This window comes from Arctopsyche grandis, chromosome 10 (assembly GCF_051622035.1).
Source record: "Arctopsyche grandis isolate Sample6627 chromosome 10, ASM5162203v2, whole genome shotgun sequence".
Classification (NCBI taxonomy): Eukaryota; Metazoa; Arthropoda; class Insecta; order Trichoptera; family Hydropsychidae; genus Arctopsyche; species Arctopsyche grandis.
The window spans coordinates 1,418,312-1,995,027 of record NC_135364.1 but is presented as its reverse complement, the minus strand read 5'-3'; the positions used below and the strand labels follow the sequence as shown (position 1 = coordinate 1,995,027).

Genomic DNA, 576,716 nt, shown 5'->3' with positions numbered 1-576,716 from the left:
TGGTGACATAGTAGGTAGGAAGGATTTTTAGCCAATTTTTTTTCCGGGAACCGTTTCAACAATGAAATCAGAGAAAATTGGCAAACTCTGATAGGAAACGATCAACCTGGAGTCACAAATCCAGGTCTGACCAACAGCATACTCTGAAAAATTCATTTTCATTCAGGGATAGAACCCGGCACCTTCTTGACGGTAAGCAAAAGCTTAACGTCCGAGCTATGCTGCTGGCTAATTTAATTTTACAAGTGGTTGTTTCTTTCTATCTAGAAGTTTAAGCTTAATACCAAGTCATGTATAAAATTTTGTAACAAGTGGCAATTTATTCTTGTTCAATTTTTCTTCCACTATTTTTTTCGACCATTTAAACATTCTTTATATTCTTTATAAAAAAAAATTCTTAGTCACTAACTAAGTCAATTCGGGGGTCTCCATTGTTAGCCGACTGCACCTAAGCCTGGAGATAATCCTCGAAAACCAATTAAAACGGCGGCTCCTTTTAGCAGATGCTACAAAATTTATAGTGATTTTACTTACAAAAAAATTTTGAACAAAATCTGACAACCTCAAGTAAAACTTTTGTCTTATGCAAGTTTCCATAAATTTGTTAAGAATCAGTCAACCGGAAGTGGCAGCTTACTTTAAAAATAATCGCCCAAAAACGGGAACGGAAACGGAAAAAACGGGAATGAGTGGCATTGCAACGCAATAATTTAAAATGTTTTCGTGTCGCGATCTGCATTGTTAGAATAAATTAATAAACAAGCAATTAAATAATTTCAAATGTGTTCGCTGCCTACATTTTTCCGACAAATGGGAACGGGAACGGGAACGAGAACGGGAACGGGAACGCAACGGGAACGGGAACGGGAATTGCATGCGTTAAGGTCTGACCGCACTATACGACAATCGAACGATCCGACACTTCACAACAGTGTGCGACAATATTAGGTAAACCGCACTTGAACGGCAGCGATGCGACGCAGTAAATTATGTCAATCATTCGTTCGGTACCTCGGAGCAAAATGGACGAAACGGACGCTATTATAGTATCTTTGGTATGCGAGGAAGAAGAACAATCGAGAAAAACCAAAAGATTATGGCTACATGCTATTTCAAAGTCCCGATATGAAGAAGGAGAATAATTGTCGCAAGGCAACCCCCACTCAACGACAACCCCCACTCGCGTCCCAAACGACACCTTGCGTCAAAGTTGGTCGAAAAGTCAACTTTGACGCAAGGTGTCGTTCTACGTCATGCGACTGTCGCGCAGTGCGTTATGTCTCATACAATTTCATACAAACAATATTTGGTCGCGTACTGTTGTGAAGTGACGGATCGTTCGGTTGTCGCATAGTGCGGTCAGAGCTTTATTGTGGCATTGCAACGCATGCTGGGTTCAGCTAGTAGTAAATAAATTTTAATACCTAATTGGAAAATTTCATCATGTCTGCTATGTATGTATACTATTTTAATTATAGAGTCAAAAAAGAAGAAAATATGAAAGTTGGAAAAAACCCATCAAAGGGTTTCCAAAAATCGTACAAAATGTCGTACAAAAGTTAGGGCAGCATTGATTAGTGCACCAAATTAGTTCATTTTAAAAATAGATTTTTACGAATTAAAGCGGATTCGATACGAATTGAAATGTATTTTTGGAACGCATTGTACATTTGCAGGTTTTTCATTCTGTGACGTCAACCACGATTTCAATTTTCAGCATTCAAACATTGAATTTTCACCCCCACATACATATATCCATGCGTGAATTTTCCGTCACTGTTCAAACATTGACCCGTGCAAACACCGCGAGAAAATTAGTTTTAAATCGCCCGCCGACTATTTGTTGAATTTGATCGAATTTTCAATAACTTTTAAGCGTGGTGAAATATTAATTTTAATTTCGCCAATCGCCACGGTTTGGCGGGGCTGAATTGCGTCAGTCTCCGTTTCGGTTAATTAATTTCAATTTTATGAACTTTTTTTTTTACGAACGAATCGTAAAAGCGATTGCTCTGAGGCTTTTCGGTGGCGTATTATTTAAATTTGTGTTTTTTGATTGTGAGCAATTTAAATTCAATGTCAATTGAGAGGCACGGGTTCGTCGGATTATCGTTTGGAATTTTCGCAGTGATACTTTTTAATTTCGCGTTATTCCAGTCGAATAAATGTGGAATTTTGATTATACATTACTGAGGTGCTATTTTTGTTTATTAATTTAGAGAGTTGAACGTTGAAATTAAATTATATAACACGTTGGTTTAATGCAAAAATTAGTAAAAAAGATTTCGATATATTTAATGAAGTATACTATTATATATTATATAGTTATATAGTAGTGTAATTATCATACACTAATAGTTTTACCCGGCTTCGCTCAGTATTTGTAATATAAACAGCTTAAACGTGTCGAATCTAATAGTAAATATTCATTTGTTTTTTTATCAAATTTATTTGAATCGAAAGAAATATAATATTCAACCAATTGAATTGTCGTCATAGAAACTTTGTTTTGTTTTCGAAGTTCCCAACTAAAGGTACAAACTTACATACAAAGTCTCTTTCAAAAGTGTATATTAGATAATCGTATATAATCATTTGCGTGATGCTTTAATTTGCTAGCTTGCTTTATTTCTCTTATTTTATAATATTCTTAAATATATGTACATACATACATATGTATGTATGTATGTGTATATACTTATATTATGTTTTACTGCACGAATATATTAGCAACAGAAAAAAACTTCTATATATATATATATATATATATATATATATATATATATATATATATATATATATATATATATATATATATATATATATATATATATATATATATATATATATATATATATATATATATATATATATATATATATATATATATATATATATATATATATATATATATATATATATATATATATATATATATATATATTGTTTGCTCCAATGTTTCCGCTAGGAAACTGTCTGAGCATTAAGCGCCATCTATTGAAAAATCATTTAATTAATTATTTTTTTTATTGGTGTTTTATATTGTTTATATGTAGGTAGGTAGATAGTTTTTATGATTTTTTTATCATTTAACAATTAAATATATTTAAAAGGTATTTGAAAAAGATACAACCGCGTGCGGAACGAATACATTTATTTTATTTACAGGATACATTTATTTTATTTTTATTTTTATTTCATAACTTAATATGCCATAACCAATGCGATGATATTTCATAGGGTACAACACTAGTATATATATATATATACATATAACCAGCAGCGTGGACTAGTGGTTAGCATATTATGCTTTCGAGCGGAATGGTCACAGTTCGGTTTCCACTAGTAGCCGTTGGCCAGACCTTGGTTTGTGACTACAGGTCGATCGTTTCCTGAATGGTGAATTTTAACTGAAATGGTTCCTGTAAATTGTCATATTTTTTCCAATCTCTTTTGCAAATCTCAAGTTATTCAGCGTCTTGAGGTTCGCCAACTTTTATAGTTAAAATTCTCCATATATGTCACTGTGGATGATGTTTGTATGTATTCGCATTGTATAAAAAATGCTTGCAATAACTTTATTATTGTATTGTATCTGATTTAGTACAGTCGTCGCTTTGGAGCGATTGAAATATAATAAAATAAGTAATAATAGTTACTCCAATTAACTGTCTTTCAATAGCAAGGCTTCTTTTTTACATACTTCTGATTTTACCGTCATTTTAAAGCGTGGTTTAAATAAAGTGAAATGTTAAATTTGTGATATGTACTTAGCATAATTTGTGATATGTATGTATATACATAATTTGTGATATGTATGTAAAGCTTTAATTTTTTACTTTATACATCGTATTTTTACAAAAGTGATGCAATTTTGAAAAGTAACCAGTGTGGTTCGATTGAATATGAAAATATGAAAAAAAATATAAATAGAATTCATTTTAAAGATATAAAATTCATTTTAAATATACATATATGTATACATAAACAGCAGCGGTTCTAGGACAATTACCCCCTGGACACATACCCCCCGGACATATACCCCCGGTCAAAAACCCCCTGGTCTTTAACCCCCGTGCAAATAACCCCCCGCCAAGGATAAAAATATTTTATAAAAATTGACAGTATCTTTAATAAAAAGTCAATATCAATATCACTAATAAATTATTTCAGTCATAATACATACATATGTATATTGGATTATTTATAAATAATCAATAATCAATACTAAAAAAATCAGTCAGAAAAAAATATAAACCCAGAAGTACAGATAATAATAATAAATACATATATCGGATTCTTTATAAATAACCTATAATTAATAATAAAAAATCAGTAATCAATAATAATAATTTAAAATATACAAAACTCCAAAATCAATTGTACTGTAATGTCAGAAAGAAAGATTGTGTGCTATTCCACGTAGGTAATGTATTATGTTACTATTACGATATCTGCGAATTAAATATTGTATATAAATTGAAATTAAATATGCTTTACCAGACTTAATTTATTACTTTTAAATTATTTATTGCTTATTACTATTTTTAAATATTTTATTTTCACGGGGGGTTTTTTGCACGGGGGTATTTGTCCGGGGGGTATATGTCCAGGGGGTACATGTCCGGATACCACAGCAGCATATGTAGATCAATGTTTAGCATGTAGTCATTTCAATTGTGAGGTCATGGGTTTTATTCCTGGTTTCTGCTGTTGGTCAGATCTTGGATATGTGTCACCATTGTGATTCATTAGGCGTTTCGTTTCACGAAATTTATTGTTATTTCGTTTCACGAAATGTTGTTAAATGTATTACTCGTGTGAGTTAGATTATTTATACATAAATACATATATGAAGAATTCCGGCCATATAAAATCTCTATTTAAGCAGCTTATTAACAGATTAGAACATACATATGTATATAAATATTTTGCTTACAAGACAATGTTTTCCAATAGAGACCACCACATCGCGGTCGCTTGTAAACTGTTTCGATTTTCGCCGTTTTCCCTGTAAATATTTAAATAAGCCAAAGTTAATTAAAAAGCCCAAACAACGCCCACACCTTCAACCGGAAAAGCGCGCCGGCCGGAAAATCCTCGGCGCGCATTTCAAATAACTCGCGCAGGAAAAGCTCCCGGCAATTTCGACTAGGGTTACCAAATCCTGACATATACCTGTACATAGAATATGTTTTGTAGACGAATCAATCTTTACAAAAAATATTTTTGACTTTCTATTCGCTCTATTTTTGATTCGCTTCTAGGTATGTACTCTCTTTTGGCACAACAATACTAGAATTAGAATTAGCGACTGCAAAAGCCAAAAATCTGTGAAAATTGCATATTTTTAAACGCTCATATCTCTGAATGTTGAACAACGTCGATCGGCGTTTTGCCAACAAGTCCATGAGCCAGAAATACGCCAATAGGCGTTGTTTTTTGAGTATGTAAATAATTTTATTTTACCACCGCCATCTATGTTTAAAACTAAAAACTGAAATTAAAATTTCAAGCGCGTCTTAAACTATATTTTTTCTCCATCGTAATGGCGGAGGATACATTTACTTATATTGATGACCAAAATGAGCAATATGGCAAAGTATGAAAACGATCGGATAAGAGGCAAATTTTTTCCTGAATTGTAATCGTAAGTGAAGGTAACAGGAGGTAAACAATAAACAAGAATACTACCCGCTAAACATTTCCAGGTAGCATTGAAAAAAAAAAATGCATTGAACATGGGTCGTGTAAACCCGTGTCAATGTTTATAAAGACTGGTCTACTCCGGAATTTCTGAACTTATAACCATAGCAGAATATCCCTATGGAAATCCCTAACTACTGAGTATTTTAGATTGTGGTTTGGCATTTAGATTGCGAGTGTTATATTTTAACAACAACGAAGAAGATGGAACTAGTTTTGGAAAAATGCATTCTTTAATAGACTTCTTTTGTTTATTTTATATTGTTGCAAGATATATTAGAGAGTCTAAACACACCATTACAAAACTCGAAATGTTCGGCGGTAGTAATTTAGGGTTTGTTTGGATTAGTTACAATTTTTATACCTGCTTTATTTTGGATTTCTAAATAATTCTAGTTGGAAATGTTGGCGAAATTTTCAGCGTGGCGGGCTTTCAACAGAAAAGACGTCAGCACTCAAAGGGTTAATCGAGAGTAAGCCAACAAAAATTATTGTCATATTCGAATGCATTAAGTCAAATCAAGTAAATATTCATGTCTTCGCTCCGATAGGTTAAAAACGTGTATTTTTATTCTTCAGAGATATCAACGGGAAATCGTTAGTATTGCATATATAATATTAACACATTTAGAAAATCTGACCAGATTCGAGTAGAAGATAACGCATGGTAACCCTATTTAAGCTCATAGAAAGCCGGTAGTCACACATATTTGTGCATTTTGCAGTTTCGCTTCACCTGCATCTCACTATTTTGAGGAGATCTGGATAGAGGGGATTTCTGGGAGGTGATGGGGCGGGGGTTGAGCTAGGGGTAGGTTCGTGACGCTCTGGCTGCATCCCCGACTTTAGATTTAATTAGAGATTAGAGAGGGAGATTTACTCGGTGGGTGGGTGACCCACTTAGTCAGCCATCCCCCGTTCTGTTTCTCGTTTCCATTTTCACATTTGAAGAATATAAACTTGGAATAATGGCAGACTGGATTGTCGGCTTTTATTACGGTGCGCATTTAATTTTCATGGATGCACTCGCTTTCTGTTGCATCGGAAATTTTACGTTGCACTTTACGGTGGAGATGTGAGGGATAACCGTTATTCGAAGTTCGCCTCTTTCCGTTTCGATTGATTCTGTGCTGGTTTAGTGCTTGAAACCGATTCGATTTTAAATTTCGCTTACGTTCCGAATGCATCAGCTTAGCTGTCGAAGTTTTCGAAGTTCGAATCTCTGTCTTTTAATTTTGGGTGAAATTTTCCATCCCCCTCTATTTATTCCCATAAAATGGGTTTAAGGTGTGGAACCAACGTGAGTAAACTAAGCAAATGAAAACCAAATTAACATAAATTAAGTATGTACGTATGTGAATGTCAGACATTTTGAACAATTTTTTTTTTGTTTTTCGAGACTTAAGTAAAACAAATGGTGTCCCGACTAAACCGCGCGGGACAAAATCGCTTGGACGAAACCGCGAAGCGACAAAATGGCGCAAGCCAAAATAGTACAACGCATATATGTATGTATAAACAAGAAAATTAATATAAATATTAAAAACAGGTCTAATGTATATGAAAAATCCGCTAGAATCCACTAATGATAAAACGAGAATAATTTTGACTGTGTACTTTTGAGTTTGTGCTGATCTAGGACTTCCAAGCCAAAACCGAAAAACCGGCTTTTTGACAATTTTAAAAAAAAAAAAAACGAAAGCCGGCTTTTTAAGGTTTTCTTTGATTAATGTTTTTTTTCCTCAAAACTAACAGTTTTGAATTTCAAATTTCTATGAAAGATCCAAAAAATCCAAAAAAGGGAATAGGGAATAGTAGTTTATTTAAATCATTTACTTGTTTGTGCGTATTCAAGATCTGCCATTTTACAGCTGTTATACATATGTACATATATGTATGTATAATAAAATTTTTATTATTTGTAATACCTTAATTTAATTTATAAGAAATTATTTTTTCCACAATATGATATTTGTATGTGTATTTACAATTTTTTTTACGATATAAAATTTAAAACTTATAAAAAATCGTAATTTTCTGAAACCGGTGAAAGCCGGTCAACCGACTTTATATTTGTAAAAAAACCGAAAGCCGGCTTTTTATTTCAGGCGGTTTTTTGGAACCCCCTGGGGCTGATCCTACGATATAATTTTTAATTCAGGACTTATAATTATATTTAATATGTCTCTTCTTGTTATTCAAGTTGGAACAAAGTGTGAATAAATTCAAAAGTACACTTTCAAAATTAATAAACGATTCTTATTCAATCATTACTGTGTTCTATCGGATTTTTCTTATAAATTAGACCTGTTTTTTTTAATATTTTTATCACTTGTTTTTCTATTTATTTTCTTTTTTATATATGTATGTGTTATGCGATTTTGTCGCCGAGCTATATTGTTTTGCCCAATAACAAATATATCATTAAATCGGCGCCAAAACAAATATATCATTAAATCTAAATTAAGTCCTTTCCTACCTGACCCATTCATTATCAATACCCATACAAATTAATGTGGATTTTAATTAATTAATATTGTATTATATTGTGAGCAAAGTTCGGTCTTCTAGATATTGTTGTTAAACACTGTATTATTATGACAATTTATAAAATAAATTTAATCACTTATGAAAGTACATATTTCTCTCGTGGCCCACCAGTATGACTTTCATTCAACCCTCAACAGTGAATGTCAAAAGTTAAGTGAACCCGCAACTGCTGTCATAAATTTAACGGTAGACTAATTTGAAAATTAATCACCGTTATGAGAAGTGTAAATAGTAATAGATTGAATAAAATATATTTATCGTACCTATTATTTTTAAGTTTTCAACGCCATTACCGCCAACGTCTAAGTTATTTATTGACAGTAAAAGAACTATAAAAGAGCAAAAGAGTCCCGGAAAAGAGTTGTAACGACGCTTCAGATCCATAAAAGCATTCGACAGTTAAAAACTATTGGATCAACTCGGTCTCACAGGTGCCATCACTTATAAAGTTCATCTCGTGCAATGGTCATGTTCCACGTTTCCGCGTTTATCGTCGCGATTCGATGCAATTGTTCAATTATTATGAATTTTCCATCGCGAAGGGTTAGCTCGAGTTGTGAATCTTTAAACGGGCCCAAATCGTCCCTAATCTTTACAAATTCAATTCAAAGCCGTGACCTCCGAGAGCCGTTAATTATTAACGGCGTGCGGTGTGGATCCAATGAATATTGAATCCGGACGAAAGACACGAAATTTCCTTTTAACGGGGTCGTTGTCGATTCCGTTGAACGTCCGATATTTATGCAAAGCTTCGAAAATTCGGAAGTCTTCACTAATTCAGATCCAATAGGTTTGAATTTGACTTTTCTTTGGATTAAATGTTATTTCTGTAGTGAATATGTGATCACCCTGATTATATTGCGTGCGTTGTTGCGTATATGTGCGTAGTTATGGAGACAATTTAATAGGCAATTTATTGGTAAAGGCACTTACATATATTATTGTTGCGTAAGGGTGGGTGGAGGATCCAAGAAAAGGCCAACGGTCGTTTCACAGCATTTATTGATGATTAAGGAGTTACACGTATTGCTAGTGTTCAATCCAGAATGCCCTGATATCGCCTACGTACCGCCTTATAAGGGGTAGATCTCTCAGGACGTCTAATCTGTTTACCTACAGTATAGTCACGTATTCGGATATGTATTCCCACGGTATGAGAAGTGCAATCATTGTTTAGCTTTCATGCACTTAGCTCGTCGCTAATCCCTAAAACCACTTACACCGGTCTCACGGTATGCATTTAGTTAATCCGTTAACAGATATCCGTTACAGATAATCCTGTCCCATAGGTTCAGTCACACAGTGTCTGGGATTCTATTCGCTTAATCCGCGGCGTACGTAACATTGCCTCCCTCTTAGGTCAAATCGTCCCGATTGACCAACAAATCCGAACTGATAAATCTACAGTAGTTACATTTATCTCTGATATCAGTCACAGTTACATTTACAATTACAGTCGTGATCTTTACAGTTACAATGGAAACAATGACATTTAAATTCTATTACCGTTACATTAACGTTACCTTTACAATTTAAATTCTGTTACAGTTAGATTAACGTCACCTTTACAATGGAAACAATTACATTAAACTTTCGTTAAACTTCAATTTACGACACCTTTACAATGTAAACAATTACATTAAACTTTCGTTACACTTCAATTTACGTCAACTTTACAATGGAAACAATTACATTACACTTCATTTTACGTCACCTTTACAATGGAAACAATTACAGTTATATTTCTAATCCCCTAAAATTAGTCATCCGATGTTCTACATTTGGAAATCATTATTTGTTAGCTCTTCGGTCCAAAATTTCTCACGTGTTTGGTCCATGTTGCTCGTATCACCAAAGTCCAAATTTGCTATGGCAGCCCCGTATTCCTGTCATGTGGTCCAGCATCCTGCTGCAGACCAACGTTCAACCCAGAACGTGCTCCAAAGCCATGTCCCACAAGAATGGCTCCCATCCTCACAAAAGTGACTTGGTCCATGTCTCTCGTGTCACCATCGTCCAAATTTGCTACGGTGGCCCAGTGTTCCTCTGTCATGTGGCCCAGCATCTTGCTGCAGACCAACGTTCAACCCAGAACGTGCTCCAAAGCCATGTCCCACAAGAATCGCCACCATCCTCACAAAAGTGACGGTTGACCCTGGAAAATGTGCACCCCTCAGTCTGCCACTCTGCTGGTGGTGCTTCTTTTCCGTTCCCTTGACCCTGGAAATGTGCACACCTCAGTCTGCCACTCTGCTGGTTGTGTTTCTTTTCCGTTCCATTGACCTTGGTAAATGTGCACCCAACAGTCTGCCACTCTGTTGAATGTGCTTCTTTTCCGTTCCATTGACCCAACTGAAATCCATTTCTTTCTGATGTATTTTCCCGTTACATCTGCGAGATGATCTAAACACTGCTGCAACTGTCCATGTATTTTTTTCAGGTACTCGTGTTTCCATTAGTTTCCAACTAGATTTTTTTCGATGTTGACGTATATCACTTGTTCCACTATCTCTCGTTGAAGTCGCGATCTGGCGTTTCTTCGGTTTCAAATGCCCTCACGTGGTTGATCCAAGTCGCTCGTTTCCCCAACGTCCAAATTTATTGCGGTGGCCCCGTCTTCCTGTCATGTTGCCCAGCGTCCTGCTGCAGACCAACGTTCCACCCAGAACGTGCTTCCGTTGCCATTCCCTCTGAAGCGGTGCCTCTATCCTCCCAAAAGTGACTTGATTGACTCCGCTGACTGACCAACCAACATTTATCCTATCTGATAAATGTGCCTCTCTGCCGTTGCATGGTTTCGATTGAATTCCATTTCAATCCGTTTACTTTCCGACTCTTTGCGAGACGACACCTGTGACGTAACAGGTGGTTAACTAGTTTCCAATTAGACTCGACTAGTTTCCAATTAGATTTTTTTCCAGTTTGTTGACATCTGCCGTCAACAAACAGTTGAAGGGAATAGTGGCTTGTAATCGACATCTCTCAGTTGTAGTCGATCTCCGCTCCTCTTCTGACGACGATGCTTTCCCGTGGATCGTCGTCACCTACAGCCGCTAATTCTTGCTACTTGCGGCGAATTGACGAACTGCCCTCGTCCCGGTCGCCCTTTGGATGACTCTGCAATTGCCGGATGCTGCTCCTCGATGTTGCCCTTGACAGCGCCCCAAGTTGTCCTCTCCCGGCAGCACTTGTACGAAACCTCCGTTTCGTAACCTCCTTCCGTCATCCCGATGAATTCTCGGCGGCCACCGCCGATAATGTCAAAGTCGAGTTGCAGTGATAACTGCAATTCGACAACCGAATATGTGATGACCGATTCCGTGTGTTGCAGTAAAAACTGCATTTTTTTATTTCGTGTCTCCATGGCTCGAACTCTCTCCTACAGCTTCCGAGGATGGCTTCGCTGTAGCTTCTCTTCCTTCGCTGGTGACTTTGTTCCACGGCCCATCTTGGATCCCACTTCTGACACCAGTGTTGCGTAAGGGTGGGTGGAGGATCCAAGAAAAGGCCAACGGTCGTTTCACAGCATTTATTGATGATTAAGGAGTTACACGTATTGCTAGTGTTCAATCCAGAATGCCCTGATATCGCCTACGTACCGCCTTATAAGGGGTAGATCTCTCAGGACGTCTAATCTGTTTACCTACAGTATAGTCACGTATTCGGATATGTATTCCCACGGTATGAGAAGTGCAATCATTGTTTAGCTTTCATGCACTTAGCTCGTCGCTAATCCCTAAAACCACTTACACCGGTCTCACGGTATGCATTTAGTTAATCCGTTAACAGATATCCGTTACAGATAATCCTGTCCCATAGGTTCAGTCACACAGTGTCTGGGATTCTATTCGCTTAATCCGCGGCGTACGTAACATTATTATAACATTTCTGTGCGTAGAACGGTTTATTAAGAGCTTCCACTCGCGCTGTATTGACTTGTTTTGATGTTTTGACGACTGAATTCTTATGCAGAACTGGCTTTCGTACTTCAGGTACAGTTTATAAAGTGAATTTTATGATTTCAATGTTTATCTTATACCAATTTATCATATCGTTTTATTATTTCCATATATGTACGTTTCATGTGTTTTTTCAAAATTAGACCAAGGAGCACTATAGTGGTACGGGATATGTAAGAGTATATATATGTATGTATATGTATGTATAGCAGTGTGGCTCAATGGTAGCGTATATGTTTAACACCAAGTGATCAGTGGGTTCGATCCGCTATACTGCTGGTTAGATTTGGGGGTATTTGTGACTCCAAATCCATCGTTTCTTATCGGAGTTTGCCAATTTTATCTGATCATTGTTGAAACGGTTTCTCAAAATTGGAAAAAAATCTTCTGTATTTATTGTGTGTATAATTTGTAAAAATTATGTATAAAATCTAAATCTATAGATGTCTCAATGGATTAATTCCTTAATTAATTAATTGTTAGTTCGTGTTATTCAGCTTCTCGAAATATAGGGATTTATATGTTAATATAATGCTGCATTGTTTGTAATTAATTGTCAAAGAAGGCTCATTGGGATCTTCCTGTCAAGCCTTCCTGGTATATGTGTATGTATCTATGTAAAATAAAAATAATATATGTATATCGATGTGTACACTTCGCTATTTTTATTGTGTGTATAATTTGTAAAAATTATGTACACAATCTAAATCCATAGATGTCTCAATGGATTAATTCTTTAATTAATTAATTAATTAATTGTTATTTCGTGTTCTTCAGCTTCTGGAAATACAGTGATTTATGTAATAATAAAATGCTGCATTGTTTGTAATTAATTGTCCAGGAGGGCGCAATGGGGTCTTCCTGTCAAGCCTTCCTGGTATATTGTATCTATGTAACAATAAAATATACACAATTTTAATGGCACTATTGTTCGTATGAGGAAGTATACATATGTATTTATAACTTCCTATATGTATGGTAAATTTAAAAGAATTTTCAGAATAATATTAAATGAAATTATTATAATTACAAACATTTTTATTACTTTATCTATGTACGTAGTAACAATAGATGAAGTTTTGTGATCATGCGAAAATTCGAACTCGAGATTTTGACTGATTCGAACTCAGAATCGATCACTGATCACGTTTTCATGATCTAGAAAAAATGTGTGTGTGTGTGTGTGTGTGTGTGTCTGTGTGTGTGTGTGTGTGTGTGTGTGTGTGTCTGTGTGTGTGTGTGTGTGTGTGTGTGTGTGTCTGTGTGTGTGTCTGTGTGTGTGTCTGTGTGGGTGTGTATTTTGGGGATATTTTTAACACCGTTAGTCCTATCGAACTGAAACTTAGTATCAGTTACTGAAATTCTTATCGACACGACGTAAATTTTTTTCAAATTTTTAAATTGACCGGAAATGGTACCTCGCCTTATAGGTGTCCTCTTTTTTTAAGTTTTTGAATTCAATTATCTCCCAAACCACTAATTGAATCGGACTGAATTTTTTTTAAATATAATACAAATAATAATTTTTATAACCTCATATTTTTGAATATCTGAACCGGAAGCAGTACTTTTACTCTAGAGAATCGAAGTTTTTTATGTTTTTTTCAGAAACCTTTTGGTTTATTGAACTGAAATTTCATATTTAGAAGTTTAAGTTTAATACCAAGTTAATTATAAAATTTAGTTAGCATCCGTCAACCGGAAGTAGCAGTTTACTCTTGTTCGATTTTTCTTCCACTATTTTTTTCGACACCTTAAACATGTGTGTTCGTCACAAAAAAATTCAAGTATAATTCTTGTTGCAATTTGATGAAACTGAAAAAAAATTATTAAATTTTATAAACCGGAAGTGGGATTTTTTTCACTTAGAAAGGTTGAAAATGTTGTGCCCACTACTCTGTCCACACCCCTGAACGTATTAAGCTGAAAATTTATATTTCTATCCTTTATGTACTAACTTAGATCTGGTAGGGTTTTGGTCAGAATTCGTAAACCGGAAGTAGTATTTTTTTTAAAAACAATATTTCATTATTTTTTCATTATTTTATTTTGACCTTTTAAATTGTTTTAAGCTTCTTGATATTTAATGTGTATAATAAAAATAGTGATTTTAAGTAAAAATAAAAAAAAAATTACTTAATTTAATGAACCGGAACTGGGATTTTTTTCCTCGTAGAAAGGTCAAAAATGTTGTGCCCACTACTCTGTCCGCACCCCTGAACATATTAAGCTGAAAATTTATATTTCTATTCTTTGTCTACTAACTTAGAGCTGGTAGGGTTTTGGTCAGAATTCGTAAACCGGAAGTAGTATTTTTTTTAAAAACAATATTTAATTATTTTTTAATTATTTTATTTTGACCTTTTAAATTGTTTTAAGCTTCTTGATATTTAATGTGTATAATAAAAATAGTGATTTTAAGTAAAAATAAAAAAAAAATTACTTAATTTAATGAACCGGAAGTGGGATTTTTTTCCTCGTAGAAAAGTCAAAAGTGTTGTGCCCACTACTCTGTCCGCGCCCCTGAACGTATTAAGCTGAAAATTTATATTTCTATCTTTTATGTACTAACTTAGAGCTGGTAGGGTTTTGGTCAGAATTTGTAAACCGGAAGTAGTATTTTTTTTAAAAACAATATTTCATTATTTTATTTTGACCTTTAAAATTATTTTTATTTTCTTGATATTTAATGAGTATAATACTGATAGTGATTTTTAGTAATAAAAAAAATTTGAACAAAATCTGATAACCGGAAGTAGATCTTTTGTTTTGTGCAAGTTTCCATACATTTGCGCTCAATTTGTATCGCTATCATAGTCATCAGTTCAATATCGAATTTTGTTTTGTAACCTTCTTATATTCCTCAAATACATAGATAAAGTCATGGGTTGGTCACACCCGAATTTTTTTTATTTGGCATGCGCTTACTATGTCTACGAAGTGTTTGTCTTGTCAATTAACTGATGTTAATTTGTCTGTTTAGTCATGGTGATGTATTGTTATTAATTTTTTATTAGTATTAATTTGTATGTTTATTCTTATTGTAGATAAACACGAAGACAGGTGTAAAACCTTAGGCGTGTCACCTTCATCCGGACAACACAAGAGATACCTCAAAGCCTTCACAACGGCACAGAGATCGGCAAATGTGAGTTTTAATTAAAATTTTATTATAATATGTATTTATGTATTTGTCGTTAAATGAAAATTTCGGTTAGAAGTACATACGCATACAAATCTAATTAAACGTAGAGCGTGACACACAAACGCACGTTCGCAAAATGTTTGCGGTTTTCACATTAGTATTTATATGTAATTATTATTGGACGCTGATAATAGGTATAATATAAAAGGGTACTTTTAACATTTGGCACGTACCGTGTGTGTACAATCACATTATTGGGACATTAAGTGCACGTTGCGTGTGCCGCTCCGTTTAAAAGCTTTTAAATGCATTTTGGCTCGGTGATGCACCGCTCGTTTCAGTTTTTTTTTGCGCGCGAAATGTCACGGTTGGCAGATTGTTCGTATAATTTTCTTTATGTGCTCGTTTTGTGGAATTTTTAAGGTTTAAACAGGCGAAAAAACGCACTCTATAAAATTGAATTGAATTTTTTTCAATATCTATGAAATTGCATAGTTGATAATTCGTATGTACGATTACATAATTTTTTTTTCAAATCAGATTATTATTTTTACACATTTATGTACATTTAATTTTATTAAAAAAAAATTCTTATACTAATTCATTGATTTCATATTATCTCTCTCTTAATAGGTTTTTTATGTTATTTACATACTGTTTCCAATATTACTGAATACCTACATATAATGAAAATAATACCTATGTATGTATTATTTTCTTATTTATTAATTAAAATTTTGCCTTAGTGCCATTACAGAGTAGTTCCATGTCTAAACAAAAAAGTATACAATAAGATGAAAATAAAACAAAACACAATTAAAAACAAAATTAACATAAATATAAAATAAATAATCAAAAACAAATATATTGATAGAATATACTACGATCCCAAATTATGTATATAATCCCTCAACCAGATCAGTATATTTTAGATGAATAAAATCCAAACTAATAGGAATTCGGTTGAGGAGATTGATGCCACTGGTAACAGGCGACGAAACCATCAAATTAGTACGTGCCCCAGGTGACGAGAATAAATATAAAATAAATAATCAAAAACAAATATATTAATAGAACATACTACGATCCCAAATTATACAATACCTCAACCAGATCATAATATTTTTGATTAATAAAATCCAAAATAAAAGGAATTCGGTTGAGGAGATTGATGCCCCTGGCAACAGACGACGAAACCATCGAATTAGTACGTGCCCCAGGTGACGAGAATAAATATAAAATAAATAATCAAAAACAAATATATTAATAGAACATAGTACGATCCCAAATTATACAATCCCTCAACCAGATCAGTATATTTTAGATTAATAAAATCCAAAATAAAAGGAATTCGGTTGAGGAGATTGATGCCCCTGGAAAAGGCGACGAAACCATCAAATTATTACGTGCCCCAGGTGAGGAGAATAAATTGCGATATCTAATATATCTTAATTGGTATGTACATATATATGTACATACATGTTTTCATGATTTCATAATGAAATATATTGTAGCATGGATGTGAAAGTGCACGTAAATGGCTCCCGGATTGGAGTGAGTAGTGGTAGAGATAGTTTAATATTGATCCGTCGACCAGACAGCTCCTAATGAAACACGGAACAAATCCGCCGAATATTTATTTCAACGCTGCGAGATTATTGGTCAATGAGTCGCGAGACCTTATTGGTCGTTGTATACGGCTTGTTCATACGCCGAGGCCTTTTTGGCGCGAACGTGTATTCAAGCGATTAGTGATAGTAAATCAGTGGTCGACGAATACCGACCGCCTAATTTCTGCGTTACAATAGTTGAATGCTAATCTCTGCGTTATAGTGTTTGAATGTTACTATGCCTTTGAAAAGGTCTTTTCGTATACATACATACATATCTCGATTGAAAAGAATTTTTCTGAGTATATATGTAGTGCTGCTAGTCCGACCTGGATATTTGTGACTCCAGGTCGATCGTTTGCCATTTTTTTCTGATTTCATTGTTGAAAATTTCCTAAATATCCTATCCTATCTACTATATCACCACTATTTGCGGTTGATTAATGTACAGTTTTTCAGTGTCTCGTAAATCAGCGACTTGTATAATAGGAAGGCGCATTGGGGTTACCTGTTAGGCCTTTCTGATATATATGTAAAAAATAAATAAATATGTATGTACATATATTACATGCATACATAAATACATAGTAGTTTGGATAAATGGATTTCGTTGGAAACACAATTAAAAATCGGTAAAACACAATATTTTTAAGTTTTTTTTTTTGTAATTGAGATGTATTTTAAATCAGTGGTCGGATTCCATTTTCAAACAAAAAGCCAAATAGAGAAATATTCATAAAATTGAGAAGCCGAAGCCGCTGGTTCCCGACCGCTATTTTAAACCCACATTTACGAATTTTATGCCAGGGAAATGTTTATAAATTTATAATTACTAGTTTATAAATTCATAATAGATATTAATAAGTCAGTGCAATGTTTATATTAATAACATATTATGTTTCAATGATATAAAATCGAATATTGATGTATAATCACAAAGATTTTAATGCAAAAAATATTTTCGGTTCCTTTGGAAAATGCCGGGAAAGCGTTCTTCGCTTGAAATTATTTATTTAAAATTAATTAAGTTGGAAATGGTCTAAATAACTCTGCAGCACAACTCTAAAAATTATGGGACTAAAGTGCACGAACAACGCTCGACTGCCACAATCTTGATATATATGTATATATGTATATATGTATGTATTTCGGACGAAGGGCGGGCTCGAAAAGGGTTATTTCAGACGAGACGAGATCTTAATTAGCAGTTTGCAGTATAAATTTTCTTTCACTGCCTTTCAAAGGGCGATAACCGACGTTTCCGTACTAAAAATGAAATCAAACTGATACAAGTGTCGACATTAAGAAAGTTTCGGTTCGCAACGAAACATTTATCTGATATCGAAAAAGTTATTTTAATTTTCAGCACGACAAAAGCTTCAAATTCAATTGAGAACGATGGAGTGGTATTGGGAGGGAATTTTCCGCAAATGGGAATAAGTTCGATGTGTCGATAGCAGTCGTGCAAATTTTGTTTCGAATTGTCGCTAACTCGGCTTTACAAAGTGACGCGCGTTGTATTTAACGCTCTCCCTAGAATGCATTTCCGCTTTTCACGTTTTCCGAACGTTTCGCGGTGACGGCGGCGGAAATTCCGAACGATTTTCAGAATGCATACAGACTGTACTTGTTGTATAGTGTGTAAAGTTTATATATGTTACAGTGAAAGCATATTTCAAGTGAAAATATATTTTCACCAATTCAAGCAGTGGAAATGTATCAAACAATGAATTTTCAACGTATTACCAACCCTAACAATCCAATCTTACATAAATTAATAGGGCCAACCCTTACTTCACCTAACCTAATATGACCCTTAAAAAATACCAACCCTAAGAACTTAATCTTAAATGCATAAAACCAACCCTGAAAATGTAACTGGTTATGATTTCACTGAAACGTCAGTGAAAATATGTTTTCACTGCTTTTATAATTTCACTGTGACATATGTATGTATATATTTATTTTATAATATTTGTATATGTGACAGTAGATTAAAGGGTTTTTCTACATTGAATATTAAAATGCTTGCACAGTTCTTTATCGAATGACTCCTATTCCAAGAGCTATCCATACTATTTATTATGTTTATTTAGTATTTTGATTGTATCTATTACGGTAAGAGTGCAAAGCCCGAATCAGTATACACTGACTAGTAAGTGTATTTTTCATAAAAACTACCCAGTAACAGTTTACACGAGAGAATGCATGAACACGTTCACTAGTAAATTTAGACACTAGCTATCCGTACGGAGTAAATATTTACGAAAGAAATAACAAGTTGACATTCTTAACAAGTACATACATACATACATATATGTGTAGTCTGCATATGACGGATTAAACTATAAACTTAAATAATGCGACATTATATCGAAGAACATATTATTAATGAACAAAATAAAATATAACGTAACATAACAATAATATGTATGTACGTAATTGTAAAACTTCTTCAGTGGATTTAACCTTGTTAATTATTGTCTATTTCGTATCAATTCAACAATAGATTAGTTATTTGAATACATTACCAGCTATGTATGTACGTATGTATGTATGTATATTCTTGAGTATAAAATTCATTGGAAAAGCAACGTCAAATCATTCAAATTTCATTCGTTAGCGGAAGTATTGCAGTAAGTGCATGAATATGCACGCCAGTGTATACTTTGCCAAGTAAAAGTATCTGCGGGATCCAGCGTCATAAACTTTAACTAAAAACCAAACCTATTGTACACACTTACTAGTCAGTATATACTGATTCGAGATTTGACACTTTTACTGTAACATATCTACTATTGTTTTCAATGATCATCTATTAATGCATTTTTGTCTGTATCGATTTGTTTTCCTCTTCTCTATTATACATATTTTCAATCATTGTGGTGGATGATGGATTCCTGTAATGCCACAATGGTCCAAACTTAAATACATAAATAAATAACATGAAAATATAGGTACGTGTATATTAAACATACGTAAAACAAAAAAATGAACCGCTTATCAGTTTACATGAACGAGTTATTGGGTATATTAATTACAATAAACAGCATGATACTTTTTGCCCCCTCGTATCGTACCCCTTAAGTTGGTCGTTCGACAAAAACCCGACCGGCAACTTTGCCAGGGGTTGTCAAGTGCTAAAACAATGCGATTGTTCTCGAGTATTCGAACAATTTAATTAACTGACGATAGACGAAAGCCCCAAGAGTCGAATGCGTTTGTACAAAGTGCGGGAGTTTGTACCATTAATATATTATATATTATACAAGTGTAAAGCCCAATAAAATATTATCGTATGGGCTATGGCTAGAGACACATATTTTGGGCATTTTGCTATTAATGCTTAATTGATGCTAAAATTCTGAATAGATTCTAATAGATGCTAAATTCGTAAAATATGCGAATAGATGCTAAAATAACAAACAAAAGTGAAATTTTCATAAAATTTAAAAAATTAATAGACAATTTAGAAAGGTCTATCCCTTTACCCATTTATTATGTGAAGAAATTGAGAGGATAAAACAGAGCTTGCAATTTACCATAGACGGTGTTTTTCCTGTCGAAACCAAGCAACTGCTTTTGTCTACTACTGTAAACAAAAGAAGACAGTTGGAGCTGTGTATCCAAAAGGCTGCTCAAAAAAGCGTCTTAAAACTAGACTCGCACTCAAGACTAAATGAGACAAATCTATTCCTCCAAACATTGAGTAAACTATTCAATCCAACTGTGGCAGGTAAAAAATCTAATATTAATGTTAAAGAAACAGTTTTGTTTTTTAGAAACCTGCCATTGTTTAATTTATTAACAGTGGCTGAATGTTTGGAAAAATATCAGCACTTTTTTAGACAATACATACATAGAGAATATAAAAAGTGAATCCACGCCGGATATATTGCTATTATTGATGGCAACAAAAATTAAATATGAAGAGTTTGGTTGTGCATCTCTAAAATCTATTTGGTGTCCGTCAATAGTTTGTTACCAATGTTGAAAGGTATTTTAGTAAATACAATATAGTAATTGTTACCGATCGTCGCACGAATCACAAAAAATAATCTGTAGAAATATGCTCCGTGTTGAGTTTTAATAAATTTTAATTGGTATTATATTTTTATATTCATATTTTTTTTCTGTGTATTTTTATATTCATGTCTTTTTCATTTTTAATTCCAAAACATTTTATAATTTTTCTATTATTTTTTAATTGTTGTGTTGTCTTTAAATTGTATATAAATTTTATTAAAATTCATCGAAATTTTTTATTATTTAAAATTAAACTCTTCATAAAAATAGATGCTAAAATTTAACATTTTTAATGCCCTAAAACGCTAAAATGCAAAATGAAAATGCTAAAATTCACAAAAATAGATGCCCAAATTAAGGCATATTAAGGTATTCAATAATAATAAAATAAATGTGTCGCGGTCGTATTTTTTCGAATACCTTTAAAACACAATGAATTTAATATTTTCATTTAATTGTTTAGTTCCAAACCTCGATGAATAAAATTACCGTTGCGTATATTTTTATATAGCGTGACGTAAGCAATTTCAATTAATATAGTGATAGACCCGATGAAAGTTTAATCGAGTGTATTATAAGCAAAAACTACCTACCTATGTAAATATAAACAATGTAAAACACAATAGAAAAGTTAATTAATTAATTTTCAACAGATGGCGCTTGATGATCGTGAGACTATTTTCCTATAGAAAATACAAGTAGCAAATAGTATACATATGTATGCATACATATATAGAGGTTTATTTTTGATTCGTTATTATATTCGTACATTTTGTACATTCGTATATTTTTAATTACTTAAAATCACTATCAGTATTATACACATTAAATATCAATAAAATAAAAATAATTTAAAAGGTCAAAATAAAATAATGACATATTGTTACTTCCGTTTTACGAATTTTGACCAAAACCTTATCAACTCTAATTTAGTACATAAAAATCACAAAAACATAAATTTTCAGCTTGATATGTTGAGGAATGTGGACAGAATCGTGGTCACAACATTTTTGACATTTCTAAGAGGAAAAAAATCCCACTTCCGGGTTATTAAATTTAGTGATTTTTTTTTCATGACATTGATACAAAAATTATACTTGAATTTTTTCGTGAAGAGCACTCATGTTTAAGGGGTCGAAAAAAATAGTGGATGAAAAATCGAACAAGAGTAAACTGCCACTTACGGTTGACGGATACTTTACAAATTTTATACATAACTTGGTATTAAACTTAAACTTTTAGATATAAAATTTCAATGCAATAAACCAAAAGGTTTCTGAGAAGAACATAAAAAACCTCGATTTTCTAGAGTAAAAGTACTATTTCCGGTTCAACTTAAAATATTGAAAAAATATGAAGGTATAAAATTTATAACTTCTATTACATGTTAGCGGTTTGGGGGATAACTGAATTCAAAAAGTTAAAAAAAGAGGACATCTATGTACATACATATGTAAAGGGGAGGTACCATTTTCAAATTGATTGGATGGAGGCACAGGAGACTGTTTCGATGATTTTCTAAAATTTACGTCCTCTTGATACGACGTTTTCCATTACATCCATCGATGAAAATAATAGTAATTTATGTATGTACATTATCGAGTGCTCATATATGTAGATGTCTGTAATTGTGTAGAATTTAAATAAAATTATTATTCGTATTTTTCGAATATTTATTTCACAATTTATTCATTCTTCATTATGTGCATAGGTGCAAGTAATAAGTTGAAAAAGGAACGTGGTTTTGAAATTGATCCATGATTTGTCCATTTATCTGTACCTGGATCGTACTCCACCATTGAATATGATTTTTTACCTCCTAAAAGAATTATAATACACACTGATTAATATTTACATTAAATTAACAAACGATTCGTGTTTATAAAACGTTCCAATGTTAAGAACGGTCACAGAACACCCAGTAAATAACATAAATTTGTACTGTACATATTTAAATGCTGCGATACTCACCGACGCAAATGATTTTCTCGTTGAAAGCAATCGCCTTTTGTCCCCAGTTTGGTTCAGGAAGACTGGCCACTGATGTCCAGGTTTGAGACTTGATGTCAAATCGCTCCACTGATTTAAGAAACGATGATTCATTAAAACCTCCAATAGCGTAAATGTGGTCTCCCATTGCTACAGCCTGTAAGTTGCAACAAATGGTATTCAGCGAAGACGACTTTACTGTGATGTGTTTGTCTTTAAATCCGATTGATACAAATCGATCAGTTATAGGATTCATTAGTAACCATGTGAAACGTAAAGGAGGTATGTAAAAACAATCGGAAGTGACTAAACAACGACATTATTTATGCGTTGAGGAATATAAGAAAGAAAAAAAACAAAATTCGATAATTCAACGTATGTACATACACATTCACATATACCGGCTATGACAGCATTTTCGATACAAATTGAGCGCAAATGTAAGGAATCTTAAACAATACAAAAGTTCTACTTTCGGCTGTCGGGATTAGTTAATAAATATGATACACATTACATATCAAAAACATAAAAATAATTTATAATTAAATAACTTCTACAGACCCAGTGTACATTACATATACAATATACATAAAGTTTGTTGTTGATTTCTCGGTTTATTTTTAAAAATTAAATGATCGTTTATTTTTCAGCAATCATTTTTAAAAATTAAACATCAATAATATCAGTTCATATAACTTGGTACTATTTGTAGATAACCCTGAACATACTGTATTTTCTAAAATTGAAATTAAAAAAAAAATTTGCCCATAAATCTTTATCCTCTAAAGTCTAAATAACGGGAATTCAATAAAACACATTATTAAAACCGATATTAAAAAGTTGGCTCTGTAGAGGTTAAAAGGTCAAAATAAAATAATGAAATATTATTTAAAAAAAAATTCTACTTCCGGCTTACGAATTCTGAGCAAAACCTTATCACCTTATCTAAGTTAGTACATAATGAATTCAAATGTAAATTTTCAGCTTGATGCGTTCAGGGGTGTGGACAGAATAATGGCCACAACATTTTTGACATCATCTCTAAGTTAGTACATAAAGATAACGAATATAAATTTTAAGGCTGATATATTCAGGGATGTGGAAAAAATCGTGTGGTGCAATTTTTTTTTCTTTTTTAAGAGGAAAAAATCTCACTTCCATTTTATTTAAATGAATGATTTTTTTTTATTTTCATCACATTGATACAAGGAGTTTACTTGAATTTTCTAGTGAAGAGCACACACGTTTAAGGGATCAAAAAATAGTGGAATAAAAATCGAACAGGGGTAGACTGCCAATTCCGGTTGATGGGTGCTCACCAAATTTTATATATAACTTGGTATTAAGCTTATACTTCTAGATCTGAAATCTCAATTCAATACTCAATACACAATAAATTTTCCCAGAGAGAAATAAAAAACCTCGAACCTGTAGATTAAAAGTACTAATTTCAGCTGAGGTAAAAATATTTAAACAATGTACATATGTACAAAAAATTTCAGTCTGATTCGGTGAGCAGTTTAGGAAATAATTGAATTAATAAAAATGACACCTATAAGGGGAGGTACCATTTCCGATCAACTTAAAAGTTTGAAAAAAATTTACATCGTATCGATTAGAATTTTAGTAACCGATACTTAGTTTCAGTTCGATAGGAGTTAAGAATAACAGACACACACACACACATTTTTTATGTAGATCATAAAAACGTGATCAGTGATCGATTCTGAGTTCGAATCAGTCAAAATCTCGAGTTTGAATTTTCGCATGGTCAAAAAACTTAATCTATTGTTACTACGTAGATATATGTATGTACATATGTGTATATAGATAAAGTAAAAATAATTCTCACGGCAGTTTCAAATCTTTTTTCTTTCATTGGTGGGGCTGCTGTCCATTTATCTTGTTGTGTATCATAGATTTCCATTATGTTTAATGTATTACGAATAGCGTTTGAACCTCCGATGGCATAAATTTCTTTCCCTACTACTGCTATTGCGTGATGACTACGTCGTGTCAACATATGAGCCACATTAGTCCACGTATTCGTAACTAAATCATACCTGAAATGAAAACCGGAAAATTTCATTGCGACTGTATCATTATTTGCATTTTATGTAATTTAATATCAAGTATTTATTCTAATTTATTATTTATTTCTATTCTTAATCATCGAGATCATTCAGAATACTGAGTCCAAAATTTTATCGAAATTTATGTTTTACGTTTTTTTTACGCAATAGTGGAGTTGTTTTCAAAACATTTATTGTTGTAAATGTAATATTATCAGTTAGTGACAAAATTTGAATATTCACGTGGTTTTTTCATTTGTCTTTACGGTGATTTTAAAGATGAAGTGTTGAATTTAAAATAAATTGTCTACTTTAAAATAAATCCTAGTTAAATCTTACTTGGGAGGGTACGATAGTATCCAAAATGCAGGATATCGCAATGGGTTGTAAGATAAGATGAGGTCACGAAAAATTAGATCACGAAAATCACGTTAATAAATTAAATAAAGTTAAATAAAAATAAAGTTTAATAAAAAAAAGCTAAATTTAATTTTTTTATTAATTATTAATATAAATTTTCCGTTAGAAAATCAACCAGGTTAAAAAAAATGAAATAAATAATAGACAATCGCGTTAAATATCGAAGGTAAGAAAAATTAAAGTTTGACTCAAGAAAATAACCTTTCCACGGAATTAATCGCCTTATATTGGTTATTCACTCTAATCTAAAACCATATACTGAAAAGCATGGTAAAAAACTATGAAAGCGGTTTTTTTACTGAAGTAGGGGGCCTGGGGCCCCCCTATTTACTTTATCCGCCACTGTTTGAAAGATAAGATGAGGTCATGAAAATCACGTTAATAAATTAGTTAAATTAATAAAATATATATTTTTTTAAATTATTAAATATTAATTTTCCGTTAGAAAATCAACCCAATAAAAAATGAAACAAATAATAGATTATCTCCTTAAATACCGAAGGAAAAAAAATTATGTTTGGCTCAAGAAAATAACCTTTCCACGGAATTCATCATTTTATTATTCCATCCACCGATGACGAAAACTTGGTCATCAATGACGGTGGCTGCAAATAACTGCCTTTCTTGTTGCATCGCTTTCAATTCTGTTGTTTCCTTTGTGACGATATCAAAACAAGACACCTGTGAAATTTAGCAAAACGTAAAAATAATATTTTTTTTGATCTGGGCAATCGACGTTTGAATCCTCAATTGTCAGTTAAAATTAGTAACCACTCGCTGATAAAGGCAACCTCCATTTTTTCTAACATTGTTATATTTTCTTATGTTTTACACTTATATTTTGACTAGTTGGAAGATATTCCCTGTAAACCACGCAAAATGATTCATGTGGCGAATTACATTCCAACTGTCAAAATATATTACAACTGAAAATACAGTTCAACCATGAGTTGGTATCAGGTTAGGTTTTCGTGAAAACGTCACTCGACTAGTAAATTGAGTTGGAAAGTCACATTTTTGTTTTGAACACATTCTTTGAGCTATCTAAATACGGTACTCGTAACTTTTATTCATAATACCTAGCAAATATTACCGCATTATCGTATTATAAAGCATTCGTAAAAGCATGTTGTATTACAACTGGCGCACATTGTTGAAAGTGCATTTGCGATTGTAGATATATAATTTACTAGCTGAATTGTATTCGAATATGAATCATCTACAACTCCAGTCGGAATATATTACATCTGAAAATACACTTCGACTGCAACATGTACAATAACGAGTCAATGTATACATTAACAGACACATACACTTGTCAAAAAAAGACAAATCTCTATTTATTTGTTCAAAACACAAAAATGTGAAATCTTCATGATAGATGCCGTTAAATACGTACAATGATAATATTTAGATCTTAAAATAGAACTAAAAACTTTTAATGGAACGAATAGTACCTTGTTTGTGGTTTTACCATCAGTAATACCACCCATAGTAATCAGTTTGTTATTCAACACCACAGCCTCAAATTCAGTAGTTTTATTGTTCAAATCATGATATGTATAACATTTGTCATCGTAAGCATCGTAAATTTCAATTTTACCTGAAGTCTTAAATTCAAAACGGACGTTATTAATGAAACTTTAGCTTGTAATTTTAAGAAATGAAAATAAATATGACAAATACTGTATCATCGTCTCCTCCTACAATTAATACAGTTTGTTGGCAGCACTTTCGAGGTTTTGAATTCAACAAAGTAAATCGAGGTATTTTTTCAGGATTATGATGGTATTCGAATGTATCCAACAGCATTTGGCAACAACTTAATGAATCGTAACAGAGGGGTTTCACTTCATTTAATATAAACTGAAAATTTAGAAATCCACATTAGAAAATTATAAACAAATATAGACGAATTTGAATTATCTATGAAATTTGTCATGAAGCAGGAAATACCTGGACGGGTAACAAAGGTAATCTGATATATTTCAACAGGGTGTCCAAATGCTTTTTCCGAGACTCATAGTTCTTCTGCACCCAAATCTTCAATCCTTGAAATGCTTGCTCTTCTCTTGCTATTTTTAAATCATCCGAATGTAAAAGTTCCCCCAGTCGTTCACAACTCATATCGAGGAATTCATCTTCTTGGATTATCTGCAATACCAATCGGAATTTTGGATAAAAAATAATGATGACAAACATATGTACATATGTATGTAAATTTTTTTGAAAAAAAGCAATTTATCGACAATTTTCAAGTTTCAGTTTTTTTTTGCCGAGTCTAATTGCGTGTTTCATGAGGGAATAAATATGTACGTAAAATGGGCAGTTGCGATATGTACAAATAATATATGCCTGTCAAGAGCGGTAAAAATGCATTTAAATTAAACATTGGGACTGGTTTGGGTCGTCTTTTAGCCATGATTATAGTCGAAAAAGCTTTCGTGGTTATATTAAAATCCATGATACATAAAACAACAAGCTAAATCGTATGTCATAGAAATCAATCACATAAAGGCATACATAAGACCAGTGATGTAGTCGGACCAGGTCGGAGCAGGTCGCCACCCTGGCACTTTGATATGAAAATTGTTTTATGAGTAAAATTAAAAAATATTTTGGCTAATATTAATAGCACTTGAGACGAGAAGATTAAGAGGCGACCTAATTCAAGTCTTTAAAATAAAATAATTGTCCTATGTCCAAACTCATTACGTTCAATGAAAACACTCATCTTAGAGGTCACACTCCCAGACTCCTTCTTTTCAAAAAATTTTCCAGAAATTCCTTCTTTTCAAATAGTGATTACAGTTTGGAATAGTCTTCCCAACAACGTAGTAAATTCTGAAAAACTTAATATTGTTAAAAACAAGCTAGAAGTCTTTCTTAAACTTGAAGATTTTTGTAATTCTTCTTTTCCAATATCTTTTCTATATTTTTGTTTTCTCGTAGTTATTATGTTACCGTCCCAAATATTTTTATTCACTTTTATCTTTTGGTATATTCTTTTATGTCGGATTTTTTTTCATGTTTACTTTTTTTTTTATCTTATTACTGTTATGAATATTTTTGTTTTTATTTTATCATTTATATTAAGTCAAACCCCATGGGTTTATCGGCTTTGCCGCCTAACATTGTATTAAAACTTTAAAAGACAACTTAAAAGACGTTTTGATGAAATTCATGGGCTTTTTTTTATCTTAAACATCTCTAAATTCACTTTTTCATTTCATTCAATTTTATACTTCAGAAAATATAAAAAATAAATATTTGAACTACCACTATTAGGATATATATGTTTTAAGTAATGAAAAAAGAGGGGGGGGGATCATAAAAATTAAACACCGTCCTGGTTTCATTTTATTATACACTACACCACTGCATAAGACGTACCTCTAAATAATTCTTCGCAATATAAACTTTTGTTTGCTCGAATAGTCGCAAATATCCATGTTGTTTGGCAAAATCTTCAATAAAAATGTAATTATTATTGTCTGTTGTTTTTTCGAGGTACGCCAAACAGTATTCTTCGAGTTCTCGCATCTGAATCATTTTGGAGAATTTGATAATGTTTACCGCTTGGTGTAGCTGCAATTCTGAAATGAAGATTTTGCCATGGATATGTTTATAAACGTTTTAAGAAAACACGGTTTCTATTCACCTGTGTTCTTACCAATTTCACCAAGGTAAAAGAATTTAATGGTCTTCTTGACAGACTCCGCTAATATCTCGTCATTGTCTTCCAAAATAATTTCACTGGTTGTATCATATATTCTACTTTTGAAGAAATCGCTATTCGTAACAAGGATCAACTTGTGCACTGGAAATCTGGAAAATGCAGGTCGTTTGATGTAACTAGAGTAAATACGACTTTGTTGGCAAATACCACACACACCTGAAATGCACCAACCTGTTATTGCCGACTACCAAATCGATATTACACAACAAACTTTCTTCGTAAATGTCGAACATGCGGCCTAAAATCTTTTTTGCACGTCGATCGGAAATTTCAGCATTGAATTCGCACATTTTGGTTTAGAATTAATAATGATATATTTTTATTTGAACACCGAAACGCTATGAGAATCTGAATAAAAGAAACGACCGATGATAATTATCACAAAAACGCGTTACCAAGTCGAGAACTTGAAGCCAACTGAATTTGTAACAAATTGTTATCGCACTGCATTGCTTCAAACAGCATTTATTACCAACCTTTTCCGACAAATCGATCTATAAACACACATATGTAGATATTATAACCTGAACCGAAAGACTTGAGATCTTGTATCTTTTATTGTGATGAACACATGTATGTATTAATAAATTATACAAATAGTAAAAAGTCATCAGTGTATGTTTGTGTGTTAATGTTTAATAATTACGTATAACCAAAAATAAAATTTTTGGTTACACGTAAAATAAATAAAATCAGTATTACATAAATATGTAATACTGTAATACTTCGTTTAAATCGCAAAATGATTGTGACAATCTTTATATTATTTTTTTTGGCGCATTTTACGTAGTTTAGTGTTTATTCACAACTACCAAATAAATATACTACTATTCGATGTTTTCGATGATTGGATTGAACCAATATGTATGTACAGTTTGATAACAAACACCGTACGAATATTTGTAATATGATGCGATAATGAAACGTTATCTTATCATACATATGTACATATGCGATTGTAAAGATGTAATATCAATAGAGTCGAATTCTGATCTTATGACTAATATTTAAAAATTGGCAAGCTACATATTTTCATCATTTAATCGGTTTTCAAAAAAAAAATGGTTTATGATTTAATTTAATGTTATTATTAATTTTAAATAATAAGTTTATTCCTCATTATTTATTACATAACTAAGCGCTATGTTAAAGTGTAATACTTTCGAAGCATTCCCCCACGTGAAGTTCCGGTTTTATGTATGTATGTCGCAATTTTTAGAGTAATATGTACATTGTTCGTTTTCAATGTCCACATTTTCTATCAGAACCTCAAACAACATAATCTTTATATTTTTTATTTTCATTTTTTAACCACCGTTTTGGATCTATTGAATGTCTTATACTATCCCAACTAAGTTTGCCTTCTTGGTTTAATGTGTACGGACCTTAAGAGAACGGTCACTATTGCAAGTTCACAATACAGTGGCCGCCCAAAAATATTGCTACATAAAAAGCAAAAATAATGCAAAAATAAGAGTTAATTCAGCCAAAATAATTTGTGCAAAATAAAGTTCTTTTTTTATTGTTGGAAAAAGTTATTACATTTAAAAAAAATTCGGATGCGACCAACCCATGACTTTATTTTTATTTATTTTATTTTTATTTTATTTTATATACGGCCGCAAGGACCATTGAACAATAATATTAATACATATAACACTAAATAATACATATATAGAACAATAAAATAAAAAAAAACTAATATTTATATAAGAAAAGAAAAGAAAAAATATGATTTTTAAAACTAATTGAATAAATAAATTAATTAATTAAAAAAATAAAATAAAATAAATTTAGCATTTGTATTTGAGAAATATAAGAAGGTTACAAAACAAAATTCGATATTGGACTGTACAGACAGATTATGAAATACTAATAACTATGACAGCGATACAAATTGAGCGCAAATGTATGGAAACTTGCACAAGACAAAAGTTCTACTTCCGATTGTTGGATTTTGTTCAAATTGTTTTAATTCTTAAAATCAATATCAATATTATACACATGAAATATCTAGAAAATAAAAATAATTTAAAAGGTTAAAATAAAATAATGAAATATTGTTTAAAAAAAAAATACTACTTCCGGTTTACGAATTTTGACAAAAACCTTAGCAGATCTAAGTTAGTACATAAAGAATACAAATATAAATCTCTAAAAGCTATTTTAGAAGGAGGCATTCTTTTTATTTGTCGAGCCGATAAATGGTACCCATTAATTAATTATTTAATTAAATAAACTTTCAATACATGGCGGTAAATACTCGGAGACTTAGCGCAGTCTATTTGCCTAGAGAAAACATTGGGAGCAAACAATATATAGATTTTTTTTTTCTTTTGTTATTATATTCGTACGTTTTGTTTGTCAGTGGTTTTAGCTGTGACGTACATATGTCAAATCGAAATGAATATTACAAGCGTTATTTTAGAGACACAGACAGAATAACGATATAAATATACATATATATGATGTACTAGGGGTTCCAAAAAACCACCCGAAAGAAAAAGCCGGTTTTCGTTTTTTTATAAATAAAAAGACGGTTGACCGGTTTTCACCGGTTTTAAATTTTGATATAAAAAAAATTATTAATATATGTACATATGTACCTACATATTATATTATGGAAAAAATAATTGCTTATAAATTAAATTGAGTTATAAACATTATGAACTTTCATACGACCATTATTTTATATTATTATTACAATTATTATAATATAAAATTTATTTTATATATCACAGCCATAAAATGGCAGATTCTGAATACGCACAAATAATAATTAAACGATTTAAATAAGCTACTGAAGAGTATTCAGAGGCAAGTGGAGTCAGGTCGAGGTACAAGAAAATACGCAAGCAGGTTCCAAGTCTTTATTGCTGCTCGTCAGGTGGAGGCCAGGATCCGAATGCCACCGTTCGAGAGCGCACCATACTTATAAACCCACTCGTCACTCGACGCTCCGTGAGAACGGACGTGCCGAAGACGTACTCTCTGTGCGAGCGCTCATAATACAGCGATACGCCATACCGTCAAAAAACCCACACCTTTTAACATACAAAACAAACACCCCCCACAAAACGAACACCAAACGAACACATGTTGGCACCATGCGAGGATCCAACCTGAAAAAGCGAATTAAGAAGACACTGATAACTACAACCGAAGCTCCTCAACCAGGCTGCTCTCAGACCGCTCAGATGGAGACCGAGTGGCAGTTTCCAAAACATACGGCAAAGAACGTGAAAGATGTTGCTCCTGAATTTAAAATTCAGGAGAAAAACAAATTTGAAGGGCTCTTGGAAGTTTCCGATGTCCCCAGAAGCGGTGGAAGAATCCCGCCCATCATCATGACAGCTACTGGCACTCACGGCAGCATGATCGAGTCGATCAAGAAGTTTATAAAAGACTTCACAATGACTTACATTGGTCAAAATAATGTCAAGATACAATGTAAAAGTCTTGAAGACTTTAAAAAACTTCGGGATGGATTGACACCAGACCGACAATTCCATACCTTTTCCAGGAAGGAGGAAAAGGAAATAAAAAGTGTCGTACGTGGCTTGCCGAAATTGCCGGAAGCTGATATTAAAGATGACATCATCAGACAGGGATTCCCTGTAACCAAAGTCATACAGATGAAGACGAAGGAGCCTAGGAGCAACGCCACCGAGCTATACTTGGTGTTCTTCGAGCCATCGGTATCGGCAAAGAAGATTAAAGAAATCCGGTACATCTGTTACACAAAGGTCAGTGTCGTTAAATATACTAGTAAATCACAAAATATTACTCAATGTTTCAGATGCCAAGAATATGGACACGCTGCGAAAAACTGCAATCGGCAGGCCAAGTGCGTCAAATGTGCCGGCACTCACCTCACCGCACAATGCAATAAAGGAATAGTTACCCCTGCTGTCTGCTCAGGCTGTTCAGGATCTCACCCCGCTAACTTCAAAGACTGTCCAAAAAGACAGAGCTATCTGAAAATGCTGGAATCGAGGAAGAATCGAGCATCAATTGTCAAAGCCAACCCTTGGAAACTCCCAGTGGCGCAGCCACAAAATATCCCGGTCGTTAACGATCATAACTTCCCAAAGCTACCGACCATTAAAACTCCTTCACCAAATATCCCAAATATCCCTAAAAAACCCCACCAACCAACCAATCCCAACATTCAACCAACAACAGACCTAACTTCCATGGCATCTATGACGAAGATGTTGAAGATCCTCCAGGAGATTCGTGCCAAGGCCAGCGGTTGCACCGACAAACTAGAGCTGGCACTCATGCTTGTCGAATATCTCGATGTCTTTGATTAACGGGAGGCGCCTGAACATTCTAGCTTGGAATGCTCGTGGACTTAAGAATAAGATTGACGAACTAGAGTCGGCGATCGGTGAGTACTGTGTTGACATAGTTTTAATCTCCGAGACCTTCTTAAAACCTCATATCCGTATTAACCTACCTAACTTTAACTGCTATCGCGAAGACCGAGAACAGCATGGAGGGGGAGTTGCCATTTTTATAAAATCGTCAATTAAACATTGTCGCGTAATAACTCCGCCACTAAAAAAATTAGAACTAACCGCCATCGAACTAACAATTAACAACACCCATCACATAGTAGCATCCGCTTACAATCCTCCCCAAAAACGATTATTGGCATCCGATCTTAACAAAATATTTAACATTGGTAGTTCGGTAGTGGTAGCTGGTGACTTTAATGCCAAACATCCGTTATGGAGTTGCGTAAACACTGACCTACAAGGCACAACTCTTTATAAATACATTCAACTAACAGATACAATCTTACTTCATCCGGATACATACACACACTATCCCACAAATAACTCACAACCATCCACACTAGATCTTGTCCTCGTCAAGAACTGCCCAAAAATATCGACACCAAATGCCCTTCAAACCCTGTCGTCTGATCATCTCCCGATAATCTTCTCAATCGACGGGAAACCCGAGGAAATCATCAAGCATAGTTGGGATTACGGGAGAGCTAACTGGCGAGAGTTCAAGTCATACATAAATGACCAAACCATTCTAACTTCAACCACACTCACAAACAAAACCGAAATCGACAGCTCCATAATACACCTAACGGAATCAATAACTCGATCCAAACACCTTCACATACCTAAGACACAATACATTGAACACAAATTAGAGATAACTGACTTTGTTGCAAATCTAATTAAAAGTAAAAATAAACTCCGTAAAATTTGGCAAACATCAAAAAATCCAGCATTGAAAACATTAATTAATAAGCTCACATATCAAATTAAAATTAGAATCAAAGAAATCAAAAATGAAGCTTGGTCTAAAAAATTAGAAAAATTGAGCTCAGTTGATGGCTCTCTATGGAAATTAGCTAAAGCGATTCGCAGGACAAAAAACTCGATTCCTCCATTAGATGATGCAGGAATCTCAGTGACGCGTGATTGCGACAAAGCAGAACTATTATCAAAATCCTTCCAAAAACATCACACACTCACACAACATTACAATCACATACCAACGCATAATAAAGTCAACCGGTCCATTAAAATCATCACAAAAACTCCCACTAACAGTACTAAAAATATAAAATTGGTGCATCCGTGTGAAATCCAAAATATAATACGTAATTTAAAAAATAAAAAGGCACCTGGGCGAGATTCAATAGATAACATCATAATCAAACAACTTCCATTTAAAGCTTTAGTCTCACTATCTAAAATATTCAACGCATGTTTACTCACCGGGTATTTCCCAGAATACTGGAGAACAGCCAACGTAATTCCCATACTTAAGCCCGATAAAAGCTCAAAAAACCCGGCCAATTATCGACCCATTAGCTTACTTTGCACGCTTTCAAAAATTCTGGAAAAAATAATCTACACACGTTTACTTAAAGTCGTAAATAAGAAATTAATAAATGAACAATTTGGATTTCGCACTGGACATTCCACGACCCAACAACTAACAAGACTAACTGAACACGTGACGAAGAACTTTAATATGAAGAGAAGTACCGGAATGGTATGTCTCGACATAGAAAAGGCCTTCGACACGGTTTGGCACGATGGACTCATTCATAAGCTCCTTATTAACAAAATACCAAACTACCTAATTCTCATCATCAAATCGTACTTAACTCGTAGAAAGCTAGTGGTTAGCGTAAATAATGAATTATCGTCTCCAAAAATAATCGCAGCTGGCGTTCCGCAGGGGAGCTTGCTTGGCCCACTCTTGTTCTCCATATATATAAATGACATACCTATTCCAAAAAACTGTCACATAGCCCTATATGCAGATGATACAGCTTGCTTCACAAGTAGCAAAAAACCAGACACTATTCTTAAAAATCTTGAATTTGCAATTAAAACAATGACTGAACACTTCACTAAGTGGAAAATTCAAATTAATCAAACCAAAACAGACGCCATATTCTTTAGTGTTAGAAAACATAAGCCAAGTTCAGATCTGAAAATCCCCTCTGGAGAAAGTCTGAAATGGCAGTCAGTAATAAAATATTTAGGAGTAACGTTTGATAAAAGAATGAGATGGGCACCTCACATTGAGGCAGCGAAATGCAAGGCGATGCGGGGTATATCCTCAATATATCCAATATTTAATCGCCATAGTTCTTTATCAACGCTAAATAAAATAAAATTATATCGCGCGCTCATATTACCATTATTAACCTATGCTTCACCTGTATGGAATAACGCCTCGAATACTAACCTTTCCAAGCTCCAAGTAATACAAAATAAATCCCTTAAAATAATTTATAATACACCCATATATACTAACCTGAAAAAACTGCATGCTATATATAATATTCCGTTTGTTACAGACATTACTAACAAACTAACCAGTAGATTCTATGAAAGAATCACTAATAACCATACTAACACACTTGTGAAGAGTCTCGGTGATTACAACAAAATGTCTATACCCTTCAGGTATAAACACAGATTACCTAAACACAATCTGCTTTAGGTCATCGACTTTAGATAGTCTTTAATTAATATTATGTACTAGATGTATTATGAACATTTATAAGGATTGTAAATAGGTTTTTGAGCTCTTTTTCCTATTATGCTTTAGATTAACATTAGAATAATATAATACTGTAATTACTAACCAAATTAAATTAAAATTGTAAAATAGAAAATGATCAGTAGATCAGTAGCTATTAAAATAGATATAAGATGTATTGTGAACATAATTTCGTAATAATAAAAAGCATTTAAAAATCAAATACTTATAAACGCAGTCAGCGCTCAGCGCATACACCTATTACACGTAGTCATTGGTCGAGGAGTCCGGCGCAGCCATTGGCTGCAGCGCCCGACTCCTCCATTGGTTGACGTCACCATGACGTCATCGGTCTACGGGCGTCTCTCTTAATAACTTTACACTACTATCAAGAATATATTAAAAAAATATATATCTTACCTCGTAGAAAAATTATAATCATGAAATCGTGAATAAGAACTCTGCTGAGATGAATTTGTGTTCGAAAACCTAATGAACTATTGTTCGAAAACCTAATGAACTTAGGGTGGCACCCGTGACTTTACCGCGCCAACGAGCCTGCTCATCTCGAGCGCTTCGAGATTAGCTCTCTTACCCCCCAACCACCGCCGAGGAAGGATCTCTCCTGTGCACGTCTCCCGAGGAGACGGGTCCCAGAGATCCGCCATCTTGCTGAAGAACCGCTGTGAGGTCGAGTGCAGCATCACTCCCTCCCAAGAGTTCCAGCCAACGTCCTCGTATTGCTCACGCCGTTTCCGGAGAAACATCAGACGCGAGTGGACCGGCCCGGATCACAGAGCCAGCTCTCCTGACCACGAGGAAGCTGTTATCAACGAGACGATTTGCAGTCAGGAACCTCCCTGACTATATAAACTGTATCCCAAGGTTAGTTCACGTTTCCCTATAACCCGACCCTGGAAGAGCGACGTATCCGCCCTCTGGATCTCCCACCGCGAGATCAGTCTAAGCGCGCGTAAAAACCGTTCGTTACACTATGAATTATTTCCATCTATCGAAGTTATTTTTACACATCTGTTTTAGCTTAAAACAGCAAAAGCTTATCGAATCGTTGCAATTTTCGGAAACGAATTCATAACAACTTACGATAACGTTTTGCTATAAGACCTTGTGTAGGTTATTGAAACTACTTGGTTATTGGTTTTTGACCTGGTCTTCGTCCATTACAAATCTCAAAGCCACCGCTAAGTGTTGTACCTTTTTTTGTTGTTCAAAGAAATGTACGCCAATTCTCTAAGAAAATTTGGATATACACATTTATTTTGATCTTTCATAAAAAATTGAAATTCATTAATTAAAGAAAACCTTATAAAGCCGGTTGATTGAGCCAAAAAAACCGGTTTTCGGTTTTATGAAAAATGGTCAAACAGTCGGTTTAAGCTGGCTTGATAGCCCCAATGATGTGTATATATGTATGTATGATTAGTAATATTTGATACTATTTTCAATTGGGGTAGCCGACCGAAAATTACTGGCGAAGATCGAGAGCTTAATGAAAATAGGCAATTTACATAGATTGAAATTTTCAGGTTCGGTTTGAATGGAAATAATGAACGAAAATAAACGGAATTGCAAACAGCGAAAGCGCAGAGCAAGACGGGAAGAACTGCAGTCCGATGCAGCTCTATAGTGTTCGGCTAATGAATATATTTGAATGGAAATAAGTTGAAGATGTACTTTGGACCAATTTGTTTGTACTAGATTGAAACGGAGACGGTGAAGTTCCGGAACTGAATATAACTGTGCGAATTTTTGGATTATATAACAGTACGGTTTTCCAATATTTGAAAAAGGAAATAATCACAAGTATAAGTAGGGATATACGAGTATTAAAGTAGGTACATCTTATATAGTTGCATAAGTATGCATTCGGTGAATTTCAAGTTACCACTCAGAATGAGACGTCTAGAGTCGGTTTATTTGCCACGGAATCTTTAATCACCGGTTAGACGTTAGAGGGATGGATAATTTGAATGGCTGATGCTATGAGAGATTAATGCACCGACCCAATTCGGTGCATTCGTTCGTTGCAACCGTAACTACAAATAGTTGGATAGTTTCACGTCAACTTCCATGAATATCGTAACGTCGAATCGCGAACATCAGTACATGCATACAATACTATTGTATAAAATGAACCGAGTGCATTTCAACGCCAGTTAAAGTTACCAGTGCACTTGTTTTGTGAAAATAGGTATTGTTGCGTAGCGGTGGGTGGAGGATCCAAGTAAAAGACCAAATTCGTGTCACAGCATTTATTGGTGATTAAGGAGATACACGCACGCACCGTCAGTGCTCCGTCCAGAATGTCTTGATATGGTCTAAGTACCTCTTTATAAAGGACAGGTCGCTCGGGGCATCTTCGACATCCGGTTACTTACCTATTGTTTAGGCATGTACCCGGATATGTATTCCCACGACATTCAGTCCCACTCTATCGCTGTCACTTCTGAGAAAGGACTGGGTGCCGTTACTACGTCAATTCGGTGGCCATTGTTTAGCCTACGTGTACTTAGTCTGGAGATAATCCTCGAAACCAATTATAACGGTCGCACAGTGTCAGGGATGCGCCTCGGCCTAATACGATTGCACTTAACCGGCGGCTCCTTTAAGCATACGCTACAGTATATTGCATTTATAACCATGTCTTGCTATAATCAGTGTGGTTGTGTTTCTAACCTTGGTTTGTAACCAAGTCGGTCGTTTCTTATCAGAGTTACCGTTTTATCTGATTTTCATTGAAACGGTTCCAACAAATTGGCAACCTTACCGATTTTCTCGCAAAATCTCAAGTTTTCATCAATCTCGAATTTCGCTGAATTGTATCAAAAATGCTGCAAATTTACAAATTTGACCATAAATGTCTCTGTGGATGTTAATTGATATGTTTTTACTGAATTTCGATGAATTGTTTGAAATGCTGCAAATTTATAAATTTGAGCATATATGTATAGTCTCTGTGGATTGATATGTATTTATTTATTTATTAAAAAATCAACAGACAACATATGTAAAAATGCATAAAAATAAAGAATAAATGTAACAAAATAAAATAACATCTGAGCCCAATTATAGATTTTAACAAATTACATGGGTAATACATAGAGTCAAATAAATGAAAAAGGAAAGAATAAAAACTAAAACATGATGAAGATTATATAATAGAAATAGAAAACGGATCATTCAATCAAGATTCTCCTGATTTGTATATGAAATTTATTTATTTATTTAAAGTTTGGACCATTGTAGCATTACAGGAATTCCTAATGCGCTACAATGGTCAAAAATATAACAGAAAAGAAACAAAATAATAACTAAAGAAATTAGACATGACAAAAACAAAACATATACATATGTATATATACAAACAACACATTTAACACAATCATAAAAATAATAAGCTATATAATAGCGGATAATAATAATAATATTTACATATTAAAAAAACACAACAAAGAAGGGAATGTCTTATAAAATAAAAAAGAGAAAGAAAAATAAATATAAACATATGTACATATATACACATATATTACTAATAATATTTGTATCAAATGTACAATGTTTCTGGCCAGGAAGGCGCATTGGGGTTACCTGTTAGGCCTACCTGGTATAAATTAAAAAGATAAAATAAAATAAAATAAAATAATTATAATGTCACTTGCTTAACTTAGTTACAGTCTGACGATCGAGTTGAAACAAACTTAAACTAGTGTAGTATTGTAGTAAAAATGGAGTGCGGTTGTATTTATATTGTAAATTATCATCAAATCGGATTTGAATGGCATTATTGCGAAATTAAATTGCAGAGGGGAAATTCGATTAGCGCACGCCACGACAGCGCGAACGTACCTACATAATGCGATTTAAAACGCGCGACACAAACGCATGAACGCGTTTTCAACAAACTCCACTTGTAATTGCATTATTGAGACGCAAGGAACAGGAAAAATCTACGGTGGCCACTCCTCGACTTTCTCAATTGCTTTGGAAGTGCAAATATTTACGTAAATTAAGGTAATTGGATTGAGGCCATTTTTCAAGAAGTTGTTTTAGCATTGGATTTAACAGTCTTGAATATATGGTTATTGTGTTGTATGCTATGAAAATTGATTGTTAGGATTCTAAAATGATTTTGACTGCCTGATTAATTATCCCTGAGCCAGCAACGTGGCTCGGTGGTGGCCTTGATGTTAAGCACCGAGAGTCCGCCGGGCTCGATCCCGTGAGCTGACCTCAATTGAAAACATTTTATATTGAGTATAATCTTAAAGGCATACTTGGATATTTGTGACTCCAACTCCATTGCTTCCTATCAGAGTTTGCCAATTTATCTGATATCATTATTGAAGCGTTTCCTCCATCAAATTGGCAAAAAACCATCCTACGCACTATGTCACCACTATTTGAATATGATTTCAAAAATGTATTATCTATAACACAGTAGATGTTTCGCTAATTTTCGGTAATTGGACTATTCGTCACATTGGGGTGGTCACAAAGACAATTTTTGCCATGAAAATCGCGAATACACAATATTTGGCACTCAAGTTCTCGTTACTATGATAGTTATCGTTAGTATGATGGACTTTTCGGCTGCCAGATGTTCCGTTATAGAGATTTTAGTGACTTTGTGACGAGTAATTTGTGACCAGTAATCACCGAACCGTCTGGACACAGTGGCGCGTTAGGGCACGAACACACAGCGCGGGATGTGGGACGTTTTTTTTAGAGAGTTTTAAACATACAGAAAAAACATGTTATACGGCGGTCTTATACGCGGTAACGTGTGGTATATAAATACATGGGACCGTTTATTCATTGAAGCGGTCTCGTTGATATTCTATAGTATTGTTTATCCCTGCTTGACGGTGATATATACCAAAACGACCCTTTGGACCATTGCTTGACAATGATCGATAACGGTGTATCCTATATTTGAAAAAAATATAGCAGAACTTGTCGAAAATAAAAATTACATTTAGGATTTCAAGCTTTTATTGTTTAATAATTCAGTTTTAAACTTAATTAGTAAACAATTAACAAAACTAGACAAACAAGTTTCCGGTTTGTAAACAACAATGGAGTTGAAACAACGATTTGTAAAAACAACTAGAGCCTTCGCCCCCAGAGGCTTCGCCCCCTAGGGATTCGCCTCCTAGGGCTTCGCCCCGGCGGCTGCGCTCCCGGAGCCTTTGCCCCCAGGGACTTCGAATCCTTTGAATCGAAATCGAAAGCGGAATTGATATTGTCGTCAAAGAAACTTACCCTTTTACAAAGTTCCCAACGAATGTTACATAATACATATGTACAAAGTCTCTTTCGAAATTATATATTAGATTTATTTATACAAGTTGCACCCATTTTAGTCGTGGGAATTTTTAAAAGTCCCGCCATTCAGAAACGCTAATCCTAGAATAGTTTTTAAATACCTCTATATTTCAATACGAATGGTGACTCCACTTCTGTTTCAGTTTTATTTTTATTTATTTATGTACTACCAATTGCTCAGTATGCTTTTGAATCAACTCCAGCTCGATACTCTACTAGTTTACAAAGCTCGTTCTCCTACCTAGAATTGTTACACGGTTGTAATTCCGCTTCGTTGCTCCAACCTACATACGTACATATGTATGTACATACATATGGTTGCTGGGGTATTTATATCGTCAGATTTACGTCTTTTGGGGACATCCCCTCGCAAGACGTAAATCCGTTATCTAGCCGAGTATCTACCTACCCCAGCCAGGGAGACTCAATTTTCAGCCCCAGTTAACGGCACAATATCCGGCGAACCGTGTGCTCACATACAGAAACTACCCCTAGGCAGAGATATGGTCACACACGGCAACAACTGCCCACCTTTCACTTGAACGAAAACACAATTACACATCTCCAACAGTCCCCGTGCTCTCTCCTGGATACGATTGGAACGTAGACTCGAAAAAAAGTCCGTGTATAGCACGCGACGTCATTCGAATTATGAAATAGCGGGTTTTCAACATCTTTTTATTATATAAAAGGTTATTTTTTTATCATACATACACTGAGCAACAAAAAATCACTTTTTATTTTTGCCGGAGCTGAGACTAATCAATCTATGTATGTATACTAAGTTTGACACACTAATTTCGAATATGATATTGATTTTTGTTGGATTTTTCTCCTTTATTAGATATTATATAAGCGTATACAAAATGCACAGTTTTCTCATATTTTTGGCTTTTGTAGTCATTAACTCAAAATTTAGTATTGTTGTGCTAAAAGTGAGTATTGGAATCTATAATCAAATGTTTTTTTCTATTGATTGTGATATTATAATTATTTTGATGTGATATTATAATTAATTATAATTATTTTAAAGAAATTAAAATCATAATCAACAGAAAAACATCCGACTATGGATTCCAATATTGACTTTTGGCACACAAATACTAAGTTTTGAGTTAAAGTTTGCGTTAACCAAAAATCCATAAAAATTGCGCATTTTTTAAACGCTTACATCTCATAAAGGAGAAGAAGCCAACAAAAATCAATTCCATATTCAAACTTAGTAGGTTAAGCTTTGCTATTTTTAGATTCGGTAATTTTTTTTGTTGCTCAATGTAATCATAATTGTAAAAATATTATTTGCTGACATTTATCATATTTATTATAAACATGTGTACATATGTATATATACATACATACATACATAAGTATGTATGTATGTCATATTAAGATAAATCCATTCAGTAATCCAGGGAAACAAACCAAAGGAAATTTAAATAAGAGGTTAGTAAAAAAGAGGACACCTACATATGAACGTATGCAAAAGAAGATTTAAAAAGTTGATACTTAAAAAAACTTTTTCATTAGAAATCATTTAAATTTTATTAGGCGTTGATACTGAGTACAAATCAGTTAAAGTCTCAAGTTAAAATTTTTTCACGATCATAAAACCTCATCTATTGATATTTCATATAAACATATGTACATATAGATAAGTGAAAAAAAAAACCTATTGGGTTACTGTATGTAACTTTGGGGTAAATGTTGAACGATTCCGATGAAAGAATGTGGGTGATAGTGCTCTTTCTGTCTCTGATTTCTCGTGGATATGGAGGGTAGTTTAGGGTGGAGGGGAGGACAAGCAGGACGCTGTACTCATTCAAAGGGAGGATTTAATTAACGAAAGGACTCGGCCACTCAAGGGTCTTCTACATTTTGTTAATTGCGACGAGAGGGAGCTCTCTCGTCACACGTAAATAAATTACAAGTGGCACGGATTTAGTTCGCAATCTACGCCGATTTTCATGGCGCCATCTTTTTTTAAATGGCTGCCAGATATTAAGTTGTCCGACAGATCTAGAGATTGCCGGAATGATTTTTTTAATAATAAAAAATGTGGGGCTGACTTTACATACATATATAAAGATTTACATGTTTACATAGTTTCATTTCATTAAACAGTAATGAAATATTGTTTGTATGAACACTTCGTATTGAATTAGTTCTGGGCAGATAGATGGGCATTTGATTTGATTTTTTAATTAATTTACGGGGAAAATTGTTGAGGGGGAAGGCTTTTGTGTGAGTTATAATTACTTTCATGTTCTGATGTTATGTTCATATTTAAGAAAATAGTGTTTGTTGAAAACAAAAATTTACTGTTTTAAAATGTAATTTAAAAGTTGAGTGCATTTAATTTATATTGTATATTTGGATTCTATTCTATTTGGATTATAATAATCTGATAATGTGGCAACATTTCCATTCATACGGTTCAACCTAGCGAATTAATTTAACGAGCGAAACACCTACAAAACATGGCTGACATTTATTATCTATTTACATATATTATATTTATTATAATATACATACATATAATAGAACTATTCCATTTGTCTGTATGTCTGCTGGTATTGGTGAAATACCAGTTCATTCAAATTCGTTTTTCAACCAACACTTGCACTAAATAAATATATATGTATAAACTAAATTTCAAATAAAACTTTTATCAGGCCCATAATCAGAATATGCTTTTTTATATGGAATCTTCATTTTAAAAATATGTTAGGTGTATTGACAGGGTACAAAGGAGAATTATTACTAATATATCTTCCGAACTGAAATCACTTTCTTATAATGAGAGGTTGAATATAATGAATCTCTCCACACTGGAGATGGGAAGAATAAGAGATCGTTTAATCGAAATCTTTATTAAATAATCATTACAATTGTCCTATGTCTAACCTCTTTTAAGTTCAATGAATTTAAGTTAAATTCAACACTCATCTTAGAGGTCACACTATCAGTATCCTAAAAGCAATCTAACAATTTAATTAGATATTCCTTGTTATCAAATAGAGTGGTTAACGTGTTCCCAACAATGTGGTAATTTAATATTCTTAAAAACAAGCTAGATGTACATATTTCATAAACTCAAAGGGTTTTAATAATTGTTCTCTTCCCTTTATCTTCATTTCTTTCTATTTTTTCGTTTTATTAGTTATCATTTTGCTTTTCTATATTTTTATCGGTGTCCCGACAAAACCGCGCGGGAAATAATCGCTAGGACGAAACAGCGCAGCGACAAAATCGCGCAACGTATATATATGTATAAACAAATAAATACAAAAACAAGTAATGTGAGTATTAAAAACAGGTCTAATATAAAAGAAAAATCCAATAGAACACAGTAATGATAAAAAAATAATCATTTGTTTATTTTGAACTTTTGAATTTGTGCTGATCCGTCGATATTATTTTTAATTTAGGACATATTATTATATTTAATATGTCTATTATTGTTATACAAGTTTGATTAAAGTGTTAATAAATTCATTACTGTGTGCTATCGGATTTTTTTTATTCATTAGACCTGTTTTTAATATTTATATTTATTTTCTTGTTTGTATTTGTTTATACATATATGGGTTGCGCGATTTCGTTGCTGCGCGGTTTCGTCCAGGCGAATTTGTCCCCGCGATTTAGTCCCGCGCGGTTTTGCAACGTCGCCATTTTTATCTCTTTGCATTTTAATTTATTTTTCTTGTTTACTTTTTCCTCTCTTTTTAATATTTTTATATCCGTATTCTAACTTTAATTTTTGTTATTGTTATCTTAAATGCTTTATTTATTTTGTTATTTTTTTCCATTTAATTTATATATTTACAAACATACTAGCTGAACCCGGCATGTGTTGCAATGTCAGAATAAGGCATGCAATTCCCGTTCCCGTTGTGTTCCCGTTCCCGTTCCCGTTTCAAGTGATGGTTGGAACTCAACAACGTCTCTTCAACGCCGTGTCATCATAAACCAACTGGTAACGCGGTTACCAACGAACACATTTCCGTGACTACACAATGGCGCTTCAAACTTTCGCGTCGGTAATGTTGTACATAATTACGAAGGTTTTTTCCCGGTTTTTTTTTCACGGTAAGCTTCCCGGACATGCATACAACAAATCCTGAAAGTTCCATCGTAATCGGTTGAGTGGTTTAGGAGCCTATACGAGACAGACAGACAGACAGACATACAAACAGACAAACAGCAATTCAATTTTATATATGTATGTATATACATACATACATAGATGTATGTACCAAAATAAGCCAAACCAATTGGGTCTATCGCCTTTGCCGCCTTCCCCAAGTATGTTTAATAAATAAATAATGCTAAAACCAAAATTATTTTTTCAATCATTTAACTTAAATTTTCATTGTTAGAAAATTTTAAGCTTAGAAAATTAAAATTAAAATTTAAGAAAATGATTACAAATAGTTTAATGAAGTAAAACATTTTTCTGTAACATCCAACCGAATATATTTCATCACTAGTTTATAATGGAATTAAACCAGACTGGGAAGCATCATTGGGAAAAGTCCTCACAATAGTGTAAAACGGAAAATGCTTAGGGGTGGGGGTCAGTCACATGTGTTTATTAAACGGCTTATCCGGCGAGATAGTAAATTTTCCGAGGACGTTAACCGCGTTTAAAACGCATTATAGGGCCGTCGAATAATGGGGAAAAATCCCCGACGAACAATGAGGGCGTTTAGAAGGCTTTGAAAGCGCTCGCGGAAAAGCTTCCGCTCGACAACAATGAAAAGCTTAATCTTATCGCTTGTGGCTTCGCTTGTTGCAATATATATAGTTGGTTTTGGCATCGTAAATTAACCTGGCCGTATCCGAAACTATTTTTATGCCATTTTTAATAATCTGTCCATTTATTAACTTATTTTTTAAGTTCGTTCCCTAAATATTAAAAAGTGTATTCAAATGCTTTCGTAATTGAATCCAATTTTTTTTATAATTAGATTTATTTGCTTTATAATATAAGTTTGCTTTTGTATTGTTCTTTCACAATTAAGTTTTTGGGTGAAAACTTACTTTCGTACGGTTGAACGAATTGAATTTATGCGGCTGAACGTGTTACGAAACGTTGCACCCATTCATTTAAAGCATTCTTTAGGCTTTTTATTCACAATTAAATATTTCAAAGCATATTATTAAACAATGGACTTACATGTATTTGTCAATTCTCAGAAGTTGAAAGACTTGTTCTTCAATATATCTCTCGTAGGTACAATTTATTATTAAATATATGCATATTTTGTCAAAAAAATTTATTTGAATCAAAAGAATTTCTATTCAAAAGGAGATTAAGGGTGAAAACACTGAATGGTACGTGTTTTTTTTTAGATACTTTTATACATGCGAAAAAAACGCAGTACCCCGAGCCCATACACATACATGGTTCACAGTCCCAAAAATCACCCCCTGGAGTGTTTTCGATGATATTTTTTCCTTGTATTTATTTATTTGCTTGACAGTGATCGATAACGGTGAATCCTATATATTTAAAAAAAAATGATGGAGAAACATATGCACTTTGCACGTGCAACTATACTCGAATTCGGTTTGGAGAACAACCACTGTCACAGCGGGGAGCCAAGGACATGGCGTTCCGTACCACTCGGTGTGTTTTCGCGCTAAGAATTATCCGTATTCAAAATTCTCAGAATTTTCAAAAGTTGAGAGAATTATCTGTCAAATATATTGTATCTTAGCTATGAGAGATTTGTCAACTTTTTCGACCTAGAGGAGTTCGAAAGTAAACTAAATGAGATACTGAAAGATACAAATTTTGAAAATTTGAATTTCTTTTAAAGGAATTTCATCAGTAGAGTCCGGAATCTGAAGGGGCTGTTTATTGTTCAAAGATTGTAAATGCATTGTTAAAGGTTTGCCGAACCTTTTTCACAAAGCATTTACAACAATTGAACAATAGGTGGCACGTTTCCGGCCCCTTCAGATTCCGACCTCTATTCATCAGAACTTCTTTGAACACAGAAAAAAAGAAGCTGTACTAGTAAAAAACTTATTCTTTTTTTTTAATAATATTTATATTTTCCCATGATGCCATTACGGGTTTGCTTTTAAGCGACTTATGGTATTAAATTTATAGATTATAAAATTGAAATCATATTCGAATAGTGGTAGGATGGTTTTGCCAGTTTGATGAAGAACAGTTTCAACAATGAAATCAGATAAATTGGCAAACTTTGGTAGGAAACGGTCGACTTGGAGTGACAAATATCCCAGTCTGACCAGCAGTACTGCAGAAATACTTGGAATAAATTATTTTCAATCAAGGTCAACCTAGGGCTGGAACCCGGGAACGTCTCTGTGGTTAGCATTAGCGCAAACACCGAGGTACGTACATATGTAGGCTGGCTTTGATTATTTAAATATATACATATATCATTAGCTACCAGCATTCTCGATTAAGTACAGGATATTTTTAAACACGGGATGAACGGTTATTTTGTTTACAAACTAAGAACGCCACAATAACGCATGCAATTCCCCTTCCCGTTCCCGTTTCAAGTGATGGTTGCAACTCAACTAACGTCTCTTCAAAGTCGTGTCTGGTAACGTGGTTACCAACGAACAAATTTCCTTGACTACACAATGGCGCTTCAAACTTTCACGTCGGTAAAATCGTAATTACGAATATTATTATTTAAATTTTTCCCGTTTTTTTTTCACATTAAGCTTCCCGCATATGCATACAACAAATCCTGAAAATTACCTCGTAATCGACTGAGTGGTTTAGGAGCCTATACGAGACAGACAGACAAACATTAAATTTTATATACATATATAGATTTCATTACATAGTAAACTATTTAGACATAAAGTTAGTTCTATTAGACAGAAACGTGTACGTACATTTTATATGTATTTTTTTATTATACATGTATAATCTTGATTGGAAAAAGTTGGAGAATTTGTCGTTAAAACCAGATGCATCTAAGGTTCGGCAAACTTTTCCGACTGCAGACGTAACGGCCTTCCTATCTATCTATGTACATATCTATCGAAGTTTTCAACACTTCTCAAAGTATGGCTCGCTGCTCCAAGTTCTCACACTTTCAAGCATCGCGACTTCCACGACCAAGTATGTGCTACGTACTTTTTGGTCGATTCGATACTTAACAAATGTTGCGGCTCGGTCACGCGTTTCTCTTCTCACTATGTTTAGTTCTGGAGAACTTTCAGGAAGTTGGTAGACACATCTGCGACGTCTGAAATGACGTACCGAGCTTTTGTCCCTTGTCCTATTATATTAAACATTATTTATTAGAAGGCTAAACTTAACATTTCAGTTCTAGTATCTCGACATACGGAATGCCTTTCAGACTAATCCGTTCTTAAATACTTAAAGCGTATACATACATATATGGAGTGTCATCTACATAAGATACGCTTTCAATTCATAAGTTGTGCCAAGTTTCAAATTTTGAAACTAAAACAAACAAATAGATTGATGTTTTATATAAGCCAGCCAGCAGTATGGCTCAGTGGTAGCGTGTATGTATGTTTAGCACCAAGTGATTATTGGGTTCGAGCCCGCTATACTGCTGGTCAGACTTGGGTGTTTGTGAGTCCAAGGCGATCGTTTCTTATCAGAGTTTGCCAATTTTATCTGATCATAGTTGAAACGGTTCTTAACCGGTTCCTTAAAATTGGCGGAAAAATCTTCCTACCTGTTTTAATGAATCTTCTATATTTACTGTATGTACAATTTGTTAAAAATTATGTACAAGTCTAAAAATCCAGAAATGTCTCAATGGATTAATTAATTAATTAATTGTTAATTCCGTGTTCTTCAAACTTCTCGAAATACAGTGATTTATGAAATAAAAATGCTGCATTGTTTGTAATTAATTATCCAGGAAGGCGCTTTGGAGTCTTCCTGTCAAGCCTTCCTGGTAAATGTACATATGTATGTATATGTAAAATAAAATAAAAATATATCAGGTTTCGCCGGGTTTCTCTCCATAGTCTCTGTGTTTATTGTATATAAATTCGTATTTTTACATGAAAATGTTATTGAACGTATTGTATACTATTGTTACGTACGCCGCGTTTAAGCGAATAGAATCCCAAAGACTATGTGACCGTTCAAGGGTTATCTGTTAACGGATTAACTAAGTGCTTGCACTTACTTCCAGGATGATATCTGGACTCTAAGTGCATTTAGGCTAAACAATGACCGTTATTAGTCCTTTCTCAGAATCGGTACGGGGAGACCCAATGTCGTGGAAATACATATCCGAATACGTGACTATACAACAGGTAAACAGATTAGACGTCCTGAGAGATCTAACCTTTATAAGGCTGTACGTAGGCGATATCATGTCATTCTGGACTGAGCACTGACAGTGCGTGTATCTCCTTAATCATCAATAAATGCTGTGAAACGACTGTTGGATTTTACTTGGATCCTCCACCCACCCCTACGCAACACTATGTTATTAATTAATTAATTAATTGTTAATTTCGTGTTTTTCAAACTCGAAATACAGTGATTTATGTATTAAAATTAATTGTCTTCTTGGTATCTTCTTTTAAAGCCTTCCTGGTATATATGTATGTATGTAAAATAAAATAAAATAAAATAAATTAACCAGCAGCGTGAACTAGTGATTAGCATATTATGCTTTCGAGCAGAGTGTTCACAGTTCGATTCCCACTAATATATGTTGGCCAGACTTTGGTTTATGACTCCAGGTCGATCGTTTCCTATCAGATTTTGCCAATTTTTATGATTTTCATAGAACCGAGTCATGTAAATTAGCATCTCCTTTCCAATCTCTCTTGAAAATCCCAAGTTATTCAGCGTCTTGAGGTTTGCCAAATTCTATAATAAAATGCGGCAAAAAATTTCTCCATAGATATCAATGTAGATGATGTTTGTATATGAATTCGTATTTTATAAAATGCTCGTATTGATTGTATTTTTATTTATTTTATCTTTAATTTATATCAGGAAGGCCCAACAGGTTACCCTTCCTGGCCAGAAACATTGTACATTTGATACAAATATTATTAGCGTTATACAAAGTACATGAATACATATCAATTAATATCCACAGAGACATTTATGATCGAATTTGTAAATATGCAGCATTTTATACAATTCAGCGAAATCCGAGATCGCGGAAAACTGGAGATTTTGCGAGAAAATGGGTAAGGTTACCAATATTTTGGAACAGTTTTAATGAAAAGCAGATAAATTGGCAAACTTTGATAGGAAACCATCGATCTGGAGTCACAATTCCAAGGTCTGGCAGCAGAAACCAGCGAGATTTGAACCTGTGACCACTTTGTTCAAAGCATTGTATGCTAACTACTATTGTCTATTGTGCTGGTTATTACCACTAGTCTATTCTGCTGGTGTTTTATCTGTATTAGTACATTTGTAACTTTGAACTAAAATAAAAAATAAATAAATGTGCAGTAGGAATTGGTTCACTTTTAAGCTGCATTAAATATTTGATATAAACTGGATATACAGATAATATATGCATAGGTGGTTTGAAAACGAATTTATTTTCAGTCGGCTTCCATGCATTATATTATACCCGCTCGTCAATTATTACGCTTTATTAAATTTTTCATTATCGGATCATCCAATTTGCACCGCGGAAAATTCCAATCAATATCGCAAGATTGCACTGCAGCATTATAATAGTTTTACCGGTTGGTAAGTTTAATTCGGTGTGTGGAAAATTAGTGTAAAACGTCCCAGGCTGTATTTTTTATAAATATATTGCAAAAAAGTGGAATAAAGTTTGCGCTGAAGGAAAAAAGAAAGGTATAGATTTATATTTAGGTACATATGTACGTATGTAGAGGTTAAAGTTAACGGTTAACTTTTCTAGCGCAAAACAAGCGCAGAACCCAAAAATTATAACAAGCCATTATTTCTTGTTTCGCGGCTAATTTAAATTTACTCGTAGGAAAGTTTCAGCTGGCCAAAATAAATTCGATACGCATCTTAGTATAGTAGGCTGGTCTTAAGCTGGCACTTGAATTATATGCCGATTTGAAATTTTGCTAGTACAAAATTGCATCTAAAAAGTAGATCATTGCTTATAGCATCTTTAAGAGTGATGTTCATAATTTTATATAATTTTTACATAATTTTATATTTCTGTGTATTTTGGAGATAATTCAAAAACCGTTAATCAAATTGAAACTTCATAAAATTTTAATATAATATTTGATTTGAAAAATTTTAAGATGACCGGAAGTGTTACCTTTATAGGCATTCTTTTCGTATTTTTTTTTGATTTTTTTATTTCATAAACTGCTCAACAAATTCAGATGATACTTTTTGACACACACTAATATGTAGGTATGATATATTTTAGAAAACTTTAGCTCTTGAGTTTTCATTATTTATGTTTTTCATGTAATCCTCCGAAAATGTTCAATGCATCAAACTGGAAATTCGTATGTTTCGTATCGGTTAGAGGCTAATTTTATGTATTATAATAAATTTGATGAAGATCAGATCAACCAGAAGTCGCAGTTTACTTTTGATCAAATTTCCTTTAGCTGTTTACTAAAAGTGCAGTTTGATCCGTATATTTATAGTTTGTAAAAAATAAAAAGAATGAACCATTTCACTGGAAATGGGACAAAATAGTCAAAAACATTGTTACCACGAGATTTCTTCCACACCAATGATTTTATATTTGTATTCATTTTGTACTTCAGAGTCGATAAAGTGTTGTTAAATATAATAACAAAATTTTGTAATTCTATTTGTTTTAACATTATATGTAGTAATATTAATATATAAATAAATGTGATCAAATTCGGACAACTGACAGTAGAAGTTTTGTTTGAAAATACTAAAGTGTAAGTTTTCTTATATTGTGTGTATCGAAAATGATCTCATAACCCAAATGTGTGCGTCATTTAGATTTTTATAACTCTTATATTCCTCAAATTCATAGATAAAGTCATGAGTTGGTCACTTTAAAATTTTTTTAGAATAATTTAGATTTTTTAACATTTTTGAAATACATATAAGCTCATATTTTAAAATTCAAAATAAATAATTTCTTCGAATATTATAATAATACTTATATTCAAAATCCGTAAGATAGATCTAAAAATCTTTGATAATCAAAATAACAACAAGACTAAAATCCCTCTTTTTGTTGTGTTAATAAATTTTTCAAAACAAATCGTTTTGCTAGTCACATTTGACGCTCCTCGATACAAAGTTTTCCACTAGCTTAATCGTGGAAAATCCAAGCACTTATCACTCCGGCTTGATATACTCGATTCGTCAATAGTGCATATCTTCAGTGCACTTGAAATTGAAATGCAAAATTTAATTGAAATTTTATGTACAACCGTCAAAAACTGACGTGTTCAAATCCTGGTTAAAAATTCAAGTTTAATTACATTCATTGATTTGTATATTACTTGTATGTTGATTGCTGTGTCCATTTATGTGTAGCTGGATCGTACTCTATCACTGATTTTGAATTAACACCCCCTGAAATTGTTATAAGACACGTTGATAAATATTTGAATTAAATAAGCAAATGCTAGGCACTTTTCGGAGCGATCACCAACTTAAAGTAAATAACATAAATTGATCTTAGTAAATAACATAAATTGGTATTCCATTTGAATGACTTCTAAACTGACCGACACAAATGATTTTCTCGCCGAAAGCAATCGCCTTGTGCCCTCGTTTTGGCTTAGGAAGACTTGTCGATGATTTCCAAGATTGATGCTTGATGTCAAATCGCTCTACTGATTTAAGAGTCGATGATCCATCATGACCTCCAATCGCGTAAATGTGGTCTCCCATTGCGACAGCCTGAAAGGTGCAACGAATCATATTCAAGACGACTTTATTGTGTTGTGTTTCTCTTTAAAGCTGATTGATACGAATCGATTAATCGTGTTATAGAAAACGATCAGTTGTAGGCTTTGTGAGCAAAAATAAAAACAATTCTTACTGCAAAATAATATCTTTTTTCTTTCATTGGTGGGGCTGCTGTCCATTTATCTTGTTTCGTATTATAGATTTCCACTGTGTTTAATCTCTTACCACTATCGTCCACACCTCCAATGGCATAAATATCTTTTCTTACTACTGCTATTTCGTGAAAATAGCGTGGTGTCAACATATGAGCCACTTTAGTCCACGTATTCGTTACTAAATCATACCTGAAATTAAATTAGTGCTATGATGATTAATAATTAATATTTATCTTAATTTCAATATTTATATAATTAATAATTATTTATTTAATTTAAAGTTTGAACCATTGTGGATTCCTCAATTAATAAGTTTGGACCATTACAGAAGTCCCTAATGGTCGAAAAAATACAGAGAGATATACATATGTATACATACATATTCATACATATACATATACACAGACAAAAAATACATTGATACATAATCATAAAAAACAATAGTATTATAGCAGTTAAAGTAAAAATATCAAAGAATAAAATAAAAAATAGGGAATGCCTTGCATGTATAACCAGCCCCAATATATAAGAAGCAACCGCAAATACAAAACATCCCTGCGAGGCCCAAGTGGAAGAGAGACGATCAAAATTTCACTCATATATCATATTCAATTATAAACATAATGATGAGCGTAGGCTACCAGACAAATTATTTTATTTTATTTTTTATTTTATTTTATTAATTGAAAAATCAACGGACAGGATGTACAGAGATAGGTATAAAAAAACAAAAAGTAAATAAATAATATATGTAACATCCGAGTCCAATAATAGATTTTTACAAAAATGAAAAAGATAAATATAAGGAAAACAAATTAAAAAGTAAAGAATAAAGGCATGACAAAATATGTAGTACATTGCATAATTAAACTATAGTATTAAAATATTTGGAAAAGGTTATAAGATAGAATATAAGAAGAAATTGAAATTTACAAATATAAAACAAATGAAAAAAATTATGTATTCTTATTAAATATAATGTTAATAAAATGTTACACTAAGCTAACAGTTGGCATGGATTGGAATTTATGGTCAAAATTAGGAAGAAAGTGTCACAACACAACAAAAAATAATTAAACAAATAAAATATAAGTTCAAGATATGAAAAATGAGTTAAAATAAAATTGAATAACCTTTCTACGGAATTTATCGCTTTGTTATCATCATTTCGTCCTCCGATGACGAAAACTTGGTCATCGATGACGGTGGCTGCAAATAGTCGCCTTTCTTGTTTCATCTTTTGCAATTCTGATCTTTTCTTTGTGACTAGACCATAACAAGACACCTGTGAAATTGGAAAAAAATAAAACTAATAGTATATAGGCAAAATTTAATTTTGTATTTATCACGAATGTTGGGATCATTTCGCAAGCAACGACTATCGAATTTGGTATGAAAGTTATTCTGGTCAAGTGGAATAAATGCCTACAACTAAAACTAGGACTCTCTATCTGATTATGGATCTCACCATTTTTAGTCAAGGCGATGCGGGGTATATCTTCAATATACCCAATATTTAATCGCCATAGTTCTTTATCAACTCAAAATAAAATAAAATTATATCGCGCGCTCATATTACCATTATTAACCTATGCTTCACCTGTATGGAATAACGCCTCGAATATTAACCTTTCCAAGCTCCAAGTAATACAAAATAAATCCATAAAAATAATTTATAATACACCCATATATACTAAATTGAAAAAACTGCATGCCATATATAATATTCAGTTTGTTACAGACATTACTAACAAACTAACCAGTAGATTCTATGACAGAATCACTAATAACCATACTGACACACTTGTTAAGAGTCTCGGTGATTACAACAAAATGTCTATACCCTTCAGGTATAAACACAGATTACTTAAATACAATCTGCTTTAGGTCATCGACTTTAGAGAGTCTTTAATAAATATTATGTATTAGATGTATTATGAGCATTTATAAGAATTGTAAATAGGTTTTTAAGCTCTTTTTAATATTATGTTTAACATTAACATTAGAATAATATAATACTATGATTACTAACCAATTTAAATTAAATTGTAAAATAGAAAATGATCAGTAGATCAGTAGCTTTTAAAATAGATATAAGATGTATTGTGAACAAAATTTCGTAATAATAAAAACCATTTAAAAATCAAACCATTTTTAGTAATGCTGTAAAATTTTCTAAAGTTTTGGTTGTTATATTTAATAGTTGGGAACGATCTAACCTTGTAATCAAATGTCAATCAAAATAATCATAAGAAATGAGTATGTATGTACATATGCTTAATTTTAAGATAATATATTTAAGACAAATTTTATTTGTTTGTTCAAAACACATTGCCTGCAATCAATAATTTTAAAATATAATTAAAAATTACTATTCGAACTAATGGTACCTTGCTTGTGGTTTCACCGCCAATTTCACCACCCATGGTAATCAGTTTGTTATTCAACACGACAGCCCCAAATAAAGTGGTTTCATGGTTTATATTATAATATGTAGACCATTCATCGTCGTATGCATTGTAAATTTCAACATCACCTGTAGTCTGAAATTCAAATTGAACGTCATAAATGTAACTTAAACGTGGATTTTTTTTAATTAAATTATGTATATATGATACATACCACATCACAACGGAATGCTCCAACAATTAATACAGTTCGTATGCAGCACTTTCGAGGCTTTGAATTTAACGACGAAAATCGAGTGATTTTTTCAGGATTATGGTGGTATTCTAATGTATCCAATAACATTTGGCGGCAACGCAATGAATCGTAACAGAATGGTTTCACTTTATTTAATATAAACTGAAAATTAAGAAATTCACATTGGAAAATTATTAATAAAAATAGACGAATTTGAATTATCGATGAGATTTGTCACGAAGCAGGAAATACCTGGACAGGTAACAACGGTAATCTGATATATTTCAACAGGGAATCTAAATGCTTTTTCCGTGACTCGTTGTTTTTTAGCACCCAAATCTTCAATCCTTGAAACACTTGCTCTTCTCTTGCTACATTTAAATCATCCGACTGTAAAAGTTCACCCAGTCGTTCACAGCTGATATTTGGAAATTCGTCTCCTTGGATTATCTGCAATACCAATCAGTTTTTTGAATTACAATATGAAAATCATCGTTATGTTTACCGTTTGTCATCATTTATTTTGTTTTTCCCCCTTCTTATCTAATATGTGGCTTTTTTCCCATTTTTGTTATGTTTTCATCTGTGCGATATCTCACCAGTTTGTGAGATGTCGTAGATATGCAATTTCTTTTTGAAAAATGAGCATAGCACTTGTATCTTACGTTACCTATCTAATATTTGACTTTTTCCTTGAATGAAAGATAACTGAATGTAAATCGTTTTAAACAAAAGAAGGTTGAATGAATGTAGAACAATAAAGAGAACTATAAAGAAAAACTCATTATAGAACAATGGTTCGAGTGGAAAGCTCTTTGAAAATGATTAAATTTTGATACATTTTCGACTCACATTTTTCCAATATATTAAATAGCATTTTATTAAAACCTATCACATGCAAATTCAGATACATTATAATATAATACACAGAGTCGTACATAAGACGTACCTGTAAATAATTATGCGTAATATAAACTTTTGTTTGCTCAAGCAGTCGCAAGTATCCATTTTGTTTGGCAAAATCTTCAATGAAAATGGCATTTTTACTGTCTCTAATTTTTCTAATGTATGCTAAGCAGTATTTTTCGAGTTCACGCGCCTGAATAATTTTTGAGAATTTGACTATATTGACTGCTTGATGTAGTTGCAAGTCTGAAATGAAAATTTGATCATAAGATGGGTATATAAATGGTGTTAAAAACACACGGTTTCTATACACATATTAATTATATATCCTTACCAATTTCACCGAGGTAAAAAAACTCAATCGTCTTCTCGACAGTCTCTGCAAGTATCTCGTCACTGTCTTCCAAAATGATTTCACTGGTTGTATCGTTTATTATACTTTTAAAGAAATCGCTATTCGTAGCTAGGATCAGCTTGTGCACTGGAAATCTGAAAAAATGCAAGTAGTTTGATATCAATAAGTACAACTTTATAGGCAAATACCATACATAAGAAATGCACCAACCTGTTATTGCCGACTACCAAATCAATATTAAAGAACAAACGTTCTTCGTAAATGCCAAACATTTTCCCTAAAATTGTTTTTGCACGTCGATCGTGAACATCTCCATTGAATTCGGACATTTTTGCTTAGATTAATTTAAAATATATTCGAATTATAGCACCGAAACAATATTATAATCTGTAACAGAAATGACCGGTGGTAATTATCGCAAAAACGCGTCACCAAAGCGAGAACTTGAAACCAACTGAATTTGAAACAATTTTTTTTCGCATTGCACTGCTTCGAGCATCATTGATCGACAAACTTTATTGAAGAAATGATCAAAATTACATATTAAATTAAATTAATTAATAAATGCATGTTTTTTCGTGTGTATATGTATATATTTCTATTTTTCTTAACTCTCTCTGTATTTTGCGACCTTCGTGGCACATTTGGGACTCCTTTAATATCACGATGGTTCAAACTTAAACTTAAATAAATAAATACATATATGTATATACACATTTAGCCAGCAGTGTGGCTCGGTGGTTGCTTTTATATTTAGCACCAAGAGATTATTGGGTTCGATCCCGGGCTAATCTTTAATACTGCTGGTTAGACTTGGATATTTGTGACTCCAAGTTGATCGTTTCTTATCAGAGTTTGCCAATTTTATCTGATCATTGTTGAAAAGGTTCCTCAAAATTGGCAAAAAAAATCATCCTACCTGCTGTCACAAATCCTCTGTATTTAATGTGGGTCTACGTGACGAGACAGAATGTTAAATTACAAAAAACACAAATATCGGAAGGCAAAGATCTGCGATTCGAAAGATTCTGCGCGCGCACATTAATACGGGAGGAACAGCCTGTTCCTCTTGTTCCTGTTGTATCCTGCTCGCACAAATTAATTGAGTATGTACGTGAGTATGTACCGTTTACCATGCACCATTTTTTTTTTATCTTTCAACTTAAGATCTTTCGATTTTCGATCTTTGCCTTCCGATATTTGCGTTTTCTGTAATTTAACATTCTGTTTCGTCACGGAGACCGATTTAGGGTATGTACAATTGTAAAAAATATGTAAAAATTAAGTCTTAAAATTCATAGATGTCTCAATGGATAAATTAATTAATTAATTAATTCCCACCTCCAAATAAAGTAGTTTCATAGCTTATATTATAATATGTAGACCATTCATCGTCGTATGTATTGTAAATTTCAACATCACCTGTAGTCTGGAATTCAAATTGAACGTCATAAATGTAACTTAAACGTGGATTTTTCAAATTAAATTATATATTACATACCACATCACAACGGAATCCTCCAACAATTAATACAGTTCGTATGCAGCACTTTCGAGGCTTTGAATTTAACGAAGAAAATCGAGTGATGTTTTCAGGACTATACTGCATTGTTTGTAATTAATTGTCTAGGAAGGCGCATTGGGGTATTCCCGTCTAGTAATAATAAAAATAAAATATGGTATTGATAGTTTTACACATACAAATATGACTAACTTTCCTGTTAATTTAGCTAGCAAAAAATAAAAAGGCTCAATTATTCCTGATGAAATTTAATTTGTATATAATCTAATATATAATTTCGAAAGAGACTTTGTATGTAAGTAAGTATGTATATAAGTATGTATATATCTTTGGTTGGGAACTTAGTAAACAATAGAAAGTATCTATGACGACAATTCAATTGGTTGAATATGATATTTTTTTCGATTCAAATAAATTTAATAAAAAACAAATGACTATTTACTATTAGATTGGCCATGTTTAAGCATTTAATATTACAAATACTGAGCGAAGCCGGATAAAACAACTAGTTTGATAATAAAATGAGATCGAAAACTGATTGATTTTCGCGGGTTTTTCCCGTTTGCGCTTTGAATCCATTAAACTTTATTTCGGATGGGGTACGTTAGAGACGTTAGAGTCAATAATGACAAAAGTTTAAATGTCTTTTTCGTAATGTCGGGGTGAGTTTTTACGGCTTCTGCGTGCCCGTAAACACTATTTCAATAACGGAAAATGCACGGGTGGAAAACGACGGGAGGGATGTATTCGCATTTAAGGGAGGACAGGTCCATATTGGAATTTTCGCTCGAATTTGAAACGACTCATGCACCTGGTTTTACGACAATTCAGAAAAGTTGAAACGATTCCAAATGATCTAGACATGATATGTTCGTTTAAATTGGAATTAGATGTCCTTTATATTATATATGTACTAGTGGTTTTACCCGGCTTCGCTCGGTATTTGTAATATAAACCGCTTAAATCTAATAGTAAACATTTTATTAAATTTATTTGAATAGTTTTATTTTATATACATACATTTATTTGAATACTCATTTGATTTTTTATTAAATTGACTTTCACGAACAAACAAACATTCTAAGCCCACTTTAGAGGTCAAGGAATTTGACCCTTAAAGCCCTCAACATAAGGCCACCACCCCCCCAACGAATACAGTCTAAGAGACCCTTTCGTCGGAGAACGAGACGGTTGTTCATGAATATCGCACAAGAACAACCGCACATCACTGTTCTAATAAAAAAAACCACACTGTACATAACCAAGTACAAAATAAACAACAACGCATGAACACATAAAGCGCGCATGCGTTAGGAAATAATACCTGAAATGTGCCGTGCGAATGCACGCACAACAAACAAACATATATACAAATTCTCTTTCGAAATTATATGTATACCAGAATCCGGCGCCTGCGCCCCCGGAGCCTTTGCCTCCGGAGCCTTTGCCCCCGGCACCTTCGCCCCCGGGGACTTTGAATCCTTTGAATCGAAAAAAATCGAATCAGCGCCTATGAATCGAAAAATAAATAAATCGAACGTATCGTCTTCGAACCAACGAACGAACTTTGTATATAGATTGTATATACAAAGTCTGTTTCGAAATTATATATTAGATGCTGTATATGTTTGTATTCTTATGTTCGAAAGGTGTATTTTTAAATTGATTAGGATGATGAGTCGATGACTGTTCGGTCAACATCTCAATTGACAGTTATTTTTATTAATTTATTACCGTTACAACTGAAGCTCGTAATCCGATTGTTGACAGTAGCTGGGTTGATGATAATGTTCTGACTTGAAGATGGTGAAATGTCTGTTGATAATGAATGTAGTGACTCACTCACTGCAGTGAATGTGTCTTTTATATTCGATAACCGTCATCGTTGCTCGATATGCTAATATTGAAAAATACTTGATCCGATTACGTCTGAAGGAGATAAGGAATAATCAATAGAGGTGTCAGGTTTATAATTTTTTTTTTAAATCAAACTTGTACACTCGCTTTTACAGATCGCTTCAAAGCGATGAGTGTACTACTACATATACAATACGTTCAACACAATCAATACAAGCATTTATGCAATGTAAATTCATCCACAGCGACATCTATGGAGATTTTTTTAAAACAAATTGGCGAACCTCGAGACGCTGAATAACTTGAAATTTTCAAGAGAGATTGGAAAGGAGATGCCAATTTACAGAAATCGTTTCAATGAAAAAAATCAGGAAAATTGACAAACTCTGAAAGGAAACGATTGACCTGGAGTCACAAACCAAGGTAGCACATTCCCACTAGTAGCAAACAGCTACTAGTGGGAATCGAACCTTGACCACTACGCTCAAAAGCATTATATATGTACTAACCACTAGTACATGCTGCTAGTGTTGTACCTGATGACATATCATCGCATGGGTGTTGACATATTAAGTTATTAAATTAAAAAAAAAATGAAAATAAATGTGTTGTCGGTCATGTGTTCGCTCCCCACTCGGTCTAATTTTTTCAAATGCTTTTTAAATATATTTTTATTTATTTTTTAATATAAAAAAAATGGTAAAAACTGCCTTCCTACCTACCTACATACAAATAATATAAAACACCGATAGAAAAATTAATTAATTAAATTAATTTTCAATAGATGGCGGTAAATTCTCTGCCAAGCGGAAACATTAATAGCGATCAGTATATAAAGAAGTTTTTTTTTGTCATTGTATTCGTATTTATGTTTTGGCAGTGGTTTAGCTGTGACGTACATATGTATGTCGAATCGGAACGACTATTATAATACTCAAACGCGTTATCTCAAACAGACAGACAGACTGACACACAGTCTGGGTCGGGTGGTGCCCAAGGGCGCCACTCGATGCGCCAAAGGCGCTTTAAAATTTAAAATTAGATCGCCAAAGGCCCTGCAAAACTTTAAATTAGAGGGTCAACGGCGCTTTCCTCTACTTTCTAAAGTATAAACATGTTTACACTATATTCAGCTTCAATATAAACTGGAAGATTCTAACGCCTTTAATAATGCCTTTTTATCTGATACACGATCGGAAGCGAAGATAGCAAGTGTCAAAGCAGTTCGTTATCAAATTGTTGACATCATGATGCTTTAATTACTTTATCTGGAACTGAAAGAAATGATCCAGGTGTAGCTCATGAAGCAACCAAATTAGCGGAAATTGCTATATGATTTTGCCGACACTGCCTGAAACTGTAGTGAAGTTCCAAGCCCGGAAAAAGGAGTATGGTAATGCGTTTTTTTATTTTTTTCTCAGGATGTTTAGAAAAAATTGTCCGAGGGCGCCATTGGGCCGGCACTGTCATTATTAATGAGTATGTCAAGTATCAAAATGCAAGTAAATGTGATTTTTTCGTAATTTTTCAGGTGGTGCTGCGATAGTTAGTTATAGATAGTGATAGATAGACTGAAAATAATAAGATTTATATTAATAAAAATAAATCTTACAAAAATATCAGCTGTTCAAAGTGTATCAATATGTAGGTAGATACATATGTATATACTGTTTAATAATAAGAAGTGTTAGCCCAAGAAAGTTATATATTATACTTTGATGTACTAATTTCGATTTACCTGTAAATTTAAAATGTAACCGACATAATGAAATATAAGTAGAACGAATTGAACAAAGTCAACACATTAAAAGTTTCAACGCTGTACCTCTCCAAGCATCCACCTGCCTCCTCGGGGATGGGGAGGAGTTCTCATTCCAAAGAATGGCATCTTAAACAAAACGAGAGATAGAGAACAAAATAAACAACAACAACAAAAAAAAAATAAGTAAAAACGAAGTGTATTAATATCCATTTGCGGCGGGTCGGTCCAAAAAGGAGAGGATTTAAGGAGACGCGATTTCCCGTATCGGCGGGATAGTGAGCGTCTGGCCGATGGACCGGGACGATAATCCTGTATCCGGTTGACAGGTCTATTACTATGTGCGGGACGTCCCATGATTTATGGGAGTCTCCCCATCTCCCCTCCCCACAGGTGGGTTTTCCCGACTAACGAGACGTGATGTTATTCCTCCCTCCACGGCCTCTTCCGGAAAAGCCGGAAAATGTCGGAAGGAGGGACGAACACGAGCCAACACGTGGCCGTCGTAATGATGTCTCGACCGCTGGCAACACTGATTTACCGTCAGAGTCCGGAGACTTGGCACACAATAAACATGATCTACGGGATTTTCCGTTTAAGGATATGGTTGTTGGGTAGGCGCGAAAGCAATGAAGGGTGGGCTACGAATAGTGGAAATAATCGACATTTTTTATTCTAACTTAGGAATAATGTATATAATATCGTTATTCTGTGTGTCTGTCTGTCTGAGATAACGCTCGCCGTACTACATACATGTATAATAGTCGTTTCGATTCGACATGCATATGTACGTCACAGCTAAACCACTGCCAAAACGTATATATGTATATACAAATATAATAACAAAAGAAAAAACTTCTATATATGTATATATATATATATATATATATATATATATATATATATATATATATATATATATATATATATACGTATATATATACTGATATATGTTTCCGCTTGGCAGATAATTTACCGCCATCTATTGAAAATTTATTTAATTAATTTAATTTTTCTATTGGTGTTTCATGTTGTTTACGTGTAGGTACATACATAGGTAGGTAGTTTTTACCTTTTTTTAATATTAAACAATTCAATATAAATATTAATTTAAATATATTTAAAAGGTAGTATATGCAGTGGCGGCTCGTGGATAAGATATCTGGGGGTGCTGCGGTTGATTAAAAATAAAAAAAATGTTTATTTGGATTATATTTTACTATTAACATCAAAATTATCAAAATTAAACATTATATGTACATATTTTATTTCATTAAAAATTTGATTCTTCTGTCTTTTTTCCTTGAAAAAAGGTCTATCACCTTTTCGTTAAATTTTTCAGTATTCATAATCATTTTTTTTTCAATTGACAGCATAGACAAAGCCGTCAATCTGTCCTGAACCATTGTGTTTCTTATATATGTATGTCTTTATTCTATTTATTGATGAAAAACACCGTTCTGGCTCAGAGGTAGTTTTTAACTTTTTAAGTTTTCTTTAATTGAAAATGCATCGATATTACTAGATTGCAGCTTCTCTTGATTTTGATACCATCTTAAATAGTGTCGTGTAGAAGGAAGTGTAGAAACGTGAAAATTGTCAAGAGGTGAAGAAGGAAACACAAAAGGAGCAGAAGAATTGCGCGCGAGAAGAGCGCGCGGCGCGCACACGAACGCAAAAAGAAATGTGTACTGTTGGGAGTGCAGTTCGGACCAAGCTTCTAGCTGCCCCCGCGCCCCTCCTTCGCCCACTCGGCATATTCCATCGAAAACCGTACTGCACAAAATCATAAATGATGCCTCACTTTCTGATATTAGTACCACGATGTATGATCATTATTGGATGTATCGGTGTACGGATGAGCTTAATTCACCCTTAAATAATATTTATATTTTTATATAATATACATACATTTATGTATATAATAATATTAAATTTTTCTTAATTTCCTTGGGGGTGCTGCAGTACCGCAGTGCGTATGGACGAGCCGCCACTGAGTATATGTACATATATATAAAAATGAATATCCTCGTGTCTCGAATAGGCTCCTAAGCCGCTGAACCGATTACGATGGAACTTTCAGGATTTGTTGTATGCATGTCCGGGAAGATTACTGTGAAAAAAAATCGCCCAACAACGGGAATGGAAACGGGAAAAACGGGAATGAGTGTCATTGCAACGCAATAATTTCAAATGTGTTCGCTGCCTGCGTTTTTTCGACAAATGGGAACGGGAATGAGAACAGGAACTGGAACGGGAATGAGAACAGGAACTGGAACGGGAACGGGAACGTGAACGAGAATTGCATTCGTTATTGTGGCATTGCAACGCATGCCGGGTTTAGCTAGTTACATATAACTTTATTATAACTCGTATATCAATTCCTTTCCGCGACCATCCGTTGAAATCAACCGGCACTACACTAGTTACATATGTTTGTTGAAAGCTTGAAAGTTCATATTTACATACGTATATATTAAAGCTTAAATCTTGAATTTATGAATATTCATGCTTTTAATACAATTCGGTATGGAACTTTCTCGAGTTACATACTCATAAATCAATCAAATATACAAAACTGATTTAATTTCATTGATATTTAAATCCTTACAAGACACCATCGGTGATTTATACAACTTACATATACAAATACCATTTAATATATATGTATATATATATATATATATATATATATATATATATATATATATATATATATATATATATATATATATATATATATATATTGCTTTCAGTGATCATTTATTATACATATATATGTATGTATATACAACTTTGTACTGGCTGTTTGCATGGAAATCTTTCTGTAAATAAGTTGAAATCTTTCTGTAAATATAACGGAAGTTTGAGTTCGAGTTCGAGTCTGAAAACAACCGAATTCCGGAAGTCGGTTCAATGTTTTATTTTTATGTAAGCATACATATGTATATGTATATATATAAAACTTGGGAATAATTGGATTGTAGCAGTGGAAGAACACGTTTTCAGAAATGTATGTGCAGTGCGTGTGGATGTGAATTAGATCAACGAGTGTGTCGAATGGTCGTGACGTGAGCGAAAGCAACTGTTGAAGCAAAATTGGAAACATTTAATATATATCTGTGTATACAAATGTATGTGTATGTATACGGAGGAATATCAGTTTTTGTGCGATTTTTTTCCGTTGCGAATTATACGATTTTTTCCGGCTTTCTTTCCATGCGAGTACGCGTGTTTTCCTTTCGATATGTAATAAATGGTTATTTATTTTACTTTTTGTACTGAACGTGAGCGAATGCTCGAATGTGAACTATGCGTGTGTTTATTTTTATAATAATAAAAAATATATATCTCTGATATACATATGTATGTATGTTGCGCTTTTTGTATTAGTATAAAAATTTTCGGAATTGTTAATTATGAAGCTTTTTACTCGGCATCAAAGCTATTTTGATATTTTCATTTTGATGTCTGTTTTTAATGAAGACTATCGCTTGGATATTTTCATTATAATAATTAAGGTTATTAATTGTAGATAATTGCACCAGTCTTGATGAATATTGAAAAATTCAAATTTCGTTAATTATAGCTTTTGTTCGGCTTTATATAATGCAGAAGAATTTTTATATGAAAATTATATATGTATATTGAAATTGACATATAAGGTACATAATATAGTACGTTTAATCAATTTTAAATTAATAAAATTTTATGTAAGTGATTCACAATAGATTCCAATATTTTGAAATCAATTATTTATATATTTGGATATATCAATGGAACAAATATATCAAATCTGTGGAATTAGAGTTGGAGTCGTACAAAATCAACTGACTCCGACTATTTTTTTTTAATTACTAGTATTACGGTATGCGTTAACTAATGCTATTTTATTGAAGTAAATCGACTTATAATTTTAATTTCTTTATAAAAGTCTTGATTTTAAATTAAATTTTAAATAAAATCGTTGAATTGCACATATTTTAATGTGTTCTGGCCAAAACCGATGTTTCCTCCGTTTTGGAAAAAATAAATTCTCAATTTTTGGATTAAATTGATTTGTTTGTATATGAAATTCATACACATATACTATTTCATTACTAATTCAATAAACTGTGTTATTTATCAATTTTTTGTGGTTTTTTTAATTCCTTTAATCTAATACATATACATATATGTATAATTTCGAAAGAAATTTTAGTTAAGCTTTAGAGAATGTAAATTTTGGTCAATTCCACAGCCCTGAAAAATACACATATCTTTCTTGACGATAACTGTTTTATTTTTTAACAAAATATATCTTAACTTATCATAGCCATCAGAATAGACTAGTGGTTAGTATATAATGCTCTGAACAAAGTGGTCACGGGTTCAAATCCCACCGGTTTCTACTGGCCAGACCTGGAATTTGTGACTCCAGATCAATCAATTTCCATCGCAGTTTGCCGATTTACTTACTATTATATATGTTTGTTTGTTCGTGACAGTCAATTTAATAAAAAAAATTTTAATCCGATTCAGTTAGCGATTTGGGTGATAATTTAATTCAAAAACTTAAAAAAAGAGGACAGCTATAAGGGAAGGTACTATTTCCAGTCAACTTAAAAATTTGAAAAAAATTACGTTGTGTCGATAAGAATTTTAGTAACCGATACTAAGTTTCAGTTCGATATTTATTTATTTATTTATTTAAAGTTTGGACCGTTGTAGCATTACAGGAATTCCTAATGCGCCACAATGGTCAAAAATATAACAGAAAAGACAAGAAACAAAATAATAAATTAGACATAACAAATACAAAACATATATATACACAAACAACTAAAAATAATAATTATTATTATTATATATCGTTTATCGTCTTGAATTCATTCTATGTTTACAACGTTTTTGTATTTCGTAATATTCTTTCTCGATTATGATTTTCAAGTTATGAATTCTATAAGTCCTCACCAGATAGAGTTTCAAAATTTGTCATCCGGACTGACCGAAACCAATCATGTGAAACGAATCAACAACGGTGTTCAAAAAATCCCCAAAATACACAGACACACACATTTTTTCTAGATCATGAAAACGTGATCAGTAATCGATTCCGAGTTCGAATCAGTCAAAATCTCGAGTTCGAATTTTCGCATGATCATAAAACTTCATATATTGTTACTACGTACATAGATAAAGTAGAAATAAATGAGTATTCAAATAAATGTATATACATGTAAAATAAAACTATTCAAATAAATTTAATAAAATGTTTACTATTAGATTAGCGTAATATTACAAATACTGAGCGAAGCCGGATAATACAGCTAGTAATACGTATAGTTGAATTAAAATACTACTAAATAAATACGAATAAAATCGGTTCATTTTGAATGACGCTAAAATTTTTTTTTTTTAATTAAAGGTCATTGGGCGCAATCCGACCCGGTCGCAGACATGAATGAAAATGATATAAAATGAAAGAGTATGAATTCACTTAACATTATATATGGTTATTTTATTTAGAATCCATGGGAGAACAAAGTTTGAACCAAAAATATATTTATTCAAAAAATCGAATACTACTATTAAATATAAGTTGTCGTTCTGTTAAATAGCCACTAAAGCAGCCATACTCAGATTTTTTTTTCTTCCGGGTTTGTTTTGGTTTCTTCTCCACGGGTAGCTACCCTTCGACGCTTACAAAACTTTAGTAAGTAAAGGGTTTTGGCGAGTTGATGTACGTCCCGCGTGATGTTGATGTACATACCCGGCAGGTATACGTTCGCTCCCTCTCTCTCACACACAGGTATAGGGTCGCGTCTCGCTCGTTGCAATATTTTTTCAATATTCCCACAACCCACAAGAAAGCGACCCTTACCATGATAAACTAGAGACATTTATCTATATATCCTCACAATTTCATTTCTGTCCGCCGTGGGTTTTTCTTCCATACTATTTGCGCATTGACCTTTCACAGATAATAGATTTTCACATAATTTTTGATTTTTGAATAAACAAATTTATTTATGAGATATTTTCATTGCTAGAAACTGGTGTGTATGTAAATCAACATGGGGAGAGACCGTCGGCGTGAAAAGTGAAAATTCAGCGATCGCGGAAAATCTTTTGCGTTTTTCCGGGACGAGCACCTGGTCTATTTACTTCTCGCGGAGAGCATCGCCGTGTTGTTTTCCCGACCTAATAAGGAAAAGTGGCAGCCGCCAGGCAAGAAAGGGAAAATTTGCATTCGTTCAGGGCCCGCATTCGTGTTCAAACATAACCGAGAAATGGGAACATGTGGCGGCAAGTGGCCGACTATGGACCCGGCCGACTAGAATAATGGCGAAAATAAACCCACTCTCTCGAATAAAATTTCATTGTTTTATAAAAGAGAACTATGTGGAGATGGGGATGATGGGGGGGGGGGTCCTTTTGAATTATTCACGCGCCACACGCAATCGCGTACCTCACCTTTTGTAGGCTCTTTAGAGGTTTTTCCGATAACGTTAATACGGGTTTGGGATTCGCGCGTGTGTGGACACTTGATTTCCAAATTTTCCCAGTGTCGTGTGATGTTTCCACAGCATCCACTTTAGCCAAGTTTGTTACTCTTTGCCGCACTCTATAATACTACTGAAATACGTGAATCTTATATACATACATATGTACATACACTGGTGTACTGCTAAGTAAAAAAGAACCAGGTCGGTGTTTAATTTTTACGACCCCCTCCCGCTTTTTTTCTTACTAAAAAAAAATTGTATCCTAATATTGGTAGTTCAAATATTTATAAAAAAATAATAATTAAAAAATATTCTTACTTGTTGCAATTATTATGTATTTTTTATAATTTATAAAAACCTCCATCCACTTCAACATCTTTGATTCTGCAAAACCCGTCTTTATGTGTCAACAGCAACATTTGGTTTTAGCAATGCTAAAACCGTGTGTATACATATGTATACATATGTCAAAAAACTATCAAATTTTAACATGTGAATTTAGAGATGACTATTCATTTAAGCTGAGTTCTCTCATTGTATCTATCCTCAAGTGCGTATGCTCAATAGTTTAAAGAATATTTTCTTTCGAAATTTTGGGTGGTTTTAGATAAAAAAGCCAATAAATTTCATTAGCCAGCAGTTTGGCTTAGTGATAGCGTATATATTTAGCATCACTGAGGTCATAGGTTCGTGTCCTCGCCACTGCTGGTTAGATTTGGGGGTTTTGTGACTCCAAATCGATCGTTTCTCTATCAGAGTTTGCCAATTTTATCTGATCATTGCTGAAACGGTTCCTGAAAATTGGTATCAAAAAATCTAATCCTGTTGTCACAAAAATCTGCCTGTGTATAATTTGTATTAATTATACACAGTAATCTGAAATCCATAGATGTCACTATGATTATTATTTCTGATTAATTGTTATATTCTATATATTCTGATTGTATATGTATGTATTACTGTATTTCTGATTTCTGATTGTTTATGTATTTCATTAACGTACACCCGTCGCATTGGAGCAAATCTGTAATGGCGAGTGTGTATTGATTTGTGACAATAAAATAAAATAAAATAAATAAAATTAAACGTCTTTTAAGTTTTGAATGTGCTCAGTTTACTATTCGATTGTGGTCATCGAGTGTTAGAACGAGACTCTATATATGTATGTACTCACAATATTTGGAATACAACATTTTATATGAAATTTTAGTCAAAATATTTTTTAATTGCACTCGAAAAACAATGTTTATATCAATTGAAGTGCCAGGGCGGTGACCTGGCCCGACTACATCACTGCATACATATCTATAACCAGCAGCGTGGACTAGTGCTTAAAATATTGTGCTTTCGAGCGGAGTGATTACGGTTCGATTCCTACTAGTGACTGTTTGTGATTCCAGGTCGATCAGATTTTGCCAATTTTTATGATTTTCATCGGACCGGTTCATCTAAATTGGCAATCTCTCTTGAAAATCTCAAGTTATTCAGCGTCTTCAGGTTTACCAAATTCTATAATAAAATTCTGTAAAAAATTTCTCCATAGATGTCACTGTGGCTGATGTTTGAATGAATTCGTATTGTATAAAATGCTTGTATTTTTATTTATTTTTACTTTAATTTATACCAGAAAGCCTAACAGGTAAACCTTCCTGGCCAGAAACTTTGTACTTACATAAAGCGTATACATACATATATGGAATGTCATCTAAGATACGCTTTATATTCATAAGTTGCGCCTAAAACATACAAAATAGATCAATGTTTTATATAACCAGCAGCATGGACTAGTGCTTAACATATTGTGATTACGGTTCGATTCCCACTAGTAGCTGTTGGCCAGACCTTGGTCTGTGACTCCAGGTCGATCGTTTCCTTTCAGAGTTTGCCAATTTTTCTGATTTTCATTGAAACGTTTCCTGTAAATTTGCATTTCCATTGAAATCTCTCTTGCAAATCTCAAGCTATTCAGCGTCTTGTGATTCGCCAATTTCTATAATAAAATGCTGCAAACATTTCTCCATAGATATCACTGTGGATGATGTTTGTATGAATTTACATTGTGTAAAAATGCTTGTATTAATGGTTTTAACGATAAAAAGCTGCAAAGTCGTTTTATAGTTGACCTTATGTAGCTTGATATTGATCAATCCTAAAAATAAGCACAGTCTTGTTCCACGAATAAATATATGTACAGTAGGAATTAATATTGAAACTTCAAAGAGTGCATGTATGAATGATTAATTTGGCATGCATGAATGAAATGAATAAATAACACTTGCCGCAATGCCATGGATAGTGAATGACCAGAACTTATATTTTATTTTATTTCTCTTAATATACTGAATACTGGGTCTTCATATATTATGCATTCCACATCAAAACCATTATGATTCGAATTATGCCATTGCGAAATGAAAGCATTGATCAATATCAACACAAATAATTATTTTCATGGAAAGCCCCTTGTACACGTGTCTCATAGATAGGGGGAATTCAGTACGTGTCGCTCTCGATAGCCAGTGTGAGGATGATATCCGCCTTGGAATGATGGCGCTGCTTCAGCCACTATTTTTTTCATTTCTTCCACTTATTTTATATTATTCGACGTTTAATACATGATAAAATGATTTTTATTAATTTAACCTCGGAAGTATTTATTGCATTATTTTAATTTAAAACACATAGCCAGCAGCATAGCTGGGTTGTTAAGCTTCTGCTTAGCGTCGAGAGGCGCCGGGTTCAATCCCATGAGCTGACCTCGATTGAAAATAATTTTCTGAGTATATCTGTAGTGCTGCTGGTCAGACCTGGATATTTGTGACTACAGGTCGATCGTTTCCTATCAGAGTTTGCCAATTTTCTCTGATTTCATTGTTCAAACGTTTCCCGGTAAAATTGGCTAAATATCCTTCCCATCTACTATGTCACCACTATTTGAGATTGATTAATGTACAATAATATTTATGTACAATTCATAGATGTCCCATTAATTTGCGAGTTTTTCAGTGTCTCATAATTCAGCGACTTTTATAATAGACGCTTAGAGTCTAGCATAGTAGCTAGCGGATTTTTTTTAGCACAGTAAAGCAAGTTTTAAGCGAGTAGTATAGTAGTGTCACAGCAGCTTGAAAAATGAAGAACTATTACAAAAAATTGATCATTTTACTGTATTATAGCAAAAACATCCTACATACAATACTCATTCATTGAAAAAAATATTATGCGACGTAAACCAGCAGCGTGCTCTAGTGCTAGGGGTCATGAGTTCGCTTCCCACTGGAGTTTCGTTGCTGGCCAGACATTGGATTGTCAAGGTCGGTCGTTTCTTATCAGAATTTGTCAATTTTTCTGATTTGAAACGATTCTTGTAAAATCTAATTTTCTATTGCGAAAACCTTGAGCTATTATTATCTCTTATGTTTCGCTAGATTTTCTCCATATATGTTTCTATGAACGATTATTGAAATATAAATATTTCGTATTTATACATAATAAATAATGTTATTATGTCTGACCATAGATGTCAGATGTTGTTTCGATTTGTTTGTATGTTTAATTATGTATTTAATAATATATGTATTATATAATTTATCGCCGCTTTGGAGCAATCTGTTAGGAGAATGTGCATGATTAATTGAAAAATAAAAATAAAATAAAATAAAAAATCACTCTCTATGAAGTCATAAGACAGTATCATAACAAAAAATAGCTCGCACTTTCCTTTCTTTTCGTTATTTACATTTTACGTGTGGTGGTTTCTGATTTGGCGTATTTTCATATACGGACGAGATGCGTTGTCTTCATTTCAACATATGAATATACATACATTACAATTGTGATTTTCCAGCAGGTGGAAAATTCTGTGAAATCAGCCCGTTTACACTTTTAGTAGACGGTTAGTTGGTTGTAAATATCCGTTTATTTGCGTGTAGTATGTACTGGTTGATTGCTCCGACCGGGTCCAGGTTTGTAACGAGGCCGGGAAATGTGCAATTTCCCGGGAGGGGAGGGGCGGGGTCGATGGGCGGGAAGGTGGTCTGGCGACGGGACGGTTGAAAGCGGGAAATCTCCATTTAGACATGCTTAAAATTCAATTTGCCCACGATGAACTTTAAAACCTTAATTTGGCAGTGTCGACTCGACTTTCGTTTATGTAGTTTTAGTCTATTCAGTGCTAAACAAAATACATAATACAATGCTAATCTTATCACTCTGAAACTTGGTACTGGTGAAAGAAATGATAACCGTTACGTTGAAATTTTTTACTAGCCACTTCTCACTTCACTTTCGATTTTTATTATTTTGTACTAGCCTCTTCTTACTTCACTTTCGATTTTTTTCGTCTGACGAAATTTGGGTTCTAATCCGATCGTTTTCAAACTTTGCCATTTTGCCCGGTTTGGTCATCAATATACATACATCAAACAGATAATCTTTCGAAAATACTCCATCATCTTTATCAGTGACGTATATTGTCCACATTGACGCATTTGTCCACACTATTTCGATCGTTTTTGCCCTCTTTGCTACTCTTTCGCTAAGTCAGCTATGGTTACCTGACAACTCGTTCACAGATTTTCCGTAAACCGAGGATGCGCTCCAGGCATTACGTATACGGCCATCTCTTTCTCATCCCGTCTGTTCACCAAGATCTCGTTTACTATGCCATTACGTATGCAGCCATCTCTTTCACAGACCGTCTGTTCACCGATAACAGCCATCTCTTTCACAGACCGTCTATTATCGGTGAACAGACGGTCTGTGAAAGAGATGGATGCATACGTAATGGCATAGTAAACGAGATCTTGGTGAACAGACGGGATGAGAAAGAGATGGCCGTATACGTAATGCCTGGAGCGCATCCTCGGTTTACGGAAAATCTGTGAACGAGTTGTCGTGTCACCGTCAGCTATAACTTTTTTTTTCACTCTATATTGTATACTAGCTGTATTACCCGGCTTCGCTCAGTGTTTATAATATAAACCGCTTAAACATGACTAAGCTAATAGTAAACATTTAATTAAAAAAAAATTTAAAAATTAAAAAAAAAATGAGGCTGCGCCCCCTTTGGGGCCCCATGCGGCTAAGCTCCATAAGGCGGCGCCCCATAAGACTGCGCCCCTAAGGCTGCGCCCCATAAGGTTGCGCCCCATAAGGCTGCGGCCGATAAGGCTGTGCCCCATAAAGCTGCGCCCCCTTTTGAGCCCCATGGGGCTGCGCCCCATGAGGCTGCGCCCCTTGTGGCGCCCCTGGCGGGGCCCCATGAAGCTACTCGCCTTGCGCCCCCGCGGGGGTGAATCCATTGAATCGAAAAAAACAAATCGGCGCCGATGGATCGAAAAAAAAAAAAATCGAATCACGTGTTCGATGACGTCACCGATCTACGGACAACGACGACCAAGGATACTTACATACAAAGTCTCTTTTCAAATTATAGATTAGATACCAAATAATATATACATATCCCTATATAATACACGAACGAAATATATATCATTATATATGTTTTTCAAATTAAAACTGACTGAAAGTGGAATATCCCCTTACAGGTCATCTTTTTACTTTATCTATGTACGTAGTAACAATAGATGAAGTTTTGTGATCATGCGAAAATTCGAACTCAAGATTTTGACTGATTCGAACTAAGAATCTATCACTGATAACATTTTCATTATCTTGAAAAAATGTGTGTGTGCTAATATGTTTGTCTTTAATGTATGTGTGTCTGTAATTGTGTTGAATTGAAATAAAATACATATTTTTTGAATATTCATTTCACAATTTATTCATTCTTTATAATGAAGATTTGTAGATGCTACTAATAAATTAAAATAGAAACGCGGTTCTGAAATTGATCCATGATTTGTCCATTTGTCTGTGCCTGGGTCGTATTTAAGCACTGATTTTGAATTTTCACCTCCTGAAAATATTTTAAGACACATTGATTAATATTTTCGTTAAAGTAACAATTAATTCGTGTTTAAAAAACGGTCCATTTTTAAAAACGATCACACAACACCCGGTAAATGAGATAAATTTGTACTGTATTTAAATCACTGAGAAACGCACCAACGCAAATGATTTTCTCGTCGAAAGCAATCGCGTTTTGCCCATTGTTTGGTTCAGGAAGACTGGCCACCGACGTCCAGGTTTGAGACTTGATGTCAAATCGCTCCACTGATTTAAGAACCGAAAATCTATTATAACCTCCAATAGCGTAAATGTGGTCTCCCATTGCGACAGCCTGTAATTTGCAACAAATGGTATTCAGCGAAGACGACTTAACTGTTATGTGTTTGTATTTAAAGCTGATTAATACAAATTGATCGGTTATAGGATTTATTACTAAAAAAAATCGGATGTGACCAACCCACGACATTATTTATGTGTTGAGGAATATAAGGATAAAAAAACAAAATTCGATAATTCAACGTACATACACATTCACATATACCGGCTATGAGAGTATTTTCGATACAAATTGAGCGCAAATGTAAGGAATCTTATACAAGACAAAAAATCTACTTTCGGTTGTCGGGATTTTTTAATAAATATTATACACATTACATATCAAAAAGATAAAAATAATTTAACTTCTACATGCCCAGTGTACATTACAATGTACATAAAGTTTTTTATTGCTTTCTGGGTTTATTTTTAAAAATTAAATGATCGTTTATTTTTTAAAATTAAACATCAACAATAACAGTTCATACAACTTGGTACTATTTGTAGATAACCATGAACATACTGTATTTTCCAAAATTGAAATTAAAAAAAAATTTCGCCCATATATATTTATCCTTATAAGTCTATATAACAGAAATTAAATAAAGAATATTATTAAAACCGATATTAAAAAGTTGGGTCTGTAGAGGTTAAAAGGTCAAAATAAAATAATGAAATATTATTTTAAAAAAAATTCTACTTCCGGCTTACGAATTCTGACCAAAACCTTATCATCTCTATGTTAGTATATAAAGATAACGAATATAAATTTTCAACCTGATATATTAAGGGATGTGGAAAAAATCGTGTGGTGACAATTTTTTTTCTTTTTTAAGGGGAAAATATCCCACTTCCGGTTTACTCAATTTGATGATTTTCATCACATTGATATAGAGATTTTACTTGAATTTTCTAGTGTAAGGGATCAAAAAATAGTGAAATAAAAATCGAACAGGAGTAGACTGCCAATTCCGGTTGACGGGTGCTCACCAAATTTTATATATTATATATGTACATAGAGAGAAATAAAAAAACTCGAACCTCTGGATTAAAAGTACTAATTTAAGTTGAGGTAAAAGTATTTAAACAATGAACATATGTACAAAAAATTTCAGTCTGATTCGCTGAGCAGTTTAGGAAATAATTGAATTAATAAAAATGACACCTATAACGGGAGGTACCATTTCCGATCAACTTAAAAGTTTGAAAAAAATTTTCATCGTATCGATAAGAATTTTAGAAACCGATACTTAGTTTCAATTCGATACGATTAACGGTGTTCAAAAAATCTCCAAAATAACAGACACACGCACACACACATTATTTTATGTACATCATAAAAACGTGATCAGTGATCGATTCTGAGTTCAAATGAGTCAAAATCTCGAGTTTGAATTTTCGCATGATCACAAAACTTAATCTATTGTTACTACGTAGATATATGTATGTACATATGTGTATATAGATAAAGTAAAAAGAATTCTCACGGCAGTTTCATCTCTTTTTTTTTTCATTGGTGGGGCTGCTGTCCATTTATCTTGTTGTGTATCATAGATTTCCATTGTGTCTAATCTATTACAACTATCGTCGTGACCTCCGATGGCATAAATTTCTTTCCCTACTACTGCTATTGCGTGATAACAACGTGGTGTCAACATATGAGCCACATTAGTCCACGTATTCGTAACTAAATCATACCTGAAATGAAAACCGGAAAATTTCATTGCGACTTTATCATTATTTGCATTTTATCGAATTTAATATTAAGTATTCATTCTAATTTATTATTTATTTATATTCTCAATAAATATAATATTCGCAAATGTATAGGATTCCACCAAATTTTCTTATTAATATTTTGAGGTTTGTGGCTGGCATTCTATGAACCGGAGATCATTCGGAATTCTGAGTGCAAATTTAAACCCATATACTGAAAAGCATGTTAAAAAACGATGATAGCATTTTCTTTGCTGAAGTGGGGGGCATCAAATTTCAAATGCGCCTGGGGCCCCCCATTTACTTGATCCGCCACTGGTTGAAAGATAAGTTGAGGTCATGAAAATCACGTTAATAAATTAGTTAAATTAATAAAATATATTTTTTTGAATCATTAAATATTAATTTTCCGTTAGAAAATCAACCCAATAAAAAAATGAAACAAATAATAGATTATCTCCTTAAATACCGAAGGAAAAAAATTAATATTTGGCTCAAGAAAATAACCTTTCCACGGAATTCATCGCTTTATTATTCCATCCACCGATGACGAAAACTTGGTCATCGATGACGGTGGCTGCAAATGACTGCCTTTCTTGTTGCATCGCTTTCAATTCTGTTGTTTCCTTTGTGACGATATCAAAACAAGAAACCTGTGAAATTTAGCAAAACGTAAAAATAATATTTTTTTTGATCTGGGCAATCGACGTTTGAATCCTCAATTGTCAGTTAAAATTAGTAACCACTCGCTGATAAAGGCAACCTCCATTTTTTCTAACATTGTTATATTTTCTTATGTTTTACACTTATATTTTGACTAGTTGGAATATATTCCCTGTAAACCACGCAAGTTGATTCATGTGGCGAATTACATTCCAACTGTCAAAATATATTACAACTGAAAATACAGTTCAACCATGAGTTGGTATCAGGTTAGGTTTTCGTGAAAACGTCACTCGACTAGTAAATTGAGTTGGAAAGTCACATTTTTGTTTTAAACACAATCTTTGAGCTATCCAAAATACGGCACTCTTAACTTTTATTCATAATACCTAGCAAATATTACCGCATTATTGTATTATAAAGCATTCGTAAAAGCATGTTGTATTACAACTGGCGCACATTGTTGAAAGTGCATTTGCGATTGTAGAGATATAATTTACTAGCTGAATTGTATTCGAATATGAATCATCTACAACTCCAGTCGGAATATATTACATCTGAAAATACACTTCGACTGTAACATGTACAATAACGAGTCAATGTATACATTAACAGACACATACACTTGTCAAAAAAAGACAAATCTCTATTTATTTGTTCAAAACACAAAAATGTGAAATCTTCATGATAGATGCCGTTAAATACGTACAATGATAATATTTAGATCTTAAAATAGAACTAAAAACTATTAATGGAACGAATAGTACCTTGTTCGTGGTTTTACCGCCAGTTACACCACCCATAGTAATTAGTTTGTTATTCAACACGACAGCCCCAAATTTAGTAGTTTTATTGTCCAGATCATGATATGTAGACCATTTGTCATCGTTAGCATCGAATATTTCAATTTTACCTGAAGTCTTAAATTCAAAATGGACGTTATTAATGAACTTAACTTAAACTTGTAATTTTAAGAAATGAAAATAAATATGATAAATACACTATCATTTTGTCCTCCTACAATTAACAAAGTTTCTTGGCAGCACTTTCGAGGTTTTGAATTTAACGAAGGGAATCCAAGTCTTTTTTCAGGATTATGACGGTATTCAAATGTATCCAACAGCATTTGACAGCAACTTAATGAATCGTAACAGAGTGGTTTCACTTCATTTAATATAAACTGAAAATTTAGAAATACACATTGAATAATTATAAATAAATATAGACGAATTTGAATAACCTACGAAATATTTCACGAAGTTGGAAATACCTGGACAGGTAACAAAGGTAATCTGATATATTTGAGCAGGGTATCTAAGTGCTTTTTTCGAGACTCGTAGTTCTTTTGCACCCAAATCTTCAATCCTTGAAAAGCTTCCTCTTCTTTTGCTACATTTAAATTATCCGACTGTAGAAGTTCGCCCAGTCGTTCACAACTCATATTGAGGAATTCATCTTCTTGGATTATCTGCAATACCAATCGGATTTTTTGAAAAAAAGCAATTTCTCGACAATTTTCAAGTTTCAGTTTTTTTTTGCCGAGTCTAATTGCGAGTTTCATGAGGGAAGAAATATGTACATAAAATAGGCAGTTGCGATATGTACATTAATATATATATATATAAAATGCATTAAAATTAAACATTGGGACTGGTTTGGGTCGTCTTTTAACCATGATTATAGTCGAAAAATCTTTCGTGGCTATATTAAAATCCATGATACATAATACAACATGCTAAATCGTATGTCATAGAAATCAATCACATAAAGGCAAACATAAGACCAGTGATGTAGTCGGGCCAGGTCGGAGCAGGTCGCCACCCTGGCACTTTGATATGAAAATAGAAATATGAATAATAGAAAATAGAAAATAGAAAATGAAGTCTTTCTAAAACTTCAAGATTTTTGTAATTCTTCTTTTCCAATATCTTTTCTATATTTTTGTTTTCTCGTAGTTATTATGTTACCGTCCCAGATGTTTTTATTAACTTTTATCTTTTGGTATATTCTCTTATGTCAATTTTTTTTTCATGTTTACTTTTTTTATTCTTATTATTGTTATGAATATTTTTGTTTTTAATTTATCATTTATATTAAGTCAAACCCCGTGAGTCTATCGGCTTTGCCGCCTTCGCCATGTATTATTAAATAAATAAATAATATTCCATTTTTGTATGCTAAATAGTGTGAGCAGACTTGAGCACATTTGGTGACCAAAACCTAAAAGTAATCTGAGTATATTAAAAATTTAAAAGACAACTTAAAAGATGTTTTGATGAAATTTGTGAGCTTCTTTTATCTAAAAACATCTCTAAATTCACATGTTAAAATTTTCCACATACATACATATGTGGATTTTGCTTTGCTTAACGGAAATCTTACTGTTGACACACAAACACGGGTTTTGTGTCAACAGGGAAAGAAATTTTTAGAAAATATAAAAAAATATCATAAAAATAAAATATTTGAACTACCACTATTAAGATATATGTTTTAAGTAATAAAAAAGAGGGGGGGGGGGGGATCATACAAATTAAACACCGTCCTGGTTCCATTTTATTATACACTACACCACTGCATAAGACGTACCTCTAAATAATTCTTCGCAATATAAACTTTTGTTTGCTCGAATAGTCGCAAATATCCATGTTGTTTGGCAAAATCTTCAATAAAAATGTAATTATTATTGTCTGTTGTTTTTTCGAGGTACGCCAAACAGTATTCTTCGAGTTCTCGCATCTGAATCATTTTGGAGAATTTGATAATGTTTACCGCTTGGTGTAGCTGCAATTCTGAAATGGAGATTTTGCCATGGATATGTTTATAAACGTTTTAAGAAAACACGGTTTCTATTCACCTGTGCTCTTACCAATTTCACCAAGGTAAAAGAATTGAATGGTCTTCTTGACAGACTCCGCTAATATTTCGTCACTGTCTTCCAAAATAATTTCACTGGTTGTATCATTTATTCTACTTCTGAAGAAATCGCTATTCGTAACAAGGATCAACTTGTGTACTGGAAATCTGAAAAAATGCAAGTCGTTTGATATAAATAAGTGCAACTTTATAGGCAAATGGTTTTACCATACACAAGAAATGCACCAACCTGTTATTGCCGACTACCAAATCGATATTACACAACAAACTTTCTTCGTAAATGTCGAACATGCGCCCTAAAATCTTTTTTGCATGTCGATCGGGAATTTCTGCATCGAATTCGCACATTTTGGTTTAGAATTAATAATGATATATTTTTATTTGAGCACCGAAACGCTATGAGAATCTGTAAAAGAAACGACCGATAATAACTATCACAAAAACGCGTTGCCAAGTCGAGAACTTGAAGCCAACTGAATTTGTAACAAATTTTTATCGCAACTGCACTGCTTCAAACAGCATTTATCACCAACCTTTTCCGACAAATCGATCTATAAACACACATAGACATTATTACTTGAACCGAAAGACTTGAGATTCTCAATCTTGTATCGGATGAACACATGTATGTACATATTAATAAATTATACAGATAGTAAAAAGTCATCTGTTTGTGTGTTAATGTTTAATAATCAAATAAAAATTTTGGTTTTACGTAAATTAAATAAAATCTGTATTACAGAAATGTGTAACTAAATTCGTTTAATTCGCAAAATGATTGTGACAATCTTCATATTATTATTTTTGGCGCATTTTACGTAGTTTAGTGGTAACTACCAAATAAATAGACTTCTATTCGATGTTTTCGATGATTCGATTGAACCAATATGTACAGTTTGAAAACAAACACTGTACGAATATTTGTAATCTGATATGTGGAATAATGAAACGTTATAATCTTGTGATACATACATATAAACATATGTACATATGCGATTGTATCGTAAACGTTGTAATAGCAGTAGAGTCGAATTCTGATAATAAGAATTCAATGATAAGATCGTCGAATTCTTATATTTAACTAGCCGAATGATTAGCTTATCTACAAATTTTCTAGGTAAATTGAAATGTTATGATTATTATGTAGGAAATTAAATTATTAATGATCCGATTTTAGCTCAATCTCGAAAGTTTATTTAAATTGTGTATATTTTGAATAATAACTTTCGATGTTTAATTTTAATTTTAATATATATAAATTATAATTTTAATTTTGATATTTGAATTTAATTTCAATAATAGTTTTAATTTTGATATTTAGTTTAAATTTTTTAATTTAATTATTATTTCGATATTTTGTACACTACTGTCCCAACTAAGTTTGCATTCGTTGGCTTAATGTGTACGGACCATAAAGAGAACGATCACTATTGCAAGTTCGCGATTTTCATGTCACTGCATCTAAAAAAAATTTAGATGTGACCAACCCATGACTTTATCTATGTATTTGAGGAACATAAGAAGGTCAGAAAACAAAATTCGATACAGAATCGTATAGACACATTCACACATACCGGCAGCATTATGAAATACTAATAGCTATGACAGTATTTTCGATACAAATTGAGCGCAAATGTATGAAAACTTGCACAAGACAAAAGTTTTACTTCCAATTTTCGGATTTTTTCTATTGCTTAAAATCACTATCAGTATTATACACAATAAATATCAAGAAGATTAATACAATTTAAAACAGTCAAAATAAAATAATGAAATATTATTAAAAAAAAAAAACTACTTCCGGTTTACGAATTCTGACCAAAACCTTATCACCTTATCTAAGTTAGAACATAATGAATTCAAATGTAAATTTTCAGCTTGATGCGTTCAGGGGTGTGGACAGAATAGTGGCCATAACATTTTTGACCTTTCTAAGAGGAAAAAATTCCACTTCCGGTTTTTTAAATTCATGATTTTCTTTTATTTTCCTCATATTGATACAATTATATTTGAATTTTTTCGTAAAGAGCACACATGATCGATTTTGAGTTCGAATCAGTCAAAATCTCGAGCTAGAATTTTTGGATGATAACAAAACTTTATCTATTGTTACAACGTACACAGATAAAATAAAAATTACAGTGCGTATTATATGTACATATATTCGCAATTCTTATATCAATCATGTTAATATAAAAAAAAACATTAAAGCATTTGATAAACCGGAAATGAGATTTTTTCCTCTGAAAATAGTAAAAAATGTAACGGTTGCCTAAAATTGATGAGGATTTGTAAACTGGAATTAGCAATTTTTTTAAATATTTTATTTCGATCTTTTAATTTTTTTTATATAATTTTTAAATTTTGATATTCTTTTTTTATAATTTTTATGGCAATGTGTATTAAGCAATGAAAAAATTATGAACTAAATCCAACAACTGGAAGTAGAGCATTTTCTCTCGTTCAATTTTTCTACTATGTATGTATGTATGTATGTACATACAATATAAACGGTTCGCTATATTATTAATTGAAATAAAATATGTATGTATTTAAAGTAGATTTATTACAAAATTTTATCATTCTTCAATAATGTACAAATGTAAGTATGTAGATGCATATATGTACATATGTATGTAGGTGCGATTAAATATTTAAAATAGTAATGCGGTTCTGAAATTCATTCCAGATTAATCCATTCGTCTGTATCTGGATCATATTTCAGCAGTAATGTTGAATCAACAAGTCCTAAAACTATTACGAAATATATTTACATTAAATTAGAAAACGATATATGTATATTTATAAAGCGTTCCTCTTTTCAGAACGATAACACAGAGTCTATTAAATACGATAAATTAGTATTTTATTTAAATGACTGCGAAACTCACCGGTGCAAATGATTTTCTCGTTGAAAGCAATCGCCCTCATCCCGTAATTTAGTATGGGAAAATTGGCTAATGATGTCCAGGCTCGAGATTTGATGTCAAATCGTTCCACTGATTTAATAAGCGATATTCCATTGTGACCTCCAATAGCGTAAATGTGGTCTCCCATTGCGACAGCCTGCAAGATACAACAAATCGTATTCAGCGAAGACAACTTTACTGTGATATGTTTGACTTTAATTCGATTAATTGTGTTGTAGAAACCGAACAGTAGTAAGATTGGTGAATAAAAAAAAATTCTTACTGCACAAAAATATCTATTATATTTCATTCTCGGGGCTCTTGTCCATTTATTCAGTTGGGTGTTATATATATCCATTTTGTTAATCCCAAAGATACTATTTTCACAACCTCCAATGACATAAATGTCTTTTCCTACGACTGCCACTTCGTGCAAACAACGCGGTGTCAACATATGAGCTCTATTAGTCCACGTGTTCGTAAGCAAATTATATCTGAAATTAAAAACGGAAAAATTAATAAAAACTCATATGAGCACTGAAGTTTAGTAATAAATCACTTATAACATTTTGCGATTTAATATCTATGCAATACAACGCATGTATTTTGATCTTACACGTAATCTTACTTGTGAGTGTGCAAGCAGTATGCAAAATGCTGGATATCGAAATGGGTTCTTATATCGTATCGCTGGATATCGTAAGCTGTGCGCAAATCGTGCGTACAGCGTACACAAAACAAATCCGTGCTCTACTAATACGAAATTTTACCGATTTAAAATTCAGCACACCTCTAATTAACGCTTTTAAACGAAAACAAAAAATAGAGTGGCCAGAACACTATCCCAATAAACATGTTTCAATAGAAAATACTCAATATAAAATAGTATTAACAGTGGGAAAAAATCCCAAGTGAAAATACGTACTTTTGACTTTTGATTTGAACTGAACGACTACTTTACTAGTTTACTACAAGGTCAAAATTAAATAATGAAATATTGTTTTAAAAAAAAATACTACTTCCGGTTTACGAATTTTGACCAAAACCCTATCAGCTCTAAGTTAGTATATAAATAATACAAATATTAATTTTCAACTTGATACATTCAGGGGTGTGGACAGAATCGTGGGCACAACATTTTTGACCTTTCTAAAGGTCTGACCGCACTATACGACAACCGAACGATCCTTCACTTCACAACAGTACGCGACCAAATATTGTTTTTATGAGACATATCGCACTGCGCGACAGTCGCATGACGTAGAACGACACCTTGCGTCAAAGTTAACTTTTTGACCAACTTTGACGCAAGGTTTCGTTGAGTGGGGGGGGGGGGGGTTTCCTTGCGACAATTATTCTCCTTCTTCATATCGTGACTTTGAAATAGCATGTAGCCATAATCTTTTGGGTTTCTCGCATATCAAAGATACTATAATAGCGTCCGTTTCGTTATACTATAATAGCGTTCATTTTGCTCTGAGGTATCGAACGAATGATTGACATAATTTACTGCAGAGTGTCGCATCGCTGTCGTTCAAGTGCGGTTTACCTAATATTGTCGCACACTGTTGTGAAGTGTCGGATCGCTCGGTTGTCGTATAGTGCGGTCAGACCTTAAGAGGAAAAAATCCCACTTCCAGTTTATTAAAATTAGTGATTTTTTTTATTTTCATCACATTGATACAATAATTATACTTGAATTTTTTTGTGAAGAGCACACATGTTTAAGGGGTCGAAACAAATAGTGAAAGAAAAATCGAACAAGAGTAAACTGCCACTAATAACTCGGTATTAGGCCTAAACTTTTAGATATAAAATTTCAGTTCAATAAACTAAAAGCTTTCTGAGAAAAATATAAAAAACCTCGATTCTCTAGAGTAAAAGTACTACTTCCGGTTTAGGAAAAATTATTTTAAAAATATTAAGGTGTGATATTAGGGTGTAAAATTTAAAAATTTTATTATTTTAGTATTCAATTTTATTTTTCAATTCGATTTGATTAGTGGTTTGGGAGATAATTGAATACGAAAACTTAAAAAAAGGGGAGGTACCATTTCCGGTCAACTTAAAAATTTAAAAAAAAATTACGGCGTATCAATAAGAATTTCAGTAGCCGATGCTAAGTTTCAGTTCGATAGGACGAAGTGTTCAAAAAATTTGAAAATCTATTGTTACTATGAACATTGTAGATAAAATAAATATATGGGCTCATTCACTACGATTAGAAAAATTGTGAGTCAAAATAAAAGTGAATAACCTTTCTACGGAATTCATCGAGTTGTGTTTTTCATCGTGTCCTCCGAGCACGAATATTTGGTCATCGATGATGGTGGCTGCAAAATATTTTCTTTTTTTGTGCATTGCTTGCAATTCTGTTGTTTCCTTCGTCGAGAGGTCTAAACAAAACACCTGTGAAATTAATAAAAACAAAACCAATTAAATAGTGGAATGGATCTGGGCAATAAACGTTTAAATCCTCAATTTTATGAAACCCAATTCGCATATAACGAACGTTGGAATCATTTTGCAATCATGAACTTTCGAGTTTGGTCGGAGAGTCATTCGGGTCTATCGGAATAAATCACTTGACTAAATTGCTACAAATAAAACTAAGACTCTTTCTCTAAAAATGGATGTCACTATATTTAGTCATGCTGTAATATTTTCTAATGTTTTCACTATTTTGGATCTATGTATATAAATGTACATCAGCTATGTATGTTTAATAGTTGAGAATGATTCAACCTGGTAACGCTGAACAAAATAATCACAAGAAATAATTATGTACATACATATATACATCTAATTGAAAGATAAACAAAAAACACAAATTTCCATTTATTTGGTCAAAATAGATATCCATATCCAATATTCGTGTACCAACGACCCATGTGTGGAATCTGCGTGATACATCAGGTTAAATACAATGAATACAATTGAAATCTTAAAATAGAACTAAAAGTTATTAATGGTAGTAATGGTACCTTATTTATGGTTTCATGTTCACTTAAACCACCCATAGTGATCAGTTTGTTATTCCAGATGACTGCCCCAAACTGGACAGTTCCATTGTCCAAATCATCATACACAGACCATGAATCATCTTCAGCATTGTAAATTTCAATTTCATCTGAAACCTAAAAGTCAAATTGACTGTTATAAATGTAATTTTACTTTAACTTGGAATTTTATAAATTAATATAAATAGGACACATACCAAATTATGACTTCTTGCAATTATCAAAGCTGGCTTTTTATACTTTCGAGGTTTTGGTTTTAATGTAGATAATTGAAGTCCGTTGTCAGAATAACGATGGTATTCCAACGTATCCAATACCATTTGACGGCAAGACAATGAACCATAACACAGCGGCTTCACTTCATTTAAAATAAACTGTAAATTGAATCATTTACATTAGACAATAATGAATACATAGGTAGATGAATTTAAATTATCTATGAAATTTGTTAACGCCTCATCGATACCTGAACGGACAAGAAAGGTAATCTGATATATTTCATTAGAGTATCTAAATGCGTTTTCCGAAATTCGAAGTTTTTTTGCACCCAAATCTTCAATCCTTGAAACACTTGCTCTTCTCTTGCTACATTTAAATCATCCAACTGTAAAAGTTCACCCAGTCGTTCGCAGCTCATGTTTAAGAATTCATCTTCTTGGATTATCTGTAATACCAATCATTACAATATGAAAAACATCATTATGTTATCGTTTGTCATCGATTTATCACTTTGTGAGGTGAACACATGTACATAAGTTTCTTTTGACAATAGAGCTTAGTCTTTGTTTCTCACCCTTCGTATCTAATATGTGACTTTTTTCCTAGAATGAAAAGACAACTGAACCTTAATCGTTTTGAATAAAAGGAGGTTGAGGGATACTAGAATACTTAAGAGGACTAGAAAAACTATTTACAGAACAATGTTTTAATGTCGAATGGGAGGCTTCTTGAGAATGGTTAAATTTTGAAATGAACTTTCAGCTCTTTTTGTTAACCTAAATTGTAATATTTTCTCGAGGGAAGAAATAAATATGTATATATGTAAAATGGGTAATTGTTAAATGTACATATGTGCATTTGAATTAGAAAATTGGCATTGATTTGTGTAGTCTTTGCAAAATCAGATGTCATAGAAATCAACAATATAAAGTCATACCTTTAAAAAATTCCCCGTAATATAAGCCTTTGTTTGCTCAAGCAATTGCAAATACCCATATTGTTTGGCAAAATCTTCAATGAAAATGAAGTTTTTGCTGTCTCTTATTTTTTCAAGGTACGCCAAACAGTATTTTTCAAGTTCACGTGCCTCAATCATTTTGGATAATTTGACTATGTTCACAACTTGGTGTAGTTGCAAGTCTGAAATGAAAATTTGGTCATAGGATATGTTTGTACATATATAAATGTTTTAAAAACACACGGTTTCTATTCATCTATATTCTTACCAATTTCACCGCAGTAGAAAAACTTAATTGTCTTTTTGACAGACTCCGCGAGTATGTCGTCACTGTCCTCCAAAATGATTTCAGTGGTTGTATCATTTATTCTACTTTTGAAGAAATCGCTATTCGTAATAAGGATCAACTTGTGCATTGCAAATCTGATAAAATGCAAGTCGTTTGATTGACTTAAGTACTATTATATTTCATAGACAATTACCATATATGTAAATAAAATATACCAACTTGTTATTGCCGACTACCAAATCGATATTACACAATATCTTTTGTTCGTAAAAGTCATACATTCGCCCTGAAATTGCTGTTGCATGGAGTTCGGGAACTTCTCCATCGAATTTGGACATTTTTGCTTAGAACGTATATGTGCAATATATTCTTATTCGAATCTGTAACCGAAACGACCTCTGGTATGTAATGACGACAGAATGCCACAAGGTCAAGAACTTGAAGCGAACTGAAGTCGCAAAAATGTTTTCGCACTGCACAGCTCCATACATCAAAGAAAAACTTTGTCTTCATATAATACTTGCATATTATAACGATGTGCTATACCTAATCTGAAAGACTTGATATGCTCTTTTTAAATCGATGAACTGTATTATGCAAATACGAAAGAGTTATATTATGCGAATTTTTTGTACAACATCGAGGTCTTAGGGCCAAACGAACTTCTACCAGGAAGGGCGACCGGTAGATGTCGTTAGTAGGACGAATTCGCGGTAATTAGATTATTCGTCACGTTGCGGTGGTCACAAAGACAATTTTTACCACGAAAATCGCGAATACACAATATTTGGCACTCAAGTTCTCGTTAGTTTAATATTTATAGTTAGTTTGATAGACTTTTCGGCTGCCAGATGTTCCGTTATAGAGATTTTAGTGACTTTGTGACCAGTAATCACCGAACCGAATTCACGAGTTGAAGTCCTTAAAATCCAACCGAATCCGACTCTTTTTTTATTATTTTCTTTAATTAATAGTATTACTAATTATGCTAAAAACCGGTGGGCCTGGTTTCACAACCCGCGTTAAATGAACTCTGAAGTCTATAAGTTTCTAGGGCTTGGTAGACAGAGAAATGTTATATTTAAAGGGCGGATAGGGAGCGTGCTTTTTCCAGGAATCGAGTGTTTTGGGTCTTTTTACAAAGCTAGAGTGCAAAAAAAAGGTTCGGCGAACCTTTAACAAAGCATGACCAACAATTAACAATGAACAGCACGCTTTCGTTCCACTCACTAGTTATATTAATAGAAGTGGCTTTAGGCGTCATATTGTTGTCAAGTGACATTCCTTAATAATTTTAGCATCAGTCGTATTTGATGCTTGGTGCTCGACATATGTCCGATAAGCAACATGGGATACATTTTTATAAGTAAATTGATCCGATTGTATTTCGTGCATTGTAACGTATCTATAGAGACGTACCGCGTAATATTGACAACAATATTTTATTCGTAAGGGCCCTTCTATTATTATTACATTTCTCTGTTGGTAGACACTTAAAGTATGCGTATGTGATCATGGGATAATCACTTTTCACTCCTAATTTTACAGTTTTGGGTCTATCGAAATTTCTCGGTTTCTGGGTACTAGTTCACTCTGGAAACGTTGGTACAAAAAATCTTCCGAGAGTTGAATATTATACTTATTTTGCATTTTAATTCATGGAAAAAAATAAGTTGTAATTTTTTACAATTATTTGAAATAGAAACGTAACATTACCAAAATTTGCACTTTTTTTAGTCCTTATATTGCGTTGACCCTTTCCACTATCATATAAACTCATTTTTAAGCCTCCCATGTCGATATGGGGTACACCTCAACCCCAAAATTCTTGTTTTTCAACTAATTGTTAAATCGTAATACATAGTATCTAGCTGAAATTTATTGTATTCCCCTATTGAATTGAATGTGAAAAAAAATCAAAAATACTCATGGATAATAAAGATATTGACGTTTTACACAATATATATAATTTATTGGTCAAAACTACGCGCCTTATGGCCAACGCATGCGCATATGGCGCTTTCCACACACACGATATTTACTACCGATATTTGCAATATTTTCCATATCCAGTTCCTAAATAGCAACCACAGGTTGCTATTTAGGAACAGGATATACGCATACATGCGCGTGTCAGTCACGCCGCAGAACTTGGTCAATCATGTGTTTCTGTCAAGTAATTTATAACTGATTCAATGCATTTTAATCATTATATGTAGAGCGTGTTAATAATAAATAATTGAATTGTTTTCATTTATTACATTGGCTTTTACTCCGTTTTAAATGTATTATGCTCAATTTTGAGTGGGGTTACTTTGTTACCCCATATCGCGTCTAGTGTGATTTTTTTGGTATCGGTACTCGAAAGTTAAGATAGACCGTGAATCTCTCTTTTCTTTTCTTAATCAACTAGTGAATCCTTAAGAACAGTTTCATCTGTGTTTTAGATTTTTCAAAGATCCAAGGATTCCCTAACTTGCATTTGCGTAATACGATATTTTTGTTTAAAAAAAAAACGACTATTCTCAAACTGTCTCCTAATGTAATTGCATAAACATTTTTGAATCGGTATTTCTCAAACTTTTTTATTCAAAAAATATCGTTTAAATCATTGATGTATAATACACTAGATCCGCCCTCACGTGTTATACTGGTCTCCCTTTTGGCGCATGCACAGTTTCTCTTAGTAGGTAGGTAGGTACCGCTGCGTCGTAGGGAAAAAACCATTTTTTTTCCCAACTTCCCCGCTAGTTAATATAATCCACCTCACAGAGTACAGCGGTCGGACTACATGCCATCTCGCTTGCACCTAACATATTACGCGATACAACCATATATACAACGAAAGCATTTAAAATGCAATTACCGCTTGAGTTAGTACGTTTAGATAAAAAAAAAATATTGAGATAGAAATCCAATCCTTATAAACGTGGTGAAATAAAAAATTTGCCAAATAAATGAAAAATAGCACGGAAAAAAAATCCGTAAAAAAATATATTTTTGACTTTTAAGATTCGCTAGACAATTAATTAGAAGTATTTTAAAGCAATGAAATATAACAATTAATAGGAAAAATATCTGCCTATTGATTCCAATACTCACTTTGAGCGTAACAATCCTAAATTTTGAGTTAAAGACCGCAAAAGCCAAAAAACTGTAAAAATCGCGGATTTTTTTAAACGCTCATATCTCGTAAACGATCACCCACCAACAAAAATCAATATCATATTCGAATTCATTGGGTCAAACTTAGTAACGATTGGCTAGTCTCCGCTCTGGTTTTTTTTTTGTTTCTCAGTGTTATCATTCATATATTTAAGGTGTTACGAATTGAAATAAAAAATATAGATATTTAAAGTAGATTTATTACATGTTTCTATATTTTTTACATAGATATTTAGGTGCTAATAATAAATTAAAACAGGAATGCAGTTCTGAAATTGATCTAAGATCTGTCCATTTTTTTGTGCCTGGATCGAATTCCAGCACTGATTTTGAAATATGACCTCCTGAAATTATTACGAAAAACGTTTACATTAAATTACCTAATAATTCGTATTTATAAAACGTTCCATTTTTCAGAACTATCATTCAACGGTTAGTAAATACGATATATTAATATTGAATGTAAATGACTGCGAAACTCACCGATGCAGATGATTTTATCGTTGAAAGCAATCGCCTGGTGCCCAAACTTTGGTTCAGGAAGACTGGCCAACGACGTCCAGGTTTGAGACTTGATGTCAAATCGCTCCACTGATTTAAGACTCGATAATCCGCAATGGCCTCCAATGGCATAAATATGGTTTCCCATTGCGACAGCCTGCAAGTTGAAACAAATCGTAATTAGCGAAAACGACTTTGCTGTGATGTGTTCGTCTTGGTGGCACGACAAATCAGCGCAAGTTTTAAATGCGTTTTCGAAAATAATTACTGTATTGAAATTTTCGGCCATATCTACATGATAATTTCATAAATTTTTATTTTTATTTTATTTTATTTTACAAAATCAATTAATCAAGCACACTCGTCTAACAGATTGCTCCAAAGCGACGAGTGTGCTAAAAAGATTAAGAAGTACAAAAGGAAAAAATACAAGTTAAATAAACAAATTAAATAAGGAAAAGATAACTAAATAAAACATGAAATCATAATTAAAAACACTAACTCAACCTTTCTAAACGGTCGCGACCTCCATTACTTAGGAGGTGCAGAGAATGAAGAGAGACGTGACAAATGTCAATGGCACCATCCAGTGAATTTAAGAAACGAGGCCGCGAGGAATGGGAGAATAACTAAAAGCCACAGTTCTAGCCAAAGGAGTGTGAAAAAGGGGACGATGGCGGGTCCATATCACACTCTCTGGAGCATGAAGGCCGAACTCAGCCAGGATAGACGGACAGGAGATACAGCCTCTAAATATGGAAAACAAGAACTTGATGAGGGCAACACTCCTCCTGTGGTCAAGAGAAGTGTAGCCGACCATACCCATGACGAATTTTGAAGGAAATAAGTATGGGTAAATCCCATATTGCTCCTTATAAAGCAGTCTGAGAAATCGTCTTTGGACAAGTTCAAGCTTCACAGATAGAGACTTAGTGTAAGGATTCCAGATCATAGAGGCGTATTCCAAGATACTCCTAACTAGAGCATTGTACAGCAATCTCAAAACAGCGGGATTATGGTAGTGTCGAGAATTACGAAAGACAAACCCAAGCATTCGTGAGGCAGAGCAACACACAGAGTCGATATGAACAGAGAAATTTAGGTCACTCTGGAATGCAACTCCAAGATCAACAGTTGAATCGATCCAGTTCAATAAAAAGTTACCAACAAGATATGGAATGGTACGATTGGGGGTGGATCTGGATCTGGAGTAACACATAACCTTGCACTTGGAGACATTAAGAGGCAAACAGTTGGTTAACGACCAATCATGAAGAGCATTAAGATCATATTGTAAAAGCTCACAAGAACGTTCAGATGCGAATAAATTTAATTGATATTCTTTGTGCCTTGAAATATTATGCAAGCAGGGTTTCTAAACCGGACAGGAATTTTTTTTCAAATAGTTTTTTAGCTATCCAAACTTTTACGTATGCAGGGTCTCTAAACTAAGGTTCGCAAATCGTCATTATGAACTTTGCTTTTGATAAAAAATGGAAGAATCTTTGGTTTTCGATTTTTTCCCCAAAAATTATGTTTTCAAATCCTACGTATTCAGGGTTTCTCAACTGAGTTCCGCAAAAAATATTTCTTAAAAAGAGTAAAATCTTACGTATGAACGGATTCTAGACCAAGGTCCGCAAGCCCATCTTCATGGGTTCTGCTATTCATATCTAAAATGTACGCGTATACGTATGTATGTATGTAGTGTTGGGATTGAACGAAAGGCTGATGTATGGGCTATGGCTGAGAAAGGGTATGTTACGACCGATTGTAGAGGGGGGATGGAAAAGTGGCAGAGGGCGCGAAAGGACCGCTATTTTACAGTTAGTAGAAGTTAACCTTCCACTGGGGGCGGTTGGTCGTTAAACCACCGCGTGGTGTCGTTTTAATAAACAACATGACTGAAAACGCACGTGTTTGATCTTCAATTCCACCGCCACATCCCATCGTGGTCCTGAATAGCGTCATCTATTCAGGAATTCCACCCACAATTGGGGGCTCGTCCGGGATTAGGCGGCAGTTTGAAGACCACGTGCTACAATGTATCGGAGGAGGAGGCCGACATCTGGTCGTAGGACGTCGAGAGGGGTTCGGGAGAGGGCGATAGAAGAGCCAGTCGCCAGCCGAGCCAAGCTGACTTTCCAAGACATGGAGGGCGCCGTCCCCATTTTCACCGGAAACGACGACTATCCGGTAGAAAAGTGGGTGGCGCAGATCGAAGAAGTCGCACACTCGGCAGGTTGGGGCAGCATGGAAAAGCTGCTGTTTGGGAAACGCCTGGTCAAGGGGGTGGCCGAGAGGTTCCTGCGCATACAAGATGGGGTCTATTCGTGGGAGAAACTCAAAAGCGCATTACTGGAGGAGTTCGCTCGGATGGTGAGTGGGGCGTCAGTCCATAGGAGGCTGTCCAAGTCGCAGAAAACGTCAGAGGAATCGGTCAACGAGTACTTTTACCGGATGCGGGAGATGGCGAGCGTGGGTTCGATCGAGGATCGCGACCTCATGGAATACGTCATCGACGGGATCCCTGGCAGGTCTTCTATGAAGGGGATGCTGCATGGTGCCCGCAATTTGAAGGAGTTCAGGGACAAGTTGAGCGCCTTCGAAGGGCTGGTGGAAAAGGTAAAGGCAGAAGAAGCAGCCGCAACCGTAGCCACGGCCAAAGCAGTGCCCGCACCCTCAACTGGAGGCGGCTGGAGACCCAAGGCGAGGACGCCGGCACTGATCGACACAGGCAGTGAAGACAACCTCGCCGGCGAGAACTTCGTACATCGATGCGGCATCATCACTAGTGAAAGTGTTCCTGTGGTAAGAGACCAATGTAACAGCTCCGGTGCCATTCGTAGAAAGGCTGCGGAAGGAGTAAGGAGGGCTGATTCGGACTTGAAGGATGGAGAGCAAGAAAAAATCAAAGTGGAACGCGATAAAACGTCAAAACCACGAGTTCCGATCGAGGTTAAGTTGGAACAGAGTCTGCGGAGGGAAAAAGAAGAACGGGCTTCACAAGAGATGTCTGCTCATGCAGAACCCAACGATTCCTGTTCAAGCGAGGCTGATGGAACATCAAACATGTCACATGGTCAGATGGTGAGGACCCCCTTAGAGCCTCCAGCGTCGCCGTCTCGAGCTCATCTGGACTATTCTTCAGTGCGACCGAACACAGAAAATCGATCATCAACCACAGATTCAATTAGGATGAAGAATGATAAAAGTAAGCATCGCAAACCATGTGGAATAGACGTTTCCAATAATGAAGAGGACGGTGTAGACATGAGTGATCGAAGTGAGGACACGGGTAATGGAGGCCTGGACATGGGTGATGGAAGTATGGACGGTGATGGTTTGCATATTGGAAGGCTTTGGGACAACGGAGACATGGCGTTTTCAAATAAAGATGAACCGCCCGATGGTCAATTCAGTAAAGGGTCTCATGGTCATTCGAAGAATCCTAAAGATGAAGACGAAGAAAATGGGAAACATGAAGAAAAAGATATGGATAAATCACCAGAAGGAATAAGAGACCCAGTCAAAATTTCAACACCAAAGGACAATGTATTCACTTTCAAGCTCGGTCGTAGTCAGATTGATGTTACTTTAATGGAAAATAAAATAAGACCATGGATTAAGAAAGGAGTTTTTGGATATATCGGTGAACCAGGAACGATATTGGTCAACTTCATATGTGGCAAGATACCATATGGAAAGCCGTGGGGCGACGGGAGGTCCATCGCGGACAACATCATCGGACAGCCGCGTGGAATCGCGACTGGCATCGGATAGTGTTTAGGTTGTGCCGATTGAAGTGAAGTGTGTGTCAGTGAATTAGAGAATAAGTGGAGTACCCGGAGGGGTTTTAGTTAAGCCTTACATGATATTTGATTATTGTTTTATTTTGTTAGTAGTTATGATTTGAAATATTGTTAATGTTTTATTGATTATTCTAGTGTTTTCATGTTTTGGCGAGTGTTTGGTATGTTGAATAATGTTTTAATTTGGTCACATGCCTAGAAGAATATGAGATAATTGTATTGAAATGTAATTCTAGTGATGTTTTAAAATGTGATTTGTTTCCGATGTAAAGGTGTTAATTTTAATGCTATGTATTTCCTGTAATGATTTTAAAATGTGATTTGTTTCCAATGTGAAGGTGTTGATTTTAATGCTATGTATTTTTTGTAATGATTTTAAATTGCAATTGTGATGATTTATGTGTAACTTTAATTGTGATGATCTGTGTGTAACTTTTTTTGAAGATTGAATTGTATTGAAACGTGAAAAATTGATATGATACTGAAATATGTTTAAGGTTACTGTGGAGTAAGTTTGAGATTATTGTGGAGTATGTTGAAGACTATTGAGAAGTATGTCTGAAAATTATGTGTAATATGATTGAGGAATGGCCCGGCAGGTGAGAGAAACCTGAGGGCAGGTTTGTGGTCAGGAAAGGCCGAGTTGTAGTGTTGGGATTGAACGAAAGGCTGATGTATGGGCTATGGCTGAGAAAGGGTATGTTACGACCGATTGTAGAGGGGGGATGGAAAAGTGGCAGAGGGCGCGAAAGGACCGCTATTTTACAGTTAGTAGAAGTTAACCTTCCACTGGGGGCGGTTGGTCGTTAAACCACCGCGTGGTGTCGTTTTAATAAACAACATGACTGAAAACGCACGTGTTTGATCTTCAATTCCACCGCCACATCCCATCGTGGTCCTGAATAGCGTCATCTATTCAGGAATTCCACCCACATGTATGTATTGATCGACCATTGATTTAAATTATCTTGCATTTCAACCAATTTAAAACTTATTGAAAAAATTGATTTTGCGCTGGATTGTCGTTGCGCTGAATAGTTTATGCGCTGATCCGCTAATCGTGTTATAGAAAACGATCAGTTGTAGGCTTTGTGAGCAAAAATAAAAACAATTCTTACTGCAAAATAATATCTTTTTTCATTCATTTTTGGGGCTGCTCTCCAAACATCTTGTTGCGTATTATATATTTCCATTGTGTTTAATTTATTATTACTATTATCACAACCTCCGATGGCATAAATTTCTTTCCCTATTACTGTTATTCCGTGACCACAACGTGGTGTCAACATATGAGCCATATTAGTCCACGTATTTGTAACCAAATCGTACCTTAAATGAAAAACGGAAAAATTAATTGCTACTTCATTATCATTATTTACATTTCGTGGTTAATATGATCTATAAACATTAATATTTATTTTATTATTCCTATTTATATAATATAATTTTATTTAATATTGTACATGTAGGGTTGGAATTGAACGAAAGGCTGATTTATGGGATTTGGCTGAGAAAGAGTATGTTATGACTGATTGTGGGGTGAGGGATGAAAGGGACAGAGATGTAACCGTGAGTAGCAGTTAGACCTGCACTCCGAGCGGTTGGTCGTCAAACCACCACATGTATCATTGTATTAATAAACAACATAACTGAAAACGCACGTGCTTGGTCTTCACCTCAACCGTGGTCCTGAACAGCGTCATCTGTCATGCTCCATACCACGTACATATAATATATACCGTGCGTGGACATTTGGCAGAAAGGACACTTGGCTGATGGACTTTGGCTAAATGAAATTTTCAATTCTCGGCCTAATGTCATTTCTGTCAAAAGTCCGTCGTTGAAGTTTCCATGCGGCCAAATGTCCGTCATCCAATATAATTAAATAAAAAATATATTATAAGTCAAAATATAAGTGAATAACCTTTCCACGGAATCCATCGCTCCATTTCTTTCATTGCGTCCTCCGATGACGAAAATTTGGTCATCGATGACAGTGGCTGCAAAATATCGCCTTTCTTTTTGCATCGATTGCAATTGTGTTGTTTCCTTTGTGACGAGATCAAAGCAAGACACCTGAAATTAGCAAAAAGTAGAAATAATATTTTTATAGATCTGGCAATCAACGTATATAATGTTGGAATCATTTGGAATCATCGACTATCAAGTATGGTCGGAAAGTTATTTTGGTCTAGCAGAATTAATTGCTACAACTAAAATTGGTACCCTGTCTGGTTGTGAATATGACCATTTTATGTTCTCACACTTATGGATCTACAATCTATATCATCATCTACAGTCATTCACCATTCACTGCTGGATGAAATCCTCTCCGACACGCTTCCACTCGTCTCTGTTTTGCGCAACTCATCCATCTCACCCCACACATTTTCCTAATTTCGTCTACCTATTGTACCTGCAATCTTCCTTTTACCCTTTTGCATTCTCTCAGGTACCATTCTAGCACTTCTTTTGTCCACCTTTCGTCCATTCTTCTATCCACGTGGCCCGTTCATTGCCATTTCAATTTATTTACTCTATCCACTATATCAACTACTCTTGTCATACTTCTCACCAGCATTTTACTCTTCCTGTCTTTCATCGTTATGCCAAGCATACAGCGTTTCATACTCCTTTGAGTGCATTGGACTTTGTGTAGAAACTTGGCGTTTAATGTCCAAGTTTTACATCTAACTATAATTGACTAACGAAATAATGACAAGAAATAATTATGTACATATATTTAATTGAAAGAATATAAACTTCAATTTAAAAAGACAAATTTATATGTACATATGTAGTCAAAACACATCGCTCAAAATGTGTGATAGATATGCTAAATATAAATATGACTGAAATTTTAATATGTATAGAACCAAAAATTAGTGATGGTACCTTGTTCGTGGATTTATTATCAAATAGACCGCCCATAGTAATCAGTTTGTTATTCATCACAACAGCCTCAAATAAAGTAATTTTATTGTTTATATCATAATATGTAGACCATTTATCATTGTCAGCATTGTAAAATTCAATTTTACCCGAATTCTAAAATTCAAATTGAACGGTATTAATGAAACTTTAACTGGGAATTTTTTGAATAAATAGGATGTATACTCTATCATGCTCTCCTCCGATAATTAATATAGTTTGTTTGCAGCATTTTCGAGGTTTTGCATTCAACGATGATAATCGAGATCTTTTTTCAGGATTGTGATGGTATTCTATTGTATCCAACAGCATTTGACAGCAACGCAATGAATCGTAACAGAGTGGTTTCACTTCATCTAATATAAACTGTAATTCATTAATAAACATTAGGCTTAGAGAATAAAAAAATAATATATATGTACATACGTATGTTGATGAATTTGAATTATACTACATATGTATGTATTATAACATTTGTAAATGCTCCAAATATATCAATAGGGAAATAGGAAATAGTTACCTGAACAGGCAGTAAAGGTAATCTGATATATTTCAACAAGGTATCTAAATGATTTTTCCGAGACTCGTAGTTCTTTTGCACCCAAATCTTCAATCCTTGAAAAGCTTGCTCTTCTCTTGCTACATTTAAATCTTCCGACTGTAAAAGTTCACCCAGTCGTTCACAACTCATATTGAGAAATTCATCTTCTTGGATTATCTGCAATATCAATCAGATTTTTAGATAATATTATGTCAAATATTTTTATGTTCTCGATTGTGCTACATATATTTATGTATGTAGTATTAAAATCGTTATCATTATATATGTGTATGTTTGTAATGTGAAGAACATATGTAATTTCGTTTTGAAAAAAAAAGGGTATACCCTTTGATTTTAGCCTCCCTATCTAATTATGTGATTTTTTTCCTTGAAAAAAGAGATAATTAAACATAAATCGTTTGAATAATAAGAGTTTGAAGGGTTTTAGAATAATTAATAAAACTACATAGAAAAACTCATTATGGAACAATGGTTAAGTATCGAATGGGAGCTCTTTGAGAATGATCAAATTTTATGTGGAACACTTGATTGGAAAACCTAAAATTTCTACTGTTTTTGTCGCATGAAATCACATTTTTACAATGTATTCATCACATGCAATAAAAATCATCAACGTACATAAGACGTACTTGTAAATAATTATCCAAAATATAAGCTTTTGTTTGCCCAAGTAATTGCAAATACGCATATTGTTTGGCAAAATCTTCAATGAAAATATAATTTTTGTTGTCTCTTATTTTTTCAAGGTACGCCAAACAGTATTCTTCGAGTTCACGCGCCTCAATCATTTTCGAGAATTTGATTATGTTCACAGCTAGATGTAGTTGCAAGTCTGAAATAAGAAGATGAGCATCGGCATATAAATATTTTAAAAACACATGGTTCCTATTCACCTAAATACTTACCAATTTCACCAAAGTAAAAAAACTTAATGGTCTTCTTGACAGACTCTGCGAGTATCTCGTCACTATCTTCTAAAATGATTTCACTGCTTGTATCATTTATTCTACTTAAGAAGAAATCGCTATTTGTAACAAGGATCAACTTGTGCACTGGAAATCTGGAAAAATTCAAGTCGTTTGATATAAATAAGTGCTACTTTATAGGCAAATGGTATTACCATACACAAGAAATGCACCAACCTGTTATTGCCGACTACCAAATCGATATTACACAGCAAACTTTGTTCGTAAATGTCAAACATTCGGCCTAAAATTAGTTTAGCACGTTGTTCGGGAACTTCTCCGTTGAATTTCGACATTTTTGTTTAGAATGATGTATGATATATATATATATATATATATATATATATATATATATATATATATATATATATATATATATATATATATATTCTTATTTGAATTTGAGCACCGAAACGACCAGCTATATTAATAACAAGAGCACGTGCAATTGAAAAGTCGAGAACTCGAAGCCAACTGTCAACAGGTTGTTAGCAAAAAGTTTCCGCACTGCACTGCTTCGATCATCATTGATCGACAAACTTTGTTGACGAATCGATCTTCATAGTATTAGATACTGAGCCGAAAGACCTGAAATTCTCTACTAAAATTGATGATCATTATTAACGTGTTACGCAAATATGAAAAAGCCATATATAAACGTATTTTGAAGTGACTTTATTCTGCAACGTGTCGAAATGCGCAGCTCATCTTTCAAAGTCTTACGGCCAAGTAAACTTTCCACACCGACCTATAGATACCGTCATATGAACTAATTTTTTTAGAGGAAAGAAAGATATATAAATAAGGGACCCAAACCGGAACCGAAAAACCGAAAGGTTGGAGGTAAAGTCGATTTCTACTTTTATTTGACAACCCAATGCAGTTATATTATATTTTAGGAATCTCGTCACCACAATCGAAACATCTATTGCGACGGAGAATACATTTCTCACGCTCAACCATTGACGTCATCTCGAATCGAGAATATTCCACCCCAACAAATCAAGCAGTACGACGCGAAGTCGAAGAACACCTGCACCCATTAAAGTGCACAAATAACAACTGCATTGTAACCCATTGAACAAACATCCAGACTCACTAGAACAAAGGGCGATAAAAACTAAATCGAGTGGAACGACGCCACATATTCGAGAATATTCCACCCAAACAACGAAACCACATTCCTCGCATAACTTGCACACGTAAACACCACCTGCGGTTCTCAGAATCAATCGCCAGTAAACAAGTCACGTGGATCCCCAAAAACAATATAAAAGGAGATCCGACCCAGACAACTTCTGTCAACAGGCAGCAGCAGACGATGCTACATTGACAACCAGTCAAGCTCCAACAGCCACCACGAGTGAACAACAACCAGTCAGACTTCAGCAACCACCACGACAGCAGTCGACATCCACCATCTGACCAGCTACCACTACACTTCCCTACAATGGAAGAACGCTTGCAACTCAGCCAGATCTAGAGCAACGACACATTACAGATCCAGCAGCCGCACGACACCAGTCAGCAGCCAATAGCCGCTTCGAGAAACTTCCTCAAATATTCTAATACACTTGTACAATATTTAGGCAAACAATACAACAACTTAAAACAAGCACAACAGTGTTTCGTTAGGCTGGGATACGGTCAACACTTCCTACCCCGCCTACAATATATTTGGGTTAAGGATATATGTCACTACAATATTAAATGAAAATATTGTAACGTAGAGATTAGGTGAGTGGCGTTCGTGGACCGATGGTTTACTAGCGCAGATCACCTGATCTCTCGTTCCCGCCAAAATGGCCTCTACGAATGAATGAGCCGTATGCAACGGCCAATGGGATCGTCTGACTCATCGACCAATAGTTGTTGAGCGGGTATAACGGGTATAAATATGGGGCGCTCTCGGCCTGGAAACCATTCCGACCTGGAGCGCCGACAAGAGCAGACCAATAAACGACTTCTATAACCTTCCTGCGTCTTTCTCTCCAATTCTGGAAGCCTCCTCGTCACGTCCACACAACAATATCATAAACTCTTATAATAAATTTATTTGAAATCGAGCGTAATAGACCGCGCGCGCATATTGGCGTCTTGGGCGTACGGCACATAGTGTCGTTGGCGCCTTTAAGCGTCCGCGGCAGCCAACCGGCTAAGGACATATAAATAATCGATTTGTTACTTAAAAAAATGCTTTTTTAAAAAGACTATTAAACAATCATAAAATTTAAATGAGATTAATTTTGATATACATATTTCACAAGAATGAATTTTTTGATAAAGCGGGTTCGTGTTTTAAAAAACCAAAATTTTAGCTCAGTTCAAAGTTAAATTTGGTATAAAAAACGCCTTTATACCTTTCCAATCTTGGATGACCGAAATAATACATATATAGGTAATATAATATTTAATTACATTAATTTAAGCCGTGATGATAATTTTGATAGAAATCTTACCAAATGATATTTTTTTATATTTATACTAGTGTTGTGCCCGTTGAAATTTCGACGGGTGGTTTCGGAAACAAATTGATACATGATTTAAAATGAAGTAAAAATACGTATAGTAATAATTAATTAATGGCGCCGTCCACACACACGATATCTACTACCGATATTTCCATATCCAGTTCCTAAATAGCAACCACAGGTTGCAATATGGGAACTGGATATGGGAATATCGATAGTAGATATCGTGTGTGGACGGCGCCAATCAGAATCGGAACTGAAGCAGTAATCGGAATCCGGAACTGAAGCAAAAAATGGGAACCGGAATTGAAGCAAAAGTCGGGAGCTGCCCCTGTCGCCCTCTGGCCATCCCCTATAATATCTGTGAACGACAGGTCTCTGTGCCAACGGTCGTGAACGAACCGAACCGTCTGTGATCGAAGCGCCAGTGAGCGAGATATCGGTGAACGAAGTGTCGATGAGCGAAATGGCAGTATTCTAAATGCCGTGAGCGTGCTGTCGGTGAGCGGAACATCCGTGAACGAGATGTTGTGTCACCAAACAGTCTAATAGACGTTACAAAATAATGCATATTATATTTAAAATTATGCAACAATTGTTATTATTCGTATATTTGAAATAGGGTAAGCGGGAACATGAAGACCCAAATATTAAGGGCTCGTATTTTTCGGGTCAGAATTTTAATCCGTGTTTGGTAAAAATTTATATTACATTGGTAAGAGTTTATATTACATTGGTCAGAGGGTTCCTCGGTTGAGAAACCCTGAATACGAAGCATTTGAAAACATAATTTTCGGGGAAAAAAACGAACACTAAGAATCTCCCATTTTTTATCAAAAGCATACCCCATAATGACGAGTTGCGCGTCTTAGTTTAGAAATCGTGCACACCTAAAATTTTGAATATAATAGCTTAAAGGCAAAAGGTAAAAAACTATTTAAAAAAAAATTGCACCATGCACCCTTTTTTTTTTGATCTTTCGATTTTCGATCTTTGCCTTCCGATATTTGCGTTTTCGGTAATTTCACATTCCGACCCGTGAGGTAGACCCAGTAACAATAGATGAAGTTTTATGATCATGCGAAAATTCTAAAACGAGATTCTAACTGATTCGAACTTAGAATCGATCACTGATAATATTTTCATTATATAGAAAAATGTGTGTGAGCTAATATGTGTGTTAGTATGTGTGTCTTTAATGTATGTGTGTCTGTAATTGTATTTATGTTTATGTAGATGTGTTTAATTGCGTTGAATTGAAATAAAATACATATTTATCGAATATTCATTCTTTATAATGTGCATTTGTAGATGCTACTAATAAATTAAAATAGAAACGCGGTTCTGAAATTGATCCATGATTTGTCCATTTGTCTGTGCCTGGGTCGTATTTAAGCACTGATTTTGAATTTTCACCTCCTGAAAATATTTTAAGACACATTGATTAATATTTTCGTTAAAGTAACAATTAATTCGTGTTTAAAAAACGGTCCATTTTTAAAAACGATCACACAACACCCGGTAAATGAGATAAATTTGTACTGTATTTAAATCACTGAGAAACGCACCAACGCAAATGATTTTCTCGTCGAAAGCAATCGCATTATGCCTATGCTTTGGTTCAGGAAGACTGGCCACCGACGTCCAGGTTTGAGACTTGATGTCAAATCGCTCCACTGATTTAAGATCCGATGATCCATTACAACCTCCAATAGCGTAAATGTGGTCTCCCATTGCGACAGCCTGTAAGTTGCAACAAATGGTATTCAGCGAAGACGACTTAACTGTTATGTGTTTGTATTTAAAGCTGATTAATACAAATTGATCGGTTATAGGATTCATTAGTAAAAAAAATCGGATGTGACCAACCCACGACATTATTTATGTGTTGAGGAATATAAGGATAAAAAAACAAAATTCGATAATTCAACGTACATACACATTCACATATACCGGCTATGAGAGTATTTTCGATACAAATTGAGCGCAAATGTAAGGAATCTTATACAAGACAAAAATTCTACTTTCGGTTGTCGGGATTTTTTAATAAATATTATACACATTACATATCAAAAAGATAAAAATAATTTAACTTCTACATGCCCAGTGTACATTATAATGTACATAAAGTTTTTTATTGCTTTCTGGGTTTATTTTTAAAAATTAAATGATCGTTTATTTTTTAAAATTAAACATCAACAATAACAGTTCATACAACTTGGTACTATTTGTAGATAACCATGAACATACTGTATTTCCAAAATTGAAATTAAAAAAAAATTTCGCCCATATATATTTATCCTTATAAGTCTAAATAACAGAAATTAAATAAAGAATATTATTAAAACCGATATTAAAAAGTTGGGTTTGTAGAGGTTAAAAGGTCAAAATAAAATAATGAAATATTATTTTAAAAAAAATTCTACTTCCGGCTTACGAATTCTGACCAAAACCTTATCATCTCTATGTTAGTATATAAAGATAACGAATATAAATTTTCAACCTGATATATTAAGGGATGTGGAAAAAATCGTGTGGTGACAATTTTTTTTCTTTTTTAAGGGGAAAATATCCCACTTCCGGTTTACTCAATTTGATGATTTTCATCACATTGATATAGAGATTTTACTTGAATTTTCTAGTGTAAGGGATCAAAAAATAGTGAAATAAAAATCGAACAGGAGTAGACTGCCAATTCCGGTTGACGGGTGCTCACCAAATTTTATATATTACTTGGTATTAAGCTTATACTTCTAGATCTGAAATCTCAATTCAATACTCCGAAAATTTTCCCAGAGAGAAATAAAAAACCTCGAACCTCTAGATTAAAAGTACTAATTTCAGTTGAGGTAAAAATATTTAAACAATGTACATATGTATGTACAAAAAATTTCAGTGTGATTCGGTGAACAGTTTAGGAAATAATTGAATTAATAAAAATGACACCTATAAGGGGAGGTACCATTTCCGATCAACTTAAAAGTTTGAAAAAAATTTACATCATATCGATTAGAATTTTAGTAACCGATACTTAGTTTCAGTTCGATAGGAGTTAAGAATAACAGACACACACACACATTTTTTATGTAGATCATAAAAACGTGATCAGTGATCGATTCTGAGTTCGAATCAGTCAAAATCTCGAGTTTTATTTTTCGCATGATCACAAAATTTCATCTATTGTTACTACGTAGATACATATGTGAATATAGATAAAGTAAAAAGAATTCTCACTGCAGAGTTTCATGTTTTTTTTCTTTCATTCTGATTGATACAAATCGATCAGTTGTAGGATTCGTGAATATAACAATGAATTCTTACTGCACAACCTCTTCTTTTTTCTTTCATTGGTGGGGCTGCTGTCCATTTATCTTGTTGTGAATCATAGATTTCCATTGTGTTTATTCTATTATAACTATCGTCGTAACCTCCGATGGCATAAATGTCTTTCCCTACTACTGCTATTGCGTGATAACAACGTGGTGTCAACATATGAGCCACATTAGTCCACGTATTCGTAACTAAATCATACCTGAAATGAAAACCGGAAAATTTCATTGTGACTGTATCATTATTTGCATTTTATGTAATTTAATATCAAGTATTCATTATAATTTATTATTTATTTCTATTCTTAATCATCGAGATCATTCAGAATACTGAGTGCAAAGTTTTATCGAAATTTATGTTTTACGTTTTTTTTACGCAATAGTGGAGTTGTTTTCAAAACATTTATTGTTGTAAATGTAATATTATCAGTTAGTGACAAAATTTGAATATTCACGTGGTTTTTTCATTTGTCTTTACGGTGATTTTAAAGATGAAGTGTTGAATTTAAAATAAATTGTCTACTTTAAAATAAATCCTAGTTAAATCTTACTTGGGAGGGTACGATAGTATCCAAAATGCAGGATATCGCAATGGGTTGTAAGATAAGATGAGGTCACGAAAAATTAGATCACGAAAATCACGTTAATAAATTAAATAAAGTTTAATAAAAAAAAGCTAAATTTAATTTTTTTATTAATTATTAATATAAATTTTCCGTTAGAAAATCAACCAGGTTAAAAAAAATGAAATAAATAATAGACAATCGCGTTAAATATCGAAGGTAAGAAAAATTAAAGTTTGACTCAAGAAAATAACCTTTCCACGGAATTCATCACTTTATTATTAAATCCTCCGATGACGAAAACTTGGTTATCGATGACGGTGGCTGCGAAATATCGCCTTTCTTGTTGCATCGCTTTCAATTCTGTTGTTTCCTTTCTGACGATATCAAAACAAGACACCTGTGAAATTTAGCAAAACGTAAAAATATTTTTTTTTTTTGATCGGGGCAATCGACGTTTGAATCCTCAATTGTCAGTTAAAATTAGTAACCACTCTCTGATAAAGGCAACCTCCATTTTATCTAACATTGTTATATTTTCTAATGTTTTACACTTATATTTTGACTAGTTGGAAGATATTCCCTGTAAATCACGCAAGTTGATTCATGTGGCGAATTACATTCCAACTGTCAAAATATATTACAACTGAAAATACAGTTCAACCATGAGTTGGTATCAGGTTAGGTTTTTGTGAAAACGTCACTCGACTAGTAAATTGAGTTGGAAAGTCACATTTTTGTTTTGAACACATTCTTAGAGCTATCGCAATACGGTATTCGAGACCATATTTGTATTATAAAGTATTCGTAAAAGCATGTTGTATTACAACTGGCGTACATTGCTGAAAGTGTATTTGCGCTTGTAGAGATATAATTTACTACCTGAATTGTATTAGAATATGAATGATCTAAAACCCCAGTTGGAATATATTACATCTGAAAGTACACTTCAACTGTAACATGTACAATAACGAGTCAATGTTCATTAACATACACATACACTTGTCAGAAAAGACAAATCTCTATTTATTTGTTCAAAATACAAATGTGTGGAATCTGCATGATAGATCGCGTTAAATACGTACAATCATACGATTTAGATCTTAAAATAAAAATAAAAACTATTAATGGAACGAATAGTACCTTGTTCGTGGTTTTACCGCCAAATTCACCACCCATAGTAATTAGTTTGTTATTCAACACGACAGCCCCAAATTTAGTAGTTTTACTGTCCAGATCATGATATGTAGACCATTTGTCATCGTTAGCATCGAATATTTCAATTTTACCTGAAGTCTTAAATTCAAAATGGACGTTATTAATGAAACTTAAACTTGTAATTTTAAGAAATGAAAATAAATATGATAAATACACTATCATTTTGTCCTCCTACAATTAACACAGTTTGTTGGTAGGACTTTCGAGGTTTCGAATTTAACAAAAGAAATTGAAGTCTTCTTTCAGGATTATGATGGTATTCAAATGTATCCAACAGCATTTGACAACAACTTAATGAATCGTAACAGAGGGGTTTCACTTCATTTAATATAAACTGAAAATTTAGAAATCCACATTGGAAAATTATAAACAAATATAGACGAATTTGAATTATCTATGAAATTTGTCATGAAGCAGGAAATACCTGGACGGGTAACAAAGGTAATCTGATATATTTCAACAGGGTGTCCAAATGCTTTTTCCGAGACTCATAATTCTTCTGCACCCAAATCTTCAATCCTTGAAATGCTTGCTCTTCTCTTGCTATTTTTAAATCATCCGAATGTAAAAGTTCCCCCAGTCGTTCACAACTCATATCGAGGTATTCATCTTCTTGGATTATCTGCAATACCAATCAGATTTTTAGATAATATTATGATAAACACAGTTATTTCCCAGTTTTTATGTGGTATCATTATATAAATCTTTTAAGCTCTATGTAGTTGTTTTGAAAAAAAAAAGCACTTGACAAATATCAAATTACAGTATTTTTTGTGATCGAAATTGAATTGTTTCAAAAGGGTAGAAATATGTATGTAAAATGCGCAGTTGCGATGTGTACATTAATAGGTGCCTGACAAGAGGGGAAAAAACGCATTAAAATTATAAAATGGACAAAATTAGGACTGGTTTGGGTCATCTTATAGCTAAGTTTGTGTTTATATTAAAATCCATGATACCAAATACAACATCATATAAATCAATAACATAAAGGCGTACTTAAGACGTACCTCTAAATAATTCTTCGCAATATAAACTTTTGATCGCTCAAGTAATTGCAAATATCCATGTCGTTTGGCAAAATCTTCAATAAAAATATAATTTTTATTGTCTCTTATTTTTTCAAGGTACGCCAAACAGTACTCTTCGAGTTCACACACCTGAATCATTTTGGAGAATTTGATTATGTTCACAGCTAGATGTAGTTGCAAGTCTGAAATTAAATTTTGACCTTAGATATGTTTATATATGTTTTCAAAACACATGGTTTCTATTCACCTACATATATTCTTACCAATTTCACCGACATACAAGAACTTAATCGTCTTCTTGACAGACTCCGCAAGTATCTCGTCACTGTCTTCTAAAATTATTTCACTGGTTGTATCGTTTATTCTACTTAAGAAGAAATCGCTATTCGTAACAAGGATCAACTTGTGTACTTGAAATCTGGAAAAATGCAATTCGTTTGATATAAATAAGTGCAACTTTATAGGCAAATGGTATTATCATACACAAGAAATGCACCAACCTGTTATTGCCGACTACCAAATCGATATTACACAGCAAACTTTGTTCGTAAATGTCAAACATTCGGCCTAAAATTAGTTTAGCACGTTGTTCGGGAACTTCTCCGTTGAATTTCGACATTTTTGTTTAGAATGATGTATGAAATATATATTCTTATTTGAATTTGAGCACCGAAACGACCAGCTATATTAATAACAAGAGCACGTGCAATTGAAAAGTCGAGAACTCGAAGCCAACTGTCAACAGGTTGTTAGCTAAAAGTTTCCGCACTGCACTGCTTCGAGCATCATTGATCGACAAACTTTGTTGACGAATCGATCTTCATAGTATTACATACTGAGCCGAAAGACTTGAAATCCTCCTCTAAAATTGATGATCATTATTAAAGTATTACGCAAATATGAAAAAGCCATATGTGTACGTATTTTGAAGTGATCTTTTTATGCAACGTGTCGAAATGAAGTAAAAATGTTGAAATGCGCAGCTTATCTTTCAACGTGCAACGGCCAAGTGAACACATTTTTTTTAGAGGAATGAATAGATATATAAATAAGGGACCCAAACCGGAACCGAACCGAAAAGTGCAACCTCAAATTTAATAAGTGAGAAAATAATACCAGATTTGCACCGCGCCGCAGACAATTTTATTTTGCAAATTCTTAAAATCTCATATTTGCTGGTGCATTCATACAACTCATAAATTAAAAATAATATATATAAAAACAGAAAAAATGTAAGGCGCTGGGGGCGAAGCTCCCAGGGCGTCGGTTTTGCACAAAACGTATCAATTCTTAATTCGTAATTTCTAATACGTGCATTAATATTTTTGCGTAGACGTGAAGAGGGGGTTTCCAGAATCGGAGAGATAGACGCAGGACGTTGTAGATGGTGTTTATTCGTGTGTTCTCGTTGGCGCTCCAAGTCGGAATGGTTTCCAGAGTAGTAGTGGGTAATATTTTAGAGATAGTTCCATGGAGTTTACTCCATGCCTATCGATCTTGCGAATTATCTGGGATCCGATTCGCGGTGATGTTGTGGTGCGCGCTGGCGGCTGCTCGCTGGTTTCCAGACCGAGATCGCCCCATATTTATACCCGTTGGGCACAACACACATACATACATACACATGTAAACTATTGGTCGATGAGTGGGGCGATCCCATTGGCCGTTACATACGGCTTATTCATTCGGCGAGGACATTTTGGGACGAACGAGAGATCAGGTGATTAGCGCTCGTAAGCCATCGGTCCACGAGCGTCACCCACCTAATCTCTACGTTACAATATCTTTTCGAAACCAGCCGTTTCGATTTCGATTCTGGATTCTAGAGGTATACACACACACACACACACACACACACACACACACACACACACACACACACATTAATTCATCATTTCGAACGGGTTGGATCGCTAAGTGCATAATGTGCCACTTTTTATTAAGATTAATATTACCTGCGCGTGCGCCTATAAATTACCTTACATTATACTTATATATGACTTTATTTTTATTCGTGTTTCAATTCCTTTACAAAACTACCCGTTGAAATCAACGGGGACAACAATAGTAATCAATAAGAAGAAATATTTGTTAGATCAGATTTTAATTTTTGGTAAATACTTATTCAACCTATGGGGGTAGGGCAAATGAGACGACTAGCTTGTTGATGCACGAGTGTTTATTGTGGCAGCCGAGGAAGAAGTGCTGTAGCAACTTTTGAGCGCGGTCGAGTTGGTCCCAACTCGCAGGAAGGTGACCGAAACCCGACCATGCCGAAGAGGCGCCACAAACCATTACAAATTTTAATGGTTAATTAAGAAAAGATAACATAACAAAAAGAGGACACGTTCTCTTAAAAAAAGACGTACTAGAAACCCTCAATATAAAAAAGTATTTTATTTTATTAAGTTAATATTTTTTACAAGAAATACTCAGATAATAAAACAAATTTGATACGAAATAATAAAGAAAAATACATAGATTTTTATATTATTACGTTTCGTAAAAAATAATTCATTTTAAACGTTCAGAAATACGTAAAAAAAAAACCAGTTTCACATTTGCTTATAATATATTAATTAAGCTTAATATCAATAAATCGACGTGTGACTGATTATCCTGTTATCGGTTCACATATGACTAGTAGTCCGTTTACCGTAACAGATCTAGTACCTTATACTTATACAGGGAAGTCGAAGATGTACTTATGTTAGGTAATGGTTCTTTTGAGGGTTTTTTTGATAGTGGTACAGTCCTCCATGATATCCTGTTCGTCGAGCATGTAAACGATGTAGGGTGACCGTGACTGCTTTCATGCAAGCGCACGCCTTGCCGCCCCCAGCATATATATATATATATATATATATATATATATATATATATATATATATATATATATATATATATATATATATATATATTATATATATATATATTGTGGCAGCTCGCTTATACGACATGGTCGAGTTTGGTTGCCTTCCTGCGAGTGGGGACCAACCCGGCTGGGTTCGGAGAGCCGCTACTCACTCTGTCTTCAGCTGTCATATAATAAACACGTGCATTAACATGCCAGTCGTCTCATTCGTTCATCCCCCATAATATATATATATATATATATATATATATATATATATATATATATATATATATATATATATATATATATATATATATATATATATATATATATATATATATGGGTGGAATTCCTGACTAGTTGGCGCTATTCAGGACCACGATGGGATGTGGCGGTGGAATTGAAGATCAAACACGTGCGTTTTCAGTCATGTTGTTTATTAAAACGACACCACGCGGTGGTTTAACGACCAACCGCCCCCAGTGGAAGGTTAACTTCTACTAACTGTAAAATAGCGGTCCTTTCGCGCCCTCTGCCACTTTTCCATCCCCTCTCTACAATCGGTCGTAACATACCCTTTCTCAGCCATAGCCCATACATCAGCCTTTCGTTCAATCCCAACACTACATATATATATATATATATATATATATATATATATATATATATATATATATATATATATATATATATATATATATATATATAAAGATTAGGAATAGATTTTATATTCGGAAACTGTTTAAAATTGTGTATTTAAATCTTACTATATCGTCGAAGTATAATAAAATGTTATTTTGAAAGTATGAAGTAAATTTAACTCGCTGGTTGATGATGAATCGTCCTAACAAAATTGTTTTAAGCAATTCAGTTTATATTATTCACGGAAATTTGTTTATTACCATTTTTATTTCAGTAGGTAGTTGTTACATAATATTGACGTTGGAAATGGGCCCGGCAAAAGGGCCCACGCAAATATTGAAACTTACATTTCGAGCCTAATAAAAAAGTTAATCGACCCTTGGGCTGTTAAAGCAGGTATTAGTTGTTTTTGTATATCGTAAGAAATTCGATTTGTTGAAATACCCAAACTTTAGATCCCAAAGTGCAATATCCTATAAATTTTTACACACGTGAAATAGTTAAAAAGTTATTTAATTTTACTGAGGGCCCATATTTTCTAACAGATAGTGGGGCCCACATGCCATCGGGCATGTTCGCTTGTATGGCCAGTCTGCCACTGTATATTGATATGTATATATATATATATATATATATATATATATATATATATATATATATATATATATATATACACCAGTGGCGGACGGTGGGTGTTAATACCGGGTGTGCTGTGTATGCCGTAGGGCATAGGGTATAAAATTAGCAATTAAAAAAAAATACTCGTTTTGCATTACAAAAATGTTTAATTTATTAGTTATTTATACATAAGTTCAATGCGACGTTTCTGAGACATAAACTTTTCAATCACGTCTGCATAGAATGTGTCTTTCTGTTTTAATTCCACCAATAACTTTTTTTCTATTGAAATTAAGCTAAGGCCACATAATCTATCTTGACCTTGCGTACCTCTATAGCAAGTTTTTATTCTTTTCAGCGCCGAAAAAGAACGTTCTGCTGAAGCTGTACTGCTTGGTATCGTTAATATTAATTCTCCCAGCTTAAACACCTCTTTAAAACCAGATTTGAGGTTATTTTTTGTCATGAATTGTATTAATTCATGAACAGGTTTCTCTGAAAATTCAGAGCTGGAATATAGCACAATGAGTTCGTTTTTCAATCGAATATAATCAAACAGTGATCCATAAAAATCTTTTAATTTATTAATTAAAACATTTGGAAAATTTTCTTTATATTCGTCATATTTATCATTACAAAGAAGGTGGAAATATTCTAATTTGGAAAGTGAAGAATATCTACATTCGACTTGTGCGATTATGCTATCAACTATTTTGAAATATAATTGACGAAATGAAGTTTTATCTTCTACTTCTGAATAATTTTTTAATCTTTGTGGCCTACGATCATGATCATCATTTTTTTCATTTAAATAATTATTCCATAACATTTCAAAATTATTATCCCTTTCGTATTTCAGTTGCTGCAAAACATCATTAATTTTTTTACAACAATATAAAACGTCCGAAGATTTAGATTGAAGAATGTTATACAAAACATCAGTTATTCCAAACAGTTTTGAAAAAATTTGAAGAAGTTTAATTGTTTGAAAATCCTCTAAAAAGCCTAAAAACCCTCGTGCTTTTATAACAGTATCTGTGTCCCATAATTCACAATTTTCTATAACATGTCGAAAAAAATCTGTAAATTGACTTCTGTATTGTTGTACTGTGCTACTTAAACGAGATGTAAAATTCCACCTTGTGGGTGCTACAGAGGGAAGTCTTTTTGTCACAAATTCCTGTAAAGCGAATACTCTTTTGGAAGATTTTGAAAAGTATGTAGACAATCCATTTAAAGTTTGAAAAAATGATTTACTTTCTTTAATATCAGAAAGACCTTGCTGCAATACTAAATTCAATACATGAGCATAACAGTGTGTAAAAAGAGCAAAAGGATAAGCATTGAGGACTTTGGATTGCAAACCATTTACGTGTCCACTCATTACACTTGCTCCATCATAAGTCTGTCCAACCAATTTGTCTTGAATTTTAAATTCTTCAACTATGTTCACCACGTGACGGAATAGACCATTAGATGTTTTATCAGCACTAACGTCTGTAAAACTAATAAACCGTTCATGTACATTGCCTTTACATACAAAACGTAAAACTGTTGAGAGCTGTGATTTTGTCATTATATCTGAAGTTTCATCGAGAATAATAGCAACAAAACTTGCTGACTCTACTTCATTTTTTATATGAACTTTAATAACATGAGCGATTGCTTCGATTATGTCATTTTGTATACTTGGAGAAGTACCACGAAAGGTAGTAGCAGTATTTAAATGAGTATCTAAAACAGAATCATATTCTCGAAGAGCATTTAGATATTCAATGTAATTGCCTTTGTTTACGGAATTACATGACTCGTCGTGACCTCGCAGGGACAGTTCTTGTTTTCCTAGATAGATTATTGCGTTAATAATTCGTTTTAAAACATCTCTATTTTTATTTACTTGTTCATTATGTCGACTTATTTCGGCTTTACGTTGACTGTCAATTAATACGTCGATTCGTTGTTTGCCAAACATTTGTATGGAAAGAAATGATTGAACGTGTGCCTGCGATCCTTCGTGTTTCTTCAGTGCTGCTGTCAAATGGTTGAGATCAGCAAATCCTTCTTTGTTCCACACATTAATATCTTTGGAGAACAATAAACATGGCCAGCAGAAAAGTTTGGATCGAATTTCACAGCCTGTAATCCATTCGAATTTTTTATAATTTGAAACGCAAAAATGTCTAGTGTAAACTTTTGTTTTTTCTTTATGCAAACTGGATAAATTTGGAAGAGACGGACACGGTTTCCCATATTTAATTATTTTTAATTTTATCTCAAAACTTCTATTTGAAAACGGAATAGTTAAAATGTCTTGAACACTGTTAGCCATTATTAGTTATTAGAGGTAATAATATGACCATAAAAATACGAATGTGCGAAAAAGTACGAGACCACGTGTCGCATCGCATTCGGTCAATTGCCGAGTGGTGCGGTGCGGTGCGCGGTGCTCTGAAGTCGTAGCACACCGTGCGTCTTAATATCGCGAACAAACCTATACAAGCGAATATCCGCCTGCACACTCCAACCAAACCCACCAATTTGCTGCACGGCATAGGTATTCTCTCGTCGCGGCGCACAAACTACATACACACAACACGCTGCAGACTGCACACCACACCATACACGACCAAGCGCACGCGGTAAATACACCATACACATCAATGCCTGTTTATACAACAACACATTATTTTGTATTAAAATACTACTTTATGTGGTCTTTGGTTTTCACGGGTGTGCGCCGCACACCTAGCACACACCCAATATACGCCACTGATATACACATACATAAATACAAGTTCTGTTTGTCGAAGTCGTCTTCGTATAGTTTCGACGATGATGTCTTTCCAGTCGTTTGTATGAATTCTTCTCTAATATCCTGGGCAGTTTTCAAGCGATCCCTTTAATACGAACGTTTTATCATCCGATTTTCTTGGGGGTCTGTTTTTTTTACGCTACGACTACCTGGCTTGCGATTTACGGATTCCGTTTCTCGATTATTTTTGAGGAAATGTGCTAAACTTGTCTGTTGACATGTCAACTGCAACGTAATTTTTCGTGTGGACAATCCCATTGAAGACAGCGAAATTATGTATTTGTCAATTTTTCACCAAGCAAAATTCGCCATGTTCATGAACTCAAAATCCGCACGAGAACTTAATAGTATACCTCAAAATATTCCGAATACTACCCTATTGATAAAAAAAAATAAGTATTTTAGAAAGAAGGAGACCTTCTAGCAAGAAATTGTGACAATTCAAGATATATAGGGGTGATTCGATTTCAATTACCGGTACTGTATATAATAAATGTGTATAAGGGGGGCGCAAATTTAGGGGCCATTTTTTCCAGGGGCGCTAAAATGGCCTCGGGCCGGCACTATGTAGAATTGAAATAAAATACGTATTTTTCAGATAATTTATTTCAAAATTTATTCATTCTTTATAATGTATGTAGGTGGTACTAATAAATTAAAAAAGGAACGCGGTTCTGAAATTGATCCATGATTTGTCCATTTGTCTGTGACAGGATCGTATTTCAGCACTGATCTTGAATCAGCACCTCCTGAAAATATTTAAAAACACATTGATTAATATTAACATTAAATTAATAAACGATTCGTGTTTATAAAACGATACAATTTTTAGAACGATCACACAACACTCAGTAAATGAGATAAATTTGTACTGTACATATTTAAATGACTGCAATACTCACCGACACAAATGATTTTTTCGTCGAAAGCAAACGCCTTGTGCCTCTGCTTTGGTTCAGGAAGACAGGCCACAGATGTCCAGGTTTGAGAATTTATGTCAAATCGCTCCACTGATCTAATGGCCGATGTCCAATTACAACCTCCAATAACGTAAATGTGGTTTCCCATTGCTACAGCCTGCAAGTTGCAACAAATGGTATTCAGCATAGATGACTTTACTGTGGTGTGTTTGTCTTTAAAGCTCATTAATACAAATCGGTGTTATAGGATTCATTAGTAAAAATATTCGGATGTGACCAACTCACGACTCTATCTATGTATTTGAGAAATATAAGAACGATAAAAAACAAAATTCGAGAATGAAACATTACGCCATTTTAGAGCGCGAGCATTTCCAGCAGTAGGTTTCGCGGCCGGTTGTATGCAATCATGTGTCAAAGACCAGATATTAATTTGGTCACAGGTGCCATACCGATTTGCAGTTCGACCTGTGGAGCGAATTGTTAGAAAGGTCCACCTCATTTTATTTACAACTGAAAGGTCGTTTATTTATGACTTCCCTTCGTAGAATTAACGGAACCGAAAATACAATTGCAAGAAGATTTAGTTATTTAATAAAATTGCTTTCTGACTAAAACCTTATCAATATTGTTGCGTAGGGGTGGGTGGAGGATCCAAGTAACAGGCCAACAGTCGTTTCACAGCATTTATTGATGATTAAGGAGATACACGCAGTGTCACTGCTAAGTCCAGAATGAATTATATCGCCTACGTACCGCCTTATAAAGGGTAGATCTCTCAGGACGCCTAATCTGTTTACCTGTTGTATAGTCACGTATTCGGATATGTATTTCCAAGACATTGGGTCTTCCCGTACCGATTCAGAGAAATAACTAATAACGGTCATTGTTTAGCCTAAATGCACTTAGAGTCCAGATATAATCTTTGGAAGTAAGTGCATGCATTTAGTTAATCCGATAACAGATATCCGTTGGTCTAAGTACAATTCGCTCAATCCACGGCGTACGTAACAATATTAATACACAAAGAATACAAATATAAATTTTCAGCTTGATACGTTCAGGGGTGTGGTAAAGAAAAATCCGGTAAACTGCCACTGTCGGTTAACGGGTGTTCACGAAATTTTATATATAACTTGGCATTAAGTTTATAATTCTAGATATGAAATATCAGTTCAATACGCCAAAAAGCTTCCAAGAAAAACATAAAAACACCTCGATCTTATAGGGTAAAAGTACTACTTCCAGTTGAGATAAAAATAATTTTATATATACATACATATGTACATACGTATATAAAATTATAAAAATAAAAAAACAGACAATCAGAAACACACACTCAGACACACAATTTTCTAGATTATGAAAACGTGATCAGTTATCGATTCTGAGTTTGAATTTTTGCATGATCTCAAAACTTCATCTATTGTCATTACGTACACATGTATGTATATAGAAAAAGTAAAAAGACAATGGGTAGAAATTAAGTTAATTTATAGTTTTTTAGTGACACAGTTTGACGGATGATTTTTGTTGACCATGTGAAGATTTTTGGAAAAAATATTTCGCATTTTTACGAACCTTCTTTATTGTCTTTTTACATAATATTTTTATAATTCTTTTTTCAAAAATAAGATTATTTTTTTATATTTTAAAACTCAATGAGATGTATGCAAAGAATATTTTCCATTTTTATTCCGATATAAAAAAAAATCAAAATCAATTTGACCAATTTTTGCCTGCCCCCCCTAAGAAAAAGCTGAAATGACGTCCCTGCCAGATATTAATTTGGTCATAGGTGACATACCGATTTACATTTATGATAGACAATTGTTAAAATTGAGTTGGATCTTTCTTGCAAATTTAAAAAAGAGAATTCGAGATGAATCTACCAGGATCAAAAACTGACCAGAGAGGTACCATTTCCGGTCTTTTTTTAAAGACCGGAAATATATATTATCGTAAACTTTTCGTCGTATCGATAAGAACTTCAGTTACCGATTTACCAATTTAGTTTTACTTCGTGTGTTTAAGTCTCCATAATACACAGACACACACACATACATATCTTTTCTAGATCATGAAAACGTGATCAGTGATCGATTCTGAGTTCGAATCAGTCAAAATCCCGAGTTTGAATTTTCGCATGACCACATAACCTCATATATAGTTAGTACGTACATAGATAAAGTAAAAATGAATTCTTACTGCAATTTCATCACTTTTTACTTTCATTGGTGGGGCTGCTGTCCATTTATTTTGTTCTGTATTATAGATTTCCATTGTGTTTAAATGACTATTAGAGTCTTCCCCACCTCCAATGGCATAAATGTCTTTCCCTACTACTGCTATTGCATGATAAGAACGTGGTGTCAACATATGAGCCACATTAGTCCACGTATTCGTAACTAAATCATACCTGAAATGAAAACCGGAAAATTTAATTGCAACTTGCAAATAAAATGGTTGGTTATCCTAGTCCAAAAAAATATTTTATTTTAAATTTTGTCATCATTTATTGCATAAAAACAAAGGGAATATTTTTAAATTTTATTTCCAACTTGAAAATTTTTTTTGTATAAAAAAACCCTAGTCAAAATATTATCAAATTTTGCAATCATTTATAGCCCAAAGACATATCTGATTTTGTTGTATAAAAAAAGTTTGGTTACCCCAGTCCAAAAGTTTATTTTATTTTAAATTTTACAATTATTTATAGCTTAAGGGGGTATTCAAGTCTAGAAATTTGAAGAAATCAATTTTTTTTTAAAGCTTAAACCTTTTAGAATATGTATGTCCTAAAGAGGATTTTTTAAAATTCCAATTATTTTCGGAGATATAGCTGCTTTAGTGACGTGGCATCTGACCGGCACGTAAGCTAACCCGAAACTTTAAACGCGTTTTTCTCGAAACTACTTTTTTCGAGACGGTTGACATGATATCTCAAGTTATACTGGACCAATTTACTTTTTTTTTTTTCCGGCGGGGGGAAATCTTCTAGAAGACACCACCGACGTGTTTAATTCCGGTGGTAGTGTGGGATTTTTACCCACTAAAACCCCCCTCCTCTTCAGCTACCACCCGGCTACTAATTAAGTATTGCTCAAGGGTGGCAGCCAGGATAGCCATATAGGCTCTCGTCATTTTACAAAGTCCGACTTCTTTTCTCTCGATCGCGTTCTGCCTCTTCTTTCTCCCGCATGATGCATACTGCAAACGTAGTGCACGCTGTCCACGCCTCTGCACTCTCAAGCATAGCAGGAATCATGTTAGTCATCGTTAATGAGTTAACACCGAGTTCATTTTTAGATTGGTTCTATGTACGTTCCATGCTGGACAATCGAATGCAGTGTGTTCACCATCGTCGTTTTCTGCACTGCAGTGATGACATCCTGGTGTTGCTCTTTTTCCTATCTTGTGCAGATAGCTTCCGAAGCAGCCATGTCCTGTTATAATTTGAGTTAGGTGAAAGCACAGTTCACCATGTTTTATCCGGCTCCAAACCCTCAGGTCTCTGATGAGTCGATGGGTCCACCGACCCTTAGTTGACGCATCCCATCGAGTCTGCCACAAAGACATAGTTCTTTCTTTTGAGTCATTTTTTTGCTCCCCTCTGTAGACCGCTTTCCGCTCTTCTGCGAGCAGATCGATGGGTGGTATGGCTGTTATTGCAAGGATGGCTGCTTCGGATACCGTGCGATATGCAGCAGCAACTCTTAGCGCACTTCTTCGCTGAACTCTTGCTATGTTGAGTCTCGCCTTTTCCGTTGTCATTGCATCCGCCCATATCGGAGCGCCGTACAACAGAACCGAGTGGACTACTTCATTATAAAGTTTTCTTCTGTTTGTTTTGGGTCCTCCTATGTTGGGCATCAACCTGGCCAAGTCTTCGGCAACTCCTGCTGCTTTTGCCGCCGCCTTTTCTGTATGTACAGTGAAGCGAAGTTTGTCATCGATCCATACTCCCAGGTATCGGATCGATCTATTATATTTCACCTCGTGCCCGTCGATGAAGAGTTGCGGCGGTATTAACTTCCTTCGTCTGGTGAAGAACACGGCCTCAGTCTTTTGAACTGCTAATTCCAATCCAGCGTTCGACAGCCATCTCCGTATCTTTCCGATCGAGTCTTCACAAATAGCTCGCAAGAGTTCTACAGATTTCGCCGCAACTAGCAATGCTACATCATCGGCGAAGGCAACTATCTTCGCCTCTGGGCGAAATGGAACACGTATAAGACCATCATACATGACATTCCACAGTGCAGGTCCAAGTACCGAGCCCTGTGGAACGCCTGCCGTGATCGTTCGCTGTCGTTGAATGCCATTACAGTTGTATTCCAGCTGTCTGTCCGAAAGATAACTTTTGATTATCCGCTCCAAGTATGCTGGTGTCTCAATTCTTTGGAGCGCTTCAAGGATCAGGTTCCATTTTGCTGAGTTGAATGCATTCTTAATATCAAGTGCAATCATCACGACATGCCCGCTTGCTTTGACACTTCCCTCCCATGCTTTCTTAACAGTGTCAATGACCTGTTGTATTGCCTCAATTGTCGAGCGCCCCGGGCGGAAGCCAAACTGGTGTGGCGAAAGTCCCTTCGTAGGATCCTCAAGGTACTTCTGTAGCCGCTGGAGAATCAGTCTCTCCAAAAGCTTGCCGAGTCCGTCCAGCATGCAAAGCGGCCTGTATGCAGATGGGCTATTCTGGACCTTGTTTCCCTTCGGAATAAGTACCAATCTTTGTCTCTTCCAAGAAGAAGGAAACGTCCCTTCTGTCAGACAAGAGTTGTATACTGCAAGTAGTAGTGCAGGATCTGAGTCAGCGACCCGTCTGATGATTGCGTTTGGGACGCAGTCCGGTCCTGGGGCTTTGTTCGTCTGTAGTCGTCTGGCAGCCATGTTTAGTTCCTCGTCAGTAAAGATGGGTATTTGTTCGGTTACATCATTGTCCATATTTCTCCTGACGATGACGTCAGAATTTTCCCGGGTCGAGAAGAGTCCATCAACTACCATCTCCAGATTTGATTGGTTGTTGAGGTAAGGATCATCTATCGATCGCCGAAGTTTCCTCCTCACAATCTTATAAGGTGTACCCCATGGATCGGCGTTGACAGAGTTGCACATCTCTTCCCAGCACTGCGATTTGCTTCTCTTGATTGCGTTGCGCAAAGCCTTTCTAGCCTTTTTATACGCTTGACGTCGCTCGTCGCAGTCGGGATGTCGTTGCATCCTGCGATGACAAGCTGTGCATTTCCGTCGGAGTTCTGCTATCCCGTCATTCCACCAGTACACTGGGGGTCGACGCACGCCGCTGCCAAGCTTGGGCATTGAGGCGTTGCAAGCAAAGCGGAAAAGGTCGTTGAGCGATTGAGTAACTTCTTCAGCCCCTCTCCCAGATACACCATTGAAAACAGTCTCTCTCTTGAGCGCTATGGCCCCTTCGAGTGCTGGTGCGTCCAATTTCCTGACTGCCCACCCTTCGAGTGCTTTATTTTTTGTCTTCTTTTGGCAATTTTTTATTGTAAATTTGATGTATAGATGATCGCTGATCGGACCAATTTACTTGAAATTTGGTGTGAGCCTTCTCTATACATTCCTCTATCGCATGAACTAGAACTATGACAAAATTCCAATTTTCAATATTTTTAAAAAATTCGGAAAAGTCAAAAAAACTGGTAAAAGACTAGACTTTTTATTTCAAACAGCCGCTATTTTGCGAAAAAATTTTTGTTTGACTTTTCCGTAGTTCATGCCGGTGACACGACAACTCGTTCACAGATTTTCCGTAAACCGAGGATGCGCTCCAGGCATTACATATACGGCCATCTCTTTCTCACCCCGTCTGTTCACCATGATCTCGTTTACTCTGCCATTACGTACGCAGCCATCTCTTTCACAGACCGTCTGTTCACCGATAACCGTTCATGCCATAGCAGCATTTGTTTGGATTAAGAATTAATTTACTTTTTTGATTTTGGAATACTAGGAGGGTTGGAATCGTGTCAACCAGGGCGCACCATTTTTTTGAGACCCCTCACTTCATCAGCCTGTAACTTTTTGAATTTTGAATTTTTTCCTTTGATTTTATTTTCTATGTATTCTTCAAACATTAATAAATATTTGGTAAAATAATGGATGGTAAAAATATTTTTTTTATTGCACCTGAAAAAATACCTAAAATGTATGCCTTTAGACTAGAATACCCCCTTAAAGACGATGGAATATTTTAAAAAAAAATTTCAAACTTTTTTTTCGATAAAAAAAAATGGTTACCCTAGTCCTAAAAATTATTATATTTTAAATTTTGCAATCAATTATATAATAAATATGATAGTAATATTTTTAAATTTCAACTCAATTCAAAAATTTTATTACTTAAAAAAAAGGGTAATTATCCCAGTACAAAAAAATTTTATCTTATAAATTTTGAAGTAATTTATATCATAAAGATGATGGGAATTTTTTTAGATTTTTTTCTCAGTTGAAAAATTTTGTTGTATAAGAATGGGGTAGATAACCCCTTTTTCATACTAATCGGTTAATTAGAAGCCTTAAAATAATCATTAGAACTTCCATTTTAATTCTTTTTGTCAGTCTTTAGGTTTAAATGTTTTGTTCAATTTACAGTCATTTATAAAAGATTTTATAATTTTTTTGAAATTTTCTATAATTTGAAGGGAATTTTTGAAAATTTCTGTGATTTGTGCCTGCTACACGGCAAGGGGCATTTACGATTTGGCCCGCAAGCAAGTGTTAATATTAATTTTCCGTTTTAAAATCAACCCAATAAAAAATTAAACAAATAATAGATTATCCCGTCAAATACCGAAGGAACGAAAAATTAATTTTTGACTCAAAAAAATAACCTTTCCACGGAATTTATCGATTCTTCTTCATTATTCTGTCCTCCGATGACGAAAACTTGGTCATCGATGACCGTGGCTGCAAATAAGTGCCTTTCTTGTTGCATCGCTTTCAATTCTGTTGTTTCCTTTGTGACGAGATCAAAACAAGACACCTGTGAAATTAGCGAAACGTAAAAATATATTTTTATTTTGACCTGGGCAATTGACGTTTAATCCTCAATTCGGATTTCACGAATTTTTATATCATTTTGTAATCATTGACTTTCGAGTTTAGTCAGAAATTCATTTTGGTCTAACAGAATAAATAGCTACAATGAAAAATAGTATCCTCTTTCTGATTAGGGCAATATCAATTTTTACTCTTGACTTGTAAATGTACATACAAATTATTTTATCAATATGGCTAAATATGATTAGTCTGATTGCTTTTGAAATATTAAAAATAGCCTGTATATATGTTGTTATATTTAATAATTGAATTTGAATCGAGTTTGAGATTTGGATTTTTGGAAGGTAACTGTCAAACTCTCTTATGCTCAGGTTAGTTGTCAAACACACTCTGAAATTTATTCGTTGATGGTTTAGCGAGGGCATCCTCCGCTCGATCGTACACTGACTCGTCAATGTACACTTTCGTATGAAGCGATGTTTACTTTGACGAAAACTTGATGTTAGATTTAACCCTTTAACATTAACATCAGTCAAAAAAAGAAAAATCTCAATTTATTTGATCAAAACACAAACTCACTATTTTAGTGTCAACGACCATGTGGAATCTGCCTAATAGATCGCGTTATATTCATATGATTTAGATCTTAAAATAGAAGTAAAAGCTTATTAATGGAACGAATGGTACCTTGTTTGTGGTTGGAAAACTTTGTAATTGAGTAATAATGACTCCTTTCTTGTCGGTTTTACTTTCCTTTATTACAAGAAATAGAAGAGGGACTGCCGGCTGGTGTATGGTGATTGGCACATCACCTATTGAATGTTTAACTGATACTCATTATTGAATGAACGCAGTGCCCCGTCGGTAGCCCTCTGTTTATACATTTATATTAAATATTAGGTGGGGAGCGACCATAACAACATGAAGATTGTCCAGTGGTTTTACCATCAGTAATACCACCCATAGTAATCAGTTTGTTATTCAACACCACAGCCTCAAATTCAGTAGTTTTATTGTTCAAATCATGATATGTATAACATTTGTCATTGTTAGCATCGTAAATTTCAATTTTACCTGAAGTCTTAAATTCAAAACGGACGTTATTAATGAAACTTTAGCTTGTAATTTTAAGAAATGAAAATAAATATGACAAATACTGTATCATCGTCTCCTCCTACAATTAATACAGTTTGTTGGCAGCACTTTCGAGGTTTTGAATTCAACAAAGTAAATCGAGGTATTTTTTCAGGATTATGATGGTATTCGAATGTATCCAACAGCATTTGGCAACAACTTAATGAATCGTAACAGAGGGGTTTCACTTCATTTAATATAAACTGAAAATTTAGAAATCCACATTAGAAAATTATAAACAAATATAGACGAATTTGAATTATCTATGAAATTTGTCATGAAGCAGGAAATACCTGGACGGGTAACAAAGGTAATCTGATATATTTCAACAGGGTGTCCAAATGCTTTTTCCGAGACTCATAATTCTTCTGCACCCAAATCTTCAATCCTTGAAATGCTTGCTCTTCTCTTGCTATTTTTAAATCATCCGAATGTAAAAGTTCCCCCAGTCGTTCACAACTCATATCGAGGAATTCATCTTCTTGGATTATCTGCAATACCAATCAGATTTTTAGATAATATTATGATAAACACAGTTATTTCACAGTTTTTATGTGGTATCATTATATAAATCTTTTAAGCTCTATGTAGTTGTTTTGAAAAAAAAAAGCACTTGAAGATCGAAATTGAATTGTTTCAAAAGGGTAGAAATATGTATGTAAAATGCGCAGTTGCGATGTGTACATTAATAGGTGCCTGAAAAGAGGGGAAAAAACGCATTAAGATTATAAAATGGACAAAATTAGGACTGGTTTGGGTCATGTTATAACTATAGCTTATAGCTAAGTTTGTGTTTATATTAAAATCCATGATACCAAATACAACATCATATAAATCAATAACATAAAGGCATACTTAAGACGTACCTTTAAATAATTCTTCGCAATATAAACTTTTGTTCGCTCAAGTAATTGCAAATATCCATGATGTTTGGCAAAATCTTCAATAAAAATGTAATTTTTGTTGTCTCTTATTTTTTCGAGGTACGCCAAACAGTACTCTTCGAGTTCACACACCTGAATCATTTTGGAGAATTTGATTATGTTCACAGCTAGATGTAGTTGCAAGTCTGAAATTAAATTTTGACCATAGATATGTTTATATATGTTTTCAAAACACACGGTTTCTATTCACCTACATATATTCTTACCAATTTCACCGAAATACAAGAACTTAATCGTCTTCTTGACAGACTCCGCGAGTATCTCGTCACTGTCTTCTAAAATGATTTCACTGGTTGTATCATTTATTCTACTTAAGAAAAAATCACTATTTGTAACAAGGATCAACTTGTGTACTTGAAATCTGGAAAAATGCAATTCGTTTGATATAAATAAGTGCAACTATATAGGCAAATGGTATATACAGAAGAAATGCACCAACCTGTTATTTCCGACTACCAAATCGATATTACACAGCAAACTTTGTTCGTAAATGTCAAACATTCGGCTTAAAATTATTTTAGCACGTTGTTCGGGAACTTTTCCATTGAATTTCGACATTTTAGTTTAGTATGATGTATGAAATATATATTCTAATTTGAATTTGAGCACCGAAACGACAATAATATTATAATAACAAGAGCACGTGCAACTGACAAGTCGAGAAGTCGAATTCAACTGTCAACAGGTCGTTAGTAAAAAGTTTCCGCACTGCACTGCTTCGAGCATCATTGATCGACAAACTTTGTTGACGAATCGATCTTCATAGTATTACATATTGAGCCGAAAGGCTTGAAATCCTCTACTAAAATTGATGATCATTATTAACGTGTTACGCAAATATGAAAAAGCCATATATGAACGCATTTTGAAGTGACTTTATTCTGCAACATGTCTAAATAAAGTAAAAATGTTGAAATGCGCAGCTCATCTATCAACGTCTTATGGCCAAGTGAACTTTCCTCACCGACCGGTAGGTGCCGTTATACGAACACATTTTTTTGGAGAAAAGAAAGGATATACATATGTATATATGGATAAATAATCGTTTTGTTACTTAAATAAATTCTTTATATTTTTTTTATTTTTTTTTATTTATTCATATACATATATTTACAGGATATAATGTTTATTACAAAGTTGGACATGTATTCCTTATCAGATAAGAGTAGCTCTTGTGCCTGATAAGGGAGCTACGATTCTATTATAAATTCTTAAAATCTATTATAAAGTTTTTTTTGAAAAAGTATTTAATTTGTTTTACTTGTTCTGTTTGGTTAACAATACAGCGCAATTCAGAAGGGAGATTATTATAGTTATTTATGGCTTGGAAAATATAATGGTTTTGCATTTGTGTTGTTTTAAAATTTGGTGTGATAAATTGGTTTCCATTTCTCATTAGTTTATAAAATTCTTGATATTCTTTGTTATTTTTTTCTTTACACATTTTTATAATGGAAGCTTGCTTAAATATGTCATCGATATTTGGTACTGGAAATAGTTTAAAAAGCGATTTTGTCGAGAAAGTAGAGTTTTTTTTAAGTATTACTTTTATAATAATTTTTTGCGAAACTTTTACTGAATTTAGATTGCTTTTGTAGGATCCTCCCCAACCTATAATTCCATAGATAAGCAGAGAGTGGACAAGGGCATAATACACATTTTTTATTATTTTCACATTTAAAATATTTCTTAACCTAACAAATATATATATATACATTTCCTTATTCTCTTTACTGGCTCTGTAATATGGCTTGTCCATTTCATGTTTTGATCAATGATAACACCGAGATATTTAATTTCAGAAGAAGAGTTGATTACAGTACAAACAGGATCATGTAGTTTACAGTTTACATAGTCACATTTTTCATCATGGATTATAATATTAACTTTTTCTATAGGTATTTTTTGTAATGAGAATAATATATATATATGTTGTTTTTTTTGCATTAAGTGTAAGTAGGTTATTATCAAACCATGATTTCAAAGTATTAATATCTTCATTTGCAAGTTTGTTAATTATTTCCCAAGTTTGGCCTTTTACTAATAATACAGTATCATCTGCATAAGAGATTAAATCACCCTTTATTTTCTGTTGGAAAATGTCATTTACATATATTAGAAAAAGTAATGGTCCGAGGACCGTGCCTTGAGGAATGCCAAATATACGTGTAAGTGGTGTACTATATGTTTGATTTAATTTTACAATTTGACAATATGTTTATAACATTTATTATAAAATGTTAGTATATTAATTTAGACTATGGGGGACGAACGAATGAGACGACTGGCATGTTAATGCACGTGTTTATTATATGACAGCTAAAGGCAGAGTGAGTAGTGGCTCTCCGAACCCAGCCGAGTTGGTTCCCACTCGCAGGAAGGCAACCAAACTCGACCATGTCGTATAAGCGAGCCGCCACAAGACTATTAAACAATCATTTAAAATTTAAATTACATTAATTTTGATTTATTTAACAAGAATGACCTTTTTTGATAACGCGGGTTCGTGCTTTAAAAAATCAAAAAAATATAGCTCATTTCAGAGTTGCATTTGGTATAAATGCATGCTCCTAATGTGTAGTCACCGGAGCCTGAGGGGGCCGTGTATTGTTCAAAGGTTGTTAATGCATTGCTAAAGATTTGCCGGACAATGGATAGCACTGTGACTATCCTACCTCTACAGTAATTTGGCTACTTTTAAAGGTCTGTTCATACTTAACAGCACTGCACGGCTTCAGCACTGCACGACTCCGTTTCAAATATGTCATTTTATTACATTTATATTCATATCTAGCTACATGTCGCGGTCACTTCACGTTTACAGCACTTTGGCCGAGTGCAAGGCAAAATCGGCTTACTTATACATTACAGGCCATAACGATACGGCGCAATATTGCTTACGTCGTATTGTCGAGTACTTACAATATGAATGCATACACGTGCATTCGTAGCTACGCGTCAGAATACAAGTCAACAAAAATGTTTCGGCGTTTATCGAACGAAAAATTATGTATAATCGCGTTGTTGTTGGAAGAAGAAGCTCAAGAAGGCATTAAAAAAGCACGGAGGCGTTTTGATGTGCATCCCATGTTAAAAAATAGAAAAACCAAAGGAGAGTTTTGGAAACTGTATAAGGAGCTTGTGGATGATGGACAATTTTTTTTTAAATATTTCCGTATGAACCGATACCAATTTGAAACAATATTGGATAAAATAAAAACACAAATCACCAAAAAATCTACAAAATTTAAGGAAGCATTGTCAAAAAGTCATTGTCAGCGCCAAAACCATGTCGAAAGATTGAACAGCTGTCAACTGTCACTATCGATGATTGGTCCAAAACAGCAAAGCGGCAGACTCATGGCACGTAATTCGCGTGTATATCTCCACGATGGCCAAAAAGACGGATACGATACGTTGACGGATGTTGTTGTAAGGTATGAACAGGAAATGTCGGGTACTGCTGTAAGCCTGCCGTGGCGTAAACGTGACGGTTGAAATGAACATACCCATACAAAATACTTTTCGTACGGCCGGATACCTGCTGAAGTCGGTTCGTGCCGACTAGGTATGAACAGACCTTAATTGGGTTTTTTCATTGATCCACATATTGTTCGTTCATGACTATATTCGTTCAATGTGGGGCAGAAAAAAAAGATTTTTTTCAAAAAAGAGGACATGCTTTCATTAAAAAAGACCTGTTAGACAGGGGCTTCACTTCAGGGACTATCTATATTGTTTAATTTATTATATTATGAATTTGAATTAAAATACTAAACCAACAAAAATAGAATATCGAAATTCTTTAGCACACTGTCAGGTATAAAAACGTCGAATTCCTAGAAAAAAAGTCCCAAATATATTTTGTCTTGCTTTGAAAGATTTTCAGGAGACTATTTATAAATATGCGTTTATCCCCAAATCTCTTAATAGATTTTTTTAAAATTATTTTACTATTAATTTTATTAGTAAAAATATACAAATAAAAAAAAACGATTAAAAGAAATAGTAAAAATTCATATACACTATTTTTTTTAATATAATACACCCCCCCTTTAGAATGCCATTTCTTACTGGTTAAAAATTTTGCTCCCATATGGGAAATTATGAAATGACGCCTCTGCTGTTAGAAACCCGCAATATAACATTGTTTTTTTTTTAATTTACTACGAACTTTAATTAATAAATCGTTAACATTTATTTACAAGAAATACTCAGTTAATAATAATAATTAATAATCTACATTAAAAATATCGGTACTTATTAGCAGAGATCGGCGGACAAGTTTCTTTTGCCCACAAAAAATGGTTCACTATTGTTTCACTTCTCAATAAATAACATTTTCATTTACATTCAAATTTATATATGTATACATATTCCATGTCGTTCCGCTACAAATGGTTGCAAACCTCATTTCATACTTTTGTCTCGGCTTTTGCCATTTTAAACTTGCCAGAAAGATCCAACTCAATTTTACGAATTGCCAATCATCAATGTACATCGAAATGTCATCTGCGCAATCCCATGAATATCTCGTCTTTGCCATTTAGTGCATTTAGATGTGTTCAATTAATTGATTGTGTTGAATTAAAATAAAACACGCATTTTCCAAAAATTTATTATAATATTTATTCATTTTTAAATAGATGCGCAGGTGCTGCTAATAAATTAAAATAGAACCGTGGTTCTGAAATCGATTCAAGATCTGTCCATCTGCAGGTGCCTGGATCGTACTCCAGCACTGTAATGGATTGATCACCCCCTGAAATTATTATTACGAGAAATTTTTAAATTAAATTAGCCAAAGATTCGTTTTTATAAAGCGTTCGACTTTTCAGAATGATAACACAACGTATTGTATTTAAATGCCTGCGAAACTTACCGATCCAAATGAGTTCGTCGTCGAAAGCAATCACCTTGTGTCCCCATCTTGGTTCAGCAAGACTGATCGACATTGTCCAGGTTTCAGTCCTGAAGTCATATAGTTCCACTGATTTAAGAGTCGATGATCCATCATGACCACCGAGTGCGTAAATGTGGTTTCCCTGTGCGACAGCCTGCAAGTTCCAAATATGTTATTGTAATGTGGCAACACAATAGAGGGATTATCCACTGTCTAAATGAATTCGAGGGTGAACAATGGAGACCCCCCCGAATCAACCCGACGAGACTCAGTAAATACCCGCTAGAATTCTCAGAACCCGAGAGCAAGAGAGCACGAGAGCGCGAGACTCACTTAAAACTGTACGTGCCTAGACAATGGATAAATTAATATATTGGGGAAGCTGTGGTGAGTGACTTGTCTTTTATAAGGAGGTTCACATTCTATATCAGAGATCATTCTGGAGGGAGCGCTGGCTGCGTGTGGACCTCAAGAGCATGAGAGCGTGAGACTCACTCAAAACTGTACGTGCCTAAACAATAGATACATAAACGGATCTGGGAAGCTGTGGTGAGCAACTTTGTCCTTTATAATGAGGTACTTAGGCCACATCAGATTTATTCTGGAACGAGCGCTAGCTGCGTGTGGACCTCCTGAATCATTCAATAAATGCTGTGAAGCGACTTTGGCCTTTCATTTGGATCCTCAACCTACCACTACGCAACAGTATTCAGCCAAGACGATTTTGCTGTAATATGTTTGTCTTTACATCTGATTGATACAAACCGATCAGTTAAGCAATGTTTAAATAAAAAAAATAATTCTTACTGCAAAATAATATCTCTTTTCTGACAATGATGGGGCTTCTGTCCATTTATCTTGTTGCATATTATATATTTCCATTGTGTTTAATCTATTACCACCATTGTCCACACCTCCGATGGCATAAATTTCTTTCCCCACTACTGTTATTTCGTGACAAGATCTAGCTGTCAACATATGAGCCACATTAGTCCACGTGTTCGTAACAAAATTATATCTGAAATGAAAAACAGAAAAATAAATTAATACTACATCATTACATATTTTCGTTTTATGTTAAATTAGAGTTTCGGGATTAATATTTACTATTTATTTTAATTTTATTATTTATGTAACATCTTCTCATTTAATTTTTACGAAGCACAATCTACATATGCATTATTTATTTATATGATTAACGTGTGTGTTAGCGTGTGATACATTCGATTGAGTGGTCACGGGGTCTATCCCTGGCTTTGTTGCTGGCCAAACCTTGGATTTGTGACATAATGGTCGATTATTTCCTTTCAGAGTTTGCGAATTTATCTGATTTCATCGGAAACATTTCCAAAAAATTGGCAGTCCTGTCCTATATCTCGTAAAATTATGAGAGTTCACAGCATATCATAATTTGTTGATGCTAAAAAATGCTACAAAAAATTGTCCATAGATGTGTCTTTGATGGTTGTAATGTTTGATGATCGATATTTGTAATTGGTCTTGCATAATACTTATGTACAATGTTGACAATAGACGTCGTGTTAGTAAAAATGAGTATATGCCTGTATAAATAAATGCATATGTGTGCTCTTTAGGAAAAAATTACAATATGTATTATATATTCGGAATTCTACTTTCAATCATGTAAATATAAAAACAGATAAAGTAAAAAATATCCGATAAACCGGAAGTGGGGTTTTTTCTTCTGAAAAAAGGAAAAAATGTAACGTTTGCGTACAATCTTAAAATTGATAAGGTTTTGAAAAGAATCTGTAAACTAGTAGTTCTGAAAGTTTATTGGAAACCGTTCCAACAAATTGGCAATCCTGTCCTATTTCTTGCAAAATTTGATATTTAAAAATGCTGCAAAAATTTGTCCATACATGTCTCTATGATGATTTTAATGTTTGATGATCGTTGTTTGTAAATTGGCCTTGAATCATAATTATATACAATGTTGACAATACATATGTACATACATATACGTTGTGTTAATAAAAACGGGTGTATACCTGTATAAAATAAAATAAATAAATATTAACAGTAAGGATTGCACTACCCTCATCGTAATTTAGAATAAATATTTTTCTTATTAATATTTGCACAAAAAGGCAGTAGCTAGCAACATATGAACCGTAGATCATTCGATAAATGTGTGTATCATTTTCACAAAATCATTTCGTATAATGGAAAGGCGCGTTTTTTACGCAATTATGGATATTTTTCAAAAGATTTATTATTGTTGTTTATTATTATCATTTAATATATGTAACACCGTTCAAATTAATTATTTTGAAATATTTAAATCTCCTGGCATAGTTGGTTCGCTGCAGGAAGACACTTTCTTAATAGATTTATTTATTTAATAGTTATTAATAGATAAGACTTCGTGAAATAAAATACATATACAGTAGCGTGCCATGAAAATTACTAGATGACGTCATACCAAGTCCCCTTCTATCCTGCTCGCGCACACGTAAGTAAGGCTGTGAGACAAAAACAGGGTGATTTTCACGGCACGCCACTGGACCTGTATATATGCACCTAAAGTGATAATTAGGGAGTTGATTATTTATTAGAAGCATATGTATATATGTGGTCTAAAGCCCTATGATCGAATTTCATAGACTTAACAGCTCGGGGTCTCGTGTTAGAGTGGGTATGACTTGAATCCTGCTGGCACACACACTAGTAAGGAACACAGCTTGTATCCTGTTTAAAAATCTTGCAAGGAGTATGCAAAATGCAAGATAAGTAGGTTTCATCAAAATCGACACGATAAAAATAATAGACTAGCTCGTTAAATATCGTGGGTAAGAAAATTTGTGAGTTTAAATTAAAGGGAACATAAGGGAACATAACCTTTCCACGGAATTCGTCGTTTCGCTATAATCATTTCGTCCTCCGAGGACGAAAACTTGGTCATCGATGACGGTGGCTGTAAATAGTCGCCTATTTTCTTTCATCACTTGTAATTCTGTTGTTTCCTTCGTGACAAGATCAAAACAAGATACCTGTGAAAAAAGCAAAAAATTAAATGAATGGTAGAATGATTGTATGAATCCTCAAAGGCATACAATTCAATTCGCATACCACGAATGTTGGGATTATTTTGCAGTCATCGACTAATGAATTTTAATGATATTTTTATCAATCAGAATAAATAGCCACCACTAAAACTATGTAGATCCCTCTCTCTGATTAACCACTTAATCGCCACGCGTTTTTATAAACCGATTCGATTGTTTTATTATGTGTTCAGTACCAACCCTTGATACTACCTCTTGAATATATAACAAACTAACGAAAAATATTGACTTTTTTCATTTTCATTAGTATCACAGGATATTTTTAGATTTCGCTGTGAAAAAACCAAAATTAATTTCGAGTCATAGCCTTAAATATGAAGGCGCGCGTACCGGTGCGCTTATGGCGATGAAGTGGTTAAGTATATCACTATTTTTACTCATGCTGTAATGCTTTCAAACTTATGAATGTACACACATTTTAATAGTGGAGAGTGATCCCATTTAGTAGTGGTGATTGAAGTATTAAAAAGTAATTAAGTACATATGTACATATGATCGAAAGATTGCATACATATTGGTCAAAAAAGATAAATCTTTAATTAATTTGGTCAAAACAGATTGTCCATATCACTGAGCAACAAAAAATCATGTTTTTTACTTTTCAGAGCGAAAACTAATCAATTTTTGTAATCAATGTCTGATTTATTAAATTCGAATATGGCAATAATTTTTGTTGGTTAGCTTTCGTTTAAGGGATATGATCGTTTAAATAAAAAATGTGCGGTTTTTACAAATTATTGGCTTTTACGGTCTTTAATTCAAAATGTGGTGTTGCTGTGCTGAAAGTGAATATTTAAATCAATAGGTAGATGTTTTTGCTATTGATTTTGATTTTTTTATTGCTTTAAAATACGTATATTTAAGTATCTATCGAGTTTTAAATGTCAAAAAATATATATACTTTTTTACATATTTTTTTTTTGTAATAATAACAGCTAATTTCTCTAATTTTTCACTTTACCACGTTTATAAGGGTTGGTTTCAAATCTCAATATTTATTTTATTTTATCTGAACGTATTAATTCGAGCGGTAAATAATTTGAATTACAATATGAATTACTCCAGGCGGTGAGTAAGAAAGTGGCAGTTTACTCTTGTTCGATTTTTCTTCCACTATTTTTTTCGACCCTTTGTATATGTGTGCTCTTCAGAAGAAATTTCACCTACAATCCTTGTATCAATGTGATGAAAATAAAAAAAATCATAAAATTTAATAAACCGGAAATGGGATTTTTTTCTCTTAAAAAAGTCAAATTTTTTTTTAATTCACGATTTTTTCCACACTACTGAGCCTGTAAAGCTGAACATTTATATTTGTATTATGTACCAACTTATGGTTGATAAGGTTTTGGCTAGAATTCATAAACCGGAAGTAGTAATTTTTTTTAAAACACTATTTCATTATTTTATTTTGACCTTTTAAATTCTTTCCATCTTCTTGATATTATATATTTATAATAATGTTAAGTAATAAAAAACATATAAACAAAATCCGACAACCGGAAATGGAACTTTTGTCTATGTAAGTTTCCCTACATTGCAATTTGTATCGAAATTAGTCTCATGGCCGGTATGTGTGAACGTGTATGTATGTTTATACACATATTTCATTATCGAATTTCGTTTTTTATACTTCTAATAATAATCAAATACATAGATAAAGTCATGGGTTGGTCACATCCGAATTTTTTTAACTGGATTTAAAATCATTTTCCGCTTGAATTAGTACGTTTCGAAAAAATAAAAATAAAATTCACATCATCGAAAAAAAAATCAATCCCTATAAACATGATAGCTTATAATATTATGGGCAAAAAATATGTAAATAAAAACTATATTTTTGACTTCAAAATTTCGCCAGATAATTAATTATAAGTATTTCAAAACAAAAAAAATCACAATCCTTAGAAAAAACATCTGACTATTGATTCCAATACTCACTTTTACAGACTGCAAAAATCTGTTAAAAATTTCCTCATTTTTTTTTAACGCTCATATCTCCTAAACGAGAGCCAATTACTCATATGTGGAATGCCGTAAAATATAAATTAAAGTCTTAAAATTTACTAATGGAACTAATGGTACCTTATTCGTCGTTATATTGCCAACTTTACCACCCATAATAATCAGTTTGTTATTCAAGATGACAGCCGCAAACTGGCAAGTTTGACTGTCCAAATTATGATATATAAACCATTTATCATCGTCAGCATCGTATACTTCAATATTACCTGAAGTCTAAAAATCAAATTGGACTGTATAAACTATAGCCATAACTTGGAATTAATTGAGTTAAAAATAAATTTCATACATACATCACTACTGTATCCTCCAACAATTAACATAGTTTGTTTGCAGCACTTTCTAGGTGTTGAATTTATCGAAGTGATTTCAAGTCTCTTTTCAGGATTATGTTGGTATGTGAATGTATCCAACAGCATTTTACAGCAGAATGGTAAATCGTCACAGGGTGGTTTCACTTCATTTATAATATACTATAAATTTAGTTAGTCCCATTAGATATTGAAAAATAAATGAATTTTAATTATCTACGTAATTTTTCAACGCCTCGAATATACCAACAATGAAACAGGAAATACCTGTATAGGTAAGAAAGGTAATCTGATATATTTCAACAGGGTATCTAAATGCATTTTCCGGTACTCGTAGTTTCCTTGCACCCAAATCTTCAATCCTTGAAATGCTTGCTCTTCACTTGATATATTTAAATAATCCGACTGTAAAATATCACCCAGGAGTTCACAGCTAATGTTGAGGAATTCATCTTCTTGGATTATCTGTAATATAAATCGGTTTTTTAGATTACCATATGAAAAACATCGTTATGTAACCGTTTGTTTTGAAAACATAGAGCTTTATTTTTCACCCTTCTTATTAACATGTGACTTTTTACCTCGAATGAAAAGATAAATGAACGAAAACCATATTGAATAAAAGGAGGTTGAAGGATTCTAGAAAAACTATATACGAAACAACAGTTTTATGTCGAATTAGAGGCCTAGTTATTGAGAATCATTAAATTTCGTAACAAACCAAGGTTTTAGTTCTTTTTATCGAGCTGTTATAAGTATGTACATATATACCATACAAGATAAAATTATATTTTGAAACCACAGATTACCTTAACACAATCTGCTTTAGGTCATCGACTTTGGAGAGTCTTTAATTAATATTATGTATTAGATATATTATGAGCAGTCATAGGAATTGTAAATAGGTTTTTGAGCTCTTTTTCCTAGTATGCTGTACATTAACATTAGAATAATATAATACTATGATTACTAACAAAATTAAATTAAAATTTTAAAATAGAAAATGATCAGTAGATCAGTAGCTATTAAAATAGATATAAGATGTATTGTGAACATGATTTGACACAAAGTGCCTTCGTGTCTTACCCTCCCGCTCTAATGACCTGATCTGTAAATTTATGTATACTTTTTTCCTCGAATTAAAATATAACTTAACGCAAACAATTTTGAACAAAAGGAAGTTGAAGGGTTCAAGAATAATTTAGAGAACTATTAAGAAAAATCTATTACGGAACAAAGGTTTAATATTGAGTAGGAAGCCTATTGAGAGTGACTAAATAAAAAAAAAATCTACATATGTAACACTTGATTTTTAAACCCTGTTTTTTTTTTTGTTTTTGCTTTCTCAAGAAAAGGAATACATATGTACATATGGTCAAAATTCAGACTTGTCTGTTTTGTCTTTTAACTAGAATTGCCATTGCAATATCTATTTGTTTTGTCACGGTGAAAGTATTCTGTGTAAAATTTAAATGATATAATATAAACATCGGAATCTGGATATAGTAATGCATTTATATGTATAATATGTTAATATCCACCATATAAAATATCTATATACATGTAAAATCAAATAGAAGTCGGCATGATTAAGTCATACATTAATTAACGTACTTCTAAATAATTCTTCCTAAGGTACGCCAAACAATATTCTTCGAGTTCACACGCCTGAATCATTTTGGAGAATTTGATCATGTTCACAGCTAGATTTAGTTCTAAGTCTGAAATAAAATTGAAGTCATAAGATATGTATATAAATGTTTTTATAAACACACGGTTTCTATTCACATTATACATATATGTATATATTCTTACCAATTTCACCGAGGTAAAAAAAATGAATCGTATTTTTGACAGAATCGGCGAGTATTTCATCACTGTCGTCTATAATGATTTCATCGATTGTATCATTAATTCTGCTTTTGAAGAAATCGCTATTTGTAACAAGGATCAGTTTATGCACTGGATATCTGGAAAAGGCAAATCGTTTGTGTTAATTAATTACAATTCTATTTAAAAATACCATACACACAAAATGCACGAACCTGTTATTGCCGACTACCAAATCGATATTACACAACAAACCTTCTTCGTAAAAATCAAACATTCGTTTCAAAACAATTTTTGTATGTTGATCTTGATATTCTGTATTGAACTCTGACATTTTTGAGAAGAATTTTCTATATTATATTATAAATAAACCACCGAAACGATATTGAAATCTGTATCAGAAAAGACCTGTGATAATTATCACAAAAACGCTTCAGCGAGACTATAACTTAAAGGCAACTGAAGTTATAAGAAATTGATTTCGCACTGTACTGGTTCAAGCATCATTGATCGTCAACTTTTATTGATGAATGGATCTACATACATATATTATATAATTGATGTATTATTCCTGAGCCGAAAGATAAAATCCTCTTCTTAATTTGATTTATTTTGATTTTTAAATGCTTTTTATTATTACGAAATTATGTTCACAATACATCTTATATCTATTTGAATAGCTACTGATCTACAGATCATTTTCTATTTTACAATTTTAATTTAATTTTGTTAGTTATCATAGTATTATATTATTCTAATGTTAATGTACAGTATAATAGGAAAAAGAGCTCAAAAACCTATCATCTTAATTTGATCAATCATGTACATATGTAATTTGTAAATAATTATACTTTACTAATATATATATATACACACACACACACACATATATATATATATATATATATATATATATATATATATATATATATATATATATATATATATATATATTTAATTTATTATTTATAATAATAATAACAATAAAATGACCAGTGTGACCTGATAGGTTGCCCCAAAGCGTCACACCAGTTTTACAAAACAAAAGAAAGAAAAAAACAAAAAAAAAAAACAATCAAAATTCCAATCATTCATCTCATTCAAATAATCTCTTGTTGAATCTCAAGAAACTAACCATATGTATGCCTTATGTAACCATATGAATGCATATGTAACCATACTAATATGTATGTATATACGAGGAAGCCCAACAGGCAAACCCAATGCGCCTTCCTGGCCAGAAAAATTGTACATTCGAATCAAGTATTATTAGTATTATACAAAGAAAACATATATAAATTAACATCCACAGAGACATCTTTGGTTAAATCTGTAATTTTTTATATTTGCAGCATTTTATACAATTCAGCAAAATTCGATATTTACTGAAAACTCGAGATTTGCGCGAAAATAGGTAAGGTTGCCAATTTGTTGGAACCTTTTTAATGAAAATCAGACAAATTGGCATACTCTGATAGAATACGATCGACCTGGAGTCACAAATCTAAGGTCTGGCCAGCAGTAACTAGTGGGACTTGAATTCGTGATCACTATGTTCGAAAGCATATATACTAACCACTAGTTTACGCTGCTGGTTGAATCATATTTATTATATCAATTTTCTTCAAAAATATCTCAAACATTCAATTGCCAACTGAAAACTATTCAATTAAAAGTTCATGATATTATATACATACATATGTCGAAATTTTCTAAATTTAAGTGCATGACATTTGACGTAACAGTATTGGAAATAAAGGTGTACCAAGTGAATAGTGTTTATTTTAATGTTAAAAGTATTCGAAATAAAGTTAATGCGTATAAATGAATAGTATTTATATTTATGGCCAGCAGAAACCATTGGGATTTGAACCCGTGACCACTTTGTTCAAAGCATTATATGCTTAAGATAATGAAGATTTTTTAAAAATATTTTCAACCATTTATGTATATGTATGTACACAAGTGTGTTAGTATAAAGTGACTATTTGGATAAAATACATATGTTTAATAATTATAATTACAATTTTGGTTTTACTAAAATGAAATAATAAAAACACTTTTTCATAAATTTGTTCGATAACTTGCCAAAATACTTCATTTACGAAATGGTTCTCATTATTTTTGTTACAATTATAATAATATTGTAAGTTTTGTTGCATAATAACATGTAGTTTAGTAGGTAGTGTATGTTCATGACTACCAAGTAAATAGACATAATATTCGATTTTTTCAATGATTCGACTTGAACAGTATTTGCTGTTTGTCAATAAAACATGTAATATATGTACATACACAATGCAACATGTGAGAATATTAAATGCTATAAATATTATATGTGACTAGTCGCCTGTGTGCACATAATTGTGCATTCGGTGAAAAATCGCTATTTGGATCAACGAAATTAATAATTTATTAAAAATTAAAAATTAAATTAATTTTATAATATTCGATATTTTCGAGGATTCCACCGAAATAAGTTTTTTTTGTCAACAAACGCTGTCTGTCAAAATCAAAAAATTAAAAAATGATCGATTTTAAATGAAAAAGGGTCAATTTGAAATGAAAAAGGGTCAATTTGAAATGAAAAAGGGTCAATTTGAAATGACAAAAAGGTCAATTTGGAATGAAAAACTTATATTATTGAAAAATTGGCATACCACGTATTTTCATTATTTATTCTAATGTAATTATGATCGATATCCTTAAATTTTTGATGATGTTTGTCGTTTTTGACGTTACATTGTTATTCAATGGTAATTTTTATGGTCATTTAATGGTAATTTTTAATTATTACATTACAATGTATGAAGTTTTGTGATCATGCGAAAATTCGATTTTGAGATTTTGACTGATTTGAATTGAGAAACCATCACTGGTCACGTTTTCGAACTTCGATTCCTTTGAATCGGAAAAAAGCGAATAATTTGTTCGATGACGTCACGGGTTTCTACGAACGAAGGATACATACATATATCCAAAGTCTCTTTCCAAATTATATATTAGATTACATAAACAAGTATTATTTTAAATACTTTACTTCAACCGGAAGAAGTACATATTCGAGATTTTTTGATATTTTCTCCCAAAACTATCAGCGAATTGAACTGAAATTTCATATTTAAAGAATTTAAAAGCCGTGTTAGACATAAAATTTACCGGAAGTGGCAGTATGCAAATATTCAACTTTTCTTCTGTTATTTTTTTCTACTCTTTTAATGTGCTCTTCACGAAAAATATCCAATATTTTTTTTAAATATGCTCTTCACGTAAAATATCCAATAAATTTCAAACAAATAAAAAAATCTTGAAAAAAGTTTGAAAAACAGGAAGTGCGATATTTTTCCCTTATTAAAGAAAAACATTTGTGACCACAAGATATTTTCCACAACATTGAACGTATCAAGCTAAAATTTATATTTGTCTTATTTTTGTACTACATGCATATGTATCTCAAAGTTAATAAGTATTTGTAAACCGGAGGTAATAATTACTTTTTATTTTGACGTTTTAAATTTTTTTTCATATTTTTGATATTCTTTTGAAGTAACAGTAAATTGCGCATATTTCATTCCAGCCTAATAAATATACATATGTACATACTTAGTATGCCAAATTGACGATAGTGCGTTCGGATGTCTGTAATTTTTAAAATTTAACGTTCCCTTGATACGATGAAAGTTTTCCACTACATTCATCGATGAAAATATTAACGACTCGAGTACATGGTTAGCACATTGTCAATTGCTCATAAGGATTGCTGTAATTATGTTGAATTGAAATAAAATACGTATTTTTCGAATATTCATTTCACAATTTATTCATTCTTCATTATGTGCATAGGTGCTACTAATAAATTAAAAATGGAACGTGTTTCTGGAATTGATCCATGATCTGTCCATTTGTCTGTGCCTGGATCGTATTTCAGCACTGATTTTGAATTTTCACCTCCTGAAAATATTTAAAGACATATTGATTAATATTTACATTAAATTAATAAACGATGTGTGTTTATAAAACGTGCCAATTTTAAGAACGATCGCAGAAAGACTAGTGAATGAGATAAATTTGTACTGTACATATTTAAACTCCACCACAGAATTTGATTGTTTACCTCCTGAAATTATTATAAGACATATTTGCTTTTTTAATATATAAATTAAAAAAAAGCAAATGAGTCGTGTTTATAAAACGTTCCAATTTTAAGATTACAGAATGTCCATTAAATAAGATAAATTCGTACTGTATTTAAATGACTGCGAAACTCACCGATGCAAATGATTTTCTCGTCGAAAGCAATCGCCTTTTGCCTCCAGATTGATACAGGAAGACTGGCCACCGATGTCCAGGTTTGAGACTTGATGTCAAATCGCTTCACTGATTTAACAGCTGATGATCCATCATAACCTCCAATAGCGTAGATGTGGTCTCCCATTGCGACAGCCTGTAAGTTGCAACAAATGGTATTCAGCGAAGAAGACTTTACTGTGGTGTGTTTGTCTTTATAGCTGATTGACAAAAACCGATCAGTTGTAGAATTCCTGAATATAACAATGAATTCTTACTGCAAAACTATTTGTTGTTTCTTTCATTGGTGGGGCTGCTGTCCATTTATCTTGTTGGGTATCATAGATTTCCATTGTGTTTAAATTATTACCACTAACGTCTAAGCCTCCGATGGAATAAATTTCTTTCCCTACTACTTCTATTGCGTGATGACTACGTCGTGTTAACATATGAGCCACATTAGTCCACGTATTCCTAACTAAATCATACCTGAAATGAAAACTGGAAAATTTCATTGCGACTTTATGTAAATTAATATTAAGTATTCAATTTAATTTTAATATTTATTTATATTCTCATTACATATAATATTTATGCAAATCATAAATGTGTATAATGTATAGTATATTTCGGTCTCCGTGACGAGACAGAATGTTAAATTACAGAAAACGCAAATATCGGAAGGCAAAGATCGAAAATCGAAAGATCTTAAGTCGAAAAATCAAAAAAAAAAATGGTGCATGGTAAACGGTACATACTCACTTAATTTGCGCGAGTAGGATACAACAGGAACAAGAGGAACAAGCTTTTCCTCCCGTATTAATGTGCGCGCGCAGAATACGGGAGGAAAAGGCTTTGCATCAAGGCTTTGCATCGACCTACCAGACACCCTGTACTAAAACTATTGTCAACTAGACCACACAAATATGTACACAATTTAAATCTTTAAATAGAACTAGAAACTATTAATGAAACTAAAGTTACCTTGTTCGTGATTTTAGCGTTAACACTTCCACCCATAGTAATCAGTTTGTTATTCAACACAACAGCACTAAAATACGCGGTTTCATTGCTTAAATTATAATAAGTAGACCATTTTTCATCGTCCGCGTTGTAAATTGCAATTTCACTTGAAATCTAAGATTGAAATCAAACATTTTATGTAAATGTAGTTTTAATTTTACTTGTAATTTTTAGAAATGAATATAAATATAATACATACTCTAGCATTTTGTCCACCCACGATTAATAAAGTTTGTTTGCAGCACTTTCGAGGGTTTGAATTTAGCGAAGGCAATACATGTCTTTTTTCAGGATTATGATGGTATTTGAATGTATCCAATATCATTTGATAGCAGCGCAATGAATCGTAACAGAGTGGTGTCACTTCATTTAATATAAACTAAAAATTTAGAAATTGACATTGGAAAATTATAAATAAATATAGATGAATTTGAATTATCTATGAAATTGGTCACGTAGAAATACCTGGACAGGTAACAAAGGCAATCTGATATATTTCAACAGGGTATCTAAATGCTTTTTCCGAGACTCGTAGTTCTTTTGCACCCAAATCTTCAATCCATGAAATGCTTCCTCTTCTCTTACTACATTTAAATCATCCGACTGTAAAAATTCGCCCAGTCGTTCACAACTTATATTGAGGAATTCATCTTCTTGGATTATCTGAAATATTTTTGGATAATATTATGACAAAGTTATATTCCCGTTTGCACGATATGTATTTTAAGTAATCATCATTAGTGATTCTGATTTCTCAATGATTTTCATTTTTCGAGAAATAAGAATTCTCAATTTAACTTCTTAAATTTCTCGAGAAGTCTCGAGAAATTTAAGAATAAAACTAGATAATTAAACTAGAAAAATAGTAAAACATTTCAATATTATTTTATTAATTATAACGTTAATTTACGTAACTTTATTTCTTACAACGTTGATTTTATTTTATTACTAGTGGTTTTAGCCGGCTTTGCTCGGTATTTGTAATTTTACATCATGTTTTCATCAACACGTCACGTCAAAATGAAATGATAAAAAAACAGGTCATTTTGGCTTCCTTTGATTTCATAAAATTCGTAGTTTTTTGTGTTCAGTTTATTTATATACTATGTTAGCTATCAAGCTAATTTAAAAATACATCTTAATTACTTAACTCTAAAATTTATAATTAATTTATATGTACTGTCCCAGAGGTGTCTCTTCGCACCTCGCAAGAATGCATCCATGATCTTAGCAGACCTGATGCACTCAGGGAGGGCATTATACATGAGCACACCCCTGTGAAAAACACCCCCAGTTGTCTTATTTTTTCTTACTCTACTTACAACTAGTTTGTCCTTATTTCTAGCATAAAAACTATGTTTATCTCTATTCCATATTATATAATCATCAAAGTACTTAGGCAATAACTTATGATCTAACTTACAAACAAAAGACAATGTACCAATATTTAGACTAATTCTAATACTCATCCATCCCAATTAATCTAACATGCTTCCAATATTCTTAAATCTACTCACATTCAAAATACCTCTCATAGCTTTATTCTGTATTTTTTGCATGTTTTCTAAAATCTTGGCCACTACCAGTTAAAATAATTGAAGGGGACATTCGAGCGAAACGGTGACTTTGAATACTCGCTGATCAGTAAAAATTTGTCATAATCGACTCATTTAAATTGTAATCGATGAATATTGAGAGTTTGTTTCATTTAATAATACTTGAAATTAAAATCGAAACTATTCTCAAAAATTAGATATATGAAAAAAACCCACTTTTCGAAATTATTATCGAACTAAATCGATTGGTTGGAGGCACAGGTGAATGAATTTTTAAATTTTACGTTCTCTTGATATTTCGAAAGTTTTCCACTCTATGAAAATAATAACGAGTTACATAATATGTATGCATATGGTTAGCACATTGACGAGTGCTAATCTTGGTAGATGTCTGTAATTGTGATGAATTGAAATAAAATACTTATCTTCCGAATATTTATTCCAAAATTTATTCATTCGTCATTATGTGCATAGGTGCAAGTAATAAATTAAAATTGAAACGCTGTTCTGGAATTACTCCACGATCTGTCCATTCGTTTCTACCTGGATCGTACTCCAACATCGATTTTGAATTTAAGTCTCTTAAAAGAATTATTATTTAAATTGCTTGATATTTACACTAAAGTGGTAATCGAATCGTGTTAATAAACGTTCCAATTTTAAGAAAGATCACATAACGCCCAGTTAATAAGATACATTTGCATTGACAAGTCGATCTATAAACATACATATATAGAATTTATAACGATGAGTCACACTTAAACCGAAAGAATTCCTCTTTTTAATATAATGTACATACATATGTATGTATCCATATACTTTGCCAATAGTAAAAAGTCATATATGTATGTTTGTGTGTTTAATAATTCAAATAAAATTTTTGATGATTAAAACTAGAATTACAAAAATATGTATGTAAGTAACTTCGTTTAATTCGAAATATGATTGTGACAATCGTCATATTATTATTTTTGGTGCATTTACGGTTGAAACATTATGTTCGGTTTGACATCAAACGCTATATGAATATTTGTCATATGATCCGATATGCGATACATACATACATATGTATGTATGTTCATATGTGATTGAAAAGTAAACGTTGTAATAGAAGAACATTTGAATTCCCATCTTATGATTAATTAAAACCAAAAAAGTGAGCAGGCCAAACAACCAATGTATGGAAATTTTTATTTTAAAAATTACCTGAAAAAACTCTTGCAAATTGGAGTGGAGTGTTTTCTGTAAATTTTTGTTGAACGCTGCTAGTTCCCCAAACACATGATGAAGAATCATACAAACCATTATTCATGATATTATTGATATTTTTAGCAGTAGTCTCGAGCAGTAGTTTCACGCAATTTTTCTTTAAATATTTTTAAAATTACTTCAAAATCATATAAAATTCTTATGATGGAAAATCTCGTAGATGAGCAGCTACTTCATTTGTGTGTCCCAACATTTTTAATGTGATTTTCGACATTTTATCTCTGTTATTATAAAAAGACTATCACATCTTATTGATTTAATAAATCCGACAAATCTTGTTTATTAACACAATTCAGACAAAGGTTAACTAATTCTTCTTCTTAGACTAATCCTTCATCCTATATCGAGCGTGGCGCGCTTTTTATGAAGACATTCGAGCGAAACGGTGACTTTCGCTCGAATGTCTTTCGATTAATATCGAGAGTTTGTTTAATACGACGAAAGTTTTCCATCGATGAAAATAATAAGAATAATAAGAAATATATGTATGTACATGAGCACATTATCGAGTACTTATAGTCTCATAGATGTCTGTAATTGTGTAGAATTGAAATAAGATACGTATTTTTCGAATATTTCTTTCACACTTTATTCATTCTTCATTATGTGCATAGGTGCTACTAATAAATTAAAATAGGAACGTGGTTCTGAAATTGATCCATGATCTGTCCATTTGTCTGTGCCTGGATCATATTTCAGCACTGATTTTGAATTCTGACCTCCTGAAAATATTTAAAGACACGTTGATTAATATTAAAATTAAATTAAGAAAATATTCTTGTTTATAAAACTTAACAATTTTCAGAACTATCACACAACACCCATTAAATGAGGTAAATTTGTACTGTATTTAAATGAATACGAAACTCACCAACGCAAATGATTTTATCGTCGAAAGCAATCGCTTTGTGACCGTAATTTGGTTCAGGAAGACAGGCCACCGATGTCCAAGTTTGAGACTTGATGTCAAATCGCTCCACCGATTTAAGAATTGATGATCCATCTTGACCTCCAATGGCGTAAATGTGGTTTCCCATTGTTACAGCCTGCAAGTTATAACAAATGGTATTCAGCGATGATTAATACAAATTGATCAGTTATAGGCAGAGCCGTTGCGATGTTTATGTCGCCCTTGGCAAATATCAAATTTGTCACCCCTTTATTGTTTTTTAATTAAAATAAAATTATTTATTTAATTTAAAAATTACACATTAATTGAAATTTATAAATTAACCATTTAAAAAATAAAATTAAAAAAAGCAGGATTATTTTTTATATTATAAATGTCCCATATTGACAATTTCGCAATAAATGTCATCTTATAATTAAAGGAATCAGTGCCGTTAAAACACAATTAAAATTTCGTGGATTTTATTTTTTTGTCGTTTATATGTACATACATACGTTTTTATATGTATGTATGTAGTATAACTTTTTTTTTAAATTTTTATATGTTTATTTCAAATAATTTTTTCTTTATCTAAAAGCCCCAATTATATGTATAATAGGCTACCTGTCTGGACAGGTAGCCTATTATACATATAATTAACAACTTACATAACTATTAGTTATCAAAAATAGAAAAAACGAAAAACGAATTTTCCGTGCATTTGGCGTTAGCAAAGTTTGTTATTATATTATCAATATTTATATTACTTGCTAATTTACTTTGTATTGATAATATATGTACTTAGATTTGATAATCGCTATTGACCGATGGTCGATCTCAAATAATTTTTAATGAACTAAAACTCCTATCTGTCGAAGCCACTGTCGCAGGCATTGTGATAAATATACATATACATATATGTATGTACATATGTAGATATCGCTTATTCCATATTGTGATAGGATTCTTTTAAATCCCATCTACCCAGAATATTTAAAATATCAATGTGATATTTTCTCCTCGGATTTTTATCTTTGCAAAAAGTTTGATATTGATGTTTTAAACATTTAAGTTCATTTAAAAATTGATCATAATCTATTCCAAGTATTTTCAAGAAAGTGTTCGAGAAAGGCCCATTTGCCCATTTGCCATGGCCTCGCTACGGCACTTGTTATGTAGGATTCATTAATAAAAAAATAATTCTTACAGCAAAACTATTTCGTTTTTCTTTCATTGGTGGGGCTGCTGTCCATTTATCTTGTTGTGTATCATACATTTCCATTGTGTTTAAGCCATCACTGCTCCAACCTTCGATGGCATAAATTTTTTTCCCTACTACTGCTATTTCGTGACCATTACGTGTTGTCAACATATGATCCACATTAGTCCAAGTATTCGTGACAATATCATACCTGAAAGTTTAATTGCGACTTTATCATTATTTGCATTTTATGTAAATGAGTACTGTAAAGTTAATATTTAGTATTCATTTTAATTTATTTTCTCATTAAATATAATATTTGTAAAAATGTATAGCATATTAATATGAACGATAGTGAGTACACTATTCTCATTAGAATATGAAATAAATATTTTTCTTATCAATATTTGCAAACCGAGTATAGTGGTTATTACCAATGAACCGTAGTTTATTCGCAATACTGAATGAAAAATAATATTGAAATCAATTTCAGATGTTTTTGAAGATGAAGTATTGAATTTAAAATAAATTGACGGTTTATATCTTATGAAATATATGTATCTTAATTAAATCTTACTTGGGAAGGTGCGAGCAGTATCCAAAATACAGGATATCGAAATGGGTTGTAAGATAAGATGAGGTCACGATAAAGCAGAACACGAAAATTAAGTTAATAAATTAGTTAATTATTAATATTAATTTTCCGTTAGAAAATTAACACGATATAAGAAATGAAGCAAATAATAGATTATCTCGTTAAATACGGAAGGAAAAAAAATTAATGCTTGACTCAAGAAATTAACCTTTCCACGGAATTTATCAATTCATTTTTATTATTCCGTCCACCCATTACGAAAACTTGGTCATCGATGACGGTGACTGCAAAAAACTTCCTTTCTTGTTGCATCGCTTGCAATTCTGTTTTTTCCTTTGTGATTAGATCAAAGCAACACACCTGTGAAATTACCAAAAAGTAAAAATAGTATTTTATTGGGTTTGGGCAATAGACATTTAAATACCCAATTGTATGAAACCCAAATCGGATATCACGAATGTGTGTGAGGAGTATTTCGTAGCAGCGTTTGCACTCGTCATGTCATAATTATCGGTCTCCGTGAGTTGACAGAATGTTAAATGACAGAAAACGCAAATATCGGAAGGCAAAGATCGAAAATCGAAAGATAAAAAAAAAAATGGTGCATGGTAAACGGTACATACTCACTTAATTTGCGCGAGCAGGATACAACAGGAACAAGAGGAACAAGCTTTTCCTCCCGTATTAATGTGCGCACGCAGAATACGGGAGGAAAAGCATGTTCCTCTTGTTCCTGTTGTATCCTGCTCGCGCAAATTAAGTGAGTACGTACCGTTTACCATGCACCATTTTTTTTTTGATCTTTCGACTTAAGATCTTTCGATTTTCGATCTTTGCCTTCCGATATTTGCGTTTTCTGTCATTTAACATTCTGTCAAGTCACGTAGACCCCATAATTATGCACATATTGTTGCGTAGGGGTGGGTTGAGGATCCAATTGAAAGGCCAAAGTCGCTTCACAGCATTTATTGAATGATTCAGGAGGTTCACACGCAGCTAGTGCTCGTTCCAGAATGTTCTTTGATATGGCGTGTGAACCTCCTTATAAAAGACAAGTCACTCACCACAGCATCCCCAATCTATTTATTTATCCATTGTCTAGGCACGTACTGTTTTAAGTGAGTCTCACGCTCTCGCGCTATCATGCTCTCGGGTTCTGAGAATTCTAGGGTGTACTTACTGAGTCCCGCTAGGCCGATTCGGGGGTCTCCATTGTTTATCCCCAAGTGCACTTAGCGGATCCTGTTCTCCCGTGCTCCCACGTTACAATATTTAGGTGGCAGTTTGCAAAATCAATATTTTTAAGCCAACGATCCATGTGTGATAGATCTCGTTAGATATGAACGTAATATAAATCCTGATATAGAACTAAAACTATTGTCAATTTAAATCTTTAAATAGAACTAGAAACTATTAATGGAACTAATGTTACCTTGTTTGTGGCTTTATCGTCAATCACACCACCCATAGTAATCAGTTTGTTATTCAACACAACAGCACCAAAATACGCGGTTTCATTGCTTAAATTATAATAAGTAGACCATTTATCATCGTCCGCGTTGTAAATTGCAATTTCACTTGAAATCTAAGATTGAAATCAAAAATTTTATGTAAATGTAGTTTTAATTTTACTTGTAATTTTTATAAATGAATGTAAATATAATACATACGGTAGCATTTTGTCCACCTACGATTAATAAAGTTTGTTTGCAGCACTTTCGTGGGTTTGAATTTAGCGAAGGCAATACATGTCTTTTTTCAGGATTATGATGGTATTTGAATGTATCCAATATCATTTGACAGCAGCGCAATGAATCGTAACAGAGTGGTGTCACTTCATTTAATATAAACTAAAAATTTAGAAATTGACATTGGAAAATTATAAATAAATATAGATGAATTTGAATTATCTATGAAATTGGTCACGTAGAAATACCTGGACAGGTAACAAAGGCAATCTGATATATTTCAACAGGGTATCTAAATGCTTTTTCCGAGACTCGTAGTTCTTTTGCACCCAAATCTTCAATCCATGAAATGCTTCCTCTTCTCTTACTACATTTAAATCATCCGACTGTAAAAATTCACCCAGTCGTTCATAACTTATATTGAGGAATTCATCTTCTTGGATTATCTGAAATATTTTTGGATAATATTATGACAAAGTTATATTCCCGTTTGCACGATATGTATTTTAAGTAATCATCATTAGTGATTCTGATTTCTCAATGATTTTAATTTCTTGAGAAATGAGAATTCTCAATTTAACTTCTTAAAATTCTCGAGAAGTCTCGAAAAATTTTGATAAATGAAAAATGAAAAAAGTATCTTTTATTCGACATAATTGGATTCAAGAATACAAATGTATGTTTTGGCATTATTGGTAATTTTTGTATATATTATCTCAGTGTACACATAATTATAATAATAAAACTAGAAAAATAGTAAAACATTTCAATTTTATTTTATTAATTATATCGTTAATTTACATAACTTTATCTCTTACAACGTTGATTTTATTTTATTACTAGTGGCTTTAGCCGGCTTTGCTCGGTATTTGTAATGTAAACCGCTTAAAAATGGCCAATCTCATAGTAAATAATTTATTTTAGGATGTGGTTATTTGTACATACAGCATCGTAGAATTTTTGGCTATTTGTAAATACAGTATCGGCGAATTATTGACTATTTATACATACAGTATCGATGAATTATTGGTTATTTATACAGACAGTACATAGTATGTACATAAGAAGATTATAAGAATTAGGATTTAAGATCAATAAATTATAAGATTAGAAATTTGAAGTCGATTAAGAAACTTTTCCTTCGGCCGTTGCACATAACCTAAAAGCGCAACATTTGACAGCGAAAGTGACGCTTGGTATAAACTTTTTAAAAGTCAACAAAATTGTTCAAAAACCATATTCAAGACTAAGATTCGATTCAATCTCACTTATTTGATGCTTCTTTGCAGTGATATTACAGTGAAATTATTCTTTTTTTTATCTTATTTTGTTAGGAAAATTTGCAGTTTTTGTTAAATACCAAATTAATAACAAAAAAAATATTTTAAAATTTTCGCATATAAGTAAAAGAAAAAGAAAATTTAAACATTAAAAGATAAAAAATAAAAATAACAATACAGTAAGATAATTAGAAAAAATATAAAAATAAAAATAATAATAAAAATAACAATATTATAAAATCAATAATATAATAAAAATTCACAATCACAATTACTAATTTACAACAATGTTAAGCATCAAAAAACAAATTCACAACAATCACTATAGCTTGGTTTGAATTAATATTAAATAAATCAAAATCCCAATTGGTAGAAATGAGTGTATTGATTGTGGAGCTTGCACGCCAGATGAATGAGCTTCTTCCATAATTAGAAAATATATTACGCACGTAAAGGAGCTCATTACATCTGGTCGTTCTATTAAGCTAACGCAATGATAGTCGGCTCAATAATTGAAGATCTAATAATCTTTCTATGTACTATGTACTGTATGTACAAATAGCTAATAATTCGTCGATACTGTATGTACAAATAGCCACATCCTTTATTTTAATAGTTTTGTTTCATTCAAATTTATTTGAATATTCATTTCGGGCCTTCGCCCCCGGCGCCCCCCGGGCCTTCGCCCCCGGCGCCCCCCGGGCCTTCACCCTCGGCGCGTTCCGGGCCTTCCCCCCCCGGGAAAGCTCTCATTTTGTGTTGACGTTGGTTTAATTGACAACAAGGCTTCAAATAAGCACTGTACATCATCTGTTCTATTGCCCATATCTTCAAATATACTAAATTATTGCTCCATTAAGAGGGCCGGACATCAGCGCCTTGTCCATACAAACGTATTACACTTCTCCCTTCCTCAATTATGACACTAGAATTTATGTTTTAATATGCGATGGATGTTCACCATTGGCATGCATCTGTGGTTTTATTTTTTTGATTAGTTATTTTTTATAAGAGGTAGGAGCCGCCAAACATCTATAAAATCGCACCTTTTTTACACCTACGAAAAGAGTCCAGCGTGCTTATTTACCGGTCGATTTAAAAAAAAATACGCGCACACTTGCATAAAAAATATCTTTCTCATACCGATGATGAATGACATTTTTTTTTTAAATTGGTCTAGTTTTGGAGGAGAAAATTGGAGAATACGAAACCTCGATTTTGTCGATTTTAAATACATATTATCTGGTCGAAGCGCAACTGTCGCATTCACTCAATATATATGTATATATTGATATATATTGTCGCATTCACTTAATATATATATACATTCACTCAATATATATATATACATATATCGAAGAAAAGAACGGAAACAAAATTAAGGTTTCGGGTGTACAGCCCTCTTAATAACCGTTGCTATTTTACAAAAACAGCATGAAAAGTAAACCTTTTTGGTTTACCAAAAATGAAAAATATCCTTAAATCTTTTTGCATTCTGCCTACTTCCATGTCTTATTTTTTCTTAACGGAGAGGTTTCTATAATCTCCAAAGCAAAGAAACCTTCACCGGCCGGGTAGAGTAATAAAAATAAATAGTTATAGAAAATAAGTCAGGTCAAAAGTAACTATAGGTATATAGTATTCAACGCATTCAAAGAATTATTTATATTTCTAAAGATTGACGCGTTTGCAATGTCCAGGTTAAAATAAGATATGAAAAGAACATAAGATAAGTTGCGATACGTACATTAATAGATGCCCAATAAGAGGGGTAAAAATGCAATAAAATTGGAAAATGAACTTTTGGAAATTGGTTATAGTCGAAAACGCTTTTGTGGTTATATTAAAAGTCATGGTATAAAACAGAACACGCTAAATATATCAAATTCGTACCTCTAAATAATTCTTTGCAATATATACTTTTGTTTGCTCGAGTAATTGCAAATATCCATGTTGTTTGGCAAAATCGTCAATGAAAATGACATTTTCAATGTCTATTATTTTTTCGAGGTACGCTAAACAGCAATATTCGAGTTCAAGCGCCTGAATAATTTTGGAAAATTTGATAATGTTCACAACTTGATGTAGCTGCAAGTCTGAAATGAAAATTTGGCCATGGATATGTTTTTAAAAACACACGGTTTCTATTCACCTGTGTTCTTACCTATTTCACCTAGGTAAAAGAACGTAATCGTCTTCTGGACAGACTCGGCGAGTATGTCGTCACTGTCTTCCAAAATGATTTCACTGGTTGTATCATTTATTCTACTTTTGAAGAAATCGCTATTCGTAACAAGGATTAATTTGTGCACTGGAAATCTGGAAAAATGCAAGTCGTTTGATTGAATTAAGTACTATTTTATTTATAGGCTATACATATGTGCATGAAATGTACCAACCTGTTATTGCCGACTACCAAATCGATATTACACAATGAACTTTCTTCGTAAATGCCAAACATTCGCTTTAAAATAGTTTTTGCATGTCGATCGTAAACCTCTCCATTGAATTCGGACATTTTCGTGTAGAATTTTGTATAGTAAATTTTAATTGCAGAACGACCGATGATTATGAACTATCGCAAAAACGTATCACCAAGTCAAGATCTAGATGCCAATTGAAGTTGTAACAAATTGTTATCGCACATCACTGATTCAATCAACATTGATCGCCAACTTTTACTGAGAAATCAATCTATAAACAATATGTCATACCGTTATATATATTAAAATATAGTGTTCAAGCAATGAGGGCTATTTTGATAAATTTGGAGACAAAGCCTTGATATTAAATGATAATTATTCTGTGATGTGGTGCTAAAAACATCAAATTTCAAACTTCTTTAGGGAAATATTCTTTATAGTTAAATATATTTCACCTCTTCATTTATTTACTACAGAATTATTTTAAGTTAATAAAGAGATAAATATATCTAATTTTCGACATTGATTTTATTACTATATTTTTCCAGATCAATTTTATTTCCCAAAAACAAATATTATTGTATGGCTCGTTATAATTGAAATGGCATTAGTCCACTTTTCTTGATTTCGAGAAATATCTTGCAAAACATAAAATATAATGTTTATACTATTTTTTTCATCTTGTTTATACAAGAATTGAACAATCTGAAAAAAACTATAATTCCTTGACAATATTTTTGGTTAATTGAGGGAAAATTTTTAAATGTTTTGGACCGGCGACTGGTAAATACATATGTCTACCGTATACTCGATATTATCGATGATTCAGTTGAAAAAATTGGTACTGTTTGTCAACAAACACTATGAATATTTGTCATATGATGCGATATGTGGGAAAATGTAATATCATAATCTTATCATATATGTATGTACACATAGATACATATATGTGATTGTAAAGTACATGTTGAATTTAGATCGTAATACTAACATTGAAAAATTGGCAAATATATTTTTTATATATTTTCATCATTTAGTCCAGCGTTTCCCAACCTTTTTTGACTCGAGTACCACTTGGTAGTACATAACTTACTGGCACATTACTTGGACCTCTTCGATGCCAGTTATGTTGAGTTGGTGGAACACATCCTAAATAGCACGATATAAATTTTTCAATCTTATTTCTTTGTTTTTATTTTGTGTACATATTTTTTACGTGATTTTTATTATTTTTTTATGTTTTTTTTATTTATGATTTTTATTATTTTTTTATGTTTTTTTTATTTATGATTTTTATTATTTTTTTATGATGTTTTTTTTTATAATTTTTATGATTTTTATTATTTGTATTATAATCACATTGACGCTTTGGGGCAACCTGTCAAGTCTCTGTGGTATTGATTTTTTTTTAAATAAAATAAAATAAAATAAAAATAACAATAAATTGTACCACCATATAAAAATGATTGTATTTCATGAAATTTGTTTTTGCAAGTGTTTATTATATATAGTATTTGTTTATTATACAAGCAATTATTATATATAATATTTGCATGGCAAGGAATGTGAAGACAGAATACACGCAATATGTAGGTCTGTTTTGGTAAGAAATTTTATGGAAAATTTTTTTTTGCGGAGTCACAATTATATGTAATATGCTCAAAGTTTAATATATTTATCTACTATCTTGTCATACTTCTATTATTCATAATAAATATATTATTTTAATAAAAACACAAAATTACAAAGTACACATAATATGTTTTCTTTTCATTAAATCTCATAAAATAAATTTATTGAGATCGTTGTGCTTAGTTTTTTTTAAGTTGGTTCAAATGGTGCGAGATTTCCCCTAGTTCTGGAGCTGGATTCAATCAATATCTATATTTGTCTTATTAAAATATATGAAGAGAAAGCTCTCTCAACCAGTTCAGTGATAGTAAACAGCGAAAGAAATTTAAACGCTATGTCATAAAGCTGTTTACATTCTTCACTAATAACCAAAAATTAATAACCTTATTAATTTCGAATTCAGTATTTAAATGCTATAATTTGAAAGTTCAATCAAGTTCTCCTTTTCTTTGGTAGCTGTCCGAAAATGTTCATTATCAAAGGGGTTTGAAATCAAATTGTTTGCTTCTAAAAGGTTTAGTGAAGCACTGCGTAAAAGACGATATCAGCCCTATTAAATATTCAATTATTTTTTCACGTATATCCCGAGACATACGACTCTTGTTTTCAGATAAGAAATTATTTAAAGTTTCGAATACTTCAGTTTGATCATTTTCGATACATAAATTCCAAAAATCTAATTTTCTTATCATATGTTTGTACTTTCAATTTTATCTGCATCATTAAATATTATTATCGAACTGTTCTCAAGTGTCAAATTCAAGTTATTTATTTATTGGAGCGTGAACGCGGTAAATTTAAAAATGCACTCCAAAATCCATGCCGGATCTGAGGAAAACGTATCGATTGCCTGATTTTCGATCATCGACTGTACATATTGACGTCAACGATGACAAATTAAGATAATGTTTATTAATTACTAGTTGTTTTACCAGGCTTCGATCAGTATTTGTAATATAAACAGCTTAAACATGGCAAATCTAATAGTATTTGTAATACAACCAATTGTATTGTCGTCATGGAAATTTTAGTTTGTTTTCGAAGTTCCCAAACAAAGATACAAACTTACAAAGTCTCTTTAGAAATTATATATTACATAGATATAAAAAATATTTATATTTTTATAATTGTAAATCATTCATTCCTGCATGTCCGCCAGTACTGATTTTTTTCGCGTACCACCAAGTGGTACGCGGTTCATGGTTGGGAAACGTAGGGTACCACAGGTTGGGAAACGCTGATTTAGTCGATTGTAATTATGGTCAAATTTTTTTTTTATAATACAAATGTGCACACGTGTGTCATTTCTTATGTTAAAATTCATTCAATGTCAATTTTTGTTTACTTCACGTCTTCTGTTTTTTATTTAAATTTAAGAATGAATTGCCTATCCGTCGTCAATCTATTATAGAGCGATATAAAATAGATTCTCTAAATGATTGGCTATTGATAGTCGCCTTTCGATCACGATCAATTATTTCTATAATATGTTGTCTGCTGAAGACCTACATATGTATGTATGTATGCAGGTCTTCTCCTATATAATATATTATATATAATATACATAGGTACATATTTTAGAAAATCATAATTTTGATATGTTTTTCTTAACTTGAAAGTAGTACATACGTTTTGCCTCGGTATTTGTATATACATATGTATGTACATACCAGTGGTGTGCCGTGAAAATCTCTCTGTTTTTACCACACAGCTTTACTAACATGTGCGGTTACAAGCAGGATACAAGGAGACTCGGTATGACGTCACCTAGTCCCCTTGCACACGTAAGTAGGTAAGGCCGTGCAGTTAAAATAGGGATATTTCCACGGCATGCCACTGATATATATATGTATATAAATATGTACGTACGTAAGTATATATAATTTTTACGTAACATTAATTAAAAAATATATATTATCAATGTAAGGGTTGGAACTTTTCATTTAAGATTAGGTTGTTAGGGTCGGTATTTATTTTTGTTACTGGCAACCCATTTGACGTTTGATTTTCCAGGCGAACACCGAATCCGTCGTACGAGCTATTTTAGAGAGGGGCACTCTTTAAATTTGCGGGGCGAAATGTTCTAGAGATGAGCATTCGCATATACATATGTAGTTTAGTGATAAATACCTATTTTGCCGGGCCGATAAATGGTATCCAATAAAAATCAGATAATTAAATATATCGGATGTGATGCGATTTTTTCCACACAGTTGGAAATTTATAATAGTATTTTTACAAACAATGCACTTTTCCAGAGTTGAAAAGTTTCTGTAAACCGGAAGTAGTAGTTGTTTTTAAATTTTTTGTTCAATTTTGATCTAACAATTTATTCATTCTTCATTATGTGCATAGCTGCTACTGTGAAATTCAAATAAGAACGCGGTTCTCAAATTCTTTTACATCATGTTTTCATCAAAACGTCACGTCAAAATGAAATGATAAAAAACAGGTAATTTTGGCTTCCTTTGATTTCATAAAATTCGTAGTTTTTTGTGTTCAGTTTATTTATATACTATGTTAGCTATCAAGCTAATTTAAAAATACATCTTAATTACTTAACTCTAAAATTTATAATTAATTTATTTATATACTGTCCCTCACAGAGGTGTCTCTTCGCACCTCGCAAGAATGCATCCATGGTCTTAGCAGACCTGATGCACTCAGGGAGGGCATTATACACCCCTGTGAAAAACACCCCCAGTTGTATCATTTTTTCTTACTCTACTTACAACTAGTTTGTCCTTATTTCTAATATAAAAACTATGTTTATCTCTATTCCTTATTATATAATCATTAAAGTACTTAGGCAATAACTTATGATCTAACTTACAAACAAAAGACAATGTACCAATATTTAGACTAATTATAATACTCATCCATCCCAATTAATCTAACATACATACTTCCAATACTCTCAAATCTACTCACATTCAAAATACCTCTCATAGCTTTATTCTGTATATTTTGCATTTTTTCTAAATCTTGGCCACTACCAGTTAAGGTAATTGAAGGGGACATTCGAGCGAAACGGTGACTTTGAATACTCACTGATCAGTAAAAATTTGTCATAATCGACTCATTTAAATAATGTAATAGATGAATATTGAGAGTTTGTTTCATTTAATAATACTTGAAATTAAAATCGAAACTATTCTCAAAAATGAGATATATGAAAAAACCCACTTTACGAAATTGTTATTGAGATAAATCCATTGGTTGGAGGCACAGGTGAATTATTTGTTTAATTTAACGTTCTCTTGATATAACGAAAGTTTTCCACTACATCCATCGATGAAAATAATAACGACTTACATATGTATGTATGTACATATGTACATGGTTAGCACATGTCGAGTGCTAATCTTGGTAGATGTCTGTAATTGTGTTAAATTGAAATAAAATACGTATCTTTCGAATATTTATTCCACAATTTATTCATTCTTCATTATGTGCATAGGTACAAGTAATAAATTAAAGTTGAAACTTTGTTCTGAAATTACTCCACGATCTGTCCATTCATTTCTACCTGGATCGTACTCCAACATCGATTTTGAATTTAAGCCCCCTAAAAGAATTATTATTTAAATTGCTTGATATTTACATTAAAGTAGCAATCGAATCGTGTTCAAAAAACGTTCCAATTTTAAGAAAGATCACATAACGCCCAGTTAATAAAATAAATTTGCATTGACAAGTCGATCTATAAACATATATAGATTTTATAACGATGAGTCATACTTAATCCGAAAGAATTCCTCTTTTTACTTACCTCCTTTACGTTTCACATGGCTTTCGTGTTAGTGCTCATTTTTATCTCTTATCCGATCGTTTTCATACTTTGCCATATTGCTCATTTTGGTCATCAATACACGTTAATGTATCGTCTGCCATTACGTTGGAGATAAAATATCGTATACAACGCGTTTTAAAAACAGGGAAAGTAAATCTTCCTGACGTTTAACAAGCGTTGTTTAACAAGGCGTAAACTGTTCGCCATAACACGGCCTTATCAATTTTAATTGTTTAAACGCCTATAATTCACTCTATATTTTATGAAATTTGCTCTATTGGTTCTCCTTATCTATAATATATAAATATTTATAGTTTTAACTCTCATATCTAATATATAATTTGGAAAGAGACTTTGTATGTAAGTATCCTTCGTCATCGTCCGTAGATCAGTGACGTCATCGAACACGTGATTCGATTTTTTTTTTTCGATCCATGGGTGCCGATTTGTTTTTTTCGATTCAATGGATTCACCCCCGCGGAGGCGCAAGGCGAGTAGTTTCATGGGGCCCTGCCAGGGGCGCTACAGCCTTATGGGGACCCGAAGAGGGCGCAGCCTCATGGGGCCACGAAGGGGGCGCAGGGGGGCGCAGCTTTATGGGGCGCAGCTTTATGGGGCGCAGCCTTATGGGGCGCAGTCTTATGGGGCGCAGCCTTATGGGGCGCTGCCTTATGGGGCGCAGCCTTATGGGGCGCCGCCTTATGGAGCTCAGCCGCATGTGGCCCCGAAGGGGACGCAGCCTCATGGGGCGCAGGGGGGCGCAGCTTTATGGTGCGCAGCTTTATGGTGCGCAGCCTTATCGGGCGCAGCCTTATGGGGCGCAGTCTTATGGGGCGCAGCCTTATGGGGCGCTGCCTTATGGGGCGCAGCCTTATGGGGCGCAGCCTTATGGGGCGCCGCCTTATGGAGCTCAGCCGCATGTGGCCCCGAAGGGGGCGCAGCCTCATGGGGCGCAGGGGGGCGCAGCTTTATGGGGCGCAGCCTTATCGGGCGCAGCCTTATGGGGCGCTGCCTTATGGGGCGCAGCCTTATGGGGCGCCGCCTTATGGAGCTCAGCCGCATGGGGCCCCGAAAGGGGCGCAGCCTCATGGGGCGCAGCCTTATGGGGCGAAGCCCTAAACGGCAACTGATCATGGGGGCGAAGCCCTAGACGGCATTTAATCATGGGGGCGCGGAGGGGCGAAGCCCTAAAAGGCATTAACTAAGGGGGGCGAAGCCCTAGACGGCAATTTATCATGGGAGCGCGGAGGGGCGAAGCCCTAAAAGGCAACTGATCATGGGGGCGAAGCCCTAGACGGCATTTAATCACGGGGGCGCGGAGGGGCGAAGCCCTAAAATCCGTCAGCTAAGGGGGGCGAAGTCCTAAACGGCAATTGCTCATGGGGGCGCCGAGGGCGAAGCCCTAGAAGGCAAAAATGTTCTCCTGTTTTTTTTTATTGTTTTGATTTAATAATTAATGGCCTATGTGATGCCCATTTATTACAGAGCGATTCTCTAAATGATTGGGCTTCGGATTGTCGCCTTGCATGCATGATCAATTAGTTCCAAATTGTCTCCTATTTTAAATTAATAAAAACTGACCACAACCAATGTTTCTTCTAGACCACAGGGTCGCTATGTGAAAAACCAAACAGCTGAACAGGCCAAACAACCAATGTATGGAAATTTTTATTTCAAAAATTACCTGAAAAAACTCTTGCAAATTGGAGTGGAGTGTTTTCTGTAAATTTTTGTTGAACGCTGCTAGTTCCCCAGATACATGATGAAGAATCATACAAACCATTATTAATGAAATAATTGATATTTTTAGCAGTAGTCTCGAGCAGTAGTTTCACGAAATTTTTCTTTAATTATTTTTAAAATTACTTCAAAATCATATAAAATCCTTATGATGGAAAATCTCGTAGAAAATCTTATTGATTTAATAAATCCGACAAATCTTGTTTATTAACACAATTCAGACAAAGGTTAACTAATTCTTCTATAGGTTATCTAATTCTTCTTCTTAGACTAATTCTTCATCCCATATCGAGCGTGGCGCGCTTTTTATGAAGACATTCGAGCGAAACGGTGACTTAGATGAATATCGAGAGTTTGTTTAATTCAATAATACTTAAAATTAAAATCGAAACTATTCTCAAAAACGATATATATGAAAAAACCCAGTTTTGGAAATTTTTGTTGATATAAATCGATTGGTCGGAGGCACAGAAGATTCTTTCAATGATTTTTTAAATTTAACGTTCTTTTAATACGACGAAAGTTTTCCATCGATGAAAATAATAAGAACGTATATATGTACATGTTTAGCACATTATCGAGTACTTATAGTCTCATAGATGTCTGTAATTGTGTAGAATTGAAATAAGATACGTATTTTACGAATATTTATTTCACACTTTATTCATTCTTCATTATGTGCGTAGGTGCTACTAATATATTAAAATAGGAACGTGGTTCTGAAATTGATCCATGATCTGTCCATTTGTCTGTGCCTGGATCATATTTCAGCACTGATTTTGAATTCTGACCTCCTGAAAATATTTAAAGACACGTTGATTAATATTAAAATTAAATTAAGAAAATATTCTTGTTTATTCGTGGTTTCCCATTGTTACAGCCTGCAAGTTATAACAAATGGTATTCAGCGATGATTAATACAAATTGATCAGTTATAGGCAGAGCCGTAGCGATGTTTATGTCGCCCTTGGCAAATATCAAATTTGTCACCCCTTTATTGTTTTTTAAATTAAATAAAATAATTTATTTAATTTAAAAATTACATATTAATTGAAATTGATAAATTAACCATTTAAAAAATAAAATTACAAAAAAGCAGGATTATTTTTTATATTATAAATGTCCCATATTGACAATTTCGCAATAAATATCACAATTAAAATTTAACACAATTAAAATTTCGTGGTTTTTATTTTTTTGTCGTTTATATGTACATACATACGTTTACATATGTATGTAGTATAACTTTTTTTTTAAATTTTTATGTTTATTTCAAATAAATTTTTCTTTATCTAAAAGCCCCAATTATATGTATAATAGGCTACCTGTCTGGACAGGTAAAAATATATGTATATATTTTTATTTTTCTCATCTCTCTGTATTTTTTTGACCATTGTGGCGCATTACGGACTCCTGTAATTCCACAATGGCCACAAACTTAAACTTAAATAAATAAATAAATATGTTAGCTTAGATAGTTCAAATGCTTTATTAACATTATTTTTGGTACAATTATAATTAAGAGACGGATACTCATAGGGCAAGCCCATATAAAAATATGCGTTTCACAATAATATAAAATAAAAAAAAAGATTTTCTTCGAAGTTAACAATAGCCATAATCATATTTCAAAATCATATGCAAAAAATCATATTTCCTTAATGCCTATCTGCAATCCGATTATAAAAATGTTGTAAATATTGTAAATTACAAAAAAAAAATGTGTACGTACATAGTTACAGTGGGTAGTGTTTGTTTACAACTACCAAGCAAATAGACCCAGCATTCGATATTTTTGAAATATTCTAAAGAAATTCGAAAGAGTGTCAAAAACCGCTGTTACATATATGATGCGATATGATCTGAATGCACGAGATCAACATTTGAGTCACTCTACTCACTAATGTTGATTAGCTCGCGCGTTCAGCGCAAGTCGAGCGTACAGTATACACAAAGCAAAGCCGTGCTCAACTAATACGAATTTTTAGCTCGAATTTTACCAATTTAAAAAACCAATTTTAAAATTTTACCAACACACTCTAATTAACCCTTTTAAACAAAAACAAAAAATAGTGTGGCCAGAGCACTATCCCAATAAACATGTTTCAATGGAAAATACTCAATATAAAATAATATTAACAGTGGGATAAAATTCTAAGTGAAAATACGTACTTTTTACTTTTGATTTGAATTGGACGACTACTTAGAGGGATTTGAAAACTCAAAAGTACTACAAACGAAAGATAAAATACCCGACTAGATTCCAATATTCATTTTGAACAGGAATTGCCAGATTTTGAGACATCGACCGAACAACACCAAGATATAGAAAAATCGCGCGAATAAAAAAACACATATACATACGAATCTCGAGCCAATCAACATTTTTTATATATACATAATCTTTCGTATTTTATTATGAGTTAAATGTTTATAACTAACGAGCGGCGGTCAAGTTTCTGCCAAAAAATAATAATAGACCTCTCCGTTGTCTGAGAAAGCAGGAGCAAAAAAAAATGGTTGATAATAAAAATAAACACTGGTTTTTTAGCCGTCGAGCAACCTGACTGCCACCCATTATTTATAATATCTTTCGAAGAAACTTCAAATGGTTCAGTTAAAAATCAAAAAACTTCATTATTGCCGCAATCTTCTCTGTCTTCATTTTCGTCCTTGTCTTCAATCGAATATTTAGTGATTGTTTGACGAATGAATTTAATTACAAGCTAATAAGAGGGTTATAAAAATGCATCGAACCTGTTCATTGCAAATATCATGATATATGTATAATAATACCATAGTTCAAAAATATTTTTAAATTAGAAATATTTTTTTTTATTTACCGAAATTACCGGAATCATTTACCGGTAATTCGGTAATGGAATTTGAACATAATTAACGGTCAACCGGGTTACTGAAAACCGGTAATGCACACTTACATGGTATGCCACATTGTCAAGAGCGCACTTGGGTGTGTCTAATTGGGTTGAATTAAAATAAACTACGACTTTTTCGAATATTTATTCAACAAATTATTCATTTTTCATAATTTGCATAGATGCTACTAATAAATTAAAATAGGAACGTGCTTCTGAAATTGATCCATGATCTGTCCATTTGTCTGTATCTGGATCGTACTCCATTACTGATTTTGAATTTTTACCTCCTGAAATTATAACAAGACATATTTATAAATATATAAATTAAAAAAAAAGCAAACGATTTGTGTTTATAAAATGTTCCAGTTTTCAGAACGATCACACAACGCCCAGCAAATAAGATAAATTTGAACTGTATTTAAATGACTGCGATACTCACCGACGCAAATGATTTTCTCGTCGAAAGCAATCGCCTTGTGCCCATGCCTTATTTCAGGAAGACTGGCCAATGATGTCCACGTTTGAGACTTGATGTCAAATCGCTCTACTGATTTAAGAATCGATGATGGATTACAACCTCCAATAGCGTAAATGTGGTCTCCCATTGCGACAGCCTGCAAGTTGCAACAAATCGTATTCAGCGAAAACACTTTACTGTAATATGTTTGTTTATAAAGCTGATGGATACAAATCGACCAGTTGTAGGATTCAAGAATATAACAATGAATTCTTACTGCAAAACTACTTCTTTTTTCTTTCATTGCTGGGGCTGTTGTTATTTTATCTTGTTGCGTATGAACGATTTCCATTGTGTTTAATCTATTACCAATATTGTCCAATCCCCCAATGGCATAAATTTCTTTCCCCACTACTGCACTTTCATGATAAGAACGTGCTGTCAACATACGAGTTACATTAATCCACGTATTCGTAATTAAATCATACCTGAAATGAAATGTAATTGCGAATTTAGTATGTATAGTATTTTTATATGAACGATGGGAATTTAATTTTGATTTTTAAATGCTTTTTATTATTACGAAATTATGTTCACAATACATCTTATATCTATTTTAATAGCTACTGATCTACTGATCATTTTCTATTTTACTATTTTAATTTAATTTTGTTAGTAATCATAGTATTATATTATTCTAATGTTATTGTACAGCATAATAGGAAAAAGAGCTCAACAGCCTATTTACAATGAACGATGGGAATTGCACCACCCTCAATACATAGTATATGAAATAAATATTTTTATGGTTGGCAACCTATGGACCGTAGATCGTTTGGAATCCCGAGTGAAAAATTTTATCGAAATCTATTTGATTTAGGAATTATTTTTCCCGGTGGAACTATCAGAAACGATTTAAATTTCCATCGTTGACCAAAGCGCACAAAATGGCAAAGTATCAAAACGATCGGAAGACTATAGGAATAGATACTGAATCGATATCGAAGTGAATCATAAACGCAAAAGTGGAATTGAAACATAAACGCAATAGTGCAATAGTGGAATTGTTTTCAAAACATTTATTGCTATGAATATAATACATATTATCAGTTAGTGATAAAAGTAGAATTTTCACGAGGTTTGTCTGTTAGATGTTTTTGAAGATGAAGTATTGAATTTAAAATAAAATGACGGTCTTAAAATAAATCTTAATTAAAGCTTACTTGGGAGGGTGCGAGCAGTATCCAAAGTGCAGAATATCGGAAAGGGGTGTAAGTTTGAGATGAGGTCACGAAAGTCACGTTAAAAAATTAGTTAAATAAATATATATTTTTTAAATTACACTGAGCAACAAAAAAAATATTTTTCCCACCCACATATTTTTCTATATTATTAAAACGTGATCAGTGATCGATTCCGAGTTCCAATCAGTCAAAATCTCGAGTTTGAATTTTCGCATGATCACAAAACTTCTATTGCTACTATGTATGTACATAGATAGAGTAATTAAACAAATAATAGTTTATCTCGTTAAATACCGAAGGAAAGGAAAAAATATTTTTGACTCAAGAAAATAACCTTTCCACGGAATTTATCGTTTCATTTTTATTATTCCGTCCTCCGATGACGAACACTTGGTCATCGATGACGGTGGCTGCAAAATATCGCCTTTCTTGTTGCATCCCTTGCAATTCTGCTGTTTCCTTAGCGACGAGATCAAAGCAAGACACCTGTGAAATTAGCAAATGTAAAAATAGCATTTCATTGGATCTGGGTAAACGTTTAAATACTCAATCGTATGAAACTTAAATCACATATCACGAATGTCCACTTTTCGAATTGGTCGGTAGACCCTAGCCGAATAAATCACCACAATGAAAATACAGTATAATAGGTACATACATACATGTGATTTAGATTTTAAATGGAACTAAAAACTATTAATGGAACGAATGGTACCTTGTTCGTGGTTTGACCGTCAATTTCACCACCCATAGTAATCAGTTTGTTATTCAAGACGACAGCCCCAAATCCAGCAGTTTTATTGTTCAAATTATGATATGTAGACCATTTGTCAGTGTTAGCATAGCATATTTCAATTTCACCTGAAGTCTTAAATTGAAAATGGACTTTATTAATGAAACTTTAACTTATAATTTTAAGAAATGAAAATAAATATGATAAATACACTTTCATCTTCTCCTCCAACAATTAATACAGTTTGTTGGCAGCATTTTCGAGGTTTTGAATTTAACAAAGGTAATAGAGGTCTTTTTTCTGGATTATGTTGGTATTCGAATGTATCCAACAGCATTTGACAGCAGATTAATGAATCGTAACAGAGTGGCTTCACTTCATTTAATATAAACTGAAAATTTAGAAATTCACCTTGGAATAAATAAATATAGACGAATTTGAATTATCTATGAAATTTGTCACGAAGCAGGAAATACCTGGACGGGTAACAAAGGTAATCTGATATATTTTAACAGGGTATCTAAATGCTTTTTCCGAGACTCGTAGTTATTTTGCACCCAAATCTTCAATCCTTGAAACACGCGCTCTTCTCTTGCTACATTTAAATCATCCGACTGTAAAAGTTCACCCAGTCGTTCACAACTCATATTGAGGAATTCATCTTCTTGGATTATCTGCATACCAATCGGATTTTTGGATAATATTATGACAAACATAGTCGAAAAAGCTTTTGTGGTTATATCCATGATATCCATGATACAAAATACAATATGCCAAATCATATGTCATATAAATCAATAACATAAAAGCGTACCTTTAAATAGTTCTTCGCAATATAAGCTTTTGTTTGCTCGAGTAATCGTAAATATCCATGTTGTTTGGCGAAATCTTCAATGAAAATGGCATTCTTATTGTGTCTTATTTTTTCGAGGTACGCCAAACAGTATTCTTCGAGTTCACGCACCTGAATCATTTTGGAGAATTTGATTATGTTCACAGCTTGATGTAGTTGGAAGTCTGAAATGAACATTTAGCCATGGATATTGATGTATTTAAATGTTTTAAAAACACACGGTTTCTTTTGATCTATATATGTAATTACCAATTTCACCGAAGTAGAAGAACTTAATTGTCTTTTTGACAGACTCCGCGGTTATATCGTCAGTGTCTTCCAAAATGATTTCAGTGGTTGTATCATTTATTCTACTTTCGAAAAAATCGCCATTCGTAACGAGTATCAACTTGTGCACTGGGAATCTGAAAAAGTCATTTGATTCAATTATGTACTATTATATTATATAGACAATTACCATATATGTAAATAAAATGTACCAACTTGTTATTGCCAACTACCAAATCGATATTACACAACATCTTTTCTTTGTAAATGCCAAACATTCGCTTTAAAATAGTTTTTGCATGTCGATCGTTAACATCATTGAATTCGGACATTTTTGTGTAGAATTTTGTATAATAAATTTAATGCGGTACTAAAACGATATAGGAATAAAAAAGCAACTGCCGATGATAATAAATTATCATAAAAACGTGTCACCGAGTCAAGAACTAGCCGCCAATTGAAGTTTTAAGAAATTGCTATCGAACTACACTGCTTCAAACAACATTGATAACAAACCATTAATGAGAAATCGATCTATTAACATAACGAAAGTCTTATGATCCTGTTTTTGATGTGATGAATATATATGATAAATTATGACAATTACTTTGCACGCTTTCAAAAATTCTGGAAAAAATAATCTACACTCGTTTACTTAAAGTCGTAAATAAGAAATTAATAAATGAACAATTTGGATTTCGCACTGGACATTCCACGACCCAACAACTAACAAGACTAACTGAACACGTGACGAAGAACTTTAATATGAAGAGAAGTACCGGAATGGTATGTCTCGACATAGAAAAGGCCTTTGACACGGTTTGGCATGATGGACTCATTTATAAGCTCCTTATTAACAAAATACCAAACTACCTAATTCTCATCATCAAATCGTACTTAACTCGTAGAAAGCTAGTGGTTAGCGTAAATAATGAATTATCGTCTCCAAAAATAATCGCAGCTGGCGTTCCGCAGGGGAGCTTGCTTGGCCCACTCTTGTTCTCCATATATATAAATGACATACCTATTCCAAAAAACTGTCACATAGCCCTATATGCAGATGATACAGCTTGCTTCAAAAGTAGCAAAAAACCAGACACTTGAAATTGAATTTTAAATTAAAACAATGACTGAACACTTCACTAAGTGGAAAATTCAAATTAATCAAACCAAAACAGACGCCATATTCTTTAGTGTTAGAAAGCATAAGCCAAGTTCAGGTCTGAAAATCCCCTCTGGAGAAAGTCTGAAATGGCAGTCAGTAATAAAATATTTAGGAGTAACGTTTGATAAAAGAATGAGATGGGCACCTCACATTGAGACAGCGAAATGCAAGGCGATGCGGGGTATATCCTCAATATATCCAATATTTAATCGCCATAGTTCTTTATCAACGCTAAATAATATAAAATTATATCGCGCGCTCATATTACCATTATTAACCTATGCTTCACCTGTATGGAATAACGCCTCGAATACTAACCTTTCCAAGCTCCAAGTAATACAAAATAAATCCCTAAAAATAATTTATAATACACCCATATATACTATATACGCTGAAGAAGTGTTCTTAACATAGTAATAATATTAATATTTAAATATACTATTTATTTATTTACCAAAGAATTATTTTAAGCTAATAAAGATTAATATTCCTAATTTTCGACATTTTTAGTTTGTTTTCAAATCAAGTCGTCTGCAATTACAATTTGTTTCCCAAAAACAAATATTATTATATTTGCCGTTATATTAGCCGTTATAATTGAAAGTGGCATTACTTCACTCTTATTCATTGCGAGAAATATCTCGCAAAACATTAAATACATATATTGATTTACGTTTAACAATATTTAAAAATACTGGTGGCCTGTAATACATTTATTCTGCTTTTCCAAGATTCTGGACGTATCAACTCAATAGAAGTCAAACAGAAATAGTATTTTTGTAATTGAAAATTGGGCTTCCGCCACTTTATAATATAGCGGCTCATATATTATACATTTACACACAATATATTCATTTTAATGTGAAATTCAAATATGTAACAAATATTAATCATTTTACATGTTTTTGAAAATATATCGCTTTGCGCTATTATTTTTATCATAGTTTTTTTTTAATTAAATTTAAATTGTATCCTGTTTCATTTTCTTCTTTTAAAGAAATGTACGCTCTGGTAAAATTTATATTACTTAACAAAAGAAGAAATGAAAGAACTTTAAAATTTTCAGTTGCACATAATTATTGTAATTAAAAGAAACCGAGCATAAATATAATTCCTTGACAATATAATACAAATATAATAATTCCTTGACAATATTATTGGCTAATTGAGGGAAACATAATAAATTTTTTGGACGTGCGACTGGTAAATATAGTATACCTTATATTCGATGTTATCGATGATTCAATTGAATAAATATGTACTGTTTTTCAACAACCGCTGTATGAATATTCGTATATGTTGCGATATGTGGGATAATAAATTATGATAATGTTATCATGTATATTTACATACATATGTACATGTATTTAATTGTAAAAGTACACGTTGTGATGGAGTTGAATTCTGATCGTATGAATAACTTTGAAAAATTGGCAAACCACATATTTTCATTATTTATGCGGAAATAGTACTTTTACGCTAGAGAATTGAGGTTTTTAAATATTTTTCTCAGAAACCTTTTAGTTTATTGAACTGAAATGTCATATCTAAGAGTTTTAGCTCAATAAAAAGTTATGTATAAAATTTGGTATACATTTGTCAACCAGAAGTGGCAGTTTACTCTTGTTCGATTAGCCGCGGGTTGCCAACCCGTGCTTCAGAGGATAATATATTAAATTGTCTTTATATGACAATTAAATAAAATTATACTTAGAAAAATCATATTTCCACTATTGATAACTGGCTTACCTCGATAAAATAAACGAATTTTTGTTATTAATCCACATGAATAGTCGTAATATGATTTGGAATTTTATTTAATTCTCATATCAAGACAATTTAATATATTATCCCTATTAATTAGATTCAGATTCGTGTAAATACGAGTTAATACTAGTACGAGCTTTTAGCTCGCAATTTTACCGATTTAAAATTCAGCACACTTTCAATTAATCCTTTTAAACGAAAACAAAAAATAGTGTGGCCAGAACACTATCCCAATAAACATGTTTGATTAAAAAATACTCAATATAAAATAGTATTAACAGTGGGAAAAAATCCTAAGTGAAAATACGTACCTTTGACTTTTGATTTGAACTGGACGTCTACGTAGAGGGATTTGAAAACTCAAAAGTACTACAAATGAAAGATAAAATACCCGACTATAGATTCCAATATTCATTTTAAACGAGAAATTGACATATATCTCCGAATCTCGAGCCAATCAACATTTTTTATTACCAGATTCGTGTTAATTGGGCATAGATCTATAAAAAAGTCATATCTCGTCTCTGAACCATTTTTCGTGTCGAACAGTGTAATTATTTATAATTGTGTAAAATTGAAATAAGATACGTATTTTTCGAATATCCATTTCATAATTTTTTCATTCTTCATTATCTGCACATGTGTAAGTAATAAATTAAAACGGAAACGCGGTTCTGAAATTGATCCATGTTCTGTCCATTTGTCTGTGCCTGGATCGTATTTCAGCACTGATTTTGAATTTTGACCTCCTGAAAGACACATTGATTAATATTAACATTAAATTAAGAAACAATTCTTATTTATAAAACGATACAATTTTCAGAGCGATCACACGTAATGAAATAAATTTGTACTGTATTTAAATGAATGAGAAACTCACCGACGCAAATGATTTTCTCGTCGATAGCAATCGCTTTGTGCCCATACTTCGGTTCAGGAAGACTGGCCACCGATGTCCAGGTTTTAGACTTGATGTCAAATCGCTCCACTGATTTAAGAACTGATGATGTATTGTTACAACCTCCAATAGCGTAAATGTGGTCTCCCATTGCGACAGCCTGTAAGTTGAAACAAATGGTATTCAGCGAAGATGACTTTATTATGATGTGTTTGTCTTTAAAGCTGATTGATACAAATCGATCTGTTGTACATAGGATACGTAAATATAACAATGAATTCTTACTGCACAACTACTTCTTTTTTCTTTCATTGGTGGGGCTGCTGCCCATTTGTCTTGTTGTGTATCATAGATTTCCATTGTGTTTAATGTATTACCACTAACGTCTAAACCTCCGATGGCATACATTTCTTTGCCTACGACTGCTATTGCAGGATGACAACGTGGCGTCAACATATGAGCCACATTAGTCCACGTATTCGTAACTAAATCATACCTGAAATGAAAACCGGAAAATTTCATTGCGACTTCATCATTATTTGCATTTTATGTAAATTAATATTGAGTATTCGTTCAAATTTATTATTTATTTATATTCTTAATATTTGTGCAAATGTATAGTATATTTATGTGAACGATAGGGATTGCACTACCCTTATTAGATTTTGAAATAAATATTTTTCTTATTAATATTTGTACACTGAGTTTAGTGATTGGCAAACAATGGACCGTAGATAATTCTGAATCCTGAGTGCAAAATTCTATCGAAATCAAAATGATTAACGAAAAAGCTCGTTATTTCACGTAATAGTGTAATTGTTTTCGAAACTTTTATTGTTGTGAATATAATATTAACATTTATATAGTGATAAAATTAGAATTTCCACGTGGTTGTCTCAATTGTCTTTTAGATGTTTTTGAAGGTGAATGGTGAAGTATTGAATTTTAAATAAATTGACGGTCTTAAACTAAATCTTAATTAAACCTCACTTGGGAGGGTGCTAGCAGTAATGCAGGATATCGAAACGGGTTGTAAGATAAGACGAGGTCAAGAAAAATCAGATCACGAAAATCCCGTTAGTAAATTAGTTAAATTTATTTATTATTATTTTTTTTAACTATTAATACTAATTTTCCGTTAGAAAATCAACCAGGTTAAAAATTGAAACAAATAATACATAGATTATCTCGTTAAATACCGACGGAAAGAAAAATTAAATTTTGACTTAAGAAAATAACATTTCCACGAAATTTATCGTTTAATTTTTATTATTCCGTCCTCTGATTTTTAAATTATTCTTTTTAGATTATTAATATTAATTTTCCGTTAGAAAATTGACACGATGAAAAAATGAAACAAACAATAGATTATCACGTTTAATACTGAAGGAAAAAAATTGGTATCAAGTAAATAACCTTTCCACATTCATGTTTTCATTTCATTCATGGGGCATTTACGATTTGGCCCGCAAGCAAGTGTTAATATTTATTTTCCGTTTTAAAATCAACCCAATAAAAAATTAAACAAATAATAGATTATCCCGTCAAATACCAAAGGAACGAAAAATTAATTTTTGACTGAAAAAAATAACCTTTCCACGGAATTTATCGATTCTTTTTCATTATTCTGTCCTCCGATGACGAAAACTCCGATTTTTACTGAAGTGGGGGGCCTCAATTTTCAAATGCGCCTGGGGCCCCCCATTTACTTGATTCGCCACTGGTTGAAAGATGAGATGAGGTCACGAAAATCACGTTAATAAATTAGTTAAACTAATAAAATGTATTTTTTTGAATTATTAAATATTAATTTTCCGTTAGAAAATCAACCCGATAAAAAAAATGAAACAAAAAGTAGATTATGTCGTTAAACACAGAAGAAAAGAAAAATTGATTTTGGACTCAAGAGAATAACCTTTCCACAGAATTCATCGAAATTTGTTTATTATTCCTTCCTCCGATGACGAAAACTTGGTCATCATTGACGGTGGCTGCAAATAACCGCCTTTCTTGTTGCATCGCCGGAAATTCTGTTGTTTCCTTTGTGACGAGATCAAAGCAAGACACCTTTAAATTGGCAAAATATTAAAACAATGTTTCATTTAGATCTGGGCAATCAACGTTTAAAATCCTCAATTGTATGAAACCCTATTCGGATATTACGAATTTCGAGATCATTTTGTAATCATCGGCCCTCTAGTTTGGTCGGAAACTTATTTTGGTCTAGCATAATAAGTTGCTTCAATTATAACTAGTATTCTCTTTATGATTATGGTTATATTGATTATTACTCACACTCTTGTATTTTCTAATTTTTTTACACTTATAGATCTACATAAATTTAGATAAATACAGTCAGGGCTATTTTTGAAAAAAGAAAATGCTGGAACGCACTTCTCGTTATTATACTTTCTAATCCTTTTTCGAATATTTTATTTCATTCAGAAGGACACAATATTTTCCCATTTTGGCCAAATATATAAATATAGATTGTAAATATGGCTAAATATGGATTGTGATTATATGCGCACGAATATCTACTCGTGTAATTGTTGTGAAACATTAAAAAAGCGTGAAAAGAGGTTCCTCATCGGAAGGTAAAAAGGCCTGCATGTACTTTAATTGATTAGTTGAATTTGAATCGAGCTTATAATTTATGTTTGGAAGGTAACTGTCAAACTTTCTCATGACAAGAGTAGTTGTCAAACACGCCTGTCCCTGAAATTTATTGTTAAATTATATCTCGCAGAAAACCATTTATACTTTGACGAAAAGTTAGTGTATACAATAACGAATCAATGTATTCATTACCAAGATTTAACCATTAAACCTTAACACACACATTAATCAAAATAGACAAATATCTATTTACTTGATTTTTGTGCCAACGAACATGTGTGGAATCTGCGTGATAGATCACGTTGTATACGTACATATGATTTAGATTTTAAAATAAAGCACAAAGCTACATATTAATCGAACTATGTAATGGTACCTTGTTCGTGGTTTTGCCGCCAAATTCACCACCCATAGTAATTAGTTTGTTATTTAACACGACAGCCCCAAAATTAGTAGTTTTATTGTCCAAATCATGATATGTAGACCATTTGTCAGTGTTAGCATCGCATATTTCAATTTCACCTGAAGTCTTAAATTGAAAATGGACTTTATTAATGAAACTTTAACTTGTAATTTTAAGAAATGAAAATAAATATGATAAATACACTTTTATCTTCTCCTCCTACAATTAATACAGTTTGTTGGCAGCATTTTCGAGGTTTTGAATTTAGCAAAGGTAATAGAGGTCTTTTTTCTGGATTATGTCGGTATTCGAATGTATCCAACAGCATTTGACAGCAGATTAATGAATCGTAACAGAGTGGCTTCACTTCGTTTAATATAAACTGAAAAATTAGAAATTCACATTGGAAAATTATAAATAAATATAGACGAATTTGAATTATCTATGAAATTTGTCACGAAGCAGGAAATACCTGGACGGGTAACAAAGGTAATCTGATATATTTTAACAGGGTATCTAAATGCTTTTTCCGAGGCTCGTAGTTATTTTGCACCCAAATCTTCAATCCTTGAAACACGCGCTCTTCTCTTGCTACATTTAAATCATCCGACTGTAAAAGTTCACCCAGTCGTTCACAACTCATATTGAGGAATTCATCTTCTTGGATTATCTGCATACCAATCGGATTTTTGGATAATATTATGACAAACATAGTCGAAAAAGCTTTTGTGGTTATATCCATGATATCCATGATACAAAATACAATATGCCAAATCATATGTCATATAAATCAATAACATAAAGGCGTACCTTTAAATAGTTCTTCGCAATATAAGCTTTTGTTTGCTCGAGTAATCGTAAATATCCATGTTGTTTGGCGAAATCTTCAATGAAAATGGCATTCTTATTGTGTCTTATTTTTTCGAGGTACGCCAAACAGTATTCTTCGAGTTCACGCACCTGAATCATTTTGGAGAATTTGATTATGTTCACAGCTTGATGTAGTTGCAAGTCTGAAATGAACATTTAGCCAAGGATATTTTTTTGATTTTTAAATGCTTTTTATTCTTACGAAATTATATTCACAATACATCTTATATCTATTTTAATAGCTACTGATCTACTGATCATTTTCTATTTTACAATTTAATTTAATTTGGTTAGTAATCACAGTATTATATTATTCTAATGTCAATCTAAAGCATAATAGGAAAAAGAGCTCAAAAACCTATTTACAATCCTATATTACAACCTATATTACAATCCTATATACAAGCCATGGATATCAATGTATTTAAATGTTTTAAAAACACACGGTTTCTTTTGATCTACATATGTAATTACCAATTTCACCGAAGTAGAAGAACTTAATTGTCTTTTTGACAGACTCCGCGGTTATATCATCAGTGTCTTCCAAAATGATTTCAGTGGTTGTATTATTTATTCTACTTTCGAAAAAATCGCCATTCGTAACGAGTATCAACTTGTGCACTGGGAATCTGAAAAAGTCGTTTGATTCAAATATGTACTATTATATTATATAGACAATTACCATATATGTAAATAAAATGTACCAACTTGTTATTGCCGACTACCAAATCGATATTATACAACATCTTTTCTTTGTAAATGCCAAACATTCGCTTTAAAATAGTTTTTGCATGTCGATCGTTAACATCATTGAATTCGGACATTTTTGTGTAGAATTTTGTATAATAAATTTAATGCGGTACTAAAACGATATAGGAATAGAAAAGAAATTGTCGATGATAATAAATTATCACAAAAACGTGTCACCGAGTCAAGAACTAGCCGCCAATTGAAGTTGTAAGAAATTGCTATCGAACCACACTGCTTCAAACAACATTGATAACAAACCATTAATGAGAAATCGATCTATAAACATAACGATTCTTCATACCTGCACCGAAAGTCTTATGATCCTGTTTTTGATGTGATGAATATATATGATAAATTATTACAATTGTTTTGCACGCTTTCAAAAATTCTGGAAAAAATAATCTACACTCGTTTACTTAAAGTCGTAAATAAGAAATTAATAAATGAACAATTTGGATTTCGCACTGGACATTCCACGACCCAACAACTAACAAGACTAACTGAACACGTGACGAAGAACTTTAATATGAAGAGAAGTACCGGAATGGTATGTCTCGACAAAAAAATACCAAACTACCTAATTCTCATCATCAAATCGTACTTAACTCGTAGAAAGCTAGTGGTTAGCGTAAATAATGAATTATCGTCTCCAAAAATAATCGCAGCTGGCGTTCCGCAGGGGAGCTTGCTTGGCCCACTCTTGTTCTCCATATCTATAAATGACATACCTATTCCAAAAAACTGTCACATAGCCCTATATGCAGATGATACAGCTTGCTTCACAAGTAGCAAAAAACCAGACACTATTCTTAAAAATCTTGAATTTGCAATTAAAACAATGACTGAACACTTCACTAAGTGGAAAATTCAAATTAATCAAACCAAAACAGACGCCATATTCTTTAGTGTTAGAAAGCATAAGCCAAGTTCAGATCTGAAAATCCCCTCTGGAGAAAGTCTGAAATGGCAGTCAGTAATAAAATATTTAGGAGTAACGTTTGATAAAAGAATGAGATGGGCACCTCACATTGAGGCAGCGAAATGCAAGGCGATGCGGGGTATATCCTCAATATATCCAATATTTAATCGCCATAGTTCTTTATCAACGCTAAATAAAATAAAATTATATCGCGCGCTCATATAACCATTATTAACCTATGCTTCACCTGTATGGAATAACGCCTCGAATACTAACCTTTCCAAGCTCCAAGTAATACAAAATAAATCCCTAAAAATAATTTATAATACACCCATATATACTATATACGCTGAAGAAGTGTTCTTAACATAGTAATGATATTAATATTTAAATATACTCTTTATTTCATTACCAAAGAATTATTTTAAGCTAATAAAGATTAATATTCCTAATTTTCGACATTTTTAATTTGTTTTCAAATCAAGTCGTCTGCAATTACAATTTGTTTCCCAAAAACAAATATTATTATATGAGCCGTTATAATTGAAAATGGCATTACTTCACTTTTATTCATTGCGAGATATATCTCGCAAAACATTAAATACATATATTGATTTACGTTTAACAATATTTAAAAATACTGGTGGCCTGCAATACATTTATTCTGCTTTTCCAAGATTCTGGACGTATCAACTCAATAGAAGTCAAGTCAAACAGAAATAGTATTTTTGTAATTGAAAATTGGACTTCCGCCACTTTATAATATAGCGGCTCATATATTATACATTTACACACAATATATTCATTTTAATGTGAAATTCAAATATGTAACAAATATTAATCTTTTTACATGTTTTTGAAAATATATCGCTTTGCGCTATTATTTTTATCATAGTTATTTTTTAAAATTAAATTTTAATTTTATCCTGTTTCATTTTCTTCTTTTAAAGAAATGTACGCTCTGGTAAAATTGATATTACTTAACAAAAGAAGAAATGAAAGAACTTTAAAATTTTCAGTTGCACATAATTATTGTAATTAAAAGAAACCGAGCATAAATATAATTCCTTGACAATATAATACAAATATAATAATTCCTTGACAATATTATTGGTTAATTGAGGGAAACATAATAAATTTTTTGGACGTGCTACTGGTAAATATGTATAGTATACCTTATATTCGATGTTATCGGTGATTCAATTGAATAAATATGTACTGTTTTTCAACAACCGCTGTATGAATATTCGTATATGTTGCGATATGTGGGATAATAAAATATGATAATGTTATCATGTATATTTACATACATATGTACATGTATTTAATTGTAAAAGTACACGTTGTGATGGAGTCGAGTTCTGATCGTATGACTAACTTTGAAAAATTGGCAAACCACATATTTTCATTATTTATGCGACTGTAATTATGGTCAAAATAGTTTATTTTATAAAACAAATGTACACATTTGTGTTATTTCTTACGTTAAAATTCATTCAATGACAAATTTTTGTTCACTTCACGTCTTCACTATTTACTTTATCTATGTACGTAGTAACAATAGATGAAGTTTTGTGATCATGCGAAAATTTGAACACGAGATATTGACTGATTTGAACTCAGAATCGATCAATGATCACGATTTCATGATCTAGAAAAATTATGTGTCTGTGTATTTTGGGGATTTTTTGAAAACCGTTAGTCCTATCAAACTGAAACTTAGTATCGGTCACTGAAATTCTTATCGATATTATGTAAATTTTTTCCAAATTTTTAAGTGGACCGAAAATGGTACCTCTCCTTATAGGAGTGCTCTTTTTTTAAGTTTTTGAATTCAATAATTATCTTCCAAACCGCAAATTCGACTAAAATTGTTTTATTTCTAATAGAAAGTATAAATTTTATAGCCTAATATTTTTCGAATATTTTTACCTGAATCGGAAATAGTACTTTTACGCTAGAGAATTGACGTTTTTAAATATTTTAATCAGAAACCTTTTAGTTTATTAAACTGAAATGTCATATCTAAGAGTTTAAGCTCAATAAAAAGTTATGTATAAAATTTGGTATTCATTTGTCAACCAGAAGTGGCAGTTTACTCTTGTTCGATTAGCCGCGGGTTGCCAACCCGTAATATATTAAATTGTCTTTATATGAGAATTAAATAAAATTATACTTAGAAAAATATTATTTCGACTATTCTCGTGGATTAATAACAAAAATTCTATTGATAACTGGCTTACCTCGATAAAATAAACGAATTTTTGTTATTAATCCACATGAATAGTCGTAATATGATTTGGAATTTTATTTAATTCTCATATAAAGACAATTTAATATATTATCCCTATTAATTAGATTCAGATTCGTGTAAATACGAGTTAATACTAGTACGAGCTTTTAGCTCGCAATTTTACCGATTTAAAATTCAGCACACTTTCAATTAATCCTTTTAAACGAAAACAAAAAATAGTGTTGCCAGAACACTATCCCAATAAACATGTTTTATTAAAAAATACTCAATATAAAATAGTATTAACAGTGGGAAAAAATCCTAAGTGAAAATACGTACCTTTGACTTTTGATTTGAACTGGACGTCTACGTAGAGGGATTTGAAAACTCAAAAGTACTACAAATGAAAGATAAAATACCCGACTATAGATTCCAATATTCATTTTAAACGAGAAATTGACATATATCTCCGAATCTCGAGCCAATCAACATTTTTTATTACCAGATTCGTGTTAATTGGGCATAGATCTATAAAAAAGTCATATCTCGTCTCTGAACCATTTTTCGTGTCGAACAGTGTAATTATTTATAATTGTGTAAAATTGAAATAAGATACGTATTTTTCGAATATCCATTTCATAATTTTTTCATTCTTCATTATCTGCACATGTGTAAGTAATAAATTAAAACGGAAACGCGGTTCTGAAATTGATCCATGTTCTGTCCATTTGTCTGTGCCTGGATCGTATTTCAGCACTGATTTTGAATTTCGACCTCCTGAAAGACACATTGATTAATATTGACATTAAATTAAGAAACAATTCTTATTTATAAAACGATACAATTTTCAGAGCGATCACACGTAATGAAATAAATTTGTACTGTATTTAAATGAATGAGAAACTCACCGACGCAAATGATTTTCTCGTCGATAGCAATCGCTTTGTGCCCATACTTCGGTTCAGGAAGACTGGCCACCGATGTCCAGGTTTTAGACTTGATGTCAAATCGCTCCACTGATTTAAGAACTGATGATGTATTGTTACAACCTCCAATAGCGTAAATGTGGTCTCCCATTGCGACAGCCTGTAAGTTGAAACAAATGGTATTCAGCGAAGATGACTTTATTATGATGTGTTTGTCTTTAAAGCTGATTGATACAAATCGATCTGTTGTACATAGGATACGTAAATATAACAATGAATTCTTACTGCACAACTACTTCTTTTTTCTTTCATTGGTGGGGCTGCTGCCCATTTGTCTTGTTGTGTATCATAGATTTCCATTGTGTTTAATGTATTACCACTAACGTCTAAACCTCCGATGGCATACATTTCTTTGCCTACGACTGCTATTGCAGGATGACAACGTGGCGTCAACATATGAGCCACATTAGTCCACGTATTCGTAACTAAATCATACCTGAAATGAAAACCGGAAAATTTCATTGCGACTTCATCATTATTTGCATTTTATGTAAATTAATATTGAGTATTCGTTCAAATTTATTATTTATTTATATTCTTAATATTTGTGCAAATGTATAGTATATTTATGTGAACGATAGGGATTGCACTACCCTTATTAGATTTTGAAATAAATATTTTTCTTATTAATATTTGTACACTGAGTTTAGTGATTGGCAAACAATGGACCGTAGATAATTCTGAATCCTGAGTGCAAAATTCTATCGAAATCAAAATGATTAACGAAAAAGCTCGTTATTTCACGTAATAGTGTAATTGTTTTCGAAACTTTTATTGTTGTGAATATAATATTAACATTTATATAGTGATAAATTAGAATTTCCACGTGGTTGTCTCAATTGTCTTTTAGATGTTTTTGAAGATGAAGTATTGAATTTTAAATAAATTGACGGTCTTAAACTAAATCTTAATTAAACCTCTCTTGGGAGGGTGCTAGCAGTAATGCAGGATATCGAAACGGGTTGTAAGATAAGACGAGGTCAAGAAAAATCAGATCACGAAAATCCCGTTAGTAAATTAGTTAAATTTATTTATAATTATTTTTTTTAACTATTAATACTAATTTTCCGTTAGAAAATCAACCAGGTTAAAAATTGAAACAAATAATACATAGATTATCTCGTTAAATACCGACGGAAAGAAAAATTAAATTTTGACTTAAGAAAATAACATTTCCACGAAATTTATCGTTTAATTTTTATTATTCCGTCCTCTGATTTTTAAATTATTCTTTTTAGATTATTAATATTAATTTTCCGTTAGAAAATTGACACGATGAAAAAATGAAACAAACAATAGATTATCACGTTAAATACTGAAGGAAAAAAATTGGTATCAAGTAAATAACCTTTCCACATTCATGTTTTCATTTCATTCATGGGGCATTTACGATTTGGCCCGCAAGCAAGTGTTTATATTAATTTTCCGTTTTAAAATCAACCCAATAAAAAATTAAACAAATAATAGATTATCCCGTCAAATACCAAAGGAACGAAAAATTAATTTTTGACTGAAAAAAATAACCTTTCCACGGAATTTATCGATTCTTTTTCATTATTCTGTCCTCCGATGACGAAAACTCCGATTTTTACTGAAGTGGGGGGCCTCAATTTTCAAATGCGCCTGGGGCCCCCCATTTACTTGATTCGCCACTGGTTGAAAGATGAGATGAGGTCACGAAAATCACGTTAGTAAATTAGTTAAACTAATAAAATGTATTTTTTTTGAATTATTAAATATTAATTTTCCGTTAGAAAATCAACCCGATAAAAAAAATGAAACAAAAAGTAGATTATGTCGTTAAACACAGAAGAAAAGAAAAATTGATTTTGGACTCAAGAGAATAACCTTTCCACAGAATTCATCGAAATTTGTTTATTATTACTTCCTCCGATGACGAAAACTTGGTCATCATTGACGGTGGCTGCAAATAACCGCCTTTCTTGTTGCATCGCCGGAAATTCTGTTGTTTCCTTTGTGACGAGATCAAAGCAAGACACCTTTAAATTGGCAAAATATTAAAACAATGTTTCATTTAGATCTGGGCAATCAACGTTTAAAATCCTCAATTGTATGAAACCCTATTCGGATATTACGAATTTCGAGATCATTTTGTAATCATCGGCCCTCTAGTTTGGTCGGAAACTTATTTTGGTCTAGCATAATAAGTTGCTTCAATTATAACTAGTATTCTCTTTATGATTATGGTTATATTGATTATTACTCACACTCTTGTATTTTCTAATTTTTTTACACTTATAGATCTACGTAATTTAGATAAATACAGTCAGGGCTATTTTTGAAAAAAGAAAATGCTGGAACGCACTTCTCGTTATTATACTTTCTAATCCTTTTTCGAATATTTTATTTCATTCAGATGGACACAATATTTTCCCATTTTGGCCAAATATATAAATATAGATTGTAAATATGGCTAAATATGGATTGTGATTATATGCGCACGAATATCTACTCGTGTAATTGTTGTGAAACATTAAAAAAAGCGTGAAAAGAGGTTCCTCATCGGAAGGTAAAAAGGCCTGCATGTACTTTAATTGATTAGTTGAATTTGAATCGAGCTTATAATTTATGTTTGGAAGGTAACTGTCAAACTTTCTCATGACAAGAGTAGTTGTCAAACACGCCTGTCCCTGAAATTTATTGTCAAATTATATCTCGCAGAAAACCATTTATACTTTGACGAAAAGTTAGTGTATACAATAACGAATCAATGTATACCTTACCAAGATTTAACCCTTAAACCTTAACACACACATTAATCAAAATAGACAAATATCTATTTACTTGATTTTTGTGCCAACGAACATGTGTGGAATCTGCGTGATAGATCACGTTGTATACGTACATATGATTTAGATTTTAAAATAAAGCACAAAGCTACATATAAATCGAACTATGTAATGGTACCTTGTTCGTGGTTTTGCCGCCAAATTCACCATCCATAGTAATTAGTTTGTTATTTAACACGACAGCCCCAAAATTAGTAGTTTTATTGTTCAAATCATGATATGTAGACCATTTGTCAGTGTTAGCATCGCATATTTCAATTTCACCTGAAGTCTTAAATTGAAAATGAACTTTATTAATGAAACTTTAACTTGTAATTTTAAGAAATGAAAATAAATATGATAAATACACTTTTATCTTCTCCTCCTACAATTAATACAGTTTGTTGGAAGAACTTTCGAGGTTTTGAATTTAACGAAGGAAATCCAAGTCTTTTTTCAAGATTATGACGGTATTCAAATGTATCCAACAGCATTTGACAGCAATTCAATGAATCGTAACAGAGTGGTTTCACTTCATTTAATATAAACTGAAAAATTAGAAATTCACATTGGAAAATTATAAATAAGTATATACGAATTTTAACTATCTATGAAATTTGTCACGAAGTAGGAAATACCTGGACGGATAACAAAGGTAATCTGATATATTTCAACAGGGTATCTAAATGTTTTTTCCGAGACTCGTAGTTCTGTTGCAGCCAAATCTTCAAGCCTTGAAAAACTTGCTCTTCTCTTGTTACATTTAAATCATCCAACTGTAAAAGTTCACCCAGTCGTTCACAACTCATATTGAGGAATTCATCTTCTTGGATAATCTGTAATATTTTTGGATAATATTATGACAAAGTTATGATATTATTTTAAGTAATCATCATTATATGTGACGTAAGTAATTTTTCGTAAAGTTTCAGTTTTTTTGTCGAGCTAAATAAATTGTGTTTTTTACAAATAAAAGAAAACAATCATATGTCATAGAATTCAATAACATAAAGGCGTAAATAAGACATACCTCCAAATAATTCTTCGCAATATAAGCTTTTGTTTGCTTTAGTAATCGCAAATATCCATGTTGTGTGGCAAAATCTTCAATGAAAATGAAATTTTTGCTGTCTAATATTTTTTTGAGGTACGCCAAACAGTATTCTTCGAGTTCACGCATCTGAATTATTTTGGAGAATTTGATAATGTTCACAACTTGATGTAGCTGCAAGTCTAAAATGAAAATTTGGCCATAGATAAGTTTATAAAAGTTTTAAAAAACACACGGTTTCTCTTCAACTGTCTTCTTACCTATTTCACCGAGGTAAAATAACTTAATAGTCTTCTTGACAGACTCCGCGAGTATCTCATCACTGTCTTCCAAAATGATTTCGCTGGTTGTATCATTTATTTTACTTTTGAAGAAATCGCTATTCGTAACAAGGATCAACCTGTGCACTGAGAAACTGGAAAATTCGTTTTATCGTATTAAGTGCTATTTTATTGGCAATTATATTTTATAGACCACACATAAATGTACCAACCTGTTATTGCCGACTACCAAATCGATATTACACAACAAACTTTCTTCGTAAATGCCAAACATTCGCTTTAAAATAGTTTTTGCATGTCGATCGTAAGCCTCTCCATTGAATTCGGACATTTTCGTGTAGAATTTTGTATAGTAAATTTTAATTGCAGAACGACCGATGATAATGAACTATCGCAAAAACGTGTCACCAAGTCAAGATCTAGATGCCAATTGAAGTTGTAACAAATTGTTATCGCACTGCACTGATTCAATCAACATTGATCCCCAACTTTTACTGAGAAATCAATCTATAAACGATATGTCCATACCGTTATATATATTATAATATAGTGTTTAAGCAATGAGGGCTATTTTGATAAAATTGGAGACAAAGCCTTGATATTTAATGATAATTATTCTTTGACATGATGTTAAAAAGATCAAGTTTTGTTTCGAAAATCTACTTCTTCAGGGAAATAATCTTGACATACTAATAATATTAATAGTTAAATATAATTGACCTCTTCATTTATTTACCAGAGAATTATTTTAAGAAAAATAAATAAAGATAAATATTTCTAATTTTCGACATCGATTTTATTACTATATTTTTCTAAACTAATTTACTTCCCAAAAACAAATATTATTATTTGAGCCGTTATAATTGATGGCACTTTTCTTCATTTCGAGAAATATCTCGCAAAACGTTAAATATACATACATAATGTTTTGCGTTTAACAATATTTTAAAATACCGATGACTTGTAATACGTTTATCATGTTTTTCCGAGATTCTGGACGTATCGATTCAAAAGAAATAATCACAATTTGTGAATTAAGTGAAACGGAAATTGTACTTTAGGAACTGAAAACTGGACCTCGGCCACTTTAAATATAACGGCTCATTTATTTTACATTTATATATAATATATTCATTTTAAAGTAACATTCAAATATATTATTAGATGAATCATTGTACATGTTTCTGAAAATCGCTTTCTGCTATTATTTTCATCATAGTTTTTTTTAAATAAGTTTAATTTTTTATCCCGTTTCATTTTCTTCTTTTAAAGAAATGTATGCTCTGGTAAAAATTATATTACTTAACAAAATAAGAAATCAAAGAACTTTAAAGTTTTCAGTTGCATTAAATTATTAAAATTAATTTAATTTCAGTTGCATATAATTAATTAAATTAAAACTTTCCTCTTTAGAAAAGCTGACTATGCTACAATTATTCCAATTTTAAGCGATATCAATTGGAATTCACTTTTGTCCAATTTAAATATTGATTTAGCTTGTAAAAAATTTTACGATACCTTACAAAATATTATTGAATGCCACGTCCCTTTTACTCTTAAATCTAAACGTACCAAATATCCCCCTTGGTTTACATCGTCTCTTATTAAAATAATAAAAGAAAAAAACAAATTCCATAAAAATTTAAAATTTATTCAAATCCCTTAGATTATCAAAGTTTTTCACTATTAAGAGCTCGAATTAAAAAATATTCTTTAATCTGCTTTAGAAATTATATTTCTCTTATTCAAAATAATATTAAAACTAATCCCAAATCATTTTGGTCCTATATAAATTCAAAAAAAAATACCTCCTCTTCATATCCTTCCGTAATGTATTATGGAAATAAGTCGGCTTCACATGGTTCTGAAATCTGTACCATTTTTGCTGACTATTTTGACTCCACTTTCAATAGTGATTCTACCATTAACCTTTCTATCTCTAATACAGATACTTCTTCTTGTAACTTATCTACTTTTGATTTTGACTTATCTACTGTACTCAGTCACATCAACTCTCTCAATGTTAATCTTGGTGCGGGCTGTGATGGTTTGCCTTCTTTTTTCCTTGTTAAATGTGCTGTCCCATTATCTCTTCCCATAACAATCCTTTTCAATCTTTCTATGTCTAACGGTAAATTTCCTGACTATTGGAAATTATCTTACATCGCCCCTATTTTTAAAAAAGGTGATAAGAATCTTATTGAGAATTACCGTCCTATATCTAAACTATCTGTCATTAGTAAAATCTTTGAAAAAATTATCTATAATTTCCTTTTCTCCAATTTTAAAAACTACATTATACCTGAACAGCATGGTTTTTTTAAGGGGAGATCGGTAGAGACTAACCTGCTTAATTTCACTAGTACTCTCACATCTTATATGGACAAACGAATCCAAATAGACGTCGTTTATACGGATTTCTCTAAAGCTTTTGATAAAATCAATCACAACCTATTACTCAATAAACTTTGGTCCCTCGGAATCCGAGGAAATTTATTTCGTTGGATCTCTTCGTATATACTAAATCGTCACCAAATCATAATTCTCAATGGTTTTAGATCATCACTTAGACATATTCCTTCCGGTGTCCCACAAGGGTCGCATTTAGGTCTCTTATTCTTTTTACTCTATATTAATGATATCTCATACATCTTTAAATATTCCTTTATACTTCTTTACGCTGATGATTTAAAAATTTACAAACCTATATACACCATAGACGATTGTCATAAGATACAAGAAGATCTAGATAGATTCTCTATATATTGTTTAAATAATGATCTTTTTATTAATCTAGAAAAATGCTCTATTTTAAATTTCACTAGAAATAAGTCAATTATAACTAATCAATATCAATTAAATCATTCAATCCTTAACACGTCATCTTCTATTAAAGATCTTGGTGTAATACTCAATAATAAACTAGATTTCTCTGAACATATTTCTTTTATTACCAACAAAGCATTTAAATCTCTTGGATTCCTACTCCGCTCAACAAAACCCTTTAATGATCCTTATGTACTAAAATTACTTTATTTTTCCTTTGTAAGGTCTCACCTTGAATTTGCCTCAATTATCTGGTCACCTTTTTATTTATCCCATATTAATTGTATTGAGAAAGTTCAACTTAAATTTATTAAATCCTTACGCTACCTTTTTCCTACCTATACCCATTCTACTGTTTCCGACATTTTAAAAATCCTTTCTTTTAACAATCTTTCTGTCAGGCGACGACATACTGATGCTATATTCTTCTTTAAGCTCATAAATGGTTTCCTTGATTGTTCTGATTTACTGAATAAGGTTAATTTCAGAATCCCAGTTCGATACTCTAGACGCGTTGCACTCTTTTCACTTGATCCTTTCAATACTAATTCCCAAAAATATTTTTATCTGGAGCGCGTTTATCGTATGTTTAACGGAGAGCTGAATGAGGTTGATCGGTTTGGTATTTCCCTACATCAATTCAGGTCTAACATCAAGAGAATCTTGACCGATTGATTCATTTTTTCTCCTATTCTATTTTTCCAATATTTCCATTATTTTTATACTTTAGTTTAGTTATGTAATGTGCTATTTAATCATATTATAGCTTTCATTCCTTTCCTTTTTTATTTTTTTATTTTGTATTTACCTTTTTCATATGTTTTATGTTTGTAAATTTCAATTTCTTCTTATATTCTATCTTATAACCTTTTCCAAATATTTTAATACTATAGTTTAATTATGCAATGTACTACATATTTTGTCATGCCTTTATTCTTTACTTTTTAATTTGTTTTCCTTATATTTATCTTTTTCATTTTTGTAAAAATCTATTATTGGACTCGGATGTTACATATATTATTTATTTACTTTTTGTTTTTTTTATACCTATCTCTGTTCATCCTGTCTGTTGATTTTTCAATTAATAAAATAAAATAAAATAAAATAAAATTAAAAGAAACCAAGCATACATTTATATTTTGAAAATTTCTACTTAATTTATTTGTTTATTTTACACATATCAAAAAAAAACCAACTTGCGGCGCATTAACATCGAATGTTATACTATTTTTTTTCATCTTATTTCTATTTGCTTTGTACACAAGAATTGTATATTCTGAAAAAAAAAAATAATTACTTGACAATATTATTGGTTAATTGAGGAAAACATTATAAATTTTTTGGAAGTGCGACTGGTAAATATAGTCTACCTTATACTCGATGTTATCGATGATTCAATTGAATAAATATGTACTGCTTTTCAACAAACGCTGTATGAATATTCGTTATATAATGCGATATGTGGGATACTGAAATGTAATAATCTTACCATATATGTATATACATATGTACATGTTCACATGTATGTATGTTATTTTTAAGTACGCGTTGTGATAGGAGTTGAGTGGAATTCTGATCGTATGACTAACATTGAAAAATTGGCAAACCACATATTTTCATCAATTATTCGATTGTAATTATGGTCAAAATTGTTTATTTTATAATACAAATATACATATTTGTGTCAATTTTTACGTTAAAATTCATTCAATGACAATTTTTTGTTTACTTCACGTTTTGACTTTTTACTTTATGTACGTAGTAACAATAGATGACGTTTTGTGATCATGAGAAAATTTGAACTCGACATATTGACTTATTTGAACTCAGAATCGATCACTGATCACGATTTCATGATCTAGAAAAAATGTGTGTGTTGTTGTGTATTTTCGGGATTTGTTGAAAACCGTTAGTCCTATCAAACTGAAACTTAGTATCGGTCACTGAAATTCTTATCGATTTGATGTAAATATTTTACAAATTTTTAAGTCGACCTAAAATGGTGCCTCTTCTTATAGGTGTCCTCTTTTTTTATGTTTTTGAATCCAATTATTTAACAAACCACAAATCCGACTAAAATTGTTTTACTTCTAATAGAAATTATAAATTTTATAGCCTAGTATTTTTTGAATATTTTTACCTGAATCGGAAATAGTACTTTTACGCTAGAGAATTGAGGTTTTTAAATATTTTAATCAGAAACCTTTTAGTTTATTAAACTGAAATGTCATATCTAAGAGTTTAAGCTCTTTTACGCTGGAGAATCATGTCAAGGAGTTTAAGCTCAATAACAAGTTATGTATAAAATTTGGTAAGCATTTGTCAACCAGATGTGGCAGTTTAATCTAGTTCGATTAGCCGTGGTTTGCCAACCCCTGCTCCAGAGTCTAGATAAATTTCTTTTTTCCCACAAAATTTCTTAGTAAAACAGATTCATTGTGTTTACCCTGACTTCAAATTCCTTACCATGCAAATTCTATATGCCGGATTTTCGTTCATCGATTGCACATATTGACGTCGACTATGATTAATTAAGATGATATTTATTAATTATATAAAAAATATTTCTACTTTTATGATTGTAAAAATATTTCTACTAAATGTCACCGATAATTATAATGATTTTAAGTAATGATTAGGTATGGATAGTCGTCTTTCGTTCAGGATCAATTATTTCTATAATATATTGTCTCACACCAGTACTGGAGGAAAATAATTTACTCCCTGGCCATCAGTTCGGATTCCGTACACTTGACCATGGAAAAAAATCACTCGACCTTGGAAAAAATTCACAGAATGGCTCACAAAATTAGACAATCTCTAGAAAACAAAGAATACTGCTCTGCAGTCTTTTAAGACATCTAACAGAGCTTCGACAAGGTTTGGCATGAAGGATTGAAATATAAGTTCAAGAAAAACCTTCCGCACACGTTTTATGCTATCATCAATTTGTACTTGGAAAAAATAATTTTCCGAGTAAAACACCATGAGGAGTACTTTCACAAAATCAAAGCTGTATTGGGACCAGTACGATATACATTATATACGGTAGATCTCCTTGTATCGAAAGATGTACTGACAGCTACTTTTGCAGATGACAACCGCGGCATAGCTGCCGCTCCACTCTACTCAACCGTCAATCGGTGTGTGGGGTACCAACTCCTAAGGGCGCGATCACACAGCGAGGGATGCGGTATGCTGTACGTGGGATATTTTTTTTAGATAGTTTTAAACATACAAAAAAAATATTTCGTATGTGCGGTATCGTGCGGTATCACTGTCAAGCTCCGTCCGAAGGGTCGAATTGGTATATATCACGGTCAAGTTAGTATAAACAATTCTATAGAATTTCAACGAGACCGCTCCAATGAATAGAAAATCCCATGTATATACCGCACGATACCGCGTATACAAAATATATTTTTTTGTATGTTTAAAACTATCTAAAAAATATATCCCACGTACAGCATACCGCATCCCTTGCTGTGTGATCGCGCCCTAACAGTAAACACACATGTGTACCACTGCCTGTATACCACCCCTCAACATTACACTCATTACATTCACACATCAAATCCCACATATATATATATATATATATATATATATATATATATATATATATATATATATATATATATATATATATATATATATACATATACATATATAATATAGTGAAAAACTTTCACTACATCCATCGATGAGAATAATAACGACTTAAATATATATATTGTCGCTAGCTCATATATGTAGTTGTCTGTAATTGTGTTGAATTGAAATAAAATACGTATTTTTCGAATATTCATTTCACAATTTATTCATTTTTCATTATGTGCATAGGTGCAAGTAATATATTAAAATGGGAACGCGGTTCTGAAATTGATTCATGATTTGTCCATTTGTCTGTACCCGGATCGTACTCCATTACTGATTTTGAATTACAACCTCCTAAAAGAATTATAATACACATTAATATTTACATCAAAGAAGAAAACGATTCGTGTTTATAAAATTGTACTGTATTTAAATGACTGAGAAACTCACCGGCGCAGATGATTTTCTCGTCGAAAGCAATCGCTTTGTGTCTACGCTTTGGTTCAGGATGACTCGTCACCGATATCCAGGCTTGAGACTTGATGTCAAATCGCTCCACCGATTTATGAACCGATAATCCATCAAAACCTCCAATAGCGTAAATGTGGTCTCCCATTGCGACAGCCTGTAAGTTGAAACAAATGGTATTCAGCGAAGATGACTTTATTATGATGTGTTTGTCTTTAAAGCTGATTGATACAAATCGATCTGTTGTACATAGGATTCGTGAATATAACAATGAATTCTTACTGCAAAACTAGTTCTGTTTTCTTTCATTGGTGGGGCTGCTGCCCATTTGTCTTGCTGTGTATCATAGATTTCCATTGTGTTTAATCTGTAACCACTTACGTCTAAACCTCCAATGGCATAAATTTCTTTTCCTACTACTGCTATTGAGCAGTAGTAGGAAAAGAATTCATTATTTGCATTTTATATGAATTCAAATTAAGTATTTATTTTAATTTTATTACATACATATAATATACGTATATATAAATATATATATATATATATATATATATATATATATATATATATATATATATATATATATATATATATATAATATATATATATATATATATATATATATATATATATATATATATATATATATATATATATATATATATATATATATATATATATATATATCATCATCATCATCATCATCATCATCATCATTTACAGCCATTCGCCATCCACTGCTGGATGAAGGCCTCTCCAACACGCTTCCACTCGTCTCTGTTTTGCGCAACACTCATCCATCTCATTCCGTACATTTTCCTAATTTCGTTCACCCATCTTCCTTGCGGTCTTCCTTTTACTCTTTTCCCTTCTCTCAGGTACCATTCAAGCACTTCTTTTGTCCACCTTTCGTCCATCCTCCTAGCTACATGACCCGCCCATTGCCATTTCAATCTCTTCACTCTATCCACTATGTCCACTACCCTTGTCATATTTCTCCCCCACGTGTTCCGCTTTCTGTCTTTCCTCGTTATGCCAAGCATACAGCGTTTCATACTTCTTTGAGTGCATTGGATTTTATTTAGCATCTTGGCGTTCAGTGTCCAAGTTTCACATCCATACGTCATCACTGGCAAAACGCATTGATCAAAGATCCTTTTCTTCAGGCAGAGTGGCATTTTTGATTTAAAAACAGCATTCATCCGTCCAAATGCACTCCATCCTAATTTCATACGTCTCTTTATCTCTTCATTTTTACTACCAGACATGTCAATTATTTGACCTAAATATAAATAATTATTTACTACTTCTACTGGTTTATCATCTAAGGGGATGCTATCAGGCATGCAATAACTATTGAACATTAGTTTAGTCTTATCTACGTTAATTTTTAATCCTACTTTTCTACTTTCCCTGTCCAGCTGTGTTAGTCTGATAAGTAGGCCAGCTGAATCACGAGCTACTAAAACTATATCGTCTGCGAACCGAAGGTGACTCAAAAAGCGACCATTGATGCTTACTCCGGCTGTATCCCAATCCAAGTTCCTGAAAACTCCCTCAAGCACCGCATTGAATAACTTGGGCGAGATTGTATCTCCTTGTCTTACTCCTTTTCCTATGCTAAATTTATCTGTACCTGAAAAAATTTTAACCGAAGCTGTGGCATTCTTATATATTGCAGCTAACAGTCCCACATAGGGTTCCGGCACTCCCTGTGTTTGTAGAGCGTTAAGTACTGCATTATGACTAACTCTATCGAAGGCTTTCTCATAATCGACGAAACCTAGGCACAATGGCCGTTGATATTCGTTGGCGCGCTCGATTAGTTCGCCAACTACTTGGAGGTGGTCCATTGTTCTGAAATTTGCCCTAAACCCTGCCTGCTCTATAGGTTGGTTCTCGTCGAGGATATTCTTCAGCCTTTCTGTAATAACCTTCGTGAAGAGCTTGTAGACCGCTGAAAGTAAACTAATGGGTCGGTAGTTCTTGATATCGCTTTTGTCGCCTTTTTTGTGTATTAAAATGATAGTTGCGTTATTCCATCCTTCTGGTATAGCTTGGTTCTGGATGCATTTGCTGAAAAGCCTAGCTAAGATATTAATTAGGGGGGGGCCGCCACATTTTAGTAAGTCAATGGGAATATTATCTTCCCCTGGGGTTTTACCGTTCTTTGCAGTTTTTAGCGCGGCCTCTACTTCGCTAGGCAATACTGCAGGAACCCTTTGGCCGTGTGTTGATTCCGGAGCGGGAAATTGACCGTTGTTGTTCTCGTAAAGTTTTGCATAGAACGTATAAACTCTGTCTATGATCTCTTCTCTATTCCTAATTATTACTCCGCTCTCTGATCTGATTGCGATCATTTGGTTTTTGCCTAAGAAAAGATCTTGTTTGCACTTTTTCAGGCTACGGTTATTCTTAATGGTATTTTCTATTAGCCTGCTGTTAAAATCCCTGACATCCCTGACTATTCTCTTCTTAATTTCCTTATTTACTAGATTATATTCTTGCTTATTATTATCCCTATCTAACTTCCTTTTATACTTAATTAGATTTTTGGTTTCCTCTGAAATTTTGCTTAGCTTAATCTGTTTCCTGAGTCCAACTAATTTCTTACCTGTTGAGGTTAGAACCGAACTAATTACAGTGTTCAATTCCTCGATGTCTGCTTCTGGGTTTAATTTCCCGTATCGATTTCCAAGTTCGAGTTCGAATTCCTTTTTCCTAGACCTTAGTTGAGCGAAATCTGGAGAGTTACTGCATCCTTTTATTAATTTCCTACGTTCGCAATTTATATTAATGGCCATCTTGGCACGGACTAATCTGTGATCGCTACCTATATCTACTTTACTTAAAACACTAACGTCTTTAACGGAGTGCAGGGCATTTGTTAGGATGAAATCGATCTCGTTTCTGTCTCCTTTAGGACTCTCCCAAGTCCACTTATTGTTGGTGTTTTTCCTGAAAAATGAATTAGTGATAAAGAGCCTGTTGTGTTCTGCGAATTCTATGAGGCGATCGCCTCTGTCGTTTCTTTGGCCGGTACCAAAATTGCCTACTGCTCTTTCTGTATTTGCCTTTTGTCCTATTTTTGCGTTAAAGTCGCCCATGATTATTTTAAAGTGGTGACGGCTATTATCGTATGCGCCCTGTATTTTTTCGTAGAAGTCTTCTATTTCCTCGTCTGGATGGCTAGATGTGGGGGCGTACACTTGGAAGATTTGACAAGTGTACCTGCTCGAGATTCTTAATACTATATAGCATATACGTTCCGATATGTCGCTTATTTCTATAATATTTCTTTCTATTCTCTTATTGATAAGAAACCCTACTCCTCCTATTCTACCATTTGGTAGCCCTCTCCAGTAGAGACAGTTACCACTTTTTAGGATTATTTGGTTTTGCTGTTTTCGTCTTACTTCACTAAGTCCTACTATATCCCAATTGATATTTTCTAATTCATTCTCTAATGCAAGCACACTTCCTTCACTCGATAACGTTCTTACATTGTATGTAGCTACATACAGATTTCTATTAGCTAAGCTATCATCCATCGTCACTCTTACCTTGTTGGAGGTTTGGATATTATTATTCTCGCATTTATCCAAGATGTGTTGAGAAAAAGGCGGTACTTGAGAGAGAATTCCATTCAAGGATTGAGTCATAGCCGCCGTAGACTCTTCTCTGTATTCAGGTCAGGTGTCGGATTTTCATCCTAGGTATCACTTGGATCACTTTGGGTTATTACATGCCATTTAACAGGGTTACTTTGTAAGTGGAAGTAGTTAGTTATGATAATAATAGATTAGCAATTGTTATACTACTTTTACAAATCTTTGTCGTGAGACGCCTCTTTGGAGACAACGGATTTATATATGTGAGTGCGGTTTGCAATTTAATATTTTAATAATAACTTTAGTAAAGAATATAAAATTACACGAATTACTTTGATATAATTTAAATATGAAAAAGAACTGATAGACAGTTGGGAAACACTGTTTCTGCTTGTTATTAAATAAAATTCGTTAAAAATTTTGCTGGAAGCAATAATGTGGAAGATTTATTGCTTCTGTGGGACAAACTATTGACTGACGGGAAAGGACCTTTTTGTTGTATTCAGGTAGGGAGATATTACGAATATACCCCGGCCGTATTGACTTTGCACAGATTTTAGACACAAAAAAAAACTAATATGACAAAATTTTACGAATTCACTGATATAAATACGCTTTACGACCGATCTGCTGATTATTTTTACACTTAAATTATACTAGGATGCAATTAGTAAAATGAGTGAGTTAAGTTTTTAGATTTAATTTCGTGCAATAGCCGGGTTTAAGCGAGTAGTAGCGGGGAGAACGCAGAAGCACGTCTTTGAATTAAGTTAATAATATTAACAGAAAAAGTTATAATTTCTGTTAAAATATGAACAGAAATAGTTAATATTATTAAAACTAATAGTTAAACTATTCTGTGTATATATATAAATATATATATATATATATATATATATATATATATATATATATATATATATATATACATGTATATATATATATATACATGTATATATATATATATTTACATGTATATACATATATATATATATATATATATATATATATATATATATATATATATATACATATATATATATATATATATATATATATATATATATATATATATATATATATATATATATATATATATATATACATATATGTAATAAAATTAAAATGAATACTTAATTTTAATTCATATTCATGCATAGCATATTTATAAGAACGATAGGGATTGCACTACCCTTATTAAATTATGAAATAAATATTTTTCTTATTAATATTTGCACACTGAGTTTAGTGATTGGCAACCAATGAATCGTAGATCATTTGGAATCCTGAGTGCAAATGTTATCGAAATCAAAGTGATTAACGAAAAAGCGCGTTTTTTTCACGTAATAGTGGAATTGTTTTCGAAACATTTATGTTTGTTGTAAATGTAATATTATTAGTTAGTGATCAAATTAGAATTTCCACGTGGTTTTCTCATTTGTCTTAAAATAAATAGACGGTCTTAAGCTAAATCTTAATTAAATCTCACTTGGGAGGGTGCTAGCAGTAATGCAAGATATCGAAATGGGTTGTAAGATAAGATGAGTTCCCGAAAAATCAGATTAGTAACTTAGTTTTTAAATAATTCTTAATATTAATTTTCCGTTAGAAAATCGACACGTTAAAAAATAAAACAAATAATGATTCACGTTAAATACCGAAGGAAAAAAAAATTCTCAAGTAAATAACCTTTCCACGGAATTTATGATTTCATTTTCATTATTCCATCCTCCAAAGATGAAAACTCGGTCATCAATGACGGTGGCTGCAAAAAACCGCCTTTCTTGCTGCATCGCTTGCAATTCTGTTGTTTTCTTTGTGACGAGATTAAAGCAAGACACCTGCGAAATTAGAAAAAAAAAAGTTTTTTATTTGGATCTGGGCAATCAACATTTGGATCTGGGCAATTAAAATTCCTCAGTTGTATGAAACCCTATTCGGATATCATGAATGTTCAGATCATTTGCAATCATCGGCCTTCTAGTTTGGTCGGAAAATCATTTTGGTCTAGCATAATGAATTGCTTCAATTAAAACAATGCTATCTATAGAACAGGTATCATACCATCAGACTGGTTAAAATCTGTTTTCGTGACGATACCGAAAAAACCAAAGGCTAAGGCATTCGGTGATCACAGAATAATCAGTTTGATGAGCCATGTTCTCAAGATATTTCAGAAAATTATACATGCAAGGATCTACACTAAATGCGAGGTAAGAATGGGTAAATCTCAATTTGGTTTTAAAAACGGTTTCGGTACAAGAGAAGCATTATTTAGTATACAGGTGCTAACGCAGCGATGTCTGGATATGAACGTCGTTGTACATATTAGGTGGGCTGAAAAGTTCATAGGCTGACACATAGATAGCGCTACTAGTATTAAATCCATATGATTTTTAGTTAGCCCTAACCTTAAAAAGACACGTGTATAAATTTGACAGCTGTCGTACTATTAGTTTGTGAGTTATAGCATTTTGAGTGAAGCAACTTTTATTAGTTTGAAAAAAATGGATAAAAAGGAATTTCGTGTGTTAATAAAGCATTGTTTTTCGGCGAAAAAAAATACTATTGAAGCCAAGGTTTGGCTTGATAAACATTATTCGGACCTTGTATCAGGAAAATCAACCGTTGAGAAGTGGTTTGCTAAGTTTAAACGAGGCGAAATGAGAACCGAGGACGATGCACGCAGTGGACGCCCCAAAGAGGCTATTACCATAAAAAAGTCCACAAAATAATTTTGGATAACCGTAAAATGAAATTGAATGAGATAGCTGAGACCCTAAAGATATCAAAGGAACGTGTTGGACATATCGTGAATGAATATTTGGGTATGCGAAAGCTCTGTTCAAAGTGGGTGCCGCGCGAGCTCACAATCGACCAAAAACAACAACGAATTGATGATTCTGAGCAGTGTTTGGAGCTGTTCAATTGTAATAAACCCGAATTTTTGCGTCGATATGTGACAATGGATGAAACATGGCTCCATAATTTCACACCGGAGTCCAATCGACAGTCAGCCGAGTGGACTGCACGTGATGAAGTGACTCCAAAGCGTGGAAAGACGCAAAAGTCGGCTGGCAAGGTTATGGCATCAGTATTTTGGGATGCGCATGGTATAATATTCATCGACTATCTTAAAAAGGGAAAAACCATAAACAGCGACTATTACGTAGCGTTATTGGAGCGTTTGAAGGACGAAATAGCGGAAAAACGGCCCCATTTGAAGAAGAAGAAAGTGCTGTTTCATCAAGACAATGCACCGTGTCACAAATCAATGAAAACGATGGCAAAATTGCATGAATTGGGCTTCGAATTGCTTCTGCATCCACCGTATTCTCCAGATCTGGCCCCCAGCGACTTTTTCCTGTTCTCAGACCTCAAGAGGATGCTCGCTGGACAGAAATTTTGCGCCGATGAAGAGGTAATCGCCGAAACTGAAGCCTATTTTGAGGCTAAAGACAAATCGTATTATAAAAATGGTATAGAAAAATTGTATGACCGCTATAATCGTTGTATCGCCCTCGAAGGCAACTATATTGAATAATAAAATCAAATTCTAACAAAAAAAAGATTTTTTCTATGCTAGCCTACGAACTTTTCAGTCCAACTGTTATATGCCTGTTTCATAGACTACGAAAAGGCATTTGATAATGTGCGACATAATAAACTAATTGAAATACTATCGCAGATAGGGTTAGACAAAAGAGATATTCGGCTAATTGGTAATCTCTACTGGAATCAGACAGCCGTAGTACGCGTCGAACGTGATACAACAGAGAGCGTAAGAATAATGAAGGGAGTTCGGCAAGGATGTGTGCTATTACCACTACTATTTAATTTATATTCAGAAAATATTATTGCTGAAGCCTTGGAAGAGATAGATTCCGGAATTACAATAAATGGCCCAGTAATTAATAACATTCGGTACGCGGATGATACAGTACTACTGACCACGAACTTCAACGACTTACAGGCAGTTGTTGTGCATAGCTCTAGGGCGGGGTTGAAGCTGAATACAGACCAAATGGATGATATTCAGCAAGTCGGCACACAATACGGTCAGCTCTCATTTACAGATAAATAACACCGTGGTGGAGAGAGTGGATGGTTTTAGATATCTTGGGTGCTATCTGGGTGAAACGTGTGAAAGTGGAAAGGAAATTCGCGTTAGAGTGGAGCAAGTAAGAGCTACATTCTTGAAATTGAAAAAAGTCCTAACCACACGTGATCTCAGTATAGCACTCCGACTAAGACTTCTACGATGCTACGTTTTCAGCATCCATCTGTATGGAACAGAAGCATGGACCCTGACGGATGCCACATGCAAGAAACTAGAGGCATTAGAGATGTGGACATACAGAAGGATGCTGAGAATCTCATGGATGGCGCGTCGTACCAATGCCGAGGTGCTTGCCCTGATGGGAAAACATGTCGAAGTGCTCAAAAGTGTGAAAAGGCGTAAATTGGAGTACTTCGGACATGTGATGCGGAACGAAAAATACGATCTCCTGCGCCTAATAATCCAGGGGAAAATCGTAGGCCAACGCAGTCGGGGCTTCGGCAGTGGTACGGCCTCAGCACCCGAGTATTATTCCGCGCAGCAATGGACAAAATAAGAATGGGACATCTACATAGTTGCTGACGTTCTATTTTTACTCACACTCTTGTATTTTCTAATGTTTTTACACTTATGGATTTACATAAATTTAGATAAATACAGTCAGGGCTATTTTTTGAAAAAAGAAGATGCTGGAACGCACTTCTCGTTATTATACTTTCGAATCATTTTTCGAATATTTTATTTCATTCAGAAAGACACAATATTTTACCATTTTGGCCAATTATATAAATATTGATTGTAAATATGGCTAAATATGGATTGTGATTCTATATGCGCACAAATATCTACTCGTGTAATTGTTGTGAAACATTAAAAATAGCGTGAAAAGAGGTTCTTCATCGTAGTGTAAAAAGGCTTGCATGTACTTAAATTGATTAGTTGAATTTGAATCGAGATTAAAATTTATGTTTGGAAGGTAACTGTCAAACTTTCTCATGAGAAGAGTAGTTGTCGAGCACGCATGACCCTGAAATTTACTGTCAAAGTATATATCGCACAAAACGATGTATACTTTAACGAAAACTTGAAGTAAGTGTATACAATAACGAATCAATGTATACATTACCAAGACTTAACCCTTAACATTAAGAGGGCTGTACAACCGAAACCTTAATTTTGTTACCGTTCCTTTCTTCGATATATATATTGAGTGAATGTATATATTGAGTGAATGCGACAATATATATCAATATATATATATTGAGTGAATGCGACAATATATATCAATATATATATATTGAGTGAATGCGACAGTTGCGCTTCGACGAGATAAAACGTATTTTAAATTGACAAAATCGAGGTTTCATACTCTCCTATTTTCTCCTCCAGAACTGGACCAATTTTTAAAAAAATTTCATCATCGGTATGAGAAAGATACTTTCAGTGCATCTATCGGCGTATTTTTTTTTAAATCGACCGTTAAATAAGCACGCTGGACTCGTTTCGTGGGTGTAAAAAAGAGGCGATTTTATAGATGTTTGGCGGCTCCTAGCTCATATAAAAAATAATTAATCAAAAAAATAAAACAATAGATGCACCCCAATGGTGGATATCCATAGTATATTAAAAAATAATCTCTAGTGCCATCATTGAGGAAGGAAGAAGTATAGTACGTTTGTATGGACAAGGCGCTGCTGTCCAGCCCTCTTAACACACACATTAATCAAAATAGACAAATATCTATTTACTTGATTTTTGTGCCAACGACCATGTGTGGAATTTGCGTGATAGATCACATTGTATACGTACATATGATTTAGATTTTAAAATGAAGGTACATATTAATGAAATGTAATGTAATGGTACCTTGTTCGTGATTTTACCGTCAATAGTACCACCCATAGTAATCAGTTTGTTATCCAACACGACAGCCATAAAATCAGCAGTTTTATTGTTCAAATTGTGATATGTAGACCATTTAGCATCGTCAGCATCGTATATTTCAATTTCACCTGAAGTCTTAAATTCATAATGGACGTTATTGATGAAACTTTAACTTGCTATTTCAAGAAATGAAAATACATATGATAAGTACTCTATCATTTTCTCCTCCGACAATTAATATCGTTTGTTGGCAGCACTTTCGAGGTTTTGAATTTAGCGACGGAAATAGAGGTTTTTTTATCGGGATTATAACGGTATTCAAATGTATCCAACAGAATTTGACAGCAACTTAATGAATCGTAACAGAGTGGTTTCACTTCATTTAATAAAAACTGAAAATTTAGAAATTCACATTGGAAAATTATAAATAAATATAGACGAATTTTAATTATCTATGAAATTGTTGGTCACGTAGCAATACCTGGATAGATAACAAAGGCAATCTGATATATTTCAACAGGGTATCTAAATGCTTTTTCCGAAACTCGTAGTTCTTTTGCACCCAAATCTTCAATCCTTGAAATGCTTGTTCTTCTCTTGCTACATTTAAATCGTCCGACTGTAAAAGTTCACCCAGTCGTTCACCACTCATATTGAGGAATTCATCTTCTTGGATTATCTGCAATATTTTTAGATAATATTATGACAAATTTATGTTCCCGTTTGCACGATATGTATTTTAAGTAATCATCGTTATATGTGACGTATGTAAGTTTTTTTTGATAAAAAGTACTTTCTCGACAATTTTCAAATTTCATTTCAAATTTCAGTTTTTTTTTGTCGAGCTAAATTGAGGGAATATATGTACATATATTGAGGGAATATAAATTGAGGGAATATATGTACATATATTTTGTGTAAATTGAGGGAGTAATGAGCAGTTGCGATATGTACATTAATAGATGCATTAAAATTAGAAAATAGGGGAAATTTTAACTGACCCAATCGCCTTATTATAGTCGAAAAAGCTTTTGTGTTTGTCCTAAAATCCATGATACAAAATACAAAATGCTAAATCGTATTTCATAGAAATATAAAAACATAAAGGCGTTCATAAGAAATACCTCCAAATAATTCTTCGCAATATAAGCTTTTGTTTTCTGGAGTAATCGCAAATATCCATGTTGTTTGGCAAAATTTTCAATGAAAATATAATTTTTGTTGTCTCTTATTTTTTCGAGGTACGCCAAACAGTATTCTTCGAGTTCACGCATCTGAATTATTTTGGAGAATTTGATAATGTTAACAGCTTGATGGAGCTGCAAGTCTGAAATGAAAATTTGGCCATGGATATGTTTATAAATGTTTTAAAAACACGCGGTTTCTATTCACCTGTGTTCTTACCTATTTTACCGAGGTAAAAGAACTTAATCGCCTTCTTGACAGACTTCGCGAGTATCTCGTCACTGTCTTCCAAAATTATTTCACTTGTTGTATCATTTATTCTACTTTTGAAGAAATCGCTATTGGTAACAAGGATCAACTTGTGCACTGGGAATCTATAATTGTCGTTTTATCGAATTAAGTGCTATTTTACATATGTATATAAATGTGCATGAAATGTACCAACCTGTTATTGCCGACTACCAAATCGATATCACACAACAAACTTTCTTCGTAAATGCCAAACATTCGCTTTAAAATTGTTTTTGCATGTCGATCGTTAACCTCTCCATTGAATTCGGACATTTTCGTGTAGAATTTTGTATAATAAATTTTAATTGCAGAACGACCGATGATAATGAACTATCACAAAAACGTGTCACCAAGTCAAGATCTGGATGCCAATTGAAGTTGTAACAATTTCTTATCGCATTGCACTGCTCCAATCAACATTGATTGCCAACTTTTACTGAGAAATCGATCTATAAACATAACGATATGTCATACTGTTCTATATATCTAGAATATAAAGTTCAAGCAATGAGGGGTTTTTTGATAAATTTGGAGACAAAGCCTTGATATTGAATGATAATTAATCTGTGATATGTTGTTAATTAGACCAAATTTTGTTTCGAAAACCACTTCTTCAGGAATATATTCTTGACATACCTTTTTATTTATTTACAAGAGTTAATAAAGATTAATATTTCTAATTTTGGACATTGATTTTATAACTATATTTTTCCAAATCAATGTATTTCCCAAAAACAAATATTATTATATTAGCCGTTATATGTATATATTTTATGTGGCATTAGTCCACTTTTCTTAATTTCGAGAAATATCTCACGAAACATTAAATATAATGTTTTGCGTTTAACAATATTTAAAAAATACCGGTGGCCTGTGATACGTTTATTCTGATTTTTCGAGATTATCGTATTAAAAAGAGTAAAATTGAACGTATCGAATCAAAAGAAGTGACAAAATTTTGTGAATTAAGTCAAACAGAAATAGTTAATATTATTTTTGTAATTGAAAATTGGACTTTCAAATATAACGGCTCATTATTGATACATAAAATATATTCATTTTTAAGTAACATTCAAATATTCTGTTTGATGAATCATTGTACATAAATGTTTCCGAAAAGTCGTTTTCTGCTATTATTTTTAAATAAATTAAAATTTTTATCGTGTTTCATTTAATTTCTGTTAAATAAACGTACGTTCTAGTAAAAATAATATTACTTAACAAAAGAAGAAATTAAAGAGATTTAAAATTTTCATTTGCACATAAATTTTGTAATTTTTAAGAAACCGAGAATATGTTTTTGGAAAATTTGTAGTTAATTTATTTGTTTATTTTTTACATACTTATTTTTTCATCTTGTTTATATTTGCTTTGTACACATGAAATGTACATTCTCAAAAAAATTATAATTTCTTGACAAATTATTGGTTAATTGAGGGAAAATTATAAATTTTACCTTATATTCGATATTATCGATGATTAAATTATCTATAATTTCCTTTTCTCCAATTTCAAAAACTACATTATACCTGAACAACATGGTTTTTTTAAGGGGAGATCGGTAGAGACTAACCTGCTTAATTTCACTAGTACTCTCACATCTTATATGGACAAACGAATCCAAATAGACGTCGTTTATACGGATTTCTCTAAAGCTTTTGATAAAATCAATCACAACCTATTACTCAATAAACTTTGGTCCCTCGAAATCCGAGGAAATTTATTTCGTTGAATCTCTTCGTATATACTAAATCGTCACCAAATCATAATTCTCAATGGTTTTAGATCATCACTTAGACATATTCCTTCCGGTGTCCCACAAGGGTCGCATTTAGGTCCCTTATTCTTTTTACTCTATATTAATGATATCTCATACATCTTCAAACATTCCTTTATACTTCTTTACGCTGATGATTTAAAAATTTACAAACCTACATATATACACCATAGACGATTGTCATAAGATACAAGAAGATCTAGATAGATTCTCTATATATTGTTTAAATAATGATCTTTTTATTAATCTAGAAAAATGCTCTATTTTAAATTTCACTAGAAATAAGTCAATTATTACTAATCAATATCAATTAAATCATTCAATCCTTAACACGTCATCTTCTATTAAAGATCTTGGTGTAATACTCAATAATAAACTAGATTTCTCTGAACATATTTCTTTTATTACCAACAAAGCATTTAAATCTCTTGGATTCCTACTCCGCTCAACAAAACCCTTTAATGATCCTTATGTACTAAAATTACTTTATTTTTCCTTTGTAAGGTCTCACCTTGAATTTGCCTGAATTATCTGGTCACCTTTTTATTTATCCCATATTAATTGTATTGAGAAAGTTCAACTTAAATTTATTAAATCCTTACGCTACCTTTTTCCTACCTATACCCATTCTACTGTTTCCGACATTTTAAAAATCCTTTCTTTTAACAATCTTTCTGTCAGGCGACGACATACTGATGCTATATTCTTCTTTAAGCTCATAAATGGTTTCCTTGATTGTTCTGATTTACTGAATAAGGTTAATTTCAGAATCCCAGTTCGATACTCTAGACGCGTTGCACTCTTTTCACTTGATCCTTTCAATATTAATTCCCAAAAATATTTTTATCTGCAGCGCGTTTATCGTATGTTTAACGGAGAGCTGAATGAGGTTGATCTGTGTGGTATTTCCCTACATCAATTCAGGTCTAACATCAAGAGAATCTTTTAATAGAATATTTCCAATATTTTTATACTTTAGTTTAGTTATGTAATGTGCTATTTAATCATATTATAGCTTTCATTCTTTTCCTTTTCATTTGTTTATTTTGTATTTACCTTTTTCATTTATTTTATACTAGCTGTATTACCCGGCTTCGCTCAGTGTTTATAATATAAACCGCTTTAACATGACTAAGCTAATAGTAAACATTAAAAAAAAAAAAAAAAAAAAAATATATAATATATATATATAAAAATAAAATCAAAAAATTTTTTTTAAAAAATAAAAAAAAAAAATTTGCCTTCTAGGGCTCCGCCCTCAGCGCCCCCCTGAGCCTTTGCCTTCTAGGGCTTCGCCCCTCCACGCCCCCATGAGCAATTGCCGTTTAGGGCTTCGCCCCCATGATCGGTTGCCTTTTAGGGCTTCGCCCCTCCGCGCCCCCATGATTAAATGCCGTCTAGGGCTTCGCCCCCCTTAGTTAATGCCTTTTAGGGCTTCGCCCCCCGCGCCCCCAAGATTAATTGCCGTTTAGGGCTTCGCCCCCCTTAGTTAATGCCTTTTAGGGCTTCGCCCCTCCGCGCCCCCATGATTAAATGCCGTCTAAGGCTTCGCCCCCATGATCAGTTGCCTTTTAGGGCTTCGCCCCTCCGCACCCCCATGATTAAATGCCGTCTAGGGCTTCGCCCCCCTTAGTTAATGCCTTTTAGGGCTTCGCCCCCCGCGCCCCCAAGTTTAATTGCCGTTTAGGGCTTCGCCCCCATGATCAGTTGCCTTTTAGGGCTTCGCCCCTCCGCGCCCCCATGATTAAATGCCGTCTAGGGCTTCGCCCCCCTTAGTTAATGCCTTTTAGGGCTTCGCCCCTCCACGTCCCCATGGTTAATTGCCATCTAGGGCTTCGCCCCCCTTAGTAAATGCCTATTAGGGCTTCGCCCCTCCGCGCCCCCATGATTAAATGCCATCTAGGGCTTCGCCCCCATGATCAGGTGCCGATAAGGGCTTCGCCCCTCCACGTCCCCATGGTTAATTGACGTCTAGGGCTTCGCCCCCATTATCAGTTGCCTTTTGGGGCTTCGCCCCTCTGCGCCCCAATTATTAATTGCCGTTTAGGGCTTCGCCCCCCTTAGTTAATGCCTTTTAGGGCTTCGCCAAAAAATTTTTTTTGCCTTCTAGGGCTCCGCCCTCGGCGCCCCCCTGAGCCTTTGCCTTCTAGAGCTTCGCCCCTCCACGCCCCCATGAGCAATTACCGTTTAGGGCTTCGCCCCCATGATCAGTTGCTTTTTAGGGCTTCGCCCCTCCGCGCCCCCATGATTAAATGCCGTCTAGGGCTTCGCCCCCCTTAGTTAATGCCTTTTAGGGCTTCGCCCCTCCACGTCCCCATGGTTAATTGCCGTCTAGGGCTTCGCCCCCATTATCAGTTGCCTTTTAGGGCTTCGCCCCTCCGCGCCCCCATTATTAAATGCCGTTTAGGGCTTCGCTCCCCTTAGCTTATGCCTTTTGGGGCTTCGCCCCTCCGCACCCCCATGATTAAATGCCGTCTAGGGCTTCGCCCCCATGATCAGTTGCCTTTTAGGGCTTCGCCCCTCCGCGCCCCCATTATTAAATGCCGTTTAGGGCTTCGCCCCCCTTAGTTAATGCCTTTTAGGGCTTCGCCCCCCCGCGCCCCCAAGATTAATTGCCGTTTAGGGCTTCGCCCCCCTTAGCTAATGCCTTTTGGGGCTTCGCCCCTCTGCGCCCCCATTATTAAATGCCGTTTAGGGCTTCGCTCCCCTTAGTTAATGCCTTTTAGGGCTTCGCCCCCCCGCGCCCACAAGATTAATTGCCGTTTAGGGCTTCGCCCCCCTTAGTTTATGCCTTTTAGGGCTTCGCCCCTCCGCGCCCCCATGATTAAATGCCGTCTAAGGCTTCGCCCCCATGATCAGTTGCCTTTTAGGGCTTCGCCCCTCCGCGCCCCCATTATTAAATGCCGCTTAGGGCTTCGCCCCCCTTAGCTAATGCCTTTTAGGGCTTCGCCCCTCCGCGCCCCCATGATTAAATGCCGTCTAAGGCTTCGCCCCCATGATCAGTTGCCTTTTAGGGCTTCGCCTCATAAGGCTGCGCCCCATGGGGCTTCGCCCCATGAGGCTGCGCCCCCCTGCGCCCCCTTCGGGGCCCCATGGGGATACTTACATACAAAGGATACACCAAGGATACTTACATACAAAGTCTCTTTCCAAATTATAGATTAGATTTGTAAATTTCAATTTCTTCTTATATTACTATAGTTTAATTATGCAATGTACTACATATTTTGTCATGCCTTTATTCTTTACTTTTTAATTTGTTTTCCTTATATTTATCTTTTTCATTTTTGTAAAAATCTATTATTGGACTCGGATGTTACATATATTATTTATTTACTTTTTGTTTTTTTTATACCTATCTCTGTACATCCTGTCTGTTGATTTTTCAATTAATAAAATAAATAAAATAAATAAATAAATAAATAAAAAAATGTGAACTGTTTTTCAACAAACGCTTTATGAATATTTGTCATATGATTCGATATGTGGAATAATGAAATGATATAATCTTATCATATATGTATATATGTATGTATTGTATAAATGAGATTGTAAAGTACACGTTTTGATAGCAGTTGAGTCGAATTCTGATCGTATGACTAACATTGAAAAATTGGCAAACTACAGATTTTCATCATTTATCGATTGAAATTATGGTCAAAATTATTTTTTTATAGTACAAATTTTACACATGTGTGTCATTTCTTACGTTAAAATTCGTTGTTATTATTTTTTGTTTACTCCTTGTCTTCAGTTTTTTTTTAAATTTAAGAATTAATGACCTATCCGATGTCCATTTATTACAGAGCGATATACCAAAGATTCTCTAAATGATTGACTACTGGTAGTCGTCTATCGTTCAGGATCAATTAGTTCTATAATAAGTATATTGTCTGATATTATATATATACATATATATGTAGGTATTCTCCTATATATGTAATAAACATATACATATATATTTTAGATGTTTTTCTTAACTCGAAGTAGTACTTGAACACTTGCGCTTAAAAAATTTTAATGTTCGTCTTTGAAACCGTAATTAAATTGAAATTTTATATCAATAATTTTTATTTTGTGTGCGTCATGTCATAAAAGATTTTTTTTATGAAGATCTTTTTGAATGAATTTTTGTGGTATTCGGTAAATTGCTTGAATTTAATTGTTCGAATGTCATATTGCTCGAAATACGATATCTTGGATTGTCGATTGATCGAAAGACAATTAAAAAATGCTATGAAATTGGCTATATATTTATTGGACAGTATTTTTTAAATTTATTATTATTCGTGCTTTACAATGAAACTATGTACTACATATTTATTTATTTATTTATTTTAAACAGACCATTGTGGCATAACAGGAATTCCTAAAGCGCCACAATGGTCAAAAAATATAACACAAAAAAGAAAAAAAACAAAATAACAATTAAACATAAACATAAATACATCCAATATACATATGTATACGCATTACCGAGTATGGTAATTTGCCTCGGTATTTGTATGTTTATCTATACATATACATACCAGTGGTGTGCCGTGAAAATCTCTCTGTTGTTACCGCACAGCTTTACTTACGCGTGCGGTTACGAGCAGGATATAAGTAGACTCGATATGACGTCAGCTAGTCTCCTTGCATACGTAAGTGTGGGTTCTAAATTGCACTGAATAGTAGCGCAGTTTCGAGAAGTCATTATTTTCAAAGACGCTCAAAGAGAACTTACTCAATAGAATTCCACAAAAAAAGGTTAGCACCCTCGGATAACATACAAATACCCCTTGACACTTTTTGTGGAATTATATTGCGTTAGTTCTCTTTGAGGATCTTTGAAAGTTTGGATGTCTAGAGAGTGCAACTATCTCGAGTGCATTTTTCCGGTCACCGTAAGTATGTAAGGCTGTGCGATTAAAATAGGGAGATCCCACTGATATTATACATAGATATGTCCGTACGTAAGTACATATATATACATTAATTAAAAATATATATTATCAAATAGCTTTCTTTGTATTTCGTCCAGTTGACATTTGAATAATCCGTATTTCGAGCAATGTGACATTTGAATGAACCCGCACTTGATTTCGAGCAATTCACGTAGAAACAGTTTTTATACGGTTTTACAAAGCATTGAATTGAAAATAGAAAGAAAATCCGTCGATTCGCATTCAAAAACATTCTGAATCATATTTTACTTCGAATACACCGATAGAAAGTGAAAATGGAATACGAACGGAAATATAAAAACAAGATTACCCATTTCCGGTTCTGTTAGTGGGGTATCTCGCAATAATAACAAAGGCCGTCCATGCAATAAAAGCAATCCCCTACTCTTTTCGTGTTTTTTTTTTTTAATATTCAATAAGCATCCCGATACTAAATATACGGCGCGAGACCCCGACCTCTGACCTGGAGTCCCACGTCACGTCGTACCTTTTCCGAATCGCAATTTTACGGCATATTTTTATATTGAATACATTCCGGTTCAGATATTGGCGATTTCCCATCCACCACTCTGCTTTCGATTCCTCCCTCCTCCTCTTCCACCCCCTAACATCCGCGAAGGGCTAAGCTTTCCCTTTGTCTATTGAATAATACGATTTTTCCGGGTCTCGAAACCTTCCGCTCGCTATTATTCCGGGGATGTCGAAATGTAGAGTGCTTGTTTTCGTGTCAAACGTCATACTTAATTCTTTCAACAAGTAGTATATGTAAGTAGATATTTGTTGACATTTCCTAAGATTGTTGAATTCTATTAATTAATATGTCTAGTTGCTTTTTATGTCATATTATTTATTTAGATTATGCCCTCATATTGTTTTTTTATAATAAAAAATGACAACTGTAAATAAACAATGATAAGATAACATGTTTTTTTGAATGATAAGATAACATGACTTTTGGCCGAATGGATACTTGGCCGACATACGTTATGCCGAAGGACTCGTGGCTGAAGGGACATTAGGTCGAAGGACTTTTGGTTGCTCGGACGTTTGGATGAATGGACGTTTGGCTGAACGGATGTGTGATCGAAAGGACTTTTGATTAAAAATTTTAATTACTTTAATTTATTTATAATCAGCGTTAAATGGCGAATGGATTTGAATGACCATGATGATGGTAAAAAATGGATAAATTAAATAAAAAATGTAATATCACTGCAGATTATTATTTTATTTGTACTGTAATTTTTTTGTAAAAATATATAGTATGAAAATAAAAATTAAACATAATTCAATAATGACGCAAAAAAAAATTTTAAGGTGCCATTAAGAGGGCTGTACACCCAAAACCTTAATTTTGTTACCGTTCCTTTCTTCGATATATATATTGAGTGTATGTATATATTGAGTGAATGCGACAATATATATCAATATATATATATTGAGTGAATGCGACAGTTGCGCTTCGACCAGATAAAACGTATTTTTAATTGACAAAATCAAGGTTTCGTATTCTCCTATTTACTTCTCCAAAACTGGACCAATTTTTAAAAAAATCTCATCATCGGTATGAGAAAGATACTTTCTGTGCATCTATCGGCGTATTTTTTTTTAAATCGACCGTTAAACAAGCACGCTGGACTCGTTTCGTGGGTGTAAAAAAGAGGCGATTTTATAGATGTTTGGCGGCTCCTTGCTCCTATAAAAAATAATTAATCAAAAAAATAAAACGATAGATGCACCCCAATGGTGGATATCCATAGGATATTAAAAAATAATTTCTCTAGTGCCATAATTGAGGAAGGGAGAAGTATAGTACGTTTGTATGGACAAGGCGCTGCTGTCCAGCCCTCTTAAGCCCATTAAGTGCCTTAAACACATCTGCTATTTACTATTAGTATTTTCAAATAAATTGTATTTTGATCGATTTTGTAAAAAATCACATTGTTACAAACCTCCTATACGTTTTTAATATTAAACGTTAAAAATTAATAATTGTATACTGAAATTATTCAAAGCTCATTAAAAACACATATATTAATCAGAAATCACTTCATAGTATCATAAAAAAATATTTTTCTAATAAACAATTAAAATTTTCATTCGGCCAAACGTCCGTCGGCCAAGTGTCCGTTCGGCCAAACTTCCGTTCGGCTAAACGTTTGTTCGGCCAAAACGTCCGTTTGGCCAACCGTCCATTCCGCCAACCGTCCGCTCGGCCAAACATCCGTCGGCTTAGTGTGCGTCGGCCAAATGTCCATTTGGCCAATGGTCCGTCATCCGTTTTCACAACATTTTAATTTTTTTATAATTTTCAAGGTAAGTGCCTTAATTCATTTTCGTATTTATTAATTTTTTCCCGCATCATTGATTGAAAATGACTGTTCTATAGTATTAAACGAGCAATAATTGAATGTTTCTCAAAATTAAATTTGATAAAATTATCCTCACTCAACTCCCCTACGAATTCTCGCGCCCTTAAAATGTGATGATATTAAAATTGTGTGGCCCACGGTCTTCTAATCCCCCGTGTATTGGCGATCGGAAACAGAATAAATAAAAATTATATATTATGCGTAATTTAAAAGTTTTGGTTACTTTTGCAATAATCGAGTCTGTTGATGGAAACGTTTTAGGTTTCAATTGATAGAACTGAAGTAGCTCGTTGAAGTCTCTTTTGTTCCGTTGGGCAAACACGAAAATCGCTCACGCAAATTTGCGAAAATCCCGACAAATTCCCGGATAAATGGAAGTGTCCGTCCATCCGGAACACAATGCGGAAAATGTGTGTCCCAGGTAAGCGGAAAACGTCTCGAGCTTTCAATTGCTCTTCCGGATTTAATCCGATCGTTGTAGGAAAACTATTCCGTCATCAAATCCGTTGGACAGAGCGAGCAGTCGGCCGGGAAAACGGGAGTCTCCGTAATCCGGAAATGCGGTCCGATACGAGAGCGATTGTGTGCGATACGTGCCCTGGTCGAAATCCTAAGGTTTTCCGCTGAAACGGACTTCTACGTTTGATTCGCTCTAAATTTTACAATATCTGTATATTTCGCATGAGGGACTAAGCCAGTACTTAAGTACAATCGTATTATCATAGCTTTGTTTTATTTATTTTTTTGTATTTAATATCTTATAACTACTTTTCAATGCTAGTATGATGAATGAATTCACGATTTTGTCTTGTATGCAAAATTTAATATGGTACAATAACAGAATTTACCGTTCAATAAATAAAAAAAATATATAAAAAAACTCTGGAAAGGTTTACTAACTTGTATTAAGAATCCCAGCCTTTTATTGGCCCGTAAACAAATATTATATACATATGTGTTGTTTAAAACAAAAATTGTACCATGTACATATGTGGTAGGGATAAATCAAACGATCTGAAGATCTTGTCGCATTGAGAACACAGCATTTTTGAATGCTTAAAGTTAAGTTATTTTCGACAGACCAATTTAACAACGCATTTAAAGTCTAACTGGAGAAGGGACATATCTGTCTTATAGTGACATAACTATAACTTGACATTGACATTGACTTAACTGTTATACAGTAATAGTTTTAGGTTATCAGAGAATTAAATATAGATAGTCCGAATATTTTATTACTTCTGAAATGTCGTTAATATAAATTAAAAACAACAATGTCCCCAGATTGGACCCCTGAGGCACCTCAGAATGTGAAATAAATTCCCCTGAAGAATTGGGGTAATAATAGACAAATTGCCTCCAATTCTCAAAGTAATCTTCAAGAATTCGCATTAGACCATTTGATTAGCCAAAATGTCTTAATTTTACAAATTAAGTACTATAGTCAACCAGATCAAAGGTCTTCATGAAATCAGTATATACTACATCAACTTGATTTCTGATATCAACCGATTTGGTTGCGTAAGTTGAAATGCCAAAATTAAATCGAAGTTTTAATTTGTTAGTTCAAAGGATGTGTATCTTATTGGGGCTTCCAAGTCGGTTTAAATCGACACCCGGCTTTTTGACCATTTTTCAAAAAACCGAAAACCGGATTTTTTGGCTCGATCAACCGGCTTTTTAAGATTTTCTTTAATTAATGTTTTTTTCATTAAAATTAACAATTATGAATTTCAAATTTCTATGAAAAATAAAAATAAATGTGTATATCTAAACTCTCTTAGGGAATATGCTTTTATTCATTTGAACAACAAAAAAGGTACAACACTTAGCGGTTTCTTTGAGATTTAGTAATGGACGAAGAACAGGTCATAAACCAATAAAATATGATTGAAAGTAGTTTCAATGACCTACACAAGTTCAGGTATAAAAGTATAAGAAACATTATTATCGAAAAATCTTGTACTTGACAATAAGAAAAGTAGTCGTGAACTCGAATGCTTTAGATGCATGGGAATTTCCGGAATATAATTGATTTTTCTTCGAAGGAATTGGAAGCCTTTCAAATTTTAAGGCCACATACCTACATTTTATTATAGTTTTAAAATTTTTGTGATATACCGTTTCTAATAAGTTTGTTTCCGAAATTTGCAACGGTTTGACAAGCTTTTGGAATTTTAAAGTAAAACAGATGCGTAAAAATAACTTTGAAAGATGGAAATATTTCAACTCAGAGCGAATCTCAGCAGTGTTCTTAATATCTTATTCACAATTCCACAATTATAGTTTTTCCGCGAGGTAACACACTATTTTTTGTATAATATATTCTTGATAGTTGCTTATTTAAATCATTTAATTATTTGTGCGTATTTAGGATCTGCCATTTTACGTCTGTGATTTATATGCAATACAAATTGTATTATTTGTAATATTTGTAATAATAATATATAATAATGATCTTATGAAAGTTCATAATGTATATAACTCAATTTAATTTATAAAAAACTATTTTTTTGCATAATAAAATATATATTTACATTTTTTTTCGATATAAAAATTTTAAACTTAAAAAAAATTTCTGAAACCGGTGAAAGCCGACCAACCGGATTTTTATTTGTAAAAAAAAGAAAACCAGATTTTTCTTTCGCCGTTTTTTGGAACCCCTAGTATCTTATAAATATTATATACATACATATACCTATACAATATTGTGTATGGTATAATACGATGAAAATAAGCATGTAATCATCTCAATAGACTTATGTATGTACATATACATATATGTTTTAAGTCGATGAAATTCGGCATGAGATGCAAAGTGAGGTTTTGTTATTACCTTGATCCAATATGGATAAGGCTTTTGGTTCATTGTAAATTTCAACACACTCTCGAGTGTGTATATAATAATAAAAATACGGGCTTAGTCGAGTATCACTACGGTAAAAGCACCGTACAGCAATTCCATTGTTGACAATTTATGAAAATTAAATTCCGGCCCGTGGCATAATTCCGGATTTTCGAACCCGGATGTTATTTGGAAGCGGCGAGGCTTAGCGAAGAATTTTCTTCATCTGAAAAAGTCGCTGAAATACGCGAGATCGTGCGATATCGGATTTAATAAACGTCATAGAGATTAGACTCGTGCTTTAAAGCTCGCTGAAATAAATTATTCGGATATGATTAAAGTGTGCTTAATTTACTGTTGTTTTATTATAATACATTTGAGATTTATCAGATCCAATATACGAATATGTAGTACTACCACATTTTACTTAGACGTTTCGTATAGAGTTTGTGTAACATTTTAGCATTCCTCTTTATTTTATTTTATGTGTTTTAACCTATTCGAAAAATAAAATGGCATTCATGCGAAGGGTATTTTCCTTTTAAAAAGAATGGCTTTTCTCGCTCTCTCGAAACCGTTTTGTACGAGAGATTTTATCAGTTCAACTTCTGCCATTTGAACATTCTTTATTGAAATTCGTTTTTTTTTTTTTTTGAAGCCTTTCATTTTTATTTGGTTCGAATTAAAATATCAAATGTGTATATATAGATATACGCGTATTATGTACGTATATATTTTTATTATATCATTTTCTCGATTGTTATTACTGTTATTATATAAATGATCAAACTCGCTTATGTTATTGGATTAATAATGTAATAACGTAAACGCTTCATTAGTCTTTTGATTAATCGCGACACGATATATGACGTTAATATGTTATTATTATTACGATGTTTCTAATGAAAATAATAATAATACGTAATATTTATCTTCCTAGAGATTTTTCTTTCGCAGTCATCCTTTGACTTAATAAATTAATACTTTCCCCGAAATAATTCCGGAAAATTGGCAATTTACGTAATCCAAACAATATATCATCAACATTTAATTTAGAACTCGCATTGGTGACAATATTTTTACTGTAATTTTATATGATAAACTTGACTTAATAATTTTTACGACATATTAAAATGATTTTTATTAAATATGAGTGGTACCAAACCATAACGTTTCAAGTGCCAGAAAATTAATTATTCAAGAGAGATTTAAAACTATTTAATTATATAAATAATGCATAAATTCATTCCTGCAATATTTATCAATATAAACTGTAATTGTTCTGCGAGGTATTATAATCATTCAAAGACAAACAATATATTTTAGATATAAGATAAAAAGCGTATTGTTTTAAGTGCCAAATGATGGCACTTAAAACAATACGTTTTAAGTGCCATCATTTGTGTCACCAGTAAGTGATATAATAACGTTGTATGTACCACCTTCATAATAATAAATGGATAACTTCTATAGTGTCGTTTTTTTCAACTCTCAAATGTAACCCTAATCATCTTGGCCGATGATATCATCAATTTTTTATACGTTATGACCTAAATTTTCCACCCCTAAGAATTAACAAAATTGTTTTAAGATGCACATACACCACAAATTACGTATAAAACGCATTTGAGCCCATGTGGCACTTTCAACGCTATTGTTTGGCACCACTCATATATTGCTTTCAAATAAGTTTATGTACTTTATAAAAAAAAATCTTGTACTTTATAACATTTTCATTTTTTCTTCCCCTATATTACTGTTCTCATATTATTTGAACTGTTGTCTGTTTTTTCTCGATCATAATATATAACTATGTATGTATGAAAAATTCGGACCAAATTCGATCAAGTGGTTTAGAGTTATTAAGAAACATACAGAATGAAAGGCATTCAATTTTATATGTATTATAATACATATATGTAGTACATACATACATATATCAATAATATATAATACATTTATCAATTTTATAATTTTATATATATTATAATACATATATGTAGGTATAGGTTGATATTTTGCCTTTATCTTTAGTTTGCGCACTTTTTCATGGCTCGTCTAAATATTTCTTTATATAACACGATTCATAAAAAAATATGTTTACAGTATATAAATAGTCTATTTGATTTTTTATTTTATTTTATTAATTGAAAAATTAACAGACAGGATGTACATAGATATGTATAAAAAAACAAATAGTAAATAAATAATATATGTAACATCCGAGTCCAATAACAGATTTTTACAAAAATGAAAAAGATAAATATAAGGAAAACAAATTAAAAAGTAAAGAATAAAGGCATGACAAAATATGTAGAACATTGCATAATTAAACTATAGTATTAAAATATTGGGAAAAGGTTATAAAATAGAATATAAGAAGAAATTGAAATTTACAAATATAAAACAAATGAAAAAGGTAAATACAAAATAAACAAATGAAAAGGAAAAGAATGAAAGCTATAATATGATTAAATAGCTCATTATTTATTTATTTGCACAAATTGTATTTCTAGTAATTTATCTGGAATCGTCAAATTTCAGCCATTTTACTTAATATGTACATACATATATACATATATATATATATATATATATATATATATATATATATATATATATATATATATATATATATATATATACTATAATATTTGTTAGAAATTAGTTTTTTTTTTAAATGAATTACATTTAAACACTATTGAAATTATATGAAAAAAACTACTCTAAATCCGGCAGAATAGACTTGTGGTAAGCATATAATGCTTTGATCAAAGTGGTTACGGGTTCAAATCCCACTGGTTTCTGCTGGTCAGACATTGGATGTGTGACTCCAGGTCCATTGTTTCCTATGAGATTTTGCCAATTTATCTGATTTTTATTGAAACGGTTCCAAAAAATTGGCAACTTTACTCATTTTCAACGTTGTTAATTAATTAATTGTTATTTCGAGAACACGAAATAAAAATTAATTAATTAATTAATTACAGAATTAATCCATTTAGACGTCTATGGATTTTAGATTTGTACATAATTTTTACAATTCTACATACAATAAATACAGAAGATTCGTGACAACAGGAAAGATGATTTTTTGCCAATTATGAGGAACCGTTTCAACAATGATCACATACGATTGGCAAACACTGATAAGAAACGATCGATTTGGAGTCACAATTACCCCCAAATCTAACCAGCAGTATAGCGGATCGGATCGAACCCACTGATCACTGTAGGTACTCTATATACACATGTATCTCCTAAATATGCTACAATACTGTTATGTACCTCGCTTATCAATGTAGTCGACTAACCAGTAGGGATAAGACACACCATTGATCTGTGGCACACCTAATTTAATAAGTAGCACCATTGATTTGTGGCACACCTAATTTAATAAGAAACACCATTGATTCATAGCACACCTTAAAATCTGACTAACCAAAATGCGCTACCATTGAGCCATACTGCTGGCTAATTATCATTTTAAAGACTTCGATTAAGTCGCCTTTCATTCGTCTCGTCTCTAGTGTAGTGAGATTAATTATTTTCAACCTTTCGTTTATTAAGTGATTTAAGCTCAGAAGGTATCTGTGGAATTCTCCTTTGTACTCTTTCGATTTAATTTAAATAAAATTGTCGACATAGACATGATAAGGTGGATTTTATATTATACACTATCTGTACCCGGCATGCTTTGCGATGCCACAATAACGCGTGCAATTTCCGTTCCCGTTCCACAGACATTCAATTTTATATATAGGTATAGATATATTTGTTGACGTGGGCCATCCGCTGTGTGTTTGTGGTACAGCCCTGAATGGTCAGTACATTCGAGTGCGAGGTAGGCGTGGCGCGATTATCGTCACACTCGCGTGATGCGTTGAAGGCGGGAGGATAGCTTTACTTTCGCGTAAGTAAAATGGCAATTACGAATAATATTATTAAGAGGTTTTTTCACAGTAATCTTCCCGGACATGCATACAACAAATCCTGAAAATTCCATCGTAATCGGTTCAGTGGTTTAGGAGTCTATTCGAGACACACACACAGACATTCAATTTTATATACATATTATATATAAGAAGATATACTGCTTGCACAAAAAAAAGCACATGTCCGTTCGTGAATTTACTTCCATGGGAAATTTCGGTGAATTTTCCTCTTCATGCGGGGGGCGGAGCTGGAGGGCTTTTCGGAAAAAGCACGTTTTTTTCAGCGGAAAAGGGCTTATTCGCGTGAAAGGGTTCTGGTCCGTTACGGTAATTCTTCATATCTGATCCGGCTGAAGCGATACATTATCGTCGATGTTATTGTTGTCGAGATGGCGAGTCGCATTGTTGTCGAGGTTATTGTCGCGAGTTCGCGTGCCGCGTGCCATTGTGCAGACGGATGGACACAGATCGGTTATGAAATCGGTCGACTATATACAATTGACAAAAAATTTATATATACCGTATTTTATATTTTTTGTGAAGAAAATTTATGATTGTGGCTCGAAACGGTTTCAGCGTTGGTGTGGGCGGATTTGGGGTGGGCGTGAGATGTCTCGCAAAAAATGTCTGTAGCGAAATGTAGCGAAAAGACGTTGGATAAAAATAGGTTTGATTGTTTATCGTTTGTTTTTTGCTTGCTCTCTTGTGTAATATGAAAGCTTAAAGAATCCCCCCGTTGGTTTGTTCGAGCCTTCTAAATGTACCCGTAGACCTGTTTAATTGAGACCGTGTTTATTTTGATTTGATTTTAAAGAGCTTTTCATACATTGTGTTCGCAATATATCTAAAGCCCATTATTACAGATTACTAGTGTTGTTCCCGGCTGATTTTTTCTAAATTGTATAAAATTAAAAAAACGAAATAACTAGAAATTTTCCAAAAAGATTATGTGCAAATGAAATTAAACCAAAAAGGTTAAGTGCAAGGGAAAGTACATTTCTTTAAAAGAAGAAAATGAAGCACGATAAAAATTAAATATAGTGTTGCGTAGGGGTGGGTGGAGGATCCAAGTAAAAGGCCTTAGTCGTTTCACAGCATTTATTGATGATTAAGGAGATACACGCACTGGCAGTGCTCAGTCCAGAATGACCTGATATCGCCTACGTACCGCCTTATAAAGGGTAGATCTCCCAGGACGTATTTTAGTATTTACAATAGTACATATTTATATATGATAATATTCAATGCTTCTCTATATAGACTTTTTTTGGTGTCAATGTAATGTACATATACATTGTAATGCTGTTTGTTTCTGTTTTTTTTTTTAAATAAATAAATATATATTTGATTTGGTGATATATAATATTGTTGCGTAGAGGTGGGTGGAGAATCCAAGTAAAAAGCCTTAGTCGTTTCACAGCATTTATTGATGATTAAGGAGATACACGCACTGGCAGTGCTCAGTCCAGAATGACCTGATATCACCTACGTACCGTCTTATAAAGGGTAGATCTCTCAGGACGTCTAATCTGTTTACCTATTGTATAGTCACGTATTTGGATATATATTCCCACGACATTAGGTCTCCCCGTACCGATTCTGAGAAAGGACTAATAACGGTCACTGTTTAGCCTAAATGCACTTAGAGTCCAGATATAATCCTGGAAGTAAGTGCAAGCACTTAGTTAATCCGTTAACAGATATCTGTTGGTCCTAAGTGCAAGCACAGTTAATCCGTTAACAGATAACCCTTGAACGGTCACATAGTCTCTGGGATTCTATTCGCTTAATCAGTGGCGTACGTAACAATAGTAATATTATATTTTACACATATGTAAAAAGAATTACTATTATGAAAATAATAGCACATTTTAAGATTTAGAAAAATCATATTTCGACTATTCTTGTGGATTAATAACAAAAATTCTATTGATAACTGGCTTACCTCGATAAAATAAACGAATTTTTGTTATTAATCGAATTTTCGTGTGATTTTCCTCCAGGTTTATCTCATTTAACTTTTCACTAAAAGTTCAAATAATCGAAATATGATTTTTCTTAGTGGAATTTTATTTAATTCTCATATAAAGACAATTTAATATATTATCCCTATTAATTCAATTAAAATTCATGTAAATACGAGTAAATATTAGTACGAGCTTTTAGCTCGAAATTTTACCGATTTAAAATTCGGTACACTTCCAATTAACCCGTTTAAACAAAAACAAAAAATAGTGTGACCAGAAAACTATCCCAATAAATATCTTTTAATAGAAAATACTCAATATAAAATAGTATTAACAGTGGGAAAAAATCCCAAGTGAAAATACGTCCTTTTGACTTTTGATTTAAACTGGACGACTACTTAGAGAGATTTCAAAGCTGAAAATTACTACAAATGAAAGATAAAATACCCGACTATAGATTCCAATATTCATTTTGAACATAAAATTGACAGATTTTGAGACGTCAACCGAATAACACGAATATATAGAAAAATCGGGCGATTTAAAAAACATATATATTTCCAAATCTCGAGCTAATCAACATTTTATATTACCAGATTCGTATTTACTGGACATATATCTATAAGAAAAGTCATATCTCGTCTCTGAACCATTTTTTTTGTCGAACTGTGTAATTGTAATTGTAAATCGAAATTATTATATTTCATTCAAAGTAATTTATCATTCAAGAATAGACTGCCAATTCTCAACTAATCTAAATGCGTGCATCCTATTTATATCCTTCATTAAAACATGATGAAATGTAATTTATATTATATATGTATGTATGTTTCAAAATCATTTACAATCATTCATCATCCACTACTGGATGAAGGCTTCTCCACGAACACGATTTCATTCATCTCTGTTTTGCGTTACTCTCATCCATCTCACCCCACACACTTTTATAATTTCATCCACACATGTTCACAGCTTTTTTTCATCCTTTAATATGTGTATTTATTATGATATTATAAATATTAAAAAGGGTCGCATTTTGATAAATATTAAAAAGGGTAGAAATTAGTCTAGGAAGTATTTATGTAGAAATTGCATAGACGTTTTATATCTGTAGTGTATATACGGTGGGTTTATTGAAAATGTATTTTGTAATTTCCACTGAGCAAAAAAAAAAAAAACCAATTAGAACCACAAATTCACATTAAAAAGATTGAAAAGCATATTGAACGCGTTGAATAAAATAACAAAGGGGTTGATCAGTGTTTACTTTCTTAAGCCCGGGATTAAAAGCAGGAGCGTTTCATACTTTTCCCTGTCCATTTTACAAAATAGGTTTTCATTTGCAAATAGCGTCTGCCGGTCGTTTAAAAAACGAAATAGTTTCGCTCTTTTTTTTTTTTGCGTTTCACCCTTATTGTTATTATTTTTTGATGAAACAATACGGGTGGGCGAACTGCTGGGGCGGAGACACAAAAAAATGAAAAGTGGTATTACTACGCTCGGGGAAAATAATGGCGAATCTCTCTCGGCGAACAATACCTCAGGAGAGATGTCTTATTTGGTGGTAGAGAGGCGGAAAATTCGGGAAAGCGTGGAAAACCGCACCGGTGAGCCGACTGCCACGCTAATCCGTCATTTTTTGTTCTATCCCAAATGTATTTTAGGGTTGACGATGCAATGATTTGACAGGGAGCTTCCGAACAAATTCTCAAGACCCATTTGACTTTATTGTGACTTAAGAGGAGAGAGGGGTTGTTTGGTAAGACCGCATAATCGACCCCTAATCTTGAAGTTAATTGACTTTGACGTTGTTCTGACGTACGAAACAGTGTGACGTCACTGTTAAATTAAGTTATACAATGAAAAATATGCACGGTTTATATTGTTAACAAAAAAAAAAAAACAATTTTAAGGGTGTATTTTTTTATTATGAATTTCGCTCTGATCGTGAAATTTTATTATAAATAAATATTTGATGCCTCGTATTTTCGATATTATTCTTAAAATGTAATTTATTCAGTATTTTTCCTGTAAAATAATCTCTGAGAGTGTAGGCAATATGATTTCTATACAATAAAGTGGTTTTAATATTGTCTGGCCAGCGGCATACGGGATAGAACCCGTGACCACACATTTGAAAGCATGATATGCTAACCATTTATCTATGCTGCTGGTTTGTATATGTATATTTTGAAGAAAATAAATAATAAAATAGTTGAATTTAGGCGTTGCTCGTATTCAGGTACTGCAGTACGTCAACCAAACCATTTTTTGTTTGAAGAAACTGTAGACGTGCACTTTATTTATATATTTTTTACACTATATACCAGGAAGGCCTTACAGGTAAACCCCAATGCGCCTTCCAGGCCAATTACAAATTACAATTACAATTACAATGCAGCATTTTTATTACGGGTCGTTGAATTACGAGACACTGAAAAACATCTATGAATTGTACATAAATTTTATTGAACATTAATCATACTCAAATAGTAGTGACATAGTAGGTAGGGATGATTTTTAGCTAATTTTTAAACGGGAACCGTTTCAACAACGAAATCAGATAAAATTGGCAAACTCTGATAGGAAACGAACGACTTGGAGTCACAAATATCCAAGTCTGACCAGCAGCACTAAGATGTACTCAGAAAAAATCTTTTCAATCGAGGTCAGCTCATGGGATCGAACTCGGTGGCTCTCGGTGTTAAGCAGAGGCTTGACGACCGAGCTATGCTGCTGGCAAACTTGAAGTACTCGCAAACATTTTTCACGAGGCGCCACTGCTTGAGATATAATTTATATTTTTATGCGTTTTCTATATTGGTCGGGAACATTTTTTAAATAAAAAAGAAAATAGGGAATAATTTATGAAATTGGAAGATTTTGAAATGCGCAGCATGTTATTTTAGAATATGTAATTCAAAACTTGATTAGTTTTAAATGTTGTAACGTACGCCGCCGCGAGTAGCATCGCTATTTACCGTTATAATTGGTTTTGAGGATTATCTCCAGGCTAAGTGCAAGTAGGCTAAACGAAGGAGACCACCGAATTGGCTTAGTACCGGCACCCGGTCCCTTCTCAGAACTGACAGCGCGTAGCGTGAGACTGAGTGTCTTGAAACGTGAGAATGCATATCGTGGTACTTGACTATAACAATAGGTGAAGTAACCGGACGTCGAATATGCAGGGAGCGACCTGTCCTTTATAAACGGATACTTATGCGATATTAAGGCAATCTGGACGGAGCGCTGGCTGTGCGTGTATCTATCTCCTTAATCACTAATAAATGCTGTGAAGTGACTTTGGCCTTTTACTTGGATCCTCCACCCACCCCTACGCAACAATATGTTTATAAAAAAATATTAGAATTTAATTTTGGCTTCTACTGATGCATTCAAACGCATTAAAATCTATTTTTATATACCTCCTTTACGTTTCACATGGCTTTCGTGTTAGTGGTCATTTTTATCTCTTATCCGATCGTTTTCATACTTTGCCATATTGCTCATTTTGGTCATCAATATACGTTAATGTATCGTCTGCCATTACGTTGGAGATAAAATATCGTATACAATGCGTATCAAATATCCAGAATCTCGGATACGGTGACATAATCTATCTTCAACCTTTTCGCCTTGATATGCGATATCAGATTTTAATTGTTTAAACGCCTATAATTCACTCTATATTTTATGAAATTTTCTCTATAGGTTCTCGTTATCTCTAATATATAAATATTTATAGTTTTAACTCTCATATGTATATATAAATTTCAAATTTGGCGTGTAGCTTCTTGTAGGGTAATACACGATATATATTGATTTTTGGCCAAATATGTCAGATTTGACATTTCACGGCTAAAAGTATATCTCTTCACGGAGTTTTATCTGCGAGATAAGTATTCAATAAGAAGTTATGTTGTATCTAATTGTTAATATGATTTACAATAAGTTTACATAAATTTAGTTTTTTACAATAATTACGTACCTCCTTTCAGCTTCACTTACGATTACAACTCAGGAAAAAAATTGCTTCTTATCCGATCGTTTTTATACTTTGCCATATTGCTCATTTTGGTCATCAATATAAGTAAACGTATCCTCCGCCATTACGATGGAGAAAAAATATCGTTTTAGACGCGTTTGAAATTTGAATTTCTGAAAAGTGCCTGACTTTTATCCAGTTTTTAGTTTTAAACATAGATGGCGGTAGTAAAATAAAATTATTGGTATTTTTATTCAAAATAATAATTTTCGTATATGAATTGTTTTTTGTATTTTGTGAAAAACACATTCCTGAAATAAGATTCGAAATTCGGTAATCAGTCCGAAAATTTATTCACTGCGTTACCGTTCCGATTTGGTCCAAATCGTTAGCAGGGTTATCTCCACTCTAGTCAGGTACTTATTCACAGTTACCTTGTCATTATTGGCGAATCGGCACCATCTGCCAAAGGTCAATACCGGGATTTCCCCTTGGCCTAAATATCCCTAGCAATCGGAAGATATGCTGCGAAGTTCCGGATCAGGCGGAACCGATTCGATCCGGCGAGAATGAAGACGGATCGGTCGTTATGGTAATGCATTTGCATCATATCGTGTACTCATGTCAGGGGTTCTAACTCTTTTTAGTCCTACATATATTCCTACCAGACCCCTCACAGTCAACTTTTTAAAAGCATAAAATAAAATTACAAAAGAAGCCAGTCAATGTATATGTAGACAAGTGATACAGAAGTAGATCCATGGTTCAGCGTTAGTGCTAATAAGGTAGAAATAACTTTTTAAAGAATTCTGTAATGTATCAAATATTAGACACTTAATTCTCTTTTCCTCCTAAATTTATCATAATTTTGGATCATTACGTTTAATTTCAGTGGTATAAATCGTACAATATATATTTGAGGATTTGTATTCTCCAGTAAAAGTTAGCACACCTGGCTGAGACGATTTCTTCATGGGTCAAAGGACTAAGGATACCAATCGAATATTCGAATATGCGAGTATTCGAATTCGAGCCATTCGTTATTCGAATATTTTTTTATAAAATAAATACACAAAATCAGTATGAAAAGAGTGACGATGAAGAAGCCGACGATTATGAAGAAAATTAAATATGTAATGGGGATAATTGTGATGAAAATGAAATGTCTACATGTGAGGAAACGGATTTTTATTCATTAAATACAGAAATGTTTGAAGAAAATCACTATTCGATCGATAATAATCTCTACGAAATTTTGGAAAACATCAGAAAAATAATACGAATATTTAAGAAGTCACCGGCGAAATATGCAATTTTAGAAGAAATCATATTGAAAATGATGTATAAAATTTATTATTGGATGTATAAAAGAGATGGAATTCAATGGAAACTATGATAAGACGATATATTCAAGTTTACGAAAGTGTAAACATAGTACTAAAGGAATATAATTTCAATACTATTTCTAAGAATGAAATAGATATTTTGAAATTTTTTTATTAATGTTCTTACTGGCGTTGAAACCGCAATCAAAGAATTAAGCAAAAATAGTGCATCTTTAATAACAGCAGAAGGAGTTTATAAATTTGTAATTAAGAAGTTAGAAGAAATAAGGTCTCGAACAACCAAAAAGTTTTTACTAATTTTAGGAAACAGAATGAATGAAAGACGGTAATAACAATTCTAATTTACCTAAATACAGGAATTATTCCAAATTCAGAATAAAGCCGACATCAACAGCGTGTGAACGACTATTGTCGATTATTACAATTATAAATATAAATAGAAAAAATTCGGGTGAGACCAACCCATGACTTTATCTATGTATTTGAGGAATATAAGAAGGTTACAAAACAAAATTCGATATTGAACCGTACAGACAGATTATGAAGTACTAATGTATGGAAACTTGCACAAGACAAAAGTTCTACTTCCGGTTGTCGGATTTTGTTCAAATTTTTTTAGAATCACTATCAGTATTATACACATTAAATTTCAAGAAAATAAAAATAATTTAAAAGGTCAAAATAAAATAATGAAATATTGTTTTAAAAAAAGATACTACTTCCGGTTTATGAATTCTGACCAAAACGTTATCAGCTCTAAGTTAGTACATAAAGAAAACAAATATAAATTTCAGCTCAATACGTTCAGGGGTGTGGACAGAATCCAGGCGACAACATTTTTGACAATTCTAAGAGGAAAGAATCCCACTTCCGGTTCATTAAATTTAGTGATTTTTTTTTTATTTTTACTTAAAATTACTATTTTTAATATACATAATAAATATCAAGAAGATTAAAATAGTTCAAAAGGTAAAAATAAAATAATGAAATATTGTTTTAAAAAAAAATACTACTTCCAGCTTACGAATTCTGACCAAAATATTAGCAGCTCTAAGTTAGTATATAAAGAATACAAATATAAATTTTCAGCTTAATAATTTCAGGAGTGTGGACAGAGTAGTGGGCACAACATTTTTAACCTTTCTATGAGGAAAATATCCCACTTCCGGTTTATGAAATTTAATAATTTTTTTTTATTTTCATCAAATTGGTACAAGAATTAAACTTGATTTTTTTTGTGACGAGCACACGTGTTTAAGGGGTCGAAAAAAATAGTGGAAGAAAAATCGAACAAGAGTAAACCGCCACTTTCGGTTGACGGATACTTACCAAATTTTATAAATAACTTGGTATTGAGCTTAAACTGATTGATATGAAATTTCAGTTCGATAAATCAAAAGGTTTTTGAGAAAAACATAAAAAACCTCGATTCTCTAGAGTAAAAGTACTACTTCCGGTTCAGATAAAAATATTTAAAAAATATAAAATTATAAAAATTATTTTTCTAGTACATGTAAAAAAAATCAGTCCGATTCAGTTACTAGTTTGGGAGATAATTGAATTCAAAAACTTAAAAAAAAGAGGACACCTATAAGGGGAGGTACCATTTCCAGTCAACTTAAAAATTTGAAAAAAATTTACGTCATGTCGATAAAAACTTCAGTAACCGATACTAAGTTTCAGTTCGATAGGACTAACGATGTTCAAAAAATCCCCAAAATACACACACACACACATTTTTCCTAGATCATGAAAACGTGATCAGTAATCGAGTTCGAATCAGTCAAAATCTCGAGTTCGAATTTTCGCATGCTCACAAAACTTCATCTATTGTTACTACATACATACATAGATAAAGTAAAAATTTGCTTTATAAAAATGTTGAAAACAAAAAGATCGCTGTATGTTTGAAATGTAAGTGTGAAAAAAACTGGATCTTGAAAAATTCTAAAACACAGTAAAAACTGTTCTCAAGAATTTACTAGTTGCTTTGAGACACAAAATAAAGTAAATATAGTTTTCATTCATGATTTATCTTAAAGATAATATATTTCTATATATAGAACATATTTCTTTTATTAACAACAAAGCATTTAAATCTCTTGGATTCCTACTCCGCTCAACAAAACCCTTTAATGATCCTTATGTACTAAAATTACTTTATTTTTCCTTTGTAAGGTCTCACCTTGAATTTGCCTCAATTATCTGGTCACCTTTTTATTTATCCCATATTAATTGTATTGAGAAAGTTCAACTTAAATTTATTAAATCCTTACGCTACCTTTTTCCTACCTATACCCATTCTACTGTTTCCGACATTTTAAAAATCCTTTCTTTTAACAATCTTTCTGTCAGGCGACGACATACTGATGCTATATTCTTCTTTAAGCTCATAAATGGTTTCCTTGATTGTTCTGATTTACTGAATAAGGTTAATTTCAGAATCCCAGTTCGGTACTCTAGACGCGTTGCACTCTTTTCACTACTAATTCCCAAAAATATTCTTATCTGCAGCGCGTTTATCGTATGTTTAACGGAGAGCTGAATGAGGTTGATCTGTTTGGTATTTCCCTACATCAATTCAGGTCTAACATCAAGAGAATCTTGACCGATTGATTCATTTTTTCTCCTATTCTATTTTTCCAATATTTCCAATATTTTTATACTTTAGTTTAGTTATGTAATGTGCTATTTAATCATATTATAGCTTTCATTCTTTTCCTTTTCATTTGTTTATTTTGTATTTACCTTTTTCATTTGTTTTATATTTGTAAATTTCAATTTCTTCTTATATTATATTTTATAAACTTTTCCAAATATTTTAATACTATAGTTTAATTATGCAATGTTCTACATATTTTGTCATGCCTTTATTCTTTACTTTTTAATTTGTTGTCCTTATATTTATCTTTTTCATTTTTGTAAAAATCTATTATTGGACTCGGATGTTACATATATTATTTATTTACTTTTTGTTTTTTTTTATACATATCTATGTACATCCTGTCTGTTGATTTTTCAATTAATAAAATAAAAATAAAAATAAAATAAAAAGATTGGCTCGAAGTTCGTGTCGAGCTGAGTTCGACATTCGAGTCTAATAGAGCTTGCACCTCCTGCAGTTTTTGCTTTCTTAACTCTACCTATAATTAATTTATTCCTATTTCTAGTTTTATAATTATGTACCTATACATATATCTCTATTCCTAAGTATATGATTATTAAAATATTTGGGTAATAGATTCTTATCTAGCTTATATACAAATTATAAAGTGCTTAATTTAAGACTATTTCTAATATCCAACCAATTCAATTCATCTAACATACTTCTAACATTCTTACGTTTCCTCACATTCAAAATTGCACGCATTGCTTTATTCTGCACTTACTGCAGTTTATCAATACAAAATCCACTAAATACATATAGATTGAGGACTGTAGCGCAATATACAGTATGAGGCCGTACAATTTGAGCCTATGATCTTGTAAAAAATAATAATTTAAAAATTTGCTCAACTTGTGAGCTACGCTGTGGGTTTTCTACATATTATATATTTTGTATTTATATTCCATTGTGGCAATGCACTTCCTCTAATATTGGGATTTGATCATGGAACGTCTTTCGTGGACCACTAGTTGAGAACTCCTGGTGTATATGCTTCAGACCGGAGCTTCAATCAGTGGTTCGCGATCGTTTTTGTTTATTTCCGGAGACCACTTTCCGGAATGATTTATGTTCGCGAAGAGATGAAGAATTGTGCGTTATTGTGCCCGGAGGCATTAACCAAGGCCCGCGGAGATGAGCACGAACGTCCCCAGAGAACAATACGATTTATTATATATGGTAGTGTTTTGTGAAAACTATTCATGATAACTGAATCGTTATTCTGTGTAGCTTTACGCTTAAAAATTTCTGGTTAAATTTGGTTTAAAATGTATCTTTGAGGTGGAAAAACTAAAAAGAGGTTTGTAAAAAAGGTGCAATACGCATAATCACGCATCTATCGTGAGAGGCATCACATCTCTGATATTTTCAAGTGTAAACTTATTTGGGGACGAGTCGTCCAATAATGGATACAGAAATGGTGTAACCAAATGCGTTGCTTCTTTCGTGTGATTTTCCTACAGGTTTATCTCATTTAACTTGAAATATGATTTTTCTTAGTGGAATTTTATTTAATTCTCATATAAAGACAATTAAATATATTATCCCTATTAATTCAATTCAGATTCGTGTAAATACGAGTAAATAATAGTACGAGATTTTAGCTCGAAATTTTTCCGATTTAAAATTCAGCACACTTCCAACTAACCGTTTTAAACGAAAACAAAAAATAGTGTGGCCAGAATACTATCTTAATAAACATGTTTCAATAGAAATACTAATAAAATAAAATATTATTAACAGTGGGAAAAAATCTCAAGTGAAAATACGTACTTTTGACTTTTGATTTGAACTGGACGACTACTTAGAGAGATTTGAAAGCTGAAAAGTACTACAAATTAACGATAAAATAACCGACTATAGATTCCAATATTCATTTTGAACAGGAAATTGATAGATTTTGAGACATCGACCGAACAATACCAATATATAGAAAAATCGCGCGATTTTAAAAACACATATATCTCCGAATCTCTAGACAATCAACATTTTTTATTACCAGATTCGTGTTTACTGGGCATAGATCTATAAGAAAAGTCATATCTCGTTTCTGAACCAAAAAAAAGTCGTCATTTGTCGAACAGTGTTATTAGTTTATTTATTTCCTTATTCCTTTGATTGGTTTTTCCTTATTTAATAGGAAATATTTTTTATTTATTTAGGATTTATATTTGTTTTATGTTGTTTATCAGTAGGAGTTTATTTAACTATACTTTCTGTCTAATCTAGAGGACCTCGAGATTGAGCAAACACTAAATTTGGTAGTTTTAAATTTAAAATTGTAGATATGTATAGCGTAACAATAAACATTCATCTTTATGCAGTAGATGTATGAATATACGACGTATATATCATTTGATCGAAATTGAACTTTCGATGAAATACGGGGAGGGTATCTATGTAGTTTAGAGCGAACTTAAATCTAGAAAGTTGAGAATCGAATCGAGGTTTTTACGCAATCAGACCGAACGCGAATCCTCCAGTTTGGACTTTTCGACGTGCCCCGGGTCTCTTGTGCAAACAACTGCACTCGGCGGATGATTAATCCCTTTCCCCATACAGGAGCAGAATTACATTCGAGAGCTTTTGACGGGAAACTTGTTCGGGTTGGGGAGGATGCAGCCACAGGGGGTGGTTATCCAGGGTGCAACAAGGACGCCATGGGAATATTGCGGGGAGCACAAAGAGCCTCGACCGGACTTGAGATAACGCGATTTATAGTCGATATAAACAGTCCGGACAAACACAGTGGCGTACGTGACGCCTGATACCTCTCAATAGGAACCCCCATAGCGATATCCATGTCGACCCACCTTTCGATTCGTTGGTATTTGTACTGTGCAAGTGTGTGTGTGTGTGTTCATCGGACCAACTGCACCGGTGCATAGAGTAAACTGCAACTGGCCTATGTCATCGTTATCTACTCGAATCTGCAGGTGATACGTTGTATGGAGACGTCTCTGTGAGATGTTTATATGTACATATAGTTGAGAAATTTGAGGGTAGAACAGCGGTTCACCACCTTTATTGACACGCGTAAACTTTGGCAGTAGAAAAATGATAATAAGACAATGTATAAAAAATATATATAAAAAGTATATATTATACATATATATATTTTATTTCGTCCCCTGTCGCCAGGGGCAGCAAGCTCCTCAACCGGATTTCTATTAGATTGGATTTGTTTATTCTAAATTATACTGATCTGGTTGAGGTATTGTTTAGTTTGAGATCGTAGCACCTTATAACATGTTATATTTTTATATTTCATTTTTTTTTTCTATTTCTACATTTCATATTTTTACATACCTCCTTTACGTTTCATTATAATTTTATATTTTATATTAGTTTTATCCATATTTGTTTTTAATTAATATAATTGCATTTTATTGTATAATTTTCTTTTTATGTAGCCATAGTGACGACTTGGAGCTTATCTGTAAAGTCACTATGGCAAATTTGTAAATAAATAAATAAATAAAAACTGACTAAAATTAGTAAATCTAATATAAAAATTCGAAAGAGACTTTGAATAAATATGTATATATATATATATATATAATAAATAATCAGAGAGCGGAGTAATAATTAGGAATAGAGAAGAAATCATAGACAGAGTTTACACGTTCTATGCAAAACTATACGAGAACGACAACGGCCAATTCCCCGCTCTGGAACCGACACACGGCCAAAGGGTTCCTGCAGTATTGCCTAGCGAAGTAGAGGCCGCGCTAAAAACTGCAAAGAACGGTAAAACCCCAGGGGAAGATAATATTCCCATTGACTTACTAAAATGTGGCGGCTCCCCCCTAAATAATATCTTAGCTAGGCTTTTCAGCAAATGCATCCAGAACCAAGCTATACCAGAAGGATGGAATAACGTAACTATCATCTTAATACACAAAAAAGGTGATAAAAGCGATATCAAGAACTACCGACCCATTAGTTTACTTTCAGCGGTCTACAAGCTCTTCACGAAGGTTATTACAGAAAGGCTGAAGAATATCCTCGACGAGAACCAACCTATAGAACAGGCAGGATTTAGGGCAAATTTCAGTACAATGGACCACCTCCAAGTAGTTGGCGAACTAATCGAACGCGCCAACGAATATCAACGGCCATTGTGCCTAGGTTTCGTCGATTATGAGAAAGCCTTCGATACAGTGAGCCACAATGCAGTACTTAACGCTCTACAAACACAGGGAGTACCGGAACCCTATGTGGGGCTGTTAGCTGCAATATATAAGAATGCCACAGCTTCGGTTAAAATTTTTTCAGGTACAGATAGATTTAGCATAAGAAAAGGAGTAAGACAAGGAGATACAATCTCGCCCAAGTTATTCAATGCGGTGCTTGAGGGAGTTTTCAGGAACTTGGAATGGGACAAAGCCGGAGTAAGCATCAACGGTCGCTTCTTGAGTCACCTTCGGTTCGCAGACGATATAGTTTTAATAGCTCGTGATTCAGCTGACCTACTTAACAGACTAACACAGCTGGACAGGGAAAGTAGAAAAGTAGGATTGAAAATTAACGTAGATAAGACCAAACTAATGTTCAATAGGTATTGCATGCCTGATAGCATCCCATTAGATGATAAACCAGTAGAAGTAGTAAATAATTATTTATATTTAGGTCAAATAATTGACATGTCTGGTAATAAAGATGAAGAGATAAAGAGACGTATGAAATTAGGATGGAGTGCATTTGGACGGATGAATGCTGTTTTTAAATCAAAAATGCCACTCTGCCTGAAGAAAAAAATCTTTGATCAATGCGTTTTGCCAGTGATGACGTATGGATGTGAAACTTGGACACTGAACACCAAGATGCTACATAAAATCCAATGCACTCAAAGAAGTATGGAGCGCTGTATGCTTGGCATAACGAGAAAAGACAGAAAGCGGAACACGTGGGTGAGAAGTATGACAAGAGTAGTGGACATAGTGGATAGAGTGAAGAGATTGAAATGGCAATGGGCGGGTCACGTAGCTAGGAGGATGGACGAAAGGTGGACAAAATAATTGCTTGAATGGTACCCGAGAGAATGCAAAAGGGTAAAAGGAAGACCGCAAGGAAGATGGGTGAACGAAATTAGGAAAATGTATATATATATATTTTTTTTCTTATGGCCAATTGTGTCAGATTTGACATTTGGCGGTTGACGTCTCTTCGAATGGGGGTGAGTTTCAAGTTGTAAATAACTACTGTGTGGTTTGTACCGATCGATAAATGGTACTAAAACTATTTCAGATACATATTATCTAACCGGTGTGTATAGTTTCGTATAGTTTCTTCAGAGTGAAACTGAAATATCTAACAGAAGTCTAACCTAGAAAATGTTGTGGTCATTCCTAGTATTGTTTAACTTTTCTAAACTTTAACCAAACTTCAAAGATTTGTTTTAACCTTTATATTAATGTTGTGTTTTTTTTTAGTTATAATTATTTAAGCTCCACTCGAAAACTCATTAGCAATTTTGCCAACGCTGTGCAATATGGGTGTGCAAGCTTGCCCACCTCGCTTTGGAATATTAGCAAGTAGTGACTCTAGCCAGAAATTGGTACGAACAACGTCGTTGTCGTCCGTTAATTAATCTAGCAAACGAGAGAGAGACAGTACCGCTCGAACGGATGGTCAACACACAAATATTGCCGAAACACGATATTTGCCCACGTTCATACATATGTATGTGCATACGTATATGCGAAATATGCTTGAATTCGATTCGGGATAGGAATACTTTGTATCAAAGTGTTCTCGATGAAGCCGAGAGAGCTTTTGCTGGAGTTCACAAAGCTTCGAAAGCTTCCTCGTCTTTTAAACTTTTAAATATGCAACGTCTTTATCTCCGCGTCGCGGTTCAATCTCCAAAGGAAATCGCTGCTAAACGAAATGCCGAGCTCTTCTCTGAGCTTCCGCGCTCCTTTATCGTTGAATTTGTCAAGTGTGACCCACACGAGACTTTCTGTGTAAATTGGATTGCGATCCTTGTACTGTCATTCGATGTAGACTTGAGGATTTGGCGGACTGCTTACCGCGGAATTAGTATAGAAAGGATCAAGTGAAAAGAGTGCAACGTGTCTAGAGTACCGAACTGGGATTCTGAAATTAACCTTATTCAGTAAATCAGAACAATCAAGGAAACCATTTAGGAGCTTAAAGAAGAATATAGCAGCAGTATGTCGTCGCCTGGCAGAAAGATTGTTAAAAGATAGTATTATTATAGATATGTGCAGGTAGACCGCATACTAAACTAGCACCCACTTTTTATTGTTTATTTTTAAATGGAAAATCTTTCGATTGATATTGAAAACTAAATACAAATCTGTCCAATTTTTTTTACAATTTGCTGACGTTAAAAACGGGTAGCTTTCATTTTTTGCCTAAAATCGTTCGACAGGGCATATACACGAGAATGCGTCAAAATGAATATCTCAAAATAGAATTTCAATATGGGCTTCGATCAAAAGCGAACGCCATTGTGTAAAATTTTTGGTTTGAGCGATTTTTAAAACGGACAATTGTGTTTTTCCTCGTGTGTGTGTGTACACGAGTGGGTGGGATGTTTCCACCCGATGTTGCCATCGATGTAATAATGCAGATGGCCATTGTTTGACGAAGAATCGATAACCGTTGGGAGAACTGCTTGGAACCGTCTCTCAGAACGGTTATGGAACCCATCGAGAACACTCGGGATTAGCTCTAAACCCGGAAACGAGATTTTTTATCATCTTCAGAATCAGAAGCACCGCTTCCTAATTGATCCGGAGAACACTCGTAACTTTTAGTGTTTCTAATTGCGCTCTCAGGCTATGCAATCAGTCTTCCAACTTATCGAGACGATTTGTTGCTCGTAGACTTTATCCACACACGAAGATTAATTTTTCAGCATCCCGCACTATTGTAAGACATCGTCCAAAAGATATGTTCAACTTACATGACCGACATTGTATTGTTCTATTTGTATTGTTACGTACGCCGCGGATTAAGCGAATAGAATCCCAGAGACCATGTGACCGTTCAAGGGTTATCTGTTAACGGATTAACTAAGTGCTTGCACTTAGACCAACGGATATCTGTTATCGGATTAACTAAGTGCTTGGCCTTACTTCCAAGATTATATCTGGACTCTAAGTGCATTTAGGCTAAATAATGACCGTTATTAGTCCTTTCTCAGAATCGGTACGGGGAGACCCAATGTCGTGGAAATACATATCCGAATACGTGACTATACAACAGGTAAACAGATTAGACGTAGGCGATATCAGGTCATTCTGGACTGAGCACTGCCAGTGCGTGTATCTCCTTAATCATCAATAAATGCTGTGAAACGACTGTTGGCCTTTTACTTGGATCCTCTACCCACCCCTACGCAACAGTATATATAATAACTAGAGTACGGATAGCCAAGGTGCCGCTCATTGTTCAATTGTTGTAAATTATTTGTAAAAAAGGTTCAGCAAACCTTTAACAATGTATTTACAACATTTGAACAATGAACGGCACCTTGGTTATCCGGGCTCTAATAATAACCAGCAGAATTAACTCGACATTGTATTGTTCTATTTATATAATAACCAGCAGAAAGTTTTGGGATCGTTTTATATATTTAATATTAAGTAGGTGATTTTGAAAACCACATTCTTGACTGATTAATTTAAGGAAAAGGTTTTGAATTAATTTGCACTTTTCAAACTGATATATTAAATATATTATTGTTCAGCATCAAAAAAATTATTCAAAAAGCTTCCATAAGTTTCTCGTTGGATGTTTTCCTATCAGAGTTTGCAAATTTATCTCATTTTCATTGAAGTGGTTGCAACAAATTGGTAGCCTTGCCCATTTTCTCACAAATCTCGAGTTTTCAGCAATCTTGAATTTCGCTGAATTGAATAAAATGCTGCAATTTTACAAATTTGACCATAAAAGTTTTTATCCAAACACGAAGATTAATTTTTCAGCATCCCGCACTATTGTAAGACATCGTTTAAAATATATGTTAAACCTATATGATCGACATTGTATTGTTCTATTAATATAATAACCAGCAGAATAGACTAGTGGTTAGCATTTAATGCTTTGAACAAAGTGGTCACGGGTTCAAATACTACTGGTTTCTGCTGGCCAGACCTTGGATTTATGACTCTACGTCGATCGTTTCCTATCAGAGTTTGTCAATTTATCTGATTTTCATTGAAGCGGTTCCAATAAATTGGCAACCTCGAATTTCGCTAAATTGTATAAAATACTGAAAATTTACAAATTTGACAATACATGTCTCTTTGATCATCAATGTATATTATTTCTGGTTAGGAAAGCACATTGGGGCTACCTGTTAGAACTTCCTGGTTTAAATTAAAAGAAAATAAAAATGAAATATGGTAACTTGCATTCATTATTATGATTGGAAAAACGTGACTCTCACTCATTTAGACTTTCTATTATATAAATTAGTGTTGTGCCCGTTGATTTCAACGGGTAGCTTCAGAAAGAAGCTGATACATGAATTAAAATAAAGTTGTATGTTATATATAAATATAGTATAAGGTAATTTATAGGCACGCGCGCGTATTACACAATGCGTCGTTTGCCCGCGTCGAAATGATGAATGAATGTGTGTGTGTTTTTGTGTGTGTCTTCGTGGATGCGTGTATGTGTGTACACTCCAGCGCAGAGCATTTGAAGCTGACGTGACCCGTTCCAACTCGCTCAATATTCACCCCCCCCCCCACTTCACCACGTCTCCTCGACACGATCGGTCATCACGCCAAATCCCTATGCATAACGTATACTCCTAATATTCTAAAATTTGTTTTTTTTGAAATCTCCATACTTGTACACGCTTCCGCTACATACATACATACCCACAAGCATACATATATCGCGTCCGTTTTTACAAACATACATATACCCGATTAAATATCATCGCATGGGAAATAAATAAAAAATCAAAAGAAATGTGTTGGTATTGTGTTCGATCCGCACGTGGTCGAATTTTTTTCAAATACCTTTTAAATAAATTTAATTTAATATTTATATGTAAATTTTTAATATGAAAAAAAAAAACAACGGTAAAAACAACCTACCTACTTACATATAAACAATATAAAACACAAATATAAATATTAATTAATTAAATAATTTTTAAACAGATGGCGGTAAATGCTCAGAGACTTAGCGAAACATTGGTAGCAAACAGTATATAAGTAATTATATTCGTACGGTTTGTTGGCATTGTTTTAGCTGTGATGTACATACATATGTAGCCAGCAGTTTGGCTTAGTGATAGCGTATATATTTAGCATCACTGAGGTCATAGGTTCGTGTCCTCGCCACTGCTGGTTAGATTTGGGGGTTTTGTGACTCCAAATCGATCGTTTCTCTATCAGAGTTTGCCAATTTTATCTGATCATTGCTGAAACGGTTCCTGAAAATTGGTATTAAAAATCTAATCCTGTTGTCACAAAAATCTGCCTGTGTATAATTTGTATTAATTATACACAGTAATCTGAAATCCATAGATGTCACTGTGATTATTATTTCTGATTAATTGTTATATTCTATATATTCTGATTGTATATGTATGTATTACTGTATTTCTGATTTCTGATTGTTTATGTATTTCATTAACGTACACCCGTCGCATTGGAGCAAATCTGTAATGGCGAGTGTTTATTGATTTGTGACAATAAAATAAATAAAATAATATGTATGTCGAATCGAAACGATTATTATAGTACGGCGAGCGTTATCTCAGATACACAGACAGACACACAGAATAGCGATATTATATGCATGTATGATATGAATTTTCGATTTTTCTCTACTAATCTACAGTTTTCCATTTACATAGAACTACGAAATGTGCTATTAAAGATTAATTTAATATGATGATGAACTAAAATTTTTGACAGTCGATCAGGGGATCAATTCGACAACGAGACCTCTCAAAGTCATCTCGCAAGAGTGGATTCGTATCGACGCCAGCTAGTTTTGAAACAAGGCGATAGCATCACCAGATACACCCCCACCCTACTTAATCAAAACTTTGCCTTTAGACAAGGGACAAAGTACTTGTAAACACCGAGGAGGCGATAGCAGCAATAAGGCAAGATTCAACTAGACATCTGGGACTTGGTAGGGGTACCTCCTCTTTTTCTCTTGGGTAGTAATGGATGGTATGCTTTGTCGTTGATCGATACCGTGTATTGCACGTTTCAATTTGCCTTCGAAATGCAGGGCACTGCACTTCTCTTGGGTGTATTGCATAGTCTCCGGGAAGCGGAACGGCGCACTGTTGCGCTAATGCATCTCAACAGTGCAGGTTCGGTGTAGAGGATTCTCGTGCTGCAACGTTAATTGCGAGCTTAACTCGACCCAACGCTCTGTGCATATTTGTTGAATTTTAAAATTGAAGTTGGTCAAATTTGCATTTAAATTCATCAAAGAGTAATGCTCGAACTTAATAATTAACTATGTTTTGAATTACTTGACTGTTTTTTCAATAATTTATCTGACTTACTTGTTCAGATACTTTCATACAAAATCTTCTCAATTGAGGCACAAACAAACAGCTCTCAAGAATGTAAAAAAATCTTTAACATCACTGGACTTTGAAAAGCGTCGATGACTTCCTGCTCATGACTTTTTTTTATTAGTTTCACTCTATTGTTTCAGTGAAATTCCCAACCCGTCAAAAAATTGTGAGCTGATTTTGAACCGATTCCAATCTAAAAGTTTAATTAAAAAATTATATAAAAAACAAAAAGAGATCAGATTAAACTTTCCCTTCTCAAAGTGTACCAATAACGTTTTGAACGTATGGTGTTTATTTAAGGGAACGAGACCCGTCTGAAACACATGTCTACACGTGTTCATTCAATGCATCACTTTTCACACGAATATGATATATTAATTTTCCAAACCCTTTTTAACCCTTTATATTTGTCATGTGATTTTTCTCACAGCACGACCTACTTACTTTTGCTTCTTTCATTTTTTTTCGTACACCAGTTTTTGTCAAAATTTATAGTGGAGACGCACATGCGAGCAGATGTTTAGCGTAGATAAGATTATCCGAGGAGAAAAAATTACCATAAACATTGATAAAGCCCAATATAAGGGTGGGGTCCTTTTTGAGCCTTTTGAGCCCGACGCGAAGGAACGTACAGACTTAAATTTGGCTTGTGACAATACATCGCCTTGAACAGTTCACACTAAACGAACGAAAACCTCCGATATATATTTTTTGGTATTTGCCTCAGTACTATGTAAAGTATACTCTCGATTATCCGGGCTAATGGTGGAAAAGGTGGTACGGATAATTCAAACTATTAAATTTATTTCGTTTTAATATACATATGTATCGGCACTGTCAGGTTCCAATGAAAGATTTAATAATATTTCCTTTTTTAAAACTACTTGGTTAACTAACCAAGATTTTTTTATTATTATTAAAATGTTACATTTATCTTATTGGTAGAATGTAATTACACTGTTCGACACGAAAAATGGTTCAGAGACGAGATATGACTTTTCTTATAGATCTATGCCCAGTAAATACGAATCTGGTAATAAAAAATGTTGATTGGCTCGAGATTCGGAGATATGTGTTTTTAAATCGCGCGATTTTTCTATATCTTAGTGTTGTTCGGTCGATGTCTCAAAATCTGTCAATTTTCTGTTCAAAATGAATATTGGAATCTATGGTCGGGTATTTTATCTTTCATTTGTAGTACTTTTTAGCTTTCAAATATCTCTAGATAGTCGTCCAGTTCAAATCAAAAGTCAAAAGTACGTATTTTCACTTATAATTTTTTCCCACTGTTAACACTATTTTATATTGAGTATTTTCTATTGAAACATGTTTATTGGGATAGTGTTCTGGTCACACTATTTTTTGTTTTTGTATCAAAGGGTTAATTTGTTCTGCTGCTGATGTGTTGACGGCTACCCTCGGTGTCTCGATGGTGATGACTAACTTAAATTCTAACATAAATGAGTTTATATAATGAAGTGTTGAAGACACGTGTCCTACAATTTTGGTTAGTCAGTGTTTTTAGGTGTGATATAAGTCAATGGTGTTACTTATTAAATTAGGTGTGCCGCAAATCAATGGTGCTACTTATTAAATTAGGTGTGCCACAGATCAATGGTGTGTCTTATCCCTACTGGTTGGTCGACTACATTGATAAGCGAGGTACATAACAGTACATATGAAGGAGAGCATATTTCTAACACAAATAACAATTTTAAAAACATTGGTTATCTATTTTTGAAAATCTGTTGTTCCTTAATCTTTTCTTGATAATCAATAAGAATTTTCCTAAGAGCAATCTTCAATCATCAATTTATTCCAACATATTCTAAAGAATCGTAACTCATATCTTGAAATTTTACGATAGAATGCGAGTAAGAAAAAAATATTTACAAACTTTGCCTTGGAATAAGATTGAGTTACTTCATATATTTATAGCACTCAATATCGTCACTATCATTGATGATATAACTCCTTGATCCATGATTTGAATCTGTGATAGTTGTTCATTTTCTACATGTCATATTTTATTTAAATAAAATGAAAAAATATTGGATGTATAATTTGAAAACCGGATAATCCGGACCCGGATAATTGAGAGTATAGTATAATTAAGACTTTTTAGTGCTTGATCATAACTTGACTTTTTAGTGCTTGATAGAAACTTGATCATAAATTACGCGTAACGTGACGCGTATAATGAGCTCGTAAAGAGCTTTCAGTACAATCATGTGAAATCATTGATTTATGTAAAAGGTAGAGTTGTCTCATGCATGTTTTTGACTTATATATTTTAAGTTTTTATTCTATTATTCGTTCTGTTGTTCCTCTGATGCTTCTTATATGTACATATGTACTATGTCGAATATTTGAAAAAACATACACAACGTATCCAATATATAAGTGATGAAAATAGGTATTGTTGTATTTTCATTATGAAACTATCTAATAATATTGTAGTGTTTTTATATTTTTGCAAATGTTATAATAAAAGTAATAGTACCATATTCGGCGAACGATATATCAAATACTTTAATACGATATCAAAACATCTGTTGCAATCGGAAGGGAAAGTTTGTTATGTTTTTTTTTTTTATTATATATCTTCTGTTTCGGATTTAGCAGGTGTCTTTTGTTACTTTTTCAGCTTTTCGTATAATATAAGAAACTTTTCTTTATTTGATGTGAAACAGTCGGCATTGGTTTGCTTGAACTTTTATTAAAACCTAAGGCCTAATTCTAGTCCTAAAATGCAAGCCTTTGCAATAGAACAGCGTAATTTAATTAGTAATCGTTTTATTTATTTATGTCAAGATATAGCTCAATAGCTAATTTACAACAATTATCTTTAATATAATAATATAATAAAATTAACTATTACAACGATAACAATAAATTATACTTTAGTATTTATTCATATGGAGGTGATGTTTTAGGGCTACCAGGAATCTGTCAATATTATTTATTTTTCTAATTTCATCTGGTAGCTTATACTAATTAACAACACCTTCATATAATATATTTTTCCTATTTCTACTTAATTGTCAATTTTGTACTTCTTAATTATTACTACCCATAGTACTAAACTTATGTAAATCTAATCCTCTTACAAAATATTAAAATATACAGGTAACATTTTCTTATCTTACTTATACGTATGTAAGTAAAGACCAACATACATACATACTTTCAGAGCATCACTAACATTCATTCAACATTGATCATATATACTATTTATAATAGAATCAATTAAAATAATAAAAAAAAGATCATTCGCAAGATCTTTTAAATGAATCCTATTTATAATTTTTTTTCCAATTCTCATATTCAATCGAAACACACCGGTTACTTTTCAAAATTGCATCACTTGTTTTTTTATTTAAAATACGATGTATAAAGTAATAAATTATATATATCCATACATATCACAAATTTAACATTTCACTTTATTTAAACCACGCTTTAAAATGACGGTAAAACCACTAGTACATATGTAAAAAAGAAGCCAAGAGATCTTGCTATTGAAAGACAGTTAATTTGAGTACCTATCTTTATTTATTTTTTATTTTATTTCAATCAAACATGTGCATATGTACACTTGCCTTTACAGATAGCTCCAAAGCCACGAACGTATTAATACAGATACAATTAATAATTATTTTTGTTATTCTCAGAATGTTTGGAGGGCTTAGAATGCTTAAGGCTTAGATTAATGCTTAAAATAATGTCTAACCTTAGAGCCGAAAAAGCCGTGTGCCTTGCGAGCAACTTGGTTGAGGGCGACAAGACAAAATGTATGCAGTTAAATGGATCGTACTACACCCGTCAAATTCTTGGTCGCTTATATTTCCATAATTTTTTTTTGGTCGCGCAATTAGTCGGCCGCCAAAGTTGTTCGGTGTGGCCCGGTTCTTAGAGTTGGACTAATCCGTGCGACTTGCGAGCAACTTGGTTGAGGGCAACCAGACCAATGCATGCAGGTAGATGGGACATGCCACACTCGTCAACTTGTTTGTCGCACACATTTCCATACATTTTTTCATGTCGCGCAACAAGTTGGCCGACAAAGTTGCACGGTGCGGCCCGGCCCTTAGATGGAGCATGCTATACCCGTCAAATTCTTGGTCGCTCACATTTCCATACATTTTTTCTAGTCGCGCAATTAGACGGCCGACAAAGTTGCTCGGTGTGGCCCGGGTCTTGGAGCCGGACTAAACCATGCGACTTGCGAGCAACTTGGTTGAGGGCGACCAGACAAAATGTATGCAGTTAGATGGAGCGTCCTACACCCTTCAAATTCTTGGTCGCTCACATTTCCATACATTTTTTTGGTCCCGCAATTAGTTGGTGGACAAAGTTGCTCGGTGTGGCCCGGGTCAAAGATTAGGCATTAGAAGGATACTATAGATCCTCCTGGTTATAACGGAATGTTATTTTGTAAATGGTTTTTTATTTCACCGTTAACGAATCTAGAATTATTTTGATTGTTTCGTGAAATAACCAATTGCACGAAATATACATACATTTGTGCATGTACGATTAGATTGATACGACCCACCAAATTTAGTCACGTATGATAATATAAATAATGCGATCGTTGGGATAATTGGTAGACGTTAAATACGGATCGTAGCCAAGAGCCTGAGGCGAAGCCCACGTTTGCGCTTCATTTCACTAAAGTTTCATTCTGGGAAACGTCAAAGCAAACATTACACAGCGAGAGAACAAACCCAGGGGTAGGGAAATGGCAATTCCGCAGGTATTTCATTTCATCGAGTGCTCGTACATGTGCGAACGTACTATACCCGCGTACGTACACACGCAAATAAGTTTTGAAGATGACGAACGTTTCGAGCCTGTTGAACGTGGAAGATAAATGTCTTCCTTGATTCATTACCGAGCGTCATCACTTCTCGCATAAAATATTTTATGTTTGCACAGTGCGCGATTCATTATGCATGTGTCTCGTTCCCGTGATAGGTATCATATATGTATGAGGTGTAAGCACGCTTCCGTATTATCATCTTGTGTGTTAAATCGCATAAATCATTATGAAGATTGGTGAATATGAATTGGTTAGTCGAAATATTTGAAAAAATATAAAAATATCACTTTCGCACTCAGTGGGCCTTAATAAGCGTTGAGCTTTGAAAACCGATTTTCAAATAAATTACACTGAGCAACAAAAAAAAAAAATTGAAAAAAATTTACGTCGTGTCGATAAGAATTTCAGTAACCGATACTAAGTTTCAGTTCGATAGGACTAACGGTGTTAAAAATATCCCCAAAATACACACACACACACATTTTTTCTAGATCATGAAAACGTGATCAGTGATCGATTCTGAGTTCGAATCAGTCAAAATCTCGAGTTCGAATTTTCGCATGATCACAAAACTTCATCTATTGTTACTACGTACATAGATAAAGTAACCAGAGCGGAGACTAACCAATCGTTACTAAGTTTGACGCACTGAATTTGAATATGATGATGATTTTTGTTGGTTAGTGATCGTTTACGATTTGAATATGATGATGATTACGTTTATGAGCATTTAAAAAAATTCGCGATTTTTATAGTTTTTTGGATTTTGCGGTCTTTAACTCAAAATCTAGTATTGATGTGCTCAAAGTGAATAATGGAATCAATAGTCAGATTTTTTTCTATTGATTGTGATTTTTTTTGTTTTAAAATACTTATAATTAATTGTCTAGCGAATTTTAAAAGTCAAAAATGATTTTTTTTACGGGTTTTTTCTCCGTGCTATTTTGCGTTTATTTGGCCAGTTTTTTATTTCATCACGTTCATAAGGATTGGTTTTCTATCTCAATATTTTTTTTTATCAAAACGTAACACTGATTTTATGTCGCTCAGTGTTATTGAACCATTTCAATTCGAAATCTAATTATTGTGAAATCATCATAACAAAACCATTTTGTATATATCTAATATATAAATTTCGAAAGAGACTTCGTATGTATGTATGTATGTTTTTGTTCGTAGAATCCGTGACATTAAATTTAATAATAACTAAAAAACCGTACTGTCCAAAAAGACCATCGTATTTGATGGTAAGTAATTTAGTATAACTAATTATATGTAAACTTTTATGAAGTGATCTGATTTGGATCTGTTATTTTGGCGGATCTGTCGGCACGCGAAATGACAGATATAAACGTCATTCGACTTTTGGCCGAAACACCATTCTATTCGACTTAACACCACGCATTCATTATAACAATAATTATATAACCCAAGAATGAAGTAAAAATATATAAGAGATATAAAGAGAACCCATGAAGTAAATTTTATAAAATATAGAGTGAAAAAAGAAAAAGATATAGGCGTTTAAACAATTGAAATCTGACCTGGTGAAATGTGAGAAAAGTCTAAACAAACGCTGGATAAACGTCAAACATATTTTCGTGGAAGCGTTTTCAAACGCGATATTTTTGCACCATCGTAATGGCGGAGGATACATTTACTTATATTGATGACCAAAATGAGCAATATGGCAAAGTATGAAAACGGTCGGATAAGAGGCAAATTTTTTTCAGAATTGTAATCGTAAGTGAAACTAAAAAGAGGTTTGTAAAAATATAAATATTTTGTATATAAATAATAAACATTATCTTTATTAATCATAGTTGACGTCAATATGTACAGCCGATGATCGAAAATCTGGCAATCGATACGATTTCTTCTGATCCGGCATGGATTTTGGAGTGCATTTTTAAATTTACCGCGTTAGCGCTCCAATAAATAAATAGCTTGAATTTGACACTTGAGAACAGCTCGATAATGATCTTTAATGTTGCAGATAAAATTGGAAGTATGATTAGAAAATTAGATTTTTGGAATCTACATATGTATATCCATATCAAACTGAAGTATTTGAAACTTTACATAATTTCTTATCTAAAAACAAGATTAGTATGTCTAGGAGAAATTAAAAAAATATTTGAACATTTTATAGGGCTGAAATCGTCTTTAACGCAGTGCTTTCCCAAACAATAAGATTTCAAACCCCTTTGATAATTAACATTTTCGTGAAGCTACGTAATTATCAATCAAGGAAAAAGAGAAATTGATTGAACTTTCAAATTATATCACTTAAAAACTGAATTCAAAATAAATAAGGCTATTAAGTTATTGGCTAGGTATTAGTGACGAATATGAACAGCTTTCTGACATCAGATTTTGACATCAGTCGCCGTTTACTAGCACTGAACTAGTTGAGAGAGTTTTCTCTTCATATATTTTAATAAAAGACAAATATAGAAATATATTGAACGCATCTCCAGACTCAATGGTACATCTCGCATCATTTGAACGGAATTTTAAAAAACTATGTTCCTCGAAACAAGCACAAGGATTTCATTAAATTTATTTTGTAAGGAGATTTAATTGATGACAAGAAAATATATTATGTGTACTTTGTAATTAGGTGTTTTTTATTAAAACCATTTATTAATAATAGAAGTATGACAAAATAGTAGATAAATACATTAAACTTTGAGCATATTATAATTGTGATTCCGCAAATAACTTTTTTCCACAAAATTTCTTAACAAAACAGATCTATTGCGTCTTTCTTGTCTTCACATTCCTTACCATGCAAATAATATATAATTAAACTTGCAAAAACAAATACAATAATTTTTATATGGTGGTACAATTTAGCGTTATGTACTACCAAGTGGTACTCGAGTTAAAAAAGGTTGGGAACCGCTGGTCTATATAATAATTATACATATGTATAGATAATGTATGTAGATACAAATGATAAAATAATTAATTAACAAATTGAAAAATAATTTATCGATCAGTATAGCAGTTCTATCCATCGAATATATGTATATATGTATGTATATACATACATATGTATGTACAGTGATGAATGCAAATGAGTATTCATGGCAGCAAGAATATAATTTGACGATATAGAGACACAATAACGTAGAGAGGTCGCTCTCATACTGAAAATGGCCTCAAAGAGAGGCAAATAATAATAATAATAATAGTATTAAAATTATTCATAATAATATTAACAATAAAATAATAATAATAATATGTTTATTCCAAACGATAGGCAAAGTTGTGCAATCCATATCGCCCATATAAAGAATATACATATGTATATGTATGTAGATGACGTATACATATATGTATGTATGTAGGTACAAATGATAAAATAATTTCAATATAATAATAATAAAAAAAAGTATTAAAAACATAATTAACTAATTGACAAATAATTTATCGGTCGGTAAAACAGTTCCATTCATCGAAGAGTGATGAATGTAAACGAGTTATCACGGTAGCAAGAATATAATTTGACGATACAGAGACACGATAACATAGGGAGGCCGCTCTCATACTGATAATGGCCTCATTGTAAGGTGTGTACGTAATAATAATAATAATAATAGTAATAATAATAATAGTAATAATAATAATAATAATAATAATAATAATAATAATAATAATAATAATAATAATAGTAATAATAAATAATAATAAAAATACAATAATACTAAAATTTATAAATTGAAAAAATGTATGAATTTGATATTCATTTTTTTTAATGGAGATTCTTATCAACGAAATTCAAAGTCCTCTCAATCGACTCATTTTTTAAACAAAATATTAAAAGCAAAGTGGAACTTTTGTTTAATGGATTTATTTTTTATATATTAAATCTCGCCGCAAGCGAAGTACATATTTTTAAAAGTGCTCATTTTTACTACGCCTGTTGATTAATCTTACTCAATAGTTTTCAAACATTCCATAAATAAATTTTCCGGGCGATATTTTTCGCCAAATTATTTATTACATTTCTAATAATTAAGAGAACCAATAATTTATTTTATTATTTGCAGGCATATTCATGTAATTTTTGGGTGCCAAAAAAATGGCTCATGAGCCACGTTTCGCACGAGTTAAGGGCTGAGGACAACTCTCTATCATTATATTCAAATATCACCAATTCGTCACTTGTATGACACCATCATATGTATGACTCCTTCATTGTCACATGAAGTGTAATTAATGTTAACAATAAAACGACTAACGAGTAGACATACCTAATTCAAAAAACAGCACCATTGATTTGTGGCACACCTCACGCACTGACTAACCGAAATTGTACGACACGTGTCTTCATTGTTTTAAATAAGAGTATATAAACTCATCACTGTTAGAATTTAAGTTAGTCCGTAATCAGCTCTTGTACTGAATATTATAATAAATATTATTCTTTATTCAAACCGTTCGTCTGCAGTTATTTATTCACGCGTGTAAAGGGTCTCCACTACTGTCCTATAATATAGCTTTGCTCATCTTGTTGAAGCCTGCGAATATTCTGTACATATTCCTAGAAAATTTCCTATATGATGGAAATAACCGCAGCTTTTCAAGCTTAAAAAGGCATCACTACATATGATATTATAATAGATGAAATAGAAGATTAACCTTTTTAAAAGGTACTATATTAATTTTGATGAATGAGCAGTATTTAAGCACACCTTCAAGGTCAATTTTGTAGGGAAAGGGCTAGAAAATAATTGAATGACGAGTGCGTTCGTCCGACGTGGACTTTCGAGTCGTGTCGGAAAACCCAGGAAGCCTTCAGTTCCGTGACGCGAATTTTCCACAAGACGAAGCGGCCACTCACGACCACTTCTTCACTTCAAACGTGCCTGGAAGTTGTCGCCGGCGCGCCCTGGGATCGAATCGGGATGAGGTGGAGACTAGAGGGATGAAGTATCATATCACGATATCAGGAACGCTTCGGCAAAATGCAAAAAAGAACGCTCGAGCTTCCTCTACTGCTCCTTCGTCGCCAATAAAGAAACTGGGACAGATGCGGGGGTGGGATCGGGGATGGCCACAGCCACCCACCCACCCCCCGTGTTTCAAAAACCGATCGAACATATGTGTGCTGTTTAAGAAAAATATGAAGGACGTGCAATATGTGGTGTCGAGGGGAGTCTCCGGGATTTTATTGCATTTTTTATTTAAAGTTAGGTACTGTCTAAAGGCGGCACCTAGTGAGGGATTTTTATTTAAAAATGTTATTTTTTTCTTATTTGTGGATATTTTCCCTCTGAGTGTATTTTTAAAATTAAATGCTATAAAGAGATCTTTTAAATTATTCATATTATAAGGAACTATATAGATCAATATCGAGAACCTTTTTGGTGTGAACAGTCGAATAAGGAAGAGTTCACGAAATCGCAAAATTTTGAGAGCCGTAGTATATCTATATATTTTTTAAGAAAAATTCAATTATTATATTAATTAGTTTCAAATTTTGTTATATAAATAGATGTATCCTGTCTTCTGATGAATTTTAAAATGTCCTAGCCTACACACTAGCAAATGAATTTTAGAAATTGTAATTTATTTTCTAAATTCTAAGGCGCTATCATGCTATGCAATCAGTCTTTCAACTTATCGAAACGATTTGTTGCTCGTAGACTTTATCCACACACGAAGATTCATTTTTCAGCATCCCGCACTAATAACTAATCTTTCAAAAGATATGTTCAACCTACATGACCGACATTGTATTGTTCTATTTATAAAATAACCAGCAGAATATACTAGTGGTTATCATTTAATGCTTCGAACAAAGTGGTCACGGGTTCAAATCCTACTGGTTTCTGCTGGCCAGACCTTGGATTTGTGACTGTAGGTCGATCGTTTCCTATCAGAGTTTGCCAATTTATCTGATTTTCATTGAAGCGGTTCCAATAAATTGGCAACCTTACTCATTTTCTCACAATTCTCGAGTTTATAGCAATCTCGAATTTCGCCGAATTGAATAAAATGCTGTAAATTTTCAAATTTGACCATTAATATCTCTGTGGATGTTAATTGATATGTATTTACTGAATTTCGCTGAATTGTTTAAAAATACTGCAAATTTGACCATAGATGTCTCTGTGGGCGTTGTATAGTGCGAAAAACACTTGTATCAAATGTACAATGTTTCTGTTGAGAGAGGCGAATTGGGTTTACCTGTTAGACCTTTCTGGTTTAAATAAAAAAAAGTACCTTCTTGGGAATCCAAAAATGGTTTTTTCGACCTACAATTTGATTCATGATATTTTCAGTTTTTAAAGAAATGCGATGAAAATAGGATTTTGTCGTTTTTAATTTAAAGTTTATCACAATTAAGTTGAAAATCTAAAGATGCGGCAGTTCCTAGAATAGTTATATATGTTATGTTCATATTTTAATAGTTAATCAATCGAAATGGTAAATTTTTTGAAAATCGAAATTAAAAAACGCGGGAAAATACTATTATATTTATTGCTTCAATAAAAAATTCAGGAATTAGTTCCATTTAATTTTGACGATTTTGGTGCTCCCTGATTTTCGGTCTGGGTCCCCTCCTCCTTTGCATGGCTCTCTATGCCTATAAATATGTATACATAAGTAATATGATCTCTATATTCAACTAATATATCCTGAAAAATAGTAGATAAGGCACTTTGCATACAGCCCAAGGCCACCACTCTGCCTAAGCAAAACGATTATATGCACTTGCATACCACTTATATGTACATACTACGCTCGGCTCGGATATGTGTGCGAATACCGGTTTCGGATTCGCGAAATAAACAATAAAGTATTGGTGTGTGTGTGTGTTTTGTGCATTATGTAGATTCAGCGAGGAGTCTCTCTCTCCTCTCGTTGGTGTAGACGAGTTAGAGTGCGTTCGGGCCGAACGGGCATCGAACCCGGGGCTCGTTTCCAGTTACTCGTACGTGTGTCGTGAGCCCAACCAAGTTTTTTTTCTTGCATTCCTGCAGAACAGACCATCGGATGAGGCCCCTCGTCGCTAATTAGAAATTTGCATACAAAACAATACTTTCGGACGATGCAACTGTCGGCACATTTGCCGGTCTCGTTCAGACCTACCCCCACTACTCTATTTGCTTTGTTAACTTTGTATGTAGGTTATTGAGACTGGGCGCTCAAGTTGTTGGATGTGAAGTTTTATTCTGTTCAAATTTGTTTTTGTCTTTGAAGTAGAACTAATTATACTAGCGGCAATTTGTTGGCTTCATATATTCGCTACAAATTCGAATAATAATTTTTGATAAAAAATCTAAAATTTTGTAAAACTGCAATCAATGAAATAGATCTTCATAATTTACATATGTAGCTAGGGAGAATTTAAGATAAATACTTCTAAATTTTTAAAATAATTTCAGATAGTTAGGAAATAATTTTTTCCCGATTGTTCTGGTGTACCGCAAGGTTCAAATCTGGGTCTTTTTTATTTGCATGTCATTATATGTTTTTTTTTACCAGTGATGATGTATGAATGTGAAACTTAGACATTGAACGCCAAGTTACAGCATAAAGTTCAATGCACTCAAAGAAGTATGGAATGTTGTAAGCTTGGCATAACGAGGAAAGACGGGAAACGGAATACGTGGGTGAGAAGTGTCACAAGGGTAGTGTATAGAGTGAAGAGATTGAATTGGTAATGGGCGGGCCACGTGGCTAGAAGAATGGACAAATGGTGGACGAAAGAACTGCTAGAATGGTACCCGAGAGAATTCAAAAGCTTAAAAGGAAGCTGCAGGGAAGATGGGTATACTAAATTAGGAAAATGTGAAGGGTGAGATGGATGAGAGTTGTGCAAAACAGAGAGGAGTAGAGGCGTGTTGGAGAGGTCTTCATCCATCAGTGGGCGGTTGTAGATAGTGATGATGATGATGATGATATTATCTTGCATATTTTAATCATTTATTACATTCTGATGACTTTTAGATAAATATATGGACTGTGACAATTATATAATGCTAAAAATTCTCTTTAATGAGTGATTCGAAATTGATTACAGTATACTGCCATATTATGTATATTTTCTATTATGTATTTTCTATCAGTTTCTGTAAAGAGTTGGTAATTTGTCTTTGTCGATATTTGTATACATAAATTAATCACGAATATTTCGTGTGTAAGGATACCTTAAAAAAAGCGCTATATGTATATATGTATATACATTTTAAACTAAAATTTTTAACGTAACCAAAAACACGCTTAACGTTAATTGAAAAATTCAAGGGATTATCCTTTACCTTTTTGCACGAAACAAAAAATTATTAGAGTAAACTTAACTGAATTTTTACAGCCTTTAAAAAGCGCAAAGTTAATTACCATTACAAATAGCGGAAAAATAAAAGGGAGAGGTGGGTAATAAAATTTTCAAAAAAATGCCTTTCCTTTTGTGACAGTAGTACTTACGCTCATTTTTATTACGACCAAGTTTTTCAACGTCTTTTTATCGTCGTAATTGCGTTAAAACCGGACCGGACGGTTGCGAAGGTGTTGATGACGGAAAAAAATGGCGTAACGAAATAATGGCGGGAATAAAAAGTAACAACATGTATGTATGTATAGAGTATCCCGTATATTTTCCGTTAAATTAAATCGAATCACCCTCAAAAATAAAGAAAAAAAATAAGAACAAACATCAAGTGTGATTATGTCGTATGCATATTTATATTTGACAATAGGGGATGTATTTTGGCGGGAACGTGACGCCATTTTAAATGCATTATCGATGACGCTTATTTATTGTTTCGTCTCCATTATGGAAAAGCGTGCCGTTTCCAATATCCTATTTTTTATGTTTTTTCCTCCCTCACCATATCGAGTTTTCTTTCGGTTTTCCGCCGCCCTAACCGCATTTCGCTCAAGTTTTCCCCGTCCTGTAAAGTTATTGCTATGTAAAACAGCGAGTTTCGATTTTGCATCCTTTCTTATTCCGACACTTTTCGCGGATGATGGGAATATCATGAGCGGCGACAGATGCTTCTCTTTTATAAAGGAAAAAAATGTATATTTATATTTAAAAATATAAACAATAAAATTTGTCTGAATGAAAATTCGGAAAATTTTTTCTCTCGAAGCGATCCGCCAACATCTGATACTTATTTACATCGTATAAATGTAAAGGGAAAATACGAGCTTACGGAAAAGCCTATGGGTATTTAATCCTCTGTTTTTCTCTATTGAAACTCGTTTCGCCTCTCAAGAGACTGATCATGATGAATGATAGGCCTGATGAAATTTGACGTTACACAATCATGCTCTATTTTTCCCAGTGTGTAACGTGTCAGTTTAATTTTGACGTCGTTTTAATAACATCGTACATAAGCATATGTTACAATGTTGGAATTTCAGAAAATATGATTAAAAAAATATGAAATTAGATCATTTAGTCGAGTAGACCTTTAAGTCGAATTGCGTTCATGTCTATTTTATTGATTCTTTGGATATGATTTCTATGATTGGATATGTCTCGTAATTCAGCGACTTGTATAATAAAAAAAAATGCTGCAATGTTTGTAATTGGCCAGGAAGGCGCATTGGGGTTACCTGTAAGACCTTCCTGGTATATATGTAAAAAATAAATATTAGATTGAAATTGAATAATTAATTGGATAAATTGAACTTGCGAATCTCACCGTGCGTTTCCAGATCGCGAGTTCACACGAAAGCGTACGCAAGAGCAGATCTACATCACATTATTCACACGAATCTGACTTTGAACATGCAGCTGATGATATATTATAGTATTGTCATACATAAAAAAAAAAAATTTATATTTTTAACGGTTTCGAGCGCGTCATCGGTCAAGACAGGTGACACCCACGCAACTTTCGCATCGATTACTCACATACACATACATATTATTCACGTGTGTCGCATTTTGATCACATTGTGGCGGTTCTAGTAATTAATTTTGTCCGAAAAACTCAGTGGGCGGGTGATATACAATACATGGAGTGATTGACGGGTTTGACGACTTGTCAAACCTGTCAATTGTGTCCGAACCACCTGTGCCGTTGACTCTTCAAAGGCGTAAACGTTTCGTTTTTACGTCATTCTGCGAGCAATTTCGTGCCCACCTCCTTTTCCGCTCGGATAGATCTCGATAGGTCGTAAAATGGGAATTTGTTGACCGGTCTGATTTATCGGCCGACTTGGCCTATCGTCATTCGAGGCTGTTTACGTGAAATGGAAGTCGTCAAATGTCAACGATCCCATTTAGAATCAATTTGGTATGAATATAACTTGCTAGGCGAGTCAATTTTCAGACCCGATGAAAGCTTGTCGCATTCGTTTGTGATTTATATTTATCAATTTTATTATGGTTACCTATGTACATATTATACATACGTAAGATAACTGGGCATATCAACAGTGACGTGAAATAGCATTGCATTGGGTTATGGCATATAAATTTATTTAATAAAAAAAATTTAAAGACACGTGTCAGTGTTATATTCGATCCGCACGCGGTCGTATTTTTTACATACCTCCTTTACGTTTCACATGGCTTTCGTGTTAGTGGTCATTTTTATCTCTTATCCGATCGTTTTCATACTTTGCCATATTGCCCATTTTGGTCATCAATACACGTTAATGTATCGCCTGCCATTACGTTGGAGATAAAATATCGTATACAACGCGTTTTAAAAACGGCGCCCGTAAACCTTCCTGACGTTTAATAAGCGTTCGTCCCGTGTCTTCCAACCTGTTCGCCATGATATGGCCATATAATATTTTAACTGTTTAAACGCCTATAATTCACTCTAAATTTTATAAAATTTGCTCTATAGGTTCTCGTTATCTCTAATATTTAAATATTTATAGTTTTAACTCTCATATGTACATATATATAAATTTCAAATTTGGCGTCTAGCTTCATGTAATGTATTACACGATATATATATTGATTTTTGGCCAAATATGTCAAATCTGACATTTCACTGTATATCTCCTCAGTCGGTTTTATCTGTGAGATAATTTCAAATACCTTTTAAATGGGTCTACGTGACGAGACAGAATGTTAAATTACAGAAAACACAAATATCGGTAAAGTACATATTCACTTAATTTGCGCGAGCAGGATACAACAGGAATAAGAGGAACATGCTTTTCCTCCCGTATTCTGCGCACGCACATTAATACGGGAGGAAAAGCCTGTCCCTCTTGTTCCTGTTGTATCCTGCTCGCGCAAATTAAGTGAGTATGTACCGTTTACCATGAACCATTTTTTTTTGATCTTTCGACTTAAGATCTTTCGATTTTCGATCTTTGCCTTCCGATATTTGCGTTTTCTGTAATTTAACATTCTGTCTCGTCACGGAGACCGCTTTTAAATATATTTATATATATTTTATTTTCATTTTTTTTACTACATTTTATACCAGAAAGACCGTACAGGTAAACCCCAATTTTCTCTGAACCAAAAAAAAATCGTCATTTGTCGAACAGTGTTATGATATACAAGAGGTTCCAGTGAAAATAAATCAAAAATAGCTTCAATAACAAGCGATTAAGTTAATGTACATTGCAATATGCACTGGTTCTGAAGAGGCTAATTACAGATATTGAAATAAAAAACAATAAAAAAAACAGTCCAGGGGTGGATTTCTGCACCACGGTTTCCTCGAGGATCTTCACCGACTTTTTCCTTTTGTTTTTGGGTCGATGCATTGAACCGAAACGACTTGGTCCTCCTGGATATAGGAGGTTTTTGACCCACGCCCGCTAATCCGGCCACGCAAGCTTTCGCAAAATTTATGCGATCTAAATCTAGATCGTTACTAATCTCAGTGGAATCTGTACTGCTGCCTATTAGTGAATATTTTACGATAAATAATTTTTGACTGATCTACGAGACATTATATTTTATTTATTACCAATAAATACATACATACATATATAAGAGAGCTGCAGTATGTCTTAAATATACCAAATTTCGAATCATGATAGCTCGTTATTCTAATAAACTAAACAGGGATTACATATATTTTTACATATATACCAGGATGGCCTTACAGGTAAACCCCAATGCGCCTTCCTGGCCAATTACAAACAATGCAGCATTTTTTTACACAAGTCAGTGAATTACGAAACACTGAAAACTCGTAATTAAGAAGACATATATGAATTGTACATAAATTTTATTGTACATTAATCATACTCAAATAGTGGTGACAGAGTAGGTAGGAAGATTTTTAGCCAATTTAATCGGGAACCGTTTCAACAATGAAATCAGAAAAATTGGCAAACTCTGATAGGAAACAATTGACCTGAAGTCACAAATATCTAGGTCTGGCCAGCAGAACTACATATATTCATTTCATTCATTCATTTCTTCAAATTATTAAGAGGTGATATTTACAACCCAACTATATTGGAAGAAATGAAATTTTGGGTTCCATCTCGCCTCATTGATTATCGATTGCGTCCATTGTTCCAAACTATTAAAGCAAGAACTAATTTTCTTGCTTTTTCACCAATCGCTCGAGTCTTACGCTGCTTGAATTTGGTCAGCAATCACATTGATATTTTCAATATTTCACCGGATAATCTATCCGTATTTTTACTGTTTTTTACTTTTAATTCAATTTAAACTATTTATATATGTGTTTTTTTTTTTTGTGTATTATTTTCATTTTTGATTTTTCAATTTATTAATTCTCAATTTTTCAATTTTTAATTTTTATGTACAATTTTTTAAATGTTTTATTTTATTTGTTTTTCTATTATTGTTGTTTTATTTTTTCTTATGTATTTGATCTTTTATGTATTGTCTGGCCACAGTGTCATATTGGGGTGACCTGTAAAGACTCTGTGGTTTACTTGTATATTAAAATAAATAAATAAATAAATAAATATACTCAGAAAAATTCTTTTCAATCGAAGTCAGCTCATAGGATCGAACCCGCCGCCTCTCGGTGCTAGGCAGAAGCTTAATGACCGAGCTATGCTGCTGGCTTATGAAAGAATCACTAATAAATCACAAAAATCATATCATTTGACAGTGTTTAAGTACGTTTATAATATTTTAATCAAAATTAGGTACATTTCCAACAGGTTTAGCATTATTTTCGCGCGTACTCGTTTTCGCTCGGTAATCACCGTGATGATTTTTGAGGCGCCAACTTAGCTTTGAATCCTTCGTTCGTTTCAGTTTCTTTTTTTTGCCTTTATTCCAGGATATTATGTTTATGTATTTTTTTACGTAAGTCGAGCAAATACTTTAATTTCATGCTTACGTGGCTGCGTCCATTACGCTCGCGTTGACGTATGCGAAAAAGTGATTGCGTTTTGTTATACGAACGCGTTAAAAAATATTTCAATTTTACGGTTGAAGTGATACTGCTTTTTATTAATATTATTATTATAAAATTTCGCATTAATTTATTAGTGAATTTTTCGTCGGAAATCATGCAAAAACACTTTTTAGTCACATTCATCCATCCTAAATTTACACAATAAATACGCTGCACGAAAAATCCCATTTTTCTTTCGATTTTATTTTCATTTTCTGCCATTTCAAACTGAACTGAATCTACACATGAGACATATATGGACAAATTTGCAGCATTTATACAAATCAGCAAAAATCGACATGCTGAATAACTCAAATTTTTGTGAAAGATAGGAAAGCTTTGCTAATTTGTTGAAACCGTTTCAATGTAATTAGATAAATTGGGAAACGATTGTCCTTGGAGTTACACATAGCTCAGTGAGCAAGAAGTATAGCTCAGTGGTTGCGTTTATGTTTAGCACCAAGAGATTATTGGGTTTGTAATTAATTGTCCAAGAAGGCTCATTGGGGTTTTCCTGTCAAGCCTTCCTGGTATATATCTATGTAAAATATCTAAGGTTTGGCCAGCAACAAAACCAAGGATAGAATCCGTGACCACACAATCGAATATTTTGAATAGAACTTTAGACTTCTCCACCCCTCGTAATCCCTACTAGTAACCACATAGTAGTTTCTATTAACTGTCGCCGTTAAGCCTTCCTGGTATATATCTATGTAAATATCTAAGGTTTGGCCAGCAACAAAACCAAGGATATAACCCGTGACCACACAATCGAATATTTTGAATACAACTTAAGACTTCTCCACCCCTCGTAATCCCTGCTAGTAACCACATAGTAGTTTCTATTAACTGTCGCTGTTAAGCCTTCCTGGTATATATATGTAAATATCTAAGGTTTGGCCAGCAAAAAAACCAAGGATAGAATCCGTGACCACACAATCGAATATTTTGAATAGAACTTTAGACTTCTCCACCCCTCGTAATCCTTGCTAGTAACCACATAGTAGTTTCTATTAACTGTCGCTGCTAAGCCTTGCTGGTATATATCTATGTAAATATCTAAGGTTTGGCCAGCAACAAAACCAAGGATATAACCCGTGACCACACGATCGGATATTTTGAATACAACTTAAGACTTCTCCACCCCTCGTCATCCCTGCTAGTAACCACATAGTAGTTTCTATTAACTGTCGCTGTTATTATGTGTACCATTTCAAGAAAATCAAATATTTAGAAGTGGGTCAAAAATTGATTACAAAACTTGACTCGTACAAACAGAAATCCCAAACTAAATGAAACCGTGTGCAAAAAGTATTTGGCCGAAACATTGTACGTTGGAAAGTTAGTGTGCTCTTTTTCGCATTACGAATTAATAACAACATAATGTCTGCGTAACGTTGGCTGATGCTAAGTAGGGTAACAATACGCGCGGGGCTAAGAAAACGGGAAGATTACTTACGTAACGTCACGCGGAACAGCTGACATTTTAACTTAATGGCGCCTAAATTACTTTTTGCGTCCAAACGTGCGGAATAGTGTCGTTTAACTTGGACAATGACGTGTATAAATTTTGGAATGTAAAAAAAATGTGCGTATTGTCGGTGTATCCGAAGTAATGCGGTCTTCAGTCGCGTTTACGACTTTTGCTTTGTAAAGAAAATGCTAGTCGTTTCAGATTTCATGTAATTTGTGTAATGTAAGTCGTTCCGATTGCGAAATCTATGTACGTACATATACTCGTATGAATATGATACAGAGTTATAAATAATGATTGTCACAGTATATGTATGTTTGTATCAAGTGTAAATAAAATTTTTAATTCAAATTAAGTGGACGAGCATCTAGATTGGCGATTTCATATATGCTATTATTTTAGCACATAAACCAGATTATTTTTAAAAATGTCACTTGTACCAGTCTGGTTTTCAGCCCGTCATTTCAGCTTTTTAAGTTTAATTTCTACGAAAATTCCGCCCTTTTAGAATTGAGACGTTATTTCAAAATCCTTATGCTTACTTTACATATCAAAAAGATGATACATAATTAGACTGATTTTTTTTTCAAGTGATTTTAAATCGCTAAAAAGTAAAAAAAAAGAATTTTTCGATTTAAAACTGTATTTACAATATTAAATTATTACAGAAAGCGTTTGAAGATCGCTTTATAGATTTTAAGACTAATTTAAAAGTGCTTCAATTTTTCTAAAATCCATTTGATATCGATATCAACGATATTGAAGAATATTTTCAATTAAAATTAATCGATTTTCAAACGAATGATGGTTTGAAGTCAATATTTAAAAATAAAACGTTAATTAGATTCTATGATATATTGGAGGAGTCTGATTATCCAAAAATAAAAGCATTTGCTAGAAAAATCAATTTTCGATAGCACATACATACATATGAGAACAGACGTTTCCAAAATGAAATATACTAAATAAAAAAATCGATTCAATTTAAATAAGTAAATATTGGATACGGCTAAGGACCCCTAACATTTAAACTAATTCAATGCCATCTTAAAATGATATTCAATGAGTCACAATGACATTCGCTTAAAATGTAATTGTTCAATTTAAATAAGAATATGTTGGTGCGGTTGAGAACACCTGTAATTTATACTAATTTAATAACATCCGCGATCTATACGATAAAAATTACCATATACATCGATAGATATATAACATTTATATAATACAATAAAAAGTTACTTTTTCCATTAAAATAAGAAAATTTAGGATTTTTGAATATTTTGTCGCTTGAACATTATTTCCGTGGACATTTTGTCGCGTGATCATTTTGTCGCGGGTACATTTTGTCAGTGCACTAATTTTTGGGTACATTTTGTCGTTGAACCTTTTGGACTTGCACCAATTGTCGTGTAACCATTAAAATCTTAGCATATTTTTGTTCCATTAATAATTATCTTGTATTATATGTATGTATGTGTGTATATATGGACCTGTATGTAAAAATAATAAAATAAATAAATGTAACAATTTTAATCAATTTTTAATAGCTATCAAGCTTTTCATTTTCGAATTTGTACATTGTAACAACACATACATAATACATACATATGTATGTATATATGTACATACATACATACGTATATAAACATGTAGGCATAAAATCCGTGTTTACATTATATACAAATATGCACAAAAAATTGGCAAAAAATATATGCAAATTTGTTTTAGTTGGATTCTAATAAGATTATTATTTATTATTATTTAAGAGGGCTGGATGCCAGAAACTTTAATTTGTTTCCGTTCCTTTCTTCGATATATACATATATTGAGTGAATGTATATATGCAAAGTGAATGCGATTTTATAGATATTTGGTGGCTTCTAGCTCCTATAAAAAATAACTAATAAAAAAAATAAAAAGATAGAAACATGCCTATGTTGGCGGTCTCCATGACGAGACAGAGTGTTAAACGACAGAAAACGCAAATATCGGAAGGCAAAGATCGAAAATCGAAAGATCTTAAGTCTAAAGATCAAAAAAAAATGGTGCATGGTAAACGGCACATACTCACGTACATACTCACTTAATTTGCGCGAGCAGGATACAACAGGAATAAGAGGAACAGGCTTTTCCTCCCGTATTCTGCGCGCGCACATTAATACGGGAGGAAAAGCATGTTCCTCTTGTTCCTGTTGTATCCTGCTCGCGCAAATTAAGTGAGTATGTACCGTTTACCATGCACCATTTTTTTTTTTTTGATCTTTCGAGTTAAGATCTTTCGATTTTCGATCTTTGCCTTCCGATATTTGCGTTTTCTGTCGTTTAAAAATCTGTCTCGTCACGTAGACCCATATCCATAGCATATTAAAAAAATAATTTATCTAGTGCCATAATTGGGGAAGGAAGAAGTGTAATACGTTTGTATGGACAAGGCGCTGGTGTCCAGCCCTCTTAAGAATACGAGAGAATAAAAGACAAGGTGTCAAAAAAAAAAAAAAAAAACAGTAATTGAGAATCGTACGTCACATTTAAGATTATTTTACGACGTTAACTCTCCACAAAGGACACAATATATCTTGCTCGAATTTCATGTACGGGTTTGGCTACTTTTCAACGCTCGCGTTTGTCATCTTACGGTCGTTTTGGACGACCTGGTTCGCCAATAAATCTGCGATTCGTCCTTTTTAAGGCTTCGCCAGAGCAAAACAAAGAGGGGTTAACATCCTCGAACTCGTAAGGATGCGTAGGGTGACCCTCGGTTCTCAAACCGCGTGGCGTGGGTCATCTTCAAGACCAGTTTAACCGTCTACGGGTGTGCTCCCCTCCTCCTCCGTTTACCTTTCGTCGTTTTTATCGCTGTTTGCTCAACTTTGTGCTGGTCGTAACTGCACTCTGTGGAGCACTTTTATCATATACACTTAAATAAGTACACATAGTATACATATATCGCGTCCTGGGAGCACAACGGTGATATGTCCACAAGACCCAATTAATCTGGTAGTGTTTTGAAGATAAATCACAACGTTGTTCACTGGTTAGGTTAGTTTAGAGAGGTCGTGGGTTCAAATATGGTTTTGCTTAAACGTTGCTCGGTAGAGCAGAGTCTCAACTGTGATGGGGGATGGTAAGCGGGAAAAAGTCAAACAGCATTGGCTAATAAATCAGCTGATAACTAAAAGCAGCAAAGAATAATTTAATATCGTCAGCAAACAAGAGACATAATGCATTACATAAAACTCTAGGGAGGTTATTAATAAGAATTGTAAATAGTGGACCCCCCTAAAGTGGACCCCTGAGTAACACCAGATCGAGTAAAAATTAGCTGATAACTAAAAATAAAACTATCACTGTTTGATCTGTGTACATATGTAGCTTGTATTGGTTAGAAAGTTTGTTATGGAGGAATAAACAATGGAATTTGACGTTTTGAGTTGCTGCCGGCAATATGTATACTCATTTATGCCGGGAACCTTACAGTTTAGAATAGTTTATTAATACTAAGATTGCTTAAATGATTTGCTTTAAGAATAGTCTATCAATGTATTATTATCCATAAATGAGTTTATGTATTTACAGAAATGAACTTTTCAATCATCAGATAAATTAAATCAGCTGATAACTAAAAATAATTGTATGTGATGTATGTATGTAAGCTTATTGTAAAAAACTAAATGTATGTAAGCTTATTGTAAATCATATTAACAATTAGATACAACATAACTTATTATTGAATACTTATCTCGCAGATAAAACCTAGTGAAGAGATATACTTTTAGCCGTGAAATGTCAAATCTGACATATTTGGCCAAAAATCAATACATATCGTGTATTACCCTACAAGAAGCTACACGCCAAATTTGAAATTTATATATACATATGAGAGTTAAAACTATAAATATTTAAATATTAGAGATAACGAGAACCTATAGAGAAAATTTCATAAAATATAGAGTGAATTATAGGCGTTTAAACAATTAAAATCTGATATCGCATATCAAGGCGAAAAGGTTGAAGATAGATTATGTCACCGTATCTGAGATTCTGGATATTTGATACGCATTGTATACGATATTTTATCTCCAACGTAATGGCAGACGATACGTTAACGTGTATTGATGATCAAAATGATCAATATAGCAAAGTATGAAAACGATCGGATAAGAGATAAAAATGACCACTAACACGAAAGCCATGTGAAACGTAAGGGAGGTATGTAAAAACACCATAAAATTTACAACAACAACAACAAAAAAAAACACCTCCGCGACTGAGGGGCTCCAACTTAGCCTCGATTGAATCTTCATGAAGTTGGAAGCCTTTCAGCTGATCCGTAAAATAATTATTGAAAGCCCCTACTTCATGTATCAAACATCATGTGAAGTGCGGGGGGGGGGGGGGTGGTGGTATAACGATACGATTCGAAATACCATTTTCATCTTCAAAGAAGTTTACACTGAAAAATGTGACGCCATTTTGGAAAGTTATATATGTATGTTATTTAATATATTTTGAAAATTGCAACAAAGCTGAATCAATTCCTCAGTTTAGACAAACCAACACCAAGGACGTGTTATGGGTGTGTACAGTATATAGAGATTTGATTTATACGATCCGTTTATAATTAACGTTAAGTAATTTGTCGTGGGAGTTTATACGTTGTGTGTGTGTTCATATAATGTGTTGGTATTTGGAAGCGAGGTGACTTAAAGCAGCATCAATTACCCACACATGGCGAGTGGCTGGATATTAGATGTCACTGGAATAGGTCGTTACGGGACCAGCAATATGAAACCATTTTGAACGATGGCCTTCCGGAAAGGATAACGTCAAAGAAAATGTATTTCGACAAGTGCAAATATGACCCATGAACACTTAATAGGCTAATCCTGTGTGCCTCATCCTTCTAATAGTTTTTCTATGGAGATTGACGACGATGTTTCAGTTTTGTCAAACTTGATTGGAAAATTAAAAGAAGAGACGAAAAATTCATATCTGATTTTTATATCTTACTAGCTGTATTACCCGGCTTCGCTCGGTATTTGTAATATAAACCACTTAGACATGACTAATCTAATAGTAAATATTTTATTAAATTTATTTGAATAGTTTTATTTTATATAAATTTATTTGAATACTTATTTGAACAAACAAACTTATATAGTAAGTCTCTTATAAAAAATTATATGTATTCGAAATTATATGTATACCAAAATCCGGCGTCTGCGTCTGATAGATCAAAAAGTTCATATCAAAAATGACTGATAGTTATAAAACACTTTATCTATAAATTAATTTGCATAGTTACATATGATGTATACAGGGGCGGCTCATCTTGAAGAAAATCGGGCCACACAAATTTCTCCTAACCAAAAAAGAAAATAAATTTTGTATATTATTGGTGACTCATCAAGAGTCAAGAAGTGTTTCTTTATCCTGTTTATCATGGGGTGAGAAATGAAATTTATTTATTTATTTATTATTAAATATGTTGCAAATTCCTTATGAATTATTTCACAATTAATAATTTTAAACTAAAACCACAGTAACAACTATAATTTTTTATTTATTATTATTTATTTATTAATAGTTTTGGACCATTGTGGCATTACAGGAAGAACCTAATGCACCACAATGGCTTACATTTGATAAATATATAAAAACAAGTAATATATAAATAAAGGAAAAAATCAAAAGCAGAAAACATGGTAAAATAAAATAATACAAAAAAAAGTAACAAAAGGAAAATAATACATCAGAGAAAAACAAAAAAAAATTAACAAAAGTGTAAAAATCAAAAATAAAATCTATTAATCCCATTCTTTGTTTACACTGAACAAAATTAAAATAGTACATAAAAATGTACATAGGAGAAAGAAAAAGTAAAATAAAATAAAACAAAATATGAATAAAAAATAAAATCACAGCGAGGTCCAAATGGAAGAGAGTAGATTAAGATTCCACTCATACATCACATTCAAGTTAAGAAAGTAATGATGAGCGCAGGTTACCAGATAAATATGTTAAAATAATATCCGATAATCTACGCTCCCCAAGGTGGAAAATATCACATTCAGGGACGGCAGCAACGATTTCATTGAGAAGTCGAATAGCTCTTGGAATAATGATATAACATAGTTAACAAAATTAAACTAAACTATAATTAGTAACCCTAAAATAGTATAATATAATTCCAAACATAGCATTTTATTAAACTTACATATACACATAATTACGTCATCTTCCACAGAGGTATCCATTAACACCAATGTTACTAGCACCTCTAATGCTCTTAGAAAAGGCATTGTATATTTGAACACCTCTAGTGGTATACAGAAACGTAATTCAGTTTGAGGCAGTCGTTTATCTGCCGTAAGTCCGTGGTCGCCAGCTTCGGTTTTCCATCTCACTGAGCCCAAGTGACGTCACGTCACAATTATTTAATCCGAAACAGAATCGGTATTTCATTCGATTACAGTAACTCTTCACGAACAATTCGGACCAAACTTTAGAATTCACGTAACACGTGACGTTAACGGCTTTCAGAAGATCGAATCTCAAAACTTAGCACCGAAACCGCTTGTTGTCGACGACCGATCAAATAAATATCGAATATCGTCCGGATAAGTGAATAAATCAATGTTACATTATGCGATGGCAATTTCTCAGTAGGACTTATGTATGTATTACGTAATACGTTGAGACCGTTGCTATTAATGGACGTCGATGTTCTCCGGTGTAAATTAACCAATTTTCGTGTATTTTATATACGTAGTTGTGTGTGTGTGTGTTTGTTGAGTCCTAGGGGAATAGTCAGTAAATCATGCAAAGCCTGTACGACCGATAAGAGCCCATAAATGGGACGGATGATAAGACAGCATGTCCTTAAAGGGCGAATCCCTGTGCGGATCCTCTCCCCTAGCTCGGTTCTCTCCGATTTAATTCGCATCATCAAATTTTGTACATCAATATTATTATTATACGTACATACATATATACATTTGTTACGTATTTATTATATCGAAGTACCAGGTGATGCTCGGGCTAGTGAAACTGTGGGCACTAGCATTTAAAAATTAAATAAATAAAAGTACAACCAATTTTGTAAAACATTAACACCAGTACATACATAGATTACAATATAGAGACATCTATGGACAATTAACATTTTTTTGACAGATTAACTCATCTTCTCGAATGATAGATTGCACATCAGATGACGGGTAACCTTTCGATGTGCACAGATGCAATTATTAAAATGGTAATTATTAAAATTGAGTTGGATCTTTCGGGCGAGTTTAATAAGGCAAGATTCTATAAGTTCCGAATCTTGCCTTATTAAACTCGCCAGAAAGATCCAACTCAATTTTAATAATTGCATCTGTGCACATCGAAAGGTTACTCGTCATCTGATGTGCAATCTATCATTCGACAAAACGAGAATTACGTTTAAAGCTGCCGTTCTGTTAATCTGGCGATTTTAGAGCGGATGCACCAAACCCGCAGTAAAATTGCGAGAAATAAATTATGTAGGTAGCATTTATAAGATTCAATATATTCGAAATGCCAATAACTCAAATTTGCGAGAAACCGAGGAGGAGGATACCAATATATTGGATTTCATAACAATTAAGCTACAAAAAACAGGAGACAGTTGATCTGGAACTGGGACCCCCTAACTATCTGCTGGTTTGCAATAGCTTCACCAATGCATTCAAAATTGAGTCTTTAGAAAAAAAAAAAGCGTAATCGTAACAATTGTATTGATAACGCTATTTAAATTCTGGGTCGTATTTTATTTTTATTTTTACATAGATAAGCCTAACAGGTAAATCCTAATGCGCCTTCCTAGCCAATTACAAAGATTGCAGCATTCTTTATTACATAAATCGCCGAATCTCGAGATGCAGAAGAACATGAAATTAACTATTAATTAATTAAATAATTAATGGATAGAGACATCTTTGGATTTTGTCTTGTACATTCTAAATTTTTACATATTGTACATAAATCAAATTCAGCTATTGATGACATAGCGAGTAGGATGACGGATGGTGGAACCGTTTCAACAATGAAATCAGATAAATTGGCAAACTCTGATAAGAAAATATTGACTTAAAGTCACAGATATCCAAGTTTGACCAGCAGCATTAAAGATTGGCACGGAATTGAACCTGGTAACCTCTCGGTGCTTAGCATAAATGCAACCACCGAGCCATACTGCTGGCTATGTAATACATTCCTAAAAATACGAGTAAATCCAGTTGAAATTGCCAAATATACAGTTCATACATACTTTTGAGTAAATAATTTGATGACAGTCTATTTTTTTTTAAACAATGGATGATTTTTATAAAATAGAGTGAAATGTTTGAGCACCAACCGTCGTACGACGGACTAAACACTTACTTTATATTATTATGCTACGAGATTGTCTACAAATGTGTGGTTGACTTTCGTTCTCATCGAGATGACACTATCTGTTTGCCTAAACGAAAACTTACGGGGTAAATAAGGGGAAAACGAAACGACAATATTAGAGCACAAAAAAAAATAAAGTAAAAAACAAATCGTCAGAAGGGAAAAAATGCTATTCTTAAGTTTTTTTTTCGTCTTTTCCTCCGTTTTTCCGATCTCATCACAATTTTCGCGGTGGGGAGAAAATGGGTTTTGAAGTCAGAGCCCGTTTAAATTTACGCACAACTCGTTTCGAGTTAGTCGATTATTCGATGCGTAATTTTTATTGAAAGTTTTAAAATTTTCCGAGTGAATATTATAATATGATATATACATTGATTGTGCAAATTAAAAACAATAATAAAATAGATTTTTATTTCTCGTGTAAATTATAATTTAGACCACGATTAAATTCAATTCCTAAGCTTGACGTATCAGTGAAACCTTTCTTTAGGCTTGTCAAAGGGCTTTAGAGCAATTTAACATTAAAAATTATAGACTCGAGAGTGAGGTACTTAAAGTTAGTAGTTTTGTGAATAAAAACTTAAAACGTAGGTGTTGCATTTTATTTAAATTAATTACATATTTTGTCACCCATCAAAGGCACCTTTCTTTTGTAAACTTAACCATTTTCACTCATTTGAAATGTGTAATTGGACTCAAAATCGGCGAACGATTCCTTAATTCGATCATCTTGGTAAGCTTTTTCTAAAAATTCTAAGGGGTGAATGTCATCTTCCTGTGTAATCTTAAACTTAGGGTACCTGAGAAACTGAGAGAATCTCGCTCCAGAACTCTATTCCTGCCTATTCGGGCCAGAACTAATGTGCTTGATGACTCACCCCTTTCAAGAGCCATTCGACTATTTAACCTGCTTTCTGGGAGCCTTGATGTTTTTACTTCATCATACAGTTCTGTCAGGCAGCATATTTTAAATGACTTCTAGCTACATACATATTTACACATGTTGTTTTCATTTTGTAATTTTATTATTTAGCATAATGTGTATGTATGTTGGTTTTATCTTTATTTATATATGTATGCTATTTTTTATTTTTATATTTATGAGTAATTTATCTTTATTTATGTGTATTTATGTGTTTATGTGTATATGCATGTATAATGTTTGTATGTTTATGGATGTTTGTAATGTATGTGTATGTGTATATGTATATATATATATATATATATATATATATATATATATGTATATGTATGTATATGTGAATATATATATATATATATATATATATATATATATATATATATATATATATATATATATATATATATATATATATATATATATATATATATATATGTAGGTGTGTATGTATGTATATGAATATATGTGTATTTTTATATTTATGTATGTATGTATGTGTATTTGTGTATACGTGTAAGTATTTGTGTATATATGGATGGTGTACATATATGTTTATATAATTGTCTTTGGCCAGGAAGGCGCATTGGGTTTACCTGTTAGGCCTTCTTGGTGTAAATTAAATAAAAAATAAAATAAAAATAAAAGTGGGTATTGACGCTACTTTTCTAAAAGTGAGTATTGACGCTAAGTTTGAAATTATTCTGGAGTGATTCCCTTATGCATATGTCCGTGACAATATTGGAAGCAAAAATTGGGTGCTGCCTTTTTATAATATGTACGTGTGCTCTGTTTTTATTCAAAACTGCTTTACTTTGTCTAAGTTGACTAGAATTTAAGAGGATGAATATGTTATGAAACGACACTCACTCGTCGTTGAACCAAAGTGGGTTGCTTTCCCCACTATTTTTCCCTTCTTGATGACAATCTCACAAACCAAACATATTTTTTTCCTAGTTTATATAACATGTAACTTATTTATTTTTTACATATATACCAGGAAGGCCTTACAGATAACCCTAATGCGCCTTCTGGGCCAATTACAAACATTGCAGCATATTTTTTTTATTTATTATACAAGTCGCTGAATTACGAGACACTGAAAAACTTGCAAATTAACGAGACATCTATGAATTGTACATAAATTTTATTGTACATTAATCAATCTCAAATAGTGGTGACATAGTAGGTAGGAAGGATATTTATCCAATTTTACCTGGAACCGTTTCAACAATGAAATCAGAGAAAATTGGCAAACTCTGATAGGAAACGATTGAACTGTAGTCACAAATATCCAGGTCTGACCACCAGCACTACAGATATATTCAGAAAAATTCTTTTCAATCAAGGTCAGCTCATGGGAACGAACCCGCCGCCTCTCGACGCTAAGCAGTAGCTTAGCGACCGAGCTATGCTGCTGGCTATTTTTATTTTTAACATTTTTTTTGTTTAATAAAACATCTTCAGAAATAAAATTAAGGGATTTGTCTCAATTCGCAAGGTCTGTGGTAGTGTCATAGCTAGAGACTGTACGAGAGACTTGTCCGGCGACAAATCTCCCCGTGAATGCTCACCTTTAGGCCACGAGCATCAACGTTTGCGAACAACAAAGGATTCACCGTTTTTAATCCGCGGTTAAATACCGGTTTAACCGAAAGTCATATGGGGAGCGTCGATACCGCTATTTGCAATATCGATATAATATTATATTATGGCGAGAGTCGACCGGCCACTTATTATACGATAACAATTTAATCGACGGAGAAAGCCTTTCGTTTTTATCATACATATTACCAGGGACATATTTTCCGATCGTTCATATGCAAATTGTCTCTATACATATGTACGTTCTATTAAACATACATATGTATGTTTTCGCTTCGTGTTTTCATTATTAGACACGTGTTTTGTTACAAGAATTTGCATTCGCTTGAGGATGCTATCTGTCAACAGCATTTATGTTATAATCTGATGAAATGGAATCTTCCATATACATATGTATGTAGGTACATGGAATTATTAGCCGTTCAAGTTGAACTTATCTTTAATATATGGATCTAATGTTAATTTATTATCGGTAATCTTAAAAGTATGTACATACATACATATATGCAATTCAATCAATGGCTGTTTGTTTTGATCGGTTTCCAACTTTTTTTTTATTTCCCTTGGTTTTGTCATTTTAAATATTCAGTATGTTTAATGCTTTTGTTTTGATTGTCTTACAACTGTTTAGGGAATAATTTAAACGCCCATTTTATAAAATAAATATGCATTTAAAAAAGCAATTAAAAAAAAATTGTACATTTAAAAAACTGTGTATATAATAAAAAAAATTGAGTGCATTTCTAAATAACGGATACAGATTGTATTAGAAACTTTGCTTTGATCATCGAAAAAAATATTTGCTACTTAAAAAGCGGACGTTTTCTACTTACAATGAATCAACAACAACCAACGCTTCTCTCTACTGGATTCCTTCTTTTTTAATCTTTGGCTTGCGATCTTCGACACCTACGATCTTGGCTTCAACTCTACGACATGACATCATCATTCATATTCATACGTAATACATACATAAACATTTTTGACAGTTGACAGTTGTCAATAGCGGAAGACTGCAACGTTGCCACTTTTTGTATATATTCTAATGCTAAAATCAATTTTTTCGAATGATCGTTTCATGTTTTTTAATGGTCACTTTATAATGCCAAAATATTTTATTCGAGGCACAATACGAAATTGTTTAATGCACTAAAATTAAGATACAAAGTATTTTTCTCAATGTACAGTTAAACCGCACCAATTTTTTTTATTGAGATATTATAATTGTTTAGCAAATCCAAGAAATCATTCAACTCTTTATTGGGAGTCAGAGCTTCCTTGACATTATTTAAGAGTTACATCTTAAATAAGGTCAAAATTACTTTTTAAGAAATTCAAGGCACTCAGTAATTAATTTCACCCACAGATCCTCTAGACACTGACTAAAAATAAAATTTGACATATTAATTTTTATTTTAGTTCACAATTGAGCACACTTCAATACTTGGCGAAAAACATGTTTGAACGGGTGTATATTCCAAAGCACAGTTCTAAAATATCGAAATTCGAACGAAGTATTCCAGAATTCCAATCGATAGTAGCAATAAAGGATAAGCAAACATAGACGTTCAGTCTTTTGTGCAGAACTTGTATACGTTCGAATTTTAAGAATAGCTTAACTTTCAAAGCAAATGAATCTCTATGCAAGTACAACATACTATATACGTACGTAGATTTTCGAATTTCAATCTCCATTTTATCGAATTTTGTTAAATTTTCCACCGTCCTAAAGTTTCACAATATTTCCATAATACGGTTCAAAATATATTTATCACCAAATATATGTACATATGTATTAATGTACATGTACAGGTTAATTAGCGTAGGAAATGTCGTTTTAAAAGTTGAGACCGTACTTGATTTACGACGAAGGGGCTAAAGCGTTGCAAATTAATCAGCGTGACATACCCAGGAACAGGATACGAGCTGACTCCTTATAAAGGTTCGTTTAATTCCTAGGAAATTATTAATATATGTACATACCTACGTACATAGATGGGGATACTTTCTGAAGATGCTTGTGCGTATATCTAGACCGAAATTAAAAATCCGCTTCGTTCGCGAATTTATCTCGAAAAGGTTTGACAGATAAATTATATTTAAAATTAATCTAAGATCTGATTTACAACTTTGAAAGCCGTTTCGAATTCCCCTCCTCGTCGTCGTCGAGAGGATCCTAGGAAATGAGAGAATGAACCTCACCTTGGCGCCTCCAGCTTCCGAATTCGCCTTAACTTAATCTGCCCCCCTTTATTCGCGACTTTGATCCGAATAATCGCACCGAGGCTGGGTCTTTTCGCAAAGACGAGACACGGACTCTTCCGCAATGAGGCGAGTGATTTTTCAATTCAATTTGTAAAATGTATACGAAAAATTGTTTTGCTTTCCTCTCCTGTGCGAGAGTTTTCTCGGCCGGGTTTCAGTTTGGCTCAGTTCGAGTCGCATTTGGGAAATAATATGATTTAAGTGCTTTTTATTAGCTTTCAATTGTAAGGAGGCAATCATATTAAGTGATTGGGTACCTAATGGTATTTTTTTCTAGAATTTTGATATACTAATATGATGCTGATTTGAGTGAATTATTTATGTTCATATAAATATATTTAAATTTATATTTACAATAGATTTGATTTTCACATATATTGATGACCAAACCGAGCAAAATGGCAAGTTTGAAAACGATCGGATAAGAACCCAAATTTCGTCAGACGAAATCGAAAGCGAAGTAAGAAGAGGCTAATAAAAAAACAACAAACTCCGATCAAGCTGGAATCACATTTCCATGGCCTGGCTAACAGCATCAGGCCAGGAATTGAACCCTTGACTTTTTATTTGAAAGTATAACACACTAACCACTGATCTATGCAGCTGGTTATATTATATTATATTATTTTCTTGTATTAAAATATTGCTGTATATTTCGAAAATGATGTCCAAAATAAATATGTGCATAGATATGGGGGTTTGTTGGCTATAGTTCTTGTCGGAGGGTTATGCTTTTTGTGTGACATTTCTTGAAATTATTAATAGATGATATTTACAACCCAACTATATTGGAAAAAATTTAATTATGGGTTCCATCTCGCCTCATTGATTACACTGAGCAACAAAAAATCACGTTTTTGAGTTACCAGAGCGAAGACTAACCAATCTTTACTAAGTTTGACCCACTGAATTCGAACATGATGATGATTTATGTTGGTTATTGATCGTTTACGAGATATGAGCGTTTAAAAAACTGCGCAGTTTTTAGGCTTTTGCGGTCTTTAACTCATAATCTAGTATTGTTGTGCTCATAGTGAGTATTGGAATCAATAATCACATGTTTTTTCTATTGATTGTGTTTTAATTTTTATTTAATTAATTTTTAATTTTCTATTTTTTGTACAATTTTGTTTTTTATGTTTAATTTTAAACATAAAAAAACAAAATTAAATAGCTTCAAACATAAAAAACAAATTAAATAGCTTCCAAATAACAGGATCAACTAAATAGCTTCCAAGAGTGGATGAAAAAATGGCGAGTAAAGGCTAGAACTGGCAAATCTGTTCATGTCACATTCACACTTCGACGAGGGAACTGCCCAGTAGTCAGACTGAAAAACGACGAACTGACTGAAAGTACCGCGGCGAAATACCTGGGTTTCACCCTTGACAGGAGATTGACATGGAAAGATCACATCAAAAATAAAAGACAGGAACTCACACAGCGACTACACAAAATGAACTGGTTGATAGGAAGAAAATCCAGTCTGACATTAGAGAATAAAATTTTAGTATATAAGTCAATCTTAAAGCCAGTCTGGACATATGGTATCCAACTATGGGGAACGAGTAGTAATTCTAACGTCGAAATCTTACAACGATTCCAAAATAAAGCTCTTAGAATAATAACAAATGACCCATGGTTTGCGAGAAACATTGAAATTCATCAACCATCTATACCATCAATTAAAACGGAAATAGAAAGTTATACAAAGAACTACAAGCGTAGACTCGATACCCACTCAAACGAGCTGGCAAAAGCTCTTATAAAGTCTAGTGCAAAAGACACTAGACTAAAGCGCCGCAGAGTCCTCGAATAAGGGATAAAAAGGTGGCAATTAATGAATTGCCAAAATCTTCTGAAATAAATTGTGAAAAAATTTGCTTATAACCGACAGGTCGATTGCAAATATCTTGGTTTTTTTATTATTATTATTATTTTTTATTATGTGTATATTTTATACAAATATCTTTCCTGTATTTTCTGGCCACAGTGTCATATTGGGGTGATCTGTGAAGACACTATGGAATACTTATCTATTAAACAAATAAACTAATAAACAAATTTGAAATATGAAAATTCAGTATGTGGCAAAAATACGGCTCTCCAATAATGGATCATGCAACAACGCTAGACTTCCGGATCCGAATCCGAATCCAGTCCAGTTGAGAGCAGCGCGTTCAGACCCAAGTGTTGATCTCGTCAGTGGGTCTGGTCTGCTTTGGTCTGGTCCAGTCAAGGCCGTGTAAGGCGAGTTTTTGCCGTTGGAAGGAGCAACACCAAGGAGCAGAGAGAGACTGGTCGAGCTGCCCACACCAACAGCTTTCCAGTCTTTTTGCGTTCGCCGAACCGAACACTACATACACCACTGTATACCGATCGATTCGCGAATAAATCGACCGGTCGAAAAGCCGCCGGTTGACGATCGCTGAGGTCTATTGGTACACGCGTCTGGACTTGTAGAGACCATTTGCCTCAGTAAATACTATATAAATTGTCGGTTAAGTTGTGACCTCACTTTCGGTGTACATGTACATGCATAGGACCGCGATTCTTGAAAGTTCATAAACTCGTTTCCTATAAATAAATAAAAGTGTGTGTGTGTGTGTGTGTGCTTTTGGCGTGTCCTATTGTGAAGCGAGCTTTTGCAGTTTGTCCATTTGTAAAATGTAGTGCTAAAAGTGAAAATTGGAATGCTTCGTGTTTGTTTTAGGAATGTTATTGTAAATCTATTTGCTGGTCTCCACAAGTGTCATTCTGTGTGTTTCGTTACGCGTGTTTTTTCATCATCACACTCTTTGAAGTCTTTAAAATACTAAATAATCATTATACATGTCATATGTCCAATCTTATTACATTCGACGAAAACACTCACCTCAGAGGTCACTCACTTAGACTCCAAAAAGAGTTTCATAAATTGATCAGAGATTTCTTCTTTTCAAACAGAGTGGTTTCAGTTTGGAATAGTTTTCCCAATAATCTTGTAATTTGCGATAACCTTAATATGCTTAAGAATAAGCTTGATGTATTTCTTATACTTAAAGGATTACTGTAATTCCCAATATCTTATTTCTGTTTCTTGTTTACTTTTTTGTCTCTTATTTTTATTTTAATTTTGTCATTTTGAATGTATTTTACTATTTTCTCATTTAATTTACATAAATGAGTAAAATAAATAAATATTCAACTTTATAACTTAAATAAATATTCAACTTTAAAATTGTATACTTGTTCTTTTTGAACAAGTATATGTACATACGTAAATACATCCACACAGGATTTTTTAGGGGGGGATGGGGCAAAAACACAGTGTTTAAAAAAAGCTCTCACTGTTGTTTTTCAAATGAAGTATGTAAAATATTTATGTAAATTCAAGGGGTTCAAAGAATTCATTCACGATCATGTGCTATTGTATATCTACATCATTCTTAAAATTATAGTATAACTAGTTGTTTTACCCGGCTTCGTTCAGTATTTGTAATATAAACAGCGTAAAGAGAGCAAATCTAATATTAAATTTCATTTGTTCATTTGTTTTTTTATTAAATTTGATCGAAAAAATCGACTCGTCTTCATAGAAATTTTGATTTGTTTATGAAACTCTCAACCAAAGATATATACATATTTATATGTACATACTTACATACAAAGTCTCTTTCGAAATTATATATTAGATAATAAGATATAATATTTTGTGCCCGTTGGTTTCAACGGGTGGCTTGGGAAAGGAATTGATACACGAATTAAAATAAAGTTAAATATTATATATAAATATAATGTAGGGTAATTTATTAGCGCGCGCAGGTATAAATAGTAATAAGTTGAGTGCGCGCATTACACGCTCGTTGATCCAATCCGTTCACCCAATCAAAATAATGAATGAATGTGTGTGTGTGTCTTCGTAGATGTGTGTATGTGTGTACGCCCCCACGAAGCGCATCTGACGCTGACGTCACCCGTTCCGAGTCAGGTGCTCAATATCAGGAGCACATTTATTTTTACGTATTTTTCCATTATTATTTTACAATAATAGCTTAAGATGAAGATTTTGAATAGTTATAAAAGATAATTTAAAAAAATTATACTTTCAACTAGTTTTGCAAATTATAAAAAGGTTTGTGACCTCACTCCAAGTGTTAAACCGAAACGAAGTTTGTAATTTGTTTCTGATTGGCTGTCATCAAATTCGTTTCTGATTGGCTGGATTGATCAAAGACGCTTGTGATATTATTTTTCGTTAAATAATATTATTTTTTTCGATTCAAATAATAAATTTAATAAAAAAACAAATGAAGATTGTTTTCCTTGGTTTTAATTTAATTTCCATTCACTGAGCGAAGCCGGGTAGCACCACTAGCAATTTATAAAAATATCCAACATTGAATTGACTTAAATTAAAAAAATATAGTATTAATATTTTAAGTTAATTATAATTTTTGTCGATATTAATTGCATTTTATTTCTTGTAATTATTGTGATGACAATATATTTTTTTAAATCTTTTGAGGCATGAATGGGAAGGGGGGGGGGTTGTTTTGGAACTATTTTGTTTATTTTTTTCCCGTGATGACATTACGGGTTGTCCTGAACGACACCTATTCAGAATAAATTTACTATAAATTTGAAATGATATTGAATACGATGAGAAACTGATTCAACAATGAAATTAAATAAATTAGCAAACCTTGACAGGAAACGTTTGACGTGAAGTCAAAAATATGCAATTCTGACCAGCAGTACTACAGGAATACTCGGAATAAATTATTTTCAATCGAGGTCAACCCAGGGCTTGAATCTTAATCTTAATCTTAATATATCTAATGTTAGCATTAACGCAACTACCGAGCTGTACCGCTGTAAATAAAATTACTAGTTCAAGAGCCACTGAATTATGAAAACGATATACATATGTAGTATTTTTCGAAAGTTGGATTGTATTTTTATAATATTAATTAGTTATAAATTCATTTTTGTATTGTTGTTTACTTTTTGCTTACATTATAAAAGTTTAAATATCACTGATCAACTGTGCATATTTTCCGCAATGAATAGACTCCAAATGAGATCCTTGTGAGGGAACGCCAAACGTAAACTTTTCACATTTTGCATTTAAAATGTTGTCCGATTGTTTTATTTCCATTTCGTTTGTGTGGAAAAGAGAGCGCGGGAAACTCGCACCGGAAAAGCCCAGGCGCTGCGATAAATTCGATTTAATTGTATTCTCGCATTGGCCAACAAAAAAAAAGAAAAGCGGGAAATTGTACGTTATTTTTCATACACGTAAACGGATATTGGCACTCTCTGAACAAATTTAATCACGTTATGCTTTTTTTTTCGACGGAAGCACTCTGATGTTATTTTCAAATTAAACACCGTGATTTTCCTCTATTTTATTTGCATTGGGATATTTTCGATAACGTATTCAGTGTTAAATCGACAAGAGTGAAATTTTAAATACATTGAACTGATAAATATTGCATTATTAAAAACAAAAATTAGCGTAATTTAACGGTGGTCGTAAAACATATTGGTTACCAATTAAAATTTGCTATACGTGTACGATTTTAATTCCGTTAATAAAATCGAACCTCGGCGAAAATATAATAAAATGTTTGATGTTTTAAAATTTTAATTAATATTTGTTACGACGTATATAAATTTTCCAGCGCAAACTAATATAAATTTGATGAAACTCACAAGTTTAATTTAGTGTTTAAGTTTTCCTTTTGACCTGCATGGCTGGCCTTGTTTTGTATGCAACTTTAACATGCTACAAATTCAACCTTTGAGAATCGCCGTTCTAGACAGTATATTACACGGCTGCTGTAGACGGTTAAAATTCTAAAAAAATAGTACATGGAAATATTTACAAATAAAATACATATGGCTTTAGCTCTAATTAAATAATTATTTTCAAAAAAATTTACTCTGATTACTAAAAATTACGTATGAATCCGAATTCAAGTCCACAAAAATTATATTCAGTAAAATAGCCGTAGCTTTAGCTCTTAATCCATGAGGCTAAATACATACTTTAGTCAAAATCTCAAGGTTGAAATTTTATTCGTAAGCGATTATTTATCCATTGATACTTTAAACATGTATAATCATTCAAATATCATAAAATTGCTCATATAATAAATTCGTCAAAAAAAGTCCATAAACGAAATCATCAAAATACCTGTCGATTTCTTGAAATATGCAGCAATTCTTTTGAATATTTTTGCGAATATTGGGCGAAGTAGATAGTGGCGCCGTCCACGATTTTTTTTGGAACTAGATCAAATGACAATTTACTATTTAAAGTAAATAACCTGTTTATTATCCCTTTTTATCGTAAAATTCACGGAATTACCAAATTATTAAAGCTGCAACATTACATCATTTTTAAATCTTTTATTAATAAATTCATAAGTTTTAAGTGGCATTTTATTTACTATAAATTTTATTCGGATTTAATATTTATTTCTAAGTCTCATGTCTACAAACATTGAAATATATTTTTTTAATCATGCAATTTAAATTTACTTTTAAAATATAATAAGTCTGAAAAATCACTCATAATGGAACAATATAAATATAAAATACTAGTGTTGTGCCCACTGATTTCAACGGGTAGCTTCGGAAAGGAATTGATACACTTATTTAAATAATCTTATATGCTATATGTAGAGTCTGCCTTAAAGGTCAAAGAATTTGACCCTCAAAGCTCTCAACATGAGACCACCCCCCCCCCCCCCCCCACGAAAACAGTCTAAGACCCTTTTGTCGGAGATATATGCTATATATAAATAAAGCTATACATAATTAAAGTGTAAGGTAATTCATAGGCGCACGCACGTATTAATAATAAAAAGTCGTTGGCCCACGTCGAAATGATTATTTTGTTTCTGCTTGAAAATAAGTCATCAATTCCATCATCATTTCATTTTTATTATCATGACGTTTTATTGTTTTAAAATATATATAAAAACGGACGCGATGCATGTTTGTGGGTATGTATGTACGTGAGTATGAGGGTACATAATAACAAATTTTAGAATGCAAGTATACGTCATGCTTAGGGATATGGCGTGACGACTGATCGTGTCGAGGAGACGCGGGGAAGAGAGTAGCCGGGAATGTGTGTGTGTACGCTCCCACGCATCTGACGCTAACGTCACCCGTCCTAGCTCACTCAATATCAGGAGCACATATCAGACGCTCCACACACCCCCCATTCCCTAAGCATAACGTATACTTGCATTCTAAAATTTGTTATTATGTACCCTCATACTCACGTACATACATACCCACAAACATGCATCGCGTCCGTTTATATATATTTTAAAACAATAAAACGTCATGATGAAATGGTGATGGGTTTGATGACTTATTTTCAAGCAGAAACAAAATAAGATTTAAGGATTTTTTTTTATATTTTCAATATAACTCATACAAATAGTCGTATGCGGCTCCGGAGACTTCGGTTTTCGAACGTTGAGTTAGGGTTTTGATAAGTTCAGACCTGACTCTCATGTTTGTATATGTACAACAGTACAATGATACATGATTTATGATATTTTAGTGGATAAACCTGTAAGGTTAATGGACGTGCACTCAGCGGTGGTTTAATTTTTAATTTATTTTTATTTTGTGTGTGTGTGGTGCAACAGTGATGGTGCAAGTTTGACGTTGAAAGGCGTCAGAATGAGTGCACAAGTGTGGCCTTGAGTGGTCCAGTTGGGCCCCAAGGGTTCGGGGGCCCCCAGGGAGCAGTCGGGACTCCGTCACCAAATGGCGCCAGGGGGAATGCAAGGGGCTCCGACGCCTCGATATGGATACACCCAAACCGGCAAGGGTAAACTAAATTATAATCATAATAATATATGTACATATATGTCTTTTAGGGGTGCTTGTGTGGATTGGGTGCTTATTTTGATAAGAAAATTTTATGTAATGTTGAGGGTGAAACCGGGCTCTGGGAAAATAACAGCTCCGGGAAATTTCTAGAATTTTTAATGCATATTATATACATATGTACATACATACTAGTGTTGTACCCGATGAAATATTATAGTATGGGTGTTGGCATATTAAGTTATTAAATTAAAAATAAATAAAAGAAATGCAGGCACGTGGTGGAATTTTTTTCAAATTCCTTTTAAATAAATTTAATTTAATATTTATATTTAATTGTTTGATATAAAAAATTGTAAAAACTACCTACATACATATAAGTAAATTAATCTGTAATTAAATTAGAAAAAAATATGGATAAAAATAATCATTATTTAATTTACATAATTTGTATTGTTGTCAATAATAATAATGTTTTTCCTACTTTGACTATCTATTTATTAAATTATCTATTAATTTATTTAAGAAGATTGCAACATTATAACATACAACAGCCGATACAAATTCAAAGAAGCATATATATGTATGTACATAGGTATAATATGAATATATGATATGGTCTTTATGAATCTCCTTCATTACATACATACCTCCTTTACGTTTTACATGGCTTTCGTGTTAGTGGTCATTTTTATCTCTTATCCGATCGTTTTCATACTTTGCCATATTGCTCATTTTGGTCATCAATACACGTTAATGTATCGTCTGCCATTACGTTGGAGATAAAATATCGCATACAACGCGTTTTAAAAACGGCGCCCGTAAACCTTCCTGACGTTTAATAAGCGTTCGTCCCGTGTCTTCCAACCTGTTCGCCATGATATGGCCATATAATATTTTAATTGTTTAAACGCCTATAATTCACTCTATATTTTATGAAATTTGCTCTATAGGTTCTCATTATCTCTCTTATATATTTAGGTCACTCATATTGTTCTGAACGTTGATCGTCAGAAGATGCTGGCCGTACATTCGATTTTTATGACTACCTACGCTGCTTGCTAACGGTACTTTCACAATAGTTTGACAGTTCTATGCGGTGTGTTGTGTTTATGATTTTCGCCTTTAAATCTAAAACTGACCGTTCCGCAAGGATTTCTAACTATTTTTAAACCGCCTTGCGATATTTTTACTCGATCTGGTGTTACTCAGGGGTCCACTTTAGGGGGTCCACTATTTACAATTCTTATTAATAACCTCCCTAGAGTTTTATGTAATGCATTATGTCTCTTATTTGCTACAAGGATGAGAGGCAAGTCTCTCTCTCCTTCAAGCTGATATTAACGCTGTCTTGGAATTCAGTTCTAGTTTAGGCCTTTAACTTAATATAAATAAATGTGCAATTGTGAGCTATGGACCTGCACATCTGCTCTATTGTCACGGATATTCCATTGGATCTGTCTTGTTGAAGCGTGTGGAATCTATGTTCGATTTGGGTATCACTTTTGATCCTCAACTCACCTTTCACAACCACATCAAGACAGTCGCTGACGTCTCCTTTCGTCGACTTGGATTTGTCTTGAGATATGCTAGGTTATTCTCCAACCCTTTTTCTTCTCGCTTGATTTTCAATTCGCTTGTGAGAAGTAAGCTAGAGTATATTGCGATTGTGTGCAATCCGCATGAATCAAATTACTCTCTGATGATTGAGAAAGTACAAAAAGCATTTCTTCGTTTCCTATATAGGAAAGAATATGGGTATTACCCATATCTCTACCCTACTCCTTTCCTTTTGGGCATGCTTGGGTATAATTACCTTGAACTTCGGACAAACTTCTCGTTAATTCGTTTCGTTCTCCAGCTATTACGTGGTAATACGTCTTGCCCGTTGTTGCTGGAGCAGTTGGGATTTTATTTCCCTAATAATTATGTGCGTGGTAGACATCATCATTTGATGGCTGCACCTTCTGCCCGCACAGTTCTTTTTCGAATAACTTATCCGACTTCTTAATGAAATCGGTGCTGCCGAGACTGAATGTGATATTTTCCGCCTTAGTGAGCGTAAATTGTCGGATATTACTCTAACCCATTTATCTGGTAGTCTACGCACATAATTGTTTTCATAATTAATTGCGATTTATGAGTGGAATTTTGATTTAATCTCTTCCATTTGGGCCTCACAAGGATGTTTTGTATTTGCAGTTGATTCTTATTTATTGGAACTGGCTGTAGGTGCAAGGCATTCCTTATGTTATATTTTATATTTGATATTTTTACGTATCTGCTATTATATGTAATTGCTATTGTTTTTTTTATGATTATGTATAAATGTATTATTGTCTGTGTATATACATATGTTTATATTTATTTTTCTTTCTCTCTTTTCTTTTATAAGACATTCCCTCATTTGTTGTTTTTTATAATTTGTAATTATTATTATTATTAATAATAATTAATATTGGGATCCCGGGATTTGAAGCCTTAGTATGTACATACATATGTATGTATAAGGACTTAAACTTTTGTTAATGTGGTTATTGGTGATTCTTTTTTATGATTTATTTTAGACTACTTGAAGTTTCGAATGGTTCATATTGGTAAACTGTTATCACTGTTACGTCAAAGATCTTGATCATATGTTTATTTTATTTTTAGCATATTAGCCACAGTGACATTACAGAACGCATCACTGTGGCCAGTCATACAATCATAACATCATAAAATAATAACCTTAATCATAATAATAACAACCTGTTATATCTTGATGGAAAAATCATTGACATTTATAATTGATAAAATCAACTACTGGCGTTCCTCAACAAACTCAACCAATCAACCAGTTTAGCACAGTTTATGTATATTGAAGAGGTCAATTTCACCAGCAACCAGCAATATCGCTCTAGATATTGGAGACGTTTCCAACATATTTTTGCGATATATAATATAATATATGTATGTATGTATATATGTATTGATGTTTGTTTGTAAGATGGTAGTTCAGTTCGATGCGTCGTTCCGTCGTTTCGAATCAGTTTAAAATGGATTTCTCGTGTCGTCGATGTCAAAATAACTAATTAAATATCGTCGCCTAAGTGAGAGATAGGCGCGAGTAAGATCGGTCTGTGTTTCCGAGATGATTGATGTCTGTTCGGTGAAGTTTGAGAACCGCTGGAGACGCCTTTCATTGGCGACAAAAAGCGAATCGGAGTAATTGAACGCATTAATTTTTATTCCCGTATAAATCGGCGATTTTCTTGGAAAAATTAAAGTGAACTTAATTTATTTAATCTTCCAATACACGGTTGTCCAAACTGTGGCCCGCCACCTTATTTGGTGGAAGAACATTTTTTTGGTTATTTTTTGATTTTGATTTTTAAATGCTTTTATTATTACTAAATTATGTTCACAATACATCTTATATCTATTTTTATAGCTACTGAATCATAGTATTATATTATTCTAATGTTAGTGTACAGCATAATAGGAAAAAGAGCTCAAAAACCTATTTACAATTCTTATAAATGCTCATAATATGTACATCTAATACATAATATTAATTAAAGACTCTAAAGTCGACGATCTAAAGCAGATTGTGTTTAGGTAATCTGTGTTTATAACTGAAGGGTGTAGACATTTTGTTGTAATCACCGAGACTCTTCACAAGTGTGTTAGTATGGTTATTAGTGATTCTGTCATATAATCTACTAGTTAGTTTGTTAGTTATGTCTGTAACTAATGGAATATTATTCATGGCATGCAGTTTTTTCAAGTAAGTATACATGGGTCTGTTATAAATTATTTTTAGGGATTTATTTTGCATTATTTTGAGCTTGGAAAGTTTAGTGTTGGAGGCGTTATCCCATACATGTGAATCATAGGTTAATAATAGTAATATGAGCGCGTGATATAATTTTATTTTATTTTACATTGATAAAGAACTATGGTGATTAAATATAGGGTATATTGAGGATATATCCCACATCGCCTTGCATTCCGCTGCCCCAATGTGAGGTGCCCATGTCATTCTTTTATAGAACGATACTCCTAAATATTTTATTTCTGATTACCATTTCAGACTTTCTTTGTTATTTTTTCGACTTTTACCCATCTAAGCAATGCCGGGCAAATTGGCTCGTTTAATAACATGATTGTGTAAGTTCGTGCCCGTTTACGAACTTATGCAATCGTCCAATATAAACCATCTAAAATATAATATTTATTTATTTTTAAGCATTGTTAAGAATGTGTAAATTTAATTAGCGATAGGAAATTTATATAAAATAATATTGATATACATATAATGTTTTTACAATTGTTTGGATTTGATTCGTTCAAAATTGAATAATAGGCTTTGATACGGCTTTGTGTCGAACTTTGCAAACGTTTTATTGTTAAATATGGAGTTTCGAGCTTATCCATCAATTAATTTGCTTCTGTTTAGACGCTTCAGATTCTGCCCAATTGATTATATATACGATTGGATTAAATTGAACATTGATAATTCAATACGAATTCGCAGCTTTGTGAATTTGTTATTGATATATATGTATTTACACACCCTATTTAACACGCTATCGGTTTCGTTCGCATTCAAAAGTTCATATATCTAATCAAAATATTTCCCAAGCATGTATTTATTTTGTCGAACTTGCTTACTTTGCTAGGATAAACAATTTGTTTTATTGCCCGTATATGTGCCTTATAAATCATGATCGGCCCATTGGTCACGAATTGATTCTACCCTCAGATTTGTCCAAGTCGCATTAAGTCCAAATCACAAAATCGCAATTAATAGATTTGTTTGTTTACTTTTGACGGTGTATATATTGTACAAATGTTGCTTTGTAGGTGTGATTTTTTTTTACTCTGTGAATACGGCGAGTCTCTGTTCGACGGTAATGTGTTAAGTTTTCGCGTTGAACTCGACGTGAAGTTTGAATCGACTTTAATTTAACATTTTTAATTCTACACATACATAGTTGTTAACTGGTTCTGGGTAATTGTGAAGTTGAGAGGCTTTCACGGAATAAGGTACGTTTTTATAACCCGTACATATATAGTGGTTCCTTACAGCACACAAATGACAGATTTAACAGCTTCTGAAAGTCAACTATCAGGGAAACTTTTTGCGATGCACTTTTTGACGTTTGGAAATATGTTTTTCCTATATTTTTTCAAGAACGGAATTTTACTGATATGAAAAAAATGTTACCATTATTATTGTTGTCAATATGTATTACGTAATATTTTTTTAGATTAATTTTCGATGATCTAAAGTAATAATTGTTTCCGTAATGTGTTTATACCTAATTCTTATACAATATATTTTATTTAAAAAAAATCAATACCACAGAGACTTGACAGGTTGCCCCAAAGCGTCAATGTGATTATAATACAAATAATAAAAATCATAAAAATTATAAAAAAAACATCATAAAAAAATAATAAAAACCAAGTAAGAAATATGTACACAAAATTAAAAACAAAGAAATAAGATTGAAAAATTTATATCGTGCTATTTAGGATGTGTTCCACCAACTCAACATAACTGGCATCGAAGAGGTCCAAGTAATGTGCCAGTAAGTTAAGGAGTCGAACAGCTCTCGAGAGGGGGGAGTTCATGAGCACGTTTGATTTAGCCCTAATTGGCAAAAATATAACAAGTTTTCTTAAAACTCTATGATTTTCCGGGGCCCAGAATTTTAGTTTATATATAGATATCTTAATACATATATAATATCATCACTGAAACCTTTCACTGGTTTAATAGTGATTCTGTCATAGAATATCATGTTTAGTTTGTTAGTAATATATTTAAATAACGGAATGTCATTTTGGAATGGTAGTCTTTTCAGGTTAGTTTATTTTTATTTTTATTTTATTTATTCAACCAATCATGCACACTCGTCTAACAGATTTCTCCAAATTTTATTATATCAAATGTTCCTCGTAAATATTTTATTTCTGATTGCCATTCTAGACATTGCCCATTTGAGATTTTAGGGTATGCACTTGGATATTGTAATTAAAAAGATCACGTCTGATTTCAGTTGATTAATTTTAACTTTCCACTCGAAGTGTTCGTTTAATAATTTTACCACAAATTAAAGGCTTTTATGTATTGTGTCTGGTTTGATGCCATTTGTTAAATAAGTGGTATCATCTATATATAGAGATATCGGATATTTATATTTCATTTCAATTGAACGTGTACACTTTATAGATACTAATACAGATACATAAAACTAATACTAGGAATTTATACAATGCGAATTCATACAAACATCATTCACAGCGACTTATATGGAGAAATTTTTACAAATTTTTGTCCGAACCTTAAGACGCTGAATAACTTCAGATTTGCAAGAGAAATTGGAAAGAAAATGTCAATTTGCAGGAATCGCTTCAGTGAAAATCAGAAAAATTGACAAACTCTGAATGGAAACGATCAACCTGGAGTCACAAACCAATGTCTGACTCACAGCTACTAGTGGGAATCACTCTTCTTGAAAGCACAATATGTTAAACAATAATCCACTCTGCCGGTTATATACATATAGTGGTTATATAATATATACATGACAAAAAATAGTGGACCTAGAAAACTTCCCTGTGGGACATATGTAACTATTGTTGCGTAGTGGTGGATTCAGGATCCAAAAAATCACTTCATAACATGTATTTACCTGGTTCAAAAGGTCGTCATGAAATGTGCACTAAATTGTTTATGCTTAAATCTACACACTTAATAATAGTAAATTGTTCGAGAACAATCTATGTTCTGTTTTTCAGTTGCACAAAATTTTGACAATTTTTTTGCATATTTCCTTTGAAGTTTTTCCATTTTTTATGTATGGGAGAGAAATTCGGTTGACGTTTTACGTAAAATTAATTTTTTTGGCACATTATTGATATTCTAGAGTAATTCAAATGTTTAACCTGCAAAGTTTTCCTTCATATGTACCTGTATGTAGATCTTGTTCTTCTTTTAGTTACATTCCCGCCTACATTGAACCATTATTCACCCACCCTGGTGACGCCTGTCAATTCGGCTAGTTTCTCAAATATTCAAAATAGACTAATATAAAGTTATTGTAATTTTATTCGTTCGAGGGTCGATGACATGCGTCTATCAGAGTGTCCACTCGCATTCGACAGGTAACCACTTCGTCTACTACATATATTTTTTTAAATCGTTTTTACCGCAAAAAAATAATACAAAAAAGTGTTGGAAGTGGAATTCAGTAGCGGACAGGATTCTCGTTTTAATTTCGCCAGGAGAAACAAAACGAGTATATACGGTCGAAATAAAGTCGAATGTTTACGACGCGACTTTTAATTCGTCGTCGCTAGGAACGAGGGCAAAAAAAAAGGTTTCGGGGATATATCGTGATTTAGCGAATTCACTGACACACTTTCGGGGCTCGAAAAGTGGATTACAGGTGCTAAACAGTTTATTTCGAGATCCGTTCGCCAAATAAGCGAGCGCCACTTGCATTTTAAGCGACCTAACCTAACCTAACCCCACCCACTCCTGCCGCTCGTCCAATTTATGCGTCCTCCCCGAGAGATGGCAAAAAATAAAAGAAACCGGCGGAAAACACGCTTTCGGAACCTTAAACCTAAATCCTGTCGACCCGAGGACGTTTTGTCGTATGTAAATAAAAAGGAAATTTGCCTTATGCGTCGCCTCGGTCGGTAACTTTATTACGGGCTCGAGTGTTGTTTCGTTTTCTACATTATAACGTTGTGATATTATTATCTTAATATTTATTACTATTTTTTCATGTACCATACATACTTAAAACCATGTAAAAAATGGTATTCACTCTTATGTAGGGTTTTCATAAGTCTCTTCCAACTGGGTATTTGAATTGTTCGGGTTCAAAATAACATTCTCTTACTCATAGATATTTCTAACAAATTGAAATAGATTAACTAAACACAATTTGTTAAAGATCATCAACTTAAAAGTGTCTTTTGTTGAAAATAGTATTGTTGCGTAGGGGTGGGTGGACGATCCAAGTAAAAGGCCAACAGTCGTCTCACAGCATTTATTGATGATTAAGGAGATACACGCACTGGCAGTGCTCAGTCCAAAATGACATGATATCGCCTAAGTATCGCCTTATAAGGGATAGATCTCTCAGGACATCTTCGACGTCTAATCTGTTTACCTATTGTTATGGTCACGTACGGATGTCTTCCCACGACATTCGCTCCCACGGTACAGGTCAATTCTGAGAAAGGACCAATACCAGCCAACTAGGTCGCCATTGTTTAGCCTACATGCACTTAGCCTGTCGCTAATCCTTAAAACCACTTACACCGGTCACACGGTCTCTCAGGACGCTACCCGGCCTAATCCGATCGCGATTTCTCGGCGGCTCTTTTTAGTATACGTAACAGTATTATATGTATGTACAGCCATTCGGGAATTTACTTTATTTTACTAATTTTGTAGCTAATTTTGATGCTGTTGCTCAGGTCGATGTGATGTATACTGACATTTAGATAGCCTTCGATGAAGTCAAACACGGTATCCTCTAACCAAAGCACTAAAGTAATTTTGGGTTTACTGACTATCAAATTATTTACTAGCTACCTGCATTCCCACCGGCAATGCGTTGGCTGTGATCATTTTTCTTGTTAGCGTTATGCAACTAGTTATGGAGTCCCGCAAGGCTCAAACCTTGGCCCTCATATATTTTACCTCCCCATTAATATTATTTTATCTTCTTTTTAAATCATTCACAATTTTTTCTATATACAATTGACTTAAAAGTCTTCAGAACTGTTATAGCGATTCCAGATTGTCAATACCTGAAAGATCTTGATTCCTTGGAGAGATGGGCATACTAAAATTGCCTTTTCAGTGCTAGAAAGTGTCTTTAAACGCCTTTAAACGCATCGTTTTTTGTCAATGTAATTTGACGAAAGAATCCTTGCCCGACAAAAGATTCTTAGTAACAAAGTCGGACGATCATATGCTTGGTAAATCTTTTGTATATCATCACCTGCTGCGATGATTATGGTAGCGTGCAATTTGAGCAATTTGTCACTCGACAAATTGCCTCATTTCTGGTCTTCTAAAGCGATACATATGAGTTTTAGGGCAACTTATTGGGAAATGGTACTTTGTTGTACAAACCCGGCTTGTACAACAAAGTATTTGTACTTTGTTGTACCTATCACCATATCATATTAGTTTGACATCGTTCAGGAGCGTTTTCATTTTGAGGCTTTGACAAAACCCGCGTAATGAGACACTTCGAGTTGGGTTTTCGCAGCGACGACACGTCGTTTTTGCACACGATTCTCGTCGTGCAACTAAACTGGCAACACTTTTCATCGTGAAAGTTTCCACCGACTTGTTAACATCGTCGGCATATTCATCCACGGTTAAAGTCACCCCTTCCACCCACCCAGTCATAATTTGTGAAGTCTCCGGCAAGTTTTCATAATTAGTCGAGCGATATAAGTAGCGTTAGTTGGGTGCTCGACTTGTGAATGGCGCTCGTTAACTCCCCATACTCCAAAATTGACCTAATCTTTAGTGAAATTTCTTGCTTCGCTCGTTCGCAATTTCATCGCAATACATTATATATACACACATAGACAAGACGGTTTTAAAATAAATATGAATGAATATTTAGCGCGCAGATAGAGGGAGCTTTCGACGTGTTCTTTGTACGAAATCGTCCCATTTATTTACAAGGACTCGGGGATTTGCGGTTTAATTTTCAATTATGCGTCTTTTGTATTCGGTAAAGGTTGTATCACCCAAACGAGGGTTGTCCGCACCTGTCTGTATTTGCCAAATTAATATTACCAATATCGTCACTAATTTATGCACAATCGGCGGTCGTACGAATTAATTGCGAGGGATCACACGCAAAATTCATATTAAGTGAGGCATTTGTGTTGAATCTTTTAAACTGATGCTTGCCGTAGGAATCTCCTTTAGGATGGATCATGTGTGTATAAATCCAATATGTTGTGTCTGATAGGAAGTATTAATATTTGGAGGTAAAATAGTCGGGACTTAACCTAAATGTCCCTAAAAATGATGTGCGTGATAGACATCATCATTTAATAGTTGTACCTTCTGCCCCCACAGTTCTTTATCAGGTGGCTCATGTTCCAAGAGTAATTTAACTTCTTATTTATTAATTAATTGCTGCCTGGTTGTGCTATTTTCCACCTCAGTGAGTGTTGATTATCAGAGATTATTTTAGCTTATTTGTCTTTTAGTCTGCGCTCATCATTATTTTCATAATTGGATGTGATTTATGAGTAAATTTCGATCTTCTCTCTTCTATTTAGTCCTCATGGGGATGTTCACCGCTGGTTCTTGTACATATACATAGGTACATATATTGACTGTTGATGCAAGACCAATTTCCAATTATTATCCTTATATTTAACTATTATTATATGTTTTCTGACTACTTCTATTGTTATTTGAACTTCTGCTGCTATTTTTTTAAAATAGATATTTATATTATTTCTCTATGATACTTATATTTTTTATTTCTTCTCTGTTATATTTTCGACCACTGTGGTGCATTAGAAACTCCTGCAATGCCACAATGGTCCAAGCTTTAAATAAATACTTTATATGAAGCAATATTTGCTGTCACAAGATACTCATTTTTATGAGCCTCTTTTCAGCTTGCTTTCGATTTTTTTTATTTATTAATACGGAGATTATTTCTCGTATAAGAAATAAAAATAGAGTTTATTGTATTGGTTAATAGATACAGCATAAATAATAAATCTATATATGTATAATATATGTACCCATATATGTATAATATATATACCCATATATTTTCTTATTGCCTTTCATATTTTTGAATTTTTTTGGCATACAAAGAGTTCCCAAAAATTACGTAAATATATATGTTTAATATTTATATAAATAAATGAGTTCTTAGACAAAAATTCGCCTGTAGTGCACTCTAAATGATATGCTAAAATCGGTTCTATCATTATTCCTCATATGTACATACATATATCGCTCACATGAGTATTATTTATAAACAAGTAATTTTTACTTACACATAATTTTTCCCTAGAGAAATATAATATTATTAAAAAAAAAAACTTGAAAAACTGTGGGTAATACTCGTGTGTCCAAACTTCTTGTGAGCAACAATCCATTCAGCATGAAAATCAATTAAAAAAGTAAATATATCACAAAATCGTTTTTGAAATGACTTATATTGATTAAATATTGATATTAAAATCAGTGAAATCAATTCATGTGCGGTGAATTTTAGTTATTTTAGAAACAATTGCAACTGAATTATAATAACAGTACAATCAAAGCACTATATTATGTTTTTAATGTCAATAAAATAAGATGGGAAGGAATATCTGGAAAAGTCGCGTAAATTTCTTTTGGAAAATTTTAAATTAAGAAAATTGGTTCTTAGCTGCTAAAATTTCAGAACCACCGAGTTGGGATAATTTAAGTAATTACATATGTATGTGGGATTTTTTAGACCCAATATGAAAATAAATTGAAATAATTAAAACACGAAAAATGTTTCGGAGTTATCTATAAAGCGATTAACATAACATAAATCAAATTAATGCATAAAATATTATCAAGAATATACGAAAACAATAAATTATACATGAACACATTCTTATACGTATGAAATGTTGAGGCTAAAAAGGGTATGAAAATTTATGCTCGACACTCGGAACTAGTTTTACCTTTGCTTGTTTTTTGAACACCTTTCAGTGTCCTCCCCGGAGAGTGGGTATAAAAAAACCCACCCCCTTTTATCCCACCCCTGTTTTTTTATCTTTTTCCTTAAATCGAATATGGAAGATGTCCACTTATCGTCGCCAGTTTCCGACTTTCCGATCAATCCGATTTCCGTTGAATTGTTTATGCTCAAATCCACACACACTTGGCGACAGTCGAGAATAATAAATTGGCTCGGGAACAATCCCTAAGGACTCGGCAATAATTTGATATGCCAAAAATGAGAATTAACTATGTACAACGTTACTTCTCAATTTTTTTATGATTATTTTCTATGAAATTTTTCCATTTTTTTACGGCAGAGACATTCGCATGATGTTTTATTTGTAATTCATTTCATGTAGTTTTATTTTCAACTTTTAATACAAATTTGGTATTCTGAAGTAATTCAGATCTTTAACCCGCAAGGCATTTCTACATTTACATATGTATGTAAGTATATTTTAATAATATTAAGAGGCTTTACGTCAAAACTGCGTATTAAAAGTTGAATGTGAGCTTTTTTGATATAGATATATCCATCAATTTTCAATAATAAAAAATAGTGATTTTGGAATATGCGGTCATTTCCAATTGGAAAAATCTGTCACAATTAAATCCTCGAGAGTAACATTACCCTTTCGAAAAATAGGGGAGGAGATGTCTGGTTCGAATATCACTCTCGGCCAATTTCCCGTTCGGTCCCATTGAAAGCTTCGTCGCCGATTCTTACAGACGGGAATTAAACCCCGATAAGGGTACATCGTGATGTATATATATGTATATCTAATAATACGATGGGGTGAAAGAGGATCGGACGAGATTCTCGAATATGGAATCGAGAGAGTTTAAAATGGAAAGCGAGTGTGACGGTTATATGTACATATGTATTTACCTATATATGTTGGTGCTAGTATTATTACCTTTCATATTGCATTCGGTTGAATGGGGTTTGAAAATAGTGTGTATGCAGGAAGAAAAAATTGCTGAAATGACAGTCAAATGCTACCAAAGCATTGTTGTATATTAAAAAGTTCATAAAATGAAAGGGTGATTATTTTCAATGGTGGTGTTGAATGATCAAAAAATTGTATGCGTTTCCCAATATTTGTGCCACCATTCAATTTTTATTGGGTAATGAATTGCCGTTTCTTAAAATTAATAAACTACAGATTATTTATTTCATATGTATTTTTCGACTCAACCTCACCTGATGTTGTAATTAAACTTCTTAACTTAGCGCAACGTTGTAAGAAAGTTGTTCAATTTTTGCATTGTATTTGTGGGTAAATTTGGGTATTGTTAAATTTTTTCCGAAATTCATCTGTAGCCGAAAAGAAAAATTACGAGCACCGAGGATGCAAACCGATCGGAAAAACATTTTCCTGCCCAAAGACAAATTATGCGTGCGCTTTTGAAAACTTTTCATAGATGTCACTAGCATTATTTTAATTTCAATACACATTTTCATTCAATAATTAAAACGATCGTGCTCAAATTGTAAGTTGAATTTCTTTATTTATAACAAGTGGTTTTACCCGGCTTCGCTCGGTATTTGGCTTAAACATGGATAATCAAATAGTAAACATTTTATTAAAATAATTTGAATAGTTTTATTTTATTTAGATATTCATTTGTTTTTTTATTAAATTTATCGTCACTGTTTCTACGAACCAAAACTTATATACATACATACATACAACGTATCTTTCGATATTATATATTAGATATATTATATTTAAAAAAAACCCAAACTGTCCACACTATCAATATATATTATATGTATGTAGTTCTAAAGGTTCGTTTATGCTAGTACAGCTCAATCTAGCAACTGCATGTAAACAGCAAAATAGTCATTGTGGAAATATGTCACAGTAGTAAATATTGACTCGACGATACGATGCAAGCTATATTTCGGCGTATCATCACGCTCTGTAATGTACATATATGTATGTCAATTTTGCCTTGCAATCGGTCATAACTTGTAAGAACGTGCGCTACCGTATAGTATGAATAGAAGTAGTTTTTTCCGTGCACTGCTGTGACGTACAATATTGGATAATATAAACGGATCTTAATACATATATTGGTTTCTATCATTAAAATGTATACGCTGAACAAAACATACAGAGTGGACTAGTGCTTAGCATATTATGCTTTCGATCGGAGTGGTCACGGTTCGATTCCAACTAGTAGCTGTTGGCCAAACCTTGGTTTGTGACTCCAGGTGGATCGTTTCCTTTCAGAGTTTGTCAATTTTTCTGATTTTTATTGAAACGGTTCCTGTAAATTGGTATTTCTTTCAAATCTAAAGTTATTCAGCGTCTTGAGATTCACCAATTTACATTATATAAAATGCTGCAAAATATTCTCTATAGATGTCACTATGGATGATTGTATGAATTCTCATTGTATAAAAATGCTTGTATTAATTGTATTATTGTATTGTATCTGTATTAGCACACTCGTCGCTTTGGAGCAATCTGTAAAGGCGAGGGTACATGTTCGATTGAAATTAAATATAAAATACTAGTGTTTTTACCCGGCTTCGCTCGGTATTTGTAATATAAACCGCTTAAACATGACTAATTTAATAGTAAAAATTTTATTAAATTTATTTGAATAGTTTTATTTGAATATTCATTTATTTTCCTCCAAACCAACAATAGTTTCTTTCTAAATTATGTATTATGTAAAAGAAGATAAGAAGATAGATGTATATGCTTATAATATAAATGTGAAACATAAAAAACCCTGCGATTTTAAATTTTGAACTTAACTTAACTTTTTAACTTCGATTTTAAACTCAAATTTTGGGCGCCTGAATGCGGCAGAGCTAATATAAGCCACTTAAACACGACTAATCTAATAGTAAACATTTTATTAAATTTATTTGAATAGTTTTAATATATATATATATATATATATATATATATATATATATATATATATATATATATATATATACATATAACGTCTATTTCGAAATTATATGTATACCAGAATTATATGTATATATATATATATATATATATATATATATATATATATATATATATATATATATATATACATATAACGTCTATTTCGAAATTATATGTATACCAGAATTATATGTATATATATATATATATATATATATATATATATATATACATATAACGTCTATTTCGAAATTATATGTATACCAGAATGCGGCACCCGCGCCCCCGGGGAAAGAATCGAATCGGCGCCTATGAATCGAAAAAAAATAAATCGAATGTGTTGTCTATGAACCAACCAACCAAGGTTACATATACATATGCAAAGTCTCTTTCTAAATTATATATCAGATAATACAAATTTGAAACGGAAATAGTTCCGATGAAAATATCATGAGAATATTTTATGTGAATTACATATGTACGTAATTTTACGTCTCAATGTGACTTTTTATAATCGATGGAATTCTCTATAGAACAACAGAGTGGTTGACGAGCTTTGAAAGCAGAGGAGGGTTCATTCGGAGAGTAAACAGTCAAAAGAGCACAATTGAAACGTCGTCTGGTCTTAAAATGGTAGAAGCGTGGGGGGAGGAGGAAATGAAGGGGAGGCTTTTGAAAGCCATGACTTTCCAAACATCAGATTGCCTACAACAAGTGAAGTAAAACGGAATACCACCGTCTTTTTTTCCCCCGACCGACAATAGAGACAAGAGAAAGGGAACATCCGTTGTTCTGTTTTTAGTATTTTTAATCAAGTTTTATAGTACGGACAGACAGACGATCGGAGAATGCAACCGCTGTTCCGTGCGAGGGCTCTTGCAGTCTATCGTAATGAAAAGTTCCCGGATCGTTCGTCAAAGAGAAAATTCGACACTGTTTTCGATGGAATAGCGAAAAAAAAGGCACACTCTCGTATATATTGTGCATACGTACATACATACATAGGTATCGTGCGATAAAAGGGAATAGGGGAAATATCCGCTCTCCTAATGGCAATAGACCAAATTAGATTGTATCTGTTATTCGCGTAATTCAATCTCGTACACCGACATTCTGGCCGGGATTTGTGAAGACGTTTTGACGGCGGCCAAAATAAAACGAGGAGGGAAGCTAAAAGGCAAACGCATCCGTCAAGATTGAAGATAAAATGTAGGTACATACGGGACGTTTTGTCGTGGACTATTCGTCGTTGAAATTGACCCGTTTGTGCTCAACCGTTCGCGACAATCTTATTTGTACATAACCGGATCAATCCGTTCAAATATGTTTTTTTTGGTGCATATGCTATAGTTGAAGTGTTTCCTCCAGTTATATAATATATTTCAACTAATTGGAATATTTTATTTTTATTTTATTTCAATTAATCATGCACACTCGCCTAACAGATTGCTGCAAAGCGGCGAATGCGCTAAACAGATTAAGACTTGAGGAATTATATTTATTTATTTTTTACATATATACCAGGAAGGCTATACAGGTGATCCCAATGCTCCTTCCTGGCCAATTACAAACATTTCAGCATTTTTTATTATGCAAGTCGCTTAATTACGAGACACTGAAAAATTCGCAAATTAACGAGACATCTATGAATTGTATTGTACATCAATATCAAATAGTGGTTATATAGTAGATAGGAAGGATATTTAGCCAATTTTACCGGGAACCGTTTCTAAAATGAAATCAGTGGATATTAGCAAACTCTGATAGGAAACGATCGATCTGGAGTCACAAATCCAGGTCTGACCAGCAGCACTACAGATATACTCAGAAAAATACTTTTAAATCGAAGTCAGCTCATGGGATCGAACCCGGCGCCTCTCGACGCTAAACAGAAGGTTAAAGATCGAGCTATGCTGCTGGCGATATATAATATATTACATATTACATAATACTTAAGCAGCAGCGTGGTCTAGTGGTGAGTATTGAATTATTTAGTGCTTGATGTCACGGGTTCCATTCCCACTAAGAGTCTCGTTGTTGGCCAGACGTTGGTTTGCCGAGGTCGATCGTTTCTTATCAGAATTTGCCTATTTTTCATTGAAACGGTTCCTGTAAAATTGGCTTTACCTTCCCAATTTTCTGTTGCAAACCTTGAGTTATTGTTATATCTCAGGTTTCGCCAGATTTCTCACCATAGATGTCTCAGTGGGTGTTTATCGAATGTAAAAATTCGTATTGTTACATGAAAAATGTTATTAATCGTATTTATACGATGTTTGTGATATCTGACCATAGATGTCAGGTATTGTTCCGATTTACATGTGTATGTATGTAATAATAGAGAAATAGACACACATACGGAAAAGCAATATTATATATACATATATGATACCTAGCAAATATTAACGCATTATTGAATACTAAAACATTTGTAAAAGCATCAGAGCTGTCAAAACTCAATTGTTATATTACAACTGGCGCATATTGTTGAAAATGTATTTGCGCTTGTAGAGATATACGTAATTTACTAGTTGAATTGTATTTGATTATGAATGACCTAAAACGCTAGTTGCAATATATTACAACTGAAAATACACTTCGAGTGTAACATACATATACGAGTACATATATTCTGCACATTTGTATAATAAAATAATATGAGTTTTTAAAGATTTATATTTCAACAATATGGTACAAAGATTTGTATTAAATTTTAAATTAAAAGTGGTTTTGAAGATTAAATTATGTCGATTATATTTAGATTTTTAAAATGGGCGCGAAGTAAGGGCACTGAGCTATAGTAGAGAAGTTGTGAGTTCAAGTCCCGCCCAAATAAGCTGCTGCCCAAATAAATGCACAGATAGACCGTCTCCTCTTAGAATTTTGCGATTTTTCTAGCTTGGTTGTTGTAACGGATCCAATAAATTGGTATCTTCTCCCACAGTTTCTCACAATTTGGAATTTTTGGCATATCAAATTTGTTGAATATTATAAATGCTATCTACATACATACATATTGTATTTAAAAAAAAATATTGATTTTCCATTGATGTCTCTATTAGTATTCTATTGTATTCTATATACTCTTATTTATTTATTGAAAAATCAACAGGACTCAGATGTAGAAATTCATAAAATAAATAGTACATATGTACATATAACAAAATACATAATATATATATATATATAGTACATACAAATGAAAAAGAAAAGAATAAAAACTAAATAGGACAATGCATAATTAAACATAAAGTGATATAATATAATTGGATAAAGAATATATAATAGAAATATTATGTTATGTTCTGTTTGAAAAATTGTTTGTACTTATGTACACAAATAATCTAACAATAAAATATTTAGAAAAACAATTTATTCACAATTCAATAGATTTCTAGGTGCTAGTAGTAAATTGTAAATCCTTCGCCCTTTCGAAATTGATGTAAGATCAGTCCATTTGTCTGTGGCTGGATCGTACTCCAGAACTGATTTCGTACGAGCACCTCCTGAAATTATTACAAGGCACTTGAATAAATATTTAGAATGATTCGTGTTTATAAAACCAACCACTTTTCAGAACACGGTGTTTAGTGAATAAAATAAATTGGTATTTCATTTAAATTACCGATGTAAAATATTTTCTCCCCGAAAACAATCGCCTTGTGGCCCCAGTCTCGTTCAGGAAGACTGGCTGAAGGTGTCCAAGTTTTAGAATTGGTGTTAAATCGCTCTACTGATTTCAGATACGCTGGTCCATTATGACCTCCAATAGCGTAAATGTATTCTCTGATTGCGACAGTCTGAAATTTGCCGTAAACCGCACTCAGCAAAGCTGGTTAAAACTGGTCGATACATACAGTTTTTAAACATCAAATTCATCATTTAACAAATCAAATTCGTCATTTTACAAATCAAATTTGTCGTTTTACAAATCGAATTCGTCGTTTTACATATCAAATTCGTCATTTTACAAATCAAATTCGTCATTTTACAAATCAAATTTGTCGTTTTACAAATCGAATTTGTCGTTTTACAAATCAAATTCGTCATTTTACAAATCCAATTCATCATTTTACAAATCAAATTCGTCATGTTGCAAATCAAATTAAACAATTCATTTTATTATACATAGGGAACTTTATAGAGAATATTATAGAGGTTAAAACTGGTCGATACATACAGTTTTTAAACTTCAAATTCATCATTTAACAAATAAAATTCGTCATTTTACAAATCAAATTTGTCGTTGTACAAATCGAATTTTTCGTTTTACAAATCAAATTCGTCATTTTACAAATCCAATTCGTCATTTTACAAATCAAATTCGTCATGTTGCAAATCAAATTAAACAATTCATTTTATTATACATAGGGAACTTTATAGAGAATATTATAGAGGTTAAAACTGGTCGATACATACAGTTTTTAAACTTCAAATTCATCATTTAACAAATCAAATTCGTCATTTAACAAATCAAAGTTGTCGTTTTACAAATCGAATTCGTCGTTTTACAAATCAAATTCGTCATTTTACAAATCAAATTCGTCATTTTACAAATCAAATTCGTCATGCTGCAAATCAAATTCGTCATGCTGCAAATCAAATTAAACAATTCATTTTATTATACGCCAGCAAATTCCTAGTAAAAAATTTAAATTTTGATAAAACCTCTTCAATTGGATTCATCATAGGTGAATATGGCGTTCTCTAACATTCTCTATGAATATTATATTCTCTATCATCATCATCATCATTTAGAGCCATTCGCCATCCACTGCTGGATGAAGGCCTCTCCAACACGCTTCCACTCGTCTCTGTTTTGCGCAACACTCATCCATCTCATTCCGCACATTTTCCTAATTTCGTTCACCCATCTTCCTTGCGGTCTTCCTTTTACTCTTTTGCCTTCTCTCGGGTACCATTCAAGCACTTCTTTTGTCCACCTGTCGTCCATCCTCCTAGCTACGTGACCCGCCCATTGCCATTTCAATCTCTTCACTCTATTCACTATGTCCACTACCCTTGTCATATTTCTCACCCACGTGTTCCGCTTCCTGTCTTTCCTCGTTATGCCAAGCATACAGCGTTCCATACTTCTTTGAGTGCATTGGATTTTATTTTGCATCTTGGCGTTCAGTGTCCAAGTTTCACATCCATACGTCATCACTGGCAAAACGCATTGATCAAAGATCCTTTTCTTCAGGCAGAGTGGCATTTTTGATTTAAAAACAGCATTCATCCGTCCAAATGCACTCCACCCTAATTTCATACGTCTCTTTATCTCTTCATTTTTACTACCAGACATGTCAATTATTTGACCTAAATATAAATAACTATTTACTACTTCTACTGGTTTATCATCTAAGGGGATGCTATCAGGCATGCAATAACTATTGAACATTAGTTTAGTCTTATCTACGTTAATTTTTAATCCTACTTTTCTACTTTCCCTATCCAGCTGTGTTAGTCTGATAAGTAGGTCAGCTGAATCACGAGCTACTAAAACTATATCGTCTGCGAACCGAAGGTGACTCAAAAAGCGACCATTGATGCTTACTCCGGCTGTATCCCAATCCAATTTCCTGAAAACTCCCTCAAGCACCGCATTGAATAACTTGGGCGAGATTGTATCTCCTTGTCTTACTCCTTTTCCTATGCTAAATCTATCTGTACCTGAAAAAATTTTAACCGAAGCTGTGGCATTCTTATATATTGCAGCTAACAGTCCCACATAGGGTTCCGGCACTCCCTGTGTTTTTAGAGCGTTAAGTACTGCATTATGACTAACTGTATCGAAGGCTTTCTCATAATCGACGAAACCTAGGCACAATGGCCGTTGATATTCGTTGGCGCGCTCGATTAGTTCGCCAACTACTTGGAGGTGGTCCATTGTGCTGAAATTTGCCCTAAACCCTGCCTGCTCTATAGGTTGGTTCTCGTCGAGGATATTCTTCAGCCTTTCTGTAATAACCTTCGTGAAGAGCTTGTAGACCGCTGAAAGTAGACTAATGGGTCGGTAGTTCTTGATATCGCTTTTGTCGCCTTTTTTGTGTATTAAAATGATAGTTGCGTTATTCCATCCTTCTGGTATAGCTTGGTTCTGGATGCATTTGCTGAAAAGCCTAGCTAAGATATTAATTAGGGGGGGGCCGCCACATTTTAGTAAGTCAATGGGAATATTATCTTCCCCTGGGGTTTTACCATTCTTTGCAGTTTTTAGCGCGGCCTCTACTTCGCTAGGCAATACTGCAGGAACCCTTTGGCCGTGTATCGATTCCAGAGTGGGGAATTGGCCGTTGTCGTTCTCGTATAGTTTTGCATAGAACGTGTAAACTCTGTCTATGATTTCTTCTCTATTCCTAATTATTACTCCGCTCTCTGATCTGATTGCGATCATTTGGTTTTTGCCTAAGAAAAGATCCTGTTTGCACTTTTTCAGGCTACGGTTATTCTTAATGGTATTTTCTATTAGCTTGCTATTAAAATCCCTGACATCCCTGACTATTCTCTTCTTAATTTCCTTATTTACTAGATTGTATTCTTGCTTATTATTATCCCTATCTAAATTCCTTTTATGCTTAATTAGGTTTTTTGTTTCCGCTGAAATTTTGCTTAATTTAATCTGTTTCCTGAATCCACCTAATTTCTTACCTGTTGAGGTTAGAACCGAACTAATTACAGTGTTCAATTCCTCGATGTCTGCTTCTGGGTTTAATTTCCCGTATCGATTTCCAAGTTCGAGTTCGAATTCCTTTTTCCTAGACCTTAGTTGAGCGAAATCTGGAGAGTTACTGCATCCTTTTATTAATTTCCTACGTTCGCAATTTATATTAATGGCCATCTTGGCACGGACTAATCTGTGATCGCTACCTATATCTACTTTACTTAAAACACTAACGTCTTTAACGGAGTGCAGGGCATTTGTTAGGATGAAATCGATCTCGTTTCTGTCTCCTTTAGGACTCTCCCAAGTCCACTTATTGTTGGTGTTTTTCCTGAAAAATGAATTAGTGATGAAGAGCCTGTTGTGTTCTGCGAATTCTATGAGGCGATCGTTTCTTTGGCCGGTACCAAAATTGCCTACTGCTCTTTCTGTGTTTGCCTTTTGTCCTATTTTTGCGTTAAAGTCGCCCATGATTATTTTAAAGTGGTGGCGGCTATTATCGTATGCGCCCTGTAGTTTTTCGTAGAAGTCTTCTATTTCCTCGTCTGGGTGGCTAGATGTGGGGGCGTACACTTGGAAGATTTGACAAGTGTACCTGCTCGAGATTCTTAATACTACATAGCATATACGTTCCGATATGTCGTTTATTTCTATAATATTTCTTTCTATTCTCTTATTGATAAGAAACCCTACTCCTCCTATTCTACCATTTGGTAGCCCTCTCCAGTAGAGACAGTTACCACTTTTTAGGATTATTTGGTTTTCCTGTTTTCGTCTTACTTCGCTAAGTCCTACTAAATCCCATTTGATACTTTCTAGTTCATTCTCTAATGCAAGCACACTTCCTTCACTCGATAACGTTCTTACATTGTACGTGGCTAAATACAGGTTTCTATTAGCTAAGCTATCATCCATCGTCACTCTTACCTTGTTGGAGGTTTGGATATTATTTTTCTCGCATTTATCCAAGATGTGTTGAGAAAAAGGCGGTACTTGAGAGAGATTTCCATTCAAGGAGTGAGTTCTTACCGCCATAGACTCTTCTCTGTGGTCAGCTTTGACATATAGTCATCCTAGGTATCACTTGGATCACTTATGAGTTATTACATGCCATTTAACAGGGTTACTTTGTAAGTGAAAGTAGTTAGTTATGATAATAATAGATTAGCAATTGTTATACTACTTTTTTACAGATCTTTATCGTGAGACGCCTCTTTGGAGACAACGGATTTATATATATGAGTGCGGTTTGCAATTTAATATTTTAATAATAACTTTAGTAAAGAATATAAAATTACACGAATTACTTTAATATAATTTAAATATGAAAAAGAACTGATAGACAGTTGGGAAACACCGTTTCTGTTTGCTATTATTCTATTAAGTAAAGTTCGTTAAAGATTTTTGGCTGGAAGCAATTATGTGGAAGATTTATTGCTTCTGTGGGACCGACTTGACTGGCGAAGGACCCTTTTTTTGTATTCAGGTAGGGAGATGTATCTCGTTTGACACCGATTTGACACAAAAATTAGCACAAAATTTTTCGAAATAACTGATATAAAACCGCTTTTTACGACCGATTTGCTGTTTATTTTTACACTTAAATTATACTAGGATGCAATTAGTAAAATAAGTGATTAGATGGTTAAGTTAAATTTCGTGCAATAGCCGGGTTTAAGCGAGTAATAGCGGGAAGAACGCAGAAGCACGTCTTCCCCGCATGACACGAAAGACCGAACTCATATTCTCTATATATATATTGTATTAAATATAATATTTACATACATAATATTCTCTATAAAGCTCTCTATTTATAATAAAATGAATATTAAAAAAATACATCCAATTGTTAAATGACATTTGCAACATGGCGAATTTGATTTGTAAAATGACGAATTTGATTTGTAAAATGACGAATTTGATTTGTAAAATGACGAATTTGATTTGTAAAATGACGAATTTGAAGGTTAAAAACTGTATTGATAAATCGTGGAAAAATTAATTCTTACTGCTAAATCAGCTCTTTTTTCCGTCATTTCGGGGGCTGCTGTCCATTCATTTTGTTGTGTATTATATATTTCCATTGTTTTGAAAATAACCTCACCATTCGAACCTCCGATGGCATAAATTTCTCCCCCTATTACTGCAATCTCATGACTATAACGTGGTGTCAACATATCAGCCATTTTAGTCCACGTGTTCGTAACCAAATCATACCTGAAATGAATGACCGAAAAATTAATTGATACTAAATCATTATTTGTGTTTTATGCTAATAACAGCTGTGAAGAATATCTTTTTTTATTTATTTTAATTTTACTATTAATGTAACGTATTCCCATTTTATATATTTTTATTTTATTTTTACATAGATATACATATGTATACCAGGAAGGCTTGACAAGAAGACCCCAATATGCCTTTATGGACAATTAATTACAAACAATGCAGCGTTTTTATTACATAAATCAAGAAGAACAAGAAATTGACAATTAATTAATTAATCCATCGAGACATTTATGGATTTTTAGACATAATACAGACGATTTGTGACAGCATGTAGGATAATTTTTTGCCGATTTTAAGGAACCGTTTCAACAATGATCAGATAAAATTGGCAAACTCTGATAAGAAACGATCTATTCGGACTCAGAAACATCCAAATCTAACCAGCAGTATATTAAAGATTAGCCCGGGATCAAACCCAATAATCATACACGCTGAGCCATACTCCTGGTGATTTTTTTTTACTACTTGCAGCATTCCAATAGAAATTTTTAGTTAGATTTAGGGAGTAATTTTCATCAAAATCGACACAATAAAAAATTATTAATTAAATAATGGATTGGCTCGTTAAATACCGTAGGTGAGAAAATTTATCAGTCAAAATAAAAGAAATAAAAGTAAAACCTTTCCACGGAATTGATCACTTCGTTTTTATCATTTCGTCCTCCGATGACGAAAATTTGATCGTCGATGACGGTGGCTGCAAAATATCGCCTTTTTTGATGCATCGGTTGCAATTCTGATATTTCCTTCGTGCGGAAATCAAAACAAGACACCTGTGAAATAAAATGAATAATAGAATAGATCTGAGCAACAGGTACATACATATATATATATATATATATATATATATATATATATATATATATATATATATATATATATATATATATATATATATATATATATATATATATATATATACATATATATATATATTTTTTTTTTTTTATAGTTGAGAGAAATCCAAGTCGATAGTGGCTAACGTAATAATTACTTATGTTATTCTATTTTAATAAAAGATTATATAAATTAATACCAAAGAGACACATTTCAATTTATTCCTTCTGTGAAATCTGTGTGATAGATCTCACAAATACCTAAGCAATGAATATAATTGAAAACTTAAAATATATTAATGTTACCTCATTCGTAGTTTTACTGTCAATTTTACTTTGGCCACCTATGATTATCAGTATGTTATTCAACACAACAGCCCCATACTTACAAAGGTCATTGTTCAAATCATGATATGTTGACCATTTGTCATCGGTAGGATTATAAATTTCAATTTTACCTGCAATCTAAAACTCAAATTCAACTAATAAATGTTACTTTATATTGGAATTTTTTGAAATTAAAAGTAAAATGAAATATACTCTATAAAAAAATCCTCCTAAAAATAATATAGTATGTTTGCACCACTTTCGAGGGTTAGCGTTCAACGATGATATCTTTTCAGGATTCTGATGGTATTCCATTGTATCCAACAACATTTGACAGCAACGCAATGAATCGCAACAGAGTGGTTTCACTTCATTAAAAATAAACTGTGAATATACATAATTATTCACATTAGACAATATTAAATGAAATATTTGTAGATGATTTGAATTATCTATAATTGAATTATCAAGAAATACCTGGACAGGTAACAGGGGCAATCTGATATATTTCAACAGGGTATCTAAATGGTTTTTCCGAAACTCGTAATTTTTATGCACCCAATTCTTCAAGCCTTGAAACGCTTCCTCTTCTCTTGTTACATTCAAATCATCCCACTGTAAAAGTTCACTCAAGAGCTCATAGCTCATATCGAGGAATTCATCTTCTTGGATTATCTGCAATACCATTAGGTTTTGCAGATTATATTATGAAAAACATTGTTATGTTCTTGTTTGTGCGATATGTGGTATCTGTATATACTAACTGTTAGTCATCATCATTATATCAGTTAAATGAGGTGACGTACATGTGTAAGAACGTTTTGAAAAGATTGTTCTAACCCATGTTTCTTACCTTCTTTCTCATCTATCTAAGATGAGTTCTAGACTCTAGTTTTTAGTTACTCTAGAATCTAGAGTAACAAAAAGAACTAGAAAAAGCTATGTAAAATTTTACATAAGATGGTATATCTTCAAATGATAAGCAGATTACCTAAACACAATCTGCTTTAGATCGTCTACTTTAGAGAGTCTTTTATTCATATTATGTATAAAATATATTATGAGCATTTATAAGATTTGTAAATAGATCTGTGAGCTATTTTTCCTATTGTGCTGCACATCAACATTAGAATAATATAATACTATGATTACAAACAAAAATAAAATAAAATTGTAAAATAGAAAATGTTCAGTAGATCAGTAGCTATTAAAATATATATAAATAAGATGTACTGTGAACATAATTTAGTAATAATAAAAAGCATTTAAAAATCAAAAAAAAAATGAGAAACCTTTTGGGATTGATTGTACTTTCTATGGAACACTGGAATTCCAACTATTTTGTGATTGAAAAAATCCCTCCTTTACCAATTTGTCATAGACTCTTATTTGATATGTTTTATTGTGAACAAATATTCGTTGTTACTTGAAATTTTAAATTTAAAATCACGAACAGTGCGATTCAGATGCTTTGTTCATGAAATTAAATAAATACATATATTGTTATTTTTATAAACTTCTCATTGTTGAAGAGAGTATATCTCCTCTGTCGTTCTTTTAGCGAATAAAAAAATGTATGTGTAAAATGTGTTGCTTTTTATGCCTGACAAAAGGGGTAGAAATGCATATACTACATATGTAAATTAGAGACTGGGTGAAAGTGAGACTGACTTGTGCTGTTATAAGCTAATTTAAGTTGTATATAAAACGTACCTTTAAATAATTAGTCTTCATATAAACCTTTGTTTGTGTAAGCAATCGAAAATATTCATGTTGTTTGGCAAAATCTTCAATGAAAACGAAATTTTTTTCGTCTATTATTCTTTCGATGTACGCTAAACAGTATTCTTCGAGTTCACGCGCCTCTATCATTTTGGAGAATCGAATTATGTTCACAGCTAGATGTAGCTGCAAGTCTGAAATTTAAATTTGGCTATGAGATACATATGTATATAAATGTTTTAAAAAGCACTTCATTCACCTATTTTCTTACCAATTTTACCGAGATAAAAAAATTTTATCGCCTTTTTGACTGATTCGGCGAGTATCTCGTCACTGTCTTCCAAAATGATTTCAGCGTTTGTATCATTTATTCTACTTTTGAAGAAATCGCTATTTGTAATAAGGATCAGCTTGTGAACTGGAAATCTGGAAAAAGACAAATCGTTTGTGTTTATTAAGTACAACTTTATTTTCATATACCATACATATGAAATGTACCAACCTGTTTTTGCCGACTACTAAATCGACATCACACAATACACTTTCTTCATTACAAATGCCAAACATTGTCATTAAAATTTTTTTGAAATGTCGGTTGATAACTTCTCCATTGAATTCGCACATTTTTGCTTAGATCATCGCATCTAAGCAAAAATGTGCAATTTTCTAATTACAGCACCGAAACGAAATTATTATATAATTATTCCAAATACGCGTTACTATGTCGATAATTAAAGTTGAACTGAAGCGTTATCAAATTATTTTAGAAATCTATACATACATATGTATGCATGATAACGATGTATCATATCTGAACGGAAAATTAATCTTTAATGAAATAATGAGAGTGAAAACCAATGAAATGACGGTTAATAGAAAATAATTGGTAAATAGAAAATTTTGACTACCTAGTGTGAAAGAAAAATGTAAATTTTTGACTTCCCACAATAGACCTAGTGGAAAATTTACGTCGTTTTAAACGTAAATGACTTTTTATTGTAATCACGTTTGATGTTAACTGGCTTACCTCGACAGATAATACTTACTTACCTTAAATTGACAGATTTTGAGACATCGACCGAACCACACCAATATATAGAAAAATCGCGCGATTTAAAAAATTCACATATCTCCGAATCTTGAGCCAATCAACATTTTCTATTACCAGATTCGTGTTTACTGGGCGTAGATCTATAAGAAAAGTCATATCTTGTCTCTGAACCATTTTTCGTGTCGAACAGTGTTATTTTTGTCTTCATAAAAGTAAATAATGCTATCTTAAATATTTGAACCATTTAGTTATTGAATTCACACTTTTTTACTTTATCAATGTACGTAGTAACAATAGATGAAGTTTTTTTAATATATATTCTACAAATTCATCAGAGTAACTAATATATATATATATATATATATATATATATATATATATATATATATATATATATATATAAATATATATATATATATATATATATATATATATATATATATATATATATATATATATATATATATATATATATATATATATATATATATATATATATATCATCATCATCATTTACAGCCATTCGCCATCCACTGCTGGATGAAGGCCTCTCCAACACGCTTCCACTCGTCTCTGTTTTGCGCAACACTCATCCATCTCATTCCGCACATTTTCCTAATTTCGTTCACCCATCTTCCTTGCGGTCTTCCTTTTACTCTTTTGCCTTCTCTCGGGTACCATTCAAGCACTTCTTTTGTCCACCTTTCGTCCATCCTCCTAGCTACGTGACCCGCCCATTGCCATTTCAATCTCTTCACTCTATCCACTATGTCCACTACCCTTGTCATATTTCTCACCCACGTGTTCCGCTTCCTGTCTTTCCTCGTTATGCCAAGCATACAGCGTTCCATACTTCTTTGAGTGCATTGGATTTTATTTTGCATCTTGGCGTTCAGTGTCCAAGTTTCACATCCATACGTCATCACTGGCAAAACGCATTGATCAAAGATCCTTTTCTTCAGGCAGAGTGGCATTTTTGATTTAAAAACAGCATTCATCCGTCCAAATGCACTCCACCCTAATTTCATACGTCTCTTTATCTCTTCATTTTTACTACCAGACATGTCAATTATTTGACCTAAATATAAATAATTATTTACTACTTCTACTGGTTTATCATCTAAGGGGATGCTATCAGGCATGCAATAACTATTGAACATTAGTTTAGTCTTATCTACGTTAATTTTTAATCCTACTTTTCTACTTTCCCTGTCCAGCTGTGTTAGTCTGATAAGTAGGTCAGCTGAATCACGAGCTACTAAAACTATATCGTCCGCGAACCGAAGGTGACTCAAAAAGCGACCATTGATGCTTACTCCGGCTGTATCCCAATCCAATTTCCTGAAAACTCCCTCAAGCACCGCATTGAATAACTTGGGCGAGATTGTATCTCCTTGTCTTACTCCTTTTCCTATGCTAAATCTATCTGTACCTGAAAAAATTTTAACCGAAGCTGTGGCATTCTTATATATTGCAGCTAACAGTCCCACATAGGGTTCCGGCACTCCCTGTGTTTTTAGAGCGTTAAGTACTACATTATGACTAACTGTATCGAAGGCTTTCTCATAATCGACGAAACCTAGGCACAATGGCCGTTGATATTCGTTGGCGCGCTCGATTAGTTCGCCAACTACTTGGAGGTGGTCCATTGTGCTGAAATTTGCCCTAAACCCTGCCTGCTCTATAGGTTTGTTCTCGTCGAGGATATTCTTCAGCCTTTCTGTAATAACCTTCGTGAAGAGCTTGTAGACCGCTGAAAGTAGACTAATGGGTCGGTAGTTCTTGATATCGCTTTTGTCGCCTTTTTTGTGTATTAAAATGATAGTTGCGTTATTCCATCCTTCTGGTATAGCTTGGTTCTGGATGCATTTGTTGAAAAGCCTAGCTAAGATATTAATTAGGGGGGGGCCGCCACATTTTAGTAAGTCAATGGGAATATTATCTTCCCCTGGGGTTTTACCGTTCTTTGCAGTTTTTAGCGCGGCCTCTACTTCGCTAGGCAATACTGCAGGAACCCTTTGGCCGTGTGTCGATTCCAGAGCGGGGAATTGGCCGTTGTCGTTCTCGTATAGTTTTGCATAGAACGTGTAAACTCTGTCTATGATTTCTTCTCTATTCCTAATTATTACTCCTAAGAAAAGATCCTGTTTGCACTTTTTCAGGCTACGGTTATTCTTAATGGTATTTTCTATTAGCTTGCTGTTAAAATCCCTGACATCCCTGACTATTCTCTTTTTAATTTCCTTATTTACTAGATTGTATTCTTGCTTATTATTATCCCTATCTAAATTCCTATATATATATATCTATATATATATATATATATATATATATATATATATATATATATATATATATATATATATATATATATATATATATATATATATATTCTATTTACAGCAATGAAATACTATTTAATGTGATGGTTTTGAATTATGATAACGATAAGTTTTCTAATGCTGATGATAAACCATAAAAAGATGTAATCAAATGTGTTAACTTTCAAGTGAATTAATACTGTGTCAAATTGTGGAAGCATGTTTCAAATGACATTGATCGTCAACCTTTGTTAATTACTTGATCTACATACATAGCCAGCAGTTTGGTTTAATGGTAGCGTATATATTTAGCACCACTGAGATCGATGATTCGACTCGTCAAACTGCTCGTTAGATTTGGGGGTTTTGTGACTCCAAATCGATCGTTTCTCTATCAAAGTTTGCCAATTTTATCTGATCATTGTTGAAGCGGTTCCTGAAAATTGGTAATAGATCATTTCCTGTTGTCACAGAAATCTGTGTGTATAATTTGTAGAAATTATGCACATAAATCTGAAATCTTTAGATGTCTCTATAATTTCGTGTTTATTATGTGTATAAAAAATGTAATAATAATTATGCACAAAATATAAAAATAATCCATAGTAGTTTCTATGATTATTATTTCTTTATTGTATTCTATTGTATTCGATGTTTATTGAACGTACTGTATACGTTGTTTGACCGTTCTCGTACACTCGTCGCATTGGAGCGATCTGTAATGACGAGTGTACATTGATTGTAATAAAAAATGAAAATAAAATAAAAATAGTATGTACAATTTGTATATGTGTTACACCGAATCCGTGAAATTGTCTATTACACGCATTCGGCAAGAGAATATCCGAATGCGTGAAAAATGCAAGCACGTTGCCCAGTTCACGGATTTGGCAAATTCTTTGGCGAATGCGTGTATTCGGCAAGAATTTGTCTGCTCAAAGCATGGAGTCGGCAAATAGACAACAGCGCTCCGGTGTTCTTTTTTAGAACTGGACAGCGTGGACAAGTGTCAAAGTGACAGCTGAATGAGGATGTTTAATTTACATATTATTATGTATAATATGACTACATACATATGTTTAGATCATCTCATATGACATACATAAATTAATGCCATTTTTATACATTTTGATCAATATTTTAACAGTGAGACATATGTATGTAGTCATATTATACATAATAATATGTAAATTAAACTCACTTTGACACTTGGTTATAATATAACACGCCGTCCAGTTCACGTATTCGGCAAAGAATTTACGGAATCCGTGAACTGGGCAACGTGCCTGCATTTTTCACGTTTACCATGCACCATTTTTTTTTTGATTTTTCGACTTACGATCTTTCGATTTTCGATCTTTGCCTTCCGATATTTGCGTTTTCTGTAATTTAACATTCTGTCTCGTCACGGAGAACGATGTTAAGGATCTACTACGTAACGTCATTCTCTTATCCAATGTTACTCCTGGATATTTTATTACTGTTTGCCATTTCAGACTTTCCTCAGAAAGGATTTTCTGATTTAAACTTGGCTTAAGCATTCTAAAAAAGATCACGTTCGTTTTGGTTTGATTGACTTAGTGAGGTATCCCGAAAATTTGGAATACTTTTGAATCCCCTACAAATATGCACAACTTCAATGTAATAAATTTTTTGATTTAATATTTAACTTAATTTTGACTTAAGCGAAAGTTTTGTATTAAATAGGTTTTAAATTAAAAATGTACCTAGATGTTAACATGAAATATTTTCTGTGTGAACTTTAATATTGGATGCAGTGGCGTATTTCTTGCACACGCTTTTGATTTATTTATTGGACACAGAGTTAATATCATTTTTATGGTCCTATAAATCAGAGGGACAATTTCAGCAGAACCTTCTTTTTCAAATAGAGGAGGGGGGAAATCAGAGGCAATTTTCCCCGTTTCCCAGCGGCTTTTATCTATTTTTCGACCGAAATTGACACATCAATTTGATATTATCATACGGTTTTATCATCGCGAACGTGCAATTTCGTAAATCAGTTGTAATTGAAACCATAGTTTCATTCAATGGAATATATAAATTTAGAAAATTATACTGAATTTCGCTCACTGAAATAATAATCTGGTAGTAGTGCTGCCGTTCCACTATCAGTATAGCCGAGTGCACTAATTCAGCTGTATGCTGTGGTATGAATGGAAAATCCATTTTCTCGAAATGGGTCACTTGCTGCGTTCCGGGAAAATTACAGAAAAACCGCGACCAGACTGACAGACCGAACAATAGAAGCTTTTGTATTATTTTTAATGGTCTTTCGAGCAACTTGCATAATGATTGGATCGATGGATCGCCACAATGACGCTAAACGTCATACTTTGTTCGCCGGAAAAGCGCTTTTCTTTCTTTATACACCGCCCGGGAGATTTTCTTAATTGCCGCCCACAACCAACAAGAAAACCACTACTAAAATGAATTTAATGAATTTAAAGAATCATCTCACGAAGTACGTACATACATACCGATAAATAAATGTTACACATTTTAGTTTGTTTGGAGAGGTTATTTAATCGTTCTTCTGTTTAACCGAAGAATTTGACGGTTAAATATTGACTCACGAACGACAATTTGGCTCCAACGCATAATTAACCGTCGTTCAACTTTCGGGCGGGTTAAATTTGGCCTGGTTAAAGTTGAACCGCGGCGCTGAGCCCGATTATTTTGAGTTCAAGTAATTTATATAGTTTACGTATCAGTTTTTAGACTGCGTAAGTTACATCTGCTTAGTTAAAGAATCCCTACATATATATTTAATAAGTATTTTCTGTATTGTTTCAGTATATGGGATCTTTTCCGGTCAACGGAACAGATCAAGCATCCAGGGCTGAACTAGTCACAACACAACTCCATCACATGAAGGTATGGACACACTTACAAATAATACTGATATTTAACCAATATATGTATGAACTGTCAACGGTCATAAATGCTAAACGTCGAAAAATGAATAACCTGAAAACACGTGTCGCACGCGTGCAGAAATACATAATTCATGACGGTTCGTGTGTGTATCGCTTTTCCGACACGACGAAATTTCCTTCTGTCACGCGTATGCATATTTTCCCCCACGGCCGGTTTCCGCGGAAAAACCGGCAGTGAGAATGACTTGGATGGAAAAAAAACACGGAAAAACTACCACCCCTGCAATCTAATCTCATCCGTTTCACTCGGTGAACACATTTATCCTTTTATTAAATTCTCGGCGGGATCGTTTTGCGGCCGACCTAAAATATGCACCCTGGACGGAGCTGGAGAGAGTGGACGAAAGTCGCAGCATTCGAGGGGGAAAAACCTCCACTTCCTATTTCGTACACTTCGAATTCAACCCTCACGAATAAATAAGTTTGCGCCGTATATAATAAAAGTAATGCGCGACAATTTTTCAAACGGAAAAAGAGTGACGAAAATTTGAATAAAAATTCAAAAAACTTTCTTAAAATATTTATAAACATTATGAATTGCACATAAAAAGCATTTTTTCGATTGGCGGAAAGCTCGCTGGGAAAGTTTTCGAATGAAATTGTTTCACGCCGCGCCACTCTAAGGGGAAACTTTAGCGTGCGTTTTTATTTATTTTTATTACGAGGCCGAATTAAAGCGCTTTAGTCCACATTGAAATATGTTCAAGGGGTAGCGAAAGTGTGTGAGGGGTTTTTTTTTTTGCAACGAGAAACTCTGCTGAAACCCCTTATTGCGGTTTTACGTACGAAACTGTGAAAGCGAGCGAAACGATCTCACAATTGAATGCGAACTTTATCCCGGATCGACGATTTAATTTAACAAACTGTAGAAAGGCAAGTTTGAATCGTTTCTATGAAATCGATTATTTTGTGAAGACGATATTCCTATAGTGTTTAAAGATATTTCTCATATGTGTATCTTAATTCTGATGGAATGATTGGCTTGATATTATGTACGATGCTTTATCAAGGGAAAAGTGTTTTATTATCCAGCTTATGTATGTATGTAAAAGGTAGGATAAAATAAGTCAATGTTTTAGTTAGTTGAATGCCAATATATTATACGATACCTACTCATATTCTTATTGATTATTATTAATGAATGTCATTCTTAATCTTTATAGTAACCGTGGAATTTTATTAGCTTTGTGAAATTTTGAAAACAGATTAAAGAATTGATGAATCAGATCGATATTTCAACCAATATATGTTTAAATAAATGTTCTGCGTATTTTTAAGCACAATACATTTTACGCATTATGTACGTATATTGACTTAAATAATTAGTTATTATTAAATACAGGTAAGTGATAAAAATAGTTATGTATAATAAAAGCAATCTATTTGATGAATCATCAAGATATTACTTGTGACATATGTAATTTCAACAAAATATAATGTAATACACGGCTAATGGGACTGTTATCTTTTGATCTAAGAATGATAGTTTATTTTTTTAAATGCGAATACATACATATCTTACTACATTTTTAGGAATTAAGAATAATGTCAGAATCTTTTTCAAAGCTGGCAGTTGTAATTAATATAATATTTATTTTAAAAAACCACGGAAACGTGTTCAGTCGTGTTCAAATCAGTCAAAATCTTGTGGTAGAAATATCTCACCATTACAGAACATCATCTATTATTACTACGTACATATTAAAAATAGGATTTAGTCCACTTTTCATCAAAGTCGACGCATTTCGTTCGGAAAACGATCTGCTAAACCGAGTCTGCCACTTAATGGCATCACAAATCGTGCGATGCCTCAGCCGGATAAGCGAAACCAGATCCCGAACGGATAATCCGAATACGCGTACGGATTAATCTGATCGCTTCTACGACCGCTGAATATTCTGTTAAACCTCGGATCTGCGAGCTGGGAATTTGCTAGAGTGTCTCCAAACTGAAGGAATGCACTATCTGCTATTACACGGACTATGTATATTTAAAAATATGTATAAAGAAAGGCGATTTATATTGTATGAGTAAATATTTACTTTATTTTTATCTGGATGACTGATGTATGCCAACTGAGTATGGAACACAATTATCTGAAGGCCGATTTTTGCGATAAAAGTTTATCAAATTCTGTGTTAAATGTAATCTTTCGAGTACTGAAATGTTTGAAGATTATTGGTAAAAACTTATTATTTTTAAAATAACAGCCAAAAGAATTATATCCAAAAGCATACCATAGGAGTGAAATTGAAAATTTCAGAGGTCAGTTTCTGGTAATCATTGTAAATTTATTGGGCTCAATAGAGCGATTGTCTGATGAGATGTGGCGCCGCTTTGTTGCTACTCGTACTCAAACTTAAAATAGCCAAATTTGGTAAACTATTACACGGCATCTTATAGTTCATAATATGTAGACCATTGATATTGTAGCGTGGGCAAAGAGGAGCTGGCAGTTAATTGCATTCGGGGATTATACACCGCCTAAAGTGCATTCGAAAGTGGACAATGGAGACCCCGGATAAGGCCGAGCGACATCTCCGCTAGTTCCCAGAATCCGGACGAAAGCGTGAGACTGTACGTGGCTGAGACCGTACGTGACTAAACAATAGATAAACAAACGGGTCGAGGACGCTACAGTGAGCCACCTGTCCTTTAAAAGGAACTACATACACTTGGCATGGGGGATTATTCTGGAACGACCGCTGGCTGCGCGTGGACCTTCTTAATCAGTCAATAAATGCTGTGAAGCGACTTTGGCCTTGCATTTGGATCCTCCACCCACTCCTACGCAACAATACGTTTTAGAAAGGCTCAAAGTTCTTTGAAAGCCTTTTTCCCCATCTCCTATGGGGAAAGAACTCCGAGAAATTCCTGGAAACATCATAAAAAGTTGTTGGTGTGATCGTTACGATGATTATTTCGCAAAAAGCAATCTCGCGCACGTTACTAAAATCTCGATCACGGAACATCTGGCACCCAAAAACTCCATCAATCAAAAGCTATCCACGTGAAATATTGTACTAACGAGTGCCAGATATTCCGTATTCACGATTTTTGTGGCAACGATTGTCTTACGCACGATTGCAATTTGCGCAATAAACTGTTTATCGTGTAATCATATGACCAATATTGTATTCTTTAAATAAATAATATAAATTTATATATAAAATTTTAGAGTTAAGTAATAAAGAATGTATTTTTAAATTAGCTGAATAGCCAAAATGATATAAATAAATAAATAATTGTCACAAATCAAACGTTCATATAAAATAAATATCTATGTACTTGTTTTCTCATAAATCATAAGCATAATATTTAACGAGCTTAAAATTAGACTAGCATTATTACCGAAATTTTTCAAAAATGAGTAAATAAAAAAATGTTTTGTCTTCGACGGAACGCCGGAACACAACAATTCGCCAGTTCCATGAAGGGAACAGAATTGAGACGGCGAGTCCGTGCAAGCGAACGACGCGGCGGACCATACTATAAGGGCTGGGCCGCACCGCTCAACTCGCGAACAACTTGGTTGAGGGTGACCAGACCAATGCATGCAGGTAGATGGGACATGCCGCACCCGTCAACTTGTTTGTCGCACTTGTGTGTCGTGCGACTAGTCGGCCGACAAAGTTGCACGGTACGGCCCGGCCCTAACAATCTACTACCACTACCTCAGATAGGGCCGATTCCTTTTTTTGAACTTCGCCAATCCGAGTGAACAATATCAACATGTACAACGATCTGAATTAATTATAATTGAATTGTTGATATTTTTCAATTTAAGGTAAACGATTTTAGGGGATTACACTAATCCCTCTAGTACAATGACAGCACGCCACAAATATAAAAATACTTATGTTGTAAATAAATTGTTCTCTCTTACACAACATTTGGATCATCCTTTATGCATTTACTATGGGCTATATTGTATGTATGTATGTATGTATGTACATATGAACCTATGGTATAGTCTCATTCACCACTCGACAGCTCTAGCTGATAATCAATCTTCTTCGAAGCTTCATCCTAGCGGATATCCATTTCATGTTCTCGCAGCTTCCAGTCGATGCACTCGAGATATTGGGATGTCCTCTCCCTCCCCCTACCCAGTTTCAAAGCTGGTGGGTTGTTTCGGGGGAGATCTGCATACCAATCAGATCGCAGCTAGGCCGATATGTTGTCCGATATTGAAATTCAACCTGCCATTGGTACTCGGCGAGGAATGCCAAGGGTCGAAGGTCCTCCGTTCGACTTCAGATCAGATGAAGTATCCTTTTCTGGCATCGGAAAATACGCTTTAATAAATATGTATGTATGTATATGCCCATTGGTGCATCTGCAGGTCTCGCGAAGATTGCGATCGGAGATTAAAAAGAGAGCATTTTATATTTGAGTGTTGTGCAAAGCCGAGGCAAAATAAAAGTGGTGACAAAAATTTGCTTAAAGATTTTGTGATGAATCTCTTTTTTTAGGAAAACTTTTTTTCTACACTTTCCACGATGACCATTTTCAGAGAAAATTTCCTTTAAGATTCTCCTCTATAAAATTTATCCATCCATTCCGTTTTTAAAAGTTGAACGAATATAAAAAAAATTCATATCGATACGAATAATAATAATTTACAAAAAATAATTTACGGAATAAAAGGAAGGGAAATATGTACATATTTTGTATTTATATATTTTTTTCATAAGAATGCGTTGACAAAAACACACAAATACGAATGTACATACATATTATACATACATAAATGAGCCAAACGTCTGAAATTCCTACTTCTATATATACAGTACCGTGCATGGAAATCACATCACTTTCAATTGTTCGATGTTTTCGTTTTTAATTACATGTAATATACACGAGTTTTTTTATTTGATTTCAACTATTTAACATGTTTTGCGATTAAAAAAGATTATTTATATTCTTAAATTAAGACGAGATAAGAATTAAAAAAAAAAAAAAAACATGTAGGTACAATAGGGTAATTTTATTTATTTATTTCAAATGTCTTTAACTAAAATAATATTATAGTATATATTTTTCTATGAATTTAAATACAAAAGGCAATTTACATAAGACAATAATAAATAATAATTCAATATTTAGTATACCCTCTTTTTGCTTTTATGAAGGCCTCAACACGTGCCGGCATGGACAATACGATTTTTTTTAGAATGTCGTCCGAAATTTCTTCAAACCATACATTTTCAATATTTTTTTTAACTCGTAATTTGCCCGAGGATGTAGTTTTTGTTCCCTTTGCTTTATAAAGGCCCATAAATTATCGATAGGGTATAAGTCGGGGCTGCGGTCTGGCCATTGTAGTGATGAATACCTACTTTCTCTTTGTATTATTTTATGTGTTAACAAAATAGCGGTGCAAACTTAATAAAATGCTATTAAATCTGTTTGATCACATCAGTCACATATTTTAAATACAACTAAATATCATTTTTACCCGATGACAATTTGCAAAATTCCGACTTCAATATATTGTACATATATAGATTTTTTTTCTTTTGTTATTGTATTCGTATATACTTTTTGGCAGCGGTTTAGCTTTGACGTACATATATGTATATTTCGAATCAAAACGACTATTATAGTACGGCGAGCGTTATCTCAGACAGACAAACATAGCGATATTACATATATGATAGGACACATAATTATCGATTGTGTTATTCAAGTTTCAATAAAGTGTGAGTATATTCAAAAGTACACTTTCAAACCCCTTGGGTCTATCGGCTTTGCCGCCTCCCCCAAGTATATTAAATAAATAAAAAAATAAATAATTTTTTTTTGTCTATAAATCACTGTGTTCTATTGGATTTTTCTTATACATACATAAGACATCATTTTCTTATACATACCTATACATTAGCCAGCAGCATAGCCCGGTCGTTAAGCTACTGCCTAACACCGAGAGGCGCCGGGCTCGATCCCATGAGCTGACCTCGATTGAAAATAAATTTTCGAGTATATCTGCAGTGCTGCTGGTCAGGCTTGGATATTTGTGACTCCAGGTCGATCGTTTCCTATCAAAGTTTGCCAATGTTCTCTGATTTCATTGTTGAAATGGTTGCCGACTAAAAATTGGCTAAAAACCTTCCTAACTACTATGTCACCACTATTTGAGTATGATTAATGTACAATAAAATGTATGTACAATTCATATATGTACATATATGTCTCGTTAATTTGCGTGCGTTTTCAGTGTCTCGTAATTCAGCGACTTGTATAATAAAAATGCTGTATTGTTTGTAATTGGCCAGGAAGGCGCAATGGGGTTTTAAATGTAATCAAATAAATAAATAAATTAGACATTTTTTTAATATTGATATTATTTGTTTTTTAAATTTATTTTCTTGTTTATATGTATATGCGTTGCGCGATTTTGTCCCGCGCGGTTTGTAGCAGCATATTGTAGCGTACGGATAGGTAGAGACAAGTCCGCACGTATCAAGACAATAGCACCGCAGCCCAGTTGTTTTTTTTTCATTCATCCGTACCAAAAATCATATATGCAAATAGTAAGTCATCCTAACCAGTTATTTATCGAGCAAAGTTCGGTCTTCTCGATATTTAAAAATATGGAAAATGTATTCATACGAGCGTGCAGAGGGCAACGGCACAATCCACTTCGGTGTGATTTCGGGCGTGAACCCTCCCAGTGTCGAATGGGGGTCTCAACGACCCCCCGAGTCAAGTGGTCGGAAACGTAAGCCAAGAGTCGCAGGGCAAATAAAACCCTGTGCTGCTCTCGAAGGGTTAAGTGGGCGATTCGGTGCGTTTCGCGCTCGGGCTATAATCGCACGCATACCGAACAATATAGAAGGGGGTTGCTCACCACCCCAAACCATCTCGCTTGCGATGGTTCGATGCAACATGCAATGTGGGGTTTGAAGCTATGTACCTATGTACCTTTGAAGCAATTTTTTTTTTCGATTTATTTGTCGGCATCTTGAAATTTGTTTGTTGAATATAAAAAGAATTTGATTTTTTTTGTACAATGTTATTGAATAGGGAACGTGCTCAAACATATAGATGCGGTATTTCTGATTATGCTAGAGCACGTAGTTGGATGATTGGCTTTGGATATAAAAATTTTATGTTGAAAATAATGTGATATTAGTTATATGATATTAGTTTTATGCCCGTTGAAATTTTAACGGGTGGTTTCGGAAACAAATTGATACATGATTAAAAATATACATAGTTACAATACGTATAGTAATAATTAATCGGAAGCGGAATTATAACAGAAATCGGGAATCGTAATTGAAGCAGGGATCGGTATCCGGAAATGAAAATGGAGTCCGTATCCGAAACCGGAAATGAAAAAGGAATCAGGATCTAGAACTGAAAAAGAGATCGGGATCCGGAATTGAAACAGTAATCGGGATCCGGCTGCCGCCCTTAAGAGGGCTGGACAGCAGCGCCTTGTCCATATAAACGTACTATACTTCTGCCTACCTCAATTATGGCACTAGAGAAATTATTTTTTAATATGCTATGGATATCCACCATTGGGGTGCATCTATCGTTTTATTTTTTTGATTAATTATTTTTTATAGGAGCTAGGAGCCGCCAAACATCTATAAAATTGCCTCTTTTTTACACCCACGAAAAGAGTCTAGCGTGGTTATTTAACGGTCGATTTTTAAAAAAATACGCTGATAGATGCACAGAAAATATCTTTCTCATACCGATGATGAAATTTTTTTAAAAATTGGTTCAGTTTTGGAGGAGAAAATAGTAGAATACGAAACCTCGATTTTGTCAATTTAAAACACGTTTTATCTGGTCGAAGCGCAACTGTCGCATTCACTCAATATGTATATTGATATATATTGTCGCATTCACTCAATATATACATACACTCAATATATATATCGAAGAAAGGAACGGTGACAAAATTAAGGTTTCGGGTGTACAGCCCTCTTAAGCGGCCGCCTAAATTACTTAATAAATTAAAAAAATCAAAAATAAAATAACAACATTGCCAAGTTTAGTCCGGTTTGTATAAAAAAACTACAGAGAACGTATATCGATTGATTTATCAATTCAGCAAGTGTTGTACACATTTTATGTATTTGCCCTATCTAAAAAGTTCTTCAACTGTTTTAGAGCATTAACAAGTAATCTTTATTGGATGGGATTTGAACCCGTGACCACTTTTTTCAAAGCATTATATGCTAACCTAAAATTTTTATATGCTAACTAAAATTTTTGTTAAAAAAACTCAAGTAAAAAAAAACTGTAGTAATAAAATAATGTACTAAAATATAAATAAAATAAAAAGGCAATTTAAACAATATTTCAACTACATTAATTTTTTACTACAGTTTTTTTTTACTTAAGTTTATTTTATTTTATAATTTTATATATCTTAATATAATATACAAAACTAAAAGGTTAGTATTTAAAAAGGTTTTTTTTACCAGGGTTTTTATTTTAAAATTTTTAGTTTACTAGTTATATAACCGGAGTAGAACTTTTAAATCAGCTGATAACTAATAACCAAAAATAAAACTATCACTATCACATATATTAAGCCTGTATTGGTTAGAAAGTTTGTTTCGATTTGAGGTTATGGGTTAAACGTCATTCTGTCAGATTCACTGAACAGTGCTGCCATCCTGCATAAAGGCCGGTGTGGCAACACCCAAGACCGTTGGCTCAGCAAGCCTCCACAAAACTATAAATATTTATTTATTAGAGATAACGAGAACCTATAAAGCAAATTTTATAAAATATAAAGTGAAAAAAGAAAAAGTTATAGGTGTTTAAATAATTAAAATTTGACAGCGAGATGGCAGGGCGAAAAGTAATGAAACTACCGATGTGAATGATGAATGTGACAGATAAACGTCACCGTGTAATACGATGCAGTATTTTCAAATGTGTCTAATACGATATTTTTTCACCATCGTAATTGCGGATGATACCTTTACTTATATTGATGACCAAAATGAGCAATATGGCAAAGTATGAAAACGATCGGATAAGTTCAGTATTTGTATTATGCTTACAAGTCTGGTCACAGTGACTTACATGAGTTATTGTGTGTATTCTCGCGATGGTTTCTGTAACAAAAAAAATCACCCAAAAACGGGAACGGGAACAGGAAAATAGTAATGAGTGGAATTGCAGCGCAATAATTTCAAATGTGTTCACGTCGCCAACTGCGTTGTTAGGGTAAAATAAACAAATAATTGAATAATTATTTGTTTATTTTTTTAAATTTGTTCGTCGCCTGCATTTTTCCGACAAATTATCATTACTGCAATTTAATTTGAATTTTAAACACATCGAGAAACGGAAATGGGAACGAGAATGGGAATTACATGCGAGATCACACAGCGGTGAATGTGGCACGTGGGTTTTTTTTAGATAGTTTTAAACATATTAGAAAAAATGTGACGTTCATGGCATGCGTGCACAGGATCAGACATGGAACGACCGACACGCCCCGCCACGTTGGATCTTTTCGGTCAAATTGTATGTTTGTATTTATCCTTGCTTGGCAGTGATCGATAACGGTGTATCCCATATTTGAAGAAATGGAGGAGACCACCCACGTCGAGGAGCCATGCACGCGGTGTGCCGTTCATCGCTGTATGCTTTCGCCCTTATTGTGGCATTGCAACGCATTCCAGGTTCAGCTAGTCTTTTATATAATGTATTGGCCAATGACTCTCAATGTTGTTGGAAGTTGGACAGGTTGACAAAAATTAGTTGATAGTTAATTAAGCGATCGATTATCCGGCCATTAGTTGGAGTGGTTTCGGGCTTTCAAGAGGCATTTGTGGGTGGTGGAGATTTAAGCTCCCCCGTCATGTCTAGACGGCATTCCTCTCATAATGCCAGCCTGGAGAACAATCCTTGTTTATTTTCTTCGATGGCCGACCCCTGCTACTCCTCTCTCTCTCTCCTCTGGATGAAAAAAAACCGGTTCCGGATATCTTTTGGATAAACTGTGGCTCCCTCTCGAGTCCAGATACAAATATTCCCCCGGCGTTCCGGCTCGTTGTGCGAAAGCGGATGTAGCGATGCTAGCTTAAACGAACCGTTATGTTTTCGCGAGATGATTTCTAAAATCACTAGAATAGTATGCATGTACGTATAAATAAGCCTCGATATTTTTTACGATCCAATTAAAAACTAACCGCAATTAAATCAGACCATTTAAAAATCCTCGTGTTTGCCTAGAGACTTTTTATAATTGATTCCACTTTTATGTGGTTCAAGTTTAAGTACGCAAGTACCTTTTTAGTACTCAAAAGACTTGCTTGAATTGTTCCCTATATATTATACATACATACATATGTACATATTATATGTAAGCTTCTCCCCAAGTTTGCTCCAAGGAATATTATACAAGTCTATTTGACCGTTGGATATTACGAAGCTGTGTGTACAAGTGCACTTGATTGAACTATGTAATTTTATGTTTTTGTACGTACTTAAAAGTATGTGCCTTGCCTCAGGTTGTTTCAGTTTATGAGCATGCATTTTTATGCCTTTCTACATAAAACATATCATAAATGCGTGTAAAGGGGAGAGGAAAAGTGTTTCGCAACGTACCAGTCATAACGGGGTGAGTTATTTAGTGCAGGTGCACTGTGTGAACTTTCGTAAAATTATCGTGGAAGCAATTTCCTAAAACTTAAAGAAAAACCTTACTAACCAATTCATGAACAAAGCAACAAGCTTGCGCTGTTTATGAACTGAGTCACTTTTTGACGTTTTCACGACCTAGTATGTACATACCTTTACGTTTATGAATCTATAAACAATGGATTGAATTATAACACCAAACACCACCTGAACATAATGGGTAGTATATTTTGATTAAAAAATCCCATTTGATTCCCATTCTCCCCCCCCCCCCCCTCTCCCTTCCCGTGCAAATGTATTTATTGTATGTTGTGCGTTCGAAGGGGATCGTGCGAAACGAGTACTATGTCGTTATAAAGTTTTCAATCAGCATCGTGGGTACATACGGGGTTTGTCGAGGGTTCCAGTTGTGTGGGGGAGCACAATGGAGCCGCCCTGGGGCCTCCATCTTAATGGGTACCCCTGTTTAAGCGGCAAACACTGCCTTTTCAAGCCCCCGCCCTGTCGTCGAACTGTTCCGCTATTCAATATCTACGCCCAACACAAAACTGTAATATAATACTATTGCGTTTCAACTTGCAAACAACTGTTTCTCACTGCCTGTGGTGCTACATACATACATATACATATATACATATGTACATATATATCATTATTATTTTACACAATTACATTTCTAGACGCTTTCCAGTCGCCTCGTTCATGGATAGTCTGGACAAGTTGAGACCTATCCGAACAGGTCGAGACAATAGCCACGCCGAATTAACCTCTCCGCCTGCTGATACTAAACTTTTTACCTGCCCTTTAAAAGGTCATACCGTGAGGACCTCTTAGGTCTGACAAAAAAATGCTGGCCGGCTCAAAGGTGCAGCAGACTTGGCACGTGCCTAGGGCGTCATAGACAAGGGACGCTGCGAGTTTATAAGCGCCCCATACTACATCCATAATCTCATGACTGTTATTCTTACAATAAAAAATTAAAACAGCTGATAACTAAAAATAAAACTATCACTGTTTGATATGTGTACATATGTATATCAAGCTTGTATTGGTTAGAAAGTTTGTTTTGGAGGAATAAACAATGAAATTTGAGGTTATGAGTTGCAGCCGGAAATACATATGTATACTCATTTATGCCGGGAACCTTACAGTTTAGAATAGTTTATTAATACTAAGATTGCTTTAATGATTTGCTTTAAGAATAGTTTATCAATGTATGATTGTCCATAAATGAGTTTATGTATTTACAGAAATGAACTTTTCAATCATCAGATAAACTAAATCAGCTGATAACTAAAAATAATTGTATGTATGTAAGCTTATTGTAAAAAACTAAATGTATGTAAGCTTATTGTAAATAAAATTAACAATTAGATACAACATAACTTCTTATTGAATACTTATCTCGCAGATAAAACTCCGTGAAGAGATATACTTTTAGCCGTGAAATGTCAGATTTGACATATTTGGCCAAAAATCAATATATATCGTGTATTACATTACATGAAGCTAGACGCCAAATTTGAAATTTATATATACATATGAGAGTTAAAACTATAAATATTTAAATATTAGAGATAACGAGAACCTATAGAGCAAATTTTATAAAATATAGAGTGAATTATAGGCGTTTAAACAATTAAAATCTGAAATGGCCATATCAAGGCGAAAAGGTTGAAGATAGATTATGGTAGCCTTACGTACCGTCATAGACGTCACCGTACCCGAAATTCTGGATATTTGATACGCATTGTATACGATATTTTATCTCCAACGTAATGGCAGACGATACATTAACGTATATTGATGACCAAAATGAGCAATATGGCAAAGTATGAAAACGATCGGATAAGAGATAAGAGATATAAAAAATGACCACTAACACGAAAACCATGTGAACTTAATAAGAGGTGAGTAAAAAATGTAAATGCATAAGGGCAAACTTGCGTTGCTTGTAGTTTTACAGGTATAGTAAGTGTACAATCCGATAGATGTCGCTAGTAGCTAATAAATTGTGCAATATTTAGCGATAAACTCCAGTATAGATATTCGCCAACAGTTGTCCAAAGTTACTCTGGTTTCCCTTCAATACGAATAAATCTTTCGCCTTTTACTAAAGATTTCCGTGGAGGGGAGCACTCAAATGAGTCTATAGACAATTTTTTGCTTTCCCGCTCTTGAGCGGGAACATTTCCATACACATGTCAGTCTTGATCTTGGTAATTCAAAATACATAGTTGAACATTTACAAGTATATCAAAACTGATTCTTCTGATCAATGGCTACGTCCCATATTGCAACCTGTGGTTGCTTTTTAGGAACTGGTTATGGCAAATTTCGTAAATATCGGGTGTAGATATCGGTAGTGTGAACGTAGCCATTCTGATTCTTCCACGTTAGTACAAAATGCATACAAAATGAGTATATATTAAGTCATGATATTATGGTGAGGCGCCTCCATTTGTTTCGCATACAATTTCGGACGGTTGGGCAGCGTACGGAAATATTCCGGATTCCGGTAAAAGTGGTTATAATTTCGTCGATCCAAATGATATTGAAATACATACGTAATATGTGGATGCGTGTGAAAAGAAAGATGAAGCGTCAATTTGGCAGAACGCGTGTCCGTTTTGATTCATATTTAGATGAATTTGTATTGAACCACAAACGAATGTGTGTATATTTCATTCGCAATATGTGGAATATTTCCGTACGCTGCCCAACCGTCCGAAATTATATGCGAACCAGGCAGTATATGTCGGAGTGGTTCATCAGGTAAAAGTCGAGTTAATTCAGGGCACGGCAATACCACTGGCATCGCAAAGAGTACCCAATCTCAGGAAGGAACGGGTTGACCGAGCCTCGCTTCTGAGCCCAGAGGGTCCACCCTGTCGAGAATTCCGACTTTTACCGATTGTAAAATATTATAATTTACGAAGAACGCAGGAAGTTGACTGTCAAATATCAACGAATCATAAATAAAACTTATAAAACAGCTAACTGTCGCCGGTGCAATGTAATTTGGAATCGTCTTTTATATAAAATACCGCCAAAACATAAATATATATATGTACATATATCAGGGATGGATTTGATTCACGAAATTAAATATCTTGACCAATCATTTTCGAAAGAAGAAATGTCACACTATAAAATTCTTCAATTCATTGTTGAATATAAATTAATGTCCTCATTACCGAATATATTCATCGTTATCCGTATTTTATTTTATTTTATTCATTTTTATACATAAAAAGTGCCTATTTTGAATAAAAATTTGAAATTTAATTTTTTGTTTTGTCTTAATATTTTTTTCTTCAACATAAAATTTCAAAATCCTTTTTAAAATGGGGTCGTTGAAACTAATCTGTCTAGGGGAGCCATATACCCTCGGGTTGGGCCTGTGTTTCGTTAACCAGCAGCATAGATTAGTGGTTAGCGTGTAATGCTTTCAATTTTGTCACCGGTTCAATCCCTGTATTTCTGCTGCTGGCCAGACCTTGGATATGTGACTCCAAGGTCGATGGTTTCCTTTTAGAGTGTGCGAATTTTTACCTGATTTCATTGAAACGATTCCAAAAAATTGGCAACCCTGTCCTATTTCTCGCAAAACTCGAGTTTACATCAAATGCTGCAAATTTGCCAACATATGTCTCTATGATAGTGTTGCGTAGGGGTGGGTGGAGGATCCAAGAAAAAGGCCAACAGTCGTTTCACAGCATTTATTTATGATTAAGGAGATACACGCACTGGCAGTGCTCAGTCCAGAATGACATGATATCGCCTACGTACCGCCTTATAAAGGGTAGATCTGTCAGGACGCCTAATCTGTTTACCTGTTGTATAGTCACGTATTCGGACATGTATTTCCACGACATTGGGTCTCCCCGTACCGATTCTGAGAAATAACTAATAACGGTCATTGTTTTGCCTAAATGCACTTAGAGTCCAGATATAATCCTGGATGTAAGTGCAAGCACTTACATAGTTAATCCGATAACAGATATCCGTTGGTCTAAGTGCAATTCGCTCAATCCGCGGCGTACGTAACAATAGTAAATCTATGTTTTTAAATGGTCTCGAATAATACAATATTCATATACAATGTTTGACCACAATGTAAATATAAATTTATTTACAATGTATAAATTAATAAATTTTCGGAAATTTGACAACTGTCGCGTGGCCTCTGATGTTTCGATGCGCATTCGGCATCGAATCGTTCCCGTGTATAGGGATGGGAGTAAAACAGAACTACCCTAATGGAAAAACAACCGTAAATAAGCATATATAGTATATTTTTATATCAGAACGACTGATCTTGTACATAAGGCGAACGAAACACACACAATCCAGTTAGGATTTATGACTAGTCTATTCTCCACTAAAGTCTCAGTGCTCTTTTCGTACAAGAGAGCGACTTTCACAGAAAAGTATTTTTAAAATGTGTCCGAATCAACTTTATGTGTGAAATCTTCACGTTTTCCTCTCGGGAGAAAATTTTCAACGGTATTTTTATTTCTCTTCCTGCAGAGTACACGTCTTTCGCCACTTTCGGCCCGGAAGTGGGTTAAAATTCGCGTGCAGATCTTCGTAATTAGTTAATGCGGACTTGTGGCGAGAAAAGGCAGGTTTTTTCAGAGTCGCATAAATTTAACACCCCTAAATTACTCTTTTTGGGCGGTGACGATGAACATACCGCTAATTATCGTATGAATATTGTCGTCAGCACGAGAGAAATTCGACTAATTAACTCCAGGACTCAACGGGTATGTTTAAATGGTCGGTTCAAGGTTTTAAATTGTATTTAAAAGACGTTTAAAATGAATGAATTGTATATATATATGATACTAGTGGTCTGGTGCACGCTCCCGTGCACTCAATAAAAATTGGATGCGGTGCATCCGCTCTAAAATCGCCAGACAAATTGAACGACAGATTAACGGACGGCTGCTTTAAATGCAATTCTCATCTTCTCAAATGATAGATTGCACATCAGATTATGGGTAACCTTTCGATGTGCACAGATGCAATTATTAAAATTGAGTTGGATCTTTCAGGCGAGTTTAATAAGGCAAGATTCGGAACTTATCGAATCTTGCCTTATTAAACTCGCCTGAAAGATCCAACTCAATTTTAATAATTGCATCTGTGCACATCGAAAGGTTACTCGTCATCTGATGTGCAATCTATCATTCGAGAAAACGAGAATTACGTTTAAAGCTGCCGTTCTGTCAATCTGGCAATTTTAGAGTGGATGCACCAAACCCATAAAAATTGGGCACCGTCTAAAAATCTGTGAGTTGACAGACTTTAAGCTTTTAATATAATATAGTTTCTAGCCGAATTCCCAGCGTTCCTCGAATTATAAAAAAAAAGTTTCTACATAGTTTGAACAGTTTGGAATTCCAGAGTGGACAAACACACTTGTGCGGCGTTGCCTCGGCGTTTTTGTATGGAGGTCCTTCGATCCCGGACTCCAAAACCTATCCGCGATTTAAGTTGGGATACCATAAGCTAGTATCATCATCATCAATTACAGCAATTCACCATCCACTGCTGGATGAAGGCCTCTCCAACAAGCTTCCACTTGTCTCTGTTTGGCGCAACTCTCGAATTATTTTGTTTACCTTTCGTCCATTCTTCTAGCTACTTGACTCACCCATTGCCATTTCAATCTCTTCACTCTCTCCACTATATCAACTACCCTTGTCATACTAATAAGCAAGTCGCGACGTGAAAATATTTGAAATTATTGCATTGCAATGCCACTTATTCCCGTTTTTACCGTTTCCGTTCCCGTTTTTGGGTGATTTTATTTCACAATAAGCTTCCCGGGCATGCATACAACAAATCCTGAAAGTTCCATCGTAATCGGTTGAGTGGTTTAGGAGCCTATACGAAACACACAGATAAACAGACAAACAGACGTTCATTTTTATATACATATACATATATGTATGTACATACATACATTAGGGTTTCTGATTTCCCGGACTTTTTCAATTCCCGGGACACGGGACGGAGCCCGGGATCGTTCCCGAAATTCCCGGGATCCCGGGACACATGAAAAAAACTTTTTTTTAATTTAATATATTTTTTATTAATAAAAAATATTTATTTATTTACAAAACAATACATAATATATGTATCTATGTATTAACTCGAAAAAATGAAATTATAAAAGTAAACTTATTTATGTAAAGTAGCTTCTTAAGAATACTAAAATATTTAAATGAGAATCCGAAAGTCTAATTCTAGATTTGGTACAAAAATTTCCAGTAATGGAAAAAACTCTTTCAGTTTCGGTCGAAGTTGTTTTTATTGTTAAAATGGACGAAAACATTTTTTTTAAATTATCATTTTTTTCTCCTATCAGCATGTACATATATTTTAATTTATTTTTTAAAGTTTTGGTTATTTTTATTTACGTTATTTTGTATATTCGTCTTTGCTAACTCCTTATTTAATTTTTTCATTCATCGTCAAACACACAATTGTTTCATCTTCATCCGAATCTAAAACAGTTTCTTCCATTGTGGAATCGTCAATACAAAAAAGAGAATACTCGTTTCATAATAGTTCCACCGTAGGATATACATTCGATTTAATTACAACATTATAAGAATATTTTGTTCGGTATCAAATCAGAATTTCTGATTCAGAATTATTTAAAATTTGTGTTAAAAAAATCAGTTTTAGGCTTCTTCTTTCTTCGATTTTAATTTTTGAGAATATTTTACGATATTTTACGGAGTCGTGCAAATGTTGTATGTTTTCAAAATTTTTGTTAAATTCAATTCCCGGGATTCAAGATAAAAATTACCGGGACACGGGACAACAAAAATTCCGTGAATTCCTGGGAAAGTCTGTCCCGGGTAGACCCGGGTCAGAAACCCTAATGTACATACATACATACATACATATATAAATCATAAAAGTAATATTTTTTTTCGTCGATTGTAATAAAATGTTTTTAAGATATTAATGAATTAACTGAAGCCTCAGTAAAAATTATATCATAAAAATAATAAATTATTTATATATATATATATATATATATATATATATATATATATATATATATATATATATATATATATATATATATATATATATATATATATATATATATATATATATATATATATGTGCACGTTTGTTTCATAATGCTGCCGGTAGATGTCGATAGGTGCGTCCGATCTATCCTAGCGGTATCTTTTACGCAGGGTATATAGTATCATACATTTATTTCCGTAGTTATCGCTTCTCGGCCTGTTGGCTTAGAGATGTCCCTTAGAGAACCCTTAGAGATGTCCTTAAGCTGCAAACAGCGAGTCACGAAGCAGAGCGAGCAACTGCCCAAGAAGCCTTCGCCGTCAAATTGATGAAACTCACAAAATCGACCACATCTTCTCAGAAAACCACCCGCAAAACAACGAAACGTAAAAAGGTAAGTCCACCAAATCCACCTAAACCACAGTCGCCCAATGCCAACAGATTCGCGCCACTCTTGAACTTAGCCCTCCCCGAAACTTCCGATTCCGACTCAAATGACATCGAGCCAATGGAGGTCACCGTCAAATCCCCACCAGGAACCACACCACAAATCCACTCAAGTCAACCACAACCGAAAGAGAATCCCCGCCCCGTGGGCATCCGTAACTGGAAAAATTTCCGACAATCTCCACTTAATAACTCCCCCACAAGCACACACACGAGACAACCGTCCCAAAAAACGGCCCCCAGCACCCCGTCGGCTGACAAGCCTCATCAAACCCTTCACACATCTCAACCCCTCACCCCATTGGCAACTCGTGCCACCGCCTCAGCAACACAAAACACACGCCCAGCCCACCAGTCCACGAACTCGGGCTCAAATGCTCCCCCAACAACTGGCCCTAAGCCAAAAGTGGCCCCAATTTTCCTCAAGAACCCATCGGATTACAATGTAGTATACAGAAAACTTGGTTACAAGAATCACAAGTTTACATCCGTATATTCCGAGAATAAGGTGAAAATTTCACCTCTCACCATTACCGACTACCGTAACATCACCAAACTGCTCGTAACTGAGAAGTTTGAATTCTACGCTCATCCCCTAACGGAGGATAAGCCATTAAAAATTGTCATAAGGGGCATTAACCCAAACTTTTCCGAAAATGAAGTCCTCGTTGAACTGAACCGTCTTGGCTACAAAGCCACAAAAGCAACGATAATGAAGTCACGACGCAACTCCCAAAAAATGCCCATGTTCACTATTGAGACCACACGCGATGAAGAGGGGAAGAAACTCTTCAACCTCCCAAGCATCTTCGGTCAAATCGTACGCACAGAATCACTTCGCCGCGGTGACACTGTACCACAGTGCCACCGCTGCCAGGGCTTTGGACATGGCTCTTACAACTGCCATGTCGCCCCCATGTGCATCAAATGCACAGGTCCTCATCTGACCACCCAGTGTGACGTAAAAAACCCCACTCCAACTTGTACCAGCTGCAGAGGCCCTCACGTCTCCAGCTACAGAGGCTGCCTTGCAAACCCCAACAACAAAACCAAGAAAAACGCCCGTCAACCCCGAAACCCCACGCTCCCCCCACCTCCAAAACCACAGCAACCACATTACTCATACTCCAAATCCAACTTCCCACCTCTAACTCCCACCACCCTAGACACCCCGCCTAAAATAGTCACCCCCCCTAAACAAATCAACACAACACAGAACCAAAACTCAACCCCCTGGACGACTGAAAGCTTCAATCAAATGCAGTTTATGATGGCGTCCATCCTAGCCCAACTTACACAACTACAAAAATGACTCGATACCTCAAGATCGTTTACTGGAACGCCTGCAGTATACTCTGCAAGCGTGTCGAATTCGAGCAATTTTTGCTCCAACACTCCATTGATATCGCGCTAGTAAACGAAACTTGGCTCAAACCTGGTAACCGATTACACTTCTCAAACTACACTACGTACAGAAACGACAGAATAGGCAAAGCCGCCGGCGGCACAGCCATATTCATCAAACACACAATCCAACATAACTTGGCCCCGCGGCCGATCACCACAGGAATAGAACTGACGTCGGTAGAAGTTTGGACTAACACAGGCACCCCACTCATCCTCCATGCAGTCTACAACCCACCAAAACAACACTTACTCACCGCAGACTTGGACAACATTTTTAACACCAACAAACCCACCATTGCCGCAGGTGACCTTAACGCCAAACACCCCAGATGGAACAGCCGAACCACAAATAAAAATGGGAAAACTCTTTTAAGTTACTCCCAACTCTCAAACCCAAAACTCTCCGTCACGGCCCCAGACGAACCCACAAGAATCCCTACTAACCTCAAGGGCAGACCCGATATTCTAGACATCGTTCTAACCCAAAATTTTCCAGGCGCGCAGTCCTTGACTGTAATAAACGATCTCTCTTCCGACCATCATCCGGTCATACTAGAACTCACCAACACCCCCGTCACTATAAATCCCACCCTCCGCAGCACCATATCTTGGGAAAAATTCTCAACTCTTCTTCATCAAACCGTATCTTACCCCCACTCGATTCACACCACCCAAGACATAGACTCCGCCATTAATACCATCACCGATGAAATACAATCAGCCTTGGACGCCAGCACCACTACCACTCCTCACTCCCCTCTGCACCCGCAAGCTTTACCCCCAGATATTCGCGATCTCATTCGCCTCAAGAACAGAGCCAGGAAGGCATTCCAAAGGAACAAAGACCCTATCCTTAAACAGCGAATGAATAGACTTCAGCAAGACGTTAAAAACGCCCTGTGGCAACTACGTAACGACAACTGGGATACTAAACTCAGAGCGCTAGAAGACGGACATAACGGTTTCTGGAAACTGTCTAAAATATTCAGAAGCAACGGCAATAGAATCGATAGGATCAAAGTTGGTGACAACTTCGTCTACTCCACCACCGAAAAAGCAGAAGCCCTAGCAGACAGTCTCCGGGAACAGTTTTCTCTCTCAAACTCCAACCTACATAGCGACTTTTGCCAAAAGGTGGAAAGCTCCGTCAATAGCTACCTTGAAAATCCAGCCCCCGTACCCATTGTCGCCACTTCGCCGCTTGAAGTCCTAAAAATCATTAAAACTATCTCTGCTAAAAAGGCCCCTGGCCCGGATGGAATCTCCAACAAAGCTCTAAAAGAACTCCCTCAAAAAGCCATCGCTGCACTCACAGCAATACTAAACGCCACCAACAGAATCTGCTATTTTCCAAGTCAATGGAAACTTGCCAACATCATCCTAATCAGAAAACCCTTTTCGAACCCCTCCCTCGCAACAAGCTACAGACCCATCAGCTTGCTCTCCTCACTGAGTAAAATCCTGGAACGGATTTTAATCTCAAACCTCAACAACGAGATCGCTAAAATTGACCTCCTTCCCAAAACACAATTTGGCTTTAGACCTCAACACTCTGCAGTTCACCAGATACACAGAGTCGTTGAAACCGTAATAGACGGCTTCGACCGAAACATGTCCACTGGAGCAATCTTCCTAGATATTTCCAAAGCCTTCGATAAAGTTTGGCACGCAGGCCTCCTTTATAAAATGATTGCCGCTAACATCACCCCCCACTCAATTCGATCCATTGCATCCTTCCTAAGAGAACGGAAATTTCAGGTCAAATTGAAAGACCAAATGTCAACCCAGCGGGACATCTCCGCCGGAGTTCCCCAAGGCTCTATCCTCGGCCCCACACTATTCAACCTATACACACACGACATACCCACTCCCACCCATAGATACACAAACATCGCGCAATACGCCGACGACACTGCCATCTTAGCAAGCTCCATTAGCCCCAAGGGAGTCTCGCTTGCCCTCCAGAAGTACTCGGACCAACTTGTAGCGTGGTACGATAAATGGCTGATGAAAATCAACCCGGATAAAAGTCAGGCAATATTCTTCTCCAGACGTAAAAAACGGCGTAAACCAGGTAAGCCAGTAATCATAAATGACAAACCAGTCAACTGGACCAAGTCTACCCGCTACCTGGGGGTAATAATCGACCAGAAACTAACCTGGAAACCTCACATCACCAATGCGGTGCGTAGAGCTAGGGCAGTTACGTCAAAGCTTTACCCACTATGTAAACACAACAGCAAACTCTCGCTTAAAAACAAGTGTTTGCTGTACAAATCCATCATCCGCCCACAAATCACATATGCGAGCCCCGTCTGGGCTCACACAGCCATCTCCAACAAATCAATACTCAAATTACAGACTGTCCAAAACAAATTCTTGCGTGCCGCGGGAAACTATGACTGGTACACAAGAAACACTATTATTCACAGCGACCTAAACACTGACTACCTTGACAAACACGTACACAAACTTGCCGTGAACTACTTCAAGTCTCTCGGCAAGATAGACAACCCCCTGATCAACTCCCTCAGTGAGACCAAACTCACGTTTAATCAAAGGCCCATCGACATTTTGAAGACGGGCATAGGCTAAAACTAGCATTCAGTTAAATTAAACAAATCACCACCGAACGGTCCCAAACCAGCTAACCACCCACTAACACACTAACCCCGACAACCTCCCACAGATGATGCACTAATTTTGCTTAGTGTTCTAGCCTGACAAACGATCAACAAGCGAGCAGCCGCCAGCCCGCACTACAATATCAACGAGAGATCGATCTTATATAAAACGTTCGATAGATAGGTCAAGGGAGTGTCACTACCCGAGAAAACTATCGTTAAAATGTAGCCACAAAGAACGGCCTGTTGGCTAAGATCAAAGTGTAGTATCTGTTCTTATCAGCTTAATATCTGATAGTTCCCGCATTGCGGGACCAGTATATTAAACTGATTTTTGGAAAGTGACGGGATGATCGGGGCTTGCTCCACTCCTGTCGCGGGTTGGCCCGGCATTGCAGTGCCGCCGGGATCGGCCCACATCAACTATTCATATGACCTAAACGGTCAAATTTCAAATTACCTCTCTTATATAAGTGCTCTAACAATTTCATGGACTTTGCTTGAAATAATGGAATTTTGAAAAAAATTATGTAAAATATTTTCGGTTTCAACTATTGAGATATATGTAGTTAAATTAGTCCTTTGGAGCCGGAGTCCAAAGTTTATAAAGGGACTCCGGCTCTGATTTAATATGATAAATCACATTTACGAAAATCGTTCGAGTTACTGTCGGAATAGGGCATGTATTACTGATTTTCGGTAAAACGGCTTACCGGTAATTATGGCCAAATTCCCGGGAAATAATTTTGGAATTCCCGGTAATTTCAGTAAATAAAAAAATTATCTTTCTAATCTAGTATACAATTTCGAAAGAGACTTTGTATCTTTGATTGGGAAATTCGTAAACAAAACTGTTTCTATAACGATTCGATATATATTTTTTTCAATTCAAATAAATTTAATAAAAAAATAAATGTATATTTACTATTAGATTCGCCATGTTTAAGCTGTTTATATTACAAATACTGAGCGAAGCCGATAAAAACACTAGTATAGTAATATTTTTAACTACGATTTTATATGATGATATTTGCAGTGAATTGGTCCGAAGTGTTGATTTTCATTAATTGATGGTAAAGATTCCAGTCAACATTTATACATATGTACATTTATATAATCGGTCTCCGTGACGGGCCGGAATGTGAAATGCCGGAAAACGCAAATATCGGAAGGCAAAGATCGAAAATCGAAAGATCTTAAGTCGAAATATCAAAAAACAAGGGTGCATGGTAAACGGTACATACTCACTTAATTTGCGCGAGCAGGATACAAGAGGAACAGGCTTTTCCTCCCGTATTCTGCGCACATTAATGTACTTTCAACAAAACAATTCTTTTGAAGATATTTATCAAATTATTCTAGGAATAACACGTGCATCGTTGGATCAACACACACAAGGGGGCGCAGCCCCCATAGGGCCCCGTCGAAGGGGGCGCAGCCCCCATGGGGCCCCGCCGGGGGGGCCATTAGGTGGTCATTGGTTGGGTCCGTCGTAGGTTGGGTGGGAAAAATACGTTCGATTTATTTTTTTTTTGCGCAGGGGGCGTAGCCAGATGGGGCCCCGCCGGGAGCACAGCCCCCATGGGGCCCTGCCAAAGGGGGCGCAGCCTTCATAGAGCCCCGCTGAAGGTGGCGCAGCCCCCATAGGGCCCCGCCGAAGAGAGTGCAGCCCCTATGGGGCCCCGCCGAGGGGGCGCAGCCCCCATGGGACCCTGCCGAAGGGGGCGCCGCTCCTAAGAAAATAAATAAATATATTTATATATATATATATATATATATATATATATATATATATATATATATATATATATATATATATATATATATATATATATATATATATATATATATATATATATATATATATATATATATATATATATATATATATATATATATATATATATATATATGTATATATATATATATATATATATATATATATATATATATATATATATATATATATATATATATTTATTTATTTTTTATTTTATTTTTTATTTTTTTATACACCCCGAGCAAAGTCGGGTAATAAAGCTAGAATAAATTTTAAAATTTATTTGGAAAAAATCTTCCGATCCTGGGATGTACAGACCCTCACACAGAACGTGAAAACGTGGTCAGTGATCGATTCTGAGTTTGAATCGGTCAAAATATGCTACGAATATCAGCACAAAATCTGCGACACAATACAGGCCATTGATACCATTTCGTGGCAACGGCAAGCCGGCGTCAAAACGGGTCAGAGAAAACAAATGGACTGTCAATGCTCATCCCACCATTGTTCATTATATAATGTTGTTTTATGTTTTTTCTTTATTATTTTTGTAAAAATAATATTTTTAAATTAATGTTGCCAGCACCGGGATTCACGTTACCAGAAAACACCGGGATCCCGGGATTGGAAGCCTTTAGCCAACCCGCATGCGATAATATTTCATCGGGTACAACCCTAGATATACGTACGAATGTACCTATGTATATGTACATACATATATTCAGATAAATTCCGCAGTAAGTTTTGCGACAGGTACGGTTTATATACAGGCACCAATTAAAAATGACACAATAGACTTTCCAGAGTCTTTTTATAAAGCGGACAATACATTTGACTTTCGGCGGTGAATTTACGATTGAATTTCGGTTATAATTCTCGCTCTTCCACACATAAAATACAACAGAAAGCGGTCTCCGAGCAGACAATAAAGCGGAACGATCGATCAAAGGTCTTGACCGGGCCCTTCTTGCGGTCCCTTCTGCAATTGTCGAACTGGGAGATTGATGGGTCCCCGAGATTTACAGATACCATCTGTATTATACGTGTTGTGTACGTATAGTATATATCCGAACCAGTTTAATTAATACAGTTCCGGGTGGACAGTCGAATATTGCCAGTGTGAAATTAATTTTTAGCATATATTTTGTATGTGTCTTCATATATGTACATATGTATCATCATCATCATCATCTACAACCAATCACCATCCACTCTCCAACACGCTTCCATTCATCTCTATTTTGCGCAACTCTCAACCATCTCACCCCACCCATTTTCCTAATTTCATCTACCCACCTTCCCTGCGATCTTCCTTTTACCCTTTTGCATTCTCTCGGGTACCATTCGCACACTTCTTTTGTCCACCTTTCGTCCATTCTTCTGGCCACGTGACCCACCCATTGCCATATCAATCTCTTCACTCTACCCATTATATCCACTACCCTTGCCATACTTCTCACCCATTTATTCTGTTTCTATACTTCTTTGAGTACATTGAGCTTTGTGTATCATCTTGGGGTTCAATGTCCAAGTTTCACATCCATACGTCATCACTGGCAAAACACATTAATCGAATATCTCTTAAATGCTTAAGAAATAAAAACTGAATCGTACAGCATGCACGAACTCGTGGTTTCCAGCTAGGAAGGGCGTGTCTTCGGGTTAATTCATACGATATTATTATTTTGACAAGTTTCTTTTACATTTCTTCAAATATGAGAATCACCGTTATCGATCACTGTCAAAACTATGTCAGTACAAGGATAAAATATCAGTGAAAACACTCCAGGGGGTGAGTTTTGGGAATATCGCAATGGCATAGACCAAGCATGGCAGCGTTTTTTTGCATATGCAAAACTCTATCTACTATGTCCACTACCCTTGTCATACTTCTCACCCACGTGTTCCGCTTCTTGTCTTTCCTCGTTATACCGAGCATTCAGTGTTCCATACTTCTTTGAGTGCATTGAACTTTGTGTATCACCTCGGTGATCAGTGTCCAAGTTTCACATCCATACGTCATCACTAGAGGTAGGATAGTCACAGTGCTATCCATTGTTCGGCAAACCTTTAACAATGCATTTACAACCTTTGAACAATACACGGCCCCCTCAGGCTCCGGTGACTAGTCATCACTGGTAAAACGCATTACATGTGTATATAAGGGTGAAAACACACTGACTGGTATGGCACGTCAAGTGTCCTTGGCTTCCCGCTGTGCACGTGCAGAATGCATATTTTTGGGAGGTCGCACGTGTATGCATATCCATATGCAACCGACAAGTTTCTCCTACATTTCTTCAAATATGGGATTCACCGTTATCGACCACTGTCAAGTAAGGATAAATACAAGGATAAAATATCACCGAAAACACTTCATGGGGGTGATTTTTGGGATGAATATGTACCATGAATATGGGCTGGGGGTACTGCATTTTTTCAAATGTTTAAAACCACGTGCTACGTACCACTCAGTGTGTTTTCGCCCTTAAACTGTTATTTTGTCAAACTGTACTGAAGCTACACCGAAAACGCGCATGCGTAGTCTATCAACTGATATCACTGTGGTTGTTTTATCAAGTGCACGAATTAGTTTATAAATAAATAAAAGTGTGTCTGTTTTTAAAATGATAGCGGATTGATTTAATACTCGATTATACAATATTGAGACTGTTTAAACGCCGCAGCTCTTGCAGTTGCTCAACTTTATAACAAGCTCGAATTGAACTTTTCGATAACACTTGAAAGCTTTTATGCTGTTTTTTTTATATATATTTTGTGTTGAAAGCATAGCATAGAGAAAAGAAGCCGAAAATTTTATTTTATTATTATATGCAGTGTGGGTTCGATTCCAGGCTAATCTTAAATATACTGCTGGTTAAATTTGGGCAGTGGCGGCTCGTCCATACGCACTGCGGTACTGCAGCACCCCCAAGGAAATTGAGAAAAATTTAATATTATTATATACATAAATGTATGTATATTATATGAAACTATCAATATTATTTAAGCGTGTATTAAGCTCGCCCGCACACCGATACATCCAATAATGATCATACATCGCGGTACTAAAATCAGAAAGTGAGGCATCGTTTATGATTTTGTGCAGTACGGTTTTCGATGGAATTACTCAAGTGGGCGAAGGAGGGGCGCGGGGGCAGCTAGAAGCTTGGTCAGTACTGCACTCCCAACAGTACTATACACATTTCTTGTTGCGTTCGTATGCGCGCCGCGCATACGAATACGCGCATAGCGAATAGAAGCCAATAATATGTGATGCATATATTATCGCACATATTATAGAAGCCAAAAATATGGGCGATGTTATTATTAAGGATATAAAAGAAAGATATACTTTTTCTAATCAATTAAAAGCTGTGAAATTATTTAATAAACAAAATTTTGAAAAGTACTGAAAGAAAATGCCAATGGAAGATCTACTACTAACCGTTGAATCATATCCAATGCTAGATAAAGAAAAACTTCAAACTGAATTAGAAGTGTTTTACTGAAGGAAAGAAATGCATACTATTAATAATTTATTAATATTTTTAAAACTTATTTTTGCAATCAATGTATGCAAAGTTCGTGTGGAAATAACAAAACTTATTCAAATTCTGCTTACAACTTCAACTACCTTTGAGCCAGTACGGTGTTTTTTATCAAAAAATAGAATAAAGACATACATATATAAGAAACACAATGGTGCAGGAAAGATTGACGGCTTTGTCTATGCTGTCAATTGAAAAAAAAAATATTATCAACAGTGAAAAATTTAACGAAAGGTGATAGATCTTTTTTCAAGGAAAAAAGACAGAAGAATCAATTTTATAATGAAATAAATATATATAATCTTTAATTTTGATAATTTTGATGTTGATAGTAAAATATAATCCAAATAAACATTTATTTTTATTTTTAATTAACCGCAGCACCCCCAGATATCTTATCCACGAGCCGCCACTGGATTTGGGGCTATTTGTGACTCCGAATCGATCGTTTCTTATCAGAGTTTGCCAATTATATCTGTTCATTGTTTAAACGGTTCCTCAAAATTGGCAAAAAAATCATCTTTCCTGTTGTCAAAAATCTTCTGTATTTATTGTATGGACAATTTATAAAAATGATGTACAAAATCTAAATCCATAGATGTCTCAATGGATTAATTAATTAATTGTTATTTCGTGTTCTACAGCTTCTGGAAATACAGTGATTTATGTAATAATAAAATGCTGCATTGTTTGTAATTAATTGTCCAGGAAGACGCATTGGGGTCTTCCTGTCAAACCTTCCTGGTATATACATATCTATGTAAAATAAAATAAATAAATGTAAAATTTTTATTATAAGTACCTATGTATGTACATTGTATGTGTAATTCTCGCCAAATGTTCATAATGCATTCCACGTTTTATTTAAAGACTCTTCAGTTCTAGAATACAGTGCATAAGCCTCATGAATAGTACGTCACTCACTTGAGATAGTTATGCGACTCTATTGTTTCTTCACGTCGGATATGTTCCGTTCGTGAAAGCTCTATAATCTACCCATCTCCTAGGTAGCTGGATCTAGGTATTTGGATGTAGAGGTGGCCACACACGTACGGTTAGAAACTGGGCCAGACCCTAGAGCAGCCCATTCACCATCATTATCCCTCGCAGTAACGGATGAATAATGACGCGATTTGTTTACGAACACGTCGTGGGTGTGTGTGGGCGTGTTTTTCGTGTATGTATGTACATATATAAACAGAAACACATATTTACATTTTCGAAAGGGAAATTTTCCGGAAAGGACCGGCCGCTTCGCGTAAATTTCAATTATTTTCCAGACTTTTCAGTGGAAAAATGCTTTCAGCGTAATTTAAAACTGGAAACTCTCACTCGGTGACATCGGCTCGCATCAAATTACATAGAAATTCTCGCATGCTAACCTCTCTAGTCGCTACAATGATAATGGAAATGCACGAAATGTTTACATTTTTATTTTTATTACAAACATTCATACCTCGATTCGTGAATACAATCATATAAATTGAAATAAATTGTAGAAAATTCCTTACTAGTATTGTGCCCGTTGATATTTCAACGGGTAGTTTTTGAAAGGAATTGATACATGCACCATCTCCAAGGCTATTGTCACTAATTTAATCCCCACACGCTCGCCCGACCGTTCGCGTGCAAATTTATTTATTTATTTATTTTATTCTAAACAGACCATCGTGGCATAACAGGAATTCCTAAAGCGCCATAATGGACAAAAAATATAACACAAAAAAAACAAAATAACAATTAAACATAAATTAATACATAACGAAAATAATATACTCATCAATTATACATAAAAAAAATACATTTGAACATAAACATAAATACATCCATACATAAACATAAAAAATAGCATTTAATAATAACAGATAAAGTAAAAATATCAAATAAAAAATATAGCATAAGGAATGCCATGCACCTACAGCCAGTTCCAATAAATATGTAAGAAACAACTACAAATACAAAACATCCCTGTAAGGCCCAAATGGAAGAGACTTAATCAAAATTTCCCTCATAAATCACAATCAATCATGAAAACAATGATGAGCGCAGACTACCAGATAAATGGGTTAGAGTAATTTCCGACAATTTACGCTCACTAAGGTGGAAAATATCACATTCAGTCTCGGCAGCAACGATTTCATTAAGAAGTCGAATAGCTCTTGGAATAGGAGCCATTCGAAAAAGGACTTGTGCGGGCAGGAGGTACAGCCAGCAAATTATGATGTCTACCACGCACATAGTGATTAGGGACATAAAGTCCCAACTGCTCCAGCAACAAAGGGCATGACGTATTACCACGTAAGAGCAGGAGAACGAAACGAATAAATGAGAAGTTTCTCCGAAGTTCAAGGGAATTATACCCTAGCATGCTCAAAAGGAAAGGAGTGGGGTAGAGATATGGGTAATACCCATATTCTTTCCTATATAGGAAACGAAGAAATGCTTTTTGCACTTTCTCAATCATCAGAGAGTAATTTGCTTCATGTGGATTCCACACAATCGCATTATAGTCTAGCTTACTTCTCACAAGCGAATTGAAAAGCAAGCGAGAAGACAAAGGATTGGAGAATAATCTTGCATATCTCAAAACAAATCCAAGTCGACGAAAGGAAACGTCAGCGACTTTCTTGATATGGTTGTGAAAGGTGAGTTGAGGATCAAAAGTGATACCCAAATCGACCATATATTCCACACGCTTCAACAAGACGGATCTAATGGAATATCCGTGACAATAGAGCGAATGTGCACGTCCATAGCTCATAATTGCACATTTATTTAAATTAAGTTCAAGGCCTAAACTAGAACTGAACTCCAAGACAGCGTTAATATCATCTTGAAGGAGAGAGGCTTGCCTCTCATCCTTGACAGCAAAAAATAATTTAACGTCGTCAGCAAACAAGAGACATGATGCATTACATAAAACTCTAGGGAGGTTATTAATAAGAATTGTAAATAGTAAATTAATAGTAATTGTAAATGAGCATGTTTATTGTTATGTACCTCGTTCATCAATGTAATTCCCATAATAATCGAATTCACTTTCTCACATTCATATACGTGAGTAACAAATCCATTAAAATTCCTGTAATGGGATATTCAGATAAGACTTCACCCAACCCAGGAATGCCGGAATTCGCTCAACCCAAAAGATAAGAAATCACTTATATAGATCACGATTCGATCACAATAGTTAGTCATCACCATTGACATTGAACATTGCACGCGCGAAATACTGAAACGAAATGTAATTGGTCATCGCGAGTCGAGCGGAGTGTGAATGCGATAGCATGTACATTTTACGCAAGTCTCATGTTAGATTTTTTACCTTTATATTAACATATAAAGCCACATATTACATATTAACCAGCAGTATGGCTCAATGGTAGCGTGTATGTTTGGCACCAAGTGATCAGTGGGTTCGATCCGCTATACTACTGGTTAGATTTAGGGCTATTTGTGACTCCAAATCGATTGTTTCTTATCAGATTTTTCCAATTTTATCTGATCATTGTTGAAACGGTTCCTCAATATTGGCAAAAAATCATCTTTCCTGTTGTCACAAATTTTCTGTATTTATTGTATGTACAATTTGTACAAATCTAAAAATCCATAGATGTCTCAATGGATTAATTCTGTAATTAATTAATTAATTAATTGTTATTTCGTGTTCTTCAGCTTCTGAAAATACAGTGATTTTTGTAATAATAAAATTGCTGCATTGTTTGTAATTAATTATGTAGGACGGCGCATTGGGGTCTTCCTGTCAAGCCTTCCTGGTATATATCTTTGTAAAATAAAATAAAATATATGCATAAATGTATTTTTCATTTCATCCAATTTTCAAATATGTATGTATGTACGTACGTACGTATGAGAGCAATCTAATATTCGATTTGAACTGATTGTTTCCTTCAGATGTTTGAACACGACCGTTTCAGACAAATAAGAACTAGACAACAAGGAGCACGATAGACAATACTGTTTGATATTCAACTTACTATCCCTAGTCTGTGTAGAGATGGATTTATACAATTTACACATCCAAACACACGTACGCTAACAATCCGCACACGTACGTACATTACATAACATATTCAAAGTTCAATTAATTCAATATTAGAATGTGCTGCTAGCCAATTATTATACGCACAAAAAATTTAATATTTTTTCGGTTCAATTTTTTTTTAAAGAATTTATTACTACACCCCTTATACGTATGTACATTCTCATTCGCATGTGCAAGTGCATGTGCATACAATGCAGGGAGAATATTGCCCCGACAACAATGTGCAGTAGAAGCAAGCAGCCTCCCTGCAACGTGATCGTTAGATCACCAACAAAAGCTGCACACCGCTCTGCATACATATGGACAGAATTATCTAAGTTCACTGTCCATATTTTATATTTGCGACAAGCATTCCTTATACAGTTGTTTAAATTATAAATAGTGCTAGTAAATATTTTTGCTTTATATATTGTGTATGTGAATATACAATGTTTTTTGTACGACCTTGAAATGTCAAATGAATTGTATTGAAATGTGTCGATCTCAAAACATTGTATTATATATTTGTGCATTTTGAATAACGCCTATAAGAGGGCTGGATACCCGAAACCTTTGTTGCCGTTCCTTTCTTCGATACATACATATATTGAGTGAATGCGACAATATATATCAATATAATATTGAGTGAATACGACCGTTGCGCCTCGACCAGATAATACCTATTTTAAATCGACAAAATCGAGGTTTCGTATTCTCCAGTTTTCTCCTCCGAAACTGGAACAATTTTAAAAAAAATTTCATCATCGGTATGAAAAAGATATTATCTATGATTGTGTCTTCATATTTTTTTAAAAATCAACCGTTAAATTAGCACGCTGGACTCTTTTCGTGGGTGTAAAAATGAGGCGATTTTATAGATATTTGGTGGCTCTTAGCCTTTATAAAAAATAAGTAATCAAAAAAAAAAAAAAAAAAAAATAGAAACATGCCTATGGTGAATATCCATAGAACATTAAAAAATAATTTCTCTAGTGCCATAATTGAGGAAGGGAGAAGTGTAATACGTTTGTATGGACAAGGCGCTGGTGTCCAGCCCTATTAATTAGTTGTGCGAAAATCTTTTTTACGTCTAGAAGATATAATTAATTTGAGTTTGATTTGAAATCAGTCAACCTTAATGGTGATAGTTTTCTATTAAACAATATTTCAAAATATTTTTTGCTTTTTTTTTTAATTTTTATCTTCATTTTATGTGTGTGGGTGTACAATGAATCACTGCCGAAGAATGCTTCGTGGTCATTGGCATTTAAATGATTTTTTTTATTTAACACGCAAAGACTGGAATCGTTCCGTGAATAAATTAAAAAGGTCCCAACGACATGTAAAATATAAATTTGCATAAATATTTGCGGTCGTTGTGCAGAGTGCACGCGGTCGCGTTGTGAGTTCGGTTGTGCGGGCTATTGTTCGAAGTTTTCCCTCGGAGCTTTTCCGACGAACTTCGACAGATTTTCCCGACCAGGCAGACGGCGATCAATGGCCCCTCTATTGACAGATTGCACGTGGATGTTTGCCGATGGCATCTCTCGCTTTTTATATTATTCCCCCCTCGCCTTAATTTCATACACGCGATGGGTACTAACTTATATATTTTATACTATATTTATAGTATTTGATTTGAGACTTCGACTTTTCTTTTTGACTGAAAATTATGAAATGATAGTCAACAGGTATAGCTCGGAGTTTGCGCTAATGCTAACTATTGAGAGGTTCCGGGTACAAGCCCTGGGTTGACCTTGAATAAAAATAATGTATTCGGAAGTATTTCTGTAGTTACTGGTAAAACTTGAACACGAACATAGTTATCATGGGTTCGAATGCCCACTGGCTACTACTGACAAGACCTTGGTTTTAGATTGATCGTTTCATGCCAATTTATCTGATTTTCATTAAAACCGTTTTAATGGGCATTTAATGACCAATGACCGCAACCATTTCTCGATATTTTCGAGTTTTCAGCATCTATAATTTCACTGATTCATATAAAACGCTGCAAATTTTTCCATAAATTTCACGCAAAGTTTGACTATTTATGCATACATATATAAAAAAAATGCTACGAAACTGTTTTTGTCAAATTTATCCATAGACGACATAGATGTATGATGCTTTAATAAAATTATTTAAAAAAAATTATATCAATGTTTGTAATCAATTGACCCGGAAGGCGCATTCGGGTTTACCTGTTAGGATTTCCTGGTAAATACATATATGTACATATATAAAAATAAAATAAAATCTGTAACTCCAAACTTATCGTTTCCTATCAGAGTTTGTCAATTTATCTGAATTCATTGTTGAAACGGTTCCTCAACAAATTAGCAAAACCACCCTACTTACTATGTCACCACTACTATTTGAATATGATTTAAAATTTATCTAAGATATTTACTTAAGAAATAACTTATGACCTAACTCATAAACAAATAGATTATTTTTTTTATTATTTTAAAATTAATTTGCTATTTTTTCATCAATGTGATTCGAAAATTGTATTTAACAAAATATATTTCCCCTTTGCCCGTTTGTTATATCACCTTCAGTTACCAAATAGAGGTAAATATCGTCAGATTTTTTTAATCGCACCCTTAGAAGCTTACACTTCAAAAAACCAATTTTAAGCCGATGCTTTCAGCGATTCGGCCCTGTACAAGTATACATACATATACATATTGTATAGTCCCGAAAGAAAACGGCTTGTTAACATTCAACGCACACGAATTAATTAATCTTTCATTCGAGTCGGAAAATGTCGACGAAGGGCGCGTCGACGCGGAAAATGGACGCCCCTGAAACGACACCCACCAAATCCCTCCCCCCCGCGTCGCATCTATCCGAGAGTTGCTCACGTTATAAATGGTCATTTCGGACGGGGGCTCGGCCCCCCGTCATAAATCGGCCGCGGGGGCCCCCGTCGACGGAATACTAATCGACCCCTCCGAAGTCCCCCGCCCTGAGCCTGAGCCCTCGGCAGAGACCCTTCGCGAATAAGACTTCGATTAAGCGGCGATCCCGTCCGTTTAATTGGCAACGATTTAAACCGGATGCTGGCCCTGGACCTGGCCAAGCTGGCGTGTCGATCTTCCCGTGGAGAACGGGGGGAATTTTAATTGTTTAATTAATATGTTGATTCGTTCGGATTGAAGGTCGATTGTTTTTTAAGGGTATTTTCCCGACTCAATTGAGTCTTTGTGAGTGCTTACAATGGAATTAAATTTAAATGCTTATATGCTGGTGTATATCATGTACAATTAGTTTGTGTCTATGTATACATAGGTATATTCTAGTATAATCATGCACTAACTACACTGTTCGACAAATGACGACTTTTTTTTTAGTTCAGAGACGAGATATTTATCTCGCACTTTTACCGATTTAAAATTCAGCACACTTCCAAGTAACCATTTTAAACGAAAAAAAAAATAGTGTGGCCAGATTACTATCTCAATAAACATATTTCAATAGAAAAAACTCAATATAAAATAGTATTAACAGTGGGAAAAAATCCCAAGTGAAAATACGTACTTTTGACTTTTGATTTAAACTGGACGACTACTTAGAGATATTTGAAAGCTGAAAAGTACTACAAATGAAAGATAAAATATCCGAATATAGATTCCAATATTCATTTTGAACAGAAAATTGACAAATTTTGAGACATCGACCCAACAACACGAATATATAGAAAAACCGTGCGATTTAAAAAACGCATGTACATAATATCTCCGAATCTCAAGCCAATCAACATTTTTTATTACCAGATTCGTATTTACTGGGCATAGATCTATAAGAAAAATCATATCTCGTCTCTGAACCATTTTTCCTGTCGAACAGTGTTATGTGTTGATTATTTTTGTTCCTTTTGCCAAACGTTGCATGGGACAGTCTCTGATATCTATTCGTTTATATAAATATGAGGTGTCCCGATAAAACCGCGCGGGACAAAATCGCGCAAACCAAACCAAATATAGCGCGGCGACAAATTCCGCAATGCATATATCATATATAAAATATCTGGTTCCCGGAAAGATGCACTAAATTGCACTGAATAGTAGCGCAATTTCGATTAGCCATAATTTTCAAAGGCACTCAAAAAGAACTTACGCAATAGAATTCCGCAAAACAAAAGTTTAGCAAAAGTGTTTATGAGTGTTTGTGTATATATAATATTAAAATATTAGTATATTAAAATATTAGTGGGGGAGGGGGTTATTTAATTATGGAAAAATCTAATATGAGATGTACAAATTTTGGAAAAACTCTGCCAAGGGATACGTATGTACGTAAAAAAAGGTTAGAAACTGAATTCGCACGTGCATTGCAAACACGTGCATTTAACCCTTATCGTTCGTTACCGCTCGCGGTTGATGGAGCGCCTCTCTCATCATCCGCTGATTAGAAGAGGCGCTCGTTGATTACAAGGTGGCAACCCTTAAACCGCACACCCCTGGATGTCGCTGTTTAATCATTCATTCGCCAACCCTAATCCACCGCACGCCAGATTGGAACCAGATATATGTACCTTGTAATACATCAAAGTGGCGGTACGTACGCCAGAAATTGTAATTTTACGGTTTCGGCAATTTCGAAACGCGCGTGTCTTTGAAGGTTATCTTGTGATATATCTGTATTAAAAGTGAGGGAAACAAGTGTTAGTGTGTGTATTGGACGAATGAGTGTAGTACGTTTTGATCGTTACTTACGATTAGGGGGAAAGTTCTTGTGTTGCAAAAAATAAATGTTGGTATCAATATCAATCTAGGGTGCGGAGTTGGATTATACTTTTGGAGTCATTCCGATATGGCTTTTTAAGCTTAGACGTACGAAATACGTCGTTTACTCATTGTATAGGATGGTGTAGATTTTTATTTTTTAAATTTATTTATGCATGTACGTAATAACAATAGATGAAGTTTTTTGATAATGACTGATTCGAACTCAGAATGGATCACTGATCATGTTTTCATGATCTTGAAAAAATTTGTGTGTGTATTTTGCAGATTTTTTGAACACCGTTAGTTCTATCGCACTGAAACTTAGTATCGGTTACTAAAATGCATATCAATACGTCGTAAATTTTTTTCAAATTTTAAAATTGACCGAATGGTAACTCCTCTTATAGGTGTTATTTTTCTATAGGTCCTATTTTTTTTAAAGCTTTTGAATTCAATTATCTCACAAAGTACCAATCCGACTGAATTTTTTTACATGTAATAGAAATTATAAATTTTATACCTAACATTTTTTAAATATTTTTACCTCAACCGTAAGTAGTACTTTTACTCTATAGAGTCGAGGTTTTTTATGTTTTTCTCAGAAACCTTTTGATTTATTATATTAAAATTTCATATCTAGAAGCTTAAGCTTAATACAAAGTTATATGTATATTAAATTTGGTGAGCATCCGTCAACCGAAAGTGGCAGTTTGCTTTTGTTAGATTTTTATTCCACTATTTTTTTCAACCCCTTAAACATGTGTGCTCTTCACGAGAAAATTCTAGTATAATCCTTGTATCATTAATGTGATGAAAATAAAAAAAAATCATTTAATTTATAAAACAAGTGGGAATTTTTCCTGTCAGAAAGTCAAAAATTTTGTAGACACACGATATTTTCCACAAACCTAAATGTATCAAGCTATTTATATTTGTACTCTTTATGTATTAATTTAGAGTTGATAAGGTTTTGGTAAGAATTCGTAGACCAGAAGTAGTAATTTTTTTTAAAACAATATTCCATTATTTTATTTTGACCTTTCAAAATATTATTTTCTTAATATTTAATGTATATTTGTAATATTTAAAGTGATTTGAAGTAAAAAAAAAATTGAACAAAATCCGACAACCGAAGTAGAACTTTTGTCTTGTGTAAGTTTCCCTACATTTGCACTTAATTTGTATTGAAAATAAGCTTAAAACAGCAACGTTTTCTATACTCTTATGTCTGAACACGTAAAAACTACAAATTATAGAAAACCCAATTTGCCGAAATTCTGAAAGGCGTTGTGTAGATTGTTGAAACTGCTTTCAATAATATTTATTTAGTTGATGACCTGGTCTTCGTCCATTACTAAATCTCAAAGCCACCACTAAGAGCTGTACCTTTTTTTGTTGTTCAAAGAAATATACGCCTATTCCCGAAGAAATTTTGGATATACACATTTATTTTGATCTTCAATAGAACTTTGAAATTCATAATTGTTAGATTTGAGGAAATAAACCTTAAAAAGCCGGTTGATCGAGTCCAAAAAGCCGGTTTTCGTTTTTTTTGAAAAATGATAAAAAAAACCGGCTTTTCGATTTCGGTTTAAACCGGCTTGGAAGCCCTAGTGTGAACGTATATGTATGTATACTTATTGAATTATGTTTTTTAACCTTTTTATATTCCTGAAATACATACAAAGATCGTGGGTTGGTCACATCCGATTTTTTTTTTGCTTTTTTGGGGGACCGATTTTTAAGTTGAATATTTTCAACTGCCATTATTGCTATGTATCAACTCTCTTTTTGTATTCCGTATCCTACCCTGTATAATAAGCAAACTAGGTCAGGCTATCATGCTACGAACTAGCGTGACGTAGTTCTCAGAAATCGCTTTGGCATTTACCTTTTGCGAACCACACACATATAATATACGACGAAGGGCCATCAGGTGAGCGAACTATTAATGAATAAAGTTTTCGCCGCGGAGCTTTAACAGTTCCGCTTGCCGAGCTTACGGCGAGCCGACTTTAAAAGAAGATCCTCGCGGGAGTATCGAGATTTATGAAGAGCTTCTTCGCAAAGTAAAAATTTTAAGTGAAAGCTCTCTCATAACGGTTTTCGTGGAAATGTTTTTTTTCGGTTTGAAATTATTACAGGATAGGTGGGTACGTTCAAAAAGTTACTACAAGGATTTCCTACCTTCAAGTCGGGAGCTTATTCGAGGAGACGATGAAGGCTCCTGCAGATGCTCCCTTCCCGCCTTTTTGGGTTTTAATTAAAAATTATTTTGACTCAGTTTAGTAATTTAATGATTTATTTGAAAAAAATTGCATCAAAATATGATAACTACCTTCAGATACTAACGATACCTTATGATACCAAAATATATACATACGATACCTTTTGATACCAACCTACGACTTTATCAATGTATTTGAGGGATATAAGAAAGTTACAAAACAAAATTCGATAATTAATCATATGTATTATACATATGTGCACGTTCACACGTACCGGCTATGAGAGCATTTTCGATACAGATTCAGCGCGAATGTAGGGAAACTTACACAAGACAATAGTTCTACTTCTGGTTGTCGGGTTTTGTTCGAATTTTTTTTTATTACTTAAAATCACTATATTTACTATACACATTAAATATCATGAAAAAATATAAATAACTACTTCCAGTTTAAGAATTATCAGCAAAACCTTATCAGCTCTAAGTTAGTACATAAAATAAAAAAATATATAAAATTTCAGCTCGATACGTTCTGGTGTGGAAAAAATCATGTGTTCACAACATTTTTGACTTTTCCAAGTGGAAAAAATCCCAATTCCCGTTTATTACATTTATAGATTTTTTTTATTTGCATCACATTGATACTAATATTATATTTCAAATTTTTCATGAAACATATCCATGTTTAAGGGGTCGAAAAAAAATAGTGGAAGAAAAATCGAACAAGAGTAAACTGCCACTTCCAGTTGATGCATGCACACCAAATTTTATATATGACTTGGTAACAAACTTGAATTTCTACATCTGAAATTTCAGTTCAATAAAGCAAAAGCTTTCTGAGATAAACATAAAAAATCCCGATTCTCTAGAGTTGAGGTAAAAATATACCCGATACCGGTTGAGGTAAAATTATTTAAAAAATGTTAAGGTACAAAATTTATAATTTCTATTACATGTAAAAATTTTTCAGTCTGATTCAGTTAGCGGTTTGTGAGATAATTGAATTTAAAAACTTAAAAAAAAGTACACCTATGTATATATAAAGGGAGGTACCATTTCCGGTCAACTTAAAAATTTGAAAAAAATTTAAGTCGTATCGATAAGAATTTCAGTAACCGATTCTAAGTTTCAGTTTGATAGGACAGACACATACAAATTTATTCTAGACCATGAAAATGTGATTAGTGATCGATTGTGAGTTCAAATCAGTCAAAATCTCGAGTTCGAATTTTCGCATGATCACATAAAATCATTTATTGTTACTACGTACATAAACAAAGTAAAAATTCACCCACGGTGCATGTTTTTCATTAGTATTTTGGTATTTGGATCAAAAATTTTCCATTGAAAAATCTTATAGTATATTTATCAATTTACATTGCGAGTTTCACGGTAGGTATGCCAATTCGACGAGTCGCCTTCAGAAAGGCACATTTTCCAAAAGACGAGAATCCAATCTGGAGACGCGCGTTAGGAGATATCCACAGAGCGTGAAAATCCGATTTGACTAATTTATCGGGAAGCTGGGAGCTTTATCGAAACGCGATAATTTCAAAGCTCCGGTTCGAAAGCTCGAATCCGAGTAAAAAAGCTCTCTCTGTCTCTGTATTCGCGTCGCGTACAGAGTCGATACGCAATGAAAGTGAACCGACTAGATCCATCAAACCGACCAAATCCTACCACCCCTCCTCCAGGGAGGGGTTGAAACTTTCAGATTAATGCCACCCCATACATCTCCAAACATTACTGAGCTGTAAATCTTGACCGTGACTTACCCCCAGAGGCAGAGATACTTTTTTAACTTCGGGCAATTAATATTTCAGCTAACAAATTTGATTTTTTCCACTAATTATTACTAATCCTAAGTTGAGTTGAGATGTACCTCAAATCAAATTCTAACCTGTTTTAAATTGTGAACTGAGTTTTAGTTTGATAAGCAAATATTGTCAAATAAAAAATTTGCTTTTACAAAAAAAAAACCTTGAAAGAATTGCGTATTTTTGATTTGAAGTTTATTCTTAAAGCCTTATGTAGACCATTAAATTCATATTCTAATAAATAAATACCAAAATTGTCATTCAATTTTATTGGTGGTTACTTACAAATAACATAAAATCATTTTATTTGATTGCAAATCTTAATTGAATTTTTGAAAATAGTGTTGTGTAAGGGTTCAGGATCCAAATAAAAGGCCAAAGTCGCTTCGACTTGGGAGGTCCTCACGAAACCACCGCTCACCCCAGAATAATCTAATTTACCGTGTATTCCTCATTATAAAGCACAAGTTGCCCAGCACAGCTTTCCAGATCCATTAACGTGTCTATTGTCTAGGTGAGTCTATTTTGTTTACCATGTCTGCGATAACTCAAGCGTATCCTTTGTTCTGGTACTTATTGAGTCCCGTTAGTCTAATCCGGGGTCTTTATTGCTCAAGAATGCACATAGACAGTGGCTACTGTCTTTCTCTCTCTCATGTTCCCACGTTAGAGTAGCTTAGTAGATAAATACATATATTTCATATTCTATGAGTGACAAAACTTTCATTGAAAGGTTTTTGCTCTATTAAGAGCAGAATTCAGAGTATGAGAATATCATAGAGCATGTTTAGCTTAGAAATCATTCTGGAGTACCTCTGGGTTCTATTTATTGTCATCCATTATTGAGCATCTTACTAAGCCCGCTTTAAAGGTCAAGGAATTTGACCCTTAAAGCCCTCAACATGAGGCCACCACCCCCCCCCAACGAATACAGTCTAAGATACCCTTTCTTTGGAGAACGAGATGGTTGTTCATGAATATCGCAAAAGAACAACCGCACATCAGTTATATTAAAAAAAAAACACACTGTACATAACCATCTTCTTCAGCATCTTCGCAAATTAGCTTCTTTAGTTGTATATTAAAATTGACTATCTTAACATTGCTACACATGACCATTGCTTAAGACTAATCGAATTGCCCAGCGTTCCTAGGGTGAGTGAAAGTTGAAAAAGTGTTGTATTTGATGGTTTTAGGAGGTTTGAGGAGTATGAGATTGTGAATGAAATCAAACCTGGACAAATCTGGACAACTGTCTTGTTCTCCGACGAAAGTGTCTCTTGTTGCCTATATTTGCAGAGGAGGGTGGTGATGGTGGCCTCATATTGAAGGATTTATGGGTCAACTTCGTTGACCTTTAAAGCGAGCTTATTTATCAAGTCAAAATTGTAATGTATATAAGCATTGATTTTTATTTCTAGAATTTTATTAGTTTGCGTTGTTTACTTTTTAAGACGTATATCCTCTAAATCAAAATGATCATTTTATATTTTTTCTTCTTTGGAATATTTTATGAATCCGAAATAAATTTGGCGTGGCCTGCACCGTGCTTTCCGGCCTCATAACCGGAACTGGTCCCATATTGCCGGAACAGAAGGTGAGTGAGGCAGGTCGTTCGACTATATTGGGTTCTTTGGCGAAAAGGCGCGCTACATAATCTCGATTATGCCAGCTAAAAGCCAAGTACCCACCCCTTTCCGTTCACATGACGTGGGTCTGGGTAGTTTTGGTATTACCGAAAGTAATATAAGTTCTCATGGACGAAAACCCTGCGTAGTGTCCCTAAAATTGTACGAGCGGTCAGTTAAGCCCCAGGTAGAGCTTTCACACAAGTTAACTTTTGCGTCAAAATTTTATATCACACTAAGACACCTTGAATGTGAAGCATCGTTGGATGGGGTTCAATCATTACAAGCCTCATATCATTTTTATACATATTATCAATGATTCTTAATATACCTAATACCAATTCGCACATATATTATATTATTTCACTTATTTTTTTAAATTTATATTTTACCATGGTGAAATTACAGTCTATTTAATTTGATTTTTATTTTATCTATATACATTTATATATGTACATATATGTATATACCAGGAAAGCCTAACAGGTGAACCCCAACGAGTATCATAGAGATATCTATGGATAAATTTGACAGATTTTTGCAGCATTTTATAAATCAGTAAATTTGAGATCCTCAATACTCGAATTTGCGAGAAATAGGATAAAGTTGCCTATTTGTAGGAGCCGTCTCAAAGAAATCAGATAAATTGGCAAAAATCTCAAGAAACGTTCGGCCTGGAGTCACATATCCAAGATCTGGCTAACAGCACCTGGAAAGGGGTAGAACCCGCGACCACTTAGCTGAAAGCATGCTGCTACAGTTACCTTAAGCGACATCTATGGTTTTAAACTTGTATATATATATAAATTTGAAATCATAAGTATTATGGTTTTGCCAAATTGACGAGGAACCATTTCAATAATTAAATTAGATACATTGGCAAACTCTGATAGGAAACGATCGTCTTTAAGTCACAAATATCTAAGTCTGGCCAGCAGAACAATCGAGAAAAACCGAAAGATTATGGCTGCATACTATTTCAAAGTCACGATATGAAGAAGGAGAATAATTGTCGCAAAGAAACCCCCACTCAACGACACTTGCGTCACGTTGCGAACGACACCTTGCGTCAAAGTTGATCGGAAAGTCAACTTTGTGCGTTATGTTTCAATTTCATACAAACAATATTTGGTCGCGTACTGTTGTGAAGTGTCGGATCGTTCGGTTGACGCATAGTGCGGTCAGACCTTTAGGGATTCCTGTAATGCCACAATGGTCCAAAGTTAAACTTAAATAAATAAATAAATATTCTATTTTGTTACCGGTCAATTCCAAACGTCAAAATGTTATAATGCCAAAAACGAATGAAGTCGAAATGTATGTATTATACATAGAATGTGTATGTGAAAAAGCTCTGGGGGAGCGTTCATTAGTGTCGTTCGCCGGGAATTTGACCAAATCTGAGAGGTCAAAGCGAGTAATGTCCAGTGACCCTCCTCTCGAATGCGAAACAGGGACTAAGAACGTGTATATATATGTACACGTACACGTGTGGTAGAAAGCTTTGCTGTGTTTCGAATTTGCGCGAAGCTTTTAAGCTCGGCGTCGTAAACCGCACCCGACACGGAATGTATTTTATGAAGTTATCGAGAGAAGCGACCGATAAACAGCACACCACTCACTATACTCGCGCACGACGTCTACACTATTTGTCATTGTTTGCCGAGAAAAACCCGATAAATCCCGTAGACACTGCCCATGATAATAAGATCTGCCTTTTATGGGATTTGGCGATGGGTTTCTGAAGGTCGTTGACGCTGAAATGAAATACGCACTTTTAAAGTGTAATCTTGATTATCTGGTATAATGATGTGGACAATTCGAACTATTGACGGCAGTTTGAACTGATGCTTTTTAGAATGTTTTCTTTTACGATTTTCTTACAACCATTCAACTTGACGTACATATCCGTTGATCGATTTATTTCAATATCGTTTTAATGCATTTGGAAATTTCTCGATTTACTTATTATTTTACGGCCTGTATTTAACCGATCAGTAAAACATTCATATTTTGATCAGTAAAAAATACATTTGGTAGGTCAAAATAATGGAGTGATCAGTGAATATGTACAGACCCATGACGGAATGTTCTTACCACTAGCGTAATTTGCGAAACTTGTGACAAATTTGACAAACATGTGGGAAACACGTATTTATTTTAACACTGGTAGATAGATTGAATCGCAACCCACATGTGGTGGTGAAAAAAAACGAAAATTTTGAAACTGGGATGAAAGAAACAAAGAATCAGTTCACGATCAGTTTTCGCCCTGTTAACACGCTGCATAAATTAAAAATTATTGACATAAAAATAGACTTAGGATTTAATTATTTTTAAATATTTTAAACGTTCTTTTTTTTACGTTCGCTTTAATATATTTTTTGATTTTTTAATCAAAAACTTTTTTTTTAAATGTGAAAGTGGCCATTGCAACGCTTATTAGTGAAAAGACATATAGTTACAGACAAATTGAAAAAAAAAAACATGTTTCTCACTCTCATATTGCACAATTGGTGCAATCGGGAGTTTCTCCAACTGCTACATTATACGACAAATGTGGGAGAAAATGAAAAACCACACCGCGAACGGATCGAAAAATCATCACCATAGCTTTGGAGAAACGTAAGGTGCCTAATAAAGGCATTCAAGCTATTCTGAACCAAGAAGGTATCGATATTTCTACAAGACGAAAAATAATTCAAAAATCAAAAAAACAATACAGTCATGCATAGAGATCAATTCGGGCTGTTATAACAAATAGGGGAGGGACAACTAAATATTAAGTTAATTACAGTTTTTTTTTGTAAATATTATTGATGAATATATTATGCGTGTATAATGAAAAGTTTTGTTTCATTTCCTGTTCTAAAATTTAACAAAATCGACAAAGAACGAGTTTTACGCTAGTAAAACTCGTTCTAGCTTCCTGTCATGGGTCTGTATTGTTGCGTAGGGGTGGGTGGAGGATCCAAGTAAAAGGCCAAAGTAGTGTCAGAGCATTTATTGGTGATTAAGGAGATACACGCACTGGCAGTGCTCCGTCCAGAATCTCTTGATATCGCCTAAGTACCGCCTTATAACGGATAGGTCTCTCAGGGCATCTTCGACGTCCGGTTTGTTTACCTATTATTATGGTCACGTACTAGAGGTGCCATGGAAGTCAGTCCCGCGCTATCGCTGTGGGTTCTGAGAACTCTACCGGAATGCGACCGAGTTACCGTTACCCCCGCTAAGTGTATTCGGGGGTATCTCATGGTTAACCGACTTGTACTTAAGCCTGGAGATAATCCTCGAAACCAATTATAACGGTCACACAGTATCTGGGATGCTACTCGGCCTAATCCAATTGCACTTAAGCGGTGTACGTAACAGTATAATAAATGATCAGTTTGAATTGATCAGTTATTGAATAGAATGATACGTATTTAAATAATATGAGCAGTAATTAAACTAAAATTATCAGTATATAAACGAAATGATAAGATTTAAAAATAAATGATCAATTATTAAATGAAACGATTACTTTTACGTATTATGATAGATGAAGTAGAGCCAATATTGCCATATCGGATCGTTTTCGGTAGTGTAAAGAAATATTGTCACTAGCATCATCCTCTCCATCCGCGTGCGTTTCTTTGTTAACGCTGGATGACGCGTTGATAAAATCTGACATTCACTGGTGTTTTCATTTCTCGCTTTTCTTCTGGACTTTGAATTCGTTTTTCAACTGGCTTTCTTTCACTTGCTGACGCTACTGGCTTCCTGATTTTTATTTTTTCCCTTGGACTGACTTTTTCTCGGAGATGCGTACCCTTAAATAAATATGTGCTAGCCGCTAAGATATTTTTAATAAATACCGACCCTAACAACCTAATATTAAATGAAACGGGCCAACCCTAACTTAACGTAACCTAACCTGACCCTTAAATAAATAAGTGTTGGCTGCTAAGATCTAAGATGGGCGACGCGCTATCATCCAACTTTCGAAAATTAAAATTTATTTGGTTTTACTTTATATTATTTATCTCATCACTTATTTAATTAATTACTGATCGAAAAATGAATATTTACTGATCATTTATATTATTTAACTGATCACTTATTTAATAAATTACTGATCATTAAGCTTACTTTTTAACCGATCATTTTAGTTATTTCTAACCCACCAAATAATTAGTTCCCTTACTTTACTTACATAATCCATCAATTTTTAAATCAGGAATTTCAGTTGCCACAAGTTCATTGGAATCCGATAAGTCTTTCTACATCTGCGGAAATTTTCTTCCACGGTATGGGAATGGGTGTTATTACCTTTGATTTGGACCAATATCAAGTTAATCCATATTGATATACAGTTAATGTCGTTATTGCAACCGATGTGGTTATTGCAACCTATTTTCTGTTTGTGAGCTTTTAAGAAGACCAGTAGGAAAACATTGTTTCTTTGATCCATAGTTATAATTTTACTAACATAAGGCATCTGTTTATTTTCAACGTTTCTTTTATTTTAATTAAAATATAATTTTTAATTAAAAATTCTGGTTTTATGCTAATAATCCGTACGCGGATAATTGAAAGTATACTGTAGTATATACGTTTCGAAATTAAGTGGGAAAACTGTACTAATTTAAATCGTAATTATTAAAATACGGTTGTTGAGCGAGAAGCGCTTTAGACTGAGTAAAAATTATATATTTATTTATTTATTTATTTATTTTAAACAGACCATTGTGGCATAACAGGAATTCCTAAAGCGCCACAATGGTCAAAAAATATAACACAAAAAAGAAAAAAAACAAAATAACAATTAAACATAACATAAATACATCCATACATACATAAAAAATAGCATTTAATAATAACAGATAAAGTAAAAATATAGCATAAGGAATGCCTTGCACCTACAGCCAGTTTCAATAAATATGTAAGAAACAACTACAAATACAAAACATCCCTGTAAGGCCCAAATGGAAGAGAGTTAATCAAAATTTCACTCATAAATCACAATCAATCATGAAAACAATGATGAGCGCAGACTACCAGATAAATGGGTTAGAGTAATTTCCGACAATTTACGCTCACTAAGGTGGAAAATATCACATTCAGTCTCGGCAGCAACGATTTCATTAAGAAGTCGGATAGCTCTTGGAATAGGAGCCATTCGAAAAAGGACTGTGCGGGCAGGAGGTACAGCCAGCAAATGATGATGTCTACCACGCACATAGTGATTAGGGACATAAAGCCCCAACTGCTCCAGCAACAACGGGCATGACGTATTACCACGTAAGAGCAGGAGAACGAAACGAATTAATGAGAAGTTTCTCCGAAGTTCAAGGGAATTATACCCAAGCATGCCCAAAAGGAAAGGAGTGGGGTAGAGATATGGGTAATACCCATATTCTTTCCTATATAGGAAACGAAGAAATGCTTTTTGCACTTTCTCAATCATCAGAGAGTAATTTGCTTCATGCGGATTCCACACAATCGCATTATACTCTAGCTTACTTCTCACAAGCGAATTGAAAAGCAAGCGAGAAGACAAAGGATTGGAGAATAATCTTGCATATCTCAAAACAAATCCAAGTCGACGAAAGGAAACGTCAGCGACTTTTTTGATATGGTTGTGAAAGGTGAGCTGAGGATCAAAAGTGATACCCAAATCGACAATAGATTCCACACGCTTCAACAAGACGGATCTAATGGAATATCCGTGACAATAGAGTGAATGTGCACGTCCATAGCTCATAATTGCACATTTGTTTAAATTAAGTTCAAGGCCTAAACTAGAACTGAACTCCAAGACAGCGTTAATATCAGCTTGAAGGAGAGAGGCTTGCCTCTCATCCTTGACAGCAAAAAATAATTTAACGTCGTCAGCAAACAAGAGACATGATGCATTACATAAAACTCTAGGGAGGTTATTAATAAGAATTGTAAATAGTAATGGGCCTAAAGTGGACCCCTGAGTAACACCAGATCGAGTAAAAAATGAAGGAGATTCATAAAGACCATATCTAACAAATTGCTTCCTATCACTAAGATAAGAAGCAAAGAGTTTAAGAAGACGCGTTGAAAAACCCACTTCAGCTAACCTGATCAAAAGAGCGTCATTATTGACTTGATCAAAGGCTTTACGAAAGTCAATGTAGGCTACATCAACTTGCTGACCAACGTCAACTTTAGACATGATCAAATGTGTGAAGCAGGCGATATATGTATGTAGTAGTTCCAAAAACAATTTGATTCCCATTATATTAATATGATTTTCGAATAAAATTTATCTTCAAGCTCATTACGTGTTACACGATATGATTAATTTTAAAACAACTCATTTGAAATGTTCTTATATAAATATTGTATAAATGTTGAATGAAATATTTATTGAAACTGAAACAAAAGATTTTTATTTAAATATGAAACTTCAGTTCGTTTGTTTGCGAGTGATATTTTATTCGTGAAAAAATACTACTGCATAAGTAAATGTTTTTAAATGTAAAGCAAATCGAAGACCGTTGTGAATAAACATCTCAAAAGTGAAATAATTTGGATGATTCATTATATTAAGGTAATTTTTACAGTATTGTGTTTTTATATAAAAAAAATCACTTGTTTAAGAAAAAGTATTATTATTTCTAATGGGAAACAGTCAGAGAAATATTATAATAATAGAAAAGCCATTAAGAATAACTGAATTGTTTCAATATTACGGTGTACATCTCTATAACTACGCTAAAACGCACAGAATACAATCAGGGTCATCACATATTCACTAAAGAAATTAAAGTTTTATTTTGATATAGATTTATTTTCAATTTGAGCATATGTTGGGCGTTGGTGGCCAATGCGTTTCTTTTCTCTGTTGGCGGATTATTTTTATCCACTTTTTTGTATTTTTCTATCCTTGGGAACTCTTAAATTAACGTGTAATGAATAGTTTTAACATAAATATGTATAATATAAAATGAACGATGTTTATATTAATTAAACTTAAATAATCGGTTATTAATATAATCGAGTATTCGTTATAACAAAAATTCTATTGATAACTGACTTACCTCGATAAAATAAACGAATTTTTGTTAATTAATCCAAAAGAATAATTGAAATATGATTTTTCTAAGTGGAATTTTATTTAATTCTCATATAAAGACAATTTAATATATTATCCCTATTAATTCAATTCAGATTCGTGTAAATAATAGTTCGAGTTTTTAGGTCGAAATTTTACCGATTTAAAATTCAGCACACTTCCAATTAACCCTTTTAAATGAAAACAAAAAATAGTGTGGCCAGAACACTATCTCAATAAACATGTTTTAATGTAAAATACTCAATATAAAATAGTATTAACAGTGGTGAAAAATCCCAAGTGAAAATACGTACTTTTGACTTTTGATTTGAATCGGACGACTACTTAGAGAGATTTGAAAGCTGAAAAGTACTACAAATGGAAGATAAAATACCCGACTATAGATTCCAATATTCATTTTGAATAGAAAATCGACAGATTTTGAGACATCTACTGAACAACACCAAGATATAGAAAAATTGCGTAATTTAAAAAACACACATATCCCCGAATCTCGAGCCAATCAACATTTTTTATTAGCAGATTCATGTTCACTGGACACAGATCTATAAGAAAAGTCATATCTCGTCTCCGAACCAAAAAAAAAAGTCGTCATTTGTCGAACAGTGTTATTATCATACAATTTCTCAGGTATAGCATGTGTTGAATTTATATATAGGTAGGTACATCATGCATATGTTTGAACAGGTTATATTATTATTATATGCAAAAAACTCAAATGTACGAAAGCACTCTGTCGCTATCGATTTCACCTACATTTTTTAAGCTTATTTAAAATATTCCCCCGGGCAGGAAAAGAGCATTTTCCGACGGAGACAAAAGACGCTACGGTTACTCCATACAAAGTGGCAATCTGTGTAATGCCGCACGTGACGCGATTTTGAGTCAAAATTGATTTTCTATAGATTTTCAAACACAACCGACCCCCCATTTTCCCCATCCACACTCCGAGAACAGATCCCGTACACGTTTCATACCGAAGAAGAATGTACAGGGTGTTCACATGAAAATGAAAATTCGTTTCAGAAACGCGAAATGTCGACGACTAGTCAGTCGCGTGCGGTTGGACAATAGGGTATGATAATTTATTTCCTAGACAATGGAGCATAAAAGTCACGAAATTTCGTATGAATCAACAATAAAACTAAACAGCGCTCTTCGTATCATCGTAAGCTTTTTTTAGATATTTTGAATGTGTGGGTGTGTGTTGGCGGAAAAACGAAAATATTCGGATACAATGCAGATGTTTCGCTCCTTGGGGAGATGTTGAGGAAGTGTTGAAAATGCTCCCGCGACTATCGTACAATTGTACATATAGATGTGAGAGAATTGTTTTTGAATTAAAAATATAATGGTATGAGTTTCTTTTGTATAAATATATCAAGGTTGTGTTGTCTGTTTTTGAATTGACAATTTTTGCATTCCGTTTGCATATGCAATTTAATATACACAATGTGCCTTTACACACGGTTTGGATTTATATTGGTTAGTTTATATCGAATCAATTGGTTCAAAATTTTATAGATACATTTTTATGGTGTTATATCGCATAGTGATTTTTTTGACATTAAAATATATAATTGGGCAAAGACACAAGATTTTTCTGTAGTTTTTGTATCGAAAGCGGTATCATAATGTATCTTTGTATTTTTGGTGTCTATTTTGATTTTGATGTTTCATTTTAGCTTTTTTTTGTGAATAGAACGATATTTTTACTAGACATGATTTTCAAAATGAAGATGAATTTCAATTTATATATAGAATTTGATGCTTTCATACCAAATAAGAAATAATATCAAATGGTAGTTATTAGGAGATACTCATATGGAATAATAAAATAATACATAAATAAATACGAAAAACTATGTAGTATCTATAGAAAAATAATAAAAGTTAGGATTCAATTTTTGGTGCCACTTTAGTATGCTGTCTCTACCTTCACGTTTTTACTTTAATATGCGGTCTCGCTGTCTCAGTTCTTGCGTGTGACAGTGAGACTGAATAATACCGACCCTAACAACTTAATCTTAAATGAATAGGGCCAACCCTAACTTAACCTAACTTAACCTGACCCTTAAATAAATAGGTGTTAGCTGCTAAGTTTTTTTTTTTTTGTGAAAATATTGATGAAATAAAACAAAAAAAAAACATATCTCAGCAGCCAACACCTATTTAGGTTAGGTTAGGTTAAGTTGGGGTTAACTTAACTTAACCTACCAGGTTAAGGTAGACCACATACTAAGGTAGCACCCAATTTTTTAAGTAAGTATGATATTGATTACTTTTTTATTTTTTAACTATATTTATTTTTTAACTATATTTTATACTATACATTTATTTTTTAACAATATTTTATACTAGTGTTTTTACCCGGCTTCGCTTGGTATTTGTAATATAAACCGCTTAAACATGACCAATCTAATAGTAAACATTTTATTAAATTTATTAGAATAGTTTTATTTTATTTAAATTTATTTGAATATTTGTTCGTTGACGTCACGGATTTACGAAGCAACAATACTTACATACTTACAAAGTCTCTTTCGAAATTATATATTTTGAGAATTAGCAATTTTCCGTGTTTAAATTTTCAATGTGCTGATAATTTATTCTGTGTGGTTTTTGTGAATTCAAATCATCGAATTAACTGAAAAATTACATATGTATATTACCGTGATATAATTTTTAAATATAATATAATAACATGATTATTTTAAAAATGATAATACAATTAAATTTTAAATATGTAAAAATTATAATATGTTAAACTTTGTAAAAAAAAAGTTTATTTCAAAATGAATGTCGGAATTTTGAAGTATTAAAATAAAAAAAATAAAACTCGGATGTTTATTGGTTAATGTAATAGTGCTAAATGTAATTTTTATTCGTTTAATTATACATAGTATGGTATTATAATAGTTGTTTTTGGTAGGTGTGTGTTTAAAATAGCTCGTATGAATTATTATACGCTATAGTGGTAAGTTTCGCAGTTATTAAACTTCTCCAGTTCAGCCGGTTAAATTAACTTCCTCTCAACTTCAACACCGAACGAAAATATTTATGCGTTTTGCGAAAGAAAAGCCTTACACGTACGGGAAAATGTAAATACGGCTGGCTTTTCTCACAACATATACATAAATGATATTCCGCCTCGTATGGAAAATTACAAGAGAAATGCGACCGTGGAGAAAGTTTGATTTGATTTTTTACTCGTTGTGTGTATGTGTGTGTGTGTGTGTATGTGATGAATTTTTCGCATTTTGAAAATTCTTTGACAGTGGGAAAATTCCGCAAAGTGTTGTCCACACCGATTCCGGGACGTTTTCCGTGTCGACGGTTGATTGAATTTTTACGGCTCGTGTTGTCCCCGCCGAGTCGACACATTTTCCGGAATTTTCCGGCGGCTTGGTGTCACAATTCGCTACAACGAAACCCTCCCTCCTTTGCCTCTCTTTCTCCCTCTGGACGAAAACGGAATTGTGAGGAAAGTTTCATACAAAACCGACGTATGTATGTACGTGTCAAAAGCAGTTGAGAGTTGGTACGCTTACGGTATATGGGAAAATTTCATCTATCGATTGTTCGTTTTAAAATATTTCAAATATTCCGGCTTGAAAAATTTCCTATAATTAATAACACGTGAGTTTGGTGTTCAAACTGTTTTAGTATTAGAGAAAGTTTCCAACTTTTGAATAATACTTTGACTGCATTTTATAGGATCTGAAAGTTTTGAAAGTTGTAATCAAACGTGGTTCAAACTACACCGACCAACACATTTTAACTTTTTGTCTCTACCTTGTTATTTACTAATTCAAAAAGAGTTCAATATGTAAAAAGTATGGTTTCTCAGCTTAAATGTGATCATTATATAGGTATGTTCAAAAGTATAATACGTAGACTAGCCGAATTGCCCGGCGTTGCTCGGAGGGGTGAAAATTTGGGGGGGGGAAAAAGGGAAAAACTTTATTTTTTCAAGTCAATTTTGTAACTTATGGTCTCATAGGTTTATCAGATCTGTTGGCAATTTATTGCTTACGCTTTTTAAGATTTGGATTTCATTTGGCAATTATATAGTAAAGTTTGAAAGTTTAAAAAAAGTTATATAGTCATAATACCACGAGATATTATACAACATATGTATAATAGGTTTTTGAACTTTTTGCCAATTATGCATTAACAATAAAAATAAATAATGATCAGCAGTAATTCGTATGTATTACTGTAATGATTAACGTATGTATTATTGTAAACATACTATAATATGGTATATGAACACCAAAAACCTTTTAAAAATCAGTATGTGAATGTTCGTGGTGGTTCTGAATCAAAAACAGTAGATTTGCATAACGGCCTAGCAAACGAACAATGTATTTATGTATGTATGAACATCTGCAAATGATTTAATTTGTGTTTCTTTGAACTTTGAATGGTTTAATATCGTTATGTATGTCTTGATGAGGAATTGAGCAAGCTTATTAATTAATTAAATTTCCTAAAGTATATATGTATGTATGTATGTATGTATATATATATATATATATATATATATATATATATATATATATATATATATATATATCAAAATGTAATACAATCGTTGTAAAACAAGGTGATTAACGTGAAATTCAGTTGAAGTGGTATCAAATTTTAATTAAAGGAAACCGGAGAAAAAAAATAAAAATCAGGAAACACCTTAAGACGTACCGTTTTTCTTTCTTTTTAGGTTTTTAAAATGGGGAATTTTACGCAAAATAATTAGGCGAACGAGAGGCAGCTTTGACGGGAGAACCTTTAATTACGGCTATTTTTTCCCCCTTTTCTGTGTGTTTTTCCACTACCTCTCGTTTGAGTCCTCTCTTTTTTCCTCTTTTAATCGAAGTCCGATCTTTCACCCTCACGATTGGTCTATTGTTTTCCGTTTAATTACTGTTTTTCTTCCGGCGGCGTCGATAACCGTCGCGGAAAATGTCCATTTAATATTATATTATGCGGCTTTGAAATATTCGAGGAAAAATTACCGCAATTTGTAACGCTCTCGTTTAATTAAAAGATAATATTAGTCGGAGGAGGAGGAGGGGGGGGGGGTGGACGAGCATATTTGTAGGGGATGAAGTGGGATGAGTGGGGGTTAGGAAATCATCTTTAATCTAATTCGTAATGACAAAAGTTTGTCGTCGGAAAAGATTATCCTTGGCCTTAATCTTGAAGACTTTACGTCGAGGGCTTCGATATAACTTTGTGTATTAACGACACGATGCCGGCTGAACTTAAGTGGTTTTTGGGCGTCGGAAAATTTGTTGGAAAGTAGCGTTGTATCATAACATTTTACAGTGCGTGTATAGTCGAAGGCAACAGCGTATGTAGCTTTGGATTCGTGTAGGGAAAGGTTCGCGGATCGATTCCCCTTCCAGTGTTTTACTGCCACTATACTATCTATCTACCTTAATTTCCATTTCTTAAAGCCGAAAGCACAGGATAACATGGTGTTTTCATATATTCGTTGTTTTTAGTGTGTGAATTTCTGAGTTCAGTGGATTTCTGAACGAAAGTTTCGTATTCGGTTTTTTCGTCATATTTGACATTGTCTCTCACATTACAATAAAACGTTTATGGTCAAATGGCTGACTTTCAAAAGTCAGTTTTGGAGTATTGCGTTTGAAATATAAGAGAATCGTGACATATGTATGTACATATGTTACATTTGTTAAATTCTATAATCAAATTTACTATAGATTACAAATAGTTGTGGAATTATAAATGAGACCGCAGACGAAGCAATTTATTGCTGGCAAAATAAATTGCTTGATTGGTCACAGTTTGCTTGATATTTTCTAAGAAATCTGTGCTAGATCGAGCAACTGATAAGGCTTTTGTTAACCAAACCAGTTAAGTAACACTTTTAATTTTATTTTATTTGATTTTGATTTACGTCGTATTGATAAACATTTTAATAACCGATACTAAGTTTCAGTTTGATAGGACTAACGGTGTTCAAAAAATCTGCAAAATACACACACACACACACACACACACACACACACTTTTTTTCTAGATCATGAAAACATGATCAGTGATCGATTCTAAGTTCGAATCAGTTAAAATCTCAAATTCGAATTCTCGCATGATCACAAAACTTCACCTGTTGTTACTACGTATGTAGATTAAGTAATTACCGGAGCGGAGACTAATCAATCTTTATTCAGTTTGACACATTGAATTTGAATGTGGCAATGATTTTTGTTGGCTTGATCTAATTTATGAGATACGACCGTTTAAAAAAAGTCTCAAATGATATTTTATTGCTTTAAAATACTTATTATAAAATTATTATTTATTAATTAATAAGGAAATAAAATAAATATAATATTATAAAAGTATTATAAAATTATCTAGATAATTAATCAAAAGTATTTTTAAGCAATAAAAAAACAAAATCAATAGAAAAAACATCTGACTTTTGATTCCAATACTCACTTTTAGCACAGTAATACTAAATTTTGAGTTAAAGACTGCAAAAGCCAAAAATATATAAAAATTGCGCATTTTTTAAACGTTCATATTGTTTTTAACATACATATATACCAGGTATACCCAACAGGTAGACCCAATGTGCCTTCCTCAAATTACACAAATTTCGAGAGGCTAATGAACACTAAATTAATAATTAATTCATTCATTCATCGATAGAGACATCTATGTATTTAGACTTGTACATACATTTTTACATATTGTACATAAATCAAATTCAGATATTTGTGACATAGCGGGTAGGATGATTTTTGCCAGTTTGATGGAGGAACCGTTTCAACAATGAAATCAGATAAATTGGCAAACTCTGATAAGAAACGATCGACTTGGAGTCACAAATATCCAAGTCTGACCAGCAGTATTAAAGATTAGCACGGGATTGAACCCGGTAACCTCTCGGTGCTAAACATAAATGCAACCACCGAGCCATACTGCTGGACATATCATAAAACAAAAAAAAAATCAATAAAAATTGTCATATTCGAATTCAGTGGGTCAAACTTAATTAAAGTTAATAAGTTGAGTAAGTTAAATACGTTATTTTTTGTTGCTCAGTGTAATTACCGTAGCGAGAGAAAAGTGCCTTTACCAATAAATTGCCTGTTTCAAAATAATAAGTGTACCGTCTCAATATCTACACATATATACGCTACAACGCACGGAATATAACCAGGGTCATCACATATTCGCTACAGAAATAAAAGTTTTATTTTGATATAGATTTATTGACAATTTAAGTATATGTATAGTGGTGTTGGGCGTTGATTTTTATTTTATTTTATTAATTGAAAAATCAACAGACAGGATGTACATAGATATGTATAAAAAACAAATAGTAAATAAATAATATATGTAACATCCGAGTCCAATAATAGATTTTTACAAAAATGAAAAAGATAAATATAAGGAAAACAAATTAAAAAGTAAAGAATAAAGGCATGACAAAATATGTATGTAGAACATTGCATAATTAAACTGTAGTATTAAAATATTTGGAAAAGGTTATAAAATAGAATATAAGAAGAAATTGAAATTTACAAATATAAAACAAATGAAAAAGGTAAATACAAAATAAACAAATGAAAAGGAAAAAAATGAAAGCTTTAATATGATTAAATAGCACATTACATAACTAAACTAAAGTATAAAAATAATGGAAATATTGGAAAAATAGAATAGGAGAAAAAATGAATCAATCGGTCAAGATTCTCTTGATGTTAGACCTGAATTGATGTAGGGAAATACCAAACAGATCAACCTCATTCAGCTCTCCGTTAAACATACGATAAACGCGCTGCATATAAGAATATTTTTGGGAATTAGTATTGAAAGGATCAAGTGAAAAGAGTGCAACGCGTCTAGAGTATCGAACTGGGATTCTGAAATTAACCTTATTCAGTAAATCAGAACAATCAAGGAAACCATTTATGAGCTTAAAGAAGAATATAGCATCAGTATGTCGTCGCCTGACAGAAAAGAAAGGATTTTTAAAATGTCGGAAACAGTAGAATGGGTATAGGTAGGAAAAAGGTAGCGTAAGGATTTAATAAATTTAAGTTGAACTTTCTCAATACAATTAATATGGGATAAATAAAAAGGTGACCAGATAATTGAGGCAAATTCAAGGTGAGACCTTACAAAGGAAAAATAAAGTAATTTTAGTACATAAGGATCATTAAAGGGTTTTGTTGAGCGGAGTAGGAATCCAAGAGATTTAAATGCTTTGTTGGTAATAAAAGAAATATGTTCAGAGAAATCTAGTTTATTATTGAGTATTACACCAAGATCTTTAATAGAAGATGACGTGTTAAGGATTGAATGATTTAATTGATATTGATTAGTAACAATTGACTTATTTCTAGTGAAATTTAAAATAGAGCATTTTTCTAGATTAATAAAAAGATCATTATGTAAACAATATATAGAGAATCTATCTAGATCTTCTTGTATCTTATGACAATCGTCTATGATAGCCAATCCGTTTCTTTTCTCAATTAGCGGATTATTTTTATTTACTATTTTTGTATTCGTCTGTCCTTGGGAACTATTAAATTAGCGTGTAATGTATAGTTTCAACATAAATATGTACAATATAAAATGAACGATGTTTATATTAATTGAACTTAAATAATTGGTTATTAATATAATTGAGTATTTGGCGCCACCAAGAGAAATGTTTTTACATTAATTTAAAAATAATTTTTACATTTCCCTTTTGCCACCCCTGAAACTTTATGTAGAATGCGGGCGATCGCCATGACACTTTCACAAACTGTCAAACTACGATTTGAATTGAATAATATGTTACTGAAATGATCAATTTACTTATAAAATTGTATCCCATGTAGTTTATATTGTGTTTTTAAATGCATCGTGCAATGTTTAACGATGCACTTGCCCATTTTGCGAGTAATATAAACAAACAGAGAAGTTTTATCGGACATACACGTCGAGCACCAAGCATCAAATACGACTTATGTTAAAATCATTTAGGAATTGCTATGCACAATCCTCACTTGACAAAAATATGACGCCTACTTCTATTATTACATATAACATTTCTCTGACCGTAGCATGCAACTCACCGAGCGACGTATCGCACGATTGATTGCCTCGTTTGTGGTCTTCCTTACGGATCTTTACACCGACGGTGAGCTCGTCGTTTGCGTTATGATATTGTAATAAATATGGGATGATATGGTTTGGGTGTGTGTGTTAATTTTGCCCTTGAAGTACATAAACACGAGTGGAGCACGATCGACGTGGTTGACATGCGCGTCGACGACGCGTCGCGACGCCAGTTTGCTCCGCGAAAGCGATCGCGAACGTTGTGTCCACGGAACGAAAGTGACGGGAAAAACTTTGGCACTTTTCCGCCGAGACGTCGCCGTAGACTTTTCCGACGTATGTACGTACTTTTTTTATTTTATTTGTATCGTTTTTGACGGATTTCACCCGTGCAACTTATCTGACGTTTTATGCACATATTATTATTATTTATTTACTTGTATATAAAATCAATATCAATATACCCAATATTTAATTGCCATAGTTCTTTATAACTCAAAATAAAATAAAATTATATCGCGCGCTCATATTACCATTATTAACCTATGCTTCACCTGTATGGAATAACGCCTCGAATACTAACCTTTACAAGCTCCAAATAATACAAAATAAATCCCCAAAAATAATTTATAACACACCCATATATACTTACTTGAAAAGTCTGCATGCCATAAATAATATTCCGTTAGTTACAGACATTACTAACAAACTAACCAGTAGATTCTATGACAGAATCACTAATAACCATAGTAACACACTTGTGAAGAGTCTCGGTGATTACAACAAAATGTCTATACCCTTCAGGTATAACACAGATTACCTAAACACAATCTGCTTTAGATCGTCTTTATTTAATATTATGTATTGGATGTATTATGAGCATTTATAAGAATTGTAAATAGTTTTTTGAGCTCTTTTCCTATTATACTGTATATATTAACATTATAATAATATAATACTATGATTACTTACAAAATTAAATTAAAATTGTAAAATAGAAAATGATCATTAGATCAGTAGCTATTAAAATAGATATAAGATGTATTGTGAGCATAATTTAGTAATAATAAAAAGAATTTAAAAATCAAAATTAAATCTACTACACATACATATATGTATGTATGTATAGTTGAATGTTTGTTTGCAGTTCTCAATTTATTATTTAAAATTTTTGAATATTATTTATTTTGATAGACGTATGAAATTATGATGGAGTGCATTTGTACGAATGAATGCGGTTTTTTAATCAAAAATGCTACTGTGTTTCGCCAGTGATGATGTATGGATGTGAAATTTGGACATTGAACGCCTAGTTGCTACACATAGTCCAATGCACTAAAATAAATATAAGACGTTGTATGCTTGTATATAACGAGGAAAGACAGGAAATGTAATACGTGAGTGAGAAGTATGACAAGAGTAGTGAATAAAATGGACATATTGGAATAGCAATGGGTGGGCCACGTGGCTAGAAGAGTGGACGAAAGGTGGACAAAAACAGTGCTAGTATGGTACCCGAGAGAATGCAAAAGGGTAAATGGAAAGCCGCAGGGAAGATGGGTAGACGAAATTAGGAAAATTTGTGGGGTGAGATGGATGAGAGTTGCGCAAAACAGAGACGAGTGGAAGCGTCTTGGAGAGGCCTTCATCTAGCAGTGTATGGAGAATGGATGGTGATGATGTGTTTTGGTAAGCTCTTACTCGAACCGTAGTTTGTTTTTAATGTATATTTTTTTATCTGCTACATATATAGGTATACAGGTGAATGTTTATTAATATGCCTGTAAAGAAAATCTACAGTTTTCAATTTTGAAGTACCAATTTTTCAGCTCATGGTTTTCAAACTTGGATTGTATGCAAACTGCAGGAACAATTGCTTTACGGTATCTTTAGTTCCGTTTAACTCTTTCTTCGACTTTTTGATTTTTAAATGCTTTTTATTATTACTAAATTATGTTCACAATACATATTATATCTATTTTAATAGCTACTGATCTACTGATTAAATTTAATTTTGTCAGTAATCAGTATATAGTATTATATTATTATAATATTGTTACGTACGCCGCGGATTGAGCGAATTGCACTTAGACCAACGGATATCTGTTATCGGATTAACTAAGTGCATGCACTTACTTCCAAGGATTATATCTGGACTCTAAGTGCATTTAGGCTAAACAATGACCGTTATTTGTTATTTCTCAGAATCGGTACGGGGAGACCCAATGTCGTGGAAATACATATCCGAATACGTGACTATACAACAGGTAAACAGATTAGGCATCCTGAGAGATCTACCCTTTATAAGGCGGTACGTAGGCGATATCATGTCATTCTGGACTGAGCACTGCCAGTGCATCTCCTTAATCATCAATAAATGCTGTGAAACGACTGTTGGCCTTTTACTTGGATCCTCCACCCACCCCTACGCAACAATATTAATGTGCAGCATAAAAGGAAAAATATCTCAAAAACCTATTTACAATTCTTATGAATGCTCGTAATACATCTAATACATAGTATTAATTAAAGACTCTCTAAAGTTAATGACCTAAAGCATATTGTGTTTAGGTAATCTGTGTTCTGTCGACTTTTAATTTGAAAGGTACATATACATATATGCAATTAATTTATTTTATATAGATATTGTTCATGGATTGGATCATATTCAAAACGTTTCGTAAGCATATTTGTCAAAGTAAATGATTATAAATTCAACGAACGTACCGTTGCAAATACATAGAAGTATTTCCCAAAAGTATTTATTAATTTCATTGAAATGAAGAGTGGATAAAATTCCTCATAATGTTTGTATAAAAATTAATTTCGTATATTTGATTGAATTTTGATCATGTTTTATTATATTTTTGCGTGAATTATTCAAGTACGTGTACTTTCAAATATGTTTTTTTTTCTAAATTAATTTGAAAATTAACAAATAAGGAAAAATATTTTAATATACCTACATATATATGTTCATATTATACATACATATGTACATAAATATGAACGTTCATTGAATTATTACGAAAAAATTGTAACTGTTTCTAATAATATTGTAATGAAATTTTAATTCTTACTCAAATTTTAATGCTTTAACTTTGCTGAAATTTAAATAAATGCATTCATCATACTTATTTTTAATTATGTTTTATGAAAAATCTTAATATACTTTTGCTCTCAAAATAAAATGGTTAAAGTTTAGAATCTAACCCAAGTCTTATCAAATAATATATATTATAATTAAAAATATTTGAAAAAAACTAGATTCATTTCCCAAAAGCATTTACTTATATTTTTTTACTTAATTCAATTTTTATCAACTTGTTGTTCCAACAATCAACCACTTATGCGGAAACAAACCTTTCGAATAAAATTTAAATAAATAAATACTGGGCGCACATTTAAGGTCCGTTTATATCATATTATCCAGCACTGCACAGTATTGCACGGAAAAGACTACTTATATTCATACTATACAGCACTGCCCGTTTTCTGCACAATCATAATTTAATATGCAATAAAGAATATTTTTTGTATTGCTGTTTACGTGCAGTTGACGGCTTGAGCTGTACCGGCAAAAATGTACACATGTTTGTATAGGTACATATGTACATAGATATTTATATATTAAAAACTTGAAATTGAAAATGGATAGTATAAACTAAAACGCCGGAATCGTGCTATTCGAAACGTGTCATAAAATGCGCGAAAGTTTTCTCCGTACGCGAAATAAATCACCGAAAATTTTGAATACATTTAAGGGGTGGAAAACTTTATAATGCTCGAAACGTGACCGTTTTGAACTCGTTTATCCGGCATTATCCATCCAACCGACGAATATTACATCACACTAATAAGTACGCACACACATGCTCAAAAACATAATAATATATTTTATATAAATATTTAATCAGCAGCATGGACTAGTGGTTAGCATATCTTGCTATGGTCAGTGTGGTTACGAGTTCGAGTAACACTGGTTGCTGCTGGCCAGACCTTGGTTTGTGACCAGGTCAGTAGTTTCCTATCAGAGTTTGCCAATTTTTCTGATTTTCATTGAAACGGTTCTTGCAAAATTTGCTTTCCCTCCCCATTTCTCTCGCAAATTCGCAAAATAAAGGTTCACCGGGTTTCTCTCCATAGATGTCTCTAAAACAACATAACCAGCAGCGTGGACTATTGGTAAGCATATAATGCTTTCGAGCAGAGTGGTCACGGGTTCGAGTCCCACTAGAGTCCCGCTGTCCGCTGTCAATGTTTTCTTATCAGATTTTGCCAATTTTTCCGGTTTTCAATTAAACGGTTCCTGCAAAATTGACTTTCCCTCCCCATTTATCGCGCGAAATCTTCAGTTATTATGTTATATCTCAAAATTCGCCGGGTTTCTCTCCATAGATGTATCTAACAAAAGATAACCAGCAGCGTGGACTAATGGTAAGCATATAATGCTTTCGAGCAGATTGGTCATGGGCTCGAGTCCCGCTGTCCGCTGTCGATAGTTTCTTATCAGAGTTTGCCAATTTTTATTGAAATGGTTCCTGCAAAATTGGCTTTTCTTCCCCATTTCTCTCTCAAAATCTTAAGATATTATATTACATCTCAAGATTCGCCGGGTTTCTCTACATAGATGTCTCTAACAAAAGATAACCAGCAGCGTGGACTAATGGTAAGCATATAATGCTTTCGAGCAGATTGGTCACGGGTTCGAGTCCCACTAAAGTCTCGCTGTCTGCTGTCGTTCGCCTTTTATCAAAGTTTGCCAATTCGTTAAAATTGGCATCTCCTTTCCTATCTCTCTTGCTAATCTCAAGTTATTCAACGACTTGAGGTTCGCCAATTTGATTGTAAAATGCTGCAAAAATTTCTCCATAGATGTCACTGTCGATGTTTGTATGGATTCGCATTGTATACAATGCTTATGTACATACATATATTGATTCTATTGTATCTGTACAAGTGCACTTGTCACTTTGGAGCGAGTTCATATTCTATGAAATAAAATAAAATATATTATATTTATTGAGACCCCCCAACCCCTATTATTTATATATTAATTGGTCGTCGCGGTGTGACATGACGTAATTTCGCGATGAATAAATGATGCAAATTTAATTATGTACGAAATAATACGTTCGCGATAAACAACGAAACGCACATTAAACATTAGCGAAATGGCTTACGTATAAATTCAGTATAATTACCGTACGACGCGATTAATCTAAGCGGATCCTTGGCCTTGCGCGATTTCGCGGATAAGCTTCGCGTAATATATGTATTATTATATTTATATGTATATATGTACATATGTATGTTTCGATTATTCGATGTGCGCGATTTAGAAGACGACGCAAAAATATAATTCGATTCGATTGTGTCCCGACACCTGTGAGCGTCCCATAACTTACGGCGATAAAGTTGGACCATTGAAAGATTTTCACGCTTTTCCGGAACTCTATGCCGTACTTTTCCGACGATCGGAAATATGCTTCGAAATCGTTTTCGCGTTGAATGAATTATCAAGTGATGTTTTTTTTTCGTATTACTATATGTAGGTATGTACTTTCAATGCAGATTCAATTCATAAAAGCTTCTTGTATGTGTGTGTGTATATAAAGAAAATTTTATTTATAAAATATATTTCTTAAGCCTTTTTACCTACATATTTACATATTTTATTTTTATTCAATCAATCAATGTACACTCGTCATTACAGATCGTTCCAATGCGACGAGTGTACTATAGAGATCAATAAATTACATATAATTATAAATATCTAATATATAATTTCCAAAACGACTTTGTATGTTTGTATGTAAGTATGTAAGTATTCTTGGTTGGGAACTTCCTGGTATAGATTAAAAATAAATAAATAAATTCTTGTCTTATCGTAAATATCTTATTGCAAATATTTGTTATTCGCATGTATAACCGTTTTCAGAATGAAATTAGAGTATAGAATCGTTTAGATATAAGTGAGGTTTACATATAACAATACATAGAGCTTTCACATTCGATTTTCAAGGATTTTTTCACAAACTGTTTCCTGTAATTAATAATGTAATAAATTTGGTGAAGATCAGTTTTCTTTTTTTATTTTATTTCTTGCAAATTTTTTTTTAGTTATGAATGCAAAGATTTATTCTTATATTCATATAATGTTTTTGAAATGTAAAATATTTTCATCTATATTTTTAATAATTTCAGCTGGAAATAAAATTTCACATTGTATGTAATTGGGCCTATTTTGTTTATTTTGGTCTCCAATTGAAACTTTGAGTGTACTTTTATGTATTGTTGTACTTCATTTTCATATCACATCACAATTCCTTTTCACCAGCAGCATAGATCAGTGTTTAACGTGTAATTCTTTCAACTGAGTGGTCAACAGGCCTCAGATGTAGGACTTCATAAAAACAAAGAATAAATATAATAAAATAACATCAGAGCCTAATTATAGATTTTTACAAAATACATAATATATCTAGTACATATAGACAAACAAATGAGAAAGAAAATAATAAAAACTAAATAGGACAATGCATAATTAAACATAAAGTGATATAATATAATTAGACAAATAATATATAATAGAAATATAAATAGAAATGGATCAATCAGTCAAGACTTTCCTGATGGCAGTCCTGAATCGATGTAAGGAAATACCGAATAGATCAACCTCATTCATCTTCCTGTTAAGCATACGATAAACACGCTGTAGACGGGAATATTGTAGGGAATTGGTTTTGAAAGGATTAAGTGAAAATAGTGCAACGTGTCTAGAATACCTAACTGGGATCCTGAAACCAACCTTAATCAGTAAATCAGAACAATCAAGGAATCCATTTAGGAGCTTAAAAAAGAATGTAGCATCAGTGAGCCTGACAGAGAGATTGTTAAAGGATAGGATTTTTAAAATATCATCAATATCATTTCATACATATATGAATGTGATCAGGTTTGAAAGAATTATATATAATGTTTATACAATATGAATATGTGATGTTATTGTGGACATTTCAGTTATACGTTAGTCACGTGTGAAAATAGATCCGATAAAAATCGAATACTATTATTTGTTTGATAATAGTCTTTGTATTATACAATATCATATATTGAATAATGTACAACTGTACGGTTGATTGAAAGTCGATATTTACAACCACAATCTTATTATAGAAAAACTGATTACGCTTAAGTACATAGGTACATATACATATGCTTATGTATGTATATACCTTTTTGGCAAACAAAGCGACCGTTCAAAATGACGTGAAAAAACCGAGTTCCGAGTTCGTGTTAGGTAGTTATTAATTAAACTGAATAGTACGGATTCGACCCTGGTTATTTTTTTCCGTTTCCATTTCAACCCCGCCTGGGACTATAATATTTCAATATTATTGGCTACCTGGAAAAATTGAACCCGTTCCCTTGTAACGGGTTCAATTTGCCGTTTTGTTATTTTTAGAATACGACTAGTCGGAATATGAATACATAGTTACAGTCGGAGCTCGTCAGCATTTTGTGAGGGAAAGATAACGCGAAAATTTCATTCTATTGCGGTTTCAATTTAACCTTCACAGGCCTGTCAAGCTTTTTACAGCTAGCTGTGGATGTGTAGTTTCTCGGGGGAAAATAAATGAAAAATATCGATCTGTGTGTTTTACACTACACACTACAGATGTAAAACTTATTTACGAAATCGTGTAACAAAGAGAGGCTAGGTTCGTGGGGTAATTCTCAAGGGAGGGAGATATTCAAGCATTTCAAATTTTTGTTACATGGTCAAAAACATCTGAGCGATTAACCATACCTTTCATAAATGAGTTTAAATTAAAATTTTTAATGATTTTGTTCGCGATATCAAGAATCAAGATTGCTCGGAGTTTTTGAGATCAGACGAAAAACTTGAGTAAATTCAGATACAACATGCGATATAGAAATGTGAGATAAATTTTCAATGTGTTTGCTGTTTTACTGTTTCTGTTAGAAATTGTCTTTGGTGTATATGTGCATATTTTAGCTTTTTGTATAGCTATGCGACATTTTGTGAATTCTATTTAATTTTAGTTTTAATATTTTATTATGATTTAATATTTATTATGCCCCCCCCCCCCCTCCCTCTTAGTGATTACTATGGCTTTTCGAAATTCAATTAGGGAACAGAAATTGGGCGAAGGACAACAGGGTGCCGGTCGGATTTATTTCACGCTAAATTAAAATAATATAATAACAGTCATAATTATATTAATAATAACTTTTCATTCCAAACGATCGGGAGAATAGTGCAATCCTCATCGTTCATATACATAAATAGGTAATTGGATTTTTGCCATGAAAATCCCAAGTCCAAAAGACAATTTTTGTCATGAAAATCACGAATACAGAATATTTGGCACTCGAGTTCTCATTAGTATGATTATTATATAGATAATAAAAATTAATTATAAAATAAAATATAGCCAGCAGCGTGGTCTAGTGGTGAGTGTTGTATTCTTTAGTGCAGGGTGTCACGGGTTCGATTCCCACTAGAGTCTCGTTGTTGGCCATACGTTGGTTTGTCGAGGTTTTCGATCGTTTCTTATCAGAATTTGCCAATTTTTCTGATTTTCATTGAAACGGTTCCTGTAAAATTGGCTTTTCGTATCCAATCTCAGGTTTCGCCAGATTTCTCTCCATAGAAATGTCTCTGTGGATGATTATTGAATGTAAAAATTCGTATTGTAACATGAAAAATGTTATTGGTCGTATTGTTTACGATGTTTGTAATGTCTGATCATAGATGTCGGGTATTGTTTCGATTTACATGTGTATGTATGTAATGTAATAATTATGTACATACATATATATATGTAATATATAATTTCTTGTATTTTATCCTTAGTTCTCCAGTATAGAGGCTAGTACAAAGGACATAAATAATTGTCCCTTTACCTCTATACTGGTGTGGTAAAACCGTCTTGCTAGCATATTTGCCCTTATACAAATTGCTCTCCTTTGCCTTTCGATAACACGGTCATTAGAAAGATTCTCCGTCAGCAGGTGCCTCAGGTACTTAACTTCCCGCATGTTTTCAAGATTTCGTCCATCAAAAAATATGTTGAGAACAAAATGAGGTCAAATTCCGTTAATTATTTATCATTATAAGTCATTTTAAAGGGAGGGGGGGGGGGTAAAAAGAATACTAATAAATTTATAATGCATTATAACCAGCAGTATGGCGAATCGAACCCACTGATCACTTGGTGCTAAACATACACACTACCATTAAGCCATACCTGTCACGTATTTTGAAAATATCAACATAATTTGTATATCACGACGATTATACCAGTGTTTCTCACTCGGTTGAGGAGCCTCGGTGTAGACGTAATGTATAAATCGCGTTTACGATGTTTTTAAAAGCACATTACGGGCACAAATTCGTTGAAATTTATCGCATGCGATTATTCACCGGTTCGCGTATTAATTTAAATATAATCTTAATTTCAAGTCGTCGCCGTTTAAAAATTAACCGCTTCGCTGCCGCACCCGGAGAGAGGGAGAGAAAAAAAAGCTTTCTATTTATTTACATCGAGGATATCGTCGGTAATTGTAACGGCGTTAAAGCCTTGTAACATTTCATACTTTTCGGATACGGGCTTTATGTAAATCCGCGTTAACTTTTCCAAGTAAAAAGGAGGAAAAAAGAAAAAAAAATGTTAAATCGTCCGTCGCCGGTTTTCGCGCGCGACTCGAATCTCGGTAAATTTGCATAATTGCCATGTATTTATTTCGCGTTAAATAATCGCAAAATTTAGTGGCATTTTTCCGCGTGTAAATTTCGGTCGTCATTGGTGAACTCGAACGAAATTAAATCAAGATTATTCCGTTTGATTAATCGTTAAATTGTCGTAGATTTGTATCGACCTACATACATATTTTCTGGGCTCTGAATTAATTCAGTTAATTTGCATAGTAATAAGTGATTAATTTAATATTTTTGCTACGTATGAAAACTTTGTTGATTTTATAATAAATTATGGGAATCATTAACGCCATCGTTGTTAGCAAAATCAATCATAATTACGACTAGAAATATTATATATTAGTTTGAAATGAAACTTCAAATGCATTCACACTTATTTAATTAGTATTTACAATACTACATATTTATATATGATAATATTCAATGCTTCTCTATATAGACTTTTTTTGGTGTCAATGTAATGTACATATACATTGTAATGCTGTTTGTTTCTGTTTTTTTTTTAAATAAATAAATATATATTTGATTTGGTGATAAATAATATTGTTGCATAGGGGTGGGTGGAGAATCCAAGTAAAAGGCCAAAGTCGTTTCACAGCATTTATTGATGATTAAGGAGATACACGCACTGGCAGTGCTCAGTCCAGAATTACCTGATACCGCCTACGTACCGCCTTATAAAGGGTAGATCTCTCAGGACGTCTAATCTGTTTACCTATTGTATAGTCACGTATTTGGATATGTAGTCCCACGACATTGGGTCTCCTCGTACAGATTCTGAGAAAGGACTAATAACGGTCATTGTTTAGCCTAAATGCACTTACAGTCCAGATATAATCCTGGAAGTAAGTGCAAGCACTTAGCTAATCCGTTAACAGATATCCGTTGGTCCTAAGTGCAAGCACTTAGTTAATCCGTTAACAGATAACCCTTGAACGGTCACATAGTCTCTAGGATTCTATTCGCTTTATCCGCGGCGTACGTAACAATATTATAGTATTTAATTTTGGAATACACAATATGAATTTATAAATCTGAGTTTCTGTCAAATTTCCATGGATATTTTTGTGTCAAAATTTATAGTCATAGCTGATTTACATTAAATCAATTTTTATTATGTCTAGAATGAAAAGTTCGCAACATTCAATTGGGAATTATTTTCATTTATGTATATTCGGCATTAATTTATCTATTATCGGAAATATTTAATCTAATATATAATTTCGAAAGAGACTTTGTATGTAACTATGTAAGGTTTGGGTGGGAGCATCGAAAACAAATCAAAGTTTCTACGACGATGATATCAATATTGTTGAATATTATTTTATTTCGATTCAAATAAATTTAATAAAAACGCAAATGAATGCTTACTATTAGATAAGCCATGTTTAAGCTGTTTATATTACAAATATCGGTAAAACCACTAGATTACTATATAAACATGGATTTTTGTTCGTCTATAATGTAAATCTACAGCTTAGAGTCATCAAATTTGTAAAAATATTGCATAATACTTAAACTTGGATGGTAAACTTCAAAATTATCTTAAATTTTTTTTCTACGTATATTTGCCCAAGTGACGCCGGGTAATTTGATTAGTACTTTGATTGTACATAAATACAGTATGTATGTAGTGTTACTGAATACAACGAATAGTACAAAAATATGAAACCGTATTATAAAACACGGTAAAATGTTTGAGTGACTAAAATAATGACCGTCTCTAAAAAAATATACTTGGGATTTTCTTTGTTTAAAATTTTTTTAGTATCTCAGACAAGGACATTAATTTAATTTCTTTTTATGAAAATCCACCCGAGTGTACACATGTTTTTATTAACGAAACTATTACAATCATATTCATATACATATGTACATACATACGTATGTACATTATATAAGACGTATATAATTAATATTTTTGAAAGATTTTTATGGTTATGCTGTCTTCATACAATACATTTTTAGGTATATTATATATAAATAGCTACTGATTCAGTGGTCTATTTCTATTTCTCAAACTATTTTTCTAGTTCGTATTTATAAGATTATCTTATTTTAATGTTAGTGTTTATAGCATAATAGGAAAGAAACACAAAAATTTGTTTATAATTTTTATTCATATATGCCGTCACGTTGCAATGAAAGATTTAACAAAGTTTCCCTTTTTTAAAACTACTTGGTTAACTAACCAAGATTTCTTTATTATTATTATTAAGTTACATTTATCTTATTGATAGAATTTAATTATGGAATTTAAATAAGATACGTAGAACTGTTTCACTTTAACTTTGCTTCACTTTTTTCTGCTGCTGATGTGTTGACTGCTACTCTCGGAGTCTCGATGGTGATGACTAGTCACCGGACCCAGAAGGTGCCGCGTATTGTTCAAAGGTTGTAAATGCATTGTTAAAGGTTTGCCGAACCTTTTTTACAAAAGATTTACAACAATGGAACAATGGATAGCACTGTGACTATCCTACCTTTAGTGATGACTACCACTATTGGAATCTCTATGGAGATAACTACCACTCTCGGAGTCTCAATGGTGATGACTGACCGTCACTTGCGGAGTCAATGGTGACAAGTAACTTAAATTCTAACAGTAATGAGTTTATATACTCTACTTTAAAACAATGAACGTAGTAGAAGACACGTGTCGTACAATTTTGGTTAGTCAGTGTTTAAGGTGTGCTATAAATCAATGGTGTTACTTATTAAATTAGGTATGCCACAAATCAATGGTGCTACTTATTAAATTAGTTGTGCCACAAATCAATGGGGTGTCTTATCCCTACTGGTTAGTCGACAACATTAATAAGCGAGGTACATAACGATGCCCATAATAAATTGTATATATGTACATACATATACTACTTTTAACAAAAGACTTTGTTGATTGACGTTGTTCATCTAATGAAAATAGTGAACGAAATATCAAGTGTACCTTATGCGTGCGCACTGCTCGCACTTACACTAAGCGAAATCTACCTGAAATCCTGACATACCTACCCTGTATACGTTATGTGCTTCTGATACTTAAGTTCCGAATTTTGCCTTATTAAACTTATTCCAGAAAGATCCAACTCAATTTTAATAATTACCATTTTAATAATTGCATCTGTGCACATCGAAAGGTTTCTCGTCATCTGATGTGCAATCTTTCATTCGTGAAGTCGAGAATTGCGTTTAAAGCAGCCATCCAGTTAATCTGTGGTTCAGTCTATCTGGCGCTTGTCGATCGTTTGCACCAAACCCACATATGTCACAGTGAAAATATATTTTCACTGACGTTTCAGTTAAATCATCACCAGTTACATTTTCAGGGTTGGTTTTATTCATTTAAGATTTGTTAGGGTTGGTATTATTTAAGGGTTAGGATAGGTTAGGTTAAGTAAGGGTTGGCCATATTCATTTAAGATTGGGCTGTTAGGGTTAAATTTATACAGTGTAAAGTTGTGAATTCACTAGTGTAAATATATTTTCACTTGAAATATGCTTTCACTGTAACACATTTATAAATATTTTAATTAATTCCTTCAGATTGAGCTAATGTTATAAACGTCAAACATCCTAGCCAAATTAAAGTTTCATTACTTCCTGGATTTTTCTCGTGTATAATTCCCGGGGTGGGCCTAAACTCGCCCTTCATTAAGCCTGATAATGACTCATAACCCTTTCGCGACCGGCGTTATTAAATCCTGTAAATCATAGCGACGACCCCACGTTATTCACCGGGAAGAAAACCGGCAGCGGGGTTGACGCTTATTATGCGAATATATTAAAATAAATTTAACCTTGAATAATTATCGCCGAAATATTTCCGCGCTCGCAATATAATATTATCATATTATTTATGGCACGTTTTGCGTGGTGAAATAATACTGGGAAGCTTATGCGGAAATTTCCCTATTTATATGTACATATGTATATATACATATCTTTTTTACTTATTTTTGTAGGTGTGTATTCGTTTGAGAGGGCGTCCTAAAAGTTTCCGGAAGACATCAATGTATGTACATATAGCCAGCAGTATGGCTTAATGGTAGCGTGTATGTATGTTTAGCACCAAATGATCAGTGGATTCGATCCACCATACTGCTGGTTAGATTTGGGGGTATTTGTGACTCCAAATCAACCGTTTCTTATCAGAGTGTGCCAATTTTATCTGATCATTGTTGAAACGGTTCCTTGAAATTGGCAAAAAATCATCTTTTCTGCTGTCACAAATCTTCTGTATTTATTGTGTGTATAATTTGTAAAAATTATGTACAAAAATCTAAATCCATAGATGTCTCAATGGATTGATTCTGTAATTAATTAATTAATTAATTGTTATTTCGTGTTCTTCAGCTTTGTAATAATAAAATGGTGCATTGTTTGTAATTAATTGTCCAGGAAGGCGCATTGGGGTCTTCCTGTCAAGCCTTCCTGGTATATATCTATGTAAAAATAAAATATGTATATGAAACGGTTGTTTCGTCACACTGATGATTATTCGTATAGACGTTACAACGAAAATCCTAATTAACTTTTGCTATCTTCACATAAATTATATTTTCTTCAGAAACGGAAGTTTTTTGAACGTCATTAAAAATCTTTCGAACTTCATTAAAAATCTTTCTGTTTGACCTCGATTGAAAAGAATCATATAGTCACAACGAAGTTCACTAGAAGAGCTATTGCCTACCGGTAGAGAGGTCGTGGGTTCAAGTCCAGGCCAAATACGCTGCTGGCGAGGTCTTGGTTTGTATTACAACACAGATCTAACATTTCTTGCTATATTTTTCTAATTTATCTAGCTTAATTGTTGTGACGGATCCAATAAATCGATATCCTACGATTTTTTTGATTTTTATAAACTATGCTACCTACATTTTTACTCTGTAACAATGCATTTCTTGCAAATTTCCTGTACATTACATTATTTGCTGTAATTATATTCCTTTGATACATACATACATAAGACAGCTGTCAAAGGTTTAAAGTAACATGAAACATAAATTAGGTACAAAACAACAATCGAAATTTCTATAATTAAATATATTATATATAGCCAGCAGTATGGCTTAATGGTAGCGTGTATGTTTAGCACCAATTGATTAGTGGGTTCGATCCGCCGAGTAGTAGTCCGCCGTTAAAACACTGCCAACAAAACGTACGAATATATTTAATACGAACATAATAACAGATCAACAAAAAACTTCTATATATACATTTTATTACCAAATTTTCATCTAAAGAAATAACCCAGCGGTATGGCTCAATGGTAGCGTGTATGTTTAGCACCAAGTGATCAGTGGGTTCGATCCGCCATACTGCTGGTTAGATTTTGGGGTATTTGTGACTCCAAATCGATCATTTCTTATCAGAGTTTGCCAAGTTTATCTGATCATTGTTGAAATGGTTCCTCAAAATTGGCAAAAAATCATCTTTCCTGCTGTCACAAATCTTCTGTATTTATTGTGTGTATAATTTGTAAAAATTATATACAAAATCTAAATCCATAGATGTCTCAAAGGATTAATTCTGTAATTAATTAATTAATTAATTGTTGTTTCAGGTTCTTCAGCTTCTGGAAATACATTGATTTATAAAATAATGAAATGCTGCATTGTTTGTAATTAATGTTTTGATTGAACCATAGATTTATTTTATTTTATTTTTACATAAATATGTATGTATATATGAAACGGGAAAAACGGAATTAGAGGCATTGCAACGCATTAATTTCAAATGTTTTCACGTCGCAACCTGCGTTGTTAGGGTAAAATAAACAAACAATTGAATAATTTCAAATGTGTTCGCTGCCTGCATTTTTCCGACAAATAGGAACGGGAACTGGAACCAGAATGGGAATTGCATGCGTTATTGTGGCATTGCAACGCATGCCAGGTTGAGCTATAAATTTAATAACATGTTTACTATTAGATTAGCTATGTTTGAGCGGTTTATATTACAAATACCGAGCGAAGCCGGCTAAAACCACTAGTATACAAATTATTCGAGTTTGACCATACATAGGTATCACTTTGGAGCAACCTGTGATGACAGCACGGTAAATTTATTATTTAACAGTTCTTATTTAAAATTTCTGATAAATCAAGTTAAAGCTCGCATTGATTATATAGAATTTTGCGAGTAATTACCGCTTTCCGGAAACTTTTTGTACACGGTGTGTATTTGTGAGGCTTTACTCGAGGCGGTGATAAAAACCGAACAATCGACGTCCGCATATTAGATTAACTGTCTCGGCTCCCTTCCGTTGCGTTTCTTTGTTTCTTTCCGAAGGAGAGTAGACAGGAGGGTCGCGGGGTTGAAATCGTGGGGGTCGGTTTGGGGGTGGGTTTTTCGTAATAACTGAAAAATTCAAGTCGCGGCGCTTATCTGGCGGCGCTGAAACGGCCCCGAGCAGCGGTTTCGTTTCATTTTCACTTTCAGCGTGTGATGAAAGGGAAAAGGTTGGTCGTTGGAATAATTTAAGGACACGGAGAACGAGTGCCTCCGAAGATGGAGTGTGAAAAAGTACAAAAGGTCACGACTTGCACTATAAAAAGGCCCTTTGTTCAAGTTTCGTCGGCGCTTTGGCGTGGGTGCGCAATATTTCACCTTCTGTCGTAGGAAAGGGTGCGGACGATTTTTTTTTCGTACGAAATTAAATTTAATGAAATATTAATGTATTCATTAAGAATTAATTTATGCTGAATTCGAGTCAGACTGTTTATTTCCAAACTCAAAGGTCATGGGGTTGAATTTGTCGATTTTTTGCACTGAATCGTTTAATATTTGATTTCAATTTGAGAAGTTCCACTCATATAATATTATACTTTTTACTTACCTCTTATACATACAGTTTGCATGATTTTCGTGTAAGGGGTCATTTTTTATATATCTTATCTCTTATCCGATCGTTTTCATACTTTGCAATATTGCTCATTTTGGTCATCAATATACGTTAATGTATCGTCTGCCATTACGTTGGAGATAAAATATCGTATACAATGCGTATCAAATATCCACAATTTTGGTTACGGTGACGTCTTGCAAGCTACCATAATCTATCTTCAACCTCTTCGCCGTGATATGGCCATATCAGATTTTAATTGTTTAAACGCCTATAATTCACTCTATATTTTATAAAATTTGCTCTATAGGTTTGCGTTCTCTCTAATATATGTATAAATATTTATAGTTTTAACTCTCATATGTATATATAAATTTCAAATTTGGCGTGTTGCTTCTTCTAAGGTAATACGCGATATATATTGATTTTTGGCCAAATATGTCAGATCTGACATTTCACGTAAAGTATATCTCTTCACTGAGTTTTATCTGCGAGATAAGTATTGTCAATTTTAGCATAAAGCATAAATATTATTACACACTACCCACTTTTGACACAATTTACCCTCCACAGAGATGGTCTCCTCAGAGAAATGTTATAATAATAGAAGTGGCTTTAGGCGTTATATTGTGAGGATTGTCCACAGACATTCCTAAATTATTTTAACATCAGACGTATATCCGATGAAAACTTCTCTGTTTGTTTATATTACTCGCAAGATGGGCAACTACATCGTTAATAATTGCACAATGCATTCAAAAGCACACAATAAACAATGTGGGATACATTTGTATAAGTAAATTGATTATTTAAGTAATATATTATTCAATTAACATCGTAGTTTGTCATTTTTTAAAAGTGTCATGGCGATCGCCCGCATTCTACATAAAATTTCAGGGGTGGCACAAGGGAAATGTAAAAATTATTTTTAAATAAATGTAAAAACATTTCTCTTGGTTGCGCCGAATACTCAATTATATTAATAACCAATTATTTAAGTTTAATTAATATAAACATCGTTCATTTTATATTACAAGGACAGACAAATACAAAAAAGTGGATAAAAATCGTCAACTGAGAAAAGAAACGGATTGGCCACCAACGCCCAACATCACCATATACTCAAATTGTAAATAAACCTATATCAAAATAAAACTTTAATTTCTGTAGTGAATATGTGATGACCCTGATTGTATTCCGTTTGCGTTTTAGCGGAGCTATGGAGACGTACCGCGTAATATTGAAAAAATTATTTATTCGTAAAGGCGATTCTATTATTATAACATTTCTCTGTATTCTTCTACATCCCGCAAGAATGCACCAATGGTTTTAGAACCCCTGTGGAAAACACTTCTTCCATTCTTTGTATTTTTTTTTTACTCTACTTGAAATTAAATTGTCTTTATTTCGACTGTAATATTATAGCTATGGAAATCACATTTTTTAATGCATAGTTTTTTCAAATATTTGGGCAATAGCATACTATCTAATTTATGTATTTGTTACAGTTGAAGTGTATCTTCCAGTTGTAATATATTTCGAACAAGTTTGAATATATTCCATCAAATTTGATACCAACTAGCGTTATAGTTTAAGTCTATTTTCATTTGTAATATATTTTGATTAGTTGGAATATATTCCGTCTATAGTTGATTTAAGTTGATTCATATGGCGAATTACGTTCCAACTGGTCTAAATACATATATTACAGCCGAAAATACAGTTTAATTATAAGTTGGTACCAGGTAAGATGGAAAGGTTAAGTTATCTTGAAAACGTCACTCCACTGGTAAATTGAGTTGGAAAGTCAAATTTCTGAGTTGAACACACTCTTAGATGTATCGTTATATGGTACTCATTTTACCTTTTCGTAATACCTAGCGAATATTAATGCATTATTGAATTCTAAAGCATTCGTAAAAACATCAGAGCTGTCAAAACATTATTGAAAGTATATTTGCGCTTGTAGGGATATGAGTTACTAGTTGAATTGTATTTGAGTAGGAATAACCTAAAACGCCAGTTAGAATATACATATTACAACTGAAAATACATTTCGACTCTTTCGATTTTATATAGCTCATTCTATACTAACATCAAGGTCACTAATATACTGTCTTATCTGATACTCTCTGTAGAAGTTGATCATCTAATGTTTGAAAATACCCTAAAATATCACCCCCAAATATTCAATATTATTGTATTGTATACTATCAACAAGACTTATCATAAAAGGTTATAAATAATCACCATTTTCCAATATGAGTAATCTAAAACGCCAGTTAGAATATATTACAACTGATAATACACTTCAACTGTAGCATATGACTAGAGTAGTGGATATACATATGTACATAGTGAAGAGTGAAGAGATTGAAATGGCAATTGGCAGGACACATGGCTAGATGAATGGACGAAAGAAGTGCTAAAATGGTACCCGATAGAATACAAAAGGATAAAACCAAAGAGAAGATGTATGGGGTGACATGGATGAGAGTTGCGTAAAACAGAGACGAGTGGAAGCGTGTTGGAGAGGCCTTCATCCAGCAGTAAATGGTGAATGATTGTAGATGATGATAATGATGATGATATGTACTACATAGTTCTCTGAGATTTAACGTCTTTTTATTAAAAAAATCAAATACATTTGTGATGAATCATTCGGTCTGCAAATATGTACATATTTCAATACTCGCTGAGCTGTGGCTTTTAATTTAATTGGATGAGCTTGCAATCTGCAAATGATTTTTTTTTAAGCAAACAGGTTTAAATGTTCATTTTGATTAAATAATGCATATAATGGTATTTATTGTACATATTTATATAATGATCAATATCAGTATACGTAGGTATATTATTATATACAGTGTCTTGAAACGACCTCTTTATTTTTAGAATAAACTATTATAATATATGTATGTATATACCCCTGAATTATATTCTTAGGGGTATCATTGTTGTCCAAGAATGAATGGAACAACAATGAAATTTGCATATGCACTATTCATATGCAGTCTTTATTAAATGTATTCTTTTCACGGACGTGAATGCACATTATAAATGCACCCATGCACAAATATAATTAAAACGCTTTATTATACATACATATGTAGATAATACAGCTTTGTTCTCGTTTAACGAGCAAAAGCCGCACAACGAAACGTTCCGTAGATTCGAATCGAAAAATTAAAGATCGGGCTGTTATTGAAGCAAAGTACTTACATACATATAATACATACAAAGATATTTAATAATACTGTAATAATGTGTACTATTCAAAGAAGTTTCAAAGATTTGCATACAATTTAGTTAATTTATTAAAATATGTACTAGTGTTGTGCCCGATGAAATATCATCGCATGGGTTATGGCATATCAAGTTATTAAATTAAAATAAATGTGTTAATATTTATATTTAATTGTTTAATATGAAAAAAAATGGTAAAAATACCTACCTACCTTTATACTTATGAAACACCAATAGAAAAATTAATTAACTAATAAATTAATTAAATACATTTTCAATAGATGGGGCTAAATGCTCAGACTTATTTTATTTTATTTTAAATAGATACATATCAGGAAGGCTTGACAAGAAGACCCCAATTTGCCTTCCTGGACAATTAATTACAAAAAATGCAGCATTTTATTATTACATAAATCACTGTATTTCGAGAAGCTGAAGAACACGAAATAAAAAATAATTAATTAATTAATCATGTGCAAATCTAAATCCATAAGACATCTATGGATTTAGATTTGCACATATTTTTTACAAACTGTAAATACAATAAATACAGAAGATTTGATACAATAAATACAGAAAAGATGATTTTTTGACAATTTTAAGGAACCGTTTCAACAATGATCAGATAAAATTGGAAAATTCTGATAAGAAACGATTGATTTGGAGTCACAAATACCCCCAAATCTTACCAGCAGTATAGCGGATCGAACCCACTGATCACTTGGTGCTAAACATACACGCTACCATTGAGCCATACCGCTGGGTTATTTCTTTAGATGAAAATTTGGTAATAAAATGTATATATAGAAGTTTTTTGTTGATCTGTTATTATGTTCGTATTAAATATATTCGTGCGTTTTGTTGGCAGTGCTTTAACTATGACGTATGTACATATAATTTTTTGTATTTGTAGTTGTTTCTTACATATTTATTGAATCTGGCTGTAGGGGCAAGGCATTCCTTATGCTATATTTTTTATTTGATATTTTTACTTTATCTGTTATTATTAAATGCTATTTTTTATGTTTATGTATGGATGTATTTAAGTTTATGTTCAAATGTATTTTTTTATGTATAATTGATGAGTATATTATTTTCGTTATGTATTAATTTATGTTTAATTGTTATTTTGTTTTTTTTTGTGTTATATTTTTTGACCATTGTGGCGCTTTAGGAATTCCTACTATGCCTTAATGGTCTGTTTAGAATAAAATAAAATAAAATAAATAAATAATATGTTGAATCGAAACGACTATTATAGTGCGGCGAGAGTTATCTCACACACACACAGAATACGCGATAAGCTTCTCGGTCGTTAAGCTTCTGCTTAACACCGAGAGGTGCCGGGTTCGATCCCATGAGCTGACCTCATGGAAATGAATTGGAAAAGAATTTTTCTGAGTACATCTGTAGTAATTTTCTGAGTACATCTTCTCATTTAATATCTACGCAGCAAAATCTGCATATGTATTATATATTTATATGATTAACGTGTGTGTTAGCGTGTGATACATTCGATTGTGTGGTCACGGGGTCTATCCCTGGCTTTGTTGCTGGTCAGACTTGGATATTGTGACTCCAGGTCGATCGTTTCCTACCAGAGTTTGCCAATTGTTTAAAAATTGGCTATAAATCCTTCCTACCTACTATGTCACGACTATTTGAAGTATGATTAATGTACAGTAAAATTTATGTACAATTCGTAGATGTCTCGTTAATTTGCGAGTTTTTCAGTGTCTCGTAATTCAACGACTTGTAATTGTAATTTGTAATTACCTGTAAGGTCTTCCTGGTATATGTGTAAAAAATAAATAAATATATGATAAGTTTAAAAATAAATGTGATTTGAAAGCGAAGTCGGAGTTCGAGTCGTTCGATATTTAACAACTTTGATTCTAATTAAAATCCACGACTCCATGACTCCAACTTCGACTCCACAGCCCTGGTACTATTCGTCATGTGAGGCAAAGACGGGGGGGGGGGGACAGGTTCACCGTAGAGTCAGGTTCGACTATTAATCATCGTCGCCATCTTTCGGTTAACCGCGTATCCTCTTCTTCCATTATCAGTATTAAATCCACCCCTGGCGCGGGAAAACTTTCGCTATTTCGGATAAGCGAGGGTTGGAGTTCGGCAACGCCACAAAACCCAATATTTCAAAACCCGAGTGTATTTGAACTTGGAGTAGATTGTGCTGCATCTGAAATTTCAATCTGTTGGAAAAACACTTGGGGAGCTAGCTGGTGGGGTCGGGATGGCCTCTGAACTTCTGAGCGATAGTCGAAACGATTCGACGGGAACGTGAGTGGGATAGACGGATGTTCTAATTTGGGATGTGTGTTTAAAAATATTCCTTTTTTAATGCTAAGAATTTTAAAACTCTATCTATGATGTGTGCTTGCTAAGAAATTGTAGAAAAAACAGAGAAATGCATACGTACATATTTAGTATCAGTTTATTGACTCGTATCCGTTTATTTAGGGTTGTCAGGCGTCCCGATTAATCGGGATTGTCACCAGTTTTAAGTCTCGTGTTTCGGTGTCCCGAACAAACCTCTCGGGACGCCCAAATGTCCCGGTTTACTACTTTTTAAATTAGTACAAAAGTTTTTAACTCAGAATTAACATAAACTATAAAAAAATAGTCAAGTGTTTACCAGACAGTCTGGTAAACACTGCAACAATATTCAACAATGAACTATTTGTCTCTGTCTTATACTTTCTGGAGAACTATGTGTAGAAGGGAGACAAAAAATGTGTATCAGGCATCAATCAATTTATCTTGAATAGAGAATTTTCTCACACTCTGAATGGTTCATCACACGCAGACGCGGAATTGACACTGTCAGAACAGAAAGACTAAAATATTTCTGTGATTTTGCTAATATTGAATATAAAATCTATTCTTACATTTAAAAACTAGGTGGCTATCACTATTACCTGCAATAGAACGCACTCTAAGGCTATTTGAAGCTTTAAAAGCTTTTTTTAGCTGAAGAAAAAGCACCAAAAACCATATTAGATGTTTTCACTAATCCTCTCAGTGAAGTTTGTCTTTGGTTTCTTCGTTGTAATTGTATCACTTTTCATTTACCTATATTAAAAAAATAGAAGGGAAAAAAATCAATTATAGATATTCTAAATAATATCACTTCGATTGAAAATATATTTATAGAAAAGTCAGAGATCTGATTTTTTTTAGGGGGGAGGTGTCCCGGTGTGACTTGCACGAAATCTGATTTCTCGGTACGGATAATTGATATTTACTTCGAAATTGTTTGAAAAATAAAACATTTGATGATTTTCCTAGTATAATAGTGGTTATTATAGTTAGATATAAAGTCAGTTTGTTGACGAAAGAAAATATAAATATATATGGGACATTTTTTGTTTGATTTTCATGGGTGTTGTGACGGTTGCCGGTCCCTGTCCGGCAATAGTAGTACATATGTATGTTCCGGAACAATAATTTTGCGGTGTGGAGCACGGAAGGACACCATCCGGCGAGTAAAACATCGTATCCTGGCCGGAAGTGACGAGTCGTATTTAACTCGCGAACAGATGCCGGTTTAACGGGACACCCGCTATCCGACAACTCGCGAAAACCGACCTCGCAATAAACATGGCACTTCCCAAACCGAGGGGAAAAAAAACGACAAATGTACGAGTTTTAGGACTTGGGCATCTTTGTGTAAGTTTAAGTTAAAATCAATATGAATATACCCAATATTTAATCGCCATAGTTCTTTATCAAAATAAAATAAAATAATATCGCGCACTCATATTACCATTATTAACCTGTGCTTCACCTGTATAGAATAACGCTTCGAATACTAACCTTTTCAAGCTCCAATTAATACAAAATAAATCCCTAAAAATAATTTATAACACACCAATATATAATAACTTGAAAAAATTGCATGTCATATATAATATTCCGTTTGTTACAGACATTACTAACAAACTAACCAGTAGATCCTATGACAGAATCACTAATAACCATACTAACACACTTGTGAAGAATCTCGGTGATTACAATAAAATGTCTATACCCTTCAGGTATAAACACAGACTACCTAATCACAATCTGCTTTAGATCATCGACTTTAGAGAGTTTTTAATTAATATTATGTATTAGATGTATTATGAGCATTTATAAGAATTGTTAATAGGTTTTTGAGCTCGTTTTCCTATTATGTTGTACATTAACATTAGAATAATATAATACTATGATAACTAACAAAATTAAATTAAAATTATAAAATAGAAAATGATCAGTAGATCAGTAGCTATTAAAATAGATATGTATAAAGATGTATTGTGAACATAATTTAGTAATAATAAAAAGCATTTAAAAATCAAAATCAATTATATAATATTCAGTTAAATCATGTCCAATTACATTTTCAATAGCCCCTATCAGTGAAATTATAATTTTTGACAGTTGGATGATAGTACTTCCCCGATACAAATCGCACCACCCCACGTCACAACCCCGCTCTTCTCCATCCCCACTCCGATGCCCAACTCGCGCTCACACCCCCTCCAACCCCACTCCTGTAAATTCCCACTCTTCTCATGGTCTACTATCTGTTTCGTTTTGGCTATTATGATGCCGCATGTGTAGGACTGGGTGCACAAGCAAACACATCATAGTATATTAGCTGCCAAAACTTATTTATTTAAGGTTAGGTTAGGTTAGGTTAAGGTTTGGTTTTTTATTTAAGATTAGGTTATATTAGGTCAAGTTAGGGTTGGTTTTATTTATTTAAGATTAGGTTGTAAGGGTTGGTAGTACGCTGTAATACGAATTCGTAAGTTGTGATTCGAATTCGTATGTTGTAATGTGAATTCGTACGTTATAAATCGAATTCATACGTTTTAATTCGAATTAAAAACTGAAATCGATAAGTAAATTTGTAATTCCATTGTTATATCCGTACTCACTGCTTCTGTCAGTGGAATTATAATCTCACTAGTGAAATTATAATTTCACTTACAATAATAATTTCATTGTAACATATACAGAACAAGACTTATCTGCAGTTGAAAATTTTCTGCTTATAGAGTATTGTAGCTAAATGCTCTCGAGGTCGTTTCTAAGAATCTTTAGTCGAACATAACAAAATTTTCTATTTTTATTTTGTCTATTTTGAAATAAAAAAGTTCAAAACCTCAGTTTAAAAATAATTGGGAAATACTGTTTTGAGAGCAGAAATGTTAAACGTGAATATACAGTCTCAGTAAGCCAACTCCTTCATAGAGAAGCCCCCAAATAAACGATAATTTACAGGATAACCAATTGATAATATATGTTTGTAGGTTAGGTTAGGTTAGGTTATGTTGGAGTCTCATTTTTGTCACCTCTTATCCCATCACTTATCCCATTCGAATGGATCCTACATGTGTCTAAGCCTTTTGCCCGGGGCAACTTTCGCGGTATTCTTTTGACAAATTTGTAAATCGAGTTTTCAGCCATGCATATATATTGTAATATTTATTCAAGTGACCAAATACATATAAGTATTTATTTTTTAATAGTAAATTTTGCGTGAAGTAATTTGTTTACACGGTGATTCACGCCATTCGCACTACTGGCATTTTACGCATGACTTATGTAGCGGTCATCCACTTGTAAAGGCTTAACTACTACAAATAGGTAGTTTCTAGCACATTTTGAGGATCTGTGTCTAAATTAGGAAGGGGTGTATATTTCTTCTTTGTTTTGATTTACGAAAGTTTTCCGGGTCGGATGTGACGGGACATATTTACGATCGCGCAGGAAGTCACTATACTAATAATAATTTCAATCGAGCGAAACTTGAGCTGTTAGTTATTGTTATGGGGTGCGTGTCTTTAATAGCCCAACTAGGATTATTATTATTTTAATAATTTATGTTAATATCAGATTTAAAATAGACTTTCAGAATTAAATGCTTCGAATTGACTTCTCTCATTTGTGGGATACGAAATTGGATGCAATAGTTTGTCAAAATATTTTTAATTTATTGATATTATATTCAATATATGTATGTTCACGAATATATAAAAATCACCATCACAAGCAATGCTTGAAAAAATAATAATCAATAAAAAAAGGTGTCCGGAAAAGTCAGAAATGATGATTGCAATGTTTTTCCCGTCCACATTGCGCTGATATATGGGGTTCTTTATTATAATTTGTGTCTTGTTCTACTTGTCAATTAGCATTCAAAATAAGGGAGAGGTGAGCGAATAATAAGAAGGTTTAAAAGATGCTATTCGTTTTGAAAAATAGTGTTCGATCTCTTTGAAAATTTAAAAAGAAAATTCAGTATGTACTTTTTATTTGTGTTGGTCTCGTTTTTTCCCCAAAAAGTTTCCGAGGGTTATTTCAAAGACGCTTTCGTTCGCGCTAATTTTGAATAACTTAAAGAGATGGGGATTAATGGTCGAGAGAGGGTGGTTTTTTTTTTTAATAAATAGCCCTTTAGGAGAAATTTTCCGCCGCATAATTATTGGTCGTCCGCAATATTTTCTCTGGCAATTTTCGCAAAAGTTTCACCAGTGAAAAATTGAAAGATAAATCGATCCGAACCATTTGCATAATACTTTCGCTTTTTTTCCTTTTTCTCCCCTCGAGCGCGAGAATTGCGATGATGAAATATCTGCGAAGTTGAAACTTTATCGGTTCCGTTGACACGTTTTAATATGACGGGAGAAAAAAATTGGCGAGACGCGGTTTTTAGTATCTAACACGCCGGTTCCCAATCCAAGAGTCGCAATGACAAAAATCATACTGAAAAAATATTGGCTCCTTTAAATATGAGTTTGGAGGAGTTTGTAGATCAACAGTGAGATCTGAATTCATAGAACTTCAGTGTAACTTAATATCGTAGAACGCCAGATGATTAGCTGATTAGGTGTACTTGGGGACCTCTTAGTTGATAATCACTATAGATCGGCGGTCGAATTGTCGCCATAAAATAAAAATAGACCTTTCATTTGTACGAGAAAGCAGGAGAGCAAAAATAAAGTTTGACAACAGTGAAACATTTTTTTAGTCGTCATCTTGTCCACCGGTCCTTACTTATCCTTGAGCCGCACACAATCCTGGAACCTTAGGGCAAAACCACACAGGGAAGAACGGCACGTCGTGTGCCTGGCTCCCGCTGTGGGGGGTCTCCTACATTTCTTCAAATATGGGATATACCGTTATCGATCACTGTCAAGCAAGGATACATTTTACCGAAAACACTGCAGGGGGGGTGATTTTGGGTGTGTGCCGGGCGTGTCATGAATCTGAGGGGGGTCTCCTACATTTCTTCAAATGTGGGATACACCGTTATCGATCACTGTCAAGTCAAGCAAGGATACATTTTACCGAAAACACTCCAGGGGATGATTTTGGGTACGTGTGTGCCGGGCGTTCGATGAACCTGTTTGAGGTACGCCACATTTTTTTCGCACGTTTAAAACTATCTAAAAAAAAACCACGTGCCACGTTCCTTGCTGTGTGTTTTCGCCCTTAACCATGTACAATTAATTGTACAAGAAAATAATCAGAAGTGAAACCCATCAATCATTTGTGTTAAAGTTTTCGACAGGGCACTTCAAAACGTCTTGGCAAGCTTAGGGTTTAAACTGAAGGGTGCGAAAAACCGGGTAGGCGAGCGGCGGAGACACTCAAAGGGTTGTTCATTATGCCGGGTTACGAATGGGCCCGAGATTAAGGACGCCCTCGAGTGTGTTTAATTTATTTGGGGGAGGTTCTAGGCCACTTTTTCACGGGGCGTCGATAGACGCCGACGCCCATTTGGCCTCGATCCAACGGACAGGTTAACGAGCGCCCCAGGGTGCCCCTAACGACGGATTCGCATCCCCATTGCCTCTTGGGATATTGCTACACTCTCTACACACACGTGTGTGGCAACAAACTCCCCCCCCCCCCCCCCCTCCCCGATAAAGTGTCATTTTCTCACGGATTTTCCCGATCGAGGAAAATTATACGCTTCGAGCTGTCGCGTTGGCGGATTCTCAATAGGGGCACCCGTATCCTGTCGATTTTTTACTTTATCTGTGTACGTACGTAGTAACAATAGATGGAGATTTGTGATCATGAGAAAACTTGACCGTGAGACTTCGACTGGTTTGAACTCAGAATCAATGACGTTTCCATAATTTTTGAAAAGTGTTTGTGTGTATTTTGGAAATAATTCAAACACTGCTAACACTATCACTAGGGTTTCTGGACTCGACCCGGCCTGGTAATGACTTAAAACTAGGATTCGGGATCCGGGCTTCAAAGCCCGCCGGATCCGGGTATGATGAATTTCATACACAATTATTTTTTAAATATTTTTATCTCAACTGGAAGTTCATTTTATTTTATTTTATTCAATCAATCATACACACTCGTCTTAAAGATCACTCCAATGCGACAAGTGTACTATACAGATCAAGAAATATCAATTATAAATACATAATAATTCGATGCGGTGCAAACGATCGAAAAGCGCCAGACAGACTGAACCACAGATTAACGACACGTGTACCTTATGCGTGCGCAATGCTCGCACTTACACTAAGCGAAATCTACCCGAAGTCCCGACATGCCTACCCTGTATACGTTCTGTGCTTCTGATACTTTAGTTCCGAATCTTTCCTTATTAAAAACTCGCCAGAAAGATCCAACTCAATTTTAATAATTACCATTTTAATAAATGCATCTGGGCACATCGAAAGGTTACTCGTCATCTGATGTGCAATTTTTCATTCGTGAAGTCGAGAATTGCGTTTAAATCAGCCATCCAGTTAATCTGTGGTTCAATCTGTCTGGCGCTTTTCGATCGTTTGCACCAAACCCATAATAATTATATATTTTTACATTAAACGTGACATCTACGGCCAAACATTGTACACAAGCATTGTAAGCATTCAATACCAGCCACAAAGTAATATGTATGGAGAAATTAGCAGCATTTATACAAACCAGCGAAAAATCGAGACGCCAATTTTTCAGGAACTGTTTAATTGAAAATCAGAAAAATTGGCAAACTTTATTAGGAAACGATGGACCCGGAGTCACAATGTGAGGTTTGGCCAGCAGCAACCGGTGGGACTAGAACCCGTGATCATTTATTTTATTTACTTTATTAGCCACAGTGACATTACAGAGAGCTCTAACGCGTCACTGTGGCCAGTCAATTAATTACAACAATACAATACAACACAACATAACATCATCACAATAACAATACTACATCATAATAATAACAATAAAAAAATAATAGCAACAACATATCATCACATCTAAAATTTTTACAAACAACTATTGGCATTCCTCAACAACCTCTCAACCAGATTAGCATAGTTTATATTGAAGAGGTCAATTTCACCAGCAATCCGGTTGAGCAGATACATACATATATTGCCCTAGATATAGGAGCCGTTGCCAATATATTTGTGCGAGCCACAGAGGAACAAACAAATTACGACTCCTCAGGTCCCTGAATTTACTAGGTGCATAAAATCTAAATTCATTAAGAACCTGAGGATTGTGTATTATCCCATTCAACAGCTTAGAAAATGCTTTCCTAGAAACATAACGCTACCAGACTCCAATGAGTTGAAACCCAACGCCCCTAATATTAATGCACTAGGATATAGCCAAGGATAATAACCATACAGTTTCATATAAAGATATTTGAGAAACCGTTTTTGGATTCTCTCAATATTCAATGAATGAGTTTGGCTCTTAATGTCTCCAAGTGCAAGGTTATGTGTTACTCCAGATCCAGATCCACCCCCGATCGTACCTTTCCATATCTTGTTGGTAACTTTTTATTGAACTGGATCGATTCAACTGTTGATCTTGGGGTTGCATGTGACCTAAATTTCTCTGTTCATATCGACTCTGTGTGTTGCTCTGCCTCACGAATGCTTGGGTTTGTCTTTCGTAATTCTCGACACTACGATAATCCCGCTGTTTTGAGATTGCTGTACAATGCTCTAGTTAGGAGTATCTTGGAATACGCCTCTATGATCTGAAATCCTTACACTAAGTCTCTATCTGTGTAGCTTGAACTTGTCCAAAGACGATTTCTCAGACTGCTTTATAAGGAGCAATATGGGATTTACCCATACTTATTTCCTTCAAAATTCGTCATGGGTATGGTCGGCTACACTTCTCTTGACCACAGGAGGAGTGTTGCCCTCATCAAGTTCTTGTTTTGCATATTTAGAGGCTGTATCTCCTGTCCGTCTATCCTGGCTGAGTTGGGCCTTCATGCTCCAGATAGTGTGATATGGACCCGCCATCGTCCCCTTTTTCACACTCCTTTGGCTAGAACTGTGGCTTTTAGTTATTCTCCCATTCCTCGCGGCCTCGTTTCTTAAATTCACTGGATGGTGCCATTGACATTTGTCACGTCTCTCTTCATTCCCTGCACCACTTCCTAAGTAATGGAGGTCGCGACCATTTAGAAAGGTTGAGTTAGTGTTTTTAATTATGATTTTATTATGATTTCATGTTTTATTTAGTTATCTTTTCCTTATTTAATTTGTATATATAATTTGTTTATTTAACTTGTATTATTTCCTTTTGTACTTCTTAATCTTTTTAGTACACTCGTCGCTGTGGAGCAATCTGTTAGACGAGTGTGCTTGATTAATTGATTTTGTAAAATAAAATAAAAAAAATATGGGTAGGACTCCATAAAATGGAAGAAAATTCTAGAATGCTACGTACTAGAGATTCATAAAGAATTTTAAGCACCAATTCACTCTGGATAGGTTTACTAACTCGTAGTAAGAATCCCAGTATTTTCGTGGCTCGCAAACAAATATTGTCTATGTGCCGTTTAAAATGAAAATTATTTGAGAACAAGACCCCCAAATCACAAAATTCATCCACTTTAATTCAACCCCACTTAGGCGATAGGGATAAATCAAGCGATATGAAGATCTTGTCACATTGAGGACACAGCATTTTTGAATGCTAAAAGACAATTTATTTTCGACAGACAATTTATTTAGTTCGAAAGCATCATAATAAATAGACAGATTGCTGCTGGCCAAGTTGTACTTTAAATCTAGTTTTTCAAGGTTTTTTAATGACTTTCTCCAAACATAAAGTTTCAGTAATAAATATCCGTCAGTAAAGAATATCCGTCAACTGTACGTGACGTATTGCATTTCGATTAGCTTTAAAATGAGGTATGAAGCATTTTCATACAGCATTGAAAATTTCCTTTAAAATTATTTATTTAAAATACTTATCACGTTGTTCTATTTTGATCGATTGCTGTATATATGACTTGATTATTAATTTTAAAATTGTCTTTTGCAGGAATCAGGGCGAGCTATCCCCGTGTTGATAGTGGTGTCGTTGGCAGGTGTCAAAGTATGTCGACCGAACGATCAGGTGATTGGACGTTTAATCTATTTATATTATATTATATGTTAAAAATCAAACAAATTCAAGATTTGACCTTCTAACCCTGGTGAATTTTTTTGCAGAGTGTGCAGATGGCACATGCGTTAAGGCGCATATCTTACGCCACGTGTGAACCGGCAAGGGCTTTGTTTGGGTTTGTGGCTAGAGAACCCAGAGGCCCAGCAAATTCACAATTCTGCCATTCTTTCACCACAGACACAGCCAAACAGGTAATTAATCATTTTTATCTCGAAACCATTCATAATGTGGATTGAAACCGCTCGTTTTTAAGCTGTTCCAGTTTGAAAGCTTAAATACGAAACTAATATGTATGTACATATGTATATGTAGATGAACCACACATAGATTGTTGGTTATTTTATATTATTAGGAAAACCAACAGTCTTAAATCAAAACAGAACAAATAATAAAATACATTACAAAAGACCAATTATAGGTTTCCGCTGGTAGTAATAAACTAAAGAGCAAACATACACGTAGTCATACATAAAACTTGGAAATTAACATATGAAAAAACAGAGAAATTAAATAATTAAATGTGAGCATTAAATTACACAGTTAGTAAGATAAGTTCTGAAAAAAAATTGATATAAATTGCATAAGAGATAAATTATATAATCTTGTTTAAATCACTGGTTTTGGTTATGATCAAAACTTAGATGTATCGTTCTTTCTTATGTGAATTTTACCATGTTTAATCCAAGTGTACGGATGGTTTTTTTCTTTGGCCGTTTCCTTGGTTATATTGAGTAGTTGTTTGGATGCTGGTGTGAGGTGGTCATTGACATAAATTCTGTGGGTGAAATAAATTCATTGACATAAATTCTGAGGTGGTTATTGACATAAATTATTGGTGAAATATTAGTGCCATATGTAGTATATCCATATTATATAGGCCCTGAACTTTTTCATGTGCACAACTGCATACCCGGTCGACCCCCTACGTTCCTTTACAGCAGAAATTTACGCGTATATCGTAGCAGCAGCAGATATTCTGATTTTACCATAAAATATAGTTTTTGATATTTAATTCGTGCGTGTTCAATCCAATTTCATCCAATGAATATGAAAAAATTTTCGTGCTTAAATTATTTGGAATCAGTCTTCTAAAAACTAGTAAAATTGTAAAATAAATGAAAAACATTTATTCTACAATTTTTTATCAAATGAATTAAATGTTAGTCAACCAGAATAAGTTCGTAACATTTTTCCTGGCTGAAATGAATCACAAACATTAAGGATCACACCTTTTTAGCAGCTTTCAATTGAAATTTTTATTACGAAATGGTTCAATTCTACTATTCTTCAATGAAATTATACACAAATACAATGATTTTGAACTTAGTTTAATGTTTTAATTTAAAATTTCATTTTTATTATTACTAAAGTATGTTCACAATACATCTTATATCTATTTAAGCTATTGATCTACTGATCATTTTCTATTTTACAATATTAATTTAATTTCGTCAGTAATCATAGTATTATATTATTCTAATGTTAATGTACAGCATAATAGAAAAAAGAGCTCAAAAACCTATTTACAATTCCGATAAATGCTCGTAATACATCTGATACTTAATATTAACTAAAGACTCTCTAAAATCGACGATCTGAAGAACTTATTTTAACGTGATAATTGTTTTCACGATGAAAATTCATACATTTTTGACTTCTTTTATATATGTATGAAGTAGTGAGATTTTAATTTCTGATCTCGTTTTAATGATTTATAGAAATTGTGCTTCCCCTTGTATTTGTGTGAAAATTTCACACAGAAAATTTGCATTTGTTAATCAGATGCTCATCGTTACGTTTTATTTTTGTTTTGGACCTATGTATATGTTCATGAAGGCATTTTAAATATGATAAATATATTATATGCACGTATGTATATTGTTTTGACTATTTTAACACGTGTCTGTAAACCGAAAGCTACTGAGTTATATCTGCTTTTACACATTGAATTCAGTCGAGCGACTGAAACGGATAACCGAACCGTTTAACCCTCAGCGAACTCGCCACTAAATCCAAAGGTGTTTGAGAACCGCTATCACGACTCGGCAATGGAAAATGCAATAAATAGACAGAAGTTGTGGCACAGGTTGGGACCTGAATTACACTCGAGTGTCGGCACTAAACCAGACCGAATCGGCTGCTTCAGAGTCGATCCGTAGATTTAGACTTTTCGAGCTCAAGTCTAGAACTTGCCTCGTCTGGAATCCCAATCGGGAAGTACATATGCTCACTGGTGACCTCAGTAAATTGTAGAGAAGAATGTGAGACATCGTCGTTTGAAAAAAGTCTCGTTTAAATTCTGCTGTCGAACAAAGCGCTCGTAAGTTGAGGTCTTGTTTCCCATCTGCTGGGTATTATTATGCCGAGTATTATCCCGCTCGTATGCCAGGTGTGTGTATGTAATTTGATCGTATTGATGGGATATTAATTGTAGTGATTTAAATAGATTATGATTGGCGTAATTGCTTTGTTGATTGGATGTTTGCTGTAAAAAACAGCAGTCAACACGTGTGCTTATGTATAGTAAGCTAGCTTATAGTGGGCTTTGCTCAGGAATCTATTATGGTATTACCTGAATGCAATTCTATACGGCTGTAAACTTTGCATTTTACACCACTTTCTACACAGGTGGGTCTCAAAGGGTTTTATAAGGGGTTGCCAACTGTTAAATATATCATAAATATCGACTATGATAAAAAAATTGTTATTAATTTAGAGGAATTTGACAATAAGAATCTCAAAGAAGAGATTTCTTGGTATTTTGACTCACTTAAAATGGCTTTTCGGAAGTATAATACTTGCTTGAACTAATAAAAGAAGAAGATGCTCTCATGGGCGTACACATAGGAGAGAAATATTAAGTAAATTTCAAAAATTGAAATACTTTCTTATCATCAGGCCAGATTCTCTCTCTTGACTGGACCATATGGCATTTGATCCAAAGTCCATTCCTTTCTTCTCTTAGTAGGCAGCATTTTAAATAAAATACAGGATAAATTCTTGAATATGCAGAACGATTCTTGGGAATTTATCTTATTTTACGTAAAAAAACATACATTTTTAGAATGACATGAAATAAACTAAATAAATAGTGAGTAGCTACTTTTGAAACTATGTATTTTATTTTATATGCGCCTTCCTAGACAATTAATTACAAACATTGCGGCATTTTTATTACATAAATCAGTGTATGTGGAGAAGCTGAAGTGCATTAAATTAACAATTAATTTATTAATTAATCCATTGTGACATCTATGAATTTAGACTTAATAACTTAGAGAGTACATAAATAAAATTTGTGACAGCGGGTAGGATGATTTTTGCCAATTTGAGGAACCATTTCAACAATGAAAATCAGGTAAATTGGCAAAATCTGATAAGAAACGATCGACATTGAGTCACAAATATTCACTAACCAGCAGTATTAAAGATTAGCACGGGGTCAAACCTAGTAAACCCTCGGTGTTAAACATAAACGAAACTACCGAGCCATACTGTACAATGTACTATCGATCAAAATTCCTCTTTGCAAATGTAGATTCCTTCTATTGAATCTCCTACCTAATGTATGCTTGTATTCAGTTCACAAAATGAGTATATTCTTATTTAAATTCTGTAGTATGATTATAAAAAGTTGGCTCCAGCTAGAAGTTTTTATAGACGTTCAATTTTACATGTGTGTAATATATGATGTATGTAGTATGGATAAGTGGACAGAATCTTCAACTGAAACTGAACAAGTAATTATGAAGCACTCGAGTGCTACAGACGTTCGCTTCTCGTTTCGGAAATGTGGAAAGTTTCGGTCCTTTTGGCAAAAGTTGACTCTGGAGCGTGTTGAAAAAGTCGTAGCCTTTTAGAAGGGAGGGGAGGATGAAGCACCCTTCTCAAAAGACAAATCGAATGGCAGTTGGGTCATAATAAAAAAAACACCCATACAAAACAGAGTATATACGTAAGTAGGTAGCTATGTACCTGTTCCATCCATACATACGTACTCCATCGATGTCAAATATGTAGCTTCATCTTCATCTCGATTGGGTTTTCACACGTAATATCTGATTACCACTCGACATTTCACCACGCTTCGTCGACCATCGGAAGCATCTTAACTCGATGAGTGGCTCTGTTTACACTCGGTTTGAGCATTGGACGTATTGTTTATGTAGTCTCTTGTCAATTAGCGAAATCAGAGCCAAGAAACCGAGACGAGATCGACTTACAGACTCGAGTCGGATGACGCGAGGTCCACTTTTCGACCGGACAGCACTTTTCAATTGATTTGGAAGAAGTCACATTAGTTACAATCGAACGGTGCTGAGAAACTCGATATTGTGGCTTAAAGTCGTTGAATACGTTCCGATAATAAGCCGTGGGTGTTTCAATTTGGAGTCTTTACTGTGCGGATGAGCTATGAAGTGTCTGTGACTCGATCGAGTTCAGTCGAGCTGAAATTGGATATAAAATACTGGTTTACACAATTGCTGGGTACAAACCATAAATAAAAGTCAGATTATTGTCCTACTGTTTTATGATTTTCAGTACTACTGTTTTGAAAACTATCGACTTGTTAAATTCTACTGGCTATTTCCTGTTGAGCACAGAGATTTTTTTCTATCAAGCACTTTTCCTACATATAGTGTTTACAGATGAAGCAATTTGTCTTCCCAATTGATTGCAAAATTCATCACTCGTAGATTTCGTATACATACGATAAAATCATTCGAGCAACAAATTGAAAAGTTGTAAGTGGTAGTTTTTTGATGAATCTTAATGTTGTTAAATAATAGACCTCGCTTTAGTATTTTTACGATCAAAATCATTATTAGGAAATAAAACTTTTATCGAATGCGATTTTGAAATCAAAAAGAAAATTTAAGAATTGTTGAAAAAAGTTCTCGGTGGTAATAAGCTTAAAAAATCTGGTATATTTTGTATAATTCTAATTTATTTATTTATATACTTTATACGTGTTAAGCCTACGAGCGATAAATCGTCACCATTGTTTGTGCAACTAATTGAATGAAATACTTTTTCTGAGATCCGAAAATATAAGCATGATAGGATACATTATACATTTGTGGTAATTTTTTTATAAAATTCATAAAAACTTGATAGAAATCATAGAATGTATTTCTCGGTGATTTTTAATATTTAGATATTGACAAATGTGTTGAAGACCTTATGAAAACTTAAGTAAATTTCGTATGTTTCTCTTTTTACAAGGCTTTTCTATGTTTTATTTCGCAAACGACTGAGCTAAATTTCCTACAGTCTTCCAATCGTTTTGAAACTTTGCCATTTTGCGTGGTTTGGTCAACGATGGAAATTTAACTTAATATTTATAGTTCGATGGTGAAAAATAATCGTAATAAACACTTCTAAATTTGTTTGAAAACGGTGACGTTTAATAGCTAGTAGGCTTATATTTTTGTCTATAACTTTTTCTTTTTCATACTATATCTTATAAAATTTGCATTATATGTTCTCATTATCTCTCATATATATTTTTACTCCACTTATTAGCTATTTTCAAAATCATTGTACTTCCTAGGAACAAGTGATTTTTGATAGACGTATGTATGATAAACAATTTCCTTTCGATAGCCATCTTACTTCTGTATGTAAGATATGTAAGTCGTTCGAATTCTTCATCATTTTCTTTACACAGTTGACGTTATAATCTATCATTAATGTTGCTAGGTAGCATACTAACTAGCTGGTTCGTTGTTTTGATTGTCCGATATTCGGATGCTTTTTTCGAATATATTATCGATTAATAGTGTCGTGTTTTTGCATTGTGTGTAGTGTTATTGGTGTTGCTTTCATTTTTGATAAAAAATTTGCAATTGTGATTTAAATACAGTGGTTAAACTGATTTCTGAAAATATATATCGATAAATTATTATATACTTAGTACGGTAAAAAATAACAAAAGAAGAAAGAATAAGAAAAAATTGTCATTTGTTATTATTTTTATTTGAATTTTTACAATGGGCGATTGTTGTAAAATGTGGCGTGAACTATGTGTCAATGCAATTGATCGTATTGAGAAAAGATTTTCATCCTTAGAGCAGTTAATACGAGGCTTGAATTCTCCTGTACTTATTAGAAGTGTTGTGCCTTCTCCTTCTGTTTCTCTCGTTGCTGATGCAGCCGTAAAGATGGGCAAAAAGAAAAGAAATAGACGTAAATCTGGTCTGCGAATTAATCATGAAAAACCTGGACAACCCGCATTACCTGACCGACCTTCGGCTGAACATCCTCCACTTAGACGTAAATTTGAGGTGGGAACAGCAGCTTCGGGAGTTATTGTTTCCGTCAAAAGGAATGTCAATATACATATATGGAAGCTCTCGTTGGACACTTCGTGTGACGAGGTTTTGACTCACGTTAGTGCCATCTGTGGATTAAAGGATGGCATTGTGGTTTCCCCTCTTAATGCACGAGGATCATATACATCCTTTAAGGTATCTGTTCCTGCTTCTGTCGCTGGCCTGTTATTTTCTGCTGGTTCTTGGCCTGCTGGTGTTCATTTTGGTAGATTTAAAGATTGGGGAATGAGCATTAAGAATATAAAATCGAATACTAATACTACTTCTATGTCTGCCACTGACGTTGTTTCATCATTAGAGCTGCGCCCAAGTGTTTCATTTGCTGATGTTTGTTCGGGAGCTACTAAATGTTTGAAGCCTGATATTAAAACTACGTCTGCAAGTATTGGTGAATCTTCTATGGAAACGGTCGCAGTGACGTCTATGTATGCCTCTTCTCCTACATTTGCCTCTTCTCCTACATCTGCCTGCTCAAATGGTCCTGATAGTCGTGATGCTGCTGTGACTGTGTTGGCTTCTTCTTCTGCTTCCTCTTCCGTTTCGTCTCCGTTGGCTCAATCAAAACTGCCATTTCTTGTCTCAAAGAAAGTCACGCGCCAAACTGGGAAACCGAAAATTGGTAATTTATTACCAAAATGTACGAGGTCTCAGGACAAAGCTGGCTGCGTTTAATTCAGCCGTTTCTACTATTTGTGATGATATGGTAGCACTAACGGAAACATGGTTGACTTCATCATTTTTTGATGCTGAACTTTTTGATTCTTCCTGGAGGGTGCATCGTCGCGATAGAGTTGATCGACGTGGTGGTGGTGTATTATTTGCTTGTCGTGATTGGTTTCGGTCAGTCCGGATGACAAATTTTGAAACTCTATCTGGTGAGGACTTATGGGTGAGAGTTGATTTTATATTTTTGAGAATGTTTATATGTGTGGTTTACATTCCGCCTGCTGCGAAAGAGGACGTATACGAGTTATTGTTTGTGAATATGATGAATGTGCGTGATTTTATGAATGAACGTGATATATTGTTAATTATGGGTGATTTTAATCTACCTAGTGCTAATATTCATGTCCGCAATAAATTTAATTTTGTGATTTCCTATTGCGACATAATACAGATTGGTTCACCCATTAATCCAAGTATGCTTGATATTATGTTAGTGAATGAATGTAATGTGTCAGCAACGATGATCCAATGCCCAAAAGGAACTGCGATCATCCCTGAGGACCTATATCATGATGCATTACATATTGAGCTTTTGTTTATTTCTTCTGTGAGAGCTGCTTCAGCTTGTTCATCGGTTGGGGTTTCCTCACTGCGATGGAATTTTGCTCGTGTTGATTCTGAATTGGTTTATAATGAGGTTCGTTCAATTGACTGGCGCCAAATGTACCTCATGAATACTGGTGATGCTGTTGAATATTTGTATTATACACTTTATAATATTTTTGACAGTCATGTTCCTCGGTTCATCAGTTATCCTAATTCGGAACAACATCGGCGGGTATTTCCGCCGTGGTTTGGGTGCAAACTTATAGCTGATGTTCGTGCAAAATGGTTGTCTCATAGAAGATGGAAACGTAGCCAATCATTTTGTGACTATGAGAAATTCCGGACTCTTAGGAAGATCGTGAAACGTGGTGTGAGTGAGCGATATACTGTCTATCTTAATGAGATGGAGAGTGCTATTGCGGTTAATCCTAACCACTTTTTCAGATTTATTAAGAGTAAGCATATTTCACATGGTCTTGAGCATTCATTCTCATTTGGTAATAAAAGTTTTGACGGTCCTGAGATCGCCAATGCTTTTGCTTCATTTTTTAGCTCTGTCTTTGACCAGAGAAAACCATCCCTTAATGCTAGTTTGGCTTCACAAATTGGTACTGAGGGTGTCGGTATAGACATTCCGCGGGTAACGCTGGGAGATGTTAGGATGGCTATTATGAAGCTGAAGGGGTCTGTTGGGCCTGACGGTGTGCCCCCTGACGTATTAAAGGTATGCTGTAATTCGCTTTTAGAGCCTCTTCAGTTTATTTTTAACCTTATTCTTGCTTCTGGTAATTATCCTGAAAAATGGAAATTATCTAGAGTCATTCCTATTCATAAGAGTGGCTCTAAAAATGAGGTTGAAAATTATAGACCTATTGCTATTATCTCGGCTATTCCCAAAATTTTTGACATCATCCTTCACCGTTTGATTCTTGCGCAGTTTAAAAGATTATTGTGTGATGAGCAACATGGTTTTACACCCTGTCGTTCCACTACCACTAATCTCGCCTGCTTCACACATTTGATCATGTCTAAAGTTGACGTTGGTCAGCAAGTTGATGTAGCCTACTTTGACTTTCGTAAAGCCTTTGATCAAGTCAATAATGACGCTCTTTTGATCAGGTTAGCTGAAGTGGGTTTTTCAACGCGTCTTCTTAAACTCTTTGCTTCTTATCTTAGTGATAGGAAGCAATTTGTTAGATATGGTCTTTATGAATCTCCTTCATTTTTTACTCGATCTGGTGTTACTCAGGGGTCCACTTTAGGCCCATTACTATTTACAATTCTTATTAATAACCTCCCTAGAGTTTTATGTAATGCATCATGTCTCTTGTTTGCTGACGACGTTAAATTATTTTTTGCTGTCAAGGATGAGAGGCAAGCCTCTCTCCTTCAAGCTGATATTAACGCTGTCTTGGAGTTCAGTTCTAGTTTAGGCCTTGAACTTAATTTAAACAAATGTGCAATTATGAGCTATGGACGTGCACATTCACTCTATTGTCACGGATATTCCATTAGATCCGTCTTGTTGAAGCGTGTGGAATCTATTGTCGATTTGGGTATCACTTTTGATCCTCAGCTCACCTTTCACAACCATATCAAAAAAGTCGCTGACGTTTCCTTTCGTCGACTTGGATTTGTTTTGAGATATGCAAGATTATTCTCCAATCCTTTGTCTTCTCGCTTGCTTTTCAATTCGCTTGTGAGAAGTAAGCTAGAGTATAATGCGATTGTGTGGAATCCGCATGAAGCAAATTACTCTCTGATGATTGAGAAAGTGCAAAAAGCATTTCTTCGTTTCCTATATAGGAAAGAATATGGGTATTACCCATATCTCTACCCCACTCCTTTCCTTTTGGGCATGCTTGGGTATAATTCCCTTGAACTTCGGAGAAACTTCTCATTAATTCGTTTCGTTCTCCTGCTCTTACGTGGTAATACGTCATGCCCGTTGTTGCTGGAGCAGTTGGGGCTTTATGTCCCTATTCACTATGTGCGTGGTAGACATCATCATTTGCTGGTTGTACCTCCTGCCCGCACAGTCCTTTTTCGAATGGCTCCTATTCCAAGAGCTATCCGACTTCTTAATGAAATCGTTGCTGCCGAGACTGAATGTGATATTTTCCACCTTAGTGAGCGTAAATTGTCGGAAATTACTCTAACCCATTTATCTGGTAGTCTGCGCTCATCATTGTTTTCATGATTGATTGTGATTTATGAGTGAAATTTTGATTAACTCTCTTCCATTTGGGCCTTACAGGGATGTTTTGTATTTGTAGTTGTTTCTTACATATTTATTGAAACTGGCTGTAGGTGCAAGGCATTCCTTATGCTATATTTTATTTGATATTTTTACTTTATCTGTTATTATAAATGCTATTTTTTATGTATGTAGATGTATTTATGTTTATGTTTAATTGTTATTTTGTTTTTTTTCTTTTTTGTGTTATATTTTTTGACCATTGTGGCGCTTTAGGAATTCCTGTTATGCCACAATGGTCTGTTTAAAATAAATAAATAAATGTATGTAGGTGTATAACGCATCGATAGTGCATTATTACCTATGTACATATCCACATACATATGTATATTTAAATTAGATCCTTTGAAGATGGTGCACTTGCTCTTCATTAACGCGAGTCCTTGCTCGTTTCTGTATTCTGTCTTGTATATGAAGAAAATATTTGCGGTTTTATTTTCGAGCATTATGTAAATGTTGAACGATTTTTTTCGTCGGGTGTGTTGTCGCAGCAGATACGCGAAAAACAGGATCGTTTATGAAATATTTAGCACTTTGCATGCATCGTGTTTTTCGCAAATACGCTTTCCTTCCCCTATCTCCATTTTATGTCTTGTCGTTAATGCAAATGAATGTATTATACGACGTGTAATGACGCGTTATTCCAGAGTTTCCGGGACGAAATTATAATTCATGTGTGACATTACGCGCGTAAGTGCAGTTTTTCAAGTCCATTTTCACTCTCGTATGTATGTACGTATATGTATATGTATTTTAACGGTTGGACTTGGTTCACTTTTGCGTTTGAGCCACCGTGATCTAATATCATCTCGACAGGAAACGGTAGTTGATGCGTTTAAAAATTAAATTGTACGTATCGGAGTGTTGAACGCATGAACTGGCACGCGATAATGTACATAAGTACAGTTAAATATGTAGAAGAATTTTTGATACAGAAAGGAAACAAGTGGCGACTTTCATGTAAAGAAGCGATGCAGATATTTATCTGCTCTCGAATTCTCATGGTTTGATTTTTTTTAAATTAGAAACGCTTTGACAAACCGCAGGATAGACAAATCTCTCAACTTCGATTCTGACAAACTTTTGTCGGACAAATAAACTTTTATCAAATGCAATTTTTGGATCACATTGACTTCAAAGCTCATCTTTATAAAAAATCTTTCTCACACAAACTTTACATACATACATATCAAATCTGAAACAGGTTAGGCTTGTTAAGTAACGGTACATACTTAATAATTACCTCGATAAAGGGGTTCCCGGAAAGATGCACTAAATTGCACTGAATAGTAACGCAGTTTCAAGAAGTCTTAATTTTCAAAGGCGCTCAAAATAACTTACGCAATATAATTCCACAAAAAATTGAAATTAAAAATTGAAATTAAAAAAAAAACTTCGCCCATAAATCTTTATCCTCTAATGTCTTAATAACGGAAATTCAATAAAAAACATTATTAATACCGATATTAAAAAGTTGGCTCTGTAGAGGTTAAAAGGTCAAAATAAAATAATAAAATATTATTTTAAAAATAATTTCTACTTCCGGCTTACGAATTCTGACCAAAACCTTATCATCTCTAAGTTAGTATTATACATAAAGATAGCGAATATAAATTTTAAGCCTGATATATTCAGGGATATGGAAAAAATCGTGTGGTGACAATTTTTTTTTCTTTTTTAAGAGGAAAAAATCCCACTTCCATTTTATTTAAATGAATGATTTTTTTATTTTCATCACATTGATACAGGGATTTTACTTGATTTTTTTAGTGGAGAACACACACGTTTAAGGGATCAAAAAATAGCGGAATGAAAATCGAACAGGAGCAGACTGCCAATTCCGGTTGACGGGTGCTCACCAAATTTTATATATTACTTGGTATCAAGCTTAAACTTCTAGATCTGAAATTTCAATTCAATACTCCGAAAAGTTTCCGAGAGAAACATAAAAAACCTCGAACCTCTAGAGTAAAAGTACTAATTTCAGTTGAGGTAAAAATATTTAAATAATGTATGTACATATGTACAAAAATTTCAGTCTGATTCGGGGAGCAGTTTAGGAAATAATTGGATTAAAAAAATGACACCTATAAGAGGAGGTACATTTCCGGTTAACAAAAGTTTGAAAAAAATTTACATCGTATCGATAAGAATTTTAGTAACCGATACTTAGTTTCAGTTCGATAGGACTAATGATGTTCAAAAAATCCCCAAAATAACAGACACACACACACATTTTTTTATGAAGATCATATTTTTATGTGATCACTGTAAAGACCGGATGCAGAGGGTGCCGCGTATTGTTCAATTGTTGTAAATGCATTGTTAAAGGTTTGCCGAACCTTTTTTATAAAGGATTTACAACAATGGAACAATGAGCGGCACCTTGGCTATCCTACCTCTAGTGATCACTGATCGATTCTGAGTTCGAATCAGTCAAAATCTCGAGTTTGAATTTTCGCTAAAAAGAATTCTCACTGCAGTTTCATCTCTCATTTCATTCATTGGTGTGGCTGCTGTCCATTTATCATGTTGTTTATCATAGATTTCCATTGTGTTTAATGCATTACCATCACCGCCGAAACCTCCGATGGCATAAATTTCTTTCCCTACGACTGCTATTGCGTGATGAGAACGTGGTGTCAACATATGAGCCACATTAGTCCACGTATTCGTAACTAAATCATACCTGAAATGAAAACCAGAAAATTTCATTGCGACGTTATCATTATTTGCATTTTATGTAATTTAATATTAAGTATTCATTCTAATTTATTATTTATTTATATTCTCAATAAATATAATATTTGCAAATGTATAGGGGTTGCACTTAATTTTATAGTACTACCTATAGGGATTGCACTTCAGTTTCTTGAAAAATGTGTGAAAAATGAGTGAAAAATTTTATCGAAATTTACGTTTTACGTTTTTTTACGCAATAGTGGAGTTGTTTTCAAAACATTTATAAATGTAAATGTAATATTATCAGTTAGTGATAAAATTAGAATTTTCACGTGGTTTTTTCATTTGTCTTTACGATGATTTTAAAAATGAAGTGTTAAATTTAAAATAAATTGACGACTATAAAATAAGTCCTAGTTAACTCTTACTTGGGAGGGTACGATAGTGTCCATAATGCGGGATATCGCAATGGGGTGTAAGATAAGATGAGGTCACGAAAAATCAGATCACGAAAATCACGTTAATAAATTAAATAAAGTTAAATAAAAATAAAGTTTAATAAAAAAAAAGTAAAATTTAATTTTTTTTTTTAATTATTAATACAAATTTTCCGTTAGAAAATCAACCAGGAAATACCGGAGGAAAGAAAATGAAACAAATAATAGATTATCGCGTTAAATACCGGAGGAAAGAAAAATTAAATTTTGACTCAAGAAAATAACCTTTCCACTGAATTTATTGTTTCATTTTTATTATTCCATCCTCCGATGACGAAAACTTGGTCATCGATGACGGTGGCTGCGAAATATCGCCTTTTCGAATAAAAGGCGATATTTCGAAATTTTGGTCGATATTTATCGAAATACCGACCTCCATTTTTTCTAACATTGTTATATTTTATAATGTTTTTATACTTATGGATTTACATACATGTTCATATAATTTAGATATATATTATTATTAAGTGAAAGATTTCATATAATGCAGTAACAACGTTAACTGTGATAATGCATATGTTACAGTTGAAGTGTATCTTCCAGTTGTAATATATTTTGACTAGTTGGAATACATTCCCTGTAAACCACGTAAGTTGATTCATGTGGTGAATTACATTCCAACTGTCAAAATATATTACAACTGAAAATACAGCTCAACCATGAGTTGGTATCAGGTTAGGTTTTCGTGAAAACGTCACTCGACTAGTAAATTGAGTTGGAAAGTCACATTTTTGTTTTGAACACATTCTTAGAGTTATCGCAATACGGTACTCGTAACCATTATTGTATTATAAGGCATTCGTAAAAGCATGTTGTATTACAACTGACGCACATTGTTGAAAGTGTATTTGTAGAGATATAATTTACTAGCTGAATTGTATTCGAATATGAATGATGTACAACTCCAGTCGGAATATATTACATCTGAAAATACACTTCGACTGTAACATGTACAATAACGAGTCAATGCATACACTTGTCAGAAAAGACAAATCTCTATTTATTTATTCAATACACAAATGTGTGGAATCTGGATGATAGATCGCGTTAAATACGTACAATCATAAGATTAAGATCTTAAAATAGAACTAAAAACTATTAATGGAACGAATGGCACCTTGTTTGTGGTTTTATTGTCAATTTTACCACCCATAGTAATAAGTTTGTTATTCAACACGACAGCCCCAAAATTAGTAGTTTTATTGTCCAAATCATGATGTGTAGACCATTTGTCACCGTCGGCATCGTATATTTCAATTTTACCTGAAGTCTTAAAGTTGAAAATGGACGTTATTAATAAAACTTAAACTTGTAATTTTAAGAAATGAAAATAAATATGATAAATACTATATCATCTTCTCCTCCTACAATTAATACAGTTTGTTGAAAGAACTTTCGAGGTTTTGAATTTAACGAAGGAAATCCAAGTCTTTTTTCAAGATTATGGCGGTATTCAAATGTATCCAACAGCATTTGACAACAACTTAATGAATCGTAACAGAATGGTTTGACTTCATTTAATATAAACTGAAAATTTAGAAATACACATTGGATAATTATAAATAAATATAGACGAATTTGAATAATCTATGAAATATTTCACGAAGCAGGAAATACCTGGACAGATAACAAAGGTAATCTGATATATTTCAGCAGGGTATCTAAGTGCTTTTTTCGAGACTCAAAGTTCTTTTGCACCCAAATCTTCAATCCTTGAAAAGCTTGCTCTTCTTTTGCTACATTTAAATCATCCGACTGTAGAAGTTCACCCAGTCGTTCACAACTCATATTGAGGAATTCATTTTCTTGGATTATCTGCAATACCGATCGAATTTTTGGGATAAAAAATAATTACGACAAACATACATATGTATTTATGTAAATTTTTTTTGGAAAAAACCAATTTCTAGACAATTTTCAAGTTTCAGTTTTTTTTGCCGAGTCTAATTGCGTGTTTCATGAAGGAAGAAATATGTACATAAAATGGGCAATTACGATATGTACATTAATATATGCCTGTCAAGAGAGGTAAAAATGCATTCAAATTAAAAATGGGCGAAATTGGGACTGGTTTGGGTCGTCTTTTAGCTTTGATTATAATCGAAAAAGCTTCCATGGTTAAAATCCATGATACATAATACAACATGCCAAATCATATGTCATGGAAGTCAATCATATAAAGGCATAGATTAGACCAGTGGTGTAGTCGGGCCAGGTCGGAGCAGGTCGCCGCCGTGGCACTTTGATATGAAAATTATTTTATGAGTAAAATTAAAAAATATTTTAGCTAATATTAATAACTTTTGAGGCACTTTTGGTATATTCTCTTATGTCGGATTCTTTTCAGGCTTACTTTTTTTCTTTTATCTTATTATTGTTATAAATATTTTTGTTTTTATTTTATCATTTATGTATATTAAGTCAAACCCCATGAGTCTATCGGCTTTGCCGCCTTCCCATGTATTATTAAATAAATAAATAATATTCCATTTTTGTGTACCAAATTGTGTGAGCAGACTTGACCACATTTGGTGACCCAAACCAAAAAGTAATCCGAGTATATTAAAAATTTAAAAGACAACTTAAAAGACGTTTTGATGGGCTTCATGGGCTTTTTATATCTAAAAACATCTCTATATTCAGATGTTAAAATTTCATACATACATATGTACATATATGGTTTTGGCATTGCTAAACGGAAATGTTATTGTTGACAGACAAATTTTTTAAGTAATGAATAAAAAGGGGGGGGAGGGTCATAAAAATTAAACACCGTCCTGGTTCTCTTTTATTATACACTACACCACTGCATAAAACGTGCCTCTAAATAATTATTCGCAATATAAACTTTTGTTTGTTCAAGTAGTCGCAAATATCCATGTTGTTTGGCAAAATCTTCAATAAAAATGTAATTTTTATTGTCTCTTATTTTTTCGAGGTGCGCTAAACAGTATTCTTCGAGTTCACACACCTGAATCATTTTGGAGAATTTGATAATGTTTACTGCTTGGTATAGCTGCAATTCTGAAATGAAGATTTGGGCATGGATATGTCTATAAATGTTTTAAAAGCAGATGGTTTCTATTCATCTGTGTTCTTACCAATTTCACCCAGGTAAAAGAATTGAATGGTCTTCTTGACAGACTCCGCTAATATCTCGTCACTGTCTTCCAAAATAATTTCACTGGTTGTATCATTTATTCTACATTTGAAGAAATCGCTATTCGTAACAAGGATCAACTTGTGCACTGGAAATCTGGAAAATGCAGGTCGTTTGATCTAACTAATTACGACTTTGTTGGCAAATGCCACACACACCTGAAATGCACCAACCTGCTATTGCCGACTACCAAATCAATATTACACAACAAACTTTCTTCGTAAATGTCGAACATGCGCCCTAAAATCTTTTTTGCACGTCTATCAGGAATTTCTGCATTTAATTCGAACATTTTGGTCTAGAATTACTAATGATATATTTCTATTTGAGCACCGAAACGAATTGAGAATCTGTAACAGAAACGACCGATGATAATTATCACAAAAGCGCGTTACCGAGTCGAGAACTTGAAGCCAACTGAATTTGTAACAAATTGTTATCGCACTGCACTGCTTCAAACAGCATTTTTTACCAACCTTTTCCGACAAATCGGTCTATAAACACACATAGATATTATAACCTGAACCGAAAGACTTGAGATCCACAGTGTTAATGTTTAATAATTCAAATAAAATTTTTGGGTTTACGTAAATTAAATTAAATCAGTATTACATACATAAATATGTAACTAACTTCGTTTACTTTACAAAATGATTGTGACAATCTTCATATTATCATTTTTGGCGCATTTTACGTAGTTTAGTGTTTGTTCAAAACTATCAAATAAATAGACTTCTATTCGATGTTTTCGATGATTCGATTGAACCAATATGTACAGTTTGATAACAAACACCGTACAAATATTTATAATATGATGCGATAATGAAACGTTATAATCTTATCATACATACATATGCAATTGTAAAGTTGTAATAGCAGTAGAGTAGAATTCTGATCTTATGACTAATATTTAAAATTTGGCAAACTACATATTTTCATCATTTATTCGATTTTCAAAAAAAAAAAATTGTTTATTATTAATTTTAATTAATAAGTTTATTCCTAATTATTTATTACATAGCAAAGCGCCATGTTAAAGTGTAATACTTTCGAAGGTTTTATGTATGTCGCAATTTTTACAATAATATGTACATTGATCATTTTCAATGTCCACCTTTTCTATTAGAACCGCAAACAACATAATTATAATTTTAATTTTGATATTTGAATTTAATTTCAATGTAATAATAATAGTTTTAATTTTGATATTTAGTTTAAATTTTTTAATTTAATTTTTTTTTCGGTATTTTGTACGCTACTGTCCCAACTAAGTTTGCCTTCGTTCGCTTAATGTGTACGGACCATAAAGTGAACGATCACTATTGCAAGTTCACGATACAAAATAATTCAAGAGTTGATTCAACCTGACGGCTAGTGCAAATTTTAATTTCACGTCACTGCATCTAAAAAAATTCGGGTGTGACCAACCCATGACTTTATCTATGCATTTGAGGAACATATCGTGTGCTATCGTTGTGTCTGGACGTGTTTAATCGTTCGCATTCTGCTTCTACTTCTACCATGGAGGATATCGTTACATTAAGCCAGAGAATACTCGCGGACCTATCAAAAAAAGGACCTGGTGCCAATGTCCTTACCAAGGACAGGGTGCAATATATCAGCGCCTCTATTGATAATATTGTATCTATGGCACGCGTCGATTTCGAAAACCTGGCCTCGTTAAAACTGTCTGTGGAGTCTCTCCAGACTATCCACTCTGATGTCGGCGAAATTAAGAGAATGATGTATCGTCCCTCTCCAGCAGCAGTCCTGGCTCCAGCTGTTTTTATCGAACCTACGACTCTGCAATCGGATGAGGTAACATTGCCAGAACTCTCCACACTGTCAACAAACACTGGATGCAACAATACTACAGTGCGTAAACAAACACCTGTCAGATGCCCGTATCCTCTACCGCTTCACCTCCGCCTGCTTCACTTGCATCTGCTTCAGCTTCAGCATCTACTCCTGGTTGTGCTACTGTTTCTGTTTCTCCTCCTTCTCCTCTAAAACCCGTGAAATCTCACAGTCAGGTCGCAGCTCTATCTTCTTCTGCTTCACCTCTGCCATCTACAGCTTCGGCTACACTTACATCAGCTTCTGCTTCAGCATCTGCTTGTATTTCTTGTGCTCCTGCTTCTGCTCTAATTCGTTCAAGCAGGTCGCTGGGACTTATTCCGGGAGAATGCCATACACTCGTGGATCTGGTGCACCTGATAATATTCTACAGGTGAAATATGGCTTTCTAAAGTTAAAAAATATATTTATTCTTCCGGTCCTGACTCCATTTTCGGATTTTGTTCGATTTTTTTTTTAATACTTCACTATCAGTATTATACATATTAAATATCAAGGAAATAAATAAAATAATTTAAAAGGTCAAAAGAAAATAATGAAATATTGTTTTTAAAAAAAATACTACTTCCGGTTTACGAATTCTGATCAAACCCTTATCAGCTCTAAGTCAGTACAAGAAAACAAATATAAATTTTCAGCTTGATACGTTCAGGAATGTGGACAGAATCGAGGCGACAACATTTTTGACCTTTCTAAGAGGAAAAAATCCCACTTCCGGTTAATGAAGTTTGGTGATTTATTTTTACTTAAAATCACTATCTTTATTATACACAATAAATATCAAGAAGCTTAAAATAATTTAAAAGGTCAAAATAAAATAATGACCTATTGTTTTAAAAAAAAATACTGCTTCCGATTTACAACTTCTGACCAAAACCTTAGCTGCTAAGTTAGTACATAAAGAATACAATTATAAATTTTCTGCTTAATACGTTGTGGGATGTGGACAGAATCCAGGCGACAACATTTTTGACATTTCTAACAGGAAAAAATCCTACTTCCGGTTTATTAAATTTAGTGATTTTTTTTTATTTTCATCAAATTGAAACAAGAATTATACTTGAATTTTTTCGTGAAGAACACACATGTTGAGCACACACGAACAAGAGTAAACTGCCACTTGCGGTTGAGGGATGATTATTAAATGTTATTCATTACTTGTTATTACGCTTTAACTTCTAGATATGAAATTTCAGTTCAATAAACCAAAAGGTTTCTGAGAAAAACATAAAAAACCTCGATTCTCTAGAGTAAAAGTACTATTTCCGGTTCAGCTAAAAATATTGAAAAAATATGAGGGTATAAAATTTATAATTTCTATTACATACATGTAAAAAAATTCCGGGTTAATTTGGTTAACGGTTTGAGAGATATCACATTCAGACACGGCAAAAACGATATCATTAAGAAGTCGGACAGCTATTGGAATGGGAGCCATCCGATAAAGAACTATGCGGGCGGGAGGTACGACCATCATATGATGGCTACCAAGTCCCAACTGTTCCAGCAACGATGGGCATGATGTATTACCACGTAGAAGCTGTAGAACAAAACAAACTAATAAGAAATTTCTCCTAAGTTCAAGGGAGATATACCCAAGCATGCCCAAAAGAAAAGAAGCAGTCACTGTAAAAAAAATCACAATAAATAAATGGCTAGAAACATGTCTACAGACAAACATCCATCAGAGAGTCAATATGTTTGGTAATGTTTTTCGATAAGTTTTGTCTTAATTTTGTTGAGCATATGTAAGATATATGTAATAGAACAATTGTGCATTACAAGTAATTCGCACGTAATTCAAATCTGACAGGTGTTGTTTTTGTTTTCGGTTTATGAATTCGCATAATTACATAGTCAAGTATCGCATAGCAATCCTATCTATTCTCACAATCTTTCTAAATTTAATTTGTAGAATATACGGCGTGTCATCATCGTTTAAACTGATCAATTACAATGCGTCGACTTAGCTGACAATCCGAAATTAAACTCGGAGACCAATTTCAGATCTTGTCGACAGATAACAAGGCGAGCCTACCCACGCTTTCCAGTATTGCTTAATTTCATTACGGAGTGATCGGAGCAATGAAGTCGTTATTTAGATGCCATTAAAACGGCAAGAAGTGCCCCGTTCAATCGAATACCATGAGACAATTATCGTAGAGGCAGTGGGTCGCTAATGACCCAGAGGAACGCTCAGTGGCACTTCCGTTTTACAATGCAGACGTGTAGAATGATCGGATTGATAATAATCGCACATGGAATTGGATCAGGCTGGTATGCTTGTCGTATGCGGTCTACACTTGCCTGCCAAGCTTGGAATGCTGCTTTTGTGACGCTTGATTAATGAAAAGTATTGGAAAGGTTGAGCTTTGCTCGGTGTAAAGCAGGGCTCTGGAGTCATTAAAAAACATGACTCTGACTCCTCTTTTTCCTCGATCCAACTCTGACCCCGACACTCCTTACTATTGACTCTTACTACTAACTCCTTACTATTAACATTGACTTATTATTCGATGTTTCTAAAAGAAATTGAGAAAGTGCAAAAAGCATTTATTTGTTTCCTATATAAGAAAGAGTATGGATATTAACCATATTTCCACCCTACTCCTTTTCTTTTGGGCATGCTTGGGTATAATTCTCTTGAACTTCGGAGAAACTTCTTATTAATTCGTTTTGTTCTTCAGCTTCTACGTGGTAATACATCATGCCCGTCGTTGCTGGAACAGTTGGGTCTTGGTAGACTTCATCATTTGGTGGTTGTACCTCCTGCTCGCATAGTTCTTTATCGGATGGCTCCTATTCCAAGACCTATCCGACTTCTCAATAACATCGTTGCTGCTGAGCCTGAATGTGATATTTTCCACCTCAATGAACGTAGGTTATCGGAGTTTATTTTAACCCATTTATCTGGTATCCTGCGCTCATCATTATTTTCATAATTTAATGTAATGTATGAGCGGAATTTTGATCTTCTTTCTTCCATTGCGGCCTCGCAGGGATGTTTTGTATTTGCAGCTGGTTCTTGTGGTTCGGTGATTAAAAATCTCTAACTTAAATATCTATCTGACACCCGAAAAGTCCATCCATCGAGAGTTACTTACGTGAACTATCATACTAATGAGAACTCGAGTGCCAAATATTCCATTGTCGATTGTCGTGAGGGCGATCGCAATGTGCGAAATAATCCGTTTACCAGTTCCTACATATACATATATATTGGTGCTGGCTATAGGTGCAAGATATTTCCTACTGTGTATTTTATTATTTGATATTTTTACTTTATCTGCTATTATTATAATGCTATTGTTTTTTGTATATACTTATATATTTATTTTCTCATTTCTCTGTATTATTCGGCCATTGTGGCGCATTAGGGACTCCTGTAATGGCATATGGTCCAAACTAAAACTTAATAATAAATGGTTAAAAGTTTAATGACTTCTTCATATTTTGCCAATTTGCCAATCTTTTGAATGGGAATGAACTTTTAAAAGTTTGAGAAGCACTCGAGACTGATTTTTTTGTATACAAAGCTACATAGGTTTTTTTTTACTAACCTCTTATTTAAGTTGTGTACTTTCGATAGTTTGTTGGATAAACGTCCGATCACTTCTAATCCCAATGCTACTTTATTATTAGAATTTGAATGATCGAAATTGTGATTGGTTGTAATCCCCCGTTGCGTTCTAATTAGTCGGTGTATCGAGATGTTGGTTTTTTTTTTACATTTGTATAAGTATGTATGTACATACAATATACTGTTCACGATATATGTATGTATGTATGTGTATCTGATCTCGGCTCAGCTACTGGATATTCTGATTCGGGCATTCTGAACCAGGGACGTCCCATTGCTGGAGATGAAAAAATAAATAAAGAGACGAGCTCTCCATAATTATACCAGTTTAGAAATGCCATTGTGTGTTTTACAAATTCCACAGACCTTTTAATACGTACTACACCTCTGCTCGTAATAACAATATCGAATAAAATGCGACCGCGCGGACTCACACCATCCATCGACAGCCTTTTTCTCAAATAAAATGTATTCCCAATTTCATTTCGATAATGCCTTTGAATTTTAGTGAAATAACACTGAGCAGCAGAAAAAAATAACTTATCTTAACTGAGTTTGACTCTCTGAATATAAAAGATTTTTTTTTGGATTGCTCTTGTTTAAGAGATATGAACTTATTTTACACATTTTTCCCCCGTAATATTATGAGCTAAGTTCGCTTATTACTTTTCGCTTGACTACGTTTATAAGGATTATCTACACATTTGTTTTATCTAAACGTACTAATTTGAGTAAAAAAAATCTGCTGTTTATGACCGAATGGATGTTGCAAGAGCGAGATGAAGAATGGAGAGCGCATCACTCCATCTCACTCGCTAACGCTGATTTACGAGTGATGGGCATTTCATATTGAATATTACACATTATAAATAAAAGAGATTGAAAATCAGAGATTGAAACCTTTCGGTGTATTGAACTGAGATTTCATATCTACATAGAAGTATAAACTTAATACCAAGTTATATATAAAATTTGGTGAGCACCCGTCAACGGGAACTGACAGTTTACTCGTGTTCAATTTTTCTTCCAATATTTTTTTTGGTCCCTTAAATATGTGAGTTGATAAGGTTTTGGTCAGAATTCGTAAGCCGGAAGTAATATTTTTTTTTAAACCATATTTCATTATTTTATTTTAACCATTTAAATTATTTTTATCTTCTTGATATTTAATCTGTATAATATATACATAGTGATTTAGTGACAGCTATATTTTTGTAAGCTATTGTTTTCGTCTCTTTTGGCGCGTGGCTATTGAGTCATGCAGTCGCCTGTTGGCTTTACCTATGTGCGTTTGCATGTCGATACTTGTTATTTTTTAAAACAAAAATAGTCAAAAAATGCTATAGGACTAAAACTTTTTTTTATATTGATGTATAAAATGATTAATAAGATATACATATATTAAACCCATTTGTATTGAGAAAAGCTGTATTTTGATTAAAAATACTCGACCCCGGTTCGGGACACTCGTTCGATCTCGAGGCTCCCTCCTTCAAAAGTAAATTGATATGTATTTATGTGCTTTGTATAATACTAATAATATTTGTATCAAATGTACATACATACATTGATTCTGGCCAGGAAGGCGCTTTGGGTTTACCTGATAAGCCTTCCTGGTATAAATTAAAGATAAACTAAACTAAAAATATCGTACGTTTCGTTACCCGGCTTCGCTCGGTATTTGTAATATAAACCGCTTAATGACTAATCTAATGACTAATGACTAATCTAATAGTAAAAAAATTATTAAATTTATTTGAATAGTTTTATTTTATATAAATTTATTTGAACAAACAAAAATATATAGTAAGTCTCTTATAAAAAATTATATGTACGCTCCCGGGAACTTCGAATCATTTGAATCAGAAAAAAGCGAATTATTTGTTCGATGACGTCACAGATTTCTACGACCCAACTTACGAAGCATACATGCATAACCAGCAGCGTGGTCCAGTGGTTAGCGTTGTATTCTCTCGTGCTAGGGGTCATGAGTTCGCTTCCCACTGGAGTCTCGTTGCTGGCCAGACCTTGGTTTGTCAAGGTCGGTCATTTATTATCAAAATTTGTCAAGTTTTCTTGATTTGAAACGATTCCTGTAAAATTGGCTTTCTTATCCAATTTTCTATTGCAAAAACCTTGAGTTATTATTATCTCTTAGGTTTCGCCAGATTTTCTCCATATATGTCTCTATGGATGATTATTGAAATATAAATTTGTATTATTACATAATAAATAATGTCATTATTCGTATTGTTTACGATGTTTATAATGTCTGAACATAGATGGCAGGTGTTGTTTCGATTTGTTTGCATTAAGTATTTAATAATATATGTATTATATAATTTATCGATTCTTAACCTGTTTAACACATTCGCCGCTTTGGAGCAATCTGTTAGGCGAGTGTGCATAATTAATTGAAATGACATATTTGGCCAAAAATCAATATATATCGTGTATTACCCTACAAGAAGCTTCACGCCAAATTTGAAATTTATACATACATATGAGAGTTAAAACTATAAATATTTATATATTAGAGATAACGAGAACCTATAGAGCAAATTTTATAAAATATAGAGTGAATTATAGGCGTTTAAACAATTAAAATCAGATATGGCCATTTCATGGCGAAAAGGTTGGAAGACACGGGACGAACGCTTGTTATGGTGCTTACGGACTAAACCAATGACGATTTTGGGCCAACTTTTTAACCAGCAGTAGCGTACAAAATATCGAAATAAAAATTAAATTTTAAAATTGAAATTAAATATCAAAATCAAGCTAAAGAGCGAGATTGAGCTAAAATTAGATCATCGTTGATGTTTTGAATTACAACAATATTTTGAATTACGACGATACCGCATTTAAAACCAGAGAAATATTATAATTTCTCTGCGTACGAGCGAAAAAAAATATTGTTAAAGTCGTCACGAGATGTTACTGTATTTCCACTTGGATGATCGTTAAAAAAAAAACAATTCATAAAAAAACGCGGTGTCGGATGTCGGTGATTTGTCAAAGGGTTTTTTTTCTTTCGTCGAAATAAAATTAATAATCACACATTATCCGATAAATTTTACCTCTGAAATGATTTAATTACTTGATTTATTTTGACGAGAGAAACAATTGAAGAATAAAAAAATCCGTTTGATGTGACCAACAACACCCCGGGTTAGCAAAAATCGTTGGATCACCCATACTAATACATGATATATTCTCAGTAACTGCGCATTACGGGGAAGTAAAAATAATAATTCTTTGATTTTTTTTCGATCTTAGTGCGTATCTTCGTAAGTCAAAACATCTTCGACAAACAAAAGTCGAGGATTACCTGTATGTGATTGTTGATGATCTAATTTTAGGTCAATCTCGAAAATTTATTTAAATTGTGCATGTTCTGTTTTAACTTTCAATATTTAATTTTAATTTTAATATAATGATTATAATTTTATTTTGATATTTTAATTTAATTTTAGTATAATAGTTTTAATTTTGATATTTAATTTCAATTTTTAAATTTAATTTTTATTTCGATATTTTGTACGCTACTGGTTTTATCCTGCTGGTTAAAAAGTTGGCCCAAAATCGTCGTTGGTTTAGTCCGTAAGCACCATAATATCCGTACAAACATCGCACCGATATTACAATAATGTTAAAATACTATTATAATTGAAGAAATTATATTTATTTATTACCTAATATAGTTTTAATTTTGATATTTAATGTCAATTTTTAAATTTAATTTTTATTTCGATATTTTGTACGCTACTGGTTTTTAAAGTTGGCCTGTGGGCCGTTCGTTGGCTTGGTGCGTACGCACCATTAAACGTCAAGAAGGTCTACGGGCCCCGTTTTTAAAACGCGTTATATACGATATTTTATCTCCAACGTAATGGCAGACGATACATTAACGTATATTGATGACCAAAATGAGCAATATGGCAAAGTATGAAAACGATCGGATAAGAGATAAGAGATATAAAAAATGACCACTAACACGAAAGCCATGTGAAATGCAAAGGAGGTATGTAAAAAAAATACACACATACAAAGTCAAATTTCCAAATTATATATTAGATGTATCTAATATCGTTACCACAAACAAGCACACAGTTAAAATTTGTTTTTTATATATACGATGCCTATTAGAATCGCAAATTGAGCCCTTTGTGCTCAAATGACTCGAAACATTTTATCATGTATGTATGTATATATTATTGGACTATTGGACTGATATTTGGAACTTGACCATCCTCAAACTGTTGTCGAGCCCTGTTTGGGGCCGCGGCAAGAAGAGGTTAACCGGCGAACCGAGATGGAGGGGGCACATTCCAACGAGCGGCTGCCGTGAGATCCACCGACCAGTGTTTGCACAAACGTTCCGAGTTGTGTACGCGTCGTTCCTACTCTCGATTCCAATTCGAAAAGTTCCGGTCGAAAGTTTTCGCAACATACGATAAAGTACGTACGATTCTGTGTGTGTGTGTGTGTGTACGAACGACATCCAAATCGGCAGTTTGAAATTCGCGCGCTTTCAACTTCCGGGTCGACTTCCGGTCTTGAGCCGTTCGTGCGCGGAATCCGTTTCCGCGTTGCGACAATGGCCGTGCGAATCGTTCGATGATTTCGAAACGATCGAAGTGCTTCTATGATCATTGGAGCTTTCGATATTTCTGATCGTTTCCAAGTCCAAGACGGATTTGATGTCTCCGTCGTTGTGCGTTTTGTCAATATTGGATTACATTCTGTGTACGTCTGATAATTCTTGGAATGATATTTAATCTACTGATGAATTATTTAGTATTTTTTATGAAAGCAAATGTTTGCTTGTATATATACATACTTGTAGTATCAAATGTTTTATAAATTTCGATTTTATTTTATGACTAGTTGTTTTACCCGGCTTCGCTCAGTATTTGTAATATAAACAGCGTAAACATCGGCGAATCAAATAGTAAATATTCATTTGTATTTTTATTAAATGTATTTGAATCGAAAAAAATAATATTCAACCGATCGAATTGTCGTCATAGAAACATTGACTTGTTTTCGATGTTCCCAACCAAAAACACTTACAAAAGTCTCTTTCGAAATTATATGTATAATAATATTCATAAGATTGTTAAAATGTATGTGTTTATTAAATAATTGTATGTGACTATTTTTACCTAAATAAATAAATAAAATAAAATAAGGCAAAAAAAATCTTGAAACTGAAATTATTTCAAAATAATAATAGTAACCGTCTGTATGGTTGTATTTTACTTTTATTAGGCGAAAAATACGTTCCAAACTATTGACATACACGCCGAATTACTACTTTAATAATAAAATAAAAAATACTATGAAATAGATACAATCTTAATTAACATACTCCACTAATAATGCATATTGTACCATAATAGTAACATTTTTTAAAAAAATCTGCGCGAAAATGGGTATTTTTGATCTAAATTAGGCGGTGTATTACATATATAATATACTATAAAATTTTATTTATTTATTTATATAATTTTAGGTATTAGCTAATTTAAAAAAAAATACATCTTAATTACTTAACTCTAAAATTTTATATTTAACTTATATGTACTGTCCCTCACAGAGGTGTCTCCTCGCACCTCGCAAGAATGCATCCATGGTCTTAGAAGACCATGGATGCATAGAAATTTTGACTTGTTTACGAAATTCCTAACCAACAATACTTACATACAAAGTCTCTTTCGAAATTATATATTAGATTACAATTGGAATAAATATTTGAAGCCGTATAATATGGTTACCTGACAACTCGTTCACAGAATTCCGTTGCATATTTATGTTTGAAATTTCAAGGTCAAAAGCTTGTTAAGAATAGGGAAATATTTTCATTTTTTAGTATTATATGGACGTCCTTTAAGTCAAAATGTGTTATTTAAAGGCTTATATTTATTTGGTCAGCAGCTTCGTTTAATTTGTTCAGTGAATAGATTATCAGTATGCAATTTTATTGGTCACTGACTGTTTGACTATTGTCTGTCAAAAATAGTTAAAACAATAAGCGATTTAATGACTTTTTTTGACTAATGACTAATTTTTATCTATAAAATATGCTATTATCGTTAAAGTTACTGACCATTTATTAAAAAAACTGACCATTATAATTGTTGCCAATTTTTTTTTAGTTGTGATTTTGTACAAGATTTATCAAAGATTTTGTTGAAATGCAATTTTAAAAATTTGTGTTGTTTCTTAATATAATTTCGAAAGAGAATTTGTATGTAACTATTGTTGGTTCGTAAAACAACAAATGAATATTCAAACAAATTTAAATAAAATAAAAGTATTCAAATAAATTTAATAAAATGTTTACTATTAGATTTGCCATATTTAAGGTGTTTATATTACAAATACCGAGCGAAGCCGGGTAAAAACACTAGTATAATATATTTGATAGAATAAAGTTTCTGAAATACGATTATGTACTTCTACTAATAGCTTTATTGATAGATTTGGTTTTCCCCAGATTATTTTACAAAAGTTTTTTGGCAAATTTAGAATCTTAAAACTTGCCGCAAATAAGCGATATCTTATTTTTAACGTGTTACAGACTAAATAGAAAGTCTTCAATATCATATTGTTGATATGTGGGTTCAAATTGGTAAATATTTTTGGGTTTCACTGACAAATTCTAGGTCTATGTAGAAAAAACGATAACAGGTAGCGAAGAGAATTTTCAAAGGGAGAGTTTTTAGGGATTTTTATGACTATACATACATATGTACATATGTATGTACATCGGATTTTGACTACCGGGATAGTATCCTTTTGGGGTGGGGCAAGTTGCCAATGAGCCGTGTTGGTAACATTTAATAAAATTAAATAATATATAAACGCTAAAATAAATATAGTCTTCTACTATCAACCTAAACATATCCTTGGCACATGCACTACTTTTATTACAAGGTTTTTATTATTTTTAATTAGTCAGAGGGCGAATTTTTTTTCCTCGCGGTTCAAAGAACATATTCAACCATAAAATTAGATGTCTTCTCATTTGGTACTAATAATTACATTTTAGTTTTAAATAATAATATTAATTTATTAAAATATAAAACGATTGTCCAGTTGATTCTCTGAATTGACCATATTTTCAATCGTACTACAAAAGTGTCACTTCGTGTTGTTTAATGTTAATTTATTATAAACACAGATAATTGTTACATAGCTTATACCATTATTGCTTGTCAGCAGCTGGTAATCCATTGACCGAATAGCTATTTAATGTTTGGAATAAACATTAAAGCCAGCGTGTGTGATGTTATGCGAATATGTGCATTATTCAATACGCCATGTTAACGATTCAAATTAGCAAATAGTTTAAATTAAAACAACAACAAAAAGTCGTGTAATCGTTTAAAAATTTTCGACACGATGTTACAGTGTTTTTAATTTCGAAATTTGAATTTTCAAACGACACGGGAATTTGGGCTGTCGACTATTTCGTGTCGTCGCATTTTTCAAACATAATTAATGGTGGACGGTCACGGACACAGAAGATAATATCGAATTAAGTCAAAGCGGATACGAAACGTAATTAAAAACGAAAAATAAAAAAAATGTTACATCGGAAATGACGTCAAGAACAATGGCCGCCATTTTTGACGGTTGGATTCAATGCAAAAATTAATTACAATAGTATTAAACGTACGTTCAACGTTGATGCGGATTAAAATTTATACATGAATCAGTGTAGATCTAATTATTTATTATCATCACAGTTGCACATTTAATACTATCAATCTTGATAACGATCTAGCAGTTACTTTAACGGCACATGCACTGGCACTCTCATCAATGCAACGGACCTAGCTATGCACTTTTGACTCTAAATATAGCTATTTACGATTGAGTTGATTTGTTATTAAAATACGCTGATTATTAAAATATTATCCACTATTTAATCATATTTTGAATCTTTGAAAGACAGCATTCTTTATAAATAGGACAGCCCTACCGATTGTATTATGCTATGAACGTATGTCTTACAACAGACAAATCGCAACAAATTTATCTGCCGATTTTTCTGCAGACAAATTTATACGTGAATGATCTTCTTTTAGTAGCCAACTGACAGGGAAATTTATATGTCGATTTATCCACAAACAAATTGGCAAATTTGTCTGTCGTAGATGTTTCTTTAAAGACGAGCAACTTGTCTTACAATATAATATATGTACACTCTTTAAGGTGATTATATAGATATATTCACAAAAACGTCTTTAAATGCTTCGAAATTGTATAAATAATGGAACGTTTTAGATCGAATGTTTGTCATGGCGACTCTTATAGCGAATTTCGTTGGCAGAGATTTATCAGCAGACTTACATATTTCTTTTTATTTTTATTGAAACGTCGTTGCACATTTACGGAATTGATTTCGATTAAATTCTCGACTGCAAAAATGGAACTCTTGAGAGACTCAGTGCTCGGTTCCATTAACTGTTTCGCTCGGTTTTGCGTGAATCGTTCCATTAAATATTTCCCAGAGGTAAAATTTCAAAGCCGACTTTCGTTTTAAAACGGAAGTACGTTGTAATTGTAAATTCGACCTAGTTTCGTATCTAATGCAGGATTTACACGCACAAAAGTACGTTTTTATAATTCTCATGGACCAACATATTAGGTGCATCGGGGCGTTTCAAATCCGAACAGTTCGTTGACTGATTCGAAATGTGCAGTGGGGTATATAATAATAATGATAATTCACGTTTTACAGTTGGTCGATCTCTGATTATGCAATTTTTGCGTGACTAATCCGCAGTTCAACAGAATTGCAACCATAGAACAGTCGTTCAGTGTTGATAAATTTAAAGTATAGTGAATTTGAAGTGCATTTGCTAGTAATTTTATGCTCGGTGCTCGACTATACAACCTGAAGATGGATTTAAAATGATGGTCACCAGTCGTCTGCCTACAGTGAGTTTTTTTTTTTGTATTTTTTTGTTCATTAAGTCTTTATATAAATTACTATAATTTTTACGTGTCCGTTAGGACGTGTCGTATATGAATGAAAGCAATTTATTCCAGAACCCGATTCCAACGTGGGCTTGGTTTTTAAAACGTTCAAGTTCCGGTGTGGAAATAGTTCAATTCCGTTTCCGGAACCTTATACCTACTCAAATCTATTTGTGTGACCCAGTTTATTATAGTTAGTTTTAAGGCCAATAATTTTTCCTGATTGACATGTTTGGCATCGTCTTTGTATGTACTTTAATCCATAGTAGCAATATTTCATAATATGTACAACACTTTTTAAAAAATTTTAACTACGACGAATTTTTTAATTTTAAATATGTACTGTTTGTGATTTTATAATACTTTATTGGGATCTACATACATAGTTTATTATGAAAAAATATAATTTTAGAATAAAAATGTTTACAAACTCGCAATAGTTATGTCATTTAGTCCAGTAGACACTTTTAAATAAGTAATTCCATCTAACAAAATAGATAGAATAATTGATTTTTCATCCATAATCTGTCGTAGATTCTTGCAGCAAACTATTAGGTAGTTGGTGCCAGATATTTCAAGGATTTGAAATTATTAATGAATTGATCTAGGCAACACTCTTTACTATTTATTTTTTGATAAATTGCAAATCTTTTGGAGATGGTTTTTAATATGATCTCAAAATTCATATTTAACAATAAAGATTCCCAGAATTGATTCAACTTAACAACTGTTTAAATGTATTTTCGGTTTATATATAATTAGCCACATCGCAGTGCATTGGTAAAGCTTTACGATACCAGTAAATATGTCGTGGGTTCAAATCCCGACCAAATACGCTGCTGATGAGATCTTGTCGTTATTAAAACACAGATCGACCGTCTCCTGTTAGAATTTACCAATTATTCTAGCTTAATTGTTTGTAATGGAAACGTTTCTCCAAAGTTTCTCGCAAATTTGAATTTGAAAAATCTTATAAAAATATGCTACTTACATAATATTATATATGTACATATGGCTGTGTATCAAAAAATTTCTTGATATTCCATAGAAGTCTCTTTTATATTCTATGTATGAACTATGTACTGTTATGTTTGAAAAATTGTTAGTACTTACATATATTATGTACAAAAATAATCTAATTGGTGTAGGTTTAATCTATAATAATTAAATTGATTTTCTTAAATTTTTTGTAGAAAGTGTTTCTGACCTGAAAGTATAATAATTTTTGCTGCAGCGCATTTCACGTTTAGTCTTAGCTGTTGAACAAAATTATAATACTATTGGATGTTTGGTGACTCAAATATGTTATTTATGACCCAACACATTCTGCAACAGATTTTTCAATAATAACAGTCGCTATATTCGAATCGTTTCCAATATGATTAATAAATTAGAACGATGGCAGCTTTTGCGCGCTCACATTTTCTTAACATTTTGATTATATTATTAAAATCACAGGTTGGTCTCTCGCAGACAGGAAGTCGTTAAATCGTAAATACTCAATTGCCGGTTGTGCACCGGGCCTTGGGGCCTGTATATGTATGTGTCCCGAACGAAACATTCTCGGATGTTCACCCTAACGTCTCTGGATGAGTTCGAAACGCGTGCAAATTATTATATTTAGCGGTAGTTTTTGCAATGAAACGCGTTAAGGAGTTATATTCGTTAACGAATCGTGTGCTCTTTCAATCTCTTTCTCTCGTCAGATTTACGATTTCCTCATTGCGAATGTTCCAGCTAATTGGACCAATGCAGCATCCTAGCACGGTGTTGGTGATTCAGCGACATTTGATGACTATGGCTATGTCAAAATAATCAACAGAATCTTCAATCAAATCATTGGAACAATTTTACTCATCGAACCACTCAACACAGCCGTTTCAAATATCCCAAGATTCGCACGATCTTTCACCGACTCGTTCGACTTTTTGCACCAGTTCAAGTGGAGCAGGTGCAATGAGCATTCGGACATCTGTCTAGCAAGAGTCTCTTGACCTGCTCTGCTCCATTTTTATTGCAACTTTAGTTACATATATTCAGGTGGTATTAATCCAAGTGATCCCAAATTGCAGATACTCGTCCGTCGGTTGCTCGGACAACGGTGTAGCATTTTAATATTAGCGGTTGCGGTAGTGCTTTCCGCTTAGTCTGTACTTACTTGGGTACCATTTACAGACAAGACGTGTGGTCTGAAACCGACGTAGTAGACCTTAATGCAAAATAGTTTAGTTCGTAATACGGAAACTTCGACGACCGCAGCAGCCATGCTAATGTCCCACAACGAGATCTTCGCCAGTGTAATGAGGCACAGCTCTCGATGTTTGAGTTATCCCAACGGTCGACCATTTTCACCTTATACGACCTGAAATGCAAACCATCTCACTCGTTTGACTGGGAATTGGTCTTATCGAACTATTCTTAAGCGGCTTTTATTCCAAAAATTGCCTAATAAGCTTTTACGGTCGGTACTTTTGGATTATTGGTAGTACATATGTATATTCACTTATGCATAATTAGCTAATAACACTGTTCGACAAATGACGACTTTTTTTTGGTTCAGAGACGAGATAGGACCTTTCTTATAGATCTATGCCCAGTGAACATGAATCTGGTAATAAAAAAAATTTGATTGGCTCGAGATTCGGAGATATATGTATGTATGCATGTGTTTTTTAAATTGCGCGGATTTTTCTATATATTGGTGTTGTTCGATCGATGTCTCAAAATCTGACAATTTTCTGTTCAAAATGAATATTAAAATCTATAGTCGGGTATTTTATCTTTCATTTGTAGTACTTTTCAGCTTTCAAATCTCTCTAAGTAGTCGTCCAGTTCAAATCAAAAGTCAAAAGTATGTATTTTCACTTGGGATTTTTTCCCACTGTTAATACTATTTTATATTGAATATTTTCTATTGAAACATGTTTATTGGGATAATGTTCTGGCCACACTATTTTTTTTTTCGTTTAAAAGGGTTAATCGGAAGTGTGCTGAATTTTAAATCGGTAAAATTTCCAACTAAAAACTCGTACTATTATTTACTCGTATTTACACGAATCTGAATTGAATTAATAGGGATAATATATTAAATTGTCTTTATATGACAATTAAATAAAATTCTACTTAGAAAAATCATATTTCGACTATTCTTTTCTTTTTCCTTATGTACATTTTTATGTACTATTTTTCTTTTGTTTTATAGTATTTTTCTGTTTTTATTTCTTTTTGATCTATGAATTATTACTATTATTATTATGATTTTTATTTTTCTATCATGTTTTTCTGCTTTTGCTTTTTCTTTTTATTTTATGCATGTGATTGTATTGTATTTTTGTGTTCTTCTCTTTTTCAAATGAAGGCCATTGTGGCGCATTAAATTCTTCCTGAAACGCCACAATGGTCCAAAACTATAAATATATGAATACATATAATATGCATACTTTAACCAAAAACTTCCCATGTCAACGTGCTAAAAACAAAAAAATCGACCGATTCGTACAGTGAGATGTCCAGTCACAAACATCACACTAATATTTGAGCCTGGGGTATATGGCCATAACAAGCATATCGAATCGCCATTATAATATAAACATTTTAACATTCATTATATAACCTATGAGTGAAGTAAAAATATACATGAGAGATAATGAGAGCCTATAATGCAATTTTTTTAAGATATAGTGTGAATAAGAAAAATTTATAGGCGTTTAAGCAATTAAAATCTGAGAAAGCGAGAGGGTGGTGGAAAGACAAATAAATACAACAACTTACCATTAGACGTCAAGATGGTCAAATTTGTAGCATTTTTTAAACCATCGTACTAGCGGATTTGATTTGAATATACATATATTGTTGACCAAACCGCGCAAAATGGCAAAGTTTCAAAACGATCAGAAGAATGTAGGATATCAAATCCAAATGTTGAACGAACGAGCGAAGGCAAACAGAAGAGGCTTGTAAAAATATCAGATGAGGATATTCTCAGGGACGGGGAAGCTTAGTTTACTCTCTTATTTCGTGCAATGTTTCAGTGTTGAAACGTTTCGTGACGAATTCAGTCGCATAAATCTGATTCTTCACTCTCACGTGCCTAAAAAGTACTTCGAAAAAAATCATTCCTTTGAATTTGTAGGATAACATTATCTTACAGTCCCATATTTCAAGACACTGACCAGATGCTAATTGGATAGTCGATTTATTCGATCATTAAATCTAGCATGTAGAATATATACTACTAGTAGTCTATATGCTATGCTGATCGATTGTGCTTAGATCAGTCGACCACACCTAGGGAAATACTACCCAGTCTAATGATGATCTGCTTCATCAGATTACAACTATACGAGTGGCTCACTCAAGTTTTCGATCGAATGCTTCTTCTTCTCTCATTTGATCCAACTTTAATTCGTTGTATGTATGTGTTTGTATCGAATAGTAGGCGAAGCACGATTCCGTTTCGGCAATAAAACAAACAGCGCAAAATTGTTAATCACACCTAACGGAGTCTTCCTTGAGAAACTTGATATGCGTAGACACTGGCGACCATAATAAAATGAGTTTATGACTTTGGGAAATTAAACGCTCGCGTTAAAGCGTATTTATGAAGACTTCAGACAAGACATCAAACGGATGTATTTGTATGTATTCATGTACGTGTGTAAGAGAACGGTTTATTTGATAATTCGAAGCGGAATTTTGCAATGTTTTAAAGCGTTCAGATCGAATTTTAAAGGTTAAAAATTTGAACTTTAACCGCGACGACTCGGTACAATTAGCTAATAGTAACTGTTGAATAGTCGAGTTGGAATCACATTTAAATTTATACCAGGTAGCCCCAAAGCGCCTTCCTGGCCAGAAACATTGAACATTTGATACAAGTATTATACAAAGTAAATATATATCAATTAACATCCACAGAGATATTTTTGGTCAAATTTGTAAATTTGCAACATTTTATGCAATTCAACGACTTTCGAGATTGCCGGAAGCTCGAGATTTGCGGGAAAATGGGTAAGGTTGCCAATTTCTTGGACCCATTTCAATGAAAATCAGATAAATTGGCAAACTCTGATAGGAAACGATCGATCTGGAGTCACAAATCCAAGGTCTGGTCGGCAGAAACCAGTGGTCATTGCGACCAATGATCTCTTTATGCTGAGAGTACACGTGGTGTATAAATATTCGGCGGATCTGTTATGTGCTTCATTTGGAGGTGGATCGTCGACGGATCAAGAATAACTAACTAATTCTACCACTACTCGTTGCCTCTTTCACTCCGATCTCGGGAACCCCTCTATACGTCTACGCTTCAATATTATATGTTACTAGTGTTGTACCCGATGAAATATCATCGCATAGTTGTTGGTATATTAAGTTATTAAATAATAAAAAAAATTAAGGAAATATGTCGGTTCGAACCGCACGCGGTCAAATTTTTTTCAAATACCTTTTAAATAAATTTAATTTAATATTTATATTTAATTTTTTATGAAAAAACAGGTAAAAACTACCTATGTACATCTAAGCCCGCTTTAAAGGTCAAGGAATTTGACCCTTAAAGCCCTCAACATGAGGCCACCACCCTCCCAACGAATACAGTCTAAGAGACCCTTTCGTCGGAGAAAGAGACAGTTGTTCATGAATATCGCACAAGAACAACCGCACATCACTGTTCTAATAAAAAAACCACACTGTACATAACCAAGTACAAAATAAACAACAACGCATGAACACATAAAGCGCGCATGCGTTAGGAAATAATACCTGAAATGTGCCGTGCGAATGCACGCACACCTCAAGTAAACATACATGTATGTATGTTTATACGTGCATAAACACACACACATACACACACACACATACACAGACACAAAAACATACACACACGCTAAACAGCAAAAACGAATATGTCATATTTTAAGCTTTAGTGATGTCTTGATGAAACTAATCATGTTTAAATAGTAGATCTGATATTTAATTTGTAGCCATATCTAATACATAACTGTTCCATGGCTCAATTGACACCCTAATCATGGGGAAGTTGTGCAGGTCGGAGATTTTGATGCTGAGTTCGAATTAACAAAGAGGAGAGAGGTCGATTAGGGCCAGTGATCCGTGGCTGGGGCACTTCTAGAAAATGATGATTACGAGAGGAGAATATTGAGGATCTGCCTGCTAGCCTGCTAATCACACTGTTGCGGCCACAATAATACTTTCATTAGTGTAATTTGAAAAATGATCCAACATGAATCCAGAATTTCAATTGCGAGCTCTCCAGAGTGTTGACTGTTGCCGCTGATGACCGAAAATCATAATGCGATATAAACTCGTGTGCAATTGAGCGTCAGTGCCGGACATTATCCGTAATTCATACGAAGAATTTGATAAGAGTGATGAAAGCGTTTTCTTTTTTTTTTTGGTATAATTTAATGTATATCATTAGTGTCGATTGAAGAATTTATCTCGAGTGTTTAATGAAATTTGTGCAGAAATAATTTCGTTCCAGAACAATGGAAATTGACTCGGTTGTTTTAATGTGTGAAATTACGGCACTTTCAGTGTTAGGAAATTTCTTTGTACAATTATTACGTCTTACGTGTTACAATGACCGTGATAATGATGATAATCAGTGGGCTAAAAAACTGTCCATTACGCATTAAATGCATGATTTTTTTCTATATTTTCGTATGATATTTTATTTATATATAATACCGTTATTTAAACGTGTATATGATAATATACATATATGCATATGAAGATTTTTTGTTTTTGTAGAATTTTTCCCACTTATTCTAAAAAAAAAAAAAAGTATTTTATGTATTTGTATAATATTTTAAACGGGCGAATTTTGCTCTTTTTACAAAGTTTTTTTTAGAATTATATCGTCTCTTAACACATTTTAATGATTTAAATCTTCCATTATTATCACAAGCTATATTAATGAACTTTATTTTTTTAATATTTCAAACAATTTTTTTTGTTGAAATGTAAAGAATAATTTGCATTTTCATGAATAATTTTTGTTCGCCTTCGTTTTAATTTTGTGTCGACTATTTCTTATCTGAAAATATTAATCAAGATATTATTTTTATCATGATATTTTTAGTTTTCATATTAAAAAGTTACTTTAAAATTCAAATCAGTTTAAAATTAAGCAACCATCCTTAACGTTTTCTCCCCCTATCGAAATGTTTAACCTTTGAAAAGTAAACTTTTCAAGTGTAAATCCACCTTTTTCAATTCAAAACTTAATTAAGAATTTCTTAAAAGGCTTAATTCTAATATTCAAATATCCATTACACATACATGCATATCTTCATGTTTATGTCATCATCATCATTTACAGTCATTCCCCATCCACTATTGCTGGATGAAGGCTTCTCCAACACACTTCCATTTGTCTCTGTTTTGTGCAACTCTCATTAATCTCACCCTACAAATTTTCCCAATGTCTTCTACCCATCTTCTTTGCGGTCTTCCATTTACCCTTTTACATTCTCTGAGGTACCATTATAGCACTTCTTTTGTCCACCTTTCATACATTCTCCTAGCTACGTGACTTTCCCATTGCAATATCTTCACTTTATCTACAATATCATTGAAATACTTCTCACCCACGTACTCCGCTGCCTGTTTTAACTTGTTGCGCAAAGCATACAGCATTCCATACTTATTTGAATGCATTGGACTTTATGTAGCATCTTGGCATTTAATGTCCAAGTTTCACATCCATAAGCTATCACTGGTAAAACACATTGATCGATGTTTTTCATCAGGCACATGTTGTGTCATTTTATATCATTACATACGTATTTACGCGGCCGAAGCCTCTTAGTAATATATTTAATTACATTAGTTTAAGCCGGGATCTTCATATGATTGAAATATTAATAATGAAATCCCACACATTTTATATATTTATAGATTATATTGTCGTACATTTGTTATTGAAATATTGTTTAAATTGCCGTTTTTATTTTATTTTATAATTATTTTTTATATTTTAGTACATTAGGTTTTTGTATACAATTATTTTTTACATATTGTCTCATTTATAATTATTTTTGTATATATCTTAATATCATATACAAAACATAGAAGATGCTAGTTTTTAAAAAACTTTTTTACTACAGTTTTTTCATACAGTACCAAAAGTTGTATTTCAACTCCAGGTTGCGTTTCAAATTTTGAAATGCTTAACCATTTAGGTTTTAAAATACTATATTATTTTTGCAGAGCTTTAACCAGTACAGGTCGAGTTGAAATTTAATTATGAGCATACCAATGGCAAGTGTGCACTTACTACATACCAGTTTGCAATAACCCTGAGTGGTATGTATAGGCATTTTGCGGCCGCAAGCTTAACCTGTTCCCTTCTCTCGTAACATGTGGTTTAAAATTCTATTACACCAAGAACCAACCTGAATATGTTAATTGCCACCAAGACGAGGATTCTGACCATTCGACTAGTATGTATATGTATAGTACATACCGAACGTTAACTATTTCACTCCGAACAATAAAAGTCCATGTACATCTCGCATACGACGCCTGCGTTGGAATTATTAACCCTTTCGCTATCGATTGACGCGTCTTTTAACAAAAAAAAAAGTAGTTAATCCGTGAGAGAAGAACTCGGTTTATAAATCCTATCAGTTTAGTGAAGATCCCGCACGAAGGACTGGCGATTAAACCGAGTTCGGACCCACATCAATATCGAACGATCGGATTACGTAAATTTCAAAGACGATTAATTCGAAAGGTGGTGTGTGTGTGTGTTCTAATTTTTACTTAATCTGCTGATGTGTATCTTTTGTTAAAATATATTGCAAAAAATTAATCGTCTTAAACTTTTTATTGAATATAAAATTTTATAGTATATTAATTTTTTTTTTTAAATGTTACTATTATGGTACAATATGCATTATTAATTGAGTATGTTAATTAAGATTGTATCTATTTCATAGTATTTTTTATTTTATTATTAAAGTAGTAATTCGGCGTGTAGGTCAATAGTTTGATTTTTAAATGCTTTTTATTATTACTAAATTATGTTCACAATACATCTTATACATATATTTTTTAATAGCTACTGATCTACTGATCATTTTCTAATTTACACTTTTAATTTATTTTTGTTCGTAATCCTAGTATTATATCATTCTAATGTTAATCTACAGCATCATAGGAAAAATAGCTCAAAAACCTATTTACCTAATTTTTATAAATGCTCATAATACATCTAATACATAATATTAATTAAAGTCTCTCTAAAGTCGATGACATAAAGCAGATTGTGTTTAGGTAATCTGTGTGTATAGACATTTTATTGTAATCACCGAGTGTGATCTTCACAAGTGTGTTAGTATGTTTATTAGTAATTCTGTCATAGAATCTACTGGTTAGTTTGTTAGTAATGTCTGTAACAAACGGAATATTATTTATGGCATGCAGTTTTTTCAAGTTAGTATATATGGGTGTATTATAAATTATTTTTAGGGATTAATTTTTTATTATTTGGAGCTTGGAAAGGTTAGTATTCGATGTTAATAGTTAGTAACGTATTTTAGCCTCATAAAAGTATAATACATAACCATACGGTTACTATTATTATTTTGAAATAATTTTAGTTTCAAGCTTTTTTTTTTGCTTTATACATATAATTTTGAAAGAGACTTTGTAAGTTTGTATGTAAGTATTTTTTGTTGGGAACATCGAAAACAAGTCAAAGTTTCTATGACGATGAATGAATGATGGTTGAATATTATTTTTTTTCGATTCAAATAAATTTAATAAAAAAAAACAAATGAATATTTACTATTAGATTCGAAATTTTTAAGCTGTTTATATTACAAACACTAAGCGAAGCCGGGTGAAACAACTAGTTATACATATTTATGACTTTAAATATTTCACATAAAAAAACTTACGTTTTTTCAATTTAATAGTTTGTGTGAAGTACTTTTTCTTTTGAAGCTTTCGTTAGTCTCAGATGTAACTTCGTTTTTCGCCGAAGTAGTCATTTTTTCACGCTTTTCTTACGGGTTTTCTTTGCGTATCTTTTCCTTTCGAAGCAAGATTGAATCCATGTGTAGTATATTTACTTTACGAAAAGGGACATCAATCATGTGCCAAGAGATGAGCGAAACCGTACATCGGATATGTACAACGTGGGTAATTTTCTTCAGTGCAACGAATAATTTGAAATTACACACACACAGCATTCTCAAATATAATGGCATCTGTGATGAAATCGTTTATTGTATGTACGATGTTCGGTTATAAAAACTATAATGATCGTTGTTGGATTCGAGTCGTTCATTTGCGCGTGGGTGGCGGAATTTTTATAGGTACATACGATTAGAAATAAAATAAAAACAACTGAGAATTCAGTATACTGGAAGTCGACACTTATTGCACGTAGACTTTAATCGTATATCGGATTATATTTCTTGGATACCTGGAACTTAAATGCTTACTCGTTCGTTTTTCAATTCGGAATCAACTTCAGCTATAGCCAATTCCATATATGCAACTCGTAATATTCATATATTATTTTAACCTTTGAAGGACGGAACGTCGAAATCGAATGAGTGTCCCGAACCGGGGTCAGGTAAGACCCCAGTATTTTTTTTTAATCAAAATACAGCTTTTCTCAATACAAATTAGTTCAATATATATCTTATTAATCATTTTATACATCAACATATAAAAAGTTTTAGTCCTATAGCATGTTTTTGAATATTTTTGTATTAAAAAATAACGACAAACATCGACATGCAAACGTACATAGGTAAGGCCAACAGGCGACTGCATAACTCAATAGCCACGCGCCAAAAGCGACGAAAACAATAGCTTACGAAAATATAGCTGTCTCTTTCTCTCGCATTGATTCATCGATCAACAAGAATATGCAAGCGAACAGTCAAACCATGGCTTATCGCTACCGCCTTTAAATCATACTTGGAACGTAGAAATGTATAAATGTATTTTTTTACGATGTCCCCTTTTCTAAATCATACAAAATCTAATAAAATAAATTTCTTGTAGTTCATTCTAGAAATACAAGAAATATAGGGTGTATAGCTTTGAAAACCATATAGTTATTACGAAAAACTTAAAAATTGGGACACTTGCATACCCCACTTCGGTGAGGGAGGATTAATAGTATGTAATTTACTACACAATGTATCGAAAAACTTTTTGTCAGAAATTTGATGACATTATTGCTTATAGTTTGAATATTTTGGTCTTTTTCGTCAATTGCAGGATAAAAAAAAATAATAATGATAAAAAAAAAACTCAAAGCTATTTTTCGTCTGGTTGAAGGGCTTTGCGTTTGATATGTCTGGTTTAAGATTCAAGAAAAGCATAAGTTTGTTCTTATTCCTTTCTCAAATCTCACACATATTTCTCTTGTCTCGACGGGATCTCGGTCTTCTCTGTGACTTTCTTTTTATTTCACATATCTTTCTTGTGTCATCATCTTCGGTGTCCACATTCTCGGACGACCAGCTCAATAAATCATATGTAGGGGCAGTAAACTCCAGCAGACACGAATTTACACTGAAGTGTACGAAAGAAAGCCGTAAAGATCGGTGGAAAAGCTCGCGATCTTATCTATCTACGACTCCTCCGGTCCCTTTCTTTTTTTTCGGCGTTCGCTTTGGAAAAACCCTCTCGCGGTGGAAAACTGTGGAATGCACAATTTTCCTTTTGAATTGTGTCGATATTACACGCCGATAAAACATTATCGTATAAGGCAGTTTTATGTGGCCATTCTTCATGTGTTTACAACCTATAAAACTGCTTGGAAACATCGCATAAAATTTGTTTATATTGAATAGATCCGATCGTAAACTTCCGCGTTGACTTCCGAAGCTCGACAATTATGTTTTTTTATTATTGATAGTTGAATATAATATATTCGACGTATAATATTAACACACTTTGTTCCAGAAGCTCGTTAGCAGTACCGCAAAGTTTCGTAAAGTGTAAATTTTATCACATTTAATTGTATAAATTTGTACATAAATATATGTAAAAAATCATCTATAAAACTAGATGGAACGTTTTCTGAATTCGTGTTCGGCTATGAGCACCTTGCGAACCCATGTTCGTCAATGGGCAACTACATATATATAATATGTATATGTATGTTACAGTGAGAGCGTTAAATTTCGAATAAGTATACACTGACTAGTTAGTGTGTACACCAGCTTTGGCTTTTAGCTAAATCTTACGACGCTTGATTCCGCAGATCCTTTTACTAGACAAAGTATACACTGACGCGCAAATTCATGCACTTGTTGATGTGCAGTAAATCTGCTAACGAATGAAATTTTAGTGGTTTGATAGCTGACTAAAGTTTGGCGTTGCTCTTCCAGTGAATTTAAGGTATAAGAATATAGCTGGTTGTGTTCAAATAACTAATTTATTGTTGAATTTATCAGAAATAGACAATAATTAACAAGGTTAAATTCACTGTAGATATTTTACAATCAAGTACATGCGTATTTCCTAAGATTTAAGGTTAGGTTAGGTTACATTTTATTTTGTTCATGAATAATATGTTCTTCGATAAATGTAATGTTGTATTCTTTCAGTTTTTAGTTTAATCCGTCATAGGCCGACTATATACTTGTTAAGAACGTCAACTTGTCATTCCTTTCTTAAGCATTTACTGCGCACAGATAGCTAGTGTATTCATTTACTAGTAAACGTGTTCATTCATTCTCCCGTGTATACTGTTACTGGGTGATTTTGATGATGCACACACTTAACTGTCAGTGATTCTGATTCAAGCTTTACACTCTTACTGTAACATATGTATGTACATATATTGTATATAGTGAGTGATTAACTTATTTAGATGGGTCATAAAATCTACAAATATATGAAATATATTTCTAGAGGACTTGCAGGTTCTTTTGATTCGAAAAATAATTTTTAGATCAAGGTTTTTCTATGATTTGTATATAATAATATAAATCTCGTAAAATATCGCAGATCGGTCTCTTCGAAGAACAGCAAAAATCAGAGAGCTGTAAACAAACTCCGATTGTCAGATATGAATGTCAACAATGAAGTCTCGTTTGGCTATAAGACGAATATCGAATTATAATATAAACATTTTAACATTCAATATATAACCTATTAGTGAAGTAAAAATATATATGAGAGACAATGAAAGCCTATAATACAAATTTTATAAGACATAGTGTGAAAAAGAAAAACTTATAGGCGTTAAAACCTGACAAAGCGAGAGGGTGGTGGAAAGGAAAAAACGATAGTAAAAATCTTAGCATTTTTTAAACTTGTCTTTACGATTATTTTTCACCATCGTACTGGCGGATTTGATTTCAATATTTATTGTTGACCAAACCGCGTAAAATGGCAGTTTAAAACGATCGGAAGAATGTAGGATATCAAATCCAAATGTTGTCAGACGAACGAGCGAAGGCAAACATAGAAGAAGCTTGTAAAAATATGAGATGAGGATATTCTCAGGGACGGCGAAGCTTAGTTTACTCTCTAATTTCGTGCAATGTTTCAGTGTTGAAACGTTTCGTGACGAATTCAGTCGCATAAATCTGATTAACTCTCACGTGCCTAAAATATATATGAAAGTTAATGATAGCCTATAATACATATTTTAAAAGATAGTGTGAAAAAGATAAAGTTATAGGTGTTTAAGCAATTAAAATCAGACAAATTGAGAGGGTGGCGGAAAGTCAAACATATTTATTTATTTTTTACAATTTCGCCATAGTGACATTACATATTAGCTCCAGGTCGTCACTATGGCTAATTTATTACAAGCCATTGAAAACTCATAATTAACGAGACATCTAAATACATAATTATTACATACATACACATGTAAATCAAAACAATACCTGACATCTATGGCCAGATATTACAAACATCGTATAAATACGATTAATAACATTTTTCATGTAACAATACGAATTTTTACATTCGATAAACAACCACAGAGACATCTATGGTGATAAATCTGTCGAAACCTGAGATATAACAATCACTCAAGGTTTGCAACAGAAAATTGGGAAGGAAAAGCCAATTTACAGGAACGTTTCAATGAAAAATAGGCAACTTCTGATAAGAAACGATCGACCTCGATAAACCAACGTCTGGCCAACAATGAGACTCTTAGTGGGAATCGAACCCGTGACATCAAACACGAAATAATTCAATACTCACCACTAGACCACGCTGCTGGTTAAGTTTAATGTGAAGGTTAATATAAGGTTACTGACCACTAACCGTCAAGATTTCCAAAATGTTGGATTTAAATTTCCATTGTTGACAAAACCCGCAAAAAATGGCAAAGTTTCAAAACAATCGGAAGATTGTAGGAAAAGATACTGAATCGTTTGCGAAGTGAACCTAAGAAGATGTCTTGTAATAATAAGAGCCCAATTTTTTTTTTGACTAGTGATCGTAAGTGAAAGTAAGAAGAGGTTAGAAAAAGATGGATAGAATTATACATTAGAACACCTGCCGTATTCCAATTGTTCCAGTTTCGCCTTCCAAACTGGCATACGTGCTCTTTGGAAACTGGAGGCAAAGAGACACGTGCGGTTTAATTAAAACAAAACCGAAGAGGTCAGGCAGTCGGAGAAAAGCCGTTTTAATAGGTAACGTTATTCCCAGGTCGTTTATGCAAACTACAATCCTCTGTCGGGGTAAATGAAGTGTTTTCAACTACAACGTGCGCGTATATCTCCGGCAGATCTGATGTGAACTTATTGTACATAAACGGTACGTATTCCATTTTAATTAAGGCTGCAAATCCTCAACTCGGCACGCTTCGCTCATAGTCCGTGTCACGTATGGTGGCAGTAGATATGTACATATATTCGAGACTGCTCGACATGTCTGCCTCTGACGTAAATGTACTCATTCGGTCATAATCGCAGAGCTTAAAATCTCGTACGACACAATCCATATTCCTTCGGAACTATCAGTTGACGTGAACTGACTCAACTGTTGATCTTGGCATACTGTTTAGGAGTAAAGCTGAATACCGAAAAAAACTGAAAACCGACTTTTTTGGCTCGATCAACGGGCTTTGAAGGTTTCCTTTTATTAATGTTTTTTTTCCTCAAAACTAACAATTATGAATTTCAAATTTCTACGAAAGATCAAAAATAATTTGTATATGTATTGGATTCCAACTGTCTTAGGAAATAGGCGTATATTTCTTTGAACAACAAAAAAAGGCACGGCACTTAGCGATGGCTTTGAGATATAGTAATGGATGAAAACCAGGTCATAAACCAATAAAATATAATATAATATTATTGAAAGTGGTTTCAATAACCTACACAAGGCCTTTCAAAATTTCGACAAATAGGGTTTTCCATTTTTTTAAGTTTTTGCGCGTTCTTCTTCTTGATAGTAGGTTATTAAAATCATTTAATTATTTGTGCGTATTCAGGATCTGCCATTTTACGGCTTTGATATTTGTAATAATGATAGTGTAATAATGATCTTATGAAAGTTCATAATGTTTATAACTTTTTTAATTTAATAAAACCGGGAAATTCTTTCGGGCGGTTTTTTGGAACCCCTAGTTTAGGAGTGACTTCAAATTTTCGACTCATATTTCAGACATGTGCTGTAGGGCTACCAAAATGCTTGGATTTGTTTTGCGTAAAGCTCACTACTTCCAAGATCCAAGTATAATAGTGTTGATTTATTGTTCACTTGTCCGGAGAATATTAGAGTTTGGGTCTGTAATTTAGAGTCCCACTGAAATTAAATTCTCTCTCTTGATAGAAAGAGTTCAAAAAAAGTTTCTTAGATGCCATTATATGAGGAAATATAAATATTACCCCTATTTATTTCCCACTGCCTTTTTATTACAAGGTATGCTAGGCTTTGACTCGCTATCCTCGAGAAAAATTATTGCCATTTCCAAACATTTCTTTGAAGTATTAAAGGGAAGAATTGACAACCCTTCGATTTTATTGGAATTTAAATTTTCGGCGACTGAATGTGGTAGAGCTTTGCGTCATCATTTACTTTTCCAACCTATTCCAGCGAAAACGTCTGCTTTCAATAACTCGTCTCTTATAAAGGCTTTCCGGTTCCTTAATGTGATAAATGAACATTTGGACCTGTTCAATTGTCATGTTGATGAGCTGGTCAATTTCATGAGATTTGAATGAGATGAATGATTAGTAATTTTTATTGTTCTTTTCTTTTTTTGTACGACTGGTGTGACACTTTGGGGCAACCTGTCACATTGGTCATATTATTGTTATTATTATTATAAAAATAAATATTCATACAGTTTCAATATGTAACATAATAGTAACCATAACAATCAGAACTATGCATATATTGTACAACCACTCGAGATGATGAACTTCACGATTACCGGGAGTGTCAGGAATGTGACCGGCGCATACCTGACCTACATCTAGGCCGATGAAGGTGAGGCTAAGAAGTGGGTGTAAGAAATCGGGAAGAGCAGGGGAGTTTGGATGATTTATTCGAATGTAAATCTCGAAGTCCAGCGAGTGGCATTAAGCGTGGATTGAATTATCGTTGCGCAACTATTTGCATAAAGATTAAGAGGGAGCCGTTAGTCTGGTAGGGCTTCGGTTTCAAAAGGGCCTTAGTGACACTGCTTTTTTTCCGTTTTCTTCTTCTTTTTCGTTTAAGGCATTCGCGGCTCTTGCGTTTGTTACGCTTCGTTGTGCGTTGCGTTGCGGAATAAATCACGGTTAAAGTTTCGGTAGCGTGCAACAACGATTCGGCTCGGTTGATAAAAGGGTTTTTTGAACGACGAACATATACATAAGTGGCCCCTACTTAATCGAAGGGATTGTGAAGGGATGGGGTTGTAGTTTTATGAAAATTTTGATCGAATTGAAGACCGTTTTCTATGCATCCAAAAAGCGCAAAGTTTAACCTTAACCATAAAATTACACAATCAATAGATTTTTTTTCGTGATTATCATCAATTTATTTGCTTCATTGTTAATCTAAATATATTTAATAGAATATTTTTTATTGTATTAAATTTATAATGTATAAATCCAAGAGCTATCCGACTTGTGAATTAGATTTATAGCCAGATAGCCAGAATGGGATTTTTTTTCACCTTAGTAAGCGTAGATTATCGGAGATTATTTTAAGCTATCTGTCTGGTAGCCTGCGCTTATCCTTATTTTTACAATTGTATGTGATTTATGAGTTGGATATTGATCTACTCTCTTCCATGCAGGGATGTTTTGTATTTACTGCTGGTTCTTATGTATTGGTGCTGGCTGTAAATGCAAGACATTACATATGATGTATTCTGTTTATTTTATCTACTATTAATTATCTTTATTCTACAACTATTATTTTTGCCTATATAATGTTTTCCTCTTCTGTATTATATTTTCGACCATTGTGGTGCATTGTGGGTTGCTTAAATTCCACAATGGTCCAAACTTAAATAAACAAATAAATAATTTCAAGTTTGCATGAATTTTAAATCATTTAGTGTTTGCATTTGAAGCTCGAAATAAGCTATTCAGATTGGCCATAAAGTTTTGTAAATACGAAATCTGTTTTGCATTATAAATATATGAAAATTTGTAAAATTTAAAACAGAAAGAAACTACATTTTTATCGATTGTTCTTAGCTGTAAAAGGGGGCTTAGAAAATAATCGATATTTTTGTAGAGCGCAAAATTTAAGTTACAGATGAATTCTGGTGAAAAATACGTTTTTTTTAGAAGACATAAATATTTTGGTATTGTTTTAATAATGTTTTTAAAATAAAAATTTTATTTTTTGCATAATTTTGCATTGCTTTTGCTCTCTGGAAGTGTCAATTCATTTATTCATGTATTATTACCAATATTATTTTAATACAAATACAATAATATTAAATAATAAATTGAATACAATACAAAAAAAATTAACAAAAGTTAACATATAATGTGGCTTAAATCCTTTATGCAAAGCATGGAACAATCAATCATCCAACTTTTCGTTATTAAGTTGATTTTTTCCTATATCAATACATACTACTATATATAGTTTGTCATATAAATTGGTATTCGGCAATTTGTTTAAATGCAATCAATTAATCAAAAATCAATCGCTTCAATATCACATTCCTCGATATACGATATCCTTGACAATGTGATATTCGGGAATTGATTTTCCATAGATTGATTACGGGTAATTTATCTACATTTAGAATTTCTATGGATCTGGGTTTTTTTGTGGTTGTCCCAACTTGATATCGGACGATACTTTCCAATAAAAAGAAACCAGTCAAAATTCGCTTCTCTTATCTGACAGTTATCTATCGAAGTATTATATTACGATACTGGTACTCCATTATTACCCGAGCTATTATTTTCTAGACGAAAAATTCCTCTAGTGACCTCTAAGGTGCATCTGCATAGCATCTTTCCCATGAGACATTACCAGCCAGCGGGTATATAAAAAAAGTTTATCAAAGCGATGCTGTAATAAAAAGACAAAGTATGATGAATAGCGACTGTTTATCGCGTTTGAATATGCCGTTTGTTTTGTCCGACCCGTTTCGAACGAGCTGCTTCAGTTTTTGCTCCTTTTCGCTCATTTCCTTATCGTCTCGACGGAATGTCGAATGGTATGCGGTACAAGTGCGTATAAGCTCATCTCTTTCGTATCTTTTTGTAATTAATTAAGATTGCCGGCTTTTCTCTCTTTTTTCCCGTGACCGAACCGAGTCGTAAAAGGTCGATCCGATTGTCGACAACGCCTAATGGAATTAATTATACGTTAGGAATTCGGGAAACCGTTGGGAAACGTTGATGCTGATTGTCTTGATTGGACTTGATGAGCCGGAACGGATCAGCCCACCGGACAGATTTGTCCTAATTAATTTACACAAGATTATCTCGCATGAATTCAAGTGTAAATTTGACTATCGTTAAAGTCTAGCTTCGAGTGACTTTTAAGGATTGATGATGCTGATTGAAATGCTGTATTATATAGTTGAGTGTTGTATGCTTACTTTGGTATTCGGCAGTGATTGGTGTGGAGATTCCAGTTGCCAGGCGTTTGCAGGTTTTAAAAGAAGACGAACTCGGAACACCAGGCCAACTATTTTCGTATCAGTCAATTGCGTTGAAACCTGTTTCGCAACGACATTAAATATTAACTGGATCTAATTTATAAATTGCGTATGTTGCCTCATTTTTTTCGTTCTACTGTCTGTTCAAGAGTTTCCAAAACTTTTGTCTCTTATGGACCTTGCAGTACAAAGACGGGAAATAAATCAGCTGATAACTAAAAATAATTGTATGTGATGTATGTATGTAAGCTTATTGTAAATCATATTAACAATTAGATACAACATAACTTCTTATTGAATACTTATCTCGCAGATAAAACCGACTGAGAAGATATACAGTGAAATGTCAGATTTGACATATTCAATATATATCGTGTATTACATTACTTGAAGCTACATAGACGCCAAATTTGAAATTTATATATACATATGAGAGTTAAAACTATAAATATTTAAATATTAGAGATAACGAGAACCTATAGAGCAAATTTTATAAAATATAGAGTGCATTATAGGCGTTTAAACAATTAAAATCTGAAATAGCATATCAAGGCGAAAAGGTTGAAGATAGATTATGGTAGCCTTACGTACCGTCATAAACGTCACCGTATCCGAGATTCTGGATATTTGTTACGCATTGTATACGATATTTTATCTCCAACGTAATGGCAGACGATACATTTACGTATATTGATGACCAAAATGAGCAATATGGCAAAGTATGAAAACGATCGGATAAGAGATAAAAATGACCACTGACACTAAAGCCATGTGAAACGTAAAGGAGATATGTAAAAATGAAGTGTTTAAATTTTGGCCGTAATACGTACGTATGTATGTACATATACATATGTAGGTACGTACACCAGAATTATAATATAAACATTTATTATATAACCTATGAGTGAAGTAAAAATGTATATGATAGATAATAAGATATATTTTTAAAAACATATAGAAATATATTTAAGATATATAAAATAAATTTAATATATTTTAAGATATTTTTAAACATGTGACGTTCAGAAAAATGTGACGTTCATGGCACGCATGCATGGCACACGTCCTTTCAAAACGACACTTTCGACCTATGTCGTTGAAGTTGTATGGTATTATTTATCCTTGTCACATTTTTTCTATATGTTTAAAACTATCTAAAAAAACCACGTGCCACATTCACCGCTGTGTGATTTCCCCCTAAGATACGCTAGCACTGTAGCTAATGGTGGGCATCTTCTGAGATATGCTACTCGACTTTTTAGTAAGAACTTGTCTCCAATAATGGTTAACCTGTCAAAAATGGTTCATCGAAGCTATGCCGAATTGTCAAAATGTTTCTGCACTGCCGTCTAGTCTAGTCTGTACTTGGATGGCGTTGGCTTAGAATTTCATTGTTCAAGCTTTCCACGAACTGTCCTTTGTTCTGTTCTGCACCATCTCGGCTATGCTATTCATCAAACTTGCCGCCACTTCTTCGGCATCCGGTTTGCTCTCTCGGCCAGTTTTTTGGCGCATCTCCCACTGCTCTTCTCGAACATTCTACGTCACCGAAGTTTGACGAGTGTGTGATACGCAATAATGGCGCCTCTGTCTCGAGTGTCCACCGGAGACCAGTTCTACTGGATTCCTTGCAATCTCAAACTACCCAGCTACTCGGCTTCACAATGACCCAGGGGCACACAGCAGGACTTCTAATTACACCATTCAACAATCCACCACCAGATTGAGAGCTCCATAAAATGCTTGGTGCATTTTTTCACACTCTCTACGAAATATTGAAATGTTAATTTTTCAGTTGAATTCCGAACATTCCACTCGCTCTCTGAAAACGAATGCGTTCCTTTGCACCGCGGTCACGTCTCCACAGTTCCGTTTCAATAGGCGAACGAGATCCTTTTAAGAATATAAAAAAAGGAATTTTGATCACCTGTGTGCAAGGACTCTGTCGAGCCATTATTATTATGCAGGTATTCAATGCCTGGGGTCACTGTTTTTCGTTTTGAAAAAAATCTCTACCTGACTTTTACCCACCTACATATGTACATACATAGATAAATTCTGGAGCGTTCATTGTCAGTGTGCTTTCTTAATTACACGCATATTTCGATCCTGTGGAATTTATATCGATACATTCTTGGTGGTTTTGTGCGGTAATACTTGTACAATTATTCAAATTTACGTATCCAACGACACAATAGGTGTGGCGAATTCGATGAAATTCTCGCGCAATTTTGGGATGAGGTATTCCGAATATTTTGTTCACAATATCTCGACTGAATTATATATAATTTAATATCACTAAACAACTAGAGAATTCGGTTGAATAGATTTACTAAATTATATTATATAAGCGGTTTGTTTTACAAATAGAATATATCTAATTCCGATTTTTGAGAAATTCAGTCAATATTGTGCTAATTTGGTCTTGATTTAAGTATTGGGTACTATTAAAGATGCATTTAAAATTAGTGAAGTAAAAATAAAAGGTCTTTTGTTATATTATCTCATTATAATTTTTTTCTATTCATCATCATCATCATTTACATCCACCCACCATCCACTGTTGGATAAAGGCCTTTCCAACACGCTTCCACTCGTCTCTGTTTAGCTCAGCTCTCATCCGTTTCACTTCACATATTTTCCCATTTTCGTCTATCCATCTTCCCTGCGGTTTTCATTTTCTCGGGTAATTTTAAGAAATGCATCAAGCTTATTCTTAAAAATATTAAGATTATCAGAAATTACAATATTATTGGGAAGACTATTCCAAACTGAAACCACTGTGTTGGAAAAGAAGGAATCTCTGATCAATTTATTAGATTTTTCTTTTTGCAGTCTAAGCGAGTGACCTCTGAGGTGAGTGTTTTCGTTGAATGTATGTAATAAGATTGGAAAAATGACATTTATAATGATTATTTAGTATTTGAAAAGACTTCGATTAAGTCGCCTCTTATTCATTTCGTCTCCAGTGTAGTGACATTCATTCTTTTCAATCTTTCGTTATAAGAAAGTGAATTAAGTTCAGAAGGAATCTTTGTAATTCTCCTTTGTAACCTTTCGATACATATAACAGATTTTTTTAGTATTTTAAAGACTTCGATTAAGTCGCCTCTTATTCTTCTCATCTCCAGTGTAGTGAGATCCATTATTTTCAATCTTTCGTTATAAGAAAGTGAATTAAGTTCAGAAGGAATCTTTTTAATTCTTCTTTGTGCCCTTTAGATACATATGACAGATTTTTTTAGTATTTTAAAGACTTCGATTAAGTCGCCTCTTATTCTTCTCATCTCCAGTGTAGTGAGATCCATTATTTTCAATCTTTCGTTATAAGAAAGTGAATTAAGTTCAGAAGGAATCTTTTTAATTCTTCTTTGTGCCCTTTCGATACATATGAGAGATTATTTACATACCTCTTACGATACGTTTCACTTACGATTACAATTCTGAAAAAATTTGGCCTCTTATTCGATCGTTTTCATACTTTGCCATATTGCTCATTTTGGCCATCAACATAAGTAAATGTATCCTCCGCCATTACGATGGTGAAAAAATATCGTATTAGACGCATTTGAAAATTCTCCTACGAATAAGTGCCTGACTTTTATCCAGCGTTTGTTTAGACTTTTCTCACTTCTCGCCATGTCATATTTTAATTGGTTAAACGCCTATAACTTTTTCTTTTTTCACTCTATATTTTATAAAATTTGCTTTATAGATTCTCATAAATATATTTTCACTCAAAGTGTTAATTTTAAAATTAGGTCTGATAAAAGTTTTGGTATATTTTTGATAATATGTATGTAAAAATTAAATAAAATATGTCCCACCAGAATCAACGTAGACAAATCTCTATCAGAAGAAAACTTAGAGATGGCGATTAAAAAAATGACTCGAACGGAATGATTCACACAGCATTCCGTTGATTTTTTTCGGTGATTAATGCTCTCTGCAAGGCAAAGAGCAGTTTCGCATATTAGATATACCCAACTTAGAATGCAAATACATACATACATACATACATAAACAAACGGTCAACTCCCACGATGGTCTCGCAGATGGATGTCCGTCTCGTAGAGTCGTTTTAATTGGTAGATCAATCTCTCCGAGCCTGTCCGTTCCCGTATCCGGTCTTCTGGATCGTTATCCCGATTCAGATCGACCTTCGATGTCGTATGTTAGTGAGTCGGTTTCACGAGTTGTCGTGTGATTTACAAACCGAAACGCGCGATCGCGTGCTACACGCCAACACAGTGACATCTTCACGCTGAGTTGTGACTTACCGGTGAACGGGGGCATGTACACATCCACCGGAATTTACAAGTGGCGTGTGATAAATAAACACGAGACAAAGTTGCATCGCGAGATGTGGAGTAATTAGTGCTGTGGCATGCTGAGCAAATGTCTGTATCTTATTTTTATTTTATGTAAGTATCACCCAAACTCAACACTATGACAACATGCATAAATATCCAAACATATTATACAAATCAGAGAAATGTTATAATAATAAAAGTGGCTTTAAGATCTGACCGCACTATGCGACAATCGAACGATCCGACACTTCACAACAGTACGCGACCAAATATTGTTTGTATGAAATTGTATGAGACATAACGCACTGTGCGACAGTCGCATGACGTAGAACGACAAAGTTGACTTTTCGACCAACTTTGACGCAAGGTGTCGTTCGCAACGTGACGCAAGTGTCGTTGAGTGGGGGGTTGCCTTGCGACAATTATTCTCCTTCTTCATATCGTGACTTTGAAATAACATGTAGCCATAATCTTTTGGTTTTTCTCGATTGTTCTTCTTCCTCGCATTTCAAAGATACTATAATAGCGTCCGTTTCGTCCATCTTGCTCCGAAGTACCGAACGAATGATTGACATAATTTACTGCGTAGTGTCGCATCGCTGTCGTTCAAGTGCGGTTTACCTAATATTGTCGCACACTGTTATTTTATTTATTTATTCTAATCAGACCATTGTGGCATAACAGGAATTCCTAAAGCGCCACAATGGTCAAAAAATATGAAGTGTCGGATCGTTCGTTTGACGCATAGTGCGGTCGGACCTTTAGGCGTCATATTTTTGTCAACTGAGGAATGTCCACAGACCTTTTCAAGTAATTTTGGCGTCAGTCGTATTTGATGCTTGGTACTCGATGTACATATGTATGTCCGATAAAAACTTCTCTGTTTGTTTATATTATATATAGCCAGCAGCATAGCTCGGACGTTAAGCTTCTGCTTACCGTCAAGAAGGTGCCGGGTTCTATCCCTGAATGAAAATGAATTTTTCAGAGTATGCTGTTGGTCAGACCTGGATTTGTGACTCCAGGTTGATCGTTTCCTATCAGAGTTTGCCAATTTTCTCTGATTTCATTGTTGAAACGGCTCCCGGAAAAAAAATTGGCTAAAAATCCTTCCTACCTACTATGTCACCACTATTTGAAAAATTTGATTGATGTACAATAAAAATTTATGTACAATTCATAGATGTCTCGTTAATTTGCGAGTTTTTTCAGTGTCTCGCAATTCAACGACTTATAATAAAAATGCTGTATTTGTATTTGTAATTGGCCAGGAAGGCGCATTGGGATTTACCTGTAAGGCCTTCCTGGTATATATGTAAAATAAAAATAAAATAAAATTACTCGCAAGATGGGCAAGTACATCGTTAAAAATTGCACAATGCATTCAAAAACACACAATATACAACATGGGATACATTTTTATAAGTAAATTGATTATTTAAGTTACATATTATTCAATTAACATCGTAGTTTGACAGTTTTTAAAAGTGTTGTGGCGATCGCCCGCATTCTACATAAAATTTCAGGGGTGGCACCAGAGAAATATAAAAATTATTTTTAAATAAATGTAAAAACATTTATCTTGGTGGCGCCGAATACCCAATTGTATTAATAACTAATTATTTAAGTTTAATTAATATAAAAATCGTTCATTTTATATTATACATATTTTTGTTGAAACTATACATTACACGTTAATTTAAGAGTTCCCAAGGACAGACAAATACAAAAAAAGGGAAAAAATAATCCGCCAACTGAAAAAAGAAACTGATTGGCCACCAACGCCCAACACCACCATATACTCAAGTTGTAAATAAATCTATGTATATCAAAATAAAAAAATTATTTCTGTAGTGAATATGTGATCACCCTGATTGTATTCCGTGCGATGTAGCGTAGTTATGGAGACGTGCCGCGTAATATTGACACAATTTATTTATTCGTAAAGGCCTTTCTATTATTATAACATTTCTCTGATGTAGGTATTTAGGTATTGATTTCAAACCGAAAGCATATGTATTGCTTGCAACAATTGACAAATTCGGAGTAGGCAAATTTGCGAGAGAAGGGGGAATTCCGATTTCATTGGAATCGTCACAACTACATATTTATAGATAAACTAGTGTTGTACCCGATGAAATATCATAGCATGGGTGTTGGCATATTAAGTTATTAAATAAAAAAAAAATTAAAAAAATTTGGGTTCTGTGTTCGAGCTGCACGCGGTCGAATTTTTTTCAAATATATTTAATTTAATATTTATAAGATATAAATATTTGGTTAGTCGATTTTTTACTTTTATTTCAAATTGTTGTTTGGGTATTTTGTCATTAATTAATCAACAATTTTTTATAGACGAGTCAATTATTGCTTGTTTAAGGTTGAAGCTTTGTGTAGTTAAGGATACTTTATTTTAATGGTAAACAATCAGGAATAGTTCAAGTTTGTTTTTTGAAGATATCAGTGCTTCTTTAACACTAGATTATTTATCACTTTGATTTTTTTAAGACCTGTATTTATTTGGTAACTAAATAGATGATCAATCAAATCATTATTATCGGTCAAAAACAATGAACGGATTGACCGTTAATTTTTGTCTCCATACTACGTACATATTATCACTAAATTCTCGTAAAAGTTGCTGACCATTTATTGAAAAAACCCGACTATTTAATTTGTTGTCTTTTTTTAATATCATCGGCTGTTTATTTTGAGCCAATGTTATAATTCAGGTATTAAGGATAATGTTTCGGGTCAGTTAACGATACTTTATTTTAATGGAGAACAATAAGGACATAATTAAGGTATATTTTTGAGAGGAAGATAATGGAAGTCTGTTCAGACTTTTTGTTCATAAAATATATATAAAGAGATGTACCGAAGTTTGATTTTAGTTTAGTTGGTATTAATATAAATTAATGAGTGCTTCTTTTTGACTGTTGATTTTCATGATTTTTTAAATTTTTAAACGACCTGTTGTGGATACTGTTCCAAATATGCATACATAGAGTTTTAGTTTGAATTTATTAGATATTTAATCAAATTCTCATCTCGAATTGCAAAAGTTTGCATGCTACTTATTTAATATCATTTCAAAAGATTGAGATTTTTACGTAAAATAATTTGATTTCAAAATACATGAAAACAGTAATGCTATTTACATCCAGATTTAATTTTTTTTTCTGTACATATGTACATATAATACATATGGATATGTGATGATGAGTATTTTATTTTAAAACACCTATTTGACTGATTTTTGATAAAAATTATGCCTTTATAATCTTAATATAATATATGGACATTGGAAAAAAATAATAGTGAAAATTGAATACATAGTTTTGATCAATAACCTGAACGATAAAAACTTTCAATAAATAGATGAGTAATATTTTTGAAATAATTCGTTTAATTTAACGATGCACCAATCCTTGCGATATTCATCTCATATGCAAATTATACATTGTGAATGAATAAAAAAAGAAAAAAAATCCTGTTCAAATCGTTGACCTTTATGTGGCAAAAGTTACGACGCATTTTTTGTAATCTTGCACAATGACATCATCGATACATCTACAACATAAAATCAGTAGCGAGATGCAAGCGGAATTTAATAAATTAGAAAAAAACTCAAATTTTCCCGTCACACTGATTTATGACCCGGCTGATTTATCCCATTTCGCGAAATCTGTCTCTTTCGGAATTTCGATGACGACGCGTCGCATCGCATTTTCGCGAATACAACATATTTCTAGGTGGGGTGGTATTTTTTTCCATATTTTTAATAAAAGACGGCAAGATGGAATTTTTCATCGCGTCGCCGTATTTCGTCGGAAAATTTCGCGCTTAATTTTTTACGCGCGAATATGAAGGAAAAACGCGATTTTCCGCGAGACATGCGCCTCGTGAAAATGATCCCGGCCCTGTACTTGTACATATTTCAGGTTTGTATATTGCAATACGTGCGATTTGACGTAAACATGCGAAATAAATATAACAAAAAATGTTGCCGGGCGTGTAAGACGGGATTTGCGTAGGTACTTTGCCGGGAAATAAATTACCCGACGAAGGATCGCTTGAAACTGCGAACTTCCTTTAAGGTCCTATTTTTAGAAACGTCAGTCATTAGCATTGGAGTGAGAGAGATGGGATATAGTGTGTTTAACCTTTTGAGTGCTTTGGTGGGGTTGAAATTACATTGATTTATTTTATTTCGAAACACAACGTTGCGTCGAACTTGAAGATGATTGTTTGGTGAAAATTTTGAAAGCCCTCGTATCGATCGATTCTGAAAGCTTTTAAAATGCGCAATTGTGCTGTAATCTAATTATAATCCTTTTCAGACACTTCAGGGACATTCCGGATACTTTTGAGGTTAATTTAACGCGAGTATTATAATATAATGTGTACTTAAATACAGTGGTAGCCGTTCGTTAAGTACTGACTGAAAGCTCCTGAAATTTAATTTTACTAAAAGGTTATGCTAGAATTATTTTGTATTTAATTCTATTTTCTTTTATAATTTTATAAATATTTGTTCATTCGATCGTCTTTAGCTACTTCTAATGTGCGCTTAATTTCAACTACGTGTGTAGATACTATTGTTTCTAGACTTTTACTTTTTAGACTGTATTGGATTTGCATAGTCTTCTTATACGATATATGTATCAAAATACTGAAATTCACTGTATAACGACCTACCTATTTTTGTATCCAAAAAATATAACTACAAATTCGCTATAGTGAGATTTGACTATGAACATATATGAATATATATATATTTGCCTTTCTTATAGAATCCATTGAATAGGCACATGTATGATTCATCTTTCAATTAGTTGTATAACTTATTAAGACGATTTATCACTCGTCCAAGTGACAAATTAGGTATTTGTTAGAATAAAGGTATTGTACTGATTTTAAATATCATTAAATAATGGAGCAAACGTTTTAAATTTACTGTGGCTAAGAATTTTGATCTACATTAATTATTAGTTTGGTTGTTTTTACTTATTACTTACCTCTTATTAAGTTCACATGGTTTTCGTGTCAGTGGTCATTTTTATCTCTTATCCGATCGTTTTCATACTTTGCCATATTGCTCATTTTGGTCATCAATATACGTAAATGTATCGTCTGCCATTACGTTGGAGATAAAATATCGTATACAATGCGTAACAAATATCCAGAATCTCGGATACGGTGACGTTTATGACGGTACGTAAGGCTACCATAATCTATCTTCAACCTTTTCGCCTTGATATGCTATTTCAGATTTTAATTGTTTAAACGCCTATAATTCACTCTATATTTTATAAAATTTGCTCTATAGGTTCTCGTTATCTCTAATATTTAAATATTTATAGTTTTAACTCTCATATGTATATATAAATTTCAAATTTGGCGTCTAGCTTCATGTAATGTAATACACGATATATATTGATTTTTGGCCAAATATGTGAAATCTGACATTTCACAGTATATCTCCTCAGTCGGTTTTATCTGCGAGATAAGTATTCAATAAGAAGTTATGTTGTATCTAATTGTTAATATGATTTACAATAAGCTTACATACATTTAGTTTTTTACAATAAGCTTATTACAATTATGATCGTAAGAATACATTTGAATGAAGTTTTTTGTCAAACAATTTGTCTATTTTACTTTAGAGTATAATTGCAGGTTGAAATCTCTACGATTGATAAATTGGAGAGACTTCCGTTCCATCTATTGTTCTAATAATAGCAAAACTCAAAACTATAAAACTTGTTATATCATATTTGCTATATGTATATGTATATTTCTTTATTGAAAATATCTTTAGTTATATTATAGTAGGGTAGAGGCTATATATTATGTATTTTAATTGTAGTGGAAAGGTTAAAGGAGAGAAGATAGATTGCCAGTACTTTTACTTCGGAGTGTTTTACTTAATTATCTCCATACATAACTTAATTTTAAATTCTAATATATTTTATATGGTTTTTTTAAAGCCAAGGATTTCTTATCAACGCTCGACATAATTTAGAAAAATGTTCATGTTTTCAGTTTTTCATTTCGATATAACTTTCTATTCACGTGCGTTAACATTTAACTTCAAATTCTCATAGTTCGTGTTTATTACCTTTTCCCCCTTCCCTGTTTAGATTTCGTATCATATTTTATTACCAAGATATTAGGCTCGATTCGGAATTTTCGCGTGGGCTTCGTTTCAAAGCTAGCACGGAAATAAATTAACAGTCAATGCGTCGCCTTATTAATATTCAATCGTTAAATGAAAATAATAAAAAAAAACGAAATACGTACAAATATTCATAAAACATGATAAAAATACAATTAAAAAATTGCTACCGTTGGAATTTCGTCATTTTTCCTTGCCGACGGAATTCGTATTGAAATATTTTTCATTGAAACGTCGACGGCTTTTCAGCAAGAAACGTATAAACAAAAAGGCAATAAAAATTTTTGATTAACGTTCCCGACCTGTATTTTAAGCGAGATTTCATTTTATAGCGAAAGTATTCTTCCGTGAAAATACCCACGATATATAATCGGAAAATTTATGAAATTCTCGATTTTTTATTTTTTTATTTTTAAATTGACCTTATCAAACGGTCATAAAATGAGACTTTTTACGATCTAAAACCTGACCGACGGAAACCCGCTTGAATTTTAAACATCAGATTGAGTCTACACGGCTTAATTTCAGTAATCTTAGCCATCGCTTTAATCTTAAAATTGCAAAGCGTTCAAAAATAGACAATCCAAAATAGTATAACTATTGAGAATAAGGAAAAATTATACTCATTAGTGCTAGTGTAGATTTATGAGCTGAGATGAAAATATCGACATGGTTTGAGAAATACACGGTAAGCTTCGTTGGAGCGTAAGTTGAAAGTCAAGCTTAGTCGACGCTATCGCTAGACTGAAAAATGGGACTTTCGACCGGGAAAAGCCTGGCTCTAACACCTCGAAGAACCTTGAAAAGTCATTACAATCTCTCACGCGATATCTAACACTTATTGCTACCACCTGTCTCCGTCGACATTAATTTATTTTCTGCTTCAAAATATGCCTGTCCATTCGTCTTCCGTTAGATAGCTCTTGTTTGAGACTCCAATTCCTCATTTGACTCTCCTTACTTACATGTACATAGATAGAAACCGCAAACTCTTTTCTTTTTTTATATATATTTTTTTTTCTCCTACCCTGTCGTTTTGCGAAACGGCCGAGTGTCTACCGGCGATAAAAGTAATTTACTGTCGAGATTGTAATCTTACCTAAGAATTATTTCAATAACGCTTAGCTAATGTTCTTTGTGCTCGACCAACAAAGAGACCGTATCGAAGTATGGAACTAAGAAGGGTGTGTGCAAGGAAAGGGAAAGGTTGGTCGATATTGTTTATGTTTAATGAATGATAAATTTAATTTATATTTACAAAATGTTAAATAAATAAGAGCGCCGTCATAATTATTCGACCATAGTTATAATTAACTTTAACTTTATCACATGCTACAAATCTGGATTTGTTGAAATATGGTGAAAAATAATATATATATTTTTAAATGTACGTTTGTGAGGTGAAATTGCATGCGTCATATATTTGCGGCTGTGAAATTTTAATATATTTTTAATTATTAATAATAATTTTTTGGTCATATTTCATAGAATAGTGATTTTTTTTATTTATTTAAATTTTTTGACTAAAATGGAGGCAATTAATTCATGTTATAAAAGGGCTGTGGATTTATATGGTATTTTATTTACGTTTTTTATCATAAATAAATACTCAGTATGTTATACAAGTGTTATGAAGTTAGTTAAGTACGGGTTAACTCTAGCATTCATTAACATAAAGAATAAATAATTGTAACAAATTTTTTGTTATATTTGACATTAAAAGTTAAAATTAAAGTCGCTTGTGAATGGCGACCTTTATTCGGCGAGCTCCTTCAATTAGGTTTTTAGACCCTAATTCTGATAATTGCCAAGACATCTGCATAAATGATATCTTAAAGGAAAGGGCAATAATGGGACACGTTTTTAAAAATGTTTGACCTCTCCAGGAAAATTTATTTATTTTTTTAAATTCAAAAAGTTATCGCTTTTTTTGAATTTGACAAATTTTTGAAAACTCATTTTGTGCCTCTAATTTTTTTCTGTTGACACAGCTGGTTGTGTTTGTTTTTATTTCATTTAATAAACATTAGAAAAAAAAATACTGACATACCTCTTGGGCAGTATTAGCAATTGCTGTGAGATTTTGGTGTTTTTACTAAAAATCTTTAAAAATTAAATTAACAAAACCCCAAAACTTTCTACACTTATTATGTAGGTATATTTGGCTCAAAATGTTCTAAATGATATGAGCTATCAACCCATTGAGGCTTTACACTAAGCTTCATAGCATCCTGTGTGCACTTACTAGAATAGATAATTATATGTAAATATCTCATCCTTTCCCTTTATAGCACTGATCTGCCACTAAATATAGAGCATCTAAATATAGAAACAGAAAAACCGTCATTTTGACCATTTTTCAAAAAACCAAATACCAGCTTTTTTGACTCGATCAACCGGCTTTTTAAGGTTTTCTTTCATTAATGTTTTTTTTTTCTTTTTTTTTCTTAATTCGTCATTAACTGACAATTTCAAATCTCTATGAAAGATCAAAAACTCAAGGCTTAATTAAGCCAAATTATTATTTAATATTTAAAATTCAGATCATCAAATCAATCAGATCTACCAAAGCTTAGATTTTTTATATTTTTTTTATTTTTAAATGTTTTTATTATTACTAAATTATGTTCACAATACATCTTATATCTATATTAATAGCTACTGATCTACTGATCATTTTCTATTTTACAATTTTAAATTAATTTTGTTAGTAATCATAGTATTATATTATTATAATGTTAATATGTACAGCGTAATAGGAAAAAGAGCTCAACAACCTATTTACAATTCTTATAAATGCTCATAATACATCTAATACATAATATAAATTAAAGACTGTCTAAAGTCGATGATCTAAAGCAGATTGTGTTTAGGTTATCTGTGTGTTAAACCTGAAGGGTATAGACATTTTGATGTAATCACCGAGACTCTTCACAAGTGTGTTAGTATGGTTATTAGTGATTCTGTCATAGAATCTACTGGTTAGTTTGTTAGTAATGTCTGTAACAAACGGAATATTATTTATGGCATGCAGTTTTTTCAATTATATATGGGTGTATTATAAATTATGTTTAGGGATATTTTTTGTATAGGTAGTTTAAGATATTTTATTCAAAACTCTATTTAAAACTCAAGCTCAAATACACACTTGAGTGTGAGCATTTTAAAAAGCGCCAGCTTATAACTGAAATTGCTCCCATTCGGACGAAATTCCACTCGAATTTTTTCACATCGAACCAAATTTCAACTCTCTCAGCCATAGTTTTGAGCTGAAAATCGAGCCTCAGGCCCCGGGCTAGGGCTTCGGGCACAATTCGCATAAGTCTTTGTTACGACGACGCGCGCATTAAAATAAAATATACGCGCTTTCGTGACAATTTCGGGCGTTGGCTCGACTGGCCGTCCACGTTTGCGTGCCGCGAGTTTTCCCCGTATCATAACGGCCTAAATACGCCCCTGGGGATTCCCCGAACATCCCCAGAACCCACCCGACCACCCCCCCGAACCTTGCGTCATATCCCACCCGACTTAACTGGGAATCGGTGGGCGGTGGGCGTCTTGCGGTGTTTTTCTCCGAAAGTAGACCAGAAAAAATACATATTTTCCCCGCGAAGGAAACTCGGTTAACCCCTCCGGTGCCGTTAAAGATGCGACGGGATTTGCACGTATCGAATCCTCTCGGCTAAACGACTCGCATGGCTGAGTCGTCAGGGTTAACTGTTTGAAGTATCGCTGGTGATAGCTCAGCCTGAAGAGGTTTTGCTCATATCCATATATGTATGTACATATGTATATTAAAAAGAAGACTTGATATAATCATAGTATCTAAAAAAAACACAAACAAATAATGCTGGACACTTGAGGGAATTCAATCTGTGGTGAGCCGTAGGGGGTGGACCGCGATTGCACAGAAAACTGCACAAGTCAGTCAAAGTGCATTTTTTCCACACTCAATCACAAAAACATCTAAAAATTCAATGCATACGTTCATCTCATATGTGTTCATTATATAATTTATACAGTAGGCAGGTTTTGGTTGGGCTTGGAGCCCTGAAACGAAGAACTGCCATACAAAAAAGATCTTAGCAACGCCGGGCAAGTGTTTTTTTTAATTATTATTTTAGTAGCTTCAGCTAAGAATCAATTTACTGGAGAATTGTATTTTTTTTTCGACTTTCATCTATCCGAGTAACACCTTGCTTTGTTAGATATCACCGGTTAATTATATTATATACAGAAGTGTCAATAGTTTTCTCATGGCCCAAAAGGCAAGTCGTTCACAAACGATCACAGGCATGCAAGGCGCTCACAAACGAACACAGACGCACTATTTAGTTATATATAGATTCATTTAGTACTGCTAGTCATGTTCGTCCATGAGTATCTTGCGTGTCCGTGTTTATGGGTGAGCGCCTTGGGTTGAGTCGTAATTTGAATTAGTTCTTTGTATAGCTGTAAGATTTTGTTAATGTTAGATTGCTAACACACATTACTCTAATAAAAAAAAATCCGCTAGTGACTGTGCTGGACTCCAAGCGTTCACTTAAAAATGTGCGTTTTAAGTTAGAATAATGCAAGAGCTTCGAGTTTAATTATTAAATTTCGCTATAAAAATTATTTTATCATGTATTAAAAGTCGAATAATATAAAATAAGTGCAAGAAACGAAAACAATAAAGCCAAGGCGGATATCATTGAGCGTGGCGTGTACTGAATTTCCCCTCTTTTGCATCTGTGAGGCACGTATACAAGGAGCTTCCCGCGAAAATAATTATTTATGTTGATATTGATCAATGTTTTCATTTCGTAATAGCATAATTCGAATCAAAGGAGTTGTGTTATGAGTTATGAGGAATACTTAAAATATGAAGACCCTGTATTCAGTATGTTTGGAGAAATAAAATAAAATGTAAACCTGGTCATTCGCTATCCACCACAGTGCGGCAAGTGTTAATCGTCTTCTCGGTTGATTCAAATTTTAACTCGATCAATGCATAGTGCAATTTAATTGATTTTGTTCCTTGTCTGATTTTACTTAAATACTATAAATGCATCTTACTGTTTGTATTTCTTTACGTTTCTTTGATCATATGTAATTATTTTATGATTAAAATTTCTTGATTTTTTTATACCGGGGTTCTTGGAAATTGCCGCAAATTTTTGTTCGCACATTATGCACACCTGCTCGGCGCATTTTCGCCATGGTTAAAAAAAAAAGAAAAACATTGCGGTGAGATGAATTTTTCGTGTGGTTTCATATAAAGTCTGCGGTGTTGAACTGTGCTAAAAAGTGACTTTCGTCTTTTGGAGCTTTCAGCCTGGGAAGTTTTTCCTTTAGGTATATATTTTTTGCAAAATTCTCTTTGATACAAACAAATCCTCAAAAGTATTTACTTACACACCTGCATGTACATTGAAAAGTATGATATTAATATCAAAATTTATGGCTCAGTGTACATAAGTTTGAGAACGTGTGCGCCAAACGGTTAAATTTAACGTTCACGCCTTTACCGAGTTCCCATAGTCGTGCCAAACATTTTTTTTTATCTAAATCATTATTGCTTTTCGCAATGGATCATTGTTCTTAAGTAATGAATGAATGTGGCATATGAGAAAGAACGTTAATTATATCATCATTATCATCGTGTTCGTGAGGTCGATCAACTAGTAATTACAGACCTTAATGTTTCATCTAAAAAATTTGACCTTTCACATTATTGGAATTTATCTTCATAATATTTGTATATATGTACATACGTATACTATTATAGAAGTATTTACTAAACATACGTATGCTCAAAGCAGTACAAATGTATTGAAATATTTCTCTAGAAAGTTCTGATTTATGCCAATCAACGTCGATAATTTTAAACATTCTCTGCCACTATTCGAAGAATTTCTTTGCATGGGTAATATTTCAAAAGCTCCAAGACAGATACGATCTTAAGATTACCTATATTTGATGCAAATGAATGTAAACTTGTAGTTATTTATTTTTAATCGTGGATTTTTTGATCATATTCTCACGCGCTACTAGAATTACGAAATGAAATCTGGCCCACTTCGGTAGTAGGAAAACCGCAATAGATCGAATCTTCCATAAATTTAGTGCCACTTACACATTGTCTGGTCCAAACCGCACTTAAATGCCCTCTAAAAGGAAAAGGAGGAAGAGAGAGTGTCATAAAAAGTAGTAGTTTGTCAAGCAGTCCATTAGCTGAACGGGCTATGTGTCTCAATTATTATTACACGTGTTTTAAGTCACTCGACGATGGAGCTAAAGCATCAAAGGCACCAGAATAAATACACTCAATGTTGTCTTTGAACTTTCAGTAGTATTTTAAGGGAAATGGAATTAACTAGATGAGTCAACGATGAGTCTTTTAGGGGAATAAACACAATAGGAAGACTGAAATGTACATTTTCTATTCAAATATACATACATACATACAATACTCGATGTTCTATTATAGAATGTGCTTCAATTAGGTATTGTTTTGTTGATGTGCATGTAACGGGCGAAGTGTATTTTCAGTTGTTATATATTCCAACTGGCGTTTTAGATCATTCATATTCGAATACAATTCAACTAGTAAATTATATCTCTACAAGCGCAAATACACTTTGAACAATGTGCACCCGTTGTAATATAACAGTTGAGGTTTGACAGCTCTGATGTTTTTCGAATGCTTTAGAATTCAATCATGCATTAATATTTGCTGAGTATTACGAATAAAGGTAATTGGGTACCGTATTACGATAGATATATGATTGTGTTTAAAACAAAAATGTGGCTTTCCAATTCAATTAACTAATCGAGTGATGTTTTCATGAAAACCTAACCTCTCCATCAACTTATAATTGAACTGTCTTTTCAGTTGTAATATATTTTGACCAGTACGAATTCAATTCGCCATATAAATCAACTTGCGTGGATTAGACGGAATATATTCTAACTAGTCGAAATATCTTACAACTGAAAATACACTTCAACTATAACGGTAGTTGGTACTAAGTTAGTATTGATATATTTCAACTAATCAAAATATGTATATTACAACTGGTAGATATACTTCAACTGTAACATATACATTTGACTGTGGATGTAAACACTTATTTTTACTAATGTGATGAGCAGGGCCGGCTCAAAGGTGCAGCAGACTAGATACGTGCCTAGGGGCTCCATAGACAAGGGGCGCTGAGAGGCGCCCCCATTTTTCTTTTGATTATTGAATTGAAAAAACAAAATAAAATATTTGGCTTTCTTTGAACTTATAAAACATTTTATATTCAAATTAATTTTTCTACTCGAAGTAACAATACTGAGGAACGCAAGAAGTTGACTGTCATAAAATTTAAGACTCACGAATAAAACTTGTAAAACAACAAACTGTAATTTGGGATTGTATTTTATATAAAATATCACTGAAACATATGTATAATATACATATGCATATATCAGGGATGGATTTACTTCACGAAATTAAATATCTTCACCAATCATATTCGAAAGAAGAAATGTCAGTGTATAAAAATCTTCAATTCTTTGTTGAATATAAATTATTGTCTTCATTACCGGATTTATTCATAGTTATCCGTATTTTAATTTATTTTATTAATTTTTATACATAAAACGTGCCCTTTTTTAATACAAATTTCATACTAAATTTTTTTTGTCTTTATATATTTTTCTTCAACATAAAATTTCAAGAACTTTCATGAAATTTACTGTTTAAAAATTAAAGGGGGATGGGGGGAGGGGGGCGCTGAAACCAATCTGCCTGGGGGCGCCATATACCCTCGGGCTGGGCCTGGTGATCAGCAAAATTTAATCAAAAGCAATAAAATATGTACAAGTAAACTTCGACTAGTAAATAAATATGTGGATATTTTTATAAACAAATTTTTACTAAAATTTTATATACATAGATATATACATACATACATTACAGATACACGACTCGTGTAGAGTAACAAGAGCTAGATTTGCATCTCACTGAAAAATATCAACAATTTCTTCATACTGTCAAAGGTGTGATCAAAATACGCTTAACCCTTTGAGTGCTGACGTTTTTTCTGTAAAAAGCCCGCTACGCTGAAAATTTTGCCAACATTTCCAACTAGAATTATTTAGAAATCCAATAGAAAGCAGGTATATAAATCGTAGCTAATCCAAACAAACCCTAGATAACTACGGCCGAGAATTTCGAGTTTTGTAAAGGTGTGTTTAGACTTTCTAATATACCTTAGGGCCGGGCCGCACCGTGCAACTTTGTCAGCCGACTAGTTGCGCGACACGAAAAAATGTATGGAAATGTGTGCGACAAACAAGTTGACGGGTGTGGCATGTCCCGTCTACCTGAATGCATTGGTCTGGTCGCCCTCAACCAAGTCGCTCGCAAGTCGCATGGTGCGGCCTGGCCCTTACAAAAATATAAAATAAACAAAAGAAGTATATTAATGAATGTATTTTTCAAAAACTAGTTCCATCTTCTTCATTGTTTTTAAAATGTAATGCTCACAATCTAAATGCCGAGTCAAAATCTAAAATACTCGGCAGTTAGGAATCTCCATCAGGTAATTCTGCTATGATTATAAATTCAGAAAGTTCGGTGTAAGCGAGTCTTTATAAACGTTGACAGATGAATGACACTGATTACACGAACCATGTTCAATGCATTTTTTTCAATGCTACCTTTAAAGATTTAGCAGGTAGTATTCTTGTTTACTTTCTACATGCAACATTTACTACGCGTATTGGCGTTTTGCAGGCCTATGGACTTGGTCAGCATTCAAAGGGTTAACGCTAAAGTACGCTTCCTCAGACGTAGCCTGTTATCGTATCTAATAGCAGTGAATGATCATCTTTATCTATAAAATATATTAAGTTATCAACTACTCTTTGTGGCAGAACCAAAGCGTTGCTTTAATGAAGCTCATTCACATACATGTCTCCAAGCATGTATCGCTGAACCACGTGTTCTCGTCGACAATAAATGAATTCAAGCCAGCAAATCAATGTTAATCGACATTGATATATGTGGGTCAGAGAAAATTGTTGACCAAGGTGCACTGACACCCAGTAGCTGGTTACAAAGTTGCCGGGATGGAGTGCTTGCGTGAGTGAACAAGCGGTACCCAAAACGAGCAGGAATCCCGGGAATCCGACTCTTTATCCGTCCCAACAATGCCATAGTGACATGTCCCGTTACTTTGGTAAATCCGTCTCTAATTTTGGACATCCATTCTCCTTTTTTTCATCTCTCAAGATTTGTCGCAACGCGAAGAGATACGCCGAGTGGGCTTCCAAACTTGTTTTTGATTTTTGATTTTTAAATGCTTTTTATTATTACTAAATTATATTCACAATACAACTTATACCTATTTTAATAGCTACTGATCTACTGATCATTTTCTATTCTACAATTTTAATTTAATTTTGTTAGTAATCATAGTATTATAGTATTCTAATGTTAATGTACAGCATAATAGGAAAAAGAGCTCAAAAACCTATTTACAATTCTTATAAATGCTCATACTACATCTAATACATGATATTAATTAACTCTCTAAAGTCGCCGACCTAAAGCGGATTGTGTTTAAGTAATATGTGTGTTAAACCTAAAGGGTATAGACATTTTGTTGTAATCACCGAGACTCTTCACAAGTTTGTTAGTATGGTTATTAGTGATTCTGTCATACATAGAATGTACTGGTTAGTGTGTTAGAAATGTCTGTAACGAACGGAATATTATTTATGGCATGCAGTATTTTCAATTTAGTATATATGGGTGTGTTATAAATTATTTTTAGGGATTTATTTTGTATTATTTGGAGCTTGGAAAGGTTAGTATTCGAGGCGTTATTCCATACAGGTGAAGCATAGGTTAATAATGGTAATATGAGTGCGCGATATAATTTTATTTTATTTTGAGTTGATAAAGAACTATGGCTATTAAATATTGTTAAACTTGTTTTTAGGGAGTACTATTTTCGTATATTTTGCAATAATTATTAAAATATCAACATCCGAATTGTGTTTGCGTTGGGAAACAAATCAAATAATAAACATGGAATCGATTGCTTTTATTATTTTTGTTTTCCTTCGATTATATTTTTCTTGCGAAATAATAAAAATATGGAAGAGATAATAGAAGCAGTATTTCAATATTTATACGAAGCGAATTGTTTTTATTATAACCGAGTAATGTAATAAATTTTGATATGAATCGGCAAATTCTAATCTTTTCGGGGTAACCCCATTTCTTTTCCTGCCAATTTTATTTCTATTTTCTTATACGAAAACTTATATTTTATCAAACTATACAATTTTGACATTGAAATCAAAATTTATTGCGACATTTTTTCCTTATCTACTAGGTGTTGCTGTATATTAAAAAAAATCTAATTTTAGTAATGAATTTCAGGCATACATACATACATACATACAGCTTATTCTATAAAGCATTTTATATTTGATTGTGAAATACTTAGATTGAAATAAAGATACATCAGCCAGTAGTATGGCTCGGTGGTTGAGTCTATGTTTAGCCCCGATAGGTTACCGGGTTCGATCCCGTGCTTATCTTTAATACTGCTGGTCATACTTGGATATTTGTGACTCCAAGTCGATCGTTTCTTATCAGAGGTTGCAAATTTGTCTGATTTCATTGTTGAAGCGGTTCCTCCATCAAATTGACAAAAATCATCCTACCCGCTATGTCACAAATATCTGAATTTGATTTATGTACAATATGTAAAAATTTATGTATAAGACTAAATCCATAGATGTTTCCATGGATTAATTAATTAATTAATTAATTGTTAATTTCGTGTTCTTCAGTCGTTCGAAATACAGCGATTTAGGGAACAAAAATTCTGCAATGTTTATAATTAATTGTCTAGGAAGGCACATTATGGTTTACCTGTCAGGCCATCTATATAAAATAAAATATAAAATAAAATAATATAATATAAAATAGGCTATCCATATAAAATAAAATAAAATAAATATATTTAACTTTCTTAATAATTTCCATCAATTTTCAATGATTGATAATTATTTTACTTTATAAAATCTCACGAAAATATATGCATGTACACCAGACAGCTCCATTGAAACCCTATTAATATAAAATTAACGGTTAGATATTCCTAAAACAATCATTAAAATTAGCCCAGTATACTAAATTTGAACCTCTCTATAAAATCGCCACTAAAAATATTCACCTTGATTATATTTCTAATATAATATACTAGGGGTATTTGTACTACATAGAAACCTAAATTTATCTGATATTCACTTGTTTTTTATTAAATTGAACATCACGGATTCTACGAACCAAATATACATGCAAAATCTCTTTCAAAATTATATATTAGATATATAGTCACTTCATAATATACTGTAAAAGTGCTCGTCATAGTAAGGTAGCTAATATTAAATTAACTTTTGTCAGCTTAAAGTACATACTTGGCTAAAGTGTCAAGCAAACAGTGTTTGATAGTTCGTAGCACTTGTTAATTCGCTGTTTTCCGTCAAAAATAAACATTTCAAATTGAAACAATTCTCGCTCATACTTGAGAGTTTCCGAGTGTTTTTCCCACACGAAAAATAGTGGTCCTGTGTGTACTTTATTCGTTCCAAGTGTTCCAAGTTTGTCCGCTATGAATTTTCTGCAGCAAAAGAGCAGCTGCCGAAGAATGCGCACTGCTAAGTGGCCCTCGGGGACCCGAAACACTTCTGAAACATGAATGGATGTAATTTTGTCGAAAGTGGATTTGAGGGACGATGTTTGCCCTCCTCCCAACCCTCTCGAAAGAAGGAAAAAAAAACACGAAAAAAACTGCGGAGTTTTTGACGCGTCGGCGACCGAACAAAGGAGACGTAAAGTGAGATGCTGTATTTTACGACACATATCGCTTCTTGGTGAGTTCGTGGGTACCACTTGGGAGGACGATATCACATGTCACCACTATCCAGGTTCCATAAAAAGCGGTTACTATAAAATACAAAACGTTGGAATTGACTTTTCGAACGGTGTGCTCGTAGGCATTATGGGTATTCTGGTTCCCGACACTTCTACATATGTACTCGTAGGTTGATATTATATGAAGATATTTCCCGGGAAATTGAGACGCTCTTTTAGAATATTCCCCTGGAAAGAAATTTTCTATAATAAAAACCAACTTTATCGAAAATAGCACTAGCACTTTTTAAACTCAAATTTCTACAGTTGCTACGTAATCATATTCACGTCTGTAACTTTCATACACCATTCGACCTGTTTGATATTTCCAGAAACAATATGTATGTGTGTACCTATAATTTATAAGATTTATCTGTAATGTATGTATATACATATTATATATTATACACGTTGAAAATATTATATTTAAATAATTTCTTAATATTATATTAAATATAATATTGTATATCCAAGTATATAAGCAGAAAGCCTACATGTTTGTTTGCTTGTTTCGGATACAATTCTAAACCGTTTTACATATTTTAGTAAAATTAAGCTACCACAAATCTATCACTTAAAAACATAAGGATATTATTGGTTATTGATACCCTACCTTTATCCTCAGATTTCATCATCTTAAAATCTATAAATCACAATCGAAACAGTAATTTAGCTGCATATAATACAATACACAGTTTTAAAATCAAATTATGCTTATTTTCCATAGACATCAATTCATGTAAAAATACCATTATACATATGTATGTACGTATTAGATAATGCAAAGTAATCAGAACTGTTAATAATCAGTGATCATTTTAAAATTTAAAGCATCTATGTAGAAGTTAACGTAAGTATGTTATAAATATTTATTTTGAAATAAAACTGATTATACATATGTATGTATTTTGATATGGTGGGTAGAATAGCATTGAATTTTTTATTTAAATATAAAAATTTTCTTTTACAAAGCTTGATTCAGGTAGAAAAAGTTCAGATTTATTAAAGTGATAAATAAATATATGAAGTCTACATATGTATGTACTTCAACAATATTCAATTCAAGGTGGTTTATAAGTTACAAATACATTCCAAAGTTATTAATCAGCTGATTATCTTCATCTTATTTCCAAATTTTAATGAAAATTTAAGATAATCTCATCTGAAATATGGACTAAAATACACACGTGCATAGACAAGGTATTTACAATTGTATGTACATATATTTAACAGTATTTTTCTTTATATTAGAAACGAACTCAATCATGCCTAAATTATGTACATGTAATTTTTAAAAGAGACATGCCTAAAACAATACGGTATTAATTATACCTTTCGGTGCGTATTATTATTGCGAATTTCGCTCGAAGCTAACTATAGCGGTCAGAAAAGTTTAAAGCAGTCAGTTCTCACACTATATATGTATGTATAATAAATAACGTATACGAAATAATTAAAATTGATATAAACAACTGTTATTATAAAAATCAGTAGCCGTCGAGTTTTTGTGGGCGTTGTTCTATTGATACATCTTCAATGGGTAGGAGGAAGGTTTACAAAAAAAAAAGGATTCAACTCCTTCTACTATGTAATTAAGTTATTATTTAGCGAGTAGTATCGATCGTGAAGAGATAAAAGAATAAGTCATTAGTTTCAGCGAAGAAGTTGTAAAAACAAATTGTAATAGCCACTACAATTATACAATTAAGTGTTTTTTTTTTCATTTAACTCGGTTCAGATTTACTGCCACTATTATACTATGCTCTGCATATTCTTGCTCCACTGTAATTAAAGCTGGAGATTTTATCTCTTGATGTAGATATGTACAATGTACATTGTAGAGTAGTGTTGCGACAAATTGAATTTTATTATCGAGCTGCTATACATATTTGCCCGTTGGCTTCAATAAAAATAATTCATTTATACAAATGAAATCGTATGGTTAAAAACGTTTTTATATTAGAATATCGATCGTACATGATCAATGTATCAGTATAATTTCGAATTTTTCGTTCCGTAAAGATAGTCTGAAACATACTGTTCAACAAAAGTTGTGCGATTTATCTTTCGATTTGGCATGGTGAAATTACTATGTACGATTCAGATATCGTATACGATATTTGCTATCGATAAATCGGGGAAACTATCAGCCAGACTATGGGCATGTTCAAATACAAATACATCAGATACGTTTCATATACATCACTGTAAAGCAAACTAAGTATTATGGAGATGTATGTATGTCAATAAGAATGCATAGATCTGATGCAATAGTATTCTTGCCCCCCATTATATGCAATATTGGATGATATTTAGTGCTAGTGTGTGTATATAATGTTTGTGTATCGAATGACCTGAAAAAAATATTTCAGGGTGGCCGTTCAGGGTTTTTCGATAAGATCTTGCTTTGGAATCCGATACGCCGTAAAATTTATTTTGTGTACGTCTGGTGCAGGGTGCGCCGTATGTCACGCGTTTTATGGCACGAATCAAACTCCACTTTTCCCCCTTTCTGTTCCTATGGGAATAAAAAAGCTTCCTGTAGGACGAAGGTCGGCGTGTGCTCTTATTACGATGTTTTTCCCCTTGAAAATGCGAATAAAATTCACCGGGCTATTTGCTTTCTCCCTTGATAATATCCCTGATATAGTAAGGTATTCATTATAGGATTTGTTATACGTTTCGTTTACGTAGAATGGACTGATTCTATTATCGGTTTGTTATTGGTAATATTTTTATTTTTATTTTATTTTAATAAACATATACCACAGTGTCTTCACAGGCTACCCCATTATGACACTGGCCAGATATAGAATATAAACATATATATGTACATATAAAATATATATAAAGACATTTAATTTTATTTCAAAAAAACATTCATATGCTCCCAAAATATTTAAAGAAATAAATAATTGAACAAAATTTAATAGATCAAAAAATCAATCATAAAATCCCCAAAATACATAGACACACACAAACATTTTTATGGATCATGAAAATGTGGTTAGAGATAGATTCTGAATTCGAATCAGTCCAAATTTAGAGTTCGAATTTTCGCATGATCACAAAACTTATTCCACATCTATTGTTACTCTACGTACATACATAGATAAATTAAAAACATTATACAATAGGTTTTTGAGCTCTTTTTTCTATTATGCTGTACATTAACATTAGAATAATATAATACTATGATTACTAACAAAATTAAATTAAAATTGTAAAATAGAAAATGATCAGTAGATCAGTAGCTATTAAAATAGATATAAGATGTATTGTGAATATAATTTCGTAATAATAAAAAGCATTTAAAAATAAAAAAAAACATAAAACATAAAAGCTCGTAATATATGTAGAATAGCATTTGATACCATCATAACAACAGTTGTACTTAAGTAGGTTTGTGGAGTTAGAAGTCGTTAAAAATCAAGCGACTAAGACATTAATTCTAATTTATTTATTTTCGTCATCGCATTCTAAATGTTTAAATCAGTCTAATCTATGTTTTTGTAACTGATTCTGACTCTATTCTAACAGCCCCAGTTGTATAGTAAATTTGGTACATATTGCTTTTATACTTCTTCCATTTGGTCAACACATAGCATTCAGAATAATATATTTAATAAATGATTCTATTTCAAATTATAATATAAGGTTGTAAATTTAAATTTAGTGCAATCTTAAACAATTATGAAAATTAGATTAATGCAGTTGTGACGATTCCTTGTGGATAGATTAGCCGATTTAGAGGTGTTTGTAGAAATATCATCAAAAAAATGGACAAACATGGGGTTTGGAAAGTTAGTACGAATAGCATAGTGGTCGTTGATCTCTGAATAGAAAAGGCATTCATAAGAGATCAAAAGATTACTAAGAACGTTAAATCTAAGTCTGAATTGATTTTGACATGTCATGCATGAGTGGATAGATAAAAATGTATGTAGATTCCCAAATTTTTATTTCAGATAAGGCTTATTGGTTCCTTAAGAATATTTAGCCAACAAAGCACTACTAAACGTTTCAAAGACTGATACAATAAGTGATGGAAGAAGAAGAAGAGTATATTTTTTGAAATACAGTAAAAAATCTGGTGTATACATATATATTTGATTTTATTTTTAAATGCTTTTTATTATTACTAAATTATGTCCACAATACGTTTTATATCTATTTTAATAGCTACTGATCTACTGATCATTTTCTATTTTATAAATTTAATTGAATTTTGTTAGTAATCATAGTATTATATTATTCTAATGTTAATGTACAGCATAATAGGAAAAAGAGCTCAAAAACCTATTTACAATTCTTATAACGCTCATAATACATCTAATACATAATATTAGTTAAAGACTCTCTAAAGTCGATGATCTAAACCAGATTCTGTTTAGGTAATCTGTGTTTATATTTGAAGGGTATAGACATTTTGTTGTAATCACTGAGACTCTTCTTAAGTGTGTTAGTATGGTTATTAGTGATTCTGTCATAGAATCTACTGGTTAGTTTGTTAGTAATGTCTGTAACTAACGGAATATTATTTATAGCATGCAGTTTTTCCAAGTTAGTATATATGGGTGCGTATATATATTTAGATAAATATGTACCTGTGCCCTCTATAATCTTTAAAACAGTTTTATACAGTTCCTCAAGGTTGATTAGAAGCAAAAAAATTAAACCCACTGGTTTTATGTTAAACTTTGTTCACGTGTAATTACAGCTCTTGGAAGAGAAAATATCTTGCTCACATTTCACCATAGCCCACCGTTCAACTTGTATGTTAATCGACAGCCAACCTATTATTCACCGAAAGAAAGGCAAATAAACAAGCAACAGCAATTACAAGTTACTCAGAGGCGTAAGGTACTGCCTTTTGCTTGTACTCGTTCGAAACATTATTTAAATTTCGCGCTCAAACGTGGGCATAACTCGCCCATTGTACTTATCGACGTGTCACGGATTAAACAGTGTTCATGTAAATTGTAATGTAACATTATCGTCCTACTCCCTTTCGCTAAATAATCACCCGTGGCCCATCGAAGGGGTTAAATTTAACCTTTAACTCTCGATTATCGTACGTTTCGACCGATTTGGCTCGAACATGTGTGCTCCACGGGTCGAGATCGCCCAAGGGTCATTTGTTCAAGGATGTTCAATTGTGTAAATGGATTAAAGTTCTCCAGGACCATTGAACGTGTTATCAGTCACTTGATTTGTCTCCATTTTAACCCTTAGGTTAAATAGTTTTAGTGCTTTTTATTATACTTTCTATGGTTAATTTACAAGAACTTTCTTTTTTTCTATCTATTATGTTTTTATTTGACACTATATCTTAATATTGTTTACTCAATTGAAACTTCATAAAACATTTTTTTTAGATATACATACATATGTACAGATAATTAGCCAGCAGCATAGCTCGGTCGTTAAGCTTCTGCTTAGCGTCGTGAGGTTCCGGGTTCGATCCCATGAGCTGACCGATTGAAAATGAATTTTTCGGAGTATGCTGCTGGTCAGACCTGGATTTGTGACTCCAGGTTAATCGTTTCCTAACAGAGTTTGCCAATTTTCTCTGATTTCATTGTTGAAACGGTTCCCGGTAAAAATTGGCTAAAAATCCTTCCTATATACAATATGTCACCAATATTTGTGTTTGATTAATGTGCAATAAATAAGTTTGTGTACAATTTCATAGATGTCTCATTGATTTGGGAGTTTTTCAGTGTCTCGTAAATCAGTGACTTGTATAATGAATAAAAAAATGCTGCAATATTTGTGATTGGCCAGGAAGGCGCATTGGGGTTGCCTGTAAGGCCTTCCTGGTATGTGTGTGTAGAAAAAATAAAAAATAAATAAAATAAACCCAATGCACCTTCCGGGCCATAAACACTACATTTTAAACAATAATTATTAGCATTATACAAAGTAAATACATATATATCAATTAACATCCATCTATGGTTAAATTTGTAAATTTGCAGCATTTTTATACAATTCAGCGAAATTCTAAATTGCTGAAAACTCGAAATTTGCGAGAAAATGGGTAAGGTTGCCAATTTGTTGGAATCGTTTCACTGAAAATCAGATAAATTGGCAAAATCTGATCGACCTAAAGTCACAAATCCAAGGTCTGACCAGCAGAAACCAGTAGGATTTGAGCCCGTGAGTGCTATGTTCGAAAACATATATGCCAAACTATGCCCTATTCCAAACTATGTTTAGTATATGCATACTTTATAGTTAATTTTACAATAAACAAACTCAAATTTTATAATCATACAAATAAAAAATGCTAGTCTATGTGTTTCAAACCCATGTCTTCTTCTTTCAATCATTTTTTTTGTTCCAAGCACTCTGCTCTTATCTGGAGTGGTTTCTATTATTTTAAATGAATTAATGTCTGTTTTTTTTTTTTGAGATTAAGGATTAAAAGTACTAATCTATGTCCTTTTGATCTTATTTTCAGGCTGAGGAGTTGAACGCGCTGGTGGGCAATGCGTTTCGTATGGCGTTCGCCACCCAGCTTCATCCTGCACATCCACCTTCCCACAACTGGGTAAGTCACCTCCAAAAGATAAACAAGATCTTCTAAAGCCTAGTCTGTTTATTATCGTCGGTTGTCTAGCATACTACAGTGAGACGTAGACGGCTGAAAGATTTTCTATACGTACATATGTGTGGGTACCAAAAAGTTGTTGTTGACCTACATCCAAGGCAAATGAAAACGGTTTTCCTTGAGGGTTAGTTTTGTTTGTTATTTGACCATTTTAGCCGCGTTTCAGCAAATCTTATACGTAGAAGCTCCTTGGCTTCATTTCGCTTCAGCTGTGCGAGTAAAGTTGTAACTATTCATAAATAACGATTATGGCGAATGATGTAAATATACTTTGTTGCTTAGCGCAAATGTCAGACTTCAAGTCATAAACCGTGCTCTTTTGTAAACTGTTGAACTGTTCACAGTTTGTTCTCAAACATTTATATAACTTTGCCGTACCTAGTTGATAGGCATGCAAACTTTTAAACGTAGAATTTGTACACACATACATAGTATATCATTATATAATACAAATGACGTACATGCAGAGAGATGTAAATGCTTAAACTAGCACTAAATAAATGCTTTTAATATACATATATAAAAATCAAAAGTAAATAGCGTCCAACAATATTAATTAATTAATTTATTTAACGTTTTGGACCATTGTGACATTACAGGGAGAACCTAAAATAAGAGAGGGAGAAAACAAAAAATAATAATAGATAGAACAAAACAATTTAATATATTATCCCTAATTAATTCAATTCAGATTCGTGTTTAAATACTAGTACGAGCTTTTAGCTCGGAATTTTACCGATTTAAAATTCAGTACACTTCCAATATTAACCCTCAATATAAAATAGTATAAACAGTGGGAAAAATTCCCAAATGAAAATACGTACTTTTGACTTTTCTTTCAAACTGGACAACTGCTTAGAGAGATTTGAAAGCTGAAAAGTACTACAAATGAAAGATAAAATACCCGATTATAGATTTCAATATTCATTTTGAACAGGAAAATGACAGATTTTGAGACATCGACCGAACAACACCAAGATATAGAAAAATCGCGTGATTTAAAAAATACATATATGTATGTATGTATATCCGAATCTCGAGCCAATCAACATTTTTTCTTACCAGATTCGTATTCACTGGGCATAGATCTATAAGAAAAGTCATATCTCGTCTCTGAACCAAAGAAAAGTCGTCATTTGTCGAACAGTGTAATGAGTGAAAATGGCTTAAGATTAACACAATCGTCTCTTCTATAGCGCAGAAGATATGTAGATAGCTGTAAAAACATGTTATAGGGGAGAGAGACCATTATATATCGATTTGGTTGTATATGTATGTACATGTAACTCGAATTTTGTGAAAGGGATGGGACAGGGTTGTCAATTTGTAGGAACCGTTTCAATGGAATCAGATAAATTGGCAAACTCTGATAGGAAACGATCGAGCACATATCCAAAGTCTGGCCAGCAGCATACGGGATAGAACCCGTGACCACACAATTAAAAGCATTACATGCTTACCATTGATCTATGCTGCTCGTTTAACGGTTATCTAAGATAATCTTTGATTTCCTTAATCCTTCACTGTTCCTCGCCTTCCTTGATGCTTGCCTACTACTTCCCAAAATTGTAGCTTGTTGTAAGCATACGTGTTATATGGAGGAGTGCCTTTATGTAAAATCAAATATGTCAAAATGAGGAAAGCCTATTAGGACTCCTGTGAAACTATTGGTATTAATTCTAGGGCGTGTCTATAGGAGAGGGTTTTGGCACACTGGGATCGTGTCCAGTGGCAGCTTGTGAAAATTCTCAGTGGGGTGGGGGTGGCTGCAGAGATGAATCGGGCTGTATTAGCTCGTTGACCATACCGGTGACCAAATGCAAAAAAAAATCATTTAGCGTGGCAAAGAGGAGTCGCCGGTTAATTGAATTCGGAAGTGGACAATGGAGACCCCCGGATTAGGCCGAGCGGCATCTCCCGCTAGTTCCAGACGAAAGCGTGAGACTGTACGTGCCTGAGACCGTGAGACTGTACGTGCCTAAACAATGGAGAAGTAAACGATCATGGAAGATACAGAGAGTGACCTGCCCTTTATAAGGAGGTAAATGCTGTGAAGCGACTTTGGCCTTTCATTTGGATCCTCCACCCACCCCTACGCAACAATATTGCAACGTACGCCGCCGTTTAAGTGCAATCGGTATTATCAGGCGGCTTAAGTGGTTTCGAGGGCAACAATGGAGACCCTCGGATTAGGCCGAGTAGCATCCCATAGAGGGTAATTGGATTATTAGTCACATTGTGGTGGTCACAAAGACAATTTTTGCCATTAAAATCGCGAATACGCAATATTTGGCACTCAAGTTCTAGTTAGTATGATAGTTATCGTAAGTATGATTGACTTTTCGACTGCCAGATGTTCCGTTATAGAGTTTTAGTGACTTTGTGACCAGTGCTTTGTGACCCGCTAGAGTTCTCAGAACCGACAGCGCGAGACTGTGGGACTGCATATCTGGTACGTGACTATAACAATAGGCAAAAAACTTGTCGAGGAAGATGCAGTGAACGACCTGCACTTTATAAGCAGGTACTTAGGCCATATGAAGGCATTGTGGCAGTACGTGGATCTCCTTAGGGCCGGGCCGCACCGCTCGACTCGCGAACAACTTTGTTGACGAGTTTTGTTGCTGGAAAATCTGTGGGTGCGGTCTTCCTTTCAACTCGGGGACGGCCTGAGACGTCCGCACGTGCTACTAGTTTTTTCACTATAGGGACTATAATACAATACAGACGTACAATACCGTAATACGTACAATACGCATTTAACGCATCTATTGCAATTTATTAGGATTTTCAACATCTCTATTATTTCAATTGTTAATTTTACACGACACAGCCACACACCCTGTCCATTTAAAATAATATACATACTCATTTTATTTTATTTTATTTTATTTTATTAATTGAAAAATCAACAGACAGGATGTACATAGATATGTATAAAAAAACAAATAGTAAATAAATAATATATGTAACATCCGAGTCCAATAATAGATTTTTACGAAAATGAAAAAGATAAATATGAGGAAAACAAATTAAAAAGTAAAGAATAAAGGCATGACAAAATATGTAGAACATTGCATAATTAAACTATAGTATTAAAATATTTGGAAAAGGTTATAAAATAGAAAATAAGAAGAAATTGAAATTTACAAATATAAAACAAATGAAAAGGAAAAGAAAGCTATAATATGATTAAATAGCACATTACATAACTAAACTAAAGTATAAAAATATTGGAAATATTGGAAAAATAGAATAGGAGAAGAAATGAATCAATCGGTCAAGATTCTCTTGATGTTAGACCTGAATTGATGTAGGGAAATACCAAATAGATCAACCTCATTCAGCTCTCCGTTAAACATACGATAAACGCGCTGCAGATAAAAATATTTTTGGGAATTAGTATTGAAAGGATCAAGTGAAAAGAGTGCAACGCGTCTAGAGTACCGAACTGGGATTCTGAAATTAACCTTATTCAGTAAATCAGAACAATCAAGGAAACCATTTATGAGCTTAAAGAAGAATATAGCATCAGTATGTCGTCGCCTGACAGAAAGATTGTTAAAAGAAAGGATTTTTAAAATGTCGGAAACAGTAGAATGGGTATAGGTAGGAAAAAGGTAGCGTAAGGATTTAATAAATTTAAGTTGAACTTTCTCAATACAATTAATATGGGATAAATAAAAAGGTGACCAGATAATTGAGGCAAATTCAAGGTGAGACCTTACAAAGGAAAAATAAAGTAATTTTAGTACATAAGGATCATTAAAGGGTTTTGCAGAGCGGAGTAGGAATCCAAGAGATTTAAATGCTTTGTTGGTAATAAAAGAAATATGTTCAGAGAAATCTAGTTTATTATTGAGTATTACACCAAGATCATTAATAGAAGATGACGTGTTAAGGATTGAATGATTTAATTGATATTGATTAGTAATAATTGACTTATTTCTAGTGAAATTTAAAATAGAGCATTTTTCTAGATTAATAAAAAGATCATTATTTAAACAATATATAGAGAATCTATCTAGATCTTCTTGTATCTTATGACAATCGTCTATGGTGTATATTGGTTTGTAAATTTTTAAATCATCAGCGTAAAGAAGTATAAAGGAATGTTTGAAGATGTATGAGATATCATTAATATAGAGTAAAAAGAATAAGGGACCTAAATGCGACCCTTGTGGGACACCGGAAGGAATATGTCTAAGTGATGATCTGAAACCATTGAGAATTATGATTTGGTGACGATTTAGTATATACGAAGAGATCCAACGAAATAAATTTCCTCGGATTCCGAGGGACCAAAGTTTATTGAGTAATAGGTTGTGATTGATTTTATCAAAAGCTTTAGAGAAATCCGTATAAACGACGTCTATTTGGATTCGTTTGTCCATATAAGATGTGAGAGTACTAGTGAAATTAAGCAGGTTAGTCTCTACCGATCTCCCCTTAAAAAAGCCATGTTGTTCAGGTATAATGTAGTTTTTGAAATTGGAGAAAAGGAAATTATAGATAATTTTTTCTAATTTTACTAATGACAGATAGTTTAGAAATAGGACGGTAATTCTCAATAAGATTCTTATCACCTTTTTTAAAAATAGGGGTGATGTAAGATAATTTCCAATAGTCAGGAAATTTATTGTCATGCTTTATTGTCGTCGTAAGCAAGTCGAAAAAGTCTTACTTACCGTTCAGTATTATCTATTGTAATTTATTAGGGTGTTTAACATCTCTATTATTTCAAATATTAATTTTACACGACACATGCACATCCTGTTCATTTAAAATAATATATATTAGAGATTTCAATATGATACAATGAGTAAAGACGATACAGTAAAGGACCTGTTTAGAAATCATTGTTCAGAAGATTTATTATAGCAGCTCTATGCAAGTGTTGCACATGTCGAAAATCTTCCGAAAGAAACCGCTGTCTATTGTTAAATACACAAGGACACTGTTATTTACATTATCCACAAAATGTTTTTAATTTTCTCTAACTAATTGTATTTCGTATCTTCTTCCTCGATCTCCGGCAAATTCCATTGTTATGTTGTTGTTATTTAAAATTAATGTTTATTGTACTCGATAGATTTAACAAACTTATTACGTGCAATAAATGATATCTGAATCAAATTTTAGTTCAATTACGTCATATAGAGCAACTAATTGAGAAATTATCTCATAGATTGATCATTCATACAATAGAGGCATGTCGTAGATTGCTCGTGCGGTTGTTAGTGTTTTTTTTTTGTATGGAGTTTTTTTGATGGGTCTGGCATGTCGATAGTTCAGGTCATAAAATCCATGCGACCAGACCCAACGGCGTCAACTGATATCAACCGTCGTCGGGCTTTATTACCCGAGAGACCGACATGTTGCAGGGTGCGGTCCGATCAAATGTGACCCCATACAATGTGTATGGGATCGGTCATTTTGCAATTTCAGAACGACACGTCGCGCCAACCAAGTTGTTCACGAGTCGAGCGGTGCGGCCCGGCTCTTAATCACCCAATAAATGCTGTGAAGCGACTTTTATTTGGATCCTTCACCCACCCCTACGCAACAATATTATGCATATTTTCTATGCCGGGAGGCTACAGCCCGCACCCCATATGGACGAGCCGCCACTGACGCTTCTCAATTTGTATTTCTTGACTGTACGATCTATTGATCTTATTTTTTGATTTAATTTTAAACTTGTAATCTTCTGGGGTTCGGGAGATGCTGTAGCCCTACCTTAGTCGTGTAACATTGTAATCGTTCCTCGCCCGGAACACATTTTGATATGGCGAAATGTAGTCGCCCTTGAGCAGTTAACCCTCCCTTGATAATGTCGTTTCGCGGCATCCGAGTTTTTATGTTAATGGCTCGGGATGAGGCACTCTTTTGACCTTTCGACGAAGTGGTCCATTTAGGGTCTCGCCGTATGGCCGTGGGGTCGTGAATGCCCCGTTCCGGATTTCCCCTTGGAGGGCCGCCACTAAACGACGTTTATTGCCGCAGGTTTATTTGTGAGGGCCGCGGTTTATTTTGACCTAATCTTATCTAGACCCCGCGAACTAGTCGACGTTTTACGGCCCGTGTTATTTTTTTTTATTGCCGATATCACGGACGCCCCTCGCTCGCCTTTTCAATCTGCGAAAGTTAGCTTTCCCCAGCGCGGAAAAAGTGACGGTTTATCGACTGCCTCTTTACGGGCGCGTTTCTGCCTATTCCATGTTTTATGACGTCGAAGGGTCACGGTCGTAGTAAAAAAGTGCTCGCCCTTTAAGCTGAACTTCAAGGTGTACTCTGGATATGAATTATTAATGACTTAATCCATATCTTATGAATTAATCCAAAGATTTTTTTTAATTTGGCAGTCCTCACCCCTACTTAGAATTATGTTGCCTACACATGTAGTTTATGCTGAAACTTTTACTTGGGCCTTCAGTCGATGAAGACTTCTAATGAACTTTTTCCAATTTTGTATTGATTTTGTATTCGGTGCCACTTTAGTATGCGATCTACCTTTGAATCGACTATTTTTTTTTATTTGTATCTTAGCAACGACCTGTTTATTATCATTTTTGTTTTTTATTGGGCCAACCCTAACTTAACCTAACCTAACCGGACCCTTAAATAAATAGCTGCTAAGATATCTTTTTTTTTTAAGTTTTATTTCATCAATATTTTCACAAAAAAAACACCTATTTATTTAAGGGTCAAGTTAGGTTAGGTTAAGTTAGGGTTGGCCCTATTAATTTAAGATTAGGTTGTTAGGGTCGGAATTATTCAGTCTCACTGTCACACGCAAGAACTGAAACAGTGAGACCGCATATTAAAGTAAAAACGTGAAGGTAGATCGCATACTAAAGTATACATATATGTGAAGGTAGGCCACATACTAAAGTGGCAACTTGTATTCTTTCCTTAACTGGAATCAACTTCTTGTACATAAGTTAGAACTACTACTAACTTACTCTCTCTTTTTCATGTAGTCAAAGATTTGGAGTATCTTCTTCAATCATATTGCATTCTGACTAGGGTAACTAAATCCGAGTATTCTAATACTTTTTGTACGAACTTTTGAATTTGAATTTGATTGATTCTATTTGATGTACCAGATTAGGATTCTGATAAAATTTTAATTAAATTTTGGCCTTTCTAAAACTTCATATAAAGCTTACTATTCGATATTATAATATATTAGCATATTTAGCAACCTCAAATCTAGCATAGCATACAGTAATCATTTCTATAACGTGCTTTTTTATTCGTTTTTCTACGATGAACCCCATCAACTGAATGACACCATCTTCATACATACATAGTTTGTGTATTATTATTATAAATCTATTACAATGTAATTTAAGACAAATATTCTCTTCTATAACAATTTTCCTTACAGCACGTACATAGATATATGGTTACAAATAGGTGTTTTTCGTTTCGATGCGTTTTTCTACCCAAAAATCAGTACGATATATTGAGTTTTGATTAATTTTAACAATAGTTTTCAAACGTTTAAATATACATACATAGACCTAGTTCTACATAAAAGATCTAAACCACATGAATGGTATAGAACCGTAACTTTGTGAATTAGTTTTTGCATAATATGAAGGAAAAATGATTAAATTCGATTAAATAATGGTAATCATATCTGTTAATTTGAGTTGGATCTTTTTTTATTACAAACTTCCTTTACGTTTCACTTACGATTAAAATTCAGGAAAAAATTAGCCTCTTATCCTATCGTTTTCATACTTTGCCATATTGCTCATTTTGGTCATCAATTTAAGTAAATGGATACTCCGCCATTATGATAGAGATAAAATATCGTTTAAGACGCGTTTGAAGTTTGCAAATTAGAAATCTGGGTGACGTCTATGTAGTCTTTAGTTTTTAACATATGTATGTAGATGGCGGTAGTAAAATAAAATTATTGATATTTTTATTCAAAATAATAATTTATATATCTTAATATTATATACAAAACTAAAAAAGAGGTTTGCTTTTAAAAAACTTTTTTTGTAAAATAATATCTGTGTTCTGTATATATTATATATCTATAAGCATGAAAAATTTATTGAATGAAAAATGTAATTCTTGTTTCATTGAAAAATTAACATATATTTAAACTGTTTGTGTTCAATTTGAATTTTCATGTAAAAAATAATATACTATTTATTATTGAATTTTATTCATATTACTAAATATTTTTCATTAATTGCTGAATTATTGTGTTTTCAGAAGGAAGTAACGAATAATCATTCAGGAGATCTTTCCACCATGGGAATCCGAGCACCAAACAGTATACCCGGCCTTAGGCATCACTATCCACACAATTTTTCTGGAACGCACAGGTTTTTCTTTCTCTATATTCTATTTAACACCTGTATGATATCATCAATTCAACATAAAATCATTTTCAATTATATATTTTATATATAATAAATGATCTTATACTAAAAATATTGAACTTCTGTTTCAGCTTGAAAAACAACAATTTAAAAGGAGAAATAAATGAGTCGACGAGTCCTAGTAGTTCTGAAGAATCAAACTCACCGACTGAATTAAATTCTTACAAACGTTTAGTGGACAAACCACCTCTGATGAAGAGACTAGCTTTGGGTCTTTCCGGAGCGTTGTTACTTCAGGCGACTCATACCGATGACAGTACACCTCTCGTACCAGATACACCCACAAGGTAAGTCTTCTACGAATTTAAAACAACTAAACAGTGCTTGTAATTTTTATATGAATATATTTTTACACGTTCCAGTCCCTCGCACAAACCGGTGACGTTGAACGGCGGGTATGTGAATGAGGCGATATCCGACAACGACATCAAATCGGCGATGATCGATGTGACCAAGAATAGTCTCGTGAACGACGAAGTCATACAGAAATCGTCGATTCCAATGAAACATATCCATATAGATAATGTAAATATAAACAATGCGATTCCATGCATCGATAAAACGAATTCGTCGAATTTCGACGTTGAACTATTGAAAAAAAATAACAATAACAAAAATAATAATAATAGGTAAGCCACATTTTTGGTTTGATCATCCATGGCTAATGTGTATAGGTTTTATTTATTTTTTATTGTTGATTTAGAATATTGAGGATACCAAGTTCTAGTAGTTCTTCGTGTGGTGGCGGAGGCTCACCTCCGTTGCTACCAGCTCGGAGTGATTCCCTTAGTAGTCGAGAAGAGGCTGAATTAAGGTTGGCTCCATGGTTTCAAGCTGGCATACCCAGAGAAGTTAGTATATTATATTATGTTCTTTAATTTTACAAAATATGTATTGAATATCAGAATGTATATACCTATACATAATTTCAAATAGAGTGTAGAAATATTGAAAAGTATTCAAATATTCTATTAGATATATATTTTTTATTAATTTAGCAACCTGACTATGTTTGATTTTCATTAATGTAATTAATAATAGAAACCAGTTCGACCTTTTTCAATATATGTACAAATTGAAATTTCTTTGCGATGTAACATAACCTATAATATTCTCTTTTTTCTTTTATAAGACATTCCCTTATTTGTTGTTTTTTATAATTTGTAATTGTTATTATTATTAGTTGTTTGTGTATATATATAAGTTTTGTTTTTGTTATGTCTAATTTCTTTAGTTATTATTTTGTTTCTTTTCTGTTATATTTTTGACCATTGTGGCGCATTAGGAATTCTTGTAATGCTACAATGGTCCAAACTTTAAATAAATAAATATAAGGTTAAGTTGTATGCGTAGTTACAAAAAATACTACATAATTAAATAAGTATATGAAAATGGACTAAATAATAATGTGTACTGATTTCTAAAATGTAACCATCAAATTGAACTGAAAGTTCGTTCATAATTTATAGCCAAAGTATTTATGAACTTCAAATCATGGAATTATTGGCTCAACAACTGACATATCATATGAAAATACATCTTTGAATGCAATAATTTTAGTTAAAATTACTGTTACTACAACATATTTAAATAACAATAAGTTTGTTGTATATCTACAAGCATAGTCCTGACCAGAGAAATGTAATAATCATTTATCTGGTCCTGACACAATTCAATCAATATTTATTGATGTACTGTAATCATTATTTCAGATTGCCTTGGAAGTATTGGGAGGTCAACCAGTCGGTGCCTTTATGGTTCGAGAAAGCACAACAAAGTCAGGTTGCTTTGCATTGTCTTTGCGAGTTCCAAGAGATTTTCAACCAAGCGGCATTGCGCATTATCTTATTCTACACACTAATAAAGGATATAAAATAAAGGTATTCAATGAACACTGCTGAAATTTTCTTTCACATCAGATTGTAGCTATTATTGTTATTATTTTGTTTGTTGTTAATTTTCAGGGTTTCACAAAAGAGTTCACATCATTGACGGCTCTCATCACCCACCATAGTGTAATGCCTGAGTTGTTACCGTGTCCGCTGTCATTGTCACGGTACAACCCTAGTTTTGCTAAGACGGATACGAATAGAGACTTTGAGGACATAGATAACGATCCCGATTACAATACGCTAGCCGATTTTCGAAAAATGATGGCCGACTTGAATGTGTGATCGCCGTGTGCGCGGTGTGTTGTGATTTTAACCATTGCTTTATTAATTCCACGTGATTGGTTTATTTTTGTTTTATTGTGAAACAGATTTAATTTATAATGATTTCGTATCATACATTTACTTATGTATATTTTTAACGATGTTTTTACCAACTCTCGTCTCGAAACACGTCAAGCCTTTACTTAAGTTAGTCGATGTTCTTCTATGTCTATGGTTAGAGATTGAAAACAGTGTTTCTTAAAGTCTGTTCAATTGAAAGTTATACAGTTGTGGATGTAAATTAAATTTCTAACAGTTTCGAAGTTTTGATTTGAGGGTCTCTTTGTTCATTTCGATCACACAATATTTAAAAGGTTGTGGCTATTTGCAGGTACTATATCTGCACATTATTGGCTATTTGCAGGTACTATATCTGCGAATTATTGGCTATTTGTTTTAAACCTCTTAAAATTTAGTTCGAACTCGTAAAGTGACGTAGTATGAACGATTGATTAAACATATAAGATTAAAATAATGAACGATTGATTAAACAAGTATAGCATACATTCAATGTAAGAAATTATAATCGGATTATAAGTTCACACGCATGCGCAGAAGGCTTTGCGCCTGTCGCAGATATAGTACCTGCAAATAGCCAATAATTCGCCGATATAGTGCCTGCAAATAGCCACAATCTATTTAAAATACTTCAAACCATACTCACCGCAAGATCGTTTGATTTAAGAAACACTGATTTAGTGTATATTTTAATGTTTATAATCAAAGTTGTGATATAAATTTAGTATGACTTGATTCATTTATATTGTTGAAACTCTTTGGTGAAGTCAAAAGCACGTGATTTTTGATTTCAGTGCAATTTTATAATATATATTTGTTTGAAAGATGCATCTTTTGTTATGTTGATTTTTCCATAGTGAAAGAAAAATTATATTAATTAAATATCAAACTAAAAGGCAATACTTTTCATCTTATATAAATTCACGTTTACTGTTTCACACATATCATTTGTATTTTATTCTGTTTTATATGTACAAAATTACACAATTATGTCACGAAATTGTACAGAGAATGATGAAAGGAATATGGCCCCTCATTATTAACCCAAATATGCCTGATTCATTTTATACCACTGTCATTTACAATATGTAAGTCTTTCAAATATACGATTTAATCATAAACTACACACATATAATGCTGTAAAAATATCATTAAAAGGTCTTCAACGGGCATATCTGGGTTGAGAACTGTGCTCAACATATCACGTACAACGTTGCCTTGCTTGAAATACGTTGAGCTTTTAATATGTTAAAAAATAAAATTAATAATAATATAACTATGAAAAAAATAGCTTGTTATGTGAAATGCCTGAAATGTTCTAATATGAGATACTCGTATGGATTTATTTTGAGTTCTGCTTAAACGACGAAGAAGCTTTATTTCATAGCAGAATAATAATTGTTATGTGATTTCATACATATACATATATTATATATATTATAAATATATTAGAGTAGTTCTTTCTTTGTTGAATTTTTTTTACATTCCAATATGTACGATTTTCTTAATAAATTGTATAACCTGATTTTTATTTTAAATAGGTGTAATATTTTTTTCTTTGAAATACTTGAAAATTCAAACAAAACTAACACTATCAAAATAAAATAATTTTTGAATGCTCTTTCTATATCTTTAAAAGAATATTCGTACGTTTTACTTATTGGTATGCAAAAAAAAAAATTTTTAGCAAAACGAGAGCTACTCTAATAAACATACATTATGTTAACAATAATGTATCATAAGTCATTGAATATTATAATTATTATTTAACACAAAATTTAATGTTGTAACATAGACAATTATTTTTAAAGCTATATATTTTTATTTGATCTGGTATCACATGTTATTTAGTGATTGTATAATTTATAATATTTATATGAAACATCTAAATAAATTACCCAAATTAAATTTTCCACGCAGACTTTCAATCTCATCGTTTATTTACATACAAAATCAACGCACCGCAAGGTTTTATAAATTATTTATTTATATTTATATACTTTATTACATATATATTACATCGCCAAACGAGATTCACTTAATGTAAGTAATTGTTTTCTCAGACAAAGCATCACAACCGGGTAAGTGAGAACGGCATAAAGTATAACATTAAATGAAATATTATTACTGGTATATCACAAAACGTCGTTGGTAATGATATGTTTGATGAGACCGTGTTGTGCTGTTGTGGCCAGTCCACTAGACTCACGGTCCCACTTACTTCTGAAAAAATATATGTAAATAAACCATTAATAACAGTGAAATATTGCTTATTTGAATCGTGCAGATTTGGAAAAGAGATTACCTTTGGCTTTTTTGACACTTCTGTCACTGGTTGAAATATTTTTGTATTCCGGAATCGGCGTCGGTCTATGCACGACTGTATTGTGGCGACTCTTTACAGGCTTTTTTGAACCTGAAATAGTTTGATTTTAATACACATACATATATAGGATTGTCTTTGTTATCATAATGTATTACAAATACCTCGAGTCACCGTGGTCGTAGCCATAGTCGTTGTCGTAGTAGTCGTTGCCACTGTAGTTGGTATTGGTATACCTGATTGAAAAACGGTCATTAAATATGTATTAAAAATATAAATTCTAAACAATAACAGTTGAATATACATAGGACATATTTATACCGTATACTTTTATGCTTCCGTCGGTGTTACCCAACGAATTTTTTGACACGCATTTGTACGTTCCCAAATCTTCTTGTTCTATGCTATTTACAAGTAGTCTCATTACCATCTTGTATCCATTTTCTATGATGGATGTTTGATATTTATCGTCTGGAATGTGTAAAACATGTATGCATAAAAGAGCAATCTATGGAAAATTTTATAAACTTTATTCAAGGCTTTTGGAATTTTTCAATACATACATATATTCTATACTGAAACATTTATTTAAAGTTGTATCTCATATATGAAAGGCTATTTACAGATTGTTACTGATTTATGATCATCAATTTTGGACCCTAATACTGTTATGGAGTCACCAGAATCACGGAAGGTACTACATAGATAGAATTAAGATACATATGAAAACATATATGATTTGATTGGTATGTGTTTTTTATAAAGAGGTAAGAAGACACGGTTGAGTTCAATCTATAATATGAACGGCTTGGATTTTAATAGAAGCACTATCCAAAAATAAAAGGAGAAGGTTCATCAGTAACCGAATAAAGAGCTTACTCAATTGTGAATAAAGATATAAGATGATACAAGATCACAGTAATTGGTTTGGTTTTAAGAAGTTGGCCTTTGAGATTGTAAGGCCATAAATTTATATAGAAAACCAAATGTACGTTATACAAAGGTATTTATTTTCGTTTCTACTAATGTATTTTTTTTTTAATTTATAGATTTAAAATGATTCTACATGTTTGGTTCTCAAAACATCATATCACTGCATCATTCCATAAACCTCAATACAAATGTATTAAATTCTCACTGTTGGTTATCATCTCTCCCTTTTCTCTAGTCCAGTAGTTAATAGCTTTCGGAGATGCTTCTGAATGGCATTCCAAAGCTACAGAGTGTCCATAAATCGCTCCTACTAATTGGTTTTGGACCCAAATCATCGGCGTAACTGAAAGTTGCATCATTGTTAGATAAGCTTCAAAATGCTATGTATATTATTACATATAGACTATGACTTAATATAACATACATTGTATGTTGAGTGTGACCCTCTTACTGACCGAAGGTGGTATACCATTCGATGCTATGCAAAGATATGCTCCAGCATGAATTCGAGTCGTTTTAGCAATGGTGAGTTGTCCTCCGTCGAACCACAATGCTGAAAGCAAAAAGATTGAAGGATTTATATTATTTGTGAAGGCAATAATTGTATCAATATAAATAATCTATGAAAATTTTTAATAAATTATTTGGCAACTTCGATTTGACAGTACATTTATCATTGTTTTGACTTGTGAAAAATAATTTCCAGTGTGCACTTAAGATTATCCTTTTCTGAAGAGAATTATAATATTTCCAATATCTTATTATGCTCACCGCATTTTCAACACAAAAGCTTTTTTGAATATAAATTATGTTCTTTTGTGCCATATAAAGTTCCCAAAATTTACATAAAACATTCTTACATGGTACGCTTTCATATTGTGACACAAATCAAAGGAAACGTATTTTGTTACGTCGTCGTATCCCGAATATATGTATTTATGTGAATATATATGAACATTGTTAATGCCAAAGATTATATACGTATACAAATAATTAAACAGTGATCGTTTTTGAGTGACATATTATATATTATACAGAGCTAAAAGGAGATGGAGAACATATGTATGTATAAATATGTACATATTATATTATATCAAACATCATCGATTAATTAATTAATTTAAAAAGATCAAATGTTTATATACAAATAACTTTTCAGGATGATATCGAATCAATTGGCACGAAATCTTATGTTGATCTTGAAATGAAATTCGACATATTGAATAAAACCTCAAACAAACATAGAAATCACTTTTCAATTATATACATACATATATTCATTTTACAATTGACTAAAGATCAGGGATTCTTATTCTCTTTTTCAATTATAATAGATACAAGAATAATGTTTCAAAAACATAATTTCATAAAATAGTTTCATAAAATAAAATCATCAAAATTATATTAGAATGATATGTGTACTAATATTTATAAATACAGGTCAATGTGAAGGTTGTTGTTTATCTTAAATTGAACTATAGTGTTGTATTTGACATAGAAGGACATGTCATCTACCTAGAGTTTTTGTTTTAATTGTTAATAGTGTTAAAAATCTGCATAGAAATGTAGTTACCAGTGCCGTAGCAACGCGTTGGCAATTGGGCAATTGCCAAGGGCGCCGGATGCGAAAGGGCGCATTTGTTTGAAACTATCAAGTTACAATAATTCTAATAGAATAAGGAAAATATTTAAGTTTTATTTTTAGATCTTAAACAAATTTTCACCTGCAACGCTTTTTTTGGTTGTTTCAAAAAATAATATATAAATTAAAAATAAAATACTCGTCTACATAATATGTACATACATATATTGTCTAATATAGATTTGTTTTCACAAAACTTCAAAAAATAAAAATGCTTATTTTTAGTTCTGGTAATTTAATTCGATTGTTCATTTTTTATATTCCAATAAATATATATTTTTATTTAAAACATTAAAAAAAAATTCGGGTGTGACCAACCCATGACTTTATCTATGTATTTGTGGAATATAAGAAAGTCACAAAACAAAATTCGATATTGAACCGTAAAGACCGGCAGCATTATGAAATACTAATAGCTATGACAGCATTTTCGATACAAATTGAACGCAAATGTATGGAAACTTGCACAAGGCAAAAGTTCTACTTCTCGTTATCGAATTTTGTTCAATTTTTTTTGTTACTTAAAATCACTATTAGTATTATACACAATAAATATCAAGAAGATTAAAATAATTTAAAAGGTCAAAATAAAATAATGAAATATTGTTTTAAAAAAAAAATACTAGTTCCGGCTTACAAATTCTGACCAAAACCTAATCAGCTCTAAGTTAGTACATAAAGAATACAATTATAAATTCTTAGCTTGATACGTCCAGGGGTGTAGAAAGAATTGTGGCGACAACATTTTTGACCTTTCTAAGAGGAAAAAATCCCACTTCCAGTTTATTAAACTTATTGATTTTTTTTATATTCATCACATTGATACAAGAATTATACTTGATTTTTTTCGTGAAAAACACACATGTTTAAGGGGTCGAATAAAGTAGTGGCAGAAAAATCGAATAAAGGGGTGCCAAATTAGATATGTATTTGTCGCGGGCGCCAAAAAGTTGCTACGGCTCTGGTTGTTACAAATGTAATTAAAACTTATAGCTCGTTTGACAAGATGAGGACAACATTTTTGAGTTGTAGACTAATATTCTATCAAATCACAAGTAAAGGAAATGGTATATTTCAGTTCGAAGTAAAATGAACTACAGATAATAAGTTGATTCTTTAAAATCACAGACTCTTTGTAAATTTCCAATGGCTTTTAACCTTCGAAGGACGGAGAGTCGAGATCGAACGAGTGTCCCGAACCGGGGTCGAGTAAGACCAGTATTTTTTAATCAAAATACAGCTTTCCTCAATACAAATGGGTTCAATATATATCTTATTAATCATTTTATACATTAACATAAAAAATTTTTAGTCCTATAGCATGTTTTTGAATATTTTTGTATTAAAATTAACGACAAGCATCAACACGCAAACGCACATAGGTAAGGCCAACAGGCGACTGCATGACTCAATAGCCACGCGCCAAAAGCGACGAAAACAATAGCTTACGAAAATATAGCTGTCTCTTTCTCACGCATTGATTCATCGATCAACAAGAATATGCAAGCGAACAGTAAAAAACATAACTTATCGCTACCGCCTTTAAATCATACTTTGGAACGTAGAAATGTATTTTTTTACGATGTACCCCTTTTCTAAATCGTACAAAATCTATTAAAATAAATTTATTATAGTTCATCCTAGGAATACAAGAAATATAGGGTATATAGCTTTGAAAACCACATAGTTATTACGAAAAACGTAAAAATTGAGACACTTGCATACCCCACTTCGGTGAGGGTGGGTTCAAAAAGGTTCGTGAACCATTGTTTAATCGTGTAATTGATTATAAACTGCGAAATGCATTATATAATTACATAACATGGATTGATGTCCGCTATTAGATTGGTACGATTAGTAATCAGATATACATAAATCCCTACTTGATTATTTTCATGTAAAAACTTTTCACGCGATAAAATAGATGGAAAAAAACGAGTGAATTCGACGCGATGCGATGGGATAGTCTTGGTGGTTGAACGCGATATTAATTCGGCGATACGTTTGCCGAGGAAATGACGAAAGTTTTCCGGGAAACTTTGGCCGGGGAAAATATGTCACGACTCCGCAATATTGGAAAATATCCAATCAAATAATTAAGCCCACTTTCAGACGGGATATCGGGAGGGGAGGTCAGATAAAACTCGCCTTTTTCGCTGTATCCGACACTTTTATTCGCCGGAAAATAGTGCAGTGATCATAAACTATTTTTTTATACATCTATAAATGTTTTATCGTCGTTATCTATTTAATCAACGTCTTACAAAAATTTTACGACCCTTGAATATGATGTGTTTGCGTTGTGATTTGCTTACTATTAATACATTCATATACTTATGTATATTAAATCGTATTTTTGTGTTCTATGACTGTTGTATTATTATCTGAAAATAAATTATAATGAAAATATTAAAGCTTATGTACATAAATTACATACAAAACGTATTAAAAATGTTAATGTAAATTTCGTTTAACGACTATGTGTTTTATCTACATATACGGAATTATATTCGTTGCACACTTTATGATTGCATAAAATTTATTAACATAACACAATTAATTGCTAATGGTTTGTATTGTTGTAGATAAATCTGAATTTAAATGAATATCATATATATTACCTACATATCAATTTCAATATCAAATTTGGATTTGGAATAAATATGTATGAAGTTTTGCAATTATTCGAAATTTCATACAAAATTCTAATTTCAATCTTTCAAAAAATAATAAAAAAACTATATGAACAACAGCAATGAACGTGTTATTAAAACATAACTTTTATACATATCGTCAGTGTTTCTATTATTTTGAATAAAGTATATGTATGCAAAGATTTGAACAATAAAAAACAATTGTCTAGGAAATATGATAAAATATCAACCATTTTTATTTTCTAATATCAACACTATTTTATATTAATTTTTCCACTTGGCTATAATTAGAACACTTTTTCAACACATTTCTTTGATTGACTTTTAATATAAGTTAATACAGATCTTAAAATATATATATTAAATATAATATAGATCTTACATATATATCATATGTCAGTTAATGGGTTTTTATTGAACGATGGCAATAAGTTTGTAAGAGTAAATCTTTAAATTATGCAAATATAAAGTTTGACATTGTTAAAAGGACCGAATTAGTATATAAAAGTAATCATAATTCAAGACGAATTAAAATTGAGCTAATTAGAAAACATTTTAAACTTACTCCAAAGATACATATTATTTAATTATTTTTAATTTTAACTAAAAATTAAAATAGTTAATTTGCGAGCAAAACGGTCGTACTAGTGTTTACTCGCATTTACACGAATCTGAATTAAATTAATAGAGATAATATATTAAATTATCTTTATATGAGAATTAAATAAAATTCAACTTAGAAAAATCAAATTTCAACTATTCTCGTGGATAACAAAAATTCGTTTATTTTATCGAGGTAAGCCAGTTATCAATAGAATTTTTGTTATTAATCTACAAGAGTAGTCGAAATATGATTTTTCTAAGTGGAATTTTATTTAATTTTCATATAAAGATAATTTAATATATTATCCCTATGAATTCCATTCAGATTCGTGTAAATACGAGTAAACAATAGTACGACCTTTTTGGTCGCAATTTTACCGATTTAAAGTTCAGTACACTTCCAGTTAACCCTTTTAAACGAAAACAAAAAATAGTGTGACCAGAACACTATCTCAATAAACATGTTTTAATAGAAAATACTCAATATAAATAAGTATTAAACAGTAGTATAAACAGTGGGAAAAAATCCCAAGTGAAAATACGTACTTTTGACTTTTGATTTGAACTCCACGACTACTTAGAGAGATTTGAAATCTGAAAAGTACTTCAAATGAAAGATAAAATATCCGACTGTAGATTCCAATATTCATTTTTAACAGGAAATTGACAAATTTTGAGACATCGACCGAACAACACCAAGATATAGAAAAAACACATATATCTCCAAATCTCGAGCCAATCAACATTTTTGATTACCAGATTCGTGTTTACTGGGCATAGATCTATAAGAAAAGTCATATCTTGTCTCTGAACCATTTTTCTCAATCTCAATAAACATGTTTCAATAGAAAAAACTCAATATACAATAGTATTAACAGTGGGAAAAAATCCTAAGTGAAAATACGTACTTTTGACTTTTGATTTGAACAGGATGACTACTTAGACTCTAAGTCTTAGAGAGATTTGAAAGCTGAAAAGTACTACAAATGAAAGATAAAATATCCGATTATAGATTCCAATATTAATTTTGAACAGGAAATTGACATATTTTGAGACATCGACCGAACAACACCAACATATAGAAAAATCGCGCGATTTATAAAACACATATGTATCTCCGAATCTCAAGCCAATCAACATTTTTTACTACCAGATTCGTGTTCACTGGGCATAATTCTATAAGAAAAGTCATATTTCGTCTCTGAACCATTTTTCGTGTCGAACAGTGTTATTACCGAGAATATCACAACACTATGTAGTTCATATGCTATGTAGTATTTAGACTGGAAAACTTAGTGGGAGAAACATTCATACCCTTTAATGGTTTATTAATGATTTTAGACTACAAAGATCGTACAGTTTGATTTCGACCAATCAGAATTCAGCAGTCATGTACATATAATTGAATAGATTTTAATTTATGATATAAATCATAGACATAACATATAAATCCACCACCTAGTTGAATCCTTTGTCTGATCTACAGTCGCTTTTCCTTTCATTCAATTCACAGTTACTCGAAACAATACACGTCCCCTATGAACTGTGACATTTCAATAACCATACAGAAAGTTGAATGGTTGTTTACACCTGAAGTCAACTACCACATTCACCCACATTCGAAGCGATTTACGAATAAAGCATCGGTTTTCCCCGGCCATCTCCGGCGTCGTAAACTTTTCACATCGGGGTCTATTTCCACACTTTCGTCACATTTGACTATCTAAACGTCTCATCCATGGACTCGGAGAGGAAGGGTGATCGGCACCCCGTCGGCAATAAAATTGATTTGGTACAAATCGCACGCGAAACTATGATTTTATGCGGGATTCAGGGGGTGAAAATCGCCCATTACCACGCAAGCCCCCCAAAACCCTCCCCTGCGAATTGCGGAAAGTGTAAATAATCCCCGCGAGCACTTTCGGTACTCTGGAGGTGGCTGTTAGAGGGCTACTGGACACTTTCATTTCTACGAATGTCTCGGACCTTATCTTGGATCTATTATTGGTTTTTTTTTCGATCCAAATTCAATAGGTCGAAATGACCCCACTTTATATGCTTCGAATATCGTACGATAATTTGGTGAAGGAAGTGGATCAAGCTTACAACTTTTTATTATGTGTTTAAAAATGAAATCCAATACAATTGGAACTTACAAGGGCTACAAATATTAACCTTTGAAGGACGGAGCGTCGAGATCGAACGAGTGTTCCAAACAGGAGTCGAGTAAGACCCCAGTATTTTTTAATCAAAATACATCTTTTCTCAATACAAATGGGTTCAATATATATCTCATTAATCATTTTATACATCAACATAAAAAAGTCTTAGTCCTATAGCATGTTTTTGACTATTTTTGTATTAAAAAATAACGACAAGCATCAACACGCAAACGCACATAGGTAAGGCCAACAGGCGACTGCTTGACTCAATAGCCACGCGCCAAAAGCGACGAAAACAATAATTTAAGAAAATAAAGCTGTCTCTTTCTCTCGCATTGATTCATCGATCAACAAGAATATGCAAGCGAACAGTCAAAGACATGACTTATCGCTCGCCTTTAAACCATACTTTGGAACGTAGACACGTATAAATGTATTTTTTTACGATGTACCCCTTTTATAAATCTTATAAAATCTATTAAAATAAATTTATTGTAGTTCATTCTAGAAATACAAGAAATATATGGTGTATAGCTATGAAAACCACATTGTTATTACGAAAAACGTAAAAATTGGGGCACTTGCATACCACACTTTGGTGAGGGAGGGTTAATCATAGAGTTTAGCTATATATGCTATATATATATATTAGGTAAATCGAAAAGAAATGTAATTTTTTTGTTGCGTCACTTTGAAATCAGTTTGTCAACGGTTGCCGTCGAGTTAACACGTCGTGGTTAGTATCATTTTGAAGCTCTATTAGTAATCTTTCATTTTTGACATTTGTTTTATTTTTTTGGCCTTAGTAGAAAAATGCAGAGGCCTGAGATTGAAGAAACACATTTGCGATATTTTATGCTATTTTTATTTGACAAAGGATTAAAGTCAAAAGAAGCTACCCAGACCATCCGTGATATTTATGGAGACATCTTGGATACTCGAAAGTGCTATAGATGGTTTAAAAAGTTCAAAAGTGGCGATAGATCATTAAAGGACAAACCAAAAACAGGAAGACCCCTTAAAATCGATGATGACACCCTGAATTCATTAGTGGAATCCGATCCGCGCAAAACAATACATGAATTGTCACAAGACCTTGGTTGTCTACGTACAACAGTTCAAAACCATTTAAAAAGGCTTGGAAAAAAAAAATAGACAGGGTGTATGGGTACCGCACGAACTTTCACCAACGGCCATAGATCAACGCGTAACAATATGTTCATCTCTATTGTCCAGAAACGAAACAGATCCATTTCTAAGACGAATTGTTACTGGGGATGAGAAGTGGGTCCTTTACAGTAATTCTCGGAGAAAAAAACAATGGTTATCATCGAACCAGGTACCTGTGCCTACCCCTCGGCCAACATTGACGTTGAAAAAAGTTCTCCTATGTGTATGTTGGGATGTTTTGGGAATAATTCATTACGAATTGTTGAAACCTGGACAGACGGTTACTGCAGAGTTGTATTGTGCTCAATTGGAACGATTAAAGACGGAACTGTTAAAAAAAAGATCAGTTTTAAATAAATGTTTTGTTGTATCATAAAAAAATGACATTTCTTTTCGATTTACCTAATATATACAGGATGTAATGAAGCTAAGTGCAAGGCTTTAAAAGATTGATAGATCATATCATTAAGAACATTTTGAGCCACACATATTATGTACCTCAGTACAAAGTCTTATGGTTTTTTTTTATTTCATTTTTAAAGATTTTTAGTAAAAATGCGCTCCCTCAATTAGGTTTTTACACCCTAATTATGATAATTGGCAAGACATCTGCATGAGTGGTATCTTAAAAGAAAAGGCAATAAGTAGGCATGTTTGAAAATTTATTAAAAAATATACGTTTTTTCCTACTAGACAAATTTTTGAAAACTCATTGTGCCTCTAATATTTTTTTTCTGTTGACACAGATGGTTGTATATATTTATATTTGATTATTATTATTAACATTAAAAAAAAACAAAAAAAAAATGACTAACATACCACTTTTAACTTGGGCAGTATTAGGAATGAACTGTGACATTTTGGTGTTTTTATTAAAAATCTTTAAATATGAAGTTAAAAAAAATAAAATAAGACTTTGTACTGAGTTATGAGTGGCTCAAAATATTTTAAATGATATGAACTATCAACTCTTTAAGCCTTTGCACTTAGCTTCATAGCACCCCGTATATAATTAATTAAGTCATGTATAAATAATTAACAGATTTTGTGATGCAAATATCACACGCAATAATAAATGAAATAATCGTTGATTATTTCTTTTCTACTGTAATGTTTCGGTACAAATTAGCAATTTGAAATAATCAAACTATTTACTAAATAAATGTTTGCCAAAAAGCTTATTTTATATACTGTATCTAATGAAATAGGCTTCTCTTATACAATGGTATGAATATTAAGATTAGTAGTAATGTACTTTAAAAAATTGCTTTATATTAGAATTCAATGTTTGACACAAACAGACAAATCTGTTATGGCATTGGCAAAGGTTAAACTTTATTATTTTCCCTTCGGGCGTATACAGAATATTCAAAATAGCCCTTTCAGACTTAAGTGAATAACTTGAATGTCAGACAATTTTACCTTTATAATATTGTTACAGTATAAACAGAGTGTATTAAAGTGGCATACATATACATGTTTGTATACATAAATTTTTAATATGAGAATATTATGCACATAAAAAACGTCAGATTTGTTCAAATATTATCATACATTGCGTACATATTTTTGAATTCTTCTCATGCATATATAAAATAATACAAAATTCCCTTTTTTTTTTTTATTTCAGTCAAACATAATCATATTAAATGTACTACATATAATACGATAAACTAACTAACATTTCTTAAAATATAAATCGTCAAATTTCGAGATGCTGAAAAACTTGAAAATTTTAGAGATATTTATGGACAAATTTGCAGCATTTTTGCGAGAACAAAATTGCGAGAAATGGACAAAGGTTGCCAATTTGTGGAATCGTTTCAATGAAAATCAAATAAATTGGTAAACTCCGATAGGAAACGATCGACGAGAATTCAGAAACCAAGGTCTGGCCAGCAACAACCAGTGGGACTTGAACCCGTGACCACTATGTTTGAAAGCACATATGCTAACCACTATTCCACGCTGCTAGTTACGATCAATCCAATACAAAACGATCAAAACAATTAATACAAGAATTTATATAATGTGAATTCATACAAACATCATCCACAGTGACATCTATGGGGACATTTTTGCAGCATTTTATGTATTATACAAATCGGCGAACCTCAAGACGTTGAATAACTTGAGATTTTCAAGAGAGATTGGATAGGATATGACAATTTTACAGGAAGCGTTTCGATGAAAATCAAAAAAATTGGCAAACTCTGATAGGAAATGATTAACCTGGAGTTAGAAACCAAGGTCTAGCCAATAGCTACAAGTGGAAATCGAATCGTGACCACTCTGCTTGAAAGTATAATATGTTAACCACTAGTCCACACTGCTGGTTATGTATACATATGTATATATCACAGTGAAATTATATTTCAATTGAAAATATATTTTCACTGACGTTTCAGTGTATCAATCATAACCACTTACATTTTCAGGGTTGTTTTTATTTATTTATCATTAGATTGTTAGGATTGGTATTATTTAAGGGTTAGGTTAGGTTAAGTTAGGTTAGGGGTTCCAACAAACCGCCCGAAAGAAAAAGCCGGTTTTCGGTTTTATTACAAATAAAAAGCCGGTTGATCGGCTTTTCTTAAGAAAGGCCTATTCCTTTTTTTGATCTTTCATAGAAATTTGAAATTCATAATTTTTTTAGGAAAAAAACATTAATTAAAGAAAACCTTAAAAAGCCGGTTGATCGAGTAAAACAGCCCATTTTCGGTTTTTTGAAAAATGGTCAAAAAGCCGGCATTTCGGTTTCGGTTTAAACCGCCTTGGAAGCCCTAGGTTAAGTAAGGGTTGGCCTTATTCATTTAAGATTGGTTTGTTAGGTTTAAATTTATAGAGTTAAACGTTGTAAATTCATTGTTTGAATTGGTGAAAATATATTTTCACTTGAAATATGCTTTCACTGTAACATATACATATATACCATTACAGTTTAATATTAAAGGATAAATTGCATTACGTTTTCCTGAAATTTTTGTATTATTAATCAAACTATATAGCATGTAGTATATAGCCTGCACGAAATTGAGCAATTAGAGTGGTAAATTTAAATGACGAAGAAACGTGGCAAAAATACAAAGGCAAAACCTTTGATACAATATTCTTTATTACACAATTAAATAGATGAATTACTTTCGAACTAAATTTCATTGATACCGAATAGAAAGTGTCGGATGGTAATCATCAATCAACTAGCTTTCTCCAACACGCTCGTTTCCCACGGGCAAGTATTATTTACCGGAAATGTTCTATTATTCTTAATATAACTTTATTGGGGTTCGAAAACAAATTGATTGCCGAGTTTGCCGACGTCAAACTTTGACTTGCCATAATTTATATTTATTCCATTCATTCCTGCAAACTCGACTTCCTCTCGAGGCATTGTTGTCTTGTAGACACGATTGCAATTCAATATACCGTATCGCAGTATCCGCGTACCAAATCGTTACATTTCATATGTATTATAAATATGATTTTTACTTTATTATGTATTATGTGTTTTGCTCCTTTGTTATATATATATATTGAAGAGTTGGTTTTATTGTATTATTGTATGCGGAGTATAATGTCTTTTCCGGGAAAATTCTTTGTCCTGTCGGGCGAGGATACGTTACCTTTGGAGCGATATCGTTATCTCAGTGACGTTACGGACAGCATCAACGGAAAACTCCGCGCCAAAGAGAAAATTTCCCGGAGAGAATAAACAGAGAGTAACAAAAGATTTAATTATCCGACGTGGAAAACTTTCGGTTATCCGGAACTCCGATCAATGTGAGACTCAACAGATGGCCACAGGGCAAAAACAAAACGTTTTTATTATCGAAACGGTGATGGAGACGTTGATCCAGTTATATACATAGGTACATACATACATATGTATCGTTTCATAGAATACAAAATAGCATTGAAAGTCTGCCAGAATGATCAAAATTAATATTAAATAAAAAGTTAATATTTAATTAGTTCGATATTGTATACACAATGTATTTATTTATTTAGTTAGTGAAAAATCAACAAGCAACAGATGTAGAAATTCATAAAAATAAAGAATAAATATAAGAAAATAACATCTGAGCCCAATCATAGATTTTTACAAAATACAAAATATATCTAGTACCGGTCTCCGTGACGAGACAGAATGTTAAACGACAGAAAACGCAAATATCGGAAGGCAAAGATCGAAAATCGAAAGATCTTAAGTCGAAAGATCAAAAAAAATGGTGCATGGTAAACGGTACATACTCACTTAATTTGCGCGAGCAGGATACAACAGGAACAAAAGGAACAGGCTTTTCCTCCCGTATTAATGTGCGCGCGCAGAATACGGGAGGAAAAGCATTTTCCTCTTGTTGGAAAATGCATTTTCCTCTTGGAAAAGCATTTTCCGATATTTGCGTTTTCTGTCGTTTTACATTCTGTCTCGTCACGTAGACCCATCTAGTACATATAGACAATCAAATGAAAAAGAAAATAATAAAAGCTAAAATATGACTAAATAGGACAATGCATAATTAAACATAAAGTGATATAATATAATTGGATAAAGAATATATAATAGAAATATAAATGGATCAATAAATCAAGACTCTCCTGATGGCAGTCCTGAATTGATGTAATGAAATAACGAATAGATCAACCTGATTCAGCCCCCCGTTAAGCGTACGATAAACACGCTGTAGATAGGAATATTTTAGGCATTTGGTTTTGATTAAGGATTAAGTGAAAAGAGTGCAACGTGTCTAGAATACCTAACTGGGATCCTGTAACCAACCTTACTCGGTAAATCGAAAAAATCAAGGAAACCATTTAGGAGCTTAATATAGCATCAGTGATTCGTCGCCTGACAGAAAGATTGTTAAAGGGTAGGATTTTTTAAATATCGGGAACAGTAGTATGGGGGTAGGTAGGAAAACGGTAGCGTAAGGATTTGATAAATTATTTATTTGGAGTTTTTCAATACAATTAATATGGGATAAATAAAAAGGTGACCAGATAATTGAGGCAAATTCAAGGTGAGACCTTACAAGGGAAAAATAGAGTAATTTAAGTATATAAGTATCATTAAAGGGTTTTGTTGAGCGGAGTAAGAATCCAAGAGATTTATATGATTTATTAGTAATGAAGGAAATATGTTCAAAGAAATCGAGTTTATTATTAAATATTACACCAAGATCCTTAATAGAAGATGATGTATTTATAATTGAATTGTTTAATTGATAACATTTTTCTGGATTAAGAATAAGGTCATTATTTAAACAATGTATAGCAAATCTATCCAAATCTTCCTGCAGCTTATGACAATCGTCTATAGTGTAAATAGGTTTATAAATTACGTACATATGTGTGTGTAATGTTTAATAAGTCACAGCAGGGTTTGGCTCTTGGTAATGAATGAATGGGAAATAATACGTTTCGGTATAGTTTCTAATAATATGTGGGAGGAAAATCTTGCGTCGGCTCTCCGATAATCTATCATAATTATTTGCGCACCTTTCGGTCGGCCTCGCTAATGGCGTTTTTCCGGAAAAGCGGTCGGAAAAGCCCACAAACGAGAAGACATTCGCGCGATGACGCTAATGCTTCGTTATTTTTCTTCCTCGGCGGTCTGAGACGAGAGCAAAACTGTTGTTAACCTTTGACCGATGTCCGAACACTTTTCTTCGGAGCTTTTCCGAAAAGGAAACGGGGCGGTTTTCTAGCCGTCGGACGACGTCAATAATATTTTCCAGAACACGCAAAAAAATCGACAAAAACTGGAAACTGGAAAATCGACCTATATATTTATTAATCGGTAATTGACAATCGACCTAGTTTTAGCATGAAAAGCAGGCGTCTCAATTACGCACATTAAATATAAAAGATTATAGAGGGCTTCAACGGCGGAAAATTTACATAATTTAAACAATTTTTAGAAGTATTTAATAAACATCCTCTCTTCAAATTATATATTCGAAGAAAAGGCAGCTCTGTGCCTTTTGTATATTCCAAGGAAAAATAGATGGTCAAACTCTTAGGCTAATTAAGAATCCAAAATATGAAAGTGTAGAAGATATCTCAATTTAATAAATTTAATTAAAAAAGATAAAATTATTTAACGAAAATTTAAAAAAATATATATTTGCAATTTTGTTGCAATCATTTTTTATTGAATTAATTTTATATGCAAAATACATATGAACGAGAGAAAATTCGTGTAAAAAAAAAGAGTTAAAATCAAAATAATAATTGTGTATAAAATAATAAGTACTTGACTGTTTATAGCGAATTTTGTCGACGAATTCGTCACCACTGGGCAAACGGGAATCTGCAGGCTTCACTTATCATTTTGGACAGGGAATTTATACTTTCTCCCCCCCTTCCCCCTTCTCCTTGGCTCTGCATATTATGAATTACATATTTTTACTTTATCTATGTACAACAATGTATGTATAATAGATGATTTTGACTGATTCGAACTCGGGATCGATCACTGATCACGTTTTCATGATCTAGAAAAAGTATGTGTGTGTGTGAGTGTCTTTGTGTAAATTTTATACCCTAATATTTTTTTAATATTTTTATCTGAACCGGAAGAAGTATTTTTCTCTATAGAATCGAGGTTTTTTTATATTTTTCTCAGGAACCTTTTGGTTTATTGAACTGAAATTTCTTATCTAGAAGTTTAAGCTTAATATAAAGCTATGTATAAAATTTTCTAAGCATTTGTCAACCGGAAGTGGACGTTTTCTCTTGTTCGATTTTTCAAATCAAAATAAAATTTTAATTTCTGTAGTGAATATGTTATGACCCTTATTGTAATCCGAAGTTATGGAGTCGTGCCGCGTATTATCGACACAATTTATTTATTCGTAAAGGCACTTCTATTATTATAACATTTCTCTGCTACATACATAAATGCCGTGTATGTATGTAAATAGCTTTACCTCGATTTCGCTCTAGCATATGATACAAGTACTGCATCAGTTGGCTAAGTAATAGAATAAATTTGGAACTTAGTTCACTTTACAGTCGAACTGAGAATATCTTTGTGAAAGGGCTCTCCGCGCTAAGCGTATCCGCTTAATTCAGTTATCCCCGGAAATCGGTTAATTAATGCTGCAAATAGGGGTATCGTTAGCGCAAAAACATTTTGAATCTCCCTCGAAATGTATCTAATGTCGATTTGCAAATGAGGTACCCTTAATCGTCCCTCTCCCTCTGGAGGGCTGATGGTTTTCTAATTTCGCCCCGTCATCCCCCTCGCCCGTCGAAAGGGTGGCTGATTTTTCCCAGGACCGTTACGAGAGGGAAAGCTCCCTTAAAGACCGGAAGTCGCTAATTGTTTCGCGTGGGAACGAAATGGCGAGCAATTTAATTTGGAGCGCACATGTGCTCAAAAAACCGCATTTTAACTCCTTGTCCGGACGACAAAGGTTTGTCCGCGGTTAAAACGTCACAGTTATACGCATTTATACCGACTTTTCCGAAAAATATACCATGAAGGAAATGTATAAAACATTGTGCGGAATGCCGAGCATCAACCTGTCCTTGAAAACATCCAATACAATCATTACAAACAGATAATCCTGGATTAGAAGCAAATTCTTTAATTCAAATTGATGAAGAATCGAACATAATATGTATCTATTAAAATCGTATACAAATTCATTTTAGTTTGAATGTACATACATACGATGATAAAGACATTCCAATTATATCCAAAAGATCAGAGACGTATTTTGATGAAACGCAGACATTCATATATGGTCACAATTTACATACATATATAACGGAGGAAATGAATAAAACATTCTACAGAATAAGTAGCAGATGTTTTTGTTTTGAATCGATGATAAAAATGGCATATATGTATGTAGATGGTACCCGAAAAATAGACATGTGCTTTGAGAATTTGTAGAAAAACTCAATAAACAGAGCCGGCTCAAAGGTTGAAGTATATTTTCAGTTGTAATATATGTACATATTCCAATTGGCGTGTTAGGTCATTCAGATTCGAATACAATTCAACTAGTAGATTATATATTTACAAGCGCAAATACACTTTCAACATATTCCAATTGGCGTGTTAGGTCATTCAGATTCGAATACAATTCAACTAGTAGATTATATATTTACAAGCGCAAATACACTTTCAACAATGTGCGCCAGTTGTAATATAACAGTTGAGTTTTGACAGCTCTGATGTTTTACGAATTTTCTTCAATTCATCGTTGAATATAAATTAATGTATTCATTACCGAATTTAATCATAGTTATCCGTATTTTATTTTATTTTATTCATTTTTATACATAAAACGTGCTTATTTTGAATACAAATTTTAAATTTAATTTTTTGTTTTTGTTTAAAAGTTTAAGGGGCGGGGGGGGGGGCGCTGAAATTAACCTGTCTAGGGACGCAATATACCCTCGGGCCGGGCCTGGTCATAAAGCAATGAATTGAGTATGTTTTAAAATCACAATGCTGTCGTTTTTTTATCATTTTTTTTTTATTTTATCGAGGTAAGCCAGTTATCAATAGAATTTTTGTTATTAATCCACAAGAATTGTCGAAATATGATCTTTCTAAGTGAAATTTTATTTATTTCTCATATAAAGACAATTTTATATATAATCCCTATTAATTCTATTCAGATTCATGTAAATACGAGTATATACTAGTACGAGCTTTTAGATCGCAATTTTACCGATTTAAAATTCAGCACACTTCCAGTTAACCCTTTTAAACAAAAACAAAAAATAGTGTGACCAGAACACTATCCCAATAAACATGTTTTAATAGAAAATACTCAATATAAATAAGTATTAACAGTGGGAAAAAATTCCAAGTGAAAATATGTACTTTTGACTTTTGATTTGAACTGGACGACTACTTAGAGAGATTTGAAAGTTGAAAAGTACTACAAATGAAAGATAAAATATCCGACTGTAGATTCCAATATTCATTTTGAACTGGAAATTGACAGATTTTGAGATATCGACCGAACAACACCAAGATATAGAAAAAAACACATACATATATCTCCAAATATCGAGCCAATCAACATTTTTTATTACCAGATTCGTGTTTACTGGGCATAGATCTATAAGAAAAGTCATATCTTGTCTCTGAACCATTTTTCGTGTCGAACAGAATAATTAAACAATCAAGTTATACAAATATATATCTGCATTATTAAATATTTAAAAATAAATATAAGCTCTAGTCAATTTTAATAGAATTTAGCTCATATTTAACCACATCCAAATATGCAGCATCACATTTGAAAAGACATCCAAAATATAAAAACAATTATTGTGAGTACTAAAAGCAGGTTCTTAATTTTCTCCATACATCCATTACAGAGTGTCATTCTCAAGATATTATTATACCATATATATAACAAATTGATACTGTAAAATTTAAACCTCTGACCGGCTAAGTCTCAAGTTCTAATAATGACGAAGCAGAAATATGAGATGGAAGCTATTCCACACTAGATATTGAAATAATTACAAAATGTATGTACATAAGGGTAGCTCTCGTTTCATATACGTCCAATATTGCATACAATATACTCGCTTATGCATGTCAACTTTTCACGACCTGGGCAAAGCTCGGTGTTTAGTTAAATAATGTCCAGGGCATGTTCGCCAGTGTATGACGTATTATTAGCCGAATAAATATTTGATTTGTAAACCGACGCTTTGTATAGGCTTAAAATACAAACTTCGAGGTAAATCCTTTATTGTATTTATATACGTGAAAAACAAACATGTCCCTTGCGAGCACACACACTTCACATTAATTTGTTGCTGTTTATCGCCCTTATTTAATTTCGTACATAGTTAGTGTATACTTTGACCTTTTAGCAACGTATCACACGACAATGCGTAAATTTAAATTGGATAATATACGTTTCAATTCGTACGTAGCGTTAATATTTCATTTCAATATTTGATTTCAAAGTTTAAACATCACATTAGTCCAATGATGCAAATTTATAGATCGGTCACAACTACCTACATGTGAACAAATGTAAAATCGATGACTTTACTTATTACATGTACACACGTGTAAGAGTAGATGTAAAAGTTATTCATATTATGTGCAATAAATCGTTCAACCACTTTCTTTCTTATCTCTAATAGAAATCTTTAAATGAATTTAAATATTTATAGAATGATCCAAGAATATATTATATGTACATTAATATTAATATTTACAATACATACATACAATTAAAATTTACAGATTTTTTCCCTTGATTTACCAACCTCATTCGGTATACAAAATTTCACGTAGAAATTTGATTGTTTCTTGAAATATGTATGTTGTTACATAAAAAATATATAATATACCAACTTGAAAAAACTGCATGCCATAAATAATATTCCGTTAGTTACAGACATTACTAACAAACTAACCAGTAGATTCTATGACAGAATCACTAATAACCATACTAACACACTGGTGAAGAGTCTCGGTGATTACAACAAAATGTCTATACCCTTCAGGTAACACACAGATAACCTAAACACAATCTGCTTTAGATCATCGACTTTAGACAGTCTTTAATTTATATTATGTATTAGATGTATTATGAGCATTTATAAGAATTGTAAATAGGTTTTTGAGCTCTTTTTCCTATTATGCTGTACATTAACATTAGAATAATTAAATTCTATTATTACTAACAAAATTAAATTAAAATTGTAAAATAGAAAATGATAAGTAGCTATTAAAATAGATTTAAGATGTATTGTGAACATAATTTAGTAATAATAAAAAGCATTTAAAAATAAAAATAAATTAAATCAGCTGATAACTAAAAATAAAACTATCACTGATTGATCTGTGTACATATATGAAGCTTGTATTGGTTAGAAAGTTTGTTTTGGAGAAATAAACAATGAAATTTGAGGTTATGGGTAGCTGTTGAACTAATTGTATGTATGTAAGCTTATTGTAAAAAACTAAATGTATGTAAGCTTATTGTAAATCATATTAACAATTAGATACAACATAACTTCTTATTGAATACTTATCTCGCAGATAAAACTCCGTGAAGAGATATACTTTTAGCCGTGAAATGTCAGATTTGACATATTTGGCCATAAATCAATATACATATATCGTGTATTACATTACATGAAGCTAGACGCCAAATTTGAAATTTATATATATGTACATATGAGAGTTAAAACTATAAACATTTAAATATTAGAGATAACGAGAACCTATAGAGCAAATTTTATAAAATATAGAGTGAATTATAGGCGTTTAAGCAATTAAAATCTAAAATGGCCATATCAAGGCGAAAAGGTTGAAGATAGATTATGGTAGCTTGCCGTACCGTCATAGATGTCACCGTACCCGAGATTCTGGATATTTGATACGCATTCTATACGATATTTTATCTCCAACGTAATGGCAGACGATACATTAACGTATATTGATGACCAAAATGAGCAATATGGCAAAGTATGAAAACGATCGGATAAGAGATAAAAATGACCACTATCACGAAAGCCATGTGAAACGTAAAGGAGGTAAGTAATAATAACATGTTCTTCTACGAATCATGGAAAATTACATCCAGATTAGAAAGTATAAAAGGAGTTATTAAATACCATACAAAAGGATACATTCAGATTAAAAAATGTTCATTTTACTTGCGCGTATTATATTTAAGCAATCATTACGAATAAATTAATTTAAATGAAATTTTCAAGTACGAATTTAAAAATTTAGATTAATATTAGTCGGAAATATTACAATGCCAAAAAGGTTTAATGAGATACTCGAGTGTTTACCCAGACAGTGAGGGGTTGTTTCGAAATTTCAAACCGCCGAACCTTTCCAATTTCGAATCCAGTAAAGACGTTGAGATCCTCGAGGGTTTTAATATGGTGTCGAGATTTCGTCAGTCTCTTTGGGTCGCGAATTTGCATAAAAGTTATCAAGTAGCGCGTTCCAGCGCTTCTACAACTGTCGATACCCACCCCTCTACCCCCGGATAATACTCGGCGACTATGAGAAGAATCGATTTCGCGCACTGTGAGCTCTCCCTTACTACGTGGCCATTGTTCTAATGAGCCAGGGATCGGCAACCTTTTGTCGTTCGTACAGCTTACGTAGGTACGTGCAACGCTTTATGTTCCGGGATCCGTGCACGGAATCATCAATTAATAATGTCCATTCGAGGGATCATCCCACCGTTAATGGTGGCCATTCGCATACATACATTTGTATTTTCTTGCGATAGTTGTCGCAGTTAGATTCACTACGACAGACAGAACTCTTAATTGAGAATCTTTTGTCAAACAAAAAAATCTGTTATATAATGAAATTTTGGGATCATCTAATATAAGCCAGCAGATTGGCTTAGTGGTAGCGTATATATTTAGCACCACTGAGGTCAAAGGTTCGAGTCCTTGCCATCTGCTGGTTAGATTTGGGGGGTTTTGTGACTCCAAATCGATCGTTTCTCTATCAGAGTTTGCCAATTTTATCTGATCATTGCTGAAATGGTTCCTGAAAATTGGTATTAGATCTAATCCTGTTGTCACAAAATCTGCCTGTGTATAATTTGTAATAATTATACACAGTAATCTGAAATCTATAGATATTTCTATAGACATCTCTATAATTTCGTATTTATTATATGTATAAAAATTGTACACAAAAAAAAATCTAAAAACAATCCATAGATGTCTCTATGGTTATTATCTCTGATTAATTGTTATATGCAATATATTCTGATTGTATATGTATGTATTACTGTATTTCTAATTTCTGATTGTTTATGTATTCTGTATTTCGTTAACGTACACCCGTCGCATTGGAGCAAATCTGTAATGGCGAGTGTATATTGATTTGTAACAATAAAAATAAAATAAATAATTTCGAAAGAGACTTTTTATGTATGTATGTATGTAAGGTTTGTTGGTAATCGAAAACAAATCAAAGTTTCTATGACAATGATTCGATATGGTTGAGTATTATTTTTTTTCGATTCAAATAAATTTAATAATTATAAAATATAGAGTGAAAGAAGAAAGAGTTATAGGCGTTTTAACGATTAAAATCTGACATAGCGAGATGGCGGCGAAAAGGGATATAAAGTAAGAAGAGGCTAAAACGAACAAACTGGACGAACAGTCTGAAAAATCAGTTCGGACGATAGACGGAGTATTTTCAAACGTGTCTATTACGATTAATTTTCACCATCGTAATGACGGACGACATTTCCACTTATATTGGTGACCAAACCGAGCAAAATGGCAAAGTTTGAAAACGATCGGATAAGAACCCAAACTTTGTCACATGATCAAATCGTTTCTAAAGTAACAAGAGGTTTGCAAAAAAAGATCATAGGCGTTTAAACAATTAAATTCTGGCATAAGGGCCGGGCCGCACCGCTCAACTCGCGAACAACTTTGTTGACGAGTTTTGTTGCTGGAAAGTCTGCGAGTGCGGCCTTCCTTTCAACTCGGGGACGACCTGAGACGTCCGCACGTGCTACTAGTTTTTTCACTATAGAGTTTTTCACTATAGAGACCAAAATACAATACAGACGTACAATACCGCAATACGTACAATACGCATTTAACGCATCTATTGTAATTTATTAGGATTTTCCTATAGGCCCTAACGAGAGGATGGCGAAAAGGGAAAAAACGATCGGAACAGTGTGGATATCACAGTGAAATTATATTTCAAGTAAAAATATATTTTCGCTGACGTTTCATTGAAATCATAACCAGTAATCATAACCATAACATTTTTAGGGTTGGTTTTATTCATTTAAGATTAGATTGTTAGGATTGGTATTATTTAAGGGTTAGGATAGGTTAGGCTAAGTAAGGGTTGGCCCTATTCATTTAAGATTGGGTTGTTAGAGTTAAACATTGTAAATTCATTGTTTGATACATTTTCACTGCTTGAATTGGTGAAAATATATTTTCACTACTAAAAATACATTTAGACTTAAAATATGCTTTCACTGTAACATGGATAAATCACCGAGAACAATAATGGAGTATTTTCAAACATGTCTATTACATCTTAATGGCGGACTTGATTTCTACATACATATATTGATGACCTAACCGAGCAAAATGGCAAAGTTTGAAAACGGTCGGATAAGAACCCAAATTTCGTCAGACAAAATCAGACGAAAAAACGAAAGCGAGCTAAGAAGAGGCTAGTAAAAAAATACAAGTGAATATTTACTATTAGATTCGCCATGTTTAAGCTGTTTATATTACAAACACTGAGCGAAGCCGGTTAAAACAACTAGTTATTTATAAAAAACTTTATCGTTAGATATACATATGTCTGTATATAAAAAGGCTGCGCACGATAGAAGGGGTTACTTTTAAGATGTTAATGTAGAAAAATATATTATATTCACATTCCCCGGTCTCTGTATCGTCTCTCGTCTTGATATATTCCCCCTCCCCCTCCACTGAATGCACATCGTAACGTTAGAGGCTAAGTTATAGCATTTCGTTTCACATCCGATCTACATACATTTACTGTAAAATAAGGCCAAAACTTCAAAAATCAAATGTGTGTGAAGGTATTTCAACTACACGCGGAACTTTTAATCTCGAAATGAATTAATAAAAATAAAAAAAAGGAGAGGAATGGTGTGGTGGGGGGGGGGGGGGGGATATATTGTATCATATTATTTCATTCTTATTTTACCCTCGAGTGACACCTATGTTAGTAAATGTGCAAATTTATAGATTATAAATTGTTAAATCATATTAAAATAGTGGTGGCATAGTAAGTAGCATTGTTTTTAGAATTGGAAGAGGAACCGTTTGAACAATGAAATCCGATATGGGAAAACTTTGATATAAAGTAAAATAATAAGAAAGATGAATGGTGTAGGGGGGGGGGGGGTGGTACTGTATTTTATGAATATAACCTGTTGGTTACGTGAGCTGCTGTGGCCGAGAACTGCCGTATAGTATGAATAGATTTTTATCGTTTCTGTATGTTGTATTATGTTGCCTGATCTTCTGGCAGACAAGAGAAACGACAACGACAGAAAAAGTGTCTTAGACTTTCCTGCAAATAATTGTTGACCGTCTTTAGATACGTCAACCTTTTTATTTGAATAGTAACCTAATAAGGTTAATTAATCGAATAATTTCTTCGATTTTCAATTGGACAATTTGGTGATCGGTCTACCGAGAGGGCTTTCTTTGGGGGTTAATTAATTATTATTGATTTGAATAATAGGGCTGGGGAGTTTATTTTCGCATCAGTTACGCTCCGCTGCAGATGTATTTATTCCGAATTCGAGTAATTTTGTATTTAAATTTGACCCTTTCGCTGCGGCGCAGTACAAACGGGAAAAACGATTCGCTTATTTATTCATTCATTTGAATTTGCTCGGGTGAATGAAATAGGCGCCGCGGCTCGCGACGCAAAAAATTTATTCATAAAAACGAATTTATTAAAAATATTTATTAAAACGCATGTCGAAATTGTAAACGGTACAGATTGGCGTATTTTTATATTCATCGATTTTGAATAAATATTAAATGGCCTTCGCTTAGGAAAGCGTCAGCCAGTCTGTTTAAATTGACATATAATGACATACAATGTTTAAATTGACTTATAATGTTGTGCCCGTTGATATTTCAACGGTTTGGAAAGGTATACATACTTGAATCAAATTCGTAATCACCGTTTAAAGTTTATTATAGAATATAATAGGAAATATTAGTGGCGGCTCGTCTTTAAGAATATAATTCAATTGGTATAAAATCTTAAGGGCAACCGGGGCACTGTCCCACACAAATTAATCTTAACCCTTCCTCACCGAAGTGGGGCATGCAAGTGCCCCAATTTTTACGTTTTTCGTAATAACTATGTGGTTTACAAAGCTATACACCCTATATTTATTGTATTCTTAGAATGAACTACAAAAAAAAATATTTTAATAGATTTTGTATGATTTAGAAAAGGGGTACATCGTAAAAAAATACATTTATACATTTCTACGTTCCAAAGTATGATTTAAAGGCGGTAGCAATAAGCAATGTCTTTGACTCTTCGCTTGCATATTCTTGTTGATCGATGAATCAATGCGAGTGAAAGATACAGCTTTATTTTCGTAAGTTATTGTTTTCGTCGCTTTTGGCGCGTGGCTATTGAGTCACGCAGTCGCCTGTTAGCCTTACCTATGCGCGTTTGCGTGTTGATACTTGTCGTTATTTTTTAATACAAAAATAGTCAAAAACATGCTATAGGACTAAGACTTTTTTACGTTGATGTATAATATGATTAATAAAATATATATTGTACCCATTTGTATTGGGAAAAGCTGTATTTTGATTAAAAAATACTGGAGTCTTACTCGACCCCGGTTAGGGACACTCGTTCGATCTTGACGCTCCGTCCTTCAAAGGTTAACTAAAAAATAAAATATCTTTTTGTATTTTGTTGGTGACCCTTCAAGAGTCAATAAGTGTTTCTTTATTACGCTCACTACGCAATGAGTTTAACCGGTTGATAGTTCAGTTCGGGGCAGTCATTTATCTGCCGTGGTCCCGTGTTCGCCAGCTTCGGTTTGCCTACTACTCTGGCACTTGCGAGTGGTCCTGTGTGTAGATAATATCAGTCGAGGCAGAGAAAAATGATCCGTATTTACTTTTACAGAGGGTCACTTTTAGTAGACTGCGTAAAATTCTCTTTGGGGCAGAATATGCCAGCTCCGGTCGTCCATATTTTCTATACGATTCGAAAAATACACATGTTTTTCGACATTTCAACTGTATTTTGTGTATTTTGTGTATGTATTTTGAGAGGTATGCTGAAATTTTCAATCACAATATGAAAGTCCTTTCTTTTAGTCATCAAATATTTTTTAATTTTATTTTTCCTTTTTTAGAACACACAATGAACGACGTCGATAATTTGTTAAGAAAAGTTATCTTCATTGCATACATTGATACTACAAATATGTTTAGTTCATTTTTCGGGAAAAAATAAATATGTATAGGAGGGGGGGGGGGGGGCTTTAGCCTCTTCGTGCCTCACCTGTTTTTAATGCCACGAGCCGCCACTGATTATATAATATTGTACTGACTCTATGTATATCAGTGGTCACTAATCTATGGCCCGCGAAAGATTTTCATCCATTATTATTCACGTATAATATATTTATTAATAATATATTATACGTGAATAAATAGTTTATATTACCCAAATAATTAGTCTACATATGGTAAAGAGGAGTACAATATATATAAATGAATAAAATAACATATATGTATGTATAGCAAATAGCATAAATCCGTATTGAAATCCGATTACATGTCCGAATATCCATATAAATTAATAGACATATAAAAGGTATTAACGCTTAATTTCAAAGCTTAACTTCATTTATTGTAATTCAATTAAATTCAGACACATTAAGTACGATCAGGTGCTTTATTACGACTATAAAATAATTCGGCAAAATCTTGTTTTATGATTGTAATTCAACGCACACGAAAAAAAACGTAAATCAATTTCTATTGTCTATATTTGCGCAAAGGATTTCTAAAAATGGAGACGGGAGGAGACAAGGTAAGGGATAGTTTTCGCTCTCACTGTAGTTCAGTGGGTTTTCAGGTTTGGCTAGCGGCTTGTTTGGACTTGCGGTTACCCCAAAAACCTCAGATAAATCTCGGGGACTCCCAGCACACCCCCCGGGGATCCGACGAAGGGTCCCGGAACCAGTGGGGGAGGCTGTGGGTAGATAGGGTGGTTCCAAGAGCAAAAGACAAAGCGACAATCAAATCGAAATTAGAATTTGAGCCCTTCCTACACCGGTTCGAAATCCCATTGTGGCACCCTAATCGATATAATTATCTATACGACAATGGGGGTTTCGAGGGGGGGAGGATTCAATGGCGGTCTTCTTTTATTCCCGATGGGGAACAAAGTGTTCCAAGACCGCGACGCCGTTAATTAAAACGGCGCCCCTGTTATTCTTGAGAGGCGTCGATTGGATACCACCCCTCCCTTAAACCCACCCACCCTCCCACATTCCCTCCGTGAATGAACGGATTAACTCCTCCTCGGACCTTCGCCGCTTCAAAAGGGGAAACTTTTCGACGTGAGTGCAAAAGAAGAAAGCTCTCGGATATGATAGCGTGTACACTTTTAACAGAATTTATACCGTGCGAGTGTGTGTGTGTGTGTTTGTATGAGAACGCGATTTTCCGTCGGGGAGGGTTTTTCTTTTAAAAAGGTTTTTCCGAAAGGAAGAATGGAGCCGAAGCTCTGTTTACACCGCTGAGAAGTGACCCGGACGTGTTTCTGGCGTCATCTTTGACATTTATTCATTCGGAAAAGCTCGATTTATGGCCGAAATCCTCCTTTGATTCACAATGCGTCATTGAATTAAAAAAAGGCGGGAATAAAAAAAAGTTTTCCTCAGCGAAGAATTCACGCTATGCGTACTTTTTTTCATCTACATACATACATATATTATTTATAGATTTGTTAATATCAGTATGTAAGATTATTGATTTACTACATAGTGTTGTGCACGATGAAATATCATCGCATGCTTAAGGTCATCGACTATAGAGAGTCTTTATTTAATATTATGTATTAGATGTATTATCAGCACTTATAAGTAAATAGGTTTTTGAGCTCTTTTTTCTATTATGCTGTACATTAACATTAGAATAATATAATACTATGATTATTAACCTATGCTTCACCTGCATGGAATAACGCCTCGAATACTAACCTTTCCAAGCTCCAAATAATACAAAATTAATCCCTAAAAATATTTTATAATACACCCATATATACTAACTTGAAAAAACTGCCTGCCATAAATAATATTCCGTTTGTTACAGACATTACTAACAAACTAACCAGTAGATTATATGACAGAATCACGAATAACCATACTGACACACTTGTGAAGAGTCTCGGTGATTGCAACAAAATGTCTTAACACAGATTACCAAAACACAATCTGCTTTAGGTCATCGACTTTAGAGAGACTTTAATTAATATTATGTATATATGTATTATGAGCATTTATAAGAATTATTGTAAATAGGTTTTTGAGCTCTTTTTTCTATGATGCTGTACATTAACATTAGAATAATATAATACTATGATTACTAACAAAATTAAATTAAAATTGTAAAATATAAAATGATCAGAAGATCAGTAGCTATTAAAATAGACATAAGATGTAATGTGAACATAATTTAGTAATAATAAAAAGCATTTAAAAATAAAAAAACATCATCGCATGGGCTATGGCTAGGGTTGCCAGGCGTCCCGATTAGTCGAGATTGTTACCGGTTTTAAGCCTCGTGTCATCCAACAGTCCCAGTTTTCAAATATTTCTATTATGCATACTTTTTCAGCAATTTCAAAGGGAAAAATTGATGGATTCAATAAAGAAGTAGCAAAGTTTTAATAAACAGATTATTTGAAACATTAAAAAAATATTGCGTTTTCCTGGATGAGCTTGGAAAAATTACCAGAATGGTAATTTTTATTAAGATATTGAAAAAACAGTTGAATATTTAAATATGAAAAATATTATAACAAATGACATATGTATTTGTTCAATAAATTTTTTGAATCAAATATATATTTATAAAAAAGAGAATTACGATACCCAAATTCGAATGGGAAAATAGCTGTAGAAAAATGTGTATCGTTAATGTAGATTCAATGGACTAATGAAATAAATAGACCTTCTATAGATTTAGTTAGTTGAAAGTATTCTACAATGCATCGAAAACTATGATTTCAATTGTTGCCAAAATAAAAACTAAGTGGTCTAATTTTTTTGAGTGGGTGGGTTCCGGTTTGACTTGGAAGAAATTTGGCAATATTATTTGGCAAAAAATATGGCATATTAAGCTATTAAATGCATTTGCCCTTGCATTTGCAATTGTTTCACAATTTTCAATATTAAACAGTACAGTTCGGTAATATAATCCTAATTTAAGCCGTAGACGAGTTTCCAAATTGGTACTTTGAAGGTTTTCCTTTTAACTTTCGCTTAAGTAATGCCAGGAGAAGCTCAGATATGCTCGACTAGAATGTTGCATGTATGCATAAAATTTAGCGATTGATTTACATATATAATTGTAATACAGATTTAGATATAGTACATTATGGTTTTATATGAGAAATATTGTAACAAACTATCTTGTATTTATGTATTCAATTTTAATTACACAAAATGATCAATTTTATGTTACATAAATTATTAATACTATATATTTACATTAGAATTATTATTGTTGTATTTTTAGTAAATTATTGTAGCATAATTTAAAATTATTGATGTTTAATTTCAATAGTAGATAGTATCTACATATAATTGCTATCAAACTGCTTATGCCCATTTGGAATAATTTCAAAATTAATAAATAGATACTTAAAATGTATTAGATTTCAATTACTTTGTACTTGAAAATTTGTATACTGGTCTTTTTAAGAAGATTAAACATAAGAATCGTTTAGTCAGAACCGGTAAATTTAATTTAAACTTTCATTGTTCGTTGGTTGAAATTAAAAATTTAAATTGAATTTATATATTATTAAAATTTAACATTTAAAGTACGGTAAGCGATAACAATTTCGTTGAATAATTTAATAATTATATTACCCTATATATGTATGTACTTGAAATATCTTATATTAAATAAGTATTAATAAATTTTAATGTTATAAAATCATGAATCACTGACATATACACTCTTTGAAATTTGTTGGCGTGATGACTCACAAAAATTTGGTTTTATTGCGAAAAATTAAATAAATACAATATTTCAATGAAAAAATCAAAGCCAAATAGTATGTTAAAAACGCAATAAAGCGCATATTTCCCCGAAACCAATACCCAAAGCAAATATATAATATTGCACCGAATCCGTTCACAGACGAATTTTCCGGAAATCGACCGGAAAACCTCCCATTTTCCGGCACTAATTCGACCGGCCTCATTATTATTCCCGCAAGGTACTCACTACCCGTAGCAAACAAGTCCGTCTGATGGGAAGCCATGCAGTATTCAAGGGTTGCCACCGAACTAGTGTCAACCCTGGGGAACCCGTTACTTACCCGACACTTTTTTCAGGGTCCGTGTATTTTTTTTTTGTTTTCAGCCAAAGGTACGTACCCTCGTCATCGCTATTCGGTTCCGGTTCACAAATAAATCCCGTTTATTTTCATTAGTCGGACAGCGAGTTGCTCGCCGTTGTTTCAGTCAGTTTCGAGAAGTCTTACACGCATCCCTTAGGTACCGAAAACCGCCCACAGCCACCCCCTCCCATCTTCCAACCCCTCCGTCCAACATCTCCAGCCCTTATACGTCTTTTGTAGATTCTTCCATTATGCGATCGAGGAGCGATTTCCTTTGTTCGTCTCGATAAGTGCCAGTTACCATTATGCCGAATGTATCCATCTGGTTGGCCTTAATGCATTCAATTATTTATTTTATGGGCAATTATTGACCTGATTAACAATACGCCTCTAGCTAATAAGCCAAAAATACAAAAGGGCCTGGCTGCGAATGAATTGGATTGTAGTGCTTGTTTGTACTGCTTTATTTATACAATTTTTACAAATTTACTTAAGAGTGTCAGGCTACACCCTGGTAATAGCTTTCACTATAGAAAAGCAGTTTTTGCGACGATTTCTTCATATGTATGGTACAAAAATAAATTCTGATGCTGTTACCGGATCGTAGACAGAAACATAACAGGGCTTAGTACAGATATATTATATACTACATTATCATGATGGACGGGTACATTTACGAGCGCATTTCAGGAAAAAATTATTCTGTGGAATATGAAGTTAATTACATCAATAAAAAGAGTTGTAAATTTGGTACAACTTTGTCGCGGTTAAATCGAATTACGAAACTCTCGATGGAAGGGAGGAAACTTTCTGACAAATCTCCGCAAATGAAATACGAAATATTTTATTTAATTACATTTGAATTTAGAGTGATACACTCGTTCCTACGTAATTGGCCTGGAAAACTAAACTCAAGTAATATTACTTCTACACGTATATAAAATATAGATATAGATTTTTGCCGAATCGTTAGAAATGGTTTCGCGTGTATTATTATCGTATTTCGTCCGATTTGACAGGTCGGAATTATAAAGAACACTTCATTTCCGGAAAATAGAAAAAGGCTTCTTTGCTTTTGACGATTTTCGTTTCACCGATCCGTCAGACTGACAAACATTTTCGGCAGTCAATCAAAGTGACTTAAAGTGGCTGAAAGAAATGATAATTATACGTATTTATATCTTGACATATTTTGAACTTTATCATTATCATTATTGTTCAACTTTTGTCATGGTTTTAATAATTTTGTTAAAATATATCTAGATTTTTCAATATTTTTTGTTGTATGAACATCTTTGAAAGTTAGATGCAAACAACAGATTTATTTTCCGAATAAAGCTCTTAAATGCATAAAATACAATATAACACATGTTTTTTAATGATTTGAGATAATGAGAAGACAGTTTCTGTTTATCTCGAATAAGAATATTAAACTGTTGTATTATATTTGACGAGGCAACACGCATGTTATATTAGACATCTAAGGGCTTTGAGTTTGTACTTTGTTGAGTATCCTGATTTGTATATATGTACATACAAGTACATGTATGTATGTATATCTATGTCATTTTGAAGAGAATGAAAGCTTCTATAATTCATTTTAAAAGCCGAGAATAGACTTCTACTCTGAAACGCAAAAAATATCCAAAAGTTTGTGAGTTCAAATCCAATTTGCTGCTTAAAAGATAATTTCTAGTAAATGATCTTCAATAAAGCTTATATAAGAAAGAAAAGTTGCAAAACCAATTGCATGGTCTAATTCTGTGACCAAGTCAAAATAAAGGGAATTGCTAGATTTAAGTTCGAGGTAAGTTGAATTAATTTTTTTTACAATTATCAGTATCGGACCTAATTAAATTCGAAGTCATCGGTTAAGAGCCCGTAGTGTATGGAATTTAGATAAAAGTGTTCTAAATTCCGAAAGGAAATCGGCCGATTTCAAAGAATGGTGCTATTATATCAATAGAAAAAACATTAATCTCCAAGCCCAATAACATTTTTCAATCATTTTCGTGTATGTCCTCTAGGGAACTGGAGTTGAAGTAAATTTAGCCATAGATCAATAAAATATAACTGTCAGTTTTTGACACAACTCACCCCTTTTTCGACGTTACATTTCCAGAGGGAGGATCTATACATACATACATACGTATATAAAAACTTTTATAAAAATACGCATTATACTTACACACGTCATTGAGTGTGTCGTCATTTTTTCGCGGCTTAAAAAAAGAAATGGGTAAAAGTCTCGACTTTGACTCTCGATTTATTGAAAAATTTTCCGATCGGATTTTCCGCGAAGCACTCGTTTATCGATGGATACAAATTCAAATTTGCATAAGTCTATCCCGCTCTATTTTCTTTCGCATTTCTTTGGAAATCTGAGGTGTTTATTTGAGTGCTCGTCCCTCTTAACATCGATTTCAAACGTTTCAAACGTTTGCTTAGTGCTGGGATTTCGAGATTATTGCGCATTTGTCTCGACGGAAAATCTCGAAAACATTTTCTAAAAATTTACCAGACCATTCTCGAGAATTTTTAATCATAATGGCAATATTTACTCGAAGGTTAAATGAAAATTTCAATTCCCGGTTAAATATTATTGAACGATAATCGTTTATTTCGCCGTTTTAACGTCGCTTAGAAACGGCGCTCCGTGAAGCGTTAAGGTATTTTTATTAACGGAAAAATACAATGAAAATAAATAAGGAGAAGATTTTCCAAATATTCCGATCGGCCGTCGAATTTTCCGATTTTCCGGACGTCCGTCTATCCGGCTCGTATATCCGTTCCGTTCAATAAAATGTCCGTCCGTCTTCATTGCCCCGAAACGATATTTGCCGGTATTTGCTTTTGAGCCTTCTGTATAATTTTTTTTCGTGTTAAAAAATTCTTAATAATGTTATATTCTTACTCAAACAAGTAGTTGCTTGTTTGTTGCTTTATTAAAATGAATTATATTACAACAGGCTTATTAAAATTTGCTACGGGAATATTTTGACGTACAGCCAAACACTGTATGTTCTTATACAAGTATAAATATAATATACAAAAAATAAAATAATGTATATGACATTCAATTTTAATTTTGAAAATTAATTAAGGTGAATTCTATTTATTGTAAAGAAACTAAATTTGACTGACTACATTCGAATATGACAATGATTTTTGTTAGTTTCTTCTCGTTTATGAGATATACATAAGCGTTAAAAAATAAGTGCGATTTTTGGTTTTTGCAATATTTTACTCAACATCTAATATTGCTGTGTCAAAAGAAAATATTGGAATCAATAGTCACATGTTTTTTCTATTGCTTGTGATTTTTATTGCTTTGAAATACTTATAATTAATTATCTAGAGAATTTTAAAAGTTGAAAATATATTTTTTGCACATTTGTTTCTCGAGCTATCTTGAATTTATATGACCAGTTCTATTATATATTTCACTGCGTTTGCAAGGGTTGGTTTTCAATCTCAATATTTTATTTTATCTGAAAGTACGTACTAATTTGAGCCGTAAATACTTTTTATCATCGCTCGTATGTTTCGGTATGCGAACGAGTGAGATAGAGTGATGCGCTCTTCATTATTTATCTCGCTCTTGACATCTTGTATGCTCATTTCGATTTCACTATGTTTCGTCTCGACGAAATCCGCGACTGTTTGACCGCATGCTCACTCGAACTTGTATCGACTTCGAACGTATGGATGTCTCTTTCGCACGCATATATTTTGCCGCGAGTACTGCTCGCACTTATGCGAACTATTTCAGATCCCCAATATACATCTCCACTCGTCTTGTGATCCTGATACTCTTGTCTCGACTTTTGCCTTGTTAAACTTGCCAGAAAGATCCAACTCAAATTTAATATTTGCCAATCACCAATGCACATCGAAATGCCATCAGCGCGACCCAATGAATATTTCGTCTTTCGTACGTCAAACACCGAAATCGAAATGAGCATGTAACAAACCCAAAAAACTGACATAAGAAGATTCGCTTCATTATGTTTATTATATTATTATTAAAACTAATTACCATCGCATTGTAACAACTTCCTTTTATGTACACGTGATCCTGTTTCTAAGCTGTTATAAAACCGTCATGGTGATAATCAAGAAAGTGTAAATCACGTACCATACACATGTACATATGTACCTACATATGTACATACATGTGCGTATATGGGAATCTCTATCACCTTGTCGACAATTAATTCCGATCGGGGATTACTTTGTCGACTTTATTGACCCTCGCGTGACTGCCGATCCTCATCAGGAGGTCGCTTCATCCCGGCCCTTCCGCGGGGAACTACCCCCACCCTTAAGGACTCTTTCATGCTTTGAGTTTGAGGTGAGACGAGACGTGCGAGCTCGGGCCAAAGGGCAAAAGGACCGAATTCAGATATACCCTCAGGATTTAATTTAGGCATTGAATAAAAGATTATCTTTCATTCGAGGACCCCCGAATGTGACCTGCGCAAGTCCTAACCCCGGAACGACCGGCACGGGCCTTTTCTTCCGCTTCCATGAATAACGAATTTCGTTTGACGAAATCGCTTCTTGCTCTGTGAATGCTTCGAGCTTAATTGCGACGGCATACTAACTTGAAAGTGTGTTGATGTTTTTCATCATTATAAATATCTACACCGTGGGTGAAGAATCTTTATTTATAAAAAAAAAACATACATTTTTAAAAGAATTATCTAATATATAATTTCGAAAGAAACTTTGTAAGTACATACATATGTGAAAATTTAATGTTGGTTGGAAACATCGAAAACAAATCAATTCTGTTTCCGGATTATTTTCAGTTCTTCTATCATTTCCGGATTCGTTTCTTTTATTATTTCCGGATCCAGATGCCGTTTTAAATTCTGGATCCCGATTACTGTTTCAGTTCCAGATCCCGATTTCTGTTTCAGTTTCGGATTCCAACTCTTTTTTCAGTTCCGGATCTCGATTACTGGTTCAGTTCCGGATACCAATTACTGGTTCAGTTCCGGATACCAATTACTGGTTCAGTTCCGGATCCCGATTCCAGTTTCAGTTCCGAATCCGGATGCTATTCAATTCCGGATTCCGATTACTGTTTCAGTTCCAGATCCCCATTACTGTTTCAGTCCAACATCCCGGTTGGTTTCAGTTCCAGATCCTGATTCCTGTTTCAGTTCCAGATCCGAATTCCTGTTTCAATTCCGGATCCCGATTTCATTTTCAGTTCCGGATCTGGAATCTTTTTTCAGTTCTCAAACTGGATTCCTATTTCAGTTCCAGATCCTGATTAGTTTTTCAGTTCCAAATCCAGATTCCTGTTTCAATTCCGGATCCCGATTCCATTTTCAGTTCCGGATCTGGAATCTTTTTTCAGTTCTAAAACTGAATTCCTATTTCAGTTCCAGATCCGGATTAGTTTTTCAGTTCCAAATCCAGATTCCTGTTTCAGTTCCAGATCAGGACTATGTTTTCGCTTCCAGTTCACTTTTTTTTTATACATATATATATATATATATATATATATATATATATATATATATATATATATATATATATATATATATATATATATATATATATATATATATATATATATATATATATATATGTGTATAAAAAACATTCATTTCTGATTGGCTGTCATTAAATTTTTTTTTCGATTCTTTAATTCGATAAATTTAATAAAATACTGTTACGTAGGGGTGGGTGGAGGATCCAATTAAAAGGCCTTAGTTGTTTCACAGCATTTATTGATGATCAAGGAGATACACACACTGGCAGTGCTCAGTCCAGAATGACCTGATATCGCCTACGTACCGCCTTATAAAGGGTAGATCTCTCAGGACGTATAATCTGTATACCTGTTGTATAGTCACGTATTCGGATATGTATTTCCACGACATTGGGTCTCCCCGTACCGATTCAGAGAAAGGCCTAATAACGGTCATTGTTTAGCCTAAATGCACTTAGAGTCCAGATATAATACTGGAAGTAAGTGCAAGCACTTAGTTAATCCGTTAACAGACATCCCTTGGTCCTAAGTGCAAGCACTTAGTTAATCCGTTAACAGATAACCCTTGAACGGTCACATAGTCTCTAGGATTCTATTCGCTTAATCCGCGGCGTGCGTAACAATACAAATAAATTTTTACTATAAGATTAACCCTGTTTTATTGGTTTATATAATAAATACCGAGCGAAGCCGGGTAAAACCACTAGTACATATAACTATAAAGTCGATCATGTAGCGTGAGACTTACGAGAACCAAGCTTGTTGTTGCATTCGTGCAATGTATTGTAACATTGGACGTAAAATAGTTTATGTTATTATATTGTTTCTTATTTAACAATATAATACTATTACAATATAATTCAACGCGAGGTCTTTAATAATATTACTGTAAGTTTTGCTGTCCATAAAATGACGTTTACAATTACTTTTATCGTCTAAAAAATATAAAATATACTTATTCCATAAATAAATTAATAATATCAACAACTTACTTTTTTTAATATTAAATTTTATTAATGTATATATTTCAAAATACGAAACACGAACTCAAAACTATCAAAGAATGAAAGTCAAATTCTACCGACCGCTAAATAATGACGCACGAACAATTTTGTATTTCTTGACCGAAATGATTAAAAACTACAGATTTTTAGTTTAGCAGGCAAACATTTGCCTTTATATGACAGATAAAAAAATCCTAAAATAAAAATGTGTATGTATAATCGAATAAATACACCTATGAATATCCATATGGAAAAAAACATTATACGAAAATTGTGCATTCAGTTGAAATTGTAAATAAACGATTCATACAATTAATAAGTTAATTAAATGGATTCGAAATTAAAACATATGTCCATAGATATTTAATTTAAAATTTCATCGATATAAACATAATAAATTGAACTTAGAATTGCAAGCACAAAATTACATATGTATACCTATATATGTATGTATATATGTACATACATACATATATTGTATATAGATTATTTGATTAAATATTATTGTTACAAATTCATACAATTGATAGTCATCGGCAATATAAATCGTCAACTATAATTAAAAGTAAATATAAATATGGTAAAAATATTTATAAATTAAATTGTAAGGCACTTTTGAGTCGTCAGAAATGAATAAATGCAATCCAAGCTGTTGAATGAGTCAGTATTTAAAAAAAATATCCTAAGCGGTAAAGAATGTAGGAAATTTCATTTAAAATTATACATGTATATGGTTGGTTCACATTTTAACTTTTTTTTTTAATTTGACCCAATACACTTTCATGGTTATTGATTCAATAGGAAAAAGTTGACGACTCCTATTTTGCGTACGTGTGAATTTTTGCGACTTTCATCATTCTGACATTCGTTCCAAATCTTTCGACCTGAATCTACGTATTGACAATTTTTATTGACAACAAATGTGAATATTTCATACCCGAATTAAATATTAAATGTGTTGTTTGCGTTTTTTTTTTATTATTAAACATATATAATATTACGTTATATATTAATTAATTATTACACGAAGGTAAGTCTATTGCATATGTATGTATATATATTTTATAATTAATTCAGTTGTATATACATGTGGAATTTAGATATTTTAGGTATATATAATATATATATTTTTTCACAATGGCCGCTCAACCAACTTCAAAAACAATCAATTTTTACGACAAAAATGCACAAATGATAATGAAGCGTTTGTATAATTTCTACACAACAGGAAGACTTTGCGATGCTGAATTGGTCATCGGAAATAGATCGTAAATATAGTTAATTTACGCGTCTTTCATATCATCAAAACGAGACAAAACTGTAATTGACATTTGTTTCAGATATTTATCCCACAAACTAATATTAAGAGCCAACAGTGAATATTTCAAAGAACATCTGACCAAAACCCAAGATAAGGTCGTTATAGAAACTGAAGAAACGTTTAACAAAAATGCAATCGATAGTGCAATCGGATATTACTATCACGGAGCAATGAGTAAGTGTGTTCAATAAAATGAAAAACCACAATTTCAACGGCACGCTAGTACTGTCTGTGTTTTATTTCAGCATTGAAACAGTTCTGTGAAATGGTGGACATAATTAAATTCGCCAAATTGGTCAAGTCGGAAAGATTGGAAAGCTATTGCTTTTTTGCATTGGAAAATGGTGTGGGGAAAGGAAACTTTCGATATGCGATAGAAGTCGGTGAATATTTTGAAAAACACGAGTTGCTAGATCGTGTGCAAGACTATCTTATGAATCATTTTCTAGAAGCAAGTTTTATAGTTTTGTTTATGTTTATATTAATTTAATTCTTTTTGATGATGTTTGTTTTATGAAACGTTTCAGGCCATTAGAACGGAGGATTTCAAGTATTTGAGTGAGGAAAGATTACTCAGTGTGGTCCAGTCAAACGAGTTGAGATTATTACATGAAAAACAGGCATTTGAAGGATTGCAGTTGTGGTTGAATCACGATTGGGACAATCGAAAAGCATGCCTAGAATCATTACTTGTCAAATTAAGAATGCCTCTGGTTCCTGTTAATGTAATAATTACATACATATCTATTAAGCTTATTTCTATGTCTAAATTTGTTCAACTTACAATGTACTTTTTATATTTATATATGTTTATATTTTTCCAGTATTTATTAGAAGAAGTTAGACCTATGTGCGAAAGTTCATTGACACTTTGTAACATGTTAATTGACTCAATCACGTGGCATCTTATTGAAAGCAGCAGAAAAACTTTACCATTAAATGCCAAAGCTAGATTCCCACCCAAAGTTTGCATTCTGGCAATCGGAGGAGATCACGTTGGAGTAAGTGCATACAAATGCATCCCTTTTATTACCAGAAATATGAATGGTTTGTACTGCAAACTATTCATATTAAATGAATCAGTTTTAATTTTTAAATAAAGCTTTAAATATAGATTTTGGCTTTAAACAAAATAGAAAATAAGAACGTTATAAATTTGTATTTCACATGAGACAAGATTGTTGCATGATTCAAGTATACAGTAGGTATGATTGGAAGTAGGTAAGTTGGAAAGAAGTTAGTCAAAAAAGACGGGATTGTTTCTTGAAAGGTTTACCTTTGAAATTCTTTGGAAAATGAGGAAAATTTTTAAGCATACATTACAATATCAGAACAAACAGAAATTTAAAACTGAAAGATCCAATCTTATTGATGATATACAAAGTAAATTTTTAGAATTTGAATGTACATATGTACATATATAAGCTTTTGGTCGTTGCATTTTAACTGTATTTATTTCTTAACGTGATTTATGAGTTAAAAGTTTTAAGTTTATCTTTGTACGTAGAATCAACAGATGAAGTTTTATAATCATGAGAAAATTCAACCTCTGTATATTCACTTCGTCTATGTACTTATTTTTGCTATGTTAGATGAATTGAAATGGTTGGATATTAGAAATAGTCTTAAATTAAGCAGTTTAAATTAGTATTTAAGTTTGATAAGGGTCTATTACCTAAATATTTTAATAATTAAATAGTTAGGAATAGAGATATGCATAATCAAAAAACTAGAAATCTGAATAATTTAATTATAGGTAGAGTTAAGAAAGCCAAAACTGCAGAAGGTGTTTTCCATAGGGGTGTTCAAATATATAATGCCCTTCCTGAGGGCATTATTGGTGCTAATAACATTGGTGCTTTCTTGAAGGGTGTTAATGGATACCTCTGTGGAAGATGATGTAATTGAATAAGTTTAATCAATGCAATGTTTGGCATTATATATTATTATATTGTGACTATTAATTATAGTGTTGTTAATTGTGTTATATTATAGTTTTTACTTTTGTTATTTGTTACATATTAATTATCAATTTTCTAATAAATAGATTATTGTTGTTGCAATTTTAGATCTCTGACATAATAGAAGCTTACGATCCATACACTGACAGCTGGTCGTTATTTCATGCAATGGAAAGTGGATTAATTAAATTTTCCGCAGTGTCTTTAGACGGTACAGTGATGTGGTTCGGAGGAGAAAGAGTAAATAAAATAAAGATTGCAGATCCGTCAGGCACCTTATATTTCGATGCCAGTCCTAATGTGAAAGAGGTGAATGAATTATTTTTATATGATTAATGTTTATACGTTGCCAGTGACATACTTTCGGATATTTGAATCGTTAATCCATTTTATTCAACGAAGTGAAGGACATTTGGAATTTTAATGAAAAATAAAATCACATACATACATACATTTTAACTATTTTAGTGTCAATGTGATAAATCCGTTTATCAATACTAACCGGTTAATGAGATTAATAATAATACTACATATAATTTTTTAACCAAATCAAACCATTCCCAATCTAACTTTAGTAAAAAAACGTATCTTAATCTAATTAACTCTCATCCAAGTGTGATTAATCTCATTAACCGGTTATTATCAATAACACTAAAAAACAAAATATAAAGTTTTTTTACTTACCGCAACGGAAATTAATCAACTTTTACTGAATTTGGGCCACTGGATTCGAATATGAATGATTTTTGTTGGTTTTCTCTCGTTGAGAGAGTTGATTGACTTTTACAGTCTTTAACTCAAAATCTAATATTACTGTTCCAAAAATGAGTATTGGAATCAATAGTCAGATGTTTTTTTTATATTGATTATGATTTTTTATTGCTTTAAAATATTTATAATTAATTATCTGGAAAATTTTAAAAGTCCAAAATATACCTTATTTTATACGAGTTTTGTTGCTTTTCGCTTTACCTTTTAACTTTTTTTTACACATTTTTTCCATGTATTTATTGGGCTAGTTTTATATTTCTTTTAGAAGATTTGCAAGGATTTGATTGGTAAATATAAAACTGACCCAATAAATGCATAAAAAAAAGTATATGTAATATATGTATTATTGACTTTTAAAATTCGCTAGACAATAAATTATAAGTATTATGAAACAATAAAAATCATAATAAATAGAGGATTCATCTGACTATTGATTCCAATACTCACTTTTGTCACAGCAATATTATATTTTGAGTAAAAAAGCTAAAAATCTGTCAAAAAAATTGCATTTTTTTTAAACACTCATAGCTTATAAACAAGAGCAAACCAAACAAAAACCATTATCATATTCCAATTCAGTGGGTTAAACTTAGTAAAGATTGATTAATCTTCACCCCAGTTGTTTTTTTGATACTCAGTCTAATAGGCAAATTATCAAATATAAATCAAATACAATATTTAGCATAGCGCAAACTTTTGTTAAGGTATTTTAAGGTACTTTGTTTTGGAAATTGAAATATCAACAGTTACGTTACGATTTTTTCTCTCTTGAAATTCCCTCAGAAGTTTAATCTTCTGAATCAATGAAGCTGAAACTGTATGTATGTATAATACATATGATATGTATGTATATAGTAAATTTCACAAAGCAGAATTTTGTAAATACTGTTTTTCCAATAGATCCAAGCATCATTTTCAAATATTAAAAATTCCTTGACTAGTCCACCGTTGTTTATTGGACGACCTCTTAAAGTATACATACATAGATATATGAAGTCAATGAAAATAATCATACATTCTCTTAAATGTACAGGCTTGGAGTATGGAACTAGCTTCTAAAACGGTATCTGCAATGCCTGCCATGACAAAAGGTCGAATTGGTTTAGTATCTGCGGTAGTCGACAGAATGGTATACGTCATTGGAGGATCTGAAGAACAGAAGATACTGACGAGTATTTCCCGGTAAAGAAAAAAAATCTATAGAATCTCAAACACTGGGTAGAAAGATAAACCTGAAATTCTTTCGTTTCAGGTGGAATCCTAGGGATAGATCTTGGACTAAAATGAAATCTATGATGGGCGAACGTACCTTGTTCGCAGCTGTGGTACACAATGATAAAATATACGTAATCGGTCGCTATTATAAGGGAAACACTATGGAAGTTTACGATCCCAAAGCAGATACATGGACTAAGCTTCCAGCGATGAAGAAGCACAGAGATGATTGCGCGGTAAGTTTGATTGCAAGTAGTTCATGAAACATTCAATTATTCTTTTCTCGAATTCTCATTTGGGCATTTGAACTTCTATATTCAATTTCTAATGCTTAAATTTAACTTAAGTCAGTAGCTACATAGTACTGAATTCTAGAGTTGTTTAATGTGTCTCTTCCTCTTGTTCCATTCTTACTTCAAACTATGTAAATACATATATTCGTTGAGTCAATCAAAAGTATCTACCCATATTCATACCACATTTATGTAGAATTCGATGATCAATTTAATAAATCGTTTAAAATGGTTGTTTTATAACTAATTCCAGAAGAATTTAATTTGATTTGTCTATTTCATCAGGCCTATGTTAGCGTGCAATGTTTTTAAAGGTCTTTCAATACTATTGTATTAATTATATATTTTTGCGTCTTATAAATCATGAAGTTAAGGTAGTTTTACAAGCTTCACTATGTTAGTTCAGTGACATTCCTGACCGTCAAAAATTGCGATTCAATTTTGAACCACTTCAACTCTTCATGTCGTTTTGATATCTTACCGACATGTTGGGTTTAGCCAACATTGAATTAAGTTAATGTCTCCGACGTGGAGCTAGAAGCTTTGTAGTTTAAACATTAACCAACTCATTAAAAATTACATTGGAATATTTTGTCAGATTGAAGCGATGACAGTTAGTTATCCAAACACGTCTTCACAATTCACAGGCTAAGCAGTTAAACAGTTATAACAGTTACTTTTTTCACTCTTATCTTAATATTATAAGCTTTTATACTTTCTCACATACGTTTTCAATGCATTGATTAAATAGAGTATTACATTGGTGAAATTCGTGGCCCAGCTGTTGAAGTGTTTTGGCCGAATCATAACCTCTACTTAGCTATTACTTGACGTGGAAAGCGTTAGAGAGAGATGCTCTGGAGTGTCTTCACTCCTCATTGAAAGACCAATGGAGTTCGAGATTCTCAGGAACGAGAGTATCAAAAATAATATTGTAACGTGGGAACATTATAGATATTAGTCGCCGCCTAAAGTGCATTTGGGGGCTAACAATGGAGACCCCCAAATTGGCCTAGCGGGACTCTAAGTGGTCGGTAAAATTCCTAGAATCCTGAGAGCGTGAGACTCACTTAAAACTGTACGTGCCTAGACAATGGGGAAACAAACGGATCGGGAAAGCCGTAGTGAGCGACTTGCCCTTTATAAGGAGGTACTTAGGCCATATCAGATCATTCTGAAACGAGCGCTGGCTGCGCATGGACCTACCGAATCCGTCAATAAATGCTGTGAAGCGACTTTGGCCTTTCATTTGGATCCTCCACCCACCCCTACGCAACAATATATTTAGGATCAAGATTATTTTCTGTCGGGCAAGCCAGCAGTGACATAAGTAGAGTGAAATTACTACAAATATATCCCCGTTGACGATCCTGACGATTTTTCTTTCAATTTGTGGACTTAACTTTCGTATACCATGACAATTCCTCCGCTCCAATTTTTTAGTCGGGTACTGATTTTGCGTACAGAATCCAGACTAATCCCCTCTTTGGTAGCGATATATCAAAAAGAAACTGCCCAGTCTTCAAAAATGTCACAACACTGTTGATTTTATCTTAGGGTAAATCTTTATCCCCCACTATCAAAAACCGCAAGGCGTTTTACAAGCAATTTTAAACTAATAATAAATTAATATTGTAAAATTATTAACACTTAATCTTCCTTAAAAGATATTATAGAAATGCAATCTTCAATCTTCGTAAGTATTTTTTTTTCGGAAGGAAGCAAACGTCTATACTGACGGGATTTCGGAAAAAAAGTGTGCTTCTACACTCAATTGGGTTTTAAAATATTTGTATGAACAATACTGTACCAAATATTTTGTAGATAAATACAATAGGATACTACGCATTGTTTACAAAAAAAATAAACCCAAAATGTTATTCATAACGAGAAAAGGTATACAAAATAGCCTCAAGTAACGCGTCTTCATACTTCCTTCGGTGTACTGCGCATTGAAGACTTCGACTGCTCTAAACTGAGTGACAGAAAAAAAATTCTTTAACTCTAAAAAAAATAAAAAGCTATAGTTTTTCTTTTAAAATCTAATAAAGCAACCATTTAAATATTATTTCTTAATATATTTAGAATCTTTTGTAGCTGTTTTTCGGAATTTGAATTTGAATGTACGATTTTGAAGTAAAGCTCCTTTACGGATAGTACATATATTGATCTACTATATTTGAAACATTGCACGAAACTGGGTGTCCCCTTCCACCCCTCCCCTTCTCCGTTACAACGCTGAAACATTTCACGAAACTAGTGTAGCAAAGAGTCCGTGATTTATGTAATTAATATATATGTACATTAGATATTTAATTTGATTTAAGGCTGCTTGTTGGGGTGATTACATTTACGCCATTGGAGGTGTTAATGGAGTCTCAGCTCTATGTTCAGTAGAAAGATATGATGTTAATACCCAAATTTGGGATTTTGTGGCCCATATGCCCACGACCGTATGGTCAGGTGCTGCAGTTGCATACCATAATAGAATTGTCGTCGTCGGTAAGTTCGCCAAAATATTCGTTTGTGATCACTTTATGTATATATGTATAAGAATTGATAATATTAAAAAAAATTCAGGGGGCTACGGTTCATCATTGTCGCTTGAATACAATATCGAAACAAACACGTGGAAAATGCTGAGTTCACTAGTTCAAAAGAGACATTCTCACAGCTTAGTCCTGATCCCGCCTGAATTCGTACACAATCCAGATGATAAATATTGGTCGTCGCCAAAGAAAATCCTAAGACCCAAAAAAGTGAAGTCTGAGTCTTAACACTATTGTTTGTCTTGTTTTGATGTAACTGTCCTTTATTTTATGTATTGAATGTAATGTATAATACTTACATATTATATTGAACGCTGACACAATTTGAATGTGTCAAAAATTTTGTAGCTTTCTCAAATATTGTGAATGACTGTCTGTCTTGTTCTTATTAAGATTTGGGAAAAATCTTATTTTTTTTTTTAATATGAAATTGTTTTCGTGTGACTATGAAATAGTTTGTATATTCATAATTCGTTTCAAATTTGACTTTTTTAAAATTTTGTGATTGGAATTTGATTTTATGTTCAGTATACGTTTTATAAGTACATATTATACAAGTTTGTAAAAAAAAATAATAATAAATAAAATTTTAAGTGATCGAAATTTTCCAATATTCCAATTAGAACTTTATATTTTACATATCCACACCAATACATAGGCAGATTTTATATATATTTTTTTGAATATTACTTCGCCGTCGTATTTTTCGAACGTTGAAAAGTAATTTTGGGCTTGTAAGTACTTTGCTAACTTTTGATGGAGGCTGATTATGTATTGCGATCACGGTTTGTTCACTTACTTATTGCTCGACTTTCGTCGCTTTGAATTTTTTATATTACCTATATTTAAGTTAGATAAGAAAAATTTTCAACTCACCTTCTGTGCCATTAGGCAAGGGCAAAGGGCGACTGTCTTCCCTCCTCCAAGTAATGCTCGGTTTTGGAGAGCCTTGAGCCATACAAGAGAGGGATGCTGAACTACCCTCTCGAACTACCACATCTGAGCTGGTCGCCTCGTCCACTATATCGGGTGGCACTGTCAATTATCAAAATATATTAATATTACACACAGATACTGTATTTTCAGTTAGATATAAAGCTACTTTAATTATATTACACAAATACATAGTTATTATCCAGTACTTAAGAAAAGTGTTATAACATTATGTTGTTTGTATTCAATTAATAAAACTAACATTTTAAATACTAAACAAATTATAAAAACTACAGAATACAACGATACACTAAGTGCATGTACTTTTGCCTTCAAAATTCATAGCTAATTTTTTACTATAGCTTTCTTAAAAATTTTCTTATCATTCAGTATTTCTTGATGTTGTTTGAGATTTTTACGAGAATTCACCATTTATGCATTTGTTATGAATAATTAAAAATACTTTCAGAGAAGCAGATAATAGGTTATGTGCCAGCTTCAATAGATTTTGCAGAAACTTCTTCTTTTGTATAGCTAGGTAAGTATTATTCAAAGGAATCAAAATGCACAGTTATCTTATCATTCAGATCCACAATTAGTTAACTTCATATTATTTTGAATAATATAACAATCAATTTACTTTCTATTGGTTGACCAATAGACAACAGCAAAGCTATATTTTACAATTTAAATAAGTACAATTTTGCAATTAAAACAATATCTTGAATGCTGCTACTTTTAAGGGAAGAAGATGATGGGTTTGGTAAGAAAAATGACTTAAACAAATGATTTTTTAAAAAAGATCAACCAAGTTCCTTTTCTTTAGATTCTTATTAATATCATCTTCAGATTCCGCTAAAAACCTATTATGTGTAAATTAATATTTTTTCAGCTGACAGCTAAATTCCATTATTGGCGATTCTCAAGAAAATTTCTTGCAAAACCGTGTTATTAAAAGTAAGTAGAATTTTTTAGTAAAACAAAATCCACAATATTTTTGACCATTGTGAGACTTTCTTCTAGTATTAGATAAGCGAAATATTTTATTTGAAATGCTCTTTAGTGTATATATGTACATATGATGAACATCAAAATCTATCGAAACGAGCAATAACGAGTTGACTCTTACATTATATTAAAGGATTTTTCATATCATGTACTTACATATGAGCCGTTATATTTGAAATTGGCGTCAGTCCACTTTTCTTCATTTCAAGAAATATCTCGCAAAATATTACATACAAATGCTTTGCGTTTTATAATATTAAAAAATACTGGTGGCCTGCAATAAGACTATTCTGCCTTTCAGAGATTCTGGACATATCGAATCCAGAGTAGTGATAATAATTTGTCAATTCAGTCAAACTGAAATAATGTTATTGGATTTGAAAATCGAACTGACTCTACTCTGAAATATAACGGCTCATATATGTAATATAAGACGTATATTGCAATTCCATATATGTAATATAATACAATAGGATTTTCTGAATTAAAAATGACATCTAATTTTTTAGATATACAGTTAACATAACATAAAATAACGTGAAAATTTAAACGTATGCCCGCTTTTTGATCATATAATTTATTTACATATATTGCAATATACATAGGTTGAATACCAAGTCTGATAGTTCCAGAGTCCAGATGCTCAGTTTGAAACTCGCTCTCCAAAGAACTTTCTAATGCATAGTATTATATAATAATACAAAACAAGGACTCGAGGACTGTTGTGTTCGAGCATTTATCGTTTTGCTGCATATTTTATTTATTTTTTTGCATTTTATGCGGTCGAAGTTCTCGGTCGTCTCCATGGGTACACTTTGATCGTTTTCACGATAACGACGAAAAGGTTTTTCAGCTGGGAAATGGCACTAATTGCAGCGAAAGTTTCAGCTCGCAACTCCGGTGTGTTTTAACTCTATTTGAATATTCTTCACGAGTGGAAATCGTGGGCGAATTTTCACTTTAAACTGAAACATAGTTTAATTTTGCAATTAAATTTTCTTTTCCTGAACGTAAATTTAGCACACGGCCAGTGAAACTTTCCTCCTTTTTCCGTTCTCTTACTTGAAAAAAATATACTTTTTTTTTGCACTCTCAAAATTATGAAATCATTTCGCTGTATTAAATTTAGACGTCGCGTTCGGATTTTGGGAGGCGAGAGCGCTTTTCTTTCGATACATATATACATATATGTATACATAGATACATATTTTTCATATTCATTCCTTTGAGTGAGCGGGTTTCAATCAAGGTACGACCGAGGGAATTCCACAACTTTCCTCGATATTTCATCTCGAGACATTCCGTCAAAGAGGAGACGAAGCGCGATCTTTTTCGTTTCACTCGCTTATATTTACTATACATGTACGTATCTTATAATCCCGCTATTCTCGCGTGTAAATCTGAACGCTTTGCATATTCAAATTTGAGTCGCGAAATCTCTTACATAATATTCGGGGAAAACTAGCGCTGAAACTGTATTAAGAGATGTACACTCTCCCTTGTTTGTTCGCTGCTCGTTGTTTTTGTATAGACGAGACCCTAAATGTGACGATAAACTAGTTTATTTCGTACCTTGCATTTCCCATACGAAACGATCCCTTTCGGTTGACCTTTTTACCAACTTGGATGCGGCTTAGTGAATGTACCTACGCTTTCACTAGTAAAACCCAGTTGAAGAGTTTCGCTACAAAAAAAAAGAGACTGTTTCTATCGTCGAAGTTGTACAAATGTATGTTTGTATATAAATATAAGTATACACTGTAGCTCTCCAGCTAAATTAACGTGTATCTGACGTACGTAATCTTCAGCTGGTTTGTATGGAATTAAAACATTTAATTTAATTTAGTTTTTGAATGAAAATAGACAGTGTTTTTTAAAGAACAGATGAGGTGAATAATCATTTATTAAAATTCTATATAATATGTTTGATAACACGTAAATTAAATTTATTATGCGACGATTTTTAGTAGTTACGGAAGTCTCTCCAATTCAAACCTTTAACCCTTTTGATTGAGAGGTTTCAATGAATATCATGTTCTATCACAATCTTCGGATTAATTATAAATACATTTTCGAAGCAAAAAGAAGGGCAGAACAGATTTTAGTATACAATAAAATATTAATATCTGGAAGATAGCTTCCTTCCCTAAATGAAGTAGAGGGCATACAAAAAATTGCAGTTTTCAAATGATGTATTATCTTGTACCTTAAAAATTCAACGTACTATCTTGTACCTAAAATCATAGATAGTTTTTGGAAGGGATCAAAGGCCATCATACAAATTTTCCTAAGGATTGTAAATAGGTTTTTGAGCTCTTTTTCCTATTATGCTTTATATTAACATTAGAATAATATAATACTGTGATTACTAACCAAATTAAATTAAATTGTAAAATAGAAAATGATCAGTAGATCAGTAGCTATTAAAATAGATATAAGATGTATTGTGAACATAATTTCGTAATAATAAAAAAGCATTTAAAAATCAAAAAAAAAATACAAATTTTCCGGAAAAATTTCAGACTCATCTAATTTGATTGATTTGATCGATTATTTTTGATTTGATTACACTAATTTGATTTGATAATACTTATTTGATTGTTTTTGTTTTTAAATATAGTGAATTTTTTTTCTTGGGGGCAGATTATGGTGTTTTTACCCACTAAATAAGTTTTCTCGAAGATAAAATCTATTTCATTGAAATTTTTAGGGCAGATGAGAATTTTGGAAAATTTGTTAATCTCGTCTATAATTAGAAAAAAAACGTACACACAATTATACACGATTAGCTTTTTAAGTAATAGAGGATATCAAATTTTCTTGGTATAAATAAGATTTAATGTTTTATAAATAATATGAAAAAGTTTTGACTATGATACGAATTCAACACTAAAGTTTACTTTCAATCGGTTTTTAGGGGAATCTGAAAGAAGAATTAATGAGGCTCTGAAAGTTGATAGGGCACCTTGAATCCATTGAAAAGGATTCATAATGGCACTTCAATGAGCTTATAAAAGAATAAGTTGCTTCGAAACCTATTTTCTGCTTATCTGAACGTAACAGCCATTTCAATCGATAAAGTACATTCATAGCGGAATTCATCTTAGATATGTACTTAGATATTTCATGAAGAATTTGTGTATATCAAAACAAAGACAAGAAACAAGGCAAGTACAATTACAAGTATGGTTTTGAAAATCAGTTTTGTGTTTTAACCGTCTTATCAAAATTCCTTCTATACAAATTTGAGTAAATTTATATACATATATACTGACCAACTACTTGCAGGTAGGCTAATTGGCTGAGCATTGGCTCAGTGTTGATCTGGCACATATACCAGCCACGATCAGCTTCTCTGAGCTCTCGTACGTGAAGTCGCCAGGCTCTTCTGTCTGCTTGAGACAAGCTGATTCTGTGATTCTTGGTAATGACATGACCAGCTATAGTCAGGATGGTCTGAGTGTCGACGCGAAGCCAAGCCACCTGAATATCAGAAAATCAAAACGATCACAAAAATTAAATGAAATACAAAACAAGATGTTTAATACTAGTACAAGAGCTTTTAGCTCAAATAAAATAAAATCAAACGAAAGAAAAGCAATAGAATATAACGTCTCAAATGCACATGCATTTAAACTTCATAAATTTAATTCAATTGTTTTTTTTTTATTATTAAATTTCAGTCAATAAATAACGGTTGAGCCTCACACTAGGCAAACATTGTACGCGAATAGTTAACGTTTTAAATTAATCTTCAAATATGTCAATCAAAACAATAAAATCGCTCGTGAATCAAGTTGAAAATTTTCAAGAAAATTAATCATAATTGAAGTGTCGACTTTAGTTTTTTTGAATATTACCATCTACTAATCCATACTTTGTATGCAGCATCTGCTTATTTTGTTCAGATAAATCATCATTCGTAACGATTACTAGTGATTATTATCTACGTATTGTGGTACAAAGTGATTTCAGTGCGTTTTGTGATAATAATTTTAATTTGTATATTTAGTTGCGTTGAAATTTTCCATCGCGTGTGAAAAATCAATTCGTTTGTTTTTGTATGAAGTGAATTTAAATTCAAAAAATAATATATACTAGCTGTATTACCCGGCTTCGCTCAGTGTTTATAATATAAACCGCTTAAACATGACTAAGCTAATTTAATTAAAAAAAAAAAAAAAATTTAAAAATTTAAAAAAAAAAAAAATAAATAAAATTAAAAAAAAAATAAAAAAAAAAATCAAAAAAAAAAATAAAAAATAAATCAAAAAAAAATCAAAAAAAAAATTTAAAAAAATCATTTTTTTTTTTGCCTTCTAGGGCTTCGCCCTCGGCACCCCCCTGAGCCTTTGCCTTCTAGGGCTTCGCCCCTCCACGCCCCATGAGCAATTGCCGTTTAGGGCTTCGCCCCCCTTAGTTAATGCCTTTTAGGGCTTCGCCCCTCCGCACCCCCATGATTAAATGCCGTCTAGGGCTTCGCCCCCCTTAGTTAATGCCTTTTAGGGCTTCGCCCCCCGCGCCCCCAAGATTAATTGCCGTTTAGGGCTTCGCCCCCCTTAGTTAATGCCTTTTAGGGCTTCGCCCCTCCGCGCCCCCATGATTAAATGCCGTCTAAGGCTTCGCTCCCATGATCAGTTGCCTTTTAGGGCTTCGCCCCCCACGCCCCCAAGATTAATTGCCGTTTAGGGCTTCGCCCCCCTTAGTTAATGCCTTTTAGGGCTTCGCCCCTCCGCGCCCCCATGATTAAATGCCGTTTAAGGCTTCGCCCTCATGATCAGTTGCCTTTTAGGGCTTCGCCCCCCACGCCCCCAAGATTAATTGCCGTTTAGGGCTTCGCCCCCCTTAGTTAATGCCTTTTAGGGCTTCGCCCCTCCGCGCCCCCATGATTAAATGCCGTCTAAGGCTTCGCCCCCCTAAGTTAATGCCTTTTAGGGCTCCGCCCCCCGCGCTCCAAAGATTAATTGCCGTTTAGGGCTTCGCCCCCCTGAGTTAATACCTTTTAGGGCTTCGCCCCTCCGCACCCCCATGATTAAATGCCGTCTAGGGCTTCGCCCCCCTTAGTAAATGCCTTTTAGGGCTTCGCCCCTCCGCGCCCCCATGATTAAATGCCGTCTAAGGCTTCGCCCCCATGATCAGTTGCCTTTTAGGGCTTCGCCCCCCGCGCCCCCAAGATTAATTGCCGTTTAGGGCTTCGCCCCCCTTAGTTAATGCCTTTTAGGGCTTCGCCCCTCCGCGCCCCCATGATTAAATGCCGTCTAAGGCTTCGCCCCCATGATCAGTTGCCTTTTAGGGCTTCGCCCCTCCGCGCCCCCATGATTAATTGCCGTCTAGGGCTTCGCCCCCCTTAGTTAATGCCTATTAGGGCTTGCGCCCCATGAGGCTGGGCCCCACGGGGCTGCGCCCCTTGTGGCGCCCCCTTTTGAGCCCCATGGGGCTGCGCCCCATGAGGCTGGGCCCCCCGGGCCCCCTTCGGGGCCCCACGGGGCTGCGCCCCTTGTGGCGCCCCCTTTTGAGCCTCATGGGGCTGCGCCCCATGAGGCTGGGCCCCCCGGGCCCCCTTCGGGGCCCCACGGGGCTGCGCCCCTTGTGGCGCCCCCTTTTGAGCCCCATGGGGCTGCGCCCCATGAGGCTGGGCCCCCCGGGCCCCCTTCGGGTCCCCACGGGGCTGCGCCCCTTGTGGCGCCCCCTTTTGAGCCCCATGGGGCTGCGCCCCATGAGGCTGGGCCCCCCGCGCCCCCTTCGGGGCTTCACGGGGCTGCGCCCCTTGTGGCACCCCCTTTTGAGCCCCATGGGGCTGCGCCCCATGAGGCTAGGCCCCCCGGGCCCCCACGGGGCTGCGCCCCTTGTGGCGCCCCATGAGGCTGGGCCCCCCGGGCCCCCTTCGGGGCCCCACGGGGCTGCGCCCCTTGTGGCGCCCCCTTTTGAGCCCCATGGGGCTGCGCCCCATGAGGCTGGGCCCCCCGGGCCCCCTTCGGGGCCCCACGGGGCTGCGCCCCTTGTGGCGCCCCCTTTTGAGCCTCATGGGGCTGCGCCCCATGAGGCTGGGCCCCCCGGGCCCCCTTCGGGGCCCCACGGGGCTGCGCCCCTTGTGGCGCCCCCTTTTGAGCCCCATGGGGCTGCGCCCCATGAGGCTGGGGCCCCACGGGGCTGTGCCCCTTGTGGCGCCCCCTTTTGAGCCCCATGGGGCTGCGCCCCATGAGGCTGGGCCTCCCGGGCCCCCTTCGGGGCCCCACGGGGCTGCGCCCCTTGTGGCGCCCCCTTTTGAGCCCCATGGGGCTGCGCCCCATGAGGCTGGGGCCCCACGGGGCTGCGCCCCCCGGGCCCCCTTCGGGGCTGCGCCCCTTGTGGCGCCCCTGGCGGGGCCCCATGAAACTACTCGCTTTGCGCCCCCGCGGGGGTGAATCCATTGAATCGAAAAAAACAAATCGGCGCCCATGGATCGAAAAAAAAAAAAATCGAATCACGTGTTCGATGACGTCACCGATCTACGGACGACGACGAAGACGACGACGAAGACGACGAAGACGACCAAGGATATTTACATACATACAAAGTCTCTTTCCAAATTATAGATTAGATAATTCTTAGTAGTATCAAAAATAAAAATCAGTGTTATATCATGTGAAATCTTTTTAAATGTATATTGAAGAAGATGATTGGAAAAGGCGCTTAAACTATTGCTATGGAGACAGCATACAGATGGTGAATTTTCACGATATTTTATATTGATATGAAAATTATTTAATAATACTTTAATGTTAATTTTAATTATTATATTTAACTTTTTAGATTGCCGTAAAGGTAGGAGATTAAATTTAACTCACATAAATACATTATTTGCTTGTAAGTATATTTTATTTATTTTTATACACACAAGAAGAATTTAGATCGCCTTTAAATTTCGATGTTGTTTCAATGCTTATATTGTTTATTTCATTTACCGAACAAAATATTTACATTTATAGCTTTCGAATAGAATTGACATATTGTATTTTAATGAAAAATATATAAACATATGCTATTTTTCGAATAATTACACACGTGTGTATGAAATCGTCTAAAATGGCGTATCAAACGACTACATCGAATATGCGTATCACGTTCCTTGATAGGAAAGCCATTTTTTTCTTCCAACAAAATAAAATATGCGTAGCCTTCAACAAAGTGAAGTAAAAAGTGATGGTTTTACGTTACAAATTAGACCCCAATAGTTTGCCGAAAATGTATTACAAACACCACAGAATATAACGTGCAATATATCCGCGGCGCGGCCATTTTAACTTGAACCCGATATCGCAAACGTTTTAATACATTTTTCAATACTAGAGCCTTCGAACACAGCGTATTCCCATTAATTTCCATTTTATTACCGGACTCTAATGCGACTCCGGCGTCCGGTTAAATGCTAGTTTACGAGCGGGAAAAAATCAGAATCGGTGAGTTTTTCCCCCCCTTCCGACCGGACGACGCGTTTTGAATTTCCAGCGTCGAAATTAAGATGTGTATCTTCACTTCAAATTCGCGTCTAATTTTACGGATGTGCCTATTACGGACGGTTACTTTCTCTCGCTTTTCTTTCTTTGGGTCGAAAATTTCCTTCGGCCGCGGTCAATAGGCAAAGTTGGCTCGTTAAGACGCCGCTTAATACGGCCAGCACTTACGCCCTTTAAGCACTGCGTAATCCGCGAATAAGCCGATTTGCGTAAGGAGGTTTTTGTTTTCAGCTTTCGCGAATAAGAGAGCAATTGATAAGGAAGTCGGTGGGTGCAAAAAAAATTGGTAAAAGCCGCCCCAAAGAAGCCCCCGCGGCGCTATAAGCAAACTTTTCTAAAATAAAAAAGTTACTCTAAATTCACAGGTAAAACTCGAATGCGAAATAGAGTAGGGTGGCCAGATTTTTTGGGTGTTATTATTATAATTTGGGTGTTATTACACTGTTCGACACGAAAAATGGTTCAGAGACGAGATATGACTTTTCTTATAGATCTATGCATGCTCAGTGAACACGAATCTGGTAATAAAAAATGTTGATTGGCTCGAGTTTCGGAGATGTATGTATGTTTTTTTTAAATCTGTCAAATTTCTGTTCAAAATGAATATTGGAATCTATAGTCGAGTATTTTATCTTCCATTTGTAGTACTTTTCAGCTTTCAAATCTCTCTAAGTAGTCGTCTAGTTCAAATCGAAAGTCAAAAGTACGTATTTTCACTTAGGATTTTTTCTCACTGTTAATACTATTTTATATTGAGTTTTTTCTATTGAAACATGTTTATTGGGATAATTTTCTCAACACAATATTTTTTGTTTTCCTTTAAAAGGGTTAATTGGAAGTGTGCTGTACTTTAAATCGGTAAAATTGCGAGCAAAAAGCTCATACTAATATTTACTCGTATTTACACGAATCTGAATTGAATTAATAGGGATGATATATTAAATTATCTTTATATGAGAATTAATTAAAATTTCACTTAGAAAAATCATATATCAACTATTCTTGTGGATTAATAAAAAAAATTCGTTTATTTTATCGAGGTAAGCCAGTTATCAATAGAATTTTGCAGACTTAATGGTGTATGTTTAGCACCAAGTGATCAGTGGGTTCGATCCGCCATACTGCTGGTTAGATTTGGCGGTATGTGTGACTCCAAATCGATCGTTTGTTATCAGAGTTTGCCGATTTTATCTGATCATTGTTGAAACGATTCCTCAAAATTGGCAAAAATCATCTTTTCTGTTGTCAAAAATCTTCTGTATTTGTAAAAAATATGTACAAAGTCTAAATCCACAGATGTCTCAATGGATTAATTCTGGAATTAATTAATTAATTGTTATTTCGTGTTCTTCAGCTTCTGAAAATACAGTGATTTATGTAATAATATTAATGCTGCATTGTTTGTAATTAATTGTCCAGGAAGTCGCATTGGGGTCTTCCTGTCAATGAAATTATAATTCAGTGAATTCATAACCGATTTCGCGTTCAGTACGTACGTACATATGTAGTTATATTTTCACTGCGGAAATTACATATTGACAGACTCAAATAATTGGAATCATAGTTTTTTGATAGTCGATTGATGGGGTAATACAATTATTAGATTTTTTCATATTCTTTCAAATTCAATAGTGAATTCATATCTTGAAGGCAGAAAAATCAGGTTTCTGGTTATGATGAACCGAATGGCGCTTTTACATTTATGTACCTTAAACTATTATATTTTGACTATCAAATAACTAAAATTAAGAAATATAAAGATCATTCAATATCTGGATAGCTATATTATATGAGCAGTTATATTTGAGAGTGGCGGAAGTCCAATTTTCAGTTCCAAAAACACTATTTTTGATTGAATTAATTGAAAAATCAATTCTTTTAATTCGATATGTTCAGAATCTCGGAAAATCAGAATGAGCGTATTACAGACCACCAGTGTTTTTAAATATTTCTCAGAATGAAGACAAGTGTACTTTCAAATATAACGGCCCATACATATACATATACATACATATACCATGAAATAATTAATAATTAAAAATTAAACCAAATTTTTTTGAAAATAAAATTTGAATTTGAATAATTTTTGATGACATGTATATTCCGAAAAATATTTGAATGATACTGTGCCTCGTTTCTACCCAGGTGAAGCTAAGGTCTCCGATTTTCTTTGATAGTGTCAACTTATAAATTTTTATTTTATATCAAAAAAATACATTAAAATTACCATTTCTAGCAAAACCACCTTTGCCACTGGAGATTTCCAATCTAAAGTCGATTGAATCTTCTCCTTGAAGCTGAAAGCCTTCAGACTAAAGTGTAAAATCGTTATTAAGTGAGGAAAAAGCTCACCAAACTAGCGAAGTATCCCCAAGGTTGCTACAAACTTCGATTAATTGTGGCTGATACTTTCTTTTGCAAATAATTGTCATCTTTAACGAATCGTTTGGTCACCCTGCATCCGAATCCGAGCGAATTATAATCGCGAAAGGCGGAAAAGGGAGGATGCGGGTGAAGGGGTGGGGAGGGGTCGAATTCTGAAGGGTGTATAAAAGAGTCTTGTTAATTTAGTTCGAACGAAAATGCAAAGCTGTAGCTTAAAAGCCCTCCTCTCTAAAGTTCGACTCGATACGGTTAAGTCGCTTTGGCTTTTTTTACGATTAACCCTTTCCGTACGAGCGCTCATATATCGAACCTGACTCTCATGCATTTTTTATCGAGTTTGCCCTTGTGCGTGGCGCTCTCAAAAGGCCAAGTTTTCGCAAACACATACATACACACACACACAAACGAGACGTATTCATATTTAATTTGTCGAGAAAGTTTTGAGTTCATTTTCCGATATAAAATTGAAATTTATTCCACGATAGTGCATAAGATATGGCGATGTGTGAACGTATGAATGTACATATGTATATGCCTTTAAATTGCTTCAATTATATAATATTTATTGAAAATTAACAGACAACAGACGTTGACGTCCATAAAAATAAAGAATAAATGTAAGAAAATAACATCTGAGCCCAATTATAGATTTTTTAGAAATTACATAAAATGGTACATAGAGACAAACAAATGAAAAAGAAAAGAGTACAAACTAAAATATGACTAAATAGGATAGTGCATAACTGAACATAAAGTGATATAATATTGGGTAAAGATTATATAATAGAAATAGAAATTGATCAATCAATCAATCAAGACTCTCCTGATGGCAGTCCTGAATTAATGCAAGGAAATACCAAATAGATCAACGTCATTTAGCTCCCCGTTAAGCATACGATAAACACGCTGTAGATAGGAATATTTTAAGGAATTAGTTTTGAAAAGATTAAGTGAAAAGTGTGCAACGTGTCTAGAATACCAAACTGGGATCCTGAAACCAACCTTACTCAGTAAATCGGGACAATCAAGGAAACCATTTAGGAGCTTAAAAAGGAGTGTAGCATCAGTGAGACGTAGCCTGATAGAAAGATTGTTCAAGGATAGGAATTTTAACATATCGGGAGCAGAAGTATGGGCGTAGGTAGGAAAACGGTAGCGTAAGGATTTGATAAATTTTAGTTGGACTTTTTCAATACAATTAATATGGGATATATAAAAAGGTGACCAGATGATTGAGACAAATTCAAGGTGAGACCTTACAAAAGAAAAATATTCTAACTTATTTTTTATTCATATAAATATAATTTATTCTATATTGTGCTGTGAATTTCCAGCGTTGTTTTGGAAGATGAAAGTTGGCAAAATTGTCTTTCTAATGGATCCGAACTCTTCTTAAAGCCATCTACGATCAAAGTTACATATTTATGTGCAAACGTACCACTAGACATGTAGTATATGTAGGCTAGTGCTTCCAATCCCGGAAGGTTACTTCAGCACCGGGATTGCGGTGCTGGGAATTTACGATCCCGGGATCCCGGTGCTAGCACCGGGATCGGAAAAAAAAGTTAAATTTCATGTTTTCATATTTCAAAACCTTTCTATTACATTTTGCAAACTTTCCCGATGTTTCACGCAAAAAATACTCCCATATTGGCGTTCTTATTTTGAGTTTGGCTACATTCTTTAAATTTTCGGTACAAATCCATAGAATATAATAATCATACAATCTAAGATTAAATAAAACACAATAAATAAATAAAAAAAAACATCACTTTGATTCCGTCGTGATAGATTGTACCATCTAGTAATTATTATTACTAACCCACGACTTTATCTATGTATTTGAGGAATATAAGAAGGACAAAAAACAAAATTCGATAATCAAACATATGTAAATACACGTTAACACATCCCGGCTATGAGCATTTTCGATACAAATTGAACACAAATGTAGGGAAACTTACACAAGACAAAAGTTCTACTTTTGATTTCTGAGAAAAACATAAAAAACCTTGAATCTCTAGAGTAAAAGTACTACTTTCGGTTCATGAAAAAATATTAGGGTATAATATTAATAATTTCTATTACAAGTAAAAAACATTCAGTCTGATTTGATTAGCGGTTTGGCAGATAATTGAATTCAAAAACTTAAAATAAGATGACACCTATAAGGGGAGGTACCATTTCCAATCAATATGGAAATGAATGAAACAAATGGACTATGGCTTTCATTTCTCATCCCACCATTGTTCATTATATAATGTTGTTTTATGTTTTTTCCATATTATTTTTGTAAAAATAATATTTTTAAAGAAATTTCTGCCAGCACCGTAATCCCGGTATTCAGACTAGTTTCAGCACCGGGATTCACGGTACCAGAAAACACCGGGATCCCGGGATTGGAAGCCTTAATGTAGGTGTATTAAATTTGGTAATACTATAATAAGTAATATAATAATAAGTTTAAAACGGGATTCATTAAGTTCACAAAAAAGAAAATGCACATAAATATGTAAACATTTGTTTTTACAAATATATACATATTTAGAATAATTTCTAGATATCCATATCGTATAATATACATTTTACGGTGAAAACGTGTAAAGAAATATGCCGGGATCAAAGTGGATTCGCTGCTGTGTTTAAGCGTGGAATTATCTTTAAGATTTTCTTTGTAAAGAATATTTGAATTTACAAGAGTTTCTTTTATTGCGTTCCTTTACGGGATTTCATACATTTTTAGCATGGCTTTGTTACGATATTATGGACAAACTGTATATGTACATATGTATATCAAGAAAATACCATTGTTTTGCAGGTTTGATTTACTAACATTATTAGAATGAATTACAACACTTTTAGCATAACTGCGAGTTAATACTGAGAACTGATTGCAAATTAACAGGTCATCTAACTAGTCGCCGAATTGACATTTGGCCGACGGACGCGTGGCCGAACGGAAATTTGAGCAATTTAAACTTTTAATTGTGTTGTTTAGGGGTGGGTTCAGGATCCAAATGAAAGGCCAAAGTCACTTCACAGCTTTTATTCAACGTCCGTACGAGACCACCGCTCACTCTAGAATAATCTGATCTACCGTGTGTACCTCCTTATAAAGGACAAGTTTCCCATCACAGCTTCCCCGATCCATTAAAGTGTCTTATGTCTAGGCACTTAAAGGTCTACCCTGGCGAGTCTTTTGCCTACGCATGCAATCGCCCAGGTCAGTGAGAACTCCTGCGTATCCTTTGTCCGGGTCTCCGAGTCTCGTTAGCCTATTCCGAGGTATCTATTGTTCACCCACGAATGCACTTGGACAGTGAATACTCTCGCTCTCGTGTTATTTCTAAACAGCAGTGGATGATTGGTGTTGATCATGGAAAAATGGATAAATAAAATTTAAAAACATATATATGTAGATTATTATTATTTTATTATAATGTAATGACTGTGCTAAAAATGGTATAAAAATTATTATTTTGAATAAAAACAATAATTTTTATTTTAAAATTAAAATTAAATACATTTATTTTACTACCGCCATCTATGTTTAAAACTAATAAACAAACGATGGATAAACGTCAACGACTATCTCGCCGGGCAGATATCAAACGCGACTTACACGATATTTTTGCACCATCGTAATGGCGAAGGATCCATTTACTTATATTGATGACCAAAATGAAACGTAAAGGAGGTATGTAATAAAAAAAACATTGACGCACACATAATTTTGTTAGGTGCTGCCTGATTATCAAGTGCCTTGAACATCTTTTTTATCGTGTATTATTTACTTAAGACAAATATTATTTTAAAATAATTTTGAAGATTGATTGATTTTGAAAAACAAGTAATTTTTTTTTAAATTTATATATATATATATATATATATATATATATATATATATATATATATATATATATATATATAAATCGATTGCAAGCTAAGAAGAGGTATGTAAAATTGAATGTCTGTTTGTCTGTCTGTCTCGTATAGGCTCCTAAGGTACTCAACCGATTACGATGGAACTTTCAGGATTTGTTGTATGCATATTTGGGAAGCTTACTGTAAAAAAAATCGCCCAAAAACGGGAACGGAACCTGGAAAACCGGGAATGATTTGCATTGCAACGCAATAATTTCAAATGTTTTCGCGTCGCGACCTGCGTTGTTGAAGTAAAATAAACAAACAATTAAATAATTTCAAATGTGTTTGCTGCCTGCATTTTTCCGAAAAATGGGAACTGGAACGAGAACGAGAACGGGAACGGGAACGGGAATTGCATGCGTTATTGTGGCATTGCAACGGATTCCGGGTTCAGCTAGTACAACGATACACATCAATAGCTTTGTATTGATATTATTCAAAACTCACTGAAAATAGATACATTTTTCTGAAATCACTTCAACGTATCACACAAAATTCATATTTCTGATCAATTTAAACAATTAAAAATTTAGTGTTCGTCAGCCAAGTGTCCTTCGGCCAACAGTTCCTAAATTTAACAAGTAGTCATTGTTGCTATATTTAACGATATACCTACATTTTAAGTATTATTAGTATTACACTAAGTATTAAAACACAAAGTATTATTCATACATTTGAAGTATTAACACACCAAGTATTACTTAAAATGTCTTCGCATCGTGCGTCATACATATGTAGCATAGTTCTTTGTAGGTTAAAAATCATGAATGTATTTATATGTCTAGTTTATTGTTGAAAAGATTGATAGTGAAATGATTTATTTAATAACGATTTCTTACTTTGAACGTCTGTAGATTGTCGACGATACAAGTCAAGATTGCTTCCCTTCCCAAGGGAACTGTTACGTTTCCTATAGGCTCTCCGAAACTAGGCGATTCTGAAACAAAACAAACGCAAGTTAAAAACAAACAGATCAACCTAACGTTTGGAAATAAAGAAACAGGTCGAAAAATTTCTTATCGCTCGACGGGTAGTTAAACGGACTGTAGGTGAAGATATTATTATTATGTCTTAATTGATAGCCGTCAAAACCTGGAGGCGAGTATAAAGTTTAGATCGACGGTTAATCTCAACTGTCAAATGAAGCCATGACAGTTAAATTGAACCGCTTTTGGTCCGAGACGGTTATCACCTGAGTGACTTCATTTCGAGAGTTGAAATTAGCAGTCGAAGTTTAACCTGTGAGTGAGTTGCTTCACGTTTGAGGTTGCGCTCTATTCACATTTGCTTAACCGTAAACAATTATCTGAAACTTAAGCGACTGTCTAGCTGTTCTATAATGTGAGTCTTGAAAAATACTTTTTGCTTTGATGTGTATATTTCCTGTTTATTAAGTGATGTGTAGAACGTTTCGAATCGCCGTTATAAAGTTGATATTTTTAAAAACCCATATATTTAAGTATTAGAAATCCGGTTCAACTTTTATACTATCGAGGGTATATAAAAATAATACAAAAATGAAACGCTCGGTCCGTGGACCGCCGAGCTTTTGCTCTCGTATGAAGTTGGATTAAGCACGGCAAACAAGAATAGTTATTCTTGCTTCTACTTGATTGCAAACTTTGCTCAATTCGACGTCAGTAATATACCGTTGCAGAGCAAAACTTGTTAAACGACTTGCAATACACCGGGCAAAAGTCTAAATTTGTTTTTACACGTACCTATGTGTGTACGTGTGTATGTACATGCTTTTGTATAGTGTAACGTCACGCCAATCAACTGGGGTATTCCGGAAAAACGAATTTTCTCGCCGGATTCGAAGTCCGCTTTCAGATTTTCCGCACACGTAAATAATGTACACCACAGTGTAAAAACAAAGCCTCGTGAGCTGACGTTGAATTAATTATCATCATCGGAATGGTTGAAAACAACTGCCAACAAATCATACAATTGAAGCAAAACGAGCAACTCGAAAATAAATATAAATAACTGGTGTAATTTTTTAACAAAATATAATTTTTATCGTGAAAGCCCGTAAATTAATCGAATTTGTGAGTTGATTATGCATGTGTATGTATATTAGATGAGTTTTTGTCAGGCTGTTTGTTTTTCTATGTAAATTTTCGTATAATAATCAGAATCAAATTCCAATAAATATGCATATTTATTGGAAATTACATATTGTCCTAGTGTTGTGCCCGTTAACTTCAACGGGTGGCTCAGAAAAGGTATTAATACACGAATTAATATAAAATAAAAGTATAAATAGATACATCTAATATATAATTTCGAAAGAGATTTTGCATGTATGTACATATGTATGTATGTTTGTATGTAACCTTCGTTCGTTCGTTCATAGACGACACATTCGATTTTTTTTTTCGATTTAAAGGCGCCGATTCGATTTTTTTCGATTCAAAGGATTCGAAGTCCCCGGGGGCGTAGGCACCACCAGGGGCGAAGCCCTAGGGGGCGGAGGGGCCGCCGTGGGTGAAGCCCTAGAGGGTGCAAGCGCCGCCGGATTCTGGTATACATATAATTTCGAAAGAGACAGTATATATGTTTGTTTGTTCGTGAATTTATTAAAAAAAAAAACAAATGAGTATTCAAATAAATTCATATAAAATAAAACTATTTAAATAAATTTAATAAAATGTTTACTATTAGATTAGTCATGTTTAAACGGTTTATATTACAAATATTTTTATATTTATATTTCGCGGGTTGAGCGAGCTCGGTGCGGACGTGTGTTTGTGTGTTGTTCCCGATAAGTATGTAGAATTTTGTGTTAAATTGGAGCTAAAGAGGAGGTGCTGGGATGAGTATGTAGCTCTTCTGGCGCCTCGCAAGTTAGTACATATTCAGAATCATTACCTATGCTTGATTTCATATTTTTTAAATGGAATTTAAATTTATAATATTTTCATATTTACATAATTACCCACATAATTTCGATCACATTTCTTTTGATAATAATTTACTATTAACGTCGATTGATTTATTAATGATAGTATTGATAATATTTAACGTTGAATTATTTCATATTTAATATTGAGTGAATGGTTTGATATTTAATGTTGAATTATTTCATAATTGATTATTTAATGTTGAGTGTTGAATTATTTCATAATTGATTATTTAATGTTGAGTGTTGAATTATTTAATATTTAGTTTTGATAATTTAATATTTGATATTGGATACTTGTTAATGTTTGGTACTAATTTAATAAATATTATGATTGTGAATAAACTGTCAATATATGTAAATATATCATAAATGGAAACACACGTCCGTCCGCACAGAGTAATTATTAAGCTCAGAGCAGAGCTCCATGCAACCGCTCAGGTCCCCAAGTTGCAGATAGGGGAACGACTCTTGTAGTCAACTGCCATGGCGACATGGTGGTCCTGGACAAGGAGCGCTGAGATAAGAGTGGTGATGAGTGAATCCGTGGTAAGTTTCACTCTATAAAATGTCACACAACACTATGACGGTCTCAGGTCAGCGGCGAGTAAGTGCCGCCGCTTAACAAAAGCACAACCCGGTTTTCAAAGGTACCGTATCATCTTTGACAGAGAAGGAAACTCTATAATAAATCCCTGGTAGTGGGCAGCAGCTCTGCCAGTATAAGATGTCAAAACATTTACTGCGCTGTAGAAGGAAGTGGGAATCCACTGCAGTATTCTCCCAAGATAACTATGATGTACAAAAATAAAAGTGTGAAGAAGTCTGACTCTCCGTCTGACACCCGGCGCCTTCGAGGTTCCAGGTCTCACGGTGTGAAATTGGCTACTGGCCACATGCATGTGACTCACCAGGCATCATGTGGAAAATATGCGACTGGAGAAACTTTACGGAACAAATCCAAAATAGGTACTTGGAACGTTAGAGGACTCCTGAATCCTGGGAAAACACTGGTTGTTGAGAAAGAGATGTACAGTCATGGGCTAGATATACTCGGAATATCGGAAACGCACTGGAAGAACAACGGCCATTATAAAACTTCAAATGGAAATACGATATATTTTTCTGGTAACCAAGATTCGTCACATAGCGGTGTCGCGGTGATCTTAGCATCTAAATTAACCAGTGCACTAATTGGCTACAACCCCATAAGCGACAGACTTATACACTTAAAACTCAACACGCATCCGTATAAACTCAACATCCTTCAAATATATGCTCCTACTGCAGATGCCGAAGATATTAAAATAAATGCGTTCTATACTTCACTACTCGATACATTGTCAAATATCTCAAACAAAGAAATGACCATCATTCTTGGTGATTTTAATGCCAAAGTCGGTAATAATAGCAACATTGATAACATAGTAGGTAAATATGGATTGGGTATTCAAAATGAGAGAGGAGAGAAACTTATAAGTTTCTGCATTGAAAATAAAATGTCCATTATGAATACTTGGTTTCAACATCATCCTAGGCGATTGTACACTTGGATATCTCCTGGGGATCGTCACCGCAACCAAATCGATTATGTATTAATAAATTCTAGATGGAAATCATCGATACATAACGTCAAAACATATCCAGGTGCAGATTGCGGATCGGACCATAACTTACTTGTTGCTAAATTTCGACTGAAATTGAAAATGATTAAAAGACATCAAAATAAAGCAATTAAACTCACCAATGATGATGTAATTAATTTTGGCAATGTAATCAGAGAAAAAGATGCAGAATTCCAAATAAATCCTAATGTAGATGTAGAAGAGTCTTGGAAAATTTTTAAAGATCTCATAATTCGGTATGCCAGAAAACATCAAACACCGCAAAATGAACATCGTAAGTCTTTTATCTCTGATTCAACTTGGGTTAAGATAAAAGAACGTAAAAGACTTAAACAAACTGGCATAACATCGACAGAATATCTTGAAAGGTATGCAATATTACATAAAGATATTCAAAGGAGTTGTAGGCGGGATAAAGCTAAATATATAAATGACATATGTGAGGAAATAGAAAAACACGCATTAAAGAATCAGGCAAGGGATATTTTTCACAAAGTAAAAATCGTCACTCAAAAATTTTCACCCAAAACTTGGACAATAGATGATCAATTTGGAAACACGCTTACAGATATTGATGTGATACTCAACCGATGGAAAGAATACTGTTCGGAATTGTACAGTGGTAGTTCGTCGACCTCAATTGTTTCCCTAATTGATGATGTCAGGGAGCCTGACATCTTGACATCTGAAGTTGTAAATGCCATAAAGAAACTGAAATGTCAAAAGTCTCCTGGCAGCGATGGTATACAAGCTGAACTTCTGAAAGAGCTTGGTGAAACTGCGATAAAGGCGCTATGTAATATGTGCAACAAGATCTGGGTAAACGGAGTATGGCCGAAAGATTGGGTCAATTCAATATTCATTCCCTTACACAAGAAAGGATCTACAAAAAAATGCGAGAATTACAGGACCTTAGCCTTAATATCGCACTCTAGTAAAGTATTGCTGTATATAATTAAAGATCGTTTGAGCAGTTACCTTGGATGGCAAATACCGAACGAACAAGCAGGGTTTGTAAAAGGCAAAGGGACGAGGGAACAAATACTGAATATACGTCAACTCATTGAAAAATGTCGGGAGTTTCAAACTCCAGCCGTTCTTTGTTTTATAGACTATAAAAAAGCTTTTGACTTTGTGAACTGGGACTATCTGTGGAAAGTTCTACTGGACATGGGAGTCCCCATGCATCTTGTAAAAATAATACATAACTTGTATAATGATAACAATGCAGTAGTTCGAATCAATTCGCTAAACTCGACAAATTTTCGAGTACAACGTGGAGTAAGGCAAGGATGTATATTATCTCCAGACCTATTTAATATATATGGAGAGTATATAATGCGTAGAGCACTGGATGGTTGGAAGGGTGGAGTGTCCATTGGTGGAAAAAAACTATCCAATCTTAGGTATGCGGATGACACAACGCTCATAGCTAATAATCATGAAGAAATGGCCGAACTGATCCGTCGTGTTGAGACAGAGAGTAATGTGCTTGGCCTCCAGATAAACCGCCCCAAAACAAAAATTATGATAATTGACCGTCACCAACAGCTGCAAAACAACAACTCAGCTTTAAACGGTATAGATGTGGTTGATAATTTTATCTATCTGGGGTCACTCATATCTAACAACGGCGGCAGCGAATTAGAAATACGGCGCCGGATTACATTAGCAAAATCGGCAATGTCACAACTAACGAAGATTTGGAAGAATAGAGCCATTACAACTGCTGTCAAAATCCGTCTCGTGAAGAGTCTCGTTTTTTTCTGTCTGCCTTTATGGTGTCGAGACGTGGACCATGAAGGCGGCGGATAGACGGAGAATCGATGCCTTCGAGATGTGGTCCTGGAGACGGCTACTGCGCGTGCCTTGGACCGACAAACGCACGAATGTGTCTATTCTTGAAGAATTGAAAATCAAGGATAGATTGTCAACAATATGCCTGAAACGTATATTGCAGTTCTTCGGCCACATTGCACGAAGAGGTGAGGAGAGCCTGGAGCGGTTGGTTGTGGTTGGTAGCGTCGAAGGCAGAAGAGCCAGAGGCAGATCCCCCGCACGCTGGACTGACCAAGTATCTGCAGCGACGGGCGCTTCCACAGTAGCAAGTCTTCGCCTGGCCGAATTTAGAACTGAATGGAGGCAGCTGGTTGACCGCACATCATAGTCACGATCCTCAGTGATGAGGGAACCGACAGCAATATTACAAATACCGAGCGAAGCCGGGTAATACAGTTAGTTGTATGTATGTATATAAAATTGAATGTCTGTTTGTCTGTCTGTCTGTCTCGTATAGGCTCCTAAATCACTCAACCGATTACGATGGAACTCTTAGGATTTGTTGTATGCATGTTCGGGAAGCTTACTGTGAAAAAAAAACGGGAAATATCCTCTTAATAATAATATTCGTAATGACGATTTTACCGACGCGAAATTATGTAGCGCCATTGTGTAGTCAAGGAAATGTGTTTGTTGGTAAACACGTTACCAGTTGGTTTATGACGACACGGCTTTGAAGAGACACGAGTTGAGCTCCAACCATCACTTGAAACGGGAACGGGAATTGCATTCGTAATTCTGGTTTTGCAACGCACGCCGGGTTCAGCTAGTGTATTATATTGTATTATTTTTTATTCAATTTAAATTTTTAATCAAAAAACATACGTATTTCCATATTAACTGTCACTAGCCAGCAGCATAGCTCGGTCGTTAAGCTTCTGCTTAGTGTCGAGAGGCGCTGGGTTCGATCCCATGAGCTGACCTCGATTGAAAAGAATTTGTAGTGCTGGATATTTGTGCTCCAGGTCAATCGTTTCCTATCAGAGTTTGCCAATTTTCTCTGATTTCATTGTTGAAACGTTTCCCGGTAAAATTAGCTAAATATCCTTCCTACCACTATTTGAGATTGATTAATGTACAATAAAATTGATGTACAATTCATAGATTAATTTGCGAGTTTTTCAGTGTCTCGTAATTCAGCAACTTGTATAATATAAAAAAAAATGCTGCAATGTTTGTAATTGGCCAGGAAGGCGCATTGGGGTTACCTAAAAGGCCTTCCTGGTATATATGTAAAAAAAAAGGCAAAATTGATGGTCACATTGTATGGTCGTCAAAAAGTGAATATTATTTTTGTTATATTGAACTCAATTTGTTAATGAACAGTCATATATGTATTCCATTACGTGCAGTTTGTAGTAGTTTGAAAACTAACTCCATCGAGTAACGAGCAAGAGAAGCATCAAATGACAATTTGAGACATCTAATTCGAGGAAGGTGTTTTCAAGTAGGAGTTTTCCCGAGTCGGGCAACTTTTCGTTTGTATGCAATGGAGACGTTTTAGAACGGTCTCGTCCGTGCAGCGCCAGCATCTTGTTTACCGTCAACTTTTACCCTGAAAGAGTTAACTGAAAATATTTTCATTTGGGACGAACGGCGAACTTTGGTCACTCTTTCAGGCGCCATTAGGCGTCTCCTCTAGGCGCAACTATTTCCTCGGGGTGGGTCTCTCCATTTCTTTGTCAGTCCCACGGACGAACCCCCATAAAGTTTTATGCGATCGATCCCCTATGAAGGGGCGTCGGTCTTTCAGCGCTGAAATGGCGCCAATTTAGACGCCGAAAATTAAGTATCGAATCCCTTATTCGATTCGCGTCGCTAATATACGCGCGCGACTCGACTCTAACGGCCACCGTTATCTCTTTAGCCGCTGCGAAATCGGGAAAAAAGCCGTTTCGCCTAAATTTCAATTTTATTTATTCACTGCTATTATATTGTTCGGGGTGGTAGCGGACTTTTCAGTTCATTTTTTTTAATGTGTGACTTTTCTAAACGGAGTTATTTCGCTCGCGATTCAAGAAGACGATACGCAGCTTGTGTTTGAGATTGAAGGACCCTGTTCGAAGGACCATGTTTGGAATTGTATCAGGATTATGTTCGGGATCTAGAATGTTGAAATGAAATTCGTCCTTCTTTCCTTATCTTACATTTATTGTAATTTAAAGTACACTTTTCTGTATTGCTCCATAAGTTGCGTGCTTTCTGATTTCACGTGACTATACTTCCGAACTGCTCAGAGATGTGAACAGTTCGTCTAAGAGAAGTGTCTCGGTTGACCACTTATACGTGTCTCGTACGTGTCTATCTGACTGTGCGTGAGCATTGTAACTTATAGAGCATTACAGTGAATGGAGGGGGAAATAGGTCGTAACAGCTATGAACGCAAGTCTGTCCAGCTTGCTTAAGTGGGCTGGACACCAGCACCTTGTCGTATTACACTTCTCACTTCTTCAATTATGGCACTAGAAAAACTATTTTTTAATATGCTAGGATATCCACTTTATAATTACTTTTTATAGGAGCTAGGAGCCACCAAACAACCATAAAATTGCCTCGTTTTTACACCCACGAAAAGAGTCTAGGAAGGCGCATTGGGGTTTACCTGTTAGGCCTTTCTGGTATATGTATATCTATGTAAAAATAAAATATGTATATATCTATGTAAATAAAACTTCGACCTAATTATCTTCAGGACTTTCATCTGGAATCGTTCTACAACTTTTCACACCAAATCCGAACTGCATGTTTGAAATAAGTTCCTTTCATATATTTATTTGTGAAATTAAGAAGGTCAAACAACTTTCAATTCGTTTTTGAAGAATTATATGAAACTTTTCATCAATTTATGAAACGACTGAAATTGGAAGTGTGAATTGTTTTCTATTTGAAAATAATCGCACAATTCATATTTAATTAATTAATGAAAAATTATAGTGTGAATCAAATTAAGCATTGAATATCAAGATCAAATGATAAAAACCACTAATATATGTATGTATACTTTCAATAGTGCATAGATGCAGTTTTACGTGAAAAATCATGGGGTAAAACTACGTCCAAATATTTAATTTGATAAAATTATTCATAAATGAATAGCATTCATGTGTGCTAAATCCCATTAAACATTAATAGAGTGTATCTTTGAAGTGTTGCATGTTCGGTTTGGTTGCAGGTGCAAGTTTGATTAACTGCATCGACGTGCATTTCCAACGCATACAAATCCGCATATTAACACTCTGACTTCATCGTGTGAATATTTAATATAAATATAGCCCCAGACAAGGTGTCAAAGTGCCATCCATTTTGAACTATCGTGTTAAATGGTGCCGGATTCGAGAGCGGACGTGATTCGACATTAAAAAACCGAACTTTCATTCCAAATTCAATATTGTAATGGTATGTAAAAAAAAATAGCAGACTTTGATGGTAATTTTTCTCGGATTTCAATCCATGAACTGTGTATATATAGTATTCAAAATTCACATGCGAGCGTTAAAACTTGGCCTTAACGAAGCTTAACATAATAAAGCGCGTCTCTCTCTCTGTGTCTCTCTTTTTACATTTTTTCGAGCAATTAAACTTAGTTTTTTTAAAACGGACGAAATTAAATATGTTCAGTGTTTGAATTTTTAATTTAATTTTTTAATGGAAGGGAAGGGAAATTTGGGGCTTTTTATTTTTGAAAAAGACACTAAACGAAACAGTCACTCTTTATTTGGATCAGCAAATTTTCTCGCATACATATTTAATTATAAGAATAGTCAATGTCAAACCTTTTTTTTTTGCCCCGTTTTAAGTAGGGTCTGTTATATTAAGATGGATGGAAAATTCAACTGTGTTTGAGTACGCGTTTGAATATGATATGTATATGTATGTATATATCGAATGAATTGTGTATTGATGTGCTTGGAATGTTAGGTTAATTTACCCACGTACGTTTTGATTAATGCTTGGAAAACCGGCAGGAATTTTCTAAATAAACAAGTTTTCCGCCAATGCTATGAAGTGAACGGAATGGGGGGAGATAGGGGACCGGAAAACAGTTGTTTTCACCCCGAAACACGTGATGAGAACACGTCTCTACAATTTGTTACTAAAACAAGTAGAATAGAAAAAAAGACGTGCCCGAGTCTATCTTCATATTTTGCTACGCGTGAAAAAATAACGTGCTCTAAAAATTACTACGACTCGAAATAACTCACTCGTTTGAAAAATATGGAGAACGAAATAGAGGAAAAAATCTCATAAAGGTAACTTGCGACTTTCCTACGAGAATATTTAAATCAATTTCAACATAAAGTCATACAGTTGTGAAATTTATATGTATTTTATGATTGAAATTAGATTGAGGAATATAACATTTACATTTTCTTATTTTTTTTAAATATACATATGTACATATATACATTTTATTTTATTATTTTTGTTTTTACATAAATATATACCAGGAAGGCCTAACAGATAGACACCAATGCGCCTGCCTAGAAAATTAATTAGAAACATTGCAGCATTTTTATTAAATAAATCGCTGCTTTTAATTAATTAATCCATAGATACATCTATGGATTTAGACTTGTACATACATTTTATAACTCAATGATTTAATTTAATTTAAATCTTTTTTTTCGAAACCGTTTTTGCAAAGTGATTATAATCATACACGATATTCTTAAAGGAAATTCTTAGCAATTTTATGTCGCCGTTTTCAGTCGCTGGCATAAAAAATTTAAATTACATAAAATATTCGCAAGGTGTGCAAAATTCTTATCAATTTGAATTAAATTTTATCATAAATTTAAATTCATCTGTTCAACCACATAAAGATGAATGTTTTTTTTTTTTTGTAGATCATTAATTAAATTTAGAATTACATTATTTTTTACATTCTTTAACCTTTTTTCAATTTTCCGCTAATATCATAGGTATATGTATGTATGTATATGTATATATACATAACACAAAAAAATCGATTGAATATTCCATGTTATGTCTCATAAAAAAAGCATCCAAAGAAAAAAATTATATAGGCTTGAAATAATTTCCCGTTGGTACATTTTTAATTATTTTAATATTATATATAATGTATTATAAATATTAATGTATTAAAAAGTAATTCTTTGTGATTCTGTGGCTACATTCTACTATTTAAGATGGGAAAGTTTACCCCAGAGACACAGTGGAAAAAGGTTTATCTAAAATAAAAGTTTCATTTAAAAATAAAATGTAATACCAAAAGTCATTTGAAATTTATCGATGGATAAATAAACTATAAAGGTCACTTTGTGTCTAGTGGCGTAACTTGTGCGTATTAAACTTATTAAAAATGTATATTTTTAGGGTTGAAAGTTCTGTGGAAACTCTCGGAAAATTTTCGCTTACGAATAGAATATTCACGTTTCGGCGGCGAAGTAGGGTTCAGTTTAACCTTAGACAATATAATTTCCCAAAATCGTATACATTACACGCTCGCGTGATCCAATCCGAGGAAAATTAATTAAAATCCTATACGTTAAATTAATGTTAAAGCTTTAATTCGCGACTGCGCATTTTCGACGTCGCCATTATAATTAATTTTAAAATTCAAACTATTCGATGAATATTTAATTCTACGCGTTTTTATCGTGTTGTTATCCGCGGCGATTTGCGAGAGGGGGGGGGCTTCATATTCGTATGTAAATGAGCGAGGGGTGGTTTATAGCGAGCGGGGGGAGATCGTGGAAATTTGTCGAAAATTTAACGCCTATTTCGAACGTGAAAGCGTCGAGAACTTTCGGCCGATGTCGGAAAACAAAACGTCTTTGTATGTAAATGCGAGCTTTTGAGAAAGTTTTCGCTTAGCGGAAGATTCGAACCGAACAAAGACGTTCTCGATATAAATAAAAAAATATATTTATAAGGGTGTGGGGGTAGGGTGAGGCTTAAACTGTATTTAAATCGTTGTCTACAAACTATGAAGTGTGGATACTTGATGTGCGTGTGTTTGAAAATTTTTCAATTGACTGGTGCTTAGATTAAAGTTCCGACGCACTTAATACATAAATATGTATATATTGTTTTCACTTGAAATAGTTTATGAATAAATATTAGATATAAAAATTATCATTGAAAAAAATTTACAGTAATAAACCTGTTTTTGAATATATCACACGATTTAACACTTTTCCCCAAATTAACAAGAATAGATATCAGTTAAAGAAAGGTTATTTTCTTTTATTTATGTAGTATTTATTTAGTAGCAAATTGCTAATTGAATATGTAACAAATAACAAAAGTAACAATTGTAATATAACATAATTAACAAAACTTTAATTAGTAACCATAACATAATAGTATATACATAATGCCAAATATTGCATTTAAAATGTCTATACCCTTCAGGTATAAACACAGATTACCTAAACACAATCTGCTTTAGGTCATCGACTTAAGAGAGTCTTTAATTAATATTATGCATTAGATGTATTATGAGCATTTATAATAATTGTAAATATGTAGATTTTTAATTTATTTTTCTTATTATGCTTTACATTAACATTAGAATAATATAATGCTATTATTACTAACAAAATTTAAATAAAATTGTAAAATAGAAAATGATTAGTAGATCCGTAGCTATTAAAATAGATATAAGATGTATTGTGAACATGTGTAATTTAGTGATAATAAAAAGTATTTAAAAATCAAAAAATCAAACATTGCATTTTATTAAACTTATATAATTACATGATCTTCCACAGAGGTATCCATATTAATACCCTTCAAGAAAGCACCAATGTTATTAGCACCTCTAATGCTTTCAGGAAGGGCATTATAGATTTTAACACCTCTGTGGGAAACACCTCCTGCAGTTCTTGCTTTCTTAGCTCTACCTATAATTAAATTATTCGTATTTCTAGATTTTTGATTATACATTTGTATTTCTATTCATATACTCTATACATTTAGGTAATATATTCTTATCTAGTTTATATGCAAATTTTAAAATGCTTATTTTAAGACTATTTATAATATCCAACCATTTCAATTAATCTAACATACTTTTGACATTCTTTAATGCTTAATGTAATCAAATAAAGTAAAAAACATCACTTTGATTCATTAATTCGTTTTTTACAAATAGTTTGTACCGTCTAGTAATTATTCATCGAAACAAAATAGTGTGGATAAGAAATATTGTCAAACGAAAAAATCGAAAGCAAGCTGAAAAGAGGCTAGTAAAAAAGAGAACACGGAGGTACCGTTTCCGGTCAACTTGAAAATTTGAAAAAAAATTACGTTGTATAATAATTTCAGTAACCGATACTACATAAGTTTCAGTTCGATAGGACGAACGGTGTGTAAAAAATCCCCAAAATACACTGACGTGCAGACACACATATAGACACTCACACAGACCCACAGACACACGTGAAAACGTGATCAGTGATCGATTCTGAGTTCGAATCAGTCAAAATATGCTACAAATACAATTACAATTGAGCACAAAAAATTAAAATAGATATAAGATGTATTTTGAAAAGCATTTAAAAATCAAAAATTAAATACATATGTATCTTAAATAGAAAAATTCGTTTGAACCTATCATATAAATATTTCAATGCGTTCAAAATTAAAATAATATGACAGTTAAAACATATTTGCAAAATTTTCCTCATGCGAAATTAGTCGACCCTCGTACGGCTGGCATCCTTGGCCAACCGTTCGCAAACGAACACCTGTGTATACGGAGCTTTCCACGCTTTCCACATATTTTCTATTTGCATATTGTAAATTATGGTCGATTGCGTTAAACAAGTATATTTAGGGGCGAAGGTGAGACGAATGGGGGAGGGAGAGGGGGGGGGGGCATGTAGAAAGTGTACCCTTCACTTTGATTTACGACCATAGCAGTATGTGGGCTTTCGAAAGCTTAGAGAGCTTTCGTCTCGAGGATTTTCCCGCTGCCAATCAACGCGAAACACCGAGATGAAAACCCAGCGGCAAAAAGTCGACGGTGAGATGAAATCAAAGCAGTTTTCCCGTTTGACTTTGGCAGCAGATTCCGTTTAATATTCCGCACGACGGCGACCCACCAAAAACATAAATAAACTCAACCATTTTTACCCCATCCTCCGCCATCTAGAAATAAATCCTCGAGGCGAATCTATCGGAATCACTCGCCGAGGAAAGTGCACCTTCTGCGCAATATTGGCTGAGTTTGTGTTTTCTCAATTGTTGCCCCTCAATTCTGCCGGCATCCCATATTTATTGATTCGAATGCCTTTTAAATTTCAAACAGATGCGACCCAGTTGAGCAAACCACTAGATGAGCCACTTTCTGAAAATGCAACGGATTCAACACTACGAAATATGAATAAGTAATTTTATTTTTCAATAATGCCATCCATTGGTTGATTAAATTCAACATAAACAAAGCAAGATTGTGAAAATTTCATTGCATAAGTTAAAACTTGTAAAACAGGGAAATATTTAAACTTTGGTAAAAATGGAAATTCTGGAATTGGTGTATAAATTTATACATTAAAAAGGTGTCATTTAAATAGTTGATGATGTAATATCAAATGTATAGTGATTTTCAACGTAATGTATATTTAGTTCACAATGTTTGATTTATTTTTAATGTATTTAATGTTATTCTATTGGAATCAGTTTATAATACAATATACTAGTGGTTTTACCCGGCTTCACTCGGTCTTTGTAATATAAACAGCTTAAACATGGCTAATATAATAATAAACATTCATTTGTTTATTTATTAACAATTCTCCCTCACCAAAGTGGGGTATGCAAGTGCCCCAATTTTTACGTTTTTAGTAATAACTATGTGGTCTTCAAAGCTATACACCCTATATTGTATTTCTAGAATGAACTACAAGAAATTTATTTTAATAGATTTGGTGTGATTTAGAAAAGGGGTACATCTTAAAAAAATACATGTATACATTTCTACGTTCCAAAGTATGATTTAAAGGCGGTAGCGATATGTCATGTTTTTGACTGTTCGCTTGCATATTCTTGTTGATCGATGAATCAATGCGAGAGAAAGAGACAGCTTTATTTTCGTAAACTATTGTTTTCGTCTCTTTTGGCGCGTGGCTATTTAGTCTTTCAGTCGCCTGTTGGCCTTACCTATGCGCCTTTGCATGTTGATGCTTGTCGTTATTTTTTAATACAAAAATAGTCAAAAACATGCTATACGACTAAAACTTTTTTTATGTTGATGTATAAAATGATTAATAAAATATACATATATTGAACCTATTTGTATTGAGAAAAGCTGTATTTTGATTAAAAAATACTGGGGTCTTACTCAACCCCGGTTCGAGACACGAGTTTGATCTCGACGCTCCGTCCTTCAAAGATTAAATTTATTCGAATCGAAAAAAATAATATCCAACGATATCGATATAGAAACTTTGATTTGTTTTCGATGCTCCCACCCAAACCTTACATAGTTACAAAGTCTTTTTCGAAATTATATATTAGCTATAAAAACGGACGCGATGTATGTTTGTGGGGTACGTATGCGTGGACAAGTATGGGGATTTAAAAAAATTTTTGAATACCAGGAGTATGTGTTGTGCTTAGAGATATTTAATAAAATAAATACAAGCGCACAAGGCGCACAGCCAATCAGAGTGACGTTCCCGCTTTAGGGATGTGGAGTGATGACCAATTGTACCGAGGACACGCTGGGAAGTGGGGGGTGTTCGGAGCGTCTGTAATGTGCTCCTGATATTGAGAATTTGAATTTTGAGCGTTGAAACGAGCGTTGACGCCAGTGTCAGATGCGCTGCGCAGAATCGTAAGCACATACATACATACATTCACAAAGACACACACACATTCATTCATCATTTCGAACGGGTGAACAAGTTGGATGGGTGAGCGTGCAATGCGCGAGTTAAGGGCTGAGGACAACCCTCTACCATTATATTCAAATATCACCAATTTGTCACTTGTATGACACCACCATGTATGACTCCTTCATTGTCACATGATGTGTAATTAATATTAACAATAAAACGACTAACCAGTAGAGATAATAAAAATCTAATTTAATAAATAGCACCATTGTTTTGTGGCACACCCAAGCACTGACTAGCCGAAATTGTACGACGCGTGTCTTCAACATAATATAACTTTATTTTAATTTGTGTATCAATTCCTTTCCGAAACCATTCGTTGAAATCAACGGGCACAATACTAGTGTGTTTATATAATAATTTCATAAAATAGCATCGACGAGTCGAACCAAATGTGGTTTTGTTAAATTTTAATTGGAATTTCTCTTCGTTTAGTTCAATGAAGTATCCAATAATAATTTATGAAATGTGAGTATCGACTTTTCAGGAAAATTTATCCCTAAATATACAAATACAATATAAAACAACAAACACTTTGGAGTGAAATTCGATACGTTTCGAAACGGGTGCGTCCAAATTTAAACCTATCAAGGTTGACGCCAATCTCTCGAAAGGAAATTCCGAAGACACCAAATCGTCGAAGTTATTATTTAGTTGATATTTCAACAAATTGAAAATCCCATATGCTCATACGATTCGAATTGTTTCGTGTGACAATTAATAGGTCAGTCAATTTGATCCGATACAATCCTCTCGTTGCGATGATATCAATTTTGAAAATTGACTGAAAAAGTCCAATAATACCGTTGGATTGATTTTAACGTGAAAAAACCCTCTCAAAAGCTTTATGACATCGCAAAATTGCAATAAACAATCGGTAGTTTTAAGCGCCTTGTATACATATGTACGTATGTATAGGTGTTTAAATTTGGGGAAAATTGGAAAACCATTTAAACGTTGTGAATTCTTCATATGGTAGTGATCACCGACAAATTTATGTTGTTCTACTTTCAAACAGTTTCATATCGGAAAACTATCAACCTTCAATTTTATCTGTTTCAATTCTCTCTTTTTGTGCGTTCGGAATGCTAATAATATACAGAATGTAGAGGTGTTTCCGTGTGAAAATTATCATACAAAATGTTATCAAATAAAATTCATTGAAAGACTGATGATTCATTGAAAACTTTGATATAATGCAATTGTTTTGTCGTATCATAATTTATCTTTCGTATTTAAAAATCATTTTCGTTAGTATAAGATGTAATGTAATAATACAAATTTGAATGAAGTCATATTCAATATATAAAACATTCTTTGTAAGTTTACTTCAACATTGCATAAAAGTTGTTTATTTCAATTCATTTTTCATATATTAATTTTTTTATATGAAATGTATCAAATGCTTGACTTTTTCCTATTTTATAAAATAAAAATGTTTTGGCTGTTCATTATTTTTTTATTTTATAAAATTAATTGACTGTGTATTGAAGAAAAATAGCCCTTTCATTTTTTGCCCATTTTTAAATAACATAGGAACTGCAATAGATTTATGTGTTTAAGGTTACAAGGCTCTTTATTACCTTCACTTCACAATTGATACAGTCTTTCGATCGTTTTGCCATTTTGCGGGGTTTGGTCAACGATGGAAATTCAAATAAAATTTATATCAGTTTATACGTAAATATATTACTTAAAGTGACCCAAGGCTTTAAGTAATATATTTAATTACATTTATTTAAGCCGGCATCATAATTCTGATTGAAATCTTAATCATCACTGCATAACATCATTACAATATATTCCACTAAGACTGTTATTTAGGCCGGGATTATAATTATGATTGAAATCTGAAACATTCATATATTGTTTAAATTAAATTTTCTTTTATTATTCACTTTATATTTAAATATGACTTTTTAAATTATATATATTTTATAAATCCTAAAAATATCTGTTGGCACCTTCTTGGCAAATTACACATTTTTTATATTAGTTAAAGCGGTAAAATTGTCTCTTAATCAAAAGCTTTAATCTGTTGATACATCCAATACGTAATGTAAAAATATTAATTTTCGACTCGTCTTTTTGCTGTGCATGAAAATATTGGGCCATTCATTTTCATGCGACTTGTTCAAATCTCCTTGTTTGAAAACGACTATCGATGCTAATTTTCCGGGGACGAATCGCTCCCATCAATATGCAAATCTCGATTCGTTTGTCGGATCTCGATTTCGATCCGGTCTCAATAAATAACTATTTACGAATTAATTATTTATCGAGTGGCTTGCGGGACGCGACGTTATTGGCGCGAAATTAAAACACCACCTACCCCTCCCCCGCTGGATTCGGTCGTATTTTCGCGACAATAAAATCGGCATCCCCTAAATTAGCTTATATTTTACGTTCTCCGCATTTCAATTAATTCGCGAGGAGCACAGGCAGGGCTGAAAGTGGGGGCCGATAAGCGAAAAGCGACACAATTTATGCTCGTTCTCCGGTCAGATTGTGGGAAAACTTGATTTTTCTTCTACAAACAACACAAAGGCGTCGGAAAATTCCAACTTGGACAATGACGCTTATGGAAAAATTGCTGACAGGGAATTTTCCTCGAACGTGAAAGTTGAGGGAAAATGTGTATGATTAAAAATTAAATTTGTCACTTGTCAACTAAAAAGTTAACACTAATTTCAATCTAATTTTGAATATTTTTTCAGGTAAATATTTTGCAAGAACATATGGGGCTCAAATTAATTAAAGTTTAAATCAAAATTTATGCGCAAAATCGGAAGATTGTTATTGTATAATAAATTAAATAAAATTTTCACTTAAAGCAATGTGGAATTAAATAAATACAGTTCGTATTCAATGTTTTTCTTACGATTTTATATTTTCTATTGTTTCATTTATCAATCTTATTACTATTTTACAAAGGAAAACTTGAATTGTTGAAAATTTAATTAAAGAGGGAGTACATTATTGTATGATCTGCTTATTTATTTACATCGTTACTTTACAATTCGTTTTATAGAAAATAATACGATGAGTATAAAAAGCTTTTAAGTCATTAAATTTTTATCTTTGCTTTTGCGAAAGCAATTACGGACGAATCGTTGACAAAAGCACTTTCTCCATGTTAAAAAACTTTTCATTTTTACTTAATCTATGGATAATAAATAATAAAATATTATGTATTAAGTATTGAAACTACGATAAATACATCATAAAATTATTATTCTGGATTGGTAAAAAAGCTTCTATTATGAATTTCAAACCGATTTTTTTTAACCTTTCTTTTTATCAGTATGTCATAATTTTCCTTCTATTGCAAATAACTATTTTTTTCCAACAAAGTTCTGATTCTGTAGTGTGTATGCAAACATATGGTAGATTATATATTAAATATTTTATTATGTATTATATGATATGTATGTATATAATATGTAAATCTTGGATTCCAGAATATAGTATTGACAAAGCTTGACAAATATTTGTACGATCTCCAGTTTGCATAGAGCGATTAGTACCAGCAGTACGAGGGAAAACTAAAATATCGAGTTTCCATGACCGTCTATTACAAGGACAGCTTCTGCTAAAAACTACAAAGGAAACGGAAAATGCGCTCTAAGTGAACGGGTCACTTCCTTTTCCGGAGACCAATCCTTTCCGAGACCAAGTCCGCGGATTTGTCCGATCGCTTTTCAGGAAAAGTCACCCGTGGAAAATCGCTCACGCTTTTCCGCCTAAGCGACATTTCATTCGCGATCGTAGAAAGAAGGGTAGGAAAGAGGTGGGGGGGGCGAATGATGATGTGGGCGAAAATCCTTCGATATAAACATATTAATATTGGAAATATCGCAGATTTTTCCGCGCGTTAAACGATTTTTCATACTTGAACGATCGGAGGCCTCGTCCGAAAATTGATGATGCTTTCCTCTATATGTACTTAGGTGCGTTTTATTTTTTTTTTGTTTTTCAGGACGATCGAAAGTCTGAAGATCGGCATATTTTTGCGAGTAAAATATGCGCCGCCTGCTAAGGGAAAACAAAGGGCAAAGGATCGGAAAATAATACGGTGGTAGAGCGCGAGGAAAAACAACCACATGTCGGAAATGATAATAGTGATCATTTGCGGAGTAGAATAACATATTTTCGGGTAATGTGATATTGAAAGTTTCCTCGGGATTATGGTTTCACGGAAATTTGGCGCACTTGCGAAATATTACGTTATTTTTTCATTAAACCCAAGAATGTATATCTCCCCCTACAGGTTGATAGTGTTATATATAATATGTATACATATGTACAATAATACATTGGTAATATGTATGTACTAATACTATTATAAATGTTACTTGTTCACTATTTACATAAGTATTTAAGAAGCTGAGTTTTCGTATAATTTCTATATAATTGTGAAAATATTTTCTATTTAAGTTTTTTGCTCCTATTTTGAATATGAAAAATAGAAAATTGTATTAAATTTAATGATTCAAAGATGATTTTCTGCAAGATTTTAGGTAAAATATAAAAATGAATGGCAAATTTTTAAATAACGGATGGATTTTTATCAAAATTTGTTTAAATATGAAGAGAATTTAGTTGTTTTACCCGGCTTCGCTCAGTATTTGTAATATAAACAGCTTAAACACGGTGAATCTAATAGTAAATATTCATTTGTTTTTTTATTAAATTTATTTGAATCAAAAAAAATATCGAATCATCGTCATAGAAACTTTGTTTTGTTTTTGAAGTTCCCAACCAAAAATACTTACAAACATACAAAGTCTCTTTCGAAATTATATATTAGATACATTCTAGTATTTAGTTTGTTGTTTCCTGCCGCAATACGAAATACCGAATTGATGGCGAAAAAATTGAGCAAACACAATGTTTTTAACACAAAATGGCGGCGAGTCGAGTCGAAATCAAAAGGCTATTGTGCCACAAAGCATACGGGGAAAAATTTCAATATATTATACAATAACAAAAGCGTTCAATTAACGTTCAAAAACGCACCCGAAGCAGCACAATAACGAAACGAGACGTTCGCCTTTGTGACGTCACGGACCAAAGGGAAGCAAGGGAGAGGAGTTTCCGCGTGTTTTTCGCACAATTTGAAAGCAAATATTGTGTTTTATTAGATTAGGTCGTCCCCGTATTATACGCGTCGCTCATACACAACGGTCGAGGGAAAAAATTTTCCGGGTTTTCCGTCCCGTACGCAAAAGCCCCGCGAGTGGAAAAGGGACGGTAGCGCCAAAACCAATATAATTTATTTTATAAACAGTCGCCTTCTTTATGCGTCCGATCTCTTTTGTTTTTCACTTTTATCGAAAACGACGGGGAAAAAGAGTAAAAACGAAACACCCACACTTGCGTTTAATATATGTGCATATGTAGTATGTATGTATGTAATACACACGCGCACGTATATTACATATGTAATATGTATGCGAGGTTGTAATTCAATATTGTTCATTATGTTCTCTTTTTGATCGTTGAATACGAATGCTGGGATCGGCTTATTTGCGGGTAACTACATATTTCGCAAGGCTGAATTGTTTATTTTTAAATTAATTGAAATCCCAATTGTATTGTATTCGCAGCAATTTCAGAAACCAATCAAGAATTAGTTTCATCTTCAAAGCAATCGCCTTAAAGCTTTATTTTTTATTATTATCTAATTGCATATTCAAAATGTAGGAAAGCTGTTTTGTAAAATCATTTACATCTAATATATAATTTCGAAAGAGACTTTATGTATGTACATACATATGTAAGTAAATATGTAATGTTGATTGGTAGCATCGAAAACAAATCAAAGTTTGTATGACGACGATATCAATTCCGCTTTCAATTTCGATTCTGTTTCCAGATTACTTTTTCAGTTATATTATCATTTCCGGATTCTTTTATCATTTCCAGCTATTTTCAATTCCGGATCCCGATTACTGTTTCAGTTCCTGATCCCCATAACTGTTTCAGTTCCGGATCCCGATTTGTTTCAGTTTCGGATCTCGATTCCTGTTTCAGTTCCGGACCCGATAACTGTTTGTGTTCCAGATACCAATTACTATTTCAGTTCCAGATCCGAATGCTTTTTTTAATTCCGGATCCCGATTACTGTTTCAGTTCCAGATCCCGATTACTGTTTAAATTCCTTATCCCGATTACTGTTTCAGCTCCGGATCTCGATTACTGTTTCTGTTCCAGATACCGATAACAGAGTTTGTCAATTTTATCTGTTCATTGTCGTAACGGTTCCTTGAGATTGGCAAAAAAATAATCCTACCTGCTGTCACAAATGTTCTGTATTATTTATGTACAATTTGTAAAAAATTATGTTCAAGTCGAAAAATCCATAGATGTCTCAATGGATTAACTAATTAATTAATTGTTATTTTCGAGTTCTTCAGCCTCTCTAAATACAGTAATTTATGTAAGAAAAATGCTGCATTGTTTGTAATTAATTAATTTCAGGAAGTCTCATTGAGGTATATTATATATATGTAAAAAAAAAAAAATTTAAAGGTTGCGAATTAACATGTCAATAATCAATTTTA

At 33.4% G+C, this 576,716-nt stretch overlaps 19 protein-coding genes and 2 non-coding genes across 28 annotated transcripts; 4 read left to right on the top strand and 17 right to left on the bottom strand.

Moving 5' to 3' along the window:
• Positions 1-22,071: 22,071 nt before the first annotated feature.
• Positions 22,072-29,675, bottom strand: LOC143917908 (kelch-like protein 28). The gene is made up of 10 exons (XM_077439531.1): positions 29,388-29,675; positions 29,151-29,305; positions 28,871-29,073; positions 27,434-27,631; positions 27,164-27,343; positions 26,935-27,087; positions 26,013-26,158; positions 24,838-25,048; positions 22,968-23,142; positions 22,072-22,815 (listed from the first exon to the last, which is right to left on the bottom strand). Exons 1-10 carry the CDS (start codon positions 29,504-29,506, stop codon positions 22,682-22,684), a joined length of 1,674 nt encoding a protein of 557 aa, XP_077295657.1. The 5' UTR covers positions 29,507-29,675; the 3' UTR covers positions 22,072-22,681.
• A 45,227-nt stretch (positions 29,676-74,902) lies between these two features.
• LOC143917902 (kelch-like protein 28) lies at positions 74,903-81,536 on the bottom strand. 4 transcript variants are annotated; one of them, XM_077439525.1, is made up of 11 exons: positions 81,461-81,536; positions 80,853-81,029; positions 80,616-80,770; positions 80,336-80,538; positions 79,017-79,214; positions 78,747-78,926; positions 78,514-78,666; positions 77,591-77,736; positions 76,855-77,065; positions 75,209-75,383; positions 74,903-75,059 (listed from the first exon to the last, which is right to left on the bottom strand). In XM_077439525.1, exons 2-11 carry the CDS (start codon positions 80,969-80,971, stop codon positions 74,926-74,928), a joined length of 1,674 nt encoding a protein of 557 aa, XP_077295651.1. In that variant the 5' UTR covers positions 80,972-81,029; positions 81,461-81,536; the 3' UTR covers positions 74,903-74,925. The 4 variants fall into 4 exon arrangements, with proteins under 4 accessions (XP_077295651.1, XP_077295650.1, XP_077295652.1 ...); XM_077439524.1 differs by having other exon boundaries at positions 81,157-81,534; XM_077439526.1 differs by lacking the exon at positions 81,461-81,536 and having other exon boundaries at positions 74,904-75,059; positions 78,768-78,926; positions 80,853-81,131.
• Positions 81,537-83,169: 1,633 nt separating this feature from the next.
• Positions 83,170-88,468, bottom strand: LOC143917910 (kelch-like protein 28). The gene is made up of 10 exons (XM_077439535.1): positions 88,238-88,468; positions 87,998-88,152; positions 87,709-87,911; positions 87,019-87,216; positions 86,750-86,926; positions 86,517-86,669; positions 85,790-85,941; positions 83,816-84,026; positions 83,515-83,689; positions 83,170-83,377 (listed from the first exon to the last, which is right to left on the bottom strand). The coding sequence occupies exons 1-10, from the start codon at positions 88,354-88,356 to the stop codon at positions 83,304-83,306; spliced, it is 1,617 nt and encodes a 538-aa protein (XP_077295661.1). The 5' UTR covers positions 88,357-88,468; the 3' UTR covers positions 83,170-83,303.
• A 2,897-nt stretch (positions 88,469-91,365) lies between these two features.
• LOC143917901 (kelch-like protein 1) lies at positions 91,366-100,283 on the bottom strand. Of its 3 annotated transcripts, XM_077439519.1 has the most exons (10): positions 100,132-100,283; positions 99,895-100,049; positions 99,619-99,821; positions 98,948-99,145; positions 98,614-98,793; positions 98,392-98,544; positions 97,421-97,572; positions 96,615-96,825; positions 91,667-91,841; positions 91,366-91,527 (listed from the first exon to the last, which is right to left on the bottom strand). In XM_077439519.1, the coding sequence occupies exons 1-10, from the start codon at positions 100,248-100,250 to the stop codon at positions 91,385-91,387; spliced, it is 1,689 nt and encodes a 562-aa protein (XP_077295645.1). In that variant the 5' UTR covers positions 100,251-100,283; the 3' UTR covers positions 91,366-91,384. The 3 variants fall into 3 exon arrangements, with proteins under 3 accessions (XP_077295645.1, XP_077295646.1, XP_077295648.1); XM_077439520.1 differs by lacking the exon at positions 99,895-100,049 and having other exon boundaries at positions 100,115-100,272; XM_077439522.1 differs by lacking the exons at positions 98,392-98,544; positions 99,895-100,049 and having other exon boundaries at positions 100,115-100,272.
• Positions 100,284-103,701: 3,418 nt separating this feature from the next.
• Positions 103,702-109,343, bottom strand: LOC143917907 (kelch-like protein 1). Its single transcript, XM_077439530.1, has 10 exons — positions 109,067-109,343; positions 108,830-108,984; positions 108,546-108,748; positions 107,960-108,157; positions 107,690-107,869; positions 107,461-107,613; positions 106,572-106,717; positions 105,747-105,957; positions 103,994-104,168; positions 103,702-103,844 (listed from the first exon to the last, which is right to left on the bottom strand). Exons 1-10 carry the CDS (start codon positions 109,183-109,185, stop codon positions 103,711-103,713), a joined length of 1,674 nt encoding a protein of 557 aa, XP_077295656.1. The 5' UTR covers positions 109,186-109,343; the 3' UTR covers positions 103,702-103,710.
• A 6,747-nt stretch (positions 109,344-116,090) lies between these two features.
• LOC143917921 (uncharacterized) lies at positions 116,091-143,695 on the bottom strand. Its single transcript, XM_077439549.1, has 7 exons — positions 143,456-143,695; positions 143,190-143,369; positions 142,952-143,104; positions 123,279-123,430; positions 118,624-118,834; positions 116,398-116,572; positions 116,091-116,244 (listed from the first exon to the last, which is right to left on the bottom strand). The coding sequence occupies exons 2-7, from the start codon at positions 143,313-143,315 to the stop codon at positions 116,111-116,113; spliced, it is 951 nt and encodes a 316-aa protein (XP_077295675.1). The 5' UTR covers positions 143,316-143,369; positions 143,456-143,695; the 3' UTR covers positions 116,091-116,110.
• LOC143917919 (kelch-like protein 1) lies at positions 124,027-126,235 on the bottom strand. Of its 2 annotated transcripts, XM_077439547.1 has the most exons (7): positions 125,965-126,235; positions 125,732-125,886; positions 125,448-125,650; positions 124,875-125,072; positions 124,605-124,784; positions 124,393-124,528; positions 124,027-124,153 (listed from the first exon to the last, which is right to left on the bottom strand). In XM_077439547.1, the coding sequence occupies exons 1-7, from the start codon at positions 126,081-126,083 to the stop codon at positions 124,116-124,118; spliced, it is 1,029 nt and encodes a 342-aa protein (XP_077295673.1). In that variant the 5' UTR covers positions 126,084-126,235; the 3' UTR covers positions 124,027-124,115. The 2 variants fall into 2 exon arrangements, with proteins under 2 accessions (XP_077295673.1, XP_077295672.1); XM_077439546.1 differs by lacking the exon at positions 124,027-124,153 and having other exon boundaries at positions 124,186-124,528.
• On the bottom strand, positions 130,143-138,033 carry LOC143917912 (kelch-like protein 5). The gene is made up of 10 exons (XM_077439537.1): positions 137,896-138,033; positions 137,666-137,820; positions 137,465-137,571; positions 136,118-136,315; positions 135,833-136,012; positions 135,603-135,755; positions 133,291-133,442; positions 131,236-131,446; positions 130,408-130,582; positions 130,143-130,287 (listed from the first exon to the last, which is right to left on the bottom strand). The coding sequence occupies exons 1-10, from the start codon at positions 138,012-138,014 to the stop codon at positions 130,154-130,156; spliced, it is 1,584 nt and encodes a 527-aa protein (XP_077295663.1). The 5' UTR covers positions 138,015-138,033; the 3' UTR covers positions 130,143-130,153.
• Positions 143,696-146,385: 2,690 nt separating the features above from the next.
• Positions 146,386-153,986, bottom strand: LOC143918256 (kelch-like protein 1). Its single transcript, XM_077440040.1, has 10 exons — positions 153,868-153,986; positions 153,633-153,787; positions 153,362-153,564; positions 150,437-150,634; positions 150,171-150,350; positions 149,933-150,085; positions 148,709-148,860; positions 147,912-148,116; positions 146,687-146,861; positions 146,386-146,537 (listed from the first exon to the last, which is right to left on the bottom strand). Exons 1-10 carry the CDS (start codon positions 153,984-153,986, stop codon positions 146,404-146,406), a joined length of 1,674 nt encoding a protein of 557 aa, XP_077296166.1. The 3' UTR covers positions 146,386-146,403.
• A 10,075-nt stretch (positions 153,987-164,061) lies between these two features.
• LOC143917911 (kelch-like protein 5) lies at positions 164,062-168,870 on the bottom strand. Its single transcript, XM_077439536.1, has 10 exons — positions 167,706-168,870; positions 167,472-167,626; positions 167,184-167,386; positions 166,846-167,043; positions 166,581-166,760; positions 166,352-166,504; positions 165,971-166,122; positions 164,670-164,880; positions 164,375-164,549; positions 164,062-164,222 (listed from the first exon to the last, which is right to left on the bottom strand). Exons 1-10 carry the CDS (start codon positions 167,819-167,821, stop codon positions 164,089-164,091), a joined length of 1,677 nt encoding a protein of 558 aa, XP_077295662.1. The 5' UTR covers positions 167,822-168,870; the 3' UTR covers positions 164,062-164,088.
• Positions 168,871-169,710: 840 nt separating this feature from the next.
• On the bottom strand, positions 169,711-176,759 carry LOC143917909 (kelch-like protein 5). Of its 2 annotated transcripts, none has more exons than XM_077439532.1 (10): positions 175,920-176,759; positions 175,686-175,840; positions 175,152-175,354; positions 174,814-175,011; positions 174,544-174,723; positions 174,315-174,467; positions 173,235-173,386; positions 171,605-171,815; positions 171,302-171,479; positions 169,711-171,170 (listed from the first exon to the last, which is right to left on the bottom strand). In XM_077439532.1, exons 1-10 carry the CDS (start codon positions 176,033-176,035, stop codon positions 170,980-170,982), a joined length of 1,737 nt encoding a protein of 578 aa, XP_077295658.1. In that variant the 5' UTR covers positions 176,036-176,759; the 3' UTR covers positions 169,711-170,979. The 2 variants fall into 2 exon arrangements, with proteins under 2 accessions (XP_077295658.1, XP_077295659.1); XM_077439533.1 differs by having other exon boundaries at positions 175,686-175,869; positions 175,920-176,234.
• A 1,137-nt stretch (positions 176,760-177,896) lies between these two features.
• On the bottom strand, positions 177,897-184,648 carry LOC143917897 (kelch-like protein 1). Its single transcript, XM_077439515.1, has 10 exons — positions 184,433-184,648; positions 184,200-184,354; positions 183,919-184,121; positions 183,527-183,724; positions 183,257-183,436; positions 183,028-183,180; positions 181,948-182,099; positions 180,325-180,535; positions 180,022-180,199; positions 177,897-179,890 (listed from the first exon to the last, which is right to left on the bottom strand). Exons 1-10 carry the CDS (start codon positions 184,549-184,551, stop codon positions 179,700-179,702), a joined length of 1,740 nt encoding a protein of 579 aa, XP_077295641.1. The 5' UTR covers positions 184,552-184,648; the 3' UTR covers positions 177,897-179,699.
• Positions 184,649-190,844: 6,196 nt separating this feature from the next.
• Positions 190,845-416,331, bottom strand: LOC143917917 (kelch-like protein 35). Its single transcript, XM_077439543.1, has 7 exons — positions 416,140-416,331; positions 415,870-416,049; positions 415,640-415,792; positions 196,412-196,563; positions 191,394-191,478; positions 191,094-191,268; positions 190,845-190,997 (listed from the first exon to the last, which is right to left on the bottom strand). The coding sequence occupies exons 1-7, from the start codon at positions 416,308-416,310 to the stop codon at positions 190,864-190,866; spliced, it is 1,050 nt and encodes a 349-aa protein (XP_077295669.1). The 5' UTR covers positions 416,311-416,331; the 3' UTR covers positions 190,845-190,863.
• Positions 200,882-202,563, bottom strand: LOC143918229 (kelch-like protein 1). Its single transcript, XM_077440005.1, has 5 exons — positions 202,297-202,563; positions 202,071-202,225; positions 201,791-201,993; positions 201,148-201,345; positions 200,882-201,058 (listed from the first exon to the last, which is right to left on the bottom strand). Exons 1-5 carry the CDS (start codon positions 202,413-202,415, stop codon positions 200,882-200,884), a joined length of 852 nt encoding a protein of 283 aa, XP_077296131.1. The 5' UTR covers positions 202,416-202,563.
• Positions 273,686-490,960, top strand: LOC143917913 (EGFR adapter protein-like). Its single transcript, XM_077439538.1, has 12 exons — positions 273,686-273,835; positions 279,013-279,197; positions 311,909-311,989; positions 401,354-401,428; positions 401,524-401,670; positions 480,138-480,227; positions 488,526-488,638; positions 488,767-488,982; positions 489,058-489,324; positions 489,399-489,546; positions 490,408-490,575; positions 490,660-490,960. Exons 2-12 carry the CDS (start codon positions 279,174-279,176, stop codon positions 490,867-490,869), a joined length of 1,539 nt encoding a protein of 512 aa, XP_077295664.1. The 5' UTR covers positions 273,686-273,835; positions 279,013-279,173; the 3' UTR covers positions 490,870-490,960.
• On the bottom strand, positions 296,541-306,464 carry LOC143917905 (kelch-like protein 12). The gene is made up of 10 exons (XM_077439529.1): positions 306,222-306,464; positions 305,991-306,145; positions 305,711-305,913; positions 304,475-304,672; positions 304,211-304,381; positions 303,977-304,135; positions 303,456-303,607; positions 302,555-302,762; positions 297,507-297,681; positions 296,541-297,387 (listed from the first exon to the last, which is right to left on the bottom strand). Exons 1-10 carry the CDS (start codon positions 306,341-306,343, stop codon positions 297,254-297,256), a joined length of 1,677 nt encoding a protein of 558 aa, XP_077295655.1. The 5' UTR covers positions 306,344-306,464; the 3' UTR covers positions 296,541-297,253.
• Positions 324,747-324,865, top strand: LOC143918490 (U5 spliceosomal RNA). The gene has a single exon (XR_013261134.1). It is a non-coding gene; the product is annotated as a U5 spliceosomal RNA (small nuclear RNA).
• On the top strand, positions 334,448-334,637 carry LOC143918485 (U2 spliceosomal RNA). The gene has a single exon (XR_013261129.1). It is a non-coding gene; the product is annotated as a U2 spliceosomal RNA (small nuclear RNA).
• LOC143917926 (kelch-like protein 1) lies at positions 416,925-418,102 on the bottom strand. Its single transcript, XM_077439554.1, has 3 exons — positions 417,856-418,102; positions 417,624-417,778; positions 416,925-417,546 (listed from the first exon to the last, which is right to left on the bottom strand). The coding sequence occupies exons 1-3, from the start codon at positions 417,972-417,974 to the stop codon at positions 417,314-417,316; spliced, it is 507 nt and encodes a 168-aa protein (XP_077295680.1). The 5' UTR covers positions 417,975-418,102; the 3' UTR covers positions 416,925-417,313.
• A 2,037-nt stretch (positions 490,961-492,997) lies between the features above and the next one.
• LOC143918254 (lachesin-like) lies at positions 492,998-561,816 on the bottom strand. Its single transcript, XM_077440039.1, has 10 exons — positions 561,660-561,816; positions 554,755-554,852; positions 543,383-543,590; positions 539,043-539,201; positions 494,607-494,735; positions 494,388-494,525; positions 493,571-493,720; positions 493,414-493,485; positions 493,232-493,342; positions 492,998-493,149 (listed from the first exon to the last, which is right to left on the bottom strand). Exons 1-10 carry the CDS (start codon positions 561,814-561,816, stop codon positions 492,998-493,000), a joined length of 1,374 nt encoding a protein of 457 aa, XP_077296165.1.
• LOC143918014 (kelch-like protein 35) lies at positions 530,951-538,546 on the top strand. Its single transcript, XM_077439661.1, has 11 exons — positions 530,951-531,086; positions 531,157-531,324; positions 531,397-531,551; positions 531,623-531,828; positions 531,905-532,102; positions 532,202-532,378; positions 533,447-533,647; positions 535,143-535,291; positions 535,362-535,560; positions 537,945-538,119; positions 538,198-538,546. Exons 2-11 carry the CDS (start codon positions 531,194-531,196, stop codon positions 538,392-538,394), a joined length of 1,788 nt encoding a protein of 595 aa, XP_077295787.1. The 5' UTR covers positions 530,951-531,086; positions 531,157-531,193; the 3' UTR covers positions 538,395-538,546.
• Positions 561,817-576,716: the final 14,900 nt, after the last annotated feature.

Bases quoted from the DNA above. Each gene is read 5' to 3' on its own strand.
- LOC143917919 (XM_077439546.1), bottom strand. From the start codon at position 126,083: ATGTCGAAATTCAATGGAAAAGTTCCCGAACAACGTGCTAAAATAATT. The intron at 125,651-125,731 runs GTAAGAATATAT...ATTTAATTTCAG, and splicing joins CTTGTATTTCGGTGAAATTG to ACTTGCAACTACATCTAGCT. The intron at 125,073-125,447 runs GTACGTCTTAAG...TTGGTATTGCAG, and splicing joins TTGCGAAGAATTATTTAAAG to ATAATCCAAGAAGATGAATT.
- LOC143917901 (XM_077439519.1), bottom strand. From the start codon at position 100,250: ATGTCGAAATTCAACGGAGAAGTTCCCGAACAACGTGCTAAACTAATT. The intron at 99,822-99,894 runs GTAAGTATTTAG...TTCTTATTTCAG, and splicing joins TTTTTACTTTGGTGAAATTG to ACTTGCAACTACATCTAGCT. The intron at 98,794-98,947 runs GTAACTATTTCC...AATGAATTACAG, and splicing joins TACCTTTACTGCCTGTTCAG to TTTATATTAGATGAAGTGAA.
- LOC143917902 (XM_077439523.1), bottom strand. From the start codon at position 80,971: ATGTGCGAATTCGATGCAGAAATTCCCGATCGACATGCAAAAAAGATT. The intron at 80,539-80,603 runs GTGAATAGAAAC...TCTCCATTTCAG, and splicing joins TGAAATTGGTAAGAGCACAG to AATTGCAGCTACACCAAGCG. The intron at 78,667-78,746 runs GTATTTATCATA...TTTGAATTTAAG, and splicing joins TAGGAGGACAAAATGATAGT to ACTTCAGGTAAAATTGAAAT.
- LOC143918256 (XM_077440040.1), bottom strand. From the start codon at position 153,986: ATGTCCGAATTCAATGGAGAGGTTTACGATCGACATGCAAAAACTATT. The intron at 150,351-150,436 runs GTATTTCTACGT...CTAAATTTTTAG, and splicing joins TGCCTTTGTTACCTGTCCAG to TTTATATTAAATGAAGTGAC. The intron at 146,862-147,911 runs GTAAGAATTATT...TATAACTTGCAG, and splicing joins AAAAACGAAATAGTTTTGCT to GCTGTAACAATGGGAAACCA.
- LOC143917907 (XM_077439530.1), bottom strand. From the start codon at position 109,185: ATGTCGAAATTCAACGGAGAAGTTCCCGAACAACGTGCTAAACTAATT. The intron at 108,985-109,066 runs GTTGGTGCATTT...GCATTTTTCCAG, and splicing joins TTGGTAGTCGGCAATAACAG to ATTTCAAGTACACAAGTTGA. The intron at 107,870-107,959 runs GTATTTCCTGCT...CTAAATTTTCAG, and splicing joins TACCTTTGTTACCCGTCCAG to TTTATATTAAATGAAGTGAA.
- LOC143918014 (XM_077439661.1), top strand. From the start codon at position 531,194: ATGGCCGCTCAACCAACTTCAAAAACAATCAATTTTTACGACAAAAAT. The intron at 531,325-531,396 runs GTAAATATAGTT...CATTTGTTTCAG, and splicing joins TTGGTCATCGGAAATAGATC to ATATTTATCCCACAAACTAA. The intron at 531,552-531,622 runs GTAAGTGTGTTC...GTTTTATTTCAG, and splicing joins TTACTATCACGGAGCAATGA to CATTGAAACAGTTCTGTGAA.
- LOC143918254 (XM_077440039.1), bottom strand. From the start codon at position 561,816: ATGCTGGCGCTGCACGGACGAGACCGTTCTAAAACGTCTCCATTGCAT. The intron at 543,591-554,754 runs GTAAGAAATCGT...TCTGATATTCAG, and splicing joins ACAATCTACAGACGTTCAAA to GTGGCTTGGCTTCGCGTCGA. The intron at 493,150-493,231 runs GTAATCTCTTTT...ATATTTTTTCAG, and splicing joins AAGTGTCAAAAAAGCCAAAG to AAGTAAGTGGGACCGTGAGT.
- LOC143917926 (XM_077439554.1), bottom strand. From the start codon at position 417,974: ATGTTCGAATTAAATGCAGAAATTCCTGATAGACGTGCAAAAAAGATT. The intron at 417,779-417,855 runs GTTGGTGCATTT...TGCATTTTCCAG, and splicing joins TTGGTAGTCGGCAATAGCAG to ATTTCCAGTGCACAAGTTGA. The intron at 417,547-417,623 runs GTAAGAACACAG...TCTTCATTTCAG, and splicing joins CTTTTACCTGGGTGAAATTG to AATTGCAGCTATACCAAGCA.
- LOC143917905 (XM_077439529.1), bottom strand. From the start codon at position 306,343: ATGTGCGAATTCAATGGAGAAGTTATCAACCGACATTTCAAAAAAATT. The intron at 304,673-305,710 runs GTACGTTTTATA...ATGGTATTGCAG, and splicing joins TGAAGACTAATTATTTAAAG to ATAATCCAAGAAGATGAATT. The intron at 302,763-303,455 runs GTTTTACTTTTA...CATTCATTTCAG, and splicing joins GTGATCAATTCCGTGGAAAG to GTATGATTTGGTTACGAACA.
- LOC143917909 (XM_077439532.1), bottom strand. From the start codon at position 176,035: ATGTCCGAATTCAATGATGTTAACGATCGACATGCAAAAACTATTTTA. The intron at 175,841-175,919 runs GTTGGTACATTT...CGACTTTTTCAG, and splicing joins TTGGTAGTCGGCAATAACAA to ATTCCCAGTGCACAAGTTGA. The intron at 171,171-171,301 runs GTGAGTTTCTCA...TGTGTCTTTCAG, and splicing joins CGAGAAAATCATTTGCGTCG to GAGGTCAAAATTCAAAATCA.
- LOC143917908 (XM_077439531.1), bottom strand. From the start codon at position 29,506: ATGTGCGAATTCAATGCTGAAATTTCCGATCGACGTGCAAAAAAGATT. The intron at 29,074-29,150 runs GTAAGAACACAG...TCTTCATTTCAG, and splicing joins CTTTTACCTTGGTGAAATTG to AATTGCAGCTACACCAAGCG. The intron at 27,088-27,163 runs GTATTTGTCATA...TTTGAATTTAAG, and splicing joins TAGGAGGAGACGATGATACA to ACTTCAGGTAAAATTGAAAT.
- LOC143917897 (XM_077439515.1), bottom strand. From the start codon at position 184,551: ATGTCCGAATTCAATGGAGAGGCTTACGATCGACATGCAAAAACTATT. The intron at 180,536-181,947 runs GTTATTCTCTTG...TTTTCATTTCAG, and splicing joins TCGATGAATTCTGTGGAAAG to GTATGATTTAGTTACGAATA. The intron at 179,891-180,021 runs GTGAGTTTCTCA...TGTGTCTTTCAG, and splicing joins CGAGAAAATCATTTGCGTCG to GAGGTCGAAATTCAAAATCA.
- LOC143917913 (XM_077439538.1), top strand. From the start codon at position 279,174: ATGGATACACCCAAACCGGCAAGG. The intron at 311,990-401,353 runs GTATGGACACAC...TGTCTTTTGCAG, and splicing joins CACAACTCCATCACATGAAG to GAATCAGGGCGAGCTATCCC. The intron at 489,547-490,407 runs GTTAGTATATTA...TCATTATTTCAG, and splicing joins AAGCTGGCATACCCAGAGAA to ATTGCCTTGGAAGTATTGGG.
- LOC143918229 (XM_077440005.1), bottom strand. From the start codon at position 202,415: ATGTCCGAATTCAATGGAGAGGTTAACGATCGACATGCAAAAACAATT. The intron at 201,994-202,070 runs GTAAGAACACAG...TTTTCATTTCAG, and splicing joins CTTTTACCTCGGTAAAATAG to ACTTGCAGCTCCATCAAGCT. The intron at 201,346-201,790 runs GTATTTCTTATG...AAAATATTGCAG, and splicing joins TTGCGAAGAATTATTTGGAG to ATAATCCAAGAAGATGAATT.
- LOC143917911 (XM_077439536.1), bottom strand. From the start codon at position 167,821: ATGTCCGAATTCAATGATGTTAACGATCGACATGCAAAAACTATTTTA. The intron at 167,044-167,183 runs GTACGCTTTTAT...ATTGGTATGCAG, and splicing joins TTGCGAAGAACTATTTAAAG to ATAATCCAAGAAGATGAATT. The intron at 166,123-166,351 runs GTACCATTCGTT...CTAATTTCACAG, and splicing joins ACGGTCAAACCACGAACAAG to GTGTCTTGCTTTGATCTCGT.
- LOC143917910 (XM_077439535.1), bottom strand. From the start codon at position 88,356: ATGTCCAAATTCGATGGAGAAGTTCCCGAACTCCATGCAACAGCAATT. The intron at 88,153-88,237 runs GTTGGTATATTT...GCATTTTATCAG, and splicing joins TTGGTAGTCGGCAATAACAA to ATTTGCAATGCACAAGTTGA. The intron at 86,927-87,018 runs GTATCGATGAGG...TTCAATTTACAG, and splicing joins TACCTTTCTTGTCCGTTCAG to TTTATTTTAAATGAAGTGAA.
- LOC143917921 (XM_077439549.1), bottom strand. From the start codon at position 143,315: ATGATATTGGATACATTCAAATACCATCATAATCCTGAAAAAAGACAT. The intron at 143,105-143,189 runs GTATGTATTATA...TTTCAATCTTAG, and splicing joins TGGGTGGACAAAATGCTAGA to ATTTCAAGTGAAATTGCAAT. The intron at 123,431-142,951 runs GTAACTTTAGTT...CTAATTTCACAG, and splicing joins ACGCTAAAATCACGAACAAG to GTGTCTTGTTTTGATCTCGT.
- LOC143917917 (XM_077439543.1), bottom strand. From the start codon at position 416,310: ATGAGTTGTGAACGACTGGGTGAACTTCTACAGTCGGATGATTTAAAT. The intron at 416,050-416,139 runs GTATTTCCTGCT...CTAAATTTTCAG, and splicing joins TACCTTTGTTATCTGTCCAG to TTTATATTAAATGAAGTCAA. The intron at 191,269-191,393 runs GTAAGAATTCAT...TTCAACTTACAG, and splicing joins AAAACAGAACTAGTTTTGCA to GCTGTCGCAATGGGAGACCA.
- LOC143917912 (XM_077439537.1), bottom strand. From the start codon at position 138,014: ATGTCAGAGTTCAATACAGAATATCAAGATCAACATACAAAAATTGTT. The intron at 137,821-137,895 runs GTTCGTGCATTT...TGCCTTTTCCAG, and splicing joins TTGGTAGTCGGCAATAACAG to ATATCCAGTGCATAAACTGA. The intron at 130,288-130,407 runs GTAAGTTTCGCA...TAATAATTTCAG, and splicing joins CGACGAACTCATTTGGATCG to GGGGTGATCAATCCATTACA.